This window comes from Ambystoma mexicanum, chromosome 7p (genome assembly GCF_040938575.1).
Source record: "Ambystoma mexicanum isolate Mex_15411 chromosome 7p, UKY_AmexF1_1, whole genome shotgun sequence".
NCBI lineage: Eukaryota > Metazoa > Chordata > Amphibia > Caudata > Ambystomatidae > Ambystoma > Ambystoma mexicanum.
This window is the reverse complement of record NC_090939.1, coordinates 716,407,207-716,983,922: the sequence shown is the minus strand read 5'-3', so window position 1 is coordinate 716,983,922 and position 576,716 is coordinate 716,407,207.

Below are 576,716 nucleotides of genomic sequence, written 5' to 3'. Positions count from 1 at the left end.
TCTCTGATGAGGAATACACATCCAAAGACATTTCACAGATTTTGAGTTTGAACTATTTGTATGGCCCAGCCAGGCTTATTGGTTGGGAGAAAGACTTGGGTGGGGACCCGGACCAAATACCAAGAAGAAAAGAAAAAGACTGAACAACATTTGAATTCCAAAGCAGGACTTTGGGCCAGAAAAAAGAGCCAATAGCCAATTATTTGGAAATTTCTTTAAATATGGTTCTAGTTCTACAACCATTTTTCCTACTGTTAATACATGGCATACAATCTTGAATTGCAAATTACCAGACGAGTTTTTTCCCAATCCAATACCTTAAGTTTTTTCTTAACTAGATTTGGGTTTGTTTCCATCACTTCCATTGAGATACTGAGTTCAATGAGTCCATTGAGTTCATTGGCAACTGCTGTCACACAGATTTTACTGATACATGGGAGAGGTCCTCTGGGTCCATGGTAGGTTTTTTAAGGAGCAGTAAGATTAGACCTGTTTTAGGCAGCTTGTGAAGAATCCTTTACTGAGTGGGCATTCATTATTTGGAGGAGAGTGGTGGCACCTGTGATCTTGCTTAATATGGCAGAGTGTAGGACATTGTGACTGAAAGAGGTTGGCTTTAGTGAGGTAAGAGTTTCAGTGAGAGCCTTCAGGTTGAGGGAGAATGATTGAACCCAGGGCTGGGATTTGCAAGGTGGGGTTTGTTATCAATGGTGCATCCGATTCAGATTCATTCACGTGGTATAATACACTGTGTTTATTTCATTGATAAAGACATTGTTGATGGAGTTGCATTCCTCCAGGGGCTCTGGCATTTCTGGGTCTGGTAGTGTGTTGAAACAGTGTCTGACTCCAGGAAAGAAGGCTTTGCTTTTGTTGGAGGCTGCTACATTCCTTTCCCAGTATGAGGGTGCTTTGGCTTCTCTGATGGGTGCCTGAAGCATTGTGCGTAGTGTCGTAAGAGTGATCAGGCAGTGCTCTAAGCCTAATCTTTAAAAATAAAATTGCACACCGTAAAGCGCGTGAAGCAGCCGTGCTACGTTTTGTTTTTTTACATTTAGGATTCCATGACTTTGTCGTGCAACTTTTGTTATTTTCCCACTGGAGAGCGGTGCTCGCATTAAGCACTTCACCTGCGAACAGATATTTTTTCTCCTAGTCTATCAATCAGAACCTAATAGGTCATAGTAGAACTGAAAGGGCATTGTTTAAGCAGAAGCTTTGACCATCAGCTGCCAGGCTGCCATTGCTTCTGATTAGATTATGGATTCACACTGTGAGCTCCTAATTGCTGCTCAGGATTTGTACTGTTTAGATAAATTAACTGTGAAACAGGTGATTAATGGCATGTTGTTTCTTGTGCTAATTTGTAATCATCGCTTTTTAGACCTAATGATTAAAACACCCCATTATGCAAATATGTATCGCTGCTTTGAAACATTAAACATAATGTTCTGCAAAATTTCGACTCCACATGTGAAAAACGAAAACATTATCTGAAATAAAATGTACAAGCCAGACTGACCATTATATATTTGCGATCTGGAGACAAACAACATATGATACGTTTTCTTTTTACAATTACACATTTTAACCATGTTCTTCTTGTGCTGAATGAGTCTAGGAGACATTGGGCCTCATCCCGAGTATGGTGGTAGGGGGTTAACGGCACTGGTAAGGATGCCAGTGCCGTTAACCCCCTATCGCCATATTCCGAGGTCCCTTAGCGGGTCCCACCAGGAACGGCTGGCCTGACCAGCCGTTCTTAGCGGGACTCGTCAAGGGACCAGGCAGCAAATAACGGGCCCGCTAGTAGCGGGCCTGTTATTTGCTCCTTCCCCATTGAGGCCTATGGGGGCTCAAATGGGAGTGAGGAATGGTTTACTGAATGGGGACTTACTGGGTCTTCCAAGGTTGGAATGACCCGGTAAATCCCCATTCAGTGACACCGGACCCGGACCCGGGTTTGGAGGCAGCCATGGTGCTAATAGCACCATGGCTGCATCCAAACTCGGAATGAACCCCATTGGATCTAATTCTGGCTTCTCTGCCAGAAGACATTGCTCAATGGTGGGAAAATGACATCATGTATGAGTGCCTTCATTCACATATCTGGCAAAATTGAGATTGCTTAGAAATGGGCAAAATGTGCATTATGCAACACTGAAGAGTGTTGGCTGGTTCAAAACTCTGAGCAATCCCAGGACCATGTTCTTTCAGCTTGCCATGCCAGTAATCTATATGCAAAGCTGACATGGTCCCACAAAGGGAGGCAGTCCAGATGAATCGGTATGCAGTAATAACATCACGGCAAAAATGTCGCCTTTACAAAAAAACGCTGCAAAAATGCTGTGGTTTGACCCGGTAAATGTGTACCCCATTATACCATTTAATGAGAGCAGGGGTTCAGCCTCTTTGGCCCTTTTAAGTCAGATGGATCTTGGTTCTCTAGAAACAGAAAGTTAAGAACACACATGTGTGCATACCCATCGCACTTAGGGTGACATGCAAAACCGAAGGGTGATGGCTGGAAGGTTAACATGAAGCAAAAACCACTGAAAAAGCTCTGGCCAATCTTCCAGGCTATCTTTTTTAAGCATGATATGCCATTTTAGAAGTGAATAGAGCGCATGCAAATCAGGCATGGTCTTACCCCAAAGGAAGGCATTCCAGCCTAGGCTTTCAGGTCACATTCCTTCAGCATGAGGCCATAAGCAAACCCTAATATGTTTCATCCTATTTAGGCTTTCACAATGAGGTTTTGCTTGGTTCTCTAGGCACAACAAGCCCAGGACTCATGTATTGGCTTACCCCTCACACTCAGGTTGCCCAATTCAGATCTATGAGATTTGATCGAATTTAATTGGTTGAATCTGATTTTGCTGCATTTTTAGGCTATTCTTCTTACAGCAAAACGGAGGGAGAATCTACTGTAACCCACCTCACCTACCTCCTCAGTCACACCATAAAACCTGACTGAAAATGTGGCTAAAATGCTCATTTTTGGAGAACAATGCACTCGGTCACTTTGAATGTCCAGGAAGGAATCGACCCGTGAATCCTCTTGAAAAGAGACTGGTATGAGGGTCTCCACATGGGTGTTACTCCCCACCCACTACAATAGACACATGTTGATGTTTTTCCTGTTAAAGATCTGAACTAAGGACAACCGTGCATATTTTCCTGTGCAGTTTATGCGAGTCATTCACGTGTTTTTTTACACCAACATTCCTCCCAATTCTCCATTTTCTATCACTGCCACAGATCTTAGCATATATGATATGATATTGCATTTATAACGCGCCTATACACATAAGAGTTTCAAGGAGCGAATTAAAAGAGCATATTTTATCTTTCATTAGCGTGTTTCGGTGCTAATGAGAGTCTTATATATACTGTCAAAATCATAACAGGAACAGAGAATGAATGGCTTACAAGCTATGGTAAAGCCGGGTTATACACATTTTGCATGCCGTGGTTTGCCTAAAATACAAGTGTCCTACTTTCGAAAAGGAACTCCAGGGTGCCAGTTCCGTCTTCGAATCAGATATTGAAATCTCCAAGTCTAGTTATGTGCTTATGTTCAAGTATGAGCTGGCCACAGAATCTGAAAACTCTTCAGCATAGCACTTATATAGAATTGTGAACATTAACCTGCGTCCCATCTAAATGGAATTGTGAATATTGGCATGTCCACACTTAGATAGAATTGTAAATATTAGCATGTCCACACTTAGATAGAATTGGGAACATTAGCCTGCGTCGCATCTAGATGGAATTGTGAATGTTGGCATGTCCGCACTTAGAATTGTAAATATTAGCATGTCCACACTTAGATAGAATTTGTAAATATTAGCATGTCCACACTTAGATAGAATTTGTAAATATTAGCATGTCCACACTTAGATAGAATTGTGAACATTAGCCTGCGTCGCATCTAGATAGGATTTTGATCGAAGGATAGCATGCCCTCGCCTAGATAAAACTTGAATGTTAGCATGTGCCACACTTAGAACTGTGAACACCAGCCTGCGCCGCATCTAGATAGGATTGTGAATGTTAGAGTGCCCACACCTAGATAGAATTCTGAACACTGGCCTGCGCCACTTCTAGATAGGATTGTGAAGGCCAACAAGTGCCACACTTAGACAAAACTGTGAATGTTAGCATGCTAAAGGTCAGGTAACCCACTAACCAATATAACCTCAAACTCTGCATACTATCGCACTCAAAAACTCACACAACCATCTCTCGCACCACAAGCCGCACGCACTTCACAACACTGCAACAACACATAAGCCGGAGCAAAAGCACAGGCGAACTGACACTGATCCAATACCCGCACCAACGCTCAGCACCCGGTGTATGCCGAGTTGAAGCTGCCAACAGAACACCACTCCTCTCACTATCCTACTCCCTCTTCACCTTACTAACCCATCCCACCTTATCGTTTGCTGATCTGCCAGAGCGCCTGGGGACCAATTCCATTGGTGACGGTGCGCGGTACAAATACCTTTAACATTTAACACATTTAACATTTAACATAGTTTGGATTCTAGGTGGCTGATCTGTATGTAAGCAAAAAAGGTATGTTAGTCTGATGTGTGAGAGCTAGGTGGATGGGGAGTGGTTTCAAGTCCGGAATGGCCAAGAGCGGTTCTGTTTGGACGTTGAAATGTGCGTTGTATTCCCCTGGTAGGCCTCCTTCCATTTTCCCATCATGGTTAGCCTGAATGAATTTGAAATTGGTTGGGAGCATTTCAGTCGTCCATTAGCCCGGTATCTGTAAGAAACAGTGGGCCTTACGAGGTCGGTGGTAAGGGGTTAACGCAACGGTAAGGGTGCCATTGCCATTAACCCCTTACCGCTGCATTACGAGGTCCCTTAGCAGGTCCCGCTAAGGGACCAGGGAGCTAATAACGGGCCCGCTATTAGCAGGCCCGTTATTAGCTCCATCCCCATTTCTATTGAGCCCTATAGGGGCTCGAATGGGAATGGGGAATGGTTCTCAGAATGGGGACGTACCAGGTCCTCCAAAGTTAGAATGATCCAGTAAGTCCCTATTCCGAGAACCCGGACCCGGAATGTGGTAAGGGGGTAGCCATGGTGCTAATAGCACCATGGTTACCTCCAAGTTTGTTGGTGTCTCCTCAACTACTGACCTCATGCATCACTGTTATTTACTGTGGCGCGGTCTTTGATCAGTTTGCAGGGCATCTCGTTCTTTCCCGCTGAATCCTCCGTTGCTGTCACACCTCTCGTACAGTGAACATGTTACTATGCAGGCTTTTGTTATCCCTGTAGACAGTGGGTAAGTTAGTACCTAGGGCAGAGAGGACATGCCTTGCAGCTCCAGGCTTTCTTTTGAAACATTTAAGAAGGTGGCATTTACGGATGGCATGTGGTTTAGCCTAATGTGAGAGAACAGGAGTTGTGTCTGATTGGGTTCGAAAATTCGTTACCCAGTCCTTTTACCAAAAATAAATCAGAGTGGTACTTTTACCGAAAGCCAAAATATAAAAAAAATACCAAAAATGATCATTAAATATATATATGGTCGTGGGGTAAGGGGTTATAATGATGGGTGGGGGTGGGATGGGGTTAAAATGGTAGAAAAACAGGGATTGATGGGGACCCACCAAATAAAAATAAAAAATAAAAACTATTCAGTATTTATTCGGTATTTTCAACACCTTGATTTTACCTTTTGTAAAATCATATAACCGAAAATGTGTGGTAATGAATGATGTGCTCTAATGGAGGGTTTCTATCATCACCCTCAGATCCTTTGCAATTGTGGAAGGGGCAGTTGGCCCCATGCTTCCTAAAAATCGTTGGTGTTTCTGTTCTAGCATTTACAAGCCTTGATCTTGATTTCATGCCATTTGCTGTGATTAGGTCTTTCCTCCTACAGTTGCTGGTTCATGTCCACTGCACTGTGGGTTGGGTGGGTTTGTATGTTAAAAGGTAAAGCTAAATATGTAGAGACTTTGGTCATGATGTTGAGAACAGAATACACACCTGCCTTAGTTTTGCATCATTAGTCCCTCTTTTTTATATGTTTCTGACATGGCAATTTGCTGAAAGGTGAGCATTCTTAGTGAGAATTCTTTGGAATGGATTGCCTCTGCTGTCGACCTGATTTAATGTGTGGCAGATGTGTCAGGATGTTGGTATTGGTTTCATTTTTTGTCTGACATTTTTTTAGTTAAAATCTTATGATGGCAGTATTGGGGGTATTTGAGGGTGAACTTTGCATATGAGTGCAGCACAGGCAAGTACCTTCTCTATGGAGAGTGCGCCATTGTCATGAGGCAATTATTGAGGGCTTTGAGGCTGCATTTGATGTATGATGACAGGACCTACGAGGCTATAACTTGCATCGGGTGTCTTCACAGGCACATGGAGGCATTATTGGGATATGTATGAGGTTATGCTGTGGCATATGAGAGAATGTATCACTCAACCCTCACTACCCAGCATTAGCTTTTTGAGGATAAACTGGATTGCATTTACATTTCTGTTGTTGAAACAGTCTCCTTGTGTAGTCAGACTTGTTTAAGCCCAACATACAATTATCAAACAAAGGGCCTCCAGGTCTGAGGTCAGATTCAACTGTGTCCCTCTGGCCTGCCCATTTACGAAAAAAGTGTGTTGGGGGCAATTTACTAAATACTATGGAGCTCATTTTAAATGCACTAAATTCCCATCACAACTAGTTTTTATCCATTTGTAAGGTGGAGAGGAGGGGTGGATCGTTACCATTGGGCTGCCCCTTTACTCTCCACCATACAAATACTGCAGCATTTGAATGGCAAATGCTGTGGATTCTGATCGAATCTCCTTCTTATTACACCAGTAAGAAAGCTGGCGGACAGCATATGAAACCATTGTAAACGCTGCCTGTCATTGGTAAATGGCAGGTGGTGTTTACTCCATCTGTACTGAGGAGTGCAAAAGAATGGCGCGCGAGCGTGTATGTTGCCTTTTTATACACCCCTTGTGCACTCTGCCATGCAATTGAGGACAATTTGGCTGTGGGGACCTGTGTACGGAAGAGAGCACACGTTGCAGGGACTTGGGAAATGTGCCCCCATGATTCCATCACTGTAGAACAACATCCCTGTTGTGATTCATAATTGGCTGAAGACTTACCTTTTCAAGCTGACCTCTGCGCCTGGTAACTAGGCCTGAGGACTTTCGAGACTATATCGTCCCGCAATATTTTCCTTTTTGCACCTATGTCGTGCCCCTCTGGGCGGTTATGTAGCCCCTTTTTCTATTACTCACTGGCATGCTTGTATGTAATGCTTAGTTCATTTTATTGTTTATTCTTCACTCTGCTCTCCTTGGAAGTCAACTGTTCTCGAAGGTTCCACTTGGGGTGCTACGAAGCGACTGCATTCGTGGCTGGTGCTCTATAAAAGAGAAAATATAGAAATAAATACACAAATAAATAAATGTGAAAACTATACCAGACATAAAACGGTTTTATTGCGGCGTTTGAGACAGACGGTGACCTATGAATGCCAGCACCAATTTGATCTGCCAATACCTGTTTTATTTGGGAAGAGGCATTCACAAAAGTAATGGCACTTTAGTTATTGTTGGACCACATTCCAGTTGCATTACCGAAGAGTAGCTAGCGTTTAATAGGACATAAAGAATTATTATTATTATTATCATTAATAATAATGAGTTTGGGGTACTCTATTTCTGTGGGGAAATGAAATGCACATAGGGCCTTCTTGCACACACTTTGCACCTGCGCTAGTGTCATTATGCACTGTAGTGAAGCTATGATGAATATTCTGCCGGTGCAATTACGTATTATTTCAGTGCAGTTTCGCTCCACGGCCACACCAGGGCCAGTGCTAAATCGATACGGTATTGGCACTAGTGTAAACATCCCACCTTGGTGCACAAAGGCAACGAAAGATAATAGGTATGCACTAAAGAATTGGTTCCCTTATTCTAAAAACGTGCACAATTGCCCGTGTACTGGTGCAAAGTTTCAGTAGTGAGACCACAGCATGTTTATAGTACACGCGTAACAATAGCAGGTGCGGTTTTCTTTTGTGATTTCCTGGTAATCACAGCGTGAGGTCTTCCCCTGAAGGGTAGGTTCGCTGTCAGCTGATGGGCTAATCACAAGCAATCCGTGTGGGGCGTCGGTCACCAACTCGTTTATAAGAATGCGCTCTGTGTCGCTGAGGGACAGGGGAACACTGTTCGCTAATGTCAACTGCCTGAGAGATGTTTGACTTTTCATAGTCACCATCATAGAGAATGTTGCATCGGGCACACGTCCTGGTTTATGCACATTGGCAAGACGGTGGGAAGCTAGGGGGGTTAGGGGAGCATCCGTTTGCTCGAAAGAAGCAAACCGTCTAGCCAGTGCAGGGCAATTGAATAGTACTGGTGCAGTACTGGTGATATTTCTAGTCCTATGTTTTCACTGATCTCACATATTTTAATCATTTCTCAAGTAAAATACTCCTATATATATATATATATATATATATATATATATATATATGAATGAAAGTGTGTAAACAAAATCAACACAGATGTATACATTAGAGTAAATAATTAAAAATGCATTCTATTTTGGGATTAGAGAGCATGGTGAATTATTTGCACCTTATACAGAATATATATGGAGACTTTTCAGCAGTTCCCGTCTAGAACAAATGAACATCCCGAAGGATCGTGGAATACGCATTACATACCGGTTGTTTATCATACATAATTCAACGAATACAATATGTAAAACGCCAGAAGCCATATTAATATGATTAACAGGTTTCATGGGTTTACAAACTCATATCCTTTTCATCTAACATTTTGGAAGGCAAGCAAGGCTACATAGCATAATGTACACATAGATGTTTAATTTCAAATCATTACTATTGAGAAGGAAACACTGCAGTAATGGGCCAGCTGTACATGTTGTTTATCTAGCTAATGAGGATAACAGAAAGAGAATGAGAGTGGTAGAGTGAGAGAAAAACGAGGAAGGAAAGATGGAAGAAGGGAAGGAAGGAAGAAAAGAAGGAAGGAAGGGAGGGAGGGAGGAAGGAAGGAAGGAAGGAAGGAAGGAAGGAAGGAAGGAAGGAAGGAAGGAAGGAAGGAAGGAAGGAAGGAAGGAAGGAAGGGAGGGAGGGAGGAAGGGAGGGAGGAAAGGAGGTAGGGAGGGAGGGAGGGAATACGGAAGGAAGGGAGGGAGGGAAGGAGGGAGAAGAGAGGAAGGAAGGAAGGAAGGAAGGAAGGAAGGAAGGAAGGAAGGAAGGAAGGAAGGAAGGGAGGGAGGGAGGGAGGGAGGGAGGGAGGAAGGGAAGAAGAGAGGGAGGAAGGTAGGAAGGGAGGAGAGGAGGAAGAGATGGGAAGGAGGAAGGAATGGTGGAAGGAAGGGAGGGAGAGAGGAAGAGAGGGAGGAAGGAAGGAAGGAAGGAAGGAAGGAAGGAAGGAAGGAAGGAAGGAAGGAAGGAAGGAAGGAAGGAAGGAAGGAAGGAAGGAAGGAAGGAAGGGATGGTTCGAGGGAGGGAGGAAGAGAGGGAGGAAGGAAGGGAGGGAAAGAAGGGAAGGGAAAGAAGGAGGGAAGGAGCGAGGGAGGGAGGAAGGGAGTAAGAGAGGGAAAGAGTAAGGAAGGAAGAGAAGGTAAGTAGGGAGGGAGGAAGGAAGGAAGGAAGGAAGGAAGGAAGGAAGGAAGGAAGGAAGGAAGGAGGAAGGAAGGAAGGAAAGAAGAAAGGGAACAAGGGAGGGAGGAAGGGAAGAAGAAAGGGTGGGAGAGAGGGAGGAAGGATGGAAGGAAGGAAGGAAGGAAGGAAGGAAGGAAGGGAGGAAGGAAGGAAGGAAGGAAGGGAGGAAGGAAGGAAGGAAGGAAGGAAGGAAGGAAGGAAGGAAGGAAGGAAGGAAGGAAGGAAGGGAGGAAGGGACGAAGGAAGGAAGAGAGGGAAGGAAGGAAGGGATCAAGGGGGGGAGGAAGGGAAGAAGACAGGGTGGGAGAGAGGGAGGGAGGGAGGAAGGAAGGAAGGAAGGAAGGAAGGAAGGAAGGAAGGAAGGAAGGAAGGAAGGAAGGAAGGAAAGAGGGAGGGAGGGAGGAAGGGAGGGAGGGAGGGAATAAGGAAGGAAGGAAGGGAGGGAGAAGAGAGGGAGGAAGGAAGGAAGGAAGGAAGGAAGGAAGGAAAGAAGGGAGGGAGGGAGGGAGGGAGGGAGGAAGGGGAGAAGAGAGGGAGGAAGGTAGGAAGGGAGGAGAGGAGGAAGATATGGGAAGGAGGAAGGAATGGTGGAAGGAAGGGAGGGAGAGAGGAAGAGAGGGAGGAAGGAAGGGAGGAAGAGAGGGAGGGAAGGAAGGAAGGAAGGAAGGAAGGAAGGAAGGAAGGAAGGAAGGAAGGGTTCGAGGGAGGGAGGAAGAGAGGGAGGAAGGAGGGGAGGGAAGGAAGGAAGGGAAGGGAAAGAAGGACGGAAGGAGCGAGGGAGGGAGGAAGGGAGTAAGAGAGGGAAAGAGTAGGGAAGGAAGAGAAGGTAAGTAGGGAGGAGGAAGGAAGGAAGGAAGGAAGGAAGGAAGGAAGGAAGGAAGGAAGGAAGGAAGGAAGGAAGGAAGGAAGGAAGGGAGGAAGGGAGGGAAGAAGGAAGGGATCAAGGGAGGGAGGAAGGGAAGAAGAAAGGGTGGGAGAGAGGGAGGAAGGATGGAAGGAAGGAAGGGAGGAAGGAAGGAAGGAAGGGAGGAAGGGAGGAAGGAAGAGAGGGAAGGAAGGAAGGGATGGAGGGAGGGAGGGAGAAGAGAGGAAGGAAGGAAGGAAGGAAGGAAGGAAGGAAGGAAGGAAGGAAGGAAGGAAGGAAGGAAGGAAGGAAGGAAGGAAGGAAGGGATGGAAGAAGAGAGGGAGGGAGGAAGGAAGGGAGGACAGGAGGAAGAGAGGGAAGGAAGGAAGGGATGGTTCGAGGGAGGGAAGAAGAGAGGGAGGAAGGAAGAAAGGAAGGAAGGGAGGGAAGGAAGGAAGGGAAGGGAAAGAAGGAGGGAAGGAGCGAGGGAGGAAGGGGGGAAGGGAGGAAGAGATGGAAGGAGTAAGGAAGGAAGGAAGGGAGGGAGGGAGAGAGGGAATAAGGAAGGAAGGAAGGAAGGAATGAGGGAAGGAGCAAGGGAGGGAGGAAGGGTGGAAGGGAGGAAGAGAGGGAAGGAGTAAGGAAGGAAGGAAGGAAGGAAGGAAGGAAGGAAGGAGGGAAGGAAGGAAGGGAGGGAGGGAGGGAGGGAGGGAGTCATGGAGGGAGGGATCAAGGGAGGGAGGAAGGGAAGAAGAGAGGGAGGAAGGAAGGAAGGGAGGACAGGAGGAAGAGAGGGAAGGAGGAAGGAAGGATGGAAGGAAGGGAGGGAGAGAGGAAGAGAAGGAGGAAAGAAGGAAGGAAGGAAGGAAGGAAGGAAGGAAGGAAGGAAGGAAGGAAGGAAGGAAGGAAGGAAGGAAGGAAGGAAGGAAGGGATGGAGGGAGGAAGGGATGGAGGGAGGGATCAAGGGATGGAGGATGGGAAGAAGAGAGGGAGGAAGGAAGGAAGGGAGGACAGGAGGAAGAGAGAAAAGGAAGGATGGAAGGTAGGCAGGGAGAGAGGAAGAGAGAGAGGAAGGAAGGAAGGAAGGAAGGAAGGAAGGAAGGAAGGAAGGAAGGAAGGAAGGAAGGAAGGAAGGAAGGAAGGAAGGAAAAAAGGAAGGGAGGAAGGAAGGAAGGAAGGACAGAAGAGAGGGAAGGAAGGAAGGGATGGACGGAGGGAGGGAGAAGAGAGGGAGGAAGGAAGGAAGGAAGGAAGGAAGGAAGAGAGGGAGGGAGGCAGGGAGGGAGGGAGGGAAACAGGGAGGGAGGGATCAAGGGAGGTAGGAAGGGAAGATGAGAGGGAGAAAGGAAGGAAGGGAGGACAGGAGGAAGAGAGGGAAGGAGGAAGGATGGAAGGAAGGGAGGGAGGGAGAGAGGAAGAGAGGGAGGAAGGAAGGAAGGAAGGAAGGAAGGAAGGAAGGAAGGAAGGAAGGAAGGAAGGAAGGAAGGGATGGTTCGAGGAAGAGAGGGAGGAAAGAAGAAAGGAAGGAAGGGAGGGAAGAAAGGAAGGGAAGGGAAAGACGGAGGGAAGGAGCGAGGGAGGGAGGAAGGGAGGGAGAGATAGAAGGAGTAAGGAATGAAGGAAGGAGGGAAGGGAAGGAGGGAGTGAGGGAGGGAGGGAGGGAGGGAGAGAGGGAATAAGGAAGGAAGGAAGGAAGAAAGGGAGGGAGTGGGGAGGGATCAAGGGAGGGAGGAAGGGAAGAAGAGAGGAAGGAAGGAAGGGAGGGAGGGAGGGAGGGAGGGAGCGAGGGAGGGAGGGAGGGAGGGAGGGAGGGATGGTCTTCCATCCACTGTGATTTTCCTGACTGACAATCGAAATACAATGAAGTTTGGCTTTATAAAGTCACCTTTTCTGAAACATATACATTTTCTGATTTAACTCACTATGACGGTTTGGTAATCCTCATAACTGCACACGTCCGAGAAGGGTGGCATAGGGAACAACAAAGATGTGCCAAATGTTGCTTTCAACGGAACACCACAATAGGAGTTTAAGGCCATTTCAGGACCGGATTAAGATCAAAAATTCACCGGGCACTGAAAAAACACGATCTACATTTGTGAATCACAATTTGTGACTTTTCATGACATTACTGGCAACAATTCTAGCAAATTGTGCATTTTTATTCACATTGGCCAGTAGCAGTGGTTAAAATGCCAACTGCACAGTGCAATAATGTATCCAAATGATCCACATTGTAATGGCCCAAAAAAGAACCCAGACGAGCCTGTCAGCTGGCTCTTCAGTCATTGCCCTATAGGTCAGTTCGAACCTTCCCTCATAGGTTGAAGTTCACCCTGCTGCACCATATTTAATGCTGATATTGCAATTCAATGTGCACTACATCCCGGGAGGTACAGGTGTTCCATAGGCTGCCAATAATTACTTTTATTGCACAATCTTCTGTACAAAATGGTGCATATCACTATCAGAATTAAATATGCATTTCAAGAGTGACACCAGGAATACACAAGAGGGGGTGATTGTAAACAAAAAAAAACCTTTGAAAGGATGTAATTCATTAGGGATGTCTCTTCCATAACGGGCAAGGTGTGCCAACCCACCTTAAAAATCCCCCATCAAGGAGAGCCGCGCCAGCCCAGGAGCGCTCCCTCAGCTGCTTGCTGCAGCTGAGGGAGAGCTGTTAGGCTAGCTTGAACTGTCAAAGGGAAACGCTGTTAGCCTTTGATAGTTCCGTACCCCAGCGAGCATGCCCCAAGGGATTTTGAAAGACCAGGGGTTGTTTTGCTTCACCAGCATTGCATGTCCCATCGGGGATGCAGACTAGGGAAACACACGTTTGTATGGGCGAGAGAGCAGCCTGCTCCTCCTCACCCATTCAAATGGTTCAGGGTGCAATGCCAGCGCATGCGCAGGAACAAGGAAGGGCTTTGTACTTACTAGTTCCTGTGCATGCTGCGCTGGAGCCGAAAGCTTTCGTGGAGGCAACAGAGTGGAACACACTCTGAACCGGAATGCATGCAGGTAAGCATTTTTAAAATTAATTAAGATTATTAATGTGTGCATGTATGTGTGAGTGTATGGATTATCAGTGGAAGTGTGAATGAACGAGTGAATGTGCGCGTGCATGTGTTTGTAATGGGGTGGGGAACTAATTTTTGTGGGAGAGGGGGTGGAGGATGGAGGGTGTGGTGGGTAGGAGAAGGTGTCACAGGAACAATTAAATTTTTTAGAGGGCACATCAGTTCAGTTCATTATGTTTATACGGATATAAAAAATAAAAAAAATCCATGAAACACAAACAATGTACAGGGGATCTAACATATATACCCAGTAAAAAATAATGTAATTTCTTTTTAAAGCTATGTGTTACTACGTTGATAGATTGGGATTTTGGGCAGCCAGTCTAGCCATTTCATACTGTGGCATGACATTTTTTTTTCCTGGAATCCATGATAAAACAAGCATGTTAAGTGTTATTAAGTGGCTAGACTGGCATTTTGGGGCATCCCGTCTAGCCAATTCATATTGTGACATGGCATTTGTTACTGGACATCTATGATAAAGCATGAATGAAGTGGCAGTAAGTGCCTAGAATGGTATCTTGGTGCAGTAATTTTCAGCATGTTTTCATATCATGGCATGACAGCTTTAATGGCAAAGCCAACAGGAGTATGATCCTGTGTGGGGATAATAGTATATATTTGAAGAACCAGTGTGTACCTGTTTTCCTATCCTTACTGTTATTATGCACAACGCAAACATGACAATGTTCTTATATAGGAATACATGCATATATTGGTGCCGCCAGCATGGAAATGTATAGGCACAGCCAGCATGAAAATGGTTTTATACCAGCATATATTGTGGGCAAAGACCGCATGAAATTGCATTGGGAAATGTTCTTGTGCACCATTAAACACTTGTATTTATTGCATTTTTTAATTGGAGTTACCCTGCAAAACCAATCTCTGACATTTTACCAAATGTTCACAGCAGGAGAGCTGTAATGCACCATTTTCACCGATTATTGGTTAAACTGCCCTGAATCCCACTGGAATGCCCAACCACAGGACAATGTTATTCTGAGCACCAATTACATTTTTTTAAAGGGTTTGATGGCAGGGACAACCGGCTCACTGGATGTTCACAGAATGTAGGCAGGTTGCTGCACGCACCACTGAATTCATGGTTTCTATTGTTCATATAGCAATCAAGGTTGCTAGTAGAAAAGAATTTGATGGAACCAGAGCAACATTATTTGAGGACATTACAAGAACCACAAGTATACAAGTGGACGTGCTTTCATGGGTGAGCAATCTACCAAAATATTGGATGGAATCAAAGATCAAGGTCACTTTTTTAAACCTAAAGAAACAGTCTCCTTGGTACAAAAATGATAACGGCTATTGAAAAAAAACACACATCTCTTTGCATGCTGTAATATTAGGGGAATGCTTTAACCAACACACAACACAAGGTTTAAGATTTCTTTCGAATCTGTATGCCCCATCTCAGCAGCCATTTCACCATATTTGTCACGGGGGCTTTTACCTTGGTAGGAATGGCGTGGGTAGAGGGACAGGGTAGTAAAACAGGAGGTGGTGGTGGGGTAAAGGTAGAGAGACAGTACAGTAAGAGGTATGGGGGTATGGCTACAATACAAACACTAGGTAAAATGTCCCCAGATGTGAGATGTCATAGATCCTTTGGAATCAAAACATAGATGTATTGATGCACTGTGAAATTATACCTGACTGGGGCTCACTTGCCTTACTACTTTAGACCATCAACAAATTAAAAATCTCATTCAATGCTATACATATCCAGGTCATTGATATGGAGATGATTTGGAAAACAGCTCCCTCGTTAGAAGACTGGAGGAAGGACAAAGAAAGGCTGGATGACAAGGTTGATGCTATTGTTCCCAATTATTACAAACAAAATTAAGAAAGTTTAAAAGGGGATACTTTGGAATATCAATATATCAGGTTGTACTCATTGATGGATGAGAACCCAGAGTCACAGAGTTAACAGTGTTTTTAAAGAACACATAGGCCAAACAAATCAATCAAAGTTGTCATCTATAGAACTCGGCATATACAGCAGAATGTTCTAAAACAATTGTTATGATTACTGTTATTAATCAGGTATTGATTGAGTGCGGACTTAGCTGCGGAAAGTGTTGGAGCGCTTCACAATCACAGTGGGAAGAACACAGTGAGGGAAGCAGAGAAACAAGGGAGGGGGGAGCTAACAACAGGAGAGGGAGAGGGTGGACAATTTGTCAGCAAGGGATCTGCAAGCAACCAGGGGAAGGAACATTGGGGAGCAGATCATTCAGTCTCATGTAGGGTGGAGAGTGGAGGGGGAGTAGACTTTGGTGTTGAGAAAGAGCCATTCCTTGAAAAGGAAGGTCTTGAGCTCCCTCCTGGACTGTAGAAGCAAGTGAAGTGTTAAAAGAGGCATGTCACAACAATCCTTAACATTTTCAAGCTTACTTGACAAAACAACAATGCCTTTTTCATGCATATAAAAGCCGACTAGTGCATCAGAAACAAGCATATAACCTCAAGGAATGACACCAGCAAGAGTCACGACCTACATTAGTAAACAGTGGCATATCACCTCATTTATGGTTGAAGTTAAAGTTTTGGAATAGGAGTTTTCATGTATCCCCACACCATGGGCTGATAAGTTCCAAACAAATGTGGAGTGCCATTTTTTTTAATTCTGGGAACTTGAGAGAAAGCTATTCTTTATGTGGAATCCGCAGAAGGGTGTGGATACAGTGTCTATAAAGCAATTCACAGTTAAAAGTAATATGTATTTGCACTAACGTGCAGCAGCACTGGACACCTTTAAAGATAGTGTGGTCTATCATGCTAACACATTAAAGACATCACCTCTTTATCTAAACATTAGAACATGAGAAAAGAAGAAATGCAAGCAAGTTATGCACTGCAAAAGAGCTCTTCATTCACCATAAAGAATGCTGACAAGGGCCGGGGCACGGTAATTAACAGGCTGGACTACATGAGTGAGACCGTTGAGTGATTCAAAGAAGGACAAACAATGATCACGTGATCAAACATTTAAAATTGTGAAAATGATTGATGCAGTAGTCCTCACAGCAGGAATTACTGGATTTGTTTCTTTGTATGCAGCTTATAAGGAGACTGGCATGAGGACAACAACGACAAGATACATGGATGATGTATTTATACTTTGAGAGGGGTGACATTCTCAGACACAGAAGAATATCTTTGGACATGCTGGTGTGTATGGCACAGGAGGGCCTTCATTGTAGTGTGTACTGGAAATGTACATACACAAATAACGTTTTAAAAGATGCCTGATTTGAAGAATATGAAAAGATATCATATTAATGGATTGTGCTAAATACTTAAGAAGCCACTCGCTATGCATGATTCTGCACCCCGTGCACAATCTTATGTTGGAGGAACCATCTACACATTGTGTCAAAGAATAGTTCAACACAAATCAGACATTAGTAATAAGGTCATTACATTATCAGTCAGTGGCATGTCACGTACAATAGTAAACCCAACATGTGAGTCTTGAGGTTTGTTGTGAAAGACTAAAGAGGGGAATTCATATAAATGGCAGACATCAAGAAAACCTTTTCATGGTTCCCTAAATAACAAAAGATCCTGGGGATGAGAAAGAATTTGGATTGGTGAATATGTATTTCATATACGACAGAGAGTAATGTATAGCACAACAACGTCCATAAGGCAATATGGGTAAGTCGGTCTTCTGTACCGCTTACAGACTATAGGAGGATTTCAAATGCCATTAAGGCCCCAATTCATGGAAAAGTGCGCAGTGATCCTGCAAAGACCATGCACTGAGAATGCCTCTGCGCAAGCCTGCGCGCAGAGGTTATTATGTGTCCTCTGCGTATTCATGGAATTGTTTGCGCAAAGTGACCCTACACGCATGTCGCGGTCGGAACACCCCCAACACGCCCCCACACAAAGCAAAAAGAGCCAGATACAGCTAGGTTTGCATGCTCCTTGGACATGAACACATGCACCCTAGAAACAGTGCGTGGGGTCCCCCACAACCAGGTCAGCACCTCAGGGACCCTGTGCAGGGTCCCCGTAACTATTCCCAGCACCCCATCAACATGCATAACATGTATCGTAAAAGTTAACATTTCCTGGTAAATATGCGTCAGAACCCCCACAAACCGCCCATGCCCCCCGCTACACACCTTACATGCACCCCTAACTTCTATCTGAACACCAGCTGTGTGCCTGCACACCTAAATCCAACATTCAATCTTACCTCTGCGCAGTGATTCCTATGCGCAAGTGTATGTACGCCTGCCTTCGCGTAACGGTTACATCCAGAGCTTTGCCTGGTTATTTCCAAGACGTGAGTTTGCATGGTCAGATCCATGAACATGATTTTACCTCTGCAGTTGTGGGCGTGCGACTGTCTCATGCAGGCTGTCCCTTCGAACGTCCCCATTTTCCCTTGTTCGTCCCCATTTTGCGAGTTCCGTCCCCTACTCCAGTCTATGCGCAAGCCATGTCCATGCTCTGCGAGGTGTCTCGCAGACCCTGCACGAAGTCCCTGCAGAGTACGAAGAAATTCCATGAATCGACAAACAGTATTTTGCGCGCGGTTGGGTGTACAAAGTCCCTATTTATTGCGCAGAAAATCAGCAGCAGGGAAGGGATGCTAAGGAATGGAAATCCCATGGAGCACGTTGAATAAAGAATGACAAGCAGCAATTATGTTTGGCTGTTTTGAGAGTAATCTGAACTGGGAACGATAACACATTTGCGATATTGCTTTAATTGGAAATGGGGTTTGATGCATAGGTAACGTTGTAAAAAATTATTTAATGGCTCAAATTATTTTGTTACCATTTGTTTGATCCTTGAAATACTTAATGAAAGGGTAGCTTAACCCTGAAATATGCTTTGTATTTTATGAATATAGGAAGACGAAAACGTACATTGTTACACATGGATCGACAAAAGAAAAACAATGGTCTAATCATTTAAAATGAATGTGTTTTTGAATTACTTACTGTGAAATTATTTTAGCCTTCTGTTAATGGCCAAGATGTGTGTCTGTTGCAGATTTTTCTTCCTCTCTGTGTCATTCCTAGAGCCCTTGATTTGCAGGAAGTGAGGGTGTTTAAGAAGGAAATGATGTACAGTAAAATCCAAGATGGACAAAGTCATCTTTCTTCAGGTTTCTGGACGCTTGGATTCCCTGGACCTCCCAACCCGATGTATCTACTACATCAACAGGTCTTCATGCCAATTATCCCCTTTCACCAGCTTCCACTGAAATGCCATTTGCCATCCCTATCCCATGGGGAAGCCAGTCTCTCCACCTGGCTGAGGTGTCAGTTCTTTTATCAGGACAACACTAGATTTCTGGGTTGTAAATTGGTCCATGTTTATTGGGAATATCTACAAAGGCCAAGTAGAATTCCAGGGCAGGGGTTAAGGGTATTGTCAGCAAATTCCGTTTTGAATGTTTACTTAATCCCCTCATCAATCACTATATCTTTTAATAAGGTATAATTGTATCATTAATTTAGCACTTTTCCGAAGTTTAAAACGGGAAAGTTTGCCTATTACCTTAGTCATGAAGTCAACATTTAACTGCCGAAGTATGCTTGTTTACAGGGCCGGTGCAAGGCATTTTGCCACCCTAGGCAAAGTGTCAGATTGGTGCACCCCACTCTGGGTCCTAACCCTTCCGAACCAACCGTAACCATTTTGTTACTGATTGCTGCAATCCACAATCCATTACCTCCACCTAACGCACTGCTCACGTCTTCTGGGATGGATGGATACCATTGCACTTTCCTCACCCTCACGCCCACTCACAGTGTTAGGTTTCAGAAGTCAAATTAAAGCCTCTGTATTTCATAAATACAGGTTTATTAAATAGTCAATGATACTATAGCAACATTAAAATGTAATACTGATACATGTGGATCTATTCCTTTCTGTAAATTATATATAGACATACAATACAGGCAGTAGGAAAACAATTTTTGTAATGCAAACTAGACACCTGTATGCACATAAGCATCACTACCTGGTACAAAATACTAAACCGGTCCCAATACTTGCCAAGTATGATATGCAGAAATTCAACAATAATAGTCTTAAAACACCTAAACAGTGTGTTACTGTCCAAAACCATCCAAAAACCCAAGAAACACTGGAGAAGAAGTGATGGGCCACCTGTTGACATAAACCATGAAACATGTGTCTGGATCACCAAAGCCATCATGTATGATATATGATGCCTTTTGGTAACCCAGACATATAAAACAAACATATCTAGGCCTCCATGTTACCTCTTCCCAGATGTGTTAAAACAAGTGAAAATGCAGATACATTAGAAAATAACTTTACACGCTTTAATTTTCACAAATATAGACACAAGGTTCTTGATATCAATATTTTGAGCAATGGCGTGCTCTATTGAGATGGTTGCTAGCCAACAAGTCTTTCTTGTATCATATAAGCTCGAATATAGCTTTTGATCAACTTTAGCTTTGAAAAGTTTCTTTTGCCACTGCCTCTGAAACAAGCAGGGTCTCGAGAATCTGGAGAGCGATAAACCTGTTGGTGATACTCTCTTCCAAATTATTATTGTATACAAATATCAGTACACCTTGTGGTGATGAAGAATTTAGAACTCTTCTTGCAATCACTTATTCATTGCACAAATCTGATGCATCAATATCCTTTGAGTCACCATTTTGTAAAGCTTTCTCTAGCATCAAGCAGTGGTAAAAGATTTGATATGCTGCCTTAGTATTCAAACTGTGTATGTTATAGAGGATGCCAAACACAGAACTAATTTGATGAATTTGAGTACATCTCTCTTCTACAGATTTGCTGTGACAATGCTGGCAAAGAAAAAGTTCACTTTGAATGGGTTATTTATAACACGCTTAATACCCAGAGGTTTCTAAGCATGGACCCAGGTCTCGAACCTGTGTTGCTCCGTGTCGTCTTGCTTCCAAGACAAGCCCATTGCCGCTGAGCTATCCTCCCTCACGTGAACTGCTTCTTCCTTCGGACACAGACAGAATGATCAGGTTCAAAGCACGTAGGAATTTCTAAATCTTCTGTAAGTTCGGTTGCATTGACAAGTGCTTTGTCAAACCCTTCATTGCTCCTGCACCTACTAAGAAACTTTTGGTTTCTTCCAGTTGTTATATAACATCATGAACATCAGTTGTTTGCTTGTCACATTTGTCTCAAAGAGAATGTTATGACACACAACAAGGGGAACCCAATGGAGTACTCATGCTTCCTTTAAATAGAATTTAACAATCCAGTGTTCTTCCCAGGTTTCCAAGAGAACATTCACACATAGACATTGCTTACTGTGGCATCACATTTATAAAACATACACACCACAAAGCGCCCTGTTTTCTCATATCAGCACTCATCAACATTGCTACAAAGCAACCTTGCCTGCTCCTAAATTAGCGCCATGCCCTACCTTCTGCAGATACTGCTATTCCAAGAAACATTGAAAATGGTAGACTGTGTGCTATACAAGACATAGCATAACAGGCCATATCAACTTGATTAATTCCCTGTGTGGCAGTAATCTGGACAGCTCATGTACTTTGGTGACTACCTGGTATAAAAAGAGGAGGAAATTAATGTTTGCTCTGCTCAGGCCAGTGCTCTTTACTAGAGGAGATTCCATGTTTTGCCTAGGATCACACAGTTTGTTCAAACAGTGAAGCTGGAAATTTAATCCACTGTACAGTTTAGGCATTTGTACACAACGTTCATGCTGCACTTGGTAAACATATTGACATTTTGTACTTCAAGGCCCCCATGAATACTACCACACAGAGCAGAGGTTGAATGTTTCCCATGGCCATGTACAAGAAAGCCATCCAGTCCTGTTTTTGATTGGAATTCTGGGACTTGTAGTTTTCCTAAATTCCAAGTGGGGAAAAATATATGCCAGTATAAAAACATGTTATGCTGGCAGCACCAGTACATGTACATTCAGGCTATATTTAGGCAGATGCCAGTATTAACATATGAGAACTTAATCCTGTTGGATTTGACAGTAAAAAATGCCATGCCACTGTAAGAAAGCATGTCCAGGCTGGCTGCACCAAGCTATTCTAGCAACTTGCTTGCTGTAGTGATACTGTGACTACGTGAAGCATCCTGCCCAGATATGGGATTACCAGCACCACCGCGCCACAGGCTCAATGAGTACCTGCAACATGCTGCCCAGTCATTGCGATATTTGTGCCCACTCCTCTACTGGTGGAAGGTATTGAGAAACAGCTGACAGTTGCTGGACTAAGATGCTCTGAAAAAAGAAATTTCAGTATTGACCACATGGCACGTAAAAGTGAGGAGCCCCTCAAACTTCCCCAAATTGATTCTTCAACAAGCCTATTCTGGTACGAGCCACTCTGCTGAGATTGGCAATAAGGGTCGATTGAGGACCTTTGTGTCCTGGTAGAGCTGGGCACTATGGACTGCTGCTGATACAGTTCACATTCTTCAAACAGGCCACATTAAACCATCAGAGGGTAAAGACCTTTCACCATGCCCCCGCATAACAGGTTAGGCCGGCAGCTGCAGTGACTCAGCATGGTAATGTTCTCTGTCAATGGCCAAGTATAATAACCTAAAGAATATTAGGGTATCAAAAGGTAAGTAATATTATTATTTCTCATCATGGTTGCATATTCCTGCTTGCTGGGCTGGCTATTAAGTTAAATGAAACTATCAAATGCATGTGATAGGCAAACATATATAGTTTTTAATTAATGTAATGTTTTCTAATGAAAAAAATTGGCAAGCAGTCTCAAGGTGTTATGATAGTTACAAAAGCCTAAGTATTATGGAACAATGTGAAACTAGCGGCGAGAGATGAAATAGAGCATTGAGATAACTACATTTCAGATGTACCATGCCAAACAACTGAAGTTCATCGACAGAATGGATTTGGGATGTGAAGTGCCCACCTTGAAAAGAAAAAAAATTGTGAGAAGTAGAAGGTGAACATCTCTCCAAAGGCCAATACAACTTCAGTTCATCTTCAACGCTACAGATTCACCAGTGCGCCTACAGACCACGGAAATGGCGGAGTGCAGTCGCTGAGTGCTGCAGACATTGGCAGACCACTAACTTGGAGAGTCTGTCTACTGGGTTTATTGAGAGGTGTTTCCTGCTACCTCTTAAAAACCCCTGGTGGCCGCGGAGCGGGCCACGGAGTGCAGTCGCTGAGTGCTTCAGACATTGGCAGACCACTAACTTGGAGAGTCTGTCTACTGGGTCTATTGAGAGGCGTTTTCTGCTACCTCTTAAAAACCCCTGGTGGCCACGGAGCGGGCCTCGGAGTGCAGTCGCTGAGTGCAGGGACGTCATTTCACCAAAATGCTAGGGGTAGCAGAAGTGACATCACACGACCCTTGACCCCCTGGTGACATCACAGGAAGTGATGTCATTTGACCCCACCCTGAAGTGATATCACAGGATGCGATGGAATGCGACCTTTCGTTCGTTGACAAAACAGGAAGTGCTATCATATAGCATTGTACACTACAACAAATATGGTTACCTTATCACTATGATGTGATGTACATTTCATACAAGAATGGATCGCCATATGTATCGTTAAGATTAGTGTGTATTGGTAGGGTTGGAAACACTATAGTAGTGTTGTTCGGCTGTAGTTAGCTGAGAGTAAAGGTCATCTAAGTGTTTTTTGCGTAGAGCTTTCATTTTTCCAGAGTAAGCCATGATGTGACCTCTTAATGCAGCTTTAAAGGCATCCCAATTATTCCCTACCGAAGTGTCACTGTCTTGATTATCCGCATAGAATTGTTGAACAAAAGACTCTACGGATAGGATGAATTGAGGGTCTTGTAAAAGAAAATTGTTAAGCTTCCACCGAGATGACGGTTTCCGAACATCAGAAAGACTGAAAGAGGTACAAACAGGGGCATGATCAGAAATAATGATATTTTCTATTTTGGAATCTATAATGGTACCTGTAAGGTTTTTAGTGGAAAAATACGCCACAAATGGGAAGATGACTTCGGATACATTTTAAACGATCACACATGGTCTAAGCTCTTCTCTAGAATCAAATATATCTCAACATCAGCAAATAACTCCCAACATTTTTTCTTCTTTATACACAGAGCTTTCATCACACCAGCCAGACTATCTCTATCCAATATCAATAACAATGATAATTGTTGGACATGTGGAGTCACTCCTGCATCGTATGAGCACATGTTCTTCTCATGTCCCTATACCCTTAAGTTCTGGCAACAAGTGTGGAAATACCTTAACTCTATTTTTTTCATTGACATACCACTTTCATTTATGAATATTGTTTTAGGTAGTCTGGCTATTACCACCCACTTGCCCTCTGGTGCATCCAAGCTCTATGATCTTTTCATTTGTTTAGCTAAGAAATGTATAACTGCCAATTGGAAAAATTCTCGTTCCTTGTGTATAAGAAGTTGGTGGAACAATATATGTCTCACGCAAAAGATGGAAATGTGCATGGCAAACAATCTTAATTCTATACCCAAATTTAATGCTAAATGGTCATTTTTCATTCGCTATCTGAATCACTTTAATGTAACCACGCACGGAATGTGACATCCTCAAATATATCATACTCCTTTGATGCTCCCAAGATCTTTACATGTGAATTTTGATCCGATCACTCAACTGAATATTTATTGTAATATATGCCAAGGTGCCTCTCTTCATTAATATTTACCTCCCTTCCTTTTTCCCCCCTCCCCTCACATCTCGTGTTTGTCAATTGTCAGTCTTGTGTTTGTCTTCCCCCACTTAAGACATCATAATGCAGAAATCGTTTTACACTAAGTTTAGCACAATACTGTGCCATGGTTGTTTTCAATTGTATTGACAATTTGTTCCTCTAATGCTTAACTCCTAAATATACACAGTGTACTAAATTAATTGCTCTCTCGGAACACCTTCTTGTACCACTGTTTAACCCATACCATTGTATAGGTTTTACTGCATTATGTTTGTGAAGTTATGACTTTATGATTGTATACTACATAACTTAATAAAAATTATTAAAATAAAAAAAGATTAGTGTGTATAGGTCCATATTACCAAATTACTGTGAATGCAAGCAGACATTCATAACCAAATGATAATGATGTTTTATTATATAGCACTTACGATTAAGCACTTTATATAGAAAAAATATACACCAAATATCACCCAACCTGTGTTGGTACTCATTTATCGACCTCAGCAGGATGAAAGGCTGAGTTGAGGTGTTTAAGAACAGACTAAATCAGTGACTCACCCCCTGAAGTGTGCCTGAAATAAACCTTTAATGAGTCAAGCAATTATTGTGTAGAATTCCAGAAAGACACATTATTTGGTATTGCTAATCATTCTTATTTAGGGTCAGTGCTGAAAGTGTTAGACTTTCTTTTTTTTTTTTTAAGGGGCTTTAACAAGAAAACCAGCCACTCCAGAAATAACGAGCCACATGGTGCTGGCCACAGCCCATGAGCTTGCATTACAAAAAAAAAAAAAAACATTTTTTTTCCTAGAGGTCGCAAGGGTGACCACAGAGGTCGCAAGGGAGACCTCAGAGGTTGCAGTTGCGACCCCTGGTGACCCCTAAATGACGTCCCTTGCTGAGTGCTGCAGACATTGGCAGACCACTAACTTGGAGAGTCTGTCTAATGGGTCTATTGAGAGGGGTTTCCTGCTACTTCTTAAAAACCCCTGGTGGTCGCGGAGCGGGCCGCGGAGTGCAGTTGCTGAGTGCTGCAGACATTGGCAGACTGTGGCAGGCAGGGGAAGGCACCTCACCACTTTGTTTTCAGAAAAACAACTTTTAGCGCTAACTAGCAGAAGTCACCAACATTTGAAATGGCCTCCTGCAGAGGGCGTGACGAGCCACCTGACTCGGACCTTGTGGCCGACGGGCTTGTGCAAATAGCAAAAGAAGAAACAGCAGTCTCTACACCCGGAGCACCTTCAGTACTGCCATGTCAAAAAAAACCTAATCAGATGTTTAGCCCATGGAACACCGACCGACAGTGCAACACTGAAATGAGACGAAGCAACTCTGATCATAACTGTACCCCCACACTCACTCTCACTCCCACCCTTATCCTAAATCCAACAAAATAGAGAGCTGGAGCGAAGACACTGCATTCAGGAAAACTCGACTCACGGCGAGGGACGCCGTCAGAAGAACGCGGTAAGAGACCTACAGTACCCCACTCCACAGCCCAAAACCTGGATTCTGCCTTTTGTGATAGCTTTGAACATACAAAAACAAACAAACCAACGCACGCTGCGTCCCCAAAAAGAGTCCATAACATTTAAAGCCAACCTGAAGACACGCGCTGCAAAGCTCTCTGCTGCCAGGCATCTAGGTGGGGGGGGCGCGAGCCGACGGAGGGGGCGGCTGGGGTTCTCTGTCCACATGCGGAAGAGGCGCCGGCGACGGCCGCCGGGAGGAGGAGCAGGGACGTCCGGGCATATGTCCATGGAGAGAGGACACCGGAGATGCATGGCGTGCCCAGTGCCCTGCCAACGCCTGCACAGCCCGCGGTCGCCAGAGATGAGGAGCGGGCGTTGGGAAGGGGAGGGGTGGAGGAGGAGTCTTGCGCCAATGCAGGATCTGAGACGCGGGCCGCACCCAACATGGAGCCCGGGGAGGAAGGGGCAGGGGAGTGTGGTCCGTTAAAGAGATACAACCCTGGATTTGAATTCCCCATTAAAGGAGGGAACTTTAAAGTAATGAGAGAAAGCACTGACACCACGCTTCATTCAAACTTGGAAACAAAAGCAGCTAGTGGAGAGGGGGAATGAAAAAGGCCAACCAGTGACCCAAGCGCACTCAAAGAAAACCGCATTGCAACATTAGGTGACAACAAAGCTGCACCCATAGAGGGCACAATCATGGAGGCATTCAACGAGGAGATGGTAAAAACCCCAATGAAACATCAGCAGCATCAGGGCATAACTACAAGTGGAAAAAAAAACACCAAGGGTTCGCCACTTAGATGAATGATCCAAAAGAAAATGGCTCCCTGCAGAGAGAGGAATTCATGGTAACAATCCCTGAAATCGCCTCGCCGCCTCAGTAAAATAATGACTCATCTATGGGCATGACAAGAAAACACAACATCTTTGTAAAGGGAAAACGCTTCACGACGGGAACGCTTTCTAGATCCCATGTGGGGAGGGTCAAAACAATAACTACCAATAACATTAAAAAATGGGACCTAAATCTAAACCTCAACACATTATCGGGGTGGAATTAGTAGAAAAATTCTTTAAGAAGCGACCTGGCCTTCAAGATATTACCTTGGTCGAAATATCGGATGGTGACATCCTGGAGAGCATAATCTCAACAGAGGTCAGAAACCAAACCTCTAGAGACACAACCGAGGAACAACGTTTACTACAACTACCGAACAACAGCTTAGGGAAAACAGATTCAACACTTAGATGGCACTTTAGGAAACCTTCTCTCCCCTCTATAAGCCATGACCATAACTTGGGCTCTTTCAACACACACACTCAGCCAACAACCTCACAGTGTGCGAATAGGGAAACAAATCAGGAGCAACTAGACACATCACAAAACCAAAGTACAGAGGAAAGGGAGAAGAATTTAGTCCGGACAAAACCACATATAACTTCCAAATTCAGCGAAAACAGCACAAATTCAGAGGGAGGTAAACTTGCACCCGAAAATCCATCAGTGGCCACTCAAGTGGAGTTCCAGCCAAACTCTCCGGAGAGGATCCCAAATTTGAGAAACAGTAAAGAATAGACACCAGCTCGCTCACAGCTTCCATGACCTTCTACACCAATTCTGCCATGACTCCTAGGTGAAATACACCAGCAAGGATCAAGAGAGTCACCACAGAAGAAGCCAGATCTGATGTCCATAGTGGCAACTGTGGCCATCGCCCTTGCTCCATTTAGTAAATTGTATGAGGCCCTCAATGATACAATGCGTGACCAAATGTCCCTGATCGCCTCAATGAACACGAAACTAGACCACCTGGAGGGTTTCATCATGGCAGGTAAAGGAAACAGGCAGACCTTAAATGACTCCCTCAGACAACAATTTCAGGAAGATTGGGCGCAAATGAAAAGAGAAATGTCTGATTACTTTGAGAATCAAGGACCGAGATCCACAAGACACCCAAGGAAAGGAAGCAAAGACATCCGAGAGTACGCCAGAAACAACATATATAAAAACTCACACGAGAACCAAATATCTGACGATGACTCAAAACAGGAAGTCTCTGACCCAATGACGGAGATTATTAACATAATCGAAGTTGATAAGGCCACAACCAAAAAAAACCAGGAGACTCTGTCACTATCATTAACACTGCCGCCTTAGAAAACCCCTTTTCAGTGCCGACAAAGGGACTTAAAAAGAACCTGAAAGACAAGGAAGGTGCTGCAAATCCTCATTTCTCATTTGGCATATTCAAACAGGCAAAGACGTCGACAATAAAATCAACTAATTCAGATTCTCAAAAAGATACAAAGAAAGTGTGCAAAATAGATAAGATGGAAAAGGCATCCAGGAAAGATGAACAAATGAAACGATCTACCAAAGAAGATGCATGCCCAAAAAACGGGCAAGTAACCGGAAAGCGCATCGTCTTAAAATCAAAGGAAATAGAACACACAAACATTGTGCTACAGCCTAATCCTAGACAGAACCCGACAAGCTCTTTTTCAGAATGGAGCACGTACACCATAGAAGTGTCTGAATCTGAAATAATCTCAGTTCCAACTCTAAAAAGGAAAGCAGATAGCACAAATGAGAAAAGGGAGAACTCTGTGTCAAACAAAAAAATTCAAACACACGCCTTTGTGAGCTCTCCCCGCAAACTTCCAATAAGAACCCCCCACTCAACCCAAAGTCTCAATCCAACAAATCACGGCCGGCACCAGAAAAAAAGGGGGAAAAAGGAAAGGATAACCTAACTCCAACAAGAAATAAACCCAGAACAGATACGGTCAAATGGACAGAGGATCCACATTTTAACCGCCCTCGCTACAGGAACAAATCCACACCAAGGCGAAGAACTTAAAGGAAGTATGAAAAAAACCAACACGAAACTAGAGAAAGGAAAAAGTATGAAATTCGAACCAAGAATATTTACAGTGACTGCATCTTCAAACTAAAAAGAAGGAAGGAAAGAGATGACGACCTAACTTTGAATAGGTCAGCCATATTAAACATCTTCAGCAAAATCCCAGGCCTGAGACAGATTCAAAACGCTGACCTATGGATGGTGGAACCATGTGGATCAGGGCGAAAAGACTGCTTGTTATTACACATGTCCTCAAAAGTCATAAAGCTTATACTTTCAAAAGAGGTAGAGAGTCTCGGGGTCCTGGGATATGCACTGACAGAATTACACCCAATCCAGGAATGAGAACCGATTGATCCAACTAATCGAACCAGTTCAGCAGGGTAACACCGAACACAGTCAGAGGAACGGAGGGGCATCGAGACAAGGGCCCTCCGGAAAACTAGAAAAGCAACACAAATTGAGGATCAGTCACAAAGTGACAGTGGCTCAGAATCATGCAGAGTGAGTCATAGAAAGCCAGCGACTCACCAACTTCCCGAAAATGATTGCAGCCGATGGTCGGCGACAGAAAGGGATTCCTCTTTTCCAGAGACAAAACGGGATGAAAACAGTAAACTGGAAGGCCCCGGGGGGCAAAGGCGTTCTATCCGTCCATCAAGAACATACTCAGACAAGAATCCAAGGACGCCTGAAAAAAGGAGAGGCAAGTGTTCATTAAACTCACCAGCAAACTGGACGTGGTCAAAGGAACGAAAAATATCAGACCACAAGGACTAGCCACCACATCCGAGGACAGCCAATGAAGATCTGTTTGCCAGCACAAATGTTGCTTCAAGGCAAACAAGAGCTCGATTAAACCTCACTATGGGGTGCTGGAACACCAGAGGCTTTTACCAGTTAATGACTAAAAGCGACGTTAACATGGGGGAATACGATCTGTTATGCCTACAGGAAACGTGGATGACTAAGAAGCCTCAGCTGGATGGCTATGTACTGATTTTTTCGCAGGCACAAAAGGGTCAAAACGGGCGTCCAACATCTGGATTATTAATGGCCATTCATTCAGGCTGTGGCCTAAACCTACAGGAAGTAATCCATTCATCACACCTGATCCAAGCGGCCATTTTAAACTGGACTGGCCCAGACGGGACTCTGAAGAAGACATGGAAGGAGAAACTTCTTGTAGTCAATGCATACTGGAATCCAGAAGCGATCACAAACAAAGACTTTCTCTGAGAGATATGGGACAACACAGTCGTAGACCATCAATGGAACCACGCCATAATTAATGGCGATTTTAATGCTGCCTGCAAAGGTGTAGGAACTGTAGGAAGCTGCGGTCAAGTGGACCAACCTAGTGATACAAGAGGAAATCTTCTGGAAACCTACATGGCAGAAAGAGACATGCATAATCTATATTGGCTAAGGAAAACGAGCAACCTAAATATACCCACATGGCAAAGAGACAAACAACAGAAGACCATCAACCACATATATGTATCAAAAGACCTGTTGACGTGTATGGAGGCTGCTGAAGTGATTCCAACAGAGAAAAGTGACCACAATATCTTAACAGCAACCTGGTCTGCTCTGCAGCGACTGCAACCGTATGTAACGGTAGAAACTGAACTAGGAAGTGGAGGATCCCGTCTGAAACTTACGGTGGGGGCAATCCAAAAAATCCTAGAACAGTATACTCGACCAACAATGGAAGATTCTAGGAAGCAGTCTACTGGGGAAGAACATCTCGATTACGCCCCCTTGCTCACAATTTACATCAAGCCACGTGGAAAGCTCAAAAGTTTGTCTATAGACTTCAAACACCTATATAACAGGGGAATAGTGAAGAAAAGTTGAATAATCTGCCAGTTACAAAGAGTGGAGAAAAGGGCACCAACTGAAGAAAACATGAGAAGGTGGAAAGTAGCCCAACGAGATTACGGAAATTGGTTAATCCAACAGCGACATATCTTATATCAACATGACGCGGCGACAATGTTGAGAACACTAAATGGGAAAAAATCCAAGGACTTTTGGAACCTGATCAAAGGTGCAGAAAACAGCTCAAACAACTACAAAACAATGAAGGGGAAACAGTATGGATAACACATTTCTCTAATCTATATGCACGGCCCATACCTTCAACAGATAAAACAGTCTTTAAAACTCAGATCAGAGTGAATACATCTTCAAAACCATGGGACATTCCTAGCGATGAAGAATCCATTGTGTATAAGATCAAGAGACTCAACAACTCAAGGGCACCAGGCCCCGATGGTCTGACTAACCTAGAACTAAAATAAACATCTGGAAATAGGGGCCAAGCTCATTAGTAAGATGTTTGCAAATTGCTATGACAAGCAGGCGGTACTGCAATCTTGGACTAGAGCAAACGTAGTTCCGATATTCAAATGGGGATCACCAGAAAACCCAAACCAATACCGGCCCATCGCCCTGCTTGATGTTATCTGAAAGGTATTCGCTTCATTGGCACTGGAAACCTTCCGAAATTGGCTTGGGAGAGTGAACTACGTTGACCAATTTTGAACAGGATTTATCAGGAATGCGAGAACTTCGGTAAACATCCTGACAATAAATTCAATCAAGTTCATGGCACTAGAAAGAGGATCAACTATATATATGGCCTTCATTGACCTGGTCCAAGCTTTCAACCAGGTCAATAGGGAGCGACTCTGGGTTAAATTAGAGGAGACACACTACCCAGCTGCAGTCCTGGAACCAATACAGGCATTATACGAAAAAACCTCAATGAGGGTACGCCTAAGCGAAGATGGGTGTCTATCCGAGGAAATAAAGACATTTAGAGGCATCAAGCAGGGCTGCCCGTTGGCCCCCACACTCTATAACGCCTACATCGCCGACTATGAAGACACAGAGGGAGGTACAAGAATTTTCCCACCAACACTTGGTGGGGAGAAAATATCGAGACTCCTACATGCCGACGATATTATTCTTCTGGACCTCACACCAATTGGGCTCCAACATCAACTGGAGAACTTAGCGTCCTGCCTGAAAATGAATGACTTACAACTAAATAAAACAAAAACCAATATCATGCAGATGGGCAAGATCAAGAAAAAGAGGTTCATCTGGAAGTTAGATGGTTTGGCACTGCAAGAGGTCCTTAGCTTTAAATACCTGGGGATCATTTTGTGCAACCATCCAAAAGAGTCAGTAATGCAAGATGCCTTATGGGACAAGCTTAAAGACCTGACATCACAAGCCAAGGCTATGCACTGGAAATACGGCTGTTACTCTCTCATCCCGGTTCTGAACTTTTATTAAGATGAAGGTAGTACCGGCACAGCTCTATGGGTTTGACACGATGCCATCTCTCCCAGACTCAGTCTGGTTAAAAATGGAGAGCCACTTTTGAAGATCAAACCTAGGCCTAGCAAAAACAACACCAAAGACACTAATCAGGCGGGAGTTATGTCTACCTTCACTTACAACATCGAAAGCCAGAGCCTCACTAATGCTGTTTAGAAAATTGCTATTCTCGCAGAAACCTAAACCTTTGGACCTGACCAAGAAAGAGCTTGACAACGAGTCCAACCAGTCGCTAAGTGGATGGAAGAAGGAAAACCTACAATTACTACACAAGTTAGATTGTTCAGAAGAACTGTTAATAACCAATCCAAATAAAGTGACTAAGAAATTGCATGAACTGGATTGAATCGAGACTTTCAACACAGCAAATAGATCTCTGCTGACAGCATTGATCCCATCACCGGCCATGAAAATATATGTGGTAAGAGGGTACGTAAGAAAATGTCCCAATAAACGATTGAGCGGAACATTCCTGAGATTTCGGTTGAACCAACTAAGAACAAGGGAAATCCAGGCTGTAAGAAAGCAATCAGATACTAACACCTGCCGGTTTTGTCAAATGAACGACAAAGTAGAAACCACTCTGCACCTACTGCTGGAATGTACCGCCCTTAATGGATATCAGGATAAAATACTTAGCCAGAGCACTAACAAACTACTCATCTCTGGAGGAAAACGATCTATGGTCACTCCTGGCAAGTGGGGAAGACAGCAGATGTGTGATTGCTGTGACCTTGTTTCTGAAACATTTGGATTTAAATGGTATAGACTTAACTGTTCAGGCACGTTGACCCTAAACCGTCATGAACATGTCTTCTAAAATAAGGGGCACAAGCGACGGAGAGACAATGTAACAGAAGATAGGACGTTAAAATAACAGACATTTTTAAACGGACATTGATGTTTAGAAAGGGAGGATTTTACCAATGTTATTGTAAAAATCGCTATGTGGTTAAATCAATAAAAAAAAAAAAAAAAAATTATTATAGATAAGAGTGACAAAAAATGTGTTTTGGCATGGGTGGAGTTTTTGAACAGCGGGACTCCCTCACTCCTGCGCACCTTTTAGTCAGTTGTTGACTATGTTCGACCTGCAGCCCGAGTCCTAGTTTGTCAAAGGACCAACTCCGGGGTTCCTGGTTGATTAGAAAATTTGTGGGATTTTGGCAAACTCTGGACTAGTGAGGCGCTGGTAGGATTCGATAATCCAGTAGTAGTTGAAAGACAGCTTACACAAGTAATGGATTAGTCAAGTTTTTTGGTGATGGCCGAACCCGGCCTCAGAACGGCTAACCAGCCCATTGGCACCCAAATTGGGAGGACCAGCTCACTCCACCTGGAAGCTCACCCTTAACTCAATTGGCCTTGAAAAAGACTCAGGTTGAAAAGCGCGTCGGCTGTGTAAACGTAACATCATGTTATAAATATCATCTCTACATCCAATGATGTTTCTCATTGGTGCAGACCAAACCAACGAATAAAACAACCTCATGGTTGACAATCACCAAAAAACTTGACTAATCCATTACTTGTGTAAGCTGTCTTTCAACTACTACTGGATTATCGAATCCTACCAGCGACTCACTAGTCCAGAGTTTGCCAAAATCTCACACATTTTCTGACAAAAAATGTGCTTTGCAGTGATGGACTATTAGGTGACTTAAGAAGATATGTTTGTGCTGAAAGAAAGCACACAAATCTAACGAAAGCACACAAATCTATCACCTCTCGCTCACGTTATAACAAGGTCTTTACAAGAGAGGAGACACATGGTGAAGAGCATCATCTGCTTGATTCCCCCCAATCTAGCTTTCCTTTGGCACGTGGCATGGAGAATGCCATTGTGGTAGCGTTGGATGATATTCTAAAATGCATGTATAAAAGTGCATTTACCCTCCTAATGGTGCTGGACCTATCTGCAGAAGATATAGAAAAAGGAACCAGGCTACCCCTCTCTTTCAACACTTACAGGTATGTTATACACCACATTCAACAGATTGCCTAATTAGTCTGTATTTGACATTTAGTAGATCACCACTGTTTAATTTTTCAAACACATTTTTATTTATCACACATATTTAAAAATAAGCCTAATCAAGGCTAATGAGCTTTTTCATACGTAACACAAAGTTGTAAATCAGTTCTCTTGGTACCTACATTAATTCATCATAATATATACTCATATAATGTTCTTGTGGTGTGCTAAATACACAGTGTGAGGGTTAGTAGTTTAAGTGACTTACAGTGTAGCTTTCATTACAATACACATATCAAGTCTCCCTATCTGCAGCATTCCGCACTGTTGATTTTTGTATCACTCTAGCCTGATTGTTGAGCGCCGCTGGCGTGCCCCAAAAGAGTTTGTGGTGGTTTAGATCATTCTTAATCGACCAAGCCCAATCTGTACAAATAGGTAGCTGCTGCTACAACCCTATTCCTGTTACATTTGGGGTTCCTCAGGGCTCTTATCTATCCCCTATGCTCTTCAATATTCAAATCCAACCTCTCATTTCCAGCTTCAACAAATACAAACTTTCATACCATTCATAATCTGATGACACCCACATCTACATGCATATCAATAATTCGTCTTACTCTTTCCAAAGAGTATTGGACTATGTACTTGAAGTCCAAAAATGGATGACTAATAATAAGTGACAACTGAATCCAAACCTTATTTTATTTGGCCCTTAACACTCAGCTCTCTCTATTGACTCCCGAGCAGACAGAGGATAGTTTTTTCATTGTCTCTATCTGGTGTTCAATACACCCATGGGCTGGCTTCATCCTGTCTTATCAACAGGATACACCTATATCGCCCTTCACTCTCCCTTTGGTCCGCTCCCCACCGTCTCCTAACTGTTCCTCCCTATCGCCATGTTACCAGTGGTGATAGGCGATTCTCAGTTGCCGGTCCTCACCTCTAAAAGGCCCTCCCAACATCCGTTTGATCAATTGAGTCTTTCATGGCTTTTCGGAAGAGCCTGAAATCCTATCTTTCCCTTACACTACGCAAATTATTGTGTAACCTCTGCACCTAGATGCAATTTGATCTGCCCGGTTGTGCTTTGTAAATGCATCAAATCAAATCAAAATGCTTCTATATGACTGTTCTTTACCCTGAAGTGCAGTGACCTCATCTCCATTGCCATTCTGGCCCTCTACTGGTAGACTGTGAAATTCAGGATTGACATTAACATTCTGTGCTTCACGCATAAAGTAGTATATGGTCACACTCCAGGAGGGATCATACCAAAATAAAGGATTAAAAATATTGCGAAGTCCAAAATCCAAATGTCGAGAGCCCCATTTTACTATATATATATATATATATATATATATATATATATATATATATATATATATATATATATTCAGTGAAAAAAACTTTGTTAAAGGGATGTTATGGTTAAGTTGTGCTACTAAAAACCTATGAAATTCAGTGAAAAAACTTTGTTAAAGGGACGTTATGGTTCCAAGTAAAACCGAAAAACCCTTGAAATTCGCCAGTTATGGTAAGCTAAGCAACCATAACTCGCGCCACCACCATGCACTGCTAAGACTAACACCCAGGACATCAAAGATGACATCACAAATGTCATTGATGACATCACTGATGACATCACATGTCTGGCTCACTATTTGTTCTTTTACTGACATATCTAGGCCACATGGTTTTCTTCAGTAACAGTCAGAAACTAAGAATTTTATTTTATTTGTAGACATATCCTTCTAGCAGGTTCTTACAGTAATTCCCTTAGAGTACAGTCACATCATATGAAACATATACATATGGGAAAACACAAGCATGAAAGACAGCAATCCTTTTTGTGCATAAAGATAATCACTAGACTTATGAGCACTTTCTGATAGTTCTGTTGTTTTTTTATGGCTGTACTTTCCCTGTATATGGTCATATTTGTATACATTGTACTCACACTACCTTCCTTAGGGTCCAATCACATCAAGTGATACATATTCATAGGGTAAATAGCAGCTTTGAAACAGAGCAATCATTTATTTGCATGAAACTAATCAGTTTTTGCTAACTTCACTTTCCCTGTATATACCCATATTGGTATGTGTTCTTGTGTCTTTGTGTTTTGTCTATAGTAATGCAATTATGTAATACATGGGTTTTATTAGCTACTTATTACATATTTAACAGTACACAAAAATCTATTAAGAAAACAATTATCATTTCATTATTCAACATATTAACATTACGAATATCATACCTTCATCTTGTACGCCGCACACAATGTTATGTTTCTGTATGAGTAGCTTAGTATGCTAGATAGAACCCCATAATAGGATGCTATTTATATCAATGCATCGTTCAATGCACTTATTAGGGTATATTTCTTGCAATGATTCTTGACACTTTTTTCGCAACATAATAAGAATCCCTTCTACACATATTTCATGAGAAGGACATAAACATGTGATGTCATCAGTGATGTCATCAATGACATTTGTGATGTCATCTTTGATGTCCTGGGTGTTAGTCTTAGCAGTGCACGGTGGTGGCGCGAGTTATGGTTGCTTAGCTTTCCATAACTGGCGAATTTCAAGGGTTTTTCGGTTTTACTTGGAACCATAACGTCCCTTTAACAAAGTTTTTTCACGGAATTTCATAGGTTTTTAGTAGCAAAACTTAACAATAATGACTTTGACTTTATATACATGTCATATGGAACTGACTAGATCTCTTCTTATGAACTTGATGTCCGCGAACTTATTTAATGTTCGCGGACATGTTCGGAGAACAGTACCACTACCTAAAAACTGTGGGGGGAGTGGTGGGGGGGTATGTTTGATTGTTATATCATAATATAAGATCATTTAACAAATTCAAAAAACAGCACACAAACACATTATATATAGTAATACATAAGAAATGTAACCCATATATGTAACACACTAACCATTCATTTAAATACAATATGTTCTGAAATGGAATATACCACAAGAACATAAATTGGCTTCCAACATAATTACCTCACAGACACAACAGAACTGAGAACAAGACCAGACCCACTGAATATATAGGACTTATCTTACCAGAAATAGTAAGTGTACTTCCTTTTACTCATATGTTTATAAACTTTCTGTATTAGATTAAAAAATATATTATCTTTTCTTTTTTTTTCTCACAGAAATGTCTAGTACTCTGGAATGGCTAGAGGACAATTTCCCACATGAAGAAATGTCACAAGATAGTGAAACTAATGGTAAACACTTTATAATATAAACCATTTAAATATTATTATTTTGTATACATTTAACATATATATATTTTTTTATACAGAGCATAACAAAATAGAAACTACCTCTGAAGAAGCTGTTATGGAAAACACACTTGACAACATAAAAGAAAAAATTGATTTACTGTTGACCAATTTTAATAATTTGAAAACTTTTGTTGAAGATCATTTTAAAACAAAAACGTCATACCATTGCCCCACATGTACTTGTCTCTCCTCACCATATCCCAGTCAATTATCCCCAAACCCTCTCCATAATCCAAAACGTTTTGATGAGATTTCCATCCCTTCCTCACCTAATACCAATCATGTTGAAACCCCAAATTCTCCTGTTTTTGTTTCTGTTTCTGCCTCACCTTCTCTGTCATAAATTATTAATATATGTTAAATAAAGTTTAATTTTTATATTGTATTGTGAACAGTTTCCGTTTTTAAAAAACAATAAAAGTGTCCGCGGACAGTGCGAGTGTTCTGAAATGTTTGTACATAAACAAAAATGGAGGTGTCCTGAAGAACACCACACCTGTTCATACTGTTCGCTAACAAGTTGAAACAGTTCTAAGAACACAATTGGTGTCCTGAAATGTTCGTAAATACACAAAAATGATGTGTCCTGAACAACAGTAGAACTGTTCGTAGTGTTCGCTACCCAATTGAAAGTGTTCTAAGAACACAATTGGTGTCCTGAAATGTTCGTACATAAACTAAATTACACGTGTCCTGAAGAACACTATATCTGTCCTTACTGTTCGCTACCAAGTTTAAACTGTTCTAAGAACACACGCGGTGTCCTGAAATATTCGTTTCACGTGTGACGTACTTTTAATTACTTCAGAACCCGAACAGTGTCCGTAGGACATCAATGCGCATGCGCTAACCAATCTCCGTGCACTTGGTGTCCTGCGGACAGGCGCTTCCTTCGCAGACTAGTTCGCAAACAGATCATATGACCGCGCCCACGCTCATCGTGTGTCCTGAAATGCGGACACTGTTCGTGTCCCCGAACAATTTAAAAGTACATTTTCAGTTAATCCATAATATTTTTCAATAAAATCTCACCATGCCACAAGTCCCACATAGCAATCTTGAGTTTCTATATACCTTTTGAAACTTTCCGATCCTTTTTTTGTGTTTGATCTGTCCGCGCACAGTGCGCATGTCCGCGGACCGCGCACAAGCACCCCTATAAAAGACCACGCCCAAGAGCTTATTCCCATTGTGTTTCTGGCTATTCTTCAGAACACAGTGATTTTTGCTGCCACCTGCAGACTACACCATCATCGAGATGGCATCCTTGGCTGCTGAACTGCCACTTGGTGATGAACCTGCTTCAGCACCCCCACCACCCCCTCCACCACCACCACCACCCCAAGGGCCTGAAGAGGGGAACAGGACTGAGGATGCGGAGGAGGAAGAAGAGGATGATGAGAATGAGGTAGAGGAAATCCCTAATACCCGCACTAGGTGTGAGTCTTGGGTGTGGCGGTTATTTACCATTCATGGGAATGGTCCTAAGGCTTGTGCGAACCATGTTACCTGCAATGAGTGCAAAATGATACTCAGTCGCGGGAAGCACGGTAACTACAGCTTTGGGACCACTACTATGAAGCGACACCTGAGGTCATTTCACTATGGGGCTATTCGCAGGGTTGTACCTTGCGAAGAACGTAGCAGGTTCATTTCCTCTACTTCATCCTTTGTTTCTGATCCTGTCACCACAAGGACCACCTTTGTGGGACAGTGTCTTTCTCAAGCTGCCTCACAGGTCATACAGAATGCTGATGACCCTTACCTTTCGAGGGTCACAGTTGTATGTATATACTTTCACACAGTACTCTGCAGGGGGGAGCGACTTCGGAGTGCTTTTGAGACTATCGTCTCAGAGCACGAGAAGACCTGTCAGCTCGTCTTTTCTTATCCCTGTGGTTGGTGTCCCCCCTTTACCCTCCTTTACCCTCCTCTCCTAGTGTGTTGTGTCTGAAAAACCAAAAAAAATACAAAATTACAAAAATCAAAAAAAAATAAGGCTCTTTTCAGAACCGCCTTTCCCAGTTAAAAAATAGAAGTGAAAATAAATGAAGCAGGGCTCTTTGTATTTTTTAGAAGTCCGCGAACAGTTCGCGAACATTAAAAAAATTGGGTTACTACTCCATCACAAACATTGTAATTTTCTCTGGAAAGAAGTGGTGGCTTTGAAAAGAGCCTTTGGGTGGTGTTTGTAAGTCAAAAATTGTAAATGCTTAACATCTACTTCAAAATCGTTGTTGTAATTCCAAAAAAGGTTGCAGTGCATTTTGTACATTTCTCAGAAAAATCTGATTGCCACCATAAGTAAGATGGACTCCATCTCTGCGAAAAATGTATGTACTACAAAACATAATATTTTCATTGTGAAAAGAAGACATGCAAAAATCTCTTAGAAAGCCACAAACAGCCTTATTAACATTGCGCCTTGCTTTTTCCATTTGTGGACCAAATGAAGAAGAACGAAGCCACATTTGTCTCTGCGCAATCCGTGAAAATATCACTTGCGAATTAGGAAACATGTCCATAACCTTCCTCAGTCCTTCTTTCATAGCAAATTGCAAAAAAATTCCAGTCACATGCCCTAAACTGTTCCCTCCACAATGAATTACAATTATGTCTGGATGTTGCTCTGTCTCCAAAGTGGCACAGAGAGGTAGCAAATCCAACCACTTCATTCCACGTACACCATGCCAGTGTACTTCCACATGTGGGAATCCAAGATCTACAGCTACTCCACAGCTTTCTGCATGCACCTTCAACCAATGTATCCACAAATCTCCTAAAATCCAAACAATCTGTTTTCTGAAACACACAGCCATAGCTATCTTTTGTTCTCTCAGCAAAAAGAGTATCTCAGAAAATCTCTCCTGGCACAACACACCCACCAAACTTTCCTGACCAATCCCTTTCAGTGCTTATTCTCATTTGCATGACTTCTGAACCCAAAATTCCCCGGATGTAACTCCCGATGTCCTGGAACTACCGCCATGTCCGCGGACATATCGTAACATGAACAGCCCTTCTACCATTTCCACTACACTCTCTCTGCCATTCCCTCATTGGATGTACCTCAAAAATCACATGACCATGCACCAATCACATTCAAGACCTCTACATCTAACTGCATCATCATAGATCAGCACTGCAAATGTACTCTGAATCTCTCTGAGTACAAGTGTCATATCATTGGCAAGCAGCATCTACCACAAATACTGTACAAGTCTTCAAGATTTCTACTTGCAGCTCCATGCATATCCATATGCATGAACACAAACTTCAGGTATGCATATTTTCTGTATAGTACATGACATAGCTCGCAACCATTTTTGTTTTACAGGCGGGTGAAATCACCCGATTTTGTTTTTAGCGGGTGAGACGCCCATTGGAATGAATGGGCGTGCAGGAGGCTTGGCGGGTGAGTCTGCCCTTTACAAGGTGTGTGACACCCGCCAAAAGCGTGTGACTTGAGAGGTATGGTAGATGAACACATTTTCAAACAGACTTTTACCTTGTAAAATCTGTTAAATGAATTTACTGTACTTTTTTCATTTTCCTAAAATCAACTACCACTTATACACCTTTATACTTTTTACTTTCTTTAAACACACACACTCAAATCATGTTAAACTAACATTTTTTAAATGAAATATATAGACTACATATATTCAAACAAAATTGCATGCAAACACAATCTATGTTTAAACCTTTATATTTTTTGTTTTTATTTATTTATTTACTTAATTACTTTAAATTAGACATGACATTGAGGCGCTATTACCTAGAACAGTTTACTTACAGAAATAGTGGTATTCACTAATATATTATAAATTTCACAAGACATAGTAAAAATATTTTATTTTTGCTACAGTTAGTCATTCAATACAATTTGTTCATTAAGAATATATCATATGCACTGAACTGATGCAATGTATCTTATGTAAATAAATTAGTTTAATGGTTTTACAGAAAGCACTGAGGATTTCAATTAAAAAAATCAATATCTAAATTAAAAACAGTGCTATATACAAACAAAGTTACTAATTTGAAGCTTTCACAGTTGCAGTGAAGACCAGTTTCCTGAAAAGAAGCAGCCGAATTCGAAGAAGAAAGAAAAACTAAGAAGTTACCTGTTAATTTAAAAAAAAAGTAAGTAAAATATCACCATATTATTTATATTATTAATCAAATATACTATAACATTAATACCAGCTATTTTGGTTTCTTAAAATAGAGATTTTGTACCATTTTGTCCAAAAATTTCCATGTCGTAAACAGCGATTTACAACCAGAATGGCCCACAAATTTCTATTTTTGGACACACAAATTAGCCGACTGAACCACTACAATTTTCATATTATAGAACAAACAACTGTTTTAATTGTATACATTACATTTACTATTTGTACTTTTCCACACCACTAGCTTACTTTTTTTTGGTCATCTGAACCCCAGTTTAGTGACACATAAATTCAAGAATACCTACCCCTACTAGTTTTAGTTCCCAATGCACAATCACACACCATTACATACATCTTTATCATCTTACTCAAACACTCATGCACACAGCACACATACATTCCAGAACACCCCAACCCATATCATCTTTATTTTTTTCAACAGACCCTAAAGAATGCCTACCAAAAGACAACTCCGTAGAAAGCAACGCAAAATTAGAGCAAATGAAAATAAAGGTGCACAACATAAGCATCCATCTCTAGCAGAGTTTGTAAAAAAAGTTGAAACAAAACAGCTAATACAATCATTTAGTGAAACACAAGAAGTTTCAAGTACAACAACTTTGCTTCCTCTATCAAAATGTAAAACAAACCAAAAAACAATTAACAGAAAATCACCTATCAGTACAGATAAAACTACTTCTTCAAATTTTAATATACTGCAAAGTAAGCATACCAAGAAAAGTATTTTAGCCAAAATATACCGTCACAAAGTCCTTAAAAATCTTATAAAAACAGGAGAGAAATCAGATTCAAAGCTTAAAACCTATCATAGGAAATTAATCTTAGAAGCATTGATGGACAGTGCAATTCTTCTCAAAAGAAATGTATTTATTTTACTGTTAAACAAAATGAAACCACTAACAAAACTAATAACTAAATTACAAAAATGACTTCTCAATAAGCGAAATGTCAACAGAAAGAACTTCTTAAGTATCTGCGGAGGTGAATGCAATCACACTACGAGCACAGAACCATATTTTAATGAAGAAGCGTATAAACAAAAGCAAACAAATACAATTGCCATAAATAGCAGTGGTCGAGGTTATGAAAAAGTGAATAATACCATAATGGAACAAGAAGTACTCCTTACAAAAATATGTCCTGAAAAGTTAGAATTACCCCTCCATTCAACTGAATCAGAACGTCTAGTGTACAAATGGCCATGCACGTCAATGTGTAACATTCCCAAACAATGTTTCAAATCTTTACACCAATTCCTCAATAAATATGTAAAAAGCAAAGACAAAATCAAAATTAAATTACTGCAAAATATAGATACCTGTCCAGTGCGCAAGTACACAGGACTACAAGGACATTCATTGGCCTGCATTACAGGACCTACTTGTAAAACTACTTTCCATGATATCAAAAGGATATCAACACATCATTCAACTATAAGAAATCTAGTCTATAAACTGTACTATGCTAAAAGTCCTGCTTTAGCACTGGCAAAGTTAAATAACATCCTTCTACATGGTACAGCAAAAGACCTACTTGAAGAAATTCACTATATCCAGAAAAAATATTTTGGAAGTGAAAGCCATTTACAGAATGAAATAGCTTTAAACCAATTAAGCAACAATTCTACACATGGCAACCTTTTGCTAAACACATACAAAAAAGAAATACTAAAATTTAAAAGTACATCAGCTGAAGTACCAAACCATGTATGTGTATGTTGCCGTAGAATTTTTTATAAAAGTAACACAAAAACTGTGGACCTCTCATACAAAATAGAAGACAATGAAGATTCTAAATGGTTTGAATTAGCTCTCTACCTTCTAGCAGAAAACAAATATGAAATAACTGAGCCCTTAATAATTTGCAGTTATTGCACCACAAAACTTGACAACAACCAAACTCCTTCACGTTCTATCACACATAATTTGGAATTATACCCAGTACCAAAACCTCTACAACAACTTAATTTATATGAGAGCATCATAATTCAAACAGTACACCCATTTCAAGCAATAATACGCCTTCAACCAAAAACAGCAAAATTACCTCCCTCTGAATTGGTAAAAGGCATTCGTGGAAAAGTAGTTTATTTACCATTAAATCTAAAAGAAAATGTGCATACTCTAGGAGTGCAACGTCCAATGCAGCAATCTTTAATTATATTAGTAAATGGAGTACCTACAAAAGACAAAAAAATATGGCAACAGCTGGTAGATTTATATAAAGTTAGACAAGCCTTCCAATATCTTAAAGAGAATAATGAATATTACAAAGAAATTAATATTGAAGAAAACTTGAAAGATACAACTGAAATAATTCAAGAAACACAAGAAGCTGGTCAATTTGAGCTACTAGATCCTGCTACAATATCAAATACTTTAGACCAGTATACAATTCATCCTTTGCACTGTAATGACACCGTACAAGATGTACTGGAAACTTACCAAATGCGTCAAACAAAAGGATCGCCAATCAGTATATGGGAAAAAAGTATAGCACGTGCTTTTCCTCTACTCTTTCCAACTGGCAAAGGAGGAAGATATGATGATAGACAAATTCAAATATCAGCTTCAGAATACCGCTCATTACGGATGTATTCTGAAGATACCAGATTTAGACAAAATGTGGAATACATACTCCACCAACTCTTTGAAAGTGAACTAGCAACTTTATGTTACGGAGTTGCACACATATTAAAATCAGGATCACACTTTCAAAATATGATAACTACACAATTATTAGAGAAAGTGCAACAAAAGGATGAGGTTTTACAATCAAATATTACAAATCTATTAGCAAATATGCGTGGTACTAAAGAGTACTGGTTTCGACATCATGGAGATGTACATTGTATGATCAGAAACCTTGGCCCACCCACTTGGTTTGTTACATTAAGTTGCGCAGAATATGCATGGGAAGATTTACATGATTTCCTACGCATATCAAATAAAAACAAAACAAACATAGATATTCTAACACCCGGAGAACTTTGTTCTTTGGATCCTGTTAATGTTTCAAGATATTTTCACCATTGCTTCATTGCTATGCTACATTTTATTTGTAATAAAACTGTTCCTCCCCTTGGAGAAGTGCAACACTTCTTTTGGAGAAAAGAATACCAAGCCAGAGGAGCACCACATATCCACATGCTTTTATGGATTAAAGATGCTCCTAAATTTGGTCAAGACAGTGATGCCACTGTTTTACAGTTTATTGAAAAATATGTCACTTGTCAAATTCCATCAGAAGCCACAAATAGCGATCTTTGTGCACAAATTTTACAATTTCAAAGACACAAATGTGGAAAATATTGTCGTCGCAAAAATCAAAAACAAAGGCAAATACTACACCAAATGCCGATTTGGTTTCCCTAGACCAGTTACAAATACAGGTCAAGTAAACAACCTCATGTCTTCAGTTAGACATACTGTTAAAGGAAAGTCACCTAAAAATACATATTACATAAAAAGAAAAGAAGAAGAAAAATATATCAATGATTATAATGCAATCATTGCCCACTTATGGAATGCAAACATAGATGTGCAGTACATTGCAGACAATTCTACTGCAGTTGCACGATATGTCACAGCATACTTAACTAAAGCAGAAAAGACAGAGCTCCAAGACCTCTGGAATGACCTGTCATCAGATAAAACAGTATCTCAGAAATTATACAGCTTGGGCATAAAAATGCTTACCCATAGAGAATGTGGATCTTATGAAGCAGCTGATCGTTTAACTGGTACTTCATTGTATGGTAAATCTGAAAATATAGTATGGCTAAGTCTTGGTCCAGCTAAATCTAGAAAAAGAGTTCTAAAATCATATGAAGATATAGAAACAATAGCCAAATATGATCCCAACAGCCAAGACATTTTAAAAAACAATTTATTGGACACATACTACCCAAACAGAAGTAATACTTTGGAAAACATGTGTCTATACCAAATAGCCCAAAATTACACATACAAAAATAATATGAAACCTGATGAAAAAAAAGGTAAATATAGAGTGACAGACTGTGAAGGCAGCTTAGTTAAACTCACTAAACCAAATTTAATTAATCATATCAAATTGTCATTGAAGACTCCTCAACATAAAGAAGTATATTACATGTCCCTGCTACAACTCTTCAAACCATGGAGAAAAGAAGAACAATTACTAGATAACTATGACTCATATGAGGATGCTTTCAAAGCAAATGAAAGCACTATAACTGATGTAAACTTTACACAGTACAAAACAATGTTGTACAATGAACAGCAACATGAAGAAGAACTCCAAGCTCAACTAGATAAGGATACTCCTGACAGTAGTCAACCTTCTGTAACAGGAAGCCACGAACTACTGGGAGAACCACTAATAACAAATGAGGCAGAATTAGCTATGATAGAAGTAGAAAACACCATGTGTCAGTATGAAGATAAGGAAGACTTAACTATACTACAATCAAAACTAAACAATGAGCAAAGTAGCATTTTTCAAGAAGTAACAAAACAAATTGCACATGGTGTAAAACATGAAAATAAAGAATGTTCCTGCCATAATTATAAACCTATACTACTGTACGTCAGTGGTGAAGCTGGTTCTGGCAAAACATTCCTAATCAAAATCATTAGTAAGTTCCTTCAACAATTGACAAACAACAAACTGTCAGCTGTTGTCACTGCCCCCACAGGTTTAGCTGCCTACAACATAGGTGGTGTTACATTACACCGATTACTACTATTACCAGTAGAACACCAGAACAAATTAGACTATTACAAACTTTCTGCAGAAGCTGCAATGGAATTACGCAGAGTATTGAAACAAATGAAAATGCTACTAATAGATGAAGTGAGCATGGTCTCCAACCTGATGTTAGCTTTGATTCACCTCAGATTACAAGAAGTACTCAAAACAGACTATGAAGAGCTCTTTGCAGGAAAACACATTATTGTTTTTGGAGATCTGCTTCAATTAACACCAATAAAAGTGAACCTATTTTTAAAACATTAGGGCACAAACTCTGCCGTAAAACTGTTGGCAGCATTGGAAATGTCAACTTTTGGCAACATTTCCAATACAGAGAATTAACAGAAAACATGCGCCAATCTGCAAATCTAACTTATGCCAACATTTTAAAAAGTTTGAGAGTTGGTATACTTTCTAAAGAAGCAGAAGCAACATTGAAAACCCGGCACATTAATGCACTTTATGGCGATAATGCATGTGCTACAGATGTTATGGAACAATTAGCCCACAAAAATGTCAATTGTATGGCCTTAATGCCAACTCTTGCAAGCTGTTTCAAATTCAATTAAATCATGCTAAGTAAAGAAATGCAACCAATAATGGAAATTTGCGCCCCAGACAAACTAGATGTACATGGTATGACACTACCCATGTGTGTCCAAGCCACAACAAGACTAAATAATTTAGAAAAATCAATCTCAAACACAGCAGGCTTAGAAAAGATGTAAACGTAACCTTGACGTGGACCAAGGACTAGTTAATGGAGCACTGGGTACAGTTGTTGGCTTTCAAACATACCCACGTGACAACAAAATTCAGTTTGTCAATATACTCTTTGACAAACTTTCAGAAGTAAAACGGATAGGACGCTCAACAGCTAGATTCCTTCTCTTCAAAGATATGTATGTACGCAGAGAACAATATTGGTAACACAGTCTTTAAAGAAGGCATGAGCTACGTAGCACTATCACGCTTAAGTACACTTGACGGTCTATTTCTAATCAACTTTGATGCAAGTAAAGTAAATGCTGATATTCCTTGCATTTTAGAATATAATAGACTTCGCTCACTATACACTCCCCATCTAAACACATATTCTGTTCCACAAAAACTAAAACGTTGTAAAAGAAAACTAAATCAAACTGAAATGCAACAGGACGTCACTGCAAATCCTCCAAAGAGAGTAAAAGAAACTAATACTTCATCAAGTACCACAAACAAAAAAGAATCAATTAGAGAAAGTAAACCAGGTACTTCTACAAACTCCAAAAAAAGCAGTTAGATACAGAACTACCTGGACCATTTAAATTCTCAAATATAGTTGGTGTAAGTTGCTATGCAAATGTAGCAATGAATATTCTATTTCAATTACCACCAATTGTTGACAACATTTAATCACACAGTACAGACCCATTGTGTTTGCAAATGTTAGTACTTCACAGAAATGCAGCAAACAATCCTGACAACACATATAGGCCCTCATTACGACCCTGGCGGTAAGGGGTTTGCGCCAGCGTTAGCTGCGCCGACCCCTTACCGCCAACTACGTGTTCCCATAGCGCCATGGTCATTTTTCCGCCCGCTTTTTGCGGGCGTAAAAATCCATGGCGCTATGGGACCTTGGTGTTAATTACGCCACCGTAATTTACGGTGGCGTAATTAACTCCTTCCCCACTCCCATTATACCCTATGGGGCCGAAATGGGAATGGGGAAGGGTAAATGGGTCAATGGGGACTTACCGCCCCGCCGACCTCGGAATGGGGCGGTAAGTCCACCATCCGCCATGGCGTAAACGGACTTTACGCCATGGCCGGAAAGTCCGTCGATGGCGGAAAAAATCCGCCAGGGTCGTAATGAGGGCCATAGTGTTTTTGGAATAAGACGACAATTGGACTACTGCGCTGGAATGTTGAAATTCACTATAAACTCACAGGAAGATCCAAAAGAATTTCTAATGTACTTACTACAAGTACTGGAAAACAAAAACATACCTATAAATGAAATCTTTCAGATTTCATACATGTGGAAACATACATGCACTCTCTGCAACAATGTGACACAAGAAGAAATCCCCAATGAACGCTTCATATATATATCAATACCAAATTGTGAATCCATTCCATTTCAGCAACTTGTACAAAATGCAAACCATGGTAGATTATGCTCTACCTGCAATTCAGATAATCGCTCCACGTTAGTAATACAAACACATAGTAAATACGTAATACTAATGCTTCTAAGTTACAATGCAGATAGTACCAAAAACAACTGCAAGCTGACTGGATTCACACATGGTCAAATATCACTTGGTAAGAAAACCTTCACAACGATAGGTATAATCTACCACGCAGGAGCCACAACCAATTCAGGGCACTACACTGCATACATAAAAAAGAAATGTGGATGGTTTGAATGTAATGATAGTACCATTACTCTAAAGCAGAGATTACCAGCAAATCTTACAAACGCTTATTTGATGTTCTTAAAACCAAAATTTGATAAATAAACTGTATTTAAACCTTTGAGTAAATTTGTGTTACAAAAATATAAACTGTTAGAATACTCCAAAAGCTATCTAACTGCTCAAAGATTCTACAACAACTAATCAGATAAATGAATACCACTAAATTAGACCAAAAAATAGACAGTTAGAATACGCCAATTGGTATCTAACTGTCCCAAAATTATAAATGTGTGTTAATATAATATAAACTGTTAGAATACTCCAAAAGCTATCTAACAGCTCAAAGATTCTACAACAACTAATCAGACAAATGAATACCACTAAATTAGGCCAAAAAATACACAGTTAGAATACGCTAATTGGTATCTAACTGTCCCAAAATTTAACAATATCCAAATAGGTAAATGAAAACCACTAAAATATATTAAAAAAATAGACAGAATACGCCAATTGGTATCTAACTGCTCCAAAATTTTATAATATCAAAACAAATGAAGAATCTGTTACTGTTCCAAAAAAAAATACAACAAAGCAAAGTATAAAGCATTAGCCAGAAACAACAAGTGAACACTGAAAACAAACAAACAAATAAACTGTAGCATAACAGAAAAAGGTTTTTTTTTAAATCCAACATGGATTTCTTTTGTCCCACAGACCCAATGATTTTAGCAACAAATACAGAAACTGAGCAAATTGCACAGTACTCTGATTTGTACTCTACTAAATATGAGGGTCGAAAAAAAATAAAAGTATATTGCTTATACAATGTAATAAGTCATTACAAAATACTAATACTAACATGCTATTTTCTTTTATCACAGAAATGAAGAAGAAAAACATGGACTCCCATTACTAGATCAAACACTAAGTATACAATAATAAGGACAACCATAGCAGCACATCACATCCATAGTATCTAATACCTTTGTTCCTTATACATTTGTTTTTCACCCAAAGTTATAAACAAATATGAATGTGATATGCTGCAGTGGTTGTTGCCAGTGCATAGAGTCTTACCGCCTGGGTCGAAATGAGGCCCAAAGTGCTGATAACCATAATGATTATCTTCATGCCCAGAAAGGATTGCTCTCCTTCAAGCCTGTATCTTCCGCTATGTACATGTTTCATATATGATGTGACAGGACCCCAAGTCTACAAATATAGTACCTTTTCAATTTTTACTTCCTGACTGTTACTGTAGAAAACTATGTGGCTTCGATATGTCAGTAAAGGATAAAAAGGGAGAGCCAGCCATGTGTGATGTCATCTTTGATGTCCTGGGTGTTAGTGTTAGCAGTGCACGGTGGCACGAGTTATGGTTGCTTATGTTACCATAACTGGCGAATTTCAAGGGTTTTTTGGTTTTACTTGGAACCATAACGTCCCTTTAACAAAGTTTTTTCACTGAATTTCATAGGTTTTTAGTAGCACAACTTAACCATAATATCCCTGACATGTAACATAGAACATACTAACCCCCTCGTAGTGATTTTCATGTCTGCGGACTACCGCCATGTCCGCGGACACATCGAAAATCTGATCGTGGTGAATGTAAATTTAAATAGTGTGCCCCATTTCCCCTTTGAAGTTGGCTCTGAAAAGAGACGTTTTTTTTTTTTTACAGATGCTTGACAGACACCTGTTATTTTATATTTTTTTTTCTTGTTTTTTTTTTCTTACTTTACTCCTAAAATCTTCACATAACCTTCTTCGAAGCAACCCTTACATTCCAAAATAAAAAGGCATTTCCGGTAAAAGATAAACAAATGCCATCTTCTTTAAAATTAACAGCATTACTGGCATCAATATTCTCATTGTTACAGAAGAACATACCAGCTCTAAGCATGAATGCACACATGCCTCGGTTGATGACACACCTAGCAATGTTTTGCTGAGGACAAAAAACTGAACTATTGTCCCATATTGCCCTAGGTAGTAATCCAGAAAAAATTACTTTCGCATTTGGAAGGATCTTCACTACGGCTTGAATCAAGCGTTCCAAATCAGCCAACAAAGTAGGGGCACTGACGTTGCCCAAATGGAAAGCACCATAGTGCAAAACTACCACATGCGGACTGTTCATCGTGGCCATATCCGCACAAACTTGTACAATTCCCTGTACATTGCAATCAGGCACAATGCTCCACACCACCTCCACTCCTTTGACATCAAGGTTCTTTGCAACATGCCTGTATTCAGCGTACTGCTGTAAACCATGCACAAACATATCTCCGAGCACCAACACCCTGACTTTCTCCACTTCTGCCATCTTCACCACACACAGTCTCTTTCAACACAAATCCACAACCTCGACATCTGATTGGCTGATCCGTACAGTCTTCTTTCCATGTTGGATTTCCTGGAAAAACCCGGATTTACCACGCCCTGTCCACGAACAGCCGCGGTGTCCGCGGACGGCGTCCACTTTACTCTCTGTACCATTCCCTCATTGCATACAGCTAAGCAATCACACAATACGAATAACGTCCTCAGAACACCCCCATTTTGTGAATTTTCGAACATTTCAGGACAATTATCATTATATTATTCTACATATTAACATTACAAATATACTTTTATCTTGTACTCTGCACACAATGCTATCTTTCTCCGTAATTAGCTCAGTATACTACATAGAATCCCATAATACAATGCTATTTATTGATTTAAATGCATCGTTCAAAGCACTAATAACGGTATGATATTTATTGCAATATCCTGGACACTTTTTTCGGAACATTATAATAAAAATCCCTAGTACACAAATTCCATGAAAAGTACATACACATGTGATGTAATCAGTGATTTCATCAATGACATTTGCGATGTCATCTTTGATGTCCTGGGTGTTAGTCTTAGCAGTGCATGGTGTTGGCGCGAGTTATTTTTCATAGCTTACCATAACTTGCTATTTTCAGGGGTCTTTCGGCTGTACTTAGAACCATAACGTCCTTTAAACAAACTTTTTTTAATATCACGCAAACAATATACAAACATGGCGTGCAAAAACCAACTTCTACAGATGGCTTTACACAGAATGTTGCAAAGTAAGAATTTATGCTTGTTCACAGTGAAGGTCAGCTGCTTCCATTTTTTTCTCGGGCCCCGGAGAGGCTCACGAAGCAGACTATAAGGTTGTATTGTGATTTGACCTTGACAGACAGAGACTGTGATGAAAGACTTCTCTTGAAGGAGTGTTGCTAAAACGTAAGAGAAGATAAAGATGAAATTTCTGAAACGAAACCACTTTTACATATTATATCACTATGCGAAAGATTGTTGGCACACGCAGAGTCGTATTTTGGGACTGCACCACTCGTAGACAATGGAAATTGCAATTTTACTGTACGTAACCCTTTAGATTACTTTATACCAAATATAATTACAATAGCGTAGCATTATAGACCGCTGAAGTTGAACTTGTTCGTTGAAAGTGGCATAATGTTTTCTACCGCGCACTATCACCGCCGAATTGATCCCCTGTCGTTTAGAGGGCTCTGAAAAAGGCAGACGACACAGAGTGGGTTAATATAAATAATTTAACCGGTCTATAGGAGGTCAAGCGCTCTACTCGCTGTGCCACTTCACTGTAGCCTGTCAAGTGGCACAGCGAGTAAAGCGCTCGCTTTGACATCTGTGCACAGCTTGCTAACGCAAGTTTGAATCCCGGCAAGGCGAAACTCAGCCTTTCATCCTTCCGTCGTCGATAAATGAGCACCACACACTATGGTTAATAATAAGCACCGCTTACATATTCACAGTTCTTAGCGCTATATGAATGGGAAAATATTATTATTTTATTATTAACATACTCTGTTGCACTATCTTCAATAGCAAATAGTTTCACGCCCTAATAAATAAAATGATGATTTTTAATGAAGATCGGCTTGCGAGACTAATTTATGTTTTTTAAAACAGGTACGTGGCCCCGTTTTGTCTATGTCACGATTTACAGACTCCAGCGGATGGGGTCTTCAACTGCCAGGTGCAAGTCCAAATATGCAACTTCATGACCCTCACCATTTTATGGGACAATCGCCAAGGACCAATATGCCCTTACGCAGTACTAGCGGCTACAAACAACATATCAACCAATACGGTGGTCTAATGGCTCGTTGTTGGAGCAACCTTCCGATTATCAGAGAGACCATTTACTGCTTTTATCATAAACCAACAGCCTATCTACCGCAAAGGAACAACGCGTGGCTCCAAATAAACTTTTGCTGATCGACAGCAGAGACAATAGCAAATCGCTGAATATTCACTAAACATTTCATTTGAAATAAATGTACTTTACCAAATGTACAATCCTGCTGTTTACTTTAAAACCACAGTTTCATATTCCGAATTGTGGCGCACTGAGTTGTAACCTGATCTAAAACTCTCTGTACCGCAAAGGAACATCGCGTGTCTCAACATTAACTTTTGCGGATCGACAACAAAGACAAATGCAAATTGCTGAATATTCTCTAAACATTTGATGTCAAATAAATGTACTTTACAACATTTACAATCTTGCTCTTTGCTTTTAAGTCACAGTTTCATATTCTGAATTGTGGCGCGCTGTGTTTTGACATAATGTGTGTTGTCTTCCGGGTTCTGTGTAAAGTCGCGTAGTACTGGAGACAACTGGGCGAGTTTCATTACGCATCCTGTAACGTCACGGAGAAAGGCGGGGAATATGAATGCTTTGATAATATCAGGCTTAGGGGCGGGAGATATGATTTAGTGTCGCAAAAGCAAGTCAGCCAGGTCAATAGCGCCAGTCATAGGATTATCACATAATGTCGATGCACACCAGCCGGATTTATCGTTTCTTTAGTGGACAAAAAGTCGGTTGACACCCCTAGGAAATTGTACTATTAGCGAACAAAAGGAGTGCTCTTAAAACACTTTCACCCTGACAACGAACAATACAAACAATGTTCTCAGAACACCCCCATTTTGTGTAATTGCAACCATTTCGGGACACTGCGAGTGTTCTTAGAACACATTCAACTAGACAGATTACAATACGGACAGCGTCCTGAGGACACCCCCAGTTTGTGTATTTACGAACAATTAAGTACACCGCGAGTGTTCATAGCTCATTTTTACCTTTCTTGCAAACAAAAATGACACATACTCGGTTAAACACCCCACCATTTAGTTTATTTACAAAATGTTAGAACAGCCGTGTTCTCAGCGGACAAATCGAACGCAACAAAAAGGTCTAGCACATAAAAAAACAAAGCATTGAACCTATCTCATACTCCCCAACCCTCCCCAAACACTCTTACACACCAACACACGGCACTAAATACAATTTTTTATCCACGTTTCACTGCGCTGTACGCGGTCGACTGCGAATACAAGATGGCGGGCGCCACAGAATATCTGACGCACTCCACGCCCCTCGCCGTCCAATCAGCGAACACGTTGCATGTCCGCGGACATGACGCAAGCCCATGGGCCAATCGGGGTGCTGTCCGCGGAGCGAACAGGGAAGTCCGTCCGTGAAGCGAACGCAGATATCACTAATTTTTTTGCCTTACATTTTGGTCATTTTTAAAAAAAACTACTGAACAGATTTACACCAAATTTACAAAAACACGCTTTTGGGACCAGGCCGCCGCTCCTGCTGCAAATTTGGTGTAAATCCGTCCAGCGGTTCGGGCTGTAGCCGTGCGCAAAGTTTTTTCCCATTCAGTCTATGGGGAAAAAAAAGTTTTGGGACCCCCCCTATAACTTTGCCCCCCCTGGACGAATCCTCACCAAACTTTGCAAAAAAATTCAGAGTGAGGATCCGTCCAGGGAGAGCGAAGTTATAAGCCACCCAAAAAGTGCCCCATGTCTCTCCCCCCTTCCCCCCACCCCCCTATGGAAACAGCAACTTAACCATAACTACATGGCCACTACCGTGGCCATGTAATATATATATATTTATATATATATATATATATATAATATATATATATATATATATATATATATATATATATATATATATATATATATATATATATATATATATATATGCATATATATATATATACACATTGTCTTGCTATGTATGCACTTTCTTTGGTATATTACTTATATTACTTGCACTTGAACTTTACACAACACATTACACTTGCCCTTACCATATAACACATTAACGTCCACCTCTGTATATGTCTGAAGCCGAGGCTGGGTGGTCTTTTGAGGTTGCTGGGCATTGAAATCTTGGCTACTATATATGGATAGGGATTGAACTTTTATTATCTATATGTACGGTTTTTAATCTTTTGCTACAACTGTTTATATATATATGTGTTAATTTTAGCAATGCTATATTTGGGATTTGCTGTTTGCTGCATGTTGGTTTTAGTATTGTATTACCCTCCATGATCATTAGCTTACTGTCATCCATGCATTTGCATTTTAGCATTATGTTTCTTTTTTATAACAAAGGTTTTATTGTGGTTGTTGGCACCCGTCATATATTTTGTACAACTCTATGATAATGGATATGCCTTGCATGAGATGGGATGTTTTTTTAGTATCCAACTTTCACCCACCATATTCTGTCCTGGTTGCCAACTTGAGATTCTATATTTCATTATGTGCATGTTCATTTGTATTTATGCAATGTTGTCATTTCGAGCATTAGACCAGCTATATCCAAAGACTACGCACTTGCATCTGCACATCAGTATATACGCGGGGGTCGTTGATTTCTAACTCCATGTAGAATCCGACCATCATTTTGCACTATGCGTTTAATCTGTTATTTTATTATTTGTGCTGTGCCGATTTCTAACACTGGCTGTGTATAGCTCGCCCATGCATTCAATTATATTATGTCATGCACTTTTACCGCTTTCCATCATGGCCGCCTGCTTTTCAATCCTCAGCTATGACTTGTCATTGTAACTAACAGAGTAATAGGACTGTTTTCCACTGTGTGCATTTTAACCAGTCTTTTTTGCTTTCCCCATACGTGATCAAGTGCTCGGTGTAGCGCGAAACACGCTGTTTGCAGGTCGCATACCATGGCGTCCTGCCTCTGTTTGTCTGTGTCTTGTTGCAATTTTGTACCACATGTTTGTGTGTACAAGTATATTTTTTCTTGTTGAACATTAAAGGTATCCGTATTATATACACGGCGTGCTTTTTTTGTTTACATCCAGAATATTGGAGTTTTGCGACCTATGCCTGGCTCGCGGGAGTGCGGTTCATCTTTCCTCCTTTTTGTTCAATATATATATATATATATATTATATTCAGTAAAAAAACTTTGTTAAAGGGATGGTATGGTTAAGTTGCGCTACTAAAAACCTATGAAATTCAGTGAAAAAACTTTGTTAAAGGGACATTATGGTTCCAAGTAAAACCGAAAAACCCTTGAAATTCGCCAGTTATGGTAAGCTAAGCAACCATAACTCGCGCCACCACTGTGCACTGCTAAGACTAACACCCACTACATCAAAGATGACTTCACAAATGTCATTGATGACATCACTGATGACATCACATGTGTATGTACTTTTCATGAAATATGTGTACAAGGGATTCTTATTATAATGTTGCGAAAAAAGTGTCAAGGATCATTGCAATAAATATCATACCCTAATTAGTGCATTGAACGATGAATTGATATAAATAGCATTCTATTATGGGGTTCTATCTAGTATACTAAGCTACTAATGCAGAAACATAGCATTGTGTGCAGCGTACAAGATGAAGGTATAATATTCGTAATGTTAATATGTTGAATAATGAAATGACAATCATTTTCTTAATAGATTTTTGTGTACTGTGAAATATGTAATAAGTAGCTAATAAAACCCATGTATTACATAATTGCATTACTATAGACAAAACACAAAGAGACAAGAACACATACCAATATGGGTATATGCAGGGAAAGTGAAGTTAGCAAAAAAGCACAAGTACTAGCACAAACAATTCATAACCTAACTGATTATTTTCATGCAAATAAATGATTGCTCTGTTTCAAAGCTGCTATTTACCCTATGTATATGTATCACTTGATGTGATTGGACCCTAAGGAAAGTAGTGTGAGTACAATGTATACAAATATGACCATATACAGGGAAAGTACAGCCATAAAAAAACAACAGAACTATCAGAAAGTGCTAATAAGTCTATTGATTATCTTTATGCACAAAAAGGATTGCTGTCTTTAAAGCTTGTGTCTTCCCCTATGTATATGTTTCATATGATGTGACTGGACTCTAAGGGAATTACTATAAGAACCTACTTGTAGGATACGTCTACAAATAAAATACAATTTTTAGTTTCTGACTGTTACTGAAGAAAACCATGTGGCCTAGATATGTCAGCAAAAGAAAAAAGAGTGAGCCAGACATGTGATGTCATCAGTGATGTCATCAATGACATTTGTGATGTCATCTTTGATGTCGTGGGTGTTAGTCTTTTAACAGTGCACAGTGGTGGCGCGAGTTATGGTTGCTTAACTTACCATAACTGGCGAATTTCAAGAGTTTTTCGGTTTTACTTGGAACCATAACGTCCCTTTAACAAAGTTTTTTTACTGAATTTCATAGGTTTTTAGTAGCGCAACTTAACCATAACGTCCCTTTAACAAAGTTTTTTACTGAATTTCATAGGTTTTTAGTAGCAAAACTTAACCATAACGTCCCTTTAACAAAGTTTTTTTACTGAATTTCATAGGTTTTTAGTAGCAAAACTTAACCATAACGTCCCTTTAACAAAGTTTTTTTACTGATTTTCATAGGTTTTTATTAGTGCAACTCAACCATAAAGTCACTTTAACACATTTTGTTTTACTGAATTTCATAGTTTTTTATTAGTGCAACGTAACCATAACGTTCTTTTCAATGGAGGAAGACCACTAGCATACTAGGTTCTCAAAGTGGGAACACGGGGTGGTAAAAAAAAGATTTTTCTTCCCAAACCGGGACGCCGCAGGCAGGCGTCCCGGTGTAGGAAGGAAAATCTTTTACCAAGATGGACACCATCGAAAGGGAAGGCGGGGTGTATAAAGAGAACACAACAGGGCATCGGCGGGGGGTCGGGAAGACCAATAGAGAGACACAGGGCATGAGCATGGGGTGGGGGAGGGGAGAGACACGGGGCATGGGGGGAGGTGGGGGGAGGGTAGAGACACACGGGGCATGAGTGGGGGGTGGGAGGAAGGGTAGAGACACACGGGGCATGAGCGGTGGGTGGGGGGAAGGGGAGAGACACACGGTGCATGAGCGGGGGGTGGGGGAAGGGGAGAGACACACAGGGCATGAGCGGGGGGTGGGGGGAAGGGGAGAGACAAACGGGGCATGAGCGGGGGGAAGGGGAGAGACACACGGGGCATGAGCGGGGGGTGGGGGGAAGGGGAGACAGACAAAAACACGGACATGAGTTTGTGTGCAGGCGGCAGATCCCGCTCCTCGGCCCTCCGCTGGCCACCGTGTGCCGATGGCGTGAGTGGGGGCTGGAGGAACAGGGGAGACACGGAGCATGAGCGGGGGGTGGGGGGGACGAAGGGAGACATGGGACATGAGCAAGGGGTGGGGGGAAGAAGGGAGACACGGGGCATGAGCGGGGTATGGGGGGGAAAGAAGGGAGACACAGGGCATGAACAGGGGGTGGGGGAAGAAGGGAGACACGGGGCATGAGCGGGGGGTGGGGTCCGCTCATGCCCCGTGTCTGGCCTGTTCCAACAGGATAGACATGGGGCATGAGCGGGGGGTGGGGGGAAGAAGGGAGACACGGGGCATGAGCAGGGGGTGGGGGGAAAGAAGGGAGACACAGGGCATGAGCGGGGGGTGGGGAGGAACACGAGGGAGACACGGGGCATGAGCGGGGGGTGGGGGGAAGAAGGGAGACACAGGGCATGAGCGGGGGGTGGGGGGAAAGAAGAGAGACACGGGGCATGAGCGGGGGCTGGGGGGGAGAAGGAAGACATGGGGCATGAGCAGGGGGTGGGGGGAAGAAGGGAGACACAGGGCATGAGCGGGGGGAAGATGGGAGACACAGGGCATGAGCGGGGGGTGGGGGGAAAGAAGAGAGACACGGGGCATGAGCGGGGGCTGGGGGGGAGAAGGAAGACATGGGGCATGAGCAGGGGGTGGGGGGAAGAAGGGAGACACAGGGCATGAGCGGGGGGAAGATGGGAGACACGGGGCATGAGCGGGGGGTGGGGGGAACACAAGGGAGACAAGGGCATCAGCGGGGGGTGGGGGGAAACAGGGCACACACAGGGCATGAGCGGGGGGTGGGGGGAACAGGGCACACACGGGGCATGAGCGGGGGTTGGGGGGAACAGGGCACACATGGGGCATGAGCGGGGGGTGGGGGGAACGGGAGGAACACACGGAGCATCAGCGGGGGGTGGGGGGAACAGGGGAGACACAGGGCATGAGCGGGGGGGAAACAGGGCACACACGGGGCATGAGGGGGGTGGGGGGAAACAGGGCACACACGGGGCATGAGCGGGTGGTGGGGGGAACAGGGCACACACGGGGCATGAGCGGGGGGTGGGGGGAATGGGAGGAACTCACGGAGCATCAGCGGGGGGTGGGGTGGAACAGGGGAGACACAGGGCATGAGCGGGGGGAAACAGGGCACACACGGGGCATGAGTGGGGGTGGGGGTTAACAGGGCACACACGGGGCATGAGCGGGGGGTGGGAGTGGGAAAGGAGGGAGACACGGGACATGAACGGGGGTTGGGGGAAAGGAGGGAGACACAGGGCATGAGCGGGGGTGGTTGGGGACCAGAGGAGACACAGGGCATGAGCGGGGGTGGGGGGGAAGGGGAGAGAAACACGGGGCATGAGCGGGGGTGGGGGGAGGGGAGAGACACGGGGCATGAGCGGGGGGTGGGGGGAGGGGAGAGACACATGGGGCATGAGCGGGGGTGGGGGGAAGGGAGAGACACACGGGGCATGAGCGGGGGGTGTGGGGGAGGGGAGAGACACACGGGGCATGAGCAGGGGGTGGGGGGAGGGGAGAGACACATGGGCATGAGCGGGGGGTGGGGGGAGGGGAGAGACACACGGGGCATGAGCGGGGGGTGGGGGGAGGGGAGAGACACACGGGGCATGAGCGGGGTGTGGGGGAGGGGAGAGACACACGGGGCATGAGCGGGGGGAGGGGAGAGACACACAGGGCATGAGCAGGGGGAGGGGAGAGACACACGGGGCATGAGCAGGGGGTGGGGGGAAGGGGAAAGACACACGGGGCATGCGCGGGGGGTGGGGGGAAGGGGAGAGACACACAGGCATGAGCGTGGTGTGGGGGGAAGGGGAGAGAGACACGGGGCATGAGCAGGGGGTGGGGGAAGGGTAGAGACACACAGGGCATGAGCGGGGGGTGGGGGGGAGCTTAGAGACACACAGGGCATGAGCAGGGGGTGGGGGGGAGGGGAGAGACACCAGGGGCATGAGCGGGGGGTGGGGGGGAAGGGGAGAGAGACACGGGGCATGAGCGGGGGGTGGGGGAAGGGGAGAGACACACAGGGCATGAGCGGGGGGTGGGGGAAGGGGAGAGACACACGGGGCAGATGCGGGGTGTGGGGGGAAGGGGAGAGACACACGGGGCATGAGAGGGGGGTGGGGGGAAGGGGAGAGACACACACGGGGCATGAGCGGGGGGTGGGGGAAGGGGAGAGACACATGGGGCAGGAGCGGGGTGTGGGGGGAAGGGGAGAGACACACAGGGCACGAGAGGGGGGTGGGGGGAAGGGGAGAGACACACGGGGCATGAGTGGGGGGAGGGGAGAGACACACAGGGCATGAGCAGGGGGTGGGGGGAGGGGAGATACACATGGGGCATGAGCAGGGGGTGGGGGGAAGGGGAGAGACACACCACGGGGCATGAGCGGGGGGTGGGGGGAAGGGGAAAGACACACGGGGCATGAGCAGGGGGTGGGGGGGAAGGGGAGAGACACACGGGGCATGAGCGGGGGGTGGGGGAAGGGGAGAGACACACGGGGCAGGAACGGGGTGTGGGGGGAAGGGGAGAGACACACGGGGCATGAGAGGGGGGTGGGGGGAGGGGAGAGACACACAGGGCATGAGCAGGGGGTGGGGGGAGGGGAGATACACACGGGGCATGAGCGGGGGGTGGGGGGGAGGGGAGAGACACATGGGGCATGAGCGGGGGTGGGGTAGAAGGGGAGACAGACACAAGGCATGAGCGGGGGGTGGGGGGGAAGGGGAGAGAGACATGGGGCATGAGCGGGGGGTGAGGGGGAAGGGGAGAGAGACACGGGGCATGAGTGGGGGGTGGGGGGAAGGGGAGAGACACACGGGGCATGAGCGGGGGGTGGGGGAAGGGGAGAGACACACGGGGCAGGAGCGGGGTGTGGGGGGGAGGGGAGAGACACACGGGGCATGAGAGGGGGGTGGGGGGAAGGGGAGAGACACATGGGGCAGGAGCGGGGTGTGGGGGGAAGGGGAGAGACACACAGGGCATGAGAGGGGGGTGGGGGGAAGGGGAGAGACACACGGGGCATGAGTGGGGGAAGGGGAGAGACACATGGGGCAGGAGCGGGGTGTGGGGGGAAGGGGAGAGACACACAGGGCATGAGAGGGGGGTGGGGGGAAGGGGAGAGACACACGGGGCATGAGTGGGGGGAGGGGAGAGACACACAGGGCATGAGCAGGGGGTGGGGGGAGGGGAGATACACATGGGGCATGAGCAGGGGGTGGGGGGAAGGGGAGAGACACACCACGGGGCATGAGCGGGGGGTGGGGGGAAGGGGAAAGACACACGGGGCATGAGCAGGGGGTGGGGGGGAAGGGGAGAGACACACGGGGCATGAGCGGGGGGTGGGGGAAGGGGAGAGACACACGGGGCAGGAACGGGGTGTGGGGGGAAGGGGAGAGACACACGGGGCATGAGAGGGGGGTGGGGGGAGGGGAGAGACACACAGGGCATGAGCAGGGGGTGGGGGGAGGGGAGATACACACGGGGCATGAGCGGGGGGTGGGGGGGAGGGAAGAGACACATGGGGCATGAGCGGGGGTGGGGTAGAAGGGGAGACAGACACAAGGCATGAGCGGGGGGTGGGGGGGAAGGGGAGAGAGACATGGGGCATGAGCGGGGGGTGAGGTGGAAGGGGAGAGAGACACGGGGCATGAGTGGGGGGTGGGGGGAAGGGGAGAGACACACGGGGCATGAGCGGGGGGTGGGGGAAGGGGAGAGACACACGGGGCAGGAGCGGGGTGTGGGGGGGAGGGGAGAGACACACGGGGCATGAGAGGGGGTTGGGGGGAAGGGGAGAGACACATGGGGCAGGAGCGGGGTGTGGGGGGAAGGGGAGAGACACACAGGGCATCAGAGGGGGGTGGGGGGAAGGGGAGAGACACACGGGGCATGAGTGGGGGGAGGGGAGAGACACACAGGGCATGAGCAGGGGGTGGGGGGAGGGGAGATACACACGGGGCATGAGCAGGGGGTGGGGGGAAGGGGAGAGACACACGGGGCATGAGCAGGGGGTGGGGGGAAGGGGAAAGACACACAGGGCATGAGTGGGGGGAGGGGAGAGACACACAGGGCATGAGCAGGGGGTGGGGGGAGGGGAGATACACACGGGGCGTGAGCGGGGGGGAGGGGAGAGACACATGGGGCATGAGCAGGGGTGGGGTAGAAGGGGAGACAGACACAAGGCATGAGCGGGGGGTGGGGGGAGGGGAGAGACACACAGGGCATGAGCGGGGGGTGGGGGGAAGGGGGGAGAGACATGGGGCATGAGCAGGGGGTGAGGGGGAAGGGGAGAGAGACACGGGGCATGAGTGGGGGGGTGGGGGGAAGGGGAGAGACACACGGGGCATGAGCGGGGGGCTGGGGTAGGGGGGAGACACACGGGGCAGGAGCGGGGTGTGGGGGGGAGGGGAGAGACACACGGGGCATGAGAGGGGGGTGGGGGGAAGGGGAGAGACACACGGGGCATGAGTGGGGGTGGGGGGAAGGGGAGAGACACGGGGCATGAGCGGGGGGTGGGGGAAAGGGGACACACAGGGCATGAGCGGGGGGTGGTGGGGAAGGGGAGACAGACAAAAACACGGACATGAGTTCGTGTGCAGGCAGCAGATCCCGCTCCTCGGCCCTCCGCTGGCCACCGTGTGCCGATGGCATGAGCGGGGGCTGGAGGAACAGGGGAGACACGGAGCATGAGCGGGGGTGGGGCAGAATAGGGCAGACACGGGCATGAGCAGGGGGTGGGGGGAAGAGGAGACAGACAGGGGCATGAGCAGGGTTGGGGGACTTACTGTACAGGCGGCGGATCCCGCTCCTGCTGACCTGACAAAGCCTAAAGCCTCTCATGCGAGAAAGAAAGATGGCGGGCGTCTCTGAAGCCATGACGCACTGCACGCTTTCACTGCATCCAATGAGAGATCATGTCAGATGTCCGCGGACATCACGCAACCCGCTTGCCCAATCCCTGTCCTGTCCGCGGAGCGAACAGGGAAGTGTGTCCGCGAAGCGAACACAGATATCACTAATTTTTTTTTACCAACTTTTTGGTCAATTTAAAAATAAACTACTGGACGGATTTTCACCAAATTTGCAAAAGCACAGTTTCGGGACCAAGCCGCTGCTCGTAGTCCAAATTTGGTGAAAATCCGTCCAGCGGTTTGGGCTGTAGGCGCGAGCAAATACATTTTCCCATTCAGTCTATGGGAAAAAAAAAAAGTTTTAGGACCCCCCCTATAACTTTTTCCCCCCTGGACGAATCCTCACCAAACTTTGTAAAAAAATTCAGAGTGGGCCATATACTTTTTTTTGCAAAGTTTGGTGAAGATTCGTCCAGGGGGAGCGAAGTTATAAGCCGCCCAAAAAGTGCTCTTCCTATGGAAACAGCAACCTAACCATAACTACATGGCCACTACCGTGGCCATGATATATATATATATATATATATATATGTAAACAAAAGGAGGAGAGGGGAAGGACCGCACTCTCCGTGAATTCATATCCAAATAAGGAAAAAAGTGCAGCTCACACAAATTAGAAAAAAAGGAAAAATATTTAATCAATTATAAACTGTGCAATCCACAATTGTCAAATGCAGTTTTACTGCACACAATTGTACTGCATGAGTTATTCAGCTCTACTCCAAATTCATTATGGGAAACATATTAAGCAAGGGCATTTACTACAAGAAAGGGTCATCACACAAAAGAAAGCAGAAATTAAAAGGCAACTCGCCATATAAAGCACAGAGTTCCAAACACAGAACGAAAGCAATTTTCAGATAGTAGGGTCAGACATCCTCTCTATAAGGACATGACCCCTCGCATTTGAAACTACCTCACAGAGTGGGCCATGACCAACAAAACAAGCATTGGCAATGCCAACAGTTTGGGCTTCTGTGGAGTACCTGGGCATCTACTAACAGTGCCTGGTAACAGCTATACCCTTATGGACAATCCAAAAATATGGATTTTAGTGGCTTTGCCAATGCTATTTTTTAACAGGGCTTCAGTGAGGGACAGGCAAGAGTGCTTATAAGTCGAGTGGCTGAAAGTGAAGACAGGCTGGTTAGACATTTGTATTGCACCGCGTGTAGAACTATGAAAACACAGCAACAGTGCTCCAAATAAGATTTTGAGGTTGGAGTATTAGCATTTTACTCCCGATTTTTAAACTTTGAGAGTAAATGTGATTGTGACAGAATACACCTTTCATTATTTCTCTAAGGTCTGGAAATGTGATCTTCCTGTATATATTTAAATGTTGAAAACACAAAAACCTCGCCAATTACATAGTAATGCAAACATTAATTTTATTGTGTGTTTTGAGGTTCGATAGCAGAATTGTCTTTTGATGTTTCATGAAAGTCCTCATTTCCTGGAGCTATTACTACCTAATGGTATGCCAATGTTATGATACAACCGTGCAGGGAGGCAAGGACCCCATACTAAATTCCATATCTAATCTCATGGTCAAATGGTTAACAGCGCTTTTGGCGAAGCACTGTACAATGAACATAGTTATCACAACTATCACCAAAACTTACTCAACAATACTCCTTTATTGACCTCGAAAGGATGAAAGGCCGAGTTGGCCTTGCCGGGATTCGAACCTGCAACCTACAGATCACGCACAGATCTCAGCAATCAGTGCTCAACCGGCTGAGCTATCTTATTGGCGAACATCCTTCAGAGGTCCGTTAACTGAGTATCAACAGAGGTATAATAATCACAGTGCGGGACTAACCATGTATGAAGCACTAAATAAAGTTAAATACCTATCTGGATTATTACGAGGGCATGTTTTGCTTAAGTTTCTATTTCAATTACAAATGTAACTTTCATTTGTTTGTTTTTGGACAGGCTTGCACTTCCTGGAGAGTCCGGTTTCGGATGTTTTAATTGTAGTCTTGAAGATTTCAGAGGCTAGAACACCTGTGATTGGTGTAATGACAATCACTCACCTTTGAGCAAAGACTCTGATGCCACTGACCATTTATAGTAATGTACCCCGTTGACTGCAAGGTTGAATTGATGTAAACTAGACTATGCATAGTCATCATGTAAAAATGGGAATAGGACAAAATGTCTGAGTTAAAATTACCGACCCCACCAAAAGACCTAAAACACACACCACGAAAAGTTCTAACTACCAAAAGTTTGAACATTTTGGGGAATGTGTTTAGGTGTTTCGGTCCGGTTGGTATGGGGCTGGGGGGTGTCAGCCCCCCGCCAGAGCAACAAAAAAAAGCCCGGGCTACAGGGGGTGTCCCCTGCAACACCCTGCACCCCACCGCTCACCCTAACCAAAAAAAAAATAAAAAATGAAAAAATAATAATAATAAAAGCGGGGGCTGGTGGAGTGTCCCCACAACACCCTGCTCCCCATACTGTAGTATAGTGAGCGGGGTGTTGCGGGGGACACCCCTGCAGCTCACCCTAGCCAAAATAAAAAAAAAAAAATGAAAACAAATTTAAAAAAAGCTGGGGATTGTGGGGGTGTCTTCGCATGATTATGCACACATCACAGGAACTTTGAAAATACAATTGTGAAATACTGGTTTGCTTTCACTGGAAAGCATAATTTTTTACAAGATGTTAATTCTCAATTGCAACTTAGTTTTCAATCTTATTCATTATACAATCCTAAAATGCTAGGAAAATAAATACGCAGAGTGCTTCTGTTTGCTACATGGGCATCAACACAGCAGAAGTTGAATGGAAATAAACCATTCCTTTAATCACAGTGTGCAGTTTCTTTATTGAAAGGCTTCAGAGAAATACATTCTGTTCCAGAGTCTTTTATTCATGACTTGCAATGACATCCATGTAGATAAAAATCAAAAGAAGCATTCTGGTTTGTGTCAAGTAACCTGACCTTTGCACTGCCCTCTGCTCTAAACTTGTGTAATTGTACAAAGGAAAATAATAAAGCTGTTGTATTTGCAAGATTTTCATGCTAAAAAGCCCTGGTATGCATCTTATCGGGAGGCCTGCACAACAATGTTTGTAACGTATAGTTACCATTAGTTCAAAAGTAAATAAAAACAAGCCAGTTCTTGACTCGTTGCACTGCCTTTTTTAGTTGTATGCACCCCATTGCTTGTTGGGAAATCTCACGGTTGCGCCCTCCATCCGCCAATATTAGATACTAAGCTACGCCGCTGCAAACATGGCAGCAGGGCTTGCAGAGCCTATCTGTGTAAGGTGCAGAAAATGTATGGCGTCTTGAGGAAGAGTCAGCAGAGCCAGAAGGAAGCGGAACACAGCTATACAATCACAAACGCTAGAGCATCCGGCTGGTGTCCCAGGGCTGTCAGCAGCAGAGGGGACGACGTTAAAAGCCCTCTTCAAATTTGTGACGCCGGTCACTGCGGCCGGTCTCTGCGGGCGGAAGTCCAGCTTATGCCTAATAGAAAATAAGCAAGCACTTTAGTCCCCAGCAACGCACCTTATGGTGTTCTTAATTGTGTATTATACTTATTAAAATATGTGCGTTTTACAACTTTGGTTGATTTAAGTGTTTTTGATGCCTTGAGTTAGGAAGGAACAGTGAATGTCTTCCCTTTGATAATGAATGGCTTAAACCACAAGCCGATTGTGTTTGTTTTGTAAAGAGTAGTCCCCCTTCTGCTGAGGAAGTGCTGGGTGGTTTACACCTCCCTCTGCCTCTGCTATGGTATTGGTTGCAGAAAATGTACACATCACTACATGACCAAATCCCAACCGCAAATACAAAACTTGGGTCTCATTTGGGGGTCGCTGAGGTTTCCCTTTCAACCCCTACATAAATAATATATATATATTTATATATAGTTTTTAAATGTAAGCTCCTGGGCTGTAGCCAGCGCCATGTGGCTCTTTGTTTCTGGAGTGGCTGGCTTTCTTGTTCAGGCCTCTTAAAAAAATAGAGGGTTCCATAAGTGTAACACTTTGAGCAGTGACCCTAAATAAGAAAGAATAGGAATAACAAATATTGTGTCTTTCTGCAATTCTATACAATAATTGCTAGACTCATTAAAGGTTTATTTCAGGCACACTTTCGGGGGTGAGTCACTGATTTAATCTGTTCTTAAACACCTCAACTCAGCCTTTCATCCTTCTGAGGTCAATATATGAGTACCAACACAGGTTGGGTGATATTGTATGTATATTTGTTCTATATAAAGCGCTTAAGCATAAGTGCTATATAATAATACATCATTATCATGTGGCCTTGGACGTCTGCTTTCATTCACACTAATTTTCTAGTATGGGCCTATGCACACTGATATTAATGTTACATATGGTGATCCAGTTTTTTATAACATGTATATCACATTATATTGATATCATAACCATATTTTTCATAGTGTACTTAGGAACAATGCTATATGTTTTGTCAAGGGGTGAAATTTCATGTTCTATCGCTTTCTGTGATGTCACTTCGGGGCAGGGTCAAATGACATTGTCGTAGGTCAAGGGTCGTTTGATATCACTTCCGCTACTCCAGGCATTTTGAGTGAAATTACGTCCCTGTACAGAAGAACACAAGAACACAACTACTAAAAAGGAACTCCGTGATTAAGTTGTGTGGACAATCCACTGGATAAACCTGCTCGGATTTCAATCAATGTACGATAAGATCCTCTTCCGTGAAAGCTTACTCTAGCCACTTTACATCTCTCTCTTGAATACAATAGTACTTTAATTGAACGGAAATAACGTTTAAACAAGCAAGCATTTAGCTTTAAGCCAGAATCATTACATTGGGGATTGTGCATTCCGAAATTCCGATTTTTGGGATATCATTCGTTCATTTGAAAAGAGATGGCATTGAGTGAACATTGCTCCCTCTGTATGAGTCTTTTTTGTCTTATGTGTTGACTACGAACATGAAGCACAGATCACATACTTCGATGGTGTGACTTTTTTGACTCTCAAATATGAAAGTTAGGTATGCTCTGCATCACAAAAAAACTGCTAACACAGCCTAATTTGTCAATTATTTTAAGTACAAACTTGAAGCCTGCTTTCTGCGCGTGGCGAGATGTGGCAAGTAATGCACGTCCACGTTGGTGCAGCGGTGTTGCTAGGTCTGGAAAAGATCTGGGGCTACACTAATGTCGCGAGTGGCGGATCTCGGAGCTAGCCTTCTCGTTCTAGCCCCTGAGCTTCTATCTGGGGCTACAGTCCCCTCAGCCCATCCCCCCGCCTCTGCGTTGGTGCATTTCTGAAAGGTGATTTTGCCCCTAAATGCACATGTTAGAAGATATGTATTAGGTCTTCACAAATGGGAGCGACATTACATAGCCAGGTGTTGCGGGAGCCTGCAGAGGAGAGGAACAACAATGCCACTGGGTGTAACTTTGTTGCTGCTTGAAACGAGCAGTTAACAAGTGGCATGGATAGCACACACGCTTTGGGGGAAGGACATCTACTGCGTAGAGCCTCTCAAGACAGTGGCTATAGAAGGGGGAACACACCAGGCCTAATTCACAGAGAGGTGCGAAGTGTATTTTTCCGGAGGAAAGTCACTTTACACTGCAAATGTACTCTTTACACCATGCTAAATGGGTCTGAATGAGCTTTATTCAGTATTTTATAGGTGTTGGTCCAATGCCCACCACATTATCTGATATTTTTGTTTATCGAGTTGGAGCGTCCCACTCTTCCCACCGATTGGACAATCACAATGGGTTGAATTGAACTAGTATTTTAAAAACCTTAAGGTTAGAGTCTGCCTGGTAAAGTTTAAAGTTGTTTCTCTCACTCCAGGATTAGGTCAATTTTTCAAAAGAAAAATTTAGGGCAGAAGAGGAATTTCGATATATTTTTCTGGTTTCATGGAGTCTACATCGTATCTTAAATCTGTGGGATGACATTTGTATGTATACTATCCATTTCATGGCATATCATGAACTGCTATTTCAATATTGTTATATAACTTTTGCAATGGTTCTACCTTGACATTGTACACGAGTATCCACATTTTCATACCATGCCCTCAGATGTAATGCCTTTGTTTTTCTATTGTTGTAAATTAAGGCGCTTTGAGGAATTTGCGCAGGAGAAATGTAAGTGCAAGAAAGAAGACAGATGTGGAGCCGAATTACTGTTGTTTAGTGTTTGTAGTATGGAGAGAGTTAAAACAGTTTACTCAGCTTTTGTTTAAAGCTGTAGTAATAGCAAGCTGCAAGGCTAGTAATCACCTGCAAACGGAAAGATAAACAGGCACCCATTGTTCTAGCTGGTATAATAATTTATTGTAGGTCTTTTTGTACTGAGAATCAAAACAGCATAAGACAGGACAATTAAAAGACTCGTTTTTAATGGTGGGATACTCTTTAAGTATCTTTAGATCAAAATGAGGTTTGGCTCTTAGCATTTTGTTTATATTTTAAAATTCCTCTTTATGTTTTGGGTTTGGCTATTGGTGATTTAGCTGTTGTTAATTAAGTCAAGGTGTTTTAAAATACCTTCTGTATGGGTATGGGAGTATTTAAAAATGTAAATAAAGCAAGTATGACATGCTTGTAAATGTCAATATCTGTGCGTTATTCAATGTAGGCAAAAACAGTGCAACAGAATTAAAATCACTATGTCATGACCAATTTCACTTACTACCTTCGATACCTAACCCGTACTTTGACCTTTCACCACTGCTCTCCAATCTCGACATACCAGCTAATGTTCAATTGCAAACGCACATTGCCTCCCCATAACAATATTTGATTTTATTTGTATTTACTTTATTTATTTGGTATTTGTAAAGTGCCTATACAACAAATGGTGTTGCAAGGCACTACAAGACAAAAACGGGGTGGGGGACACAGGGAAGAAAACAACTATAATGATCCTACTAGAGAGTGGGTAGGTATAGGTTGGGAAGAAGGGACAATGCTAGGGTGGGAGGGAGTTGTGGGGCAAAAGGAGGTATACAACTGCATGGGGGGAAGAAGAGGGCCCATGGGGCTAGGCAAGTGCTGAGGGGATGCCAGGTGATCAAGTGCTAGGGGATGCTGGGAGTGCCGGGAATGAGGACCACATGCTCAGTGCAAGGACGAGGGTGTACCAGGCTCGGTAGGCATGCACATCCCACCAGGCTTGTCAGAGGAAAGGGGCCCAGAAGGGAAAGTGCAGGTTGGGGAGGGGGATCAGGAAGAAAGGGTGCTGGGGTAGACTGGGTGAGGAGAACCTGGTGCTCTGTATAGCTCAGAAGGGACCAGGCAGCCAGTCAATGTGACAGAGGGGGGCATTAGCAGGGGAGAGGGAGAGGGAAGGAAAGGTCTTAAGAAGCTTCTGATAAAGGAAAGAGCAACACAGTGTAAGTGATTTCAACCCAGCACTTCACCTAAGTCAATACCTAGCGTGGGATGCACAATTGAAACCCTTAATTATTTATTTATGCCTATAAGTTCTTTTATTTCTGAATGATATACCCTTATATCACACCCCTCTCTTTGAATCCCGCCCAGTCACACTAAACCAGGAAGCAGGCTGTTTTGCAAAGTTAAAAGGATTTATTTTATGTATTTGCACAATATATATATCACACTACCTTAATGGTTCTACAATGATCACCAATGGGGTGATGTCACAATAAATCTCCATAATCACACGGAGTAATGATAGGAAAAATAATGCAGCATAGAATAATACTTTGTGTGGGTTCAATCAAAATGCAATGTGATTACTCTTTCCCCCTGCACACTACTCAATCCCCCAATATGCAGTATAATGAGATGGAAGGAGAGAAAACAGGTTTCAGGCAGACAGAATTCAACAACACAGTATCAATCCCAATTTCCCCCAGCAAACTCAAATAAAAACAGGAATGATTGCAACTTGTCAAAATGGTTTTGAATGTGGCTTTGAATGAATGGGAAAACACTGAAAAATGGATTTAATTCACTAAAATGGTTTCAATACTAGTGGGAGCTGCTTTGTATGGTATCAGACAAACACTAGCAATGATTATTGAGTAACTAGCAAGTTGAAAACTTAATTCTGAGGTCGGAGGCAAGGAACAGCTATTTCACACATGAGAGATTTGAGCCAAATGAAAAATTTGCGGCAAACTTTTCTGCGCACTGTAAGATAACTATTGTGGGTTTGTTGGAAAGCTGTGGATGTTAGCTTCAATTTGACACTTACATTTTGTTTCTAGCATACATGGTGAAGAAGTTATGAAGGTTCTTGTGAAGGTCGGTTTTTTCAGAAAGAGTAAAAATTTGCAAAAGAAAGATGAGCTTTCCACTAGGGAGACTATGAAGATGCCAACTACACGACAGCGCAGCCACCAGCCCAGGATGTCACTGGTTGGTTTAGCCTGCCGAGACGCTCGCTTTTCTTCAGAAAATATATTAGCGAAAAGATGATTTTAACACTACGATTACACTGGACTATAGGGTAAGAGAAAGAGTTCAGGTAAGACAAAAAGATTCTAACAATGCAGTTCTGGATATAAGAGAATGGGTTTCGATAGGATTACTTATGGATAAGATATTTGCTAGCGACAATCCTATGCTATGCATACTCACTACCACTTTTTAGAATGGACAAGTCAGGGATCTGGTAAGGGAGACTTTCTGGACAGGAATTCAGCTAACACACTGGACTGGACTCAAGGCACTTTGGTTCTGCACTCAGCACGGCACTCTGGACACTGCATGGCGGGATTGGACTGGATCTGACGGGTTGGTTCTGGTTTGCATCTATCTGGTCACAACTCTGCTCTACTGGGTTGGATCTCTGGATTCTGGAAATAATTCTTAGCAAGAAAGCAACAACAGCATAGCCAGGCTGTTCTTTTTGGTTCCCCTTGGAGGTCTGGGGTAAAATCCGGTTTCTGGATTTATTAAAGGCCAAGCTGAGAATGGTTCAGCTTTGGAAATGGGCCTTTCTGCTTTCAGAGTTCTGGAGTCTGGAGTCTGAAGTCTTGGATATGGATTTCTCTTGCTGAGTGCTCCGCCAGCAATCAGTTGGTGGGTGAATGTGTGTGTCTAGGTCCTAAGCTGTCTCTATATATGTATTTCCTAAAAGGGTGGGGATGCTGAATTATACTAGGCAACACCTAGGAATTCTATTGGTTAGGGTATTTCATCTCCCCTATTTGAGAAGAAAACAGAGTGCCATGACGACGCTGTATTTTAGGATCCGGGGAGAACCTCCCCCTGGTTTCTGCACATGAAATCTATTTTTCATACAAGACAGATTTACAATTTTACAAACTTGCTAGCAATAGCATATTGGTATCACAGATTTGGTGGAGCAAGTATTCATCCCAGCCCCGTCTCGGTGAGAGCATGGGTCTAGATTTGGCAATTTTTCGCACTTCTGGTCTGGTACCCAATCTCAGATTTGTCCACATTTTAAAAAATATGTGCACATGATATCTGGGCATAAACATGTGAAGTTTCATGTTTCTGGCATCACCACAATTGCTACAAAACCACAAATTCTGTAGTCTTGTCCCTGAACATAGCCCAGAGTTCTGAGTACTTTTAAAATGTGACCAGAATTCTCATATTAACAATACTGTATTTTACACATTTTTACAATTTTGCACAGTCCTCTGTCAGTCCTTTTCAAAAATATACTTTCTTGTGCTTTAAGAATACATATAACTGTCATTCCCACCCCCAAAGTTTTGGTGGGTCAAGAGCAATCCCCGCCTCTTTCCTCTGGCAGGAGTTTCTGTTGCCACTTGCATCTGCATATTCTTTTCAATCCAGGAAGCCCTTTGTCTCTCCCCGGTGCAACAGGCCCAAATCTCCTCCCCTCTCCATTAACACCTGAATGGGAGTTCCTGGGGCAGAGAGCAGAAGGAAGGTTCCTTTTGTTTGGGGCACGCCATGGAATTTGCTTTGAAGTTCTTTGGCTTGTGTCAGTTTACTTTAAAAACTCAATTTGTTTAAATTTGTCCTTGATAAAATAAACTTACATTTTCAAAACAGGCAAACAGGTCTCTAATTCCAGTCTTTTTAAACATAGAGATTAAATAGTTGCAACCTATATTGCTTTTGATAGCAAGTCACTTAATTTCAACCGTTTGATTTTACTGGCACAAGTTAAGCTTCCTATGTAATTGACTGACAGCTGTCACCCAGGCGGCCAGCGGTACTGCACCCATATTCTGACAGATTTTTACAGACAAGCACACTTTTTAATGTGGATATTCTTGTGATGGAATCTGCTTTTACTGACATTGTGTGCTTCCGTGGATTCTTTGAATAAGGTGACGGGTAACACTGAGCAAGGATGTTGAATATTTTCTGAGGCTTGGAATCATTATTTTGTAATTTCAGCAACCAAGGAAAAAAGGATTTCAGAGCACCTTTGGGTTTCCTCGCAATAAAACACTGCCTTTCATGTAGTTTCCATTTTCACTCTGTGGGCAGTCCAATGACAGGTTTTAGCAGTGTGGTCTCCTGTTCCACCACTGACACAGGCAAAGTAGATTGGTAGCCATATTTTCCGGTTTCACTGCGCAATTTCCAGAGGTTTAGCGCGCATAGGGCTTTTTGTGGCCATTTCGCTGGTTCTGGTGCCACCAGCACACAGTGATGTTGCAGGGCATAGCCTAGTGGGTCAGTGCATCCAACAACAGGAAAGTGGTGGAGGCAGAGGGAGAGGTAGAGAAATGGGAAACAAGTTATATATCAGATGCCACCCCCGATACACATCGCTCTCTTCTAAAAGCCAGGGAATATTTTCATAACATGGCACTAGATAACGCAAAACAGATGCACAGGGCGTCATGGACTAGGCTCAACAAATGTGGTGATAAGGCAGGCAAATTACTGGCCTGGTTCGAGAAACGTGAGGAAGGGCATAGACATGTCAGGCAGATCGCCGACAATGTGAACGGACCGGCTCAAACAGACTCGGCTATAGCAGAGGCATTAGCCATATTTCATGGTGGTCAGTACAGGGCCCCGAATGCTGTGACGGACCCGTCTTTTCTGGATGAGATTGTGCTCCCGCAATTGTCGGAGCAGCAGAAAACACACCTCGATAGAGAGCTAGGGGAGACCGAGATTGCAGAGGCCATGGCCCAGTTACAATCCGGGAAGACGCTGGGTCCCAACGGTTTCCCAGTCGAGACGTGGAAGAGACTGGGCAGCAACAAGATGGCGACCCCCCTCCATAAAATGTTCCTCGTGGCCAGAGGAGAGGGGACTCTCCCCTTAGACCTAAGAAGGGCCAGCATCGTGGTAATCCCTAAGCAGGGCAAACCCCCCGAATTATGTACATCATATTGACCAATATCACTTATTAACGGCAAGGCCAAAATTCTTGCTAAAGTACTAGCCACCAGGCTGGAATCGGTTATATCATCTTTGGTTCACCCTGATCATTGCGGCTTCATGCTGCACAGGCCAACAAGAATGAATCAACGCTGACTTAATTTATTGCTTGAACGAGCCCCATTCTCGAACCGCCACTCGCTCTTCTTGCGATTGACTTCAAGAAGGCATTTGGCTCTGTGGTATGGGGAAGCCTGTAGGCGATGATGCGTGGCATGGGGATAGGAGAAACCTTTCTTAGCTGGGTCCAGCTTCTATACAAGGCACCACAAGCAGAGGTCAGGGTAAACGGTTGGTCCTCCAGGACTTTTCTGCTGGGCAGGGGCACACGGCAGGGCTGCCCGCTATCCCCACTCCTCTTTGCTTTGGCAATCGAACGAACCACTGGCACAGTGGCTTCAACGGGTCGCCACATGGTGCGGGTTCAGATGGCCAAAAGGATGAGAGGATAAGGTGTCCCTCTATGCGGAGTAGTAATAGGTCTCCCCATTACTACTTCAAATGGAGAAAGCCCAGTTCTAGTCTGAGGTGTGGTACGCATAGCTAATAATACAATAGGCAAAGCATCTGGCCATTTTAGTTTGGTATCAGCACATGTTTTTGCAAGTTTATTCTTTAAAATACCGTTGTGTCTTTCTACCAACCCAGCACTTTGAGAATGTCTAGCTGAATGAAATCGTTTCTCAATACATAGGGCTGCACATATTTGCAAAATTACTGCTGTGATAAAGTGAGGACCATTATCCGACCAGATTATCCTCGGGAACCCAAATCGAGGAAAGAATTCTTTTACCATAATCTTTGCAGTGGTCATGGCGGTAGCATCTTTGACGGGGAAAGCCTCGACCCATTTACTGAAGGCACAAATAATGACAAGAACATATTTTAGGTTATTACATCGCTCCATCTCAATAAAATCAAAGTGGATGACCTCAAAGGGGACAGAGGGGGGTCCGAAACTTCCCCTTGGAGTCACTGTCCCTTTACCCACATTGTGCTGTAGGCAGATCATACAGTTCTGGACGTGCCTCTTTGCAGTTTCCAGAATCTTGTCATTTACACAAACCTGTTCTAACATTTTCGTGATCTGCTGGGCACACACATGCGTAGGACCGTGTGCCATTGTAACCATTGCCAATACATAAGAATCAGGAAGCAACCATTTCCCTTCGGATGTATTCACCCAACACCCTTTGTAATCCAGTTTCCCCATTCCTTCAGCCCACTTTTTAGATTCTTCCATTGTGGCATCAGTTTGAATATCTCGCACAGACCCAATACCTTCATCCATTATACAAGCATCTCTCATTTCCCTCGAAGCATACATGTCCGTGCTAAGGTCTGTGGCCGTTTGTCTGGCTATCAAATCCGCAAAAGCGTTCCCTTTGCCTACATCATCTATGACCTTGCGATGTGCTGCACATTTCATGATTGCTAACTGTTTAGGGAGTGAGAGTGCCGAAAGTAATTGCACTATCAAGGGGCCATGCTGAATCTTGGTCCCATGTGAGGTCAGGAACCCTCTTTCCGACCAAAGCTTTCCAAAGTTGTGAGCCACCCCAATGCGTACTGACTATCAGTATATATATTGACTCTATGCCCCTGGGAAAGTTCACAAGCTCGGGTCAACGCTATAATCTCTGCGGCCTGCGCGGAGTTATGCGAAATTCTCTTAGTTTCGACAACTTTGCTCAATGTAGTAACTGCATAAGCAGCTGTAGATGTACCATTCGAAAGTTTGAAGCAGGAGCCATCACAAAACAGCTCCCCTTCTGCATTGTCCAAATGAATATCTATGAGATCTATCCTGACCTTCGTTTCTTGTTCAGTGGTATACAGGCAGTCATGTAATTCTTCGTCACCGCAAACAGTGTTTTGCGGGAAAGGTAAGAGTTCAGCCGGATTGAGAACACAACACCTCTTAATTTGAATATGAGGGGCAAACAGAATTAGTTCATACCTTGTTAACCGTGCTGAGGTGAGGTGTTGCGTTTGGGTTTTGTTCAATAAAATATCAACATAGTGAGATACCATCAAAATCAAATCATGGCCCAGGACCATTCCCTCACTCTGTTTTACAGACGCGGCAGCAGTAGCGACAGCGCGCAAACATCTTGGCAAAGCGCATGCGACAGGATCAAGGGGGGAGGAGTAGTAGCCGCACAGCCTATTCTTCCCTCCGTGTTCCTGTGTTAACACAGCCAAAGCACATCCATCACATTCATACACAAACAACAGAAAGGCCTTGTCATAATTTGGAGTACCCAGAACCGGTGCCGAACATAGCGCGGTTTTGAGAAGCTCAAATGATCGTTGATGTTCCGATTCCCATGGCAGTGGCAGAGAAATGCCCTTCTTCATCAAAGCCAACATCGGTTTTATCACTAGTGCGAAATTCGGGATCCACAACCTACAGTAAGAAGCCATACCTATCAGGGCTCTGACTTCCTTCTGTGTATTTGGAACAGACATGCCAGAAATGTGTTTTATTCTTTCAGGTGTCAATCTCTCCCCTCCTTTGACAGGAGGTAGCCTAGATAGGCAACCTCCTGACAACAATATTGAAATTTTTTAAGCGAAGCTTTATGACCATTTTTAGCTAGATGAACGAGCAACAATACAGTGCCTTCTTTACAGGCACTCTCAGAGTCTGCAGCCAAAAGCAAATCGTCAACATATTGAAGCAGCGTGCAAGCAGGTGGCAATTCAAGGGTGTCGAGCTGCTCTTTCAAGGCTCTACTATAAATACTAGGACTTTCAGTATACCCTTGAGGTGCCCTTGTAAATGTAAGTGAGCGTCCCCCCAAGGTGAACGCAAACAGATATCTGCTTTCTTTATGTATAGGGATACTAAAGAAAGCGGGATCATTGTTAATATCGTCGTCACATCAGGCACAATTGGAAATTGTGGGGCGACCACTCGGTTAATAGCACGAAGATCAATTATAAACCGGTATGGAATTGCATTGTCGCCTTTCTTATATACGGGTAAGATCGGACTGTTACACAAACTACCTGTAATCTCCTCGATCACCCCACGATGTACAAAATCGGAGACAATGCATTTCAAAGCAGGTTCACCTTCGACTGATATTTTATACTGCGGGATGCGTGGCAGTTTCACCCAATGTTTCAGGACTATTTTAACGGGCTCAATCTGTAACACTCCAACATCATTGTCGTCCACCGCCCACAAACATTCCGGGACAATGCTGAACTCGGGAGGTAAAGGTCGAATCAAGAACTGAGAATTAGGAAATTGCTGTGGTGAAACCGTTAGCCGTACTCCATCCGAAGAACAATGAATTACTGCATTCAATTTCTTTAACAAATTCAACCCCAGCAAATTCTCTCCACAGTTCGAAGTGAGAAGAAAAGGACAATGGTCCGTGAAGGGACCCAAAGAAACGGATACCGGTGCAGAAACCGGGCAGACAGTTGGTATACCAGAAAACCCTACGGAAACATTTGTTTGCCCTGACAGTGGGATGTTTGGAACCCTAGAATGATCAATGGAGCACTTCTGTGCTCCAGTGTCAATCAAAAACTGGTGTTTCCTATTCCCTACTAATAATTCAACGTAGGGGCCTTTCTGATTAACGGGAATAGGTGAAGGTTCCAAACCCTGCTTCGGGCAATCCTAATGAAATAGAGCCTCATCAGAAGGAAGCTCTTCAGAAAGGTAGGCAGCAGAAGGGTGATCAAATATGTTTCTCGAGTCCATACTCGAGATCTGATTTTCCCGTGAAAAAGGTTGCTGAGAATCTTGTAAAAGCTGACCTCTGTCAGGGCCCCCTGCTCCAGGGCGGCCCCTAGGTGGTCTACCTATACCCCCAAACGCACTGCTTGACCTCTGGCGAAGGACAGGGCACTGTGCTCGCCAATGACCTTCCTGGCGGCAATAAGCACATTGACTAATATTTACAGTACTCAGAGGAGCATTTCCTTTTGGAACGTACTGACCTCTAGTTTGTGTCATACCTCCTCTGGGGTTTCTAATATTTTGCTGTAATAATACTTTGGTTTTCAAATCTCCCTTTCTCTTTTCAATTTTCTCCTTTTCATTATTAACACAGTTCTCATAATACTGGGCCATGTGCAAAACCTCAGATTGAGATTTTGCCTGCCAAGCGCTCTCAGAGGACATAATTTGTGACTGGATGTCAGGTAACAATCCACGTACAAATTTGTCCACGAACAACCTCTTCCCCGACTCTGTACCTAAATCCTGTCCACTGAAGTCAGAAAATACCTGCTCGAATCTATTAAAAAATTCGGTGGCGCCTTCAGTTTTCCCTTGGACACAGGCCGTAAGCTTGTCCCAAATAATCCTTTTTTCTGGAATTATAGTTTTTAGTTTAGCGACAATCCTATCAGGTAAAGTAAGTATTACCTGTGGTGGTTTCTCACCAGCTGGTCTTTCTCCATCAATTCTAATCATATTTGCCCACGTATCTCCCAGCCCCGGCACATCGTCTATTGTCCGAACCTGTTTCCATACATCTACGGGTAGGAATACAGGGAATAACAAGTCAATGTCACTCAAGGTGAACACAGAGGACTGTAAAACGGACTCTATTTCTTTGTAAAACCCCGTCGGGTTTTTCCTAATATCGGGAACTGATTGTCTAATTGTGTTCACTTCCTGTCGTGAAAACGGGACGTGAACGAATTGTGATACATAATGTGCAGGGATATCCACAGCGGGGGCACCAGTCGCCGCGTTGGCGGGGATCTCAACTTTTGGGACAAAGGTCGGAGGAACCTCTCTCATAGGAAACTGAAATATAGGTACCTCCGGCCGCTTACTAAGCAATAGAGCCAGGTCGAGCACTAAGGCAGCTGTAGAAGTGTGGGGCGAAAAAGCCCTTTTACAAATCCCCAATAATTCTATGGGGCAACTAACCCTCTTCCTTACACATTCCTCTTGTAGGTGCTGTACCATCACCTGAATTACCTTTCTTTGCATTTCTACTGTATACTGACTATACGTGTCATACACTTCGTCTGGCGGTATCGATGAATCCGAGATCCATCGAACCGCATCTTTAGTACAAATTCGTACTTCCTCAGGTGCCGTTCTACGGCACGGAAGGAACCGTGTCTGTACATATATTCTATCATCTTCATCATCCTCATCTCGTGATTTTTCAAAGTCTTTCCTAAACTCAAACAATCTTTCAACATGTCCATATACTTTCTGCTCTGTGTCCCTCGACAGTGCCAAAGCATTCAGATCTCTCACCCCTTGTGGAAGATCCGAATTTTGTAATCTACTCCACATCACACACAAATGAGTCCCCAAACCTTCGATAAAAACATTTATCTCGGGAAAACTATTCAAATTAGATAATGTGGAAAACACATTAGCTTGATCACCTTTCTCCATGCAATGCTTAGCCCAAGCAAACAATTCCTGTTTTTTATCTGCAGAAACAGTACTACGAGTCACGATCTTTGACCCTGCACCTGAATCGACTTCTGTCAATAAGGGGCCACTCGGGAACGGAGGTATAGGTAAATTTAACAAAGGTGCAACTATCGGTGCAGGGGGAAGGGGTGGCGCGATAGGCGGAGGAACAATAACCAAAGGACTAGGAACAATAGGCTGTACAGGGGGAACAGGAATAACAACAGGAACAACAGCAGGAATGGGCAGAGCGCCCAAAACAGGAGCATACGGAGGTGGCGCTGAGGCATCGGGCCTGCGTTCATTTAATAATTTCTCAATAAATCCCTCAGAAACATGGAAATCTTTAGAGGGATACATTTTCTGGATCCCGAGTGAAAAGGCTCTATCCATATTTTTAACTGATTCTGACCGCTTTTCTTTATCATATAATAATGCTTTTTCAGCGTTTGTTTTATGACGACGTGCATGTTTATCCCTACTTTTAAGCTGCTGTAATGCTTCTTTCTTCCAATTCTGTAACACATCAAAGGCTGCTGGTCTAGCCTTTTTCTTTAACAAGATCGATTCTAAGTATTCAATACGGGGGATCTCAAAACTACCGTTGATTGGCCACTGAAATTCGGAGGCATGTCTGGTCTGTCTGTGCCAAATATCATTAAATACTATACTTCCAATGCCATACTTACAGTACATAGTACACGCCGGCGACCTCTCCTGTGGTGCCGGGCGGCTAAATTCCAAGGATTGTCGATCGCTGCGGAACAGAGCCCTAAAGCAGCTAGACAATTTCCCAGGCATTTCACAAAAAATTGGTGTTACCTGGTTCAATAATTATGTCTGCAGATACAATACGCCAAATTCAAATTGTCAGGGTTAAATTAAGAGCCGGGTCACGACTGCACCTGACCAAACCTAAGGAGGACCGTACCGTTTACCAAAGAACTTACCTAACAAATTTTACCTTGTGTTTGGTGGTTTCGGCAAATCTGCCCGCCTCAAAATTGGACCCTCGTCAAGATGCCGTGTCAGACCACACGACTATCGTCCAAGGATCGGATCGTGCAGCGCTGCCGAGGTATCGCGTCTCGATCGGTCGGGCCCACAGAATCACACCGTCCTATCCCGGTTCGATAGTCTGCCTCAACCTTCAATGATCCGGCATCAATCTTGAGGGTCCCTATTCGGACGCCAACTGTGGAAACAGAAAAATTGATATGAGGCCGGGAAGCCCAAAGGAAACACACCAACACAGGTTACAAAGGACATACAAAGCGCTTTATTCAAAGATACAACAATTACCAAAAGTCAATTGACAAACGGATAGCTATTCGGCCCTCAGAGTAACAGAACAAACTATCAACGGTAGTTCGCCGTGTTAGTGTGAGAGACCGTACATTGGGATACTCGGGTTTTTATACTTTTTATCCAGCTCTGGCCAACCCCCTCGCGGGTTAACCATTCTTGGAACCAGGCCTAGAGTTCGTTGCCAGGTCAATCCCATAATATATGCATTTGATCAGTTCCGCTGATACAGTTGTTCATTTACACATAGGTCAGGGATAGGACAAGGTCTCAGTTCACGACCCCAACAAGTGGCCTGCGGGCATATTACTTATTCATGTGTGCGGAGGTCACAACGGCCAGAATCCCACTCGAAATGTCATTCGGCCTCCATTTTGTTGTTCAGGGTGACTTCCACACTACAAGATAACCTAAAATGGCGGCTAAATCGAAGATGGCGATTTACACAATACATTAAGGTCAAGACCTTGCCGCGGAATCTATTTACACAATGTTTTAGACAACTTGGCGTAGGCCAACATACATTCAAACAATGCGATAGGAGGTATAATATTATTTCGATTTCCACATCCAGGGTTTATAGAGTCTGTGGGTGGGGATGGGTCAGGGGCTTTGTCACAATTGTCTTTTGCTGCAGACACTGCTTTGTTGTCCTTTGTAGTTTTTGTTGCTGACTTGGCCCTGTCGTCAACACTTGGGCGGGTCTTATCTTGACGTCGTGCAAGTGGTTCCATACCTTTTTATCGCTCAGTTTCACTGCTCTGGGAGCTACTGCTTCCACCAGTTGGGGCCCTGTAAAACGAGGGCTGTTCCACCTTCTATTAAAGTTCCGGAGGAGAACGCTGTCTCCTTCTGCAATAGTCCAGTTTGTTTTTTGTTCTTCTTCCTCTTTTGTTTCTTCTTTTTCAGTAGTCTTTGACCCACCACGCGTGCGCTCGAGCTGTTGGGAGATAAAGGCAACACTAGTAATCAAGGAAGATACATATGGATACATTTCATCACCAAAAACGTCTGCAGAGCTGTCATAATCAGTGAAGGCCCTTGATGGTGGCATAAGTGGAAGGCGCATCTGATGTCCAGTCACCACCTCTTGGGGTGTGAGGTGGTGATCTGACCCTGGCCTATTCCTTAACTCAAATAGAGCCAAGAGGAGACAGTACAACCAGCTTTTCATAGTAGTCTGCTGTATCTTCGCTATTTCTTCTTTCAGGAGGCCATTCAAGGGTTCACATACACTGTTAGCCTGCGGGTGATATGCACATGCAAACTTGTGCTTGATGCGAAGTAGTGCAGTAATGTGCTCAAACATTTCATTTGCAAAGTGCGGGCCATTGTCTGACCGCAGCACTTCGCAAACTCCCCACCTGGGGAAAACTTCCCTCACTAAAAATTTCACTGCTCTGAAGGCGTCCGTGTGAGAGCACGGCCCAGCCTAAATCCACCTTGAGAATGGGCATACCACTACAATCATGTATCTGTGTCCTTGACATACATTGATCATGTCAACGTAGTCAATGTGAAGGTGCAAGAATGGTCCTTCTGGCCGGGTATAGTACCTTTTATCACTTGCAGCGTGTGACCGGCTGTGAACTGTTGACATGTTAGACAATTACTGATAAAGTTTGTAACGTGTGAATGTAAGTTGGGACAAAACCATGCCTCTTTTATTCATGCTGCAATTACTTCCTTTCCTGTGTGTGTTGGATGGTGTAGCTGAGTCAGTGCTGTGTTCAACAGGGCTAGTGGCATAACCACCTTCCCTGTATTGTTTTGACACCATAATGCATCTGTGAGGGACATTGTGCACCCTCTTTTTACCCATAGCTCCTTTTCCGTCATGGGTGCGGCTGCCTGCAATTCCATGATCTGTGTTTCAGGGATGTGTGTGTACCCCTCCTTCATCAACATCTGTCTTGCTCCCGTGCTCCCTTTATCCTGCTATTTCTCTGGGAGGGTCCACTTGTCGCCAAAATATGCAGCATATTTGGCATGTGCGTCTGCTGTTTCATTACCTTTTGAGATAGGGTCATCTCCATTTGTGTGTGCTTGACATTTTACCAGGGCTATTTCTTTAGGATCATTAATTACATCAATCAGTTCAGCAAGTAGAGTGCATGTTGAACCGGGGTACCATCAGCTCTTCTAAACCCTCTTCTTTGCCATTTGATTAATCCTGAGTGCACCGTTGATGTTACATATGCACTATCTGAATAAATTGTGACTCTCTCGCCGTGGCTCTCCTTTATTGCCAAAATTAGGGCCACTAGCTCTGCTGCCTGAGCCGAGTAATTTTGGACACATTTTACTGGCACATACATCCAATCTTCTGTTAGCCTGACTACTGCTGCTCCTGTCCTTCTTATCCCATCGCTCTGATCAATGGTTGAGGACCCATCAATGTACATTATCTCTCCCCCCTCTAGGGCATTTTCTTCAACCTTCCGTGTGCTCAAGTACATTTCGATGGCCTGTGTGCAACATTGAACGTAGTCACCATCTTCAACCACCTCTGCTATGAACCTCGCTGGGTTTACATTGCTGCATCTTACAATTGTCAATTCTGGTCTGGAAAGTATTATCTCATATCCTGATGCCCTCTGTACGTCAATGTGGATTTGGGCTTGTTCAAAATGGCGAAGAGTGCATGTTCCACGAATAGTGTGGTAGGGCACCCTATTGTTATTGATGATGATTTATCCACCGTGAATGCTGCAGCGGCGAGGCTCTGTTCGCAAGGGAAGTGACCCAACATTACAGGGTCCAAGTGTCCGCTGTAAAAAGCTACTGGTTTGTGTCCCATGCTCGTTTTCTGAGTCAGTACTACCTTCATTACTGCTGAGTCGCAATGCAAAAAGATGAAGACTTGTTCTTAGTTTGGAGTGGCTAGTACTGGTGCTGTTGAGATGGCATGTTTTAATTCTTCAAAGGCCTCTTTCATTTCCCTTGTCCACCCCAACTTTTTGTCCCCATTCTGTGCTTCTCTGAGGATCTCAAGTAGTTAGGGGTCCTATGTATGAGCTGTAATCAAAGACCCACGACCTGCAGTAGTTGCATAGGCCCAGGAACTAATGCAGTTCCCTCACTGTCTGTGGTTGCGGTGCATTTTATATCGCTTGTGCTCTTTGTGGGGCAATATGTCTTCCATTCTGTGAGATGAGTTGACCAATGTAGAGCACCTGTTCTTGGCAGTACTGTAGCTTTCCCTTGTCTACCTTGTACCCCTTTTCAGCTAACACTGTGAGCATTTTAACTGAGTCCGTTGTACATCATTCTTCTGTGGTGCTGCAAATGATAATGTCATCGACGTATTGCAGCACCGTGCTGTCCATTTCAATGTTTCCCAGATCCATTTGGATCACTTTGTTGAATATAGATGGTGATTCACAGTACCCTTGGGGCAACCTAGTGTGTTTCCGGTTTGTGTTATGGTATGTGAAGCTTGTCAGGTCCTGTGAGTCTGGGGGCAGAGGTATTGAGAAAAATGCATTTTTGAGGTCAATCACAGTGAACTGTGAAGCCTCTGCTGGTATCCCACATAGTATGGTTGCCGGGCTAGCTGCTATAGGGTACTCTGCCTCGACAATGTTGTTTAAAGGCCTGAGGTCCTGGATAAAACTCCAATATCCTCCTTTCGCTTTGCGTACAGGATACATAGCAGTGTTGCAAGGTTATTCTGATGGAACTAGTATACCATTGTTTATCAGGGCTGTTATTGTTTCATATATGCCCTCATCTGCCTCTTTTGATAGCGAGTATTGCTTCACTCTCGGTAGTATGGCTCCTCTTTTCAATTTTATTTTCACTCCTCCAATGCTTTTGATGCAGCCAACGTCATATGGGCTCATAGTCCACAGAGATGCTCGTACTTCTGCCAGGTCCTCCTCGTAAAATGGCACTGGCGTAGGGGCAGGTGCCTCTAGTGCCACCTGCTTGTATGTTACCTTCAGACAAATGTTAATGTGCATCCCAAACACCATCTCTCCTTCACCATTGATGTCTGAGAAGAGCTCCTCATCAGACACCTGTGTGAGCCTGCACCCCTCTGCCAGTGCTATTACTGCTCTCCATGCCCTCCCCTCCCTGTCTTGGGCATGCACCGCTATGTAGTCTGCAGTAGCCATAATGCTCTCGATGCTTACTGAAATCATTTTCCCCTCACTTTCACCTGCTGGTGTCTCTGGTCTGTATAAGTTTGCGCTGGCCTTCTCCAAATTTTGCGCTCAATTCCAGGCAACCATGCAATCGCCATGTCTGTTCCATATTGGAATACCTCTGCAGCTACAGGCTCAGCCCGGGCCACTGTTTTACCAGAGTAAGCCTGCAGTATTTGTCGTGCTGTGAGCATGTTAATTCCTGGTGTAGAGAAAATTATGCCTTTTTCCGTGAATGATATCGTCATATTCAGTCTACTCATGATGTCCCTCCCAAGTATGTTAACTGGTGACTGCTTCGAGTACAGAAGTGGGGGGAGATATGTCATCATCTCCTATAGATAAAGAGATGTTATCAGTGATAGAACCAACCCTCGAGCCCCAGAGAATCCTTGAGTGTGCATGGCTTCGCCTGACAGTTTAAAATTACCCTCCCTTATGAAGGACATTTGTTTTCACCTACCGCTACCTGTATGCATGGTTGCTCTGCACTATTAGGTGTTACCGATAGGATGGGACACATCAAAGACATCTGTGGGCTGTCCTATTGTGGATATAGTGACTGACCGCTTCCTGTGTAAGGGTTGTGACCCAATATCGTCACCTTCCCCAGCTGTGTATGTTGAAGTTGTTCATTGGTTGTTGATACTGCATTGCCCTGTACTGGTGTGAGCTGTTGGACCAGTTGCACTTGATGGTGTAGTGTTGCTATCGTCTGTTGCTGTTGTGGTGTGTTTGTTTGTACCTGTTGCTGTGGTGGTGGTTGTTGCGGTGGTGCTTGTTGTTGTAGGCATTGTTGCATTCCCTGTTGTTGTTGAACCTGTTGTTCTCCAATATGCCCTTGTTCCCCCAAGGCTGGTTTGGTGGGCCTCACCCTACATGTGCGCGACATGTGTCCCACCATCCCACAGATCCAACATATTGGCGGTTCTCTGGCCTGCCATGGGAAACTCCCTGTGTTGTCCTGGTATCCTTGCTGTCCATTAGTGTAGTATCCTCGGAACCCTCCCCCTTGTTGTTGTACATGTTGGCTATATCCTTTTCCTCTCATCATGCCGCCCCTCCCCCTGTAGGTATTATAGTATCCATTTCCTATTGTCATATATCCTCCTCCTGTGGGAGCCGTGTATGGTGGGGGTGGTGGCATCTGCTGTGTTATAATTTGGGTTGGCTGTTGTAATTGCGCTACATGCTGTGTTGTGTCTTGTACAACCACTACTTGGGTGGGGGCTGGTGTTGCTACCACTGGCGTTGTTATCAGTGCTCCTTCCATTGTATATTTAGATAGCTTTTTCTATATCAATTTTGCCTCCTCTGCCTTTCTATCCTCTTCCTTTTGTTTCATCTTTTCTTGTCACATCCTGCAATGATATATTATAGTTAGTTGTATTTCTGGCCATGCCTTAGCTTCTATCCCCACTATTTTCTTCAGCTGCCTTTGAACAGGCTCCGGTAGACCCTGTACTAATATGTGATAAAACATTGCTGGTGTCTTATACCACTGCTCCCTAGTTTCCAGGTGCCACTTCTCCTGAATCTACTGGATGTAATCAACAGCATCTTCATTCTCACACATCTTGCATGACGTAATGGCTCCTATGTCTGACGTGTCTGGGTACTGAACCCTTAATGCCTGCCACAGAGCATGCCTGCAGTTGGCAAATGGCGCTCCATCATGTGACGTATCTGTTATTGTAACCCCCAGGAAGCCCGCCCTCTTCCAAATGTCATCAGCAGCATCCCCTAATATCGATATTAATAGTCCCTTCACGTCACCCACCGCTAGTTTTTGCTCTGCAGTGTGTTTTACCATCTCATATATCCACTTTCCTGCTCCTCCACTTAGTGATGGAAGTCTGCATTTTATGTTCTCTTTGTCAGCATGTTTCCAGGGGACATATTGTGGTCTGTCCCCTCCCCTTTCCAATAGTGGCATTAAATTGTAACCCCCCCATTTCCCCCAGTGCCCGTGGGGTAATGTTAGTGTATTCGTCCTCTTCTTCTGTGTCAGGTAATTCTGTTATCATATTAATATTACAGTGATTTGTCCTATCTTCTCCATTATCCTTCCTCCCTCGTCTATTACCCTCTTGCTTCACTGCGGGCATGTTTGCCTGCTCTTCCGGCCTACGTCCCGGGAGGTCTCTGAGTCTGCTGACATATGGTGTGTGCGCAGGGGTTGGTGTTGGTGTTAGTGGGCGTTGTGGGCGTGGTGTTGGTGTTATTGTTTGTGGCGTTCTGCTTTCTACTTCACTTACCTGCTCTATACCTTCCTTATCTTCGTCCGTTTTCCCGCACGACCATGGTGACTCGCGGTTAGTGCGTGTTATGTACAGTTTATCTAAACTCTCCCTCCTTTCATCTATTCCACTTTTCCCCAAACATTCTTCCTCCTCACTGCAAAATCCATTAAGAAAAGACAAACCCCACTCTGTGCGTTTTCTACCCGCTGTCACCGTCCTTAAATCTATTAAGTCTGCTTCCCGGTGCTCTTCTCCTTCTGCAGTTGCCCCTTTAGTTGACGTTGTGGCTACCTCCGGGTTCTGGCGTGTGTATGTTCTTACTCGGTGCTCCACCCTCCTATCTCCACTCTCTTCATCCTGGTTCCCCATTATTTCACCACCTATTTCCGCTCTCTTCCTCTTCAATGCTTCCACCACCTCAATACTCACCTTCGCTAAAATTCTTTCTTCCTCCTCCTTCCTTTCCCATTTTTCCCTTTCCTTCTTTAATATGCTCTCTATTACTTTACCTTTTTCATTTTTCCTGGCGCTTCCAGATAGTATTTTCTTTTTCCACAGTTCCATTTCCCTTTCCTTCTCCTCCTCCCTCCGTTTCATGTCTCGTTGCTCCGCGCATGATACCCTCTCTGCTGTTGCCTTCAACCTATCTGCCTCCCTCTTACTCTCTTCCATTCGCTCCCTCATCCTTTCCTGCTCGTCTCTGTTCTCTTTTCTCTCCTTCTTCCTTCCTCGTGTTTCTTGCTTGAGCTGCCTGATCAGTGTTCTTCATGTGTCTCTTAATTCAGCCAACCTTTTTTCCAGCATCTCTTCCTCTACCTGTGACAGTTGGCCTTCTCTTGTCTTACTCACCTCGGTCCCTGTCTGTGTGTTACCCATGTCTTCCTTAGTGATCCTCCTTACTGTGTCCTCTTCTTCCCCTGTTAATGTCCCTCGCAATTTCAGGAGCACCTGCGCTGCTATCCATTCGTCTTGTCCTATGTTTGCAATTAGTTCCTCACATTTCTTCCCTCCTTTCGCACCTGCCTGCGTAAAGCTTGAACCTACTGTGCTCGTCACCGCCTCCCCCCTCTGGTAGCTATCTGTAGCGGCATATGGTGGATGGCTGTATGCAGGGTTTGAGTACCCCTCTGCGGCTGTCAGTTGCTGTCTGGCAGCTTCTCTTAATTCTGTTACTGGGTATGTGAAAAGACAACAAAATATCGAGGCTGGGCACCCCAAAAGGAAATACACCAACCACAGGTTTCAAAGGAACATACAAAGTACTTTATTCTCTATCGAATACAATTACAAAACAGTGCAAAGTCAGATAGCTATCGGCCCTCAGTACAACACAATGAACTCCAGCGTGGTTCAGTGTGTTCAGTGAGAGACTGTACATTAGAATGCATTCGCTTTTTATACATTTTGTGAGCGCTACGGCCAACCCTTCTTCGGGTTAATATTCTACTTTATATGTTACCAATTCTAGGGTTCGTTGCCGAGTCTCAAATAACCGCATCTAACTGGTTCGTTCTTTATTACATGTAACAATAAGCGTATGCATTAACTGTGTATTCTAAGTTTCGTATTGCAGGTCTTCTTAAACATTAATACAATATAGTAAAACAGATGTTCTTTGTCCAATGTGTAAATACATTATCATAATACATACTCGTGGATTGGTTTGCTTGCGCGAGTAATCCTTTTACACATAGGTCAACGTAGGACGAGGTCTCAGTACATGACCTCAACGAGTAGCCTGCAGGCAGATTACACATTAGCGATGTACAGAGGTCAAGACGGCCATGTTGTATTTTGCAATGACATCGTCCACCATTTTAGCTCACACAGTGACTTTTCCACATAAATCCTAAAATGGCGGTTTGACCTAAAATGGCAGCTTACATAGATTAAAGGTCAGGACCTTGCAACACAGATTTCGCAAATGACTTTCGAGCAGCTTGGCATAGGCCAATATTAATATATTTATTACAATAGGCGGCACGATATACTTTTTATTCCGACAAACCCTCCTTTTGGCCTATGCCAAGGGCTAAAAACTATTTTGGGTCTCCTTAACTCCATACATCAGTATCCATGTACCCTGAATCACTATCTGAAATATCTATTGCCATTAGGTCTTTTACTAATATATCTTTTAACACATATTCTTTGGAAGTTTTATCCGAGGCATACACCTCATATCCTATCGAATTTATCACTTGTGCACAACACCCCCCTAGCATCGAACACATACCAGGCAGACACTGAATACAGCAACAAAGGAACAACAGAACTCCTAAAATAGTTAATAAAACCGAAAGTACCTTCCAACCCCAAGATCGCAAGAAGTCCCAGAACCAAGCGCTTAGATCCCAGTTTCCCTCTCGAACATGCACTTCCGAACCCAGGACGTGCAGATTTTGTATTGCCTTAAAGATAGTTGGGGAGGAATCTGGTATGAAAACACAGCAAGCGGACCCCACTAATTTGCATACTTCACCACGCTCAGCTAGAATGACATCTAATGCCATTCGATTTTGGAGTGCTACTAATCTTATTGCTTTCTGCTCTAATGTGATATTGTAGAGGATGTCTGTGGTCCGGTTGATGGTTCTCTCCAGTACTCTCGCTAGTTTTCTGATATCTTCTGAATTCGCTATCTGCCCCCAAAATGGCACAACTGATTTTGCTATATCTCCCAATACTTGTGCCGGGTTATCACCATTCTCATCCCGTCTTGGACGAGCCTTCTAAACTTCTATAGTACGCGCTGTAAACACCCCAGTTAACAGGAACCCTAAATAACAGGTTCCTTGCCAATCCCTCGGCAACCATGGAAACGCTATATTACCGCAAACAAAATAGACAGGTTCGCCTACATACAAAGGTCTGTCTTCCCCAGTCAAATTTCCAACGTTGGCACAACCTTTAAAATCTCCCATTGACCGAGTGCCATTCCTCTGTATGCAGAAATAAACTGAATCGGGGCTATGGTTAACAGTGTAAGAAGGGGGCATGACATCCTTATTGCCATCAGAGCCATTTTAAAGGAAATCAAAGTTTGAAAAGGACGAGACAGTCTATCAGAAGGCCTAATAAAAGCAACATTCGGTCTACTCCTATTCGAAAAAAGAGAGCATCCCAGGGGAGTCAAAACACGTTTCTCAAAACTATTCAAATTGGTGCCATCAAAGTTCCCTGAGACGCTATCATTCCATCGCCCAAAGAACAGTGCTCTAAGAGAAGCATAGCAAGCAGTTGTCAACGGTAAAGGATGAATATACCAACCTAGCCCCTTATCCCCGTGTTGTGGTAAATGTGAACAGACCCAGCAATTGGATCTATTAAAAATGGCATGTGTAGCGTTCATTACAAGCAACAAAGTATTATTATGATACTTTTGTCTGTGCTGGGAATCTCTAGGGGCCAAAGTATGCGAATGCACAAAAGGTGTATGAACAGTGGGTACATTTACAGTCGGTAGTAAAAACGCTAAAGGATAAGCTTCTTCTAAATACCAAAGGCCTACAACAGTGCCTATTATAAAACCAAATATTATTACAAAAACACAGCAGTACGTTTTCGGGGCCCAGGCATTTTGTCCATTGTCCCGGTTGGTCACCCTCTTATTTACAAGTCCAATACGAGTGGCGGCGGTAGCAGGCATTTCAGTCTTCAGACGGAAACCCCAATGTTCATTGCTGGCGACCCCCCAGTCACGCGATTTCTGTGTCCCTCCAAAACCCTAGCCAACAGAATCCCCTTTCTCAAATTTGGGCAAAAGTAAGCCCTTGATGATTCTTTTCCTTCCTTGAATGCACAGTCGAACCGTGCTGTATGTCTATTTTCTTGGACGCAAGTGATATCTGATTTTTCCTGGTACTGATTGATCCGGAAGCAATGTTTCATCACTTCCCGTTGGAAGCAACGTATCCGGGACAAACGAAGGGGCTGCGTTTGAAACAGCCGCTCCCGGGTGCAAAATCGGTGGAGAGTGTGGAAACAAAATGGCAGCTTCCCCAAGCCTCTCGGGCTTAGAGATATTTTCCGACACACTCTCGGTGCTGTTTACTGCTTTAGGATCGTTGGTTGCAGTATCAGCAAGGGGTTCTGCTTCTTCTGTAACGTGTGGCACAGGGTGAGGAAGTTGCTTGATGTGTGACATGTGGATCCAATTCTTTCGGCCAGCTACCCGCGCCATTGTTTGGGTGACCAACAAGACCTGGAATGGCCCACGCCAGCAAGGCGCGAGGCAGGAGGTGCGCTCAAATGACTTAGCAAGCACCCAGCTACCAGGTCGTATGCCGTGGCCCGGGCCCACGTACGCAACAGGTAATGCCACTCATACCTGGTAGTAAATCAAATACAGGTTTTAGTCAATTGGCTACAATAATCTGAAAGTAATACATTTTCAATATCTCTTAACTTTCGACATTTTGGCAAATTCCATATATTGGCAGGTCTCCCCATTACCACCTCTTGATTTCTTCTACTGTGGCATCGGCTTGGATATCCCGTACAGACCCCACTCCCTCATCCATTATATTAGCATTTTCAGTTTTCCTAGAAACATATACCTCCGTAAGGAGATCAGTGGCAGTTTGTCTGGCTATTTGATCAGCGAAAGCATTCCCTTTTCCAATGTTATCTATAATCTTGCGATGTACTGCACATTTTACGACTGCTAACTGAGTAGGGAGCGCAAGTGCTGAGAGAATTTGCACTATTAGGGTGCCATGTTGGATCTTGGTGCCATGCGAGGTTAGGAATCCTCTTTCCGACCAAAGTCTCCCAAAGTTGTGAACCACCCCAAAGGCATACTGACTATCAGTATATATATTCACCACAAGCCCTTCGGAAAGTTCACAAGCTCGCGTTAAGGCGCAGAATTATGCGTAATTCTCTTTGTTTCCACAACCGTGCTCAAGGTAGTGATTGCATAAGTGGCTGTGGATGTACCATCCGGAAGTTTAAAGCAGGAGCCATCACAAAACAGCTCTCCTTGCGGATTAGCCAAAGGGGTATCTTTCAAATCAATCCTGCCCTTTGTTTCTTGCTCGGTCGTATACAAACAATCATGTGAGTCTTCATCGCCGCAAGTAATATCTTGCGGGAAAGGTAAGAGTTCAGCCGGATTAAGAACACAACACCTCCTAATTTGAATGTGAGGGGCAAACAAGATCAATTCGTATCTTGTCAACCGTGCGGAAGTGAGGTGTTGCGTTTGAGTTCGGTTCAATAGAACATCTACAGAGTGAGGCACCATCAAGGTCAAATCATGGCCTAAGACCATTCCCTCACTCTGTTTTACAGACGCAGCAGCAGCAGCGACAGCGTGCAAACATCTTGGCAAAGCGCATGCTACAGGATCAAGGGCGGAGGAATAGTAACCGCACGACCTATTCCTCCCTCCATGCTCCTGCGTTAATACAGCCAAAGCACATCCATCACGTTCATGCACAAACAATACTAAGGCCTTTTCATAGTTTGGTTTGCCCAAAACTGGTGCAGAGCATAATGCAGTCTTAAGCAAGTCAAACGATTGCTGGTGTTCCGAAGTCCATAGCAACGGCGAAGAAATGCCCTTCTTCGTCAAGGCCAACATCGGTTTTATCACTAGTGAAAAATTTGGGATCCACAACCTACAGTAAGAAGCCATGCCTATCAAGGCCCTAACTTCCTTCTGCGTATTTGGGACAGACATACCAGAAATGTGTTTTATTTTTTCGGGTGTCAATCTTCTTCCCTCCTTTGACAGGAGATAGCCTAAATAGGCGACCTCCTGGCAACAATATTGACATTTCTTAAGCGAAGCTTTGTGACCATGCTTAGCTAGATGAATAAGTAGTACGGAATGGAATTACATTATCACCTTTCTTGTACATGGGTAAAATCGGACTATTACACAAACCTCCTGAGATTTCTTCAATCACACCACGGTGCACAAAATCGAAACAATACATTTCAAAGCTTGCTCGCCCTCAACCGAAATCTTATACTGGGGAATGCGTGGCAGCTCAATTCCATGTTTCAAAACTATCTTAACAGGCTCAATCTGCAAAACACCGACATCATTGTCGTCAACAGCCCATAAACTCTCTGGTACATCAATGAATTTTGGAGGCAAAGGTCTAGTCAGAAATTGTGAGGTGGAAGATTGCTGCGGTGAAATTGTCAAGCGTACTCCATCAGAAGAACAATAAATCACTGCATTTAATTCTTTTAACAAGTTCAATCCCAGCAAGTTTTCCCCCGCAATCCGAGGTCAATAGAAAAGGATACTGGTCCGTAAAAGGACCCAAAGAAATAGGTACTGGCATAGAGACCGGACAAATAACTGGAGTACCAGAAAACCCTACAGAAACATTGGTTTGCCCTGACAGTGGAACGTTTGGAACCCGTGAACGATCAATGGAACACTTCTGTGCTCCAGTGTCTATCAAAAACCGATGTTTCCTATTTCCCACTATCATTTCAACATAGGGACCTTTCCTTTCTGATTGACGGGAATAGGTGTAGGTTCCAAACCCTGCTTCGGGCAATCCTAACGTAACAGAATATTGTCGAAAGGAAGCTCTTCAGACAAATATGCAGCGGAAGGATGATCGAATATGTTCCTAGTATCCACACTCGGAGTCTGATTGTCCTGTGAAAAAGGTTGTTGAGGGTCCTGTGTGAACTGACCTCTACCAGGGCCCCCTATGCCTGGACGACCTCTAGATCGCCTACCCATATTATTATTCGACCTCTGCTGAAGGACGGGGCATTGTGCTCGCCAATGACCCTCTCGTCAACAATAAGCACATTGATTAATGTTCACAGGACCCAAGGGCACATTCCCTTGTGGGACACACAGATTCTATAACCTGAGAGTTACCCCCTCTGGGGCCTCTAACAATTTGCTGAAATAGCACCTTTGTTTTTAAATCACCTTTCAGTTTTTCAATCCTATCTTTTTCATTGTTGACACGATTTTCATAATACTGAGTCATATGCAGTACTTCTGATTGCGATTTCGCCTGCCAAGCGCTCTCAGAGAACATAATCTGCGACAAATTTGTCCACAAATAACCTTTTCCCAGACTCTGTGCCTAAGTCTTGTCCACTGAAATCCGTAAATACCTGTTTGAACCGATTAAAGAACTCGGTAGCACTCTCAGACTTTCCTTGGACACAGGCCGTAAGCTTGGCCCATATAATTCTTTTTTCAGGAATTATGGTTTTTAATTTAGCAATGATTCTATCAGGCAAGGTTAATATCACCTGCTGTGGTCTTTCACCAGCTGGTCTTTCCCCATCAAATCTAATTAAATTCACCCATGTATCTCCCAACCCGGGTACAACATCAATAGTTCTAACTTGTTTCCATAAATCTACAGGCAGGAGTACTGGAAACAATAAATCAATGTCACCCAAGGTGAACACTGAGGATTGCAAAACGGATTCCATCTCTTTATAGAACCCTGTCAGATTTTTCCTAATATTAGGAATAGACTGTCTAATGGTGTTCACTTCCTGTCGTGAAAACGGGACGTGAACAAACTGTGATACATAATGTGCGGGAATGTCCACAGCGACTATACCTCGTGCAGCATCGGCCGCAACCTCAACCTTCGGGACAAATGTCAGAGGAACCTCTCTCATAGGCAACTGAGATGTAGGCAACTCTGAACGCTTACTAAGCAACAGAGCCAAATCGAGCGCTAAACCAGTCGAAGAAGTGTCAAACGAAAAAGCTCTCTTATAAATATTCAATAACTCTGTGGGACAACTAATCTTCCTCTTTACACATTCATCTTGCAGGTACTCTACCATCACTTGTATCACTTTTCTCTGCATTTCCAATGTATATTGACTATATGTGTCATATACCTCAACTGGAGTTATCGATATGTCTGAAATCCATCTAATCGCATCTTTCTTACAAATTCGCATTTCCTCCGATATCGGTTTTTGACACGGAAGGTACCGTTTCTGTATATACATACTTTCCTCTTCATCATCCTCATTCCGTATCCTTTCTAACTCCTTTCTATACTCAAATAACCTCTCAACATGCTCATTTACCTTCTCCACGGTATCTCTGGAAAGTGCTAAAGTATTTAGATCCCTTAACCCTTGCGGAACATCCGTATTATTTAATCTTCCGCACATTATACATAACTGAATCCCCAAACCTTCAATAAAAACATTTTTCTCAGGAAAATTATCCGTATTAGAAAGTGTGGAAAAAAACACTAGCCTGATCATCCTTCTCCATACAATGTTTAGCCCATTCAATTAACTCACGTTTCTTCTCCGGTGGTACAGCACTACGAGTGACAACCTTCGAACCTGCACCATGATCGATTACAAGCGGCCCAAGACCACTTGGAAGAGAGGGGACAGGCAATTTCGATGGAGGAGCTATCACTGGTGCGACAGGAAGAGGCGGGGGAGCAGGTGGAGGAACAACAGTCAAAGGAATAGGAACAACAGGTTGAGCAGGAAGAGTAGGAATAACAGCAGGAAAAGGTACCGCAGCAGGAAGAGGAACATACGGAGGTGGCGCAGAGGCACCAGGCCTTCGTTCATTTAATATTTTCTCAAAAAACTCATCCGAATCATGGAGATCTTTGAAAGGATAGATTTTCTGAATACCAAGTGAAAAAGCCCTTTCCATATTTTTAGCCGACTCAGCCTGTTTATCCTGATCATATAATAATGCTTTTTCGCCAACCGTCTTATGACGGCGTGCATGCTTTTCTCTACTCTTAAGCTGTTGTAACGCTTCCTTTTTCCAATTCTGTAAAACATCAAATGCTGCAGGTGTAGCCTTTTTCTTTAACAATACTGACTCCAAATATTCAATGCGAGGGATCTCGAAACTACCATTGATTGGCCACTGAAGTTCGGAGGTATGTCTGGTTTGTCTATGCCAAATATCATTAAATACTATCCTTCCAATGCCATGCTTACAGTACATAGTACATGCCGGCGACCCCTCCTGTGGTGCTGGACAGCTAAATTCCAAAGATTGTCTATCACTGCGGAATAATGCCCTAAAGCAGGTAGGCAATTTCCGAGGCATATCTCAAATTCTTGGTGTTACCTGGTCAATAATTGTGTCTGCAGATACAATGCGCCAAAATTCAAATCGCCAGGGTTAAAATTAAGAATCGGGTCACGACTCACCTGGCCAAACCTAAGGAGGACCGATCGGTACTTCTAAGAATCTTATCTAACTAATCTCACCTCGTGTATGGTGATTTCGGCAAATCTGCTCGCCTCGATAACTGGACCCTCGTCAAGATGCAGTCTCAGACCACAGGCTAATCGTCCAGGGATCGGATCGTGCAACGCTGCTGAGGTGTTGCTTCTCATCCAGGGGCCCCTTACTTTTGTACACCGTCTGTTCCCGGTCCGGTAGCAAGTGTCAACCTTCAACAATCCGGCATCAATCTTGAGGGTCCCTATTTGGGCGCCAACTGTGAAAAGACAACAAAATATCGAGGCTGAGTACCCCAAAAGGAAATACACCAAACACAGGTTTCAAAGGAACATACAAAGTACTTTATTCTCTATCGAATACAATTACAAAACAGTGCAAAGTCAGATAGCTATCGGCCCTCAGTACAACACAACAAACTCCAGCGTGGTTCAGTGTGTTTAGTGAGAGACTGTACATTAGAATTAATTTGCTTTTTATACATTTTGTGAGCGCTATGGCCAACCCTTCTTCGGGTTAATATTCTACTTTATATGTTACCAATTCTAGGGTTCGTTGCCGAGTCTCAAATAACCGCATCTAACTGGTTCGTTCTTTATTACATGTAACAATAAGCGTATGCATTAACTGTGTATTCTAAGTTTCGTATTGCAGGTCTTCTTAAACATTAATACAATATAGTAAAACAGATGTTCTTTGTCCAATGTGTAACTACATTATCATAATACATACTTGTGGATTGGTTTGCTTGAGCAAGTAATCCTTTCACACATAGGTCAACGTAGGACGAGGTCTCAGTTCATGACCTCAACAAGTAGCCTGCAGACAGATTACACATTAGCGATGTACAGAGGTCAAGACGCCCATGTTGTATTTTGCAATGACATCGTCCACCATTTTAGCTCACATAGTGACTTTTCCACATAAATCCTAAAATGGCGGTTTGACCTAAAATGGCGGCTTGCATAGATTAAAAGTCAGGACCTTGCAACACAGATCTCGCAAATGACTTTCGAGCAGCTTGGCGTAGGCCAATATTAATATATTTATTACAATAGGAGGCACGATATACTTTTTATTCCGACAGGTACAACCCACCTTCCTCTTTCTTCACTACTTTCGCCAGAGGCATATCTTCTGACCCTTCCTTTTTCACCTTCTCGTCGCTGCTGTACCTGATCCCTCTTCCTCCTTCTTTCCCTCTTCTGTGCATAGTGCATTGCTGCTTGCCGTGCCCATTCCCTCTTCGTTGTCTTTCTCCTCCTTCACACCCTTTGTTTCTTTGCTCCCTTTCTCTTCTGCCGCTCCTTCCATGTTAAACATCCCCATTGCCCCTGGCTTGGTTCCCTGAAACATCTTCCATAAATTGAACATCTCTATATGGTGAGCTAATTTCTTCCCCTTGTACGTGTTGTGTATGTATGTCAATAGCGAGTGTTGGGTGTATGGATCAAAGCTACCGTTAGGCGGCCACGGTGTCAATATTTTGTTGTCCGTTCCTTGCGTCCAGTCGATACTATACTTGATAATTTTCTCCTTGTATTGTGAGAGTGTCGTGCAAATGTGTTGAAGGGGTGTAGTTAAAGCGTTTCCCCACACCCCAGACCCTGTCCCGTAATGTGTGGCCATGTTACTCTTTAGTTTTCTCCAACAGTAACCTTCTTTACGTGACCCCGTAAACTGGGGACTTCCGACTGTCCGCTGAAAAGTAATACAATTGCATATGTACAGTTCTTTTCCTCTGTTAGCTGTCCCCCTTGATGTCGCTATTATGGCCCCCTACGGCTGTGGTGCACGAAGCCCCCTGCGGCTGTGTGCCCTGTGTGACGTGCTTTTACAGCCGCCCCACCTTTCCTTCTTCTTCAAACCCCTCCCTCCCTTTGTCAACCACCTTTCTTAGCGTGACTGGCGTTCTCCGTGCGTGGTCACCTCTCCCCTTTTCGCCCCTCCCTTATTGAGGGTTCCCGGCGTTCTCCGTGTGCGGCCTCCTCACCTTGTCTGTGCCGGCCTTTCCCCACTTCCTATCCCCCGGCCACCCCTTGATCAACTCGAGATGGTCGCTGTATCCTATAGAAGCCCTACAGGTGACGTCACCAACTTCTTCAATTATTACCAGTAAGAAACTTTAAGATGATGAAAAGAGCGTGTGATAGGTTTTTACCCTTTTGTCGCCCATAAACACCACAGCTGTCCTCTCGCTATGACTGGAGCAAGGAAAACCACAATAAACTCTAATAATCGGACTGCGCATACTGCGTCACCTCGCCTGTGATACGCTCCTCACCAGGGGAGCTTAACCAGCCGATTATCTTCCGCACTTGGAAACAAACTAGCTACCTCCTGCAGGGAAACTTCATCTACCTAACGAGCTTCAACACTCAATCAATAGGAATCCTCAACTACTCATTGATCTAAAACGCCAATTCGTAGGAAAGTCACACCCCTCCCTACAGGTGCCCACGATCTGAACAAATTAGTGCCTTCTGACATCCATTCAATTCACTATGTGACGCGGTAGAAGACGGCCCTCGTGCCTGTCCTGCCACCACTCACTCGTCGACCGTCACTTTAATTATCAAATTGTTTATAACACACTGTAAATACCTCCCGCTACCCTTTTCACAACTCCTCCCCTCTCCCCTACAATGTTACGTTGCTTGTTGGGTGTGTCATACTCACCAAGTTCTCTTGAGGCGGGCCCGCTCGACTGTGTGTACCCCTCCAAAGCGGCTCGCCACCTCCCCTTGTCTGGACCACGTCCGGACACTAGCCAACCGCGGGCGGGATACTTCTCAAGTGGGCTCTGGAGGGCCAATAACCGGATTTCGCTGTCCGGTCTTCTCGCAGTTTCGCGATGGTCCTGTAGTCCTCAAAAGGGGGCAATGGCAGAGGGGGCTGTGCTGCCGGGCCGCCTCGTAGCAAGGGGACTTGGAATAATGCTCTCAGGGAAACAGACCTCAACCTAATCTCAGCACTGCCTCGAGCTTGTTGGGGTGATTATCCCGGGGGCCGGCAGAGCCGTCCGCGGACCTCCGGGTTGGGGAGGCCCCAACTCCTTCCGAGTCCCAGAAGGAGTATGACACACGTACACAAGGAACCAGGCAACTACTGCTGTTTATTAGAGTAACGGCAGGGATACGCTTAGTCCGTATGCATCTGGAGAAGCTCTCATCGTTAGTGGGGCTTGCAGGCCTTTTTTACAGCAGTATGACACGCTACTTGCATCACCTGGGAAAAATCATCACAAAACCTATCGCCACTTCGGATTGGTTCCCCGAGTGTTAGGGTTAGTATATGTCCCCTGTAGGGAGAGATATTAGTGGTGGAGGACAGGTCAGGTGTTCTAATTGGGCTGTTCCTAACAGTTGCTACTTTGGAATTGTTACAAGGGGACCCTTGGTGATTGGCTAAGAGTAATGGCGTCAGTAATAAGCCCCCTGTATTCTGATTGGTTCTGCCGCATGCCCCCAAGCCTGGGACCACCGCTGTTCCTGACATTAGCAACAATGTGCAACTATGTGTTAGTGAGGACAATGTACAGGTCTGCTTATGGGCTGGTGAGCAGGTCTTTCCCATCGCTGTAGGTGTCCATCTTTGCCGCTTTTCGTTGATGCAACCTGTGTCCCAGACGTGGGACCCTGGTGGCTTCTCATCTCGTAAGCTTGGCATCTTGTCAGTTCGGCTTGGTCACGTGTGAAGAGACCGTAGTTGAAGCAGAATTATGAGCATTAGATTTTGTATTCTGTCTCTGAGGGCTTGCACCTGCAGGTGTAACCTTGGCGCTGGGTGCGCGGCATGCAAGTTGCAACATTGTTGCCTTAGCTGTGGGCTCTCGTTAGGGGCTCGCTCTGCATGGCCAGCACTTGTATTTTGTTCTGAGAGGGTTTTCCTTTGTGCGGCTCCTGTCAGGGGACTCTTGCTTGCGTCCTACTTGGGCCTACTTCGCAGATGGCAGTACATGATCCATATTATGGGGATCGCAGGGTGACAAAGCATCATAGGCAGCATTAGATATACATGGTAGCGTTTTCATAGTGATAGGTAGTGAGGAAGCATCAGCAAGCATATACACGAGCTCTTCAGGCGTCTTGCGTTTCTGCGGTGCTGTAGAAGGCCTATGTGAAAAATAACAACGATGCATGTCCGTGGGTGTGACAGTCCGCTACGTCATAGCACTGAGTATGTTCTTTGTGGGTTGGTGTATGAGTGACCAGTGTGCATGGTGGCACGTGTGTTCTTGTCTGTTGGTTATGTCGTCATGGCATCTCTAACGGTGTGAATAGTCATGGCTGTTGTTCTAGTCGAGCTGATCCATGTTGCAGGCGTCGGTTTGAGTATGGCGGGCTGGTGGGATACTCCTCGTATGTGTAGGATTTTGAAACAGGGTACTTTGTCATCTGGTAAGTAGATTAACTCCTCTCGTGGGGGGTGTCTGGGCCATGATCCCCTAGGCCATGGTCTGCATGAGATTGGGGGAGGGTGTTATCCCATTCTCCTACTTCAGGACTTGTTTAGCAACCTCATCCGATGCAATGGGCGAGAAGGAGGTGAGAAGGAGGGAAGGGTAAAGGGGGGCCAAGGGAGACCATATAGCGGGTGAAGGAGTCTCTTCATGAATGTATGGTCTATAGCATCCCGGTCCATTACCACACATTAAATGAGCCAACACCCCAAGAAAAATCTATTTTGACACCACTAAACTCTACTTTTTTTTACACTGAATACTTCCTCAGAACCTTTGTTACTACCAATCTTCCAAATGTATTGTAACCTGCGGGGGTAAGGGCGTGGGAGTGTGGCTACTGCAAGGAGATCAGTGGTCGCAGGAGGCAGAGGTTTTCTTCCCTCAATTAGCAGAGTTCAATAAGAGAACACAGGTGAGGATCTGTAACACCCAAAACATTGCACTATGCCTGCCAACCCAAATGGAATGTTGCCTTTTGGCAACAATATCAACATGGGAGATGACCAAATAAATGGAGAACGCAACATTTTGACTGTCGGGTGGCAACTGATGGCCCCGAAACACCCAGGTTCTGGCACCCCCTTGAAAAGAAACTGCCACAGAACTCCACAACTATCACTGGGGAGGCTTACTTTTTGATTCAAGAAATCAATCAGTTCCTGACCACAAGCCACAAAACCAGTGCAACTAAGACCCATGGCTGCAAGGCAAGAGAGAATTTGTGTACTTCCACTGCCAGATGCAATAGTGTGGAGACTGGCAATCTAGATCAGCAGGTACTGATCTCCCGTAAGAATGGTGAATATGTGACAGTGAGAAACACAGTGACATCTCACAACAAATTGGGATGTCAAGGCTGTGGGGGGGCCTGTGGCGGAAACAGCCTTACAGCTATGCCACCCAGGGGCGTAGGAGACCCATAAAATCTGGGGGGTACAGGGGACACCTTGGGACTTTATTTATGTATTTATTGTATTTTAGTCAAACAACTCGACTTTTCGCAAAATTAAAATAGCAGTATGTATTAAATCACATATATCATCACTGTATAAAACCCTATCTCGCTCGTATTTCCTCTTGCTCATCATTAGTGGCACCCTCTATCAATGGCTTTGTCCCTTGCTCTATTCCCCTTTTCATCCAGCACCCTTTATTGCATCCTCCCTTCAAGCTTTGCGCTCTCCTCCTTGCACCCACGTGCCTATAAATGCAACATGCAAAGAACATATGAACACCAAAAGGATTAGCATTACCATTGCTTTTTAAGGAATGATGCTCAAGTACCAGCACTTTCCATCAGGACAGATGTACATAATCATAGGAACAGTACCTGCACTTCGCAGAAGAGCTCCTTTGCTTATAATGGGGCAGAACCAACATTTGCTGCCAAGAAGAGAACAAAAACACTAAACAGGCACAGTGTTTGAATATATTTGTCCCCCTGTGTGGGCATCCATGTTGTACAATGGTGGGCAGTGTATGTAGCCTGCATTACTGTGTCAGACCATAGGCCTACCAGTCCTTCAGAGGCACGGCCAGTTTATTGATCTCCTAATTCCTGTATGGAATTTTCTTTTAAGTCACCAGTAAAGCTGACGCACAGCCATTCAAAAGTCAGGGAATCTTTGCTTACTACTGGCATTGCTTCAACCTTAGAGTTCTTCCAGCCACATAAGCCGGTTTGTAAATACAGCTCAGGGGGGAACTGCACATGCTGCAGAGATCTACATTTAACCTGCAAGTCCTAGGTTCCAAGGCTGGGGGATACACCTTGTGTGTGTCTCTGCCGAGATATATGTTTAATATGCAGGCTACAAATTAAAACCCAGCCGAGCCGACGTGCCTTCCAGTTATGCAGCAGTCCTTTAATGGAATTCAATAGCACATTACTGCTGATGCTGCTATCCCTTTAAAAGGATATGTTAGTTATCATCAGAGCTTAAATAGAGTAAGTGTATGTGGCACCTTTTGCTGGTAGAGGAGGTGAAACCGCAACAGAACCTGCTCCACCTATCAACCAGTAATGCATCACATTCTGCTCCACCAACCAACATGGAATGCATCACATTCTGCTCCATCTACCAACATGGAATGCATCACATTCTCCTTTTGATGCCCCCCAGCCGTAGGTGCTCTGGCCAATCAGATTTACAACCACTGTGTTTATTTTATACCAAGTTAGCCATTTAGATTGGAGGAAACACCTGGGTTGTTTTGTGAATGTTATGCAGTTTTGGTGGGTGGGCTGCGCAAAGAGTCAAAATTGACACAAATGCAGTGGTACACCCAGTACGCGCCTCTTCCAACCCTTGAGCTGAATGGGATGTCCAGAGCAGGGATATACATTTAAATGCACAGTAACGGCCCTTGTGAGCAGAATACCGCTAGTCTTTCCGAGACAGTTCTGCATGTTTCAAAGGGGCTTTTAGTCTTTTAATGGGTTAACAGTCTGACGTCTCAGCAGAACTGCTGCAACCATAATTGTAACGGGGCAGTGCTAGCCATTGTGAGCTGGGCTTTTGCTGTACTTAAATGGGCCATGCCATGTTTTCTTAAGAGAGATGTGTAACCTTTAATAGTGTATTGTTGCTTTCAGTATCAGCATAGAGCCCCCCATACCCTGAATGGCTATGGACTATGAAATCCACTGCGAGGTCCCTAAGGCAAGAATGAGACTCTGCACCATTACCTGGGAGAATACCACAAAGCCAGGCTAGTCTGGTCTACCAATTCCCCCCTAATGCAGAACCTCTAGAGATCACACCTGGTCTCCCACCCATGCCCGGCCCTCCCACCTCTAACAACCCACTCATTTCCGACATCTCTATCTCCTACTGCTTGCAGCACGCAGCGATCAGTGATGGTGGGCCATGTTTTACCAATGCCTAAGCTCCCCCGCGCCCCCGCCCACCGCCTTAAACCAAGCAGCAGCGCTAGACCTTTATTGCTTTGTGTATTTTTGCACGATGAGGTGCAGGAATGAGGCAGGGGGGGGGGCTGATAAGCTGAGTCCCAAAAGAATGGGGTCTACGTGTACGCAGTGCATTAACCCCCTGCGTTGTAATCAGCCTGCAATGTTTTTATACTTAACAGTGTGCAAATGGAGCGGAGGCTGTGCCTCTCGGGCCTTGAGGTGCTGCACCTGGACAGAGAGGGTTTAGGGGCCACTTTGACAGGGACTTACCTTAAAAGTAAGGTAGCTGAGCCTGCAGAGGTCTCTCAGGAGGTTGATTCGCAGAAGTCGGAGAGTCTCACTATGTCTCTCTCCCGAGTCCGGCCTCAATACGCACGCTGTCTCTCAGGAGCACGTGAACAGAGTTCTTGTTTACCCGCTGTTGTAGCCTGCAGACAGCCTGAAGTTTGCGCGCATCACTGCACAGACAGGCTGCAGACCGTATTTTACACGTTGCAGAGAGAGAGACTGGGGGGATAAATATAATTGTACCCCCCCAGTTAAAATTGTGGGGGGACTTTGTCCCCCCTCTGCCCCCAATGTCCTACGCCCATGTTGCCACCCACCCTACTCTCTGAGGCCCAAATCATCGATACACTGGCAAAAGTTTGCCCTGAAATCTTGGGAACTCATTCAGCTAATAAACATTATGATGGGCCAGTGGGAGGTACTGTCGGAGCTGTAACAACACTGGACCCAGAAATACTGTAGAATAATCACTCACCCTCAAGTAGCTCTGCTTCCACCTTCAGTAACTCTCACTTTACTAGCCCTAGGACCACCAAGAAACTTAGCCCCCATGCCGGGTTTGGAATTTGCATCTTCGGACTGGAATTTTCCGCTTGGTCTTTCTCCCGAGTCGTATTTGCCGTTGTCCATGAATGTTGAGGTGTTACTCAAGAAAACAGCAACGATTGACCAAAGTTGTCTGGAGCCCCCAAAGAACGAAGACACTATGGCTCAACCATTGGGTTGAGCCATACAAATCTGAACTTATTGGAACACTGACGAGACTTGGAGTGGGGTTTAAGCCCAATGGATGTAACAGTCCCCAAAAAAGCAAAGTTTACCCAGCGTCTGGTCAATGACATTGTTACTAGCTTTTCCCTTACAGGTCACAACCAAAATGCAAATCATCTGGGGAGTCATTTTCTGCTGGGCACAAATGATCCTTGTATCCAGCCTTCATTTGACCAATCAACACAACACACTACTGCTCCAACTGCTGGGGGGACTTGCACATTATGCGGTTGTAACTGCAGTGCTGTCAGTGGTCAATTATTTCTGTAATGCTCCGACTCCTACTATTGCCATACAGGTTTAAGCCATGACCAAAATCCTCTTATACAAACATAATGAAGACAAATACATTTATTTTTGACACAATATTTCTCTATGCATTCTGTCTCTCTTAGCGAATGAGGAGAATTATTTAGCAATAGAGATAACGCTTCCTCTGTGACAAATGCAACTACTTATATTTACATAAATGCAGCAGTTGTATTCCAGTCAGTTGTAAAACACATATAAGGCGTTCATAAAATCTTCCCATCACTAAAAAAATAAACAATACCCTTAACATCATTGACAACATGATGACTAATTTTTATTCATAGCACCATTACATTGATTTATTACTGAGACTTTCTAGTCCTTGACAAACCTGAAAACCTTACCATAAATGGTTATACCTCCCCTCCTACCGGGGTATTTTACTTCCCCCCCAAAAAGGAAATTAATACCAAAAACTTTTTTATTGCATCAAAAACAATCAGATGTCTTTAAAAAGAATCACAAAGTTACTGTACAAAATACTATATCATCCAAAATAACAGTTAACAAAAAGGTCAAAACAACATCCAAAAATCGGGCCCAAAGTCAACATAATACTCTTATTCCATTGGTCATATCTGAATAAGCATTCCTTGGATTTTCTGGGTTTTTACAGAAACAAGTTTCTCAAATCATTTCTTTATGATGCTTGATTTCCCTGAAAATTAGGTTTCAAAATGTATTCAGAAACCATGAAAATAAACATTGTGGAGTGTATTACGAAGCTCAGTAAGATCAATGAAATCCAGACACAAAAATACCAATTCACTGGGATTTTGTTCATAATTGGTAAAGCTAGGGAAAATTCAATGTTACAAAAGGACAGCTTTTCCTGAATATTTGCTTCTTCAGTCCCTAGGTTCAGTTGCGGCTTTTACTCTGGGTAAAGAAGTATTTGCTACACACAGTCTTGCAATATTTTAAATGCCCCCTGCATTTCTGCCTTGTCCCTGGATTTTTTCAAGGTTTTACAACCTCTTCTTTACAACCCCAATTCCCTAAAGACCTTGCTCCTGGGTCTCCTTTGACTCTCACAAGCCCACACGTAGGGCCTGTGGCAAAGGCAATCTCTCCAGTGGATAGAAATAAGCACAAAGGTCTGACCACTGCAGAACCATACAAATCCTTTTGGGAACTATTACATAAATGAGGAAACCCCCAACTAAATGAGATTGCTTTTGCTATGTTTTCAAAGAGCTTTTATTAAAATTGGAAGATTCTGATTCCTGACATGCAACCTCTCCTAAATACTTGCTGGGGGCCAACGGAAGGAAGGAAGTCTCTGCTTCCTTCTGGAATTCTCTCCTTTCAGTGCTGTGCCGCATAGAATGCAGTTGGGTCCCACAATAAATGTGGTCAAATTGTACACACAGCTTCAACATGTTTTCTTTCTCATGACTTCCTGAGCCTCTTATCTATCCTCCGTCCTCATTCCAACGTTCTACCCAATGTGCTTCTCGCTACCACTACTGCATGTTTTATCATACTCCTCCTTTGCATCTTTGCAAAGCAAAGTTTTTCAAAGCCATAACCCTTGTCAGGAGGTGCCATACAAATTCAAGATAACATAACATAACAATCTCCAGAGCAACCTGTTAAAACAGAGGTTTAGGGGTTTGAATAATGACTCAGGAGCCTTGGTTAAGTTATGTAACTTTAGTGGGTTCGAAGTATACAGGTAAGTACAAGAGGTTGTATTGGAGACAAGTTAATCAGGGAAAGAAACATCCACCGGTCCCCCTGTACCAAGTTCAGTTTCCAACTGACAAAGAGAGAACCTTGGCACTCACACCATAACATTCTGGAAGGAACACTCTAATCCAAACATTCCAGACACAGACTCACACATACTTAGGAAACAGCTACCACCCCAGGATGGTAAATCATAACACATCTCCCCCCTTACATGACAATACAATGAAGGAAGGAAACAAAGGAAAAGTCATTTATGGACAATATAAATCTAAAGAACTGTCCTTCCATAACTCCTCCGGCACCACTAAAAGCAAAATGCTATTCCCTACCAATTCCATAGTAAAGCTAAACACTCACCAGAACAATAATCGCTAATTATGGAACTCGGCTACAGGGGACCAGCCCACAATCTCAAACAATCATAACCAGCTACTTCACATCATTAACCCTGTAACATCATTCACCAACATCTAGGCTTCCTGACAGAAACCACAGAGTGAATCCCCTCTATCAGCCTAATGCATATACATATTGAGACACAATGGGCCTCCACATAACACCCTGCTGGGCACCAACCACAATATCGGTGACATATATCACCAAAGTTGATACCCAACCAAAAGATCAACATTACCAACACATTGACACAAGCAATGTGGCAACATAATACCAGGTCTGTAACATAGCCACTAACCTTGAACAACCAATGCTCACCACTGAGCACATTAACAATGTAACCACTGAAGGTTTACTACCTGAACAACTAAATGCTCGCCACAACTGAGCCATTAACATTAGCACCCTTGAACGTTCAATACCTAACTCACTACTACCCAATGAGCAAACCATGCTCTCACACTGGCAACCAGACATTCACACAACCACAATCACACAGCTGACTTTAATTAGTAACCCACACAGTTTCCCTTAAGCAAAACTATTGAACAAATTCAGCTTGAATTTTGAGAATATAAAACATTTTAAGTAACACCAACAGCGAGAGTCCCAAAAATCATGCTTGCAGAGTTCAGTTTTGAAATGTACCTGTGGAAAGTTGTTAGGTTGATCAAAAGTGAACATACCAAAGAAATGCAGTAGGTCTCACAGGCAATGTCCACACAAACAACAAGACAAATTCAGCAAAATTTTGATAATCCGAAATTTAGGTGCGCCACATGAAAGTCCACAATATTTATGCCTGCAGAGTCTTTGTTGAGATATAACTGTGGATAAAGGTTTGGGTTAGTGCGAGCAACACTGTACATTTCATTAACTGACATTTCCTTTGGTTGCATAAATTCCATACCATTATCTAAAAACTTGCTAAAAACCATTGGTACCATAACCATAGGTCCACACCATTTCCAATTAAAACTTACCAAAAAAAACACATAGGCACCATAATACAACACTGCTTTCATTGGCACATTGCCACCATATACTCCAAAAAAACAATTGCCCAGCCTTGGGTAACACTCATACCTACACGTTTGGCACACACCAATAACAATATTGGCACCAATAAAGAAACACCAAACCACATGCTCACTATAGAGCAACACACATGCCAACACTTTTGGCACAAAAGACAGAAAACTCCTTCCTCAAAAGCATGTTCATTGAGTGCCATATAAGAAACAATCAAAAACTGCACCACAATGCCTGCAGAATCGTGACCTATGTTTTCATACATCACATTCCCAAAATGATGCATTGGGCCTCATTACGACCCTGGCGGAAGACCATGGTGCTATTAGCACCATGGTCCATGCCGGTAAACTACCGACTCCGCCATGGAGAAAGGGGGAATTACCACCCCATTACAAGGTTGGCGGGGCAGTAATTCCCCCTTCCTCCATGGCCCTTCCCCATTCCCATTTTTTCCCCATAGGGCTCAATGGGAATGGGGAAGGCGCTAAGTACGGTGCCGCAAATTGCGGTACCGTAATTAGCACCAAGGTCCCTTTGCGGGTCCCTACTTTAACGGCTGGTCTACACCAGCCCTTAAGGTCGGGTCCCACAAAGGGACCTCGTAATTAGGCGCTAATAGGTTAACGGCGCCGCAGCCTTTTACGGCGCCGTTAACCCATTAGCGCCTGGGTCGTAATGAGGCCCATTGTCTTCATTTTCCAAATACTTCGCATCACTTTCAATATAAGTACTTTGCATCTTCCCAAACAACAGTGCTGCATGTGATGGCCTTTGTATTTCCAATATTAAAACATGTTGCATAAATACATGACATGTTGCTCTCAGCTACTTTACATATCCGATCAAGCAGTATGGCAATGTCACATAAAAAAAATTGTTAGTCTCATAAGGCAAAACATTGTGAGTTTGCAGGTTAAGCTCTGTCACACTTTCAGATGAGCGATAAGCAGAAAAACTTTCCAGAAAATCCGATCGGACAAATTGAACTACTAGCAGAAAGAAAACACCCACGGCCTTCATGTTGCAAGCCTTGAAATCCCTCATGACATGCCGATGTGTATTTCTGACATTTCCTTTAGATGCCTGCCACACGTTGAAGCACGTTGGAAGGTTCGTTACTCTAAACAGCCTCCTCCAGCCCTTGCAGAACATATAACGTTCTAGTAATACTGAACGTTAGCAGCAATATTCCTTTTGGATTGTGTCCATCACCGATACCTCCAGCAGCATGGTGACGTCACCACTCAGATGAAAAGCGCAGCCATGGACAGAGCTCTGCAGGCCAACCGTCAGCCCCAGTATTGCTGCTCTACTTAATGGACCACACTAGCAATTTGCTCACACAGCTGTGCCACGAAAAAATGCCAGGATGGTAATAGTTTTACGACAACGCCTCAACCTTTAATGTAACTCCGACCACCAATTCAGCTGCATAAATGGAAGGCTGGCCATTTTTACTCCTTAGATCCCCAGCCCCTTATGCGCTGGTATTGTTGGCAGATGCACAGTCCCAAAGCCAATTACCAATGATACAACAGCCGCGCAGCGCAGCCCCTCTAAGCACAGCTGAGCCTGCTTAAAGTAACGCAAGCATGGAGCTCGCTTACCTTTGGGGCCAGAGGGGGGACGGTGGATGCTTCTGGGTCCTTGCTTCTTGGTGGTAGGAACTTCTTTGTAAGTCCTGTCACCTGGTCCAGGTCCTTGTTGTACTCCTTATTTCTTTTCCCGTTCCTTGCTCCACAATTGCCAAAAATCCTCGTTGTCAGTGTTAAAACGGAGGTTTAGGGGTTTGAATAATGACTCAGGAGCCTTGGTTAAGTTATGTAACTTTAGTGGGTTCGAAGTATACAGGTAAGTACAAGAGGTTGTAATGGAGACAAGTTCATCAGGCAAAGAAACATCCACCGGTCTCCCTGTGCCCAGTTCAGTTTCCAACTGACACAGAGAGAACCTTGGCACTCACACCATAACATTCTGGAAGTAACACTCTAATCCAAACATTCCAGACACAGGCTCACACATACTTAGGAAACAGCTACCAACCCAGGATGGTAAATCATAACACAACCAACCAAGGGATGGCAAGCACATTCCAGCATCAGGCTCAGCTTGACCCGTCTGGCCAACTCCCTGACACATGGCTATGTCTCCACTCCCTAGTACTCTGATCACATCTGCCTCCTCAGTGAAGCACAAGAGGCTTGTACCTCTTTTATAGCATGCAAAACGGCTTTTTCACCTTTACTCTGCCTCTGCTTCACTTCTGCCTGTAACTCTTTGTTGCCTCACCACATGCTCATACTTTGCATACCTGAAATGATTACGCACAAACCTTTGGCTTTCCTGCTCAGTTTCCAACAGTCCTCTCCTCCTTGTTTACACCTCCAAACTTCTCTTTGGGGATGTTCCTGTCTTTTAACACCTCCTGTATGTCTCCTCCAACTTCTGTCTTGTTGCTCCGCTCCATCTCCATAGTATCGTCCGCCAACTCCGCTTTCGGCTGCCCTATTTCTTTTCAGGGTTTCCTGTGGGCCACTCATAAAACTTGCATGTGATTAGTGTAACATGAATAACTTGTTCATGCCAGCTGTGTGCAATGAATGGCTTCCGTCGAGCACAGCAACATGGACTGGCCCTACTTGAGGATGAGTCTCCATTTTGGATTCATAACATTCTGTTATCCCAAGTGCAAGGTGGACCACCCATGGGTGACTTCCGCTCACCTACAATACTTGTAAATAGGTTTGACATTTCTAGGTTCATATTTTTAAAGAGGTAGCACTGAAAGGATTCTGAAAATCATCAGAGAGTTGTATCAACACCTGAGCCTCTTAAAGTGAGCAGGCCATGGCATGTCCTATGTTGAATTGTACAGCCAAAGATTTAAAAAACATTGTTGCATGGATTGAAGGATCTCCACACACCTCTCCTGTACCCAACATCACAAAATGTGTGTCAGAATCTGGCCTTCATGGACACCCCATACTCTACCTGAATATATAAGCAGATGTATTCATCTGAAAGGGGTTTCACTTCTATTTCCTCACCATCCTTCATTGTATATACTCTGCTTAGCCACCAGTCCTCCCTTGAGGAACTGATGCTCAAATGAGAATTGAATGCTAATTGCATCATTACAGTCTTACTTGCTTGTTGCCCTCCAGATTACATTATTTCCTGGAAGGGTCATTAGAACACATAATCAACCTCCAAACCTGTTAAATTGTGCTTGAATGACACCAAAAATTCATTAACAATGTGTGATGGTTATGATTTATGCAATGGATCATTAATCCACACATACAGTTTATAGAGATAAACTTGATGTCATATTTTCTTTGAGTTTTTTTCTTGCTCAAGCATCCATCAGGCACATGTCGATCTAGAAAAGTAGGCACCCCTCGATCACGATGTTATGTATCATGTTGGCCAAAGACCAACCATTGCATGCATTCCGTACTAGAGATATATAACCATAAGCTTGACCAAAGTGCAGCCATTTTAAGGTGACTGATATCGCCATTTTGTTTTCTCTAACGTTTGCTTTTTGCATTCTGTTAAACTGCTTCACTGAAAGAATATTCTGCTTTGCTAGTGCACAATGCAAGGCCGAGGGAGACATGTTGAAACATAACGTAGCAACCAGATAGAAATGCCCGGTCTCCTCCCGCGCTCGCTATTTTTGAAAGAGAGCAGCGAGGCATCATAATCAGCTCACAGGTGCCAGCAAGTCTCGAAAACACGGTAGTAATACTAGAAGCGAACATTAAATGGCATGAATCATGGTCTTCTTTGTGGCCCCCCTTCCCTGAGCCCTGTAGAGTCCTGGAGAGCGAGTCGACCCCCAGGAACCAAATAAAAACTAGGAGATAGGAAGGCCTGGAATGTGTCTCTTCCCCTGCACGCACCTTGCTAGAGAGAACAGAAGCATTATGTTCTCTTCAACAACGGTCTTACAAAATTGCAATTGTTGCTAAAACCAATGTTTAAGGTGTCATACTCGTCACCGTTGTCAATCATCGTGCCCAATTCAAAGGAAAAGTACGAGGGGCGGTATTGATTGTGACACTACTAATTACAAGATGCTTGTTTTGTATATATGTAACTGATGTATGTTTTTCGCTCTCTTGCGTCTCCCGAGGTCTGATAGACACACATCGCGGGGCGTGAGACCAGTTGGCCAACTGAATTTACTTTGCTTTGCAATAAACCCTAGATTTTGGGAATACAACCTTGTGTCTGGCGTATCAGTTCATGTGTGGTGATTGTGCCTTGTTTCCTCACGCGAGGGTCCTCCGGGGGCCCCTTCAAGATGGCGCCCGAATAGGGACCCTCCCCCACTTGTTCCATCGTGTACGTTGTAAAATAAGGAAGGTGGAGTGAACGGCGAGGACGGAACGATCGAGCCGGGATCAAGAGGTGTTCGGGGCACCCCTGCGAAAAGGTGAGAGACTCCTTTGCAGATCTACACACATCTGATCCCTGATCGACGTGTCTGGCAAGAGAACAAGGAGGCGAGGGTCCCAAAATGAGGCAGAGTGAGCCAAGATACACAGACATGACGTCATTGGTTGCGTCAGTATACGGACGAATTGTTTCTTGAAAAGACAAATTGATTAATCAGGTGAGTCGTGCCCCGATTCGTAAGTAATCCTGATATTGGTTGAGAGTTGATTTTACAAGAATCAAACACCCAGTGTAAGGTTGATTAGCCAAGGGTAAGGTTAAAACATGCCTGGGGTATTGTCCACGTTAGCGTTTTTTTCCGCTGCGGCGGACAATCTTTGGAAACTGGCCAGGTCGCGCCACCGTTGGGAACGCCTGCGTATGAGATGTATGGGAAGTATGGTGTGGGAGCAATAATGTTTTGTGAGATTTGGCATAGAAAGCAGGAAGATTTTCAGTGGCCGGAACATGGGAGTTTTGAGATGGCGAGGATAGATAATTTGGAAAAGGTATTAATGAAGAAGAAAACACGCCCTGTGGCATTTGATATCCTTGGGGATTGGAAGAGAGAAGCCATGCTCCGTTTCAAAAGTAGAGAGAAACATGCATGCAGGCATAAATCGAAATCTGAAAGAAAGGAAGAGAAAGAGGAGGAGGAGTGGAGTAATAGTTTGAGATGATCAAATAGACGCGATCAGTTGAGTATAGAAAAAAATATATCCACAACGAGAATTGCATTCATCAGATGAATTGATAGAAAAAATATTGACTGACACAAAGCAAAGCCCAAGCCGAGAGACTCAAAAGACTGTGTCAGTAGCTTTTACTCAACCCCCTCTTGTTGCTCAGCCCCTCCCAGCTATTCAGACCCTAGCACAGCCACAGACTGCACACACGGCACCTCTGGTTAGCCAATCAGAATTACAACAGATACAGATACAGCCGTTCCCATGGCCCCATCTGCACCCCCCTCAGTAGAGATCGTTTCCATCCCATCTGCCCCCCTGTGATTGAACTTGAATCTGGTGAAAAGAAAGAAAGGGTCAGACAGAGTGGATGTGCGATAGTGACTCGTAGCGCGATTAGTAAGGAGAGAAAGTAAGAGTTGCGAGAACAGGCCAAAATGTATATAGTTGGGAATGATGAAACGGCAGCGATGGCCTCGATATTTGACTTCAGGAGGAGCAACAAAAGACAGGTATTGTTGGAATGCATAGGTGAATATTTGGTGGCAAGATGTAAACAGATACTTGGGAAGTTACCACCACAACGATTGCTAGATTTTAATGCTTTGGCCCATTGTAGAGGGAATGATGAAGAGATGAGGGAACATGTAGATCGGTTTTTTGAACTAAAAGGTGAGCTTGACGATGAACATACTGAAATGTTTGCCACACCTGGGTTTAGGAGTAGGGATATTAGGAGAGATAGAACTGAAGCAGTAGAGCCATATATACAGCGGCGATATCTGCCGTTGTCAAGACAGACAGGCAACAGATTAAGAGTGTGTATGCGGGAGGCATTGAAATTGATTTCGGATCCTAGTATTCCCGTAAGGGAGATAAATGAAGTATGTAATGAATACCAGAGAGTATGAGAGTAGAAGCATTATGAACAATGGTTGAGGTGCTACTCCAACAAGTAACGGGACACAATAGAGGGAGAGGAAACGCCCAGGGCAGAGGTAATTCGAACATGCAGGGAGGGCCCCTGGGATTGAATCAATGTGCGTATTGTAGAGAAGAAGGTCACTGGCGAGCGCAATGTCCACACCTGCAAAATAGAAATGGTTACAGTCAGAAGAAGCATAGAGGGCATCCAGGAGCAAATGGGCATAACAAGAATAATATGCAGTAACACCAAAATAGTCAAGGGAATGGTGCCCAAACCCAAAGTCAAAACCCTCCTCAGAATCAGAGCCAGCAGAATATGCAAAATGGAAATAGAGGGAGGGGCAGGAACATTTTCGGTACTCATTCGAATGCGTACTATAATAACAGCAGCAACTACACATCGGATGATGTGTTATTTTCCCAATAGGACAGCCCAAGACAGGGGTTGGAACCAGTGTCTATTCCCGTGAATCAGAAAGGACCCTACGTAGAAATGAAAGTCGGGAATAGTGAGCACAGCTTCCTTGTGGATACGGGGCGCAGAAGTGTTCAATAGACCATCACTTGGGTCCGGAGATACCACTGTCAGGGCATAAAAATATTTCAGTAGGGTTCGCAGGTACCCCAGTAATCAATCCAGAGTCTCAACCAGTGCCAGTAACATTAGGTCCATTCACTGAATACTGTCCATTTCTCTTAACAGAAAACTACGGGGAAAATTTGTTAGGTTTAAACCTGTTGAAAAAACTCAGTGCAGTTATACACTGTACACCAGATGGAGTATTGTTGACTATTTCGCCACAGAATGTACCAGTATCAGAATTTTTGTCCAATCCTTTGCCAGGGGAATTGCGTGAAGTGCCAACTTGTATATGGGCACCAAATGATAATGATGTGGGATGTTTGAAAATAGAGCCAGTGAAAATTACATTAAAAGAAGGAGTAACATTGCCGCGTATTCCACAGTATAAAATTTCAGAAGAAGGAGAGAAAGGAATGAAAAGTATTGTGTCTGATTTGGTAAAATTGGGGGTGATTGAAGAAATTACAGGCAGCACGTGTAACAGCCCCATTCTTCCAGTGTATAAGAAAGGAGGTAATGAGGTACCATAGCGTTTCATAATTGGTCTGCGTGCACTAAACAAGGTAGTAGACCCTCAATTTCCATTGGTCCCAGATGTTACCACAATTTTGACAATGATTCCAGCTTCAGCAGAATACTTTAGTGTTATTGATTTGAAGAATGCTTTCTTCAGCATTCCAGTACACCAAGGAAGTAGATATCTGTTTGCCTTCACATTAGGAGGGCGATCGTTCACCTTCACGCGCATTCCTCAAGGCTACACAGAAAGTCCAAGCATCTATAGCAGAGCATTGAAAGAGCAGTTAGATATGCTAGAGTTACCAACAGGATGCGTATTGCTACAATATATAGATGTCATGTTGATTGCTGCAGATACAGAAGAAATTTGTAAAGAGAGTACTGTTTTGTTGTTAACACATTTGGCAGCACATGGCCATAAAGCCAGCTTAAAAAAGTTCCAATATTCTCGAAAGGAGGTGACTTATTTCGGCTACCTACTTTCGAAAGAAGGGGGAAGACTGACACCAGAGAGGAGAGAAAGCACTTCTGGTATGCCTATTCCAAAAACACAGAAAGGAGTTAGAGCTATAATAGGCATGGCTTCCTATTGTCGGCAATGGATTGGCAATTTCGCCTTAATTGTAAAACCAATGGTGGAGTTGACAAAAAAGGATGTTGTGATGCCTTTGTAGTGAAATGAAGATTGTCAGAAAGCATTTGACTTGCTCAAAACTGCATTATGTTCTGCTCCAGTTTTGGGCACACCAAATTATGAATTTTTTTTTAGATTGTGCATGAGAATGACGGCTGCATGAGAATGATGGCAGCTTTAACACAGGAACAAGGTGGAAGAAATAGGCTGTGGGGTTATTTTTCTTCTGCGCTGGACCCAGTAGCGCGCGCATTACCATGATGTTTGCGAGCTGTTGCACTGGCTGCTACATCAGTGAAACAAACAGAAGGGATGGTATTGGGGCACACCTTAATTTTGATGGTGCCACATGCTATAGACGTTCTATTAAATAGAACACAGACGCAACACCTCACATCTACTAGATTGACTAGATATGAAGATGTCCTATTCGCACCACACATCCAAATTATGAGGTGTAGCGCTTTGAATCCTGCTGAATTAATGCCACTGCCCACAGAAGAACTTGATGGAAATGAAACACCTCCCCATGATTGTTTAATGGTTACTGAGGAAGAAACGGAGGGGAGAATTGATTTAACAGATACCCCACAAAAAGAGCCAGATGGAGAGTTGTTTTGTAACGGCTCTTGTTTTAAATTGCCGGATGGCACATCAACTGCCACTTATGCTATCACCACATTGAAAAGTATTGTGGAAAGTAAAAGAATCCCCTAGAACTCTGCACAAGCAGCAGAGATAATTGCCTCCCAGAGCCTGTGAGATTTCAGAGAACTTGAGTGTAAATATGTATACTGACAGTCAGTACACCTTTGGCGTGGTTCATAACTTTGGCCGACTATGGGCTCAGAGAGGTTTCCTAACATCATATGGGGCTAGAATACAACATGGCCCTTTAATTGTACGATTATTGTCTGCACTTACGTGTCCAAAGCACCTGGCAATAGTGAAATGCGAGGCGCATAAAAAAGTTACATGCAAAGTGGGAGAGGGAAACGCATTTGCAGACAGGATTGCGAAGCAAACTTCCACTGACTTGGATACCAAAATTTTGGCAGTACAGTCGGAGGAAGTGCCCTGCATGATAGAAAATGAAATTGCAACGTAACTGAAGGGACTGCTCAAAGGAAGTGGTAGGACTTGATAGCTGTAGGGATATGAAACAAAGGGGTGGCGTCCTGCCACGTATATTTCTAACAATTGTTCTTTACATTTCTATTTGTTGCAAAGATTTTCACATTTCGCACGCTAACTAACAGAGGAGCTGTGTACTCATAGTAGTTTAAAGGCAGGGATACAAGAAAAAATGTCACAGGTGACTATTGGCTTATTTATTCAGCTAATATCACAAAAGATCTGGGTTTAGTTTCCCATAGTGTTTAGATCGTTTTTTTGGACAACACTTGCCTAGCAGTTGGCAAACATGTAGAAAAGAGAACAAATAAAGAGCAGACTGAAGCCACAATTCAAATTTCTCAAAACATGATCATACATTTGCTGAAACATGTACATAAAAGCAGGATAGTTTTGCAGCAGTTATGTACAAGCATGAAATTGTAGTTAGTGAACCGAAGTTTCGTCTTCATAAAAAAGGCATCCTGATGGTTGTTCCAAATTATGTACTGGGTGTCTTTTTAAGGGGAGATAACCAAGTCTTGGAAGTCTGCAAAACTATCCTGCTTTTATGTACATGTTTCAGCAAATGTATGATCATGTTTTGAGAAATTTGACTTGTGGCTTCAGTCTGCTCTTTATTTGTTCTCTTTTCTACAAGTTTGCCAACTGCTAGGCAAGTGTTGTCCAAAAAAACGATCTAAACACTATGGGAAACTAAACCCAGATCTTTTGTGACATTAGCTGAATAAATAAGCCAATAGTCACCTGTGACATTTTTTCTTGTATCCCTGCCTTTAAACTACTATGAGTACACAGCTCCTCTGATACTTAGCGTGCAAAATGTGAAAATCTTTGCAACAAATAGAAATGTAAAGAACAATTGTTAGAAATATATGTGGCAGGACGCCACCCCTTTGTTTCATATAGAAAATGGAATTTCAATTGTCAAAGAGATGCAGGCAGAAGCTACTGCTGATGAGATCCAAGGGTGGGCTGAGGTCTCTGCAGAATTAGATCTAGAGTGTTGTTGGGTGGACAAGAAGAGTAGGAACTGGATGCTGCCCAATTCCTATGTAACTGCGATGGTCACGATGGCCCACAGCCCCACTCACATTTGTGCCAAAAAAATAGTCCAGCATCTAGCCACGGTATGGGAGAATGCACACATAAAAAAAAATGCTGAGAGGTTGGTGCAGAACTGCATCACGTGTCTACAACACAATGTGGGGAAGGGAACGGTGACTCCAACAGGCAGTTTTGGCCCTCCCTCTATGCCGTTTGAGGTAATCCATTTTGATTTCATAGAGATGGAGGGATGCCAAAACCTGAAGTATGTCCTAGTGGTTATATGTGCATTTAGCAAATGGGTGGAAGCATATCCATTGAAAAACTGAACTGCCATGAGCACGGCAAAAGTAATGTTAAAGGAGTATTTCTCCCGTTTTGGCTTGCCCTGTGTCATATGGTCAGATAACGGTCCACATTTTGTGGGCACAGTAATATTGCAGATTTGCGCAGGTCTCCAGATCGATAAGCGATTCCATTGTTCGAGGGAATCTTGAAATCTAAGATTAGCAAGATATGCGCAGGAAGCAAGCTAAATTGGTTAGATGCGTTACCATTAGCACTACTGAGCATGCGAACATCTGTGCAGGCAAGAACTGGGCTCTCCCCATATGAAATAGTCATGGGGAGACCTGCGAATGTTTGGTGTGCACCTCAGCTGAAAGGTTTAGGGAGATTGAATACCCTGTGCTCAGCATTTATTGTAATCTCTTGATTCAAAAATTGCGTTTGATTCATCAGCAGGTGCAGGAGGCAATACCGATCAGATACACTGGCCCGGGACACGCACTGGAACCAGGAAACTGGGTGCTAATTAAAAACTTTGAGCGGAAAACATCGTTAGCACCCAGGTGGCGTGGTCCCTATCAAATACTCCTGACAACGCAGACGGCCATTCAAGTGGATGGGCGCAAGGCGTGGATACACGCAACCCACGCCAAGAAGGTCCCGTCACCATCTGAAAAACTGTTTGATCGAGGTGACCAGAAAGAAGCAGCGGTTCCTGAAACAAAAGACACAGTTGCCAGTTCTTTGCCACAAAATCTGCCTGATCCTGAAAGAAAGCCTGAAAAGATTGCTGTAAAAGAGGAAGGGCAAAGAGTGCCCCAACGTTGGCCAGCATCACTGCTGGACGACACGAAACGTGTACCACTTTGGCGCCCGCCAGCATCTGCCATTGTGCCGCAGCCTGAAACGAAACCTGCATCATCACTGTGGCGCCCACCAGCATCTGCCATTGCGCCACAGGCTGACTCCGAGCTTGAGTCTGGAAGTGCACCAGCGGTACAATCTACGAAGCCAAAAGAAGGAGTGATCAAATCTTCATTTTGTTGATCTTTTGCTGCCTCTGTTTCCTATTCACGGATGAAATAGGAACTGGAGGCCTAGAGAAGAGTGGCATGAGGGTTGTGTAAATCAGACAGCCCAACAACGAGACTCCTCGGTGCTAACATAAATCCATGTGTCCTGAACCCGAGCGGACAAGTGGGGCGCACATGGTACAAAAGGCAATTGATAACTGCTCTGGAGTTCTTTAAGCATTGTGCTAACGCATAGAGATCTTGCCCAACATATAAGCAATCCAGGCTGCTGAGAACTGGCAGAATAGACAGTTGACATTTATCGAACTCATTGACATTCGTACGAGTGCCGCGAGGAGAGATATCCACGATGAAAATCTCTGAGGAAGACGGACCGTGAGAAAAAATGCCAGAACCAGCTTTTGCTCCCTCCTGCACCACTGCTGATAAAGCTAATAATGAATCAAAGATAGAAACTGAAAAACTGCACAAAAAGGGTTATCGGAAAAATGGTATGCTGATTTTAACAGTAATCATGTGCATAATAAGTATAATAGCCCCAGTAACGACAGCATTAGTACTGTGGTATCTAGAGGAAATGCACCCCTTAGAAATCCTCTTGCCCATTAGAAACATTTCCACCACTGAAAGTCCTGTCCACGTAATTACTTACACTCTGTCTCCAATGGAAGAAAGACATAGAGAGGGGTATGGGAATAACACATTACTACAAATAATGAACATGACACATTCAATTTTGAAAAAGAATAACTGTTGGGTGTGTGCTCATCTGCCACAACATGGTGGCAAAGGAATAGGTTGGTACGTGCAGCCACTGACATTAAGTTCTGCATGCAGTGCATCTCTGAGTACATTATATTATGTAAAATGGAATAAGAGTGATACGGGTCAGTTAGATAGCACGAACATGAATGAATTTGAGGAGATTATCATGAGACCCATAGGTTGCTCTATATTTCATAGAGCACGGATAATAATACCAAAAGCTACGCCCAAACCAATGCCACAAGATATATTTTCTCCACCAGAAAAATCATCTGTGATCATATTTCGCACAAGATCAGAAGGAAATAAAGATGCAGTGCCCCCCTCTTACACAGTAAACTACAGCCCACGTTCTGTTCCTTTTTGTTTACAAAAGAAGGGCTCCTATTTAGTAGGGACATTCACTAGATGTATGAATACAGCGATTCTTAATAGGGAAGTAGAACCAGTGTATGTAGGTGACCCTGTGTATTTTATATGTGGAGAAAAAGTGTATGCCTGGTTACCTAGAAACTGGGGAGGTACATGTTATTTAGGACTTTTGTTCCCAGGAGTGTTTTCCTTAGAAACAGCAGACATAGCCAAACTATCTAGATCCAGGCCAGGAAGAAGTACTGATGGGGGATTAATGGCAGTAGACATAGCAAAATCATTTATACCATTTTTGGCCCAAGCAATAAACTCCTATAATATTCGACGATTATCCAGAATCTTAGAAAAAACAATAAACGGAACAACAGATATATTATACAACATGACATTAGAGGAGAAAGGGATTAGATTAATGACACTTCAAAACCGAATGGCTCTTGACGTAACCCTGGTTGATCGTGACAGTGTTTGCAAAATCATGGGATTAGCGTGCTGCATATTCGTAAATGACTCCTCTCCCATGATTTCTCGAAGCAATAAGAAAATTACACGTTTTGAGCTCTGAACTCCATACCCAAGAAGGTGGTTGGTATATAAGTTCCTGGTTTTGGGACTTATTATATTCATGGGGATGGAAACTATTTGCGATCCTAATAACAATACTAGGTATATTCATGACATGCTGTTGCTGCATACATTGTCTACCTGTAATATGCACTGAAATGAGTGAAGGATGCGTACAGATGCTAGAAAAAAAGAGCACCTTTAAACCAAATACCCATGGTAATGAGGAAACAAAAACAGTTAAAGAATTCCTGCCAATCAATATAGATGACAATGAAGAGAAAACTAACGATGCGCAAGATTCAGAATCAGAGTCAGATACTTGGTCAGAAGAGGATGCAATGTACGGATGAGATGTTTGGCATACGGCCAAAAGGAGGGTTTGTCGACCTAGAAAAGTAGGCACCCCGCGATCACAATGTTATGTATCATGTTGGCCGAAGACCAACCGTCTCATGCATTCAGTACTAGAGATATATAACCATAAGCTTGACCAAAGTGCGGCCATTTTAAGGTGACTGAAATTGCCATTTTGTTTTCTCTAACGTTTGCTTTTTGCTTTCTGTTAAACTGCTTCGCTGAAAGAATATTCTGCTTCGCTAGTGCACAATGCAAGGCTGAGGGAGACATGTTGAAACATAACGTAGCAACCAGATAGAAATGCCCGGTCTCCTCCCGCGTGCTATCCTTGAAAGAGAGCAGCGAGGCATCCTAATCAGCTCACAGGTGCCAGCAAGTTTCGAAAACAAGGTATTAATACTAGAAGCGAACATTAAATGGCATGAATTATGCTCTTCTTTGCGGCCCTCCCTTCCCTGAGCCCTGTAGAGTCCTGGAGAGTGAGTCGACCCCCAGGATCCAAATAGAAACTAGGAGATAGGAAGGCCTGGAATGTGTCTCTTCCCCCGCACGCAGCTTGCTAGAGAGAACAGGCGCATTATGTTCTCTTCAACAAAGACTTATGTCTGCGGTCTTACAAAATTGCAATTGTTGCTTAAACGAATGTTTAAGGTGTCATACTTGTCACCGTTGTCAATCATCGTGCCCAATTCAAAGGAAAAGTACGAGGGTCGGTATTGGATGTGACACTACTGATTACAAGATGCTTGTTTTGTATATATGTAACTGATGTATGTTTTTCGCTCTCTTGCGTCTCCCGAGGTCTGATAGACACATGTCGCTGGGCATGAGACCAGTTGGCCAACTGAATATACTTTGCTTTGCAATAAACCCTAGATTTTGGGAATACAACCTTGTGTCTGGCATATCAGTTCGTGTGTGGTGATTGTGCCTTGTTACCTCACGTGAGGGTCTCCCAGGGGCCCCTTCACACATGCCAAGTTTGAAACAGTGCACTTACTGTCTCTCCGCCCGAAACCCACATGGGTGTTCAATACCATGATTCTTAGGTGGCTAAGCTTCCGCTATTAGTCGGACCATTGTGCTACTGGTAAAAGTATGAGGAACATGGTATTTTTAAAACATAGACCACAAATTGATAAAATAATGTTTCTTTCAATATTTGATTTAGTTAATTCGTTGTCTTATATTTTAATTTGTGTTTGTTGTTCCTATTTAAGTACTGTTTTTCGATTTGTGTCCTGTTAAGATGTATGTGATTGTAAGCATTATATTTATTTCAGTGAGCCAAAATATGCTTTGTTAATACAAGATTATTCAGTGATCTGCTTATGCGAGGTGTAAATCTGTTGGAAACGGTTTTCGGTGTTGTATAGTAGATTGGAGACATGTGTATCCATTTAAAGATTGTTGTTTTTGGGATTACTTCCTATTGGGGTCTCCTCTTCATGCATTAATAAATCACCTGTTATATACATAGAGGATTATAGGGTGGATGTGGTGGGTTCTTCACCTCACAGTAGTGGACGTTTCTCATATTCAAGTCATAATGTTACTGATGTGTCATTAATTACCAGGTTGGATTGGATAATTCCTGTGCACTCCCTAGCCTGGGTTTCTGACAGCCAATGTGTACATGTTGATATTAGAGAAGGAGAGAGGGAGGTAGAGTTAAGCCAGCGAGGAGAAAGAGAGTGTAATAGAACATTTGACAGTGTTTACGTGAGTGAATGAAAATATGAGTTGTCTGCAGATGCCACCGGTAGCAGTGTGGGCAGGCCCACTGTGTGCCTTGTTATAAATGTCTATTGCTTGTTAAACATTTTCATGCATTGTTATGTCTTTAATGCCTTATTTTGCCTTCCATGCCTTGTCATACCTTTTCATATCTTGTTATGACTTTTGATGCCTTGTAAAGCCTTGTCAATTGTGCATCCTTAATCAATGTTTTGCTATGTCAGTTCATTTTATGCTTTGGCACAAACCAGGGCCTGCAAGCTGTGGTCAATTTGCCAGGTTCTCCATTCTGTCTGCCCACTAACACCTCAAAGATATTTCAACGGCAGCAGTATTGACCCTTAAATAGCCTGAGATATGACACAATTTGTCAGGTCACACACCTTGCACTAGAAACTGACATAGAAAACTACATACTACTTCACAACAACAGCATGTAAGTGTTGGCAAATACTTCTAAGAGACAACCTATTATATTCGGCCAATGTATTTGCTATTCTCTATACAACTTTAAGCAAACGCCCTTTTGAAAATAATGTATATGCAGTAAATCACTGCAATTCTCTAACCTCTAACTGAATGCCATTTGTTATGCAGTAAACTTGTGCTAGATGCTACCTGGCTATCCCCCACACCACCCCCACTGCTTCCAACAACTGACTGTTACTTAACTGATATTTCCACAATCTTTTGAGGAGGTGGGGGTCCCTTACAGCAACCTATCCCTATGTCGGAAACCATCAGACATGAACTCACATACAGACACGCCATCCATTCATCAAACATATGATCTCATACCAGGACCACCAGTTTACATACACAGACTAGTAGCTAATGCGGAAGGTCACTGGTTACTGACTGAGCAGCAAGACCATTTATTCACTCATCCTCGGATATCCACCATGGCTGCCCACCAGAGAGCATGAATTTAGCGATTACACAAGAAGATCATCAGCAGTAATGAAGCCAATTAAGTGACAGAGGTTCACTATTCAAATCCCACATTACATAACATAACATGACATTATATTCTTTAGATGAAGGATACATATAATAAGAAATCTACAAAACCAAACAACAACCCCAGCACATTAAAACCTCACATAAGCACAGCTCTGAAACTATGATTTGAAAAGTATGTACTGACTCACTAACATAATAATGACTTGCAATCAATAAATCATTGTAAAAGTACACCATTTAAAAAAATCAATAGAAGCAATCAAACAAAAGAAAAGCTTAGACAGGAATATGAGCAGATATGAATCAAACATCTCAGCATGCGATTTAAGATGTGTACAATTTTGCAATGGGTGAAGTCGGACACAAGTTTAAACAACTATAAAAACATCTGTATAAGAGTTTTGTCTGCACTTGGAACAAGCCCTGTTTTCAAGTACTGTCGTACCTAGTAGAGGAGGTCACCCTAACTGCTGTAAAGATCCAAGGAAGACAAGATTGGCTGCACCTGAATGATGTAAAGTCTTACAAAAGAGAGACCCTTATCCCTTTGAAGCAAGAGAAGAAGTTCTGCCAATGAAGACTAGATTGGCTACCAAGAGCCAACAAGAACAGATGAAATAAAAACAATTAGATCATTCCCAAGTTTAAAGGGAAACAAACAAACTTTTCGGTGCTTACAGAACTTTTCCTGGTAGGTTAAAGAGACAATGTTTTGAAGACAAAAAGAACACACAGCACTTTATGATGCCTATATCGTTGCACACATTATTGTAGGATGTTTTCACTTATATACTTCGATCCTATCCAGCTTCAGTAAGACAAACGTTAATAGTGTCACCTTTTTTGGAAATCCTAAGACAACCCCCGTTATTCGCAGGATCATCATTGTAATACTATTCCAATTTCTGTTATCAAAAAGAGTGGTTGTTATAAAGAATAACAAAAACAAAACATTGATTAAAATAAAATGGAGATCTTCCAATTCATAAGATACACATTGTTATAAAGAAGACCGATTAACAAAGAGAATGCAGTTCGACACATTCATTCTTTTGCAATATGTCTTGTAGACACATTTTGTACAATGTATAGCATTTACTTCCTTTTCTTATAGCATTTCGTCAAATGATGTTTTAGAATATAGGTGGAGTGTTCAACAATGAGACATCTATATCTATCCCTAACAAAAGCACAAGTGATATTTTCCCAGATATTTCCAAACAAATTAACCGACTTAAGAGGGATTCTGTAGAAGACTATCAGGATATAAATACATTTTGATAATTCAGCCCATTAAAAAAATAACATGTGGTATCAGCATACGAGTGTGGTGGGGAGAAGAATGCCAGATGAGAGCTGCTATGTATGTTCTCTCATCCCTTATGCGATGAGCCCAGCCAGAACAATTATAGCAAGAGAAATATCTACACATGATGTGAAGTGTCTCAGCCATCTAGCAGCATGTATGACAAGAGGACAATTTGAAGGGAAATGGGCAACTCTACGATGGATGTCAAAGAGAACATTCCCATATGAAGATGATAAAAGACCCAATTTGGAAGAGCAGAATGCTACTGTACTCATTCAGTGGTCTGAGTGGAGGAGAGATGAAGATTGTTGAATAAAAGAGACTGGTTTGTGCAGACAGATGGGAAACATCAGGATTCCCAGGATGCTGGGAGCGACCTGAGCTAATGGTATATGGACAAGTAGCCACTAGTACATGATGGGAAAAAGGAATGATGGAATGCAGTGCACACTTATTGATGACAACACCAGTAAAGATATTGCAAGAAGTAAATGATAGATGCCTTAATGAATTGGACAAGTATTCAAAATTACTAACACGGGTTGAAGATGAAACAGGACCTGTATTCATATTGGCAATAAAGACTGCAACCCTGCATTTCAGAAACAGCGGTATGACTAAAGTTGGAGAAAATAAAGGAGGCAAGCATATAATTGATGTGCCAGTAATGAAACGAGGAACTGCTGTGCTAATGGACCACTATTGGACAAGTGGATCCACAGATTATACGAAGCTACCTATAAATTGGGGAGAAATATGTTCTATAATGATAATACATGTTCCTGTGTTGGTGATTCCCCAAAGTGATCTCCACATTGCAGACTTTACGAAAAAGGAAAAAGACATCGCTCAAACCCACTGGACAGAAGAGAGAGAACTATTTTTCTGCAAAATCAATAGAAGCTTATCATGACATTCCAGATGAGCACAAATTGTTCGATAGGACAGCAGTGATATTTACAGCTATATTCATGCCAGGAATCCAGGAAGCAGCAAATGCCAAGTGGTTACAATTCACCAATAGAAAAAAAAAGACGTAATGAATACAAAGACGAATTGAGGTCCATCAGACTCGCAACAATCCAGAAGAGGTGTGTCCTGGACTTAATTACAGCAATGGAAGGAGGTGTGTGCACCAGGATCAAGCCTTCTTGCTGTACATACACAAATGAAATGCCCATGATGGAGAAAATGGAACCCTGACAGAAGCTATAACTATATTGTCAACCATGCATATGAAAATGGTGGAAGAAGTAGATGAGACCGAAAATTAATATTAGTTTTCATCTCTATTCTCATGGGTTCCAAACAGGATGGCAAATGCCTTCAACATGTTGGGAGCAATACTAGAGTTAGTGTTGCTGAGATTCTGTCTCATAAGAATAATCATATTACAATGTAAGAAGGCAGCAAAGACAGCTATTGGGATGAAGATAATGATCGATGTGGAAGGTGTGGCTGATGACCACACACAGACTGACAACACGACCTGTGAGCACCTATAAGGAAGTACCTAAGGACCAAAAGAACTATGTGGGATACTCTGTGTTCTGTTCACCGACTTCTATATTACCTGGAGTGTGGATGAACACAAATAATGCAGGTGACCTGAGGGGGGTGACAAAGATATGGATTATGAAGAAACCACAATGTGAAGAAAAGGTGAAGAAAATTGGAAAATTGAGTAGGTGGTTGAGCACTTGACCAGAAGGGGGAATGTATAGATGCAGATGTACACCTACTCTATGAAGCCCATCCCCTCACCTCCGTCATATTGGAAGAACAGCAAGAGAACCATGTGCATGACATGTGGTATCATCCCAATACCACATTGAAGGTACGAGAGATGTTATGCACTGGTACAACTGTATCAAATGTAACCCCAAACTGATGCGGTAGACATGAGCCTGCAGACACCACTGGACATAGACGAACTATAAGTAAAGTCTGACAGGTGTGAAGTGACATCATGAAGAAGAGAAGATACCTGGGTGCACTAAACCTGATGTATGGATATCCAGAGAATGATGATGTGACTAAAGTGACCAAGTAAACATATATGCGAATATGAAGAAATCATATACACTTAGAAGATAAATAACAAGCGATGTGGTAGATGTACATACGCACAAATGCAAGGTAGATAAGACAATGTAGTGGCTTGCTAAAGTAAGAAATATAATGTGTAAAGCAGCCATGTTGAGAAAATGGACATCTGCATCATATAATAATAAGCAAGCAGCCTCGAGAAGGGAAACCAATGATGCAGAGCTAAAAGGCACTGGAATACAGATTTGTGCAATAAAAAAGGATATTTGCTTGCCTCACAATCAAGGAGGCCACAGCAAGAAGCAACTGCAAGGCACTGAAGGAGTCGAAGAGGATAAACTCTATGTGCAGGACATATTTCTGTTCAATTAAGTAAAGGAGTGAACAATTGTGAGTGCCAAATATTGTACAATCAAATGATGCAGAAAGCACATGCAAGATGGAGCATCCAAGTCTCCAGAGGAGGAGGAGTGTACCAAATATAATTAAACCAAATAGCTCTAAATAAAAGGACATAATGGACAAAATCATGATCTATTCACAGGTGGTGCAAGACCAGAAGACAAGGCCTATTCACAAAGCTCCAGACAAAATTAGCAATGTACCTTCACTCCCTTTAAAGTTCTGAGGAAGAGAACAGTCAGCAAGGTCAACTGCAGAGAAGAAGCCTTGGCTTACGGCCTAACTGATGAGAGATGGTAAGCTAATTAGCTAAGGAGGGAAGTTGTCTGATGTTGTTTTTTCCTCCCTTCATTCTTTTGATGTTTCTCTTCTTGTGGATTTTTCCAACGGCAAAAGAATGTTGTCAACATTTACAAAATGTGTTTGTAGGATGAATGGGCTAGAAATGTTGGTAGTGCCATAGAGTTCCATTGAGTCTTCTAACCTTTGATGTCTAACAGTAATTTGGTTTCAGGTTATACCTTTTTATCACCATGTATTCAAACAAAGGGACACTTCTTGTCTTATCTTTCGGATCATCAGGATATTATCTCTGGCCTAATTCTTGTTATACATTGATTGAATATAATGCTTTTCATGAAACAATGTGCATTTTGAATGGCACTGCTTCGACATATCATGTAAAGTAACGTTAAACATAGCAAAACCAAAAGTTTTATTCAAAAACAAAATTAGCTAATGCAATGATGCTGCTGTATTCATGCTCCCAAAAAAAGAAAAGGCAGACATATACAGCTTACATTTTTGCATTCTGAAGTAAAATAAAAACAGAATGTTAATTGCACATCACATGGGAGATTTAGAATATTTATGAACAGAACAATGTATTAATTGAGGGCTATTATAAATAAAGACTGGGCAAATAGCACACGTCTGTTAAATGGTACAGAGTATCTCATGTAACATTATGTACCATGACAATAAAGCTGTGCCCCCTGGTTTCCCTAAATTATAAGTTTGTGCAGCACCTAGCTTCTTGAGATAAACGCCTGTGTGTAAAATGCAAAAAAGACTAAATGAATTCCAAATGGAGGGTTTTCATTGTCCTACTTGTGTAAGCTGATTGGAAGGTCAGAACATTCTTTTCCTGGAGGATCATTAAGTGCATTATTAATAGTAAATGCCTCAAACAGACCATGACCTCAAACCCTGGCAGAACAATCTGCTCCATTAAAGCAGCCTGCTAAAATTATTCCTTTGTTTCACAAAATATTGTTCTCAGCAGGTGGATTCAGCTGATAATTGGGTTAAAACACACACACACATAACACCAAATTCAAGTTGTACTATACAGTAAGATGTGCATTTAAAGTAATAATGCATTTGACATTGACAAGAGAAAAATACATTATTGACTTCTGTTTTAGAACCATTGCTTTGATTTGGAAATTGACAAAGGAAATCTGAATTTGGTTTGAAAAGGAAAACAGGTATATAAAAAGATATTTAAACACGAATACTTTAATTGTGTATATTAATAACTCTGATATGCATACAGTTACAAAATCAAAAAATCCTGAGCAATTTCTCTGTATTCAGAATATTCTTGAGAATGTAGTTACATTATTGTTAGTAATTGAACAGGCCCATACCAGGAATTAAAAGAGAAACAATATAACAGTCCACTTTTGATTTCTCCTTCCTAAAATAAAGGCTACTGCATGGTTAACACATCCTCTTATGATGTAGAAAAAGCAATGGGCCAATCGAAGCAAGGATGAGGATGCTTGGGGTGTAAGCAGACAAAATATATCACAGGCTCTGTCCAATCCAAAATTTCTGCATCAAATGTTGCTGTATGGTTGAAGCTTGTTGGGTATTTAAACTCAAACATTTAGAAAAAGAGGAGAGTGTGGGTTAGCAGAAAAGGAAAGAGATCATGTTCAATGGGAGAAAAGTGTGTGGGATCTCTACCTAGATGTATTTGAAGGAAATTCTCCTTACAAAGACCGTTTCCAGGTGGGTCTGACTGCAAATGCCTTCGCCTAAACAGAGCCACAATATCTCAAAGGGATCTTAGGAGCAGGTGGACAGACTGCAAGGAAGGGTCTGTCTGTTGGTGCTGCCCGGATCTGGTCCTTGTCCATATTTGTCCTTAGCCTTTGAAAGACAAATAAGAAGTTAGGGCAATAATCCCTCACTGCATAAACAGATACCCCAAAAAGTAATTACCTCCCAGTTAGCAATTTAAACTATTTTGTGGGATCCGTGTATAAAGGGTATGTTACAGAAAGGCAAGTATAGAGCAAGACATATCTGCTTTGTGATTGATAATTAAAATTGAAGCCCTGGGTAGCTTTACCTCAATAAGGTTTTTCACTGACTATTTAGGTTTGCTGGAGGCCGTAGGCATTCTGAATTGAAATGTAGAATGATCAGCTTTTGTGCCTGGTTTCTGCCCTAGTCAATAAAGTATGACTTTATTGACTGCCCTAGTCAATAAAGTCAATAAAGTATGCAAAATAATGTCCCTAATGAACATATTGAACAAGAGTATTGGCTTGGTGGACCTGATTCCTGTAGAATAAGGGTGATGTTAAGCATTACTCTTTCAACATTAGAAATAGTATATTTGAACCCAAGCCTTCAGAATAATTGTAACCAGGTCAATCCCACAAAATATTCCTGTATCTATTCCCAAACTAGAAATCGATAGTGTGCCACAGGTAACATCCAACATTTTAGAATTTTAGAATGTAATGAAGATTGTCTAGGCTTACAGCTCAGACAGTCTTGATTCTATTATAGACAAGGTGTCGAGCATTATGCTTTACTTCTTTAATTACTGCTCCCACAGGAATTCAACTTAATCATTTTTTTTTAAAAAACTTGGTAACACTTTTTTGTTCTTTCCAGCTTCCCTGGAAGTTTATAACAAATATAGAGGTAACATAGTTTTAAAAATGATAGACAAAATGTCCTTTGACTACAAATGCCCACAATACTTTGAGTCCACGTAGTCCTGTATCCCCTCTCTTGTCCAATCAGGGCTGACCCCTGTCCATAAGAGGGACCCTTGCTGACTCCCAACTCCTCTTTCTTTGGCCGGTAACCAATAACTGAATCAACAGCGACCATCAACTTGAACCAACATAGTCAAACTGTAACCGCTCCTCCTTGCCGAAGCATAGCTAAGAGATGATGTCAAGAATCCTCACACTTGATCCTCTCGATCAGTCCTTACGATCCTGCTCTCAGGGTGCCTTCTGATCTTCTCCCGGAAGGAATCGAGACGTGATCATAAGGGTGGGTCTTTACTCAACACATTGGGCCTCATTAGGACCCTGGCGGAAAGGGATTTACGCCGGCGTAGAGCATGGCGTACCTTTCCGCCTGACTACGAGTTCCCGTAGCGCCATGGTGATATTTTACGCCTGCTTTTTGCAGGCGGAAAAATCCATGGCGCTACGGGACTTGTTGTTAATTACGCCACCGTAATTTACGGTGGCGTAATTAACGCCTTCCCCACTCCCATTATGCCCTATGGGGCAAGAATGGGAATGGGGAAGGGCAAAATGGGGATTGGGGACTTACCGCCCCGCCAAGGTCGGGATGGGGCGGTAAGTCCGCCAACCACCATGGCGGAATTGGCAGCTTAGCGCTATGGACCATGGTGCAAATTGCACCATGGTTCTCCGCCAGGGTCGTAATGAGGCCCATTGTCATAATACAGTTCATGCCAATGTCATGACCCACGAGGGTGGGATATAATGCTCACCTCCTTGTCTTTAATAGAATTAAGACTGCCTGAACTGTAAGCCTGGATAATCTTCATTCTATGACAGGACGGAGGCGAGCATTATGCTTGTTCAAAGCTATTAATCACTTTATTAGCAATCTGCGAGACAGGCTTGAAATAGAAAGTCTTATAAGTACGTTCATTAGACGAGTCGGCTGATTTCATAATGTCCTGCAAGGACACGCCTGCCGTAAATGTGCTGTATGCCATTGCGCCTCTCGCTGAATGCACGCCAAACTGCGACAAATCTACTCCTGCGCAATGCATTATTTCTCTAACCCATCTGACTATGTTGGCTGCAGCCACTGCATGAAAAGGCTTTCCAAGCGCAATTAGTAGCTGCGTCACTCCCCTAGGCCTTAATGCTGATGTAGCCGTGTCGTGATCTTTGATGCACTGCGCTATGCATAGTTTAGCGTTATCTGGAAAATAGGGATATCATATAATGGAAGAGTCAGATTTCGTTCTATTTGCTACATTGAAGGCTACACCATCTGGGTAGAAGATCTTTCTGTCTATCTCCAGAGCTTTCACATCCGAAACTCTCCTACAGGCTGTGAGGCATAGAAGCATAGCTAGCTTTCCTGATTGCAGGGATTGCGACAGGTCTCCATTATCTGGCCAAGCCAAAAATAACAGAAAAACTGCCCGTACTTCCAATAGAACTGAGTACTTGGGTTCTGGAGGTTTCCTCATTTTCACTCCTTTCAGAAGCCGTATAACGGCGAGGTGCTCTCCTATCGGGTGTTCCACCACCTTGTCATGTCCTGCCGATATCACAGATCTGTAAACCCCTAATGTTCTGTAGGCACAGCCTTCTTCAAATCTCTGAGCTAAAAAGTTCAACATGTGTACTAAAGGGGCTGAAATGGGATTAGCACTGATGCTTACACAGTACGACGACCATCGAGTCCAAGCAGCACCATAGCTCCTAATGGTGCAAGGCTCCCATGAGCTTCTAATACAGTCTGCAGTGAGCTGTGAAATGCCTGACAGCTCCCAACATCACCTGAAACCCTGCACGCTAGTAACATCAGTGTACCCTCTGCAATCAGCGTGTGAAACTGACGGTCGGGACTCTGTAGAATGTCTTCTCTGTGAGGAATCCCTCTCGGGAAATCCGTAGAAAGTTGCATCACTACTGGATACCATGGCTGGGATTTCCACATCGGCACTACGAGCACTAGCTCTGCTTGCTTTCTCCTCACTTTTGCTATCTGTCTCATCAGCATGGTAAAAGGAGGGAACGCAGAATGGACGGCTTCCATCCACTGTTGGAGGAACACGTCCATCCCCGCTGCTTCCGGGTCTATCCTCCAGCTGTAGAACCTGGGAAACTGGGTATTGAGTCTGGTGGCGAACAAGTCTAGACCTAATGGTCCCCATAGATGTTGGAGGTGTTTGAAGATGGCCCGGGAGTAGTCTCCATTCGCTGGAGTCTACCAGATATTGCAAATTCCAGTCTGCTACAATGTTCTGAGCTCCTGGCAAATATTCTGCTGATACTGATATCTGCTGGTGCAAGCAATGATGCCAAAAATCCTTTGCTAATTCCGCCAGCAACCTTTATATACAGGACCGCTGGAATGTTGTCCATCTTGAGAAGGATGCAGCAGTCTGCTCGGTCTCTGGTAAATGCTCTTACCGAAAAGGAACCTGCTAAAAGTTCCAGACAGTTTATGTGGAGTTTGAGCTCTTCCTGAGACCATTTCCCTCATGTTTGAAGGTTTCCGTACCCAGCTCCCCAGCCTGCACTGCTGGCGTCTGACTCTACTACTAAATCTGGGTTATCTCCGAAGATTGCCTTGCTGTTCCATGCCTTCTTGTTCTGTTGCCACCAATGGAGTTCTGTTATGGATTCTTGGTCTAGGGACACTAGCTAAGGGTAGCCTAGCCCTCCTCTGAGATGTCTGATTTTCAGTCCATGAAGGGCTCTGTAGTGTAAGGGGCCCAGAAAGATCGCCTGAATCGAGGCTGCTAGTAGGCCCACTATGCGAGCTAGATTGCAAAGTGAAGTAGCCTTCTTCGCTATCACTGACCTCAGTTCTTTCTAAATCGCTCGCACTTTCTGCGCTGGCAACTCCAGAACCGCTCTTTTGGTGTCTACCACAAAGCCCAGGAATTCTATTCTTTGGGTGGGGTGGAGAACTGACTTCTCAGAATTGATGATAAAGCCAAGGGAAGTTGCCAGGTTGCATACCCATTCTACTTGGTCTCATAGGTGAGCTGCATTCTGACCCAGAATCAGTATATCGTCCAGGTATATTATAATTCTTATTCCTCTCTCCCGAATGGCAGCAGCCACGGGGTGCATGAGCTTTGTGAAGGCCCATGGGGTGGATGCTAGCCCAACTGGGAGGCAAGTGAACCTCCGCACCTCGGAAACCCACCAGAATCAGAGATATTTCCGATGCTGTTCTGCAATTGGTATTGTTAGGTAGGCATCCTTGAGATCGAGACAGACAAGCCAGTCCACTGTCCTGAGAAGATCCCACAGGAGGTGAATTCCTTCCATCTTGAAGTGTCTGTACACTACCCATTCGTTCAGACCCTTCAGATTTATCACAGGTCTGACCTTCTTCCCTCTGTGGACTAGGAACATATTGCTGATGAAGCCTGGCTCCTCCTGAACTTCTCTTTCTATTGCCCCTTTGACTGGTAGGTCGTGTAACTCACTGAAAAGCTGTGCGTTTTCGCTCTGAGACTTGAAAATAGGGGTTGGCGCTCATACTTGAGAGGGAATGCCTATGAACTCTAGGCGCATACCTGACAGTACCTTTAGCACCTATGCTTCGCTGCATAACGTGTGCCATGCCTGCAAAAACCAACCTGTTCTGCCCCCTACTCTGCAAGGATCATCTATAGAACTCACTGCCTGTTGCACCCTGCTGTCTGTAGGCTCCTCTCCCTCTTCTACTCCTTGGGAAACGGCTCCTTGCTGGGAAGAAGTTGTCTTGTTGACGTGTCTCCCAGTACTGGGTTCTCTGTCCATGGGGTCTTCTGTTCGAGGAGAAGTGACCGGACGCTCGATCCCTCTGGCGTCCGGTTCCAGAAAAAACATGTCCAATGAAAATTCTCTTGATGGAGTTTTGAGCCTTTTCTGGGGCAGAATACATTCCCAAGAACTGGTTCATCTCCTTGGCATAGGAGTTTCTGGATAGCATGCTCTTCACTCCCTCGTCAGCTTCATAGGACGAGAGGTTGCTTAGCTTACTGTCTATTTTTAGCAGGACCACGTGCCTCCTCTCTGAAGAGAGTGCACAGTTCGCATTCCCCAATTAGCAGACTGTGCGTTGTGCCCAGTTGGCTAGTACTCAGGGGACCACTGAAGTGCCTGTGTCCATGGCCCTCTCGGCCAAGCCCATGATTTTTGCGAGGGGCCCGGAGAGGTCTAACAGCTTATCCTGACAGCCCCGCCATGCTCTGTCCACCCCTTTCCTCACATCCTTGGAGGATTTCGTTACACAGGTGACCATTTTAGGGTCGAGATCTGGTGTGTCTGCCACTTTGCCTGGTATCTCAGGCCTGGGGCATTCCGCCCACATCTTAGATCTTATCTCCCGATCATGAGGTTTTCTGACATGGAGAGTCATGTACTGGGCAACTCTGGGTGATGGCACCCAGTCTGTAGACTTAAAATGTCTTATCGCTTCTGGATCGAACATTTCACCCAGGGATTCTTCGTCTGGGGGCAGATCCTCCACCTCAGGTTTCAGAGGGGTTATATCCTCCTCTCCACCCTCGTCATCTGGCGTGTACCCAGCATTCTCTTTATCCCCTGAATTGTACACCCGCAGGGGGTCGAGAGCCTGGCACTGTTGCCCTTTTCAGAAAGGCCTCTTTTAACCTGTTTACTGATTCAACTGGCTCTTGCGGCATCAAGCCTACCCCTTCTGGTTGACTCAGGGGTGTCAGTTGAGTCTCTACTCTGCCGAGCTTTCTTACTGCCCTTATGATCAATCCCAGAATCGGGGTGTCTCACTGAGGTCCCCTTGCCAGGGCTGAGCGTCCTCCTCTTCTTGGCCAGGTCTTGATCGGCTCTATGCTTATTAAGCATAGCCTCTAGATGGTCCAACCTTTGGGTAAGAGGGAGAACACCCTCATAAACTGCTTGGGACAAGGAATCCCCCTAGGACCTTTTTAAAACTTAAAGTGAGATCCTGGTCCTCTTGCATTGGCTCCTCTATCCATTCCTCCGAGCTCCACTCTGGAGACGTGGATCTGGACCATCTGGGCTTGCTGTATTGTGCCATAATTCAGTATTGGAACCTCAGCGTTGTTTATATTGTTTTGAATATAGTTCCTTTTTTTTTGCCCAGGTATTCTTAATGACAAAATGCCCCCATGACTTCCACAAATGCAATTCTAATAATTCCTTCTCTTTACAATTGAGTATCACTACAGTGCTCCATTCGCACCGCGCTGAACCGCTCTCTCACATTCCAGTCGTGAAGCAACGGTTCAGCGTGGCGCGCGGTGGCTGCTGGGGCGAGCTTGCAGCTAGGCTCCTACTGGGTCCTAAAGAACCGGCGGGAGGTATACTCAGCGAGCAGCCGCGTATTACGGCCTGAGGAGGCGAGCCAGGGGCCTAGTGAGAGTGCATTTGCTTGCGGCTCCGGCCCCGGCTCCTTTGACAGAACTGGTATCTGAAAGGGACCCGGAATGCAGCGGCGGTGACGGAGGAAGCGAAAACGCTTCTCAAAGAATATGTTGTGGAACCCGAGGTAATTAGGTAATACGAATGGAATCACTTGCTTAATGCCATAACGCATGCACTTTTCCTACGAATAAATATGTATAAAAGACACACAGTATACAGGCATGATGCGCGCCTCTAATCTACAAATTAACTACTAAAGTACTGAATAATCAAACATCACTTCAATGCACAATTGAAAGGTACTTAGCTCAGGAGCAGCAACAAAGAAAGAGGAGTTGGGAGTCAGCTAGGGACCGTTTTATGGACAGGGGTCAGCCCTGATTGGACAAGAGGGGGGGATACAGGACTAAGTTTACTCAAAAAATTGTGGGGATTTGTAGTCTAAGGACATTTTGGCTGTCGTTTTTAAAACTATGTTACCCCTATGTTTGTTATAAGCTTCCAGGGAAGATGGAAAGAACAAAAAAGTGTTACCCAGTTTTAAAAAAAAAAAAACTATTTACGTTGAATTGCTATGGGAGCAGTAATTAAAGAAGTAAAGCATAATGCTCGCCTCCGTCTTGTCATAGAATCAATACTAAAACAAAGTCATACATTGAGCCAGTATTTTTCTGTGACACCAACAATTGTTTATGGTTTTAAAGAGTACTCAATTAATTGCTGTTTTCAAACTTTATTCTTCGAATGGTTTTATCCTTTTGAATCACACAAAACACCATGTACATCTGTGTGTTTATGTTGGAGAGTGTTCTTTTGTCTAGAATAGTCATTCATATTTGGTTTTCTACGTATGAATGTTGGCAAGATTAGGCACATTTAATTGTGACAGGTTGTGTTTTATTTTTTGTATACAAGCTGCCTGTTTTAAATTTCTTGATTTATTATTTTAAATAAAACAGAACTTTCATATTAATATAGCCTGGTTTGTGTCATAGATTGTGAGGTGGCATTGTGGTGGTCAGGGCTATTGGCTCAGGGATTATTCTATGTAAAATGAATTAAAGACTAAAAATGTAAATACATTCCATAGATTGAAGTCATTATGTGGGGCGTGGCCCCCTCGTGTTTCCCCCGGAAGTTCTGCCTGGGCAAAATCCTGTCCCGGAAGTTCTGTGGATGTGTTTAACAGACCCTGGGTCCTTAGCGGGGGTGTCCCACCGGATGTGACATCATGGGGGCTATCGGGAAGGTCCCCCCAAGTGTTGGGGCCGCAAGGGGACTTCCTCCGGATGCCCCCTAAAGAACCGGAAGTGTGGAGCGGGGTTTTGAAGGGTGGGGCGTGGCATGCAGGGTGTATATATACAGATACGTATTGGGGATGTACAAGCCGTTCCTGAAGCCCTGGAAAAAAAAAACGAAAACTCAAAAGACCTCAATACCAGGAATTATTAAGGGCTACAGCTACTACTCTAAGGACAATACAGCTGCTGAGGATTTGAAAACCCTTCAAAAATATTACAGCCCTGAAAGTCTGCCGGCACCGGCGCTATCCATCGATGGGGACCCTGATGGCGCTGCGGCTATGGGTACATTATGTGAGCATTTTGATATGTTGAATCTTGGGAGTGGGAAACAGCCGGGTGTCATCGACTCCGGTGTAGATGCCGCCTACACCGATGCAGACTATGTGGATATGGATGAGGCTGTTAAGGCTCTGAAGGAGACCCTGTATGAAGATCTGAATGTTTTAGAGCAACTGTTTCCAGAGGCCGCAATAACCTCTACGTTAGACACAGCATCCGATGAAGACAAGCTGTTTATGGACGTTACTAGCTCCTCTATGCTGGAAGATGTTGGTTCTGAAACTTTTGCTATGGTAAGTAATGAGGTATGACGATGTGGGTGTTTGTGTGTGTGAAAAAACCTGTGAAAACACATGTTCAAGAGCTAAACTTCTTTCTTTTTTGAATTGCAGAAAACGCCAGATAACCATAACGGAACTGTGGGCCTGAACAACTTGTTTAATGCCGTCAATTATTATTGCGTGTGCTGTTCAAAAAGGATCGAAAGTTCAGCATTCCCAGTCGGTGATAAGTGTAAGAAATGCGATACTTTGAAACGTTTTGAAAGTTCTGATGAGGAAGAAGATGATAATATAACCCTTTTGAAGACTGTAACTGCTCAAGCGTTTGCGGCGGCGGTTGTGAAAACGTGTTTGAAGCGGGACTATACCGTTGGTGTGAAGGGCATAAATACGGATACCCGCAACAGGATGCTCATAATTGTTTACTCCCGAATAATCAATCTGTAGCAATACGGGCGATATGTCAGATGTTGAAGTCATATAAAGTTTATCAGATGCTTAAAAGGGTTTATAAAACCATGGATATGCGTGCACATGCGAGTGTGGGGGGCCTGCTAACAAAAACAATCTTGGAAATTCAAACGTGTCGCAAGCCTGAGAAAAAAATGAAATCTTTACGCCTGGCAGGCCCTGTGATTTTTAGAAACCATATAACCTGTTTAATGCAGAGAGACTTTTCTAACCTGTACACGCTGAGGAGTAACCCGCAGAGGTGTCCGGTTCCGCAAAAGCTTGTTTTTTAAAAAGATGAAAACACAATAATACTGCTCCTTATATGTGTACCGTTGTTTCTAGGGTAACGTTTCTGGAGGAAAAACCGGACGTGTGGAGCGCTATCTGATGCCTGTACGGCTGTGTGGGGAAAAACTTTTATACGCCATGCGGAAGGCGAGAATAGCGGTAAACACCCCACCCCGGCTGTGGCGTTTTGATGTACTGAGATTTCAAGATGCACGGATGTGTCAAAGTGTAATTTGTAGCACTATCAAGATGTCGGCGTGTGATGAATACGGTTCTGTATTCCGATACAACTGGGGTTCTTTATACATGGGCCCTAGAACCGTTTTGAAGCACCACGTGGCTGAAATGTATGCAAGATTCCTACGCCTTAAAGGTCTTGTTTTACAGGCCTCTGAACTATCCGAACTATTAAATGCTACAAGTGTCTGGTGTCTACAGAGTTACAGGCGGGGTAACCACATTGATGTGTATAGCCTGTTATATGATGCGTCCAATAAAATATCAGGGGTGGTAACTGTTCGACACCCCGTACATTTATACCAAACAGTATAAAGAAAAATTAAATAAAACGCCATACACCAACCCTGCGTCTGCTTATTTTTTTGTAGTGCATCAATGGCTAACAACACACGTTCAAGATTGCATGAATGCTATTATGATAAATCTGGTGTTGGGAGTTATGGGGGTGTTGATGCGCTTTATCGAAAATGACAGCCTGATAAACACCCCATCACGCGTGGAGCTATTAAGACATGGCTATCTGGCCAGGAGATGTATACCCTTCATAAAAATGCTAGAAAACGTTTTAAAAGAAGAATGACCATTGTCGCGTCGGAAGGTATGCAGTGGCAGGCGGACCTGGCGGATGTTTCTAACCTTGAAAAGCAGAAGGATGGTGCGTGGTAGACGGTGATAGATATTTTATCAAAATATGCATTTGCAGAGGCCTTGCGGGATAAGACTGGTTCAAGAGTGGCGGCGGCCTTCAAACATATCTTCAGCAAGGGTCACGTACCTGTAAAATTACAAACTGATGCCGGTAAGGAATTTCTGAATAGGCCCCTGCAAAACCTTCTAAAGCACCACGGCGTGCATCATTTTATAACCCACATGGAAGTTAAAGCGGCGGTTGTTGAACGTTTTAATAGAACCCTAAAATCTAAACTATGGAGATATTTCACAGCCTATAATACACAACGCTATGTGGATATATTACAGACTTTTATCGATGTGTATAATGAAAGCTACCACCGGTCTATTAAAATGCCTCCCCGGGCTGTAACCTCTGAAAACTCATTATCAGCGTGGAGAAACCTGTATGCTGGACGGCTATCAGAGAGGATCAAGAGAGCATCCTTTCGCGTAGGGGACCACATCCGAGTATCCAAGTTAAAAGGTGTCTTTACAGAAGGCTACCAATAGTCCTTTTACTGACGAAATTTTCATAGTGGCAAAAGCATCTGTGAAAGAGGGGGTATACATATATCAGCTGAATGATTATGCTGGTGAAGTTGTAAGCGGTAATTTCTACACAGAGGAGTTACAAAAGGTGATTGACGATCCCCAGCGTCTTTATAGGGTTGAGAAAATTATTCAGAGTAAAGGTAAGGGGTCTAAGAAACAGCACCTGGTAAAATGGCACGGATGGCCTGAGAAATTAATTCAACAGTTGGGTCAACGCGGCCTCTCTAGAGGATCTAAAAAGCAGAGACGATCCCTGAGAAGAAGAAGAAGATGGAAAACACCGGCTTTTATATCACCTTGCCCAGTAACGCCTCTTTAGATATATTCCCCAAAAACAAAATATCGGATTACTCTGTTAAGCTGGCTAAACCCGTTAATTTATAAGGTCCGTGGGAAGCGGGGTTGATGGAGATTCAGTACCCCCATACCTGGGACACCCTGGACAAAAGAGATTCCTGGTATACCATCAGACGTGGAGAACCTGCTGAATTGATAAATGTGGGTTTTCCTCACGGCTTCTACCCCACAATACAGGCGCTGCTAGATACTATCAACAAATCAATCGCGAGTCTCGAGCGCTATGCAAATATACACCTGTTTCTAAATAACTCACGCCGTAAAGTATTTGTAAGATCACCCAATCTTACCGTGGAGTTTATATGTAGCGGGAAACTTTCGATGGTGTTGGGGAACGTTCAGCATATAAAAAATAATACTAAAAATACGGACAAAACACGTGCAGATATTGATGGTGATCTACAGCGATATAGTAGAATACCAAAGGGTTGGTGACTCATACGCCTCCCTAATGCGGACCGCACAAGTCAAGGGCGAAAATAACGGCATTGTTAATATACAATACATGAAGCCTGATTATATTCCTTTTCTAAGTGTCATTTTGATACCATCAACATCCAGATAAGGGACGATCAGGGAGATCTGGTCTCATTTAAATACGGGAAGGTCCTGGTGAAACTACACCTGCGCCCTAGACGCGAGAGAGACAATTAGAACATGGTAATCATGAAGAATTACGGGGAGCCGCACGCTTATAGGGATTATTACCGCAGACAGGCTGTTTATGGAAATCAGCCCTACTTCCAAGGTGCGCCTGTGATGTATGGTGAGGGGCTAGGAAGTATTTTTAGAAGTCTTTTTCGGAGAGCCATGCCCTTCCTGCACAAAGGGTTTGAATTAGCCAAGCCGCATATGAAAACAGCTGCTACAAACATTGCTAAGGATGTGGTGTCTACTGCAACAACCTCCATCGCAAATCGTTTCAACCATCCAGCACAAGAGGGCTCTGGTCTGGTTTATGTGGGTAAAAGCCCTGCAAAAAGAAAAAGGCGGGGGCCTCCGAAACCGCATAAAAAACAAAGAACAACAACCAAAGCCGCTCAGAAGAGAAAACGCACGTCAAAGAACAGACGGGACAAGCGAAATAAAAACAGACCCGGCATCAATATTTTCTAAAAGATGGTCTTTATCCACTGTGCCTCGGGGGAATGTGTGAAATCGGAACTAGATCTGTTTGTCGTGCCCCCGACACAGACAAGCATCGAAAACAGTTTTTTCATGGAAGTTGCGCCCCTAGCGGCACTATCACCATTAGCCCCCATTGAGTTTTACATATCGGGCTCAACAGAGACGTACCTTGATTTGAATGACACCTTGCTCTACCTAACCTGCAGAATAACAAAAGAGGATGGGACGGCTATCGGTGCAGCGGCGAAGGTGGCCACGATTGCCTATCCGGTGGCCACCCTTTTCAACCAGGTGGACATCACTCTAGGTGATCGCATGATTACACAGAGCGACAATATGTATGCCTATAGAGCGTATATTGAAAGCATTCTGAACTACAGCAATGGGGGTCATTCCGAGGTTGGAGGTAAGGGATTACCGGCGCCTGTAATGGTGCCTATGCCGGTAATCCCTTACCTCCGTATTCCGAGTTCCCTTTGCGGGTCCCACTTTACCTCCTGCTTTTAGCAGGAGTAAATTACGGGACCCGCAAAGTGACCTTGGAGTAAATTACGGCACCGTAATTTACGGTGCCGTAATTTACTCCTTCCCCATTCCCATTGAGCCCTATGGGGCTGAAATGGGAATGGGGAAGGGCAAAAGGTGAATGGGGAATTACCGGTCCCTCCAACCCTGGAATGGACCGGAAATTACTCCATTCACCATGGAGGAGTCGGAGCGGTATTGGAGGCAACCATGGAGTAATTTACTCCATGGTTACCTCCAACCTCGGAATGACCCCCAATGACACTTTGGACACCCAGCTGACTGCAGGGCTTTTTTATAAGGACACGGCAGGGCATATGGAGGATTATGCTCTAAATGGAAACAACAAGGGTTTTATAAAGAGATCAGCGTATGCGACAGGCAGCGGAAACTTTGATTTACTAGGTAGTCTACACTCGGATCTGTTTTTCCAGGAGAAGCTGATGGTGAATGGTGTTGATCTGAAAACTAAACTATCGCGAAATAAAGATGCTTTCTGTTTGAACAGTGATGATGCCGAAGCCTACAAACTGGTAATAGTATCAGCGAGTTTATTCATTAAAAGGGTCAACGTGTCACCGACAGTCAGACTCGCGCATGCTGATGCTCTACAAGTATCTAACTTCAAATACCCTGTGGAGAGGACCTCCTTGAAAATATTCACTGTACCAGCGGGCAGTGTCGCCAGTCAAGATAACTTATTCTTGGGATAGCTACCTAAAATAATCGTTATTGGCTTTGGGGATAACACCGCTTTTTCAGGGGATTACGCAAGCAATCCTTTTAATTTAAAACATTACAACATTAACTACGCCGCCCTTTTTAAGGATGGGGTCGTCATCCCCGCCAAAGCCTGCAGCCCTAGTTTTCAACAGAAAAATACAATTAGGGAGTATCAGGGACTAGTCTCCATCAGCGGCAAGCACATGCGCGATAAAGGATTTGTGATACCACGTGACGACTATGATGGTGGCTACACCTTGCTGGTTTTTGATTTGAGACCCGATAATGCATCATCAGGACATTATAATCTGATTAGGAATGGTAATTTACGACTTGAGGTCCGGTTTGCTGCAAATTTACCAAGTACTGTGAATCTCATTATTATGGCCCTATTTGACTCTGTCATAGAACTCAACAACCAGCGACAGGTGCTGTACGATATGTAATGGATACCTACCAGATCATGCGTTTCCTCCAAAAAGACAAACATGCTGTGAAAACATTTTGAGGCGTGTATTCGTGTGATAACATTCCACGGGGTATGCCGGGGGAACTGCCCATCAGCTTTGTTGTGAACACCGACCCCCAGCATCAAGAAGGAACACATTGGATAGCTATGTTTATAGACACTGTTGCAATAACTGTTTTTGATAGTCTGGGGTGTTTCCCATTCCACCCTATATATGACGGCGACCTATTGGACTATGTTAAACATATAGCACCCATAGTACATTATAATAGAGCCCAGGTGCAGCATTCTGAAGCCGTGACATGTGGGCAGCATGCCTGATACTTTGTATCTAAAATGTCTGAGAAACAGGCACTGCGGGCTGTTATGCAAACCTACTCTCTTGATCTCAGGCAAAATGATCGGATGGTGATGGATTTTGTGAACAAACGTAAATATCGCCGGCCACCTGTAAATGTACATAGTTTTTGCCAGAAATGTAAGTGTGTTAATAATCAGTAGACATGTGTACAGGGCTAAATAAAAACATCTTGTACTTTTAAACAACCGTCTCCTTCTTACTTGTGTCATGTTTAATATTTTTTATTTTATTTTTATTTTATTTTTTTTAAACAAACAAAATGTTGTACTAGCCATGCTTGAAATAATTAGACGCAAAACGTTTGGTTGGTATAAATAGTAATGTTCTTTTATTACAAACAGAACCTTTGTTTATACAAGCTGTAGTGGGTATAGATATAAAGACATTTACATAAACACGTATTTTATTACAAACAGCGCATTTGTTTGATCAACAGGTGTGCGTATACTTATAAAAAACAGATACATAAACCATATACATATACATATGACAAAGGTTAAAAACTGTTCTTAAAATTAAGAGAAAACACAGTTACACACTAAACCAGGCCTCGCGTTTGGGTTTATTTTTCTTTCTTCTTCTCTTTACGGAAATATCTAGGGACTCAACATTCTCGGACGTGGTTTTAACACCAGTGTCTTTCAATGTCTCAAGCAGCTCGCGATGCCCCATGTTTCCCACTAAAGTGGCAGGAATGTTTAATTCCGCAGCAGATTGCATGAACAGATCCCAGCCTCTAGGCTTTTTGTGTCTTCCAAAGGCCTGTGGGTTGGTAATGCTGCAAACTAAATCATGGACATTTGAACCTTTGACAGGCGTACCTTTATATACAAACTCCCCCTTTGCATTCCAGGGTACCAGCCCCTGCTCACCGATCATCTTGTTCAACAATAATTCTGCATTCTTACGATAACGGGGGTTAATGGTATTCAGGATTTCAGAGACCAGGGGATCAAAAACGGGGTGTCCGGGATTTGTGTTGCCAAGACTCGTGGACTCTTCTGGGGGCATGTACAATGTTAGTTTGTTCTTCTCACTGTCGGCTTGTCTAAAATGTGCTAAGTATTTCTGGAGAATAGATGAATAGAGGGTAGCTTTGTCGTAGTCTGATAAATCATTCCTGCGTAGGACATCTTGCATTTCAGAATCGATCGGGAGGGTTGCTGATTTTCGAATATCAGGCTCTTCCCGTTTATGGGTGCTCAGCCCATCCAGCTGACGCTTGTAAACCAGATACATCTTCTGACTGTGCTCCATTAACCACTCCCTAGAAGCTGGGTGATCAGAGGCAATGCAAGGCCTAGGAGCGCTCCTATGAAACCTCCGGATTGTTTTAAAAGTTTTCTTTTAACTTTTATGGATGCCCGCTTGTTACCCAGTTTCTTGAGTATTAGCTTCTTCTTTTTTAAGACATCTAGTTGACAGCCGGATAGCGGTACGTTCCCCCTGACGGTATTGAAGGCAATCTCGGCTATAGCCGATACTAGATCATCAGAAGCCGAGCACAGAATGGCCCTGCGTTGCTGGGGCGGTGCCGTTACTAGCATTTTAAGGAGAGCATAGTTCCGACGAACACGTGCCGTCATGATGGTCGGTCGCTGGTACTAATGAGGGCTGCTTTGCACCTCACCAGGTTTTTCTAGAGGACTTCTGTATGTAGACGACCAGTAAATCCGGATGGAAAATACCCGTGCGCAATCGGTAGTCCGCTAAGGTGTTTGTCTTTAAATCCACCAATAAGTAGCCATAAGGTTTACGGGTCGCGTCTTCAAAGGAATCCATGAAAAATCGGCTGTTACTCGGATACATCTGGTGTGCTAGAACCGTGAGTTGTTGTTTATCTCTGGGGTTCTTAAACAGAATGATATAACTGGCGTTTAGAGTTATCGAGCGGTTGCCCTTGCCCTTGTAGAATAAATTCTGTACAATGTAGGAGATACTAAGGCTCCTATGGTGTGAGTATTGTGTAAAAGCCTTTTCCAACTCGGCGCTCTGACCGCCCTCCATCATGAGATCATCTACGATAATCATGTTAATAAGGTTTACTGGTAGCAAACGATCATCATTCAGAGTCTCTGGTAACCCCTCCACAAACTTCAGATGCAGTATTTTAGAGGCTAGTTCGTTATACAAGTTCTGCCAGCATGAATAAAACCAGATCACATTATCAGGTGGGGCCACCATGGTGGTGCGGGCATTTTCTAGGAGCTGTTTAATAAAATAACTTTTACAGCAGCTGGAAGGACCCGCTAGCACGCATGAAAAAGGGTGTTGAAGGCGCGTGTCCATCATTCGCGATGCTTCCTTTTCAGTAACCGTGGGGTAATGTTTTGTAGTTGTTTGTGAGCACCCTTTTATCAAACACCACCCTCAAAGTCTTCTGCAATGTCTGGGTGCTGATCCCCCAGCGTTTTTTCTCCCGCACTATAGATGGCTGCTGCACCACAATAGATTTGATGGTGTTTTCTAAAGTGTACTCGCGCACCAGCTCTTTCAAACTGTCAAAATTGATCTTCAAGCTGTTGCTGACGTTCAAAGTGATGCCTTTCACTTTCATACAGACAGCCCCAGAGGATGTGCGATAAGAATATGTTTTGGGCCCTGCAGAACAAACTCTGTAATGTGCTCCCCAGCTGCTAATTCACTTGTTAGATTACCCAGATAATCACCCAGTGGGGGATTCTCCTCGCCGGGGGCGCTAACAAAAATGACTGAATCGGTGTCGTGGTACAGACACCTCTCCTGAAGAGCATCCATGACTGTATAAAGTTCCAGACGGGCATGAGCAGTTGTGAAACAGGCGATGAATATGTTTATATTGTTGGAACACGTAGAGTACTCCTCCGCGTATTTCCAACAGAGGCATACCGTTTCCTCATCTATAAACTGCAGACTTGAAATGTCATAACCTGTGTCAAAAAGATAGGCTGTCAAATTGTCAGGGTCGGTTATAATAGATGTGTTTGGTAAATTTGTTCTCTGAGCAAATTTACCCCATAAGGAATTTAAGCACAGATTGGCTAGCTGCCATCTGGAAGGGTTATTCTCGATGAATTCTGGTCTTAAACGGATACCCTGATGTGTGTAATAGTCATCTATGTATTCTGGCGGGTTGTGGGGTCATCGCAACCCTCGGGGTATCCTGAAGATTCTTGTTTGCTCCGCAGGAACATACGAATGTACTCACAAAAGAGTTCTACCGTAATGTTCTCAAAGTGCCATATTTCATGAATTTTCCCCAGACGGTACCCTTTCTGCAAGGCTACTTCTAACTCAACGGTACACCAGGTACCCGTGATCGAGCGTTCCTCATTGCTATGTGTGCATTTTTCAGTCTGTTTTGACTCTGCACAAGCCATGCACAATGGGAACATGAGCTTACCAGAAATCCTCTGAGGGAGGACCGGAAAATAAAGCTTCTTGGGGGGGTACACCTGGCATTTGACCAGTCCAAAATACTGCTTAATATCCCCAAAATTTTCATAGATGATCCGTGGGTGTCCTAAAGGATAGGGTTTTGAATAATTGATAAAGTGGTAGAGGCTGGTGAAGTCTAAGTAGTAGTGTATCTTCTCACCAGGGGCTGTTTCGTGGTAGAGCTTGATGGCATTAGTCCTACCTCCAAAAAGAGCATCACGCGGTTCTAGGGGTTCTGGTAAATTCTTATGCTTGAGAAAAATCTTTAAATCAGAATCTTTTTTCAACATTTCGGTCCACTCATGCTCCCAAAGCGTAATAACGTGCAGACCCCTGGTCTCAAGAAAATTCTTTTTTAAAAGAGTTCTCCTGTAAAGATGATCATACGTACACGCCGTCAGGGTGTTATAGTCATCTTTCTTATAACATTGTGGACACCCGTGATAAAAACACCCATTAAACTCATAGGCCATCTGCACACCGTTTAAAGACGCATAGCCGTCTAGAAAATAGGGGCCAATCTTTTTCTCTCCTCCCCGCAGGGCATGCTGTATAGGTGTCTTGATGTGTTCAGATATATACATTAGCCACTGGATGGATGGTGTGGAAAATCGGTTCTGGCGGCCATGATACATGTCTGGGGGTATGAGGGCTATTGTTTCAGACTTTAGAAACAGTTGCTTGTATATATGCATACACCTGCTAGCCAGGGTGATGAATGTAAAGGGATCTACATATGTAACACAATTTATCTTCATCTCTGGGTTTTCAGGATCATCCATAGTGTGGACCTGTCGGGTCATGTCTATGATGCCCTCTCGAAAACTGTTGCAGGCTGTTCTCAAAATATTGACGTCTTCACGACAATAGGTTTTTAGTTCTCTCTTAAAATCAAAAACCTGTGTTCGGGCCTCCGTATACCATTTAAGAAACGCCTCGTTGTCATCAGGCATCATGTATTCCGACCCATAACACTCCATAGGGGGGATGGCTCCCACATAATTCTGATTCTGTACCGTATTAAAGAAATGGGGGAAATACCCTTTGGACCCAGGGAAACCAAAAGCCTTAGGCAGTTTGCTTAATTTCATGGGTAGAAAATTCAAACTGTCGATAAAGTGGATTTTAAGGTCTGGCACCGCGAGGAGTTTCAACTTTGCACCCTGAGTTATCAGCTTGACGTCGACTCTCTCTTTAATCAGTTGTTGTATTATGAAGAAGCCATCGTAGCCCTGACTGTTGTGTGCCAGAAAGCTATACCCGTGGAATTTCTTTGTCAGAAATGTTGTAATTAAGCGGCTGACGCAGTCAATTCCCGCGAATGACCAGATGTCGTTACGAGTGAGATGCTTGGCATAGATATAGTTGGGTATGTGTATGCCGGTCTCCTGCATGCACTCCATATCAAAGATTATGTAATTCTCGGTATTGACTATTTCTTTTGGGTGTGTCATATAACACTGGTGCTCATCCACGGAGACCACTTCTACATCACAGCGGGGACATATCCGTCCCTTACATTCATGATTGGCCTTTATAAAACGGCTGCAGGAACTGCAGTCTGTTTTAAGATGACATACGACTGTACCTTGAGCCGCCTTTTCAACGTGTTGTTGAAGACAGTCTTTGGATCGGGCAAATGTTTTACACCGGGGACATTTAAAACCTGATTCACTGGTCATCACGCAACCGTCTCTCTGACACATGTTGCAGTGTAAGTGGCATCTGTGAGTGGTTTTATTGCTGTATATGTGACAACAATGCGGGCATAAATTGCGAGCCCCTAGGAAACTCTGAAGGTTTAAGATTCCATAATAGTGCTGCTCGTGGTGTAAAATATATATAGTGTTCTTATTCATATTGTCACCTGCCGGGAAGTATTTCCAAACCCTGTCCTCATTATATAGGATTTTGATAGGCACACCAAAGTGATCCTCAAATAAACGCAGATCATTAAAACCAACCATAACATCAGGCGGTATACCCAATACGCTGTGAACCTCCATAGCTCTTGCCTGAATGTATCCATCCGCAATGGTTCTAGGCTCTAGCAGGCCTATAATGCTTGCAGCCATACATAGGTTCAGGTCCCCGTAATTAAAATCCAAGAGCCATCGTTTCTTCTTGGAAACCACCATACTGTAAAGGGTTTTCTTAAGAGGTCTGTACACACCACCCACCTGACAACCACCGACAGGAGTCTCAAGGGCTCGGTTACGACCAGTTCCGCCTTACTTTGTAGCAATTTTCCAATGTTTTATAGAAACTGCAAAACATCAAAGGTCTGCCGAAACGATCGCCTGGTGAAAAGAGGCCTGTTTAAAACAGTGCTGTCTAGGCGTATCTGGACAAAATCGTTAGGCCCAACCTTTTCAAGAATCTGAGAGATGAGCCTTTCAGTAGTTTCTGTGATCACTAAGAGACCTTCACCGGTTGATCTTAACCTATCCAGATTTATAAAGCGGAACACCTCATAGTGTTCAATGCTTCTAAACTTTGGTAGTTCTCGCTGGTATGTGCCCATACTCTGCAAGAAAACCGTGTCAGTTTCATCCTGAGGGGGTGTGTTTTGGGGTTGAGCCTCTAAATCTTTAAGGGCTCGCTGCATGATTATCATTTTAGCTTTTCTCAGGCGTTTGAGAAACATTTTCCGCTGCCTGAGGGTTTGAAGCCATTTTAAACGGCGTGCTGGTAAATCTTTTAAACAGAGACCTCAATTTTTAACAGGGTTTGTGTTTTCCAACACTGGCCGCAGTGTCTCGGGCGCTGCTGTACCCAGCTTAGGGTCCACCCCTAATCTTAAAGGCTCTGGGGATTCTGCAAAACCAGGCCGGGGCTGTATATACTTTTGTAGCGCCGATTTCTTTTCAAGTTTGTTTTTAAGAGTTGGTGGTGTGTTCTTTTTCATCATTTTATTAGCTACGGTGTTCACCCGGTTTTTAGAATCCCTAGCAAAAAAAGCGTGTTTGGCCTTAGACACACGCTTACGCATGTCGACTAGATCTTTTTTACCAAACAGGTGTCTCAATCGCCAGGCCTGGCGTCATAATCTAGAGCTGTTATCTAGGCCTGATAAGTGTTTTTCCTTTCACAGTTTTTTTAAACCGGGGGTCCGAAATGACTCTTTTACAACGTGACCCTTTTTAGAAGCACGGATATTTACAAAACTGTTGGCTGTATTGAGATTCACAGGCGTTTGAGGGTTTAAGGGCTGTATATTAGAATCTGTACAATAAATGACGGGTGTACGTCGTTGCTGGTTTATGCCGTTGGGCCCCCTGTAGGACAGATCAAGGGGTTTCGGGGAATAGCCTGTTTCACGGATGTCCGCAGCATATTCGCAGTTTTGAGACCCTATTTTTATGGGGGAATCTGAAATTATTATAATAGGAGCCGTCTCTAGGCCGACCCTGGTGTTAGGTTGAACACCCCCATCTTCTATAGCTTCAGAAGTACTAACAGCGACCGCAGTGTTGGGAACCGTAGGTGTGTATGCCTGGGGGGGTGTTATATCTACACAGCCGGGGGGCCACAGGATCTGATGACCAGAGCCTATGCGATGGGGATTTTTGGAGAGTACACAGGAGGCAGCGTGATCTCACCCCAAACGCGGGACCCCTGTGGGTGACTATCATAGACTATGCGGTTGGGGATCGTTGGGGAGTACAAATGAGGGGGTGGGCTCAAACCACAGCTGGGGGTGCACGGACGTGGGCTAACCACCCCTCTGTCTAAAAGGTTTTCGGAGCCCACTACCGGGAGACTCGGGGCCGGTGTAAGCACACCCCCTCTCTGTGTCTCCTGGGGAGATACAGCATTCACATGTGCTACAGGTATGAGTGATTCAATAGGCAGTGGTATATGGTTGTTGGGAACAATAATACATTGGGGGTTAAGGGGTACTAGAACGTTTGCAACCCCTTGAGACACCCGCCCCCTTTTAAGCGATAAGCCCCTCTTTTTTATTTAAAATGAACTTGTTTGCAGACCCTTGAGACACCCGCCCCCTTTTAAGTGATAAGCCCCTCTTTTTATTTAAAATGAAATTGTTTGCAGACCCTTGAGACACCCGCCCCCTTTTAAGTGATAAGTCCCGCTTTTTATTTAAAAGGAGCTTTACTGCCCCATCTAACACATCATTACAAACAGCGACTTTATACAACAGTGGTGTAGGCGTCTGACCCGCAACTGGCGGGGTTCGAGCTGTCGGGGTCACAGAGGGCGGCTGCGCTATAACTTCTTTCTCAACCGTAACGCGCGCCCCTAAAATAAAAGAAAAACAGTTTCAGTTTTATATTAAAGACCAAGTAATACTTTTCGGTACATTGTTCAGGTAAAACTCAAGGTTTACAGACCCCTTTAAAATATTAAAAGAAACTGTTTGGTAGAAAATTAGGCCGGCGGCCGTTATGGGGGTTTACAAAGACAAGCTGAAATATTAACAATCCCTGTTAAGGAAAACAAAAACAAAAAAAAAAGAAAGGAGGGGTTCTCCGTGATGCATACTTACATTCTGGACCCTTGGTAGGGTGCTTCCTTTTTAATGATGTGTTAGCCGCAGGTGCTGGGTATCTGGCGTGGGCCCTGGGGGTGGCATCAGAGGTTGATGGTCCAGCGGACTGGGGAACTGACGGGGACCGTGCAGGCGTTGGTCCTACAAGAGGTGTATCTGCAATAAAAACCAAAGAAAACATTTACCACCAGGTTCTACATCAAAGAGTCACATGGCAGCCCTATGCTTCAAATACATAATCATGTTTTACACTAAAGACTCAATTTGTGGAAAGCATCAGGACTCCTATAAAAACAGGGTTCGACCTTTAATGAACATATCTAAAGTGAAAGTAATAATTACCTGCTACAAGAACCGATGCCTCTCGCACATCTGCAGAAGCGGCGCCCGCATGGATCACCGCTAGAAAATAAGGAAACAACATATGTTATTGTAATTACCCAATATTAAATAACTATAATCATCTTATGTTAATGCCATAAAACTACATTATGTATATTAATAACAGTTACTAGTAGCACCTGTATTAAAAGTACACACCAGCGGTATCGATACTAGGAATTCGTATTCTGCCAAGAGGTCGATAAGTGCTTCGGAATTTATACATGCGTCTTCCAAGGAGGCATCCCATGCATCATAACCATCTGCTGGAAGCAATAAATAAAATAAATAGATAAATTAATAAGCCTCGGGCCTCCCATACTGCAAATGCTCAAACCTTGGGGTAACAGACACCCGCACGCACAAGAAGCACAACACCCCCTGCATGGGGCCCTTATTAACTGTGGACCCTTGGGGATCAACTCGATGGGGATCTGGGCGGGGAGGCTAATAGTTCTGACCAGCCTTGATGCATAACATTCTTTAAAATGTACAATATACCACACATTTTATCAACAAAAAAAAAACCTTACCCTGGGTGTGTGGGTCAAACCGTGTCACAAAAGAAATGAATGGTCATTTTGCAAATGTGGAATACTTTTTTCGTTGGTGCCTGAGACAATCTTATGCCCCAGGCGTACCCCAGACACCCATGGTTCTGGGTTGGGGCTATCCGCTTTGACCAGAGTTGTTGAATAAATATTATTTAAAAACCCAAAGTACCCCATCATGGTGTTTCCTTGTGCTAGCTTTATCAAACAGTAACATCAAACATAGTGCAAAATCAATGAGTTATTTCAAAACAGCCTTCTGAAAGTTAATGGCTTAATTGGAGCAGTAAATATGCTACTGTTGTAAAATAAAATGCCTAAACTAGGTGTGCCATCATCCCTTTGATTTATAAAGAACAGGGTGTATACTTCAATGAATGCCTGTAACCCGCGGGTGCTTTAAAGCTTCTGTAAACCTTTATTTATTTATTTATTTATTTATTTATTTTTGTCTTAAAAGAACATGCATGTCTTTTAAAAATGAATGCGGTATTCCTCACGTGTGTTTTATAGAGACTGTAAACCAGGGCTCAAGTCAGGGTAGATGAGAAACATTGACTGGCCACTTTGAACAGGGATGGCTGGGCCCTGTTCACCCCTCCAGGACGAGCACAGTGAACAGCCTCAGCGCTGAATGATGCCAGAGCCCCAGGCAAGCGTGTTTCAATAGATAAGGATTATCTTATCTATTGAAAAGTGCTTGCCTGGGGCTCTGGCATCAAGTTGCAGGGTCTTTGTTCACCAGCCCCCAGCAGCACAACATCAGAGGCACACTGTGCGCCTCTTGATACAGATACACGTTTTTCTTTTTAAAAAGAAATATAGACTTGTATTTGCATTAAGATGACAGCGGTTTTCATATATATGAATTATATTTATTTATTTCAGAATTTGGTTTTGGGTAATCTTCCAACTCCACTTTGCTTTTCAGTCTTTCAATCTTTGTCAGGATCAATCTCTCTGAATAATCCTTATGCCTAAAATGTCTCATGTCAGAGTCTTGTGGCTTAAACCGTCTATGATAAGGTGCCTCTGTGATGAAATCTCTTCCTCTTGCAGCGTTTATCATGTCTGTGGGCACAAGTGCCTTGCTTTCGCAAAGTGCCTGGACCACAACTCGCAGAGAACTCGATCACCTTTGTAACTGTCCTTGCACCGATTTGGGAAAGTGTTTGAATCTCAATGAAGTTTCAAGTGTGTATACAATTCTCTCTGTCAGCTTCACTGAGCTGGCTTGTTCCACCAGTTGGATTTCCACCTTTCATAACTAATATTTCTCTGATTTACTTGGCTTTATCAGCACTTCTCTGCTGGGGTGTTTGCACCTTAGCTCTCATATGATAATTCTTCTTTCCTTTGATTAACTTTGTCAACTCTCCTGTGCTTTGTTTGCCTTTTTTTATAGCAACCTTTGAGCTTCGTTCATTTGCCCTTGTTAGCATTTTGTTTAGTTAATTTGCTTGTTGTTGAAAGTATTTCTTTATTTGGTTCCTTTGACTATGCAAGCACCTCTATGGTTAATTTTCTTGCCTTTGTTAATGTGTTGGTAGTTGATAACTGCAATGCTATTCTCCCACAACATTCTAAATTCCAGCTAACACTCTACCTAACTGCAATATTCACATTATCCAGCCCCGCACCCCCGGCAACTAACCTGGCCCTCTTCCGTCACTCACTCATCGATTGTGTCATATGTTTGATCCCACTCACTTCCCTTGCGACCATACAAGGTACAGATATTTACCTAACACCATCCATCAGCGTTTGATATTTGTTGAACAGTCACTTTCATCTCCAATACTCCCACCCAGCCACTCCATTAATCCTTTAAAACCATTTCTCTTTACTGAATCCTCATGTTGCCCCTTCACCTCCATGATACTCAGACAGGGTTGGATTGAGCCATAACATTGTCTCGGGCACCAATGAAAAAGTCGCTCACAGTCGCAAATGGCTATTCTTTCCTTTTGTGACACTGTTTGAATAGTGGCAGCATGGACACTGCGTTCTGTGGCTGGGCTGTTTTCATTAACTCCAGCCGCCCACGCCACTCCTGATGCAAGTCCCAATACATCAGGTGCACTTCCGCTGACACGACTTTCTTCGCTGCATTACCATCCAGGAGGCCACCGCATCATATTTATTATTGGAGGGGGCCACCAAGAGGAGCGCTATGTTAATTACAGTCACAGTTCCATTGGCGGTATGGCTCCAGCATACGACCCTTCGTTTCCATCCTGCATGCTAATGGCTACTCATACAAGCCTCTTGCCTTGTATCTCCTGATGAAGACGTTGTCCATTAAACACTCTACGTCGAAACCGGTTGATCTTACTCTTTAGAGATGTGATCTACATAACATTCTTTTTCTCAGATCCACCCTTGTGATAGATTGTTTTTAATGAGTTCTATTGCTGTTTGCTAAATACATTTTAAACATTAAAATAATTAAATGGGATGTGATGAATGTTTGTCCCACTCCCAACTGGCAAGCAATGTTAATCAATTTCAGTCATTTTTAGCCATTGTTGGTTGGTTGAATGTCACTATGTATGATGTATGGTTTGGATGCTGCACTACGAATGTCTGTTGAGATGGATTTATTTTAGCCAAGTATTTTGTTCACCTATGCTGTCGTGTTATGTGATTAATTGATGTTTATCAAAGTAATATGTCATTAATTGACTTTTTCGAATTTTTTGTATCATGGTAAATAAAAACATTTTGATACTTTTGTAAGCAACACAGTTTTGCTCTCTGGACATTTCTTCAGTTTCTCACTGTTTGAATAGTACCCACAGGGGAGTTGTTTGATAAAATATTATGCAAATTGTGCATTTATACAATATGTATCCAGCAACATTGGTCAAAACTACCAGCCGTATTGTGAAGTAACGAATTAAACTGGCCCACACTGGCCAAAAAAGTGGCCCACTTTGATAAAAAAAAACTGGCCCACACCAGCATTTTGTGTTTTTGGTTTGGCCATGGGCCTATTGCCCTATAGGACAGTCCGGACCTGCACTCAGCTAGAGATTACTTGCGCTATCACTATGAGGAGAGATGTGCAATGTTATTCAGTTCATGGAAGAATACTTGTTATTCATGTCTTACCCTCTCCACAACATGTGACCAAGCCAAGCCCTCCTAATCCAGACCTTACTTTCCTCTCTCCTCAACCTCTCACATACAATTGGCAATGCCTTGCACATATATTGTGTCTCTCTCCACATGATATCCCTTTGCTAACAATCCAATGACTAAATATCCCTTTCAGCTCTTAAAAAAAGCCTCCTCGTCTCCTTTTCCATCCCCCACCACATTGCCTCAGCCCTACACGCACCAACCTCCAAAACGTGTATTGTCAAGTATCCTACTGCTATTTGCCCTATGTCATAAATAACGGCCATCTTTATACTGCCAGATATCTTTGTGAGCTATTCATGCTGCATCTCTTGAATCACTTCTTTTCCCTCGGTCCTAAGATGGCTGAGAGGATACCTATATTCAAGGAAGTATTGGCAAGCCACCTCAGCTTCAACACATTAATTACTTGTCTTTGCCTTGTCCTTCTACTCAGGCATCACCCCTTTGGAGAATTACCTGCTGCTTGTCTTGTTCTTTCGAAGTAAGCTTGGTGTGAACAGGAGACATGATGGATTGTGTGATCCATGTTTTTTGTAGCTTTCTGATGGCTTACTCCAATTTAAAGTTCATGCCATTTTCATCTGAGAAACGATGCAGGGTTGTTGTTATCTAAAAGGTGTATCCTAGCAAGATGTGCAAACAAGATGTTTAGCCTGCTGTCACCTCTTCAGTCCTATATCTAGTGTGTGTTGTAAACTGCCAAACTCTGCCATGTTGCTTTCCCAATACTTTCTTAATGAAAACATTCTCAGCTGGGGAGCTGCATCTAACATTTATTATGAAATATATATATATGTATACACATACAAAATGTATCTAAGGCTAAACTCACTTTTTCCATTTGTATTTTCCATTTTATAAAACCGTGCATGCTCTGGAAATCTAGTCAAATTGATTTAGAGCCTTGAAACTCTTTTGTTTGATGATAACGCTTGTCTTTCATGGTGGAATGGGACACAGTAGGGTATTTGAAATACTGTATATATTAGAATGCTGTGGAAAATATAGCTAAAGGATGAATTCACAATATGTTTTAACACTATCACACGTCACATTGTGTGATCCAGTGGGAAATGTAGGTTGACATCTAAGAAATGTGTGTTTGTCGTTTTGCAATTGATCTTTAATTGGTTTTTAAGTGACCATAAAACAGTATGACAGAATCATAACCTGACATCTGAGAAACAAAATGCAAGTGAAATATTATTATACTAGCACAATCACTGTGTACTGCTACATATTTGACAATGCACGCTAAATCGTACTGGACATTTAATTTTACAATGCTTAAAAGAAACACAGTTTATATTCTCCATTCATGAAACATAGAAAAACAAGCATTAGCAAAGCCAATAGTCTTGACTTTTGAAGTTGTTAATTGCATTTTCATTTTATTTCTGTGAATGACTATTGTTTGGAGGAAGATGAGCGTATTTTGACATACGAAGGCCCAGAACCAGTTTACTAGCCATGTCCATGCAAATAAGGCATCATTATTCAAATCAACATGCTGGTTAAAAGTAAAGCAAAGATGATTCAATATCATGAAAGTTATTTGTCCATTTCAGGATAAAAAACATTTGAGCAGCATTCATGCCTTATCACATACCCCTACAACTGAAGCATCTGATATGATCAGTCTATGCTGAAACAGATATTAAGTTCCATTCATACATCAAAAGAACCAACTGAGCGATGCTCCCATTTGCAAAATGCATATATCACATGAACAGGTCCAAATGCAGCCTTCAGCGGTGGTTGTTTTAGCAAATAGATTGTAGATTCCAGCACATATAATGTTTACATTCTTTACCCTCATGTTGACTTTAGTACATGCTTTCCCTTCTTTTGCATCATATCCACCCAAAACTATTGAGAGAAAGGGAAAGAGAGCAAGCAAGAGAGATCATGACAGAGACCAAGAGAGAGAGGGAGAAAGACAGAGACAGAGTGAGGCAGAGGGAGGGAAAGAGAGAGAGATAGAGAAGAAAGAAAAGATAGATGAAGCAACATAGATGGGGACAAGACAGAGAATGACTGTGTCGGGTGGAACAACGAGGACTAGAACATACAAGGACTGCTATGGAGGAGAAGAAGTTGGTAGATGAAGCAGGAGTGGAATTAAGGAGAAGGGTAAATAATAGGTAGTGAAAGGTCTCAGACGAATGGGAAGGGGTGGGGCAGAGTACTTGGAAAAAGAAGACAAAAGACGGGTGTGAATCAGAGGAACTGGTGCAAAGGAGAAGGACTGGTTGGAGGAAAGGGAGAAGACCAGGTATGGAGGACCCAGACCGGGACAAAGGAGAAGCACTAGGATGAAGAGACAAGAATGGATAGAGGCAAAGTATTGGGATGAAGGTGCAGGTGAAAGATTGGGACAAAAGAGAAAGATGGGATGACGGAGATTAGAATCAAGAAGAAGGACTGGGACTAAGGAGATAGACATGGAAAAAGGAGGAGGACTGGATCGAAATAGAAGGACTGGGGGAGAGGACAGCAAGAAAGAGTGTATAAATCAGACTTACTGGGATCATAGAAATCTATATCCACTGAAAAAATAGGTTGGCACTTATGAGACCTCAGGTAATAACACAGATGCTACATTGCTATGAGGCCAATGTGCCATGAGACAGCTAGCTGGCACAGCAGGTTGCAAATTGTGTATATAAAGGCCATGGCTCTGGAAAGCATCACAGGGCATAAGCACTTAAACAATGGAAGAATGTTTTGAGGAGGTAGGACTGTGAAAATGTACTAGTATGTAAGGAAAGCAGAATGTAGACCAAAAGTTACTGATGAATCTGGTTAGCTTACGAAAGTTCCTAGTCACGTGTTCAGTGTAGCAGTTGCATCAGAGAAGGATGATGGACTAATGGGGAACTATAAGAACACCTTAGGGAGAATGCGTTAATAAGGTAGCAAGTGCATATTGTTTTATAATGAAGATGTGGCCTAGAATGAATAAAACGAGAGAGGCCTTCCTGGCAAGAGCAAGAGCAATCAAACGTATCAACTGTGATGCTTATTAGGGGTTTCTGCCTCGTGCTTGCAATCACGTTGACAAGTGACACCTGTCAAATTGCAGTACATACCCAGAATTTGGAAAAATGACTGTGGAAGTCTTTGCACACCAGAGAAAGCTCAATACATTCAAATGAACACAATTCTCACTTACATGTGTAAAAAGAAATAACATGCTGTATGGCAGACAAACATTCAATTGATGTGAAATGTCCCAGTTTGTTGATAAAAGTATGCTCTTTTACAATCTGAAGCCAGTTTTACATGTTTTCATGTTGGAAATTGTTCAAAAATGGCAAAATCGTCAATAATTATCAGAATTCATAATATGACATGTTATATTGCTCCCCTCGACGTGCAGGGTCTGAAAGTATAAGCTTTATAAGGGTAGCACCAGTACGTCACAAGTTAGGGCACAAAAACAGAATGTGCTTATTTTCTGAAAAAGCAGCAGTTGCCTCCCTTTTGTTTAGGTGGCTATGAAACCACAGCTCTATGCTAAGAGTAGGGGTGGGATCAAGGCCTATAAGAATAGCATATGCATAGGAGAGCGACGGAGAGAAGTCTGGATTCTGGAATATTGAGGGAGGAAGACACAGAAAGGTTAGATTGTTCCATGGGAAGAGGGAAGCCAAAGCTGCGCATAGAAAGATGTCCAGTTTGGGCAGGAGAATTGACCTCCAAGCTAGACACCTGAATTGAGGGTTTTGCTGATGGAATGATGCTTGCCTGACTGGGTCCCTGGATGATAATCCAAAAATCTGAAATTGCATTTTAAGAGGTAAATCAAAAGAAACAGCCATTCCCTAAAATGTTCCAACTTTTACCAGGGTAAAATCTAAGAAAGGAAAAGGACTAGGTAATGCAGAGATTGTGCAATTTGAATTTAGGGGTACAGATGCTATCAAAATGCCCCTCATATGTTGAATAAAAAGTTAGAGATTATCCTTTTTGATCATTCCACTTTGCAATGAAAAACTGACTGCAAAAATGAAAACCTCTATTTTAACACTTAAAGTGGGGCTGCCTTTGTAAAGTTAAATATTAGTCGCAAATATAGGCAGGGTCATAGTATAAATGCATTGTTTATTTTGTTTAAAGTTGTTGTAGTTATAGGGATAAGTGTTAGAATGAATACGATCAGGTGTGGAGCACAGCAGTGAAAATGTTCCTGTTTCTAGGGTATAAGTAATTGTGACGCAGGATACCCAGACTGACCCCTTATGTAATGCATGCATATCAAATGAGGCAATTAGACCCTTCAACAAATGTTTTCAAGCAGTTTTTCAAAACGGTTCTCTTCAACAAATCTTCATGAATAACTTAGATTTATTTGTGACTTGGATAATTCAACAATGTAATGTACAAAAAACATAAAATCAAAGAGCGAGGATAACAGGTTTGATGAGACAATGCATGTCAGACAAAGTCCATCCTAAGGGTCACTTCTACTTGGAGAAAGAGACATAAAAGGGAACAGAAGGCTAATTCACAAATCATTCAAGAGCATTGTGAAATATGAACAGAAGCAGTATATATTAGAAGAAAATGTATGCTGCAAAACTCCAAAGAACAATATAATACATGTATCATCGCTCACTGTGAGTCTGAATCACCCTAAAGAGTATGGCCAAAATAGGACCAAGAAAGCTGGCTGACAAACTGGCCTGCCGCCTTCTCCAAAGGCAATACAGACTCTCCATCCCCTCTAAAAAGAGGGTCTATATTCAAGCCCGCACCTCAGCAGCCTCTAACAACATGGCAGAACTATTCCAAATCTGCAAGGAGCGGGCCAAACCTACTGCAGTATCTTCCTCTTCTACTCCTACCGAGACCGTGTACTCAGCCCTGGCCTCTCATTTCACTACTAAAACCATGGACATCCAGTCCTCACTCCCCAGTTCTGCCCTCCCACCCTCTACCTCTCTCATGCCTTCCTTGGCCTCCCCCTCATCTCTCCTTCTCTCCTCCCTCTCTCCTCTCACACCTGATGAGGTTTCCAGACTAGTACAGTCTATGAAAGTCTCATCCAAATAGGTGACCTTCTGCCCCTCCAGATCTATTAAGGACAACATTGGTTCGCTCGCTCCTGCCTTGGCCAATCTCTGCAAACACTCTTTGGCCACTGGATTTTTCCCCTCTCCTCTCAAGCTCTCGCTTTTGCACTCCCTTCTATAAAGCCTTTTGCCGACCCCTCCATTCCGGCAGACGCTCGCCCGATCTCTATCACTCCTTTCCTAGGCAAACTCCTGGAGAAGTTGGCTATCTCCAAATTACCCTGCACACTGAAGCTGTTGGCTGTCTCCATGACCATCAGTCTGGCTTCTGATCAGCTAGAGTCACAGAAACTGCTCTCCTGAACACCCATGAAGATCTGCTCTCTATCCTTGAGTCTAACTCTCCCTCTGTCCTCATTTTCCTTGACCTTTCCTCTGCTTTTGATACAGTGAGCCACAACACCCTGGTCACCCGTCTACACAATAGATAGTACATCACAAATCCGGCTGTGAAGTGGCTGTCCTCTTTCCTCTTGGACTGTCCTTTGCAGGTTCATCTTGGGTCTTTCCTCTCCTCCACCACACTCTCCAAATGTGGTGTTCCCCAGGACTCTAGCCTCTTCCCCTGGTTTTTCAATGTCTATCTGGCTCCTTTGGCCCTCCTGATCTCTACCTTTTCTTTTAACTTTCAGTGTTATGTGGATGACACGTAGCTCTCTTTCAGACTACCCTCGGCCTCCTCTTCCTCCTCCTCGCTCATCCCTAACTGTCTATCCACTATTCAGACATGGTGCACCTCTAATGATCTCTGCCTGAATGCCTGTAAGATGGAGTCCTTCTCATTGGGACCCCTGCTTCCGCTTTTCCCCTCTCAGTTGGGCCGGCCTGTCTGGGCCCTCAGTCCTCACTCTTTTGTGAGGCAAAAAACGTTGGGGTCATCTTAAACACCACTCTCTCTTTCTCTCCACACATCACAGAGCTTGCCAGAAAGTCCAACTTCAAACTGCACCTCCTTAGAGGTATTTTTCCTTTTCTCACCTTTCCCCAGAGGTTCACTGTCTCCAGAGTCCTGGTTCTCTTTAAGCTGAATGACTGCAACATCCTCTTTCTCAATCTACCTAACACTACCTTTCACCCTTTTGAACTCATCCAGAACATGACCGCAATACTTATCCTTGGCCTCAAGCCCAGGGAGCCCTCTGGCTCTGAAATCCCTCCACTGGCTCCTGGTGGCTGCAAAGATCAAGTTCAAGGCCCTCTGCATCGTCCACAAGGTTTTCTGGGGCTGGGGCCCTTACTAACCACAATGCTCCCTTCCTAAGTACATTCCTACTAGAGCCCTCCGCTCATCTACTTCCAATTCTCTGTGGGTGAGTCGCTTCTCCAAGCAGAGACTGAGTGGCAGAACTCTTACCTCTGCAGGTGCCGCCCTCTGGAATGGCCTCCCTGCCTCTCTCTGGCTTGAGCCAGATATCCTTAAGTTCCAGAAGTTCCTCAAGACCTTACTCTTCTCCTCTTCCTTCACTCTGCCTCTCATCTGCTAACCTTTCCCTTCTTTCTGCACTGCTATGCTTACTGGCTGCTTGGTGTTCCTCTGAGTCATACAGGACCCCCCCCCCGTCCAGTCCCATTGCACTTGCCTGTTGGCCTTCCTGCACTGCCACCTGGCATACCTTGCACTACCTGGGTGTGACTCCCATGGGAGGCCCAGCCCTCCCTTGCACTTAACTCAGAGCCCTGTTGCTCTGGGTGCACTTCCCAATACCCTTTCCCTGCACTTCCTGGCTCTGCACTTGCACAATCTAAATGATACTAGGCCTAATAAGATTGTTTGTCTTGTTTTCTTTTTTTCCCCTCTCCCCTTGCCTGATTATGCCTTGAAACATTTGGGTATAGGCACATTATAAATAACTTATCAATCAATCAATCAATCAATCAATCAAAAAGCTGTGCATAAAGATAAAAATGTAAGAAGGGGAAAAAGGGGACCAAAAGTCCATCTGTCATTGTGAAATGTAATGAAAACGTATCTTAGCCACTGGTGGAACCTCCAGTATGATACTAGATATGTGACAGGCAAACCACAAAAAACGCATGTAAAAAGAAGAAAAAAATAAACAACATATGTTTGTACCTGTGTTACTGCCAACTAGAATAGGTGCAAAAAATACTTAGATTGGAAATACGGCGATGTAACGAAAATAATTGGAGTTACAATCCCAGATCATCCAAAAAGCGCCAAGATATTTGGAAAATGGCAAGCACTGCACCTGCAAAGGATCAGGCGGGACACGTTGTAGGCAAGTGAATAAGCAAAGGTGATGATGTTATTATGTGATGTAATGCACAACGTCATCGCGTGGTACACGGGCGCCATTGTACACACTTGAAGAACAAAGGCAAAAGGTTAAAAAAAAGGCAAACGGTCAACAAAAATGCAAATAAACGTTAAACAAACACAAAATCAACAAAAAAAACGTAAAAAAACTAACCACAAAGCACAAAAAACAAAAGAAAAGTAGCAAGAGAATATTAAAACAAGAAAATAAAATCAAAAATGAGACAGAAAAGGGGGGAGGTAACACAAAAATAAGTTCATAACACGATAATAATAATAATAAAAATCTATATATTTGTGTGTGGAGAATATACTGAACCGGTGTACTGATGCAGATGAACAGTGAGAGGTGGTAGAGGATAAAGCATCTATATTAAATGTCATCCTAAACTAGTCAGGATAGGGACACGTTATGTCTATGAGGATTACAACTTACACTAAAAAGTGAACGAGCTCTGTCAATGAAAACTCATTATGTATACTAATGTATAGTCTAACAGATACGTGTACTGAAACTAAATCATAAGAAAACAGACACAATGGGCCTCATTACGAGTTTGGAGGTAGCCATGCCTTTTTTAGTGGCATGGCTATACCCCCAAACTCGGGTCCGGGTCTCGAAAAATGGGATTTACCGGGCCATTCCGACATTTGCGGGCCCGGTAAATCCCATTTTCGGGACCCGGACCAGGTACGTCACCATTCCCATTTGAGCCCCCACAGGGCTCAATGGGAATGGGGAGGATGCTAACAACGGACCCGTTAATGACGGGTCCGTTGTTAGCATCCTGTTCTGCTAGCGGGTGCTGCTCTGCACATCTGGCCAGGCGTAAAGAGCGGGACCCGCTGCAGAACTCGTAATGTGGTGGCCCAGTATGAACGGTGCCAGTCCCTTCCCTGTACCGTTCATACCGTGGCCGTCACAGTCATAATGAGGCCCACTGATTACATGGCCCGCTGTACCGGCTATGTAGTTATGGTTAAGTTGCTAAACCCATAGGAAGACCACTTTTTCGGCAGCATACAACTTCGCTCCCCCTGGAGGAATCCTCAGCAAACTTTGCAAAGAAAGTATATGACCCGCTCTAAATTTTTTCGGTAAGTTTGGTGAGGTTTTGCAGGGGGAGAAATTATAGGGGGGTCCCAAAAAACGTAATTTCACCAAATTTCAGAAAGAGTGGCGGCTCGGTTGAGAAAGCGTGCTTTTGTGTTTGGTGGAAATTTGACCAGTACTTTTGTTGCAAAGAACTGAAAAGTACCTCTCAAAAAATGTGTGATATCAGTGGACAGAAGACTCATTGAACCCTATCTATCTAAATATCCCTCCGCCAGGTTCATGCAACTATATTTAAGGTTGTGCCTCAACCAATGGCCGCCTAGAGACATTCTATACAGACGAGGTACTTTGGCTAGTGTAGAGAATGTCTGTCGATTTTGCAAACTGAGTGAATACCCGGAAACTCTAAGACATATTGTAGCATTTTGTACAGGAGTTAATGCCCAACGTTGTAAATACGGTCAGTATTTTGAAGTTATGAGATGTATAGGCAATGATGAAATTTGGATATTAATATCAGGAGCAAGATTGATGTCTATTCAAATTGCCACTATTGGATTTTTATTGGAGTTGAGATTGAATGACATGGAAGAAAACACTACACCTTGCAAGCTTGCAGGTGTCATGGGGGTTGCTAATCATCTTATGTTCTGCTTTCCTAATATCTGCAAATTAGTGTGGGAGGTTAATAATGAATTTTATGATGTGTTATTTTTGGTTTTTAAACATATTGTATATTTTTATTTTAATTTAAGACTCTAAATTGAATATTAAAGACATATATTCCACATTCTGATGTTATGTTCTTATGTATGTAAATGTAAATTATCTAAATGATGGTTCCTTTTTTAAGATTGAAAGGTTGATTCTTCGGCCAATTAATAAAAAATATTGTCTTGCAGTACGCTGTGATGACGGTGAACATTGGACGCGGCCGGTGGTTGGCTGGAGGGAAGCATGCTGTGCATCCAGGTTTTTGGGAAATGCTGCCATGGTGTATCGGAGGATAGTGTTGTGGTGTGTGTGCCAAGCCCCTAAGGCATTGTATGCATGGCTGGGGCTCTAGTACGTAACAGTGTGGCCACTAAAATTTGTCATATCTGGCTTTGCTCTGGCATCTCATTTCCCTGTTCACTGCACCGTCAGAAATTTGATTGCACTGCAGGGTGCGGTGACGTGATGTGCGCCATAAGTCTTCGATAAAACCAGCATGTTATATCCGAGGACAATGCGGCGGCGAAAGGGCCTGGAAAACATACTTTACGGCATCTGGTGGTGGGAAGAAGGGATGGAAAGGGTGGGGGAGTGAGAAGTGCTGCGAGTGATACATCTCATTAGAAGAAGATGGTGGTGTTCCAGCGGTATCCGTGCATACTACGCAAATTCACGGTTATCTCAACAGGCAACAATCTTGTCTGCTCATTGCAAGCAGCCTTCGTTATGACATGCCAGCTGCAGCGGCGATGTCTTTCTGTGATGAGTGGTGGCAGGCACATTTGCAGAAGGGGAGTGCATTCCACAAGACATGCACATTTACAGATAGTGCATACTATGGTCTGCTGTGTGTGATAAGTCCATAGCCCCTTTAATGCATGGCTACAGCCCTTGCACAAAAAAGTATGTCGGCTGGTTGAAAAGGTATGTCGACTGGTTTAAGGTTGGTGCCACATTGTCGCTTTGTGTGTGTGGTTGGGCTCCATTGCATACATTGTTGGTTGCATGGGTGTGGTGATGTATGGGTGGGGATGCTGCAGTGACCAGTTGTGTACTGTCTCCACTGGGTGCACTAATGGAATAATGGAAATATGTAAGAGGTTACGGTGCAACTGGTTCTTACATGTGCTTGTGTAGTGTGCATTGCGTGGAATAGTAAGTGTTGCAGTGCACTATGCAGTACTGTTTGTGTGCATGTAGTACAGTGTGGAGAGCAGGACCAATGTTGCAGCGATTGTGTTGTTTGGTTGGCATTATTACAATCGTTTCTGAATGGAAGTGGGTAACAGTGCCAAACCCTGTGGTATGTTTGTGCATTACGGCAAGTGGAACATGTGTGCATGCATTCCTGATTTAGGGTGTGGAGGTTGGGTAGAAGTGCTGGTGTCTATGTTGCATTTCCGAATTGTGGCACATGTCTACATGTTTGCCTGTATGGCTTTGTTATGTTGTGGTGGGTGTAGGCAAGGGCTAGATTGTTAGGTGCATGGCCTAAGGCCATAGGCCGTAGGCCATGTACCCAGCAGGCTAGGCCTTCATCAAAGCCACCACAATGTAATGCAGTCATGCACTTGTCAGTCTGCATGCATGTCAGGTTGGTGACTTGTACGCAGTGGTTGTGGAGGACATTGTGCACTTGGTACAGCAGCAGAAGTGAGCTGCTATGCGTACATTAGGATACGGTACACATCATTGCCCGGCTGCACTGCATATTTTAAAATGCTAACATGCCATAAGTGATGGACTTTGGCCGTGTCCATTGTATATTATATACACTAACCAGCCCCTAGCCATGGTCTTCAACACACTGCTAGGCATTGGCCACAGCCTTTGTCTGTGATGATTGCATATTCAAACATATTAATGGGCAATAGTTGTGGCCTTTAGCCATGGCCACTGACTACAGCTTTCACCATTGCCCACTGTATATTTTAAAATAGTGATGGGTACTAGGCATGGCTTTTAACTATGTTCATTTGTATTTTGCATCACTAACCGACCACTAACTATGGTGTTTGGTGATGGCCAGTGACCCAAACCTTTGTCATGGCCAAGTCCAAGCCCTAAATTGTTATTAAGGTAATCAAAGTTTTCATGAGCTAACTTATGAATGCTGTTATGTCTAATTCCATTATTGATGTAATCAGTTATATTCAATGTAATTAGTGTTGTCACCAGTGATGGCATCAGTGATGCGTTTTGTAATTTGATCAGTGTTCTCATACAACATGTAATTAGTGATGTCATCAGCAATGTGATCCGTGATGTCATCATAGTGGCAATAATAGGCTGCGCAACAGGGGACGTGAAGTTAAGGTGGTTTTAGCTGAATTTCAGGGGTTTTGTTGTGTTAAGTTCTCAATTTAATGTCCATGCAAATAAAATAAAAATTGTGCTACCACATTCCCCCAAAGAACCCTGTCCTTTGTTTGCATATTTATTTAACTTTTAAAAGTGTTTAGATGTATTTATACTGTTGATGAATAGAAAGTTATTAAAGTGTTATAGTAACTGCGTACAAAGACTACAGTCAATATATCTTAAAATAAATCTTTACAATATTACTGCAAATATATATATATAATATACATATATATATATATTTTTGTTTTTTTTTCAAAATCAATACCAGCGGCCAGAGGGATAAAACAGGGCTGTCCATTGGGCACTACCCTATTTAACTTTTATATATCAGAAGTGGGTAGGGTGTTTGAGGAAGTGCGAAGCACGCCCCCCACGATAAACGGAAACAAAGTTAGTTGGCTCCTCTATGCAGATGATATGGTAATTTTAGATCTTACACCAATAGGGCTGCAACGCAAATTAACAGCACTTAAAGAATACACAATAAAAATGGGCTTGGAGGTCAATGCAGAGAAATCAGAGATCCTGACCCTAGAAAATCTAAAGGGTACCTCATCAAGAAAACGTCAATTCCAATGGTCACTCGGAAATGGAAAACTTAAAAAAGTAAAATGCAGCAGATACCTAGGGGTGTATATCAACTCAAGCCTGCGAGATGAACCTATGGTAGTTAAGACCCTGAGTAAATGTAAACAGCTGACAGCACAAGCCCGGGTTATCCATAACAAATATGGAAAATTCTCATATAAGCCAGTGATCAATTTCTATAAAAGCAAGGTAATCCCAGCACTAATATTCGGAGCGGAATGTTTGTTCGGATGTTCCAGTGAGATCTGGGCAAGATGTGAGGGGCACTTTTGGAAAAAGATTCTGCAAATACCCCAAAGTTACCCGACCGCTTGTGTAATCTATGAAGTTGGTGTAGCAACGTTAGATGCGAAGATCACATGGAACATGCTAAACCTGTATAGGAAAACAATTGAAAATTGTGTCCCCCAATTCGAAATCTTGGCAGAACGGAACAGTATACAGCCCCACTCGATCCTCCAGCAATGGAGATCAAACTGTAAAAGGATTCTGAAAGAGATAGAAGTAGACGAGAAACAGCTTGTCAACAACCCAAATGGAGTGAAAAAAAACTAATGGATCTTGACTGGATTAAAACAATAGAAAAAAGAAATTCACACAAATGTATGAAGAACCGTCCTGGAGAAGCAAAAGGGAGAATGCAGCTAACACAATACCTTGAATTGTTTCCATGTAAAGTCCTAAGGAGGGCATATCTGCGATTCAGATTGAATCTATATGAAACTAAAGAAGCCCAAATCTATAACAGGAAATGGCCAAACGAAGAGACAACATGCCGTTTCTGTCGAATAGAGTCAGAATCACTAAAACATCTGATACTTTATTGCAGCAGACTCAAGGAATTAAGAACAAAATACCTGGCAACGGAAAGAAAATTAGTCTCCACGTATAGTGAGGAAGAATGGTGGGGAAGGCTACACTGCAGTAACAACAAAAAACTGGCGGTGGCACTCACACTGTTCTTGAAACAAATAGAAATCATGTGGGGAAAAATGGAGGAACAAACACAGACATAATTCGTATACAAAAGAACCACTGAGTATGGATTCTCCAAGAGAATTGCGGCGTCGATCAAATGTTTGATAAACGAGAAATTGAGAAATGAGGACGAAGCATTATAAATAGAGAAATTTTAAGGGAAAAATTTGAGCCCCGGATAGAGCTGAGGAGGCAATTGGACATTATATATTGTATAATGTATAAGTTTTGATATAAAAAGATTTTCTAAAGTTTGTATAAACTAAATGAAAATAAAAAAATATATATATATATGATATATATATATATATATCATTACATGGCCACTAGGCCATGTAGTTATGGTTAAGTTGCTGTTTCCATAGGAAGAGCACTTTTTGGGTGGCTTATAACTTCGCTCTCCCTGGACGGATCCTCACCAAACTTTGCAAAAAAAAGTATTTGGGTCACTCTGAATTGTTTTGCAAGTTTGGTGAGGATTCGTCCAGGGGGGGCAAAGTTATAGGGGGGGTCCCAAAACTTATTTTTCCCCATAGACTGAATGGGAAAACATTTTTGCTCGTGCCTACAGCCCAAACCGCTGGACGGATTTCCACCAAATTTGGACCAGGAGCGGCGGCTTGGTCCCGAAAGCGTGCTTTTGCAAATTTGGTGAAAATCCGTCCAGTAGTTTTTTTTAAAATGAACAAAAAGTAGGTAAAAAGAAATTAGTGATATCTGTGTTCGGTTCGCGGACACACTTCCCTGTTCGCTCGCGGACAGTGTCCTGATTGGCCAATCGTCTTGCGTGATGTTCACGGACATGCAACATGTTCACTGATTGGACGGCGTGGAGCGTGAAGCGCGTCAGATTTTTCGGTAGCGCCCGCCATCTTGGATTCGCAGACGTCCGCGGACAACGCAGTGAAACTTTGTTCAAAATGTGTATTTTGTAGAGTGTGTTGGTGTGTAGGAGTGTTTGGGGAGGGTGGGAGTGTATGAGATAGGATGAAAGTTGTGTTTTTTATGTGTTAGACGTTCTTTTTGTGTTCGATTTGTTTGCGGACATCACGGGTGTTCTGAAATGTTCTAAATAAACTGACTGGGGGGTGTTCTAAGGACTCAATATGTGTCCGTTTTGTTCGCAAGCAAAGTGACACTGTTCTAAAAACACTTGCGGTGTCCGGGGAGTGTTCGTAGGGGGTGTCCTGAAGACGCTGTCCGTATTGTTCTCTGTCAAGTTGAATGTGTTCTAAGAACACCCGCGGTGTCCTGAAATGTTCGCAAATATACAAAATGGGGGTGTTCTGAAGATGTTTTTGAGAACACTCCCGGTGTCCTGAAATGTTCGTAGGGGGTGTCCTGAGGACGCTGTCCGTATTGTTCTCTGTCAAGTTGAATGTGTTCTAAGAACACCCGCGTTGTCCTGAAATGTTTGCAAATAAACAAAATGGCGGTGTTCTGAAGACGTTTTTGAGAACACTCCCGGTGTCCTGAAATGTTCGTAGGGGGTGTCCTGAGGACGCTGTCCGTATTGTTCTTTGTCAAGTTGAATGTGTTCTAAGAACACCCGCGGTGTCCTGAAATGTTCGCAAATAAACAAAATGGGGGTGTTCTGAAGACGCTTGTAAGAACACTCACGGTGTCCGGGGAGTGTTCGTAGGGGGTGTCCTGAGGACGCTGTCCGTATTGTTCTCTGTCAAGTTGAATGTGTCCTAAGAACACTCGCGGTGTCCTGAAATGTTCGCAAATAAACAAGATGGTGGTGTTCTGAAGACGCTTCTAAGAACACTCCCGGTGTCCTGGAATGTTCGTAGGGGGTGTCCTGAGGACGCTGTCCGTATTGTTCTCTGTCAAGTTGAATGTGTTCTAAGAACACCCGCGGTGTCCTGAAATGTTCGCAAATAAACAAAATGGGGGTGTTCTGAAGATGCTTCTAAGAACACTCGCGGTGTCCGGGGAGTGTTCGTAGGGGGTGTCCTGAGGACGCTGTCCGTATTGTTCTCTGTCAAGTTGAATGTGTCCTAAGAACACTCGCGGTGTCCTGAAATGTTCGCAAATAAACAAAATGGGGGTGTTTCGAAGACGCTTCTAAGAACACTCGCGGTGTCCGGGGAGTGTTCGTAGGGGGTGTCCTGAGGACGCTGTGCGTATTGTTCTCTGTCAAGTTGAATGTGTCCTAAGAACACTCGCGGTGTCCTGAAATGTTCGCAAATAAACAAGCTGGTGGTGTTCTGAAGACGCTTCTAAGAACTCTTGCGGTGTCCGGGGAGTGTTCGTAGGGGGTGTCCTGAGGACGCTGTCTGTATTGTTCTCTGTCAAGTTGAATGTGTCCTAAAAACACTCACGGTGTCCTGAAATGTTCGCAAATAAACAAGATGGTGGTGTTCTGAAGAAGCTTCTAAGAACACTCCCGGTGTCCTGGAATGTTCGTAGGGGGTGTCCTGAGGACGCTGTCCGTATTGTTCTCTGTCAAGTTGAATGTGTCCTAAGAACACTTGCAGTGTCCTGAAATGTTCGCAAATAAACAAAATGGGGGTGTTCTGAAGACGTTTTTGAGAACACTCCCGGTGTCCTGGAATGTTCGTAGGGTGTGTCCTTAGGACGCTGTCCGTATTGTTCTCTGTCAAGTTGAATGTGTCCTAAGAACACTCGCTGTGTCCTGAAATGTAAGGGTCATCAGCATTCTGTATGGCCTGTGAGGCAGCTTGAGGAAGACGCTGTCCCACAGAGGTGGTCCTTGTGGTGACAGGATCAGAAACAGAGGATGAAGTAGAGGAAATCAACCTGCTACGTTCTTCACAAGGTACAACTCTGCGAATAGCCCCAGAGTGAAATGACCTCAGGAGTCGCTTCATAGTAGTGGTCCCAAAGCTGTACTTACCGTGCTTCCCGCGACTGAGTATCATTTTGCACTCATTGCAGGTAACACGGTTCGCACGAGCCTTAGGAACATTACCATGAATGGTAAATAACCGCCACACCCAAGACTCACGCCTAGTGCGGGTATTAGGGTTTTCCTCTACCTCATTCTCATCATCCTCTTCTTCCTCCTCCGCATCCTGACTCCTGTTCCCCTCTTCAGGCCCTTGGGGAGGTGGTAGTGGTGGAGGGGGTGGGGGTGGTGCTGAAGCAGGTGCAGCACCAAGTGGCATTTCAGCAGCCAAGGATGCCATCTCGATGATGGTGTAGTCTGCAGGTGGCAGCAAAAATCACTGTGTTCTGAAGAATAGCCAGATACACAATGGGAATAAGCTCTTGGGCGTGGTCTTTTATTGGGGTGCTTGTGCGCGGTTCGCGGACATGCGCACTGTCCGCGGACAGATTGAACACAAAAAAAGGATCGGAAAGTTTCAAAAGGTATATATAAACTAAAGATTGCTATGTGGGACTTGTGCCATGGTGAGATTTTATTGAAAAATATTATGGATTAACTGAAAATGTACATTTAAATTGTTCGGGGACACGAACAGTGTCCGCATTTCAGAACACACGATGAGCGTGGGCGCAGGACACCAAGTGCACGGAGATTGGTTAGCGCATGCGCATTGATGTCCTACGGACACTGTTCGGGTTCTGAAGTAATTAAAAGTGCGTCACACGTGAAACGAACATTTCAGGACACCGCCTGTGTTCTTAGAACAGTTTAAACTTGGTAGCGAACAGTAAGGACAGATATAGTGTTCTTCAGGACACGTGTAATTTAGTTTATATACGAACATTTCAGGACACCAATTGTGTTCTTAGAGCAGTTTAAATTGGGTAGCGAACACTACGAACAGGTATAGTGTTCTTCAGGACACTTCCATTTTCGTTTACGTACGAACACTTCAGGACACCAATAGCGTTCTTAGAGCAGTTTGAACTTGCTAGTGAACAGTACCGGACAGGTATAGTGTTCTTTAGGACACTTTAATTTTTGTTTGTTTACGAACAATTCAGGACACCTCGTGTGTTCTTAGTACAGTTTCATGTTGCTAGCGAACACTACGAACAGTTGTACTGTTGTTCAGGACACATCATTTTCGTTTATTTACGAACATTTCAGGACACCAATTGTGTTCTTAGGACAGTTTTAAGTTGATAGCGAACATTACGGACAGATATAGTGTTCTTTAGAACACTTTAATTTTTGTTTCTTTACGAACATTTCAGGACACCACGTGTGTTCTTAGAACAGTTTCAACTTGCTAGCGAACAGTACGAACAGGTGTGGTGTTCTTCAGGACACCTCCACTTTCGTTTATGTACGAACATTTCAGAACACTCGCACTGTCCACGGACACTTTTATTGTTTTTTAAAAAAAAACGGAAACTATTCACAATACAATATAAAAATTAAACTTTATTTAACATATATTAATAATTTATGACAGAGAAGGTGAGGCAGAAACAGAAACAAAAACAGGAGAATTTGGGGTTTCAACATGATTGGTATTAGGTGAAGAAGGGATGGAAATCTCATCAAAACGTTTTGGATTATGGAGAGGGTTTGGGGATAATTGACTGGGATATGGTGAGGAGGGACAAGTACATGTGGGGCAATGGTACGAGGTTTTTGGTTTGAAATGATTTTCTACAAACGTTTTTAAATTATTAAAATTAGCCAACAATACATCTATTTTTTCTTCTATATTGTGAAGACTGTTATCCATAACAGGGTTTTCTGAAGTTTTTTCTATTTTGGTATGCTCTGTACAAAAAAATAATATATATGTTAAATGTATATAAAAAAATAATAAATAAATGGTTTATATTATAAAGTGTTTACCATTAGTTTCACTATCTTGTGACATTTCTTCATGTGGGAAATTGTCCTCTAGCCATTCCAGAGACTAGACATTTCTGTGAGAAAAAAAAAAAAGATAATATATTTTTTAATCTAATACAGAAAGTTTATAAATATATGAGTAAAATGAAGTACACTTACTATTTCTGGTAAGATAAGTCCTATTTATTCAGTGGGTCTGGTCTTGTTCTCAGTTCTGTTGTGTCTGTGAGGTAATTATGTTGGAAGCCAATTTATCTTCTTGTGGTATATTCCATTTCAGAACATACTGTATTTAAATGAATGGTTAGTGTGTTACATATATGGGTTACATTTCTTATGTATTACTATATATAATGTGTTTGTGTGCTACTTTTTGAATTTGTTAAATGTTCCTATATTATGATATAACAATCAAACATACCCCACCACCCTCCCCCCCCCACAGTTTTTAGGTAGTGGTACTGTTCTCCGAACATGTCCGCGAACATTAAATAAGTTTGCGGACATCAAGTTCATAAGAAGAGATCTAGTCAGTTCCATATGACATGCATATAAACTCAAAGTCATTATTGTTAAGTTGTGCTACTAAAAACCTATGAAATTCAGTGAAAAAAACTTTGTTAAAGGGACGTTATGGTTAAGTTGCGCTACTAAAAACCTATGAAATTCAGTGAAAAAACTTTGTTAAAGGGACGTTATAGTTAAGTTGCGCTACTAAAAACCTATGAAATTCAGTGAAAAAAACTTTGTTAAAGGGACGTTATGGTTATCCCATAACATTCATCGCACTCAGCAACTGAATTACCAAGGACGGCTACGACCTTTCCTACATTGGAATCTGCCATGGCGCTTCTCTCCAGGACGGCACCCGTCCACGGGCGCCCGGAGACTACGATCCAGCGCACGAAGTGCTTCCGATCAGGTGATCAAACGCCGGCAACAGACGGCCAATCACTGGCAGACTCCCCGTGCAGCGTTGAGGGTCACATGACGTGGACCCACGTTTCCCTCGTGACTGTATCATGTGATTAATTCAACACAGTCAAAAGGACAAGGGAAACGCGGAACAGACGCTTCACAGCTGCTTTTCGGAGTGCTGCACGGCGTTTTTGGATTTCGCTTAGAATTCGGATTTCTTTGACCACGGAACGTTTCACGGATTGCTTTTGGTCTCTTCCTCAGGCTCAGGCGAACTTTGATCTTCAGACTTCAAGACCTTTGACTTTGCACAAACTTTGAACCTTGGATATTGAACCTTGGTTCTTGTTTTCTCGGCTTTCGACCCTGGACTGTTAAACGGATTGTTTACGGATTATCCACTGGCTACCTGACCTACAGGTGTATTCCATCAAGAGTGCCCACAAGGACCCTTCTCTTCCCCTAACCCTTTGAGGCATCCTGACCAACACATTTGGGTAAGCCCTTTTAGCTTCTTCCACCATATTGCATTGTGATCATTGTGACTGCCTGCCCTAATAATTTATTGCCTTGCAGCAGTCAGGGGTCCTTCTGGTGTTCCTGGTTCCAACTTGACGGCACTCCACACCTGTGGCCTCAAGAATTGCATTGGTAGTGATACTATTCTTACCAGTGTGGTACTTGGGGGCAGAGGTATCTTCATCTACACGACCATCAAGATCACAACAGACTGTGAAGCCTTTTGGTCGTCCAGATGGATACTTCTGCCGGGGACCCAGTGGCCGCTTTAATGCAAGCAGTCACAGCCTTTAGGACTGATATGGCCACAGCTACCACCGCTATTCACCATAGACTGGACGCCTTAAACAGCGTCCAACATCCTTTACCCGTTGATGCCGAATTTGGGGACGCTGCCCCCCAGAACCCTGCTCATCCCACAGGTCCTCCGGGCTCCCTCTCTGCCCTCTCCTGTGGTACTTCCTAGCCCCATTCCCCTGGCAGCCCCCCAAAAGGTTTCATGGAGACCCTAGGAAATATCGCACTTTCTTAACTCAGTGCAAACTCCATTTCTTGTGTCGACCCTTGGCATTTCCTGATTCCGTCACTAAGGCAGATTTCCTACTCTCGCATTTGTCAGGAGTGGCAGCCACTTGGGCAAACCCTTTTTTAGAAAGCGACCATCCTGCCCTATACAACTTCGACCTCTTGGTTAATGAAATGGCAAAAGTCTTCGACACCCGATATAGGGCACAATCCCAGGACTTGGAACTTTTGGACCTCACTCAGGGCAGACAGACGCTTATAGAGTACATAACCCGCTTTAAACAGTTGTCTGTGGAGACGTCTTGGCCTGAAAACAAAAAGGCGGTTGTATTCTATAGGGGTCTGAGTAACGCCTTGAAGGATGCCCTCTCAGTCGTCCCATCCCTTCCGGCTATCTATTCAGATCTGGTTGCTCTGGCTTTACAGGTGGATGCCCGAAGGACTGAGCGAAGGGCAGAAGCAGGATTTTCTGGTCATCACACTTCCCCTCAACTGATCAAACCCCAGAACCCATGCAAGTAGGCGGGATCTGTAGCCCCATTACTCATACTGAACGGGAACGTAGACGTACTGACAATGCTTGTTTCTACTGCGGTATCAGCGGCCATTACGTAAAAGAATGTCCTCGCCGACCTAAAAACAAAAATCCGGGTTTTCAGAAGGCTCGCCCCTGAGATCGGGGGTACGGGCGAGCATTCCACTAACCCCCTCTGATTTTGCTTTTGGTCCCATTAAACCAGTGGTTGTTCAGGCTATGCTGATCCCAGCCCGGGAACGCATGCATTCGGTTCACATTGTTATAGATTCAGGTGCCACTGGCTGTTTTATTGACATCACACTGGCTCAACAACTCAACCTACCATTGATCACCAAAGAACGTCCTGAACCAGTGCAGGCCGTAGACGGTACTTCCCTCGCTTCCGGCCCCATCAAGCAACAGACTGCTCCTTTGGAAGTCGTAATCCAAGGTACCCACAGAGAAACATTAACCTTTGATCTGATCACTACCCCTCAGTTTCGGATTATCCTCGGGATACCGTGGCTGAAACAACACAACCCTCTGATCAACTGGAGTACCGGACAAGTGTTTTTTGAATCCGAGGTCTGTCAGCATTTTTGCCTGGTAGAGTCAGAATCTTTGTCCAGTCCCGCAAGAGTACTAGGAGCCGTGGCTTCCCTAACTTTGGAAGACGGTACTCCCACAACCACTGCCAGTTTGGCTCATACTGTTGGGGCCGTCACAGCTGGGATACCCTCAGTATAGCAGTACTTCCATATGGTGTTTGATAAAGCCTCAGGAGAGGGCCTACCGCCTCACAGGCCTTATGACTGCCCCATCGACTTAATACCGGGAGCTCCGGTACTGAGGGGTCGCATATACTCACTGTCCCAATCAGAAGAACAGGCCCTGAAGGATTACATCCAACAGGCCTTACGGTTAGGTCACATCCGTTCCTCTTCTTCTCCAGCAGCAAGTGCCATTTTCTTTGTTCCGAAGAAAGAGGGTGATCTGCGCCCTTCCGTCGATTATTGGCGGCTAAATTCTATCACCATTAAGAACAGATACCCCATCCCGCTCATTTCCACATTGTTGGACAGATTGTCCCACACATCTATCTACACAAAACTAGACTTACGTGGGGCTTACAATCTGATCCGTATGCGAGAAGGGGATGAGTGGAAGACAGCATCCTGCTCCCGACAAGGACTGTATGAATATACGGTGATGCCCTTTGGGCTCTGCAACGCCCCAGCCACCTTCCAACATTTCATAAACGATTTGTTCAGTGATATCCTAGATGTATATGTAGTGGTCTATCTAGACGATATCCTGATCTTCTCCCCCACTCTGGAAGAGCATGTCATTCACGTCAGAGAAGTCCTGTCCCGCCTCAAAAAGAACGCACTATTTGCTAAACCTGAAAAATGTCTGTTTCACGCCACCGAAGTTGAGTTCTTAGGATTCCATATTACACCCGGGGGCCTCTCCATGAACCAATATAAGGTCCGCGCTATCACGGACTGGCCCGTCCCTGTTACACTCAAACAGCTGCAGTCTTTTCTTGGGTTTGCAAACTTTTACCAGCGTTTTATCGCTGGTTTCTCCTCCATTGTTGCGCCTTTGACTGCACTAACCAGCCCTCTGGTCCACTATCATTGGACACCGGAACATCAAACAGCGTTTGATACCTTGAAGGAGAGGTTCACAACTGCCCCTGTTCTTCAGCACCCTGATCCTGAACGCCCTTTTGTTTTGGAAGCAGACGCTTCATCGTTTGCATTAGGTGCAGTTCTCTCTCAAGCCTGCCCTACCACGGGTCGACAGCACCCGGTGGCTTTCCATTCACGGAAGTTCACTTCATCCGAAGTGCACTATACCGTGGCGGAGAAGGAATTATTGGCCATCAAAGACGCTATGCAGACATGGCGGCATCATCTTCTAGGGGCTAAACACCAAACCACCATTTATTCCGACCACAAGAACCTACAGGATTTGGCTTCCCTGAAATGCATGAATAGCCATCAAGTACGCTGGCATCTGTTTTTTGCTGCATACAATTTTGTAATAAAGCACCGACCCGGGGTGGTTCATGGTAAAGCAGATGCTCTGTCCCGCTCCCCAGGGGGGGAATCCCTTCCTTTGTTCCCAGATACCTTGCTAGGAGAAGGCCATGTTATCTGTGCCTGCACCCCCTCACCGTCCATGTTAACTACCATACGCCACTGGGTTGTTCACAATAATCATGCAGTCAGTGAATTGGATCTTATAGTTCAGGACGGCTTACCGTTTATACAAAGGAAACTATTCCTGCCCACAAGTGACACACGCACCCAGGCTCTGAACTGGTCGCATGACGCTGCGATCAATGGCCATCCGGGACAACGCCGTACCCTGGATCTATTGAAACGGTGGTGTTGGTGGCCATCAATGAGACGGGATGTAGAGAGTTACGTGAATACCTGCTCAGTTTGTGCCCAATGTAAATCCCGAAGGGGTCGTCCTCTAGGTCTACTTCAACCACTACCCATACCCCCAAGGCCATGGCACACGGTTTCGATGGACCTGATTACGGACTTACCTCGCGTACATGGGTACGACACCATTTGGGTGGTTGTGGACTCTTATACCAAGATGGCCCGTTTTGTGCCCTGCACAGGGATTCCCACAGCACCAACACTGGCTCAATTGTTTTTCAAATCCATCTTCTGTCTCTTTGGCCTGCCACAGGTTATAGTGTCTGACCGGGGTACCCAGTTCACTTCTCGTTTTTGGCGGGCTCTGACCAAGTTGCTGGGCATTGATGTGCATTTCTCCTCCGCTTACCACCCTGAGAGTGATGGTCAGACAGAAAGGGTGAACCAATCCCTAGAACAGTATTTGCAATGCCTTACCCTCCAATATCAGGACACATGGCTGAATCTCTTGCACTTGGCAGAATTCGCCTATAACAACACTCTACACTCTTCAACAGGCTTCTCTCCTTTCTATTCCCTTTATGGCCAACATCCTCGTACCCTTCCTTTCCCAGATTTCACACCTACAGCCACCCCTGCTGCCAATGCCTGTGCTCGCGATCTAGTCACTGTTCACGCCCAAACCCTTGTCCATTTGCGGGAATCTCAAGTCTCCATGAAGAAAGCGGCCGATAAGAAATGGTTGGTTGCTCCGGAGTATCAGGTGGGGGATCGGGTGTGGTTGTCTTCCCGGCATTTACACATTCCTGGTTCCCGTAAGCTGCTCCCTCGCTTTGTCGGTCCGTACCGGATCTCCAAAGTCATTAACTCTGTGGCTTTTCGCCTCTCCGTTCCCGCCTCATGGCGGATCCACCCAGTGTTTCACTGTTCTCTGCTCAAGCCCTGCCCTGCTCCTACCCGTATCATTACACCACCTGCTCCCATCTCAGTGTCATCCCCTGACGTATTTGAGGTCAGTGCCATCTTGGGTTCCCGTTTCTGTAGGGGTCAGTTTCAGTACCTGGTGGACTGGTTGGAGTATGGTCCTGAGGATCGCTCTTGGGTTTCCTCTCGGGATGTACGGGCCCCGCTTTTGGTTGCTCGTTTTCATCGGGACCATCCTTCCAGCCCACAGGGTCATGGGCCGTTGGGGGGGGACTCTGTCACGCCTCCTCCCTGTCACACCATTGCTAGACAATCTTCCAGATTCACGTCCACCATCCGTAACCATGCACGCTTCATACGGCGTGTATCCCATAACATTCATCGCACTCAGCAACTGAATTACCAAGGACGGCTACGACCTTTCCCACATTGGAATATGCCATGCCGCTTCTCTCCAGGACGGCACCCGTCCACTGGCACCCGGAGACTACGATCCAGCGCACAAAGTGCTTCCAATCAGGTGATCAAACGCCGGCAACAGACGGCCAATCGCTGGCAGACTCCCCGTGCAGCGTCGAGGGTCACATGACGTGGACCCACGTTTCCCTCGTAACTGTATCATGTGATTAATTCAACACAGTCAAAAGGACAAGGGAAACGTGGAACAGACGCTTCACAGCTGCTTTTCGGAGTGCTGCACATCGTTTTTGGATTTCGCTTAGAATTCGGATTTCTTTGACCACGGAAAGTTTCACGGATTGCTTTTGGTCTCTTCCTCAGGCTCAGGCGAACTTTGATCTTCAGACTTCAAGACCTTTGACTTTGCACAAACTTTGAACTTTGGATATTGAACCTTGGTTCTTGTTTTCTTGGCTTTCGACCCTGGACTGTTAAACGGATTGTTTACGGATTATCCACTGGCTACCTGACCTACAGGTGTATTCCATCAAGAGTGCCCACAAGGACCCTTCTATTCCCCTAACCCTTTGAGGCATCCTGACCAACACATGTGGGTAAGCCCTTTTAGCTTCTTCCACCATATTGCATTGTGATCATTGTGACTGTTTGCCCTAATAATTTATTGCCTTGCAGCAGTCAGGGGTCCTTCCGGTGTTCCTGGTTCCAACTTGACGGCACTCCACACCTGTGGCCTCAAGAATTGCATTGGTAGTGATACTATTCTTACCAGTGTGGTACTTGGGGGCGGAGGTCTCTTCATCTACACGACCATCAAGATCACAACAATAGCAGCTTTGAAACAGAGCAATCATTTATTTGCATGAAACTAATCAGTTAAGTTATGAATTGTTTCTGCTACTACTTGTGCTTTTTTTCTAACTTCACTTTCCCTGTATATACCCATATTGGTATGTGTTCTTGTGTCTTTGTGTTTTGAATATAGTAATGCAATTATGTAATACATGGGTTTTATTAGCTACTTATTACATATTTCACAGTACACAAAAATCTATTAAGAAAACAATTATCATTTCATTATTCAACATATTAACATTACGAATATCATACCTTCATCTTGTACGCTGCACACAATGTTATGTTTCTGTATGAGTAGCTTAGTATACTAGATAGAACCCCATAATAGGATGCTATTTATATCAATTCATCGTTCAATGCACTTATTAGGGTATATTTCTTGAAATGATTCTTGACACTTTTTTCGCAACATAATAAGAATCCCTTCTACACATATTTCATGAGAAGTACATACACATGTGATGTCATCAGTGATGTCATCAATGAGATTTGTGATGTCATCTTTGATGTCCTGGGTGTTAGTCTTAGCAGTGCACGGTGGTGGCGTGAGTTATGGTTGTTTAGCTTACCATAACTGGCGAATTTCAAGGGTTTTTCGGTTTTACTTGGAACCATAACGTCCCTTTAACAAAGTTTTTTCACTGAATATATATATATATATGTATATGTAGATATGTTTTGTTGCGCATGTATTTTGATAGCTGTCACTAAATGCAGCAATGACTGGGGGAGCTACTCGTGGCTCCCACATGGGATAACCACAGTTATAATAAAATACATAAGGATATGTCGGGTTTTTTAACACACAATGTTAGGATCAATTAAAGGCCTTTGATCCATATTTACAGTATGTGTCTTTATTGTCTATTTTTATAAATGAAAAGTTGGCCCAGAAAAGGACCGATTTGGGGGATAAGGAAAAAAAGAGGTAGGAACTGGGAAGGGAAAAACACTAGGATTGATACATACAACAAAAGGTTAAAAAAAGAACATTTATTTTGTTTCATTTTATATTTTGTACATTTGTGTTTTATTTTCTAAACAATGGTGTAAAAAAGTGGATACTTACAAATATATCTAGCGTTGGCAATTGGCCATATGATCTGAAAGAGCCTTGCCCTAAGCATCTGGGGTGTCACCTTACACCTCGATCAAGCTGTGATATTTTTGCATATCACAATAAAATTCGAAAGATTGGTGCAGGCGGATGGACTGAGGTTGGAAGTTAGTTGGTGCAAAATAGCTGTCAATCGAATAGGAAGTCTGTGGCACAGATGACAAATACTGCTGTGCTGATCTTGCTCTATGTGCTTTGACCTTATGTTTCACATGAGCCTTCCTAGAGGATTTATCCACTTCATCCCAATGAACATGGACAAGATGTTGAATTAATGTGGATGTCCCCAAACTTTGCGATGGCTTGTGTGAAGGTCCCCTGTGCAAAACCTTACCGCAGAAATTACACATTACCCCCTCGATCTCCTTTTTGCTGTGTTGATCCTTTATGTCAAAATATTGCCAAGTATCAGCTATGTTTTTTTTTGTGTACATTGCTTCTTCCGTGGTGGAAAAGCTGAAGCTACCCACACCACCTCATCATCACTGCTGATCGTAGTCATTTTGAAATGCAGGACCGTTGAGAAAAAATAAAAACTGTAAAAATACGACAAAAGGGACTCTGCCACTTAATATCAAAAAAGTAAAAAATAACAAGCTAAAATAACAAAAACTGGCAAACTACAAAGCACAACACAAACAACAAGGGTATAGGAAGAAGAAAGGTAAAAAAGGAATACATAAATCGAGTTACTGCTTCTAAAAGTTCCTGAAGGCTCCCAACGAAGTACACCCACTAAGAGGCAAAAAAGCAATGACAGAAAAATAGGAAAAGGTGTTTGGGAGAGGGATGCAACCGCGGTTATGCAATATAGCGAACCAGAATGTGTTTTCCGTATGCCCAAGTGCAATTACGTGTTTGCGCCTATATTATTGACCAATCACATGGCCCAATGAGGAGTCGCATCTGCACATGTCAGGAGTCACGTCAATGGAATGCCCAATCACTTTGAAAGCTGCCTTGCTGCGGCTACGTAGCTTTGTACCTGTTTTTAACAGCCAATTGGATCATGGGCTGTGGTACCCTTCTAGCCACGTCAACGAATGAGGGAATGACACAGTGCATTGACGTAACTGCGCCCATACCGGTTGATGAAATCTGCATGTGCAAAATGACCCAATAGGACGTCAAGCTTCTTCAACGTGGAAATGCATCTTCGCGCCTGGTGCGCCAGACCAATCATATCATGTGCTGCGGCTCTGCGCATACATGTGACACCTATCCACATCAACAAACAGTCTAATTACACATTGCGATGTATTGATGCAGCTATGCCCGTGTCGTTTGATTAAATCTGTGCATGCAAAATGACCAAACAGGACATCATGCTTCTTCAGCATGGCTATGCATCTGCACGCCTGATGCGTCAGCCAGTCATATCACGTGACTCCTACCTGTGTCAACTAACAGTCCAATGACACATTGCAATGTATTGACACAGCTACACCCATGCTGTGTGAGGACATCTGCATGTGTGAAAGTGCCCAATCAGGGAGCACAGCAATGTGTAGCCACGAATAATCAACCCACCCACAACAAAATCAGTTTATATTGATCATTGCTATCAGTGGTTGTTAGGGAAAGGCTAACCAAGTAAGTACAAGAACTTTGGCACTGTAACCCTTTAATTATTCTTCGTTTTTACCCACTTTTCACCTAATACTCTTTTCCCTTGTCTTGTGATTTGTTCAGATTGTCTATTTTTTGTTTTACTTTTCTTTCTTCTTTTTTTTAATGTTTCATTTTTGTCGCATTGTCTTTTTAGTGTTGTCATTTTTGATTATTGTACATTTTCCTTCCCAGTTGGACATTCCAACATGTCCAACCAAGTTAGCAGCAGCAGCAATGACGAGGTTACCTGTGTCCCCAATCCGTCTCCACACATGAAGAAAGCAACTGGAATGAAGACCACCACAGACAGTTGGCAATACTTCAAGGTGAAAGAACGCTGTTCTAAAAAAGTGGCAGAGTACATACTAGGAACATTGTGCAAGAAAACACTAAGATGTGGCCCTTCTAATGATTTGTGACAAAGCCTGGGAACATCAGTCATGATAAATCATCTGGTGCAAGTTCACTGGGATGTGGATGATGCGTAGCGGAAATTGCACAAGCACCACAAATATAAATGCATGGGGCTCATGCATTACATGCGCAGAAATCAGCACCACCTCCAGCACCTGTGGGACATCACTGACACAGAATGAACCCTTAACTTCTGCAGCAGGGTCAACTGCACTTGTTTCAATTTTACCGGCTCCCAATATCTCAGTTATGAGAATCATGTGTGAAATATGCCACCAATGGGTAGCTGTGGGAGATGCCACAATTAAGGAATGGGAGAAGGTAATATCTAAACAACAAATCAACTGTCATCTTTATTTTTTGTGTAAATGGCAATTTCCCCCCCCCTTTTTTCAGAGATTGATTTGAAAAAATTAAAAACATTAAAAATAAATAAATACCCCAAAAATGTATGTTCCTTTTTATTTGAATTCCCTTTGTTATATGTTTCTTCCTTATGTGTTTGCCTTCACTGTTCCAGCTCCTTCTTTCCTTCCTACAAAACTGATTTTTAAGGGCCATCCTTTAAGTCACATTGGTAGATGAAATTGAACACAGACTACAAAAATATATTGCAATATCTATTGTCATTTATTTTATGCAGTGTGAGTGTATACATTCCCCCAACATGTTTTCTTGTAACCATGGCTACAATGTTAAGCCAGAGTCTTGAAACAGCTACTGCACTGCAGCACTCTATTTGAAATAACATCTGAAATGCTAGAGAGGTCCACAAAGGAGGCTTTTTCTGAATTGTCTACAGATGTGCTGCTCCCATCTCCAGCACTCCCACTATTTTTTAAATATGGGTTGGTCTTTTAAGAGAGTTAAATGTACAATATCTGGTGCAAGTCCACTGGGAAGATGAGAATAATGCAGCTACAAGAAAATAAAAAATAAAAAAGACTAAAATGAACTTGCAAAACACCATCCACTATATTACCTCACAAAACACTCAAAACAGCAAAGAGTACTGCATAGCTAAAAGTGCATTAAAATTACAACAAATAACATCAAATAATCCTTCAACCTCACTAACTTGAATACAAAAATGAAATGCCTGCATATAAATGCCATTGATTGACAAATCTAATGTTGTATGTCCATGTTAGCAAAGTTACAAAAATGATAAAAAAAATACTTGCCACACAATCAGACTAGATGAAAACAATTATAATGAACACCATATGATAGCAGTGGTTAACACACACAACACTGCAAATAAACCTTCAAATATGTAAACATTTGTTAACACTTACTTTCACATCAGCCACATTATTGTCATGTGCACAGTAAGAGTTCTGGAATCAAAGGGATAATACTGGCAAGGTGTGTCAGACAAGACGCTGCTTTTGTGGGAACTTCTGCAGCTACACATGTTCGGGGTGCACTCATGGCATAAGGGATGAGGGAACACACCAAACAGCTTGCTCCTGATGGCTCCTTCCCCACTCTGCTCATATGCTGACACCACATGTTGCTATTAACATGAACAGATTCATCTGCCTTCTTGTTCATGGACTCTGCATACTTGCATACTTGCTCATGGACTCTGGGTTTTCTAACACACTTCTTTTAAGTCTTTTCATTTGCGTAGCTACTACAGGGAATTCTTGGGTTACCATTTCATCTGTTATCATGATAGGAATTATATTGCTAAATACTGGTCTGGCTACATTATAAAGAACTCATTCTCTCAGTGCCAAAAGGATAACAAAGTAAAGGATGCAAAATGTAAAATATGTTGCGGTAAGCATTATAGCTAGGAGTGTTATTTCATCTAAGAGCTCAAAGCAAATATCTAATATGACTGAATAACCCCATCCTTCTCACCCAAGGGAAATGGGCAGGGCACTGTATGAGACAGGTGGCTGGTCAGGGACGGGGGTCATGGCGACATTACCCTATCAGAAATGGTGCTAATTTGTCATCAGTGTCTGTGGCAGTGTTTCCAAGTGACACCTTGTCTTTGTTGTTGGTATGGGCGGCACATTTACCGACCGTGGCTACAGAAGGCTGGGATAGCGCAAAAAAGAGCTTCTCTAACAATGCTGTATGTTGCACTGGGGACCCGTCCGCCTTCCTGAAGCCCCTCCTCTCCCATTGTGAAACACCAGCATGCACTGTTGTATTGAGGTATGCCGAGTCTGAATAAATGGTCACGTGGCACCCCTGTGATGATTGCAGTGTTTTGATGAGTGCATTGAGTTGTGCTGCCTGTGCTATTAATGCATTGGTAGTCTTTTCAAAATGAATTTCTCATATTCACCGTCAACTAGGCGCACTACTGCTGTGCCCGTATGCATGAGGCCCATATCCTGGTCAACTGTCGCTGATTCATCAACAAAGAGAACCCCCCCGCCCCCCCGTGTGGTCTTCCTTTTGCTTTGGGAATATCATCCCCCTCCCCTTCGTATGTTAAATAGTTGTGTCTGGCCAAATCCTCATCACACATTTCTTTAATGAATGTTGGAGGGTTATTTTGCATCGTATAATGTGTATGTTTGGGCTGGACAGAATGATTTTGTATGCAGATGCTCTTTGGGTAGTCAGGGTAGATTTTGACCTTTCTAGAATGGCAAAGATGGCATGTTCCATGTAGAGCATGATCGAAGAGCCTCTTCAATTGTGGAACTTCTTTCTATGGCAAATGCCGCAGCTGCCAGAGCCTGTTCGAAAGCGAATTTCACCTGCATCACTGAGTCAAATGTGCCACTGTAATAGGCCAGTGTCTTGTGGTCCATTGTGCTTTTGTGTTTCAACACAGCAGTCATAAGCTGGCCGTGAGAATGTAAAAATAAGTAAAATTCCTGTGGGTAGTCTGGTGTTGCCAACACGGGTGCAGTCGAAATAACTTTTTTAAGTCCATACAAATGTTGCAACATCTCTTTAGCCCATGCAATTTTGTTGTTAGTCTGTTGTGCTTCTTTGAGGCCCTGTAAGAGTGGCCTTGCATATGCTGCCTAATCAATATTCCATGACCCGCAGTATTTGCACATCCCCAGGAACATTTGCATTTCTTTCACTGTCGTGGGCTGGGGAGTGGGGCGCACAGAGGCAGTGCATTCAGGTATTATTCACTTGTCATGTGCTGACATAAACTGTCCTAAGTATAACACCTGTTTTAGAAAGTCTTGCAGTTTTTCCTTGTCAACCTTGTACCCTTTCCAAGTCAAAAGCTGCTGCAGTGTGATCAGTGATCTAGTCTCGCCTGCATTGTTGCTCAGTGTTCACGTACTGGATGATCAAGCTGGACTCTTCAATGTTCCCTAAATCTGCATGTAGTATTCTGTTGAACATACTGGGGCTCTCACAGAACCACTGAGGTAATCTTGTGTGTTCGAATAGCATTCCCCCATGAGTAAAGACGGTGAGGTACTGTGAATCTGGGTGCAAAGGTATAGAGAAGACTGCGTTTTTGTGGTCAGTCACCAAAAAATGTGTTGCCTCCATGGAGATTCTACACAAATTCATCACAGGTTTAGGAACCACAGGATATTCTTGCTGTACAATGTCATTTAGGGGGCATAAATCCTGAATCATTCTCCAATTGCCCCCATTGCCTTTTTTACAACATAGAGTGCTATATTGTATTGGGAGGTAGAGGGCACAATTATCCCCTGGTTTAATAGTGCACTCATGGTGTTGTTTACTCCCTCCTCTCCCTCCCTGGAAAGTGTTTATTGCTTCACTTGGGGTAGTACTGCTCCTGGTTTCAGTGTAATGTGTACTGGGGTCACTCCATGTAAGAGCCCTTTGTCATGTTTTTTTTTTAGCCATAGTCTCTCGGGCACTTGCTCTAAGTCTGCCTTGATAAACTGGGGTGGGGCCATAAGGGCCATCGTAGGACACTGAACTTTTAGGTACTGCACCATTATCTCACAGGGTATGGATTTTGCTAGCACAATCTCTCCATCATCTCCATCATCTGGCATCATCTTGCCTGTCTTCAAACAATTCTGCATCAGTCACCTCCTTCAGGGGTTTTGTCGGGTCAATGCAAAGTACTGTGCGCCACTCAGTCCCTATCACAACAATCCTCTTAGCTGAAACCACTAATCCTTGTAAATCTAGGGACAGTATTGTGCCTATCGCCATTTCTGGGGACACAACAGGACAAAAAATAAAGTATGTGGGCACTCGCCAGCACCCTCTGCCAATCTGAGGCACTGCCTCCACAAGCACAGTGATTCCATATACAAACATGTCCGGATCTATGGAGATACCATGGACCACCACCTCTCCTCCCGTTGCATGGATAATTAACATTGCTCTGATGGCAATCATCCCTGCCATTGCACAAAGTATGCCACTGTCTGAATGATATTGTCATGTTGAGCTTGCTGAGCAGATCCCTGCCCAATAAGTTTGCTGTTGAACTTTCTTAATATATTGGGGGGGCTGCATCACCTTGCCCCCTATTTTTATATCAACCTCCATAGTGTATAGAACCATGGAGAAAGCCCCAGAGAATCCTTGTATGTCAAAAGTGTGGCCCGATAGCAGGAAGTCTCCCTCACTGATGCATGATTTTGCGGCACCTGCGTCGACCATAACATTGAAATATTTGTTTCCTATCTCTGCGCCCACCAAGGGTTCTTCATCAGGGTGAACTGGCATAGACAGTACTGGCCATTTAAGCGCTTTCTGTGGGGTGTCCTAATCTGGCTAGGTGTTCGACCCTGGGAACGTGAAAGGGTTGTTTCCTATCACGCTCACTCCTCAGTATGGCACTATAGTGCCATTGGGCACTTTGTTACTTGTGTGCATGTTTCCATTTCTGTGCTGGGGCCTTACTTGTTGGTACTGCTGCTGTGGGTGCTGCTGCTGTGTGTACTGTTGCTGAAGATACACACCTGGATGCTGGGGCAGGAGCTGTGTGTACGCTTAGTGTATTTCATAGGGTATGGAGATCATTCTTGGTGTCAGCATCTGCTGTGTGCTCTGGGGTGGCGGTTGATAGGTGTTGTATGTGTTATACACAGGCCCTGGCCTGCTCCTAAATTCTCTCAGAAAATGCCATCAGTTCCTGCAGTTCCAGCAGTTTGAGGACCCATGCTCTGTCCCCTCAGTCCCATAACTCCTTGCCGCCCTCCTTGCCCCCCTGAATCCACCACTCCCATGCGGCTGACCTCCTTGCTGCCGCTCCTGGGTCGGGTACTGCTGTCCGCCTCCCCACTGCCCTTGTCCTCTATCTGGCTAAAACACAGTTATTCGAACATCTGCAGATCCCTGCATGTTTCGTGTCCCTTCTGTCTGTGCTGGAGTGGACACCACCCCTTCTACAGCTATCTTTGCCAGCTTCCTCTGTACCAATTTCGCTTCATTTGCCTGTAGCTGCTGAGTAGTTTCCCTTTCTCGTTCCCTCATTTGTTTGCAGTGGTGTACTATTATACTCTGGATTTACGGCCACCCTTCCGCTTCACTGCCCACTATCTTGTCTAGAACCTTCTGCACTTCTTTTGGAAATCCCATTTAGATGACAAGATAGAAAAAGGGAATTGATCAGTCCTAATTATCCCCCGTCTCCGCTCTCCACATCTCCTGAACCTTAATAATGTACTGCGCGTGATCTTCGGCCTCACCCATAGTGTTTTGCATAACAAACTGTAAGTCGGGGGGTGTCAGGGTATGTGTGCCAAAACGCGCCCCCCACTCCTGTGCTCTGATGTTGTTGAACAGTGCACCATCATTTGCATCGTCATCCAACCTGACTCTGGGGTGCCCTGCCTTAATCCATATTTCCCTAGCCTGCTCCCCCACCATTGCCACTAAAAAAGTTTCATGTCACCCATCCCACCTGCAGTTTATATCTCAAATGTGTATATCCACTTTGCCAACCCTGCTGTTAACAGCGGGAACACCTTGATCAAATTGTTCTTGTCCATCTGTGCCCAGGGCACATACTGTGCTCTACCCACACCTTTGTGTATCAGAGGCATTTGGAAGGCCACCTTCCTCCATTCTTTTCTTCCTGCACTTCCCTTTTTCCTTGCTACTGCCGTGCTGTCTAATCTGAATAGGATATCCCCGCTCTCCTTTTGTCTAGGCTGTCCCCTTTTGCTCACTCTGTGCTGTTCGCAGCCATTCTAGCTCTGCTCTCGCTGACTCTATTGCTTCTTCTAACTCGTTCTGTCCTCTGCACTCTTGCGGTGGAGCTGTTGCTAAAATGGGGATATATGAAGGCAATGGGACTGTTGCCCGGGTGGACACATAAGTTAGGTTAATGTACCGCGTCACTGGAAGTGCTGCATATGTATATAACGCCTTGTATTCTGGTCGAGTCCTCCATGTCCTCAATCATCTTCCATAAATCTAAAATGTCCTTTCTCTTACGCAACTGTTTGCCCTTAGATTTCACTGCTAAGAACGTAGTCATGTGCTATAGTACTTGGGTGCCTTCTTCTGGCCAAGAACTTGGCATCCCCCCTGTTGTTTCTGTCACCCAGTGTCTGTGATTGTTCTCGATCTTCTCCCCATACAAGGGCAGGTAAAGGTGTCTCTCCTCCCATTGCATCGATGTATGCGCTGTAAGGCATCGCTAATCGCGCATAGCGCACACTGCAAAAATCATAACCCAAAAAATCAAACCATTCCTCCTTCCTGTCAGCCCTCGCTATGTCCACACCCCCTCACCACACCCACTCTCACACTCTACAAACACACCTTGCACAATACAAAACACAAAAGCAATACTCTAAAATAACAAGCTAAAATAATAACCCCTACTATTCCTTAGCCCACTAATTATGCAGGGCTCCTATTTATTTCCTCTTCTTGCATTACACAATAAAAGTGGTACCAACATCTCCCCTCACTCGGGGAGGCTCCCTACACTTCTCTTTTCTTCTTCTGTAATATATTCCTTAAAAATGCAATAATACTAAAAAACACAAAAACACACCAAGACTATACAGCCAAACTCATTCTCCATGTGCTCACAACCCACACTATTTCCCAAATACTCTTCCCCTACCTGTTATCCCTTGTAAATGTATACTCACATAAGCATGTTCAACCAAACTCCTCCGTCGCAGGGTTCCAACAACGGCTGCACTCTCTCTGGAGCTGCACCATGCTTCAAAGAACAGACAGGAATGCTGCAAAGATGGCTCTGTAAACCTCTGTGACGTACACACTTTTTGGGACCGGTTGCTGCAGGTGGGCACAGCCCCTCGGGAGTAGCGGCCTGGAAGCCTCTGTCATTGCGGGGGTCGCTGGGATCACGGTGGGTCATCAAATGAAGGTCTGCCACTGCACACTCACTCCAGAAAAAAACAGAAAAAATACAGCCTGCTAGGGAAAAAGGCCTAATAAGACACTCTTGCAAGGATAACAAGTATTTATTTCTACAAAAATAAGAATGCATCAGCAATGAACTCTGCTGGCACGGAATGTTCTGAGGTCTGTTGGCATGTGCAGAATGTTATAAGCACAAAAAGCATCACTAATGATGTCATACTATACAGAACAATTCTACAATATGGATTGGCAGAGGCCTATAGGTGTAGGACCTGCTTCATATGGGATGTCAGGCCATTGGTCCATCTTCATCTGTTCATCTCTATTCACGCGGGTGCTGCTGGCTTGTCATCCGCGGTGAGCTGTCCTAACAATGAATTTGCTACTCTAACACACAATGTTATTCTTACAATTGTAACAACGCACCCGGCAGATAATGGAAAGGATTTGGGGGAGAACCAAGGTCACACTAACCCACACACACTTCACACGTTCCATGAAAGATCTGCAACTCTCAAGGTCATCCACCTTAGTTTTGAGCTATAATTCCGATGCCCCCTGCACCTCGCTGCACAAATCACATAACCCATTCCTGAAGTTGCGATAGCCTTGCCTTCTGATCTTAGTGATCGATCGAGGGCAGTACAAGTTTCATGGTCCATGGTCTGTGTTGGTATGGCACTGTGGTATGTTGGGGGTCATGGGATTAAAGCATGGCATCGCTGTATTTCTCCTGTGGAAATCGTTGGGGGCAGGAAGGCCTTGCTATCAGCTTTGTGGGACAGTACTGCCAAGAGACCCTCTGCTCCCTTCTCATGACCGTGCAGGGTGCATTCTTCCCAGAGCGCTAGGGCCTGTACCTCTCCGAACAATGGACGAGGTTGTGGATTTCTGAGACTTGGGCAGGATGGAGGTGATGTTCACGCTCATGAAAGGGGCCTAATACTAATACACAAAGTGATGTTCACTGTGTTTGGGCCTAACCTCTAAGATGGCTGCTGCTTGCCAAGACGGCTTTCACATCCGCATCTATAACATATAGCTTATAATGCATGCAGTAACGTGATAGCGCACTCCCCTTAATTTGCACTCCGCTGTTCCCTGGATGACCTCTATTAGCGTCTAGTTCTTGTTCGGTATCGCCTAGGGGTGTGGGTCGACCCCCTCTCCTTCCCAACAATAACAATGCACTTATTTAACATCTTATTGAATAATTAACTGTAATAATGTTCTTCCTGTAATATATGACTGCTTTTGTATATTTTACATGATGGATATTTTCAAAATAAAGTAATGCATCACAAACAAATGCTTTGGTGATTCTCATTTGAACATACGTGTCTATGCACTATGATATATTTTCTTTGTTTTCACCGTAGGTGTTTCCTCCGGGGTCTCCCTAGCATCGTAGCTCATAAAATGCTCACAGCCTCAGTGAAATATGAGGTTATAAAGCAAGACTGTTAGTATAATAAAGTGTTGCAATAATCAGAATGTAACCATTCAGTATATTGGACTTGGGAAGTGCCGGAAAAGTGATGCTAATAGTGCAGAGCAGGTTGAATGTCAGAGAGGGCAAAAGAGGTGGAGGGAGGTAAGATCTCGAAATAGAGTGTGCACCTTACTTTTGGATGCAATTGTTCTACAGAAAAGACAAGGGGCCTCATTACGACCCAGGCGGTAAGTTACCGCCTGGGCCGTGACTTTACCACCATGGCGTAAACTACGTTTACGCCATGGTGGTTGGCGGATTTACCGCCCCATTCCAACCTTGGCGGGGCGGTAAATCCCCATTTTCCCATTTACCCTTCCTCATTCCCATTTTGCCCCATAGGGCATAATGGGAGTGGGGAAGGCGTTAATTACGCCACCGTAAATTACAGTGGCGTAATTAACTCCATGGTCCCTTAGCGCCATGGAATTTAACACCTGCTAAAAGCAGGTGTTAAAACCTCCATGGCGCTAAGGGACCTCGTACTCAGGCGGTAAGGGTCGGCGCTGTTTACGCCGCCGTAAAACCCTTACCGCCTGAGTCGTAATGAGGCCCAAGGACTAAATGTGCATGAATATTTTGAAAAAAACATCTCAAGATGATTTTTTGCAGGAATTAGACGGTTACTACTTCGGCCTTTCATCCAAGATCACTTAACAAATCGATGCAGGGGTTTCAAAAAGAGTAAAGAAGTACATAACTTATCAATCATTGTCTTGAAATTTCAAATAGTGGGGTGTTGAGTTAGGCATCCCCTGTGAAATTTCCAAAAATGCATCCAGCCTTAATGAAGGGCAATTTTGTTAATGCTCTTGATGGGCCCTGTGCCAATTTCCTAAACCCATTCAGACCTAGTTTTAAATTGACAAAGCACGTCCGTGTTCCTGGGCACAAGTTTCAGAGGAAGGAATTTATTTGTATTTATTTCCAGTCTTATTGGAATAACTGCTATTTGAGGTGACCTACTTTGTATCGCTGCTCTGATTCACTGATCCCTTCCTGCATTGCAGATGGAAGCTTCTGCATCCCCGGGATAATCACTTTAGCTCATCCTGTCTTGGAAGGGGAGCCTTTGTATCCCTGTAGCAGCCTGAGCGATGGGAGATTCTGTACCTATGTGCTAATTCAAGAGGTCTACACGGTTTTAACAGGTTCTCTGCCTCTAGATAAAAGGTGTTGTTATTAGCCAATGTAATGGTAGCCAATTTATAGATCTCACATTGGTCAAAGGCTGAGTTGGAGTTAATGAGCTTAAACATGTGAATTCTAGGCTAAATAAAAATGTGGTTGGCAAGTTCTGAACTCGGCCAACCATCTCATAGGCTTAATTAGCACAAATAATGATTTATGCATTTGACTGTTTCTATTTCTCCTGAGTGAATACTCAGACGCCCATCCTTCCTACAGGTAAAGGTCTTAGACTCTGGAAAGAATGCCAGATGTCCCTTTACTACTCATTGCAGATTCTCCATTTCTACATGTATTGTATTGTGCTAAACTTATAAAGTGCAAACTAAGGCTCGAGAGCATCTAGGTGATGAAAAAAGGACAGGCAGTCCAGAGAAGAACTTCCACTATACAAAATATTTAAAAGAGATACGTTTTCAATGCTCTGCGAATTGGAGAAAGTCTCCAGTATCACGTAGTGAAATCGGAAGTTCGTTCCACTGGGTAGGGGCAAGAACCAAAAAAAAAACGGCAACACAAATGGACCTTCTGGTAACGTGGTACTCTCAGTTGAATTTGGGAAGAGGAGCAGAGACACCTAGGAGGTTGGTAAGGTACCAGCTTACTTTTCAAATAAATTGCCCCAGTGTTGTGAGGGGAACGATGAGTGACACACAGGGCCTTAAACTCCACTCTGGTATTTACAGGCAACCAGTGAAGCTGCCTCAACATGCTTACAGAAGGGGCACGTATTGGGGTGTCTAAAACCAACCTGGCTGCCGTATTTTGCAGTTCTTGTAGCAGCTGAAACAGATATTGTGGTTGACCCAAATAGACCCTGTAACAATAATCCAGAGATCCAATTATTGCCGCGGTAACCACTGCAATACAGAATTCTGTAGGAAGAAAGTGAAGAATCTTCTGCAACACTTTGAGTTTAATAAAACCGGAGTTACAGACTGCAGAAATCTAGGCTTCACAAGAGCTCCAAAGGAAGAAGCTTAGCAGTGAGACTTTTAACAGAGGCACTAGGTGTGGGACAAGAGCCCAGAGAGTTAGGCCACAATTCTTGGCTACAAGTGGCGTGAGCCGTCTGGGGACCAGACACCAGCAATTCGTTTTTTTCATGAGTCTTAGCCATTTGGATGCCATCCAACTATCATGAACCCATCCTTCCAAGGGTCAAAAGTTTCTCCATCTGTATTTATCCACAGCAAACCACCTTTGCTGCTGTTGTTATATATCAAGAGATGACGCCTCAGAACTTTCCTTAATACAGGTGGTATGCTGTCTGTCCTTGGTCTAAGAAACAAAATAGGTTGCTCCTCTGAGTGACATGTTTTATATGACTGGGTGAGTGAATCCCAAAATACATGCTCCCTATAAGTGACAGAATGCCTTTCATGTGTTTTTATTGATTCTTGATCCATGCTTTTTTAATCTCTTCATTTTATTGCAAGTGAGGTTCATTAATACCCTGTCACACCTGGAAGAGATACATTTTGAGACTGGCCTATGTTATCCATGTATAGGATGGGGGTACATTGTGGGGGCATTTGGCCTGTCTCTGACTACGGTTTATTGAATAGGGTGATGTAGAAGCTCAGCTTGGGTCACTAACCTTACAGCAACTCTCCCATTATTCCTGCAGGTGATCCATTTCTTTGTCTCTGGCAAATTCCCAACACCCATCCTTCCCACATAAAACTAGCTAATTGTCTTGGGGCCACTCCCCAGAACCAATCCTTCCTATAGGTCACTGGTTCACCACCTCTTTGCTAATCATTTGAACCCATTCTTCCAACCTTACAATAGCGTGTGTCTGTATAGCGATAACTGAACGAGTTCCAACTGTGAATGACAGGTTTTTTGTCGTAGTAATGATTCACCTGGCACATTCTTTCTACAGGTAGCATGTTCTTGTTTCAGAGTGAATTTTACATACCTATCATTCCTATATTTGACAGGCTTTGTCCATGTGGGGAATTCCCAGAACCCCAACTTCCTACAATGGAAACATTTTTTGTCAGTGAACAAATTCCCAGCATCCACCCCTCCTACAGGGACAGATATAAATTTCCCTATATAAATTTGTAGATCTTTACATCCATCAGGTACTATGTCATGCTTTTGGTCCTGGGACCTGATAATTCCCCATTATTTCAATGGATAAACATGTTATAAATACTTCCTTTGAGTGAGACAGCGCCCAGAATCTAACAGGAGAATTGCAGTGTTTTGTCACTGGGACAGTGAGAGTGAGCAAAGTCTTCTGTTATTAAAGTTGAAATGTAGTGTCTTTTCCCAGTGAGAATGCCCAGAAACCATATACTCCTGCAGGTGAAAAGTAGCTCGACCATGAGCAAATCTCCAGACCCCACCTCCTACAAGTGGTGCCACTCTATCCATAGGCAAAAGAGTCAATCAATCTTTATGGTATCATCCATGGGGCTTGGTGAATCCCCTAAGCTCATGCTTTCCACATCCTTTCTTAGTAAAAGGCAGTCATCACTGAATCAATCCTTCCTACAAGCAAAAGGTCATTTGTTCCTTCCTTGCAGGCTGCAGCCATATTGTCACTGCACAAGGCTAATGTACTTTGTGACAGTGACTATGCAGCAATTTTGCTAAGTACTGCTGCCAAACTGCTCCAACACACAATCCTAAATATTATTTTACCAATATTAGTCACACCCTTAAATATCAACAGTGGTTGCAACCCTAATTAATAGCATACATTTTTCATTACCTTCTTGCTCTTGAAAGAGTACGACCATCCCTACCAGCTAGGCTTCTCTTTGGATGATAAAAGGTTATGAGAAATCAGACATAAGGAGGATGGATGGATGGCCATGATCATATTTCAGTTAATTTGAGGTTCCGTGAGTCTGCCTTGTACTTTGCAATCAGAGTTGAGATGCTTTCAGTTAGTTCCCCCCTCCCCTGCACTTGCGTGATCTCAATTTCACCTGGGCTAGTAAGGTCATTGTCTTGGTCGTCCCTCTGTCCCCCCCTTGCCTAGTCGTGCTTTGAAACACTTGTGTATAGGCGTGTTATAAATGCCATATCATATCATATCATAAGGCCTTCAACCTTTTTAGCATGTCAACAAAGATATCTTCTATACAGCATCAGTCTTCTCTTTTTAGGGATGCATGAGGCCTTTCCCCACATGTAACCCCAGATATTTGACAGTGGGCAGTGCCAGATCACATTTTTCACAGTTAGCTGTTAAGCCCACCTTTCTCAGGGTTTGTGTTACCAGGAAAAGTACCTCTATGTTATCTTGGTTGGCCTTGCAATACAGGATGAAGTGATTTATTAATGAGATCATGGGAGGCTGATGATAATCCTGTGGTGTTGATGGTAGCAAGATGGATGCAACTGAGTTTTTAGTGCTGATGTGATTTTAGGTAGTTATTATCTGAGAGGACCTTAAGTGTGTGTTTAATTCAGAAGAGCGAGGTCAAGCTTGACCAGTTCGAATCATTGCTTAGATGACCTTGTTCGCTGCTGGTTTGGGTGTGTGTTAGTGAGCAGTGGATTTTCTCTGTGAGTGCATTATGTTTGTAGGCAGTTGCTACACATGTGAGGATTGTTTGTGAGTATAATGTGAGAGAGTGAGAGATGAAGATTTGATTTGGTTAGAGGTTTGAAGAGGAATAGTTAAGCAAGAGTGAGAGAAAATAACTTTTTTTAGTACTGTTGGTCAGGTGTGAATTAAGTATTTGCTTATCACCTTTGTTAATGATGTCTCTTGCTTTTCTAATTTCATTTGAAGGGTGGGAGAGCGCAACTCGACTGACAGGGTAATTCATAGAATTTCGCTGAAAAGTGTCGCAAGCGGCTGGCGCAGAGTGTCCGCGTGCGATTGACTGCGCCAGGCACGTGCGCTAAAACCGATTTCCGCGCACAGCGTATTCATGGATTTCATGCTCCCAAACCAGCCGTGGCGCAGAGTATCGCAGCGACCCTGCAGCAGCGCCAGTAACGCCCCCAAGAACGCCCTCGCGCAAGGAAAAGCCATCAAAATTACTAAATCATCGCAAAGGGCTGCGCTAACCCTGGACCAGTTTACAGGGCAGCCAAACAAGGAACGCAAAGCGGGTAACGTGCATATCAGGGGTACACGTGAAGTCATACACGCGATTAGCCAGGGTACGTGTATTACAGGGGTACGCGGGAAGTTTAACACGCGATTGGCCAGGGTACGTGTATCACAGGGGTACGCGGGAAGTTTAACACGCGATTAGCCAGGGTAAGTGTATTACAGGGGTACGCGTGAAGTTATACACGCGATTAGCCAGGGTACGTGTATTACAGGGGTACGCGGGAAGTTTAACACGCGATTGGCCAGGGTACGTGTATTACAGGGGTACGCGGGAAGTTCAACACGCGATTGGCCAGGGTACGTGTATTACAGGGGTACGCGGGAAGTTTAACACGCGATTAGCCAGGGTAAGTGTATTACAGGGGTACGCGGGAAGTTTAACACGCGATTAGCCAGGGTACGTGTATTACAGGGGTACGCGGGAAGTTTAACACGCGATTGGCCAGGGTACGTGTATTACAGGGGTGCGTGGGACTACCCTGCACACCTGCTCATGTCCCCCTGCACCCCCACCCCCCAGCAGTGCAGGGGCAGCCTCCACCAGGCCCCCACTCATGTCTCCCACCACCTCCACCCTCCCGCCACCAGGGGCAGCCTCCACCAGGCCCCCACCCATGTCTCCCACCACCCCCACCCCCCCGCCACCAGGGGCACTCTCCACCAAGCCCCCACCCATGTCTCCCAGCACCCCCACCAGTGCAGGGGCACCCTCCACCAGGCCCCCACCCATGTCTCCCAACACCCCCACCCACCAGCACTGTGGGGCACGTGGCCAGCAGGCAGTCAGGCAGCAGCAGATGGCAGGTGGGAGCGTGCTCAGGGCTCTGGGGGGCAGTAATTTCGCCTCCTGGCCAGGAGCGTGGTCTCTCGTGTGTGAACGCGTGGACAGCCTGATAGGTAGTGAAATCCCACACGTCAGCAAAGGCCCTTAGCGCGTAAACCCGTCAACAGCATATGCGCGCCTATAGTCACCTGCACGTGCAGGAAATTGTTGCGTGACACGTCCCAGTGTCAAAGCGTGTGATTGGTGAAAATGGATGTACACGTAGAAGTGACAAAGCGTGTGATTGGTGAAAATGGATCTACACGCAGAAGTGACAAAGCGTGTGAATGGTGAAAATGGATCTACACGCAGAAGTGACAAAGCGTGTGATTGGTGAAAATGGATCTACACGTAGGAGTGACAAAGCGTGTGATTGGTGAACGTACACGCCGCGTAAGTGACGCTGTACGTGTGGGCCTGTATATAAGGTACATGTAGAACACCATTTCCTTGTACGTGCTTTTCGTGGGTGAAATCTGTACTTCTTGTCGTTTCACACGCGATTTACTTCACAGCGTTTCCAGTTCGTATTCCCTGTTACCTCTGACAGCTTTTTCTCTTTTTTCTCTTTTACTGGTTTACCTGGGCCTGTTCCCTCAAACAGTGTCCCCTTCTACTGTTGTCCTGTCTTCTCAGACAGCGTACACATCTTCTTTTGGCGGGGGTTTAGCCAGCCAAACGCGCTCATTCTTCACGCTCTTTTACCTGGCAGACGGTGAGTCACGCACGTATCCAACTTCTGTGCTTGCCCCGTGTGTAGCCTACCCCTTCAGAGGTCATTCTAGGCTGCGTGTGACACGCATACGTTCATTCTTGTGTTACTGGGTGCCACAGCGTAGTGCAGGTTTTTCTTTCTGCACACGTGGTCTAGGAGGGGTTGCGTGCACGTCATCTCCCTTTTTTGGGCCTCCTGTGCGTTGCGTGACCCGTCATCTTTCCCCAGGGGTTACAATCAGCCGTGCTAGAGCACTAGGGTACAATTACCATCTGGTACCCAACCCCTTTGACCCCCAATTGCCCAGGACAATTGTCTACAGCCACTCCCATACGCACATTAATATCAGTGCCATGGCTGGGAGGCGAGGATTCCGTAAGGGTGGCAAAGGTGGAAGAGCCACAAGTGGTGGCCGTGGTGGATCCGGTAGGGGACGTGGTCGTAACTTGCAGGGTGAGCCTGTCCCCCCATGTGTGGAGGACCAGTCAAGGGCACCCATCATCCCCCCCCCTCCCCCCCTCCCCCCCTCCCGTTGAGGCTGAAGTGGCTGACACCATCCATGCTCAGCCCTTGTTGGGCCAGCCCATTGTGGCACCAGACCTGGCTGACTCCATGGCTGACTTCCAGGTCAGCAGGGCTACGACACGTGCGCTGGTGCACGTTGATGCCATCATGCCACGTGGATCTGGGGCAGCAAGGTCATCTGCTGCACCAAGGAGGCAGGGCGGAGTGGCTGCAGGGGCAGCTGCGGCTCCATCCACCCCAGCCCTCACACACCCAGCCAGGACAGTGTCGGTCCTAGTCCATGCTGCTGACATTCCCCCTGACACCATCACACTAGAGCCAATGCCTGCACCAACTCCCATGCTGAGTGTGCAATCCCACACTCCTGATACAGAGTCCACCAGGGCTCCTGCCCCTAGTGTCCAAAGCGGCGCAGGACACTCAGGATCACCACCACCTTCCAAGCGGAAGAGGAAGAGTGCTCGTCCGGCACAGGCTGATGCCCCAGACACGGCTACACAGTCCGGCCCGTCCAGGAAGCCCAGCTTCACGGATGACGAACTGAATGCACTTGTTGAGTATGTGTCCGGACATGACAACGAGATGGTCATTGTTGCAGGATCCAAGACCACACCTGCACAACGCCAGGCACACTGGCAGACCGTTGCGGACATCGTAAGTGCCCTTGGAATCGTGAGGCGCACAGCCAATGATTGCTATAAGCGCTGGAATGACCTAAAGCGCAGGGCAAAGAGTAAGCTGGCCTCAAGTCATGCCGCAACTCTAGTGACTGGAGGTGGGTCTCCAGTAGTAGACATGGAACTCACTCCACATGAGTCAGTCGCTGGGACCTACGTCACGGAGGAACAGATCCAAGGCGTGGGAGATCTGGCTGATTACGAGGCATTGTCCGGTGAGTGCACATGCATGTGTGTGTCATACATGTGCATGGTGTGTGTGTGAGGGCTTCTGTTTGGGTGCCAGGTGAGAGTGTGTGCGCCTCAGTCGGATGGGTCAGCCATGTGCTTCATGCAATACTTCCTGCGCAGCTGCATTTGGCCATAGCAGTATCCCTTCTGCCAACAGTAGACATCTAGCACAACTGCACGCCAGTTGCCCTTGAAGTGTCACCTTGACACAACATATTTGCTTATTTTTCACTGTTCATTCAGTCAGTTTGTTTGCATTCCACCACTTTCACTAGGCATGTCGCTGTCCACTAGTCACATGTCTGACATGGGTATGGTAAAGTGGAGTGACTTTGTTACCTGGATATCATTTGTACACACATGTCCCTGTGCTATTTGACCATTTCAGACTGGCAGCTCCAGGTGAAAAATCTGACCTGTTAGAATCAGAAAAGCTATTACATGCGGGAACTGGACTGAATGAATAGGTGCTGCCCTCCTCTCCATCTTCACTCAATAGCAATGGTACATGCCATCTGTGTGATGGCATGTGTGTTTCACCTGCCAATCACAGGCCAATGTGTGATGCCACTGCCAGGCAGCATGCAGAAAATTTGTTCATCTTCCATCTTGGTGTCATCAGTGTGTGCCATTTGCCTGCACTTCATACGCAGTGAGGGTGCATGCATGGGAGGGTTTTAGTCATGTGGGACATGTGTCAATCAAGTACTGGTTCTCTTGCTTCTCAGCCCTCAATGTGTGCCATGGTGCTAATGCCCGTTTCCATTACTTTGTTTTCATGTCTTTGCAGGGGAAGACGCACCTGATACTGCTGGGGTTGTGGAGATGGTGCAGACCCAGGAGGTGTCCCAGGGCCGACCAACCACCAGTGAGGGACGTGGTGTGGTGGTGGGGGAGAACCCACAAGTGCTGCAGGTCGTGCTCTCAAGGGGTGTCTCTGGCTGCACCTCCCCCGAGCTGTACTCAGGTGTTGATTCGGATGAGACCTACGTGCCGTCGCTGGTGAGTGTTCCAGGGAGGGATTCTGTTCTGTCTCACCCACCTGCTCCAGGGTCAGTACCCTCCATGGGGATGTCAGTGTTGGCAGCTACGCCTTCGGTGGTTACGGATGCAGGGTCACACTCCACGACATCTGATCCTGTTCCTGGGCCAGCAGATCAGAGGGGGAATGCAGTCCTGCAGCCTCAGGCAGTGCCGGCACAGCAAGGCGCAGTTCGCCTTGCCCCAGACAGGTGTGGTGCCCGCCGACGTGGTGGCCGTACGCCACCCGGCAATACCGCATGGGAGCAATCCATTTACGGTATGGCTACCCAACAGGCTGCATCATCCGAGATGATGGCTCAGGCCATGGATAGGGTGGCCACTTCCATTGTCCCCCCAGAAAGGCTGATGGAGCGACTAGAGCAGGCAACCGACTCCATCTGCCAGTCACACAGGGAGGACATGTTGGGGTCCAACAGGGACAGGCGGGCGGCACTGGCGACTCTGCAGGAGGCCATCTCCATTGAGTCCCAGGGCCACAGGGAAGCCCTGAGGCAGGAGCTCCTACACCTCAGGACGACTCTTGTTGAGCTTGAGGCTTCAACACACCAAAGGACAGAACAGCAGCTGGAGCGTCTCACCCGTACGCTCTCAGCTGAGATGCAGGCAACGAGGGTGGAGGTCCGGGCATCCCGTGAGTTGTTGCATGGGGACCTCCGCACACTCATCCTCCAGAACCAGACCTACCACACCCGCATGCTTGCAGCCATGGAGGAGCAGACTAGGGCCTTGCGTGGGCTGCCTCCCATAGTGCAACCACCTCCGGATGCAGCTGCACAGGGTGATAATAGCGACAGCAGTGACACTCCCACAATAGGGTAGCCGTGTGGGCCATGAGCCCATGGAGGTGTTTTATCTTCCCAGGATCCACGCAGGTGGGTTCTGGTGTGCATCCTGTCCTCGGACCTCCTGGGTGGCCTCCCCAACCCCCCCGGGCCCATCAATGGCCATTTTTGATTGTTTCTTATTTTTATTTTTATTTTGATTTCTTTTATTCCCAATTTTTTTGGGACGATCTGTTGGCTCCGATCTGTTGGCTCCGATCTGTTGGCTCCGATCTGTTGGCTCCGATCTGTTGGCTTCCGTGGTTCCTGTGGGCATACGCTGCATTGTGGCTGGGCACATGCAGGCTTGTAATGTATTTGGTTCAGATGCTTGGGTTTGAGTCACACACACCCCTCCTGCTTCCCGTTTCCATGGGCTTGCAAAGGGTGTGCCCAAGTGACAGTGAATTACACAGTGACGTTGGACTCCCATGAGCTGTGTGGCCAGTCTGTAGTCAATACTGTGTATACATTCATAGTGCATATTGCTGTTGTGTTGTACACTGCATGTTGCATTGATGTGTAACTCTTCTTCTGTGTCTACCTCCCAATTTGCAGGTCCCTTCCTCAAGTCCACACAAGGACCTCTAGTCTGGCGAAGGGGACCATGTTGGCAGCAGTGCACCTACAACTCTACATGGCGCCAACACTGCACAGTTGGTAGTGGTGGGAGTGCAGGCATTTCCAGGTGGTGAGACTACTAATATGTAACCTTTTTGATGTCATGTTAATGGTACTACGTGCTCAAGTATGTTGTTGGTCCGGCATTGCTGTGAGCATTTCAGGTGTTGCAGGTTTCTAATAGTGCCACTGTACATAGTGAGAGTGATGTCATGTTGTGGGGATTACTTTGTTTACCTGCAATTAGCATGACATGGCACGGTGTGTCGTGTGGCAGTGCTGGGGTGGGGTTGGCTGACATGGCACTGTCCTCTTGTTGCATTTTGCAAGTGGGTATTCATTTTAGCTGCTTCAATGTGTAACTTCACAAAACTGCATTGGTGGTGTCTGTGTGGGTAGGGATGCACACATTGTGACACTTCCAGGTGAACAATCTCAGGCTGACATGGAATTCCCGGTTCATTCTCCACACATTCAGGATCAGTGTCAGGTTGAGTCATCATTGATTGTCATATGGAATGTGCCAGGGCAGTGTGCACTCCACAGGGGTGTGATTTCTTTGTGAAGTAATTTGCCACTAGCTGTGTACGGGCTGCCTCCCCCCGTGCCCTTTCCCCTCCCATGCGCAGCGGCTGTGCATGTGGTTGGGGATGTGGGGCCACCACCATGTCCACGGCCAGGCCCCGGCGTGTTGCAACGTTGTGCAGGACACATGCTGCCACTATGATCCTTCACACTACTGGGGGAGCGTATAACAGCTGCCCGCCAGAACGGTCAAGGGAGCGAAAGCGTGACTTCAGCACTCCGAATGTGCGCTCCACTATGCCCCTGGTTGTAATGTGGGCTGTGTTAAATCTTACCTGGGGTGGCGTGGTGGGGTTCCGAATTGGCGTCATCATGTGGGGGCTGAGAGGGTAGGCACTGTCCCCTGTGGAGGTGGGGATTGGTATCATTGGTGAGGTTGTGACCTTGCTCAGTATCCAACATGCATGCATGTGCAGTGGCATACATACTCACCAAGCAGCCATGTATCGCCATGCCGCCCAGCTTCTAGGTCCCGGCTTAGGGTGGACATTCGGTAAATGAAGCTGTCGTGGGTGGAGCCGGGATAGTTGGCATATACTGAGGTGATGATTCCCTTGGCATTACATGCTACCTGCACGTTGATGGAATGCCAGTGCTTGCGGTTCCTATAGATGTGCTCAGATGCCCTGGGGGGACGTAGAGCCACATGGGTGCAGTCGATGGCACCTAGCACTTTGGGGAATCGTGCCACTGCGTAAAAATCCAGGGCGGCAGCATGCCTTTCTGCAGGTGTTCTGGGCAGGTATATGTGCCTGCGGACTGATGGCCGTGCAGTCATGATGTTCAAGACCTGGTGTAGGCAGCGTGACTGGGTGGCCTGTGACACCCCACCCACTATGGCACTTGTCCGCTGAAATGATCCAGTGGCTAAGAAGTGCAGTACATTGAGGACCTTCTCCAGGGGGCTGAGTGCTTGGGAGCACAGGGTGGGTGATGTGAGGTCATCCTCCCACTCACTCACCAGGTCCAGTATGATGTGTGGTGGAAACCTGTACCTCCCATACACCTGGTCATCAGGCATCCCGAAAAGGCTGGTTCTGGGTGTGAATATTCTGGCCCTGACTATCCTCCTCCTCCTCCTTTGGTAGCCCACTGCCACTGCTGCTAGGAACGGTATGTTCATCCTGGCGTCTGAGCTTGTTATTGTTAAAGTCCGCAATTTATGCTTAGCGCGTGTTCTAGGCGAGCGTGTGACCCGCGCACCCCTGGAATCCAGTTCCCAGTCCAATAGCGTGTGGAAATTCACACGCACCACGGGATACAGCGTGTGACCCGCGCACCCCTGGAAACCAGTTCCCAGTCCAATAGCGTGTGGAAATTCACACGCACCACGGGATACAGCGTGTGACCCGCGCACCCCTGGAAACCAGTTCCCAGTCCAATAGCGTGTGGAAATTCACACGCACCACGGGATACAGCGTGTGACCCGCGCACCCCTGGAAACCAGTTCCCAGTCCAATAGCGTGTGGAAATTCACACGCACCACGGGATACAGCGTGTGACCCGCGCACCCCTGGAATCCAGTTCCCAGTCCAATAGCGTGCGGAAATTCACACGCACCACGTGATACAGGTTCGCTGACGTACTTGCGTGTGTAAGTGGCCGTGCATCCATTAAATACACGTACATAGGCCAATCGCGTGTACGCGCACTTTTGTCCAATTACACGCGATGACACTCTGACGTGCAGTATCTCCACGTGTGCCCCGTCATCACGTGCTGAGTGGGGAACACCCGTGCGGGTCACGTCACAGACGCGCTTACGCGCTGAGGGACTCTGGTCCTACCGCTACTAAAAAAAACTACTCTCAACCCTGACATCCCCACGAATTACAGACCCATTACCACCGTCCCATTCCTACTAAAACTCTTGGATAGAGTGGCTTATTTACAAATCCAGGACTACCTTGAGGCCAATCACCTACTAGGAACTCGCCAATCTGGCTTCAGACCACAACACGGGACAGAAACGGCCCTTGTTGATCTCAAATGCCAGATAGACGAACTCAAAGACAAAAACAAGGCTGCCATCCTTCTACTCCTTGACCTCTCCGCTGCCTTTGACCTGGTCGACCATAAAATCCTGTGCAACCATTTATCTCTGGCAGCACACTTCTCCCACTCTGCAGTCACATGGATCCAATCTTTCCTGGACAACAGAACCATGCGGGTCTTCTCCCCCCTAGCAGCGGCTGACCCCATCCCCATCACCTGCGGTGTCCCACAAGGATCCTGTGTCTCACCTACCCTTTACAATATTTTCACCAAGCCCTTATTCGACAAGCTGGACAATCTGGGTGTCACCTATACTAACTACGCAGATGACACCCAGATACTCCTCACCTTATCAGGCAACTACAACAAGGACGCCAAATGGATCAATGAAGTCTTTTCCATCATTCAGGCATGGATGGCCACACATGGCCTATGCCTGAATGATGACAAGACTGAATTGCTTCTTGTCGGCTCACCGAACACTATCAGTAAACTCTGTCCCGGCTACACTAGCTTCACTATTGACGGTAACACCATACCCATTGCCAAGAGCGTAAAAACCCTCGGTTTCTACCTAGACACGAACATCAACCTAGCTAAACAAATCAACATGACCGCCTCAGCCACTGCCTACACCGGTAAACTTATCAGGGCCTGCAGACCACTGATCTCCCCTAGGAACTGTCTCATCCTAGCCAGAGCACTCATTCAATCTAAACTGGATTACTGTAATAGCCTCTATGTAGGTGCCAACAAAACAGTAATCAATAAATTGCAAGTTTTACAAAATAACGCACTCCGTGCCGCCCTCAATATTCCTAGAAGGGAACACATCTCCGCCACCAGAACTGCCTGCAAATGGTTGTCCATCCAACAGAAAATTGATTTGAAAACCATATGCCTTACTTACAAAGCCCTCAATCATCTTGCCCCACCCTACCTCTCGAACAAATTTACACTAAGACAGAACACTAGAACCACCAGATCGTCCAACTCATTACAACTAACAGTTCCCAAATACTCCCTCAAAAGAGCCGGAGGATCCAGCTTCCCAACCTTGGCATCACAACTCTGGAATTCCATCCCACTGGATATTAAATCCACACCTACTTTCCAACCTTTCAGAACCAAGGTCATTTCCTGGTTAACCAACAAATAACTGTCCTACCACATATGTATGCACTCCGAATGTCCAATTTTATGTATATTGTTTGAATACTATTATCTATGCCCTATCAATACTGTACTATTGTCTTTTACCTGTAACCTGATGTTCAAAGCGCATATATACCCCCGGGTCAAGAGCGCTATATAAATAAATAAACAAACAAACAAACAAACAATAGAATCGCGTATGCGTGCTGACGCGCTTACGCGCTAAGGGCCTTTCCTCGGATTTCACGCTGACGTGCAGGATTTTCACGTGCCAAATCACTCCGTATCAAGCTGGCCACGCGAAAACACACGGAAGCCCACGCTCCTGCCCAGAAGGCCGAGTTACTGCCCCCCAGTGCCCCGAGCAGCCTCCCATGTGCCATCTGCTGCTGCCTGCCTGCCTGCCTGCCTGCTGCCACCGTGCCCTGTCATTTGGTGCCTGCACATCAGCCATCTGCAGGGGTCCAGTTGCTGTGTCCACCCCTGCTGGAACAGAAGACTCCCGACTGGTATTACATCGCTCCACAGCCCAGCCCCAGGACCCAGTTGCCCACCCACACCTGCCTCTGGGGTTGCCATGTCGGGCACTTCAACATCTGGCACCAGTGGCAACCCCAGGCCAGAGGGGCAGAGGGGCACCAGCTTCACTGTCACCGAAGTTGGTGTCCTGGTGGAGCATGTCCTGGGGCAGTATGATGCCCTCTTTGGATCGTCCCGCGCCAGCAAGGAAGGACGGCAGAGGATCTGGGCCGACTGTGTGGTTGCCATCAACGCGGAGGGGGTGGCAACCCGCGACGTCCTGAAGATCAAGAAGCGCTGGGAGGACTTGAGGTCCAGGACCCTTGTGAAGGCCCGGCGCCTCGTGGAGGGGGGCCGGGGCCGCATGAGTTCCATCCAGATGAGGGTCCTGGAACGCGTACGCCCAGCGCTCCACGCCCAGATCCTTGAGAGGGAGGCCCGTCTGGAGTTGAGCGGTAAGTGTCCATGCATTACTGTGTGAGACAGGGCATGTTGCGGTGTGCTGGTTCTATGATACTTGCCTGTATGTGTGCCATAGGCCATGTATGCATGTATGTGTGCAGGGACATCATGGTAATGCATGTGCGACCAGTGATGTGTGATGCACATGGTTGTTGCATCTGTTGAAATGCCGCATGGGGAGCCCTATTCAGATTTTGAACATGAGAGCATCCCAGTCTCTGTACGTGGACATGGGTGGGGGTGAGGGATGGGTGCTGATGCCAGGTACATATATGGTAGCCATGTCTGTGTGCCTGACCTGCGTGTCTGTGACTTGTGCATGCCATGGATGCATGACACATGTGTGTGACAATGCAGAGATTCAGTAAAGCAGCCAAATTACCCTTGTAACCGCTGTGTTTGGTGTGTTTGGGGCCAGATGGATGTGACTGAGGTGAAGTGTGTGCATGTGATGGGCATGAGGCATGATGCATGTGAGTTACATATCATTGAATGTTTCAAGAGTCCATTGGACATGCATGGAAATGTCCATGGCATGCACCATGCCTGTTACTGTGTGTGTTTTGCCTGGACTGACCCATATGTTGTGGAGGGACATTATGGAAGTGTACTTTGACAGTGGTGCTCATCTGCTATTGCTTCCTGTCTAGGGGACCATTGTACAGTGCCCTGATGCTTGTGTTCTTTGTCTCCCTCTACGCAGCGGCTAGTGAAGAAGAGGGCGGAGACGGCGCTGTGGAGCAAGGCGGCGGGGATGCCCCCACGGCTGCAGCGGAAGGGGTGGGTGAGCCCCCACAGGGGCCTGCTACGGTGGGAGACGGGGAGGAGCCATCCAGGTTGGTGGTTTGCACAGAGGAGGAGGAGGCCGCCACTGGGGCACACATGGGGCCTGGTGGGGGCATCCCTGCTGGTGCAAGTGGTGCAGTCCAGGGCCAGGGGCAGGAGGCAGCACAGGTCACCGTGGAGGGGCCTGTGCATGTCGCTGTCCCTGACCCTGTGAGTGCACCACCATGCACCAGCAGGGATGCCCCGTCCCAGGCCCGTCCGCAGGTAGAGGGGATGTCCATGTCACCTGACTCCCCTCCACCTGCGGACGTGGGAACCCCTGGCCGTGCGGAGAAGGTCCTGATTGGGGTCGCGATGCGCACGGCTGTGATTCGTGATGCCGTGCGTGCTTCCCGGGAGGAGCACGCACGTCATCACGAAGTGCACCGTGCCGACGTGGCCCAATTGGGATCGGCCATGTTCGGGGGTTTCCTGCATGTGTTGGCCAATGTGGCGGCCCTCTCCTCCTCTGTGCAGGCTATCCACCAGTCGTTCTCCTTGCCGTCTTCCAGCCCAGATGCCACCAGGGCCCCCTGTGGACCTGCCCCGACCAATGCAGCCAGCTCGGTGGGGATCTCATCCCTGCCACAGTCGGGAGTCAGAGATCCAGCAGGGGTGGACACCAGAGCAACTGGACCCCAGCAGATGGAGGATGTGACGGCATCATCGGGCAGGGCACGTGCACGACGGCGTCGGTGGTTTCCATCAGCCTGGATGCCGTCGTGCTGGCACAGGCAGTTGCGTCGGAGGCAGCAGCAGGCTCAACGTGGGAGGCATCATGGCTCGGGGCCATCAACATCGGGGGTGCAGGCATCGGCCGGAGGGCAGGAGAACCCTGGAATGGGAGTGGCTTCCGTGTGGGAGAGGTTGTGCCAGCGGATAGGTGCGGAGCGGCAGCGGGCAGAGGAGGAACGGCTCACGATGGTCAGGGCGGAGGACTCCATGCGGAGGGCGCTGAGGCGGGCTGAGTGCCTCGAGGGTCTTCGCAGGGAGTTAGAGCTGGACACTGCGTTATCCCTGCGGGACCTCGGGGCCAGGGAACATGCCCGCCTCCAAGCCATTGACCAGGAGTTCGATGATGCCCTGGCCCATGACAACAACCAGTGAGCCGTCCGAATAGCCCGCTGCCTTTGTATATAGTTGTATAGTTAGGGTTAGGTTTCCTTTGTTTTTTTGAATTTTTTTTGGTTGCGATTGGACAATGCACCACTTTTTTGTATATAGTTCACTTTTTAGTTAGTAGTCAGTTAGGTTTAATTTGGTAGGGCTCATGGACCCAGGATGATCTTCTTAATTTCCTTATTTTAATAATTCAGAATTTTTTCTTGGACATTCTTCTTGTTTAGTTTGATTTGCTTTGTGTTTTTTCTTGTTTGCTGTTCAATACATAATATTTTTTTATTCTTCAATGTGTCGTATCATCTCATTGCTTTCAGGCATGTCATGTTGGGTGTTTTGTCATTCACTTGCAGCCATTGTGTGTGACAGACATGTGTTAAATTGCATTATTTACATTGGGGGTGTAACATGTAATTGCCTTTGATATGTGGGTGGGTGTGATAGTTGGTTGGGCCTTTTGGCAGGGCAGGATGGGCATTACGGACATGATTGGGGAATGTTGGGACCCAGGTGCAGGGGGGCATGGATTGGACATGGGTGGGGGCCTGCTGGCAGGTGCCCCACAGTGCTGGGGGGTGGGGGTGGTGGGTGACATGAGTGGGGGCCTGGTGGAGGGTGCCCCTGGTGGCTGGGGTGTGGGGGGGGGTGGGAGACATGAGTTGGACATGGGTGGGGGCCTGCTGGCAGGTGCCCCACAGTGCTGGGGGGTGGGGGGGGGACATGAGTTGGACATGGGTGGGGGCATGCTGGCAGGTGCCCCACAGTGCTGGGGGGTGGGGGTGGTGGGAGACATGAGTTGGACATGGGTGGGGGCCTGCTGGTAGGTGCCCCACAGTGCTGGGGTGTGGGGGGGGTGGGAGACATGAGTTGGACATGGGTGAGGGCCTGCTGGCAGGTGCCCCACAGTGCTGGGGTGTGGGGGGGGTTGGGGACATGAGTTGGACATGGGTGGGGGCCTGCTGGCAGGTGCCCCACAGTGCTGGGGGGTGGGGGACATGAGTTGGACATGGGTGGGGGCCTGCTGGCAGGTGCCCCACAGTGCTGGGGTGTGGGGGGGGGGGGTGGGAGACATGAGTTGGACATGGGTGGGGGCCTGGTGGAGGGTGACCCTGCACTGCTGGGGGGTGGGGTGGTGGGTGACATGAGTGGGGGCCTGGTGGAGGGTGCCCCTGGTGGCTGGGGTGTGGGGGTGGTGGGAGACATGAGTTGGACATGGGTGGGGGCCTGCTGGCAGGTGCCCCACAGTGCTGGGGGGTGGGGGTGGTGGGAGACATGAGTTGGACATGGGTGGGGGCCTGCTGGCAGGTGCCCCACAGTGCTGGGGTGTGGGGGTGGTGGGAGACATGAGTTGGACATGGGTGGGGGCCTGCTGGCAGGTGCCCCACAGTGCTGGGGGGTGGGGGTGGTGGGAGACATGAGTTGGACATGGGTGGGGGCCTGCTGGCAGGTGCCCCACAGTGCTGGGGTGTGGGGGGGGTGGGAGACATGAGTTGGACATGGGTGGGGGCCTGCTGGCAGGTGCCCCACAGTGCTGGGGGGTGGGGGTGCAAGGGGACATGAGTTGGTGTTCATTAGTTCAAGGAGACATGTGCCTTTGCTGGGGGGCATGCCCATGGTGGGTGGGCTGCCTGCGGGACATGACCAGGGATGCAGGGTAGTCCCCTGTGGTGTGGGCTGCCTGCAGGGGCCGTGGAGGGTGTACAGGGTACACCTGGGAGGACCCACACTGTGAAATCACATGTGGAACTTCCCGCGCACCCCTGAAATACACGCGCCCTGGCTGTTCGCGTGTGGAACTTCCCGCGCACCCCTGAAATACACGGGCCCAGGCTGTTCGCGTGTGGAACTTCCCGCGCACCCCTGAAATACACGCGCCCAGGCTATTCGCGTGTGGAACTTCCCGCGCACCCCTGGAATACACGCGGCCAGGCTATTCGCGTGTGGAACTTCCCGCGCACCCCTGAAATACACGCGCCCAGGCTGTTCGCGTGTGGAACTTCCCCCGCACCCCTGAAATACACGCGCCCAGGCTGTTCGCGTGTGGAACTTCCCGCGCACCCCTGCAATACACGCGCCCAGGCTGTTCGCGTGTGGAACTTCCCGCGCACCCCTGCAATACACGCGCCCAGGCTGTTCGCGTGTGGAACTTCCCGCGCACCCCTGCAATACACGCGCCCAGGCTGTTCGCGTGTGGAACTTCCCGCGCACCCCTGAAATACACGCGCCCAGGCTGTTCGCGTGTGGAACTTCCCGCGCACCCCTGAAATACACGCGCCCAGGCTGTTCGCGTGTGGAACTTCCCCCGCACCCCTGAAATACACGCGCCCAGGCTGTTCGCGTGTGGAACTTCCCCCGCACCCCTGAAATACACGCGCCCAGGCTGTTCGCGTGTGGAACTTCCCGCGCACCCCTGCAATACACGCGCCCAGGCTGTTCGCGTGTGGAACTTCCCCCGCACCCCTGAAATACACGCGCCCAGGCTGTTCGCGTGTGGAAATTCCCGCGCACCCCTGAAATACACGCGCCCAGGCTGTTCGCGTGTGGAACTTCCCGCGCACCCCTGCAATACACGCGCCCAGGCTGTTCGCGTGTGGAACTTCCCCCGCACCCCTGAAATACACGCGCCCAGGCTGTTCGCGTGTGGAAATTCCCGCGCACCCCTGAAATACACGCGCCCAGTCTGTTCGCGTGTGGAACTTCCCGCGCACCCCTGAAACACACGCGCCCAGGCTATTCGCGTGTGGAACTTCCCGCGCACCCCTGGAATACACGCGCCCAGCCTATTCGCGTGTGGAACTTCCCGCGCACCCCAGAAATACACGTAGCCCGCTCCCCCAGACCCGATCGCGTGTGAAACTTCACGCGAACCCCTGTGATGCACGTACCCTGCTGAAATCGCGTGTTAGACTTCCCGCGCACCCCGGTATACACGCACACGTATTTTTTGTCAGCGGGTGTCCGTGTTTGTGGGTACCCCTTTGCACGTCTTTGTTCCTGGAGGGCCACAGTATGGGACATTCATCATGGCAGTATATAGGTGCGATTAGTTGGCGCACCTTTTGGCGCACATTTCTTACAGCCGCAGAGACGCTACCGCCTGCTTTCTTGTGGCGGTCGTGTTTGTGCCTGTGCGCTGGTTTGAGCGTGCGCTTTTTTCCCCTATTCTATTCCATGAATACGTGTTGTAGGCGAGCGTGTGGGCGTTCCGCGCACTTGTGCCCTGTACTTCCCCCGTGACGCCCACGTTTTGGCAAGTTGTTCCCCATTCCGAGTGTTACGCCCGTGTTCCGCCTACTTTTGTTGCGTGCGCCGCGCTATGTGCGATTTTCGCTGTGGCCTGTGCGATTTTCGCAGTGACCTGGCGCACGCTGTTAGATGGCCTGTGCGCTAACGTGCGCCGCGCACTTTTTATCGCACATCCGCTGGTTTTCTCGCGCACGGCCTTCCATGAATCGACGTGCGCTGCTTTTCGTGCGATTTTCGCACGTTCACTGCGATTTTCGCTATTCCACTGCGATTCGCACGTTTTTGCCCACTTGCGCCGCGCTAATTATTCCATGAATCGGCCTCTGAGTCTATTCTCCTAAACCTCTTGGCTGGAGCCTTGCATGCTGGCTCATTTAACATTAACAAGAACTTTTGTCAGATTGCATCTAAAGGTCAAAAGAGGACAACCACAATATAGAAAGATCACTCGAAGAGCTCGACTGAGGAGTTATAAGTGGAGAGGTGGCTTCGTCTGATTGCTGCTACCAAAAGTGGGCATCCATTGGCTGAGGATTTTTTTCTGTTCTTTTGTTGGTGTTAGCCAAGCTTTCCATGATTTTCTGAGGGTGATGGGGTTTCCCTCTACCTGCTGACACTTGGGTATTGAATTTAAAATTTTGGTTGAAAGGAGAGAAGAGGATCCTGGTGAAATTTCTAGTTCAAGGTTGGTACCATTTCTAGGGCAGCATTGCTCTTTTAGAGCATTCCTAATGGCTTGTACTGAAAACATGTTCTTTTGATTGATTCTGGGCCCTTCCTCTGGAAGGAACCATGATATGATATGATATGGGATTTGTAACGCGCCTATACACAAGTGTTTCAAGGCGCGACGAGGCGGGGGGGGGACAAGGGGAGACAGACAACAATCCTACTAGGGCAGGTGTCATTCAGATTGCGCAAGTGCAAGGGTAGGGGGACTGGGAAAAGTGCAAGGGGAAGGGGAGAGGGGAAAATGCAGTCCATGGTTAGTAGAATACAAGATAAATAATAGGGCTAGCTGGTGGCAGGTGCAAGGTAAATGCCGGGAGAAGGGGCTGTACGATACAGAGACAGTCCCGTAGTGCAGGTAGGCAGTGCAGGGGAGAGTGGCTGGGCCAAGGACCGAGATCGGTGAGTGGCGCAGTTGCAGATTCAGTGCAGGTTCAGTGAGTTTAGCAAGGGAGAGAGGGAGAGAAAGCAGAGGCAAAGAGGAAGGTTTTGAGGTGCTTCCGGAACCGGAGATGGTTCTCCTCAAGTTTCAGGGAGGCAGGAAGACTGTTCCAGAGGGAGGCCCATGCTGCGGAGAGAGATCTACCCCCAGCTTGTTGCTTGGAGAAGCGGCTGACCCTGAGGTAGTTGGAGGTGGATGACCGAAGAGCTCGAGAAGGAAGGTATTTAGGAAGAAAGAGATGAAGGTATTTTGGCCCAAGGCCCCAGAAGGCCTTGTGGACAATGCAGAGGGTTTTGAACTTAATCCTCGCAGCCACTGGGAGCCAGTTTAGCGATTTCAGTCCTGGAGAGATACGGTCCCGGGGCTTGAGGCCAAGGACAAGTCTTGCAGTCCTGTTCTGGATGAGTTGCAGAGGGCGGAGAGTAGAGGCAGGAAGATTTAGATAGAGGCTGTTACAGTAGTCCAACTTCGAGAGAACCAGGGCTCTGGAGACAGTGAGCTTCTGGGTGAAGGAGAGGAAAGGAAGGATACCTCTGAGTAGGTGTAGCTGGTAGTGTGACTTCTTAGAGACATCAGATATGTGAGGAGAGAAAGAGTGTGTGGAGTCGAAGATGACCCCGAGGTTTTTTGCCTTGCAGGTAGGAGCAGGAAGAGGGCCAAGGGAGGCCGGCCAGAGAACCATGCACATTGTACAGCAATTGGAAGTGGAACTGAGGTTTATCAGGAGCCAAAAGAGTGTTCAGAGTGATTTGATAATATGTTTGTGTGTTTGTGTCTTTGAAGACTTAGAAGAAGTCTAGATTCTGGGGTTCAGCTTACTTTTAGCCTGTTGAGTGCATTATCCAGCAGCCGTAGCAGCTGTTGGCATAGTCTTGTCTTGAGAGTCCTTGAGTGATCACTGCCACGGTTCTGTGTTTGAATTCAGGTAAGGAATGATGATTCAGATCATTTGGAGCTGAGAAAAGCAAATCCTTATGATGGCTTTCAAAATTCTGAGACAGGCACAGGGAGAGGCTCAATTTCTTCCATGCAGGTGTTTTGTGATGGGTCCAGTGGAATGGTGCCTCAAATCATAAGCTTGTTTTAGGTGGGTTAACTTTCACTCTATTTGTTATCATCCAGACATTACCATGCACAAGGAATATTTTAAGATCTGGTGCATTTGGCCATGGGTTGTTTGTGAGCTCATAGATGATTAGGGTATGGTCAGCATAGTTGAAACATGGGAGGACTAAGTTATGGATCTGGTAAAAGAAATCCTTCATCTGCCCACACAATATGTCTTAAAAATGGGTATGGAAATCTCAACGATCTTGGGACTGGCAGACGATTGGCCATGAGTGATCATCTGTTGTGCTGGGCCAAGGATCATTTCTTCTCGACCTTTCAAAACTGACACCATTATGATACTTCCATTCTTTCACCCAGTTAATATGATCAACGTAAAAGCCTCATACAGCTGTTTGTTGCAACCCAGTAACCTACTTCAATGATTAACTCTCAGGTGATATTGGGTACTTGGCAACGGGTGATCAACTTTCTACCCGGAAGTGGGTGGAATATGAGGACATTATTTCACAACTTGAATCTATGCTACTTTGCTTGGTGGTCATACAATGGCTTGTGTTTATCCTGTTCATGTTGCATTATTCGGTCCACCACCTTTCTGACCAGGCCCATCCTTTCCCAGGTCTAAGGTTAGTTTAGTTCTGAATCTTCTTGTGTTTCAAAACTTTCTCTCAGCATATCCAAGACAGTCAGAAGTTCTTCTCTATAAACAAGTTCCCATGGGGAAAACCGGTAGAGGCTTAAGATTTCTCCCTGATGCAAATGAGGCCAAAGGCACCAGATCACCCCAGTTTTCCCAGTCTTCGATTACCAGGTTTCTCAGTAGGTTCTTCAAGGTTTGATTGAAGCACTCCAGTAGGCAATCTACCTTCAGATGAGAAACGTTTGTCGAGTCCGTATTTGTAATAGGGTTTCCTTCAACTGCCCCCATAATGTGTGACATGAAAGTTTACCCTTTATCTGTTAGGAGCTTCCAAGAACAAGTAATTCTCAAGAACAAAGGACTTAAATGTTTAAGATTTTTCTGGGTTGTGTATTATTTAGGGTAAAAGCTTCCAAACATCATGTGCATATTCAACTACGACTAGTATATAATGGTTTCCGCACCAGTAAGGTCATGAGGGCCCCATAAACTTGATCCCCAGTTTAAAAATGTAACTTAAATAATTTGGAGCAGTGTGTGTAGGCCAAGTCTAATATTGCCTGTCAGAAAGGGATGGGAACTAAGAGCCAGGAACAGCAGTTGTATTCCCTTCAAAACGCCTGTTACCCTCTAGAGTAAGCCCTTACTTTCTCATGCTTCTATGACTCATATTCTAGATGGCATTGAGCAGGCTTAAATCTTTATCTTTAGTGGTAATGAGCTCAAGGGAGATAAAAAGATCAAAACCTGCGACAGGCTCTGATGAAGGGGACCTGGGAGCATGGGGACAGGCATCCCTTCACTCCCTTGTTGGTACGTGTTAGCACCTTCATTGCTTTGATCACTGTGATAACAATTACCATGCAAATGTATTTGGCTATAGGGTCTCCCTCCTGAAAAGGAAAACGGTTTTTTGGAGTGGTTGATAAGAACTGCCATCACTTCCCCAGGTCAGCCTTGTCTATTACTCTTGCATCCACATCAATACCATGATTTGCTGCAAACCCAGACTTAAATGCTTTTCTCCCATTAGTTCCTCAAAGCAGCTAGATTTCCTAGTAAGTTGTGATGACCACCTTGTCCCCGGTCGGAATTTTCAAGTCAAAGCACTGTACAGATTCAACCCAGTTTACCCCAAAGTGGCTCTGAATGAAGCGTTTGTTTGTCTGATACCCTGATCATTTTGATTGGAGCAGGTGGTGGGCATGTTGGGATCCTTGGGTCAGGTGCCGTGATCCCAATTCTTGCTGCTCTCTGAATGTTTTCAGTGTCTCCCGTAAGCTGTATCTACACACCTCTTCCCAGCTGCTAACTGTCATATGTGGCTCGATGAGCCTGGTGAGCATGTTCCCACAAGTAGCATGCCCTGATGTCCTCCAGCTACCTGTTTCCAAACCTGGGGTTTGTTTACTGTGCCACACAGTGGGTCTCTAGGCACTATCAGATAAGTGACACATGAGGTTAAGGATAATCTGCAGCCTTCAGGGATCCCTTGTATACCTCATACAGGGCCAGCATTACAGTGTATGGGTGGTCCCTGTGCCCAGGGTCACTGCATCCTTGTCCCCTTACCTTAGCTCTTCATAGTATGCAAATATCTTAATGAACACACCACCACATTTGCAAACTCGGCCCTTAGTTTGCAACTTGAATACCTAAAATATCAATCCAGCACTGAATGGTGATGAACTTTAGGGTATCTCCATCTACATTGTGTCTGAATCACAAAGATAAGCACTGGAGCAAATAATGAACACATGTAAATAGGTTTCACAAGGATCTGCTCCCAGTGATGCTCTTGGCTGCATGTGTCACTGTCAGCCACTGCATCCTTCTCTCCCTCCTTGATGATAGGATGGGATATTCTGGCACTGTCCTGAATTGGTTTACCTCCTACCTCTCAGGCAGACAACTGGCTGTTCAAATGAACTTGTTGTGTTCTAACCAACTCCCACAGAGTCATCCGAGGCTCCAACCTCTCACCAATCCTTTTTAACCTTTACATGGAGCCTTTGGCACTCTCCTCAAAGATTCAAATATAGCTATCTAGCAATACATGGATACATGGATGATACTCAGTTGTACATGAGAGTAAATAGTGTGCAGGACATCATTCGTCTCCGTGATTACCTAGCCATAATCCAATCCTGGATGTCGATTGCCTAGCTCCAAATAAACCCATCCAAGAATGTATCCTCATCAGTCTGCCCACTAAAAAACAATGTGTCCAACAATGGCTCAATGATATACACCTAAAAGGATCTGATCCACAACTCTGAGACTCAGCAAAATCCTTAGGCTTCATCATTGACAGTAGCATGTCCTTCCAGAAACTCATAGCCAAGAAGGCCCAAATGGCCTGGCTCAGAATCTCTACCCTTTGAAAAATTAAACCCTTTATCCTGCCACAGGACTTCCAGACCATAGTGCAGGCTGTTGTCGTCTTGCACATTGATGGCGGAGATGCTCTCCTGATAAGACACCCATCTGCTCGTTTGGCTCCCCTAAAAGCAGTCCACCAGGCTGCAGCACGTCTTATTACAGGAGCACAGAAGTTTGACCAAATTACCCCATTCTATGCAAACTACATTGGCTTCTGCTTCAAGCCAAGAGACTGAATGTATTATCTAAAAAGCAGTCATGAGTAACACACTAGTGTACCTGGCTGCTAAACTCCAAACATCTGTTGCCACATGCTACCGGTGCAGCAAATCTACCAATCGCAACTCGTCCTCAAAGAGCAGGCCCGCAAAACATCCTTCTCTTGTCATGCACCCACCCTCTGCAAATCGATCCCATTGTCGGCTCGGAATGCCCCCACAATTCTCCATTTGCACAAATCTCTCAAAAGATGGCTCTTTCAGCAACCTCTGACCAAGGACTAATTCCAATGGACGCACATGCCGACGCACAGACCTCACAGTACTGCACTAGTGTTAAAAGATGCCAGGCCAAATGTCAGCTACCCACACTTTGTACTGCGCTCCGCTGCTCTCAAGCTAGGTCCACGCTTTAAATAATAAAAAAGAAACAAAAATAGGGCTCTTCCGATTTGCTCAGATGTTAGGCTGTGTGAATCAGTTGGGACGAGGACATAGACATCTGAGATGCTCAGGTGCATCTGCTGATTTGCTCCTGTCCAAATATTTGTGAATCTGAAGCCAAGCTTGACAGCAATCATTTTGGTTTTCTGGTTTGGTAGCTCCATTGTGCACTTAATCTGTAAAGGGGTATACGCTTCTCAAATTTGGCAGGCCCCTCCCCCAGGGTTAGGACATGCACCAGGGGGCTGAAACATGCCCCTTAAAAATGTTTTTGCAGCAGCACAGCCATTACAAAATGGAGCTGAGAATTTCTGATGTAGATCCTTCAGATCCAATCAGGAGGCTCAAAATGGGGGCATTACCACACAGTAATCCCACCGTCCGAGATTCCTCATAGCGGCAGGCCGCCATCTTTCCCCCGCTGGTATCTCAGATAAGTGCTGATGTGGTAATGACTCCCCGGCTCGGAGCTTATTGCTTAAATATAGGAAGGGCACAGCATCTGTGCCATGCCACCAATTGCCTGCCCTCACCCTCCGCTGTAAGTTCCCCACTCCCTTTTCCTCTGATTCCCTCACTCGGTTCTTCTTGGGAAGCCCTCTGTTGCTTCCTGAAGCTAGGTCTGTGCTCAATAAACACCCTAACAATAATAATGATAATAATGATAATAATAATAATCAGTGTTCTCAGATATTACTGAAAGTCCTAATCTAAGTTCTAGGAGAAAGGAATGAATGCATTCAGACATATGCTGTGTCTATGAAATGATCCTTGCATAAGTGTTAGAGAGTGGCATTAGGAGTATTGAAGGTGACAGAAACGACAGTGGGCATGTAAACACAGTGGCTTATGGCGGCGTGGAGGGATGACTTCTCATCCGGCACTCGCAGGAGATGCATGATGGAGTTTGACAGATGGAACAGGAAAGGCGATAAAAAGTGTTCCATGATTTACGGAATCAGCAAAACAGCTTGTTTCTGCATGCACTCACATCTCTGGAGATTGAGCATGGCTTACCTTGAAATGTCCCCCCAGAGAGACAACAAACATCTCATATTTATGCATGTGCACGAGGAGAGATTTCAGTGTCCCTGCGGGGGTCTTGGAGACGCTGACACTCCCTTCTGTGCCGTAAAACTATTTCATGGACAAGACATTAACTTGCGTATGCAAGGGGGGAATCGTCGGCGCTGCAAGTATACATACACAGTTATTGCTCGAAACTCATTGAAACATTGTACCTATATCAACGTCCTGTTTGGACGGGGAAAACCCCACAAAAATGCATGGGGTGCCTGTTTTCTGACAAGATTCGAAGAAGCACATTTCATTTGCAGTAAAAACCCGTTGATCTACAAGCAGTGGGATTCATTAGCTGACATGTTTTGACTAGAAGCGTTGCTACTGCGAAAAAAATGGCGCATTTGGCTGCATGACACAGCGGGTGTAAACAAACTTGCCCCGTACATATTTCTGCACCTATGCTCGCCAAAACATATATGCACAAACAGGGACGTCATTTCACCAAAATGCCAGGGGTAGCAGAAGTGACATCACACCACCCTTGACCCCTGATGACATCACAGGAAGTGATGTAATTCGACCCCACCGCAAAGTGATATTGCGGGAAGCGATGGAACATGACCTTTCACCCGTTGACAAAACGGGAAGTGGCATCACATAGCAAGCACTGTACACTACGAAAAATATGGTTAAGATATCACTATAATGTGATGTACATTTCATACCTGAATGGATCGGCATAAGTATCGTTAAGATCAGTGTGTATAGGCCCATATTACCAAATTACTGTCATTGCAAGCAGACGTCCATGACCAAATGATAATGATGTGTTATTATATAGCACTTAAGCTTAAGCGCTTTACATAGAAGAAATACGCACCCAATATCACCCAACCTGTGTTGGTACCCAATTGTCGACCTCAGAAGGATGAAAGGCTGAGTTGAGGCGTTTGAGAACAGACTAAATCAGTGACTCACCCCCTGAAGTGTGCCTGAAATAAACCTTTAATGAATCTAGCAATTATTGTATAGAATTCCAGAAAGACACATTTTTTGCCATTCCTATTCTTTCTTATTTAGATTCAGTGCTGAAAGTGTTAGACTTGTGGCACTCCTGTTCTTATTTTTCTTCTTTTTTTTAAGGGGCCTGAACAAGAAAGCTAGCCACTCCAGAATTAAAGAGCCACATGATGCTGGCCAGGGCCCAGGAGCTTGAATTGTAATAAAAATATTTTTTTTTAGAGGTCGCAAGGGAGACCCCAGAGGTCGCCCTTGGACCTCTGGAGACCCCCAAATGATGTCCCTATGCACAGAGGAGTTGACTGTAGGTGCACACCTCGAAGGTGCTTTGGTGCACACCACCTTGGTGCATCTGCACACTCCATGTGCTTGATTTACAGCATCTTTTGCCTGGTGCAAAGTGACTTCTCACTGGTGCAAAGTGACTTTACACTGCCAACAAACACCCCGATTCACGGAACAGTGCAAAGTGTCTTTTTGCCATGCAAAGGTACTTTGCACTGTGCAAAATATTCCATGAATCGGGTCCTATATCTGGTGAATAGCCGGGGGTTGATATTATTACCGGGCTATTACGGGCGGCTGAGTAACGGTACATTCCCATCCCATGGAGTCGCAAAGGACTCCATGGGATGGGAACTATTGAATCACCGTCACTGGCATTACTGGTGCTCATGATTCAGTCATTTATCTGCCAGTGGGTGCCTGATCTATCAGGAGGTCAGGCCTGCCGAGAGATCCGTGGCCTGCACCGGCAGACATGTACTTTGCTGGTGTGGAAAAAATGGCAGTGCCGGAATAACGGGCATTTTTCTGTCTTTTTATCCGGATCGGCAAAGTTATAATGAGGCCCAGGATTGTCTTGGTGGTGGGGGTCCACAGACCTTTAATGAAGGAGTCTCTAAGTCCACCTCCAAAGTCGTGGAACAGGGATGCAAGAGCGCATGACAACAGGGTGGCTGCCTGAACCACCGGGCAGTCAAACACTTTTTCCCTCTCCATAAGTTTGTTGCTTGTGTCTTCCTTAGAGCTACCAAAGATAACTGGTGCTGACCAGGCATCTGGAAGAGTTCCGGGAGGGGGTGGGGTGGTTCAGAGCACCATATGTACTTATGGGCCTCTATAATGTCACCCCTTGGATGTGGCTCTTTAATAAGAAGATGAAGATAGGTTCAAATCGTTCCTTACCCGGATTCCCAATACTTATGTCCTGCCTCCTGCACACCCCTATCTCCCTTTGAGCTTGCTCTATTCTCCCAGCCGATAATCAGTAATTGTGTCACTGCAGTGCTGCTGGGTGGCTGATGAGTGCATTTTGAATGCAAGTTCCTTGACCTGTGGGGCAGCCTTAGGTGGAGCTCTCGGGCAGCTTAATAATGTAAGAAGTGGCCTGCTGCATTTGTAGCATTCTCTGGTCCTGCTATTGCTCCTATGCACACTTCTGTGCAACACTGGTAAGCCTTTTGAACACTCACTCGTGCATTTCCAAGTCACTATTCCCTCTGATGTGCACTACCAAGTCTCTATATGGTCTATGGCAGGGGTGTCCAACCCCAGGCCTCAAGGGCTGCACACCTGGCAGGTTTCAGGATAACAGTCAGGGGCATTGATAGGTTTGTAAAAGATCTGGGCCCGAGGTAATGTCAGGACTGTCGGGACTCGGGGCTAGCTAGCCCTTCCGTTGTAGCCCCTGAGATTCTAACGGGCCTACAACCAAAAGACCCCAGGCTATAATGCCCCGCCAGCCCCCACCCTGCAGTGACACCTCTGATAACTCTCATTAATATTCATGACATCCGAGAATGGAGTTGGACAACCCTGCTCTATTGCATGCCGGTGGTAAAATGGTATAAACTATGGTAGGCACTCAAACCCAATTGTGTTTGTCTTGTCAAGTCTGCATGCTCCTTGTGCATTGACTTCAACCTAGGGGTTAGTATTACCAGGTCTTAACTAAGTGCTCATGCTCATTGTTTGTAATCATGCCAAGACATTAATTAGTCTGTGCTCCTGTGTGTTACAAAGATTGGCGTATACTGAGCACTTCAGATAAAATGGTCTTACTTTTTCTGTCTTATCTCCTTTCAGTTTGGCACTGGACCGGGTCTTAGGCGCATCCTGGACTGGAAGAGATGACCAGGGTTTGGAGCACGGTTAATGCAGTATTCTTCAAGGGACTGAACTCCAAGCACGTGTTCTTGACCAGAGTCCTCTTTTTTGCTGAGCTCCCCGCAATGACTGTGCAGGCTTCCTAAGTGTTCTGAGAGTAGATCACTTTCTAGGTGGTGTAGTTCGAACGTCAGTTCTGTCTTCCTTTGGAAAACAGGTCATTTCAATTGTTTCAGGGAGGCACTCTAAATCCCTCTGCCACCCTAACGAAGCTGCATTTCCTGAGGGTATTTAATTTTCCTTGTAGACTTGCTTATTCAGGCTGAAATACTTAGAGATCCTATATCCATTGGAGAGGCAGCTTGACAAGTGGCATTCCACAGTAAAGTCCAAACCATAGGCTATCACCTCCTGCAATAACTTAATCTTGAAGACTCACCACAATATCAACATGATGACCAAAGCATTATTTGCAAACTGGGAAATCTGCCTGGTCTGCAGAAATGGCCTCTTTTGGAGTAATACCGGTTATTGTGGTTCCATTCGACAGTTCAAGATGCAAGCCCAAATCCCCATCCCCCAGCAATTCAGATGTTCTTACACAAAGTCACAGCTTAGGGAACACACCCACGCCCTGGGTTGGAACCCCTATTGTCATGGTTCTTATGTCAGATTGATAATATAGTATCAGATTTGTGGGTATATTTTTTATTGGAAATTATTTGATTTGCCGAGATAAAAGAGCAAAACAAGATATGTCTTAGGCAGTGGCAGAGGTATGTTTTTTTAGGTTGGTGATGGCAGAGTTGTCGCTGCTTTAGAAACCATAACTGGCAAATGTTTTTGTTTTTGTTTCTTTGACTTGCAATCATAATGGCTCTTCAACAACATTCTTTAACTTAATAAAACGTCCCCTCTATGACTGTGCCTCTGGCTCTCACACTATGGCCCTTATTATGAGTTTGCCAGTAAATTGCACTTACCATCTCTCCCACCCGATATTCTGGTATTACCAGGATATTACGGACGGTGGAGTGCGGTTAAGTTCCCATTCCGTTGGAGTCTGATAGGGCTCCATGAGATGGGATTGCTGCAATTACTGGCAATGGTATTACCAGTGCCGGTAATTGTGGCCCTTCTTTGTTTGCAGGGGCCTAATCTACCAGCATGTCAGGCCTGCCAGGAGATCTGTGGCCCCCACCAGCAAACTGGAAGTGTGACAGTCTGGAAAAAATGCCAGAGCCAAAATTACCAGCATTTGTTCCCAGCATTTTGTCGGGACCGGCACACTTGTGATGAGACCCCAGATCTCTCTATCTCTCTCAATTTCACAATTAACCGCTGATAAAAGCAGAGTGACCAGAGTAAAACACTGATATCTCGAAGAGGGGCAATTGGATGCTGTTTTTTATGGTTAAAAATAGAATGAGAGGAGAACTGATAGAGTCCCCCAGAGGGAGGGCCTGTATTTTCACACATTCCTTATTATTGTTTGTGCCTTGCAGGAATAATGCCATCACACTAAGGGCACATTGCTTGTTAAGGTGGGGGTATTGTGGATGTAAATACACTCCACTCCACAGGGGTTGTTGATGTTCTGCTAGACCTTGTAAAAGGCCAGAACATCAGGATGCATGGACTACAACTGTTCGTTATTTTCTATCTTTTGTTAATTATTTGTATTTCTGAATACTGTAAAACAATACAAATATTCCTCAGGGCTACCAACCAATCAGTGGCCAGACACAAATTAAGCATTACCTTGGTGCTCAGCGAAGAAACAGATCATTAGTTTTAATGTGTGCATTAGGGACATCATGGTGTATATTGTCAGCAAAATACACTATTAAAGAAAACGAAATAATTTAATTGTGCTGATATTGTAAACTGTTGCTTTTTAAAATATTACCTTGTTCATTGTTAGTGATCACTTCCAGTATCTAATGTAGTCACAATGAAAAATGTACATTTGTCTCACTGAGAAAAAACATTTTCAAAACCTAGCTTAAATATATACACTATTTTCTGATCGAATGTCATCATTCAAACAAGGACCATCTGGTACACTCCTATTGTGTTTGTTTAAAATGTGCAATTGTAAACCCGTATATATGTGGACCAAGAAAACCCTTCTGACTAATACCCAGTTTCAGAGACAAAATGTAATATACATTACCAGTTATTTTCAGCAACCAAGGCACAATACTTCCATTCATAAAAAAAGACTTGTATCCAGCCCATGCCCTGGATGTAAATGACCTCATCACCTCAAAGGACCTGGTCATTCTAGCCATCACAGAAACCTGGCTACATCAAGCCTCTGGCCCAGCCCTGTCTTTAGCTCTCCCAGAGGGCTTTACAATCTTCAGAAGTGACAGGCCCGACTCCAGAGGAGGAGGCATGGCACTCATCTTCAAGGAATCCTTGCAAATAAGACCTGCAAACCTAACAACGGGAGGCAACTACTAGATATTCTCAGCCAAATTCTCCAGCCAAACCGCTTACCGTCCATGTGATCTACCGTCCACCAGGCCCTCTTGCCGCCTTTGAATAGAGTCTCACCCATATCACTGGGAATACCATCAAGAGTTATCCTCCTAGGTGATTTCAATTTAGGCCTCAATGATCCATAAGATCTCAACTCTGCCTCTGTGACCAATGGCCTCTCAGCCATCGGCGTTCGTCATTGCATAACTACCCCTATCCATACTAAATGCCCAACCCTGAACTGGTAGATAATCACAACCGCCAGATCACCATATTGTTCAACACACTGTGACCATGGTCGGATCACCACATCCTTACCTTTACCTCCATCCCACCAAGTTGCCCATCCCCACACGCCTGGCCCTGCCACCAACTTGGTCCTGCAGTACCTGTAAGATGACCAACGACACTCTACATCTCCTCACCTCACACCCCTCGTGTCAGAACATCTCCTCTCAGACGATCCCAGCATCTTAGCCAGCCAATACACAAACACACTAGAAAAAGTTGTCAACACTGTGGCGGCGTTAGCCCCATGCAAGGCTAAACCAATAGCACATATCAACTCATGGTTTACCATTGACCTCCATCCTTACCTACCAAAACGTATGTAATGGAAGCCACCTGGAAATGAAACCCAACTAGTGCATCACAAGCCCCTTTCAATAAGACTTCAAAGGAAAACAAACAGGCCAACGTAGCAGCAAAATCCATAGCCATCAACACTAGAAATCTGAATGCCAAGTCCAATACTGAAGAAATCTTTAAAATACTCAGGGAGCTTGATACTCCCTCAACCCCCCGACCCCATCCACTATCGTCAAATACGAGTTGTGGTGCTGTTAGGTAAGATTGTGTAGAGTCCAACTGGTGTGGGACTTTACAAGACTTATCTGCTTGGTATTAGTGAGCCAACATTTAACATAGTCCTGTACTACACAAGTCGGTAGAGTGGCTGAGCAGCCAGGCTTTTCTTAGAAGGAGTACTGTGAGCTGTAGAGCAGTACAAAGAAATCAGTACAGACAAGTAAACACTTACACACTTTAAAAGTTATATTAAAATTATGTATGTATATACACAAAGCAAATGCATCACACTATGCTATGCTGCAACCAATAGTAACATCAAGCAGAATTTCAGAATCAAGTTATTCAAGTAGCAATAATGCAGGTAAGGAAATTCATTTTGTACTAAAACATTTTGTGCACACAAAGTGACATCAGTTAAAGTCAGTAGTAGCACTTACGGTTTACCATACAGCATTGAGTTTGGAGGTAAAAAAAAGTGTTAGATTAAAAAAAGAACACGGTAGCACTGTAACAAGAGTCTTTCCTCCCAGAGGGATGTAGGCAGTATTTTATCCAAGCACTAACAGTGTAAAGCAATTAAAACCTGTAAGGCTACAAGCACTGCCAAAGCCAGTAGTGTTCAGAAGGGATAACTTTAGGGAGCCGGGACAGCCAAAGACAATATGACACTTGTAGTTCTGATGAAATTGTCTTAGAAAAAGTTAGTTGAATAGTCAGTAGTTCGTTGAAGAAAAATCCAGGAGCTCAAGTGAGCCCACCTGAGGAACACAAGCTGTTAGGCCTGCACAAGTGAATTGCAGTAATTCAAAAAGATAGAAAGGAGCATTAACCAAGCTAGGAAGCACTAGATTTGGCCAAAGGTAGTTAAACCCAAAGCCCCACAGTACCTTAGAATTGAAGCAGATATTCCAGCTGGCTTCCTTCTTTATGCAGCGATGCAGAACCTTGTTCGTGGACCTTGATTGTGGTGATGAAATAAAGGATGTATGTGGGCTTCTGCCACAGCATTCTCGAGAGGGACTCTGAAGCAATGGATTACACTTATTTCAGTGGCTCTTTGTGGTTTTGGTGCCCTTTTCTCAGAGTCAAAGTACAGTGAACTGTTCCAGCTGGAGTTTGCTTGGTCCTGGACTCAGGTGAGGGGATTCTGGACAAAGAATTCCTGCTTCTGGAGGTCCTTGCAGCTGCTCACAAAGTTTTGGCAGGATTCGTTCTCAGGAAGACATTGCACTCATTGGTGCCCCAGTTATTGGTAAATTGCGGCCCAGGAAAGTTACAGCAAATCAGGGGTTGGCCCAGAATGAAGCAGGTATTGAGGCTAGTTGGTCCCACTAACCTAAGGGAGGAAGTCGTCCTTGGTGGAGTTTCCCTGTTGATGGGTAAAACTGGGTCAACAGCAATTCAAGGCTTCACTGGTGCTTTCGCGGGCCTGGAAGGTGCTGTTGGCATCTCTCTGCATCTTCTTCTTTGGGATTGATGTTCCAGTGGTTGACTCTGACTGTAGTCCCAAAAACCTCAACCTTATTTATGAAATCCCATTCATTCACAGCACTAAGCTGTCAATCACATAGGGGGGCCATCCCCTATGACAGCTACCAGTCCAGTTGGAACTGGTTTCAGCCAGACATGCCTACAAACAAATGCCAGTGAAGTATTGGGATCCTCCCTCACTTCCTGCCTTCAGAGACACATTGGAGCCTGGGTGGGATTCAGGGCTGAAGCTGGCCAGAGGCAAAACACACAGTGGACTCAACCCTGATCTAAACAACAGAGTAAAAGCCCAGAAGGAAATAAAAAATCAGAAATGGCAAAAAAAGAAGACAGGGGCCATTTTGGTAAAATGGTCACCCATGGGTGCTCTACTGGATCTGAGAAATCACCCTGCAGATACATGGCACAAAAGGTAGTAAAAAGGAACCACTGCCATTAGCCATTCAAGTTAGTTAGTGTGACAAAAAATTGTGTGAAGTGTAATAAGGAGTTACTATGTATCCCCCCAGCACTCCACATAAGGTGGTGTGTGCTTGACCCACACAGTCAAAAGGTAAGTAATACAAAGTTGTCTTACTATTCCTGGGCACTATAGTTCACACCAGAAAATGTGCTTAAACATATAGAGATGTCCAAGGGACTCCTCAGTGGCACTACGCAAAGGCTGATGTGTGTCACTATATGCAGATGCCTATGGAGTTTACCAGATTCCATTAAAACATAAGGAACACAAAATCTTAGAGGGAAAAGGCAAGAGTGAGTGGCAAAAAGGTCCACTCATTTAGGAGGTAAAAAATCCAAAAAGCTCCCAGATTCCAGCAAAGGGTTGAGGGTCTCTAAGGTTAAAGGAATTTAGCACAGCAACTGAACATTCTCCCTAACAGGTGCTCTAACATCCAGGACACCATGCAAGCAAAAATATCCACTCTCAAGAAGAAAACAATGCTCAACCAGGGAAACCTCAACATCCCTGGTACCCTTCTCACACAATCCCCCTCCTATAACAATCACACCCCTACATTTCAATTCAAAGAAATCACCTGAATTTTAACAAGTCTTAAGCCCTCAAGGTGCACGCAAAACTTATGCCCAGCTCCCGTCATCAAAGACTGCACCGAAGATCTAACACCATTCATCACAAAGGTCATAAACACTGCCTTCAACCCAAGCACAGTCCCTGAGATCCTCAAAGAAGGTTGGGTGCTTCCTCTCTTGAAGAAACAATCACTGGACCCAGAAAACCCCCAAAAATATCGCCCCGTCACCACTTCCCCTTCCTGCTAAAGATACTAGACAGGGCAGCATACATCCCAATACAAGAATTTATGGAAGCCAACCTGGACCATAGGCTCTCGACAATCAGGCTTCAGGCTTGGACAAAGCATGGAATCAGCATTATTAGACATGAAAAAACAACTTGACAATCTTAGAGATGGTGGGAAACTGGCACTCCTCCTGCTTCTTGACCTCTCAGTCATTTTCTATTAAGTGGACCACAATATACTATGTCATCACCTCTCAGAAGCTACCAACTTCTCTCAAGAAGTAACCACCGGGTGGCTTCCTTGCTGGAAGACAGATCTATGAGTGTTTACTCCGATATTACTGGTGACCCACCTGCTCCCATCACCTATGGGGTCCCCCAAGACTCCTGTGTTTCCCCCACCTTATACAACATTTTTACCAGACCCCTGTTTGACCTCCTGGACTCCACCAGCATCTTGTTTACAAACTATGCAGATGCCACCCAAATCTTTCTCCCCCTGACTGGTTTTTATGACATTGGGCCTCATTACGCGGTGGGCGGTAAGGGATTACCGGCACTGGTAAGGGCACCGGTGCCGGTAATCCCTTAACGCCCTACTACGAGTTCCCTTTGTGGGTCCTCCCTTAACGCCTGTTTTTTCCAGGCGTTAAGGACGGGACCCGCAAAGGGACTCTGGAGCTAATAATGGTACAGCAATTTGCGGTTACCATTTGAGCTCCCTACGGGGGCTCAAATGGGAATGGGGAAGGGCCCTGGTGAATGGGGAATTACTGGTCCCGCCAACCTTGGAATGAACCGGTAATTGCTCCATTCACCAGGGCGGAGTCGGTAGGGTTTTGGAGGCAGCCATGGAGCTAATAGCTCCATGGCTGCCTCCAACCTTGTAATGAGGCCAATTGACTCTATCACCATTAACAAAATCTACTCAACAATTCAGGCGTGGAAGGCCACAAACCATGTATGCCTCATTGATGACAAGACAAAGATCCTATTGGCTGTATCACCAGCAACACTGAAGAAACTCATCACCCAATTTGCCTCCTTCACGATAGATGGAAAGCTGATCCCTGTCTCTACCTGAGTAAAAATACTTTGGTTCCACCTGGACGGCACTCTCTTCTTCATGCGTTAAGTGAATTTGGTCACTTCCTCATCAGCCTACAAAGCCAAGTTGATCAACGCTGCCAGACAATTCTTTACACCCTCCAGTTGTCTAACCATTGCCAGGGCTGTAACTGGGGCCAGACCAGACTATTCTAATTCTCTCTATGCAGGTACCTCCCAAAAAAACATTAAAAAAATGTAGATTATCCAAAACAATGCCCTGCGTTCTGCACACAAAATCTCCAAAAGAGAAAACATCTCAGTTACCAGAAGGGAAGCACACTGACTTCCTATTTGTGAAGGAATCCTATTGAAGACACTCTCAATCACGCACAAATGCCCATCGGATTCCGCGCCGGTATACCTTGCGCAAACAATTGTTAGAGCTAACTCAGATGGACCCGCCAGGACATTATACAAACACTGCCTCACAATTCCAAAATTGTATCCAGTGAAAGGAGGTGGGTGCAGCATCCCTACTCTAGCAGCTAAGAATTGCAATGCCCCACTTATTACTTAAACCAAGCGTTTAGAAAAATGTTCATGCTTCTGGTTCAATGAGGAACTTGTCGCTCTCAGGAGAACCAAACAGACCCAGGAACACACCTATAGAAAACATCCCACACCTGAAACTGAAATAGCCTACCAGGGAGCTAACAGAACTTATAAAAAAGCCATTATCACCCATAAAGCTAACGCTTTTAACACTCGGATCAGCAATGCTGCATCCGACTCAAAAGAACTATTCTCAATCCTAAAAGAATTGGAAAACCCAACACCAATTTCCAACTGCACCAATTCCAGTAAAGAATGGTGCACCACTATCCAGGACACTCTTGCTGCTAAGATCAACCTCCTTCAAAACAAAATCAAAACTAAAAAACAACTCTTAGCAGATCAACTTGCATCTGACATTCACCTACCGACCTTTAATGACACTACCAAACCAACCTTCCAATTCACTTCAGTTTCACAAGAATTAGTGCTCAATACCATATCCAAGCTTAAAGCATCCAACTGTAAGGGAGACTCGATCCCTGTGAAAGCAGTCAAATCATGCGCCCACGCACTTACACCCATCATAACTAAATTCATAAATGCTTCCTTTGACAAAAATGTGGTGCCATGAATTCAAGGCGTAAAAGCCTTATGCAAGGCTTTTACATCTTCCATTTACGTAACTATCCATTCAAAATTAGCTCTGTTGTGTACTCCCAAAAACACATATCTGTGAAGAGCAAAAAGACTATTTCCTACACAATGAACAATAAACACATATGGGTGTCTGTAATACAAAATGGCCTGGCACATTGTCAAAATATGGCTCCACCTCATGCCATAAACTCCAGGCCAAGATACCTTCAAATGCTGAGAGCCAAAGTTTGAAATGTTTCTAAGAAAAGTTGACACTTTGGGGATAAAAGGTGACTCTTCGACAACATAACAAAAACAAAGAGGTGATGGCTGGAAGGTTTAGACTTAATCTTAACCACTGGCAATGCTCTGGGCAACCCTCCAGACCACCGTTCTTCACCTGCCAAGCCATTACAGAAGGGAAAGACCATATGCAAATCAGGCTTGGCCCCACCCCAAAAGGGGCAGTCCAGCCCGAACTGCTAGGCCACATCCCTTCTGCACGAGACCACAAGCATCCCCAAACATGTTTCGCCCTTGTTGGGGCTCATCAGTGAGGAGTAGCTTGGGTCTCTAGGCTCAGCAGGCACGGGACCCACGTCTGGGCATACCCGTCCCACTCGGGGTGACATAGCAAAAACAAAGAGGTGATGGCTGGAAGGTTTAGACTTAATCTTAACCACTGGCCATCACCTCTTTGTTTTTGCTATGTCACCCCGAGTGGGACGGGTATGCCCAGACGTGGGTCCCGTGCCTGCTGGGCCTAGAGACCCAAGCTACTCCTCACTGATGAGCCCCAACAAGGGCGAAACATGTTTGGGGATGCTTGTGGTCTCGTGCAGAAGGGATGTGGCCTAGCAGTTCGGGCTGGACTGCCCCTTTTAGGGGTGGGGCCAAGCCTGATTTGCATATGGTCTTTCCCTTCTGTAATGGCTTGGCAGGCGAAGAACGGTGGTCTGGAGGGTTGCCCAGAGCATTGCCAGTGGTTAAGATTAAGTCTAAACCTTCCAGCCATCACCTCTTTGTTTTTGCTATGTCACCCCGAGTGGGACGGGTATGCCCAGACGTGGGTCCCGTGCCTGCTGGGCCTAGAGACCCAAGCTACTCCTCACTGATGAGCCCCAACAAGGGCGAAACATGTTTGGGGATGCTTGTGGTCTCGTGCAGAAGGGATGTGGCCTAGCAGTTCGGGCTGGACTGCCCCTTTTAGGGGTGGGGCCAAGCCTGATTTGCATATGGTCTTTCCCTTCTGTAATGGCTTGGCAGGCGAAGAACGGTGGTCTGGAGGGTTGCCCAGAGCATTGCCAGTGGTTAAGATTAAGTCTAAACCTTCCAGCCATCACCTCTTTGTTTTTGCTATGTCACCCCGAGTGGGACGGGTATGCCCAGACGTGGGTCCCGTGCCTGCTGGGCTTAGAGACCCAAGCTACTCCTCACTGATGAGCCCCAACAAGGGCGAAACATGTTTGGGGATGCTTGTGGTCTCGTGCAGAAGGGATGTGGCCTAGCAGTTCGGGCTGGACTGCCCCTTTTAGGGGTGGGGCCAAGCCTGATTTGCATATGGTCTTTCCCTTCTGTAATGGCTTGGCAGGCGAAGAACGGTGGTCTGGAGGGTTGCCCAGAGCATTGCCAGTGGTTAAGATTAAGTCTAAACCTTCCAGCCATCACCTCTTTGTTTTTGCTATGTCACCCCGAGTGGGACGGGTATGCCCAGACGTGGGTCCCGTGCCTGCTGGGCTTAGAGACCCAAGCTACTCCTCACTGATGAGCCCCAACAAGGGCGAAACATGTTTGGGGATGCTTGTGGTCTCGTGCAGAAGGGATATGGCCTAGCAGTTCGGGCTGGACTGCCCCTTTTAGGGGTGGGGCCAAGCCTGATTTGCATATGGTCTTTCCCTTCTGTAATGGCTTGGCAGGCGAAGAACGGTGGTCTGGAGGGTTGCCCAGAGCATTGCCAGTGGTTAAGATTAAGTCTAAACCTTCCAGCCATCACCTCTTTGTTTTTGCTATGTCACCCCGAGTGGGACGGGTATGCCCAGACGTGGGTCCCGTGCCTGCTGGGCCTAGAGACCCAAGCTACTCCTCACTGATGAGCCCCAACAAGGGCAAAACATGTTTGGGGATGCTTGTGGTCTCGTGCAGAAGGGATGTGGTCTAGCAGTTCGGGCTGGACTGCCCCTTTTAGGGGTGGGGCCAAGCCTGATTTGCATATGGTCTTTCCCTTCTGTAATGGCTTGGCAGGCGAAGAACGGTGGTCTGGAGGGTTGCCCAGAGCATTGCCAGTGGTTAAGATTAAGTCTAAACCTTCCAGCCATCACCTCTTTGTTTTTGTCTTCGACAACATAAAGCATCAGAGGCAGCCACTCTTCTGGTGCAGCGGTGTGGCTTGACGTGGGATGCAGGATGCCCCTGGATACTTTCCCCTAACCTCTGCAGAGTACCAGTCCAGTGTTGCAGGTGGCAAGGTGAGGTGATGAGGAAATGGCAGGGGCAGAAAGCAAACTGTGGAGTGTGGACCAAAGATCTTGATCATGAGTAGTACATGGGCCCCCTTTTTAAAGCGATTACATTTTGACGGAGGGAACACCCCTTGCTTCCGGTATTATTCCCGCCATTTTGATATTGTTTTGTTATGGGTTTGAGATACATGTAATATAAATTGAATATCAAAGTTGATATTAATGTTATATCAAATGTATATTTTTTATATTAAGTGTTTGTGTATTTTGATACAATGTTGAGACGATTTGACATCAAGTGAATCTAAACTTTATATTAAAATGATTTGCTCTAAAGTTTATATAAAAATATGGCTGGGCACAGCATGCGTGCGCTGATGCCTGATCAAAGGCGAAGTGAGTTGTGAGAAGATAGACTGTGAGTGTTAGGTGGTGGTGACACTTTGATGATGCTGGAGTGGGTTGGGTTTTGTAAATATAGTGCCAACGTCATGATTTTATATAGATTTAACAGAGATGGAATATAAAGCTAGGCAGATGGGGTAACGTCATCATTTTATAACAGCTTTTATATAAAGTTGGAGCACATTTGATAAGAACTTTAATTATTTTATACAAATGAAATATATATTTTATATTATTTTTATATAAAATTGGCAGAAATTTGATAAGAATTATTTTCTATAAACATTATATATATATTATATTTTTTTCATATACAGCTGGTGAACATTTGATGAGACTTTGAATAATATTTACATGCACTTTATATTATTTTTATATAAAGTTGGCGTCATTGAGAACAGTTTTTCTATAGATGCAATACAAAGCTAGGCAGAGTGTCCGATATCGTGATTTTATATAGATTTTATATAGATGGAATATAAAGATAGGCAGATTGGGTGATGTCATCATTTTATAACAGCTTTTATATAAAGTTGGAATACATTTGATAATAACTTAAATTATTTTATGTAAATGTAATATATATTTTGTATTATTCTTATATATAACGTTGGTGAATATTTGATAACAACTTTAATAATTGTATATAATTGTTATATATATTTTACATTATTATCATATAAAGCTGGCAGACATGTGATAAGACTTTTGAATAATGTTTAAATGCACTTTATATTATTTTTATATAATGTCGGCGTCATTGATAATGGTTTTTTATGTAGATGTAATATAAAGCTAGGCAGAGTGTCTGACATCATGATTTTATAACCGTTTCTCTATAGATTTACTATAAAATGGAAGCTGGGCTTTTCAGGGCTTGCCGTTATACATTTATAAGGTAAAGGAGAAGCTTGGGAGGGGTTTGGCATTTCAATGTGTATACAAATGTTTTTATATTAGGTTGATTGTGGGGCGGGCATGTTCAGATATGGAGTAGGCATGGAACCCTTGAAAATATAGGCTGACAAAGCAGAGCTATAGGAATAAGTGAACATATTTAAGTTGTATAGCATGATTAAAAATAGAGAACATGGTAGGCTATAGCTTTAAGGACTGCAGACAGTATGAATTGGCCTTGACAATTTTTATTTTACGTTTAGCATTTTACAGCTCATGCAGAGCAAAAAATGTCAAATGCTAAAAATGTTTGATTTCACCTGCACAAGTGTAAAAATAATTGATATATATTGTCTCTGAATGTTTATACACTCCATGCCAACATATTTTGCCTTGTTGAACACCCTCAAATTAAGAAATACATAGTTATTGTAATTATCAGAAGTATAGCACCATAAGCCGTTGGGTTAATGAACAATATACCCTCTGTATTATTTGTGGAAAGACCAAGTTTTGGTAAAGATAAAATCCACATTATTAAAAATACAACTACTGAGTCAAACCCTGTTACTAAGTGAATACCTCTCAATATCAGTTTCCTCAGCGTTATCTCTGAGAGTAAAGAAACTTTCACGCCATTCATCAGGCTTGCGTCTTGATTTGTACATTTTTTTTTTTCAAAATGTTCTTTTAGAAGCCATGTGATGCACTTCTGGGCTCTCAGATCAGTGCTTATTTTTAATGTACTTTACTAGATCCTTTCTTAACATGTTTATAGCAACGTACAAACAAGTTAAACTTATCTATCTAAGGCTCAAGGTACCGACGTGATATCCATAATTGTCAAGGCTACTTCATAGTGTCTGTATGAACATGCTGCAGCACAATATGACAGACATTTTTAGCACACGGGGGAAAAATGAAATTTGAAGACCGTTGAATGGGGGCCGGGGGTTGTGGAAACACTTATTACCCTTATTGACCCTTATTATCGCAGCCATGACAGTTGGCCTTACCTACACGCTGTTCAAGTGTCCTGTAGAATACTGTTTATTGTGAGATAGCCGAGAATAGTAGACAACTCTCAGACTGGGGCAATAGTTATGGCTCATAATTTGGGGCAACATAGACGTAATAAAATTATTTATGCATTAGTCCACCACAGACAATACAGCCACTAGATATCTACAGCCCCAAGCTACGGCCCCAATTATAAAAGCTGCTCTCCAACCATACACAATCAGTGATTATAATAATAAGCTTATCTCAATATTAATATTTACACCTTGAGCCCAATTATAACGCCTTAATTTGTGGCATTCTTAAAAAATGTCAACCACCTGTGTGATCTGTGACACATTGGTGGAACTGTCATTATTTTATAAAAGTTGCAATTATATTTTCAAGTGATAGCCCTCTGATTCACTATACACATGCATCCAATAATACATTTCATTCTGTTTCATATAGAAATTCCCGGCTACACCTTTTCATAACATGTGCACTGTTTGACAAAGAACTACAATTCACAGGCTGCCGAACTATAATCTCCCCTTGCCAGCGCCGTCCATATTGTGAAAAAGACAATTCTGCAGTGATCATTGTATTTTAAAATCATTGCACAATGCATTCCTCATCTAGCTCATAACTAATAAAGCCCACGTTGCAACTCTCAGACGTTAAAAACAGACCCACTGTCTAAAGTAATAGAATTAATACTTCAACATAAATGCATCAGGCCCCATAAAGCAGCTGATGCCTGTTATTCAATGCGCTTGCCAACCAGACCCGGGGCCTCATTACGACCCGGGCGGTAACCATGGCGCTATTTGCGCCATTGGTTGCCACCGGTAAACTACCGATTCCGCCATGGTGAATGGTGGAATTACCGCCCCATTGCAAGGTTTGCGGGGGCGGTAATTCGCTATTCACCATGGCCCTTCACCATCCCCATTTGAGCCCCCATAGGGCTCAATGGGAATGGGGAAGGCGGTAATTACGGTACCGCAAATTGTGGTACCGTAATTACCTCCAAAGTCCCTTTGCGGGTCCCGTCCTTAACGGCTGGTAAAACCAGCCGTTAAGGGAGGACCCGCAAAGGGACCTCAGAATTGGGCGGTAAGGGATTACCGGTGCCCTTACAGGTACCGGTAATCCCTTACCGCCCGGGTTGTAATGAGGCCCCCGGTGTCTAATCTAAAACATCAAATTTGTTGAACTTGCATGAATTATATTTTTGCACACCTATATTCAAATCGCTAGCATGTGGCAGACTGTTCTTCAAAACACTACATTATTTAGACACTATTTCAAAATACCTTTTTGTCTGGTTTAAGCAAACTTCAATATACCTATATAAAACGCCATGGTTATCAGCTTTACCAGGGCCTTCTTCCTCTAAACTTGTTCATACAGGGCCCAACCATGAATACATTTGTAACACATAGCACAGAGAGCCCATAGAATGCCCTCCAGGTTCAGCCTGTATAAACATTGATAAGCAAAATGTAATACGACGTACACACCGTGGTCCCCTGAAACAACGTTTTCAAATATTGACATGCTTTAATATTTATATGCAGGACTGGATAAGTAGCTGCACCATATACAGTTATCACTATATCTACGCACACTAGCCAGCAGGCAAAACCTCCGAACTGTACATTATTATAATATTATTATTTTTTTTAAACATGAAAGTAGGCTGGCACAAATTCATTTTTACACGATCACACGTGTAACAGTGACTCACAATTTTATATTTCAATGTTGTTTCCTACAGCGGAATCAGCTCTAAATTGCTTGAACCAATATGGTACTCATTTTAAATGTGAAACTAATTATATTTCATCTTATTTTTTCTTTCTTTCTTAAAAGGGATATTTTCTCTGCTTGAGGGATTCAGATAGCAAAGTTCCAGTGTTCCAGATCCCAAGGCAGCAGCTGGATGGCTTTGATTACTCAGAAGCTCTAAAAGCAATATTCTAGCTGACGGCCAAAGTTTACTTTTAAAGTCCCAAAGTTACGCTCACGCCCGTACTGTTCACTTATCAGTTAGCTCCACGGACATATCTTGCAAAACGGGTGCCTCAGCTCTCTGAAAATCCTAATCCAAAAAACATATACTCATATTCTGCATTGCATTGCAGAGGAAAAGCGGCTATTCAAACCAGATTTCACATTCACCGCCCCATTTATATATAAGGTGTCACACAGACAGACCCCGTCCCGTGTTCTTTATGCTTTTGCAAAGTCGGCATGAATGCCCGATGTGTTGATGTCATTTATTTACTAGGCGCTGTCCAGACCTATTAGTTTCAACTTTTGTTTATGCGCTGTGAAACCAACCATTGCCCTGCCACTTTGCTTCGAACCACATATGACCTGTGGCTCACAGCCAACAAGCATTGTCCAGCCCCAGAGCCGCACGCTGCATTTATTTAAAATGGCAAATAGGGCCTGCTAAAGTCGCTCTTTTTGTAAGCTTAAACTTTCCACATTTGCATTAAAAAAAAGGGACTAGCGCTTCTCACCGGCTAGCACCAGCCGAATTCTGTCCCTCCATCTCCATGGAGTGGTCTTGCCCCTTGGTGATGCAAACCACACTTTACATATAAAAATTCAAAATGTTCTTAATATCTTTTATTAAAGCAAGCACTGTCAAAGGCAATAGCTTTGAACCTTTTGGCTCAGCCCTGTAAAGCGCCTTTTTTTTATCACACGCTATTGGTACTCTATCAAATTTAATGTTGATACCCGATACAGCTATAACCCACCAGGTGCTGCATTTATATTCATGCTATATTATTCTATTCTAATGAATTTTTCTATTGCGCCAACACCCCCGCAGGCCTCAGAGCGCTCACAAGACAAGAAACACAAACAGCAGACAACAAAAAAGGGGATCCCAAAGCAGAAATATAGGGGTCTGAAGAGACAAAAGATTCCTAAAGAGGAGATTACTACGAGATCCCCCTCATCAAACAGATATGTTTTCAAGGCTCTCTTGAACTGGGGATGTGATGGCAACTGTCTGATAGAAAGAGGTAGATCATTCCAGACCCTTGGAGCCCAGGCATTAAAGGTCAGGCCTCCAAATCTCTTTAGTGTAAAGGCCGACTGCATCAGCAGATCCTTACTGTTGGACAGTAGGGTGTGCCTAGTCAACTGTCTTGAGATTCGCAAGCTCAGATCCTCTGGAGCATGGCCTGCAAGACATTTATAAACCAAATACGACGCTTTGATGTAGATCCTGTGGTTGACGGGGAGCCAGTGTAATTTCCTACAGGCAGCAGGCACATGGTCTCTCCACCCCAAACCACAGACAGCTCTGACTGACCCATTCTGGATGGTCTGCAATTTTTTCAAGTTGGCTTGCGAAGTACCAACCAGTAACCCATTACAATAGTCAAGCCTAGTGTTTATAGTGGCAGTGGCTATGAAAGTCCTATTTTTCTCTGACAGATATGGTTGTATCTGCCAAAGCAGTTGTGTCATGTAGGCACAGCTAGAACTCAAAAAAGACACATGTTTACCAAAGTTCAAATTACAGTCAAAGACAACTCCCAGGGTTTTGACATAGTTAGAGAACTGAATTGTGGCACCTCCTATTAAAAAGGCCTTGTACTGGAGATCTAGTTACTTAATCTTTGCCATGCTACCGAGGATCAGAATTTCAGTCTTCTTATCGTTCAGGGCCATCCAAGCTTTTACAGCGTTGAAGACTTTACTGACTAATATTGAGTCTGCTTTATAGGAATAAGACAGCTCCAGAATGATCTGGGTGTCATCAGCATAATTAGCAGACTTAATACCCAGGTCATCTAAGAGATCGAATAGGGTCTTTGAGTAGATATTATAAAGTAGTGGAGAGACTCAAGATCCCTGTGGTACTCCACAACAAAGTTGAGCCTTTTGAGACTTGAAATCCACTTACCACTCAGGCCCTCCTGGGTCTAAGAAAATATCTAAACCAATCAACTGCCAACTTAAAGCACTTTCCAACCTTGGCTAGCCTGTCCATCAGCCTATCATGGTTCACCAGATCAAAGGTGGCAGACAGGTCTAGCAGCAGCAGCATCGCCAAGCTGCCTTGATCTGCAATTTCATCTAGGCTAGATTTGACATCCAACAAGGTTGTTTCTGTCCCGTGATTCTTCCTGAAGCCAGATTGGTCTGTCAATGAAAGTCCCCTTTCTTCAACATAAGCTTTATATTGTCTACATGCAATTTTGTCTATAATCTTCAGCAAGAAAGGAGTACTTGTTATAGGGCGATGTTTAGCAGACTCATTGGGGTCAAGACCTTCCTTCTTTAACAACAGAGTAATCCACGCTTCCTTGATGTAATTAGGGACAAATCCTTCATAGAAGGAGCAATTAATAAAAGAGGTAACTGGTGTCACAATATTAGGAAAAAAATCCTTAAAGTATGAAGCTGGAAGAGCATCACCCTTACATGACGTAGGTTTAATCGTAGCCACCATTGTTGATACCTCATGGGCTGTGCTCTGCCTAAACACAAATCCATCGTCCCCACTATTCTCCATAGTGCCAATGACCTTGAGATCCATATCTACAACTTGGGAAGTGTGAGGCTTACTGTTATACACCCTTGGTGCTGCCTAACCTTCTGAATAAAGTTTTTGAGAATGTTTTGACACCTGGAGTCATCCACAATTATATGCGACTCCTGTGTCTTACGCTTGAGTTCATTCAAGATGGTAAACAACTCCCTAGAGCTCGATTTAGCTCCTAGGATTCGTTCTTCCATCTTATCCTGTTTGGCTTTAAGGATTGCACCTTTATAGTGTTTGACAGCTTCTTTATATAATGCCTGGGTCTTTTTGGTGGAATTTTTCTGCCAATTTCTTTCCGAAAGGCGTTTAAACTGCCTAGCTGCCAAATATTAGTAGAGAACAACTGATGGGTGTTAAATGTTAACTTGCACTTTGCAAGAGAACAACTTAAGGGGGGCGAGTTTGTCAAAAGCTGTGTTCAATGTGTTGTGTACTTGAGTGATAAATAATTCGAGGGGACAGTTTTCTTCCAGAGATTGCAATTGGGGAGAGACAATAGAATTAAATGCCTCCTGGGAGACATTTTGAGTGTCTCTAGGCCAAAGTAGATTTTTGCGAGGACACACATCTTCCATTACTAAATCCGGACTAATGATAGAAAAATAGATGAAATTATGGTCTGACCAGCAGCAGGTATGTACATCTGGTGGGGATATTATCTGATTCCTGGCAAGAATCCAGTCCAGCGTATTACCCCCTTGATGTGTAGGCACAGTAAAATATTGTTTTAACCCAATACCCTCAAGAAGAGTCAGTGGGGCACTAGCCTTTGAGTCTAAAGGATGAAAGGCCCAAAGAATAAAATCGCCCAGCACTAAAAGCGGGGCTTGCAATTTAGCATGTGATCCCAGGAAGGCCATACGCTGCTCCTGAAATATTGGCAGAGAGGCTGAAGGGCGGTAAAGAATAAAAATACTAAGAGTATTTGTAAAGCTCAAATGAAGTTTAACAAACAGGGCTTCGGAAAAATCAAGCACTGGTATGCTACATAAAAAAAATCAAATCTTAAATTATACCTGAATATAATAGCCACTCCCCCACCTCGTTTGTCCCACCCGATCTGAATACATGATTTTGAAGCCTACTGGTGGGGCTAATTGAGCAGAGTGTAAGTTGGCCTCACATAGCCAGGTTTCCGTTATAATGGCAAGGTCTAAGTTAGAAGACGAAATGTCTATTATTTGTGATTAAGCTATGCAACTTAAATGTTTTTATTTATACCTATAGCTGAGCTTTCTGTTATAAAATATTTTCAATGATTTCATGGTATGCTGAGCTATGGAGCAAGCATGCCTGGAGCAAACCTGCCTGAGAGCAGGCAGGTTTGATCCTGGCATGTGTTCTCCATAGCTGGGTTTACCCGGCTTTTCAAAGTGATCCCAATGTTACCCATCTGTTTTCTAGTCTGGGAAATGACAAAATAATTCTGTTCAGGTACGGCTTTCCGCCCTCCTCACCCCCCCCCCCCCGAACTCATGCGGCTGTGCACCTTGGGACTTTGGGGCCACCCTCGAAGGCTGCTACTTCTGCATCTTTCTTTGGACAACTGCCCCCAAATAGGTAGGCAGATTCAGAGATCTTTGGTCATCTCATTTCAATCTTTCTAATTTGGGGATGGACTTTCACCTGCAGTGATTTATATGTGGACATTGGGATACCCTCACTCTATGCAACTGTATACTGTGGGCAGGCTAAGGTTTCTGCCTTCCTTCTGGCCTTTTTTCTGAAATTCCTCCCTTCAGTTGTTGGGTATGGCCTGCGCTCTTAGGGTTTTAGGAAATGTGCATAATGGAGTTTGCCCGTAAGAAGGTTTTTTGGATTTTCTTTGTATTTTTAGTGCTTTGAATTCCCCTGATGAAGACATTTCTGAACATCTATATGTTGAAACCGGTTGGGACTGGTTAATCACAGGGTCTTAGAAATTGTTTGGGAACCCTGACGTCTGGACTTAAGATGTGTGGATGAAGTCTTACATTGTGAATGATGTGTTTTTGTGTGCAATTTTATTATTGGTTGTGGATGAGTTCATGATGGTGTGATTGGTATGATTGAGTATATGGTTTGTAATAATTGACATTATAGGTTGTTGTTTCGATTTTGTAACTTTTTGTGCTACTGGTGGGCAGTTCATTGGATTTTGACTTTGCTTTTGAAGGAATTGTACGATAAATGTTCAACTTGTATAACTAAATAAGAACCTTGAATACAAGTTTCTTTGAGAAATTTGACCAAGAATTTTCCTTCAGTTGTTCTTCTTGAAGAATTTATTTCATGCAAGCTTTACAGATTTGATGTATTAGATTAGGCACAGGGTCTGGTTGGCAAGCGTATTTTATAACAGGCCCTATTTGCTTTATGGGGCCTGATGCATTCATGTTGATATGATATGATATGATATTTTATTTATATCACGCTCATACACAATGTTGTTCAGAGTCCGACCTAGCAAAGGGCGGGGAACAGGGGAGAACAAAAATAAAGATCTTACTAGGCCACGTGACATTAAGAACGCTCAAGTGCATGGAAAACAGAAGTGGAAAGTGCGGAAGAGAGGAGAGAACAGAATAAATAAGTGAAATGAATAAATAAATGCAGTGAAAAATGGTAGTGCAGCCAGAAAGTGGAAAGTGCATGATTAGTCAGATAGGGTATATCTGATAAATGCAGGAGAAGAGTGGGGGACTGTATGGGTACAGATATACATCCCAGTGCAAGGGATGGCCCGGAGGCAGTGCAGGAGGGAGGCAGGGTGAGCAGGTACCTGGGCCCGAGGGTTAGAGGGTGGCCAGGTGCATGGTGCCGAGAGAGAGAAGCAGATCAGCAGGGGAGAAGAGGGGCAAAGGCAGAAGTGAAGAGGAAGGTCTTGAGGTGCTTCCGGAACCGGAGATGGTTCTCCTCAAGTTTCATGGTGGTTGGGAGGCTGTTCCAAAGGGAGGCCCCAGCTGAAGACAGAGATCTGCCCCCAGCTCGTTTCTTTGAAAAACGACCGACCCTGAGGGAGTTAGAAGTAGAGGAGCTGGAGCTAGATTAGTTTAGACAGTGGGTCTATTTTTCACATGTGAGAGTTTCAACGTGGGCTGTATTAGTTATGAGCTAGATGGGGAATGCTATGTGTGATTATTTTAAAATACAAGTATCACTTCAGAATTTTCTTTTTCACAATATAGACGGAGCTGACCATCGGAAATTATAGTTTGGCAGCCTGTGCCCAGGTGAATTTTAGTTCTTTGTCAGACAGTACACATTTTATGAAAAGGTGTAGCTGGGAACGTTTATATAAAAACAGAATGAAATGTATTCTCAGCATTAATGTGTATAGTGAATCAGAGGGCTATCACTTGAAAATATAATTGAAACTTTTATGAAATAATGACAGTTCTGCCAATGTTTCACTGATCCCACAGGTGGGTGAAATTATTTAAGGGTGCCAAGAATCAAGGCATTATATTTGTGCTCACGCTGTAAATATTAATATTGAGATATGCTGAATATTATAACCACTGATTGTATGTGGTTGGAGAGCGCCTTTTATAATTGGGGCCGTAGCTTGAGCCTTAGATATCTAGTGGCCTTATTGTCATGGTGGCCCTTTGTTTGTTGTTTTGAAATACATTATATTAATGTATACAACGGGTCAGTTTTGGAAAGCATGTGCAGGCTGAATCAGAGTATTAGTATTTTTTTAACATGTGCGAGTTGCAATGTGGGGTTTATTCATTGTGAGCCATGAATTGAGAATATCATTGCAACTTTTATAAAATAATGAGGCTTCTGTCAATGTGTCACAGATCACCCATGTGATGCAGTGATGTATAAACCATTTGAAATGTTTTATATACAGGACTGTGCGCTTGATTGATATAAAGGTTTAAGATGCTGAAATCTGACTCTATATTTTAATGTTTTTTACAGAAATGTCTTTTGACAATAACTGGTCGATGGCAGAAATGCTATGCTCTCTAAATGCAGGGTTTGCAGCACAGCAACAGATGCTCAATACACGTATGGGTCTTTTGGCTGGTGATTCATCAAATCTTGGATGTCATGAGGATGTTGAAATGGTGCAGCCTGTTGTTTATGGATCAACAAATCTTGGATATTCGAGCGGGTTGGAATGGTGCAGCCTGCTGCTTCTGGATCAACAAATTCAGAATGTTTTAATGACCCAACGATGGGGGTTCAATGTTTTTGTTATAGCAGCAAAGTGCAATGGATCGGGGGGGCAAATGCTGCAGAGTTCTTTTGTGAATTCATCAACAGGCTCGATTGGCTCTGGAGTTTTTGCAATGTCCACTGGAGTGTCTGGTGGGCTATTGAGTGATAGAAAAGTCTCCAAAGGGCAGTCTGGCTCTCTTGCGATCAGAAAATCTTGAATATATAATTAAACGACCCAAGGATTACAGCTTTCACTCATTGGAGTTGGTTTTTGATTCTTTAAAGAACTGGCACAACAGGTGTCTTGAAAATGATGCGGCCTATAAATACAAGCCTGAAAAACAGCACCGAATCAGGCTGTTTGTTATTACAATGGATATATATATATATATATATATATATATATATATATATATATATATATATATATATATATATATATATGTAATATATATATGTATATGCATAACACAGCTGCTAACGCATTAATTATTTTATTACATCTTTGTTGCCCCCAAACACCCCAAATTATGAGCCATAAATATTGCCCCAGTCTTTTATGATATGATAGGTTATTTATAACACGCTTAACACCCAGAGGTTTCTAAGCACGGACCCTGGGGTTGAATCTGTGTTGCTTGGTGTCATCTTGATTCCAAGGCGAGCTTGTTGTTCCTGAGCTATCCTCCCGAGACTAGCTATCTACCATTCTTGGCTATCTCACAATAAACAGTATTCTTCAGGACACTTGGAAAGCATGCAGGTAGGGCTAAGTGTCATGTCTGCGATACTTATATAAGGGTCACAAGTAAGGCCAAGGCCCTCATTACAACCTTGGCGGAGGACCATGGTGCTATTAGCACCATGGTTCATGCCGCTAAGGTTACGATTCCGCCATGGTGGATGGCGAAATTACCGCCCCATTACAAGGTGATTGGGGCAGTAATTCCCCATTCACCAATGGCCCCTTCCCCATTCCCATTTTTGCCCCATAGGGCATAATGGGAATGGGGAAGGCGATAATTACGGCACCGTAAATTACGGTTGCCGTAATTATCGCCAAGGTCCCTTAGCAGGTTGGTTTTTAACACCTGCAAAAAGCAGGCGTTAAAGTCACCATCCCGCTAAGGGACCTTGTAATCAGGCGGTAAGTGTTTAACGGCGCCGACGCTCTTTACAGCGCCGTTAAACACTTACCACCTGGGTTGTAATGAGGGCCCAAGTGTTTTCACAAAAACCCCCGACCCCCCATTCAATGGGCTTGAAATTTTATTTTCCCCATCTGCTAAAAATAATGTCTCTGTCATATTGTGGCGCAGCATGTTCATACAGGCACCATTTTGCAGCTCATGCAGAGCAAAAAATGTCAAATGCTAAAAATGGCTCATGCTTTGATTTCATGCGCACAAGTGTAAAATGGTTGATAGATCTTGTCTCTGACAGGCTAATTCATAGAATCTAGCGCACAAGTAGCGCACGCGGCTGGCGCACAGCGTGCGCCTGCGATAGTCTGCGCCAGGCACGTGCGCTAAAACAGATTTCCGCGCACAGCGTATTCATGGATTTCAAGCTCCCAAAACAGCCGTGGCGCAGAGAATCGCAGCGAGCCTGCAGCAGCGCCAGTAACGCCCCCAAGAACGCCCTCGCGCACGGAAAAGCCATCAAAAGCGCTAAATCATCGCTAAGGGCTGCGCTAACCCCGGACCACTTCACAGGGCAGGCAAACAAGGAAAGCAAAGCGGGCAATCTCCAAATCAGGAGTACGCGGGAAGTACTACACGCGACTAGGCAGGGAACGTGAATCACAGGGGTACGCGGGAATCATCACACGCGAACAGCCAGGGTGCGTGTATTACAGGGGTAGCGGGAAGTTCAACACGCGATGGGCCAGGGAACGTGTATTACAGGGGGACGCGTGAAGTAGAACACGCGATAGGCCAGGGAACGTGCATCACAGGGGTACGCGGGAATTATCACACGCGAACAGGCAGGGTGCGTGTATTACAGGGGTAGCGGGAAGTTCAACACGCGATGGGCCAGGGAACGTGTATTACAGGAGGACGCGTGAAGTAGAACACGCGATAGGCCAGGGAACGTGTATTACAGGGGTCCGCGGGAATCATCACACGCGAACAGGCAGGGTGCGTGTATTACAGGGGTGCGTGGGAATTATCACATGCGAATAGGCTGGGTGGGCCCCCACAGGTGTACCCTGTACACCCTCCCCGGCCCCTGCAGGCAGCCCACAAAACAGTGGACTACCCTGCACACCTGATCATGTCCCCCTGCACCCCCATCCACCAGGGGCACCCTCCACCAGGCCCCCACCCATGTCTCCCACCACCCCCACCCCCCAGCAGTGCAGGGGCACCTGCCATCAGGCCCCCATCCATGTCTCCCACCACCCCCAACCCCCATCCACCAGGGGCACCCTCCACCAGGCCCCCACCACCCCCACCCACCAGCACTGTGGGGCACGTGGCCAGCAGGCAGTCAGGCAGCAGCCGATGGCAGGTGGGAGCGTGCTCAGGGTTCTTGGGGACTTAAATTTGGCCTCCTGGCCAGGAGCGTGGTCTTTCGTGTTAGAACGCGTGGACAGCCTGATAGGGAGTGAATGTGCACCTGAAAACCCCCCACTCATCGCGCGAAAACCCGTCACCAGCATATGTGCGTCAATAGTTACCTGCACGTGCAGTGTCAAAGCGTGTGATTGGTGAAAAGTGAGGGACACGCAGGAGTGTCGAAGCGCGTGATTGGTGAAAAAGGATCCACATGCAGGATTGACAAAGCGTGTGATTGGTGAAAAGTGAGCTACACGCTGGAGTGTCGAAGCGCGTGATTGGTGAAAAAGGATCCACATGCAGGAGTGACAAAGCGTGTGATTGGTGAAAAGATACCTACACGCAGGAGTGCCAAAGCGTGTGATTGGTGAAAATGGGCCAAGCACGTACACGCCGTAAGTGACGATGTACGTGTGGGCCTGTATAAAAGGTAGTGTTGAACACTATTTCCTTGTACGTGCTTTTCGTGGAGAGCGAGTGGGTGAATTCGGTACTTCTTGTCGTTTCACACGCGATTTACTTCACGGCGTTTCCAGTTCGTACTCCCTGTTACCTCTGACAGCTCTTTTCTCTTTTTCCTCTTGTACTGGTTTTCCTGGGCCTGTTCCCTCAAACAGTGTCCCCTTCTACAGTTGTCCTGTCTCCTCAGACAGCGTACACCTCTTCTTTTGGCGGGGGTGTTGCCAACCAAAAGTGCTATTTTTTCACGCTCTTTTACCTGGCAGACGGTGAGTCACGCACGTATCTAACATCTGTGCTTGCCCCGTGTGTAGCCTACCCCTTCAGAGGTCAATCTAGGCCGCGTGTGACACGCATACGTTCATTGTGTTACTGGATGCCACAGCGTAGTGCAGGGTTTTCCATCAGCACACGTGGTCTAGGAGGGGTATTGTGCACGTTCCTTAACTTTTCTGGGGTGCCTGTGCGTTGCGTGACCCGTCATCTTTCCCCAGGGGTGTCATATAGCCTTGCCACTGCACTAGGGTACGAATACCATCTGGTACCCAACCCCTTTGACACCCAATTGCCCAGGACAATTGTGCACACCCACTCCCATACGCACAATACCATCAGTGCCATGGTTGGGAGGCGTGCAAGCCGTAAGGGTGGCAAAGGTGGCCGAGCCACACGTGGTGGCCGTGGAGGATCCAACAGGGGACGTGGTTGTGACTTGCAGGGCGCCCCTGTTCCCCCCAGTCTGGAGGAACAGTCAGGGACACCCATGCCCCCTCCCCCCCCCCCCCCCCCCCCCGTTGAGAGTCATGTGGCTGATACCAACCCTGATCAGCCCATGTCGGACCAGGCCATTGTGGCACCAGACCTGTCCGAGGGTGATTCCATCGCTGACATCCAGGTCAGCAGGTCCACTGTACGTGCACCGGTGCACATTGGTGTCATCAGGGCACGCGCATCTATGCCAGATAGGTCATCTGCTGGCCCCCGTAGCCAGGGTGTGGCTCAATCCACCCCACCTCTCATACACCCTGCCAAGACTGTGTCGGTCCTAGTACATGCACCTCAGATCAGGCCTGACCCCATCCCACTACCCCCAATGCCTGCACCTACTCCCATGCTGAGTGGGCAATCACACACACCCAGTACAGAGTCCACCACGGCTCCTGCCCCTAGTGTCCACAGCGGCGTAGGACACTCTGGATCCCCACCCCCTTCCAAGCGCAAGAGGAAGAGTGCACGTCCGGCACAGGCTGATGCCCCAGACACGGCTGCACAGTCCGGCCCATCAAGGAAGCCAAGCTTCACAGACGCCGAACTTAATGCACTTGTTCAGTATGTGTCAGATCATGATAGGGAAATGGTCATCGTTGCAGGGTCCAAGACCACACATGCCAGACGCCAGGCACACTGGCAGACCATTGCTGACAGAATAAGTGCCCTTGGAGTAGTGAGGCGCACAGCTAGTGATTGCCAGAAGCGCTGGAATGACCTTAAGCGCAGGGCAAAGGATAAGCTGGCCTCAAGTCATGCCGCAACCTTGGTGACTGGAGGTGGGTCCCCAGCACAGGAAATAGAACTCACACCACACGAGTCCGTAGCTGGATCCTACGTCACCGAGGGACAACTCCAAGGTGTGGGAGACCTCCCTGATTACGAGGCATCATCCGGTGAGTGCACATGCATGTGTGTATCATCCCTGTGCATGTTGTGTGTGTGAAGCATTCATGTTGGGTGCCTGTCAAGGGGGTGTGTGGCAGAGTTGATAGTGGCACCCATGTGCCTCATCCAGTATGTTCAGTGCAACACCATCTGGCCACAGCACTATCCCTACTGGCAACAGTGCACATATGGGCCAACACCATGGAAGTTGCCCTTGATTAGTAATTTTGTCACTACATTGTTGCTCATACTCCCCTGTCTATTCATCTGATGTCTTACATACCATTCCTCTCCTTTCCCCCAGCCATTCAAGTTTCATCTTCACATGCCTGACATGCAATGATACCACATGCTAATGCGTCCTCTGTATATAAATGCCTACCAACATGCAGTCATAATGTGGATGTAGCCTTGAGATCCACCTCCTTCCTGGGTCCTTTGGTACCGTCTGGTTTCGAGCCCCATTCCCTCACACTCCATGCTGCTCTTCATGGTCTATCTTCCATGACTTCTACAGTTCAGACCATCGTGCCCTACGCACGACACCTGCTTGCCAAAAGTCAAATGAGGGCAGCCTGCCCTCCAATGCGACCCACCCTATTGCTGACCAGTGCATCTGAGCCTACTCTAAGCTAACTCTCACTGACATCTGCTCATACATGCCTTTGCCTGTCCCATAGACCCTTCACATGGTCCCTGTCCTCTCTCCTTGCTCCTCTTCCACCATCATAGGTGGGACCCGTTGGGGTGTACTCCTGGCCTCCTTCCAATCCTCAGATACCACTAATGATGTGCATGGTAATGGGAGCGTCTCAGTCCAAGGCCCTTAGGCCAACCTCAATCTCCTTGAGAAATGCTACCCACATCTCATCAACTTCCTTACCTCTCCTGCTGTCCCCCCTCCTCTCTCCTCATCAATCCTGCACTGCCTCCCTGCACCCTCCCATGAACCTTCTCCGCCTCCCACTCCAACTCCTACACATGCGGCACCTCTGATCTCTAGCACTCCCCGTAAGTCCTACAAGGCTGTCAACCTCCTCCACAATTACACTCCTTTCACTGCGGCTGCATCAGGCATTCCTCCGATAACTGTCACTTACATGAGGTTATGCACCTTGACATCCTTGGTCTCATGGAAACATGTCAGACGGCCAGCTCTGTCTGCATCCTTGACCCTCTCCTTGGCCCGCCACCACTGTGCAGGGGGGGTGTGCCCTTGGCTTCCCTGAGGGTATTCCTGCCACTGTCACACCTACTTAGACCTACTCCACTCTGGAATGGCTTGTGTGAGGTTACTGTCCACCACACCTTGACATTCCAAACAGTGCGTACTGTGTCTGGGAAAACTGGTCAAATGTACTACTTCCTTTCTGAGTGTCCTCACCTCTCCTCCTCACTCATGTCCCCAGACACAGAATTCCTCATCCTTGGTGCGGTACGCATCCACCTGCATGCCTGTTGACGCCCCCACCTGACCTTTCTGTGACCTCAGCAACTCCCTCTCACCCTCTAGACTCCCGTCTGTCCCTACTCATTCTGCAGGGCACACTCTTGATGCTCTGATCTCATCTGACTTTCCCCTCTCCGTCCATCTCTGCACTCCTCTCTCCTGGAGTGATCACATTCTCCTCTCCTCCCAGCTCACCCTCAACACCCCACAGGCAAAGCCACCCTCACCACTGTCACACACCTTCTTTGTATTCCGACCCATGAAGTGTGTGTCAGTCGAGGCTCATGCTGCCAAAATGTCCCCCCCATCCAGCTCCCCCTTAGGCTCACTCCCATCCTGACAGGGCCCACTCCATGCTCCACTCCATGTCAGGTACACTGGATGTCTTAGCCACGGTCATGACCACCTGTCTGAAGCCCCATGCCAATGCAGAGTCCTGGCATGACTCGGATCTTGGGAACCCAAACCACAGGTGCCGGGTGGCAGAGAGGGAATGTCCTGCATCATGGCCATCCTCTGGCAAACTGGCCTGCCACATGCTCCAAAGGCAATAGCGCCTCACCCTTCTCACCAAGATGAGATCCCCAATCCAAGGGCACATATCTGCGGCATGTGACAACTCTGCAGGACACATAGAAATCTGAAAGGACCTTGCCGAGCCAGAGGCAGTGTGTACCTCCCCTGTCCCCTCCGAGCCCACAGCACAGCATGATTGTCTCTGTACCCCTATAGGCCACCCCCCCCAGCACTTGTCTGCGCCTAACACCATCTGCCCTTGACGTCAAGTCCTACTTACCTTGTACAGCACTTCCAGCCGCCACTCCCCCTTGCACTTCATTGTGCCACCCACCCCTGCACTTGCGTGACATGAATGACACCAGCACCAGTAGTATTGTTGACTGGCATCCCCTTCTGCCCCACCACCCCTCAGTGCTCCGCTGCACCTACAAACATTACTTGACCGGTGCTTCACGAATGCAAAATTATTCCGTTACAGGTGTTGGGGAGGTGGAATCACAATGTTTACTGCATTATGTTGATCTAGACAAGGCACTGTGCATCGTTGCCAATTTGGACTAGCAGATCCATGTACAACATGTATACTAATTGATGTGACGATGCAATGTCAGGACCAGAGTGGTTGAAATCCAAAAAAGTAGCCCTCCTCTCCCTCCTCACTTGGTGGCTATGTCACATGCCATGTGTGTGATGGCATGTGCCTTTGACATGGCAATCACCGCCCAATGTGTGATGGCAGTGCTAGGCATCAAGGTGAGCAGGCGTTGCTCTCCAATCAGTACATAGTATGCCCTGAGCCTCCCCTACAGACCCAGTGATGGTGAATGCATAGGAGGACTCCCAGTCATGTAGGACATGTGTCGTAGGACTACTGCCTATGTTGTTCATCAGCCCTTGTTGCATGCCATGGTGCTAATGCCTGTTTCCATTTTTCTCTTTCATGTCTTTGCAGGGGACGAAGCACTTGTTGATGCTGGGGATGTGGTGGTGGAGCCGTCCCAGGAGGGCAACCCGGGCCGACCTACCACAAGTGAGGGACGTGGTGTGTTTGTGGGTGAAAACCCACAAGTGCTGCAGGCCGTGCTGTCGAGGGGTGTCTCTGGGGGTTCCTCCCCCGAGCAGTATTCAGGTGTAGACTCGGAGGATGACACCTATGTGCAGTCGCACGTGAGTGTTCTTGGGAGAGAATCTCCTCTGTCCGACCCACCTGCAGCCAGGCCATTGGCCTCAATGGGGATGTCAGTGTCGGCAGATCAGCCTCCGGTGGTTACGGATGCAGGGCCACACCACCCAATCTCTGATCCTGTTCCTGGGGCTGCAGATCAGAGAGGGAATGCAGTCCTGCAGCCTGAGGCCTTGCCGGCACAGCAAGGCGCAGTCCGCCTTGCCCCAGGCAGGTGTGGTGCCCGTCAACGTGGTGGCCGTATGCCACCTGGCAATACCGTATGGGAGCAATCCATCTACGGTATGGCCACCCAACAGGCAGCATCATCCGAGATGATTGCACAGGCCATGGATAGGGTGGCCACTTCCATTGTCCCCCCAGAAAGGCTGATGGAGCGACTGGAGCAGGCTACAGAGTCCATCTGCCAGGCACACAGGGAGGATATGTTGGCGTCCAACATGGACAGGCGGGCGGCACTGGCGACTCTGGGGGAATCACTTTCCATGGAGTCCCAGCGCCACAGGGAAGCCCTGAGGGAAGAACTCCGTCACCTCAGGTCGACCCTGTTAGAGCTTGAGGCTTCATCCCATAGAAGGACAGAGGAGCAGCTGGAGCGTCTGACACGGACGCTCTCGGCCGAGATGCAGGCAACTCGTGCGGAGGTCAGGTCATCCCGGGAGTTACTGCATGGGGACCTCCGCATGATTATAACCCAGAACCAGAACTACCAGACCCGCCTGCTTGCAGCCATGGAGGAGCAAACTCGTGCTTTGCGTGGGCTGCCTCCCATTGTCACACCATCTTCTGAGGCAGCTCCCCCACCTCCAGAGTCAGCTGCAGGGTCTGGGCAGAGCCATAGCGACTCATCTCCCACAACAGAGTAGCCGTGTGGGCCACGAGCCTATGGGGTGTTTTCCTTTCCCATGATCCACACAGGTGGATTGTGGCGTGCATCCTGTCCTCGGACCTCATAGGTGGCCCCCCCCCCCCCGCCGGCCCTTTCATGGCCATTTTTTCTCTTTTTCATTTTTATTTTGCAAGAGTGTTGCCTTGTGTGGGTACCTGGGCATACACTGTATTGTGGCTGGGCACATGCAGGCTTGTCCTGAGTTTGGTTTCGATGCTTGGGTAGCAGACATCCACACCCCTCCTGCTTCCGTTTCCATGGGCTTGCAAAGGGTGTGCCCAAGTGACAGCAAATTACACGGTGACATTGGACTCCCATGAGCTGTTGGCCAGTCCATAGTCAATACTGTGTAGACATTCATAGTGTTCATTGTTGTTGCACCTAACTATGCATGATGGTATGATATGTGCCTCTACTTACATATGTTGCTCATGTTTTGCAGGTATTTCACACAGATCTTCACAAGGGCATACTCTCTGGAGTCACACTACATGTCGGTAGATGTGCACTGACACTTTTGCATGGCGCCATCACTGTACACCTGGACGGTGAGGACATACCAGCAGATTCAGGTAATGAGACTACCATTGATTACATGCAATGTGTCTTGTTTGGGTGGGCTTCAGGGTGGGTTGGTGTGTAATTTGATAGAAATTACTCTTACACAGGTGTGTAGTAGTGGCCCCAGGGCGGTTAGCTGCTCAAGTGCGGCTATGTTCCATTTTGGGCACTGCTATTTGTGACACTGGTGTCATGTTGTGATGGCCAGTTTGTTTGCTGTCACATACCATGACATGGTGTCCTCAGTGGCGGGACTGTGAAGGGAGTGGGTGACATGGCAATGTTGTCATGTAGTGAATCGCCTGTGGCAATGCATTTTAGATTGATGGAGTTGTGTCTTTGCATTGTGATGCATAGCTGGTGTATGTGTAGCTAGGGGTGCACACATATTGACACTTCCATGTTAACAATCTCAGGCTGATGTGTATCTGACAGTTCATTGTCAAGTAATTTTCAGACATTGTCAGGTAGAGTCATCATTGATTGTCAGATGGTATGTGCCAGAGCAGTGTGCACTAGCCAGCACTGTGATTCCTAGGTGAAGAAGTTGGCCACCAGTTGCGTACGGGCTGCCTCCCCCCGTGCCCTTTCCCCTCCCATGCGCAGCGGGCGTGCATGTGGTTGTGGATGTGGGGGCACCACCATGTCCACGGGCAGGCCCCGGCGTGTTGCAACGTTGTGCAGGACACATGCTGCCACTATGATCCTGCACACTATTCGGGGAGCATATAACAGCTGCCCGCCAGAACGGTCAAGGGAGCGAAAGCGTGACTTCAGCACTCCGAATGTGCGCTCCACTATGCCCCGTGTAGCAATGTGGGCTGTGTTGTACCTTACCTGGGGTGGCGTGGTGGGGTTCCGGATTGGGGTCATCATGTGGGGGCTGATAGGGTAGGCACTGTCCCCTGCGGAGGTGGTGATGGGTATCATTAGTGGTGTTGTGTCATGACCCAGTATCTGACATGCATGCATGTGGAGTGGCATTCATGCTCACCAAGCAGCCATGTATCTCCATGCTGGCCAGCCTCTAGGTCCCGGCATAGGGTAGACATTCTGTAGATGAAGCTGTCGTGGGTGGACCCTGGATAGTTGGCATATACTGATGTGATGATTCCCTTGCCATTGCATACAACTTGGACGTTGATGGAATGCCAGTGCTTGCGGTTTCTATAGATGTGCTCTGTTGCCCTGGGAGGACGTAGAGCCACATGTGTGCAGTCAATAGCACCAAGCACTTTGGGGATTTGAGCCACACCATAGAATTCCTGGATGCACGTCCGCCTTTCTGCATGAGTCCTGGGGAGATATATGTGCCTGCGGACTGAGGGCCGTGCAGTGATGATGTTCAAGACCTGGTGTAGGCAGCGTGACTGCGTGGCCTGTGACACACCACCCACTATGGCACTTGTCCGCTGAAAGGATCCAGTGGCCAAGAAGTGCAGTACATTCAGGACCTTCTGCAGGGGGCTGAGTGCTTGGGAGCACAGGGTGGGTGATGTGAGGTCATCCTCCCACTCACTGACCAGGTCCAGTATGATGTGTGCTGGAAACCTGTACCTCCCATACACCTGGTCATCAGGCATCCCGAATAGGCTGGTTCTGGGTGTGAATATTCTGGCCCTGACTCTCCTCCTCATCCTCCTTTGGTAGCCCACTGCCACTGCTGCTAGGAACGGTATGTTCATCCTGGCATCTGGCTTGTTTATTGAAAAGTGCGCAAATTAATGCCTTGCGCGTGTAGTAGGCAGCGTGTGAGCCTCGCACCCCTGGAATCGAGTTCCCACTCCAATCGCGTGTATATATTCCCACGCTGCAGGCATACAGGTGCGCTGACGTACTTGCCTGTGTAAGGGGCCGCGCGGCCCTGAAATACACGTACATAGGCCAATGGCGTGTACGCGCACTTTTGGCCAATTACACGCGATGAAATACACGTACATAGGCCAATGGCGTGTACGCGCACTTTTGGCCAATTACACGCGATGAAATACACGTACATAGGCCAATGGCGTGAACGCGCACTTTTGGCCAATTACACGCGATGAAATACACGTACATAGGCCAATGGCGTGAACGCGCACTTTTGGCCAATTACACGCGATTACACTCAGACGTGCAGGATTTCCACGTGTGCTCCGTCTTCACGTGCTGAGTGGGGAACGCCCGTGCGGATCACGTCAGACGCGCTCACGCGATGAGGGACTCTGGTCCAATAGAATCGCGTATGCGTGCTGACGCACTTACGCGCTAAGGGCCTTTCCTCGGATTTCACGCTGACGTGCAGGAATTTCACGTGCCAAATCACTCCGTATCAAGCTGGCCACCCGAAAACACACGGAACACCACGCTCCTGCCCCGAAGGCCGAGTTACTGCCCCCCAAGTGCCCTGAGCAGCCTCCCACGTGCTATCTGCTGCTGCCTGCCTGCCTGCCTGCCTGCTGCCACCGTGCCCTGCCATTTGGTGCCTGCACATCAGCCATCTGCAGGGGTCCAGTTGCTGTGTCCACCCCTGCTGGAACTGAAGACTCCCAACTGGGATTACATCGCTCCACAGCCCAGCCCCAGGACCCAGTTGCCCACCCACACCTGCCTCTGGGGTTGCCATGTCGGGCACTTCTACATCTGGCACCAGTGGCAACCCCAGGCCAGAGGGGCAGAGGGGCACCAGCTTCACTGCCACCGAAGTTGGTGTCCTGGTGGAGCATGTCCTGGGGCAGTATGATGCCCTCTTTGGATCGTCCCGCGCCAGCAAGGAAGGACGGGAGAGGATCTGGGCCGACTGTGTGGTTGCCATCAACGCGGAGGGGGTGGCAACCCGCAACGTCTTGAAGATCAAGAAGCGCTGGGAGGACTTGAGGTCCAGGACCCTTGTGAAGGCCCGGCGCCTCGTGGAGGGGGGCCGGGGCCACATGAGTACCATCCAGAAGAGGGTCCTGGAACGCGTACGCCCAGCGCTCCACGCCCAGATCCTTGAGAGGGAGACCCGTCTGGAGTTGAGCGGTAAGTGTCCAAGCATCACTGTGTGAGACAGGGCATGTTGCGGTGTGCTGGTTCTATGATACTTGCCTGTATGTGTGCCATGTGCCATATATGCATGTATGTGTGCTGGGACATCATGGTACTGCCTGTGCGACCAGTGATGTGTGACCCACATGGTTGTTGCATGTGTAGAAATGCGGCATGGGGAGCACTATGCAGATTTGGGACATGAGAGCATGGCAGTCTCTGTACCTGGACATGGATGGGGGTGAGGATGGGTGCTGATGCCAGGTACATATATGGTAGCCATGTCTGTGTGCCTGACCTGCATGTCTGTGACTTGTGCATGCCATGGATGCATGACTCATGTGTGTGACAATGCACAGATTCAGTGACGCACCCACCTTACCCTTGTTTTGCCTGTGTTTGGTGTGATTGTGGCCAGATGGATGTGACTGAGGTGTAGTGTGTGCATGTGATATGCATGAGCCATGATGCATGTGAGTTACATTTCATTGAATGTTTCAATAGTCATTTGGACATGCATGGAAATGTGCATGGCATGCACCATGCCTGTTACTGTGTGTGTTTCGCCTGCACTGACCCATGTGTTGTGGAGGGACATGATGGAAGTGTACTTTGACAGGGGTGCTCATCTGCTATTGCTTCCTGTCTAGGGGACCATTGTACAGTAGCCTGATGCTTGTGTTCTTTGTCTCCCTCTACACAGCGGCTAGTGAAGAAGAGGGCGGAGACGGCGCTGTGGAGCAAGGCGGCGGGGATGCCCCCACGGCTGCAGCGGAAGGGGTGGGTGAGCCCCCACAGGGGCCTGCTACGGCGGGAGACGGTGAGGAGCCATCCAGGTTGGTGGTTTGCACAGAGGAGGAGGAGGCCGACACTGGTGCACACATGGGCCCTGGTGGGAGCATCCCTGCTGGTGCAAGTGGTGCAGTCCAGGGCCAGGGGCAGGAGGCAGCACAGGTCACCGTGGAGGGGCCTGTGCATGTCGCTGTCCCTGACCCTGTGAGTGCACCACCATGCACCAGCAGGGATGCCCCGTCCCAGGCCCGTCCGCAGGTAGAGGGGATGTCCATGTCAACTGACTCCCCTCCACCTGCGGCCGTGGGAACCCCTGGCCGCGTGGAGCAGGTCCTGATTGGGGTCGCGATGCGCACGGCTGTGATTCGTGATGCCGTGCGTGCTTCCCGGGAGGAGCACGCACGTCATCACGAAGTGCACCGTGCCGACGTGGCCCAATTGGGATCGGCCATGTTCGGGGGGTTCCTGCATGTGTTGGCCAATCTGACGGCCCTCTCCTCCTCTGTGCAGGCTATCCACCAGTCGTTCTCCTTGCCGTCTTCCGGCCCAGATGCCACCATGGCCCCCTGTGGACCTGCCCCAACCAATGCAGCCAGCTCGGTGGGGATCCCATCCCTGCCGCAGTTGGGAGTCGGAGGTCCAGCAGGGGTGGACGACACAGCAAGTGGACCCCAGCAGATGGAAGATGTGCCGGCATCATTGGGCAGGGCACGTGCACGACGGCGTCGGTGGTTACCATCAGCCTGGATGCCGTCGTGCTGGCAGAGGCAGTGGCGTCGCAGGCAGCAGCGGGCTCGACGTGGGAGGCATCATGGCTCAGGGCCATCAAGATCGGAGGGGCAGGCATCGGCCGGAGGGCAGGGCAACCCTGGCATGGCGGTGTGTTCCGTGTGGGAGGAGTTTGGCCAGCGGATAGATGCGGAGCGGCAGCGGGCGGAAGAGGAGCGGCTCGCCATGGCCAGGGCGGAGATCTCCATGCATCAGGCATTGAGGCGGGCTGCGTGCCTCGAGGAGGCTCGCAGGGAATTTGGAGAGCACATGGGGTTGTCCCTGCGAGACCTCGGGGCCAGGACTGAGTCCCGCCTCCAGGACATAGACATGGAGTTCGAGGATGCCCTGGCCAACATCACCAAGTGAGCCGCAGGACTAGCCCGCTGCCTCTGTATATAGTTTTTTAGTTAGTTAGTGCTAGGTTTCCTTTATTTGAAATTTTTTTTTGGACCGCTTGGACAATGGCCACTTCTTTGTACATATTTTTTTAGATAGTTAGTATTAGGTTTAATTAGTGGTGTTGGGCTCATGGACCCTTGAACAATCCTGTAAATATAGTTATTTTTTTTGTGAGATAATTTATTTTTACTTTCATATTGGTCACACCATGTCGTAATGGTTTATGTTTCATTTCATTCTACTTGTGTTTACTTTGGACAAAATCGATTCTTTTTTCTATCCTTTGTTTTTTGGTTTCTCATTTTTGTTCCCAGACATGGACCTTTTATTTGCTTTCCCAGATAGTTGTCAGAGTTTACTTTATTTTTATTTTTTAATACATTTTTATATTATCTTACACTTGTGTCATTTTTTCTTTGATTTCTTACATGCCATGATATGGGTTTTGACATTGACTTGCACCCATTGTGTATGTGTGTGTGGCGGACATGTGTTCTTTTGCTTAGTTGCCTTTGGGGTTGTGTCATGTGATTGCATTCACTATGTGGGTGCATGCAATCCTTGCCTGGGTGTTTGTGCTGGGTATGCTGGTCATTACTGCCATTATTGTGTATCGTCAGGACCAGGGGCCAGGGGGACATGGGTGGGGGCCTGGTGGAGGGTGCCCCAGGTGGATGGGGGGTTGGGGGTGGTGGGAGACATGGCTTGCCCATGGGTGGGGTCCTGCTGGCAGGTTGCCCACAGTGCTGGGGGTGGGGGTGGTGGGAGACATGGGTTGCCCATGGGTGGGGGCCTGCTGGCAGGTTGCCCACAGTGCTGGGGGTGGGGGTGGTGGGAGACATGGGTTGCCCATGGGTGGGGGCCTGCTGGCAGGTTGCCCACAGTGCTGGGGGTGGGGGTGGTGGGAGACATGGGTTGCCCATGGGTGGGGGCCTGCTGGCAGGTTGGCCACAGTGCTGGGGGTGGGGGTGGTGGGAGACATGGGTTGCCCATGGGTGGGGGCCTGCTGGCAGGTTGGCCACAGTGCTGGGGGTGGGGGTGGTGGGAGACATGGGTTGCCCATGGGTGGGGGCCTGCTGGCAGGTTGGCCACAGTGCTGGGGGTGGGGGTGGTGGGAGACATGGGTTGCCCATGGGTGGGGGCCTGCTGGCAGGTTGCCCACAGTGCTGGGGGTGGGGGTGGTGGGAGACATGGGTTGCCCATGGGTGGGGGCCTGCTGGCAGGTTGCCCACAGTGCTGGGGGTGGGGGTGGTGGGAGACATGAGCAGGTGTGCAGGGTAGTTCCCTGTGGTGTGTGCTGCCTGCAGGGGCCGTGGAGGGTGTACAGGTAATGCCTGGGAGCACACAGCCAAATCGCGTGTGCAACTTCCCGCGCACCCCTCGAATCCACGTTCCCTGCCATATCGCGTGTGGGACTTCCCGCGCGCCCCTGAAATCCACGTACCCGGCCATATCGCGTGTGCAACTTCCCGCGCGCCCCTGAAATCCACGTACCCGGCCATTTCGCGTGTGCAACTTCCCGCGCACCCCTCGAATCCACGTTCCCTGCCATATCGCGTGTGCAACTTCCCGCGCACCCCTCGATTCCACGTTCCCTGCCATATCGCGTGTGGGACTTCCCGCGCGCCCCTGAAATCCACGTACCCGGCCATTTCGCGTGTGCAACTTCCCGCGCACCCCTCGATTCCACGTTCCCTGCCATATCGCGTGTGCAACTTCCCGCGCACCCCTCGATTCCACGTTCCCTGCCATATCGCGTGTGGGACTTCCCGCGCGCCCCTGAAATCCACGTACCCGGCCATTTCGCGTGTGCAACTTCCCGCGCACCCCTCGAATCCACGTTCCCTGCCATATCGCGTGTGGGACTTCCCGCGCGCCCCTGAAATCCACGTACCCGGCCATTTCGCGTGTGCAACTTCCCGCGCACCCCTCGATTCCACGTTCCCTGCCATATCGCGTGTGGGACTTCCCGCGCGCCCCTGAAATCCACGTACCCGGCCATTTCGCGTGTGCAACTTCCCGCGCACCCCTCGATTCCACGTTCCCTGCCATATCGCGTGTGGGACTTCCCGCGCGCCCCTGAAATCCACGTACCCGGCCATTTCGCGTGTGCAACTTCCCGCGCACCCCTCGATTCCACGTTCCCTGCCATATCGCGTGTGGGACTTCCCGCGCGCCCCTGAAATCCACGTACCCGGCCATTTCGCGTGTGCAACTTCCCGCGCACCCCTCGAATCCACGTTCCCTGCCATATCGCGTGTGGGACTTCCCGCGCGCCCCTGAAATCCACGTACCCGGCCATTTCGCGTGTGCAACTTCCCGCGCACCCCTCGATTCCACGTTCCCTGCCATATCGCGTGTGGGACTTCCCGCGCGCCCCTGAAATCCACGTACCCGGCCATTTCGCGTGTGCAACTTCCCGCGCACCCCTCGATTCCACGTTCCCTGCCATATCGCGTGTGGGACTTACCGCGCGCCCCTGAAATCCACGTACCCGGCCATTTCGCGTGTGCAACTTCCCGCGCACCCCTCGATTCCACGTTCCCTGCCATATCGCGTGTGGGACTTCCCGCGCGCCCCTGAAATCCACGTACCCGGCCATTTCGCGTGTGCAACTTCCCGCGCACCCCTCGATTCCACGTTCCCTGCCATATCGCGTGTGGGACTTACCGCGCGCCCCTGAAATCCACGTACCCGGCCATTTCGCGTGTGCAACTTCCCGCGCACCCCTCGATTCCACGTTCCCTGCCATATCGCGTGTGGGACTTACCGCGCACCCCGGTATGCACGCACACGTTTATTTTTTCTCTCTGCGCGTGTCTGTGTTTGTGGGTACCCCTTTGTACGTCATTTGTCCAGGAGGGCAACAGTATTGTACATTGGTTATGTCTGTATATAGGTGCTATTTGTTGGCGCGCCTTTTAGCGCACATTTCTTGCAGGCGCAGACACGCTACCGCCTGCTTTCTTGTGGCGGTCGTGTTTGTGCCTGTTTGTGCCTGTGCGCTGCTTTGAGCGTGCGCTTTTTTGCCCTATTCTATTCCATGAATACGTGTTGTATGCGAGCGTGTGGGCGTTCCGCGCACTTGCCTCCTGAACTTTCCCCGTGCCGCCCACATTCTTCCCCATTCCGAGTGTTGTGCCCCATTTTATTCCCCATTCCGAGTGTCCCGCCCTGTGTTCCGCCTACTTTAGAGCTGTGCGCTGCGCTCGGAGTGATGGCGCAGTGGCCGTGGCGCACGACGTTGGTTGACCTGTGCGCCGGCCTGCGCCGCGCGCTTTTTCGGCGCACGTCCTCTGCTTTTCTTGCGCACGGACTTCCATGAATCGACGTGCGCTGGTTTCCCTGCGCTTTGCGCTGATTTTCGGCGCAGCGCACGTATTGGCCCCTCTGCGCCGGGATTTTCGGCGCACATTTATTCCATGAATCGAATGTTTAGACACTCCGTGTCAAAATATTTCACATTGTTCAACACACTAAAATTAAGAAATAGTTGTTATTGTAATTATCAGAAGTATAATATCGTAAAACAGTGGGTAAATGAACAATATACCCTCTGTATTATTTGCAGAAAGACAGAGTTTTGGTAAAGGTAAAATCCATAACATTAAAAGTGCAACTACTGAGTCAATCCCTGTTACAAAGTGAATACATATCAATATCAGTTTCTTCAGCGTTATCTCTGAGAATAAAGAAACGTTCACACTTTCAGCAGGCTCACGTCTTGATTTGTACATGGTTCTTTTTCAAAATGTTCTTTCAAAAGCCATCTAATGCTGTTGTGGGCTTTCTGATCTGCGCTTATTTTTAATGTACTTTACTATATCCTTTCTTAACATCTACATAGCAACATACAAATAAGTTAAATATATCTATTTAAGCCTCTAAGTGCTGATGTGCTATCCATAATTAGCATCCAATCAAACCTAGTACCAGTCATTAAAGCTATAGCCTGCCATTTTCGATATTTTTAATCACGCTATACAACTTGAATGTTTTTATTTATTCCTATAGCTCTGATTGGTCAGCCTATATTTTCAAGGGCTCCATGTCCACTCCATATCAACATGCCTGACATGCCAGCCCCCAATCAACCGAATATTAAAACATTTTTATTCACATTGAAATGCCAAACCCCTTCCAAATGTTTCCTTTACATTATAAAATTATAACAGTGTGCCCTAAAAAGCCCAGCCTCCTTTTTATTGTACCTCTATAAAAAAACTGTTATAAAATCATGACGTCAGACACTCTGCCTAGCCTAATATTGCATCTATATAAACACCTTTATCAATGACTCCAACTTTAGATAAAAATAATGCAAAGTACATATAACATTTATATAAAATAATTAAAGGTCTTTTCAAATGTCCACCAACTTTATAACAAAAATTATGTAAAATATATATATTACATTTATATGAAATAATTAAAGCTCTTGTCAAATGTACTCCAACTTTATATTAAAGCTGTTATGAAATTATGATGTCACCCAATCTGCCTTTATATTCCAGCTCTATTAAATCTATATAAAATCATGAGATGAGACACTCTGCCTAGCTTATATATATAACATCTATATTAAAACTGTTATCAATGACATCAACTTTATATAAAAATAATGTAAAGTACATATAGACATTTTTCAAAGGTCTTATCAAATGTCCGCCAGCTTTATATGAACATGATATCAAATAGATATAACGTTTATATGAAATAATTAAAGTTCTTATCAAATGTCCGCCAACTTTATATAAAAGCTGTTATAGAATTATGACGTCAAGCAGTCTGCCTAGCTTTTTATTCCATCTCTATTAAATCTACATAAAATCATGACGTCGGCACTATATTTTGAAAACCCAACCCACTCCTGTGTCATCAAAGCATCACCACCTACTAACACTCGCAGTGAAGTTTAGATTCACTTCATATCAAATCATCTAAAATCGTATCAAAGTACACACACACACTTTATATCAAAAATATACATTTAATATAAAATGCATATCAACTTTGATATGAAATGTATATTACATTTATATCAAACCCATACCATAATCATATCAAAAGGGTGGGATTAATACCAGAAGCAGGGGGCATTCCCACCTGTCAAAATGTCATGGCTTTATAAAGGGGGCCCCATGTACTACTATTGTGGGTTGCAGCCCTGCTTACCACATCCCTGCTCTAGTCTTCTTGGAGGGGATAAACAGGGTTTATGATTCTGAGTGAAGATAATTGACCTGATAACCCTTGTGACCTGAACCACTTTAAAATCCTGCCTTGAAAGTTTCTGGGCTGCACAACATGGTATGGCGTGACTGTTACCTGTAAGTAAAAGCCCCACTTTTTATTCCAATTGCTTTTCTTTAGTTTTAGACTTTTTAACCAACAACATTTTACATATGAATGCATATTGTATACCAAGAATGAAATACTATTCACCTGATTATTACAGGCCCTGGCTGTTTTAGGTACACAAATCTCTTTTAGAATTCATAATTTGTTTAAGTTGATGAACATGTTTGAACTATTCATATTACACACTGATCAGTGAACATAGAATACTGATTACTGATCATGGGAAAATGAAATGCAACTACTTCCCATTTGCCAAAACCAATGCCTAACAAAATGCAAAGGTTAGCAACACTTCTCGTTTATTTAAAGGAGGTAGCGTAAGAATTGGAGGCTCAAATTACAGCAGTTGAGACCGATCCAAGACGGAATCAAGGGTTGTCAGTGGATAATGCAGGCGCAGCCCCAAATGCAGGGAGGACTGAGGACATTAGAGACATCTCAAAGATATCTGCCATCACACTTTCCTCTACAACGACCAGGTAAGACACTCACTTTCTGAACTGAATTATCAAACCCTCTTAATGGTATAATAACATTATCAGAGCCACAGCACGTAAAAACTTGCTGTCTCAAGGATGGGTCGTTGGTGAATAAGTTGTCATCTCACAGAAATATGGGGGTCATTATGGGTTTGCCGGTATCCCCTTGGTAATTCTGGCAGAATACTAGCAAACGACCCTGTCGTTACCAGCACCTTACATCCCGGGATCACCAGGTGCCAGCACCAGTGATCATTCCCAAATCCATGAATTGCAATGGTGAATAATTTTTCCTGGAAGAGGTTTTCTATCGTATGTGATAAGATGTTAAATGACATTGATTCTAACAGAGAAGAGTTAACTAACAGACCTAACTGTACAAAAAAGAGATTGTTTAATTGGGACTGGATTCAAACAGTGGGAACAATGCATGGTTACACATCCTTGGCTCATCTTGCAGGGGATCATAAGAATATTAGAAACTTTAGATTTGTTCCTGTACATTTATCCTAGTCGTGAGGTTTGAAGTGAATTTCTGAGATTTAGATGGAACGTTCTCTTAACAAAAGAAATGTTGCAGACATATAATATGTTAGAACCAGATGATGTCTTGTGCAGATTTTGCAGAGCTGCTAATATAGTCAGTCAGTGAAGTTTATTCGGATAAGAAACATCATCAAACACAAGCATTAAAACATATAAAATCAATTTCCAGTAAAAAGAAGGAAAAAAAAGAAAATCGTTATTATGAAGCATGAGGATAAAAAATGACAGTAACAGATTCAAAACCTTTAAACAAACCCATTAAAACCATGTGTCTCAAAACAGTGAAAACAATTTCCATCCCTTTAAAATCCCCTTTCTTCAGTACATTGTACTTTTCAAATAAGACAGGAGGGCCCAGGCAGTCAGTTCTGATTCAGCCATCAAAAGAAACAGCAAAATGGGCCTATAAAGGCAGATATCAGTAGTCTTGACAATCTGCAGGATAGTGCGTCTTCTAATGTCCCCATATACATGGCAGAATAGTATGAAATGTTTCAGATCCTCAAACAGATTTCACGATCTCCATGCTCTTCTGTAATCTGAACACAATGTTGCTTATGTCGATGTCGTCGTTCTCTCTGACTTTGTGTAACCAAGGTGGTACCAGTGTGGATGCAGCTCTTCTCCCTCTCAACATCTGAAACGGAGGTACTCCTGTAATGGCATTTGGCGTCAAGCGCTGCGCTGCCACAGCCTCTTTTACGTTTTTGCAGGGATTCATGCCTGATGCGCATGCCAATTGTTAGGCTCCGTTAATGAATCGGTTCACCCTTTCTACCAGCCCATTTGCCTGTGGGTGATACAGGCTTGCTCTCAATTGCTGTATATTGTGCTTCTTGAGAAAGCTTTCCATGTCTCTGGAAACTATTTGTACTCCATTGTCCATCACAATCTCTTTAGGGAGTCCTTCTCTTTGAAAAATGGAGCTGAGTACTTCCATTACTGTGCCTGCGGTGGTGTTTACCATGAATTCAACTTCGACCCACTTGGAGAGATAGTCCACCGTGTCTACCTCGTATTTGTTGTTGCTTGACATGCTGTCCAAAGTGACAATAAAATCCAGGCCTATGTAATGCCAGGCACAGGGTGGGATTTCTTTGGGTATCATGGGTGCTTGTCTCACTTTTAGCCATTTGTCACTGTTTGCGCATTCATGGCATCTTTCGAACATTGTCCTTACTTCTTGGTCCATTCCAGGCCACCAATATGCGCTGCGCACTCTGCGTCGTGTCAAATTGCTGCCTAAATGACCTGCATGCGCTCTACATAATATCACTATGCTAATATCACTATGCAGATGTCTCTTGGAGGAATTACTTTGTTGCCACTCATTACTAGACCATCCATTTCTGTGATCTTGTCGCTGACTTTCCAACATGGTCGCAGACCTTCCGGTATTGCTCTCTCGTTAGGCCTACATTTGCAGGCCCATTCTTTTACTCGGCCCAGGGCATCATCATGTCTCATTTCCTCCTGCCAATGAGACTCGCTCATCTCCATAAAGTCCTTGTTTCTAAGGTCTCCTATAAATGCCACAACGCATTCATCTTCCAGGAATGTGGTGCCCGCGGTACTTGCATCCAGTAACCTGGACATGCAGTCCGCTTGGGTGCTCTTCCAGCCCAAAATAAGGTTAATCTCATATGTGTACGCTTGCAATTTGGCAGAAATTCTTGCTAGGCATGGTGTCGCTGTTTTTGTGCCCCCGGGACTCAACATGTGTGCAAGGAATTTGTGGTTGGTGACCTGGCGGAACTTGGTTACCCAAACGTATGATCTGAAATACTCCATTGCCCAGGCGCATGCCAGCATCTCCTTCTGGACCGTAGAGTAGTTTTTCTCTGAAGTGACCAGTGCTTACAACATGACGGCAACAATATTTTTGGTATCTCCCTTTTTTTGGATGAGGGTGGCGCCCAAGACGTATGCACTGGTGTCTGTCTTTATGTATGTTTCCCATTCAGGATGGAATGGTTTGAGACAGTGTGCATGTAGGATTCTCTTCTTGATTCCCGCAAAGGCCCCGATTTGCTGTAATTCCCACGTGTACTCTGCATCCTTCCTCAGGAGCTCTTTCAAGGGAGATGTAGTTTCGGAAAATATGGGAATGAATTTCGCATACTATTCTGCGAGGTCCAGGAATTACCACAGCTCATCTTTTGAAGTCGGGCCAGGGCATCAACTATAGCCTGGAGCAGGTTTTTCTTTGTGCTCACTCCTTCTTTCGCGATGCGGCAACCCAAGTACTCTACTTCGCAAGCTCCAATTATGCATTTCTTGTGGCGAAGGTGGACTCCTGTCATCTGTAGTTTGCCAAGGACGTCTCTTAGCGCTCTGTCATGGGTTTCTGCATCTTTGGCATACACAAGGATGTTGTCTTGGAAGTGTGACAAGTTGTTGATGCCGTGCAGCAGTGAGTTCACAATTCTTTGGAATGCTGAGGCAGCGGATGATAACCCAAATGGCATTTGTTGGTATTGAAATGTGCTGAATGGTGTGATGAATGCTGTGAGTGGGGGTAAGGCCTTGTGTAGGTCTATCGGATTGTAGGCACCTCGCATATGAAGTTTTGTAAAGATGTTTGCTTCCTTCATCATCACTATGATTTTGTTGATGCTGGGCAAGGGAAAACAGTCCATGACCACCTCCAGGTTGAGGCTGCGTAGATCTATGCACACTCTCAAGTCATTGGAGGATTTTTTCTTTATGAGAACCATCATGCTTAGCCATTCAGAGGACTCAACGGTCTCAATTGTACCTTCCTTGACCATTTTGTCGCTGGAATGGGCCTGACCTTGTGCTTGACCGGCACAGCATTGGGTTTTAAGTGGATTTTAAGTGGATTTTGCGCATGCCGTTTTTTATTTTCCCAGGTGTTTCGGAGATCGGAATGTGGAACACACTTCTCAGCTCTGGCGCTCCTCCTGAGGAGACCAACAGCACTTGTTCAGCAGTGCTGGGATCTAACCGAATGCTCAGTTTGTGTTGGTTGTCCCATCCGAGTACTGCAGGACCTTCGGTCAAGAAATAGACTTTTGTTGTGGTGCATCTATCCTTGAATTCAAGTTTGGCTTTTATGTAGCCCAATCGGTCTATGGCGGCTTCCCCAAAGACTGTGGGTCTTTGCTTAGTGCTTCTAATCTCAACCAAGTCACGTCCCATCATGTTTTAGTATGTCCGGATGGGGAGGATGGTCCGGTCCGAACCCCGAATCGGCTATGACGTGTGTTCTCTTTCCATCCACTCTCACTACGCAATGGGGTTTCTCTCTTCTGAGAGCTAAGTTAACCATGATTACCATTGGCCTATCGTCTGGTTCTTCCTCATCGCTTGTTCCTCTGTCTCGTCAATGTGGGTGACATTCTTATCCAAACATGTGTAGGCTACGTCAACATGACCAAATCGCCTGCAGTTGGAACACTCTTTGTTCCTTGCGGGACAGTCTCGATCGTTGGCCAGATGCTTAGTACTGGCACATCTGTAACACTTTGGGGAATCTCTCCACTTGGGTCATTTCTCTCTAGCAGATTCTCGCAGCTTTCTGTCTCTGCGCCCCTTCCATTGCACAGCTGCCATTTCAGGTGCAGGTGGCGGTCCACCTACTTCTCTGCGTCTGCTTGAGGTCTCCTCTTCGGCACACGCTATTTGTATGGCCTTATCTAGGTCCAGTTCTTTCTCTTGGATGAACTTGTCCTGGACTTTTCGGGAATTGATGTGGACCACCAATATGTCACAAAGGACTTGCTCCACATTGTCCCTGAATGCACACAAGGCTGCCATTTCTCTTATTCTGGTGATGTAATCATCGACCGGTTCAGAACCTTCTTTGTTTCCTCATATAAAACTTGAGTCTGTGGAGGACCACATGTTCTTTGTTTGAAAACCTCTTAATTATGTGGTGAATTGCTTCTTTGAAGACATCACCACCTTCATTTGCTGTGGGCACACCCTTCAAGCCTAGGAAAATATGCTGTCCTTCGTCCCCATGGTGTTTAGTAGCATGGGCTTCTTTCTGGCTGGTGATTAGCCTGTTCCTCCCAATGCCTCCAGCTATGTGGAAAACAGTGGCTACCATTGTTGCCAGGGGATGGCAGGCATGCCAGGGGACTGGAGGAAAGTAGGAGGTGATGTAGTGCCCTGCATGGTTGTAGTGTGGATGGTTTCTGGTCCTCAATGACAAATATGTAGTGGCCCTCAATGAACACAGGACAGTTATGTAACAAAAGGGGTGTTTATCCTGACACCTTGTATAAACAGGGTAGATGGGGATCTGCCCAGGACGGAGGGGCAGTACTCACAGTTCAGTTCCTTGACCAAAATGCAGTTGGCTTCACTGCACAGAATATGTATTGGGTGTGTTAACATCCCCTGCCCGCTGGAGCTCCCACAACGCTGCCCTCAGCCATGGTATTGCGCTCAGCTGCTGCAGGGATATGCAGGTGGAGCAGACTTCAATGGGAGGGCTGATACCCCTCATTAAGGAGGAGCGCCGAGGCCTGACTGTTTACCTGGTGCCTCGCCCGACTCTGCTGGGTTTCCTCCATGTTCCGTGCTTCCCATGCAAAGTCTCGCGAGATCTTGCTGTCCCGAGATCTCGCGTGATGGGTCCCCACACACTTGCTCATGCTGATGGCTGACTATTCCTATTTAAAATAGATATTCCCTGGGTGTATCCCATTACGGCAGTGCACTCCTTCACTGTATGCACGCACCTGCAGCTTTCCATGAAGAATGGGGACACCAGAGGGTACATGAATTTTCCACCAGCACATGGCTAGCTAGATGGCAAAGAAGTGAGTGGGAGCAAGGTATGGTTGCTTGTGTTAATTTGCAAAGGTTGAATCTTGAGGGGAAATGACATGCACTTGTCACACCAGCAGCAGGGCCTATGGCAGGGGAATATCAGAGGCTGCTCCATGCCAGAGCGCAAAGCAGCACAGTTAGGCTGTGTAGATGCATTAAAAGAACCACTAGGCTTTACTGATGCTGGCATATAGCAGTGGCACTTCGGGAACGTAGCAGTTTGGTGACTGGAAGCATGGTGGCATTGCAACATGTCAGCACAGCAGCAAGCCTCTATCAGAAACATACCCCAACCTCCCATCCAAGGAAGGGTTGGCAGACCGAATCCAGAAGAAGTCCCATTTGTCTCCTTTATAATGATGAGGATAGTGGGATGGTGCAGCTTCACCTTTCCGGAATATGATGCAGATGCTGCAGAGAAGCATGCAAGTGTGGAGTGGAATTTAGAACAAGGTATGGTGCAACTCTTTCCACTCATCGATGCCTGTCCCAACCAATCCCAACCCAGACACCTAGCATCCCAGGTTCCGACCACAAATATGTACTTTGGCAGGATACTGAATAATTGAGGTAGGTCCTCAAAATCTAATTCATGATGATCCCCATGTGACCCTGCTGATGAACACCCAGGTCACCCAGTATGATGGCGAGCTGGGCCACCCCCACCAGGCCACCCGCTGTTCATGCATTGTTGTGCTGAAGCATGCCTCGTGCTGCCCCCAGCCAGTCTTGGGCAGTTGCTGCTTGCAGCCGCCAGTTCTCCCACTGCTATGGCACCTCTCGCCCACCCAACTCTGTGGCCCTTCCACCAGGGGATGGGGTCCGCTTTCATTAGCATTTAAATGGTACGTGCTTATTATCAGGGAGACAGTCAAAATACAATGTACTAATTAGGGGTTCATGCGTCAGTAACAGGTAATAGATGTGGCTCAATATGCAATGGTGTGCCATGCTCTTTGTTTGACATTGTTTAATGGGTCATGTCCATGTTAATTTATTGGTTGATCTGTGTGTAAAGACTGGAGGGAGGTGTCTGTACTCCTGCTCTCTATATGGTAAAGGAGAGGCACAGAGGACCCCAGCCAAGATTCTCTATTGTTGGTAGCAATGGACGAGCAATCAAGGCCTAGCTTCTCAGGAGGGGATGCGGGCTGGTTCTTAAGTACAGTGTAGTCCCCAAACACCCACAAAGGAATGTCCACACACTGTATTAGTTAAAACACAGTCTTTATATAATTAAGGTTCAAGGTTATGTATCAATTAATAAAGGTAACCAACAATAAACATAGGAGGAAAGCAGTTGGTTAGAACAATTGGCAGAACAATGGCTCCTACCGCTAGACACAGTTCTGTGTGGAGATCCCCCCACCTGGGCAACCTGTAAAATAAAGATATACTACATGTCCAGTCCATATATTGTTCAATGAGTATTATTTCCTTCTAAAGTGTTTCTACCACCCCAAAGTACTTGGAATAGCAGAGTTGCTCAGGAGGCGTTGATGGATCCTTCTTGAGTGACTCCCTTTAAAGCAAGAGCCACGGATCATCGATGGGCCTCGAGGAAGGTGAACTTGGCGTCAATGATCCTCGATGGAAAGTTTGGTGGCGTCGAGGCAGCAGGTTCGGTCTGGCTGGCGCAAAGAGTTTGTGAAGAACTGTGGCCCAGCAAGGGCGTCAAGTCATCTGGCATCTCTACGGCCTTTGGGTGGTGGGAAACCCACCGGCGGATGCTCCTCGGCACATCAACGGGATGGCCTTCTCCGGCGGGAAAAGCTGATCGGCGATGCGGAAGAGAGCGTCCGGGAATCAAATGTCTTAGGCAAAGGAGCGTTGTGGCTCCAGTCGTCTACGGCACAGCGTCAAGCAGTCCCTGCTTCTGGGCAACTAACTTTGACAAGCCTCCAGCGGTTATAGCAAACCTGCGTATCCTGGTCAACGACAGTGGACGGCTGTCCAGTGCTTCTCTTTGTTTCTCGTCGGCAGTTCGCGTCTCCGGCTAACAGTCTTTGGTAGGCTGACTTCCAGGGGGCTTCAGCGAAGGTTAGCAGTGCACGGTGGTCCCTCATAGCTCAGGAAGAGGGCGCCTAACCAGGTCCTCTCTGGATCAATTCTTGAAGACACAGCAGCTTTCAGATCGACAAAGTAGAGCAGCAGCAATACTTCTCTTCCAGCAGGGCTTCAAGGTTAAGCTTCAGTTTCAATGTCAGTTTCAACTCCAGCTTCTGAACAATTTCTTGCAGTAAGAGACCCCCAGATATACTGTTAATCTCCCATTCATTCTGCTGGGTCACACTCAGGCAACCAATCACTCAGAAGGGCATTCAGCAGTCAGTCAGCCAATCAGACATACACTGCATTCAGGCCATTCTTCTCCATCCAGACACTCACAACACAGAATGTGAATTCGGACAAGTACCACTCCATTCAACACTACACTCATACCTGTTTCGGGCAGGGCTGTCTCAGTCATTGTGTCAAACACAGATACTAGACATCCACAACACAGAATGCGTATTCGTCACACCCTCCGTTCACCCAGGTCCCACCCATAGGTGTACCCACAACATACGGTCATTGGGAAGGCTCCAGCCAGTCTAGTCGGCACTTCCCCACACTACCATATATGGAACTTCCACCCAACAGCCAGTCGGGGGGAAGGGACAGAGTCAAGGCTTCCCGGTACTTCGGGAAAACCAAGGTAACAGTCGATGGAAGGCAAGAGGCCACGGCGGCAATCTTGTTTCCATCAGGAATCTGCTGATTCCAATGACAGGGCCTGGGCATCCCAAAATGGAGGATACTCAGAGCACCTGTCAAATTCAGCACTGAACTGCCACCAGCCCATACCCTGCTCTGTGGGCCACACACAGGTGCCCAAAAACATATGCTAGGGGCACAGAGTTGTACACTCACCCATGGGTGCCGTAAGGGTATCCCATGGGTCTGTACACCAAACCAAAAGAGAGAGCTGCACCGCCAGGAGTTCCACATGAACTCCTGCATGGAAAACACGACAGAAAACACAATAAAAAACAGTAAAGTACAAGGATACGGAGGCCCTGTCCCTCTGATGCATTTCCAGCATCACACTGTGTAGCCCAGTGACCCTGTTATCTGTATGTGTATGCTTGGGTAAGTGACTTGGGGAATGCAATATGTAACATGAAGGACTCTACCTATGTTTTCAGGTTTTCATGTGAAGGATGTAGATGGAGGATATGTGTGTTTTTTGAGAATGAGGCACATACAACATGTCCAGCCAGGACTGCCATTCTCAGGTTGTTGTTTATGGCCCAAGTGTACTTGCCATGTTTCATCATAGTAGGCCATCAGGGATGTGGCTATGGTGTGACTTTCACACTGGCTGTTATTCAAGTGATTTATGTCTGGACAAGCTGATTGCGTACGTGCTGGCCCCTCACCTTTTGGCCTGCTAAAGGTATGGGTACTGCCTGTGGCTGTGGCCACAACGCCTAATGCACCTCTATTGGTATGCTGCGACATGTGGCTATCTTATGCAAGATGCAACATGCCATATGATTTTACATGACACAGCTGCTGCATACAACTGTTCTCCACCTGAATGGTCCAGGCAGCTTAACTGTGATTTCAGCACTCCAAATGTGCGCTTGACTGTGCCTCTGGTAGAAATGTCGGCTGTAATGTAGCGGGCCTCCGCTGGTGTGGTGGGATTTCAGATAGGCGTCATCAGGAATGGTGATAACGGGTAAGCACAGTCCCAGGTAAATGACGATCATCAAATATTGTTATATTAGATGATTCTATAGTAGTTTGTATTGGATGCGACCCCCAATCAGTGTGTTTTGAGGTGTGTGCTTGCTGATACCCACCAATGAGCCACATGTTGCTGAATGTTTTTGATGCCAGTGGATGGGGCAATTGCATAATTTGTAGCTATCGTGGGTGCATCCAGGGTAATTTGCGTTCACATGCTTCATGTGACCCTTAGCATCACAGATGGCCTGCATGTTCAGCGAAAGCCAATTTATTCGGTTCCGATAGATATGTTCAGTGGCTTGTGGGGACTGTAGTGCAACATGTGTGCAATCAATTGCGCGAAGAACCCATGGAAAATGGGCAACTGCATAGAATTCTTGAGCCACTCTTTGCCTTGCCTGCAGGTTGCATGGCATGTCTATATGGCTGTGCACATGTGCTATAATGTAGTTTAGTCCTGTTTGAGGCAGCATGATTGTGTAGGTAGCGAAATACCCTAAAAAATGGCTATGGTCTGTTGGAATGTGCCAGTTCGCAGAAAATGAAGGGCAGTTAGGACTTTCACCAAGAGTGAACTTGGAAGTGAGCACATGTTTGGGGACACCAGATCATTCTCCCACTTCCTGTCCAATTCAAGGATGTCATGGGTGGAAGCGGTATGTGACATATACTTCCTCATCAGGCATGCCCAATATCATTGTGCATGTATGGTAGATTCTTGTCCATCTTCTCCTTCCTATTCTCATTCCATGAATCAGTATGTTTGCGAGCAATGCAGGAACGGGCATGGTTGTGACGTTTATCTACGATTGCGTGGTGGTTTTCTAATTTGGGATTGCATGGAGTTTTTTAAATTTAGGATTGCATGGCACAGTCCTACTTTGTGGCTGTCACATGTGGCAGTAAAATCATAGTCTTTTACAGTCTGCACGGATGCACAATTGAAACTGTAAATATGAGTCTGTTTGCACTTTGTGGGGTGTGTTTGTATATTTGCACGGTGCCTCCCTCCCCACGCCCATGTTGTTCCTCATTTCCCTACTTTAATGAGGACATTTGCATTTCTGCCCCTTCTTCTACTTTGCACTGGCCATTCCCTCACAATATGCGCGAACATTGCACAATGTGCCAGGGACCAGCGCAGTCAGATCTGTAAATTGGAGGATATAGGTTTGCGTGGTGCAAAGTGCACTTTTCTGGAGCAAAGTGCATTGGCGCTGCGCAAAAAGTTCTGTAAATAAGGCCCTATGACTCTAAAAAATACATTAAAAAACTGTCAAGTGCTGACTGTAAGGCATCAATTCATCCCAAATTATGGTATTTTTGTTTAAAATGTGTTTTACGCATTGAAGCTTCATCAGCTGTCTCTATGATATCCGAAGCCCTCCATTTGCATTAAGACATTAAGATGCGTACACAGAATACTGTTCTACATTTGCAGTCTGTCAATAAAGGCATGTGTTTTAAAGGATTCTGGACTACTACCAGTGCTAGGCCAAGGGCCAGACGAAAGACCCCACTTGGTCTACTCCACATTTTGCTGCATTCCCATATAAGCACCTCACCACTGCTTGCCAGGAAAGACATCAAATCCTCCACTGCTTTTTGAACCCTGCTTCTAAGTTCACACAGACTCTCAATGGTCGAGGCTTAGGGGCATAGTGCCTTGGCTTGCGGTGCCTCACAACTACTGATTCCCTCATGGCAGAGAGAAGAATGCATCCATAAAGTGGTCTCAGCAATGGCTTTTCACCGCAGTTGGCTTTCTTACCTTGAAGCATGGACACACAAAATCTAGTGTGACTTGAACTGGCTTCATGCAGGTGATAATTACAGATATATAGAATAAAACTGAAAGTTAAAGCTGTCTTGAGTTAGACCTAGAAAGAAGAGGGGAACCCCCAGTGCCATCCTACAATCAGGCTTTGAGGACCAGGTCTCTCTCTTGCTGTGATATAGGCAGTGAGAATCAATGAACAGTGTTGAAGACCATCCAGCTGTAGCCCACAACCCTGTGCGATCTGGGTGTACAGCCACATAGGCCAAGAACAGACCTGACCCCTCTCTGCAGTGTAAGAATCCAGTATATCAGTCATCAGCATTCTAACACTGTTCAGCCCCCTTCATCATCAGTACTCCTAGTGGGCCTTGGCAGCAACACAGAGGGCTGGTCTCTGGGAAAAGGGTGCTCCCACCTGGCTGGAAGGCAAAGCCTCTGCATAGCAAAGTCCAACCTATAACCCTCCTAACTGAACTCACCAATATGAGTCTTGAAACTGATCACCTAAACCTACTGCTGACCGCACATGGGCACATGGCATTCCAGTTGCTGCTACTCTGTGCAGCTCTGAGGGTTCTGCACAGCTCGTAGGGTCAACTGCAGGTCCGAAAAGTGATGAGCTACAAGCACCAGAATAACTCAGTGATTCACCATCCGACAGAGTCATGTCGCTGTTAAGAAAAATGTATCTTTACTGCACATTTCCTTGAATTTTAATAGACCCCCAAACTTTTTGCTTTTATTGTTGATCCTGACCTGTACTGTTTACAGTGCGGTAAAGCCTTAAGCTTCACTACACTGCCTTTTGCACATCTGTTATTGGGAAACTGATATGTCATTCAGGCTGTCAGTACTGGGAAACATTGTTTCCCTTAGTCTTGTTACTTAGTTGCTACTTTTAGTAACTTGTTATCACTCGTGGTAAATTTTATCATTGTGCAATGCATCTTACAATGCAGTAAAACTTTTGTTTTGCCCTAGACAAACACGCAGAGGGTTTTTGGTTACTTTAGGTGTGCTAAATGAACAAGCTGGAGGCAGCAGTGGCTTTTTACAATTGTTTGGTGCTTTTCATTTTAGGCTTACCACTTTTACAGTGTTTGACTACTAGCTGTGACTAGTGACCAAACATGGCCATGCCACAAGGTTTTCTGCTTGTCCTTTGGCCATCTTGTCTTTAGCCTTCTTCCTGGCTTGTGAGGCTAGGAAAATCCTTGCATGGACTTCCAGTGTCTGGGAAAGCAGATGCTTTTGGCAGGCTACTGGAGGGCTATGTGTGTTTGCTAGCAGGAAATCCACAAACTGTTTTAAGTGTGTGAGTGGTATGCATGACTGATCCCGCCAGTGGTCCTGAGTGGACCACTGCTGGGGTATGTGTGGGGGCTAGTTATGCTATTGGCTAGTGGAAGTTTGTGCTCTTACCTTGTTTTTGGAATACGACGAGGACCCAGGCACCCACTCTGGAGGGATCCCGGAGTAACCTAAAGGAGCCTGCTGTCCAGCTGTGAGACCCGTGAGGAGATTGGAGACCCGTCTCAATTCGGTCTGGCGACCAACTTCTGCTGCTATCCTAAAAGAACCCTGTCTTTCTATTGATCTTCAGCAGTCCTGCGAGAGAGCTGTGACCCGTGGAGTGGAGGGAACATTCCTGATGTCTGCTCAGTAGCCTGTGAAGAAGAGCATTCTGAAGTGTCCTGGGACAGCCCTGTGGCTGGCCAGCTCTGGGTTTGGGCTACTGTGCTGTCGACATCATCGTTCCGCATTGAGGCCTGGAACTTGGGGGATCCTCAGCTTGTCCTACAAGGCTTACCTCAGCAAAATTCCAGAGTCCTTGCATCAAGGGGACCCAAGATAGGAGGGAAGGTCCAACCATGACACATGAGTCCCTTTGTGTCACCGTGCTGCGGTGACCAAAATCCAAAACAGCTTACCAGAGTCGAGTCCAGTCCTAAAAGGGGTACTGCACTGTGTTTTTCTGCATTCTGCCACTGAGAGTCCTTGCACCAGCCAAAGAGACCGACCCAAGATGTGCTCGAACCTGCAATCCCTGCGAATCAAGGACTGAGGTTGATGGTGGGAAAAGCGACCTCAATCCTTCTTCCATTGACCCGCCAAGTCCTGTGAGGGGGGAGAACAGGGGGTGAGTTACAGTGGTTCTTACCTACCCTTAAACTCTCTTTAAAAGTTTTGCTAACTTTTCTAAAACATTTACAATGCTTTGGTTTTGCCATTGCTTGCTCGCCCAAGCCTTCCGAAAGTTGGGGGACACTTTTGTTAGTTAGGATAACTTGTCCTCTAACCCTTGGAATCGTTCATTGGACCCCAGAGACCCTACCTTCCTTTTTTCCAGGGTTACACACTTTGTCAGAACTTTTCCTGAACTTTTGAGCATAAGGTGCAGACAACTTAGGGAAGGACTTTTGAAGCTAGGGCTAATTCTCTGTGGACCTTTAGTGCATCAACTAATCTATACTTCTCTTTGCAGGGGTTTCATCTGTTTTATGCCCTACTCTAGTGACTGTATATATGTATTCTGTTATTAGTGTTGTGTGATACTTCTACATCATAGTAGTTATTTGTCATGGTGTTGGTAGGCCAACAAATAAATAAACTGTATTTGTAGACATACTGTCTAAGTGTAATTTGTGACTCCCATTTTGTGTACTCATTGTTGACCCTTTACAGGCTCACCACCTCTTGAGACTTAGCCTAGACCATTTGTCACTGCTACCTTGAACTGGTTTGGCTACAACTCCCAGAGTTATCCCTGTCACAACACAGGTTGGCCTTCTATACATCTGTCCCTCAGGTCAGAGTATGGAAAATCAGTCTTAGCAGTCGCAAGCCTCAGTTCTCCTCTGGTGATGAAAATGCAGCTTTGAGCACCCAATATGAGTACCCTATGTTTCAGGGACAGCGAGTGATAGGTGGTGAATGGCAGTGCATTCTCTTGGTGTTGTATAAATGACTGATCATTGGAGAGGCATGGCAGTGGTGGAATGCAAGTGTATTGTATTGTATTGTATTGCGATTTATAGAGCACGAACAAAGACCAAAAGAGGCATCAAGGCGCTTGTGAAAGACAGGTGAGGAAAGATACAGAACGAGGTTAGAACAAATGAGACTTCAGGTTCTTGCGAAACTGAAGATACTCAGGAGTGTTACAGAGATCCATTGGAAAAGAGTTGCACAGCATAAGGGCCAACACTGAAAGATCTTCCTCCAGCCCGGGCACGGAAAAATCTAGGAATGCAAAGCAGGGACTGACTGGATGAATGAAGGAATCTACTCTGGTTGTAGGGAGTGAGCCAAAACCGTAAATATTCTGTGTCAACAGTGTGAGTGGCTCACTGTACAAGCCAAAAGATATTTAACTTGAACAGGCTTCTAATAAGAAGCCAGTGCAGATGGCAAAGTAAGTCCTTAAAGTGTGACAGTCTAGGAGCACCTAGAGCAAGACAGGCAGTTGCATTCTGAAGAGTCTGAAGGCATTGGAGCAAAGCCTCAGGATGACAAAGATAGATGCTGGTACAATAATCAACAGAGCCCATAATAGATGAAGCAACAATCTTAGCCTTGGATTCAGGCGGGAGGAATGGTAAAACATAGTTTAGGACTTTCAATTTGATAAAGCCAGATTGGTAAACCGTTGAAAATTGAGCCTCTTTGGAGCCACTGGCCATAAGTTTAATACCCAATCTTTTCACTGTAAGGGCGAGCTCAGGACAGGGGCCCAGAGGGGTCAGCCAGTAGTTGGAGGTCCATGATGTCCCTAAGGTGTAAGATCTGACCAGGAGGACTTCTGTTTTGTCCCCGTTAAGTTTAAGCCTGTTTTTGGCCATCTATCCTCTGACCGCAGATAAACAGTCTTTCAATTTAGAGAGAGGATCTTAGGCAAGAGCATTAAGATGGAAGAGGATCTGCGCATCTTAGGCATATGAATAAAAATGTACCCCATGGTCAGCAACCAAGTTGGGCAGAGAGCACATATATAAATTAACCAAAAGGGGAGAAAGAGCAGAGCCCTGAGGGACCCCACAGTTCAGTGCTGTGGGAAAAGATTTAAAAGGAGAAAAGAGAGACTGTTTGTAACCAGTCTTCCAAAAAAGAGGCAAACCATCAAAGCAGAGTGCCTGATACTCTAGCCCTCTGAAGACATTGAAGTAAACTGTGATCGTTGACAGTATCAAAAGTTCACTCCCACCCCACATCCGCCTAACTGATGATTTAACGTCTTTCCGCAAACTGCTGAAAAGCTGGCTCTTCCCCTAAAACCAACCCGTACCAAACTAACCCAAACAGACTAACAGCAACTCAATGACACCAATCCAACAAACTTCCTGGTGCAAGAAATTGACAGCTTATAACCCCTAATATAAACTAGAAGGACAATAAGAATTATACGAGTAAAGTAGATCAAAGCAGTGAAGTGTATGATAAGAATAAATCATACGGAAACAATAAAGAGATTTAAACTCCTGAAATGGATATAATGCATGAGGAGTGAACGAAGTGAATGGCGTGGATGAAATAGTTAGAATGGATGAAGCGTGTCGAACAGATGAATGCGCTGAGTGGAAGAATGCATGAGTAGAAGAACAAATTACTATATAGATTGAATGAGTGTATAAATCGAATGAGTGTGTAGATCCGATGAGTGTATAGAATGGATGAACATGTTTGAGCGGATGAGTGTGTAGAGCGGATGAGTGCGTAGATACAGAGAAGCGAGTAGAACGCAGGAGTGCGTAGAACAGCTGAATGTGCAGAACGGATGAGCGTAAACCGGAGGAGTGTGTAGAACAGATGACTATGTAGAGCGGATGAGTATGTAGAGCAGATGAGTGTGGATAGCAGATGAGTACGGAAGTGCAGAGAGTGTGTAGATCACTGGAGCAGATGAATGTACAGAGCGGACGAGTGTATAGAGCGGACAAGTGTATAGAGCGGATGAGCGTATAGAGCGGACGAATGCATAGAGCGGATGAGTGCATAGTGCAGATGAGTGCATAGAGCAGATGAGTGCATAGAGCGGATGAGGTGATTGAGCGGATGAGTGTATAGAACGGATGAGTGTAGAGAGCGGATGAGGGTATAGAGCGGATGAGGGTATAGAGCGGGTTAGGGTATAGAGCGGATGAGTGTATAGAGCAGATGAGTGTATAGAGCAGACAAGGGTATAGAGCAGATCAGTGTATAGAGCAGATCAGTGTAGAGAGCATATGCATATATAGGACATGATTACTGCGTATAAGCGAATGACTTTATAGGGCTGATGAGTGCATATTGCTGTTGAATGCGTGGAAAGCACAAGTGCATAGAGCGGATGAGTGCATAGAGCGGATGAGTGCAGAGAGCAGATGAGTGCGGGGAGCAGATGAGCGCGGGGAGGGGATGAGTGCGGGGAGGGATGAGCGTGTACAGGCGATGAGCGCGTAGAGGGGATGAGTGCGTAGAGGGGGTGAGTGCGTAGAGGGGAAGAGTGCATAGAGGGGACGAGTGCGTAAAGGGGACGAGTGCGTAGAGGGGACGAGTGCGTAGAGGGGACGAGTGCGTAGAGGGGATGAGTGCATAGAGGGGGTGAGTGCATAGAGGGGAAGAGTGCGTAGAGGGGACGAGTGCGTAGAGGGGACGAGTGCGTAGAGGGGACGTGCGCTTAGAGGGGATGAGTGCGTAGAGGGGATGGGTGCGTAGAGGGGATGAGTGCGTAGAGGGGGTGAGTGACCAAAACAGGTGAAAGCATAGTGCGTGTGAGGGCATAAAGCGGATGAGTGCCTAGAGCGAATGAGTCCCTAGAGCAAATGAATGCCTAGAACAGAGCGAACGAGTGCCTAGAGTGGAACGGACATGTTGCGTAGAGCGGATGAGTACGTAGAATGAATGAGCGCAGATTGCATGCAGTACTGATGACTGCGAAGAATGGATAAGTACTTAGAGCTGCTGAATGCGTAGAGCAGACGGAACGAGTGAAGTATGTAGATGGATTCCATATTGATAGTACGAATGATATTTGTGAATAGAATTGACCACATATATGGATGGAACGGGTAGATGGAAAGGATGAAGTATGAAGATGTTATGGGCGAAATATGTGGATGGAGTGCATAAAACAACTTACAATACACGGAACGGTACGCGTGAAATATGTTGGATGGAGTGCGTAAAACAACTTAGAATACACGAAACGGATCTGAGTAAATAGAGCGGATTTGGGGCGGACAAGAGTGTGAATGGCAGACAGAAGTGCGTGTGACAGACAAGAGTGCATGTGACGGACATGAGTGCGTGTGGCGGACAGGAGTGCGTATGGCGGACAAGAGTGCATGCATGAGGCTGACAGGAGTGCAAGCATGAGGCAGACAGGAGTGCATGTGTGGGGCAGACAGGGTGCATGCGTGGGGCAGACAGGAGTGCATGTGTGGGGCAGACAGGAGTGCATGCGTGGGGCAGACAAGAGTGCATGCGTGGGGCAGACTGGTGTGCGCGGGGCGTACTGGAGAGCGTGGAGTAGAATGGAGCGCGCGGGGCGGACTGGAGCGCATGAGTGCGTCGAGCGGACCGGAGTGTGTGGAGCAGACTAGGGTGCATGGAGTGGATAGGAGTGCATGGAACGAACTGGAGCACATAGAATTGCGTGACGTATGTAGTATGGTTTGGAATGCAGGGAGCGTTTGAAAGAGCATATAACCCATCATATCACACCACCACACTTACTCTCTTCTTTACACTATCACTCAACTAGAACGCAGAGATACTATGACACCATTCCGTATAACTGTTCGCTGCACACTCCTCATCATTCTAAGTAAACACTGCTGGTTACACACCCCCAGCCAGGCGTTCTCCTCAGGCCTAACGCAGCCACATTCGGTCTGGATAAATCCTCCCAGAACGAACACATACTCCTGATCTCTCAAACACCACACCTACCGCTAAGAAGCAGCTATTACACGAATACCGCACCAGCTGCACACATACCCGGTGCTCACACGCACCTTTGACTCTCTCTACTCTCTCTACTGATCTGAACTTCGGTTCCCAAGGGCGTTCAACCAACCAGCGCCTTCAGACCATGCCAATGGTATATAAGGCGCTATATAAATGCAAAATAATATAACATAAAATAACAGAAGTGAGCAAATCTGTAATAGAGTTTGGGCAGACCTTGGCCCAGTGTCAACGGGTCTGGATTGACACATTAGGTCTCTGCTTAGGCCCCTCAGAGGGAGTAGAGAAGGGAAGCAGTGTTAGGCAGAATACTATGCAGTGCCCATAGGGACCACTGCACAGAGTTAAGACCACAAGTGGTAATACAATTTCACCTTTGGTACAAGCCTGTACTACACAGAAAGAGTGGTAGCAGTGACTGAGCAGCCAGACTTATCTCAAGAGCAAAGGAGCAGAAGTAGAGATTACACAAAGGACTACAAATACTGTGACTCTAGCAAACACTGACTCAGGGTTTCTGGTTAAAAAATATAAGTACATTTATTTTTAAACCATCTGTTCACAAAACACTTCACTTCTGGTAAAATAAAACCACACTTCAAATACACTACACACAACCAATTACCCTTGCACAGAACAATTCAAGGTAAGTACCTTAGGATTTGACAGACCGGTGTTATGAAACAAAGACGTTAACGGGAGTACATATGCGATCACTTTTTGACAGTAATGACAGTTTGGTCTTACTAAAGATAAGCGTACCCGCGGAAAGAAATGTAACCGTAGTCAAACACACTTAGCACATGACTTAACACAAGAGAGTTGGGGATAAAAATCATAGGCAATACTTTTGTCAAGGCAGAGAGAATCAGAGGGCACTTTCTAACACAAAGATAAAAGTCAATAGGCCTTGCCCAGTGTCAAGTGGAACAAGGTTCCTGTTGCCGAGGATCACGCGGTTAGAACAGTTCACAATTCAAGATTGCCAGGAGTACTTAGATATTGTCAGAAGAGGAGGCAAAAGTTATAAGAGGGAAGGAAGAAAAGAAGCTTTTGGTGAGGAAGAAGGGTTCACCCCAATTCCTCTAAGTCGGACACAGTACCTTATTCGTTGAAGAACGCTGGTGCCACGGCAGTTGTTCCTGGTAGTTTCCTGCAGACTCATGGTTCCTGGAGCTTCAGTCGTGGAGAAAAGAAGGACGATGTCTGGACTGATCTGCACTACCCAGGGATGAGGCCAGCAGCAGCGACGGTGAATAAAAGATGCACTCCTTTAAAACAGGAGAGGCTCTTCAGGTGGCTATTCGGACCACTACAGCAGTGTGCAGCGATTTCGACCACGAAGAGGATCCTTTGGCTGTGGAAGATGAGCTTGTTGACCCCACCGGGCTCAAGGGAAGAAGACTCTGGACTGTATCTTCTCTGGTCATTGAAGGGTAGATAGCTCAGGACTGCAGCAGGGCTTCACCGGACTCGGGGGTGCAGCAGTCATCTTCTTCTCCACTTCTCTTCGGTTCCTTGCAGTTCCAGAGGTGACTCTGACTTCCAGCCCAAGAGTCCTGCCTTTTATGTGAAAACCCCCATTCACACAGCCTGGCTGTCAATCACTCAGCAGGAGGGTTGTCTGGCCCGGACAACCACCTCAGCCAATCAATACAAAGTGTGACTTGGGTCTCCAAGGAGACCCTGTGCAGGGGGTGACTACACCCCTCCCTCACATTCAGCCCACTTAGACCCCCAGGCACCCAAGTAGGGCTTCTTTGTAGAAGCCCGCCAAAAGACGGTGAACAAAGAAGGCAAACCTGGTTTGCCGCACAAAGTAAAACACAAGAAGGACTTTAACAAAAAGAAATGGCGACTAAACCCTACCAGAGCCGAAATAAAAAGTATTTGGGCAAGCAGGTTTATGCTTGAGGCTAATACAATAGCCTGGAACAGTACCACGTTTATATAGTATAATCGCGTTAGAAAGGTTAGGGTAGATACCACTGCCACCAGCCAAGTCTAAATGTTAAAAGAGCAAAACAAAGCTCAGAGGGGCACAGACAAAAAGGGGTAGGAATTAACCCTTTCCAATACTCCATGAAAGATGGGGTGTACTGGGTCTGTAGTTTAAAAGTGACTATATAAAGTTAATGGCAACTTTACATGTTTCTGGGGGACAGTAGTCAGCCCCAGAAAAATTGAGTCAGTGGGAAGTCAAAAAGACAACCCTGTGTCACTGCACTGAAGGTGCCGTGTAACACACACAAAAAGTGGGGCTTCTGGAGTGGTGTGCTTCGGAGCCCAAGGTCACACAAAAAGTAGAAATACACAGGGCAAAACACAAAAGGATCACACTCTTACCAGGTGGAAAAAATAAACCCCAGAAATCCAGCAAAGCTGCTGAGGGATTCACTAGGTGAGGGGAAATTAGCCATAAATGAGAATTCTCCCTAACACTCGCCCCCCCGTCCCCAGACTAAGGGACAGGAGGATTTAATCCACTCCTGGATAGATCTCACACCTCTAGTCGGTTATAAACCTCCTAGAGAGACCATCAGCATTTTGGTGGTGACTTCCTGCTCTTTGCTCAATGGTACAATCAAAGGTTTTCCTTTGTAAGCTATTTGACCTACACTCCCTTTGAGAGACATCTTTCTTTTGGAATCTATAGGGGATCTGGTTGACCAGTCCCTCAGAAGTTGGTACAACTCCTGAACTTGTGATAGGGTTTTTCATGGGTCCTTATAAAGGATTCTCTTAGATCTAGAGGAGCCTCTGGGGTTCCTCACCACCTCTCTTTTTGTCACGCTCACCTGAAATCCACGGGGATGCCACCCAGCCAGTTGGTCGCTGGTATCATTCTCTACGGTTCCCGGGTGTGGTCTGCGGTGTAAGTTTCACCTGGAAATACAGGATGGCTGTGTTTAGGGCGGGTTGACCAAGGTAGTATTTCCCCCACCTCCCGCGTGCCCGCAGCCCCTCTGGGCCCTCTCCTCACCTTGTGGTAGAAGTGGGAAAGCTCTCCATCCTGCTTTCTTGGCAGGGGCGCGTTGTCTTTCGTGGGCGAGTGCAGTCTAGTTACTTCACTGACAGCAACCCGCTTAATGTCTTTCAGGTAGGTCTTATTGCTGTTTTTCAGTTGTTATTCCTGCATGCCTTTTTCTGTGTGGTAATGTCTCTGTTTCTGCTCCCGTAGGTGTGCGGAGCGTCCGTGAGGCGAACTGGCTAAATTGGGTCTCGCCGGTAATGATGATGCCCAACAAGCGCTACGGTGTGGTAAGTAAGCGCTTTGCGCTGCGCTACGATGTCTTTATATGCTGACCTGCTTCTTCCTTCTTTTGTTGGTCACGGTATGCTCTCAACGAGTGTGGATTCTTGAAGCGATGCCGACCAGAAGACGACCAGCCAGGTAAGCCTTTCAAATAGCTGGTACCTTGCTATGTCTTTAATGCCTCCTTTAAAGTTGTCTTTTCGCTTCTTTCAGGTCCTTCGGTATGGGAGGCGCACTGATCCAACGGAGCTGTTCAGGAGCTGAGAGTGAATGAAGATGAAGAATGCAGGTAAGATGCTGCTACTAACAAAGTTCTTTTGTCTTTGTGCAGGTGCTGGTTCTCCCAGGCTCGAGAGGTAGCTGGACACGGTGAGCGTCACGTTGCAGACTGCAAAGTAACGCGAAGCGTGTGGTCTTGTCCAGGTGTGGTTTAAATAGCCTCCACAAAGTAGTCCAGGTAAAGTAGTCCCTAGGCCACCACACCCAAAACACTATACCGCGTATTTTGGTTCATAGAACCAAGCTATGTGGATGCCTCCATGTTGGCTGATAGCCTAAAAAAGTAGTTCCTGGACACATGTCTCTCACGTTGTATGAGCCTGGTGCCAAAGGCGCCAGGACTGGCCCCAAGAGGGCCTGGGAAGTAGCTGCCAGGTCTTATTTGAGATCTGAGTCCTGATTCCACCTGGCGAATAGACTTGCCAGTGGGGATCTGGGATGAGGGTCGTGACACTTTTGGGAGCAGGTTGGGTCTCAGGCATCTTGGTTGGAGGGGCTGGGGATAAGCAAGGTACATGCTTCCCCTTCCACTTAGATCTAGCCTTACCTACTTTAGGAGTTTTTCTCCTAACATTAGGATTTGGGTTGGAGTCTTCTGTAGAAGGTCCAACAGTCTGAAGGTTTTTGGCCTTAGACTTTTCTTTTGTGGTTTTCCACCAGCCCTGAGAATGACCAGTTCTCTTAGGCCTAGAGAGTGGTCCAGTTGGTCTATCCACCTCTTCCTCAGAAGCAGGGGGAGTCAGAGACTTTCAAACTGGGGGAACAATGATGGAGCTTGGTTTGGGCTCCCATTTCCCTAACATAATAGCCTGAAATTTGCCTGGGTTAGAGGTCAACTTACTAACACCCAGGCTTGTAGTGGGGTTCTCTGTAGAGGTTCCCACAGGCTCAGAGTGGTCCCTTAAGGTGGCCTCTCTAGCCAATTTGGTTTGGCTCTGCTTCTCCATACTGGGAGGCCTGGGGGTATGGGATACTACTCCTAGAGTTTTTAGATCATTCACCAACAAACTCTGCCAGGCACCTCACTCTGAATACTGACAGGGATCCTTACTGTCATTTTGTTATATTGAATAAGAGCTGGTAGAATAGGAACCATTTGGACAGGGCCTCCAGCAAGTTTGTTGGGGCCTTTGGGTGCCTTAGCAACATCCTCAGGCCTGAAAAATCTTTCGTCCACAACTGTTCTGCTGGGTCCAGTGTCTCTCATGGCAGGGGTGTCCTGTCCATTGACAAGAACACTGTCCACATAATACTCCCTAGAGTGTTCAGGAATAGAGTCATACACATCACTATGTGGTTCTTTACCCAGACCCTTGGATTTAAGGATACAGTTGCATGAAGAGCCAAAGGTTCTTCGGCAAACAAGTGAAAGAGGGCACTAGCCATCTGTACTTCTTTCTCTGGGGAGAAGGCTAAGGAGGTAGTGCTGACCCCTGCAGGGTTACCCTTGCATCTGGGATCTCCTCTCATATGGTCAGTTGACCCACAACTACATTATTTACCAAATGCTCTCTGGAATTGGGGTCTGTCCTGACCTACCTCTGGTTTGGCACCAGGAGGTACACTAGCCCTAATTGGTTTCCCTTGTGGCTTACCCTGGTTATGTTTGGGGACCTCTTCTGGATGGGAAGTATTGGAATTCTCCTTGTCATCTTTCTTAGGCTGCTTTCCCTCATCCTTCTTCTGTGTTGCCCCAGAATCCTTGTGAGTAGCCCTGTTGGCAACCCACAAGTCAGCAGCCTTGGCTAACCTCTTAGGATCTATCTCCTTTGAATCAGCCAAGTGCTGTCAAAACTCAGGAGAGCAGGCATCATAAATAGACTCCGACATAACAAGATTCCTCAAACCTTCATAAGTGTTCACTTTGTAAACCTTAACCCAACCATCTAAGTTTTTCAAACATGTACACACCCAGGTAGCCCAAGAGGTACCATCATGCCTTTTGAGGGTCCTAAACCTCTTAAGGTACTGGGAAGGGGTCTTCCCAAATCAAGCTATTAAAGCTAGCTTCACACACTCATAATCCTGCTTATCCACCTCCCCCAACTCCATTACAGCATCACTTGCAACAGGGGGAAGCCTGGAGAAAAGCCAAGGAATCAACTGATTCCCTGTGATACCCTGAATCCTATGATTATACTCAAACATTGCTAACCAATTCAGAACATCAAGTTTAGTCTCATACATACCAATCATTTCGTTTGGCATACAGGGTCTCTTATGGCTGGAAGACTTAGCAGATTCGGGGAGAGACGCTTTTTCCAAAGACAATTTCTTCATCTCTAAAGCATGACCCATCTCCATTTCCCTGAGTCTTAATTCTTGATGTTTCATGGCAGTTTGTGCCTCAATACGTTTCACTTCCAATTCAAGTCTCATTTTCTCAAGGGCCATAAATTCAGGAGTGAGTGTAGGACCTGTAGGGGTCCCTGTGGACAGAGGTTGTGGTTTCTGAGCAGGTAAGGAGTGGTAGGATCGCCTTAAAAAAGATTCCTCTACTTCTTCTAAACCAACAATCTCAGAATCAGAAACATCATTATCCACATTTGCTGGATTGGTAGGCCCTTCTGACACACTCTCCAGACTTTGTTTTCCCAATAATTTAGCAACCAGTTCAGATTTCTTTTCTTTACCAGAGAATCTCTGTTCTCTACACATGGTTCTCAAAACCTCAGCAGTGTAGTTTAGGAGATTCTCCTCACTGTTGTTTTTCATATTTGACATGATTTTTCAGTTATTAGACTATAATGGTGTTTAGCCTTGTGGTAAGTTGACCCAAGGTAATAGCAACACTCTAAGTGTAATCACTATACTTAAAAATCCCACCGCTGTACACCAGTGTTAGGCAGAATCCTATGCAGTGCCCTTAGGGACCACAAGTGGTAATACAGGTTCACCTTTGGTACAAGTCTGTACTACACAGACAGCGTGTTAGCAGTGACTGAGCAGCCAGACTTATCTCAAGAGCAAATGAGCAGCAGTAGAGATTACACAAAGGTCTACACTTACTGTGACTCAAGCAAACACTGACTCAAGGTTTCTGGTTAAAAAATATAAGTACATTTATTTTTAAACCATCTGTTCACAAAACACTTCACTTCTGGTAAAATAAAACCACACTTCAAATACACTACACACAACCAATTCCCTTTGTGCAGAACAATTCAAGGTAAGTACCTTAGGATTTGACAGACAGGTGTTATGAAACAAAGACGTTACCGGGAGTACATATGGGATCACTTTTTGACAGTAATGACAGTTTGGTCTTACTAAAGATAAGTGTGCCCGCTGGAAGAAATGTAACCGTAGTCAAACACACTTAGCACATGAATTAACACAAGAAAGTTGGGGATAAAAATCATAGGCAATACTTTTGTCAAGGCAAAGAGAATCAGAGGGCACTTTCTAACACGAAGATAAAAGTCAATAGGCCTGTGCCAGTGTCAAGTGGAACAGGGTTCCTGTTGCCGAGGATCACACGGTTAGAACAGTTCACGTTTCAAGATTGCCAGGAGTACTTAGATATTGTCAGAAGAGGAGGCAAAAGTTATAAGAGGGAAGGAAGAAAAGGACAAGCCTTTGGTGAGGTAGAAGGGTTCACCCCAATTCCTCTAAGTCGGACACAGTACCTTATTCGTTGAAGAACGCTGGTGCCACAGCAGTTGTTCCTGGTAGTTTCCTGCAGACTCACGGTTCCTGGATCTTCAGTCGTGGAGACAAGAAGGAGGACGTCTGGAGTGATCTGCACTACCCAGGGATGAGGCCAGCAGCAGCGACGGTGAATAAAAGGTGCGCTCGTTTAAAACAGGAGAGGCTCTTCAGATGGCTATCCGGAGCACTACAGCAGTGTGCAGCGATTTCGACCACGACAAAGAAGATCCTCTAGCTGTGGAAGATGAGCTGGTTGACCCCATTAAGCTCAAGGGAAGAAGACTCCGGACTGGATCTTCTCTGGTCGTTGAAGGGTAAATAGCTCAAGACTGCAGCAGGGCTTCACCGGGACTCGGGGGTGCAACAGCCGTCTTCTTCTCCGCTTCTCTTCGGTTCCTTGCAGTTCCAGTGGCGACTCAGACTTCCAACCCAAGAGTCCTGCCTTTTATGCGTAAATCCCCCATTCACACAGCCTGGCTGTCAATCACTCAGCAGGGGGGTTGTCATGCCCGGACAACACCTCAGCCAATCAATACAAAGTGCGACTTGGGTCTCCAAGGAGTCCCTGTGCAGGGGGTGACTACACCCCTCCCTCACATTCAGCCCACCTTGAACCCCAGGTGCCCAAGGAGGGCTTCTTCGTAGAAGCCTCCCAAAAGACGGTGAACAAAGAAGGCAAACCTGGTTTGCCTGCAAAGTAAAACACAAGAAGGGCTTTAACAAAAAGAAATGGCGACTAAACCTGACCGGAGCCGAAATAAAAACTATTTGGGCAGGAGGGTTTATGTTCGCGGCTAATACAGTAGCCTGGAACAGTACCACTTTTATATAGTATAATCGCGGTAGAAAAGTTAGGGTAGATACCACTGCCACCAGCCAAGTCTAAATGTCAAAAGAGCAAAACAAAGCTCAGAGAGGCACAGACAAAAAGGGGTAGGAATTAACCCTTTCCAATAGTCCATGAAAGATGGGGTGTACTGGGTCTGTAGTTTAAAAGTGACTATATAAAGTTAATGGCAACTTTACATGTTTCTGGGGGACAGTAGTCAGCCCCAGAAAAATTGAGTCAGTGGGAAGTCAAAAAGACAACCCTGTGTCACAGCACTGAAGGTGCTGTGTAACACACACAAAAAGTGGGGCTCTTGGAGTGGCATGCTCCAGAGCACAAGATCACACAAAAAGTAGAAATACACAAGGCAAAACACATGTAGGAGTGGGAAAAAGGCTCACACTCTTACCAGGTAAAAAAAATAAACCCCAGAAATCCAGCAAAGCTGCTGAGGCACTCACTAGGTGAGGGAAATTAGCCATAGATGAGAATTCTCCCTAACAAGCAGGTAGTGATCCGACCAGGACATAGGAAGGGGCTTAAAATTATCAAGCCCACTAAAAATTAGGTCAAGCTGATTCCCTCCAATGTGGGTTAGGAAGTGAGTTCTCAACATAAAAGAACAGTCAGTCAGAAAGGCCACACGTTTCTTTGCCTACAGATCAATTGGGTTGCTAGGGTGCAGATTGAAGTCGCCCAGAATAACTAATTTTGCAAGCAGCTACAGCCTAACGTTCACTACAAAGGCAGTAGCCGGGTTAACCGGGACTTCGGCTCCTGGGAGCGGTCCAGCATGCATGATACTGCTGAAGTCTGGGTCTGCTGATGTTGGAGCGTTCCGTGCACGCACCGGAAGAAGGACTGTGGGAAGACAGCGAGAGGCAGAGAGGGTTAAGGGGAACATGGATGTGTATGTGCCATGCAGGATGGGACGAGTCCATGGTTGCTCCTCCTTCATCAGAGCCAAAGCAAAGACTGCATCCAGGTAGTGCGCCAACATCTCTGTACTGGCGTATGAACTTTGCCACTGCTTGCCGCAGCTATCCATGCCCTACGCCTAAACCCACCCAGATAACCATTGGTTAAGGTCTTAGGCTTATTGACAGGACTTGGAGTGCTGCAGACGGAGCAGGATGTGGTGTCGGATCACTGGACACCACTGTCTCTCCACCATATCGCTCAACATGATTCTTCATCGAGAGAGTGATACACACAATGAAACCCCAATGTCCCACAGCGCAGTCTATTGAGCCATCAATGAAAACTGGTCCACCCCCCAATGGAATCACGTGATTTCTATCAAGGCACTCTTCTCGTGCATTTTCTTCTTGTCAGACCCACTGGCTCATCTTTAAAGCTAAAGCTCTCTTCCACCAGACTAAAACATTGCCATAATTCTGGAATTTTGCTGGGGTTTTGCAGGGACATTGGGTTGTTCTGTAGAAATCCCAACAGCGATGAGACATTTGATGAACTACTCCACAGCTTCGGTAACTTTGTTGAAAACAAAATAATGTGTCCCTTTCCTGTGCAATGTGAAATATTACATTTAATTAAATAAAAACATATAAACGTTTTCCTCCCTGCCAAAACACACCAAGCACGATGGAAAATGGGCCCAATTAGGTTAATTCATACCATTTTATAAAACTTTGACAACATGCAAAAATAAAGTTCACGCACAAAAGTAAATGGGAATCATAACGTTTTCGCTAGGTTCATTCGTTGCAGGCCTCTAACTAGACGCAGAACTAAAGGGGGATACATTTTTCAAGCACACAGTTCAGATCAACATCCGAAAAGCAGGCTGTGTAAATATTTAAAAATATGTTCTTTCATTTTGACAAATAAGATGTTCACGTCCTAATTGCAGATGATTCCTTTCGGCACAAAACTCGCAGTGTTGCCAATTAGAGGCTGCTCGGAAGATTCCTGACAACTCTCTCAGCCTTTTACCATCCACCAAAGGTGTGCATTAATCAACTCGGAAACAAGCCTGATTGTGTCTTATTAATCAAGGCGCATTTGCATTGGCAGTAAATGAGCAGTTGCCCCGGTAATTAGTAAAAGGCATTAGAGCTCCTCAGACAAGCATCCTGAGCGATGAGGCCAACAGAACATGGGGCTAATGCGTCCAAGCAGCAGCCGAGGGGACGCTCTTCATCACAGCTTGAGAAATCGCTGATTTACCCGATATACAACAACAACAAACAAATGCACGCTTTATCTCACCTAATTGGTGGCTCTGGCACACCATGTCTGCTGCCTGCTTATTGTTGTTGTACTCAGTGGCTATGCGTGCAGTGCGTCCGAAATCCACAGGTAGTTTCAGAAACCTTGAATTAATTCATTCATCTAGACTGACCGCTATATGGTGACCAGTCTCCGCCATTTTAATTGCCAAGACGAACCTTGCGGAGCCATATCAATGACACCCAGACTGCACTGTAGGGAGTTCCCTTCCTTTCACTTTCGTCCGGAAGACGGCTATCAAAAATGTCGAAAAAGGGCTATTTATTTCGGAGAGCTTTCTGCGCATGAATCAAAATCGTTAAGCGTTTCGGGGGAATGGGTGTCCACCCGCCATGCTGTACTGCATAAGCAGATGGTGCACTGTCTGACCATACGTACACCTGCTTCTGACATAACATGTCAATCCTGTACGCTCTTGCCAAGAAGACAGCTTTCTTTGTGCATTAATGCAAAACGGCGGCTGATGTTGGATGGTGGCTGTAGTTCAGTGTTCGGGTTAGTGTGCTCCTCATCCCCTCAAGAAGCAAGCAAAGCTGCCACAGAAATGAATGGAAGAAATGCGACATTCAGCCACCGGTGTTGCCTCAAGAACAGTGCAAACAGGGGCGAGACCAGGCCATTGCCCAGTTCATGCAGGACAAGACCAGCATAAGGGCAATGGTCAACCCTGTAATTTCTACTTACGGACCTGTCCTGGTTACTTCATGATAGCTATCCAACGGGATGAATTAAATGAATGCATAAGACAGATTTCTTTTTTTTAGTTTAATTAATGTTATTGTGCTCGTATAAGCGTTACAATACATATCAAGGAGATGTAAACACAATGCAGTGAAGCATTTGATGAAGAGCAGTTATGGGCAATGCTGCATGGGCATCCCACAAGCGAGGCAGGATAACTGCTGTTACCATCGGCAGCTGGGAGAGGGGCAGCCCCAACCCCCCGTGCCTGCTCCTCTCCTTCCCCCCAGCTACGGAGACACGCAGTCTTGGCGGCACAAAAGCCACGGAAGAGTAAGGTGCGAACAGTCATCGCACCCTTCCTCCAAACAGCCAGGCGCTAAGCGCCATAAGGAAACAACCATCAGGCAGGGCCCAGGTTCAAAGATCTGCCCCCACCGGGGGGTCAGACAGTCGGCTATTCGGCCGGGGGCTGCGACAACATCGGCCCCCACCACATACACAACAAAGACCCAGGGCCTCCCTGGGTCCTATAAATGAGAGCAGCATGCTCAGAGTAAACACAATCTGTTTGTGGACCCTGAACGGGGACCCAAGCAAACAGGAGGTTCACTGTTTACTCAGTGTCTTCCAAATCTTCTTGCTTCTTTACCTTCTTGCTTCTTTAGCAATTCTTGAAGTTCGCTGTGCATCGCAGTGTCTTTTTCCTTCCTGAACATTGTACTGTTCAAACCAATTGCAACGCAGTTTTAATGAAGGAAGAAACGACAACCGAACGGCCAGGGCGGACGCAGTCAGCTTCAACATTTTTCGGCAAAGATCGAAAAGCGAGCGGCGAGCGTGTCCAATCCAGGGCAAACAAAGACGCGTGCTGCGGAATTATCCACAAAACAAGTGCGAACGAAGGAGAAGTGGCACTCGAACAGCACGGCGCAGACAGTTTTCCGATTCAACATTTTACAGGTGAGCCACCGCGCTGGGGCTACGAGGGAAGAAAAATAGACAATTATGTGCAGAAGAGATACATTGTATTTACAGTGGATCGGAACCCCCGCGTTATAAGGCAGACGGGGCAGGAGAGCTCAACCCAATTTTAAACTTGGCAGAGTCACAAACCAGCTTGGGAGCTCGACTTTGCTTGACAGCCGCGCAGAGCTGGCAAACACATTGCCAAGCTCGGCGGGCCCAAAGACTGCAGATTTAAAATAATTTCTGTAATATTGCAAGGCGATCTCACATCGAAACCAATTATTTCAATCCAGTAAATCAAGCCTGGGGGCTGCCCAATTTTCGGAAAACCGGGCAAGAAGGCACCAGTCAACAGTTACCCAGCACGGGCAACAAATAGAACAAGCGCAAAGAACTCGCTGATAACTCCGTGATAAAACCCTTTTCTTTTTCCTATAGCAGGAATAGAAAAACATGGGCCCCAAACGGAAAACACGGGCACCCCCAACACCGGCGCAGAAGCCCAAATCACCACAATTGCTAGCAACCATTGAAGCGGCAGAGCACTACGGATAGGCATGGGTTAGAGAAAACATGTACGGCCTACCCAGGGAAGGAATTACCAGCCCACCCAGCCAGGAGGAGGTTCCTGCACCATCGAAAAGAGAAAAATATCCAAAGACGCCAGAAAAGGAACCAAAAAATTATCAAAATTATGCGAGAATATAGCGGAATTGCAGCAACTAATGGTAGAAATAAGGGGGAAACAGACGCCGCCCGCAAGGGAACTTGGGGCCTCAAACCCCCCCATCACAATAGAACCCACTATAACGGTTGTCAATCCACCCGTAACACCACCTATAGCAACTCCGCCACAACAAGTACAGCAATTGCCAATAGCGGCCACAGCCATAAATGCAACAGCCTCCACAACTCCAGCAACTGATCCAACAGGTGCCCTAAAAGCATGGACAACGCCAGGCGCAGACAGCCCAGGCGCGACAGGGACACCCGGCAGCAATACAACTGACATTATATCAATCTGTAATGCGCAAGTAGTGTTACTCACCAACCAGGATGAGGATAAGGAGGTGACCAGGACCGGTATTCGCAGGGTTTGATTGAAGAGCTCGGATGGGGCCTCCAACCGAGCCTCCTCTCTGTGAGGGAATAGATCTTTAAAATGATATGACCCCCTACTGATTAAAACAGTACAAGAGCCCGATCACTCAAAAGAGCGGGGAGAACACACCGCCACGGTTTACCAGCTGTAAAAATAAAGAAGAAGAGATGAGTTCTATAATTGCAGACCGGGGATGGATTATTTCTACCTCAAGACAATATCCCTGTCAAGACTATTCAAGGAACTATGACAATAGGTTGGAATAGGAAAGAAACACTCCTTACCACTAGTAGTGTTGGGATCAATCCAAGGTGAAACAAACGGCAGTATAAAATAATAAATGGGAATGTTAGTGAGGGTTCTAACCCGAACGGCACGAGGAGCGCACTAGTTCCGGGTTGGTGCACACTCTGCGCAGCGTCCCCCTGTGCACTTGTTGAAGAAAGGTAAACACAATTCCCAATGTCCAATATCAGACTTGATAGAAATGTCAATGAATCCCAGACGGTAATCCTGTTAGATGTGCTGTTCGGGGCTAGGAGCAAGACTTGAAAGGGTCCTGTTAACGTGCGGGCAGCAGAAGTACAAAATCGATTTGGCAAGGCAGTCCGTGAAAACAAGAAATAGGTCCTGGTACACTAACCTGGCAGTAAAGTACAAAGCAGCAGACAAGACGGTTCGTTAGGCAGGCAAAGGTCAAGAATTCCAGATTTTCAAGAAAGGACGAAGACGAAACTTCAAAGGCGTCAGCAACTTCAATCCGAAGCAGCGAGCTGAATGAAAAGACTGCATTTATCCGAAAGAGAAAGCAAAACGTCAGAGCATGGTGATTGGAGGCGCAGGGCACATGATAGTGCAGTGGAGCATCATGGTACTCGTAGTTTGTTCAATCCCTGCCGCAATCTCCATTGTGAAAGGAATGGGGGAATGAAGCGCCGCATACCATAAGGAAGGAAAACATGTTTGTGCGTACCTTTTAAAGAACAAGCCCGTCTTCTGGAGTGATGTGCACGGCGGGGTGTAACAGTATCCACCCCCAAAAACGGCGCCAACCCCCTACGGGCATGGAAACGGCGCAAAAGGGCAGGCGCATGTATATTGCACAAAGGCTCCCAAGGCCGGTCCTCGGGACCATAGCCCTTCCAATCAACAAGGTAGAAGGGACGACCCCTGCGCAGACGATAATCCAGTGTGCCAGCCACTTCATATTCCAGGTCACCATCCACGTGCACTGGAGAAGGACGAGCCGGCAGCCTGGTGGAGGCAATACATGGTTTCAGCAGACTCACATGAAACACGGGATGCACTTTCCATGAAGAAGGCAAAGAAAGACGCACCACTGCCGGGTTGATCACGGCCATCACCGAATAGGGACCCACAAATTTCGGAAGGAGCGCACGTTTGCCAGGTATGTTCAGATTGCGCGTGGAGAGCCATACCTTCATGCCTACCGTATAATCGGGTGCAGGGATCCGATGCTTATCGGCATAGAATTTGGCCCGTCTCTGAGCCTTCAATAGGTGTCCAAGAACTGAGTCATGCACCGTCTGCATGTTCCGGACGCAATCCAGAGCTGCCGGGTTATCAATTGGAAGAGCCGGATCCAGAGGCAAGGAACGAGGGTGTTGCCCGTATAAAGCAAAGAAGGGAGAAACACCAGAAGAGGAGTGTAAGGAATTGTTGTATGCGAATTCAGCCGGTGGGAGCATCACCAACCAATCCGACTGGAACTGAAGACAGAAACACCTGAGATACTGTTCCATGGTGGCGTTAACCCTCTCTGTCTGGCCATCCGTTTGTGGATGAAAGGCCGAACTGAAACGGTCCTCGATCTGAAGCGACGCCGTTAAGGCTCTCCAGAAGCGTGACGTAAATTGGGACCCACGGTCTGAAACGATGATAGAGGGAAGGCCAAAGAACCTAAAAACGTTCTTAAGAAAGAGGGACGCCAATGCTGGGGCAGACGGGAGACCGATACAGGGAACAAATAAGGCCAGTTTCGTGAAATAATCGACCACAACCCAGATGGTGTTAAAGCCGTTCACAGGAGGTAAGTCCACTACAAAGTCCATGGATACCATATACCACGGCTTATGTGGCACAGGGAGCGGTTGTAGGAGGCCCATGGGCTTGGACCGAGTAGTTTTGCATTGGGAGCAGACTGAACAGGAGGCAAGGTAGTCAATGACATCTTTAGACATCGAGGGCCACCAAGCCCAACGGCGAATAGCCTCCAAAGTCTTCTGTTGACCGGGATGAGCTGCCGAAATCGAGTCGTGTGACCAGGTAAAAGCACGAAGACGTGCTTCTCCGGGAGGTAAGTATAGCCGACCCTGGATGTAAGGCAACCCCTGAACAATGTCAAGATTGAGGTTGAGGCATTCCTTTGCATGAGTGGCAACCCATTCCGTAACTATGGAACGCAAAGACGAATGTGGGGTGCATCCGCAGACCACCCTGCAGGGTAAAACCAAAGGTCGTTCAAGAATGGTACTCTGAGGATCTTGAGGCAGGCGAGACAAGGCGTCAGCACATGTATTGAGACGTGCCGGACGATAGGTGATAGTGAAGTTGAACTGTGAAAAGAAGAGGTGCCAGCGGGCCTGACGAGCAGTGAGACATTTCATAGATTTGAAAGCCAACAGACTGCGATGATCTGAGAAAACCGTAACAGGATGCTGTGCACCCAGCAAATGATGTCTCCATTCTGAAAAAGCCTCCTTGATGGCCAGCAATTCCCTTTCCGTAATGGGGTAATTCTTCTCATAGGGAGTGATTTTCCTAGAGAAATAAGCTATAGGGTGTATTTCACCAGAATCAGGACAACGCTGAGATAAGACGGCCCCAACAGCGGATCCCGAAGCATCCGCTTCCACCAAGTATGGTAGCAGTGGATTAGGGTGCTGTAGTACCGGGGCAGAGGAGAAGGCCTCTTTTAGAGCATCAAAGGCCTCTTGTGCCTCAGGAGTCCAATGGCAGGGTTGCTTGGAACTAGTCAATGCTGTCAAAGGAGCTGAGATGGAGGAGAAGGCGTGTATGAAACGTCTATAGAAATTTGAGAAGCCCAAGAACGACTGAAGTGTTTTGACTGAGGTGGGAATAGGCCATTCTAAGACTGCCTTAACTTTCGAACAGCTCATTCTGATACCCTGATTAGTGAGATCATAACCAAGGAATTAGACCTCAGTGGTATTGAAGACACATTTCTCGGCTTTAATGAATAAATGGTTCTCTCGCAGTCTCTGCAGAACAAAAAGCACATGTTCCTTATGTGCCTGCCTCGATGAAGAGTATATAAGGATATCATCCAGGTAGACTACTACGAACTGGTCCAAACAGTCACGGAAGATATCGTTCATAAAGGCCTGAAACGTGGCCGGAGCATTGCATAGCCCAAAGGGCATGAAAAGATACTCAAATAATCCGTACCGGGTTTTGAACGCCGTCTTCCATTCGTCCCCCTTGCGTATACGTACAAGATTGTACGCTCCCCTCAGATCCAGTTTGGTAAATATAACAGAAGTACCTAATTGATCCAGAAGAACAGAGATTAACGGAAGAGGATACTGGTTTTTTACTGTGACCGAATTTAAGGCCCTATAGTCAATGCAAGGGCGAAGATCACCCTCCTTCTTAGGAACGAAGAAGAGCGGAGAGGCTGCAGGGGACCTGGACAGCCTGATGAACCCGTTGCTCAAGGCTTTCTCAATATAGTCTTTTAATATCTTATCATCTGGTAACGTAAGGGAGTACACTCTGCCAGTTGGAATTTTGGCCCCAGGTGTTAAATCAATAGGACAATCGTATGGACGATGTGGTGGTAAGTGGTCGGCTCCACCCTTGTCAAAGACATCACGGTAGGCCTGATACTCCAATGGAATAGTTATATCGGGAGCAGTGGTAACAGCCCCGATAAGGGCTGTGGAGGCGACTAATGCCTGACAGGAAGAATCGGGTGACACATTAGTGCTTAGAAAGCATTGTTCATTGCAGAGCGGGGATAGAAACTGAACGACCCCCTTAGCCCAGTCAATGGCAGGGTTATGTTGTTGAAGCCAGGGAACCCCTAAAATGACCCAGAACTGGGGGGCCTTGATCAAGTCGAATGTTATGTTCTCGGTATGCCCTTCTTTGGTTTGCATTCGAACCAGAGAAGTGTTTTGGGTGACCAACCCAGATACCAAGGAGGTACCGTCCACTGCATGAACGGTTTCTGGACGTACCTTAGATACCATAGGCACATTATGAGAACTAGCATAGTCATAGTCCATGTAGTTCCCTGTGGCGCCGGAGTCAATAATGGCTAAAGAAGAAAAAGAGATGTCAGGAGTCGCTGTAAAGACCACAGGTAAGCTAACAGGGGCAGAGGTGACCCCGTGTGAGTCCAAAGAATGGACCCCCGGCGTAGGGACTCTTACTAGCGCCGGGTTTTGGCGTTTCCCGCCTTCCCAACAGGTTTCTTTGGAAAGTCCTTAAGTAGATGGTCCGCCGAACCGCAATACATACAAAGATTGTTAGATCTGCGGTGTTCCCTTTGGGCTGGAGTAAGGGGTCCCTGTATAGCCCCCACTTGCATGGGTTCAGGGGCGGACAAGGAAGAACTGGCGGTTTCCAGCAGTGGAGGGGTCAAACCTGCTGGTTTGCGTTCCCCTTTTCTTTCTGCTCTTCGGGCGTCGATCTGCAAAACCAAATCCAGGAGTTCACCAAAAGCTGTGGGAACTGTAGGTACGGTTGCTAATACATCTTTTAATTCCTCTGATAGCCCTTTGTAAAAGACTGCCGATTTTTTCTCTTCTGGCCAGTCCGTTTCGGCTGAGAGTTGATTAAACCTAGTAAGATAGGTAAACAGAGAGGATGTCCCTTGGCGTAAGTTCAGGAACTCAAGGTCCGTAGCCTGGGATTTGTAACGAGTGTCAAAAACCTGGTTCATAGCTGCGATGAGGGCATCGCAGTCATATAGCAGGTAGCTGTTTGACTCGAGTAGAGGGTTAGCCCAGGCTGCAGCGGTTCCACCAAAATTGGAAAGGATAAAGGCAGCTTTTGTCGTTGGATTAGGGAAGGCCGTAGGGCGACAAAGAAAGTGCAGCTTGCACTGATTAATAAAGGTCCTATAATTTTTCGGGTCTCCAAGAAATCTCTCAGGAGGAGCTAACGGGAATTGGGAAGCCACCAGTACTGGGGCCGCAGCAAACCCCGATGTTGAGGGATTAGAGACCCCTGAAGTCGATGCAGAAGCGTTTGAGACGTCTATCCCCAAAGACTGCGGCTGCGGAAATCTTTGTAGATTATCAATCCTGTGACTCAGAGCATCATGAGCTACTGAAATCTCAGCCCGGAGTTCTGCCACCAGACGTACCATGGCGGCTAAGGGGTCCTCTCCTTCCATATTAATAAGGCTTCTGATTCTGTTACTCACCAACCAGGATGAGGATAAGGAGGTGACCAGGACCGGTATTCACAGGGTTTGATTGAAGAGCTCGGATGGGGCCTCCAACCGAGCCTCCTCTCTGTGAGGGAATAGATCTTTAAAATGATATGACCCCCTACTGATTAAAACAGTACAAGAGCCCGATCACCCAAAAGAGCGGGGAGAACACACCGCCACGGTTTACCAGCTGTAAAAATAAAGAAGAAGAGATGAGTTCTATAATTGCAGACCGGGGATGGATTATTTCTACCTCAAGACAATATCCCTGTCAAGACTATTCAAGGAACTATGACAATAGGTTGGAATAGGAAAGAAACACTCCTTACCACTAGTAGTGTTGGGATCAATCCAAGGTGAAACAAACGGCAGTATAAAATAATAAATGGGAATGTTAGTGAGGGTTCTAACCCGAACGGCACGAGGAGCGCACTAGTTCCGGGTTGGTGCACACTCTGCGCAGCGTCCCCCTGTGCACTTGTTGAAGAAAGGTAAACACAATTCCCAATGTCCAATATCAGACTTGATAGAAATGTCAATGAATCCCAGACGGTAATCCTGTTAGATGTGCTGTTCGGGGCTAGGAGCAAGACTTGAAAGGGTCCTGTTAACGTGTGGGCAGCAGAAGTACAAAATCGATTTGGCAAGGCAGTCCGTGAAAACAAGAAATAGGTCCTGGTACACTAACCTGGCAGTAAAGTACAAAGAAGCAGACAAGACGGTCCGTTAGGCAGGCAAAGGTCAAGAATTCCAGATTTTCAAGAAAGGACGAAGACGAAACTTCAAAGGCGTCAGCAACTTCAATCAGAAGCAGCGAGCTGAATGAAAAGACTGCATTTATCCGAAAGAGAAAGCAAAACGTCAGAGCATGGTGATTGGAGGCGCAGGGCACATGATAGTGCAGTGGAGCATCATGGTACTCGTAGTTTGTTCAATACCTGCCGCAATCTCCATTGTGAAAGGAATGGGGGAATGAAGCGCCGCATACCATAAGGAAGGAAAACATGTTTGTGCGTACCTTTTAAAGAACAAGCCCGTCTTCTGGAGTGATGTGCACGGCGGGGTGTAACAAGTAGAGCAAGTAGAACAAAAAATGAAATCTTTCCAAACAGAGCTATTGAATAGATACAAAAGATGCCTAGCATGGAACATTGATACCACAATCAAAGAAGCCATATGGGCTTATATGAGTTTATATAAATCTTCTCCTTAATAGAAGCACAGCGCAAAGGGAAAGATGCTTTTTATAGATCCCAAAAAAATAGAAGAGAAAGCCATTGCCAGGAACGCTCAGGTCGAGCAAAACTGGGACACCTGGCTACAGGCCTTTGCCATATTAGCAACAATATATGAAGAAAAATTTCCCATGGATGGTAGGAAGATCTGGGCATATGTTGATAAAATAAGGGAAGTAAAAGTAACACAGAAGGGGAAGACATGGCTTGCATACGACATCAGATTAAGGAGGAGCATGTCAGAAAGACCGGCCATTGAGTGGGATGAAGTCCAGAACGATTTATACACCCTCAACGCCGAACCTCCCCTAGAAGAAGATACCATGCATTCTTCTTCCAAAATAGCAAAAATTCACAAGTAAGCAAATCCCATGACAATGATAAATCCAAAACAGGGGAGCAGCCCTTTCGGAGGAACCAGCCTTGGGCGGCGAAAAATAATGCCCACAGACAGAACAAATAGCAGGCTGGCAAATCCAACATCCCATGCAGAAATTTTGGGAAAAACCAGTGTACATGGGGCAAACTGCAACGGCGACCATGCAACAAGCAACTGCACCAGACTCCCAGCCAAGAAAGAATGATATCCCAATTTTAGAACCAGGACGAACGCCCATCAACCCAGGCAATTTTAGGGACGCCCTAAACAGCTACCCAGACATAGAAACCAGCAAAATAATATCGCAGGGTTTCACCAAAGGGTTTTTTATCCCATTTGAGGGCTCTGGGTCACAATACATCCCGATGAATCTAAAGTCAGCCAGGGACAACCCCCAGATAGTAGAAAACAAAATCAAGAAAGAACTGCAACTGGGCAGGGTAGCAGGTCCTTGGGATGCCATACCTCTAAAGGACTATTTAATATCTCCACTAGGCCTGGTTCCCAAAAAAGAACCCGGAAAAATGAGACTAATCCATCACCTATCCTACCCCAAAGGCCAGTCTTTAAACAATGGCATCCCACACACAGAATCCACTGTAACGTACACGCATTTCCAAGAAGCGGTAAGGCTCATACAAGAGTGTGGCAGAAACGCCTTGATGGCGAAGCTGGACATCGAATCTGCTTTCAGACTTTTGCCAATCCACCCAGAGTCACAGCAGTGGCTAGGTTTCACTTTTAACAACAAATTCTATGTGGATAGATGCCTTCCCATGGGGTGCGCAGTATCCTGCGCACTATTTGAGCAATTCAGTTCCTTTTTTCAATGGGCTTTCCTAAAGCAGAGACCAGGGACAAAAATAGTACATTACCTAGACGATTTCATGGTCATAGGGCAACCAAAATCCGTGGAATGTGGCCAGGCTTTAGCAAACCTGGCGCACATGGCCGCACAGTGGGGAATTACCCTAGCGAGGGAAAAAACCACCAAACCAGACACAAACATAATCTTCCTGGGCATCGAAATAGACTCAGCAAAGGGGCTCTGCAGAATCCCAAAAAGAAAAATAACAGAACTCCGGGCTAAAATACAAAACCTGATAATGAGAGATAAGGGGACTGTAAAGGAAATATAATTATTAGCAGGCAGCCTCAATTTCGCATCCAAAATAATACCTCAAGGGAGGATATTTTCCAGAAGCCTGGAGTTCAAAATCAAATCACTCACCAAACCACACTTGCATATCCGGCCAGGCAGAGAGGTGAAACAGGACCTGGAAACATGGGGAAAATTCCTCAGAGATTTCAACGGGTCTTTACTTTGGCGAACGCCTTTTAACACCCAGTCTAACAGGGTCCTATACACCGACGCAGCTGGGAGCAAGGGGTTTGTAGCCATACTAGACTCCGAATGGGTGGCAGGACACTGGTCCAATTCATGGCAAACAGCAGGGTGGACAAGAAACATCACCTTACTAGAAATATTCCCCTTCTGGCTAACATTACACATCTGGGGCAGGTGACTAGCGAATACGGAACATTTGATTTGGTATGACAACATGGCTGTAGTTGGCTTAATAAACAGAAGGTCTACGAAATGCCCTTTAGTACTAAAAGTATTACGTGCCATTACAACAGTCACAGTCCAAGTAAACGTTGTACTCAAAGCGAAGCACATTTCAGGGGCAGATAATAACATTGCTGATGCCTTACCTCGCTTCCAGTGGACAAGTTTCCGAGAGCTAGCGCTGCACGCCCAAGAACAGATGATGCCAATACCAGCAGAATGCTGGGCAATAATGGGAAGACAAGAATAATGGCATCAACGCCAACGCCAGAGAGCACAGGCCGGGATGCCCAACGAAAACCAGGCACCTCTAAAACGGGTGCCAACAACACATTGGCATCAACGCCAGCACCAGAGAGTGCAGGCCGGGATGACCAATACAAAGCAGGCACCTCTAAAGGGGGTGCCAGCAACACATTGGCATCAACGCCAGTGCCAGAGAGCCCAGGCCGGGATGCCCAACAAAAACCAGGCACCTCAAAAACGGGTGCCAAAAATACATTGTCATCAATGCCAGCACCAGAGAGTGCAGGCCGGGATGACCAATACAAAGCAGGCACCTCTAAAAGGGGTGCCAGCAACACATTGGCATCAACGCCAGCGCCAGAGAGCCCAGGCCAGGATGCCCAACAAGAATCAGGCACAACAACGGGTGCCAACAACCTCACAGGCTTCCTAATAGAGATGGCAGAGAGGGTGGTGGCAAGCACCACAGCAGCACAGTACAGTAAGTGTTTGCAAACAGTATTCAAAGCCACAGGTTTAAACCACGTAGAACTAATAACGATTAAAGATATAGAAGTATTTTTAAAATGGGATCGGGAACAAGGTTTCAAAAGGGATTTGGCTAAAAGACACCTGGTGGCAATCTCATACTTTACGAAAATCCGGGGTGATTCAGACCCCTCTCAGAACACACTCATTTCTTATGCAATGAAGGGATGGGGCAGACTGGAGGGGCCGCAAGTGGACAACCGCCGACCCCTTGATTTCACCAAACTGGTACAGATAACAAGCCATTTGGAAGCCATATGCTGGCACCCTTACGAGATAATGTTATTTAAAACAGCCTTTTTCCTAGCCTACTTCGGGGCTTTCCGGGTAGGGGAACTCATCGCTTCCAGCACCAAGGCCACAAACGGCCTGGGCGTCATGGAAATCAGGGTGAGACAGGAGAGTGTTAATATAGAAATGCAGCAGTCGAAAATGGGTGCAAAAAGAACCATCAATATTTGTTGCATCGATGAGGCAACAAACTGCCTGGTGTGCATCCTCTATTTCGCACAACAACCTAAAGTGGGGGGGAGTTTTTTAATCCACAAAGATGCATCGGCCCTAAGCCGCTACCAATTTAAAGGAGTGCTGATGAAAGCAATCAGCAGAGCAGGGTGGGATCCCAAACATTTCGGCACTCATTCCTTCAGGATAGGTGCCGCCACCGCTGCATGGCAAGGAGGTTTAGCACCGCAACTACTAAAAAACATAGGGGGATGGAAGTCAGACTGTTATAAAAGATATATCAGACCGCAACCGATATAGCCATCCGCCCTAATAATATTGCCTTGCTTTTCCCTCCCTCCCACCACCACAGAAACAACAGGCGAAGTGAGGACCACACTCCTATCAGCATGGATAGTTGGCCACTCATTCGTTTTCAGGACAGGCAGATGGGCAGAAGAGACTAAAGATGGGCCACCTTTCAAAAACACCATTGCGTCATGGTGGGGATACAGAGGCCTACGTTGGGCCGACGTCCACAAAACATTAGCGGAACTGGTGGCATACAGGGACCCACCAGAATTCCTGATCATACATCTAGTGGGCAACGACCTAGTCAACACAGCTAGACGCATCCTATGCGAAAAAAGGTGCTCCTCCCTAGCAGGCATTTCGCACAACTGGAGGGGTACCGAAATATATTTCTCAGCCATTTTACCAAGAAAGAAATGGCTAGGGGCCAACTGCTACAAATCTATAGACATATCCAGAAGAAAACTGAACAGGACTATAGAGAGATTCTGTATGACTAGAGGACTGGGTTTCATAAAACACCCAGCCATTACACTAGGCAACCCAGACCTTTTTCTCGACGACGGCACCATCTGTCTAGCCGGGGCATGGAGCATTTTTACTGGGAAATCAATACAGCTCTTGCTCACAGGGGCTGTCAGTAGGGCATACTCTTGGGGGAACACGGCCAGCCGGGAACCTGCCCGTGTGTGGCGGCACGGGTCCGAGGGGGTAACCTCAGGACCCTGTGCCCAGAAGTATGATACCATCATGATATGTGATATTGTTATTGTCATAACCCATATCTGTACAATAAAATCCTACGGCCTTTTATTGCCAACACTTACAACAAGTTGTGAGCCTATCATTACGGGTGAGGTTTCGGGGTTTCGGCCATAACTAATGCATGCATATGGGTTCAGCAGTTACATAAGACAACCCTTTAACACTGAACCCAAACAATAAACTTATGTAATGCAATGAAAGATAGAAATGACCTAAAATGACCTATAATGGCTCTTGTAACCAGGACTCATGTCTGGCAGAGTCTCCCAGGACCCCCCTTGTTATTTGCATATTTCAAGTAACTTTGGGTCTCACCATCAGTTACTAGGGGAATCCAGACGTGGACCCCTTGTTCACTATTCTTAGAGAGGCACAGCTACACCCTACTGATGAGGTTCAACCAGACTGACACACGTGTCTGGGGTTGCTGTTGGTACTCTTGTTCAGAGGAGAATTGCCTAGCATTTTGGTGCTGGACTGCCCCAGGGCAGGACAAAGACTGATATTTTTAGGATAGTTCTGCTCTGTGAAAGATAGTGAGCTAAAGACTCTTGTTAAGCTCTTGTAACCAGGACTCATGTCTGGCAGAGGGTCTCCCAGGACCCCCCTTGTTATTTGCAGTGTTGCAATAAGGTAGCATTATAAATAGTTTACTTATTGCAATAGTATAAAGACCTATACAAGTTATTAGCACTTTAGCCAGCTAATAACCAATGCAATAACCTTACCTTAGTAAACTCACCTTAGTAACTGATAACCAAATCCCAATAATCATAGTAGCCAATAATCTTAGCGCCAAGATGCATTTTCAAGGCGCTAGCTCGTGCTTTAAAGTCTTAATACCATAACATGGTCATAGAATGGCAAGTATACCTTTTATTAAGCAATTAGAAAACCTAAAAGTAACAATGCAGGCAATAATATGAGAACTCTGTAAGTGGAAGGCAAAATCAATATATGAACATATATGACCAGCACGAGAAACAATACATAATACGAAAGGGGATAAAAAAGGCGGGTAACATGCAATATGACACAAAGGGCCTCATTACAAGCAGGGCGGTAAGGGTTAACGGTCACCGGTAACGAGACCGGTGCCGTTAAACCCTTACCGCCCTACTACGAGTTCCGTTTGCGGGTCCCGTCCTTAACGCCAGGCGTTAAGGACGGGACCCGCAAAGGGACTCTAGAGCTAATAACAGTACCGTAATTTACGGTACCGTTATTAGCGCCTTTCCCATTCCCATTGAGCCCTATGGGGGCTCAAATGGGAATGGGGAAGGGCCCTGGTGAATGGAGAATTACCGGTCCCGCCAAACTTGGAATGGACCGGTAATTGCTCCATACACCAGGGCGGAATCGGAACGAGTTTGGAGGCAGCCATGACGCAAATAGCGGCGTGGTTACCTCCAAACTTGGAATGAGGCCCAAAGTAAATGGTGAAATTGATGTAAAAGTATGAGACAATCACTTATTCGATTCAACTTAATTTTTATATAGCGCTGTACATCCAGAGGACTCAGAGCGCTGACTTATGTTGATACAAGAGGCTAATAAAAAAAGGCGCCATATAAAGAGAAGAGGTTAACACCCGTATCACATACAAGTTTAGGGCGGTTGAGCAACTTCCCCAAATACAACAAATACATAAATACCAATTACTGCACGCCATTTCAAGCTATGTTTCACTAATATGCTAGACTATACTGTTGTGCATTTTTCTAGTCTGAATATTATAGACACCATTCCACCAAATGTTGACATGGATACTTTTAAAGTGTTTCCAATTTCTGGAGATAATTCGGATACCAACTGAAACAAAAAGGTCAATTAGGGCACATTATAATTTATCACGGGAGGAATCAAAAGAAACACTTTCAATTAGGATATTTTTAAAGTTAAAGCGACATATCAGTTTGCCGGTCCGGTAGTAACGGCGCCGGTAGGCTATCGGCGCTGTTACTACCGGACCGGCAAACTACGAGGACTGCTCGCGGGTGCGTTTTCGCCCACCAGGTCTCACCTGGCAGACGTACCGGCACCCACGAGCAGAGCATGTCGGATTCACCGGCCCCATTCACGAATGGGCCGGTGCATCCGGCTTCCCCATTCCCATTGATCCCTACGGGGCTCAAATGGGAATTGGGAAGAATATTTTCCAGCGCCCGCGAATGGGCATTTACAATTGGTAATTGCCCATTCACGGGCGCCAGAAAAAAATGATACCGGCGGCAGACGTGGCGGTTTTACCAGCACGGCTACCACCAGTATCATAATGAGGCCCATTGAATTTAACATATACATTATGATTTTCCACCCTGGGAGCAAAAATCATTAGTACATTTACTTTAAAAAAAGGTAAGTTTAAAAGTACCTTCTCCATTGAAACATGCCACACGTGTATTATTAGCATGATGTTTCCAATTAAATATGTCACTAGAAGTTAAAAAAAAGCACTTTAGAACACATATCCCCATCCCAGAACAAGTCAAAGTCTGATTCCTTACACATCTCAGAGCGCCATTTTGAGTCCCAGGATCCCGTGACATCCAACACGAAATACAGATCTGTGCACCTTTACAGGAAGAAGTCAGAGACACACATCACTTTCTGGTTGGATCAGGAATCGTTTCAGGGTTTACAAAAGTGGGGAGATTGTTGGCTGTACCATCAACCAATTTCAAATATTGGGACATCACAGATATAGGAAGTGCAAATGTGTTTTTAAAATCACATCATCATTTAAAATGCCATCACCCATAAAGCAAATGATAAATAAATTGAATACCTTTGCCCAGCCTAGTATTTCAGGAATACATTGTTTCCCCATTAATCTTAATAAGTGTATTGTGCCTAATTCATTATAAAATACATCAAGGAAATTTCTGCATATGTGCGAATAAAAGCACTTCAAGACAGGACGTACTAATGGTTATGTTACACTCAAGGAATGTGTTGTGATTCATAATGTCACAAATATCAGCCATAAGGAAAATAAAGACTACTGCTTTCTTCGAAAAAAAGCCAAATTGGGGGGCCGGGGTGGTAGGAAAATCATCTGTTACACGCTAGTATTGCAGTTGCTTAAGAATAAAAGCAAGAATTTACACTCTGGAATTAGGAAACTTGGTTCCACTCTTATCTGTAAACCACTAAGGCGCTGTGTCGCGGCGTGGGCTAGGCCTGGGTGCGTGCTCGTAGCGCAGTAATGAGAACCAGGAGGCAGAGAAATGCTGGAACACGTCTTCTCTTTATTCACATACAAACTGGTCTGCCCTTGCACCGCCTCCCACTCCCGTCACTTCCCGTTCCTCACAGTCATTCCCCTTCCCCAAACTCCCGCTTCCACGTAACTATGGGAATGTCAACATGACACCCTGATTCATGAAAAAGCGCACATTGTTCCCAGGGTTGGACTGGCCGCATCGGCCCATCGGCCAGTGGCCGATGACCTTTGAGGACCTGGGGGGCCAGTTTTCATGAGGTCACCCCTGGGCCGGTTTTTTTGCCGGTAAAATGTTTAGTAATATATGCAGCGCGAGTCGGCGACTCACTCACAGAGTGTCTGCTGCGGCCTGCGGGCCGCGCATGGCACGGCCTAAGCTGGGCCATCATTATTTGTTTAACTTTTGTTGTAAAATTGTTGATGTCAGTCTCACTATCAATTATGAAGATAGATGTGTGTTCCGTGGGCGGCAGCCTGGGTGCGGCCCGAGCAGCTCGCCTGAGGCTCGGGGCCAGGCCAGCATCAGAAAGGAATTTGAGACTCTGGGTGGGGCCGGGCAGGGGCCAGGGGGGGATTACAGCCATGTTCCCAGGGGCTGGAGCCAGGCTGCCTGGAGCAAGCTGGAGGAGCTGCCTGGTGCGCTGCTGGAAGCATAATTATTCATCAACGCAAGGTAACAACACATTGTTACCTTGCTTTGATGATTTGCAATTGCAAATTGCATGCATGCATCAGGGCCGGCCGCCGCCACCAGGCCGGCGGTGGCGCAGCGGGTGGTTGGTGGCCCGGTGGCCGTGCGATGTGCTCCTGTGATGATTGATGAACTGAAGTCCTAGTCAAGTCGACTCAAGTGTTAATACAATTACGATTGTGAACATTGCACCGGGCCCGGGCAGCGCCGGCGGCCTAGTGCTACTGTCTCTGCAGCAGCAGAGCTGGCTGGGCTGGGGGCGGGGAAGTTCACACAACAAGTTCAACTTTGCAGGAACTAACAACAACGTTACATCACGTGTTGCTTGCCCTGCAAAGTTGAAAGCAACTTGTGCCTGGGGCTGGGGGTCGATACAGACTCTGTGTCGCCACAATGAAGTCGGCGGAGAGACACGTGACTCAGTCTGAGAATAAAGTGGGCCTCCCCTCCTCACCCTGGGCATTATATTTTGGCCACCCGTCACCCGACCCCACGACGAGACAGCCAGTGGACTGGCTCTGGCAGACAGTACCCACTTGACGTGACGACAGAGGACACACACGCACCGCAGCACCAGCCCAGCAGGCAGGCCCCCCGGCCCGAGAAGACAGACAGGGACCGTCCGTCGACCGAAGTGAGTGCAAGCCTGAGCCCAGCAGCAGCAACACCAACTGGCAGGCAGGCAGCAGTTGTTGACCGGTGCTGCGGGCGGCTACACTTAAATACAGAAGAGTCGACTACTCTCTCGACCGTGTCCGTGAGGTAAGAAAGATTGATTGATCCACACAGGGCCTATGCTTTAAGGCAAACATTTAGCACTTTTTCTGCTAAATGACGACTAGGCCTCATAGGAAATGTACTATAATACAGCACCCACCTTTCGGCAGGTCCTGACTCCTATGCTCCTCATCACTCGCCCATCACTTCACCCCATGCGCAATGTGACCTCTCTTCCAATTTCCCACCCCGCCAGCACCCTATAGTACACCAACCCTCGCCTACTCCACCCCCCCGACCATGTCCATGACTGTCCAGGACCCCACCCAGCCTGAACTCCCAATTCACTCCAACGAGACATCCCTCCCTCCCTGTACTCCCAACTCCCCCACCCTGCCTGGGCTCCCATGGATCTGACGCTCTCCCACACCCACCCCTCACCTTCCCTACTCTCTCACATCAATCGCATCCCATCTCTGACTACTCCTAACTTCCCCCCACTCTGCCACACACTGTTCTGCCTGTCGCGCTCCACTCTAGGTTCCCAACACACCCCACCAACACCTGTGCCACTGCCTGCCTCGGCCCGCGTCTCCCCTCGAATATACCACACCGCCCCACCTGCCACACACACTGTGCCCACTGCCCCAACTCTCTCTGACTCTCTCACCAACCCGATTTCCCCCATTTGCCATACCATCCCCTCCCGCCTCAGTCCCTCCTGCTAGTACTCCATACTCTCGACACTTTACCATCATCCCATCCCTCCCACCGCCTCCCCCAGCACATCTCAATCCACTCTTGGGCTGGCCCCACTAACACCTTGCTCCCCAGAGTTGCCTCCTCCAGACAATGTCTGTCTGCCCCCTCCCACCTCTTCTCACCCCTGTTACTCTCCGTTCCTTATCTGCCTGTTTCTATCCGCGCCTGCCCTCTTCCCCACCACCCTGCGTCCGCCACATCCCTGATTAGTTCCTTCTCCCTCTCTCTTCCAAGTTCCAACAGTTTGCCCCCTCTTGTCTGCGGGCCCACCATCCTCTCCCCCCCACCTGCTCCTTCCTCGGACCTTGTTTTTAAAGCCCTCCCCTTTTTCTGACCCCACCAGTTTCTAATCCACACATGTTTCTAACCTTCCCTCCCCAACTGTTTCTAACCCCTCCCGCCCCACCACGTTTCTGATCCCTACCTGTTTCTGTCTGATACCCCTCATTCCTTGCCATGCTTCCTGGCCTCTGTTCATTTCTGTCTGTACAGTGGTCCATTTTATTTCTAAAGCTATATTAATGCAACTTCCCCTCCTTTCATGCTGCCCTTCCCATGCCCCCCCACCCCCCACTCATATGCGCCTCTGCCCCTTTTTTCCTCATTTCCTTCTCTTGACTCCTGCCCTCCAACTTGCTCTCCTGCCTATTCCTCTTCCGCATGCCACACTCGGCCCCTCCTCCTTCTTTTTCTACTCTCCATCATTTCGTCTCCAAGGTGGTCCTTCATTTCACGCCTTACTCCTTCACTCGTATGTCTGCCTGAATTCCCTTCCCTATACATCCTTCCCCATCTCATCCTCGTCGAGTTCGGCTTCTCCCTCCTTTCCAGTCCTCTCCCCCAACCTACACACTTTACTTACTCTGACTGCTCAATCTTCTTGCTCTCCCCCATCCTCCTAAACTCTCATTCCCGACACACACTCCCTCAAACGTAACAATTCACCCGCTCTCATTTCCAATGCCAAGTTGCCTCACTCGTCACCCCTAACTAGTCCCCTCTTTTGCTCTTTCTGTCTCATTATGAACACACTTAAAACAGCCACTGCAAGAGACTTTACGTTTCATTGCGGTCCAGATGTTGGCGTGCATGCTTCCTGCACTAATGTAAACGTAGCACTGCCTGGATATGTTAATGTTATGTTACAGACATCCACGTTCTGTAATACACAAACACAACTGTTAATTGCTTTCTCTGACACAAGCATTGATTTCCATGGATGGGGCACACCGGCGGCACTCTTCTCTGGCTCTTTCAAACAGTAGCAATTTAGTTTAACCTGGTGTTCTTAAAGGCCATTGATGTGCAGCATTTGTACAAATAGAAACAAACACGGCGTGGAATTTGTTTTCTGGGTGTTTAACAGATTTGCTAAACTGCGTGTGACAAGCCGTGTGTGCTGTTGTGTGTGTGTGTGTTCTATAATCTGGCCATGCACTCTCGCTAGCCTCGACAACTTGCGTCTTGCCTTCAAACGTGTTCCTGTTTGTTGAGTTGCAAGTGTCACTGCATCTGTGGCTCCCCCAGCAAATTACGACTCCATCCATTGCAGCCTGATCACTTATTTATTATGGTTGGCTACTTTACATTTTTGGGTGAAAAGTTTTGTAATTTGTTATTTGTCTTTCTTGTTCTGCGTTTGTTTTTGCCATATCCCCACGTAGTCACATGTTATTTTAGGCCCGCCCGCATTTACTTACGTTGACCCAAAATATATATCACTAAAAACGTCATTTGGTATTTTAGAAACGTTAGTTGGGCTGCTGGTGGGCAAAGGAGGGCTTTAGAGAGCAGTGTGTTCTGTTTATGTTGGCCGGGCAGCCATCCTACCTTGATCACTACGCTACACGTTACGCACGCGCATCTTAGAAGTGTTTCCTATCTGTGCACGAATGACTGTCTGACTGTGTGCACTGAAACGGGTGAGCTTGGGTGCAGCATGTTAACGCCTCACTCACCTTCTTTCACGAGGCCAGTGTTTAAGGTAGATGGGGGCATTGCAATGCACGCATTTGGGTGTTTACTGTTGTGGGCCTGCCTCTATTAGCTACCTCTATCCAAGTTCCTTCTTCAGGTTATTCTGCAGTCGCATGAGGGCCACTTTTTTGAGGTGGGGGGTGGGCCACTTTTCTGAGGCGAGGGGTGGGCCACTTTTCTGAGGCGAGGGGTGGGCCACTTTTTTTTGTGTGTCCGGGCCTATTTCTAGTCCCAGTCCGACCCTGATTGTTCCTGCAAAGCCTGCGCACGGAGAACAGCTTTGAGCGGCCCTACGGGCAAAGTTTCCAATGTACGCTTTAAGTATTTATGGATTGAAATGTGCATTCCAACCTGACTCGCAAAGAAAACCAAGTTGCGTGAGGAATGCCCAAGACACACCCCCACGCAAACCAAAAACAGAGGCACAGACCAACCTTTATGCAAACCTCCACGTCCGCCATTGTCTCAACACCGAGCACCACTGTGAACCTGCACAAGCTCCCCCATAAGTAACGGCTGCACCCCTGAGAACCTGCGCAAGCTCCCCTGTAAGTAAAGGCAGCACCGCAGCGAATCTAAGCGAGGCCCAAAGCAAGTAATGGCTTCAACCCTGCTAACCTGCGCATGCTCCCCCTAAGTAATGGCTGCATCCCAGGCAATCTGCGCAATGTCACACCCAAGTAACAGCTGCACCCCTGCAAACCTGTGCACGCTCTCCCGCAAGAAACGGCTGCACCCCTGAGAATCTGCGCAAGCCCCCCCGTAAGTAACGGCGGAACCCCAGCCAATTTGCGTGATGCCCCATGCAAGTGAAAGTGTGAGTTGCCAAAAAATACAATAAAACCTCCCGAATGAGAGTCAATAATGGACACACCCCAGGAGGGAATGAGATCAAGACCAAGGGCCTCATTACACGGTAGGCGGTAAGTTACGGCTCTTACCAGCATGGCGCTAATAACATGTCTGTGTAGGAAGCAGGCCGCTAATTGCGTGGCATCACGAGTACGAGGGCACGAGCTTAGTGCCATGCCGGTAAGGACCCTACCGCCATGCCGTAAAAGGCCCTGAAAAGTCCTTTAGCAGCACCGAGGAAAGCGCTGATAGCACTTCCGCCCTCCCACAACACGGCATTAGCAGTGACCGCTAATAGCGGTGACCGTAAATAAGCAGAACTGGAAGTAGTGTCATCGCACAGGAACGGGAAAGAGCATGGCGGCCATCTTTAAAAACACAATCCATTGCCATCCTCTGCCCCCAGGACCTGCAGCCACACCAGAGCTTTCCAAAATCATCCACAGACCCACTGAGAATGCCCAAGGCCATAAAAAAAGGAGCTGAGCGGCAGCGCAAGGAGCGCTTTTCAAATGAAGAGCTCACAATGCTAACTGACACGCTTGCTGCCAACGCAGAGGTGGTGTTTGCCAATGACATGCGGCGTCCCACCCTAATCAAGAAGAAGGAGATCTGGGCAGAGCTGGCCCGTAAAGTCAGTGTGGTGGGCTCCACCCCCCGCACTGTGAAGGATGTCCGGAAGTGGTGGGACGATCTACGCCTCCGTGTACGCAGCATCCTGGCTGCCAAAAGGAGGCTGGACATGGGCACGCACGGGAGGCGGTGGAGGATCCCCAATAAAACTGCAGGAGTGGGAGGAGACCTGTGCAAGCACCATTGGGGTCGAATCAATCGAGGGAGTAGGCGAAATGGAGCGCGGTGTGCCGACATCGTCAGACGGAGTTGAGAGTCCACACAAAATACTGCACTGTGAAACATTAGGTAATCCCCCAAATGTGACCCTGAAATCATCTCATGGATGGGGCCATCAAACATACATGCACACAACCCTGCCCATATGCAGTGCACATCCCGACACAAACACATGCATGCAGCACCTCAGACACGTGTCTTCCAGACTCATGCATGAATGACCCACCCAACTGTCTAACGACCTGTATGGCCAAACATGAAGTCCGAATGCATAGAACAGCAGGAATAACATCTGCATGAAGCACGTTGACCAATCACCAATGCCATCCCTCTCTTTGTCCCCCACAGGCTCACAAACTGACAGCAATGAGCAGGACACTGCGACGCAGGCCCCACCTGATAAGAAAGCGCCTAGGGGAATGGAATCAGGCAACATGGCCAGCACGTCGAGGGCCACTGGAATGATTGCACTCCCGCAGAGGGCCAAACCCACAAAGCCTCCTACGTCACCAAGACGTGACAGTCTGCCTGAACCAATTGCAGCACCCACTCCAGCAATCCCCCCCACGCACGATCCACCCGCGGAAGGGGCACTGTCCGCTGCCAATAGCTCCATCGGCGAGGCAGCTGCCACAGCACCCATGTCCGATGTGGAGGACACTTGTAACTCGCCCACTCAACAACATACACCCAGCCCCCAGCAGTCAAAACAACCGAGCCCACGCCCCACATCACATTCCAGCAGCCATGAGCAGTCTCGGGATGAAATCATGGCAGGGTGCTGGAGTCCACCAGTGTCATCACCTGATGCTGGACAAATACAACAAGGTGCGGCACCCACCGCACAATGCAGACACAGAGGCCATGACATAGCCATCATCAGACAGCGGCAGGAGGACATCACTGCGCTGGTTGGCCAGCATGTGGGTGAGGCTGCACTTGCGAGGGAGGAGTGCAGGGAGCATGCAAGGGGTATCAGACAAGCCATAGATGCCAGCACCAACCAGCTATGTGAGGAAATGTCACTTGTGAGGCAGGTCCTCACACGCATAGCAGACGCGATGGACAGGCAGAACCCCCCACCGGCACCGGACCAACCGTGCACCTCCTCCTCTGCCAGCTCAAGGCAGACCAGCCCCCGGCGCAGGTCCTTGCGGGCTATGCCGCGCACAACCTCTCAACCCCGCAATGGTGGCAGAGGGGATGGGAACTAGGGCCAGCCAGATGTTGCTGACACATCTACAGCTATGCAGCACTGATGTACAAGCCATGTTTGGGAGTGTTGTGGGGGGAGGGGGGAAAGGGTTTTTGGGAGTGTTGTGGGGGGAGGGGGCAAAGGGTTTTGGGAGTGTTGTGGGGGAGGGGGGAAAGGGTTTTTGGGAGTGTTGTGGTGGCAGGGGGGAAAGGGTTTTTGGGAGTGTTGTGGGGGGAGGGGGGAAAGGGTGTTTGTGTAGTTGGGTCCAGGCACTTCTTTTACTTACAATACTTAATACACACTGGTGACATGACAAATCACAGGAGTGGACAATTTCATTGTGTATGTGTGCTTTACTGGTAGACAGGGCACAGTGTACATTTCACCACAAAACCCAATGCCCAAATACCCACATCCATTGAACACTATTCATCCATGTGTATTAGAAACAGTGGTCTATCAGATGCTGGCGCACAGCACGTCCCTCCTGGTCATCGCCACCTGCATGAACTGCAGCCCCATCTTCTCCCTCCTCATCCCCATTATCATCCTCACCAGGTGGTTGCAGTTCAATGTCAGGGGGCAGTGGCACATTCCGTCTGATACACATATTGTGCTGCATGACACATGCCAGGGTGATCTTGGCCACCTTCTCATGCCCGTACAGGAGTGCCCCACCCGACCTGCTGAGGCACCGGAACCGTGTCTTCAATAGGCTAAATGTCTGCTCAATTACCACGCGGGTATGGGTATGTGCACAATTGTATTCCTCTTCGTGCCTGTCCTGGGGGTTCCATACAGGGGTAAGGAGCCACCTCTTCAGGGGATAGCCAGCATCACCTGCATGGGTGCAACAATGGGTATGTGTAAGGGTTTACATCAAGTGGAACCTGTGCATATCACACAAATCAACTTTGCATTGTGAATGACATCCACATATACCTGCATGCATGGAGGTAATCAAAGTAACTGCAATGTGGGAAAATGATGTATTCCTTGCAAGTGGACATGCACCGTGCATGCCCATGGCAGTTGATGCCATGTACTGGGTGAGGCCCACTTATTTGTGTATTTTGGTTCAGGCACCGTTTGGAACACACTGCTAATGAACTGCCATTCTGAAGTTGATGTCCCCATGCTGTCATGCGGCACTTCTGTAGTAGTGTACGGGTGTGCATCAGTATGATGGATAGAGGTGATCCCTTTGTATGCACTCAAGGTCGCATTTCCGTTGTGATGATGTTCCGCGTACGTTTCCATTGTCCATATTGGCTGCATGTAGCTGTGTTATAGGGGTTATGGTCTGATGTGCAATGTGCATGTTGATGGATATGGCATGATTGGGTTCATGGGTTTATTTCATTGTTGTGCAGCTTACTACTTGCATGCGGTTTCCATGTGTCAGGTCCAGTGTGGGCTGCCTCGGGGGACAGTGGTGTAATTCTGTATGGGCATAGTTAACCATGACAACTAATGACACCCGGTTGGTTAGAGTATGCTTCTCACCCCCCCAATCACACCCAGTTGAAGTATGCTTCTATCCCCCCAATCACACCCGGTTGGAGTTTGCTTCTCTCCCCCCAATCACACCCGGTTGGATTATTCTTCTCTCCCCCCCAATCACACCCGGTTGGAGTATGCTTCTCTCCCCCCCCATCACACCCGGTTGGAGTATGCTTCTCTGCACCCCCCAATCACACCCGTTTGAAGTATGCTTCTCACCCCCCGAATGAACTGCCCACATTACAATGCCATGTGCTTGCCATGCTACTCACCAAGTAGCCACGAACGTTGTCCAGCATGTTGCTCTATGTAGCTGGTATCGTTGAGTTCTGCAGGACCATTGAATCATGGGTTAATCCGGGATAGCGGGCACAACAATGTGTGATGATCTTGTTGGAGTCACATTCCATTTGGACGTTGATGGAGTGGTATTGCTTTCTATTTCGATACACTGCCTCATTGGCATGTGGGACAACCAATTCCACATGGGCACAGTTGATGGCCCCAATGCAACCTGGGATGCCTGCCAGTGAATGGAAGCCAATCTTGGTGTTAGAGATGTCCTGGGCAGTCCGTGGCAGGGAAATGTGTTCACTTGTGTGCTTCAGGAGGGCATTGAGCACCTGGTTCAGCGTGCATGAAAATACTGGTTGTGATATGCCATGCATCTGTCCTACCGTATGCTGGTAGGTGCCTGTGGCCAGGAAGTGGAACACAGTTACCACCTTCAGTAGAGGGGGGATGGCAGTACGGATGTCTATGAGGCTGACTATATCATTGTGTACCATGTCCACAATGGTGGTGATGGTATCCCAGTCCAAATGGTACAGTGTGTGTATCTGCTCAGGGGTTAGGTTGAATGGACTGGCTCTGATTCTAGGTTTCGTGGCTGCCTCTGTGGTACAACTAGATGCACTGGTGGGGCTTGTTGTGCCTGTCTCGCCCTCCTCCTCCTCCTGCGTCTCCTCTGTGCTGCCTGTTGTTGTTGTTGCAATGCAATCATGTCCTCCAGGCCATGTAATGCTGCTAGTATTGGAATCATTTTGGTGTGTGAATGGGTGTGGGAAGGGGTGTGGTGTGCTCCTTTTGTGCTGGCCCAGTCTCCATTGCCTCCACCTGTGCTGATTGTGGTCACCTGTGGCGGTTGGGAACACTGCACATGGACCTTTACGGGTCGTCGCAATGCCGCTATTTCCGACATGCCAGTATGGGCTTTTTGGGACTGCTCCATGCCGCTATTTGCATGTTCGCATGTCTTGTAATGGACTCCTATTTCCGCCATGCCGCTATTGATGCCATGAAGGGTCGCGCGCCCATGACCATGGTGCTATTAGAGGCACCGTACTTAGCGGTGCCGGTAATAGCGGGTAGGCGGGTCATAATTGGAAGGTGTGGTTAGCGATGCCGGTAATCCTTTACCGGAATTGTTTTTCCCTTAACACCTACCATGTAATGAGGCCCCAAGTGCGGGTGAAAGTCAAAGTAAAGTTTATCTAAAACCAAAATAGGGCAAGCAGAGATCTCTTCAAACTCTGAGAGCGTTCTGCCCAACATCACTCCAACAGTACTTTAAAAAGGGTTACAGCATCATAAATGACATCACTACATAGGTTACATTTATTACATTTTCGTTGGTGAAGTCCAAAATCCAGTGTAGGCGGTGCCGCCAAATGATTGGATAGTTGCTTGGTGGAAGGCGGACATCACGTGCTTCAGCCGGCTGGTCAGTGTGAGGTGTGAGGTGATGTTTATGTGGGGTGATTAATACTAACTATCTAATCCAGACACCAATTCAAAATATGCAATAAAAAGACACTCATAAAAAACATCATTGGCATTTTGACAGTGGGGGAGAATCATATATTTCACACTTATCTATACATACATTTATCTGGTGTACCTGAAAGGGGGGACAGGTATGGGGGTCATTGTATGACAGGGGGCAGGGGAGTGAATACTCTGCGCAGGCTCAATGGAAGGGTGAGAGGCTACATTTGTTGCATTAAGGCATCAGTGAGACATGGCCTCTGGCTGCATCATTGTCAGGAGGATGTGTGGTGGCTGTGCGCCCTTGTGATGTGGCGCTGCTGGAGTTGGGAGAGAAGGCCATGTAGCTTGTCGAGTTTGGCCCAATTCTATTAGTGGGATTATACGTAAACCATTGGAATAGTGTGAAAACATAGTTGCTGTCACTTCTGCTGGAATGCTATTTCTAGTAGTTTCTGTGCCATTACTACTTTACTTGTGTTGTTCTGTCACCAGAGAAGGTCAGTGGATTATTGACTACACCCTCTCTTTTCCCATAGTTCCTTTTCCTCAGCTGGCACATCCTGCTGCAACTCTTATATTTGAGATGCTGGCATGAAGTTGTATCCCTCCCCTTGCTCTTCCTCCACGTGTTTTTGTAATATGTACTCACCTGTAGTTGCCCTTATTAGGTAACACGCTTCTGTGCAGGCAGCATCCGCTGCCGCATTCCCTAATGAAATGACAGCATTCTTGTTTGTGTGGGCCTGGCATTTTACTAGTGCTACAACTGTTGGCTCCTTGAATGCCTCTATTAATTCTGCAAGCAGTTCAGCATGCTGCACAGGGGAACAATCCGCTCTTCTAAATCGTGCCCTTCCCCATCGTGCCAATCCCCTATGCACTGTTGTCATCATATATGTGGAGTCAGTGTATTTTGTTACTGCACTTCTTTTGGCTGTGTGCAGTGCTTCAATTAGCACCACTTGTTCAGCTGCTTGTGCCAAAAAATGGGCAGGTAATCTTTTTTGGACAATCACCTCATACTCCCCTTCCTCCAATCGCACCACTGCCGCCCCTACGTGTTTTTCTCCTGTTTCATAATTTATTGATGCTGATCCATCCACAAAGTACACTTCTTCAGTCAGTGCATCTTCATTTGCTGTGGGTGTACTGTCATCTTCCCCCCTGAATGTGGCAAAATCGTGAATTTGCAAATCTTCCACTGTGCAAGCTTCTGTGAGGAAGGTGGCTGGGTTTACGTTTTTACATCACACTGTGTATGTTTGCACTTGATAATATTATTTCATAGGCTGTGGCTCTCCGTGTTGTTAATGTACTCTTTGACCTTTCAATTATGGCAAACAGTGAATGCTCCACATATAGAGTTTCGGAGCATCCCATCACAATGGTTGCACTTTTTTCAATGGCAAACGCTGCACCTGTGCAAGCTTGTTCACACACAAGGTGTCCCTGCATCCCTGCATCACTGCTTCTAGTGTACCACTGTAGTACGCTAGAGGCTTGTGGCCCAATTATGTTTTTTGTGTCAGTACTGCTGTGATGAGTGTCCCATCACAATGTGAAAATAAATAAAATATAATCTGGTGTGGATAGGACGGGTGCTGTCGATATCAGTTCTTTCAACGTGTTGAAGGCAGTGTGCATTTCTTGTGTCTATTGTATTGCTGCGCTTTCCCTTTGTGCTTTAGGGCTTGTAGGAGAGGTTTTGTGTATCCTGCATATTCTGATATCCAAGCACGGCAATAATTGCACATGCTGAGAAATTTCTGCATCTCTTTCACTGTTTTGGGCTCACTTACAGCCCGCACTGCAGCTGCTCTGTCGGGTATTATCCTTTTGCCATCTTTTGATATCAGCAGGCCCAAATACAATACTTCTATCAGACAATATTACAACTTCTCCCTGTCCACCTTCTAGCCTTTGTATGCCAGTAATGTCAATAGTGTTACAGAATCCTGTCTGCATTCATCTTCATTCTTCCCACAAATCAAGAGGTCATCTACGTACTGAATGATCATGCTCTTTTTTGTTAACATTTCCGAGATCTTCATGTAAAATTCTATCAAATATACTTGGGCTCTCAGCGTATCCCTGGGGCAATCTGCAGTGTTCATATCTATTCCCCCCCAGGGTAAATGCTGTCAAATACTGGGACTCGGGATCCAGTGGTACTTTGAAAAATGCATTCTTCAAATCCACCACTGTGAAACATGACGCATATTTGGGTATGCTGCACAGGATCGATGCTTGGTGTGGGACAAGCAGGAACTCTTTTTGTATGACGTAATTGAGGGGACGTAGATCATGTATCATTCTCCAAGCCCCTCCCTTTGCCTTTTTAATGGGATATATACAAGTATTACATGGATAATTTGAAGGTACTATGGTCCCTTGCTGTAGTAAGGCGTGTATTGTTTCTTTTTTTCCTTCTTCTGCCTCTCGTGACAGGGGGTATTGCTTTACCCGGAGAAGTAATGCCCGAGGCTTCAGTTTTATTTTTACAGGTGTTACCTCATGCAACAATCCTACATCATGTGGGCCAGTTGTCCACAAGTCTGCTGGTACATGTAGCATGTCTTCATTAAAAAATGCTGGTTGTGCGCTCACTACGGCCATAAATGGGAGGGGCACTTGTCTGTTCTGAATCATTATGTCACAGGGAATTGCTATCTCATTACTATTTCCCCATCACTGTCTGAGTCAATGAAAAGCTCCTCATTAGACAAATCTCGCAAGGCTGTCTTGGCATTTATGCACAGCACTGTTCGCCATTCACATCCATGTATGTCTAGTCCAATCACTGCCATTCATTGTGCTGATACCTGTACCCCATGTAAGTCTAGGGCCACAACCTACCCTGCCACTATGTCAGGGCGTGCTATGGGATGAAACACAAATTCTGATGGCACACTCCATTCTTGGCGTTTTAACTATGGTACAACTCGCGCCAATGTTTTTAACCCCTGGAGGAACATGTCTGAATCTACAGGTATTCCACGCACCTGCTGTGCCGTGGCTTGTGTGTGTATTACGAGCATTGCTCACATCGCACATATCTCAGGGGTTGAGTACACTATCCCTCTCTCTGTGAAAAAGATAGTCATATTGAGCTTGCTATGGAGGTCCCTTCCCAGTAAATTTATGGGCGAGTCTTTGTAATACAGTTGGGGTGCTCGCACTGTTTTTCCCCACACTGTTACCTCCAATTCTTCTGTATATGGAACCTCGACCACCGCACCAGAAAACACCTGCCTCTCCATTTTAAGATTAGGCAGCGGAAACCTGCCTTCTCATAGGCACAATTTTTCTGCTCCGACTGTTTGTTCCATATCTACGCCCCCACAAGTGGTTCCTCTGCTACATTGAGGGTCATTGATAGTATTGGACATGAAAGCGCTTCCTGTGGGCTGTCCTATGTGGAGTACATTGTGTCCTCCCCACTGTCAAAAAGGTTGCCTGATACCACTGCTGTTCCTCTGAAAGGTGCAGGGGCACGATTTGCTGTCATGACGAAGGGGTTTCCGCGAACCAGGGCCATGTTCCTCTGAATTGTGGGTGTTGTTGTGTTTTTTGGGGAGGTGTTCTGTTTTCGTCTATGTACCTGGGATCGGGTGGCTCTTCTCTCCTACCGCCACCCATAGGCAGCCCGTGTGGGATTCCTGGGTGGAGGTGGCCATATTGTTGTTCATTCTGATATGAGTTCATGGGGCGGCTTCGACACTCTCTTGAAAAATGTCCCCACCTCCTATCTGGTTCCCTGCTGCCACCTCCCACACTTCCAGCATGCCCCTTGTCTACCTCCCCTGGGACCTTGTCCTCCATAACCTACATACCCGTACCCACCCCTTCTTGACCCCCTGTATCCACCTCGTCCACCACGGGTGCTCCTTACTTGCCATTGTGGCCCTCCATATTGTTCCTCACCATTCCACTGTTCCTGTCCATTCCCTACCCAGTTTGTGGCCATCCTTGCCTGTATGGCTAGCAGCCCTTCCTCCTCCTCTCATTCTCTTTCTGCTGGGAGGGCGGCTACTGCTGCTGTGACTTTCACTAGTTCTGTCTGTATTCATTTAGCCTTGTCTGCCAGTCTCTTTTGGGCTAGCTCCCTTTCCCTTTCTTTTATTCTTTTACAATGGTGCACTAAGATGCTCTGTATCTCTGGCCAGCCCTTGGCTTCTATCCTAGCTATTTTATCAAGACCCTTCTGCACTTCTTTCGGGAGCCCTCTTTTGATTATGAAATAAAACAGGGTGGTTGATTGATCCCAAGCCATGCCCGTCTCTGCTCTCCAGATCTCCTGCACTCAGAGTATGAAGGCCATTGCAACGCCCTCATCTCCCATTGTGCATTGCATTACAGACTGTGGGCCTCATCACAACTTCGGCGGTAACCCTTAAATCCGGCGGTAGCGCTATTACCGCCGGATTTAAGGGTCCACCGAATCAGGGCTTTGGCGGATTTCACCCCAGCTCTGAGCTGGGGGGAAATCCGCTGAAAATTTGCGCTATTACCGCCGGCGGGAAATCTACCGGCGGTATTAGTGCGAAGATTCCCCATTGAGCCCAATGGGGAATGGGGAATTCCCGAATGGGCTCAGTGGGGAATGGGGACTTACATTACCGTCGAACTCGTGATCCGGCGCTACTAGCGCCGGGGAGTTCGGCGGTAGGGCTAATACCGCCCGCACTAATAGCGTTACCGTTACCGCCCAAGTCGTGATGAGGCCCTGTAAATCTGGTGTATCAGGAAAAGTTTCTCTTAGTGCATCCTATACTCTTGCTCTTACTGTATAAAAAGATGCCCCATCATGGTGGTCACAGTATAGTGTTATTCCAGGGAAGCCTGCCTTTGCCCACTCCCTGTTGGCTTGATCACTTACTGCAGACACTTATAAGCTTTTGACATCACCTACTGCTAATGGAACCCCAGCAGTGTTTTTCTCAAATGCCTATATCCACTTACTTGCCCCTCTGAGAGCGGGGGTAGAGTTTTTAGTAAACTTTCTTTATCCATCTGGGCCCTGGGTATATAATGGGGTCTTCCTCCCCCTCTGTGTATCAATGGTAATTGTAATTTATTTCTTGCTGATTTCCCTGTACTTGCCTTCACCCCCTTTTTCCCCAGTACTGCCATTCTTAACCTTCCATTCCATTCTTCTTCCATTACCCTCCCCAAGGAAGACTGTTCTATTCCTGCCGCCACCCTGCCTGTTGCACACCCCAACCTCCTCTCTTCCTCTTCTATGTCGCACCAATATTCTTCCTCTCTATCTGATGCCATGTCTCTTCCTTCTGTGCCCACCTTACTTATAGCTTGATCTATTTCTATTATTCTCGTGGGTGTATCATTAATTCGGAACAGTAATTTTCCCTTCTTCCACCCCTCCTCTGTTGACCTCTCCAGTGTTTGTGCCATCTGTGTTTGTTCAGCTCTGAGGGTAGTGGAGCTTCCATGTTCACATATATCTCTCAATCGTAATAATTCTGTTCGGGCCATTGTTAATTGTGAGTCTAAGTCTTGGGCAAATTTTTCGATATCTATTGCAGGGGTACTTACCTGACCACTTGTTCTTGGACACTCATATGGGGGTGGTGCTGGGCTGTCAGTTGGGGTGTGGAGGGGGCGTGGGCTTTGACACATACACTGGGTCACTATACCCTTCTGCTGGGACTGGCTTTGGCAGGAGGGGATATAATCGTGTGACCTCTATCCCACATTCCTTCTCTTCTCCCTCCCTTTCATTATTATTTGCTGCCAGGAGAGATGTGCCCTATTCCTTTACCTTCCTTGGAGGCATTTCCTCGAAGAGTCTCCACAAGTCTAATATTTCTCGTCTATTCTGCAATTGTTTGCCTTTGTACTTCACAAACAAACAGGTGGCTACCTTATCTAGGACATTCTTATCGAACGACCCTCCTTTTGGGCCATACCTGAGGTAAGCCTTCCTCTTTCAACTTTGTGATCCACTGGTCATGGTATTTAGTGATCCTGTCTGCATAGCCTGGAAAACTTTGGCAAATATCTGACAATGGTCTCCCTGCACCCATCCTGTCTTAACAATGCCTTTCAAACCTTGTGAGTCAGTATAACAATGCAATTCACAATACTTCATTTCTTCACTTCTTTGTATCTCACCTTCGTGACACTATATTTGGTCATCTACAATCTGACTATGACAGAGTGTGTAAAATCAATTATGCAAAATTGCTTTTTATCACTGCATATCCATGTACATTGTACGCAACAGACATAACAAGACGATTACACAACAATGACCGTTAAACATATCACATGTAACAATTAACATAAATCCTCGCTTCCTGTCCCCCTTTACTCTTACAATATTTTCCCTTGATATGCCAGCCCGTTCCCTATCTCAATCCCTTACGTACCATCCCCTTATCCAAGAAAAAAGAATAGATGAAGCATTTCTAAATACTATTCTGAGTCTTCTCGTTATATAGACGCCTATTTTTCCACTTATTTTCCTCGTTATACCCAGTACTAGTTGAGATAGCACTATGTGGCGCCGCCTTCCACCCCCTTGCGGAGCTAGGTTCCCGTATCCCTTTTCACCTTTAACTCGTCCTAATGGCCATATGCAGAAAGAAAGAAGAATAGATTTAAGCCCACAAGTAATTTTCTGTTATGTGAACTCTTCTCCGCTCCAGTTTCCCTTTTCTCTAACCCTAATATCCTATTATCTGACTCCTTACACTATTTTTCTACTCTCCCCCTCGTTCCTTTTTATGTCGCTTGCACTTGATACTCACAGGTCCGTCTTGATCCGAGACCCTCCAGACCCGGTCTGTCAAGGCGCTGCCCCACACTCAATGGGCGCACCTGGCTCGGCCGAGTGGCACTGTGGGTTTTTGCAATGCCGAGACCCGTACCATCTCGACCTGCTGCGTGCGCACGTCTAGGTGTACCGGTTGCCATTGGCGGGAAGCTCTTTGAGGGGGCACGCCCTGGGTCTCCGCTGTGGCCCGGGACATCTTGTGCCAGAAGTAACGGAAGGACAAAATCACGTCCAGGGGTCACCAAATGAAAGTGTGAGTCCCCAAAAAACACAATCAAATCTCCCCAATGAAAGTCAATAATGGCCACACCCCAGGAGGGAATGAGACCAAGACCAAGTGCGGGTGAAAGTAAAAGTAAAGTTTATCTAAAACCAAAATAGGGCAAGCTGAGAACTCTGCAAACTCTGAGAGCGGTCTGCCCGCCATCACTCCAACAGTACTTTAAAAAGGGTTACAGCATCATAAATGATGTCACTACATAGTTTACATTTATTACATTTTCATTAGTGAAGTCCAAAATCTATTATGGTTGTGTAGGCGCCGTCTCCAAATGATTGGATAGATGCTTGGCGGGAAGGCGGACATCACGTGCTTCAGCCGGGCTGGTCAGTGTGATGTGGTGTTTATGGGGCACCGGATGGGATGATTAATACTAACTATCTAATCTAGACACCACTTCAAAGTATGCAATAAAAAGACACTCAAAAAAACATCATTGGCATTTTGACAGTGGGGGAGAATCATATAATTCACACTTATCTACACATACATTTAGCTGGTTCACCTGAAAGGGGGGACAGGTATGGGGGTCATCGTATGAAGGGGGCAGGGGAGTGAATACTCTGTGCAGGCTCAGCGGAAGGGTGAGAGGCTACATTTGTTGCATTAAGGCATCAGTGAGACATGGCCTCTGGCTGCAGCATTATCAGGAGGATGGGGAAAACGGTTGGGGGTTGTGCGCCTTTGGGGTTCAGCGCTGCTGGAGTTGAGAGAGAAGGCCCTGCAGCTTGTCGAGTTTGGCCCAATTCAATTAGTGGGATTATACGTAAACCATTGGAATAGGGTCAAAACATATTTGCCTTCACTTTATTTACAACAAGTGATACGCAAGGATTGATCATATTGTGGGCTATGTCTTTGCATTTACCATGGTTACCGTGCTACAGAATGGCTCTATTTACGTTAACCTTGTGGCCTCACCATTTATATTGTGCGCATGCGGTTCTTATACCATTTGAATACATTTGCAAATATACATAATATTGAGACACCAATGAGCATGTGGACCATACATTTTGTATCATAGCAACCAAATCATCTAACATCTCATACACTTGCAGGGACCTTTGGTAGTGAACAGTATGTGACCAACATTATGGGACATCAACTTGTGAATCATGATATACTCATTGCAATTTATTCAGATAGGTTAATTATTGATCGTTCTTTTACATCTCATAGAGACAGCTCCCTCATCCTCAAACACAAGAGGGGATTTATTGCCTTACGGAGGGGATTAGTATTGTGGGTGAAACAGGGTGGCACATAGTCATAAAGCATGCATCTAAATCAAAAGGGGTGCAAGGTTGAGGGGTTATACACAATATATATCTTTAGGGTAGAGTCTGCAAATCATGTGGCATGTTTGTGGAGATGGATTGTTTTTTCCAGGCCCAAGCTCTTGCCCAGTCATTCACAGGTCAGTGATGAAAGGAGGAAGGTGTGAGATACAGTGCTTGACTTGTTACTGTTCGCGCCCAGTCTCCCCTGAGAACATGGCTGCTGCAGGGACACAAAGGGGAGGCAGTGGGGGCCGTAGCTGACTAACTGAGCACGGCACCAGGGGAGAGCTGCAGGCCTGCAGGCTGGCTTTGCTGTGAGGCCTGCTTCAGCAAGTACAAAATGGAGTTGGGTTTAGTACAAAATGGAGTCAGTAATCAGCCCTCTTCAGCCCTCCGATGAACGTTGCATCCATATGTGTCATTCCATGGCTGTCTGGCACTTCTGGCCACAGGCGCATTGGGCAGCCGCGGGATGAGCATTGTGTGCAAATGGACAGGAATGGAGGGGTGGGGGCCTAAAAGACCTTTCCTCCCATACACAAATAACAGCTGCACCCCTGCGCAGTCTCCCCCCTAAGTAACGGCTGCACTGCAGCCAGTCTGAGTGAGGCCCAACGTTAGTAACGGCTACACCTCTGTGATCCTGTCAATCCTCCACGCTACGCCCTACGTACCGAGACAGCTGCCAAATACCCAGACTGTACAGCAGCACCCTCAAGCCTAGACACCTCCCCTAAGACCCCCTCACCTCCGACACCACCCCCAGGCAGCCCCACAGGTCTTCACACCACCCACCATCCCCCTTCCCTCCAACACTTTCCCCAGGGTGCCCCACAGGTCCTCTCCCCACCCACCAGACCCCCTTAACTCAGACAACACCCTCAGGAAGCCCCACAGGTCCTCACACCACTTACGATCCCCCTTACCTCCAACACTACCCCCGGGCAGCCCCACAGATCCCCATCCGCCCACGAGCCGCCCTCACCTCTGACACCACCCCCAGAGAGCCCTACAGCTCCTCACACCACCCACCAGCCCCCCTCACCTTCGACACTACCCTCAGGCAGCTCTGGGGTTCCTCACACCACCCACCAGCCCACCTCACCTCTGACAACACCCCCAGGCAGCCTCACAGATCCTCAAATACCCCACCACCCCCCACCTCAGATGACACCCCCAGGCAACCCTACAGGTCCTCACACCACCCACCAGCCTACCACACCTCTGATGACACCACAGCCTGGCCTTACCACATAACCCCCTACCAGTCCAAACATACCTCGTTTCCACTTGCCTGCCACTAACATGAAGCACACTGGCCACATACCCACCCATAGACATATCAACGGAGGGCACTGATGCAGAATCCATGTCTGCAGCTCATCACAGGACTCCCTGGTATATCACAATCAATGGCAGACCAACATGACAGCAGAATGTAGCACCAGATACACAGTGAAAGCACCATGTATGTGTGACACAGTAAAGCAATGGAATGCAATTTGACATATAATTGTGCCCATGTGCCATTGCAATGGCCCAAAGTGCCATAGGTGAATGACCGAGGAAGACACAAGTCCAAGTCATCACTTAAAGGACAGGGTCACATGTAATGTGAGTGCATAGTAGAAAGCAACAACCATTGAATGAAGGGACACAGGTAGGAAAGCACAGCATTCCAAGGCCCTGCAACTAACACAAGTTGAACAGGCATGTGTCATGATGATGCAAATTAAGTCTGAGAGTCTGTGAGCCAAGTAGATAGATAGGTGACGTGTACAGCCAGATATATAAAAAAACTCACATGTGATGATGAAGCATTACAGTGGCAGATATGCAGCATGACATGAGAGCACCCACTGGCTGGTACCTAATGTTTGTAGGTGGGTGTCCATGCATTGGGGGGCAACCCCCCAACTGCACAATTGATGCCTGTATGACACACATTCACAGTTAGGCCCCCAAACCATGTGACAGTCACAGAACAAATGCATAATTAAATAAAACTAAACCAAATGAAGCACATGAACATAGAGACAATTGTGTAATGAACAAAGAGAAAACGATATTAGCAATGTGTACACTATGATAACAAACTACGTGGAAGGGGGAAATGTCCAAGGGTAAAAATCTAAAAAAAAGCCCAAAAATGAAAACAAAACAATGAACTAAATAACTAGGCAGCAGACTCAATAGTCTCTCATGCCATCCTCCAAGGCAGATTCATCGTCCTCTACTTGGAGGTGGGCCGCCGTCCAGTCCTGGATACCCTGCAGGCTCTCCCTCAACCTTCACACGTCCTCCTCCGTATCCCTAGAAGCCTCCTCCAATATGGCAACCCGGCTCAGTGTCCTTCCATCTGGCACCTCTGGCCTTGCCCTAGCAACCCTTGCCATCCTTGCACGCTGCTTCTCTGCCATCAGCTGTATCTTAAGGTCCATCTTACCTGGTCAGATAGCACGGCGAGTAGAGCGCTAGCTTTGACATCCTTGCAGAGCCCCCTGACGCAGGTTCAAATCCCGGCAGGGCCAAACTCAGCCTTTCATCCTTCCGAGGTTGATAAATGAGCACCACACACCGTGGGTAATAATAAGGAGCGCTCAGATGCCTGAGGCTTCATAGTGCTATAAAAATGATAAATTATTATTATTATTTATCCGGATGCCCACCAATTTGCGAAAGCACCTGCGCTCCTCCTGCCAAGATACTGTATGTTGCTGCATTGCTTGCCTCCTCGGTGTTGATGGGCTCTGCAAGGATTTCCCCTGGCCACTCCTATACTGCCACTGCCTGGCCAAGCGTACGCTGTGCAAGTACACCCGCCATCTGGATGTTGTACCATGGAGGGGTACAGTACCAGCAATATCTTGATGTGCCAGCTATCCCACTGATTCCTGTTCCTGTGCAGGTGCCTGGTCAGGCACACCAACTACCACCTCTGTACTTGCCGAGACATCCGCCTGAGGCATTGATATGCTGACCAACAGACAGAGCAGTGTGGTTGGGATTGGAGTAGAGGGGGCCATGATGGAAACTGGCACAGAAAGCCCCCCGGAGGACAACTGGGGCACAGAAGAGGCATTGGAGGAGGGGGCAACTGAATGTGCCAGAGCACAGAGATCACCCCAGAGCACTGCATGAGCAAGCTGGCCCAGGTAGAGGGCCATAGATTTGTGACGCTGTCAGTGCTTGGAACGCAAAGCTCTCACATCATCATGAATCAAGGCCGCCCCCGTGCAATCCCAGCCAGCACGGTGTGCGTCATTTCAGGGGTGATCCCCATGGCCCCAAAGGGGGACACAGTCTGTGTGGAGGCATCCGCAACAGTTGTAATTGCTGCATCAGATGGAGCAGGGACAGGAGGTTGGGAAGCTCCCTCCATGGTGCACTGCACATCCTCCTGTCCCTGGCACAGGGGTGCAGCTTGAACACCCTCCTGGATGCCCGCACCCGACCCTGTATGCTGTCCTTCACCTGCCTCCTTCTCCACCACCTCTTCCCTCTCTATCTGGATGACTCGAGAGACCATTCCTCCCTGGATGTCCTCTGCATGTCCACACCCTGGCCCACATCCTCTGAGGAGTCCGACAGTCAGAAAGAAAGGGGGAACTGGTGTTGTATGGGTTGGCACTATCAGGTATGAATTCTTACCATACAATTACCTGGTCCAATCCTCTTTAACAATAAAGGTCATTCTTGCTCTATTCAATCATACATGACAAAGAACATCTTGGACCTCACCCGTTCTATTTAGGAAAGGGCATATAAATAATGCGAAACAAAAGGAAAAAACAATCTAAACAGATGTATGTTATTAGACACATTATATTTATAAAGAAAAATAAAATTCACAAAGAAAGTGCATTGAAATAAACATTAAATGACCATTCTTAGACATCAACATGCAATATAAACATAGAAGCCCAAAATTAAAAACAAAAAAGCAAAATCCAATCCATAAACTAGTTACAGATAAGGAAATAGAACATTCCAAAGTAAATTAGGCTTGAAAAAGGGCATAAATCAATTTCATGTTCATAGAGTTTGTTCAGTTCAACAGAACTTTTTTCATGAAGAAACACTGAGATTTAAGATCTGCTTCAGTCAGAGACCTATTCTTTTGAACAATCTTTCACAAAAAACGTAATCTTTGATTATTCAAATCTGAGGTATGGGTCTGCCAACGTAGAAAGGGGGGAACGTGGAAGAAAAATGGAAAGAATTTTTCTTGGAATCGTAAGCTTCCAGTAGTCCTAGGTCCAAAGACCAAGGGTTCCCCTCTTCACAAAGTGCGTTTTGGCAGTTGTGAAATCTTTCAATAGAAGGAAGGGATTCGCCTTTGTCAGGGCAAAAGGTGACAAGACCCTATGATTCAAGGGGAAGAAAAAATCAGTGAAGAGATGCTACACAGGATACAGCAAAGTAGAGAAGGAAATGGTATCCCAAAAAGCGGGGGGGCAAGGTCTGTATGTAAAAAATATGCAGTGACCTAATTAGTTGAAGGAGCCATAATGGGTTAAATGGCGCTAGTGTGCGCACTCCAAACCAAGTTGGAAGTTCCAGTGCCGGGCATGCTCCAAAATATTAAAAATAAGGAAATCCCTGGGGAAGCAAAATCATGGTATCTGGTTCCCTGCTGCCACCTCCCACAGTTCCAGCATGCCCCTTGTCTACCCCCCCTGGGACCTTGTCCTCCATAGCCTACATACCCGTACCCGCCCCCTCTGTACCCCCTGTATCCACCTCGTCCAACACGGGTGCTCCTTACTTGCCATTGTGGCCCTCCATATTGTTCCTCACCATTCCACTGTTCCTGTCCATTCCCTGCCCAGTTTGTGGCCATCCTTGATTGTATGGCTAGCTGCCCTTCCTCCTCCTCTCATTCTCCTTCTGCTGGGGGGGCGGCTACTGCTGCTGTGACATTCACTAGTTTCGTCTGTATTCATTTAGCCTTGTCTGCCAGTCTATTTTGGGCTAGTTCCCTTTCCCTTTCTTTTATTCTTTTACAATGGTGCACTATGATGCTCTGTATCTCTGGCCAGCCCTTGGCTTCTATCCCAGCTATTTTATCAAGAGCCTTCTGCACTTCTTTCTGGAGCCCTCTTTTGATTATGAAATAAAACAGGTGGTTGATTGATCCCAAGCCATGCCCGTCTCTGCCCTCCACATCTCCTTCACTCAGAGTATGAAGGCCATTGCAACGCTCTCATCTCCCATTGTGCATTGCATTACAGACTGTAAATCTGGTGTCTCTGGAAAAGTTTCTCTTAGTGCATCCCATACTCTTGCTCTTACTGTATAAAAAGATTCCCCATCATGGTGGTCACAGTATAGTGTTATTCCGGGGAAGCCTGCCTTTGCCCACTCCCTATTGGCTTGATCACTTACTGCAGACACTTATAAGCTTTTGACATCACCTACTGCTAATGGAACCCCAGCAGTGTTTTTCTGAAATGCCTATATCCACTTACTTGCCCCCCCCGAGAGCGGGGGTAGAGTTTTTAGTAAATTTTCTTTATCCATCTGGGCCCTGGGTATATAATGGGGTCTTCCTCCCCTCTGTGTATCAATGGTAATTGTAATTTATTTCTTGATGATTTCCCTGCACTTGCCTTCACCCACTTTTTCCCCAGTACCGCCATTCTTAACCTTCCATTCCATGCTTCTTCCATTACCCTCCCCAAGGAAGACTGTTCTATTCCTGCCGCCACCCTGCCTGTTGCACACCCCAACCTCCTCTCTTCCTCTTCTTGCTCTTCTATGTCGCACCAATATTCTTCCTCTCTATCTGATGCCATGTCTCCTCCTTCTGTGCCCACCTTACTTATAGCTTGATCTATTTCTATTATTCTCGTGGGTGTATCATTAATTCGGAACAGTAATTTCCCCTTCTTCCACCCCTCCTCTGTTGACCTCTCCAGTGTTTGTGCCATCTGTGTTTGTTCAGCTCTGAGGGTAGTGGAGCTTCCATGTTCACATATATCTCTCAATCGTGATAATTCTGTTCGGGCCATTGTTAATTGTGAGTCTAAGTCTTGGGCGAATTTTTCGATATCTATTGCAGGGGTACTTACCTGACCACTTGTTGTTGGACACTCATATGGGGGTGGTGCTGGGCTGTCAGTTTGGGTGTGGAGGGGGGCGTGGGCTTTGACACATACACTGGGTCATTATACCCTTCTGCTGATACTGGCTTTGGCAGGAGGGGATATAATTGTGTGACCTCTATCTCACATTCCTTCTCTTCCCCCTCCCTTTCATTATTATTTGCTGCCAGGAGAGATGTGCCCTGTTCCTTTACCTTCCTTGGATGCACTTCCTCGAAGAGTCTCCACAGGTGTAATATTTCCCGTCTATTCTGCAATTGTTTGCCTTTGTACTTCACAAACAAACAGGTGGCTAACATATCTAGGACATTCTTATCTAACGTCCCTCCTTTGGGCTATGCCTGAGGTAAGCCTTCCCCTTTCAACTCTGTGATCCACTGGTCATGGTATTTAGTGATCCTGTCTGCATAGCCTGGCAAACTTTGGCAAATATGTGACAATGGTCTCCCTGCACCCATCCTGTCTTAACAACGCCTTTCAAACCTTGTGAGTCAGTATAACAATGCAATTCACAATACTTCACTTCTTCACTTCTTTGTATCTCACATTCGTGACACTGTATTTGGTAATCTACAATCTGACTATGACAGAGTGTGTAAAATCAATTATGCAAAATTGCTTTTTATCACTGCATATCCATGTACATTGTACGCAACAGACATAACAAGACGATTACACAACAATGACCGTTAAACATATCACATTTAACAATTAACATAAATCCTCACTTCCTGTCCACCTTTACTCTTACAATATTTTCCCTTGATATGCCAGCCCGTTCCCTATCTCAATCCCTTACGTACCATCCCCTTATCCAAGAAAAAAGAATAGATGAAGCATTTCTAAATACTATTCTGAGTCTTCTCCTTATATAGACGCCTATTTTTCCACTTATTTTCCTCGTTATACCCAGTACTAGTTGAGATAGCACTATGTGGCGCCGCCTTCCACCCCCTTGCGGAGCTAGGTTCCCGTATCCCTTTTCACCTTTAACTCGTCCTAATGGCCATATGCAGAAAGAAAGAAGAATAGATTTAAGCCCACAAGTAATTTTCTGTTATGTGAACTCTTCTCCGCTCCAGTTTCCCTTTTTTCTAACCCTAATATCCGGTTAACTGACTCCTTACACTATTTTTCCACTCTCCCCCTTGTTCCTTTTCATGTTGCTTGCACTTGATACTCACGTGTCCGTCTTGATCCGAGATTCTCCAGACCCGGTGTGTCAAGGCGCTGCCCCACACTCAATGGGTGCACCTGGCTCTGGCGAGTGGTACGGTGGGTTTTTGCAAAGCCGGGACCCATACCCTCTCGACCTACTGCGTGCGCACGTCTAGGTGTACCGGTTGCCGTAGACGGGAAGCTCTTTGAGGGGGCACGCCCTGGGTCTCCGCTGTGGCCGGGGTCGTCTTGTGCCAGAAGTAATGGAAGGACAAAATCACATCCAGGGGCCACCAAATGAAAGTGTGAGTCCCCAAAAAACACAATCAAATCTCCCCAATGAGAGTCAATAATGGCCACACCCCAGGAGGGAATGAGACCAAGACCAAGTGCGGGTGAAAGTAAAAGTAAAGTTTATCTAAAACCAAAATAGGGCAAGCAGAGAACTCTGCAAACTCCGAGAGCGCTCTGCCCGACATCACTCCAACAGTACTTTAAAAAGGGTTACAGTATCATAAATGACGTCACTACATAGGTTACATTTATTACATTTTCATTAGTGAAGTCCAAAATCTATTATGGTTGTGTAGGCGCCGCCTCCAAATGATTGGATAGTTGCTTGGCAGGAAGGCGGACATCATGTGCTTCAGCCAGGCTGGTCAGTGTGATGTGGTGTTTATGGGGCCCCGGATGGGGTTATTAATACTAACTATCTAATCTAGACACCACTTCAAAGTATGCAATAAAAAGACACTCAAAAAAACATCATTGGCATTTTGACAGTGGGGGAGAATCATATAATTCACACTTATCTATACATACATTTATCTGGTTCACCTGAAAGGGGGGGACAGGTATGGGGGTCATCGTATGACAGGGGGCAGGGGAGTGAATACTCTGTGCAGGCTCAGCGGAAGGGTGAGAGGCTACATTTGCTGCATTAAGGCATCAGTGAGACATGGCCTCTGACTGCAGCATTATCAGGAGGATGGGGAAAACGGTTGGGGGCTGTGCGCCTTTGGGGTTCAGTGCTGCTGGAGTTGAGAGAGAAGGCCCTGCAGCTTGTTGTGTTTGGCCCAATTAGTGGGATTATACGTGAACCATTGGAATAGGGTCAAAACATATTTGCCTTCACTTTATTTACAACAAGTGATACGCAAGGATTGATCATATTGTGGGCTATGTCTTTGCATTTACCATGGTTACCGTGCTACAGAATGGCTCTATTTACGTTAACCTTGTGGCCTCACCATTTATATTGTGCGCATGCGGTTCTTACACCATTTGAATACATTTGCGAATATACATAATATTGAAACACCAATGAGCATGTGGACCATACATTTTGTATCATAGCAACCAAGTCATCTAACATCTCATACACTTGCAGGGACCTTTGCTAGTGAACGGTATGTGACCAACATTATGGGACATCAACTTGTGGATCATGATATCATACTCATTGCAATTGATTCAGATAGGTTAATTATTGATCGTTCCTTTACATCTCATAGAGACAGCTCCCTCATCCTCAAACACAAGAGGGGATTTATTGCCTTACAGAGGGGATTAGCATTGTGGGTGAAACAGGGTGGCACACAGTCATAAAGCATGCATCTAAATCAAAAGGGGTGCAAGGTTGAGGGGTTATACACAATATATATCTTTAGGGTAGAGTCTGCAAATCACGTGGCATATTTGTTGAGCTGGATTGTTTTTTCCAGGCCCAAGCTCTTGCCCAGTCATTCACAGGTCAGTGATGAAAGGAGGAAGGCGTGAAATACAGTGTTTGACTTGTTACTGTTCGCACCCAGTCTCCCCTGAGAACATGGCTGCTGCAGGGACACAAAGGGGAGGCAGTGGGGGCAGTAGCTGACTAACTAAGTGCGCCGCCAGGCGAGAGCTGCAGGCCTGCAGGCTGGCTTTGCTGTGAGGCCTGCTTTAGCATGTACAAAATGGATTTGGGTTTAGTACAAAATGGAGTCAATAATCAGCCATCTTCAGCCCTCCGATGAACGTTGCATCCATATGTGTCATTTCGTGGCTGTCCGGCACTTCTGGCCACAGGCGCATTGGGCAGCTGCGGGACGAGCATTGTGTGCAAATGGACAGGAATGGAGGGGGGGCCTAAAAGACCTTTCCTCCCATGCACAAATAACGGCTGCACCGCAGCCAGTCTGAGTGAAGCCCCAGGTTAGTAATGGCTACACCTCTGGGATCCTCTTAATCCTCCACCCTATGCCCTACGTACCGAGACAGCTGCCAAATACACAGACTGTACAGCAGCACTCTCAAGCCTAGACACCTCCCCAAGACCCCCTCACCTCCGACACCACCCCCAGGCAACCCCACAGGTCTTCACACCACCCACCATCCCCCTTCCCTCCAACAATATCCCCAGGGAGCCCCACAGGTCCTCTCCCCACCCACCAGACCCCCTTAACTCAGACAACACCCTCAGGAATCCCCACAGGTCCTCACACCACTCACTATCCCCCTTACCTCCAACACTACCCCCGGGCAGCATCACAGATCCTCAACCGCCCACAAGACGCCCTCACCTCTGACACCACCCCCACACAGCCCTACAGCTCCTCATACCACCCACCAGCCCCCCTCACCTCCGACACCACCCTCAGGCAGCTCTGGGGTTCCTCACATCACCCACCAGCCCACCTCATCTCTGATAACACCCCCAGGCAGCCTCACAGATCCTCAAATACCCCACCACCCCCCACCTCTGATGACACCCCCAGGCAGCCCTAAAGGTCCTCACACCACCCATCAGCCCCCCTCACCTCTGACACTGCCCCCAGGCAGCCCCACAGGTCCTCAAACCACCCATCAGCCTACCACACCTCTGATGACACCATAGCCTGGCCTTACCACATAACCCCATACCAGTCCAAACATACCTCGTTTCCACTTGCCTGCCACTTACATGAAGCACACTGGCCACACACCCACCCATAGACATAACAACGGAGGGCATTGATGCAGAATCCATGTCTGCAGCTCATCACAGGACTCCCTGGTACATCACAATCAATGGCAGAGCAACATGACAGCAGAATGTAGCACCAGATACACAGTGAAAGCACCATGCCCCTTGTCTACCCCCCCTGGGACCTTGTCCTCCATAGCCTACATACCCGTACCCGCCCCCTCTGTACCCCCTGTATCCACCTCGTCCAACACGGGTGCTCCTTACTTGCCATTGTGGCCCTCCATATTGTTCCTCACCATTCCACTGTTCCTGTCCATTCCCTGCCCAGTTTGTGGCCATCCTTGATTGTATGGCTAGCTGCCCTTCCTCCTCCTCTCATTCTCCTTCTGCTGGGGGGGCGGCTACTGCTGCTGTGACATTCACTAGTTTCGTCTGTATTCATTTAGCCTTGTCTGCCAGTCTATTTTGGGCTAGTTCCCTTTCCCTTTCTTTTATTCTTTTACAATGGTGCACTATGATGCTCTGTATCTCTGGCCAGCCCTTGGCTTCTATCCCAGCTATTTTATCAAGAGCCTTCTGCACTTCTTTCTGGAGCCCTCTTTTGATTATGAAATAAAACAGGGTGGTTGATTGATCCCAAGCCATGCCCGTCTCTGCCCTCCACATCTCCTTCACTCAGAGTATGAAGGCCATTGCAACGCTCTCATCTCCCATTGTACATTGCATTACAGACTGTAAATCTGGTGTATCTGGAAAAGTTTCTCTTAGTGCATCCCATACTCTTGCTCTTACTGTATAAAAAGATTCCCCATCATGGTGGTCACAGTATAGTGTTATTCCGGGGAAGCCTGCCTTTGCCCACTCCCTATTGGCTTGATCACTTACTGCAGACACTTATAAGCTTTTGACATCACCTACTGCTAATGGAACCCCAGCAGTGTTTTTCTGAAATGCCTATATCCACTTACTTGCCCCCCCCCGAGAGCGGGGGTAGAGTTTTTAGTAAATGTTCTTTATCCATCTGGGCCCTGGGTATATAATGGGGTCTTCCTCCCCCTCTGTGTATCAATGGTAATTGTAATTTATTTCTTGATGATTTCCCTGCACTTGCCTTCACCCACTTTTTCCCCAGTACCGCCATTCTTAACCTTCCATTCCATGCTTCTTCCATTACCCTCCCCAAGGAAGACTGTTCTATTCCTGCCGCCACCCTGCCTGTTGCACACCCCAACCTCCTCTCTTCCTCTTCTTGCTCTTCTATGTCGCACCAATATTCTTCCTCTCTATCTGATGCCATGTCTCCTCCTTCTGTGCCCACCTTACTTATAGCTTGATCTATTTCTATTATTCTCGTGGGTGTATCATTAATTCGGAACAGTAATTTCCCCTTCTTCCACCCCTCCTCTGTTGACCTCTCCAGTGTTTGTGCCATCTGTGTTTGTTCAGCTCTGAGGGTAGTGGAGCTTCCATGTTCACATATATCTCTCAATCGTGATAATTCTGTTCGGGCCATTGTTAATTGTGAGTCTAAGTCTTGGGCGAATTTTTCGATATCTATTGCAGGGGTACTTACCTGACCACTTGTTGTTGGACACTCATATGGGGGTGGTGCTGGGCTGTCAGTTGGGGTGTGGAGGGGGGCGTGGGCTTTGACACATACACTGGGTCATTATACCCTTCTGCTGGTACTGGCTTTGGCAGGAGGGGATATAATTGTGTGACCTCTATCTCACATTCCTTCTCTTCCCCCTCCCTTTCATTATTATTTGCTGCCAGGAGAGATGTGCCCTGTTCCTTTACCTTCCTTGGATGCACTTCCTCGAAGAGTCTCCACAGGTGTAATATTTCCCGTCTATTCTGCAATTGTTTGCCTTTGTACTTCACAAACAAACAGGTGGCTAACATATCTAGGACATTCTTATCTAACGTCCCTCCTTTGGGCTATGCCTGAGGTAAGCCTTCCCCTTTCAACTCTGTGATCCACTGGTCATGGTATTTAGTGATCCTGTCTGCATAGCCTGGCAAACTTTGGCAAATATGTGACAATGGTCTCCCTGCACCCATCCTGTCTTAACAACGCCTTTCAAACCTTGTGAGTCAGTATAACAATGCAATTCACAATACTTCACTTCTTCACTTCTTTGTATCTCACATTCGTGACACTGTATTTGGTAATCTACAATCTGACTATGACAGAGTGTGTAAAATCAATTATGCAAAATTGCTTTTTATCACTGCATATCCATGTACATTGTACGCAACAGACATAACAAGACGATTACACAACAATGACCGTTAAACATATCACATTTAACAATTAACATAAATCCTCACTTCCTGTCCACCTTTACTCTTACAATATTTTCCCTTGATATGCCAGCCCGTTCCCTATCTCAATCCCTTACGTACCATCCCCTTATCCAAGAAAAAAGAATAGATGAAGCATTTCTAAATACTATTCTGAGTCTTCTCCTTATATAGACGCCTATTTTTCCACTTATTTTCCTCGTTATACCCAGTACTAGTTGAGATAGCACTATGTGGCGCCGCCTTCCACCCCCTTGCGGAGCTAGGTTCCCGTATCCCTTTTCACCTTTAACTCGTCCTAATGGCCATATGCAGAAAGAAAGAAGAATAGATTTAAGCCCACAAGTAATTTTCTGTTATGTGAACTCTTCTCCGCTCCAGTTTCCCTTTTTTCTAACCCTAATATCCGGTTAACTGACTCCTTACACTATTTTTCCACTCTCCCCCTTGTTCCTTTTTATGTTGCTTGCACTTGATACTCACGTGTCCGTCTTGATCCGAGATTCTCCAGACCCGGTGTGTCAAGGCGCTGCCCCACACTCAATGGGTGCACCTGGCTCTGGCGAGTGGTACGGTGGGTTTTTGCAAAGCCGGGACCCATACCCTCTCGACCTACTGCGTGCGCACGTCTAGGTGTACCGGTTGCCGTAGACGGGAAGCTCTTTGAGGGGGCACGCCCTGGGTCTCCGCTGTGGCCGGGGTCGTCTTGTGCCAGAAGTAATGGAAGGACAAAATCACATCCAGGGGCCACCAAATGAAAGTGTGAGTCCCCAAAAAACACAATCAAATCTCCCCAATGAGAGTCAATAATGGCCACACCCCAGGAGGGAATGAGACCAAGACCAAGTGCGGGTGAAAGTAAAAGTAAAGTTTATCTAAAACCAAAATAGGGCAAGCAGAGAACTCTGCAAACTCCGAGAGCGCTCTGCCCGACATCACTCCAACAGTACTTTAAAAAGGGTTACAGTATCATAAATGACGTCACTACATAGGTTACATTTATTACATTTTCATTAGTGAAGTCCAAAATCTATTATGGTTGTGTAGGCGCCGCCTCCAAATGATTGGATAGTTGCTTGGCAGGAAGGCGGACATCATGTGCTTCAGCCAGGCTGGTCAGTGTGATGTGGTGTTTATGGGGCCCCGGATGGGGTTATTAATACTAACTATCTAATCTAGACACCACTTCAAAGTATGCAATAAAAAGACACTCAAAAAAACATCATTGGCATTTTGACAGTGGGGGAGAATCATATAATTCACACTTATCTATACATACATTTATCTGGTTCACCTGAAAGGGGGGGACAGGTATGGGGGTCATCGTATGACAGGGGGCAGGGGAGTGAATACTCTGTGCAGGCTCAGCGGAAGGGTGAGAGGCTACATTTGTTGCATTAAGGCATCAGTGAGACATGGCCTCTGACTGCAGCATTATCAGGAGGATGGGGAAAACGGTTGGGGGCTGTGCGCCTTTGGGGTTCAGTGCTGCTGGAGTTGAGAGAGAAGGCCCTGCAGCTTGTTGTGTTTGGCCCAATTAGTGGGATTATACGTGAACCATTGGAATAGGGTCAAAACATATTTGCCTTCACTTTATTTACAAGTGATACGCAAGGATTGATCATATTGTGGGCTATGTCTTTGCATTTACCATGGTTACCGTGCTACAGAATGGCTCTATTTACGTTAACCTTGTGGCCTCACCATTTATATTGTGCGCATGCGGTTCCTACACCATTTGAATACATTTGCGAATATACATAATATTGCAACACCAATGAGCATGTGGACCATACATTTTGTATCATAGCAACCAAGTAATCTAACATCTCATACACTTGCAGGGACCTTTGCTAGTGAACGGTATGTGACCAACATTATGGGACATCAACTTGTGGATCATGATATCATACTCATTGCAATTGATTCAGATAGGTTAATTATTGATCGTTCCTTTACATCTCATAGAGACAGCTCCCTCATCCTCAAACACAAGAGGGGATTTATTGCCTTACAGAGGGGATTAGCATTGTGGGTGAAACAGGGTGGCACACAGTCATAAAGCATGCATCTAAATCAAAAGGGGTGCAAGGTTGAGGGGTTATACACAATATATATCTTTAGGGTAGAGTCTGCAAATCACGTGGCATATTTGTTGAGCTGGATTGTTTTTTCCAGGCCCAAGCTCTTGCCCAGTCATTCACAGGTCAGTGATGAAAGGAGGAAGGCGTGAAATACAGTGTTTGACTTGTTACTGTTCGCACCCAGTCTCCCCTGAGAACATGGCTGCTGCAGGGACACAAAGGGGAGGCAGTGGGGGCAGTAGCTGACTAACTAAGTGCGCCGCCAGGCGAGAGCTGCAGGCCTGCAGGATGGCTTTGCTGTGAGGCCTGCTTTAGCATGTACAAAATGGAGTTGGGTTTAGTACAAAATGGAGTCAATAATCAGCCATCTTCAGCCCTCCGATGAACGTTGCATCCATATGTGTCATTTCGTGGCTGTCCGGCACTTCTGGCCACAGGCGCATTGGGCAGCTGCGGGACGAGCATTGTGTGCAAATGGACAGGAATGGCGGGGGGGCCTAAAAGACCTTTCCTCCCATGCACAAATAACAGCTGCACCCCTGCGCAGTCTCCCACCTAAGTAACGGCTGCACCGCAGCCAGTCTGAGTGAGGCCCCAGGTTAGTAATGGCTACACCTCTGGGATTCTCTTAATCCTCCACCCTATGCCCTACGTACCGAGACAGCTGCCAAATACACAGACTATACAGCAGCACTCTCAAGCCTAGACACCTCCCCAAGACCCCCTCACCTCCGACACCACCCCCAGGCAACCCCACAGGTCTTCACACCACCCACCATCCCCCTTCCCTCCAACAATATCCCCAGGGAGCCCCACAGGTCCTCTCCCCACCCACCAGACCCCCTTAACTCAGACAACACCCTCAGGAATCCCCACAGGTCCTCACACCACTCACTATCCCCCTTACCTCCAACACTACCCCCGGGCAGCATCACAGATCCTCAACCGCCCACAAGACGCCCTCACCTCTGACACCACCCCCACACAGCCCTACAGCTCCTCATACCACCCACCAGCCCCCCTCACCTCCGACACCACCCTCAGGCAGCTCTGGGGTTCCTTACACCACCCACCAGCCCACCTCATCTCTGATAACACCCCCAGGCAGCCTCACAGATCCTCAAATACCCCACCACCCCCCACCTCAGATGACACCCCCAGGCAGCCCTAAAGGTCCTCACACCACCCATCAGCCCCCCTCACCTCTGACACTGCCCCCAGGCAGCCCCACAGGTCCTCAAACCACCCACCAGCCTACCACACCTCTGATGACACCATAGCCTGGCCTTACCACATAACCCCATACCAGTCCAAACATACCTCGTTTCCACTTGCCTGCCACTAACATGAAGCACACTGGCCACACACCCACCCATAGACATAACAACGGAGGGCATTGATGCAGAATCCATGTCTGCAGCTCATCACAGGACTCCCTGGTACATCACAATCAATGGCAGAGCAACATGACAGCAGAATATAGCACCAGATACACAGTGAAAGCACCATGTATGTGTGACACAGTAAAGCAATGGAATGCAATTTGACATATCATTGTGCCCATGTGCCATTGAAATGGCTCAAAGTGCCGTAGGTGAATGTCCGAGGAAGATACAAGTCCAAGACATCACTTAAAGGACAGGGTCACATGTAATGTGAGTGTATAGTAGCAAGCAACAACCATTGAATGAAGGGACATAGGTAGGAACGCACAGCATTCCAAGGCCCTGCAACTAACACAAGTTGAACAGGCATGTGTCAGGATGATGCAAATTAAGTCTGAGAGTCTGTGAGCCAAGTAGATAGATAGATGACGTGTACAGCCAGATATATAAAAAAAACCTCACATGTGATGATGAAGCATTACAGTGGCAGATATGCAGCATGACATGAGAGCACCCACTGGCTGGTACCTAATGTTTGTAGGTGGGTGGCTATGCATTGGGGGGCAACCCCCCAACTGCACAATTGATGCCTGTATGACACACATCCACAGTTAGGCCCCCAAACCATGTGACAGTCACAGAACAAATGCATAATTAAATAAAACTAAACCAAATGAAGCACATGAACATAGAGACAATGTGGCAACCCGGCTCAGTGTCCTTCCATCTGGCACCTCTGGCCTTTCCCTAGCAACCCGTGCCATCCTTGCACGCTGCTTATCTGCCATCAGCTGCATCTTAAAGTCCATCTTAGCTGGTCAGATAGCACAGCGAATAGAGCGCTAGCTTTGACATCCATGCAGAGCCCCCGACGCAGGTTCAAATCCCAGCAGGGCCAAACTCAGCCTTTCATCCTTCCGAGGTTGATAAATGAGCACCACACACTGTGGGCAATAATAAGGAGCGTTCAGATGCCTGAGGCTTCATAGTGCTATAAAAATGATAAAATGATAAATTATTATTATTATTTATCCGGATGCCCACCAATTTGCGAAAGTACCTGCGCTCCTCCTGCCAAGATACTGTATGTTGCTGCATCGCTTGCCTCCTCGGTGTTGATGGGCCCTGCAAAGATTGCCCCATGGCCACTCCTATACTGCCACTGCCTGGCCAAGCGTACGCTGTGCAAGTACCCCCGCCATCCTGATGTTGTACCATGGAGGGGTACAGTACCAGCAATGTCTTGATGTGCCAGCTATCCCACTGATTCCTGTTCCTGTGCAGGTGCCTGGTCAGGCACACTGACTACAACCTCTGTACTTGCCGAGGCATCCATCTGAGGCAGTGATATGCTGATCAACAGACAGAGCAGTGTGGGTGGGATTGGAGTAGAGGGGGCCATGATGGAAACTGGCACAGAAAGCCCCCCGGAGGACAACTGGGGCACAGAAGAGGCAGTGGAGGAGGGGGGCAACTGAATGTGCCAGAGCACAGATACCACCCCAGCGCACTGCATGAGCAAGCTGGCCCAGGTAGAGGGCCATAGATTTGTGATGCTGTCAGTGCTTGGAACGCAAAGCTCTCACATCATCATGAATCAAGGCCGCCCCCCGTGCAATCCCATCCAGCACGGAGTGCGTCATTTCAGGGGTGATCCCCATGTCCCCAAAGGGGGACACAGTCTGTGTGGAGGCATCCGCAACAGTTGTCATTGCTGCATCAGATGTAGCAGGGACAGGAGGTTGGGCAGCTCCCTCTATGGTGCACTGCACATCCTCCTGTCCCTGGCACAGGGGTACAGCCTGAACACCCTCCTGGATGCCCACACCCGACCCTGTGTGCTGTCCTTCACCTGCCTCCTTCTCCACCACCTCTTCCCTCTCTATCTGGATGACTCGAGAGACCATTCCTCCCTGGATGTCCTCTCCATGTCCACACCCTGGCCCACATTCACTGAGGAGTCCCCCAAGTCAGAAAGAAAGGGGGAACTGGTGTTGTATGTGTTGGCACTATCAGGTATGAATTCTTACCATACAATTACCTGGTCCAATCCTCTTTAACCATAAAGGTAATTCTAGCTCTATTCAATCATACATGACAAAGAACATCTTGGACCTCACCCGTTCTATTTAGGAAAGGACATATAAATAATGCGAAACAAAAGGAAAAAAACAATCTAAACAGAAGTATGTTATTAGACACATTATATTTATAAAGAAAATTAAAATTCACAAAGAAAGTGCATTGAAATAAACATTAAATGACCATTCTTAGACATCAACATGCAATATAAACATAGAAGCCCAAAATTAAAAACAAAAAAGCAAAATCCAATCCATAAACTAGTTACAGATAAGGAAATAGAACATTCCAAAGTAAATTAGACTTGAAAAAGGGCATAAATCAATTTCATGTTCATAGAGTTTGTCCAGTTCAACAGAACTTTTTTCATGAAGAAACACTGAGATTTAAGATCTGCTTCAGTCAGAGACCTATTCTTTTGAACAATTTTTCACAAAAAACGTAATATTTGATTATTCAAATCTGAGGTATGGGTCTGCCAACGTAGAAAGGGGGGAACTTGGAAGAAAAACGGAAAGAATTTTTCTTGGAATCGTAAGCTTCCAGTAGTCCTACGTCCAAAGACAAGAGTTCCCCTCTTCACAAAGTGCGTTTCGGCAGTTGCAAAATCTTTCATTAAAAGGAAGTGATTCGCCTTTGTCAGGGCAAAAGGTGACAAGACCCTATGATTCAAGGGGAAGAAAAAATCAGTAAAGAGATGCTACACAGGATACAGCAAAGTAGAGAAGGAAATGGTATCCCAAAAAGGGGGGGGGGCAAGGTCTGTATGTAAAAAATATGCAGTGACCTAATTAGTTGAAGGAGCCATAATGGGCTAAATCGCGCTAGTGTGCGCACTCCAAACCAAGTTGTAAGTTCCAGTGCCGGGCATGCTCCAAAATATTAAAAATAAGGAATTCCCCGGGGAAGCAAAATCATGGTATCTGGTTCCCTGCTGCCATGAAACCCCCCCAAAAGAGGTGAAAATCCCACAGTACTACAGCGACCAACCAACGACCCCACGTGTGGAGAGGGACAGAAAGGCAGGTGAAAGACACGAGATGAGGTGGTCCGATAGGGAGCTGTGTGTCATCCAGAATGTGAGAACCCAACTCACCTCTGTAAAATCAGGACCCACATGTGGACATCTATTGGTATTCCTTGTGAGAACTCTCACACATGAGTGCAAACGGTATGACCAAACATGTGGGAGTGGGCCGCCAGAACAGAAGAACCTGTGCGGACTGAAAAATGGTGGAATAATGATGAATATATGTACATCAAATGATTGCCTGGTCAGAATGGAACAGAATAATTCAGATACCTGAGTTCCTTGTGCTGTCTGCGTTCTGCTTGAAATGATGTGGAAAAGCAGTGGAAAGTTCTGCATCCCAAAGCGGATGGAAATGAGCGGCTTACAGAGACCTCCAAAATGGTGTATACTACTTGATCTCGGGTGCCTGCGCGGGTTGTCTGCATGAAAAACAGGCAAAACAAGAAAAGAAATGTATGCGGGGATAATGAATCAGCGAGCTCATCTAAAGTGGAGGTAGAGACGTGTCAGTGAAACTGGCTGCAACCTCCATAGTCCGGAGCTGAAGGAAAAGGCTGTGCCATAAAAGGTATCAATGCGAGCGCGGGTGAAAGCCACGTACCTCACTAATCACAGGGCCGGCAAAGCTCCTTGTCATCTGCAGGAGTCTGAATGAGCTGTAAAACTGTTGTACTGCGTGTTGGGGTGCCCGCTAGCAGAACGCCAGTTCCGAGTGCGAAGTGGCTGGGGCTGTTGCCATGGAAACCACGTAACATGTGTGGGCCTGTGACGTTTAGACTGCGCTGGTAGGCTCTCCTGAGCCAATGGGAGGTGTGTGGGGGCGGGGCTGGGAAAGGGGCATGGCTCTGTGGACGCCCGGAGACAAGGAGTCGGCCGAAGACGGGATGCAACAAACAGCCATTGTTAAAGCTGTAATGTACTCGGGTGCAGGGACTCCAAAATCGTATGTAGTGTCCCCTCGGTAGCCCGCATGTCCACAAAATCTGTAATGCAGTAACCCATTGAGAAAAAGCCCAAAATGGTTCATGCGTGCAACTGTACAGAATAAATAGGTGTAAGTGTGCTAGAAGGCAGTGCAAGGAAGAAAGAAGCAATCCGGTTCCTATCCTGATAGTCACACGGTGGTGGCATAGGTGCATGGGTATGAACTCAGGTACATATGCATGTAGCCACATAGATGTCTTGTAGTGTGACTAGAGGTACATCCCCCCTGCAGGACTGAGCCGTATCAATCGAATCAGGAGGGAGGCTGTTTATTGAGTCAATTTCCCAAGGAGTTCAGTCTATGGACCCACCTTCTTTCCAAATTGAGGAGTCTATTCTCTATGTTTTGACCTGTTTCTTTCCAAAACCCACCAGAAGATATCATCTGGTGTATGGTGACTCTCCAGAAAATGTGTTACTAGAGGTGCCCTGGTGTTTTTACATCGGATCCGAGAACGGTGCTCCGAAATGCATGTGCCCACTTTAGGTATTGTTTGACCCATGTAACAGAGGCCGCAGGGGCATTCAATGCAATATATAACTTGACTGCTTTTGCGGTTAGACTGGTTTTTCAAAACCCATTCTTTGTCCCCAATGGTGAATGATTGAATTTTCTTAGTGAATTTGCACACTGAGCACGAACCACACGGGTAGTGCCCGGTTATTTTCCGCAGATTCCATAGTACTGTACAGAGTATCTCCTGAGTGAATGCAGAGTGGACCAAATGTTCCTTGATATTCCTCGCTCTCTTGAAGGCGAACCTAGGTATGGCTTCGTCCGTGAGTTGTTATCTGACAATGGGCCAGTATTTACGGATCACTTTTTTAAGATGGAAAGTATTGGGACCGTGTTTAATCACACAGGTTAGTCTTTCTTCTTTGCGCTGGTTGGATCCATCCTGGGGTATAAGGAGCGAATCCCTGTTCGTAAATCTGGCCTTCTTTGTTGCGTTGATGATCAGTTTCTTTGGGTATCCATGTGCCCGTAGTCATTTACCTAATGCATTTTCATTCTTATAGAAGTCATCCAAGGTAGTACAATTCCTCCTGATTCTCAACAATTGGCCATATGGAAGGTTTTGTTTAATGTGTAGAGGGCGATCACTTTGAAAATGCAGGATGGTATTGCGATCAGTAGATTTTCTAAATAGATTGCAGGATAATTTGTTGTGGTGGCATGAAATCTCCAAATCTAAAAAGTGAATTTGTGTTTTACTATATTCCATCGTAAATTGGATATTGTTATTACATGTGTTGAGCCAGTCCAAGAAGTGTTTGAGCGAAACCTCATCTCCTGTCCAGATGAAAGTAATGTCATCGATGTATCGATGCCAATGAAGAATGTTGTGGTGCCATTGATTGATCAGATTGTCAACATAGTGTTCCTCAAATGTTGCCATGAATAAAATTGCTAAACTTGGAGCGAATGTCGCCCACATTGCTGTCCCCTCTATCTGCAAATAGAACTGATTGTTAAATGTAAAGAAGTTTTTACATAAAGCGAAGGTGGCTAATTCCACGATGAATTCTGGTGGTACCCTGTAAGATCCAGGCTGGGCATATTCACGAGTTAGATGTTCATATATACAATCTACCGCTGCATCCTGTGGGATTGATGTATATAATGACTTAATGTCCATAGTTAATAAAAGTTGTTGTTGATTGTCAAATGGTAGATCCTCGAAAATCTGAATAGTGTCCATCGTATCCCTGAGGTATGATTTTGTTTTGGTGCTCAAAGGTTTGAGGAAATGATCAATGAACTGACCTAATGGTTCTAAGATTGATCCACACCCAGATACCATTGGTCTCCCGGGTGGATCCTGTATGTTCTTATGGATCTTAGGGAGAGCGTACAGACACGGTGTACGGTTCTGTGATGTTGTCAGGAAGGCAGCTTCATTTTCTGTTATCCAATTCCTTTCCTCAGCATAGGTAACCATTTCTGAGATTTCTATTTTCATTTCCTTGGTCAGATCCTTTCTTAAGGTACGGTAGCTGGCATCATCATTGTGTAGGGCCATAACCATCTTGATATATTGATCACTTGTCATTAAAACGATTCCGCCCCCTTTGTCTGCCGGTTTAATCACCAGGTCTCGGTTGCTTGAGAGATCTTTCAACGCTTGTCTTTCAGCCTTATTTAAGTTTTGATGTAATTTGCTTTTCTTTTACTTCAATTGTCTGATGTCTCTGAGTACACATTTCTCGAAAGTCAGTAGATTCGCCGGAACCTGATTGTCCATCGGTGTGAAGAAAGACTGTGGATGTAAACCAGTGTCTTCATCTGTGATCTGTTCGTTATGTTCCTGAAAAAATGCTCGAAGTCTTACTTTCCAGAAGAATCGGCGCATCTCTAGTTCCACTTCATACCAATCTGTATTATTGGTAGGCACAAAGGAAAGTCCTTTGGTTAGGAGAGAGATTTGGCATGGTGAAAGGTTCAAGTTTGCCAAATTAAAAATCGGTAGTTGATTGGTGTCAGACCTAGATTCTAACACGGCCGTTGTCTTGGGCGTCTCCGTTGTCCCTGGTATGGTATGTTCCAAAATGGGAGCCCCCATCCACCTCTTTGTACACCTCTGCCTAAAAAAGGGAATGTTGGAGGTGGAGGGCCCTGAAATTGTGATTGTCCAAATTGGTAAGGATAATAGGGTTTAAAGTTGTAATTTGAACTACCCCCTGAAGAGCCTGAGCTGCTTGATCCTGAAAATGTTACCCTCCTACGTCTACCTCCTAAGGGGGGTTGGGATGTCCCTCCTTGTTTTTTAAGGGAATCGATGTAACCTTCAGCTGTATATGAGTAAATGACTTCAGTTTTGAAGTCCTTAATGTCTTTGTTCAGTTTATTAGTCTTCTTGATCAGGGTATTGGCCTTAAACACTTCAAATTGTTTATTTATGTCGGTAAGCCGCTCTTGTATATTAGTGAGTAAGGTGTTGGTTTTAAATTTGGATTCTTCTGCCTCTAATGTTTTCTGTAGTTCTGTGCTAATACGTTGGGCAGTAGTGATTGTTAGGACCACCAGGTCTCTACTGCACTTTGTGGTAATGAAACTAAAATTTGTCATATACTCTTTATCCTCCAAAAACAGCCGTGGTTCGTTGCGAACTATTAAACCACTTGGTATAATACTGGCTTTTAAATATTCCCGAAGGAAATGGCCACGGAGTTCTGTGCGAATTTTTTTTTTTTTTCTTTAATTTCAATAAGTCCTCAGCAGCCCCAGATGAAGATGTTGGCTGACTCGGGTCTGGGAGGCCAAAAAAAGAAGGGCCGCAAGTTAATACAATAATTTCCTCCTCAGAATAGCTTAGAGTTGCACTCTCAGCCATCTCTATCCCTCACACACTAGGGGTAGTGGTCGCGTGCGGACAATGGGATCCACGTGGGGGACTCCCCCACCACAGCAACCTCCTGGGACATACCCCCAGCAGTTTGGACAGATGGAACTTGCACTGCCCCAGCCAACTCACCTTCAGATGATGTGGACTGAAGTCCTGCTGGCCGGGGTGCGCGCTTAGATCTGGTGGTTCTGTCCCTGCCCTTTTTCTCCACATCAATCCCTCCACCCTCTTCACGAGCTGCAGCAACTGTTGAAAATTGGACAAAAAAGCATTGACATTAGTAAGCGTCATCAATGGATGTGTAGCATACACAAAAAAAACATGACTAATCATGCAGCATGTACCGACCATGAACGGATACACACACAATGCACACCCACATGTATGTGCCCAGGCAAACTGCAATGCAAATGTTGCATGAATGTAATGTGAATGCCCAATCACAGTCATGACACATGTCAACAAATCACCTTGTAGATTGACCAAAAACACATCACCAGAAACAGGCAACGCCACTATACAAATGACCAACCAACACAAGAATGACATGCAACCATGTGCATGGGAACATTCCTAGGGCACCCGCCCACAGAAACACAGTCACCAATGTGCACCTGCAACAGCATGACCTGCAAGCAAGCAACATGTACCAGGACACACGTGTGTACAAATTGCACATGACAGATGGCCAAGCATACAAATATTATATGTACACGCACACACACTTGTGTTACAAAATGCAGTGGGATGAGAGGTCACATACCAGTCCCGGAGATGTCAATACATCAACTGCACATACAAAGGAATCAATGCATATTGATGCCACAAATGGCTAGAAATGGCACGCGGCTGAAATTAGCTGTGTCTCACACACAAGCTGCAAACAGGATGTGGCATCTGCAAACATGCATGCCACACATATGCCGTAGATCATTGTCCCACATGGATACTCACCAGCGGCATCCAGAGGACTTCTCCAGGCCAAGAAATAGGAGCAAAGGTCTGGAGAGAACCTCTCAAGTACCCCCGGCTCTATCTGGGTGAACCGGTGGTGGCCAGTATGGTACACCTCCATGGTGGGCTGCGTGTTGAGGGCTGCCGCTACCTTGGAATGGCTATGGGTCTTGAGATCGTCCCAATTTTTCCGGACCATGTTCCTGGGGCGGACTGCCACCCCCTCCGTGTTGATAGCAGCCGTAATCTTGTTCCAGATTCTCAGCCTTGCGCTGTTGCCAGCTGTGTAGTTGGGTTGAAGAGGGCATCATAGGTGCCCAAGACCCAAGCCACCCGGATTGCAACTTCCAACCGGTGGAGGTGAAGTTTGCAGCCCTCTGCCTCAATGTGGGAGTGCTGCACTCCTTTATGACGTAGATGGGGCAGACATGGCACCCCTGAGGCAGGTATGGGCTTCCTGGGTAGGTGCCGTTGAGCTTGGTGGTGTCAGCAGAGGTGGAAGTCCCAGCAAGTACAGAAGAGGTGGTCGCAGGCCCAACACAGGAGTCCAGGCAAAAGTGGGACAGCTGGTCCACCAAGACAGTGCTAGTTGCAGGCAGGAACTCACTCTCGATCAGGCAGCAGCAGTATAGGAGGAAGTGAGGCAAATAAAGCAGTTCGTAGGCAGGAGGACCAGTGGTCTGCATCTTGCATCCGCAGCAGCCAATAGCAGAGTAGAGGCCCTTAACGTGTAAGTTGCATCCTGCGCACAGTGACGCAGCACAACTATGCAGCATGCCAACGCATCTCACAGCAATGACAGGGTGATATAAGGTGCATGACGTCAGTTACCGGTTTTGCCCGTGAAGGTTATGAAGGTTATGATCCTGATGAGTTTCACAGACGTATTTTAGGGTGCTATGCAATCCTTCCCTTCAGTTAATGCGTACTGCATTTTATTTTTGGGGGTTTGCCCCTGTGCATACGCCCATGTTTTTGTGAACTTTTTGAGGCCAACGTGGTGTCACATAAGCAATTTCTGATTTTCGAACTGCATCTGTGTATGGCATACCACTTTTTGGACTTTTCAGAAGCTTTACAGGTATCGCATACAGCATTTTTGAGTTTCTAGTTGCCTCTGCTTATGCGTACCATATTGTTTTGCTTCTGGGGGACATTGAAGCCTTGCTGGAACACACATCTACGTCGCACATCATGTAGACTATTTCCTTACTCATATTGCCCCGGACAATAACTTGGTGTACCTTCCATTCATCCCTTACACCTGTGACGTGAGTGGAAAGGCCCCAACAAGGAAGGCCTCAAGTCTAGGGAGGAAAGCTCAGGGCAACGTACTTGCCTTGAAGCAAGACGAAGTGGAGCAACATAGGTTTGATCCCCAGGTCTGCGCTTAGAAACCTCTGGGTATTAAGTGCATTATAAATAACCAATTATAATTCAGAAAAGGTAGCAGAAGGGTTTGGGGTGGGGGACAGGGTGAGGACACATCTGCCCCAGCCCCAGGGGTTCAGGAACATGATGTAGAGACATCTGCCACAGCCCAAGGGGGTAGGGGACGTGGTGTGTTCCCAGTCCAGAGGTGGCCTGGCACCAGGATACCAATGTGGTCCCAGCCAGAAAGGGGCAGCACCAACACCTCATGCCAATCTGGCCAAGAAGGGATGCCCTGCACAGCAGGAAGAGGCTCCACCCGAAGACATGACACAGGACACTTGCCAGCAGAAGAAGAAGCGCTTCACTGATGAGGAGCTCCAAATCCTCATTGACGACGTGACCGATCACCATCATGACATGTGCTTGTATGCAGGGAGCACCCATACACCCACACAAGCGATGGTGCTTTGGCAGTGGGTCATGGACCAGATCAATGATTTAGGTGTGGAGATGTGCAATGCTGAACAGGTTCAGAAGTGCTGCAATGATCTCACACGATGCACCAAGCACAAGCTCAGTGTCACCTTGGCCTCTGCACTGGCAACTGGAGGGGGTTCACCGGCCATGAGCTAATTCATTCTCATTGAGCTGGTGCAAGGAATGGGAGGCAGGGAGAACTATGAGGACACATCTGGTGAGTGGCTGACATTTTGTATTGTATGTTTTGCCAATCATGCATGACCCACCATATCTGTGTAGTGGTACATATGGCTGCAGGTGTATGACATCCCTGGGTAATGCATGTCTACCAACGTTTGGACTCATGCCACATGGCCATCAATCTGGAAGTATCCTGTGTGGTGGACATGTGTTGGACATGTCTGTGTGGCAGTACAGATCACCCACGGGATACTCCCCTGTTGCGTGGGCAGAACATTAGACACCTACATGTACTGTTGTTTGCTACATTTGTGTGGCGTGTCACTTTACAGTGCTAGACTGGTCCATGCGGAAGATGTTGATCAATCACATCAATTCATGTAGAGTTGCATGTTCCATTTTCCAACTGCCCGATGGGATGTCTTGTCATGATGCATATCTGAGCTGTCTGTCACCACGCCTTGTGGTGTGCCCAGAGTGAAGGTGCATAAGTACCCACATACCACAGCCCAGAGTTGCAGGCATGATGTTACAGGTAATCCAAAACAATGCTGTGCGAGGGGCACTCAACATCCCGAGACGTGATCACATATCTGCCGCTAGAAAAATATACACTGGCTCCCCATCAAAGAGCGCATTATATTCAAGTCACTATCCATCACGTGCAAATGCCCCACCACCCCCACCTGGCCCAGAAATTCATCATAGATCAGTCCAACAGACCCTGCAGAGCATCCCAGAAGAACAAACTACTGTAACCTAAATACAAACGAGCCAAAGATGGTGACGTCAGCTTTCCAACCTATGCAGCTAAGCACTGGAACCTGTTCTCCCTCCCTAAGAGCATAGAACTCTTACCGGGACTTCAGCAAAGAAGTAAAAACCTGGCTATTTGCCTAACCACACAGAGTAGCGGCTTAACTGTCTCTTGAACCCTTTCACTATCTGTTTTATTCTTGTGTGTGTAACTTTGAGTGTGCAATTGTTTTTGTAACAGTGCCTTGATGCCCACAGGCTTAATGTGCTTTATAAGTGAAAAATATATAAATAAATGTTGGTGCTATATCAAATCAATGTCGTAAGGGGCTACACCATTCACTAAATGGTGAACAATATTTGATGGTGCATTGTCATGCAGAGGTTGCCATCCTTGCAATATGACAATCACATGGCCGTAGACGGGCCATGTGGAAGGTCATGGGCAATATGAATGGCAATGAGCATGCCTGGCTGCATTCCATTCTCTGTATTTGCATGGTAGTTTAGTTTAGTTTAGTTTAGTTTAGTTTAGTTTAGTTTATTTATAAAGCGCGTCCGAACCCTCAGGTAGCTGGGCGCATAATCATGTGCACAACAGAGTTACATATCGTTACACGAACACATTAATACAGCAGTAAAAGCAGGGTGCATACATTAGTCCAGGCTCTGAGCAGTTACATACAGAGAACAGAGTGTGCGGAATGCCTGGTGCAAGATGAATTACAGTGCAAAGTGAGGACCGAGTTACAGGGTGGTCCTGAATAGGATTTAGATAGGGTAAACATTTCTACATGGTGGAGAGAAGCGGCTGGTCATACGTGTAGGTGAGAGACTAGGGGTTTAAGCTGATAGCCATGATTTCACCATGGCTCTGAATGGCCAGAACGAGGCTTCCAATCTGATTGCAGGAGGGAGAGCGTTCCAGCATTGTGCTCCGAGAACTGGGAAGCTGGAACCTCCTGTTGTTTTTAGGTTGTAGTCAGGAACCTTTAGTTGGTGCAGGAAGGGGTTCTGGTGGGTATATTGGAGCAGTGTCTGGAGAATTTGTCTGAGAGGTAGCATGGGGCAGTGAGAGACAGGCACTTATGTGTGATGACAAGAGTTCTTAACTTAATTCTGTCTCTGATAGGGAGCCAATGGGCTTCTTTGCTAGCCGTGGATATGTGAGCCTTACGCGGGAGGTTAAGGACACATCCTAATGCATTATTGTGAAGGATCTGGAGCCTGTTCAGGTTTTTAGTGGTGGTGCCTAGGTAGAGTGTATTGCAGTAGTCTAATTTAGACAAAATCAGCGCTCTGGATAGGGTGAGGCAACTTAAAGGGGGAGAGAAAGGGCCTGCAGGCATTGATAAATGTATTGGTGTAGGTGGTGGTTGAAATGGTGGCGTTTATTTGTTTTTTTAGTGACAAGGTGGAGTCGAGGTACACACCTAGTGTTTTGACCTCTTTGGAGACATTTATGATGTTGCCATCAATGGTAAAGGATTGGTACCTGTCGTCCAATTTGTTGAGGCGAGCCTGGGAGCCTACGATAAGCAGTTCTGTCTTATCGTCATTGAGACAAAGGCTGTGTGTGGCCATCCATGCTTGGATTTCTAGGTAGATTTCGTTAAGCTTTGCAACATCTTCTTCGTAGCTGATTGTGAGAGTGATGAGGACCTGAGTGTCAACCGCGTAATTAGTGTAGCTGACACCCAGATCGTCAAGACGGTCAAAGAGGAGCTTAGTGAAGATGTTGTAAAGTGTGGGAGAAATGCAGGAGCCTTGGGGAACTCCACATTGGATTGGGATGGGGTCCGCAGCCGCGGAGGGGGCGAAGACCCTAGTCGACCTGTCGGTCAGAAATGCCTGGATCCACTTAGTGGTATTCTGTGAGAATGCTGCAGCCGAGGAGAGGTGTTGTGTGAGGATCTGGTGGTCAACCAGATCAAAGGCGGCGGAGAGATCCAGCAAGAGCAAAATGGCCAGTTTGCCCTTGTCTTTGGCATCATCCATTTGGATTTTTAGATCCAAGAGGGCAGCTTCGGTCCCATGCCTTGGTCTAAAGCCGGATTGTCGCAGGCCTAAGAGGTTGTTGTCTTCCAAATGTTGTTGTATTTGGAGGTAGGCAACCCTGTCCAAGATTTTAAGGAGAAATGGGACTGTGGTGATGGGTCTATAATTTGTGGGGGTGTTGGGGTCTAGGTTTGGTTTTTTGAGCAGGGGGAGGACCCACGCTTCTTTGAGATTGATGGGGACCACTGAGTTTTTGAAGGAGGAATTAATCAATGAGGTGATGAGAGGGGCTAACTCATTAGCTCCATCTTTGATGACGGCGGCGGGACATATGTCACCTTTGCAGTTGGATGGCTTGAGGCTGGCGATTATCTTGACTACTTCCTCCTCTGTGACTGGTGAGAAGTGGAAGGCGGGGCAATTAGGGGTGGGGTGGTCTATTTTACTGTTGGGGTTATCTTTGGTGGCAAGGTTGGCTTTTTTAGCTTCTATCTTAGCTTGGAGGAGGGCAATTTTGTTGGTGAGGGCAAGCTGGATATTATTGCACCAGGCCTTGTCTTAAGTGCAGTTCTCTGTAGGTGGCAGTGGTGATTCGAGTTCCCTTAATACAGAGAATAATTCTTTAGTGCCAGATTTGGCGTTTTGTATTCTCGTGTTATAGATCTCTTTTTTAGCGTTTAGAATGGCAGTTTTGAAGGTGGAGGCTGCTGAAGCGAATTTCTCTTTAGTGGAGAGTGATGGGACTTTCTTCCAACTAGTTTCTGCAGTTCATTTGATGTTGCAGAGAGCCTTTAATTCAGCTGAGAACCATTTGTTGGAGTGTGCAATAGGTTTGGCTTTTCGTTGTTTAAGAGGAGCTATCTGGTTGAGAGCTAGTTCCAGAGTGTTGTTGTATAGGTCTACAAGGGCTGATGGGTTGTCGTTCTGCGTGGGAAGATTAGCTTTGTTGATCGGCCCGAGAAGAGGTCTAGGTTCTCTATGGTGATGTTGCGGTTATTTCTGGAGATTATGTGAGGTAACTTAGTGGGTAGTGTGGTTAAGGGTATGGATCTGGGAATAGAGAAGGTAATAAGGTGATGGTCAGACCAAGCACAGGGAGTGATGTCAGTTAGTGAGAGGTTGAAAGTGGCATCTGCAAGCCAGTCCAGAGATCTTCCTCTTAAGTGTGTTGGTTTATTGATGTGTTGGGTGAGGAATGGATGAGTAATGGTGTCATTAAGAGAGGTGGCGTGATTGTCATTGGGGTCATTAAGTCCCAAATTGAAATCCCCTAAAATGATGATTTGTGATTTAGGTTTCATGTTAGTAGTGAGTAGGAGAGAGATATCCTCTTCAAAGGTGGAGAGGGGGCCTGGAGGTCTGTATATAATGTGGAGAAGTATAGTTTGGGTGTTAGATAATGGGAGTTTGATGGATAGGAGTTCGCTGAGGGTAGGGTTGTGCTAATTACTTCTCTGATGTTTAGGGTGGATTTAGCAATAATTGCTATCCCTCCTCCAATTCCATTTTTTCTGTCAGCTCGGATAATGTTGTAGTTATCCGGATTGGCTAGAGCTATTGTGGTACCGGCTGCTGGGTGGAGCCATGTCTCAGTGATAGCGATAAAATCTAAGTGGTTGGTGGAGATAATGTCGGCGACATCAGTGGCGTGGGCTACCAGTGAGCATGCATTGATAAGCGCACCCTTGATGGAGGTGGGTGGTGGGTTGACTTTCGTGTGTGGTGGAATGTGAGGTGTGGCTAGGAGGTGGGTCAGTGTGTGAAGTAAGTTGCGTGGGGTTCTTGTCGTGATTTGTAAGCATTGTAGTGAGTTTTACGACAATTGTACAGTGATTAGTACGATGGTTAAGTCTTGCATTCCTAAGTTGGTGGGGCTGCGTTCAGGAAGGTGGTGGTGGATACAAGAAGGCGGGGACCTAGTCTTATATTTCTGATGGGTGTGGGACAAGGTATGAAAGGTGTGGGTGGTCGGGCAAATCTGTTCATCCAGTCCACTGGAGATAGTAAGTCTGGGTAGAGTGGTGCAGTAGTGTAATCGCAATTCTGTTGCGCGATATTATGGAGCAGTGAGAGGAGTGTAGCCATGGTTAGAGTGGCACCTCTAAGTGTGGCCATCCTGGGTTGCTTGACTCTAGGGGGTAGAGGCAGTGGGTGGTAACGAGGTTTAACAGATTGGGGGTAGTTAGTGCAATCGGTTAAAGTATTTGGTGAAGGTAAACATAGGCACCTACTCAAGTTGCAGCAGGCAGTGGGCAAAGTGGACCTTAAATGAGCATTCCCGTAACAATGAGCAAAGGCATCAGCTCGGAATGCAGCAGGCAGTGGGCAAAGTGTCCCTTAAATGAACATTTCGGTAACAATAAGCAAAGGCATCAGCTCGAAATGCAGCAGGCAGTGGGCAAAGTGTCCCTTAAATGAACATTTCGGTAACAATAAGCAAAGGCATCAGCTCGGAATGCAGCAGGCAGTGGGCAAAGTGTCCCTTAAATGAACATTTCGGTAACAATAAGCAAATGCATCAGCTCAAAATGCAGCAGGCAGTGAGCAAAGTGTCCCTTAAATGAACATTTCGGTAACAATAAGCAAAGGCATCAGCTCGAAATGCAGCAGGCAGTGGGCAAAGTGTCCCTTAAATGAACATTTTGGTAACAATAAGCAAAGGCATCAGCTCGAAATGCAGCAGGCAGTGGGCAAGGTGTACCTTAAATGAGCATTTCAGTAACAATAAACCTAGGCAGCAACAAGGCAGTATGTGTTAGCAGCGAGTGGTGTGCGATATGTCAGAAGTAAGCAATTGCAGACATGGTATGGTGAACGTTTAAGGATGTTATGCAGCAGTAGCAGGGGCCTACTGGTGCAGTTAATAAGTGCACGCGATAGAGCTGGTATAGATACCTGCTAGGTATGCGATGGACAAATGCAGAGGGCCAGGATGGGCGCAGTTAATCTAGTAATCTCGGCGGTCACTCACCAGATGCTGTGAGTTAAAAAAGGATGCAGGTAGATTTTTGTGTGCTGCGTAGAATATGAAATATATATAACAGTATCGCACTCGTGATGATCCGCGGCAGAGCAGCGGAATTAAGGCTGTTATGAGAAGGTGGAATCTCACCCATGGGACAGAGAATCTCCAGGCGAATGTTTAACAGTTCAGGTGTGTACGGCATGCGTGTAGAACATAGAGTCCTCGCCTTGCGCCGGTGGCGCTAGGTCAGCTTGGTCACTGGAGTAGTCAGCCTTCTTTCTAAGGCCTTACTTTGTAGGCTGGCTGATAGCCTGCCGGCTATTGGTCCACTTCAAAAACAATTAACAAGCCAATCAGGGCTAGGTGGGGACAGGCACCGGCAGATGCTCAGAGAGCAGACAGGCATGGAGGTGCTGCGGCGGTGGCCATCTTGTGACGGGTTCCCTGAGTTGTTCAAACTTATCAACCAACCTCAAATTGTAAGCACCTGTCTGACCTCAAAGGCCTGTACATGTCTGTCAGTTGAACTTGACAGGCACATACCTTGTCAATTCCATAATTGTGCTGTGCAGTTGCACAGACATTGGCCTGTCTGTGACCTGGATGCATGCACACCTCCCCATATTCATGTAATCTGTCTGAGAAGGTCAGACATACCAGCTACATTGCCCACTCAGATGTGGCATGATGGCTCTGTTGCAACATGTGTTAGGTATTTAAGGCAGTGTTGGTTCACAGTCTGAGCATGCAGGGCCATGAACCTTTGACACATCATTGTTGGATGATGTTCATATGCAGAGACTGCATTGCAACCTTGAACACCTATACTGGAAGCATTGCTGTAAGGATTGATTGTTGCACATACATGCCACTCATGGCCCTTGTGTGACCTTCGTCACTATGGCCAAATACTGTGTCTCAGGATATGTTGTATGCACTCCACATTTGCACCCATACAGCTTCACTACCAGCATGGTTGGAAGCAGGAGTAACAGGACAGGGCCATGCCACTGTAATGCAGATGACACAAAGCTCTCGATCAAGCCTCACTCCTCTGCCTCCCCTCTCTCATTCATGGCTGCCAGTCTGCTACACAGGCATGGTGTACTGTTTCAATCTCTATAAAAAACACAGATGAGCAAGGTCATGCAACTCTAACTGCTGACAAAAGAACAACTGAGTCCTGGATTAGTCACACCTAATTTGGTGGACACAGAATCATACACAAAATTATAAAGAAATGTCTGTATACTGCAGTTCACATTTAATTTGTTTGCAGTGAGTGTTAAGATACACTTGTATTTCTAGAGCATAGGATATTCAACATTACAAACTTACACGGTGTATTACCTGAGTTACATGGATCAAACGTCAAATATTTGAAAGACAAAGTTCTATTGCTTATACATTCTCTATGTGTTCCTTGGGAAGGAAAATAGAGAATTTAGTGGAGTAATAGCACGGTAATCAGCATAATTGCGTGGAAACAATCTAGAGTTGAACAACATCAACAAACAACAAGTTAACACAACAGTGTTTCGGCCATATTTAAAAATAAGCTTGGTGAGCTTTGGTGGTATAGGCCTTCATCAGGACGGGATATTCATGTGGGTGAAGTATCCTATGTAGTCTGTTGAGGTAAACAGACAGAAAGTATATTAGGAGTCAGTCAATTCTAAACAGTCTAGCAGTAGAGAAGTAAATATATACATATTGAGAATAAGGGGATTCCGGTGCTTACCGGATCCGAGGAGCGCAGAGGCTCAATGCATCTTAGTGTCTATGTACACTGAGGAGGGTTCATTTATGGTGGTGTAGGCAAAATGGCTTACCTAGCCACAGGGCATGGCTAGAATACAGACAGATCCTCTTTATCTCCCTCAAACCATTACCATGGAGAAAGTCAATATTGTGTCCTGCACAGATGACTATTTTAAATACTCCTAGGGACTACCTCCACCCTTAGCAATGAAGATGGCATCCTAACACAAGGTTTAGCCAAAGACTAACTAGAAAACATCAATCAGAGAAAGAAGAAAGTATACAAACTGAAATGCACGACAAATTTATGCTGGAGTACCTCAAAGCAGGGATAATTCCTGAAGGGCTCCAGGTAAAAAATATCCCGCGTGTATTTACAGACAACCCCAAATTTGCAAAAAATTTCAGTGGGGTTGGAAATAAATGCAGCCGGGATTGGCTCATTCTGGTCATTGACACGGGGGACAAAGAATGCAAAAAACAAGGGGCCGAACTTCTAGAAATAGAAAAGAAAATCCTCTCTCCTTCTCTTGTCTAATCAAGACCTTGTCTAGAAGGCCCACTTTCAACTGCATCTCCTCAGAGGCATTTTCCCTTCCCTCACCTTCCCACAGGACCTCAATGTCTCCAGTTATCTGTTCCAATCCTGATTTTTGGGTCATGTGTTGACTGTGGTGGCATCTGTGGATATAGGTGGCTGACTGATGCCATGTGAAGTCCTTCTGAATTACAATGACACATGTGCAGAGGAACAGACATACATATCCGCAGGAGATCCTACCCCCCTACCTCTGCTGTAATGTAGCCATGAGACCGTGCCCTGTCTAACAACTTTCATGTTGCTAGTCCCCATGCCCTCTGCCAGGCACTGGCCCACCTTTCACGAATTTGAGGCACAGTGGAGGTGGAGGTGATAAGGATATCCCATCATGCCAGCTCTGTCAGCAGGTATGCATGTGCACTGTCTCTCGTGTTGTTTCTGTAGTATTGGTCATCATGGTCTTTGCATGCATGACACATTTGTGCTAGCTGTGTGTGTTATCCTTGAGTCACGGTACATGTCTGTGTAGATGTGTATCTGTCCACATGCATGTGTGTGTATGAGCAGGTACACTTCTATGTGAGTGGATGTTCTTTCACAATTGACACAATTAATGGAGTGTTTGGCCAGCACTTGTCACGCTTCAACCATTGTCAGTATTTCCAACTTTCTGGATGTTTGTTCAAATTGACGGCATGTATTCTCTGCGCATCTGTAATCTGCGTATTTTGATTTTCCAACACTCGCCCCATTGACCGTGATGATGCTTCCTTACTGCCCACCTTCTACTCCACCTGGCCATATATTACCTACCGGGGCCTGCAGGTGTACATGTACCACACACGTCCATTGTCATGTCTACTCATCTTCAGCTATCCAGCTTCATGATGTAGCCTCTAGTGACACAGTTCTGGGCATTTGTGTACATTGCCTCAACAGGAAAGAATGTCACAATTGCTGCATGTAGGATTGTACATATATGCACATGTGTACCACTACCAGACTGCTTCTGTGTTACCCAATCAGGTCACTTCTTGTTACAATGTTTGTTTCTGTAGGTTATCTACAACAGGATGTGTCGCATGATTTTTTGCGTGCATTACTTGTTCTTCTCACCTGGTACTGTGAGGGAGTGCACAGCGTGTGTGCACATTGTGGACCCATGCATGTGTTTCATCGCCCACTCCCCACAGCTTGTATTCATCTGTTCTCCCCGTGTGACTTACTGGGACGTCCCACACATGGCGTATGGTCTGTTTTGGGGTGGGTGAACTGCTGCATGTTGTCCTGGGGCCCATTTACGGTGTTGTCCAACGGGGGTGTGTGTTGTTTGATATAGGATATGGGTATGTGGTTGTAGGCACTTCTTTGCAGGGATGTAGCATACATTGGTCTTTTTTCTGCTTTGTGTGCCATGGTGGGTGTTGGCTGTAGTTTTTCTGATTTAGAGCTTCTGATTGGACTTTCACAGGTGCCCATTCTTTGCCACTCTGCCCTTCTCCATCACCCACTTTGAACCTTCATTACCTGCTACATGTTATACTTTTTCATCTATGTTCCTTCCAGGCTCTCTGACCAGGCTGCTTCTTGCAAAAGTGCCCATGTCTCCATCTACCTCGCTAGGACAAATTCTCTCTGCACTCACCCACTGTGATGTCAGGCATATCCATCCTCATCTCCCCTCCAGCCAGTCTCTTTCTTGCAGTGCTTTTCACCTATCCCTCTTTCCCTCTCTCTCCACTCCACTGCTAGGCAATTGTCACTCTGTGTCCTGTCTCCCTCTTGCACTCTGTCATCCTTCAACAGTGGGTGGTCCAGGCTTATTTTCTTGTTCCATACAGGAGTGGTCATGGATGTCCAGTATCTTTATGTTGATGCAATGCATGTCTTTGGATTTTGGAATGTTTTTCTCAGGTGTGATGCAGTGGATTCAAGCCAGGTGGGTCCCTGTGCAGGTATGTGAAGGGCACTCAGTGTGGCATTTGTTTTGTGGTTGTTGGCATAGAGTCTGGCACTCTGTGTTTTTTTTCTCTTGTATTGAGGTGAGCGGGTCCTGCTGAATGGATGTCTGTGACACATGCTGATGGCAGGCTGGTGTGTCTATGCTTGCTGCTTTGTCGAGACAATCAGGATGGCACTTGTTGCATGCTCATAGTTGTGAGGGAGGCTGCCACTGTAGGGCTTTGTTGGTGAGCTGTCATGAGGGTGGCCGGCCCGACTGTTTGTGTGCTGTGACACATGGTGATGGTAGTGATGGGGAGTGTTTCCTTGCACTTTTCACATGCGTCTTGCCTGCCGCATGGCATTCCATTAAATGTTTTTTTAATAGTCATGCCTACCCATGCACGCAGTCCAATCTTGGACCTTCATCCCCTTCTAGGGGTGCTGTAACAAAACAATTGCACACACAGAACAGCATTGCTAGCCATTTGTGGGATGCCATGTTCACCACAGACACCAGGCACACACCATTGGGCAGGGGTTGTCGTTTGCCATGTTGAACGTGTGCCGTGCACGGTACACCAGCATATTATTTGGGGCCTGTTGTCAGCTTCTGAGTGCATCTCAATGCTCCCTTCAGTTCAAAGCACATAGGACCCAATTCAATCCTGTCCTAGTGAAGTCTGCCATCCCTTCCTCTTTCCTGTTCCCTGCTCCCATTTGTGTGGTGGTGTCTTTGACCTCTGTTTCTCATTCCTTTCTCATGTTTGCTTGTCTCGTTCCTGCCAGTTGTCTTGGTGCCCTGCCTTTCAGTATGACAGCTGCCTCTGTGAAGAGTGGCATTCTGCCAGATCCTGTCTTCTGTGCAATTGGTGATATTTTTCCATCACATCGTCTTGTACTTTACATCACCGGCTCCCCAGCCGGTGTTTAATGCACTGTCCCACTGCCACGTAAATCAGGGGATGCCATATTGTGGCATTGGGAATACTTCAATTGTGATCCTGGGTTTCTAAGCTCTCAGTGGTCTCTTTTTGGGAGTCCTCTCAGTATCATACTGACTATCACTGAATCATAGTGTTCACAATGTCACATCACCATGATAATGGGTAAAGGCTATGTGGTCCTTCACTGCATGGCACTCTGGGGTAGGGGGGCAGGCAGTGTAGGCTGTTGTGGGTGGGTAAGGTGTCACTGTGTGGAGGGTTCATATTGCATTGGTGTGAGGTGGGCGGATCTGACTGCATGGGAGCAGGGACACATGGTGATGGGTGGCTGGTGAGTTCTTGTTTGTATTTGTTGCATGTCACAAGGGGGGGGGCACATGTTGCTGTGTAATTGGGTGCATGGATGTGATGCCTGCCCTCAAATTGTGTTTTATTTCTCTGCAGAAGCATTTAGCAGGGGAAGATGGGTGCTGGGATTGTAGGGGAAGTTGCTGCTGAATGCGTGTACAGGAGACAGCATCAGGGTTTATGTGGTTTTTAGGCCTACACAGGATTCCAGGGTCCAGCTAATGCAGGCTCACAAGGGATAAGGTGTGAGGTGAAATGTGCATATTTCTTGCAGTGCACTTGCATTTTTTGGAATCTGCTTGACTGCTTTGATTTGACTGTGTATTGTGAGCATAGTTGGTGTCAGTGAATGGGTTGGCGTTTATTGTGGTGAAACGCACATAGTGGGTACAGGGCACAGGGCACTTCCATTTTGTACTATGACATCCTACTTGTGGTCTCATGTGTGTAGTTTGGTGTCTATGTGCAGAACAGTTGCTGTTGTCCATGTGACAGTGGTCGGGTAGTTTGTTTTTTGTGCTGTGTGCTTTTGGGTGTACTACATGGATGCTATTGGTACAAGTTGCTAAGACTGTGTTTGTGATTGGTGCACAGCCATACATATTAGTGGTGTATCTGCCTCTTTTGCTCACTTACAAATTGACTCATACTCTGTAGAAATTTGAATATGGATTTCAAACGCTCCCTAGCCACAGTATGTATGAGATATGTGGAATCGTGCACCCCTGCTTTCCCACTCACAGCTACATGGATAGTTTTCGGCCTGTAGTGCACATAGTCCCACAGGTTTACTATAGTATTTTGACTGGCTTATTGGAATAAGTACATGTTGATTTTGATGTGCATGAATGACTAGGTGCTAAGAATTGAATGGTGCCAAGACAGTGTCCTGATTGGCCAATCGTCTTGCGTGATGTTCGCGGACATGCAACGTGTTCGCTGATTGGACGGCGTGGAGCGTGAAGCGCGTCAGATTACTCGGTAGCGCCCACCATCATGGATTCGCGGACGTCCGCAGACAGCGCAGTGAAACTTTGTTCAAAATGTGTATTTTGTAGAGTGTGTTGGTGTGTAGGAGTGTTTGGGGAGGGTGGGAGTGTATGAGATAGGATGAAAGTTGTGTTTTTTATGTGTTAGACGTTCTTTTTGTGTTCGATTTGTTGACGGACATCACGGGTGTTCTGAAATGTTCTAAATAAACTGACTGGGGGGTGTTCTAAGGACTCAATATGTGTCCGTTTTGTTCGCAAGCAAAGTGAAACTGTTCTAAGAACACTCGCTGTGTCCTGAAATGTTCGTAGGGGGTGTCCTGAGGACGCTGTCCGTATTGTTCTCTGTCAAGTTGAATGTGTTCTAAGAACACCCGCGGTGTCCTGAAATGTTCGCAAATAAACAAAATGGGGGTGTTCTGAAGACGCTTCTAAGAACACTCGCGGTGTCCAGGGAGTGTTCGTAGGGGGTGTCCTGAGGACGCTGTCCGTATTGTTCTCTGTCAAGTTGAATGTGTCCTAAGAACACTCGCGGTGTCCTCAAATGTTCGCAAATAAACAAGATGGTGGTGTTATGAAGACTCTTCTAAGAACACTTGCGGTGTCCGGGGAGTGTTCGTAGGGGGTGTCCTGAGGACGCGGTCCGTATTGTTTTCTGTCAAGTTGAATGTGTCCTAAGAACACTCGCGGTGTCCTCAAATGTTCGCAAATAAACAAGATGGTGGTGTTATGAAGACTCTTCTAAGAACACTCCGGTTTCCTGGAATGTTCGTAGGGGGTGTCCTGAGGATGCTGTCCGTATTGTTCTCTGTCAAGTTGAGTGTGTTCTAAGAACACCCGGGGTGTCCTGAAATGTTTGCAAATAAACAAAATGGGGGTGTTCTGAAGACGCTTCTAAGAACACTAGCGGTGTCCGGGGAGTGTTCGTAGGGGGTGTCCTGAGGACGCTGTCCGTATTGTTCTCTGTCAAGTTGAATGTGTCCTAAGAACACTCGCGGTGTCCTGAAATGTTTGCAAATAAACAAGATGGTGGTGTTCTGAAGACGCTTCTAAGAACACTCCTGGTGTCCTGGAATGTTCGTAGGGGGTGTCCTGAGGACGCTGTCCGTATTGTTCTCTGTCAAGTTGAATGTGTTCTAAGAACACCCGCGGTGTCCTGAAATGTTCGCAAATAAACAAAATGGGGGTGTTCTGAAGACGCTTCTAAGAACACTCGCGGTGTCCGGGGAGTGTTCGTAGGGGGTGTCCTGAGGACGCTGTCTGTATTGTTCTCTGTCAAGTTGAATGTGTCCTAAGAACACTCGCGGTGTCCTAAAATGTTCACAAATAAACAAGATGGTGGTGTTCTGAAGATGCTTCTAAGAACACTCGCGGTGTCCGGGGAGTGTTCGTAGGGGGTGTCCTGAGGACGCTGTTCGTATTGTTCTCTGTCAAGTTGAATGTGTCCTAAGAACACTCGCGGTGTCCTGAAATGTTCGCAAATAAACAAGATGGTGGTGTTCTGAAGAAGCTTCTAAGAACACTCCCGGTGTCCTGGAATGTTCGGAGGGGGTGTCCTGAGGACGCTGTCCGTATTGTTCTCTGTCAAGTTGAATGTGTTCTAAGAACACCCGCGGTATCCTGAAATGTTCGCAAATAAACAAAATGGGGGTGTTCTGAAGACGTTTTTGAGAACACTCCCGGTGTCCTGGAATGTTCTTAGGGGGTGCCCTTAGGACTCTGTCCGTATTGTTCATTGTTAAGTTGAAAGTGTTCTAAGAACTATCGCGTTGTTCTGAAATGTTCGTAGGGGGTGTCCTGAAAACGGTGTCCGTATTGTTCGCTGGCAAGTTCAAAGTGTTCTAAGAACACTCACATTGTTCGCAGACATTAAAAGTTTCCCATAGATCATAGTTGAAATGTTTGACTCTATGGATGTGATATGCTGCGGTGGCCATGCACCCAAGACTCTATGTCCTGGCAACAACCACCGCAGCATGTCACATTCATATTTGCTTATAACTTTGGGTGAAAAACAAATGTATAAGGAACAAAGGTATTAGATACTATGGATGTGATATGCTGCTATGGTTGTCCTTATTATTGTATACTTACTGTTTGGTCTAGTAATGGGAGTCCATGTTTTTCTTCGTCATTTCTGTGGTAAAAGAAAATAGCATGTTAGTATTAGTATTTTGTAATGATTTATTACATTGTATAAGCAATATACTTTTATTTTTTTTCGACCCTCATATTTAGTACAGTATAAATCAGAGTACTGTGCAATTTGCTCAGTTTCTGTATTTGTTGCTAAAATCATTGGGTCTGTGGGAGAAAAAAAAATCCATGTTGGATTAAATAAAAACCCCTTTTCTGTTATGCTACAGTTTATTTGTTTGTTTGTTTTCAATGTTCACTTTTTGTTTCTGGCTAATGCTTTATACTTTATGCTTTATACTTTATAACAGATTCTTCATTTGTTTTGATATTATAAAATTTTGGAGCAGTTAGATACCAATTGGCGTATTCTAACTGTCTATTTTTTTAATATATTTTAGTGGTTTTGATTTATCTATTTGGATATTGTTAAATTTTGGGACAGTTAGATACCAATTGGCGTATTCTAACTGTGTATTTTTTGGCCTAATTTAGTGGTATTCATTTATCTGATTAGTTGTTGTAGAATCTTTGAGCTGTTAGATAGCTTTTGGAGTATTCTAACAGTTTATATTATTTTAACACAAATTTATAATTTTGGGACAGTTAGATACCAATTGGCGTATTGTAACTGTGTATTTTTTGGTCTAATTTAGTGGTATTCATTTATCTGATTAGTTGTAGAATCTTTGAGCAGTTAGATAGCTTTTGGAGTATTCTAACAGTTTATTTTTTTTTAACAAAAATTTACTGAAAGGTTTAAATACAGTTTATTTATCAAATTTTGGTTTTAAGAACATCAAATAAGCGTTTGTAAGATTTGCTGGTAAGCTCTGCTTTAGAGTAATGGTACTATCATTACATTCAAACCATCCACATTTCTTTTTTATATATGCCGTGTAGTGCCCTGAATTGGTTGTGGCTCCTGCGTTGTAGATTATACCTATTGTTGTGAAGGTTTTCTTACCAAGTGATATTTGACTATGTGTGAATCCAGTCAGCTTGCAGTTGTTTTTGGTACCATCTGCATTGTAGCGTAGAAGCATTAGTATTATGTATTTACTATGTGTTTGTATTACTTATGTGGAGCCATTATCTGAATTGCAGGTAGAGCATAATCTACCATGGTTTGCATTTTGTACAAGTTGCTGAAATGGAATGGATTCACAATTTGGTATTGATATATATATGAAGCATTCATTGGGAATTTCTTCTTGTGTCACATTGTTGCACAGAGTGCATGTATGTTTCCACATGTATGAAATCTGGAAGATTTCATTTATAGGTATGTTTTTGTTTTCCAGTACTAATAGTAAGTACAATAGAAATTCTTGTGGATCTTCCTGTGAGTTTATAGTGAATTTCACCATTCCAGCACAGTAGTCCAATTGTCGTCTTATTCCAAAAACACTATATGTGTTGTCAGGATTGTTTGCTGCATTTCTGTGAAGTACTAACATTTGCAAACACAAAGGGTCTGTACTGTGTAAGTAAATGTTGTCAACAATTGGTGGTAATTGAAATAGTATATTCATTGCTACATTTGCATAGCAACTTACACCAACTATATTTGAGAATTTAAATGGTCCAGGTAGTTCTGTATCTAACTGCTTTTTTTGGAGTTTGTCTTCCTTCTTTAAAGAAGTACCTGGTTTACTTTCTCTAATTGATTCTTTTTTTTTTGTGGTACTTGATGAAGTATTAGTTTCTTTTACTCTCTTTGGAGGATTTGCAATGACGTCCTGTTGCATTTCTGTTTGATTTAGTTTTCTTTTACAATGTTTTAGTTTTTGTGGAACAGAATATGTGTTTAGATGGGGAGTGTATAGTGAGCGAAGTCTATTATATTCTAAAATGCAAGGAATATAAGCGTTTACTTTACTTGCATCAAAGTTGATTAGAAATAGACCGTCAAGTGTACGTAAGCGTGATAGTGCTACGTCGCTCATGCCTTCTTTAAAGACTGTGTTACCAATATCTATCATTGCTTTGTCTAGGGTAAGACCTTGTGAGTTATGAATCGTGACTGCGTATGCAAGAACTAGAGAAAATTGTTCTCTGCGTACATGCATATCTTTGAAGAGAAGGAATCTAGCTGTTGAGCGTCCTATCCGTTTTACTTCTGAAAGTTTGTCAAAGAGTATATTGACAAACTGAATTTTGTTGTCACATGGGTATGTTTGAAAGCCAACAACTATACCCAGTGCTCCATTAACTAGTCCTTGGTCCACGTCAAGGTTACGTTTAAGCATTACTCTGCAATTTAAGGATAATTTTAACATCTTTTCTAAGCCTGCTGTGTTTGAGATTGATTTTTCTAAATTATTTTTGTCTTGTTGTGGCTTGGTCACACATGGGTAGTGTCATACCATGTACATCTAGTTTGTCTGTGGCGCTATTTTCCATTATTGGTTGCATTTCTTTACTTAACATTATTTCATTGAATTTGAGACAGCTTACAAGAGTTGGCATTAAGGCCATACAATTGACATTTTTGTGGGCTAATTGTTCCATAACATCTGTAGCACATGCATTATCGCCATAAAGTGCATTAATGTGCCGGGTTTTCAATGTTGCTTCTGCTTCTTTAGAAAGTATACCAACTCTCAAACTTTTTAAAATGTTGGCATAATTTAGATCTGCAGATTGGCGCATGTTTTCTGTTAATTCTCTGTATGGGAAATGTTTCCAAAGGATGACATTTCCAATGCTGCCAGCAGTTTTACAGCAGCGTTTGTGCTCTAATGTTTTAAAAATAGGTTCACCTTTTACTGGTGTTAATTGAAGCAGCTCTCCAAAAACAATAATGTGTTTTCCTGCAAAGAGCTCTTCATAGTCTGTTTTGAGTACTTCTTGTAATCTGAGGGGAATCAAAGCTAACATCAGATTGGAGACCATGCTCACTTCATCTATTAGTAGCATTTTCATTTGTTTCAATACTCTGCGTAATTCCATTGCAGCTTCTGCAGAAAGTTTGTAATAGTCTAATTTGTTCTGGTGTTCTACTGCTAATAGTAGTAATCGGTGTAATGTAACACCACCTATGTTATAGGCAGCTAAACCTGTGGGGGCAGTGACAACAGCTGACAGTTTGTTGTTTGTCAATTGTTGAAGGAACTTACTAATGATTTTGATTAGGAATGTTTTGCCAGAACCAGCTTCACCACTGACGTACAGTAGTATAGGTTTATAATTATGGCAGGAACATTCTTTATTTTCATGTTTTGCACCATGTGCAATTTGTTTTGTTACTTCTTGAAAAATGCTACTTTGCTCATTGTTTAGTTTTGATTGTAGTATAGTTAAGTCTTCCTTATCTTCATACTGACACATGGTGTTTTCGACTTCTATCATAGCTAATTCTGCCTCATTTGTTATTAGTGGTTCTCCCAGTGGTTCCTGGCTTCCTGTTACAGAAGGTTGACTACTGTCAGGAGTATCCTTATCTAGTTGGGCTTGGAGTTCTTCTTCATGTTGCTGTTCATTGTGCAACATTGTTTTTTGTTTTGTACTGTGTGTTTACATCAGTTATAGTGCTTTCATTTGCTTTGAAAGCATCCTCATATGAGTCATAGTTATCTAGTAATTGTTCTACTTTTCTGCATGGTTTGAAGAGTTGTAGCAGGGACATGTAATATACTTCTTTATGTTGAGGAGTCTTCAATGACAATTTGATCTGATTAATTAAATTTGGTTTAGTGAGTTTAACTAAGCTGCCTTCACAGTCTGTCACTCTATATTTACCTTTTTTTTCATCAGGTTTCATATTATTTTTGTATGTGTAGTTTTGGGCTAGTTGGTATAGACACATGTTTTCCAAAGTATTACTTCTGTTTGGGTAGTATGTGTCCAATAAATTGTTTTTTAAAATGTCTTGGCTGTTGGGATCATGTTTGGCTATTGTTTCTATATCTTCATATGATTTTAGAACTCTTTTTCTAGATTTAGCTGGACCAAAACTTAGCCATACTATATTTTCAGATTTACCATACAATGAAGTACCAGTTAAACGATCAGCTGCTTCATAAGATTCACATTCTCTATGGGTGAGCATTTTTATGCCCAAGCTGTATAATTTCTGAGATACTGTTTTATCTGATGATAGGTCATTCCAGAGGTCTTGGAGCTCTGTCTTTTCTGCTTTAGTTAAGTATGCTGTGACATATCGTGCAACTGCAGTAGAATTGTCTGCAATGTACTGCACATCTATGTTTGCATTCCATAAGTGGGCAATGATTGCATTATAATCATTGATATATTTTTCTTCTTCTTTTCTTTTTATGTAATATGTATTTTTAGGTGACTTACCTTTAACACTATGTCTAACTGAAGACATGAGGTTGTTTACTTGACCTGTATTTTTAACTGGTCTAGGGAAACCAAATCGGCATTTGGTGTAGTATTTGCCTTTGTTTTTGTATTTGCAACAACAATATTTTCCACATTTGTGTCTTTGAAATTGTAAAATGTGGGCATGAAGATCACTATTTGTGGCTTCTGATGGAATTTCACAAGTGACATATTTTTCAATAAACTGTAAAACAGTGGCATCACTGTCTTGACCAAATTTAGGAGCAACTTTAATCCATAAAAGCATGTTGATATGTGGTGCTCCTCTGGCTTGGTATTCTTTTCTCCAAAAGAAGTGTTGCACTTCTCCAAGGGGAGGAACAGTTTTATTACAAATAAAATGTAGCATAGCAATGAGGCGATGGTGAAAATATCTTGAAACATTAACAGGATCCAAAGAACAAAGTTCTCCAGGTGTTAGAATATCTATGTTTGTTTTGTTTTTATTTGATATGCGTAGGAAATCATGTAAATCTTCCCATGCATATTCTGCATCATACAACGTACATCTCCATGACGTCGAAACCAGTACTCTTTAGTACCACGCATATTTGCCAATAGATTTGTAATATTTGATTGTAAAACCTCATCCTTTTGTTGCACTTTCTCTAATAATTGTGTAGCTTTCATATTTTGAAAGTGTGATCCTGATTTTAATATGTGTGCAACTCCGTAACATAAAGTTGCTAGTTCACTTTCAAAGAGTAGGTGGAATATTTATTCCACATTTTGTCTAAATCTGGGATCTTCAGAATACATCCTTAAGGAGAGGTATTCTGAAGCTGATATTTGAATAGGTCTATCATCATACCTTCCTCCTTTGCCAGTAGGAAAGAGTAGAGGAAAAGCATGTGCTTCTATACTTTTTTCCCATATACTGATTGGCGATCCTTTTGTTTGACGCATTTGGTAAGTTTCCAGTACATCTTGTACGGTGTCATTACAGTGCAAAGAATGAATTGTATAATGGTCTAAAGTATTTGATATTGTAGCAGGATCTAGTAGCTCAAATTGTCCAGCTTCTTGTGTTTCTTGAATTATTTCAGTTGTATCTTTCAAGTTTTCTTCAATATTAATTTCTTTGTAATATTCATTATTCTCTTTAAGATATTGGAAGGCTTGTCTAACTTTATATAAATCTACCAGCTGTTGCCATATGTTTTTGTCTTTTGTAGGTACTCAATTTACTAATATAATTAAAGATTGCTGCATTGGACGTTGCACTCCTAGAGCATGCACATTTTCTTTTAGATTTAATGGTAAATTAACTACTTTTCCACGAATGCCTTTTACCAATTCAGAGGGAGGTAATTTTGCTGTTTTTGGTTGAAGGCGTATTATTGCTTGAAATGGGTGTACTGTTTGAATTATGATGCTCTCATATAAATTAAGTTGTTGTAGAGGTTTTGGTACTGGGTATAATTCCAAATTATTTGTGATAGAACGTGAAGGAGTTTGGTTGTTGTCAAGTTTTGTAGTGCAATAACTGCAAAGTATTAAGGGCTCAGTTATTTCATATTTGTTTTCTGCTAGAAGGTAGAGAGCTAATTCAAACCATTTAGAATCTTCATTGTCTTCTATTTTGTATGATAGGTCCACAGTTTTTGTGTTACTTTTATAAAAAAATTCTACGGCAACATACACATACATGGTTTGGTACTTCAGCTGATGTACTTTTAAATTTTAGTATTTCTTTTTTGTATGTGTTTAGCAAAAGGTTGCCATGTGTAGAATTGTTGCTTAATTGGTTTAAAGCTATTTCATTCTGTAAATGGCTTTCACTTCCAAAATATTTTTTCTGGATATAGTGAATTTCTTCAAGTAGGTCTTTTGCTGTACCATGTAGAAGGATGTTATTTAACTTTGCTAGTGCTAAAGCAGGACTTTTAGCATAGTACACTTTATAGACTAGATTTCTTATAGTTGAATGATGTGTTGATATCCTTTTGATATCATGGAAAGTGGTTTTACAAGTAGGTCCTGTAATGCAGGCCAATGAATGTCCTTGTAGTCCTGTGTACTTGCGCACTGGACAGGTATCCATATTTTGCAGTAGTTTAATTTTGATTTTGTCTTTGCTTTTCACATATTGATTGAGGAATTGGCGTAAAGACTTGAATATTTTCTTTTTGAGAATGTTACACATTGAGGTGCATGGCCATTTGTACACTAGACGTTCTGATTCAGTTGAATGGAGCGGTAATTCTAAGTTTTCAGGGCATATTTTTGTAAGGAGTACTTCTTGTTCCATTATGGTATTATTCACTTTTTTATAACCTCGACCACTGCTATTTATGGCAATTGTATTTGTTTGCTTTTGTTTGTACGCTTCTTCATTAAAACATGGTTCTGTGCTCGTAGTGTGATTCCATTCACCTCCGCAGATACTTAAGAAGTTCTTTCTGTTGACATTTCGCTTATTGAGAAGTCTTTTTTGTAATTTAGTTATTAGTTTTGTTAGTGGTTTCATTTTGTTTAACAGTAAAATAAATACATTTCTTTTGAGAAGAATTGCACTGCCCATCAATGCTTCTAAGATTAATTTCCTACAATAGGTTTTAAGCTTTGAACCTGATTTCTCTCTTGTTTTTATAAGATTTTGAAGGACTTTGTGACGGTATATTTTGGCTAAAATACTTTTCTTGGTATGCTTACTTTGCACTATATTAAAATTTGAAGAAGTAGTTTTATCTGTACTGATAGCTGATTTTCTGTTAATTGTTTTTTGGTTTGTTTTACATTTTGATAGAGGAAGCGAAGTTGTTGTACTTGAAACTTCTTGTGTTTCACTAAATGATTGTATTAGCTGTTTTGTTTCAACTTTTTTTACACATTCTGCTAGAGATGGATGCTTATGTTGGACACCTTTATTTTCATTTGCTCTACTTTTGCATTGCTTTCTACGGACTTGACTTTTGGTAGGCATTCTTTAGGGTCTGTTGAAAAAAATAAAGAAGATTTGGGTTGGGGTGTTCTGGAATGTATGTGTGCTGTGTGCATGAGTGTTTGAGTAAGATGATAAAGATGTATGTAATGGTGTGTGATTGTGCATTGGGAACTAAAACTAGTAGGGATAGGTATTCTTGAATGTATGTGTTACTAAACTGGGGTTCAGATGACAAAATAATAGTAAGCTAGTGGTGTGGAAAAGTACAAATATTAAATCTAATGTATACAATTAAAACAGTTGTTTGTTCTATAATATGAAAATTGTAGTGGTTCAGTTGGGTAATTTGTGTGTCCAAAAATAGAAATTTGTGGGCCATTCTGGCTGTAAATCGCTGTTTAAGACATGGAAATATTTGGACAAAATGGTACAAAATCTCTATTTTTAGAAACCAAAATAGCTCGTATTAATGTTATAGTATATTTGATTAATAATACAAATATTATGGTTATATTTTACTTACTTTTTTTAAAATTAATAGGTAACTTCTTAGTTTTTCTTTCTTCTTCGAATTCGGATGCTTCTTTTCAGGAAACTGGTCTTCACTGCAATTGTAAAAGGTTCAAATGAGTAACTTTGTTTGTATATAGCACTGTTTTTAATTTAGATATTGATTTTTTTAATTGAAATCCTCAGTGCCTTCTGTAAAACCATTAAACTAATTTATTTACATAACATACATTGCATCAGTTCAGTACATATGATATGTTCTTAATGAACAAATTGTATTGAATGATTAACTGTAGCAAAACAAAAATATCTTTACTATGTCTTGTGAAATGTATAATATTTTAGTGAATACCACTATTTCTGTAAGTAAACTGTTCTAGGTAATAGCGCCTCAATGTCATGTCTAATTTAAAGTAATTAAGTAAATAAATAAATAAAAACAAAAAATATGAAATTGTATAAGTATTTTCATAAAGGTTTAAACATAGATTGTGTTTGCATGCAATTTTGTTTGAATATATGTAGTCTATATATTTCATTTAAAAAATGTTAGTTTAACATGATTTGAGTGTGTGTGTATAAAGAAAGTAAATAGTATAAAGGTTTATAAGTGATAGTTGATTTTAGGAAATTGTAAAAAGTACAGTAAATTCATTTTACAGATTTTACAAGGTAAAAGTCTGTTTGAAAATGTGTTCATCTACTATACAGAAAATATGCATACCTGAAGTTTGTGTTCATGCATATGGATATGCATGGAGCTGCAAGTAGAAATCTTGAAGAATTGTACAGTATTTCTGGTAGATGGTGCTTGCCAATGATATGACACTTGCACTCAGAGAGATTCAGAGTACATTTGCAGTGCTGATCTATGATGATGCAGTTAGATGTAGAGGTCTTGAATGTGATTGGTGCATGGTCATGTGAATTTTGAGGTACATCCAATGAGGGAATGGCAGAGAGAGTGTAGTGGAAATGGTAGAAGGGCTGTTCATGTTACGATATGTCCGCGGACATGGCGGTAGTTCGCGGACATCAGGAGTTACATCCGGGGATTTTTGGGTTCAGATGTCATGCAAATGAGAATAAGCACTGAAAGGGATTGGTCAGGAAAGTTTGGTGGGTGTGTTGTGCCAGGAGAGATTTTCTCAGATACTCTTTTTGCTGAGAGAACAAAAGATAGCTATGGCTGTGTGTTTCAGAAAACAGATTGTTTGGATTATAGGAGATTCGTGGATACATTGGTTGAAGGTGCATGCATAAAGCTTTGGAGTAGCTGTAGATCTTGGATTCCCACATGTGGAAGTACACTGGCATGGAGTACGTGGAATGAAGTGGTTGGACTTGCTACCTCTCTGTGCTACTTTGGAGACAGAGCAACATCCAGACATAATTGTAATTCATTGTGGAGGGAACAGTTTAGAACATGTGACTGGACTTTTTTTGCAATTTGCTATGAAAGAAGGACTTAGGAAGGTTATCGACATGTTTCCTAATTCTCAAGTGATATTTTCACGGATTGCGCAGAGACAAATGTGGCTTCGTCCTTCTTCATTTGGTCCACAAATGGAAAAAGCAAGGCGCAATGTTAATAAGGCTGTTTGTGCCTTTCTAAGAGATTTTGGCATGTCTTCTTTTCACAATGAAAATATATGTTTGTTAGTACATACATGTTTCGCAGAGATAGAGTCCATCTTACTTATGCTGGCAATCAGATTTTTCTGAGAAATGTACAAAATGCATTGCGACCTTTTTTGGAATTACAACAACGATTTTGAAGTAGATGTTAAGCATTTACAATGTTTGACTTACAAACACCACCCAAAGGCTCTTTTCAGAGCCACCACTTCTTTCCAGAGAAAATTACAATGTTTGTGATGGAGTAGCAACCCAATTTTTTTAATGTTCGCGAACTGTCCGCAGACTTCTAAAAAATACAAAGAGCCCTGCTTCATTTATTTTCACTTCTATTTTTTAACTGAGAAAGGCGGCTCTGAAAAGAGCCTTATTTTTTTTGATTTTTGTAATTTTGTATTTTTTTGGTTTTTCAGACACAACACACTAGGAGAGGAGGGTAAAGGAGGGTAAAGGGGGGGACACCAACCACAGGGATAAGAAAGGGCGAACTGAGAGAGGAAGATGTAGAGTGGGTTTTATTTGGGTAGTGAGCAGGTCTTCTCGTGCTCTGAGACGATAGTCTCAAAGGCACTCCGAAGTCGCTCCCCCCTGCAGAGTACTGTGTCACAGTACATACATACAACTGTGACCCTCGAAAGGTAAGGGTCATCAGCATTCTGTATGGCCTGTGAGGCAGCTTGAGGAAGACGCTGTCCCACAGAGGTGGTCCTTGTGGTGACAGGATCAGAAACAGAGGATGAAGTAGAGGAAATGAACCTGCTACGTTCTTCGCAAGGTACAACCCTGCGAATAGCCCCAGAGTGAAATGACCTCAGGTGTCGCTTCATAGTAGTGGTCCCGAAGCTGTACTTACCATGCTTCCCGTGACTGAGTATCATTTTGCACTCATTGCAGGTAACACGGTTCGCACGAGCCTTAGGAACATTACCATGAATGGTAAATAACCGCCACACCCAAGACTCACGCCTAGTGTGGGTAGTAGGGTTTTCCTCTAGCTCATTCTCATCATCCTCTTCTTCCTCCTCTGCATCCTCACTCCTGTTCCCCTCTTCAGGCCCTTGGGGAGGTGGTGGTGGTGGAGGGGGTGGGGGTGGTGCTGAAGCAGGTGCAGCACCAAGTGGCAGTTCAGCAGCCAAGGATGCCATCTCGATGATGGTGTAGTCTGCAGGTGGCAGCAAAAATCACTGTGTTCTGAAGAAGAGCCAGAAACACAATGGGAATAAGCTCTTGGGTGTGGTCTTTTATAGGGGTGCTTGTGTGCAGTTCGCGGACATGCGCACTGTCCGCGGACAGATCGAACACAAAAAAGGATCGGAAAGTTTCAAAAGGTATAAAGAAACTCAAGATTGCTATGTGGGACTTGTGCCATGGTGAGATTTTATTGAAAAATATTATGGATTAACTGAAAATGTACTTTTAAATTGTTCGGGAACACGAACAGTGTCCGCATTTCAGGACACACGATGAGCGTGGGCGCGGTCATATGATCCATTCGCGAACTAGTCCGCGAAGGAAGCGCCTGTCCGCAGGACACCAAGTGCACGGAGATTGGTTAGCGCATGCGCATTGATGTCCTACGGACACTGTTCGGGTTCTGAAGTAATTAAAAGTGAGTCACACGTGAAACGAACATTTCAGGACACCGCGTGTGTTCTTAGAACAGTTTAAACTTGGTAGCGAACAGTAAGGACAGATATAGTGTTCTTCAGGACACGTGTAATTTAGTTTATGTACGAACATTTCAGGACACCAATTGTGTTCTTAGAACAGTTTCAATTGGGTAGCGAACATTACGAACAGGTGTAGTGTTCTTCAGGACACCTCCATTTTCGTTTACGTACGAACATTTCAGGACACCAATAGCGTTCTTAGAACAGTTTGAACTTGCTAGCGAACAATACCGGACAGGTATAGTGTTCTTTAGGACACTTTAATTTTTGTTTGTTTACGAACAATTCAGGACACCTCGTGTGTTCTTAGTACAGTTTCATGGTGCTAGGGAACACTACGAACAGTTGTACTGTTGTTCAGGACACATCATTTTCGTTTATTTACGAACATTTCAGGACACCAATTGTGTTCTTAGTACAGTTTTAAGTTGATAGCGAACATTACGGACAGATATAGTGTTCTTTAGAACACTTTAATTTTTGTTTCTTTACGAACATTTCAGGACACCACGTGTGTTCTTAGAACAGTTTCAACTTGCTAGCGAACAGTACGAACAGGTGTGGTGTTCTTCAGGACACCTCCATTTTCGTTTATGTAGGAACATTTCAGAACACTCGCACTGTCCGCGGACACTTTTATTGTTTTTAAAAAAAAAAACGGAAACTATTCACAATACAATATAAAAATTAAACTTTATGTAACATATATTAATAATTTATGACAGAGAAGGTGAGGCAGAAACAGAAACAAAAACAGGAGAATTTGGGGTTTCAACATGATTGGTATTAGGTGAAGAAGGGATGGAAATCTCATCAAAACGTTTTGGATTATGGAGAGGGTTTGGGGATAATTGACTAGGATATGGTGAGGAGGGACAAGTACATGTGGGGCAATGGTACAAGGTTTTTGGATTGAAATGATTTTCTACAAAAGTTTTTAAATTATTAAAATTAGCCAACGATACATCCATTTTTTCTTCTATATTGTGAAGACTGTTATCCATAACAGGGTTTTCTGAAGTTTTTTCTTTTTCGGTATGCTCTGTACAAAAAAATAATATATATGTTAAATGTATATAAAAAAATAATAAATAAATGGTTTATATTATAAAGTGTTTACCATTAGTTTCACTAACTTGTGACAATTCTTCATGTGAGAAATTATCCTCTAGCCATTCCAGAGTACTAGACATTTCTGTGAGAAAAAAAAAAAAGATAATATATTTTTTAATCTAATACAGAAAGTTTATAAATATATGAGTAAAATGAAGTACACTTACTATTTCTGGTAAGATAAGTCCTATGTATTCAGTGGGTCTGGTCTTGTTCTCTGTTCTGTTGTGTCTGTGAGGTAATTATGTTGGAGGCCAATTTATCTTCTTGTGGTATATTCCATTTCAGAACATATTGTATTTAAATGAATGGTTAGTGTGTTACATATATGGGTTACATTTCTTATGTATTACTATATATAATGTGTTTGTGTGCTGCTTTTTGAATTTGTTATATGTTCCTATATTATGATATAACAATCAAACATACCCCCCCCCACAGTTTTTAGGTAGTGGTACTGTTTTCTGAACATGTCCGCGAACATTAAATAAGTTCGCGGACATCAAGTTCATAAGAAGAGATCTAGTCAGTTCCATATGACATGTATATAAAGTCAAAGTCATTATTGTTAAGTTGTGCTACTAAAAAACTATGAAATTCAGTGAAAAAACTTTGTTAAAGGGACGTTATGGTTAAGTTGTGCTACTAAAAACCTATGAAATTCAGTGAAAAAAACTTTGTTAAAGGGACGGTATGGTTAAGTTGCGCTACTAAAAACCTATGAAATTCAGTGAAAAAACTTTGTTAAAGGGACGTTATGGTTCCAAGTAAAACCGAAAAACCCTTGAAATTCGCCAGTTATGGTAAGCTAAGCAACCATAACTCGCGCCACCACCGTGCACTGCTAAGACTAACACCCAGGACATCAAAGATGACATCACAAATGTCATTGATGACATCACTGATGACATCACATGTGTATGTACTTCTCATGAAATATGTGTAGAAGGGATTCTTATTATGTTGCGAAAAAAGTGTCAAGAATCATTGCAAGAAATATACCCTAATAAGTGCATTGAACGATGCATTGATATAAATAGCATCCTATTATGGGGTTCTATCTAGTATACTAAGCTACTCATACAGAAACATAACATAGTGTGCAGCGTACAAGATGAAGGTGTGATATTTGTAATGTTAATATGTTGAATAATTAAATGATAATTGTTTTCTTAATAGATTTTTGTGTACTGTGAAATATGTAATAAGTAGCTAATAAAACCCATGTATTACATAATTGCATTACTATATACAAAACACAAAGACACAAGAACACATACCAATATGAGTATATACAGGGAAAGTGAAGTTAGCAAAAAAGCACAAGTAGTAGCAGAAACAATTCATAACTTAACTCATTAGTTTCATGCAAATAAATGATTGCTCTGTTTCAAAGCTGCTATTTACCCTATGTATATGTATCACTTGATGTGATTGGACCCTAAGGAAAGTAGTGTGAGTACAATGTATACAAATATGACCATATACAGAGAAAGTACAGCCATAAAAAAAAAACAACAGAACTATCAGAAAGTGCTCATAAGTCTAGTGATCATCTTTATGCACAAAAAGGATTGCTGTCTTTCAAGCTTGTGTTTTCCCATATGTATATGTTTCATATGATGTGACTGTACTCTAAGTGAATTATTGTAAGAACCTACTAGAAGGATATGTCTACAAATAAAATAAAATTCTTAGTTTCTGACTGTTACTGAAGAAAACCATGTGGCCTAGATATGTCAGCAAAAGAAAAAATAGTGAGCCAGGCATGTGATGTCATCAGTGATGTCATCAATGACATTTGTGATGTCATCTTTGATGTCCTGGGTGTTAGTTTTAGCAGTGCACGGTGGTGGCGCGAGTTATGGTTGCTTAGCTTACCATAACTGGCAAATTTCAAGGGTTTTTCGGTTTTACTCGGAACCATAACGTCCCTTTAACAAAGGTTTTTCACTGATACATATATATATACATTTACATTGTCTGCCGTCATGTTGTATGGGGTTGAAATATGGGACAGAACTAAAGTGGCAACTTCATGCAAACTGGATAAAGTTAGAATTAAAAACAACTGTTTGGGCTACCTCAGAGCTACATGCTGAATTTCTATTTGCTGAGCTATTTTACTATCAATGAAGTATATGTTAATTCAGCATTGTATAATTTATTACATCAAATTGTCACATGCAATGCCAAATATTCATCACTATTATATACGAGATTCCTTAAAAAACTATGGTTGCCTTAAAAAACTATGGTTGGAAAATTAATGAATAAATGTTTTAGCTGGATAAGATATTTCATGGTGGAAATGACAGATAATGATACAGACATGTTTAAAACTGATTTATAATTGAATACCAAATCTTTGGCTCATGAAGAACATTTGACAGATCTAGAAACATCATTCCTTTCTGAATATATAACATTTGCTCCTCAGCTGGGACTGATTTTCCTAATAAAATGGTTCACTTGAGCTTGGGTTAGGCTACCCTTGAGAGAGAGACTGTGCGAAGCATGTTGAACATCTCAGATTAAAAGTATCAAAGTTTGCTTGCTGTATGCTACTAATATAAGTCATCTGCATATAAAACAACTTAGCTAACTATTGAATGATAATGTGACTGAAGAAATGTATGACTAATACCAGTAGCAACATAAACATGGATGGCTCATGACTGGTGTCATTATGTCTGTACTTGCACTTGCAAACCTCTGACTATCTGGTGGCCATAAAGTTCTCCCTGAAAGCAGAAACAATTGAATTGAAGTACAGCAAGAAGAAGAGAGATGGGATGTGAGCATGGATGCACAGCCTGTCAGCGAGTCTTATTTTTTACCCACCATTTGATTGTCCTTGACCATGATAATCCCTATGGCAATTCCCACCCACTACTCGCCCCCCACTGCCCAAAACACATCCTCCCAGAGTCTCTTTAAGTTAGCCTTTTCAAGCTGTAACATCAGCCTTTAGCATGCCAGTGTTCTTTCTAAACTGTCTTCTGAGTTAATGGTGTTAAGACGGCCTGGAAAGTCCGAAATTACACAGAGGTTCTGGAGCCACTTCAAACCAGACTCAATAACGGAAATAGACAAAGTGCAAGGCAAAACCCAGATTTTCTATCATCAAATTAAAGCAGGACAGCATACATGCATACAATTCTTGACACTCTCCTCATGCTTATCAAATCAATGGGTTATATATTCAACATTTGTCATAACTGACATCATACTCTAATCTTAGTTACAAAAAACCTACAGGGTACAGGGAATTTGTTAATAGTGGTGACTACATATACATTCTATAGGTGTTACATTTCTAATTGGTAACACTTGTATGATGGCTCCACCTGAGACCACCTCTAAATTGTTAAAAGTAAAAAGACATCAGCTATGCAATAGGTAACTGGCTGGCACCTTGCTTCGTGTGTGATGTAACATTAGAGATTTTCATTGATGGGCTCCTTACTGACCAACCTTGGACAACCGGCAGGTCATCGCAAGACATGGGCTAGACAGGAGTAGGGGGAGAGAGGTCCAAAGACTGTTTTCCTTTCAATTAAAGAAGATACCATCCCTCATTTCTAGGTCATGAGCCAGGATGACCTCTTTGTTTTTGGTCTTGTGTGTTGTCTCTTGTCTGGAGGTACATGTAAGGATTAAGGCAGGTGTCCTATCTTTGTTCAGTGCAAATGAATAGACAGTTTTCTATAAGTATGGGTCACGTGTGATGGGACCGTGTTTGGCATTTTTTCACCTTGCATTTAGTAGGAATTTAGTTAATATTAATGTGAGTGTTATGCTTTCTTTTACCACTAGGGACACTTTTGAGATATTCTTCATGGAGCGTTTTGGCTTATATTTGTCCTGAACCTGGCTAACAAAGGCTAGTTGTACTCTTAATTCATCTGAGGATATATGGCTTGCATCTTGGGAATCATTATCTCCTGCTTTCTCTCTGCCATTACTATCCTCCCTTATTCACAGTAACCTTGACTAGGGTTGTTAGCTACTGTCTGAGCTCTGCATGGATCTGTGTTTTATTATTTCAGCATTTTGAGCTCTCATGAAGCCTTGAGGCCTTTCGTTTACTTAGAAATGTGTTGTGGCTTACATTTTGGAAAATATGGCTGCCCATTACTGTTGTGTTTCTATGTTAGTGAGCTATATTCACATGTTGTTCATGTTGCTTTCAGTTTATACATTGCTTATGTTAGTATTCTTCATTTCTTATGGATGCCATGATAATATTCTTTATGTATAAATGCATATATTACCTAGTGTGCATGCTCTTCATGCTGAGTGCACATTTGCTTCGTGTCTAATGTATGCACATGTTTTGTCATAACATGAGTTGTATCACTTGTGCCATCATCAGCTCAGATTGTGTCCATCTCCTGCTGTTCCTACCTGGGCAAAGGGTGGTACAGTTGTCTTAGTGAGCAATGTTTCCCACCTGTGCAGTGTTATGTCAGGGAGAATTTGTGATCTTCTATTTTAATTCCTCCCCCATTCATGTCCACTGGAAGGTATTTCACTACTTTCTGTTGTGGATTAGCTTTTCTCATGGTGTTCTTTTGTTTTATAAAATGATCCTCCTTTGGAGAATTTGCTTTTTTCACACACTATGTGGAGTCAGTCTGCCCCTGGAATTGTCCTTGGGTCATGCATAGTGAAAGGTGTATGATGAAATGTGCTGTGATTGGTGGGGGGGGACTTCTATCACTCTGGACATTCTGGAGGCACTCATATAGTAGGGGATGAGGAAACACACACAACAACTCTCATCAGACATCTCTCTCCACACTTTGCTCATGTGCTTGTACCACATATTATTAGTAACATGGGCAAAATCATCAATATATTTGTCCAGGTGCATTGAGTCGTCTAATACAATTCTTTTTTGTCTTTTCATCTGTGTGTTTACTACAGGGAAATGTTCTGGTGTCATTGTGTTTATCATTGTTACAGTACTTATACTCATGTTTACTGGTCTAGCAGTATTATAAATGATAATTTCTCTTGCTACAATCAAAATTACTATATAAAGACTACAAAAGTTAGAGGACATTGCTATGATCATTGTTGCTAGTGTAGCTTCTTTCTGCAAATGTTTATGAGTAAAGCCTCTTCTAGACACTAAAAGGGAATACATTATATCATGCCACATATGCATTCTTGTATCAGGAAAAGGGTTTCTTTTGTATCCTTAAAAAAGTGTTCACAAGAAAAACTGTGTTAATATTGAGAGAAAATCGCTTTCCAACACTATATAACTCTTCAGATTAAATAGTAATATGTGATGCAAATGTACCAGGCTCTTCTGAATGGATAAGTGGTCATATAAAAGGACAGGACCAAGAAAAATAAAATTGCTATAGGACACATCTGTTATTTTGTGATAATTGTAGAAGGGTCATGCTTTATTTTAGGCAAGCATAGTTGAAAGGATGTTGAACCAGTTTTTATCTGTTTTTATAGAAAATCAAAGTGTTTTCATTCTTCTTGCTGCTGATTGGCTATCGTTCTTGACCTTGTTTGTATTCTTATCACGTCTTCTTCAGCTTTGTTCTCAATGTTGGCAGACAGAGCGGTCTGCCCTTTGCAGGGTTTGACATCGCCGAAATGCAACCAGGCATGCATACCTTGAACTTTCACTACAGACTGTGTACCCTCTTCCAATATGAACAGTCCCTCAAGACGGGCTTGTGCTACCATTGTGTAACATTCCTACAAAGGACTTTATCCCCTGAAAGCAGTAATAGCGGCTTCAGTAGAACATCTGGATCAACTTGTTCATTTGCTTCATCAGTCTTCATTGACCCGCCGCCACACTCCTGTCAAGACATACATTTAAGAGATTCCGTCATAGCTCTCAAATTATTGTGCATTTCTTTCCCTAACACAGTGGCAGCATTCTCTCCATCATTATGAGCTTAAGTGGGAGAGTCCCGTCACCAGCTCATGTGGAATCAGGTGGTGGTCAGAGCAGGGCTGATGGAGTAATACAAATAGGGCTCAAGGGAGGCCATGGAGCCAACCTTTTTTTAGTGTCTCTTTTAGTTTGGCAATTCGCTTCTTTAGGAGGCTGTTGAGACACTCACAAATGCTAATTTTCCTGTGACAAGAATGTGTGCTTTATACCCTAAGGGATAGTGATGTGCTCAAACACCTCATTTACAAAGTGTGGTCCATTGTCAGACATGAGCACTTTGCAGACTGTCCACCTTGGAAATACTCCATGCATGAGGAACTTCACAGCACATGTGTCATCTGGATGTGTGCGCATAGACCTGTTCAATCCATTGGGAAAAGGAACATACGAAATCTAGCATGTACCTGTAGCCATGACGAATTTGGAGCATACCAATATAGTCGATATGCTAATACTGAAATTGTCCAGTTGGATGTGGTATTGCTCTTCTCACTGTTCGCAGCGCATGCCCAGCAGTGAATTTCTGGCATATTAAACAATTTACAATACAATTAGCGGCTTGTTCTGCTTTTCAGAAACAGGCGGGGCCTTCCATCATGGCTGCCCCGCTCGGTTATGAAAACCAGCTTATCTCCACTATGCTGCTTAAAGCCCACATGCCCACCTGATTGACTGGGCATTTTTCTGCATCTGAGTAGAGTTGCTGGCGCCAGCAGGAGATTGCCGGCCACCTCAAAGGGCCTCCATGTAAGGCCCATGTCTCTCCCCTGTCTGGCCCTGTCCAGGCCTGGGAGGGACATGGCGGGGAACACTATCAAAATCCCTGGGTTCCACCTGCAACTGACATTGATTCCCAGTGCCTGGTAAGCACCATCATTGTCACTGCTCAGTTGCCACAGCACCTGTTGGCTGCTCCCCCCACCACTATCTGCAATGGGCCTCCTGGCCACTCATACCAAACACTGCTGGTTCTCTGCTCTGTCCCAGCAATTTTTTCCACGTGCAGGAAAGTACAGCTGCACCGTTCCATTGCAGCCGTTGTAAATGAACTCCATCTGCTACCGATGATTAATCATTGCACATGCCTTTCTATGCATGTGCATGACTTTCAGATCTCAATAACTGCCGTACCTCTCCCTGCCTTCTGAAGCCAACATCTGTTGCCCTTTTTTCCCCTCTGTAGTCCCTGCACCCCTTGTAACCTGAATCTAGGTGTGCCTTTGAACCTTGGCAGTGTATGTTTGCTGCTACATTTTAGTACTCTACTTTAAAGGTGAATCTAGGTGTGCCTCTGAACCTGCACAGTGCATGTTTTCTGCTGTATTTTAGTGCTTTACTTTAAAGTTGAATCAGGTGTGCCTTTGGAACTGCACAGTGTATGTTTCCTGCTGCGTTTTAGTGCTCTACTTTAAAGTTGGTTCTAGTTGTGCCTTTGAACCTGTGAAGTGATGTTTTCTGCTGGTGCATATTTTGTCCAAAGCACCTCCTTCATCTGGGCCTGCTTGGATGGTATGCCACCTGGTGCGTTTTTTGTGCACTGTACAGCCCCTCTGTCTGTTTCTACATGGCTCTCTCTGTCTGCCCTCATCTCTATCACCTATCCTATCCCTCTCAAAATGTCTATAAGAAAAAAACTTAAAAAACCTTTCCTTGATTCTAATCCAGTCCACCCTATTGCTGACACGTCATTGCTACTTCCAGGCAGATTATCACTGACATCCCCTTTACTGTTCCTTTCCCAGACCTATGGACGCCTGTAAGGGAGACATGGGGCCTCATTAGGAGTGTGCCAGTCTGGTAACAATGGTGCCTATAAGCCTACTGGCACCATTGTTACCGGACCAGCACACTCTGAGTCTGCGGGCGGCTGCCATCCCGCCCACCAGGACTGACCTGGTGGGCGGGACGGCACCTGCCTGCAGACTTTCACAGAAGAACCCGCACCATTATTAACAATGCCAATGCTTCCATCATCCCCATTCCCATCGAGTCCTAATGTACTCAATGGGAATGGGGATTAACAATTTAACAGCGCCCGACACACCCTATTGCTGGGGTCATAATCCCCTGGTGATTCCGGCAAGCCAGGCAGCGGTAAATATTACAAGTCCGGCGGCAACCCGCAGGCAGCACCGGCAGGGTTTCCGCCAGACTTGTAATGAGGCCCATCGTATCACAAGTATGACACTAACACAAGAGGTACACATTTCAAAATATTTATTCAATTTTCGGGGTTTGGAAAAACTCCTGTTTTGCCCTATGGCTATTATGGGAGTAGTTTCTACCATCAAATAATAAAGAAAACACGGTCCTAGTCAGTCTTTGTCAAATCAAAATGGCTTATACTAACAAAACCTAATGCATGCCCTATCTCTCATACAAAAGTGTGTAAAGGGGAATATGTATGCAAAGGAAAATCAGTGTTATAACATAAAGGATCAAAGTGGCTGAGTCAGCTCTCCTCCCTACGTTGGACAGCACAGAGTAAGACGACCCCTGTAGACAGGATGACACACTCTGGCACAGGTTCTCAAAGAAAAGGCAGGTCAAAATGTGGATTGAGGCCTTCCACGTCAAAATCACTTATTCCAGCGTTCTAAAGGTTTGTTCACAGTTCAACAAAAGTTCACGTTGGCCTCCCTCCGTCGTGCTCGAATTTATCAAAGCTTCAACAGTTCACATAGGTCTCTCTCAACCGGGCTCGGACCTCTCAATCAACAAGTACATGATTCAACGCAGATCTCCCTCAGTCGGTCGTGGACCTCGCAATCACAGCACTTGCAGTGGTTTCCTTCCCCAAGCTTAATTCACATTCGTTAGGGGTTCCCTTCCCCTAATTTATCACACTTCAGGTCTCCCTCAATCAGGCTGTGACCTTTCACTGATGTCGAAGACTTTCTAATGTGCAAGGCTGTTACTATAGACCTGCGCAAGACCACTTTGACCTTCTGGTCAGCTCACACTCTTATGTATTTTGCCCCAGTGATTCCTGGTTTTGGTAGTTCAGTGCCATAAGCACAAAAGTTCAAAGAAGCTTTTCTCTTCAAGCATTGAACTTTTCACTTCCCTTTTTGCTGGGTTTAATCTTGATCATTACACATTTCAGATTGTGTTCACTTTGCAGCTTTATAACAAAACATTACACATTTCACAGAGAATTTTGAGTGGGCTACTTCCTTTCACCGGACCACTCTGCTACGCTTTATCACTGGCTTCATGGCTATCAGCCACTTAAAAGTTCATCAATGATTAGCTTTTGTTTGCGTCTCATCAGCATGTGTCTAACGTTCACTTGTGAGATATACTGTTGCTGGTTCAATCTTTCCTTGATACAAACTGGCCTTTCACGTCTTTCACTAACTCAACGGTTGTGCGTCTTCCTTTTGTGTCTCTGCGGCTTTGATTCAGGAGTCAAGGTGAATACCACAGGCTTGGCCTTACCTCCCCAACTCTATCTTTCACTTGGGAGGGTCGCTGGGGTTCTAAAAACACAAATTAAGTGTCTTCTTGTCTGCGATTTGGCTTTCTCTGTGTCTCCTTTACAGTTTCCCAGAAGCAACAACCTTCTGCAGGGATCTTCAGGGTTTCCCTACCCTTTGCTCTAGTCCTTCAATTGGTTGTTCTGCTCCAGTAGGTTTGCCTTTGGCCCGGAGGTTCTTCTCCTTCTCGTGTTCCACCTTGCTCAGAGTGTGTCTGTATGTTCCACCTTTTATCCATGTGGGGGGAGCTAATGGGTATCAGATGCATGTGATTAAAGTAAAGTGCCTGACTTTGCCTGACCCGATTAGCAGTACATGTCCACTGTATAATATGATATGATATGAAATGGCATTTATAACTCACCTGTACACGATTGTTTCTAGGCATGACAAGACAATGAGGGGGAAACAGAAGGAGGACAAAACAAAGATCTTACTAGGCCATGTGTCATTCAGATTGTGCAAGTGGGGGGAAGAGGGATGGGAGAATTTCCAGGGGGAAGGGGAAAGGAGAAGTGCAGGTAAACTCAGTAAGCACAGCCAGCAGGTGGCTCATATGTGCAGAGAGAAGGGACTGTAGGGTTGCAGATACAGACCCTAAGGCTGGTGGAGCCCGGAGGCAGTGTAAGTGCAACTGGACATGCAAGTGACCAGTGCGCATATCAGTCAGGGATAGCAGCAAGGGAGAGGAAGAGAGAAAGCGGAAAAGTAGGTCTTGAGTTGCTTACGGAACAGGAAGTGGTTCCGCTCAAGTTTGAGAGACGCAGGGAGGCTATTCCAGGGTGAGGCCCCAGCCAAAGAGCGAGATCTGCCGCCAACTCTCTGCTTGGAGACGCATCCGACCATGTACCGTTGACATCTGCTGCAACACACTTGGGCTATTGTCCTCAATCTTACAATTCCTTCTGCAGAGGTTTTATGGGTCTGTGTCACAAAGGGCAAGTTCATGTCTCTCGTTGTCAGCCTCTCATTATTCTCTGCCTTTGTCCTGCTCTTGTTCTGCTGGGCCTGGATAGCTGTTTCATCATGTGGTCTGCCTTGCACGTACTGGGCTCCCTTGCTCCCCCTTTTATCCATGTGGGGAACAGAAAGGGCTGTCAGGTGTGTGTAATTCTGATCAATTGCCTGACTTCGCCTTACCCTTGTATTGGGACATGTTAGGTAAACGGCTTTGGTGTTAGTCCGTTCTCTTGCGTACTGTACAACAGTGTTCATGTCATAAAAGGGCAGGGGGCAGTATTTCTGAATGTCCTATGTGGTAGAATGGGGATCAGGTGTTGAAACAAGGCGGATATCGCATCTCACCTGTCGGTGTCCCACTCCCACTCCCCGAGAACCACCCATCCAGGTGATCCTCTCTCACTGGTCCACCCCAGGAACTGGATCCAATAGCAATGGCCTATCCTGGCCACCTGAATGACAGTTCCCCGGGCACTAGCTAGGGAGACATATTCAGGTTCCTCACATACCCTTCCTCCAACCAATGTAGCCACATTTGTTTCGCAGGGGAACCGGGAAAGAAAATCCATGCTTCGCTGGTCTTTTCCCTTCCGGTGTTCCAATGTGAAACAATAGGGTTGTAGGTCTGGAAACCATTGCATGAATTGAGTGTTGGACTCTTTGGACTGGCTAATCCAAACTAGGGGTGAGTGGTCTGTAACAAGTCTGAACTTTTCTCCCAACAGGTAATACCTAAGATTGATAAAGGCCCATTTGATGGCTAGGGCTTCTATTTCGACCACTGAGTAACTTTTTTCATGTGGGAACAACTTGCGGCTGGTGTATAGTATGGGATGTTCTAGTCCATCACAAATTTGGGACAGAACGGCTCCTAACCCTGTAAGGGAGGCATACGTATGTAACACAAATTCCTTTGAGAAATCAACTTCTTTCAGGACTGGGTTCTGGCTTAGCGTCTGCTTTAGTATGTTATAGCAGACCTTGTTGTCATCGTTCCAATGAAGTTCGTGGGGTTCAGCATTTTTAAGTTTATCTATCAGCCGGGCCATTTTGTCCAGAAAGTTAGGGATAAACCTGCGGGAGTATCCTATCAACTCGAGGAAAGCCCTCAGATCTCTTTTGGTCTTCTTAGTTGATTTATCTAAGACGGCCATTACTTTTTCATGTTGGGGTTGTACGTTTCCATTCCCTACGCAGAAGACAAAGATATCTTATGGCTGACTGGACCAATCTGCATTTAGCTGGATTTGCAGTTAGGCCAGCGTTTGAAGACTTTCATGATGGTATAAAGATGGAAGAGATGGTCTCTAAGGTTTTATTATAAATGACGATATCGTCAATATAAGCTCCGCAGAAATCAGTGTAGAGTTTTAGAATGTTATCCATAAGGCGTTGGAACGTAGTTGGTGCCCCGTGCAGGCCAAAAGGAAGGACTTTAAACTGGAATAATGTGGCGTTGAGAATGCTGTTTTTTTCCTTGTCTGGCCCATATACGGGTACTTGCCAGTACCCTTTGGTCAAGTCTATGGCAGATAGAAAGGTGGCTGTCCCGAATGTATCAATTAGATCATCGATGCACGGCATGGGATAGGCATCAAAGTCTGATATGTCATTCACTTGCCGGAAGACTTTACAGAATCTTCAGGCATAGTGACCAACACGATAAAGAGGACCATGGACTTGAGGAAAATTCAATAATATTAGATTTTAACATTTTATTGACTTCCTCGATCACTATCTGTTTACGTGCTTCCAGTAGACCATATGGTTTTGAGTGAACCACTTTGCTTTTCAGTGTTTGAATATACTGGTATGTACCTTTAACTCTTCCTGGTTTTTCTGAGAATACATCTGGGAAGGAGCCGGTCCTATAGCACAACGAGTGGAGTGCTTGCTTTGACATCTGTGCAGAGCCTGCTGACGCAGATTTGAATCCCGGCAGGGCCAGACTCAGACTTTCATCCTTCCGAGGTCGATAAATGAGCACCACACACCATGGGTAATAATAAGCAGCGCTCAGATGCCTGTGGGTTCGTAGCACTATATAAATTCTAAATTATTATTGTTATTATTATTATTATTATTATTATTATTAATATTATTACATCTTTTAAATCTTCTCTCTGTTGGGTAGATAACTCAGAAGGGTTTAAGTCGAGGTTGTCTATATCATCGGAAACCATGCAGGTAAGTTCTTTGGCATGGGTGGCTGATGGGTTCTATTTCCACACCTTCAGGTTTATGTGATGTAAGTGGTTCTTCTGTTTTCTGTCTGGCTGGGCTATTTTATATGTGCAGGAACCCGTCTGTTCTATCATCTCATAAGGTCCATGTCACTTGGAGACAAGTTTGTTTTCTGAGGTGGGTAGGAGGACCGGTACTTTCTGTCCTATAGAGAATGATCTTAACTCTACTTTCTTATCATGATTGGCCTTTTGCTTGGCCTGGGCCTTTACCATATAATTATAAACTAAGTCCCAAACCAACTTCATGTGTTCCCGTATTCTAGTGGCGGTTTGTGAGATTGGTATGGGGCCTCCTCTCGTTCTTCCCAGGTTTCCTGGAGCATGTCCAGGACACCTCTGGGTTCTCTTCCATAGAGTAATTAAAAGGGAGAAAAACATGTGGAAGCCTGAGGGGTTTTCCTCATTGCAAATAGAGCCCATGGGATCATTTGGTCCCAGTCTTTCCTGTCCTTGTCTACCAATTTCCATAAAATTAGTTTCAGGGTCTTATTGAATCTTTCTACCAAACCATTGGTTTGGGGATGATAAACAGAAGCTTGCAATGTGGTAATGTGTAGTAGCTCTTTGACATCGGCTACCAGCTTACTCATAAAATTCTAACCCTGGTCAGTTCGTATTTCCTTGGGAAAGCCAACCCTACAGAAATACGGTAGAAGATATTCAAGGATCTGTTGAGTGGTGGTGTTTCGCATTGTAAATGCCTCAGGGTATCAGGTTGCATAGTCTACGATCACCAGGACATATTTATTGCCCAGTTTAGATGTTTCTAGCAGTCCTATTATATCCATACCAATTCTTGAAAAGGGAATTGCTATGATCGGAAACAGGATCAAAGTAGCAGGCAGTGGGATGAGCGAGGTGCTCTTTTGACAGATTTCACACCTCTGGATGAAGGTTTTTATATCGGCGTGGATACCTGGCCGGTAAAACTTCCCACTAATGTGTGCCTGGGTTTTAACATGTCCTAAATGTCCCCCGGTAAGATGGGTATGCGCAATATCCAGCACAACCTTTCACTGGTTATTGGGTATCACCAAATGTGTTTCTACTAAACCTTCTGTGGAGGTTTTTCTTCTGTAAAGTAACCCTTGTTTTAGGAAGAAAAAATGTCCTCGCTTCTCTGTGCCTTCTTATTCCAAAATTGCTTGTAAAAAAGCTTCAACAAGAGCTGGATCCTTTCGCTGGGTAACGGCTAGGTGGGGATAGACGGTGAGTTCTTCTCCTTTCCTTTCTTCAGTGTTAAGTTACTTCATTCTGTTTTATCTGGTTCACTTTCTTTAAACTGAGGAAATAGAGCTCTTTCCAAAATACCCTGGGCAATCTGAACTTCCCGACGTACCTCAAAAGGGACTTTACCATGATTCTATAAAATAACCTTCACATCTCCCCGGAAGTCGGGATCAATAACGCCTGCTAAGACATCTATCCCAAACTTCCATGCTAAGACAGATTCTGGGGCAGTAGTATGTGGCACCGCAGGGGGGGTATCAAAACCAAGTTCGTAGGAATCATTCCTCTTTTCCCACGGGGGATAATAGCTTCCCTACTGCTACAGATACTACACCCTATTGATACCTTGGTGGCGATGGAAGAGTTGGAGGCTCTCTATGTTTTTGAAACTGTAAGGTTCCCCAATTAGTTACAATTGAGTCGCAATCCACTCCTGACACCAGATGTAAGGAACTCATGGAGGCAACAGTAAAGACAGACACAAGTGATCACAGTTCATGGGTGTCTATTAAACTGTATGCAGGTTGGAAAAACACCTAATCTACACCTAAATCTAAGATGGGAGCAATCATCGACCATCAAATGAAAAATAAGGCAGTCCTAGTGGCGTTGTGTCAAATAAAAGGGCCTATATTAAGAAAAACCTTTTGCAAATCCTTACAAGTAATACAAAGAGGGTGTGGGGTGGTTTTCAAGAAAAGAAAGAAGTGTTCACAAATAATATGTCTACAAATAATATGTCCGGATGTGATAGCCTGGGAGTCCCTTCCCCACATTTTGAGCACGGGGTAAGGCAGGATCTTGGAGCACAGTACACTCTTGAGCTTCCCCAGCATGAGACAACAGTTCCTCTTGCAGCTATCAGGGCTGCCGATGGCAAAGTCTCATTTCTCCTGAAACTCTCTTGCCTCTGAGGACCTGATTTACTCAGGATAACCAAATCAAAGTTCCTTTAACAATTAATAGTTTGTGTCCTTATGGCACTTAGGATGGGGTTTCCTGGAACTGGCCAAAATGACCGAGCTTAAAAGCCTGAATGCGTGATTTGGCTGAATTTTGGCAGTTTGAAAATTCTGAGCGGCTGAAAATTTTGACCAAATCATGCATTCGGTGCTGGGGGCTGCACGGGGGTCCCCTGCACCCTTGCTCACTATATTGTGAGCAGGGGTTGCGGGGGTGTCCCCTGCAGCCATCCCAAAAAGACTTTCCAAAAAAAAAAGGTCTGCACGGGCTGCAATACAAATTCATTTTATTAGACTGTGCTGGAGGTTGTGGTGCCAGTGGAGATCTGGATGCCACATAATGATGTAATGTGCTTTCTCCTCTGAAATGGGAGATATGTTTTATAAAAAGACTATATAACCGGGGGTGTAATTTTCAATTAATACTAGAGCCTCAGCATCTTTGGTGGCCCCCTTTTCCTCTTCCATCTCAGTATCACAACATTCTAACAACAATGCTTGTTGTGCAGTCTGATGGAGCATAATCTTCGTCTAGATCATCATCCATCTCATCATCACTGTCTGACCTAGAGGAACGGGCCTGGGGTGATGGAGCTCTGGGATTTTCTGTTTTCTCCCACAGTTTACGTACCCCACATGTTGTTCTTCCCTGGTTTTTGGTTAGATACGATCTGAAAACTTCACTCCTCTCCCCCAGAGGTGCAGGAAGGAATGGAAACGAAAGAGCACCCCCTTCTTTCAGCCTTAGTGGATGTTCTAAGTTATAGGACAATGGGCCTCATTACGAGATTCGCGGAATGGGTTAACGGGCTCCGCTAATGGAGGCGGGCCCATCAAACCCGTTCCGTGAAATTACGAGGGCCGCTTGCGGGACCCAGTAAGGACGCCTGGTAAAACCAGGCATTGTTACCAGGTCCCGCAAGGGGTAGAGGGAGCTAACAACGGGCCAATCGTAATTGGCCCATTGTTAGCTCCATCTCCCATTCCCATTGAGCCCTATGGGGGCTCAGATGGGAATGGGGAATGTCTGGCCCGGGTTCCCAGAGGGAGGAATTACCGGGCCCTCCGAACTCGGAATGGCCCGGTAATTCCTCATTCTGGTAACCCGGTAAAGGAGCCCGGTTTGCCGGCAGCCATGGAGCTAATAGCTCCATGGCTGCCGCCAAACTCGCAATGAGGCCCAATATCTCTGCATTTTTCTGTAATAGAACATGCATACTTGAATAACTTGTGATGGGGAGTGGCACATGAGTTAACTGAGTTAGTTGACTATGTGCAACTCTGGCCTCCCTGCACACAGCAATTACTAGTTGGGGCAGGAAAAGATCACAAGCAGCATGCCTCTCCCTTTCATCTCGATCTTGTCCCAAATATGTCCTGCTGTGTGTTTCCAAAATCCCTGAGTCTATGATGCTCTCTTTAAAAGAAAATTAGGTTCATGTGACTCTCCCACTAGCTGCCCGTAGCAATTACCAACTCTTTCTACGCCTCTTCCCAGGTGTCACGCATCAGTCGGCATGAGACTGACTGATGTGTTCGCCCACCTGATTGAATTTTTGTTGATCCCTTGCATGTAAATGAGAGGAGGTGACTCTCCCACATGCTTCCCACAGGGATTCCCAGCTACTCCATCTCCTCCTCCCACAATGGCAGATGTTGATGAAATTACTAGTACTCTACTACTCTGCAGGATTACAAGGTTGAGAAGTGGCTAAACTGCCTACTTGGCTCCACACTCCCAAGATACCAGCAGCGGTCACAGTCATAAATGTGAAAGAGACACACCCCTATACGGTACACCTCTTTCAACTCCTTTGGTAATGCAGGAAGAGGGTGGGCTATATCTTCAGGTGTGTGAGCTGATAATACTAACAACTCAAACAGTGCTAATACAATATTTCGAAAATAAAATAATTTACAATCAAGTTTGTATACAAAATAGGGCTTTAATAAAGCAATCAATGCAATCAATAACCAAATACACTAAATACCTATCATTGTAAGAGAAATGCAGAGAATGCAGACTTTAGATATGAAAGGGCACCCTTGGCTGATAAGCAGAGGTGTTCAGGCAAAAGGATTTGAGAAACAATGTCAATGTTCGCGGATGGGTTCTCAAAAAGGCAAAGCAGGGGTCTTAAATGTCACTACAGTCCATTAAAGTGGATGAGGGGTACAGAACCTCTTTAAAATACTGTTAGTTCTTGTCTGTGGTGCTCAGCAGTTTTGAGCTGGGCTTCTAGGTGCTTTTAATAAGGTCTAGCTGGCGTAAAGACATTTGAGTCATGTGGTCCCATTGGTGAGTTGGCATCGAGTCAGTTTGATGTGCAGGCTTTCATTGGGTCGAGTCAGCATTCAAGACGGTCCAGTCAGTGGTTTCTGATGATTGAAGCTGGTGATTGAAACAATGCTTCTGTGGGGTCGAGTCATAATTCTTGATTAGCGAATCAATGGCTTTCAGTTGGTCAGTGTTTGAATTCGTTTTTTTCTATGGTGTAGAATTGGCAATCAGGTCAAGAAGAGGCTGCCTGGTTTAATAGGTCGAGCGAGTTTGAAGATCAGGTAGCATTTTACAGATGTGGATAGTTCTTAAAGCTGCACCATGGATCCTGTAGCAGCTTGAAGTGAATCAAGAGTGGTCTAGCCAACTCAAAGGTACTTGAGATAATGACACAGGGTTTCAGCTGCATCTTGTCTTCTGGGTTCCAGGGAGGCCCAATCCAAGGTCTCTAGAGATAAGGTGATACCTTAGTTCTCCATTTCCTCTCCAGGAAAATGTCTGGCACCTACAGGGAGTCCTCTACTGGCAATTAGCAGGATCCTAGTTCCAATGCAAAGGCGAAAGAGAGGGCTTTTCCACAACAGTATCATGACCTTTTTTGTCTGGGGGTAGGTGTGGATCAGAGCGTGCCTCTGCCTTGGATGCCTTCTACCATCTCTTTGATAGCTGAGGACTTTGGAACAAGCTGTATCTGTAACAGGTGTTCAGTAAATTCCTCTTCTTCTTGTATGAGTCAAAAGATGAATCAACTAAGAAGTGGGGTTCCTCTCATTTAAACCTAAATTGCTACAGCAAATTGGTCCATCGCACGCCTGTTGCCAGGGGTCCAATCCAGGCTGAAGTGACAAGTATTGCTGCCATGTAACATCATACCCAGAGTGCTCTGTCTGCAGGAAGTTGGGAGGGGCACAGGACAGTGTAAGGGTCCCAGGAGGAAATAAGACGTTGGAACCCCTCAGTGCCCCAAACCTCTGTCCCAGGCTATTGTAACTCAGCCCACCTTCCTTATCGGCTTAACTTGAAAGAGACTATGTTCATCAGCACCCTGCTGTGACTACCCAATGTATCATGGCAGTCAAGTCTAAAAAGCAATAGATTTCCTGTCCTGGGAAAGAGATCACAAGAAATGTCAAAAAGAGGAGCACTTTTTGACCTCCTCGCAGAGATGTCTGGATGGAATCCAAGCAAAACTAGGTTAATACCCCTACCATGGATAAGTCTCTGGTCCAGGATGACAAACTGTATGTCACCGGATTGTTCGGTGGCTGTCTAACTGGGTGACCTAAAGAGCCACCCTGCCAAACCAGACAGGACATATTTTTAAAGTTTATCGAGACACAGTTATCTTTCTGTGGAAGAAGAAAGTCTTTGAGTACAAAGGCCATCCTCCTTCCTACTTGGTGTTTGGCTTCAGAAATCTGCACTGAGGAATGCACATGTGACCTTTGAACCTTCCCTGCTGCAAATGCAGGGAGGTTCATGTAGATGCCAATACATTGCTATAGCAAATGCACATCAATGCAAAATGCTTTGAAATTGAGTTTTTCGAAAGTGGGGACTGATAAGCAGACCACTCATTAAGAAACAGAATTACCCACGTCATTTTATTAAATACACATAAATACACATAAAAAAATGAAGGCTTTCACGCCCTCACAGTGGCATTCTGTCACATTTTTCTAGGCTACTCACATCAATAGATGGACACTGAATGGTCTGTTGCCAGCCTGTCTAATTCTCTGCTGCTCTATCCCAGGTAAATGAGTCGAGCATCTCTCTCCCACAAGCTGACCTCAGGGCCTACCTACATCTCCCTCTCCTCCATCCAGGTGTCAACCGATGGCAATTGTCTTGTCCTCTCGTTTAATGAGATGGACACTGACAGGTGTGTTGCCTGCCTCCCTGAATCTCTGCTCCTCCCGCCAAGGTAAATCTAGGGAGCATGAATCTCCTGCAAGCTTTGCTCAGGGATTCACTGCCCCACCCACTCCTCCTCCCAGGTGGCAACTAATTGAATGTGTCTTGTCCGTTCCTGTTAGAAGACAGACACTGAACTGTTTGATCACCCATGTCCCTGAATCTCTGGAGATGGGACTTGTGTTGCATACCCACTCTCATTCAGTGAAAGTGTCAAACAGCGCTACAAAAGCAAAACCAGCCCCAAATCTCAGTCTATGGCTGGGTCGCAGTCAGTCACTTCCTCTCTCCCCTAGTCCTCCAACATGGACGCTATCCCTAAATGTGCCTAAATAGCCTAAACCTGCCTCCAGCAATGACCTCCTGCCACTGTGAAAGCTTCATGGGACTGAACAGGAACTTTAGCCGTATGTCCCGCTATAAACCATGTGGACGAACTCCAGGTGAACATTTTGAAAAGCTGGCCAGAGTTTCATCGATGATGAACCACTCAAAATGTGTGTGATTCAGGTTTGTTGTGGGAAAGGGCATCCAGTCATAGTCCAACTGGTAGACGATATGGTAAATTAACAACCACCTGTGCCCAATGCGTGAGTACTGAGTCCAACTAACCACCACTGAACATGTAGGAACTTCCAGAATGGATATGAGGGAAAGTAGACATTAACCTTTATGACTTACTTCAATCGGGGAAATACAGCCTGCTGGTTACTGATGAATATTCCCACCTTCTAATTACCAAGATGCTGGACACAACTGTAAATACTCCAGTTACACAATCCCTGGATGGCTTTATACACTGAGTTGATGATAGTGCAAACGATTACATCAGAATGGTCGCATCTTTAAAAGACATGACATTAGCAAATGAACAGCATGTCTCCATTTCAGTTGCCTCAACATACCACAGGTCTGGGTACAAGCCTATAGGATAGCTGAGCGATCTACAGAGATACACTGAAAAGAATCGTTAAACAAGTCAAAACAGAGGATACATGTATTGGTTGGACAGGCAGTCTTTAAAGTCCTAGGACGCTATCGCAACACATCCCCTGTCAGCATCCGCAAAGGCCCTTTGGAAATGATGCTAGGGGTATGAATCAGAACCAGTCGGACAGTCATTCCAGGCAATTCACTGGAAGTGAATAGAAATACCCAGAGTAGTGATCATAAAATAAAAAGAAGTTGAAAAGAGACAGGGATCATCAAAAAGGTGCCAAGGAATGAAGTGATCTGGTCCTGGAGAAGCAACATCTGAAGAGAATAACAGAGAGCAAGTTCGGAGTCATCCATTGTAAATCCTAACCCTCAAGTAACAACAGTCAGCGTAAAAGAAAATGGAAGTATGGCCACTCTCAAGATATTTCACACGTCAAGACACCCATACTTCATAAAGCGGGGAGATGTGAAATAACTTCTTATGGACATAGAAAGAATGGAACTGGCAATAGAGTTATCAATTTCTGAGGCACCCAGACCTGCTGTAACGGAGAAAGAAAAGTAATACGAACAATTAGTGATCTCCTGCCTCTTAAAGACACCAGTCCTCCTAAAGGAGCTCCAGTATGTTTGTTTCAGTCACTGATATTTTTAGATGTGGCTCTCATCAGGGCTAGAAAATGGCATGCATATACCTACTCTCTATCCACCCCCGTAGAGAACTAGGTCTGGAAAACAGATTAGGCCTCATTGCAAGTAGGGTGGTGTGGAAATAACAGTGGTAGAATGGAGCTAACTTCATTACCGCTGCATTACCGCACCAACCGACTGTATTTTTGGCAGTGAGGAGGAAAAACCTCCAGCAAAAATCATCAATTACCGCTGAAATCCTCATGGAGTCCATAAATGGTGATTACCACTGCCATTCTAACTTTGTGATCCGGCAGTAATCCCGCCGGGCCAAGTTGCAGTAAAGGTGCATTCGTTTGGTGGTATTCCAGTGGATTTACCACCGCAATACCACCCGGCCTGTAACGAGGCCCATTGTGCCTACATTCATAATGCACAGTTAAAGGAGTTTGCACAGCTTACTGGTGTCTGTCCTTTTATTATTCTGGTGTCACGAGTAATGGATTTTTCTGACTGATAGTTTCAAATATACAAATCCTACATTTTGACAGGGTGGCACATTAGTGTAATTTGCGATGTCCATTAAGGCTGTGTAATAGGATATAATAGAATCTGCCAAACTCAAAAGATTTGCAGTCGAGCAAATCGAGAGATGTCCTGGGCATCTCAGATCTGTACCTTCTACCTAATAAATGATTCAGAAAAGGTGAAAGCTGCAGTAAATATGGAGCTGTCAGGATATCTTTATGATGCTGATTTGCAAATACGAATCTGAAAGGCTTGCTCATGGGCTCCTTAGAGATATTTCAGGTAGCTCTGGATTTGCTCCATTTTCATGCTTTGTGAATCACTTATGCGGAAGCAGGAGCCAAGGTGAGCTGCTCGGTGCATCTCCTGATTTGCTCCAGTGCAAATCTTTCTGAATCGGGCCCACTATGTTTTGAAATAGCAAAGTTATGTCTCACAATGGGAAGAGTAGTGATGCATTGAGGGAATCCACAAAGTAGGTTCAATCTGACTTGATGCCTGTGATTGAGAAAAGAAGTTGAGTGTGTGCAGAGAAGTATAAAATCCAGATTTGACCATAGAAATACATAGTGAATTTCGCTAAGAATTTTAAGAGTCAGGCTGTGAGATAATCCGTTCAAAGATGGAGCCCTGAATACATCAAGGGACCAGTTTCCTTCAACACGGCAGGCAGGAAGAGAATGTTTTTTTAAAATGTTTATTTAAGCGTCCTTGCAAAACAGCGCATTTGGAGAAAGTTCCCAACCCCTTCCCCTACAGCAACCTTTTTATTGCAAAGGCAGCACAGGCATCGGAGTCTACAATTCTCACTAGTTTCTGATCTCCAGGGGGGCTTTAACCCTCGCAGGCGAGTCATCCATATTTGCTAATGGTGTTCACCATCAGGCGTTCCCAGCTTTAGGCAGCACTTGCAAAGAGTTCAAGTGCTAACGTGGGGGAAAGGAAGAACGAAATGCAGCAACACATGGCAGATTGCTGTGTTGGCTCTTTAAGGATCTACATCAAAGAGGCCCCTCTCTACTTGATTAATCTCACTGCACCTAATGCTGAAGGTAATGCACAGACTTCAGTAAGAGCGTGAAACCGAAAACCCGTCGTTCTCAAGGAAATCACTGGTCTAAGGTTTTACAGCGAAGATTAGAGGCAATAGCGACACGTTTCCATCTTCTGCCAGGTGTTTTGCCATCTGTGTCTCTGACAACTCTGTCCCCCATGAGTGAGTATTCAGTCTCATCCGTTTGCAACAGTAGCAGTGACCTAGTTTGGAACCCCTAACTATGAATAATGCAGGCAACTGTGATTCTTAACCACTTTCGACGATTACAAATGCTGACTTCATACTCTGGTACAATTTCCGAAGTTTGGATATACTAAATGGTATTAGGAATTTGACCCAAATCATACATAGTAAAAAAAAAAAAAATGTTTTTGCATCGTATGTGATGTTGAAAAAAAATCTTAATGTGCTTGCACCACCAGCAGTCAGTTTGAATCGCTGGGTTGTCTTGTGGTGCTTGACGTATTAAAATTCGTTCTGCGTTCTCTATGCCTCTTGGAACAGGTGGGTCTCAAACAACTTCATTTCGTACTGTTTGAAGCAGATATGAGGTGCAAGTACATTATCACAGCACTCCAAAAATATGCATAATCTTCATAGCTCTACCCACTTCATCAAAAGGACAAAATGCTCTGTAAACCCACCACATTGAAGGCTATTGCGTTAGAATTATAAACAAGCACAGTCTATTTTTATTTACTTTTCTGTAATAGTGTTTAAGGGGGTAATTCATAGAATTCCGCGCACAAGTGGCGCACGCGGCTGGCGCACAGTGTGCGCGTGCGAATCCCTGCGCCAGCCGCATGCGCAAAAATCCATTTCCGCGCACAGCGTATTCATGGATTCCAGCCACCAAAACCAGCCGTGGCGCACAGTGGCGCAGCGACCCTGCAGCAGCGCCAGTTACGCCCCCAAGAACGCCTCTCGCACAGGGAAAAGCCATCAATATACCCAATCCAGCGCAAAGGGCTGCGCTAACCCTGTACCAGCACAGCAAGCGGGCTACGTGTATCACTGGGGTGCGCGGGAAGTACCTCACGCGATTGGCCCCGTGCGAGCAGGGTACGCGTATTTCAGGGGTGCGCGGGAAGTTCCACACGCGATTTCATCATGGTACGTGTATTTCTGGGGTGCGCGGGAATTACCACACGCGAATGGGCCCGTGCGAGCAGGGTACGCGTATCTCAGGGGTGCGCGGGAAGTTCCACACGCGATTCCATCAGGGTACGTGTATGTCGGGGTGCGCGTGAAGTTCCACACGCGATATCAGCAGGGTACGTGTATTTCAGGGTGCAGGGGAAGTTACACACGCGATTTCCGCAGGGTACGTGTATTACAGGGGTGCGCGGGAATTTCCACACGCGACTGGGCCCGTGCGAGCAGGGTGCGCGTATCTCAGGGGTGCGCGGGAAGTTCCACACGCAATTCCATCAGGGTACGTGTATTTCGGGGTGCGCGTGAAGTTCCATACGCGATATCAGCAGGGTACGTGTATTTCAGGGTGCAGGGGAAGTTACACACGGGATTTCCGCAGGGTACGTGTATGTCGGGGTGCGCGTGAAGTTCCACACGTGATATCAGCAGGGTACGTGTATTTCAGGGTGCAGGGGAAGTTACACACACGATTTCCACACGGTATGTGTATGTCGGGCTGCGCGTGAAGTACCACACGCGATATCAGCAGGGTACATGTATTTCAGGGTGCAGGGGAAGTTACACACGCGATTTCCGCAGGGTACGTGTATTACAGGGGTGCGCGGGAATTTCCACACGCGACTGGGCCCGTGCGAGCAGGGTACGCGTATCTCAGGGGTGCGCGGGAAGTTCCACACGCGATTCCATCAGGGTACGTGTATTTCGGGGTGCGCGTGAAGTTCCTCACGCGATATCAGCAGGGTACGTGTATTTCAGGGTGCAGGGGAAGTTACACACGCGATTTCCGCAGGGTACGTGTATTTCAGGGGTGCGCGTGAAGTTCCACACGCGATATCAGCAGGGTATGTGTATTTCAGGGTGCAGGGGAAGTTACACACGCGATTACAGCAGGGTACGTGTATTTCAGGGGTGAGCGGGAATTACCAAATGCGATTGGGCCCGTGCGAGCAGGTTACGCGTATCTCAGGGGTGCGCGGGAATGTCCACACACGATTCCATCAGGGTGCGTGTATTTCAGGGTGCGGGGGAAGTTTCACATGCGAAATCAGCAGGGTACGTGTATTCCAGGGGTGCGCGGGAAGTCCCACACGCGATTCCATCAGGGTACGTGTATTACAGGGGTGCGCGGGAAGTGCCACAGGCGAAATCAGCAGGGTACGTGTATTCCAGGGGTGCGCGGGAAGTCCCAAACATGATTCCATCAGGGTACGTGTATTACAGGGGTGCGCGGGAAGTGCCACACGCGAAATCAGCAGGGTATGTGTATTCCAGGGGTGCGCGGGAAGTCCCACACGCGATTCCATCAGGGTACGTGTATTACAGGGGTGCGCGGGAAGTGTCACACGCGATTTCAGCAGGGTACGTGTATTCCAGGGGTGCGCTGGAAGTTCCACACGCGATTCCATCAGGGTACGTGTATTACAGGGGTGCGCGGGGAGCAGCACACGTGAATTGCACGTGTGGGTTCTCCCAGGTGTTCCCTCTACACCCTCCACGGCCCCTGCAGGTGGCTCACACCACAGGGGCCTACCCTGCGCATGTCCTGCAGGCACACCATCCACCATGGCCATGACCCCCAGCCAACCCACATGTCAACTTGCACTACTGCCCACCAACGCTTGTCCCCCTGCACCCCCAGTCACCAGGGGCACCCTCCACCAGGCCCCACCCATGTCTCCCACCACCCCCACCCCCCAGCAGTGCAGGGGCACCCGCCACCAGGCCCCCACCCATGTCTCCCACCACCCCCACCCCCCAGTCACCAGGGGCAGCCTCCACCAGGCCCCCACCCTTGTCTCACACCACCCCCACCCCCCCAGTCACCAGGGGCAGCCTCCACCAGGCCCCCACCCATGTCTCCCACCACCCCCACCCCCCAGCAATGCAGGGGCAGCCTCAACCAGGCCCCCACCCATGTCTCACACCACCCCCACCCCCCAGCACTGTGGGGCATCTGCTAGCAGGCCCCCACCCAAGTCCAACTCATGTTCCCCACCACCCCCCAGCACTGTGGGGCACCTGCCAGCAGGCCCCCACCCATGTCCAACTCATGTTCCCCACCACCCCCACCCCCCAGCAGTGCAGGGGCAGCCTCCACCAGGCCCCCACCCATGTCTCGCACCACCCCCACCCCCCAGCACTGTGGGGCACCTGCCAGCAGGCCCCCACCCATGTGCAACTCATGTTCCCCACCAACCCCACCCCCCAGCCACCAGGGGCAGCCTCCAACAGGCCCCCAACCGTGTCTCCCACCACTCCCACCCCCCAGCAGTGCAGGGGCACCCACCACCAGGCCCCCACCCGTGTCTCCCACCACCCCCACACCCCAGCAGTGCAGGGGCAGCCTCCACCAGGCCCCCACCCATGTCTCCCACCACCCCCACCCCCCAGCAGTGCAGGGGCAGCCTCCACCAGGCCCGCACCCATGTCTCCCACCACCCCCACCCCCCAGCCACCAGGGGCAGCCTCCACCAGGCCCCTACCCATGTCTCCCACCACCCCCGCCCCCCAGTCACCAGGGGCAGCCTCCACCAGGCCCCCACCCATGTCTCCCACCACCCCCACCCCCCAGCAGTGCAGGGGCATCCACCACCAGGCCCCCACCCATGTCTCCCACCACCCCCACCCCACAGCAGTGCAGGGGCAGCCTCCACCAGGCCCCCACCCATGTCTCACACCACCCCCACCCCCCAGCACTGTGGGGCACCTGCCAGCAGGCCCCCACCCATGTCCAACTCATGTTCCCCACCACCCCCACCCCCCAGCACTGTGGGGCACCTGCCAGCAGGCCCCCACCCATGTCCAACACATGTTCCCCACCACCCCCACCCCCCAGCACTGTGGGGCACCTGCCAGCAGGCCCCCACCCATGTCCAACTCATGTTCCCCACCACCCCCACCCCCCAGCAGTGCAGGGGCAGCCTCCACCAGGCCCCCACCCATGTCTCCCACCACCCCCACCCCCCGGCACTGTGGGGCACCTGCCAGCAGGCCCCCACCCATGTCCAACTCATGTTCCCCACCACCCCCACCCCCAGCAGTGCAGGGGCAGCCTCCATCAGGCCCCCACCCATGTCTCCCACCACCCCCACCCCCCAGCACTGTGGGGCACCTGCCAGCAGGCCCCCACCCATGTGCAACTCATGTTCCCCACCACCCCCACCCCCAGCAGTGCAGGGGCAGCCTCCATCAGGCCCCCACCCATGTCTCCCACCACCCCCACCCCCCAGCACTGTGGGGCACCTGCCAGCAGGCCCCCACCCATGTGCAACTCATGTTCCCCACCACCCCCACCCCCCAGCCACCAGGGGCAGCCTCCACCAGGCCCCCACCCATGTCTCCCACCACCCCCACTCCCCAGCACTGTGGGGCACCTGCCAGCAGGCCCCCACCCATGTGCAACTCATGTTCCCCAGCCATCATGTCATCAAAATCTAGATCCCTGATCCCTATGGTCAGCCTCCAAATGCAAAACGCCCACCCGAGTATTGCATCCACCCACTCATAATTTGCAATTACATCACAGAACACCAATTGCAAGTTCCGAAACAAACACATTTCCCTCACATACACCCAATGGGTGTCAGTGAATCTCAAAACACATATCATGAAATGCATGAAACCAATGAGATACCACACATTGAAGTTCACCAAAAATAATATGTATTAAAGGAAACATCAATAGAATAAAAAATGAAGAAACAGAAACGTGAATGTACAAAAATGAAAAGAAGCATGTCCGTCAAAAAAAGCAAAACCAAAAATAAAAATCCAAAGTAATGTCCAAAGTCGATGTCCACAAAACAAAATCCAATGGGAAATGAAAAAGAAAGCCATTGCTCCATGGTCAAAAATAGAAAAAAAAATACAATCCAACTGTCAACTATGTACATGGGAACAATCCAGGGTCCATTATCCCAACAAAATAAAGGAAACCTATCTAACTACACTAACTAATAAAATAAACTATATACAAAAATGTGGCCAATGTCCGAAAGGTCCAAATAAAATAAAAACAAAAATGAAACCTAACACTACCTAGAAACTATGTACAAGGGCAGCGGGCTAGTTTCACGGCTCACTTGTGGATGTTCCGGGCCAGGGCATGATCGAACTCCTCCTCAATGTCCCGGAGGCGGTCCTCCTCCATGGCCCCGAGGGTCCGCAGGGCCGTCGATGTCTCCACCTCCAAACCCCTGCGGATTGCCTCGAGGCACTCGGCCCGCCTCAGGGCCCTCCACATGGCGTTCTCCGCCCTAACCATTGTGAGCCGTGCCTCTTCCGCCCGCTGCCGCTCCGCATCTATGGCGTGGCCCAACCGCTGCCACACGGAAGACACTCTCTGTCCTGGGTCCTCCTGCCCTCCGGCCGATGCCTGCCCCTCCGATGTCGAAGGCCCCGAGTCTTCATGGCTCCCACCACGTTGCTGCTGCTGCTGTGCCTCTGCCCGTGCACTGCCTCCTGCTGCCTGCACATCCTCCGCCGGCTGGGGTGCAGTCGTAGATGTGGCCACCCCTGCTGGACGTCCGACTTCCGACTGTGGCAGGGATGCCTCCTCCACCAGCCTGGCCGCACCGTCAGAGGCAGCTCCACAGGGCACCCAGGTGACTGATGGGTGGGAAGATGGCACAGAGGACGACTGGCGCGTAGGGGGTCCAGTTGAGGAGGGGGTCGGAGCAAGCCCCATCAGACGGAGGAATCCAGCCTGGGTGACCTGTCCCAGCAGGCTGACGTGGTCAACGAGCCATTCGAGATGACGTGCAGTCTCTCCATGAAAAGACTGCAGGTCACCTCGCATGGCCCGTTGACGCAATCCCGCACCAGCCAGGACAGGCTCAACCCGGACCTGGATAGCCACGTCCGCAGGCAGAGGAAGGCCAGTTGACGTGAGCTCATCCCCTGCCTGAAAACGGGTCTGGACGTAGGCATCCCTGCTGGTGCAAGATGATGCAGGGACAGGATCGGGGACAGGATTGCACACAGGCACCTCCGCGGCGGCCTGTGCTGCCTCCTGTCCCTGGTCCTGCACTGCACCACTAGCACCAGTGGGATCCCCACCTCCAGACCCCGTCTCTGGTGCTTGCACGGCCTCCTCCTCCACCAAACCCCCCACCAACCTGGATGACTTCGTGCCATCTTCCCCTGTTGGGCCCTGTGGGGTCCCAGCTGCCCCTTCTGCTGCCGTGGAGTCCAACTCCAACCTCCGCCTCTTGGACCTCCCCCCGGCAGCTGCGGCCTGGGACGCGGCACCGGACTCCTCACTCCCCGACGAGATGACAACCTGGGAGGGGAGCCGGGCCTTGCGTCTCCGGCTGGCGGTCGGATCCCCGCCGCTGTGCTCCACAGCACCTTCTCCGCCCTCTTCATCAGTTGACGCTGCAGACAGGGAGAAACAAAACACAGGCATCAGGGCACTGTACAATGGACACATACACACATGACAGTTGCACATGAGTGGCATTGGCAAACCTCAGACATGTCATCACAATCCCCAACACACATGTCATTACAACTCGCACACATGAGCCATACCACAGCCATATCGCAACTGCCACCACCATCCATACACATACAACAGCATGAGCAGCCAAAGGTGAGCCAGACATCACATGCAACACAGGAAGTGCACCACACATGTACACACACCACCACACTTGCATGCATGTGTACACCTCTGCCAAGTGTCGCACTGTTCAGACGGGCATCCATGTCACATCTGCCAATCAGGCTTCCACATACCGCTGTCACATGCATCCATGTTGCATCACTGTTGCACCCTTGTCAAATACACACACATGCACATGTACACAGTGCTCATACATGCAGCCGAAAACAACATACATGCGTGACATCACGGACATGTCTACTTACATACACATTCATCCAAACATGTGTGCCCACACAACTGCATTTGCCATGCAAGCCTGACACACAAGCACCATCCATGTCTCACACATTACAGCCCTCGCATGTGTCAGCCCCACGGCCCTGTACACCCCCACCCATACTCGACCCCATACAAACAGATGTGCAACCTGCACACTACTGAATAATCACCACACGCACTGCTCACAATAAGGATGCATGTACACTCACCCCTCGACTCCAGACGGGTCTGCTTCTCTAGGACCTGGACGTGGAGCGCTGGGGATATGCGTTCCAGGACCCTCATCTGTTCTTCCGACAAGTGGCCCCGGCGCCCCTTGGCATCCGCTGCCTTCAAGAGGCGCCGGGCCTTGTTCAGGGTCCTGGACCTGAAGTCCTCCCAGCGCTTCCAGACATGTTATAAATCGCGGACTGCCACCCCCTCCGCGTTGATGGCAGTCACAATGTCAGTCCAGATCCGAGTCCGTCCTTCCTTGTCGGCGCGGGAACTTCCGAAGAGGGCATCATACTGCCCCAGGACTTGCTCCACCAGGACACCAACTTCGGTGGCACTGAAGCTGGTGCCCCTCTGCCTCTCTGGCCGGGGGTTGTCAGTGGTCACAGATGGTGTTTGCCCCGACATGACCACCCCAGAGGCAGGAGTGGGTGGGCAACTGGGTCCTGGGGCTGGGCTGTGGAGCGATGGAATCCCAGTCGGGAGTCTTCGGTTCCAGCAGGGGTGGTCACAGCAACAGCACCCCTGGCTGATGTGCAGGCAGCAAATGGCAGTGCACATGGGCAGCAGGCAGTCAGGCAGCAGCAGATGGCAGGTGGGAGCGTGCTCGGGGCTCTGGGGGGCAGTAGTTCGGCCTTCTGGGCAGGAGCGTGGTCTTCCGTGTGCTTACGCGTTCAGACGTGCATGGGCATTTCAGCGCGCGTGAAAAACTGCACGTCCGCGTGTAATACGAGGAAAGGGCCATGCGCGTAAGCGCGCGTGGAAACTGCACGTCCGCGTGTAATACGAGGAAAGGCCCTTAGCGCGTATGCATGGCAGCACGCATATGCGATTTCATTGGACCAAAGGCCCTTAGCGCGTGAGCGCGTCTGTGACGTGACGCGCGCAGGTGTTTCTCTCATTGCACGTGATGACAGAACACATGTGGATTTCCACCAATTGCGTGTGAAAGTTCCCGGCACCCCGGAACACACGTACCCAGGCTAATCGCGTGTGGAACTTCCCGCGCACCCTGAAACACACGTACCCAGGCCAGTTGCGTGTACGCTCACTCCCCTCCGATCACACGCGATGACACTCGGACCGTATCCGAATACGGGCAACCTGCGCACGGCAAAAGACGTGCACAGGCGTCAACGCGTCTGCCACACGAAGGCAGGCGGAAGCATCCCTGCGCACAGCATAAAAGTGCGCGAAAACAACAAACGCGTATATACAGCTACGATGAATGCCCCATTTGTCGCTGCACTGATCGTGGGACACCGCAGGAGGAGGAGAATAGTCAGGGCACGCATTTTCGCACCACGGACAAGCCTTTTTGGGATGCCTGACGACCAGGTCTATGGCAGGGATAGGTTTCCACCCCATATCATCCTAGACTTGGTCAGGGAGTGGGAAGATGACCTCACATCCCCCACCCTTTGCTCCCAAGCATTGAGCCCCTTGGAGAAGCTGCTCAACGTCCTGCATTTTTTGGCCACTGGGTCATTTCAGTGGACCACTGCCATAGTGGGGGGGGTCTCACAGGCCACGCAGTCACGCTGCCTACACCAGGTACTGGCAATCATGACAGCGCGCCCCTCAGTCCGCAGGCACATATACATGCCCAGAACACCCGCAGAAAGGCAGGCCCTTGTCCTGGATTTTTTCAGGGTGGCACACTTCCCCAAAGTGCTCGGTGCCATAGATTGCACCCATGTGGCCCTACGTCCACCTAGGGCCATTGAGCACATCTACCGAAACCGCAAGCACTGGCATTCCATCAATGTACAGGTGATATGTGATGCAAAGGGAATCATCACCTCTGTCTATGCAAACTACCCTGGCTCCACCCATGACAGTTTCATATACAGAATGTCCGCCCTGAGCCGGGCCCTGGAAGCTGGGCAGCATGGCGACACATGGCTCCTAGGTCAGTACAAATGCCCTTGCACATGCATGCAAGTCACACACAGACAAATATCCAAACCCTAATAATCTCAACTATTATCACCTCCCCAGGGGACAGTGCCTACCCTCTGAGCAACCACATGATGACGCCAATCCGGAACCCCACCACACCACCCCAGGTAAGATACAACGCCGCCCATATTGCAACCAGGGGCATAGTGGAGCGCACATTCGGAGTGCTCAAGTCACGTTTCCGCTCCCTTGACCGCTCTGGTGGGCAACTACTCTATGCACCACCAGTAGTGTGCAGGATCATTGTGGCAGCATGTGTCCTGCACAATGTTGCAACACGGCAGGGCGTCCCGGTGGACATGGTGGTGCCCCCACATCCCCAACCACAGGCACAGGCGCTGCCCATGGGAGGGGACAGGGCACGTGGCGAGGAAGCCCGGACCCAGCTTGTGGCCACATTTTTCACCTAAACTCCCACCCCTGCGGAGTGCACACAGGCCTGGCACATACCAGGTGACAATCGATGATGACAAAGAGACAGTTAACTGTCACAACCCTACCACCCTGAGAAAGTTGCCATGGAAGTGCCACATGGTCTGCATCCCTAGCTACTTAAACACAAGCTATCCTGTGTGACCAAAAGGCACACATATGACATATGACATGATATGGGCCATACACAAGTATTCCAAGGCGCAATGAGGCAGGGGGGGGAACAAGGGAACACAGAGAACGGTACTACTAGGCCAGGTGTCATTGGGATTGTGCAAGTGCAGGGGTAGAGGGAATGGGAAAAGCGCAAGGGGAAGGGTGGGGGGGAGTCCAGTACAGGGGAAGTAGCCCAAAAAAATAATACATAGGTCGCCTGGCGGCAACTACAAAGGTAAGTGCAGACAAGTGCTGGGAAAGGAGGGCTGTAGGGATAGAGAGACAGTACTGCAGTGCAGGGTATGCCAGGGAGGCAGTGCAAGTGGAGAGTGGCTGGGCCAGGGACCGAGGTCGGTGAGAGTGGCCCAGTTGCAGCTCCTGTGCAGTTCCAGTGGAGAATTCTGCAAGGGAGAGGCAGACAGTAAGCAGAAGCAAAGAGGAAGGTCTTGAGGTGCTTCCAGAACTGGAGATAATTACCCTCAAGTTCAAGTCAGGCCGGAAGTCTGTTTCAGGGTGAGGGCCCTGCTGCGGAGAGAAATCTACCCCCAGCTAGTTGCCCTGAGAAGCGGATGACACGGGCATGCAAGGTGTGCATCACACACAACTGCAAACCAGGCCATGGCCATCACTGTCATGTCACTCAAACCCTCCCAAACATCAACATGACATGGCACGCAATACCCATACACCAATGCAGTAACGATAAGGTACACATTGCCATGTCCTAAATGCACAGTGGCATCGGACACTGCTGCCTGACCCAGAATCAGATGAAATGACAGACCAACAACCTCCCACCCAAAATAAGTCATTTCCAAATGCATTACAACAGTCGTAGACGTAACATCACAATGAATGCCTGTCTACATGCACATTATGCATTGCAAAATCAACACTGCAGCTTATGTGTGCAGTGTCCTACTCCTGCATCACACTGCTCAGCGCACAGCACAGTGAACAGCCATTGTGTGTGATGCACACTCTGAGCATCACATCTAAGTGACAGACCACGTCAAACATCAAATTAGGCATGTACTGGATCCATGATCGGTCACAGGACATGTGCTGCCGGGACACAGTGGGCACCAGAAGGCAAACAGTGTACACGTGGATATGCAAGGGTGGGAGTACATGTAGTGCATCAGAGTGCAAGTGTGTGGTTCTGCAAGGACATGCACTCCACATATGCATGTGCACTCAAGTGACCATCAGTGTTCCCTACACATCACATGTGAACATCCACCATGTGTACACCCCAGCATGTCAAACCACAACTATCCCCTCGCACCTGAAAGGAAAACACAACACATGAACAGGCATTGATCAGCAGAACACAACATGTACATAGGATACCACCATTACTATGTCAGAGTTCCCATCACACTGCAGGGCAAGGCAACTATCAACAACAACACCCCCTCCCTCACAAATGACCATGACCCACTGAACAACTGCACCTGGGTCATGGAGCCTCCAAACCTCAATTCCACCTGGCCACAGGATCACCTTTACCCTTCGTCACCATCTCCCACCTTGTGTGTAAAAAGATGCCTGAACCCTCAGAATCCACACTCATTTCCAAAATCACAAAATCCAAGGCATAAAAACGAACCCGAACACCCTCCAGTAGATGACTTGACGTAGCAGTACCTCACAAAGGCCAAGTACTACCACAATGATGCAACAACCAAGGTAGCACAGAAAAACAATGTCACGACAGGATGTGAGACATGTGTGGTACATGACATAGGATGATGCACCATGAATGGATGTGTACTGTCACAGGTCCCCTGTACAGGTGCGGGAGTGTCACGAAACAACCACCCCCACCATGTCCCGGGTGCCTGCAAGGTCAAACTCACACAGGCCCCTGAGACCCAGGTGGGGAAGGAGGTTCAGGGATATGCAGTCGGGACAGGTGTTGACACACTGGATGACTGGAATGAGCGGCAGGAGAGGGGAGGAGGAATGACACATGAAACTAGGGAATGCACGGAAATGTACAACCTGCATGAACACATACACAATACAAACAAACTTGGACATCATTTTCATGGCCTTCTGTAGTCCAGGCTCAGGAGTGGTACGAACCAACCACCCCCTCAAGGGTTTTGGCGCCTGCAAGTTCGTTGCTTACACAGGCATCCGCAACCCCAGTGGGGAAAGAGGGTCAGGGAACGTTGCTTGGATAGGCACGGGAAGCAGGAACACCGGGTAGAGGGTACAGGTTTCAAAATTGCATAGGATCACGGGTGATTAGGGAGAAAAAAACATACCAAATTGAACCACACATACATCCATGCATCAGTACACTCCCCAGCAAGCCTATGCAGAGCAGTTCGTAAGAAAAACAACAAGACACTTAGCTCTGGTTTTGAGTGCTGGCCTCCTGCCTGCGCACTCTCAGGTCCGGTTACAGGAGCACTGCAATGCTACAAAGAGAGACACAGTCAACAACCTGTACGTGCCATTTGCACAAAAACACAACAACAAACATGCCCCATAGCAACAGACTACTTTACAAACAGACAATCTGTGGTGGATGCTTCATACCCATATATAACATCACCCCTGTGACGGGTCATACACAGTCAATGCAGTAAGGCAGCCGCTGCTGGGTGCGTGGCAAATGGAACACCAATGTGTCACGATTCACACAACATGCAATGTTCCCTGGGTAAGCAGACAGACCCATATCGCAAGCCATGACTACAGAGCAAGTTGCGTACCACCATGACCGAAACAAAGTTGGCAGTGCACTTATCATGAAGTACGTGGAAAAGACATGCACTGCACCCGACTATGTCCCTTGCTGTATGTCCCTGTGAGCTGCCCCTTTCCATGTCTCGGAAGGCTACATGGTTGATACAAGTGGCTCAATGGACCTTGGTGTACCGGAGGGTATGTGCCACTGCCCCTGCATGTGTCCCAGACAACCCTACTATCAGCAGCCATCAGTCCACAAACACATCTGAGCTGCATTGTGTGCTTCAACACCAATATTCGTCTAAGCTCACCCTCAGTGCTGTGACTAAGCCTGCATGTGCAACTCGCCTGGTGCAAGCTTTGCTGTGTCGTGGCCCCCCTGTGATGCTCACCTTGCCTGGAGTTCCTTGGAACATGTCAGCAGTTCTAGGATGTGGGTCTGCAATCACTGTGCCTCTGCTTCTGCACACATGTGCATGTGGGCACCAACAAACGGGTCCAGAATTCCGTCGTCCAATGGGCCATGTCTGCTGGCAAAGGTGCTCTGGAGGCTCATCCCCTTGCAGAAAGGGCATGAAACACATGATTAATGCTTCAAAGTCATCTGTGTATGTCACATCAGGCATCTCATTACTTGACCATGTCAGAGGGTCACATCACAAATCACACCATCAGTCCGTCTTTCACCTCCAAAGTGTGGAACACTATCTACAGCATGAATTGCAACAATCACATGTACAGGGAAGATATGAAACATACTGCACAATGCATAGCAATCAATGTCCACATTAATCATGACACACCCCATCTAGCAAAAGCTGAACAGTGGACAATGACACCTAAATCATCCCCACTAGGGGTGTCAACACAAGTCACACAGCACCAGACATGCCACAGATATGACAGTCCAAAGCCCTTGTGTAAAATGCTGTAACACCGAACCATCCTTGCGAGCCCATGAATAAGGGAGGCAGGAGTGGCATATGTGAGTCAAGGAACCCAAGCAGCAAACACATACACAAGACAACCATTAAGGGCCCAGCTGGAACAGACAGTGGATGCCTTCAAAAGCCAAAAAGCACCGCACCGTCACATGAAAGCACAATAGACTAGCAATTTTAAACTAAATCAACTATTAACTAATTACACTAACTATGGAAAACCTACATTACCTATTTAAACTAACTATCAAACAGAAACTTAACTAACTAAACTAAAAGAAAAATCAAAAATGGCCACATACGACCCGGGGGGGAGGGGAGGCACCCAGGAGGGGGGAGGTACAGGGTGCTGCTCAACATCCACATGCGATGATGCTGAGCCAAAAAAAAAATCCTCCATGGGCTCAACGCCTGCACAGCACGACCTATGTGGGAGATAGATGGTCGTCCGAGTCTGGCTCATCCTGGAAAGGAGGACGTGGCACAGTAGCCTGGCCACGCCTAGCCGCAGCTTGCCCCTCGTCGGCAGCAAGTCTGCCGGATGGGTGAGCTTGGTTCTGTGTGGCGATGTGACGTAGGTCTGCATGCAGAACCTCCCGTGATACATGTGCTTCCCCTTGCAAGGTAGCACGTGTAACACAGAGTTCCTCCTGCAAGGCCTGGCTGGACAACCGCTGCTCCTCCCGGCAAGCCTGTAGCTCAGCCGAGATGGTACGCTCAAGCTGTGCAAACCTCTCCTCTGCCTGCTGCCTCTGGGACATCATAAGGACACCCAGAGTGGATCTGAGGGAAGCATACTCCTCCCTCAGGGCATCCATGTGCGCCTCTGCGTGAGCAGCAATTGCTTGACGCAGAGACGACATTTCAGCCTGGCGTGCCCTGTCTGAGGCCGCCATGCCCAGCCTGAGCGAGCGGGCCGTGGACCGTGCCGCCTGCTGCTGGAGAAGCACCTGCCTAGCAGTGGGGAGCACAGATCGGGCCACACGCTCCATGCTCTCAGCTATGTTCTCCATTGCTGCCCCCTGCCATTCGGAATTGGCAGTCATGTCTTGCTCACACTCAGTATACAGCGGTTGCGCGCGGCGACCGCGTTGCCGGGCTTGACCCCTGCGGGACCCAAGGACCGGGGGTCCTCGCTGTGTTGGCACCGCCTGCGGCTGCACGACTACATGCCCCCGTCGACGTGATGTCCCAGGCACATCAGTGACTGGTGTGGAGGGTGACCCTGCGTCCCGATCCACCACGGGCGGAGGAACCAAGACTGTCTGATCCCTCAGTGCAGGTGTCGCAGACAGAGGAGTGTCCACAACAGAATCACTCACCCCTGACACATGGACTGGATGCTCATCCAACTCAACATGGACGTCAGAGTCGTCATCAAGGCTGGACTCATAGGCAGCCAGAGACAAGATGGACTGCAGCACTTGGGGGTTTTCGTGGCCTACCACCCCACGACCCCCACTAGTGCCGGGTTGATGTGTCCACATCAGAATCACTCACCCCTGACACATGGACTGGATGCTCATCCAACTCAACATGGACGTCAGAGTCGTCATCAAGGCTGGACTCATAGGCAGCCAGAGACAAGATGGACTGCAGCACTTGGGGGTTTTCGTGGCCTACCAACCCACGACCCCCACTAGTGCCGGGTTGATGTGGCGTTACCAACCCTGTGTCTGGCATGACAACACCATCCTCTGCCTCCATTGCGTCATCACCTGAAAAATAGAGAGAAAAAGGTCAATACACATGTCAGAAGCACATGATACACACACACACCGACAGCAAAGGCATCCGGCAGACACGTGACACACAACATATGACCTGGCATGCATGCGAGGTCTACTTTGAAAAGCTTCTGTGATCAGACCTGTTGAAAGGTGGCAGTTTCCATGGAAGTGGGTCTATGCAGTGCAGAAAATGTGTACGCCACTCACTACCTACATGTACAAGCACTACATGGTGTGTGCCAGGAAATGTGAAGGCAGTGCAATGTCAAATTCAGACATCACGTGCATTGTGCATTCAATGTGTACCATGTCTAGAAGCCAAGCACCCCTCCACCCCAGTACCAAAGCAGGGATGCCTAGCATGGTATCAAAAGGCTGACCATACACCTGTGTATTGACAGGCAGTGTTGACTGGCATCAACAGCTTAATGTGATTCAAATTACAACACTGCAAATGATGCTGGGACAGTGGGCAGGACACATGATGGAAACTCCGGAGGCCGCCCACGTGTGAAGAAGACACAACAAGAGTTGGACAGAGTCATTGGCCGTTGAACAGGCTGAGGCCTGTGAGCCACACAGATTGTCAGAGCCTAAACATGTGTGCAACGCAGGACTCAGGCACAGTTGACATGGGAAGGCTGATGAGATGGCAGGCAATGTATGTAACCAAGGACTTATATTACAGTGATCATCCAGTCAAGGACACATAGGGGCATGCATGCAATGCACATGGAGCATGAATGGGCACTCATGTCCCTGCGGGACATCTGACCCATGCACAGTACAAGTGAGATACCCTGCATCAAGTACTAAGGCTGTACCACACGGCATATGTCTGGCAGATTCTACGCTGGAAGTTAGCATCTACACAGGACACATGAACAAGTAACTACACATTGGCAAGATTGAAGCAAACCAGTGCAAAGGTGGAACTGGGGTGCAAAGTGGCGGAGGAGGGGCAAGGGAGCATGCCTACATGGAGTCCCGTATGCAGGCAGAGGAGACGTGCATGACGGTAGCATTGCATTACTTACACATCAGAACCATGTACACGTCACATGTAGCAGCAATCATGCACAACACATCCCACATGTGAAACACACATGTCCTCAACAAACACGCATCAACAATCACTGGACTGGGCATCAAAGTCCAGCTTCTCTCCCACTCCTTCGACCAATTCAGGTGGTATGAACTCTGCAACGAGAGCCTCATGCGGAGTGAGTTCTTCCTCCTCTGGTGCAGGCCCACCGCCAGTCACCAGAGTCAAGTTGTAATTTGAGGCACGCTTGGCCTTAGTGCTGCGCTTGATGTCATTCCAACGCTTTTTGCACTCCTGTGCCGTGCGCACCTCATGGCCGAATGAACTGACATGTTCCGCAACATGCTTCCAGTGGGTGTCACGTTGGGCAGCCGTAGTCTGACTATTGGCACCCACTAGCATGTCACGGCTGTGGCCCCGCACGTAGTCCACGAGGAAGTCCAGTTCCTGCTTACAGAAAGGCTTCTTCCTCGACGTGCAGGAGGTCGTGGCTGTGTGTGGGGTCCCAGCCTGTGCTGCAGGTGCAACCTTACTCCTCTTGGACTGTGGCACAGACCCTGGCTGGCTAATGCCGCCCTGACCAGTATGGCCAGTGGGTTCGGTGGATTGAGCCAAGGGAGTGGCAGGTGGAGGGATGACCAAAGGCCTGACTTGTGTCAGTGGCAGCTGGGTGTCCACTAATGGACCCTGCGCAGCAACATCAGCTGTGGCAGGGTCGTTGGCCGCAACGGTCCTGGTTGGCAGACTCACAACCGGGGTGCTGTTGGGTGCATCTGCCCCTGCACTCGCCAACACCCGGCTGTTCGGGGCAGCAGATGACATGACTGCCCCAGGGACACGTGTCTTGGTCTGAGCAGCCCGGCCTGCCCCTATGGTTTCCCCCCTGGCCTGTTGGAGATCTACCACGGGCTCTTCAAGTGCCAATGCAGCCTGCGCTGGCAGACCCTGAGCCTGGGTGGCGGTGTCCACAGCTGCACCTGCAGCTACCACTACCCTTGGGCCCGTGGCAGTCGATGGAATGGACTGCCGGGTCATATGGGTGCCAGTGCCAGATGCAGGAGCTGCATCCCCCAGAACCACAGGGGGTGGTGGCATGGCTGCACCGACACATGGCACAACATTGTGCTCAAGTGGCACACCCCTGCCTCTTCCCCTTCTGTTGCTGCCCTGGACACCCTGGAGTCCCCCTACTCCCTGGTCACCACGGCCACGTCCCCGACCACGCCCGCCACGAGGAGTACGCCCAGCTGAGGCGCCCCTCACCTTTGGTGGCCTCCCAACCATGGCACAGATGTAGTAGTGCTGGCACAGATGGAGTGGTGCCAATGGGAGGTGTACACCACAATTGACCTGGGCAATTGGGGTGAAGGGGGTGGGAAGCAAGATGTTAACAGCCCCCCTGCACCTGCAAGGCTGTATGTGACCCCGGTGATGTGGTGACGGGTCACTCAACGCTCAGGCACTCCAAAACTGCAGTAAAACCGTGCACGCAACCCTGCAGCCTACGTGCGTGGATTCAACCTCCCGCAGTATGCGGTGGCACCCAGTAACACGAATAACGCATATGCGTGGGACACGCAGGCTACTATGACATCGAAAATGGGTGCGATACACAGGGGCACCCGCAGTGGGAAAAAGAGCGTGTGCGACTCACCGTCTGACTAGCGCGATGCAGAAAAACACGCGTAGCCAATTCCCCCGCCAAAAGAAGAGATACGTCCTTGATAGCTGTGAAGTTGTGATGGCGCGCGAAACAACAGGAAGCAGCAACACACGTCGGTCTCCACGAAAGGCACATACAGCGAACTGCTGGGCCCGCTCACCTTTAACCCGTGCTGAGGGAAACGCACGCGCGCATCACGTCACTTACGTGCATGGGCCCTTTCATCGTATTACACGCGGACGTGCAGTTTCCACACGCGCTTACGCGCATGGCACTTTCTTCGTATTACATGCGGATGTGCAGTTTTTCACGCGTGCTGAAATGCCCATGCACGTCTGTACGCGTCACGTCACAGGGCGCTTGCGCTTGAGGGGCCTTCTGTCCAATGAAAATGCGTATGCGTGCAGAAGCACTTACGCGCTAAGGGCCTTTCCTCGAAGTACACGCTGACGTGCAGATTTTTCACGTGCCAAATCACTCCGTATCAAGCTGGCCACATGTAAGCACAGGGAAGACCACGCTCCTGCCCAGAAGGCCGAACTACTGCCCCCCAGAGCCCCGAGCACGCTCCCACCTGCCATCTGCTGCTGCCTGACTGCCTGCTGCCCACGTGCACTGCCATTTGCTGCCTGCACATCAGCCAGGGGTGCTGTTGCTGTGACCACCCCTGCTGGAACCGAAGACTCCCGACTGGGATTCCATCGCTCCACAGCCCAGCCCCAGGACCCAGTTGCCCACCCACTCCTGCCTCTGGGGTTGTCATGTCGGGGCAAACACCATCTGTGACCACTGACAACCCCCGGCCAGAGAGGCAGAGGGGCACCAGCTTCAGTGCCACCGAAGTTGGTGTCCTGGTGGAGCAAGTCCTGGGGCAGTATGATGCCCTCTTCGGAAGTTCCCGCGCCGACAAGGAAGGACGGACTCGGATCTGGACTGACATCGTGACTGCCATCAACGCGGAGGGGGTGGCAGTCCGCGACTTACAAAATGTCAGGAAGCGCTGGGAGGACTTCAGGTCCAGGACCCTGAACAAGGCCCGGCGCCTCTTGAAGGCAGCGGATGCCAAGGGGCGCCGGGGCCACTTGTCGAAAGAACAGATGAAGGTCCTGGAACGCATATCCCCAGTGCTCCACGTCCAGGTCCTAGAGAAGCAGACCCGTCTGGAGTCGAGCGGTGCGTGTACATGCATCCTGATTGTGAGCAGAGCGTGTGGTGATTATTCAGTAGTGTGCAGGTTGCACATCTGTTTGTATGGGGTCGAGTATGGGTAGGGGTGTACAGGGCCGTGGGGCTGACACATGCGAGGGCTGTAATGTGTGAGACATGGATGGTGCTTGTGTGTGTAGGCTTGCATGCCAAATGCAGTTGTGTGGGCACACATGTTTGGATGAATGTGTATGTAAGTAGACATGTCCGTGATGTTACGCATGTATGTTGTTTTCGGCTGCATGTATGAGCACTGTGTACATGTGCATGTGTGTGTATTTGACAAGGGTGCAACAGTGATGCAACATGGATGCATGTGACAGCGGTATGTGGAAGCCTGATTGGCAGATGTGACATGGATGCCCGCCTGAACAGTGCCACACTTGGCAGAGGTGTACACATGCATGCAAGTGTGGTGGTGTGTGTACATGTGTGGTGCACTTCCGGTGTTGCATGTGATGTCTGGCTCACCTTTGGCTGCTCATGCTGTTGTATGTGTATGGATGGTGGTGGCAGTTGCGATATGGCTGTGGTATGGCTCATGTGTGCGAGTTGTAATGACATGTGTGTTGGGGATTGTGATGACATGTCTGAGGTTTGCCAATGCCACTCATGTACAACTGTCATGTGTGTATGTGTCCATTGTACAGTGCCCTGATGCCTGTGTTTTGTTTCTCCCTGTCTGCAGCGTCAACTGATGAAGAGGGCGGAGAAGGTGCTGTGGAGCACAGCGGCGGGGATCCGACCGCCAGCCGGAGACGCAAGGCCCGGCTCCCCTCCCAGGTTGTCATCTCATCGGGGAGTGAGGAGTCCGGTGCCGCGTCCCAGGCCGCAGCTGCCGGGGGGAGGTCCAAGAGGCGGAGGTTGGAGTTGGACTCCTCGGCAGCAGAAGGGGCAGCTGGGACCCCACAGGGCCCAACAGGGGAAGATTGCACGGAGTCATCCAGGTTGGTGGGGGGTTTGGTGGAGGAGGAGGCCGTGCAAGCACCAGAGACGGGGTCTGGAGGTGGGGATCCCACTGGTGCTAGTGGTGCAGTGCAGGACCAGGGACAGGAGGCAGTACAGGCCGGCGCGGAGGTGCCTGTGTGCAATCCTGTCCCCGATCCTGTCCCTGCATCATCTTGCACCAGCAGGGATGCCTACGTCCAGACCCGTTTTCAGGCAGGGGATGAGCTCACGTCAACTGGCCTTCCTCTGCCTGCGGACGTGGCTATCCAGGTCCGGGTTGAGCCTGTCCTGACTGGTGTGGCGTTGCGTCAACGGGCCATGCGAGGTGACCTGCAGTCTTTTCATGGAGAGACTGCACGTCATCTCGAATGGCTCGTTGACCACATCAGCCTGCTGGGACAGGTCACCCAGGCCGGATTCCTCCGTCTGATGGGGCTTGCTCCGACCCCCTCCTCAACTGGACCCCCTACGCGCCAGTCGTCTTCTGTGCCATCTTCCCACCCATCAGTCACCTGGGTGCCCTGTGGAGCTGCCTCTGACGGTGCGGTCAGGCTGGTGGAGGAGGCATCCCTGCCACAGTCGGGAGTCGGACGTCCAGCAGGGGTGGCCACATCTACGACTGCACCCCAGCCGGCGGAGGATGTGCAGGCAGCAGGAGGCAGTGCACAGGCAGAGGCACAGCAGCAGCAGCAACGTGGTGGGAGCCATGAAGGCTCGGGGCCTTCGACATCGAAGGGGAAGGCATCGGCCGGAGGGCAGGAGGACCCAGGACAGAGAGTGTCTTCCGTGTGGCAGCAGTTGGGCCACGCCATAGATGCAGAGCGGCAGCAGGCGGAAGAGGCACGGCTCACAATGGTCAGGGCGGAGAACTCCATGCGGAGGGCCCTGAGGCGGGCCGAGTGCCTCGAGGCAAACCGCAGGGGTTTGGAGGTGGAGACGTCGACGGCCCTGCGGACCCTCGGGGCCATGGAGGAGGACCGCCTCCGGGACATTGAGGAGGAGTTCGATGATGCCCTGGCCTGCAACATCCACAAGTGAGCCGTGAAACTAGCCCGCTGCCATTGTATATAGTTTCTAGGTAGTGTTAGGTTTCATTTTTGTTTTTATTTTATTTGGACCTTTCGGACATCGGCCACATTTTTGTATATAGTTTATTTTATTAGTTAGTGTAGTTAGATAGGTTTCCTTTATTTTGTTGGGATAATGGACCCTGGATTGTTCCCATGTACATAGTTGACAGTTGGATTGTATTTTTTTCTATTTTTGACCATGGAGCAATGGCTTTCTTTTTCATTTCCCATTGGATTTTGTTTTTTGGACATCGACTTTGGACATTACTTTGGATTTTTATTTTTGGTTTTGCTTTTTTTGACGGACATGCTTCTTTTCATTTTTGTACATTCACGTTTCTGTTTCTTCATTTTTTATTCTATTGATGTTTCCTTTAATACATATTATTTTTGGTGAACGTCAATGTCTGGTATCTCATTGGTTTCATGCATTTCGTGATATGTGTTTTGAGATTCACTGACACCCATTGGGTGTATGTGAGGGAAATGTGTTTGTTTCGGAACTTGCAATTGGTGTTCTGTGATGTAATTGCAAATTATGAGTGGGTGGATGCAATACTCGGGTGGGTGTTTTGCATTTGGAGGCTGACCATAGGGACCATGGATCTAGATTGTGATGACATGTTGGCTGGGGAACATGAGTTGCACATGGGTGGGTGCTGGGGTGTGGGGGTGGTGGGAGACATGGGTGGGGGCCTGGTGGAGGCTGCCCCTGGTGGCTGGGGGGTGGGGGTGGTGGGGAACATGAGTTGGACATGGGTGGGGGCCTGCTGGCAGGTGCCCCACAGTGCTGGGGGGTAGGGGTGGTGGGAGACATGGGTGGGGGCCTGGTGGAGGCTGCCCCTGCACTGCTGGGGGGTGGGGGTGGTGGGAGACATGGGTGGGGGCCTGGTGGAGGCTGCCCCTGCACTGCTGGGGGGTGGGGTTGGTGGGAGACATGGGTGGGGGCCTGGTGGAGGCTGCCCGTGGTGACTGGGGGGTGGGGGTGGTGGGAGACATGGGTGGGGGCCTGGTGGAGGCTGCCCCTGGTGGCTGGGGGGTGGGGGTGGTGGGGAACATGAGTTGGACATGGGTGGGGGCCTGCTGGCAGGTGCCCCACAGTGCTGGGGGGTGGGGGTGGTGGGGAACATGATTTGGACATGGGTCGGGGCCTGCTGGCAGGTGCCCCACAGTGCTGGGGGGTGGGGGTGATGGGGAACATGAGTTGGACATGGGTGGGGGCCTGGTGGAGGCTGCCCCCGCACTGCTGGGGGGTGGGGGTGGTGGGGAACATGAGTTGGACATGGGTGGGGGCCTGCTGGCAGGTGCCCCACAGTGCTGGGTGGTGGGGGTGGTGGGGAACATGAGTTGGACATGGGTGGGGGCCTGCTGGCAGGTGCCCCACAGTGCTGGGGGGTAGGGGTGGTTTGAGACATGGGTGGGGGCCTGGTGGAGGCTGTCCCTGCACTGCTGGGGGGTGGGGGTGGTGGGAGACATGGGTGGGGGCCTGGTGGTGGGTGCCCCTGCACTGCTGGGGGTGGGGGTGGTGGGAGACATGGGTGGGGGCCTGGTGGAGGCTGCCCCTGATGACTGGGGGGTGGGGGTGGTGGGAGACATGGGTGGGGGCCTGGTGGAGGCTGCCCCTGGTGGCTGGGGGGTGGGGGTGGTGTGAGACATGGGTGGGGCCTGGTGGAGGCTGCCCCTGCACTGCTGGGGGTGGGGGTGGTGGGAGACATGGGTGGGCGCCTGGTGGAGGCTACCCCTGCACTGCTGGGGGGTGGGGGTGGTGGGAGACATGGGTGGGGGCCTGGTAGAGGCTGCCCCTGGTGACGGGGGGGGTGGGGGTGGTGGGAGACATGGGTGGGGGCCTGGTGGAGGCTGCCCCTGGTGGCTGGGGGGTGGGGGTGGTGGGGAACATGAGTTGGACATGGGTGGGGGCCTGCTGGCAGGTGCCCCACAGTGCTGGGGGGTGGGGGTGTTGGGGAACATGAGTTGGACATGGGTGGGGGCCTGCTGGCAGGTGCCCCACAGTGCTGGAGGGTGGGGGTGGTGGGGAACAGGGGTTGGACATGGGTGGGGGCCTGGTGGAGGCTGCCCCCGCACTGCTGGGGGGTGGGGGTGGTGGGGAACATGAGTTGGACATGGGTGGGGGCCTGCTGGCAGGTGCCCCACAGTGCTGGGGGGTGGGGGTGGTGGGGAACATGAGTTGGACATGGGTGGGGGCCTTCTGGCAGGTGCCCCACAGTGCTGGGGGGTGGGGGTGGTGGGGAACATGAGTTGGACATGGGTGGGGGCCTGCTGGCAGGTGCCCCACAGTGCTGGGGGGTAGGGGTGGTGTGAGACATGGGTGGGGGCCTGGTGGAGGCTGTCCCTGCACTGCTGGGGGGTGGGGGTGGTGGGAGACATGGGTGGGGGCCTGGTGGTGGGTGCCCCTGCACTGCTGGGGGTGGGGGTGGTGGGAGACATGGGTGGGGGCCTGGTGGAGGCTGCCCCTGATGACTGGGGGGTGGGGGTGGTGGGAGACATGGGTGGGGGCCTGGTGGAGGCTGCCCCTGGTGGCTGGGGGGTGGTGTGAGACATGGGTGGGGCCTGGTGGAGGCTGCCCCTGCACTGCTGGGGGTGGGGGTGGTGGGAGACATGGGTGGGGGCCTGGTGGAGGCTGCCCCTGCACTGCTGGGGGGTGGGGGTGGTGGGAGACATGGGTGGGGGCCTGGTGGTGGGTGCCCCTGCACTGCTGGGGGGTGGGGGTGGTGGGAGACACGGGTGGGGGCCTGGTGGAGGCTGCCCCTGGTGGCTGGGGAGTGGGGGTGGTGGGGAACATGAGTTGCACATGGGTGGGGGCCTGCTGGCAGGTGCCCCACAGTGCTGGGGGGTGGGGATGGTGGGAGACATGGGTGGGGGCCTGGTGGAGGCTGCCCCTGCACTGCTGGGGGGTGGGGGTGGTGGGGAACATGAGTTGGACATGGGTGGGGGCCTGCTGGCAGGTGCCCCAAAGTGCTGGGGGGTGGGGCTGGTGGGGAACATGAGTTGGACATGGGTGGGGGCCTGCTGGCAGGTGCCCCACAGTGCTGGGGGGTGGGGGTGGTGGGGAACATGAGTTGGACATGGGTGGGGGCCTGCTGGCAGGTGCCCCACAGTGCTGGGGGGTGGGGGTGGTGTGAGACATGGGTGGGGGCCTGGTGGAGGTTGCCCCTGGTGGCTGGGGGGTGGGGGTGGTGGGGAACATGAGTTGGACATGGGTGGGGGCCTGCTGGCAGGTGCCCCACAGTGCTGGGGGGTGGGGGTGGTGGGGAACATGAATTGGACATGGGTGGGGGCCTGCTGGCAGGTGCCCCACAGTGCTGGGGGGTGGGGGTGGTGGGGAACATGAGTTGGACATGGGTGGGGGCCTGCTGGCAGGTGCCCCTGGTGACTGGGGGGTGGGGGTGGTGGGAGACATGGGTGGGGGCCTGGTGGAGGCTGCCCCTGGTGACTGGGGGGGTGGGGGTGGTGGGAGACATGGGTGGGGCCCTGGTGGAGGCTGCCCCTGGTGGCTGGGGGGTGGGGGTGGTGGGGAACATGAGTTGGACATGGCTTGGGGCCTGCTGGCAGGTGCCCCACAGTGCTGGGGGGTGGTGGGGAACATGAGTTGGACATGGGTGGGGCCTGCTGGCAGGTGCCCCTGGTGACTGGGGGGGTGGGGGTGGTGGGAGACATGGGTGGGGGCCTGGTGGAGGCTGCCCCTGGTGACTGGGGGGGTGGGGGTGGTGGGAGACATGGGTGGGGGCCTGGTGAAGGCTGCCCCTGGTGGCTGGGGGGTGGGGGTGGTGGGGAACATGAGTTGGACATGGGTGGGGGCCTGCTGGCAGGTGCCCCACGGTGCTGGGGGGTGGGGGTGGTGTGAGACATGGGTGGGGGCCTGGTGGAAGCTGCCCCTGGTGACTGGAGGGTGGGGGTGGTGGGAGACATGGGTGGGGGCCTGGTGGAGGCTGCCCCTGGTGGCTGGGGGGTCGGGGTGGTGCTGAACATGAGTTGGACATGGGTGGGGGCCTGCTGGCAGGTGCCCCACAGTGCTGGGGGGGTGGGGGTGGTGGGGAACATGAGTTGGACATGGGTGGGGGCCTGCTGGCAGGTGCCCCACAGTGCTGGGGGGTGGGGGTGGTGGGGAACATGAGTTGGACATGGGTGGGGGCCTGGTGGAGGCTGCCCCTGGTGAATGGGGGGTGGGGGTGGTGGGAGACATGGGTGGGGGCCTGGTGGAGGCTGCCCCTGGTGGCTGGGGGGTGGGGGTGGTGGGGAACATGAGTTGCACATGGGTGGGGGCCTGCTGGCAGGTGCCCCACAGTGCTGGGGGGTGGGGGTGGTGGGAGACATGGGTGGGGGCCTGGTGGAGGCTGCCCCTGCACTGCTGGGGGTGGGGGTGGTGGGGAACATGAGTTGGACATGGGTGGGGGCCTGCTGGCAGGTGCCCCACAGTGCTGGGGGGTGGGGGTGGTGGGGAACATGAGTTGGACATGGGTGGGGGCCTGCTGGCAGGTGCCCCACAGTGCTGGGGGGTGCGGGTGGTGGGTGTTAGGCAGAAACCTGTGCAGTTCCCTTGGGGAACACTGCAAAAGATTTAAGACTACAGGTATAGCAGTAAACTCACTTGGTAGCAGTCCGTACCACCCAGATTTACCTGGTAGCTGTGGCTGAGCAGTCAGACTTCCCTCAAGAAGAGTTAGGCAGCATGTAAAGTATACACAATAGGTACTCAAATACAATAGCACAAGCAAACACTGACCAGAGCTTGGTTTCAAAAGTATATAGTTATTTATTTATTAAACACACATAAGTTGAAATCACTCTAGAAAAATATAGTAAAAACACTTCAAACACAGTTATAATGAAAGCAGTTCCAACCCTTACTCCTATCTAAACAACTCTAAGTTAACACCACATAATTAAAACAGAGGTGAGCGCTTAACGTTAGATGACACTCTAGTAGGTTCAAGAAAGGGATAAAAAGAAACAGGAATGGGTTAAACACACCACTCTAAGGTCCAGAACACTTGCAATAGGCTCAAGAAGCACAAAGTCACAGGTGAGCAAAAGTCACTAGGCAGGGCCCACTCTTAGAGTAGCCGGAGCGAAAATGTGCCCAAGATCACACTGTTATTAGGGATTCAAAGTCTTGCAAAGAGTTAGAAAGAGTTTAGAGTGGCTTAGAAAGTTTAGCCAGGGTGTCCCCGGCACTCCCAGGGTCGAAAGCCGGGGGCTAAATCTACCCCGTACAGTCGGTGGCAAGGGAAGCCAGGCGGAACACGGTACCTTAAGCGGAAAGGATCCTCCAGCGGTGGCAGTTGTTCCAGGCAGTGGCAGCAAGGCTCGACGTCGGTCAGGGGAGAAGAAGTTCTCGCTGAAGAGCAGAAGAAGAAGGTCGTTGCACTGCCCGGGAAGAAACCAGCCGCGGAGTCCTCCGGTTAAAGGGTTGTACCGACTTTCGCGGTTAGGGGTAAAAGTGTGGTATTCCGGTTGCCGGGGTGCTTGGCACGGGCAAGGCGGCCACGAGATACCTCGAGAAGCGAAAAGAAGGTGAAAACTGGTTGTCCCCACCAGTCAAGGGAAGGAGCCACTCCGTTAAGAGTTCTCCTCGGTCGTCGGGAAAAGTGGTGAGACGGTTCAGCAGGGCTCCACCGGGTGGTGTCGTCGAAGCAGGTCGGCTCAGCTCTTCCCTCGTCGGATTCTTGGTCCTGTGGCGACTTCCAAAGTTCCAGTCCCCAAAGCCCTGCTTTTATGCAGCAAACCCCCATTCACCCAGCCTAGCTGTCACTCAAACATGCTAAGTGGTGAGCCGGCCGGCTCACCACTTGGGCCAATCAGGACGGAGTGCGACTTGAGTTACCAAGGTAACTCAGTCCAGGGTGCCTAAATCCCCCTCCACCCCTCCTAAGTACCCCAGACAGAGTGGCACCGCTTTGGAGGGCTTCTGTGGAGAAGCCCGCCAAAAGTGGAACAAAGGGCTCCACTTTGGGTCAGAGTTACAGAGGCGAACGCCAACGCCATTTTAGGATCAAGTTTTGGCAAAAAGTCCCAACCGGAGTTATAATAATAAATATATAAACCGGCGGTATGTTTAAGGCTACCGTAAATAAATAATTAAATGTGTTAGCCTAAAACAATGGGAAATCCCATAGGGAAATATTCGCGGTCGAATATAAAAAGTAGTTTCCACTGCCACCAGCCAAAACTCGATCAGGGGGGACGGAGACGTGCCCCCTCGACTAACAGACCCTGGGGCAATCGAATTGCCCCAGCCAGTACGTCCACAATATGATGGTTTGTACTGGTTCTGTTCAGGATTCAAGACTAGCAAAGTCTTTGGTGACTTTACATGCCCTGGGAGACAGTAGTCAGTCCCAGGGTATAGAGTCTATGTTGGGGAGTCCCTAGGACACCCCTGGGTCACGGCACAGAGGGTGCTGTGTAACCCACATCACAAAAATACATGAGGCCCTATGGAGTAAAAGACCCCATAGCCCATTCAACACAAGGTTTAACCAAGAAAACACACTTCAACAGGTCCAAGAGTGAGGGTAAAAGAGTCTCACTCTTGGCAGGAGAAAAAAAGAAACCCCAGAAATCCAGCAAAGCTGCTGGGGGACTCACTAGGTAGGGAAATTCAGCCCAAACAGAGAATTCTCCCTAACAGTGGGGAACATGAGTTGGACATGGGTGGGGGCCTGCTGGCAGGTGCCCCTGGTGACTGGGGTGTGGGGGTGGTGGGAGACATGGGTGGGAGCCTGGTGGAGGCTGCCCCTGGTGACTGGGGGGGTGGGGGTGGTGGGAGACATGGGTGGGGGCCTGGTGGAGGCTGCCCCTGCACTGCTGGGGTGTGGGGGTGGTGGGAGACATGGGTGGGGGCCTGGTGGAGGCTGCCCCTGCACTGCTGGGGGGTGGGGGTGGTGGGAGACATGGGTGGGGGCCTGGTGGAGGCTGCCCCTGCACTGCTGGGGGGTGGGGGTGGTGGGAGACATGGGTGGGGGCCTGGTGGAGGCTGCCCCTGCACTGCTGGGGGGTGGGGGTGGTGGGAGACATGGGTGGGGGCCCGGTGGAGGCTGCCCCTGGTGACTGGGGGGGTGGGGGTGGTGGCCTGGTGGAGGGTGCCCCTGGTGGCTGGGGATGCAGGGGGACATGCGTTGGTGGGCAGTAGTGCAAGTTGACATGTGGGTTGGCTGGTGGGCATGGCCATGGTGGATGCGGTGCCTGCATGACATGTGCTGGGTAGGCCCCTGTGGTGTGAGCCACCTGCAGGGGCCGTGGAGGGTGTAGAGGGAACACCTGGGAGGACCCACACGTGCAATTCACGTGTGCTGCTCCCCACGCACCCCTGTAATACACGTACCCTGATGATATCGCCACCCCTGTAATACACGTACCCTGATGGAATTGCGTGTGGAACTTCTTGTGCACCCCTGGAATACACGTACCCTGCTGATGTTGCGTGGGATACTTCCCCCGCACCCCGAAATACACGTACCCTGATGAGATCGCGTGTGTGACTTCCCGCGCACCCCAGAAATACACGTACCCCGCACAATCGCGTGTGTAACTACCCACGCACCCCCGATATACACGTACCCCGCTCAATCGCGTGTGTAACTTCCTGCGCACCCCCGAAATACACGTACCCCGCTCCCCCAGGACTGATCACGTGAAGGAGTTCACGCGAACCCCTGAAATACACGTAGCCCGCTCAATCGCGTGTGTAACTTCCCGCGCAACCCAGAAATACACGTGCCCCGCTCGCACAGGCACAATTGCTGTATGTTGCCACTTTTGTAATGCGCAGGGACGCTACCGCCTGCCTTCGTGTGGCGGACGTGTTTCGGCTTGTGGGTGTCTTTCGCTGTGCGTGGCTTTGCCCTATTCGATTCCATGAATACGTGTGGTTCAGGTGCGTGTGGGCGTTCCGTCTGCTTCCCTGCAGTAAATCCCCAGTTACGCCCTTGTTTTCGCGAGTTGTTCCCTATTCCGCGCATTGCGCCCCGTGTCCCGCCCACTTTCTGGTGTATGCGCCGAGCTTGTGCGCTTTCACTGTGCGCGTCGCGCACGCCTTTCGGGATGTTGCAGTGACTTGTGCGCCATGCATGGGTTTGGCGCACATCCCGAGGTGAACACGCGCAGGGTCTTCCATGAATCGCACGCGTGCGCGTGCGCCTGTTTTTTTCCGCTTGCGCCTGCTTGCGTGAAGATTTTCGGCGCACGTTTGTTCCATGAATCGGCCCCTAAATGTGTAGATACGTGTATTTGCCCCAATAAAGGTGACATCTCCTTAGTTGATTTTTTTGTGATTAGTTTGACAGACAAGCACTTCACCCTATCTGTGTCAATCAGTGGACATGTGCACTACATTGCACTTTTGAGTTACCATTTGATAGGTATTTAGAAGTACTTAAATTGTACTGTACAAAGCTCAGCATGACAGCAATGCATCTGTCTTAAAGATGTACATATGTTTCCTGTCAGTGGTTCGCTATTGCCACGATAACTTAAAGAACTACACTTTGAAACTGTGCTAACAGACTAACATCTGGCTCCCTTGGCAGCAGTAAGCTTCTGAATCCTCTCCCCCATCATCCCATTCTGACCCACCACTGCCTGCAGTGACTTTTAATAATGTAATTTTGTATATTTAAATAGTACTCCTCTTTAGTTTGAAGCACTTGCCCCCTTAGATTAGCGTTACCTTTGTAAGTCACTTGAGTTCTTACATATGTTGTTGTTGTTTGTCCTTGGTCTATGTCCCACTTTTTTAGACCCTCATAAACTGGCTGACCACTTGTTCTCATCTATGTTCATGAGAATAGCTCCTCCAGCTGTAAGTGTGTTAGTGTAAGACATTTCTGTTCGGCATTGACAAAACAAATGATTATAGGTTTGTTAATCTCCACCTTTTTCATTGTGTGCTCACTTTTAGTCGAAAATTGATTCAACCAACTTTTATCTATAATGAGGGTCCCTCGGTTTCTCCCTCTAACCTACGCCGGACCTTTCCATACCTCCACCCCCTAGTCCCCTATACCTACATACCAATGTATGTACACGCATATTAAAATTGGTCGAATTTGACCAAATATGCAATAACAAAATGCCGGCGAACAATACGGTGACAATCTACAAATATATTACAATACTAATACAAGGCAAGCTGCAGCAAATTCTGTTAGATCAGTTTGTTCAACTACAGACCTTGAGTGCGGGATCCATGTTGGCTTTTCAGGCTACCCCTCATTTATATAAATGAGATACATGAGCCTACAATGATTCTAAATGTATGCACATTTTTCCTCTTGAATATTAATGAGGGATTTCCTGAAAACGCATCAGGATCCCTGCCCGGAAGGCCTGGAGTTGGACAACCCTGTGCTAGATAATAACAGTATTCACATGTCGGACATTTTTGTAAAGTGATAGGGGAGTGCATAGATGTTTGGGGTTTAATGCATGTACACTATTTTTGGAGGGGGGGGGGGTGTATTTATTTATTTGAACATGCTGATTTTAAGTGCACTGTACTGTTTCTGTGCTGCCTGACAAACATGTTTTACAATTTTCTACAGGCGCATGTCCATTTTGCATGTAGGCATTGATTTTGATGGAGTTGCAGTGAGTGCTCACGAAGACAGTATAGGGACACTATTTTTCCACTTTTATCCTTGCTATTTCCCCATTTGGTAGTGGTAGAATGTAATGTTGCAAATAAACGTTTTCCTACAAAATGTCTTTGATCTGTGTTTGCTATGTAACAGCTGACTTCTGCCATAGTGTTTTTTTTTTTTACAGAAAAAAAGGACTTGCACTTCTCACTTTTTAGTGGATAAAAAGAGATGACAGAAAATTAATCTGTGCTTCTCTATGTTCTGTAAATAAACAGTTTATAGAAAATTCACATCCCTTTTATACGATAAGAAACGCTCTTTATTGCATGGCTGTCTGCGTTGTAATAACTATGCAGCTTCCTGCAAATAAACAACTGTTCACCATGTGGTGTGCTTTTGGGATATTTGCAAAGATGTGTAGCTACCTCTCCTACACCATTCATTACACCAAAGTCTTGCATTTGGAGAAGTTTTCATTTGGAATGGCACTTTAATAAAGGAAAAACGTGTGTCTGCTTCCGAGCATCTGCACCCTTTGACAAAAGCCAAAGTCCTCCAAAAAACAGGAATACCCTTTTGTCTGAAATCACATTAAAATATATATATATTAAAATGCCAAAGGAATCACCAGTAAGTGAGGAAGCTTTCTGTAAAAGTGTAGAAGATTGTGTGCCATTTCCTGGCATTATCAGAAGACACACACATCAACAATAAACAATGGAAGGCATTTAACCACACACACACTGACAAAACGCACACTTTCCTCCAGAATATCACACCCATCAAAATCAGGGCCAGAATGTCCCACCTGCCACGACGTACTGTGTCAGAAACACGTTGAATATATTTCTTCATTTATGTTTCACCTTTGTAGAGCACCTTAGCCCTGGAGTATATACTGAACAAAAATGACCATATTGCATTCAGATTACCAGTAGTCCTTAATCCATCGTTGTTATTGGAGGATTGTGTGCCCAATTATAAGAGATGATTCAAAAGTTGAATAAAGAATCCTGCAGACTTCAGTGCACAATCGACAAAGAAGTCGACCACCCTTTAATGATGTGCAGGGCCGTTTGTTTCTATTTTCAACATTCAGTATATTGATAGTGCATGGATCATAAGAACAAACTTTCAGGAAAACAGCAATGCAAGGAAAGCTTACTTCATTTGGAACGTCGTCTCATCTTGATCTATATAAGGCAACCATCTGTGCTGCAGCCAGTATATCATCAAATAAAGAAAACATGCATCAATCGTATTTGAAACTTTGACACACAGATGGGGTTCATAGGATTTGAAGATACTGTATCAGTCTGTGGAACATTGAAGTGACGTCTGAATTTGGTGATGATAGATTGGCGACAGTTCATTTAGAGGTCACTAGGTTATAGTGGACAATGAACCCTGAAAGAAGCCATCTAAAATCTTGATAATCACTACAATAATAAACAAGACGTTCAACCATGATAACAGCAGACTACCACCAGTCCTGGTTATCAGTACTTGTTGCTGACATTCTCACTGACATGTACTGAGATTACTTTATTGCACAGTAATGTTCACGTCATTGTAATAAAGAGCTAGAAGCAAATGTTGCACCTGATATATCCCTGCCCAATGTGCCTAGGGGGACAGTAACATTGACAGCATTAGGAGCTAGGAAGGAGACAGATGATTCTTGACCCGTAATGGTCCAGAGCAAGATTATTACAAGAGATAAACAATTTAATGTTGCCAAAAGAGAGCGAGAGGCACTTGAGGCCGAAGGCTAGCTTTCACATTTTCAACCTGCATCTCCAAAGATTTGGTATGAAATATGGCCTGCACTATGGATGTTTTAGAAATGTACCAGGACAGTATAACATCATTCCCTATGTGAAGTGTGTTCACTCATTGAAACACATTCCTTTCTAAATTCACTGGAGTGATACTGCCCTTGAGCCTGTTCTGACCCACTTGAGAAGTTGCAGACATGACCAGTGAAATTCTTGGTCCTGAAGAAGAAGGCTTGGAAATTAACTGCATGCCAATAAGCTAAAGCATCAGATGACAATTCATTTTATCTTCCTTATTATGATTCTATAGATAATTGATGCTGTATTAATCTACTGTACAGATATACATTTGTGATTGACTCAATGCAAGTATGACAATATGATAACAGTAGATTGGATTATTTTGTATGACCAGGAGAATAAGAATCTTACTTGTGGGTTATGTTTTGAACTGTCTGTATGTGTATTCATTTATTTTTATTTAAAATCTTTTGAGAAATATGTATGTTTTGGTGACCTTTTCCATAATTGTACATATAGTTAAGGAATACACATACTTTTGAATGCTGTACTATTTGTCTAAAGAATACAAATAATATATATTGAGACTGTTCTCCTCATGTATATGATGTCTGTAAATGAAAGGCATATTGTATGGTTAGCCTTTTTCTGAATGTATGGGTGATATTTCATGTGCTCTTTGTGCGGGCGGACAAGGGCAGTCTCTGCCTAGGATCACTGGAGGAGGAAGGGTTAATAAGCCACACCTGCATGTTCCTAAAGAAAAGCCTCACTTCACTGCGAAGCGGCAGCAAAGGGCGGACAAGGGCAGTCTCTGCCTAAGATCACTGGAGGAGGAAGGGTTAATGAGCCACACCTGCCTGTTCCTAAAGAAAAGCCTCACTTCACGGCAAAGCCGCGGCAAAGGGCGGATAAGGGCAGTCTCTGCCTAGGATCACTGGAGGAGAAAGAGTTAATGAGCCACACCTGCCTGTTCCTAAAGGAAAGCCTCACTTCACGGCAAAGCCGCGGCGAAGGGCGGACAAGGGCAGACTCTGTCTAGGATCACTGAAGGAGAAAGAGTTAATGAGCCACACCTGCCTGTTCCTAAAGAAAAGCCTCACTTCACTGCAAAGCCGCGGCGAAGGGCGGACAAGTGCAGTCTCTGCCTAGGATCACTGGAGGAGAAAGAGTTAATGAGGCACACCTGCCTGTTCCTAAAGAAAAGCCTCACTTCACTGCAAAGCCGCGGCGAAGGGCGGACAAGTGCAGCCTCTGCCTAGGATCAGTGGAGGAGAAAGAGTTAATGAGCCACACCTGCCTGTTCCTAAAGAAAAGCCTCACTTCACTGCAAAGCCGCAGCGAAGGGCGGACAAAGGTAATCTCTGCCTAGGATCACTGGAGGAGGAAGGGTTAATGAGCCACACCTGCCTGTTCCTAAAAAAAAGCCTCACTTCACGGCAAAGCCGCGGCAAAGGGCGGACAAGGGCAGTCTCTGTCTAGGATCACTGAATGAGAAAGAGTTAATGAGCCACACCTGCCTGTTCCTAAAGAAAAGCCTCACTTCACGGCAAAGCCGCGGCGAAGAGCGGATAAGGGCAGTCTCTGCCTAGGATCACTGGAGGAGAAAGAGTTAATGAGCCACACCTGCCTGTTCCTAAAGAAAAGCCTCACTTCACTGCAAAGCCGCGGCAAAGGGCGGACAAGTGCAGCCTCTGCCTAGGATCAGTGGAGGAGAAAGAGTTAATGAGCCACACCTGCCTGTTCCTAAAGAAAAGCCTCACTTCACTGCAAAGCTGCGGCGAAGGGCGGACAAGTGCAGCCTCTGCCTAGGATCACTGGAGGAGAAAGAGTTAATGAGGCACACCTGCCTGTTCCTAAAGAAAAGCCTCACTTCACTGCAAAGCCGCGGCAAAGGGCGGACAAGTGCAGCCTCTGCCTAGGATCAGTGGATGAGAAAGAGTTAATGAGCCACACCTGCCTGTTCCTAAAGAAAAGCCTCACTTCACTGCAAAGCCGCAGCGAAGGGTGGACAAAGGTAATCTCTGCCTAAGATCACTGGAGGAGGAAGGGTTAATGAGCCACACCTGCCTGTTCCTAAAAAAAGCCTCACTTCACGGCAAAGCCGCGGCGAAGGGCGGACAAGGGCAGTCTCTGTCTAGGATCACTGAATGAGAAAGAGTTAATGAGCCACACCTGCCTGTTCCTAAAGAAAAGCCTCACTTCACGGCAAAGCCGCGGCAAAGGGCGGATAAGGGCAGTCTCTGCCTAGGATCACTGGAGGAGAAAGAGTTAATGAGCCACACCTGCCTGTTCCTAAAGAAAAGCCTCACTTCACTGCAAAGCCGCGGCGAAGGTCGGACAAGTGCAGCCTCTGCCTAGGATCAGTGGAGGAGAAAGAGTTAATGAGCCACACCTGCCTGTTCCTAAAGAAAAGCCTCACTTCACTGCAAAGCCGCAGCGAAGGGCGGACAAAGGTAATCTCTGCCTAAGATCACTGGAGGAGGAAGGGTTAATGAGCCACACCTGCCTGTTCCTAAAAAAAAGCCTCACTTCACGGCAAAGCCGCGGCGAAGGGCGGACAAGGGCAGTCTCTGTCTAGGATCACTGAATGAGAAAGAGTTAATGAGCCACACCTGCCTGTTCCTAAAGAAAAGCCTCACTTCACGGCAAAGCCGCGACAAAGGGCGGATAAGGGCAGTCTCTGCCTAGGATCACTGGAGGAGAAAGAGTTAATGAGCCACACCTGCCTGTTCCTAAAGGAAAGCCTCACTTCACTGCGAAGTGGCAGCGAAGGGCAGACAAGGGCAGTCTCTGCCTAAGATCACTGGAGGAGGAAGGGTTAATGAGCCACACCTGCCTGTTCCTAAAGAAAAGCCTCACTTCACTGCAAAGCCGCGGCGAAGGGCGGACAAGTGCAGCCTCTGCCTAGGATCAGTGGAGGAGAAAGAGTTAATGAGCCACACCTGACTGTTCCTAAAGAAAAGCCTCACTTCACTGCAAAGCCGCAGCGAAGGGCGGACAAGGGCAGTCTCTGTCTAGGATCACTGAAGGAGAAAGAGTTAATGAGCCACACCTGCCTGTTCCTAAAGAAAAGCCTCTCTTCACTGCAAAGCCGCGGCGAAGGGCGGACAAGTGCAGCCTCTGCCTAGGATCACTGGAGGAGAAAGAGTTAATGAGGCACACCTGCCTGTTCCTAAAGAAAAGCCTCACTTCACGGCGAAGCCACGGACAAGGGCAATCTCTGCAGTCTGTGTGAGTCTAAAGAGCTGCAGGTCTCCGTGGCTGTAGCTGCTTTTACCTGTCATCATCTGTTATTAAACCTAGTGGATAATAGAAAGCCCTGCAGCAGCGGTGGTGGCGGTGGCAGCTCTGCCTCGGACTGTGATTTCTCTTCACGGATGTGGGAGTGTACCCAAGGCGGACTCTGCTGAGGAGGGCCACGGCCGATTCAATTTATCTCCCTCTTCCTCTTCCCACAGGCCCAGTCCCTCTTGAAGTCCGACTGGCCCTGTGTACTTCTGGCATTAATTGGCACAACCTCCCTCATTAGTCTGACATTTTAACAATCTGGTGCAACCTGTGCTGAGTTGCTGCCCGCTCTCAATGACATTTTTCCCATTTCTGTTTTATGGAGATAGCGAACTGCAGCTGCTGAAGGCAGGGGGCTCGCTCATCCGCAAAATTTGGACTATTACTCGCCTAGTGGCTAACAGCTTCTAGCTCATCCCCACTAAGCTTTCTTGATAAGTGGTAGTTTCATCACTGTTTTATTTTCACGCTGTAGCGAATTGAAACAGTCTTTATTTGGAACTCCCCCATTGGCGTAATAAGCTTCTGCCCTGATTGCTGCCTCAGCCTCAGCCTTATATTAAGCCTTATTGCTGTCTTCATATTGGGAATTTGGCGGCCAGTGGAGATTGAGGAACGGGGGGGAGAGACGGACTAAGGCAGCTCCTCAAGCTGCCGGGCGTGCCCTGTCCTCACTGCCTGTCTCTCCACCTTTATTCCCCTAACTGACTGTGTACTACCTCTGGAGGACTGGGGGACGGGGGGGAGATGGACTAAGGCAGCTCCTCAAGCCATCGGGCGTTCCCTGTCCCAGTCCCTGGAAACAGCGTCCCCCCTTTGTTATAGCCTGTGCCCGAAGAAACTCATTCTGTGTTCTTTTGTGTGGGGATGTTGGTGCAACTGACCTATTTGTGCCATTTTTTCTTTTAGTGTTATTATTTGGTTTTGTCATATAATGGTGTTTGGTATATAGGGTGAGAGGCTGCAAGTGTATCTCTCCCCTCCCCCATAGTCGCCCCATGGCTTAGATGTCTTCTGTAATTTTGCAATGTGTTCATTTCCCACAGGCATTCCTAGACTTCATATTTTTATTTTTTGTTCATTTATCTTCAATTTTAACCTGTTGCATGTGTGTTTTTTAGCATATTGGCCCCTGTGAGCATCCTTTGTGTTGTTTTTTGCTCTGCATTTGCACTTTAGGTAACCTGCCTACACCTAGCTTACCAATAGGGGCTCTCCGGCTGTAGCCCTCAAGAAATATTTTTGGACACTCTATTTGGTTAAGTAGGTTCTGCCTTTAACACTCACAACATATGCCCAAATGTAAGGCTAAAGTCCCCCCCTTTGATTCCCAATAAAACAAAAAAAAGTAACCCAGTTCCTTGGGTGGTCAGGGTGGATCTGACCCAGGTGGCAATTTTTCAAACCCAAGGTCAGAAAAAGCAAGGGCCCTCAGATCTCTCGCCAGGACAATCAACCCTGAATGAACATTTGAAACAAATGGCAGGGAAACTTGAAGAGCGTATCCTACACACTGAAAGAGCCATCAAAGTTGCCAGTCTACAATCCAGTACAACTGGGGAAAAAAGAATACCCCTCTTACCCTCTCCAAATTCTTCTCTCCCTAGCCTCTCGCAATGTTTTGAAACCTCATTAAATACCAATCCCCCAGAAAGGGACCCACTGGGAGGTGGTAGCGTGGGGACCCCTAATAGGGCTCGTACACTTCAAGAGCTAACAATAATTGTACCCCCTGACACTCTGGTGGACAAAGGACCCAATCCCAATTCAGTGGTGTCTCTAGATGACTCTATGAAGTCAGCGTCTAGTGATTTTAAAATCCTGGCTGCTGTGTTGGACAGAAAGCTTGCACCGGTTTTGGATAAAGAGGTCTTAAAAAAGACATTTTGGAAATTAAAACTCTGCTTGTAGATCGAGCAGGGATAGTAGTGCCTGGGAGCATCCCCGAAAACCCTGATCACCACCACTCATATATTCCCAATTAACCACATATGGGTGAGACGATAGTTCATTCCCAATACGCCATAATGTTTCCCTTTTAGAGGGCACTTTGTGGAAGGGGACCAAGAGTGGTTTGGGGGTCTCAGCTGTGGGCTCAGATAAGATATTAAAGGACAAATGTCCCTCTGGTGCACAAGAACTACTCAACCTCCCTCCAGAGGCTGCCCCATTGGTTGGAGTAATTACGGGGCTCCCCCAACTTGATTTAGGTCAGGTGGAAACCACCTCCTCCCTTATAAACAAAACAGCACAATGGATCAATACTGATCTTCCAGGGATGAAGGTGAACCCTAGAGGTATTCTTATGGCCAGAAGATTTTCATCGGTGGGGAAGCGCCCTCCTCTCTCAGCTAACAGTGCCTTTTTCCCCTTAGGAGCGTTTTATCCCACAGGCCCCCCTCTGTCTGAACATCCAACCACCACCAATCCTTGGAACCTACGCATGGCTCTGGCAGGTACTGGGGGAGGGAGTGTACTGGTTCCAACGTTACCAGCAGCCACAGTGGATTTGACAAACCGTTTTCAGGCCCTGGGGGAAATAGAAGAACTGGATTGACCAGTCGCTGTGGGGGAGGTGGTTCATATCCAGGACAGATTTGGACAGGGGGGGAGGATTTGGTCAAAATTTCCCTTTAGATGAACAGGTGTCCCCTTCTTTGTCCTGTCTGTGCTGGAACATAGCTAGTGCTGAGTCTAACCTTTCTCAGGTAGAGACAGCCGCCACCCTGGGAATACAATATTATATTCCTTCAGGAAACTTGGGCACTCACCCCAATCTGCTTCGATGGTTATGTTGCAGAGTGTGTCCCTGCGGAAAAGGGAAAACGAGGGAGATGTCTTGGTGGCCTGGCAATCTTGGTGAAAGCATCTCTAGCCTTAACCTTAATGGGGAGAGCAACTAAAAACCAGAATATACAATGTGTCATTGCACGCCATGCTAGGGGTCGTCCCCTATTTCTGGCTAATCTCTATAACAGCCCACACATCGCTAACCATGGGTGGCCAGGGGCTTTGAGAGACCTGATTGAAGAATACGCCATTGATAATGGGAGTCAGACCTCACTATTAATTATGGGAGGTGATTTTAATGTGACAACTGGGGATGAAAGAATGTGCGCAAGGGGCCTGCAGTTTTGCTCCAAACTCTGGGATATATTTGGAATTGGGATGTCCCCATATCGCTGATGAGTGGTTATTGGCCCCAGTCTCGCACTGGTTGGCACTTTGGGCTAACCAGAAAGTCACTCTCTCACATAAGATCATAAGAGCCTTGGTGAGTGGCTCAGCTGTAAATAACATTCCTTGGCTTATGTACATCCAGAAATGCATTAGACAGTTAAACTGTGCTAATGTTGTTTGCCCCTCAATCTTCTTGACCCTGTGTGGGCCTCATTACGAGTTTGGAGGCAGTCATGCCCTTAGTAAGACTCCAAACTCAGGTTTGGGTTTGGGTTCCCTGAATGAGGAAATACCGGGCCATTCAGACCTAGGAGGGCCCGGTATTTCCCCATTCAGGGAACCCAAACCCGGACCATCCCCATTCCCATTCGAGCCCCCATAGGGCTCAATGGAAATGGGGATGATGCTAACAATGGGACCGTTAATAAAGGACCCGTTGTTAGCATCCTGTTCTCCTCGCAGGACCCGCTAAGGATGCCTGGTTTTACCAGACGTCCTAACCGGGTCTCGCGAGGAGACCTCGTAATAGGGCGGTACGAGGTTAACGACTACGGCACCTTTACCGGCGCTGTTAACCCCTTACCACCCACCTCGTAATGAGGCCCTTTATGTTGTTCTGCCCACATTACACAGACCTAAGAAGGAAAACACTTTTGCCACTACTTAGGTCCGCTGGAATGTCTCAGGCTAGGCCTGCCTTATGTTATCTGCTTTCAGCAGCTACGATGCCAGTGGCTGGGGCACGGTGGACTACTTGAGAAGGGCCTGGCACCGGAGAACTAAATCCATTGCCCAGAATATGATTGAACTTATCAAACTGTCTGGACACCCCCAGTGGATTTTATCTTGATCTACACACATGCACATTTTTAATTCTTTTTTATATGTAATGTCTGTAAGTTCATACCGTGGATCTTTTTAAAAATGTTGAATTAGATTTTGTACTATTATGTAGTTTTATTCTGTTTATGGTTTATGGTTAATCTGTTTCCGAATAAACTTAATATGATAATGAGTGTCATTTGCCGTAAACATTCAGTTAGTCGCCAGGCCCATTGCTGGTGTACTGGCCCTGACTATTATTATTTGCCAAGAGTGCAGTTACAAGCTAACATCAATATTGCAGTTCAAAGGTTTGTATTAGAGGTTGCATTAGAGAATCAATTCCTGGCAGCTCTACTCAGACCATCCCAACTTCGTGGTTGATAACATTGGTGCAATTGATTGGGTAATGATAAGGAGCTGGTATGTATCATAGAACAAATACATCCTCCATATCTGGAGTGAGTGAATATATATATATAAAGTTATGTTATGTTTTGTTATTGATAGAAGGTTGTCCCTCTGTGCAGGGCTGCACATAGTTTTTCTTTTTGATACAGAACTCGGCATGTGGCAAAGGGAGTCACTGGTCCAAGGTGCAGGGATATGTTAATATTTGCTGCTGGCCACGGCAGTGGCGGATTTTGATACTCCGCCCCCAGGCATAAATAGGATTCCTTTCATGCATCATGCCTCAGCCAGCAGCACCCATAGAAGTCTCATTAATCTGTTAACTTGCATTGTTACCAGTCTCACTGTGAGGTCTGCACTAGAAACATAACACTGCATCCATATTCTCTGGGGTGAACCTTTACGAGGTTACTGATATTAAAACCCAAAGAACAACCACCAATCCTGCAGACTATGAGTAACAATAAGTGACAGACAGTGGGCAAGGGATCCCATGAACTCTTTGCGTTTCTTTTCTATTTGAATGAAGAGGTGACTTATATGCTCTTTTGTGCTTTTGTCATAGCCCATGATTTTCCCAAGTGTTCCTGTTTCTGCACAACACTTTGGTGTCACATTCAGATGCTCGTCATCAGCCCTAGAAGCCACAACACTCTTGAAGCTAGAGCAGCTTCCAGGACCTGTCTATATATTCTGTTTTTACCCTTCTGAAACTCCACACCATTCGCGCATCACTATGAAACCCATCACAAACCATTAATCTAGCTCAAGTCCTGGCCTGATCAAATAAATTAATATGCAGTAATATTATATTATACCATAGTATACTATACTATACTATACTGTACTATATACACTATTATAGCAAATACTGTGCCCCTGTTCCCTTTTATCAGAGGAAATCAGCTGGAGCCAAGATTCCAGTGGTGTAGGAAATGTGTTGCACAAAGGAAGGTTGCACTCGTGTAGAAATTGTATGTACCTCAAGAACAGACAGCACCTTGCAGTACATTATGAGACGGAGAAAGGGAACCCCACTTAGCACGGTGCAACATCCTTTCATCGACAGACTTCTTTTCAATGGGCTTTTTAATTAAAACTTTTCAATGAAAAAACGAATCGAAAAATATAGGGGGTTGGGAAAGTGCATATAAGTGGTGAGGGGTCGGGGATAGAGAAAAAAACAATAGTGGAAAGGGGTTTGGGTGGAAACCACCATAACAAAAATAAAAAATAAATGTGTTGAGTTTTTGCATTGAAAAATATTTGTTAAAAAACACAGCGAAAAAAAATCTGTTGAGGAAATGACATAGAACCCTTTGCACCAATCAGCCAGGCCCATCACTGTTGCTACAACCTTGAGGCACTGCAGAAGAATATAAGTGAGATTTCCCAGGAAATGAAAGGCCGATTGGACCATATGGAGGACATTAATGATGCGATATTCGACATTGTTCAGCTTTTCTATTTTATATGTTCTCTCTAAGGTTACCCATTTGTGACTGGACAGTAGGACACTTTGTTTGATTATACATTTGTGTTGCTGTGAGGTTACACCTTTGTTTTTTAAAATGTGTAATACAAATGTGTTTGCTCTTCACTGAGTCATTTGCCATGTTATGTTTTGTTGTTTGGCCCGCTGGAGGCACTACACCAGTTTCAGGTGGTAGGGTGCGTGGGTGACATAGGGTCCAAATCACACGGCCTGTAGGGTCTTCCAGTTCCAGCAGCTTCAGCCAATGAGCCCTCTGTCCCTTTCCTTTGCGACAAACCATTGGGCCCTACACCATTGCTCCCCTCAATTGCCCTCTTCTATTGTAACAGATTAAAAAGACACGATAACCGTAACTAAACATTTTTGAGTCCATCACCTCTTCCACCACCACCATCCCACCCTGCCAAAAGCTAACAAAATTGGAAAAAGTTCACCAAAAATAAACCAATTAGTTTGAAAAAATGTAATTGGAAGTGTGAGGATCACATAGCAGATCAAAAGATCGATCCATATTCTTTCAGTCACAAGAATGTAGATAATGTCAATCCCAAGGAAGTCACGAGAGAAAAAACAGCAAGTGGAAATGATGTCTTGTCTAGTCTGCTGGCTGCCAGCGTGCGTGGCATGTGAGACGTGCCCCTTTGACTTGGAAATGATTGGTTTGTGAGAAATAATTTCAGCAGAAAATGTTTTAGAGGACTATGTATATTCGTCTGCACCCACTTCCTATGTTGAATTATTTACATAAGCAGAATGTCTTCTTCAGTTACAGCTGGAGCAAGGAAAACCCCAGATCATACAGACCATCCTACGTACTGGTAATAATTACAAATGTGTACTTAGTTACCTGCAAACCCTGATTTTTGTGCATTTTATGACACTTGCAGAAAACTTTGCATCCTCATGAAGCTTGAACATGCTTGCGTTAAACCTCACAAAGTGTGCAAAAGTGTCGTCCCACAAACGTACACAAACCTACATTATGCACAGTTTGTTGTAAATGATTATACTGTGTCTTATGGTTTTCATTATAATTTGAAATTGGATTTAGAGTTTTCTTGATTTCTAGGTGCTTGCATGAAATTATGTGGTACTAGTTTGTCAATCTATGACTGGGGGGTTGTCCTACCCTCTGGAATTCAAATGCATGCAATACAGTTTAAATGCATAATGGTTTGAACCCTTAGGAAGACCCAATTAGATGGGCATTCGCCATTTGAGACAAAAGTAACAAGGCTAATGAACACATGTATCCTTCATTTTTGGTGATTCCAGCTTTTTATTATTTAGCTGATATTCTTGATTTTGCTTACCATATTTTTAGAATATTTTTGTGAACAGCAATTCATAATAAACATTGTAATGGAAAACAATGGAGGTTGAACATAGTTGTGTCTAAAATACAGTACGCACACTTACAAGTTTACACAGAGTGATGGATACGCTACTGCGTTTGGAAAACAACTTGCAAATAGGTGTAAACCAACATGTGGTTAAGTTCAATAGACACACAGTGTGAATGAAAATGACGGAGAAATTAGCTGAAGGTCTCCTATGCCCGGCTGGAGTCTGACCTTGTAGTTGGTCCACGTCTAGATGAAATGTTAAAGATATCAGTGTAGCACTAGATGGAGTCCCAGTGTGATCTGGGTGTGTGTGCTGCTGACGTTTCGGCTGAAGAGATGAAAGCCTTCTTCTAGGGCCAAGAGTGTCAGGGTACTCTATGGGGAAACAAAGGTAAAAGGATGGATAAATGTATTAAAAAGCAGCTGGGTGCTTAAGTGGGTAAAAAAGGGTGAATCTAATCATGTGGACAACACCTATGTAGTTCCAGTAACATCTGCCACTCACCACTGGTCGTGCTGGGAGCAGGAGTAAATGCTAGTGTGGGGGTCAAGGCTGGGCAGTTGGAAGGTCGGCTGTCCCAAGTAGGACAGATGATTTGAAGGTAGCCGAATAGAGGGAGGCGGCGTGGGCCCCCTGAGGGTAGAATGAAGGTCCGGGAGGTAGTCTTGGGGCAGGAACCCTGAAACAATAGCGACAGGGCATTTGCTCGGTGCACACGAAGAAGGGGCGTGCTGGGTGCTAGACAGGGTCAGGGAAAAGAGTGAAAACTCACTGTTTACCTTATGGGTCCATCTGATTTGGACCAGGAGCTGGACTTGGGCTTAAAGCTGGGCAGCCCAAGTTGAAGCCATCATGAAGAATGGGAGGCAGGAAGACTGGAGAGTTCGCCCTGTGTGCGAGATAAAGTAGAAAAGGGACAGAAATCAGAAAGGTAGGAGGCCTGGAGGAAGCCAAAGAGCAAGTCACTAAGTGGGCTGTGTCCAGCAGTAGGATGGTCGGCAAGGCTTACCTGCAAATGTCTGGGCACTGTGAAACAGGACAGGCACCTAACTGTGACGCCTGTGCTTACTCCGGAAGAAAAGAGCTGGATATATGTACTACAGTGGGTGTTGAACGCCAATGCGCATGTCCCCGAGAGTAGTGTCTCTCGATGGAGCAGAAGGTGCGCATGTATAGTGTCACTAGGTGGCACCGCGCATGTGCGTAGGGGTAGGTGCCCAACTGGGAGCAAATGCGGCAGAGAAACAAGATGAGGGGGCATAGGTCAGTGCCTGTCAGAAATGCCAGAAAGGGAAAAGAGGGGAAAGAATGAAAAAAATGCCATGTGGGATGCAGTCAGTGCGAAGGCCTGGCGGGCAATGAGCAGCACAGAGTGTGGCAAGTGTCAAGGTACTGTGTGGGAGTGAGGGGCCAACAGGCCCCTCACATCCTTCACTTCTCAGTACAAGACTCGGACCAAGTGCCTCGAGTAGTGGGTTCTCCCCTTTCCCTTATGCAATGTTAACTTTGAGTTACATTCGCGTAGATGGGACCACTGAGCAGGACGCAGGGCATCCATTTTCGTACCCCCTTTCGACTCCATCTTGGTAACCAGGCTTCACTGCGATAATACCAAATGCTTTTCTCCCTTATCCCGCAGCCGCCAGGCTCAGAGCACATGGCCCCCACCCTCGTCCCCACTCTGACTGGAAAACTTTGCAGCCCCGTTCTCACGCTGAAGCCAGAGGTGCTTGCAACAAACAATAAATGTAACACATCTTTCTTCCTCTATGATCACTGTCCTGCATGTGAACCAACATGTGCTAAGCACATAGCTCGTCCATCTCCACAAAAGTATCCTTGCCCTCTTACCCTCACCAGTGGAAACGTACTGCCACTCTAACCCTATGTCCCTGCAAGATATTCCTTTCATGTGCCAGACCGTTGACTGTGCCGTGATGCCCACCCAGCAAACCCGTAACTAACATTAAACCTCTGCTGCAGTATATCGTGCTCAGTACTAACAAATGTCACATACCAGAGATTCTTGCACGTGTGGACATACACTCTGGGTATTGTATTATAGTGGTCAAGACCCCTAACCTATGACTTGTATAATCCAAATGTTATAGATGATATAGACACTTGAATGACTTGTATAGAATACATGATAAACTACTGAGAGTCTTTTGAATCACTAATATTTAGTGCATGCATTATAGAGAATGAGTTATGTTAGCTTAGATGGTGACCACCGTGTCTCACAACGACCTGACCTTCACCCATCCGGAATACAGATGTCTGACGTTCATCCTCCCGCCAACCAAGCAACCAACCAGGAGGACGAGACAATGCCCACACCTAAAGCACCACCCCAGTTGACCAATCCGGGTCCATCATAGTATCATATGTTAGACACCTTTTTGTGCCTATATAATGTGATGTAACATTAACTTTGTCAGAGCGCCCTCAGAGATCTAGATAAACTTTTCCTTGAACTCTCGCAGCCTGCTCTCTTTTGCCTTATTCCCTGTCCGGGGAGTGTCTGTTTTATTTTCTTGCACGTGTGAGACAGGGAGGGCACAAACATTTGCGACATGATTCGGAGAGGTGCCTCAAGGCCTGCGCCGTGCGGCGAGGTCCGGGACGCCCCTCAGCAAAACCATTGCCTCCGTGGCCGACCAGCCTGTGCGCACTACGAAGAAGGGTCAAGGGGTCCCGGTTGATGAATACCCAACTGAAAAGCTGCTCACCAAGGCGAGCCACGGCTTGGTTGGGGTGTAAGCCTAACTGGGGTCGGACCGCAAACGGTGACCCTCGGATCACCTGGCTGAACACGTGAGTGCCGGTTGCGAAGGTTACCAAGGAAAGGTAAGGGGGAAATAGGAGGGAACAGGAGAACAGGGGGTAACGGATTATAGGGAAGAGTAGGGCCTTTGTGAGTGATGATGAGGCTTTTCTGATCTGTCCTTTATATGGCCATTAGGTTTTGTGAGAAGTGAAGAGAAGAAGAGAAGAGATATCCTAGCCCGAACGGGGTAGAAGGCGGCGCCGCGTAGCATTGTCTCGTCCAGTGCAGAATAAATAAGTGAAGATAAAGAGAAAATAGTAGGAGTCTCGTATACTGAGTAGTTATTTAGAATATTCTTTTTCCGTGTAAGTGAGAATTCTTGGGAACGAGTAAGAAGGTGTAAGAGGTGGGGAGTGAATGAGGAGAATAGGTGAAATGGGAACAGAGTGGTAACAGGAACAAAGGGGAAATAAAAGTGCGCAGGTAGCCATGTGCATGATATGTGTTATATGTTTTTTCATGTTCCGTCTATTTGTTTTCAAGAATATCAAGGTATTGCAATTGATTTTGTTGATAAAATTGTATACATGCAAAAGTGAACTGTTGAATTTGGAAAGGCAATAATCACATTAGTAACGTTGCATACTGACATGTGTTGATAGATATATGTGCACGTATACACTACCGGTAATTGAAAGACCCGTAGTATATTGTTGATCTAGAAGGAAGGACAAGTGGGTGGAAGGGTGATTAGAAGGAGACTGAGATTCGACCATATACACAGACACAAGGAGAACCATCATCATAGGGGGGAATAACACCACTAGCCCATATTTGTCAACACCTTCCGCTATACAGTGAAAAGATACAAAAGTACCACGATCAATGGTTGACGGAGATAAAAGGAGACAGTGTGATGCCGATTTGGCCAGAAGGTGGGTCATTCGATAAACGGGTGTTAGATTTAGTGTCCACACACTTGTTAGCAAGATATAAGGGGAAACAGTTACAAAATAGAAGAGAAGTACTGGACCTGTGGCGAATGTTCGAGGAAGTGTCACCCAGAGCAGAGGTAGGTAAAGAAAGAACGAGTGAAAACCCGAAAACGCAGGAAGAGGTAAGCGGGACGCCAATGGGCGAGTGCACAACCACTACAGCTGAGGGTGACACAACTAAAACATATCCCTTAATGTCAAGACCAGCAGTAGGATACAGCGAGCCTCTATACGTACTGGCATGTCTCACCCCCACACCCTCAAACGGAGAGGTAGCTACAGCACCACCGCCCTATGATTAAGGAGGTTTGTATGGCCCGACAAGTGCACCCCCCGTGAATTTAGCGCACTTAACCGGAGAGTTAGACCGCCAGCTAGCACATGCACAGATGGAAATAACACGGCTGAGAGCATTGTGCGACAGAGGACAAATGCTGCCGGTGGGAGGGGTGATACCACCATTGTCTACGGCAGATCTCACACCTTCAATAAACACAGCAGGGGAGGTGGCGCCAGCAATCTCAGAGCCTGCACGATTGATATCATCACAGGGTACACACATACCAAAAGGGTGAGAAAAAGAATGGCAATCAGGAGAGTTCCTGTTTCATCTAAATGACAAACCAGTGAGGATTATACGTCCATCCACCCCAGAAAGTCAGCAAGGAGAACGGCAGGAGGAGAATTACGAACAAGAAACAGAGACAGAAGAGATGTGGAGTGATCTAGACGAATATGAAGATGGAGTAGGGTCCCCACTGCCGCATCATTTCGATGACATGGATCCACGATCACCCCCACGATGGCAGGGTAGATTAAGACAGCAAACAGGGAATATGTTGGTAAGTAAGGTAAAGAAAGGGACGGTAAGTAAAACAGGAAAGAAACATAAGTTACAGATGCCGTTGATACACAAGGGGGCAGGTAGGCCGCATTACATTACATGGGCCCAAATGGATAAAAATAACTTGTTAAAAGTTCTCCCCCCACTATCGGGAGGGCCTGGGAAATGGATACATGCATTCGAAAAACACACGGCAGGGGTGCCATTAGCCATAGGCGACGTAAAAAGTTTGTTAGTATCGGTAGTCGGCAATCAGACAGATGCAGTATGGGAAAAGGCAGGATTCCCAGGAGTGACAATGAGTTGTGACCGCCACGATGGATCACCGTTCAACAACGTTCGAGCGCAAGTATGGGACGCATTGCGGCGTACATTTCCAGACATTCCAGATTTACATTTAGTGATGCAGTGTACAATGGAGGAAAACGAGAATCCTACGCAATTCATACTACGGGTGCAAGATTTGTGGAGAAGCGAAACTGGCACGGCGTGGAATCAGTCTACCGCCTTGTTCTATTTTATCATCAAAAAGGGGCTCCCAAAGGAGGTACAGAAGGCCTTGGATAAAATAGCTGGGATAGAAGCCAAGGGTTGGCCTGAGATTCAGAGTATAATTGTACACCACTGCCGGAGGATCAAAGAGAGGAAAAAAGAGATAGCACAGAAAAGGCTGGCAGACGAAGCGAAACTGGTGCAGAACAAATTGGTGATGGTCGCCGCCGTAAACGCCAGCGTAACCACAGACAGAGGAAACGAGGGGGATGAAGGAGCAGGAAGTGGGCCAGTGACAATAGCAGCATTGCGGATGGCAGGAGAACAAGGTCCGTGGAACGGAGAGGAGTCATACAGAGGACAACAGTGGCAAGAAAGACCGGCAAGGGGAAGAGGTGGGTACGGTGGCCAGAAAGGGGGATTTGGGGGCATGGGGAATAGAGGATTTGGTGGGCAGGGGATGAGAGGAGTACTGCAAGGGTCTTGTTGGAACTGTGGGAGATGGGGACACTATTCAAGAGATTGCAGAATGTGGCCTTCAGGGTATTTCCAAGGGCAGCAGCCCATGGAAAATGAACAAGGATGGGGATGCCCACACCCAGGTAGCCCGTATGGGTTACCAATGGGAGGGGGAAGACAACAAGACCAGTGTTATAACAAACACCAAATGCAGCAAAGACAGCCACCCCCACAACCACATCACAGCGCACAGCAACCCAATGGTGAGACAAAATGCTGTAGGCAATGCAAACAGTAACTGTTTTGCAACGGCTGCAAATGGCGCACCTGCGCCATTTCGCGGCGTGACAGTGGTCGGAGACAATGGGCCTCATTACGAGTCGGTCGTGTCGGAATCCAGTGATTCCGTGACAACGGTTACTCCACTTCCGCGACCGCAAGGTTCCGGAAAGAAGGGCCGGTTACGGCACTTGGGTTGCGCGCAACACACCGAGGCAGAAACAGAGTCACTGCCGTCATGTAAACACCCACGCACATGGACTTTACGCCACAGAAAATGGTGCTAAACCCGTGTCCGCCCCCGCCGACACGGAAACACCGGAAGCAGAAACCCCAACACCGGAAGCGGAAACACCATGACCGCGGGAAAAAAACGGAAACAGGGAGGTGGCCATTATATAAAGCACAATCCACTGCCATCCTCAGACACCACAGGTCAGATTACCTCCCTGAGACTGACAACTCATCGAATGGCATCCAGGATACCAGCACGCAGACAGCGAAAGCCGCGCTTTAGTGAGGCTGAGCTCACAGTTCTGGTGGAGCACATTGTTGAGCATGCGGAAATGCTCTTTAGTGCAGACCAGCGGCGCGCTACTCAGCAAGGGCGCAAGGATGTGTGGGCGGAGGCAGCACGCAAGTGCACAGCGGTCGGTGTGACCACACGCTCTGTGAAGGACTGCCATAAGAGGTGGGATGACCTCAGGCTCCGGGTGCGCAACCTCATGACTGCACACCACTAACCCAGCACTGGCACTGGTAGAGGCCCTGCATCCCCTCTCAAGTTGCAACCGTTGGAGGAGTGCTGCAGCAGTGTCATGCACCTCGAAGGCATCCACGGCATAGGAGAGGCAGAGGCAGGAGTGAGCCCACCTGCACATGCTGGTAAGTGCACATAGTACAAAGCCATAAGTGTGAATGGGAGTGACCCTATGGACCCACTCACAATGCCCCCCCCAACAGGGCAGGAGTGACCCAATGGACCCACTCACAATGCCCCCCCCCCAACAGGGCAGGAGTGACCCAATGGACCCACTGACGGGCCAGATGACAAGTAACACATCCCCAAAGCATGAACCCTGGAAATGCACACAGTGCGTGCCTGACTGGAAGCAGACACACACACACCTGAGTGCATCAATAGTCACAAGTGTGTACATGCAAGTGGTCATGGATTATCATGTTGGATGCATGTGATGGACACATCTAGTAACATCACACAACTAACAGCATGCCCTCTGTATCCCCACAGTCGAGACAAGTGACAGCGACGGCCAAGAGGCAACGCAGCGGCCACCTGCACGCGCCCAACTCAGCACTTCTGCCCAGGAGGATGATGTTAGCTGCTCCAGCACACAAGCACCGGCTGCATCAGGCACACCGGCTACATCAGGCACACTGGCTACATCAGGCACACCGGCTACATCAGGCACACCAGCTACATCAGGCACACCAACATACGCCACCATCCCCATGCAGGCACCCACCCTAGCCCCGGATGATGATTCGCAGCCCATCTGCACAGCTGAGGAGGCTTTATCAAGTGATGGAAGTGCCCCGGCCATGCAGGCCGAAGCAGTACAACAGGGTGAGGGGGACAACATGGATGAGGTGTCACCCATCCATGGCCTACAGTTCAGCCCCCAAGAACTGCACAGCCCCATGCGCTCCCCAACTCCCTCCATGGCTGAGCTCAGTACACGCTTGCAGCACTTTGAGCAACAACAGGCAACCCTGACGCAGCTGGTGGAAAGTAAGCTGGAGGAGGCCAGGCTGCAGCGTGAGGAGGCTGTGCATCAGCGGGAGGAGGCCAGGCTGCAGCGTGAGAGCAATGCTACGTCAGTGCGGTGGCTCTCCAGGTCGATTGGACGATTTGTGGCCACCATTGTCACCCTGGCACGCCATGTCAGGGAAGGGAACAGTGTGCAATCCAGCATTGCTCAGTCAATGTTGGTAGCCCAGCAGGCGTTTCAAGGATGCTTGCCCACAGTCACACCGACAGTCACCTCAGCCAGCACCCCCCCATCCAGCTCTGCCACTGCCAGGACACGGAGGCATTCTAGTCGACTGACTGGAGCCGCCAGCAAGGACACGGCACTGCATAAGCGCCCCCACAAATAGTGGCATGTGGGGATGTCAGTCAACATGACATTTGGGAACCCCATGGGTGTATGGGGCTGGGTGCGTTTGGGTGGTGCGGGAGGTCCATTAGGGGGTTAGTTGTTTGGGGCCTGGTTGGGGGTGTGTACATTTGGGTGGTGGGTGGGCACGGGTGTACAGCTTACCTACCCAATGCACTTTCTTACCTGGTTTATTGAAGATACAACACCTTTGAAAAGTACCATAATGAGTGGACATCTGTCATTTCATATGCAGTACAATTAAAGGGTATTTCCGGTCCTAAATTTTTGTTGTCCCTACGGGTCGGCCATGTGTTTTTAAACATCAATCGGTCAATCGTAGTGAAATTTGCTATGCACCTTACCCAACCTTTCGTCCACTAAACAAACGATAAATCTCACTTTTACATAAATAGACAATTATCTCCATATTTATGGTTCTCTAGGGCTGCAAAGCACACGGACAATATACAAAGATGGAGTGTAAAATTCAAGTTAGCAGGGATGGCTTTACACAGAATGTTGCGAAGTAAGAATGTATGCACGTTCACAGTGAAGGTCAGCTGCTTCGATTTAATGCTCGAGGGCCGGAGTGGCCCCAGACTCGCAGTATAAGGTTCTATTGTTTTTTGACCTTGACAGACAGGCACCGTGCCTAAAGACTTCTTTTGAAGGAGGGGTGCAATAACGTAAGAGATGATAAAGATGACATTTCAGAAACCAAACCGATGTTCATGTTTGTTCACTATAAGAAAGATCGTTGGCACAGACGGAGTGGTATTTAGGGACTGCATTACGCCTAGACAATGGAAAATGCAAATCTAATGTAAGTAACCCTTTAGATGATTTTATACCGGAATATATTAACAATAGCGTAGCGTCAAAGGCCGGTTAAGTTGTACTTGTTCGTTCAATGTGGCATTTTGTACCGCGCACTAACAACGCCGAAGTGGTCCACTGGCGCTCAGGCGGCTCTGAAAAAGGCGGAGGAGAGGGGGTGGGTTAGTGGGAATAACGTAACATACTCCGTTGCACTATCCTCGCTAGCAAACAGTTTCAGGCCCAATAAATAAAATGAATAATTTTAATGTAGATCGGCTGGAGAGACTAATTTATGTTTTTAATACAAATACATCCTTCCATACTGCCAATCCCATCATTTCCAGACCCCGGCCGACGGGTTCTTCAGCTGCCAGGTGCAGCTCCAAGTCAACAACTTCACCACCCTGACCATTTTATGGGACGATCGGCAAGGACCAATATGCCCTTATGCGGTACTAGCGGCTAGAAGCAACATACCAACCGTTACGGTGGTGTAGTGCCTCGTTGTTGGAACAGCCTTGCGATTTTCAGTGCGACCATAGTGCTTCTTTTATCATAAACCAACACCCTGTGTACCGCAAAGGAACAGCGCGTGACTCAAGATGAACTTTTGCGGATCGAGAGCAAAGACAAATGCGAATCGCTGAATATTCTCTAAACATTTGACGTCAAATAAATGTACTTTACCAATTGTACAATCTTGCTGTTTGCTTTTAAACCACAGTTTCATATTCCGAATTGTGGCGCGCTGTGTTGTGAGATGATCTGTGTTGTTTTACGGGTTCTGTGTGAAGTCGCGTAGAAGTCGACTGGGCGCGTTTGGCTACGCATCCCAGTAACGTCACGGAGAGAGGCGGGGAATATGAATGCTTTGTTGATGTCAGGCTCAGGGGCGGGGGATATGATTTAGTGCTGCAAAAGCAGGTCAGCCAAGGCGATGGGGCAAGTGATAGGATTATCACATAATGTCGGCGCACAGCAGCCTGATTTATCGTTTGTTTAGTGTACGAAAAGTCGGGTAAGGTCCATAGGACATTTTTCTACGATCGACAGATCCATGCCTGAAAACACATGGCCGACCCGTAGGGACAATTAGAATTTGGTCACCGAAATACCCTTCATTCATTTAGTGGCATCACCATATCCCTGAAATGCTGTGGATGTGCTGTCTCTCAAAAGTAAATGCGAATCAGTGCATCCCGTGCTCGTTGTCCATCTAGTAGACCCCCAGGAGGTGGTTGTGCCATCCCCATCCCCATCCCCATCCCCATCCCCATCCCCATCTCCGTCTCCGTCACCATCCCCATCTTCATCATCTCCGTCTGGGGGCATTGGAATGTTCCTGTTCAGGCACAGATTGTGCAGCATGGCACAAACGAGCATAACTTTACCTGTCTTCATTGGGCTGTACAGCAGTGATCCACCAGATCTGCTTCAACAGCGGAACCGGGCCTTCAGTAGTCCAAATGTCCTCTCAATCATGCCACGTGTGCGGACATGTGCCCTGTTGTACGTATCCTCATGCCTGTTCCTTGGCCTCCGTACAGGCGTCATCAACCATGGCGTGAGTGCATATCCGGCATCTCCTACATGGGATGTAGATGTGGGAGACATGTCAGTGTTGGTAGTATCATGTCTTCATCAGATGCAGTGCAATCTTGTGTCATTGTTCATTCATGCGTATGTGTAATGCTGTGTTTTCACTGATGGGTGTTAATCTTCTATGGCCATCATAGTGGGGGTTGGCAGCTGGACATTGACAAATGCATTGGTGTTCATGTGGCTTGTGAGTATGGCATTGTGCAGTAATGTGCACACATGGCAGGGTCACTCCACAGTGATGATATAGTAGATGCAGGACGTCCCATGTACGGCCATCATGTGCATTGTGAGTGCTGTGTTGCATATTATGGGGGGGTTTGCTGTGGCTCCAGGTGTGTGTGCCAGCGGGAGTTCAGGCTGTGTGTGTAAGGTGGCAGGGTGTGTACGGCCACACTGTGGCTACCTGTCATGTGTTGCTTTGTGAAGTTTGGGTTCTGCTGTCTATTCAGTGGATGGGCGGGGGATGATGCATGTGCAGTCGCAGCAGCCCACTCACGTAGCTCATTGCCCTGGTCACACACACACACCCCACTTACACAGGTCCGGAGCATTGGCAGCTGTACTCACCCAATAGCCATGTGCTTTGTCCAGCATAGCGTTTCATGTACCGTGGCAATGTTGAATTCCACAGTACCGTTGAGTCATGGTTTGAGCCCAGGAAACGTGTGCAGCAATGTGTAATCACTTGCGTCGCATCACATACCATCTGTACATTCAGTCAGTGGTACTGTTTCCTATTGCGGAACACCATTTCAATTGCACGTGGTACTGTCAGCTCAATGTGGGTGCAGTCGACTGCACCTATGCAATTTGGCATGCCTGCTATGGCATGGAAGGCCAACTTGGTGGCAATCACCTGGGGGAGGGTACGGGGTAGGGCAATCTGTTCAGACACATGGTGCAACAGGGCATCCAGTACCTGAACCAGGATTATTGAGAAACAGGGTTGTGATAGGCCGTTCAGATCACCGACTGTGTGTTGATAGGTACCGGTGCCAAGAAAGTGCAGTACAGACACGACCTTCAGGAGGGGGGGTGGCAGTGGGGGTGTCTATGTGGCTGCTGATGTCGTCCTCTATCAGGCCAGTGATGTACAGGATTGTTGGACGGTCCAGCCGGTATAATGTGTGGATCTGTCCTGGGGTGAGGTTCCAGGGTGAGGCCCTGATGCGTGGTATTGCAGGCTGCCTGCGGGGTGCTGCCGGCTGGACAATGGGGTTTGCCATGGGTACAGGGTTAGCTGGTTGCCGCCTGCACCTCCTACGCCTCCGCCTCCTCCTCCTCCTCTACAACATTACTGCCATCATGTGCAGTGCTGCCTGTTGGTTGAGTAGGCCCAGTCCCAATGCTACTAGAGCTGCTGCCTGCATGGTTCTGTTTTGAGTTGGGCTGGGTGTGGCCATTTTTTACGCTCCTAGTGGCCTGCTGGGTCCAGCTGGGCTGATTTGGTGCACCTGTGGCCTGATTCAGGACACCAGGTACAGTTTAACGTCATGTTTGCTGTGGCGGCGGTACCGCCACCATGATCACGGTTTTACCGCCATTTTGTTGTCAGTCTTTCCATGTCCGCGCTAGTTGTGATGCTCGCGGTGTTTCGTATTGCCGGCAACGGAGGGGTTTCCGTGCAGGCAGAGTCTACGGGAGCTTTAACTCTGCGGTGGCGGTTGGAGGTGGTGCTATTTCCGGGTTCGCAGGTCATGATTAGGCGGACGCGGAAACGGTGCCGGTATGGTTATACCGGCAGTGTTAATTCCGGACCGGAGCACTTGTAATGAGGCCCAATGTCTTTTCAGTACCAGGACAAGAAAGGTATGCAGACTAGGACAGCCCACAGGGAACACTTGCGTGTCCAGTCCTATCCACCACCCTACGTGCAGAAGAGGAACCACTAGTGGGGGCCGAGATAGGAAACAAGCAGTTTATCTTCATGGTAGACTCAGGAGCAGAAAAATCATGTCCTATGGAAGGGCAGTTTCCGCTCTCAGGCAGGAATTTGGAAACGCAGGGGTTCTCTGGGGCTCTTTGAAAAGTTCCTTACACCAAAGATCTTGATATAACAGTGGGGGGGAAAACCGTGCACGCACCCTTACTGTACCACGAAGACGCGACAATCAATTTACTGGGCAGAGATTTGCTAAGTAAATTAAACATGACCATTTCATTTACTGAGCGGGGAATAGTGTGCTCCACCCCAGGAGTATGTCCAGTACGAGCAATGTTGACTATTAGCACAGTGATAAATGAAATTGTGGTGCAAGCAATACCCATTGACATAACCATGTTTATTTATGGCATCAAAGTATTAGCCCGAGTGGTACCAGAGATAACGAGAAAGGAATGGAGAACACCATCAGATTTGATATTTTCCGCCCAATTGCGCACACAGATGTTGTGCCAGGCATGATCATGTCCATAGACATAGAGGCAGTTCAGGTATCAAGCAAACGCATTGTGGTCATAGGATTGGACGCGCATGGGTGTGAGTGGAGAACTGTGTTATGTATAGACCCAAACATAATGCTAAGAGACATAACAGACGAAGAATTGTTCACCGATAATGAAAATGATGGGGAGATAATAATGGAAATAAGCATACCATGTGATATTATGATCCAGTACAGAGAGGTGCACAATCCCCCCATGGTCAGTGTTAACGCCCCACCGACAATATTTGAGGAAGACAGGGTTAGCTGGTTGCCGCCTGCACCTCCTACGCCTCCGCCTCCTCCTCCTCCTCTACAACATTACTGCCATCATGTGCAGTGCTGCCTGTTGGTTGAGTAGGCCCAGTCCCAATGCTACTAGAGCTGCTGCCTGCATGGTTCTGTTTTGAGTTGGGCTGGGTGTGGCCATTTTTTACGCTCCTAGTGGCCTGCTGGGTCCAGCTGGGCTGATTTGGTGCACCTGTGGCCTGATTCAGGACACCAGGTACAGTTTAACGTCATGTTTGCTGTGGCGGCGGTACCGCCACCATGATCACGGTTTTACCGCCATTTTGTTGTCAGTCTTTCCATGTCCGCGCTAGTTGTGATGCTCGCGGTGTTTCGTATTGCCGGCAACGGAGGGGTTTCCGTGCAGGCAGAGTCTACGGGAGCTTTAACTCTGCGGTGGCGGTTGGAGGTGGTGCTATTTCCGGGTTCGCAGGTCATGATTAGGCGGACGTGGAAACGGTGCCGGTATGGTTATACCGGCAGTGTTAATTCCGGACCGGAGCACTTGTAATGAGGCCCAATGTCTTTTCAGTACCAGGACAAGAAAGGTATGCAGACTAGGACAGCCCACAGGGAACACTTGCGTGTCCAGTCCTATCCACCACCCTACGTGCAGAAGAGGAACCACTAGTGGGGGCCGAGATAGGAAACAAGCAGTTTATCTTCATGGTAGACTCAGGAGCAGAAAAATCATGTCCTATGGAAGGGCAGTTTCCGCTCTCAGGCAGGAATTTGGAAACGCAGGGGTTCTCTGGGGCTCTTTGAAAAGTTCCTTACACCAAAGATCTTGATATAACAGTGGGGGGGAAAACCGTGCACGCACCCTTACTGTACCACGAAGACGCGACAATCAATTTACTGGGCAGAGATTTGCTAAGTAAATTAAACATGACCATTTCATTTACTGAGCGGGGAATAGTGTGCTCCACCCCAGGAGTATGTCCAGTACGAGTAATGTTGACTATTAGCACAGTGATAAATGAAATTGTGGTGCAAGCAATACCCATTGACATAACCATGTTTATTTATGGCATCAAAGTATTAGCCCGAGTGGTACCAGAGATAACGAGAAAGGAATGGAGAACACCATCAGATTTGATATTTTCCGCCCAATTGCGCACACAGATGTTGTGCCAGGCATGATCATGTCCATAGACATAGAGGCAGTTCAGGTATCAAGCAAACGCATTGTGGTCATAGGATTGGACGCGCATGGGTGTGAGTGGAGAACTGTGTTATGTATAGACCCAAACATAATGCTAAGAGACATAACAGACGAAGAATTGTTCACCGATAATGAAAATGATGGGGAGATAATAATGGAAATAAGCATACCATGTGATATTATGATCCAGTACAGAGAGGTGCACAATCCCCCCATGGTCAGTGTTAACGCCCCACCGACAATATTTGAGGAAGACATGGTAAAAATAGCACCTAAAATTTGGACTAAAGGCCCCCACGATGTAGGGTTACTACATGAAGTAACGCCAATAAAGATAAAACTCAAGCCAGGTGCCATACCGCTGAGAGTAAAACAATACCCAATATCCTGAGAAGCCGAGGAAGGGATTGAGGAAACTATAAATGCACTCCTAAAACAAGGCATCATACTACCATCAAACTCCCCGTGCAACACAGCTATCTTCCAGATCAAAAAAGCAAAAGGAGGGGCATGGAGGATGATTCAAGATCTCCGCCCACTCAATGATGTCATTCAAAAAGAGTTCCCATTAGTGCCTAACCCGGCATCAATATTGTGCAGCATACCAAAAGAATGGACATGTTTTAAAGTGATTGATTTGAAGAATGCTTTCTTCTCCATACCACTCGACCCAGGATCTCAATACCTGACAGCATTCACATTAGGGAACAACAGGTACGAACATCGCAGACTCCCACAAGGGTATTGCGAAAGCCCTAGCATTTTTAACAGAGTGTTACGCGAAGACATTGGAAATATAAATGTAGAGAGCACTATTATACAGTACGTGGACGATTTACTCGTCTGCAGCCAGACAGAAGAAAAGTGCAGAGAAGACTCCATAGCACTGCTAAATGTGCTAGCTACCAAGGGGTACAAGGTGGACAAAGGAAAATTGCAATACTGTCTTGCCAAGGTCGTATGCCTCAGACAGTTAGTATCAAAAGATGGAAAACGAATATTAGCAGACAGGACAACTGCCATACTTAAAACCAAAAACAGTGAAGGACATGCAAGAATTTCTTGGCATATGTAACTATTGCAGAGCTTGGATCCTCAATTACGCGGCGTACACACGCACATTGCTGCAAGCATTAAAAGAGGCACAAAAGAATAGAGCCCCAATAAAATGGACACATGAAATGATGACACAATATTTCAGACTAAAAGATCTTATTGCCGATGCCCCAGTACTTGAGAACCCAGATTATGAGAGGGAATTTTTCTTGTTCTCACACTGTACTGGTACGCTAATGACAGCAGTACTGACACAAAAGACATCACTAGGTCACAAACCATTGGCTTATTATAGCGGAACACTAGATCCAGTAATGCAAGGCCACTTTGCGTGCGAACAGGCTCTCGCAGCTGCGGCCTTCGCAATTGAAAAGAGCGCCACCATTTTAATGGGATGTTCAGTAACGCTATATGCAGAGCATTCCTTATTTACAATTCTTGAGCGATCAGAATCAACCCTGACAACCCAGAGGGCAACCGCGTATGAAATAATAATTTGTAGCCCCAATGTACATGAGGTCAGATGCAAGACAGTGAATCCAGCAACATTTATTACAGAGCCATGTACAAGAGAGGACCTACAGGAACATGATTGTGCCACCTATGAGGGGGAGGGTGATGACATTCCAAAAGCAAGTGAAAATGCCCTGGAGGAGGGAGAAATATATTTCATAGATGGATCGGCATCAATAAACCCAGAAACAGGGGAAAGACACGTAGGGATGCCAGAAGTGCGCATGGAGGAAGATGGCTATGAAACGATTGTCCAAAAGCGCCTCCCATCCCATTACTCTGCACAGGCAGCTGAGCTAACTGCACTGATTGAGGCATTGCACACAGCCAAATGATGCGCAGTAACTATATACTCAGATTCAGCATATGCAACTACCACAGTCCATTCGGGGTTGTCGCGATGGCGTAAAAGGGGGTTCAGGTGGGCAGATGGCTCTCCAGTACAGCACGCAAAATTATTGAATGAGTTAATAGATGCATTAGCAGTACCGTCGGTAGTGGCCTTGGTGAAGTGCCAAGCCCATATCAACAACACAGACGCCATCCCATTGGGAAACGCGGCAGCTGACACGGCAGCAAAGGAAGCCTTGTATTTCAATACAACACCTACACATGAATGCATTGTAAAGGCAGCCAGTTCAGGACCACTAGAAGAAGCCTACAGTAACACCCCAATAGCACAAATAATAGAATTACAAAAGAGAGCACCACAGGAAGAGCAAGAATTGTGGAAAAAACGGGGATGTAAACAATCAGCCACAGACCTCATTTGGAGGCAGGAGACAACAGGAAAGGTGGTGATGCCCGTAGAATTACTAGAAGTAGCATTCCAACAGCTGCACTTCCCCGGCCATGTAACAAAACAACACATTGCCGCAGACATCCAGGAACATTGGTTCATCCCCAATTTACAGGAACACTTGTCAAAATTTGTTGTAGAATGCATAACATGTCAAACATACAACTCAGGGATGACATTAAGAACACTGCGTGGTACCCTGCCCAGACCAATAGGACCATTTAGAGAACTCCACACAGATTACGCTGACATGGGAGAGCGATGTAATGGAGCAAGATACTTGATTGTGGTGGTATGCCCCTTTTCAAGGTGGGTGGAAGCGGGTCCCTGTCCCCACCCAGATGCGAAGTGTGCGGCAAAGTTCCTGGTGCGGGAGGTATTCTCCCAATGGGGAATATGTGACGTGATAAGATCAGACAACGGCACACACTTTGTGAATGACCTTTTCAAGGAAGTAACGTCACTCTTGGGGGTGAAACACAAACTGTGTTCCATTTATCATCCGATAGTGAACTGAGTGGTGGAAAAGATCAACGGATTACTCAAGAGTAAATTATCAAAATTGTGTAACACATTGAAAAAAAACCCGGGTGTATTGCTTACCCCTAGCTCTGTTCCAACTCAGAACTCAATCATGTAAGGATCATCATCTGAGCCCCCATGAAATCATCACTGGGAGCCGAATACACACACCACTCTCCCCTATTAGGAGAGCATCATACGCACACAGGGCTGCCACAGTGCTGGGGGAGGAATTTAAGGAATGCCTAACAAAGTTGACGCGCGCAGCATTTATTGAGAATGTAGCAACAGATACTACAACACCAGCTACAGATAACCCAAGTGGGCTGTTGATGCCAGGATCACAAGTGTATGTTTGCAGTTTTGTAAGGAGATGGAATTCACCCAGGTTCCACGGCCCTTACGAGGTTATATATAGTACACCCACTGCGGTGAAGGTCAAAGGATTGAAATATTGGGTGCACCTCTCAGATGTGAGGAAGGCGCGTGATAGTGCAATCACACAGAGCGAACAAGAACATGCTAGTAATACTACAAGTGAAATTGAAAAGTAATGCCTAGGATGTCTGATGAAAAGGTATCTGCAGAAGGAAAAAGTTATGACATATGTTTTATTTTCTCCACTTCTTCAACTCTCCCTCTCCCTCTCTCTCTCTCTCTCTCTCTCTTTCTCTCTCTCTCTCTCTCTCTCTCTCTCTTTTCTTCCTCTCGATTATTGTTTCTCGCCTCTCTCTTCTTCGCTCCATCTCTCCTTCTCTGTAAGTGTATTTCTCTAAATGTATTTTCTCCATCACTCTTTCACTCTCCTTCTCTCCATAGTTAAAATAAATGTGTAATGGAGAAATGAGCAAACATGAATGAAAATGATGATTAAATATGAAGTTGAAATAGAAATGTAAATACATGTATATATTGTGGTGACTTAACAAATTTGTATCGCCCCTCCAGGTGACACATGGCCCAACGAACAATAATCGCGGAGAACCAATTCATGTTAGATAGCAATAGGGATGCCATTAGGGCTAATAGATTCAGTAATGTTGAATGTGTTTTAAAATGCGCTGCATTTTTACTGTCAGTAATGTTGTTTTTTATGGCCTGGTATTACACCCTTCTATCCTTTGTTAATGACATGCACAAGGGGGGAGTGGGGCTAACTTAATACGAGAAGGGTCTCACTTGATATGGACTAGGGTAAAGACGATGTGGAAAGAAACATATGACATTGATAGTAATGGTACAATTGAAATGCAACCTTCAGAACACGCCACCGCAGGCCCAACAAGTGTCTCCTTGTTACTTCTGAATATGAATATGAGTAATGATTATGAACTTAATGAATATGATGGTGATTATTATTGGCCAAATGATGTAACTTACACAAGTACATATGCACAGACAACCATACCCCCTACCCCATACTACGCTGCGGCTGCTAATGAGTATACACATGCCATCTCGAACAACAATGACACAGCCTGGGATGGAATGTTCCCAATACATTACAAAAAGGTGAGAACGAATGTGGAAAAAGGATGGAGAAGAAAAAGGGGGCGGGAGAGAACAATCAAATAAATGGTATTCAGACATGAGTGCCACCGCGAAGCAGGCAACAAATGAAAGCTGCTACGTCTGTTCACTCATTCCGCATGCATCAGGAACACCAAAAATGTTAATACCCCAGGAAGTGCCCTTGTCGGAGGCCCAATGTTTAATTCATCTGGTTCTGTGCAGGGTAAAAAGCAACTTCCAAGCGCACACCGTCACAATGGAAAAAATGGAAAATGAGAGAACATGCACCAGCAAGCGCCAAGGAGTAGTTTGCCTTAAGGAACCGTTTCTTGTTATAAGGGGGATGAGGTATGCATAAAATAAATGGCACAAGGAAACTATCGAATGTAAAGCAGAGGGGCTCCGAGGGCTATACAACAACACCTTCCAATGGATAAAAGAGGTATGTGCCCCCATCTGGTCGCAACATGTCACAAAGCTAACGTGGGTCACAGCGCTTGAAAAACCTATCAAAATACAGAAAGAGATACCACATGAACTGTGTTTACATGGAGAAGGAAGAGTACACATGGGGGAGACACGGAGATGCAACAAGAAGGTAAGCATACCTGACATGAAGAAAGGCACCGCTGCACTCATGGACATGTACTGGATTTGTGGCAAGCAAGCTTATCTACACCTCCCAACTGCATGGAACGGTAAATGTGCCTTAGCCACCCTCCATACAGCACTGATGGTAATACCAGAAAGCCATATTCAAGGAACGACGGGAGAATCGGCTGGCATATCGGCAGCAGGGCAATCGGCTGAACCATCGACAGTGCCCAAACTAATGATAACAGATGCTCCAGCTTACGAATTTTTGTCGGAATATGAACTGAAGAGAAAACTGTCACGGAGCAAAATATCCTCCAACTATATCTCATCCGAATCATCGAAACTCCTTGCTGGGATCCCACAGAAATACAAGCTCTTTTCATCAGCAGAGACATTTTTCACCCCACTTCTTGTCCCGGGACTGCAAGCACGAACAAACGCCAAATTGCTGCGCTGGGAGCTCATCCAACTGGCTAACGACACTGAAGAAGGGTTCAACGTTATAAAAATAGAGACAATGCAAAACAGATATGTCCTAAGCACATAGCTCATCCATCTCCACAAAAGTGTCCTTGCCCTACTGCCACTCTAACCCTGTGTCCCTGCAAGATATTCCTTTCATGTGCCAGACAGTTGACCGTGCCGTGATGCCCACCCAGCAGACCCCTAACTAACATTAAACCTATGCTGCAGTATATCGTTCCCAGTACTAACAAATGTCACATACCTGAGATTCTTGCACGTGTGGACATACACTCTGGGTATTGTATTATAGTGGTCAAGACCCCTAACCTATGACTTGTATAATCCAAATTTTATAGATGATATAAACACTTGAATGACTTGTATAGAAGACATGATAAACTACTGAGAGTCTTTTGAATCACTAATATTTAGTGCATGCATTATAGATAATTAGTTATGTTAGCTTAGATAGTGACCACCGTGTCTCACAACGACCTGACCTTCACCCATCTGAAATACAGATGTCTGACGTTCATCCTCCCGCCAACCAAGCAACCAACTAGGAGGACGAGACGATGCCCACACCTAAAGCACCACCCGAGTTGACCAATCCGGGTCCATCATAGTATCATATGTTAGACTACTTTTTGTGCCTATATAATGTGATGTAACATTAACTTTGTCAGAGCGCTCTCAGAGATCTAGATAAACTTTTCCTTGAACTCTGCAGCCTGCTCTCTTTTGCCTTATTCCCTGTCCGGGGAGTGTCTGTTTAATTTTCTTACACGTGTGAGACAGGGAGGGCACAAACAGTACTGAAGAGGGCATAGTAAAAATACACATGGAAGCTGGGTCCATAGTGGACAAGGCAGATGAATTGAATAGAGGTACAGTAGATTTGTGAATGGGAAGCTATGATTGGACTAATTGTAAGACAGGCAAACGGTCCAGCTGGTGATGTCTGGTGCATTGTGCATTTCCAAGACTGTAAAAAACGCATGAAAAAACATAATAGATGCAAAGGCAATCAATATACCAAATAGTACGTAGTGTCTTAGGTACATGGTAAACAGTGTTGGATCAAAGGAACTACACATCAGAGAGTCTCTAGATATACAACAATAGTCACAGTGGTCATGGCTATATGGTACATTGAGAAGCAGTCATATCACAAAATAAGTGTATCTGATATTGAAAGTATCATATTAGGTGGAGGCATCCAGATCTAAGAGGCGTAACCAAATACAGGGAAGGCTAAGGTGCCATGAGGAAAGATTACAGGTTAACTAATGGAGCCATAGATGGCGACTAATATGGGTCTGATTTGGACACAGTGTGGGTAACACAAGATGCTAAATATTAAATTGTCCTAGTTGTGCCTCATTGAGGCCGGTGGTAGTGGATTTGAGTTTATACATCCACCATGCTTCTTTAAAGTTCAAAGCGTTTGCAATATTGGTTTTGTCAACCACCCACGAGGTAAAGGAATCTGGGCCATGGTGAAATTCGTTGAAGTGGTAGACCAATGGAGTGGTGGAATTTTTGCAGCGTATTCTGGATCTGTGTTCCCCAATGCGTAGGTGGATGGGTCTAGCAGTTTGCCCTACGTATCGTAGGCCGCAGGGGCATTGGATCACATAGATGACGTTGGCAGTCTTACAGTTCGAGAAGTGCCTGATTTGCCACTCTTTACCTTCGATAGTGAATGAATTGAGTTTTTTTGTTTATCTGCATGCCGTATATTGCCCGCAAGGCTGGTGTCCGCGGATCTCTCTCATATTCCACAGGGTGGAGCGTGCAGTATTTTTGCTGGTTTTGGCGTTGGTAAGCAGGTCTTTGTGAGGTTTTTAGACCTCTTGAGTGCCATCCTGGGTCTGGGTTCAGCCGGTAGGTTAAGTTGAATTAGTGGCCAGAATTTCTTGATCAGCAACTTGAGTTTAGAAGTGGTCAGACAGAAGGTAGTGACACAGGCCATGGTCTTGTCCAAAGTCTCAGTGTGTACTTTGGGTGTCAGGAGGGCTTCTCTGGGTGTGAAGCGGGCTCTTATTTGGGTATTTTTGATACCTTTTTTGGGGTATCCCCTGGAGGCCAGTTTGAGCTGTAAAGTATTGGAGTGTTTCAGAAATTCTTCCAGCTGGGTGCAGTTGCGGGGAATCCTGAGTTTTTTTTTTTAATTGAGCATTCGAGCTCATTGTTTTTGGGTGTTATAGTGAGATCAAGAAAATTAATTTTCTGGTTGCTTTTGTTGATGGTAAATTGAATTTATACCATACGTGAGTTAAGCCACTGAAAGAATTGCATGAGGGTGTTGTCTTCTCCTTTCCAGAGGAAGATAATGTCGTCAATGTATCTGAACCATGAGGTCACTGAATCGAGGTACGGGTTGGCGGTGTTCAGTAAATGTGCCAGTTCGTATTCGGCCATAAAGATAATGGCCATGCTGGGTGCAAAGACGGCTCCCATGGCTGTCCCACCTGCTTGTAGATAGAAGGTGTCGTTTAACTCAAACAAGTTGTTGGTGAGTGCTATTTCGAGTAATTTGATAATAAAGTTGATGGGCACCCTTCTTTTTGTCATGTGCTGCGTCAGGTGGTATCTTATGCACTCCACTGCTTGGTGTTGTGGAATGCAGGTGTAAAGGCTCTTGATATCAAGCGTCACTAGGAGGTCTTCCAGTGGATTGAATGGTTGGTTTTCAAATTTGGAAATTGTGTCCATAGTGTCTCTCAGGTAGGTAGGGGTGCGCTGGCTGATGGGTTTCAGAAAATGATCAATACATTTGCCAATGGGTTACAGTATGGATCCACAGTGTGAAACAATGGGTCTTCCAGAAGCTAGGTGACTGTTCTTGTGAATTTTGAGGAGGGCGTACAGTACATGCGTTCTTCCTTCTGAACTGTTCAGAAAATCCTCCTATTTATCGGTGATCCAGTTCCGCTCTAGTGCATAACTGGTGGCTTCTTGGATCTTGATTTTTATCTCCGCTGTGTGGTCCTTTTTGAGTTTTTTATAGTTGCCCTCTTCGTTGAGGAGAGTCATCGCCATTTCATTGTACTGGATGTTGTTTTGTACCACAATGCCTCCACCTTTGTTGGCTGGTTTAATCACCAGTAGTTTATTATCACCTAGGGTTCTGAGGGCTTTCCTTTCCCCTGAGGTTAGGTTCTGTCTATGTTGTTCAGGCGTGGACTGGAGTTTCAGAATTTCTTGCCGAATACATTTTTCAAAAGAAAGGATGGAGGCAGGTGTTTCAGAGTCTCTGGGAAAGAAATCTGATTTAGGCCTAAGGCCTGTGTCGTATGGTCCTGTCGGGAGGTCCTTATCAAGAAAGAAGGTCTTCTTCCTGATGGTACAAAAGAAATGTGTGAGTTCAAGGTCCAGTTGGAACCAATCAGTATGGTTGGTGGGAACGAATGAGAGTCCTTTCGCTAAAAAGGATGTTTTATCTTTAGTAAGAGGAAATCCTGAAAGATTGAAAATAGGAGTCATGGTTAGCGCCTCCGGTTGTTCCTGCGGCATCTGTTCGGATATCCCCATTTGGGCAAGTTGTAGTAGGGGAACTGAGGTTGTTGGAGTGGGCCCCAGTATCCTCCTCTGGGACCCCCTTGGCCTACAAAAGGCATAGTAGGTGATTGCTGGAATGGTTGAAATTGGCCAAAGTTGGCTTGTCTGCCTCTGGCTTGTGATTGGTCATCTGTGGATGAATCTGAGCTCGTAGTGTCAGAGAAGGACACCCCCTTGTGTCTGTTCCTTAAGGCCCCACCTTGTTTAGCCATTCTTTCTTTGTCTTTGGTATCCTTGTAATCTGCAGCGAGATATGGATAAACGTGTTCTATCTCAAAATTCTTAATATCTTTAGCACGTTTTTTTGTGCTTTTTTTCGAGAGTGGAAGCCATGAAGGCGTCCAATTCCTTATCAATCTCTTTGAGTTTCTCACAAGCGTTAGTTAAGGTGTCGTCGTTGAGAAATTTTGTTTCTTCTGTTTTAAGGTTTTGAGAATGAGAGCATGGACCCTCTTTGCGGTGGTAATGGTCAGGGCCATAAGGTTGCTGCTGCATTTAGTGGCTATCTTGCTGAAGCCTTGTAGGTATTCTTGGCCATTGAGAAAGAGGGCTGGTTCATTACGTATTGTGAGTCCAAGGGGGATCATATTGACTCTGAGATATTCTCTGAGAAAGTGCCCGTGCACTTCTGTTCTGAAACAGCGTTTTTTGAGGTTCAGAAGGTCTTCTCCTGTGGCGGTGGATGCTAGATGCTGTTGGGCACCTTCCATGTTAAACATGGATGGGCCTTGTATGATGTCATTGATTTCTGTTCCTGAAAAGCTAAATGTATTCTCCATGATGGAGGGCTAGCTGCTCAGGACAGGCGGTGAGGGAAATGTGACTGGAACTGCGGAAGTAAAGAGTGTCAGTGCCCAATATAAATTGGGAAGGCAAATGTAGTTCTGCCTATACCAACAAGCTGGATAATTTCTGTGCCTCTATTATAGCGTGCGCTATATCAGGAAAATATTAAACGATAAGAGGCTGCCCTGGGACGGGGAACACTGGAGGGCCTATACATCTATGACTGGGGGGTGTCCTACCCTCTGGAATTCAAATGCATGCAATACAGTTTAAATGCATAATGGTTTGAACCCTTGTGAAGACCCAATTAGATGGGGTATTCACCATTTGAGACAAAAGCAACACTGCTAATGAACACATGTATCCTTCATTTTTGGTGATTTCAGCTTTTTATTAATTAGCTGATATTCTGGATTTTGCTTACCATATTTTTAGAATATTTTTTGTGAACAGCAATTCATAATAAACATTGTAATGGAAAACAATGGAGGTTGAACATAGTTGTGTCTAAAATACAGTACACACACTTACACGTTTACACAGTGTGATGGATACGCTACTGTGTTTGGAAAACAACTTGCAAATAGGTGAAAACCAACATGTGGTTAAGTTCAATAAACACAGAGTGTGAATGAAAATGATGGAGACATTAGCTGAAGGTCTCCTATGCCCGGCTAGAGTCTGACCTCGTAGTTGGTCTATGTCTAGATGAAATGTTAGAGATATCAGTGCAGAATTAGGTGGAGTCCCAGTGTGATCTGGTCTGTGTGCTGATGACGTTTCGGCTGAAGAGATGAAAGCCTTCTTCTAGGGCCAAGAGTGTCAGGGTACTCTATGTGGAAACAAAGGTAAAAGGATGGATACATGTATTAAAAAAGAAGGTGGGTGCTTAAGTGGGTAAAAAAGGGTCAATCTAATCATGTGGACAACACCTATGTAGTTCCAGTAACATCCGCCACTCACCACTGGTCGTGCTGGGAGCAGGAGTAGATGCTAGTGTGGGTGTCAAGGCATTGGACCCGAGGAACTGTGATCGAGAATTGAGTGTTTTCAAGTGGGGTGTCAAAAAAGCCCTGCCTTTTTAGCGTACACCACCAGAATGCAAAGAATATTAAAAAGCATAACTTTAGTGCCTGGGTCATCAGGACACAGGAAACACATAGGAACAGGTAGGTGCAAAAGGATTTGTGCTTCATTCAGTTACAGAATACAGGCAAGAAGGTAGGTAGGAGAACAGGTCTGTGGCATCCTTCCAGCATGGCTCCCTTCCTGAATGAATCCAACCGTCACTCACGGAACCTCAGAGAACCCTAGGTTCCATATGTGTTCTACATTCCACCAGCAAGACTGTTGCCAGCAGGGTACTACACTGAACATCGAGCATACAACAACTTAAACTCTGTTTACGCAAATCATTCTTTATGGAACTTTAATTAAAGAAGCAGTGCAATGTATTTTCTCATCTATCATAGTTTAGCCACCGAACACTCCAAATGTGGAGCTTAATGCCCTTTTCGGCATAGTGTCTGAAAAGAAGATTGACCCAAATGTCCTTGAAATGTAATTTGTTTTTTAATCAAGCACCTGTTGCCACAGTTTATAGAATTTCAGATGAGCTTTAAATAACAGCAGATACCTGTACTCTTTTTATTGATACTTATTTTTTTTAAACTTTATTTTTTATTAACATCTTGAACATACAAACAGGTGCTAAGGGATTCCCTGGCTCTAGAACATCCCCAGAGAAAAAAGGTGCTTTCTTTTTCTTAAATTCATTATAAACCGTAATGCCCCGTCCCCCTCCCTCCGTCCCTTCCTACCTACCCCTGCACAAAAACATTCCAATATCTGGAAAATTGCTGATTACAAAAGCTGTGGAAAGGATGAAAAAGTCCAAGCTAAAACCATTCAAACAGGTTGACAAAGTGAGGTTGAACCTTCTTCAAATAGATCCTTCAGATAGAGGCGAACACAAGGCAGTACACAAGGCAGTCCAGTAAAATCACTAGCACCTATAATTTACAGTCTCATAGAGTCACATTCCTCATTCAACAGGACAGCCATCCTTTCCTGCACAAAGGAAGACATAGTCCCATTAGCTATGGCTGCTAGCTTCTCATAGAAAAAGATAGCACTCAACTTATTGAGCCATCCAGCTTTAGAAGGGGCGAAGGGGCTTTTCCATTTTTGGACAAGCGCCAGTCTCCCTGCTCTCAACATCGCTCCTACAACTTTCAGGAAGCCATCCATCTCAGTGTCTGGCATGGGCGTGCTTACTTATGTTTTTATTTTTTTTCCCTGTTTATTACATTTTTATTAAAGTATTAATATGTATTCATATAAATAAGTGAAATAGCAGCAGTTCTAGAAAAGATAATGAATCCAGCACAAACAAGTGAAGCTATCTAGATGAAGAAAATAATGCAAGAATATCAGTTATGAATAGTGGAACAACCAGAAATAAAGCTATTGAATACACCAGCAACTAATAACTACGGCTGGTAAGGAAACCAAAGAGGACATACTGGGGAAGAGATGGGACGAAAGAACACAATACAATAAAGGAAAAGAAGTAGGGAAGGGGAGAGCAAATAAAGTTGCGCTATATCCAAGGAAGATTGGTGTAGAAACCACTTACAAACCACTTGAAATTACAGAAATTGCAAAATGATAGTTATGAAGCTGAACATGTAAAGGCTGTTTCAAGAACCATGAGTAGACATATTGTGAAATGCCAGATAATTGTTGACATAAGCCCATTTGGCATCACATTTAGATGCCATATTGAGGCGTACAGCCATACATCACTCCAGTTTTTGAATCTGACATACATTGTTCCACCAACCTGCAGCAGAAAGATTCTGAAATTGTTTCCAGTTATCAGTAATAAGCTTAACAGCTATGGCAATGCATAAGTAAAAAAAATACACATGAATTGCGTACGTAGAGCAATTCTACCTAACAAAATATTGGCAAAAGGTAAAGCTTGGTTGACTTTCAAAACAGTTTTGAAGACTGACCAAATATCATGCAAGAATTTCTGCATCAGGGGACAGACAGAAAACAAATGTTTGAAGGATTTAAGAGTATTGCCACAGGACCAGCAGCATGCATCCGCAGCATGGTCAGCCTTGTGTAGCTTCATCAGTGTGATAAATGCTCTCTGGAGGAAGTAGAAAATGTTCTGTGTGTTGTCAGCAGACGTGAAAATATGTTTTACTTAAGCCCATATCAATGACCATGTTTCATCATCTAAAACAATATCACAATCATTCTCCCATTGGCACTAAGATGCCCATTTAATTGTGGGCATTTTATGAACAATGAGTATTTTAAATATAAGGGCTGCTTTAATGTCTGATGGGAAGATTAATGTGACTAGTATAGTAGGACCCACCACAAGTTCATTTTCCGCAAACATATCCAATTTATCAAGGTATGTATTAACCATATTGTTATAAAAGTGAAATTCAGATACGGGAAGAGAGAAAGCATGTTTTAAATCGTCGAAAGAGACAACCCTAGAATCTTGAAATATTTGATGAATAAATCTGATTGTTTATCCACAGTTTTCTGCATAGAACTCTATCATTGTGGGTAATGTGTTTATTATGCCATATGCACAGGGAGAAACTCTGGGAGGGGGAAGCTAAGGCCGGGAATAGGATCACTCTTAGTACACACATGGAGTCTCTAATGGGATTGGGCAATTTAGACAACAGAGGGCCAAAAATATATATCAAATCACACAACCTAACAGGGGAGGCAAGTTGGTTTTCTAAGGAACACCAAGTAGGGAAATTGTGATCCACAGACGTAGCAAACCATATACAAGATTGTTTGACAAGAAAAGCATTGTAATACCGCCCAAAAATTAGGGAAACGAATACCATCAATTTCATATTGGGGCTTTAAGTTTAGAAATTGTAATTCTCTTACATTTACCCTTACCCCAAAGAAAATTTGTTAGAATATGATCAGCAGATGTAAAACACATGGCAGGTAGAGGAATCAGCAATAGTTGCAAGAAGTACAAAACAATAGGAGAAAGCATCATCTTAATGGTTTCAAGTCACGTCCACTATGATAGATATAGAAGGGTCCAGACAAAGGATAATTTCTGAAGTCCGTCTAACAGGGTTTTCATGTTAAGTTTGATAGTGCTATTTACCGAGTAGGTGAAGTGTAGACGCAAATGTTGAAACAAACTATGACCCCATTTAAAACCAAAAGCCTCAATATCATGTTTCAACCAAATTAATTAAGAGGTAGAATCTCTGATTTGTCCTTGTTAAGTTTGTACCCCGACACCATTGAGAAGGTAAGAAGCACAGATACGAGATTGGGCAGATCTTTCTTGGGATTTTAAAGAAAAATAAGAATATTGTCTGTATATGCAACAATTTTAGTTTTATTTTCACCACATCCGATGCCAGGAATAAGTGTATTGTTTTGTGATAGATTATAATAAAGGTTCTAGAGAGGGACAAAATATATAGAATAGGGGAGTGGGGACAACCTTGTCTAGTACCTCTTTTAAGAGAACAAACAAATCAGAGGATTGTCCATTAATGAAGATTGATGATGTGGTGTCTGTATAAAGGAGTTTGACTAAGGAGATAAAACCCTCCTTACATCCATGCCTCTGTAGGGCATGAAAGAGGTAGGCCCAAGTAACACGGTCAAAAGCCTTTTTGGCATCCATGGCTAAATCAGCGTAACTAGGGGTATCCTTTTTATCTTTAGAAATTAGATGTAGGACATCAAATAAAAGTCTCGTGTTTGAGGAGATATTCCACCCTTTAACATAGCTTACTTGATCAAGTTTGTTCAATTTTATAAGTTAATACCTTGACAAAGATTTTGCACTCCACATTAATGAGCGAGATGGGTCTGTAGTTTTGTGGGAGAAGAGTATCTTTTTGAGGCTTAGAAAAAAAAAAATAGTAACGCAACAGCAAATGTGCCAGATGAGGACCCTTTACTTAAAGAGAAGGCAAAAAGCTAATTAATTTTGGGGGAGAGTAAGTTTGAGAAGTGACTGAAAAATGCAATAGACAGACCATCAGGGCCAAGGCCTTTTCCTTTATTTAGATCTTTAATAGCACGATTGATTTAATCAGTTGTATTATTTTCATCTAAACTACTAATGTCTACTGTGGGGCAAGAATCTCTGCTTATATTATTTAAGAATGAGTTAAGGTTGTGTACAGACACTGCATTTCAGGAGTATATAGAATGGAATAGAAAGATTGTAAAATGTCCAATATTTGAGAGGTGCTAGTTACCATGGTGCCAGAATCATTTTTGATGCAGGAAATAAAGGTTTTCTCCTTTTTAGCATTACAATAGGAAGCTAAGGCCTTACCTGCTTTATTAGAGTTTTGATAGATTTTAGATTTGTATTTCAAAATGGTAGCAGATGCTAGCTCAGTAAGATTTTTGTTAATTTAAAAGCATAAAGCAAGAACATTGTGGTGTCCTAATTCAGAGGGGCCTTGATAATAACATTTTTCAACATTGGTAAGAGGGAGGAAGAGAGACTCCAACTCCATTGTATTCTCTTTCTTACATTTTCTCATATATGCAATAACATGTCCTCTTAGGACAACCCTGAAGGAATCCCCGTTATTAACTGTGGATGTGTCACAATCGAGATTATTAGAGAAAAATTGATGTTGGAAATCAAAAAAATATTGAAGAAATACAGCATCCTGAAGTGAGATATTATTAAATCTCCAGCGAGCCGGATGAGCTAATAAATCATTAAAGTCAAATACTGTAACAACAGGGGCATGATCCGAAATAACTATGTTAGCAATTGAGGAGTACACAATGGAGGGTGACAGTGATTTCACTGCAAAAATGTAATCCAATCATGATAGAGTCATGTGGAAGGGAATGAAAAGTAAAATCTAAGTTTTGAGGATGGGAAAGCCTCACGTATCCACCATGCCTACTTCAGAGGTACATTTGGTAAAAGCTTTATGAGAATTGGAGTTTTTAAAAATGCATTTAGATATTCTATCTAAAAAAGGGTCAACAATATTGTTACACTCTCCACAAAGAATAAGATTGGTGGGATTGGATTGTAAAATATTTAGCATAAGACTAGTCCAGAAGTCTGGGTCAGGTTTATTTGGGTCATAAATATTAAAGATGCTTACAACCATGTTTCCAATCTGCAGTTTCACCCAAACCCATCTGCCTTCATCATCTGAGGATTGACATAAAATATTATAGTGTATATTTTTGTTAATTAATATAGCAACCCCATTTTTGTTTTACCAATAGCAGAACTAGCAATAACCTCCTGCACCTACTATGATTTCAGTTTCATGGATTCGGTCATTGACAGGTGGGTTTCTTGAATGCACACAATGGATGGATGTAAATTCTTAACATGAGAAATAATGTTATGTCTTTTAATAGGATTGTTAACCCCCTCAATGTTCCAGGGTGTGCATTTAAACACCATTATGGAGGACTAATGAGAATATAAGGTAGTACATAGGTATACATGTTATTTTATATGTTTTCAAAATGCATGGATACAATTGCGATTGTACCAGATAAAGATATTACACCACAATGGAGAATACACTTTCGCAAGTAAAGCTTGAAACATGAGAGAAGTACTAAAAAAAGGAGAGGGACAGGTGTTAATACTTGACAATATACGTGAGCAGGGGAAGGGAAACCATGGTGATTACTGTACAGATAGAAAAAGACACAGAAGAAAAGTCAAGTCTGAAATAGTCACGTTTACAGAGTTACAATATGAAAAGAGAATAGAGGTTAGGTGACCAACAAAAAAAAAGAAGAAAAATCTTCAATGAACTACAGCGATCTACAACACCTTAAAAGACAAGGAAAGCAGTAACTGTGCTAAAAAAGTGGTCATGTTCCTGTGGATGAATCTTGAGCCGAAGTTGACGGTCCATAGCTTCAGATTTGATGGATTTAATAAACGATTTAAGGTCTGCAAGGTCATCAAAGACTGAAGTTTTCCCATTGAGGGAAACCTCCTTAAATGAACACGGGTGATATAAGCCATATCTGGTATTCGACTGTTTTAACGCTGGTCGACAAGATCAAAATTCCTTTTTGCGCTGAGCTGTCATTTTAGCTACATCTTGAGAAATATAAATTGTAGTGCCATGCAAAACAAAGTGTTTTTCCTTACCATTAGATATGATGTATTGCAGCTATTCTAGCAAAAGGAAAATAAGAGTGTGTGATCTTGATGGCAAAGGTTGAGTGCTCCTAGGGGGCCAATACATTGGTGTGCTCATTGGATATTAAGAAAGGTCTCCGATGGAATATTGATTAATGCAGGCCATTTCTTTTAGGAAAGAGATAACGTTGTTCCCCTCACATCCCTCAGGAAGGCCTCAAATGCGAAGGTTATTGCGTCTTCCTCTATTTTCCAATTCTTCATTGTGTTTCTGCAATTAATTTACTGTACTTTACAGATGATGGATTCTGGGCAAAGTATCTTCAATATGACTGACTGTAGCCTACATTTCAAACATTCTACTCTGAAAGACGCCCCATCTATCATGGAGTTGTTGAAGCTTTTGGGTGGCAATTTCTATAAAAGGTATGAGAGCCCTGATCTCCTGTAATGATGAGTCCTGAGGTGAAAGTGGTGGGGGGAAATCACTCTTCAGCCTTTTGTGTGTGGTTGAGGGACTGGGGATGAGGGTGTTTTTTTGCCCCGAGGGGGGCTTTGCCCATCTCTGCCAGAAGCCATAATAGGAACAGCACCCACCAGGCCCTGTTTCAGACAAATGGCACACCTCCCCTGAGACAAATGGAGACCAAGACTCAGGAATTCGAGGTAGCACACTCAGAGATACAAGTGTTAGAATAGCAGAGACAAAGGGTCAAAATGAGGTAGTAACAATGAGCAGATAAGCAATAATAATTGCAATGAGAAACTGCCTGTGTATTTTTCTTTGACCATGAGGTGGCAGAGAAGTTCTTGCGAAGGCCCAACTCGATCAGAACAGCAAGATGGATTGGATTCATTGTCCGCACCTTTCCTCATGTCAGGCGGCAGCTGACAGTCGGTTCATCGTCACAGAGAACTGAGTGTGCGAGACTCCCACAGCACCCATAGCGAAAGAGCAGAAATACTAATATATAATTCAAGCAAAGCCCCTAATCAAAGCAGCAGGCTGAAATTTCGCTAATACAAGTTAAATTAAAGCGATGTAGAATCAGGGTAAAGCAGTTACTTGTGGGAGCAGTACTGTTAAGAAACCATCTCCTTCAGCATCAAGCCACGCCCCCCAGCTTTTATTTTTTAATTTGTATTTTCTTAACCATGAGTCACATGAGATATTATGTTATCTTGTCCACTCACTGCAGCCACTAGGACAGTATTACACTTTCTAAGAGATGGCAGGATAGGGTGGGGAGATAGGGGGTATGTCAGATGGGCTACTGGGCTGTAGTGTTGGTGTATGTCGTTCTCTGCTTCTATAGCCCTTAAATGTGGACCTTTTCAATGCATGAGGTAAGTTACATTTTCATTCCCACTTAGCATCAAGAACATTAGGTGAACATTATTACTCACGTTAGTGTAATGTGCAGTGTGCATCCAAACAATTAATGATATGCAAATATAGAGGCTAATATGTAGAACATGTATGTTTTAAGAAGAGTAAATAAGAGTCCTGAAAATAGACCTGGTGAAGGAAGACATTCACCCAACCTCAGTAGTTGGTCTTCTTTTGTTTTTGTGCTGTGATGTGTGACACAAAGGTAATTCTCAAAGTGTTTCCTTGGATGAATCAAGAATTTCCTAAAAGAAAATTTGCTGTGTGTAACTTCTTTTTTTTGGGGAAGTAAATATTAACTCACACATCCTGGTTCATTACTATAAGTGTTACCGATTCCTGCCATGATTTCTGTATGCAGTTCTCTTCGGTGCCACTAGCACTTCTCCCTGGGAAGATGGGAGAAGAGGGCATTGCTTGAGTACCTTTCCTGGGAGGCTGCAGGTGACAATTATTAAGCTCTGTAACATGTGTATAACATTTATGCGAAGACACACTTAATAGAGAAACCTACATCTGTGTTGATCCTGGCATTAGTTTCTAAGTACTGTATTTTCTGTTGCCAGACCAAGAGCTGCAAAATCCTCCAATTTCATTGGCCATTGTCAGAATGTCGTCTTTGGGGATATGAACCTTGAGGATCACACAACTGATGCTATGGGTATCATTGCTGACTGCATGTTGTGGCAAGCCAAAAGAAGGACTCTGACCAAAGGAAATGTTATCAACAGGTTTTATTTAACTTAAAGAAAACACCCTTCCATCCCTATTGCTGAAAGGGGAGTTTCCTTTCTAACAAACTATACTAAGGGGCTTGTTGATAGTCAAAATAACAAAAAGGGCCATCTATCTAAAAACCTACCCTCTAAACTGGACCTGCCACTTAGAAAAATATAACAGGAAAACTAGGCAGAGTGTCCTGCCTTCAGAGCTTTTCAACCCAATCTCTCTCTGGGTTTTCAGGAGTCCTTCCTGGTTTTGGATCCAATGTTATCCGTAGAAAACAATTCTCTCTTTTTTAACAGTGCTTACCCATCTTGTCAAAGTTCCATAAGTTTCTCAAGTTTACAAAATAACGTCTCAAGTTCCTAAAGATAAAATGTCCAGGTTGTCATATGTGGATGGATACCTCCTTAATTCCTCTCCACCACTTGGGTGGGTTGCCCCCCACCAGGTTCACATCTTTGTCTCTATGTTCTCCTTGAATTGGTTCTTCACTTGTCTTATTGGGACCCTCTGCCTCCCTTGGGTTTCTCTAGCCCAATGTTTCACTTATATCCCAGGGGTATCGATAACCTCTCTTTACATAGGCTTCTCTTAGTTCTCTGTAGTTTCTGTGAGCCGTCTGCTGATTACAATGTTTGAGTTGCTTGGGCTCCTGTAACCTTTTTTTTTAATTGGTCCTTTCTCTCTCTCTGGGCCTTTATCCCCCTGGTATGGGATTAGGGTAATCCTTCCTTCTTCCCCTTTTGTTCTCTGGTCTCTCCACCCACTTCCACTATGAGCAACCCAGGTACCTTCTATGTCGTAGGGTGCGCTCCAGTGAGGTGGCATCTGCTCGGTAGTGGTGGTGTTCTCCAAAGCTTTCTGGCATTCCTGTATGGGCATTAGTGAGTTTTGTGTTCTGCTCTTCTCAGTGTTTCTTGTCTCCTTGGCTCCTTCATTGGGAGCGGCGGATTCATTCCTCCATCCCGTTTTGGGTTCAGCGTCGTCTTTCGGGCAGTGGGCCCACCACGTCCTCTGCGTTGTCGCTCCTCCAGATAAGGCTGGCTCTGCTCAGCCTTGGCCTCACCAACTCTGCATGGCTTGGTACCGGGCTGGTGGCATCTCTCTCCTTCTCATGCCTCTCTCTCCACCAAAGCCGGCTATGCTGTGCAGCATTACTCCGCCACTCAGTGATGTGCTTACGTCGGAGGTCCACCTCTGCGAAACTGCTTCTTCTGAATGGAAATTCAAGGGTGATTGTGTCTTTCTTCTCGATCTGTGACCAAAAAGAGGCGTTCTGTTTATGTTCAGCTGTGAGGCAAAGAGATCAGCATTGACTTGAGCCATACACCCAAAAGCACTTTTAGTATTATTTTGAACCCCACGGCTGAATGTAAAAGCAGTATCTTGGATACCCAGTAATGCACATAACACCTTTGGTATAGGTAGTTCCCCATGGCAGTGGGAGTCCTTGTACCATTGAAGGGAGTCACTGAAGAAGGGACGAAACATACCGATTTATCACATTGTGTAGCATAGGTAAAAGGAACTAAAAGTGAAAAACAGCTTTTTCATGAGACTCCATTGTCTAGGAGTTAAAGACATGATATCCCTTCTTCGCCTCTATGTTGCATTGGGTGCCCTTTCAAAGCTTTGTGTTGTTAAAAGAGGCGTTGAAATATATATTGTTTCAAATTCCATCGGTTGGAGCTGGGGAAGGTCATTTTATTTGACAAGCACTGTTCCTTTTTTTTAGAGGTCTTGTACTATCAGGTTTACACACTTTGCAACAGAGAGCAAACAGTAGCAATTGCCATCTGCAATTGCACGCACAATGTTGCTAACTTTGTGGCTGACAGCAAAACCAACAGTCAGATATCTTGGTCTCAGGCATCTTTAAAAGTTGGCATTAAATACTGCCAGGATGTTTCCTGCTTCTAATCCATTTCAAAGATTGAAAGAGTTGGTTGCTGGTAAAGTCTTTGTGGTATGGCAGTTGAGCTAGTTGTGATTAAGTTGCCGGTGTGAAGTTCCTTCAAAGGAACCCAATGTAAAGTGATGCACATATAGCTTTCTGCCCACCCACTGGTCAACATGCCGATTGCCACGTGAACGGCGGGCACAGTGGACTGCACCAGCTCTTTTTACGATTGTAGCTAAAAGTGTTCTGTGAAAGTTGTGCACTACAACTGATACATATGTGCGGCTCGGTTTATAGTGACATTGTTGAATTACATAATCTCGAATGCAAAAATGTCGAAAAATGTTGGCCGAAAAAAAAAGTCGAATGTCATTTTTCTTTCATTTTCTCTCCCCTTTTTAATTTTTTTTTAAACCCCTTTTTTTAACGCACGAACGCTAAAAAACATGTAAATTAAAAAAAGAACATATTCGACCACATTTTTTCTACATTTTTGTCATTCGATATTATGGATTCGACATATTAACTGGACGCCGTACGGCTTAGTAAGTGATATTTTGGAAAAATAGGTTTCACATATTTCTGAAATCTTTTTGCCCATCAAAGATTATTGTAGGAGTTGATCTGCTGACATTTTGGCCAGCTTCCCATTACAACAATGCACTGAGGGATGGTTTTGATGGTACTTTGTAGACTTGGTGGAAAAGGTGTTTTTGATTGCTTGTCTAAGAAACCGTGAAAAAGTGTTTCCACTGCCAACTGGGGTGCCCGGCGAACTAAACGAAAAATGATATGGGGCATTCTCGTGACACCTGTGGGAGAGTACAGGGGGCATCTTGCGTGATGTCCTGCTCACATCTTTGGGATCTATTTCATCTTTCTCGACTTTCAAGCAGCTGACAAACATATGCTTTTCTGATGAGCTTGCACTTCCTGGTCCCCCAGTGACATCATTAGTGAACAAATCCTAGGCCCCTGATGTGGCCTTTTCACACTAGCAAAATCAGAGAAAGAGCTTCTTATTTTGGTGGTGGTGATATTGATTCAACCATGGGGACAGAAGAATCACATACCTCTATGGTTGTAATGCAGCTCTCTGTTGCTGTCATTGAACTCTTAGGGCCTCATTACACGGTAGGCGGTAGGGATTTACCGGTACCAGTAAAATACCGGTACCGGTAAATCCCTGCCGCCTTACTACGAGGTCCCTTAGCGGGTTGGAGTTTTAACGCCTGCTTTTTGCAGGCGTTAAATACCAACCCGCTAAGGGACCTCGGAGCTAATTACGGCACCGCAAAATTGCGGTGCCGTAATTAGCGCCTTCCCCATTCCCATTGAGTCCTATGGGGCAGAAATGGGAATGGGGAAGGGCAATGGCGGAAGGGGGACTTACCGCCCCTCCAACCTTGGGATGGGGCGGTAAATCCCCTTTCCGCCAAGGCGGTGCCGGTATTTTACCGGCATGAGCCATGGCGCTAACAGCGCCATGGTTCACCGCCTACCGTGTAATGAGGCCCTTAGTCTTAATTGAACTAATTTCCTCACTCCGATTTAATTTATTTGCAAAATAACGTCACTGATGGGCACCACAGACCCTGTTTATTTTGTACTGTGCTGCTGTTGCTCCACAGTCACGCTTGTACTCATATGTCAGGGATGTAGCAGCACTTTTATTATGTTCAATAAAGTTAGCAACCCGCTCCCTTGTTTCTCTGCTTTCCTCACCATGTTCTTCTCCCTATGATTTTAAAGTGCATTGTTGCTTCCCAAAGCTAAGTTTGAGCGCAATTAATACATTAATAACAATAATAATAATAATAACAATAATAATAATAATAATAATCATAATAATAATGTTAGAGTTTGTCATTGATTTTTGCATCTTCCCTTTACAAGTTCAAGGTGGGGTCCATACCATACAGGACCACTGTTACCATCACTTGAAAGGGATAACAGTGAGGGATGGATGCCTTTGGCCTTTTCCTCACTTTCACCACCATTTGCACATCATTCCAAATACAAGGCTGTTCTGAAACCACAGATGCAACTTCCTGTTTTTTTTCTAATGTTGCCTCTCCCAATACTGGACACCCCCCTGTCTCCAGCACAACAGGGACAGTCCCCATCTTTCCTCGTGATATAAATCCGATGACATTTTGAGCTCAGCAGCATTTCCTTGTACACTGTGTGGTTGGGTACTAGTGTTTCTAAAGGTATAGTAGGCGGTGACTAACAAGATAGACTTCTTCCAAAGAATTTGATTGTTTGATTCCAGATTAAATAACATTGCTGATTTTCGTGGAGGTGTGCATTTTTGTTCTTGATTTAGCTTATTTCTTTTGAGCCATTTTTAGTTTGGATTTTCATCAAATGCAGCCTTGATTGTTTAGTTTATCTGCATGGATCAGAAGAAAAAATATTACAAATTTCATCCACAATTTAATATACACTTGTTTGCATTGGTGGGAGTTGTGAAGGAAAAAAGTTCAGGAACTAACACATCGTACAAGTGTTTTTTCTTTGTTGCAATTTAACTTTATTGAAGCATTTTCAACAACATCAGGCACGTCATCAACATTACATGACTACCCTTCTCCATAACCCCTTAGGACTTGCTGTTTACAGTCTTCAGATTCTTTTGGTAACAGTCCAGATTTGTATAGTGATGCGCACCTGTTATGTCTATTTCAAAAATAAATCGTATCCGTAACAAACACCACAATCTCAGCTTTTCCCTGCTCTTGCAGATGATTCTCTATTAGTTAAGACATAGAAAGGTAAGAGAATAATAGGAATAGAAAACAAAAGTAAAGAAACAATTCATATTACACTCAACTCAACATAAAATGATATGCTACGAGATGTTACCGGCTCCATTAGGGCTTTGGTAGGTGGTATCCAGCTCTTTAGTAACGAGAAGGAAGTAATCTCATGAGGCCTATGTTGGATACCACGATTATCAAATACATTCACAAATGTGATAAGTGGGGCCCAATCTGACAAAAACCTTGCTGTTGTACCCTTCATGGCTGCTTCAATTTTAGACATTACTGCCACTTACCACACCTTGGCCCACCATTCATTTACACCCATTGTGTCTTGAGATTTCCAGTGCCATGCAATGACCAACCGAGTGGATACCAGAGAGGCAACTAAGAAGAAGGTCACCAGCCTGGAGCTCTTAGCTAGTAGTTTGTAATTAGGTTGTGTGTCTTCATTCCCTAGAAGTAAGATCAGTGGATGCATTTCCAGTTTAAATCCACAGATGTCTTTTATATAGGTGACCACTATCTGCAAAATGTCTGTACTTGGGGGCATTCCCGTCCCATGTAATAAAAGGAACCTCAAGGTGCACTGCACCACCAACAGTTGGAGGGGAGAATGTGGGACATTTGTTTAATCGCTTTGGGGTGAGGTACCAACAGAGTTTCAATTTGAAGCTATTCTCACATAGATGGACCACCTCAGACATTTTATTAGCCCTCGTCCATATATTAAACCTTGCGAGATCATCTATGGGCTTACCTATATCTCTTTCCACTCGGCCATGTATGTGTGTGGGGACTTGTATCTATTCTTATTGAGGACCTTGTAAACGGTTGCCAATTTAGTTTGGAGGATCTCCAGAGAACAAGTTTTCAAATATGGTGGTCTCCCGTTTTCCCTGCTGTGCTACCCTTGGATGAGTGGCCCAGTGATACCGTTGCAAGTGTTCAAATATGTCTCTTTCCTTTACTTCAAAAGACTGTTTACACTCCTCAAATGTGAGGGGGCTATTGTTCTGAAACAGTTGGCCTATTGTATGTAGGCCTCCTTCTTTCCAGCGGGCAAATCTCCCCTTCTCTTGTCCTGGCGGGAATTCTCCATTGACCCACAGCACTGTCCTAGGTGGGGGATAAGTGGTTACCTTATATTTACGCACTGTTTTGTCCCAGCATTCCAGTGTGACCTTAGAGGATGCAAGAGCCCATCTAACAATCCTGTGAGCCTTGGGAGAGCTCCAAAACTTCTCGCCTCTGTTGCATTTTGTTCAATATTCACCCAATGTTTTGTTTCTAGTGTTCGGGATACCTTGTGGCTTGTTAGCACCGGTGATATCTGGGCCGCGTACAAATAACGCTCCACATCTGGCACTGCTAGCCCCCTTCCATTTTGGATATCGACAGTGTACGTTTGGCCACTCTCAGCTTCTTGCGAGACCATATAAAATGTAATATCTGTGATTGTAGGACTTTCAAGGGGGCTTTCGGGATCGTGACTGGTAATGCCTGAAAGAGGTACAACAGGCGCGGAAGGAGAGCATCTTAACTGCAATCATCTTCCCAAAACAAGATATTTCCTACCTTCACCATCTAAGTAGATCCTGTTTAGCTTCGTGGACCTAAGCTGGCCGCGTACAGGTCTCCAAATTTCGGCGTTAGGTTAATTTCCAGGTATTTCAAAGATTGCAGAGCCCATGAAAAAGAGAGGTCTCTCTGCAGCTGCAACTGAGCTACCATCTCCATCGGCTCCCAAATGTTAAGTATAGTTGATTTTGCCAAATTAAATTTAAAGCCTGAGACCTCTCGGAATCTGTCCATTAATATGATAATATGTGGCAATATGGTACTGGAGTTCTGCATATAAAGAGAAGGTCATCCTTATAAAGAGCTAGCTTGTGGTGATAGCCTGCTATTTCTAACCCTGTTATTCCCCCTGAAGAACACACCAAATGGGCTAGCGGCTCGATGGACATGGCAAACAGCAATGGAGAGAGCAGACACCCTTGGCGGGTCCCCCTGTATATCCGCATTGGGTCGGATAATGTCCCATTCACTTTAATCTTTGTGGGTGGCAACAAATATTTAACAGGTAGTAGTTTGCAAAACCTCTGGCCCAACTGAAAGCCCTCCAGCACCTTGGACAGGTATGACCAATCTATGCAGTCAAAGGCCTTTTCCGTGTCGATCGAGAGTAAAGCCAACTTTTGCTTGTGTTTGCGCGCCCAGGCTGATAAATCTATGGTTCGCCGAATGTTGTCATATGCTTGGGGTATGGGTATAATCCCTGTTTGATCAGGTAGTACTAGGGCTGGTAGGAAGCAGGCTAGCCTTGTGGCCAGTAACTTTAAATACATTCAGGAGTCATAATTAAGGACCGCTATCGGCCGATAGGATGAGCACAAGGTTGGGCCCTTGTCTGGTTTGGCTAATAGAGTTAAATAGGATTCCCCAATAGTGGGTGTGATCGTGCCTGTTTCAGAAAAGGAATTGAATAGCGTTGCCATATGAGGAGCGAGGACTGTAGACATTTTTTCTAAAGGCGGCTGTGAAGCCATCTGGGCCTGGTGCTTTCTTGCTTGGGAGAGAGTGAATGACACCTAAAATTTCTTCCGATGTAATTGGTGCTTCCAGAGATTGCCTCTGTTCCCCTGTGATCTGTGGGAGCTGAGCCTCCCATATGAAGGCTTCTTGTTGTTGGGCTGTAGTCGGATCTGCTGCAAACAATTTGGCATAATACTGCAACAGAATTCGTATTTTCTCTTTTTCTTCAGCCTGTAATTGACCACTGTTATCTTTTAGAGCTCCTATCGCAGTACTATTCCACTAAGCTCAGATTTGATATGCTAGTAGGTGGGACGCTTTGTTAGAAGCGCTAGAATAGAAGTGTTTCATTCAAAGTCATTTATATGAAATGTCTCCCGCCCATAGAGCCTTTAACTCTGCTCTGGCCACCTGAAGTTGCCTATATGTTTTTCTGGCCCCATCCTGTTTGTATCTAGTCTCCAAGCCAGTTACCCTCTCTTCTGCCTTTTACCTCTGGGCATTTAGCAGTTTTTTCCGGGCAGTGGCTATACTAATCAATTCTACCCGTAAAGTGGGTTTGAGAGCTTCCCATATCTCCGCGATGGACACTTCGCCTGTAAGGTTTTCATGAAAGCATTGAGGAATGTGTTCAGTGATGTCTGTGCAGACGGTTATATCAGTAAGGAGAGAGTTATTCACACGCCACATCGTGGACTTTCTATTACGCAGGCTATACCCATCTAGTTGTATTGTGAAGGGGGAGTGGTCTGATACCAAAGCTACTCCAATGGTAGCAGCCGCGATAGTGGAAACCAAGGCTTGGGACACGAAAAAAGTAATTGATTCTGGAATATGTGCGATATACATGTGAGAAGTGAGAGTGATCTCTACATTGAGGATAAACCTTTCACCATGCATCAAAAAGGGTGTAAGTCTGCCATAGCCCTTTTGATGGGAGCCGCCTTTGCTAATTCAGCCACGGATTCTGGGCCAGATCTGCTATGCCCCCCTCCAAGGCCACATTAAAGTCCCTGCCCAACACTAACTCCCCTTGCTGGAATTGCGCTATTTGAATGAATAGGTCCGAGTAGAACTGTGCTTGCTGTTCATTGTGGCCATATATTGACACCACCGTAAGTTCTTTCTCTCCTATGTGCAGAACCACACCTATATATCTTTCTCTGGCATCTTTTACCACCTTCTTACGCTCAAATTGCAGGGATTTTACTATTAAGATTGCGACTTTGCTAGCTGATGAGGCATAGTACTGTTGCAGTAACCATCTAGATCTCATTCTCACTTCATCTCGGGCCAACAAATGGGTCTTTTGGAGGAGAGCAATGTCCACTTTAAGGTCGATCAGTTTTTGACAAAACACTTTTCGCTTTCTTGGTGACTTTAGACCCTGAACATTTAAGGACGTTGTATTTAAATCTGCAATCATTTACATCTTGGTAGTAAAGCCTCTTCGAACCTTTTTACCGCATGACTCCCATTGTCCAAACAGTGCTGGGGCTCAACATTGCCCTCATATCCTCATTCCTCCATTTTAAGCATCTCTGAAAAAATTAAATAACAATAGAAACTCACATGCTCTTTGCTTGAACAAGGGTGCATGGTCCTATAGACCTTAGAACTATGAACTCCTTGCAATAATAAATGATCTGCTGTTGCCAACCCCATCATTCTCTTTGGTTTGCAGTACTTTGGTGTCCTGGATCCTAAGCAGCTGGATCTGGAAAGCCATCAGTCCGCTCTCTAATGAGCAGCTGTTGTGGAGGTAATCGCCCTTGTCCAACTATCAGCCTGGTGTCTCCGCCTCTCTGCTCCTCTCTGCTCCTTTCTCTTTGGTCCATTGATGGTCTTCTGCGGTCGTGGCGCCTGTTCTTCCTTCATTTGGATTGCGACCATGGAGGCATTGATGTTTCAGATGTCTGCTCATCCGGTACGTGAATCTCTGCTTCTGGGATCTTCAAGTTTTCTATCGCTGCCCTCAGTAAAGTGTACTGACGTTGATAGCCATCCATTTGGAACAGGATTCAGAATGGGTATTCCCATTTATACCGAATCCCCTTTTCAGTTAGCCATGTTGTGAGCAGCCTCATTTGATGCAGTGTTGTATTGTTCCCTGGGAGAGATCTTGGAACAGCTGTATCATGGACTCCCGGAACAGATTTTCTCCTCTAGCACTGGATTTTTGGAAAATGAGGTCTTTGGTTTTAAAGAAGTGAGCTCATACCAGGTCATCCGGGACCAGGTTTTTTCTTGACTGGAAGTTGAAAAATATCCAGTGTGTATGATCCAGCGTGAAGTCTGCTACTTCCTCCGCTCAGTATCTCTTGGAAAAGATCCCAGACGCATCCTTCTAGATCTCGATCCGAGACTTCCCTTGGCACATGTCTTATTCGTATATTGTTTCTGCAGGAACCATTTTTCTGTGTCTTCAATCTTTTCTGCTGTGCGCCTGTAGGCTTTTAGTGCTGACACCCTTCGCTCAAGCTGATCGTAGAACTGCGTCTGCTCGCAAAAGGCTGTTTCTAGGTCATCCAGCTTGGATTTGTTTTTTTGTACTGTGCGTGTCAGATCTTGAAAATCGCTTTTAAGGATGCCATTTCTTTTTTTAGTGATTGGAAAAGGCGTGAAATGTCTCTTTTCGTGGCCGGTTGAGCCTCCTCCTCAAGTGGTGGGGGGACCTCTGATGGTGGCTTAGGGTGATGTAGCATGTCCCTGATTGTTACCCCTGATATTTCTTCAGATTTGCTGGATTTCATCCTGCCCCTGTGCGAGTTTGCCAATCAGGGTAACAAGGACCTTCCCAGTTGGAGCGGCATGGATCAAGTAGATTCACCTATCCAGTTATACCCTGGAATCACCTGCTGTTGTTATCACCCATTGCAGCTTTTGGGGAGAACTTTTTTGTGTAGATGTTTGCTTCCTCAGCCTGTCTGCTATCAGCTTTGGGTGCCTGCATTGTCCTGCACGCGAGTTGGTGAGATCCCTAGCTTCCACCTCCCTCCTGGGAGGCATTTAACTGTGCTTAACGTGGACCTGCAGCCTGTATGGCTATTCCCCGTTAGCCATTTATATTTTGGGTTCCAGGGTGCCTCCCTGCCCCAAGCGCCTTGTGTCACCCTTGCTCCATGTGGGGCTATCAAAGAACTCAGTTGTCCCCCTCCTCCGTATTATCTGATGGCTTCAACGTTTATATTGTGTCTTCAAAGCAATGTTAGCCGTTATATTGCTTCCGTTCAATGTCCCCACTCACTTGACACTTTGGGCTGTAGTTACAGGCTGGGGCCGTGCGCTACGTTCAGACCCTCCGGTTGAGTGGGTGAGGGACATAACATTAGCTTCTGGGGCGCTTCAGACACCTACCTCCAGCACTATTACAGATGATTGTCTGTGCACCTGGAACTCGCCGATACATTCTTCCATGTCGGGACTCCTTCCAGTTTGCCGCTGCAGGGTCTCGCTGGTAATGTTGTGGCTCGTCAGGTGCAGAGGGCTTGCAGCATATGTGGCACTGCCACGCCCGCATACACCCTCTGGGTTTCGTCTCCCCGTAGGTGTAGGGGTGGGAGGGAGAGGTGAGGATGAACGAATGTGCACCAGCACACAGCCACCTGCCTTATAGGGTTCCCCAGCTCCTCTCTTCATGCCATGCTCTCTCGGGGAGATGGTGCTCCTAACTTCACTTTGTCGCGGAGTGCGCCGGCCATCTTTGCTTCATGTGTCGGATCAGGCACCCCTAACTCCACTGCCGATATCAGGCGTTTTTGGCCACTTCTGCACAGCATATCGCTTCTTCTGCTGCTAGACACCTTCCGATTGCCAGATTTGATTCATAAAGGGATCGATGACCATTTTCTCGGCTTCCAGCAGGCCGGTTGACTGCATAGGGCTGTGGAGCCTTGGAGGATTACATCTCCATTAGGACCCAGCCAGGACCCGCCCCCGTACAATTGTTTTTAATTCTATTGCCTTATATAGCATATTTTATTTATTTATTTTATTTACTGGATGTTTTTATGGTGCCTATACACAGGTGTTTCCAGGAGCTACAAGGTGGGGATGGGGGCATGGGAATCACAAAAGTAGAACAACAAAAACAATAATATTGGCAATGTGACAATCCTATCGTGTAAGTGCATGACAAGGTGGTAAGTGCAAGGGGCAGAGGGTAGAGGGAGAAGTGCAGGAGTGGAGTACCCCCAAGGGTGTGGGTGGGCAAGTTCTGGATGGGCCAAGGCAGCAAGTGCCATGGGATGAGGGGGTTGAAAGGCAGAGTGCGGTGGACACAGAGTACTAAGTTGGCTAGTCCGGGAAAGGAATCCTGAGGACAAGTGCTTGCAAAGGATGATGTGGGGACTGGTAGGGGTTGGCCTGGGCCCTGTATGACTCAGAACGGACCAGGCCCCAGTTGCAGCAGCAGATGGAGAGTTAGCACAGGAGGGGTAGAGGAAAGGAAGAGGAGAAAAGGAAAGTCTTGAGATGTTTCCCGAACATAAGAAGATCCGGCTCAAGTTTGAGGGGGGACGAGAGGCCATGCCAGCCGAGGAATGGGATCTACCTCCCACACTCTGCTTGGAGAAACAGTTGACCTGCAGGGAGATGGACCCCGAAGACCAAAGGACTCTGGCTGGGGGTATTTAGGGAGGGAAAGCTAGATGTAAATAGGTCTCAGGCCCCATACAACCTTGTGGATGATACAAAGGATCTTGAATTTGATCCTTGCGTTACAAGTAGTCAGTGGAGATATTCTGGGGCTTGAGAGATGCAGTCCCTGGGCTTGAGGCCAAGGATACGTCTTGCATTCCTATTCTGGATTAGTTGAAGGCGGCAAAGGGAGGAAAGAGGCAAGCTGAGTGAGAGGCTTTTACAGTAGTCTAGCCTAAAGAGAATCAGGGCTCTGGAGACCTTTAGCTTCTGGCATAAGGTAAGGAAAGGTAGAATGCCCTTGAGGTTATGCTACTGAAAATTGGACTACTTAGCAAGGTCCATGATGTGTGAGGAGAAAGAGAGAGAGAGGAGTTAAAGATGATCCCAAGGTTTTTTGTCTCACAAGTGGGTGAGGGGAGAGGACCCAGCGAGTCTGGCCATAGAGTGGAGGGAAACAAGGAGCAGGCGTCCCAATGAGAAAGATCTCTGTTTTACTGACATCAAGGCAGAGATCATTGGCAGAGTAGTGTGCCTGAATAGCGGTCAGTCAGTCAGGTATGAGGGAGGAGGGGGTAGGGGAAGGCAGCTTGAAAGAGAGCTGTGTGTCCTCTGTGTAACACTGGAAATTAGCAGAGAAAGTGGAGAACAGGTGGGCCAGAGGGGCCAGGTAGATGTTGAAGGGCCATGGCGATATGATAGATCCCTGAGGGATGCCACAGGTAGAGAGTGAGGTGGATGAAATAAAAGGACCCATTTGCACTTGGGAAGGTCTGTTAGAACGGATGGAGTTCAGCCATGCCAGTGCCCTGTCCATGATGCAAGGCTATCATGGAGACGGTTCATGAGGATGGAGTGGTCGACTGTGTCAAAAGCAGTAGAAAGAGTGAGGGGATCAGAACAGAGGGAGTGTTAGTGTCCAGTTTAGAGTGTGGGTCTTCATGGTTGTTCAGGAGAGCAGTGTTCATGCCTAATTTCGGCTTGGAGGGCCAGTTGGGGGATGACTAGCTTCTCCATGAGTTTGCCCAAAAAAGGGGTGATAGAGATAGGGCGATAGTTAGCCGGGCAAGAAGGGATAGTAGACAGCATTTTTAGGAGAGGGTGCACAAGAGAGAGTTTAAGGGGTTGAAGGAAGGAGTCAGTGGCAAATGAGTGGTTGCATAGGTTAGCCAAGGCAGGAGTGAGAGAGGCGATGTTGTCCTTGATGGTTCTGCAGAAGCAGGGGAGCACCTGTTTAGAGGAGACTTTCATAGAGCAGACAACTCTAGAGATCTCATCTGGTGCAATGGGAGAGAAAGTGGATAGTATGGGAGGCGAGCAAGGTGAGAGAAGAGGGTGGAGGGGTGGAGGAGAAGACAGAGAGGACAGGATGTCTAGAGTTTTGGAGGAAAAGTGGGCAGCCAGTGTGAAGCAGAAGGACTGGGAGGGAGGAGCAGAGGAGGAGACTGTAGTAGAATTGGCAAGTTCCTTGTAGATTTTAAAGAGTTCAGCCGTGTTATTCGTGGCTTCAGGGATGCAGGCTTGGACATGAGCGCTCTTCTTGGAGCAGATGGAGAGATGGTATTGCCTTTGAAATAGGCGGCAGGCCAGTAGGTCAGAGGATGAGCTAGATGCCTGCCACTTCTGCTTTGTAGCTCTGCAATTGCGTTTCAAGGCAGCCAAGTCAGAGTCATACCAAGAGTTGCATTTGGAGGCAGGCTTCATGCAGATCCTCATCTACGGTGACAAGGATGTCCAGGGTGTTAGAGATAGAGAGATGGAGGTTAGCGAGAACCGAGTCAGAAGCAGAGTCTAATGAAGGGGGTGGAGGAGGGATGAAGGAAGAGGCAAATGCAGCGACTGACACACGCTTCATCAGTCGAATGATGGAGAAGGAGGCTGGCAGTGCGGGTGGAGGGATCAGGGGTGCCAAGGTAGGAAGAGAGGAGAGAGTGGTCAGACCTGGATAGATGGGTAGTGAGAGGGTTGGAGAGAGGGGTTTCTGTTGAGCTGAAAGCATCCAATGTGTGTTCGGCCGAGTGGGTTGGACCAGAGGGAAGAATAATGAGGGAAAGAGTGTCACATAGGTCATTGAAGAGAACAGTGGTCACATCAGGAGAGTCGAGATGGATGTTGAAGTACCCAAGGAAGATAAGTTGGGAGGAGGAGGCAAGAAGAGAAGAGAACAGGTTGGCCTATTCTGAGAGGAAGAGGGATCTATAGATGGTAGCAAGAGTAAGAGAGAAAGTAGGTGAGACAGACAGCCTGCAGAGTAGACTTTCAAAGAATGAGTAGGTTTGAGTGGGGATGATTGAGGCAGGAACCCACTCAGGGAATATCAGACCCACTCCACTACGATCCCAGGAGGGCCTGGGATTGGACAGGATCTTATAGCCCTTAGGGAGAAGAGTGTCAAAAGCAGTGACAGAGCTGGCCTTGACCCACTTCTTGTGAGAATAAGGACATCAAGGTCAAGATCTTCAAGGAGGGTGACAGATGTCAGAGTAATGTTTGATAGCAGAGCGAGCATTGAAGGTAGCTAAGTGAAGCTGGTTGCCCATTTAAAAGATTTGCGAGGGGGGGCAGAGGGGCGGGGTGCCACCAGTGGGGAGGAGTGGAGAGGGGGAATGAGGGAAGCATGGGTGGAAGGAGAGTGGGGAAGTTGAAGAGAGAAGGAAGACTCCTGTTAAGAAGGAGGAGATTGGGCTGAGAGACCTGGGCCATCATAGTGCCATTATGATAGACATTAATGGTGCATTTGGAAGATGCAAAGTGAGCCAAGAGCACTTGCTGCTTGGAGCCACCAGTAATGGGTGTGGGGGAGAAAGGGGAGAGGGCAGAGACCATATGGGGGGTCCATAGGTTAGAAGAAGGAACAGCAAAGAGAATGTCAGTGATAGTCTGTCTGGAGGAAGCATTAATGTAGGTGTCTGTGATGGACAGACCAGGGTTGGAATTTAGGAGTGCCTTTTTTAAGTTACTGCCTTCCAGGTAGTAGATGGAGAAGAATTTAGAAAAGATTGGGGAGACAGAGAGTACCATGGGGGCATAGACAAGAGGGGACGGGGCAGAGGATAGCAGTGGAGAGGGTCAGAGGCACTATGCAACAATTGAATCACACCAGGTGGCCACGTAGACAGAAATCAGTGAGCATGCTGGAGATGGCCAGATTTACAGAACATTGACAAATTGGTAAGCACACCTAAGTTCCATTTTAGCCAGAAGGCCCTCAAAGGCGGTACAAAATTGTGGATGCACAGTTGGAAGCACACGAGGGAATAGAAAAGAGTTATACATTATTTGTTTTCTTTTTTTTTCTTTTGAAGCAGGGCATTTGAGAGCAGTAGAGAAGCAATCACTATGAAACACATTGCAATGCACAGTACTGTTGGTGCAGAGATTAGAGGTTCAGATTAGGCAGGTAGGAAAAGGAGCAGGCAGCAATTTGAGCATTCATAGTGTCCAAGGAAGGTGGGTGGACCAATGTGATCGATTATTTCTTAACAGGGCAATTTATTTCAAGATTGTATATAAGGTCAGAGCGTGCAGGGGTCCAAGTCGTTATGAATCCCCTGGCAGTGATGCCGAGTAGCTGCAGGAAGAGGTGCTCCCTCCAGCTCCAGACTGGGCTAGGCAGGGTCCTTAGAGAAGGTCATTGGCGAGTGGGCTGGCTTTAACCTGCCGACTCCCCAGATAGGTCTTTACCGCAGTGCAGCGCTGTTGCAAGTAATTATGGGCTGGTCAATTATTTTCTTCATTTTTCGGCAGGATCGATGTAATGGAGAGCACTTAATGCTTTGTTCAAATATTAGTGCGATGCCACACCGCACAAACCATGGCCGTTAACCTCCCTGAAATTATATTAAACACTGCTTCTGCAGTTTTGTAGGAGGAGGGAAAGCCACTGGAGGGTCCACTGGGTGGCTGTTTGGAGAGGGAATCTGTGTGCTTCGTAATCTGACAGAGCTGTTGGAACTGACTGAAACAAAGGTTGAGTGAAAGCCAACATTGAGAGATTTTCAATTGAGCCAGTTTCATGAAAGTGGTTCTACTTAAAGGTAATTTAATACTATTGCAAACTTTCTGTGAGGACTGCCATTTGGCAAGAGGGTGGAAGCCCTGTCTTTTTTTTATTTTGATTAACACCTGTGCCCTGCTGAATCAGTACCCTGATATGCAGCTCCTGCTCTCTAGTGGAACAGAGCAGGTTCAGGGGTCACAGGAGCCCTCTTGACAGCTGCAGTGACAGCCAAGTATCTGCAGTTCATGGGATGCATTTAAAATATTCACCACTGTTCCAAAAACGACATGACTATGAGAATGGTATCCTGATTGCATGTTGAACTGTACATAGGAGCCATACCTGATTTTGAAGAATGATGGCTAATATTTCTCATATTTATCCAAGCCACAACAATTTGATATCACACATATGTCAACCCTGAGCGCAGTTCAGTTGTAGAAGGGATATAAGTATTCCCAGAGCAAGGCTGTCCTTGCTGCTGCCAAAAAGACTATGGGCCTCATTACAACCCTTGATTACGAGGTCCCTTTGCGGGTTGCACTTTAACGCCTGCTTTAAGCAGGCGTTAAAAAACCAACCCGCAAAGGGACCTAGGAGCTAATTACGGCACCGTAATTTACGGTGCCGTAATTAGCGCCTTCCCCAGTCCCATTGAGCCCTATGGGGCAAAAATGGAAATGGGGACGGGCCACGGCGGCATGGGGAATTACCGCCCCGCCAACCTTGGGATGGGGAGGTATTTCCCCATTCCACCATGGCGGACTCGTTACAACACCAGCACCAACCATGGTGCTAATAGCGCCATGGTTTATCGCGGGGTTGTAATGAGGGCCTATATTCTGGGGGGTTGCATCTCTTTGTTTCTTTGCAAAGGCATTTCACACCCTCCCCAAAGAGAAAGCTGCCCCCCAGGAAGCTGCCCTGGAAACAGGAACCAAGAGCCACACCACAAGGGCATTTCATTCTATTGAGAAGGGAAGGGGCAGGGTTAATGTAGACCATGGGAGCTCCTTACAGACGGAGGAAGGTTCCACCATCTTGTTTCTATCTGCCCCTATCCCTTCTTCCCGCCTGCCCCTCAACTTCCCAAAGCAAAAAGCACTTTTGGTGTGATGTCAGAAGGCAAAGTCCACTTGGTCCCAGAATGGAGATTGAACCCTTAAGGCAGGCTTGCTTTTATACAATCACAAGTGGATTTCTGCCTTTGAAAGTAGGGGTCCCTCACTACTTCCTTGAATCATCTCTGGACTGCAAACCTTGTTGTGGCCTTTGGAGAGGGCATTCCTTTTCAAAATCTTACAGTTGTGAGGTGAAGGCAGGTGTACCAAGGAAGAGGCAGGCTGCTCTGCCCCTGAAGCATTCATCTGGATCATTGCAGTGAATTGCTGCTTGAACAAGACCTGCATCACTGCCAGCTACACTGCTGCGCAGGACCTTACTGTGCTGAAGGACCCATGAAGGTGTGTGCTAGCTGGGATTCAAGCTTGTTTTAAGCCAACAAGACCCTTCAGAGCTACCTTTGGCACTTTTCAACTTTTGAACTTCAGTTTGTGCCCATTTGAACGAGATCTCTTTCACACCACACCAAGAGAAGTGTGTTGTTGCCTATGCTCGAATAAAGAGGCCTTGCTGAACTTGCATCACTCCAACTGCTGTTTGAACCACCTGTCTCGTAATCACTGCCCCAGTTGACGATTGAACCAACCCTGTGGTTCTTCCCAAAATGCCTTCTTCAAGCACCAACATTAAACCAATTCACATACATATCTCTCCATCAGTTCAACCACCGTCGAACCCTGACCACTGAAACCTGGTGACCTCCATGATACGCATCATTTGAGAAACCCTGTGAACCATAGCATCCTTCCATTCAAACTTGCTTCAGCCTCTGCTTGCCACTGTACTACCACCACTGCTGCCTTTCAAATCGAATAGAGCCGCCAAACAAACAGAGAAGCATGAGTTGACATTTTGAACCGCTGAGACACTGTAGAGGTATTGTTGACTGATAACTGCTACCTATGCCTATTTCGGGCCCTAGAGACTGGCTAGGTCACAACAATCTCTTTTTGCAAAACAAGGTGATGTACATCTTGAACATTGTTTTTTTGTGCCTTTTCTTCCCTGTCTCATTACCCAAAGTGCTGAATTTTTCTGTCTTGCATATTCTCTACTCTTTTACATAGGGGTGGGTTTTGGTAGTGTTTCCTATGTAGTTATTGTTGGATATGGTGTGTTTAATTAAAGTATATATATTTTTATAGGAACTTGATTGGACATTCCTTTATTTTACGCTGTTACACTTTGCTTTTTGGGTCGCTATTGTTTGGCATTCACACTCCTCTTGAGAGTATAGCCTTCCCTTGGCTCACGTTACCACAAAGGGAAAGGAGGCATGTATATCTTTTGAGTGCCCGTTTTACCTTAATGATTGTGTAGGCAATTCTTTACAACTGCACTGTCCTTAGCAAATATCTCAATAGGGCAGTACAGTATGTTACATGTCTGGACAAATATACTTGAAGCACTGCCATATGGTAATGCCATTTTTATTATATAGCAAGGCACAGCTTCAGAACTGGAACAATACGCTGCATGGCTCAACATAAATCATTATTCCATATAAGGATAATAATAATAACTTCTTAGATGTTGAACTCTACATTCAAAGCAACACGATGTGTAACAAATGTTTCAGGAAATTAACAGCTGTCAGCTGCACTTTCCAGACTGAGTGTACACCTAAAACTAACAGCATCATCTGTGGTGAATTTATCAGGATTAAAACGGATTGCAATGATATCACAATTATAGAATTGGGACCCACATTAAGTAACACATCCTAAAATGCAAGATCATCGAATAAAGGATTTGAAATTGACATTGAAGAAGGCTAGACACTTAAAAATGTAAGCCTTTTGGTACCAAGAAAAATATAACAAACACAGCCCAATTGAATAAGCCATACAACAATAAAACCACGTATTAGAGTTTGGGCGTAATTGGCTTCCTGTACAACTTGCTCAATATATGCAGGTTTGTATTTAAACCACCTCCTTTTAATGCAAAAGTGCCATAGTTGAAAAATATTAGATAACCATAGATTGAGACACAGTTGTGTATCAAGAAGGGATGTGGCTAACTAAATCTGAAGGATTCTTGATATATGGCGTTCAGGACGTAATTGAAGCTTGGAACAGAAAACAACATATAAACAGAGTTTATGAATTGACATACCCCACAGCACATCGTAATGCATGAACCTACAACAAAAGATAGGTTGAAAGCACACTTGAGTGGCTAAAAGATCACACTTTGGAACATGTGAGAGTGCTATACAGACGGGCATGTGACTAATACCAAGAGATGTGTACTACACAATGCATTATAAACCACAGCAGTGAGCATCAGTGTAGCATGCCACATGTACAAAAATCATATGTTCATGTGTTTAATAATCATTTTATTGTATTGGATATTTATAAGGCGCGTATACAGCAAGACAGTGGGCCTCATTACGAGGTGGGCGGTAAGGGATTAGCGGCACCGGTAAGGGCACCGGTGCCGTTAATCCCTTACCGCCCTACTACGAGTTCCCTTTGCGGGTCCTCCCTTAACGCCTGGTTTTCCCAGGCGTTAAGGACGGGACCCGCAAAAGGACTCTGGAGCTAATAACGGTACCGCAATTTGTGGTACCATTATTAGCGCCTTCCCCATTCCCATTGAGCCCTATGGGGGCTCAAATGGGAATGGAGAAGGGCCCTGGTGAATGGGGAATCACCGGTCCCGCCAACCTTGGAATGGACCGGTAATTGCTCCATTCACCAGAGCGGAGTTGGTAGGGTTTTGGAGGTAGCCATGGAGCTAATAGCTAATAGCTCCATGGCTACCTCCAAACTCGTAATGAGGCCCAGTGTTTCAAAGCACCACAAGGCATAAGGAAAGGGAACAAGGTAGCAAATAATAAAATTGACAATGAGTAAATAGTAAATAGACTGGTCTTAATAGAGTGTGCAAGTGCAAATTCTGCCAAACGTGCAAGAGTGGGGGTGTCACGCCACCTACCTGGGGTCTGAGGTGCGAATGCCGATTCCAGCGTGCCCCGTCTTGGCGGATTTATCCGCGGTTCTGGCTGGAGGGGCCCTGGCCCTCTGCGATCCCTGCCGCTTCCAGGTTTCCCGTTTGCGGGGGATTGCGCATGCACGGACGGCCGTGTTTCGCCCTCTGCGCATGCGCAGTCCATAGGGCACTCGGGGCAACGCAGGCTTGCTGTCCAAGCCTCGCTCTGGGTACGCCAGCACCCGGGGACAGCACGGCTTGCGGTCCAAGCCTCCCGGGTGCTGGTTGCCCTTTATTAAGGGCTGGACTACGAGTACAAAACCCGTCTCAACGTGGTTTGTTCCAAGATCATGTCCTCACGGATTTGTTCTCCTGAGCAGTCTCATGATACCTCTTTTGTCCTGACTTGGTTTCTGGCTCCCTGCTCCCTGTCTCCTGCCTCCTCCTCCTTGTGGCTGTTCCCTGGCCTTGGGATGGCCTCTCCTTCTTGTTCTCCAGTTCCTTTTGTAGGGTTCCCTTCATGGTCACCCCTCTGGGTCTCCTGATCCCTGGTTTTCCCCTTGCCTATCTGGGGTCTTGTGCACGGCCCTTGCTACTGCCTTGGTGCTCAGCCTTGTGGATTTCACCTGCCACCAGTTGTTCCACTATCCTTTTGGGTCCTTGTTCCTGCCTCTCCCTTTTGCCTATTGGGTTCTGGTGCCTGGCCGCCTGCCTCGGCCTGGCTACTCTTCCTAGTGGACTTTGTCAATTTCTCCAGTCTGATCCCGTCTTTAGGATCCACAGTCTACTGGGTTCCCCGGATTCCCAAATTCAGATTATCGCTCCAGCCAAGACTCGCCTTCCATATAAGTGCTTGCACTGTCCTGACGCCACGTAAATTAGGGAAGTGCGCACCCGTGGCGTTGGGAGTCGGTTCACATCCCACCCGGTGTTCTCACGGGTGGGTGTTGGGCCGGTTTCTCTCGTCACTCAATCATCAGCAGTTCCTCAGACAGCCTGGCTACCTCACCCCGGAAATCAACTGGGAGTTCAGGTACTCAGCACCCCCAAGACGCTTTTCTTAACAGGGGGAAACGTGCCAGCAGGCCAATTATAATTCGAATTGTTCTTTTATAACATGCTTAATACCGGAGACCAGTTTCTAAGTGCAAGACACCATCACGATTCAACATATGACAGAATAATCCATTTCACCATAAGGACTTACATCCCAATGGCCTCAGTGAGGTGCACCTTTTAAGAATGGTGCAAGACAACACGAGGACAGATACAGATCACCAGCCCCAGCAAGAAAGAAGGCACGTAGGGATGATTTTGTACTATCTGATCATGATGATATCATTGTGGAGCTACCATAGGCTGACATGTCTACCCAAACAGCATTGTAACAACCAATGCACAATGATCAGACACTTGCCACAGCCTTTCATCCCAGACCACATGAATTGTCCACGACAATTATGAAACCATGCATAGTTACACATGGAGTCGTCATGCTTCCAAATGCCAACTGAGAAGTTACACAAACCATTTTCTGCAGCTCGCGTGATGCAGCTGCCCATGCGCCTGGGAGATGTAGACTGCCAACAGTCAAACAGTATGACACTTTACCAAATAGCTGTTGTCCTCCACTGACAAGAGGCTTCCATTAATACAACTTTCTATCCCACCGATATCTTATAGTTAGTGCCACCCAGAGCTCCAGAGGCACATTCACCACTGAAGTTGTCAAAAAGGGAAGGCCTGACTTAGAAACCAGAGCCTAGAATCCCATGCCACTGTGAACAAGGCACGGACGTTCAGATGCTTTATAGAAAAAGATTGGAAAATTCAAGAGTAAAAACAGGTGAAATGTATTTTCCTTTTCGGGGGACCTTTTGCCAGTCAGTCAAACAATGCTTTATTCTGCAGTTTTTGCCACCAGCAATAGGCACTGCGGGAAATGCAGACATAAAAGCAAGGTGCAATTCTTTTACACCCCTATTTTTCAAGTCCAGCCCATTTTGATCTGTTTCCAAGACAGAAAAGTTTAATGAAGCAGAGTTTACATTTGCAACCATGTTGTCCACCTCTTGGAAGAGCACTTGGTTTTACGCTTGCATGAGATTTTCATGCAAGTGTACAATTATTGAATTCCTATGGAATCCACCTCAAATAAGCACCTACTAGCAAACAGGCAGATTACATAGGAATTCATTATTAAATACCAACTACAAAGCATCATTTGCTGACAGCATTTATCTTTCTGCGAGATGTAGAGTGAAACTGAAGAGTAAAGGTGATTTGCCTAGTTCTACTCTTCAGTTTTCCACTCCGGCTTGCAAATGTGCAAAATTGAATGAGGGAGGCCCAACAACATGTAAGTGCTAATATTTGTTGTCCCCATTCCAATTTACACTAATATTTTTAAAAAAGTAAATGTCATCTGTACATGTCACTTTGCAGATAGCATTTGCATTGGATGCTCATGGAATCCATTTACCTTTAGTGTGGATTAATTGCAAGTGTATTTCATATGAGTTCATCGATTTCATACCAGTATGAACATCTCTAATTTTCAATGGAGCTGTGCATTAAAGGGTGGTGTATAGGTGAGTAGCGCATAACAGGAAGTTGACATCACAGTCCTGCTTACATTTTCAAAGCAAGTAGCAAGTGGAGATCTGCTACTCTAGTATTTGTCCTATTTTTAGAACTAGTTTTGGATATTAGGTGGCACTTTTGTCCCTATATCCCAAAACTATTGGCATAAGCATACAGAATGGAGGGAGATGAAATGTCAGTGGGGCAAAGCCAGTATTTGTGGTTTGAATTTTACACATCCACTGATGACACATGGCCTTATTAATCCCTGAGGCAATTCCCACACAATACCCTTTCTCCCCACTCAAAACACACCCTCCTGGGATCTCTTTTGAGCTAACTCTACTGTGACGAATCAAATTCCTGGGGACCACTGGTACAGAGGTGAATATCGTTTCCTAAACCATCAATCACCCCCACACCTCTAATACTCCAGAAAGGATCCGAACAGATTGGAATAAACAAGCATACAATTTAAATTATAAACCTACTTGTCCGATTTTGCTAACATGTACGGAACGGCAAACCAGTCTCTTCTAAAGGTACCCAATGATAAAAGGAGTGTCCAGCCAAGGTTTTATTAAAAATATCTACTTAATTAATCACAACAGACAGTCTAACAATACTATGAAATACAACCCACCATGTAAAGGAATACAGAGCACATGCAGTTTCAAAGAAGGAAAAGAGATGTACTCTAGACACTTTGAAAAAAGAAAAGGGCTCCCAACATTGGGAACTCCCGTCCCCTGCACACTATATGTGGCCTGGAAAGCCAATGGTACTGAGGACATTTTGGTAGTAGTAAATGTGCGTTCACAAAGGTCAATAGTAATTAGTAAAGTCATCCAATAGTCAAAAACTCATTTACACTGACGGGCCCCTAGGGCATCCTTGTGCATGGAAACAAGGCACAATCACCACACACACGAACTGATACGCCAGACACGAGGTTCAATTCCCAAAATCTAGGGTTTATTGCAAAGCAATTAGTCTCAGCCGGCCGACTGGATCTCACGTCCCGAAACGTGTGATACCCAGACCTCGTGGGACGCAACAGAGCGAACAATTTACATCAGTTACATATATACAAAATGACCATCATATTATCAGTAGTGACACATCCAAACCGCCCATAATGTATCTTTCTTTGCAATGGTTTGATGATTGACAATTGTGACGAATATGACACCCTTAAAGACATTTATTCAGCAACAGTTGCAATCTGTGAAGGTGCAGACACTATTCTTTGTTACCAACAACATAGTGCCCTTGTCCTGCAAGCAAGCTGTGTTCGTAGGAGGGACACATTGCAAGCCTTACTATCTCTTGGTTTCTATTTGTGAGCTAGAGGTCGGCTCAATCTAACAGGGCCCAGGAAAGGGGGGCCGTGAAATTGAGTATAAATCAAGCCATTAACTGCCTTTCTACAGTTTCTGCCACTCCAGCGAGACTAGCTTGCACCTGCGTAATGATTAAATGCCTTTCTGCTTACTTCCAAGGACTTGTGAGGGAGGGAAACGGTGCATTGCTGCCTGGGCTGTCTGGGCTAGTCTCTCAACATGTATCTTGTGGCCTTGCTCTGTGCATGAGCAGAATGAAATAGAATTCACTTCTAGCAAAGCATTTGAACAGAAAAGCAAAGAGAAGCAAAAATAGCAAAATGGTGAATTCTGTTCATACAAAATGGACGCTCTATGGTTATGCTGACGATGCTGTACTGATGACGCCAGACATATGATGCGGTTGGTTTTCGCCCAACATTATATACCGTCTATGCTATGGTAGGGTATTTTTCTAGACTAACAAACCCCCTCTTGGTCGTAAGCTAAACGCATCAACCATACATCGTGTCTTCCTCTGACCATGTATCTGATTCTGAACTCTGCATACTGCTATAATCGTCATCATCATCATCAATATTTATAGACATTCATTCTTTCACCGTATGCATTTCGTTGTTTGCGATTGTATTTACTTTGGGAGTTCTTTTTTGTGTCATCATGTGTATGCATTCATCACTTACTTCATTGCAAATTATTGGTAGGCAGTGTATGCACCAACAACATGTTAGGAAGATTCTGAATACTGCTGCTAGAATTGCAACCAATTTCCATCACCATGAGCGTAATACTTCCCAAAACCAGGAGCTTATGTCCAGCTCCCAACTACCTGCGGGGGTGGGGGTGGAGGTCAGAGCTCAAGATGTGTAACTTTTTTATTGCCTCAAAAATTGTAGGGGAGGAGTCACTCACAAATATGCAACACGATGACCCCACAATTTTGCAAACTCCTGCACGGTCAGCCAAAACTATGTCAAGAGCCATCCTATTTTGAAGTGTCATTAGTCTAATTGCTTTCTCCTCCAGAGTCATATTATACAATATATCTGTTGTTCCATTTATAGTTTTCTCTAAAATTCTGGACAGTTGTCTTATATTATACAAATTTATGGCTTGACCCCAAAATGGAATAAATGATGTTGCTATATCTTCTGCAATTAATCCGCCTTCCTCATCTCGTCGTGGCCTTGATCTGGATAATTTTGCTATATCTGATGTTTTTTAAAGGACTACCCCCGGGAAAAGAATCACTAAGTAACAAGTACCTCCCCAATTTCCAGGCAACCATGGATAAGCTTTTTCCCCACATATGAAGTAGACAGGGTCACCTACATATACTAGTTCTTCCTCTCTCTCAAGGATTGCAATATTCATGCACCTATTGAATGTCCCTACTGAATAGGAGCCGTTTTTTCACAAGCAAAATGGGACAGTGGGAGGACTGTAATTTATTGTATACGAGGGGGGCACTGCATCTTTATTCCCTAGCGGGTTCATGTGAAACGTGATGACAGATGATTTATATGGCACATATAATCTATCTTGTGGCCTTATTACTGGCGTAATCATCCTTGCTTTTCGAAATATAGAGCAACCTACAGGCTTCATTACCACTTCTTCAAATTCGTCCATGTTTGTTTTATCTAATCGACCCGCTTCACTCTTATTCTATTTCCCATAATATAGTGCACCTAATGATGCATAACATGCTGAACTTAACGGCAATGTCTGCACATACCAACCTATTCCCTTTTCACCTTATTGTGGAATATGGGTACACACCCAGCAATTGTTTTTTCTCAGGATTTAGTGTGTCATGTTCATTATCAGAAGCAATGTGTTATTCCCATAGCCTTCCCTGTGTCTTTCCTCCATTGGGGACAAAGTATAATAGATTACATGGACTGGGCTTTCGGTGACAGAAACATTAGTAATAGGCAAAAATACACCCAATGGATGTATTTCCTCTAAATACCATAATACCAGGACTATTGAAATCGGTGCAAGTAGACTCATAATGCACATGAATATCGTGATGATTAGCATATATCTTTTACGGCAACTCTTTCTCAGCAATTTTATAGTCTTTATATTTACTACATTATCAGCATTGGTGCAGGACGAGGCAGGAGCAAGTATAAGCATTTTCTTGATTCTTCTTCTCCAGCTATGTTTGTCGTGAATACTTCTCATTGCTGCAATCGTTGAAATACCAGTGATTTTGAAAATTGTTAACAAAGTGTTTAGGCCAGTTCTCCGCAGCCTGGATTGCTAAACGTGAGGCAAGATTATCGTGCTCCTGCACATTGCTCAAAAGACTCCAGAGCATACATCAATTGCCTTCGTACCATATGAGCCCCGCTCGTTCACACGGGGTGATCAACACATGGATTTTTATTTTCAAAGATAGCACCGGGAAGCCGCGTTCCAGAGTTGTCGATTGGCACAACCCCCATGCTCCACTCCCCTAGGCCTCCGATTCCCACTTCATCCGTGATGGGAAATAGAGGCAACAAAAGAAACACAAAGATCAGATCACATTCGATTTTGAGAACGAAGGCTGTACCGTATTGCTCCAGGTACTGTGTGATCGATGAATAGTGCGGGTGCATTTCCAGATTCAGGCTCAGAGTCAGCCTGCGGCACAGCAAGTGATGGTGGGCACCAAAGTGTTGATGCAGGTTTCGTGTCAACTTGTGGTGATGCAGATTCAGCTGGGCAAAGTTGGGGCACTCTTAGCCCTTTCTCCTTTTTAGCAATCTTCTCAGGCTTTGTCTTGGACTCAGGCAGAATTTGTGGCAAACAACTGGCAATAATGCACTTCGAGTCGGAGGCAGCTGTTTTTTCCTTGTCGTCTAGATCAGGCAGTTCTTTTAATGGCGATGGAATTCTCTTAGTGTGAGTGGCATGCACCCATGCCTTCCGACTGTCCACACGGACAGCAGTTTGTGTTGCCAGTAGAACCTGATACGGCCCACGCCATCTTGGTGTAGGCGATGACTTCCTTTCAAAGTTCTTAATACGATCCAGTCTCCTGGCTGCAGACAATGCCCCGGGCCAGTATATCTGACAAGAAGAGCCTCCTGCACCTGCTAATGAATCAAACGAAGCTTCTGTATTAAAATGTTACAATATGTACTAAGCACAGGATATTCTATTTCACTTTACCGCCTTGGCTGCGGTGCACATCAAACATTAGCAGGTCTCCCCATAACAATTTCATATCGGGAGAGTCCAGTCCTTGCTTGCACAGATGTGCACATGCACAATAAAGCTAAGGGCAATGCATCTGTCCATCTCAATTTCTTTCCTGAACAGATCTTGCTTATCTTACTCTTTAAAATGCCCTTTTGGCGCTCAACAAGACCAGCACTCATCGGATGCCTGGCGCAATGGAATCGTTTATCAATCTGGAGGCCTGCACAAATCTGTAATATCACTGCGGCAACACAATGTGGGCTGTTATCTGACCATATAACCCGTGGCAGGCCGAATCGGGAAATGTACTCTTTTAACATTACTTTAGCAGTGCTCATGGCGGTGCAGTCCTTCAGCGGATATGCTTCTACCCATTTACTGAATGGATACACTACCACCAGAATGTATTTTAGGTTCTGACACCTTTCCATTTCTATGAAATCAAAATGGATCACCTCAAAGGGCATAGAGGGGGGGGGGCAAAAACTACCTGTTGGAGTAGCTGTTCCTTTTCCAATATTGTGTTGCAAACATGTTATACAATTCTGAACTAGTCTTTCCGCATTCTTTTTTATGTGCATGTTCTGCCATACTGTAGTTAAATGCTGAATCATTTTTTTCGCACAGATGTACGTGGGACTGTGGGCCATGGTGACAATTGCAGTTACATAGGAGTTGGGCAGCATCCATTTTCTACTCTCCTTTTCCACCCAGAAACCTTCCAAGTCTAATTCTGTAGAGCCCTCAGCCCACCCTTTTATTTCATCAGCAGTTGCATCCGCCTGCATTTCTTTGACTGTAACAATCCCATTCTCTATCATGCAGGGCACTTCTATTTTTGTGCTTAGGTCAGTGGCAGATTGATTTGCAATTTTGTCTGCAAATGTGTTTCCTTCTCCCACCTTACATGTTATTTTTTTATGCGCTTCGCATTTCATTATGGCCAGTCGCTTTGGACATGTAAGTGCAGACAGCAATCACGCTATCAAAGGCCCATTTTGGATTCTAGTTCCGTGTGATGTTAGGAAACCCCTCTCAGCCCACAGTCGGCCAAAATTGTGCACCACCCCAAAGGCATACTGACTGTCAGTATATATGTTTACATTTAGGTTTTCAGAAATTTCACATGCTCTTGTCAGTGCTTTTATCTCTGATGCCTGCACTGAATTGTGTGGGATCCTTTTGCTCTCAATAGTCTTTAGTGTCGTGATGGCATAGGCAGCAGTGGATGTGCCATTAGGTAATTTGAAACAGGAACCATCACAAAACAGTTCTCCATCTGGCTCTTTCCTCGGGGTGTCTGTTAGGTCAATTCTTCCCTTTGTTTCTTCAGTAACCATTAAACAATCAAGGGGAGGTGATTCATTCTCCCCATTTCTTCACTGGGCAGGGGCGTTAATTCTGCAGGGTTCAAAGTGCAACACCTCTGGATTTGAATATGTGGTGTGAACAGGACAATTTCATATCTAGTCAATCAAGCTGATGTGAGGTGTTGCATCTGCGTTCTGTTGAAGAGACCGTCTATTGCATGTGGCACCATCAAAATTAAGCTGTGCCCCAACACAATCCCTTCAGTTAGGTTTCACTGATGCAGCAGCGGTAGCAACAGCTTGCAAAACAACGCTGCAAAGCGCAGGCGACAGGGTCCAGCACGGAAGAAAAATAACTGCATGGTCTATTTCTTCCTCCTTGTTCCTGTGTCAAAACAGCCAGCGCGCAGCCTTCATTCTCATGCACAAATAATTTAAAAACTTTTTCATAATTTTGTGTGCCCAAAATTTAGGCTGAGCACAACGCAATTTTGAGCAGATTAAATGCATTCTGACATTCCTCACTCCATGGCAAAGGCAACACAACATCCTTTTTTGTCAATGCCACCATTGGCTTTACAATCATCGCAAAATTTGCTATCCATTGGCGGCAATAGGAAGCCATGCCTATTATGGCTCTAACTCCCTTCTGTGTTTTTTGAATAGGCATACCAGAGATACTCTCTATCCTTTCCGGTGTCAGTGTTCATCCCTCTTTCGAAAAAGTAGGTAGCTCAAATAGGCCACCTCCTTTCGACAATAATGGAATTTTTTTTAGAGAAGCCTTATGTCCATGTTCTGCTAAATGTGACAACAACAATACTGTTCCTTTCTTACAAATCTCTTCTGTTTCAGCGGAAATTAACAAGTCATCTATGTACTGCAATAGTACGCAACACGCTGGTAGTTTTAACATGTCTAGTTGTTCTTTTAATGCTCTGCTATAAATACTTGGGCTTTCAGTATAACCCTGTGGAATTCATGTGAATGTGAATGAACGCCCTCCTAATGTGAAAGCAAATAAATATCTGCTATCTTGGTGCATTGGAATGCTAAAAAATGCATTATTTAGATTGACTACACTGAAATATGAAGCCGAAGCTGGTATCATAGTCAAAATGGTAGTGAAATCTGGGACCAACGGGAACTGGGGATCAACTACTTTATTCAATGTGCGTAAATCAATTATGAAATGGAACGGTATTTCATTAACTCCTTTCTTATAAACTGGAAGAATAGGGCTATTACATGTGCTACCAGTAATCTCTTCAATCACGTTTCTCTTAATCAAATCTGAGACAATACATTTCAATGCTTTCTCTCCTTCAACTGAAATTTTATACTGGGGAATACGTGGCAATGTTACTCCCTCTTTCAAAACAATTCTCACCGGCTCTATTTTCAAACAACCAACATCATTATCATTCATTGCCCAAATACAAGTCGGTACCTTATTTAACTCTGTTGGCAGGGGTTTGGACAGGAACTCGGACACTGGTATATTTTGTGATGATATTGTCAAAAACACTCCATCGGGAGTACAATGGATAATCGCACTTAGTTTCTTTAACAAGTTTAAACCTAATAGATTCTCACCACAATCTTGTGTCAACAAGAACGGACAATATTCAGTGACTGGCCCTAGCGTTATTGGTACTGATTGTGACACGGGATTAATTACTGGGGTGCCTGCAAACCCTACCGAAACATTCTTTTTCCCTGATAGTGGTATTCCTGGAACCAAGTGGTGGTCCATTGAGCACTTCTGCGCACCTGTGTCCACGAGAAAACTGTGCCCCTTATTCCAAACTTTCATTTCTACGTAGGGTCCTTTCTGGTCAACGGGAATAGACACTGGTTCCGACCCCTGTCTTGGGCTGTCCTAACGGGGGAACAATACGTCATCTGATGTATAGTCACCAGAATAGTACGTATTTGGTTGAGCATCAAAAATATCCCCCCCCCCCCCCTCCATTCTGCTGATTCTGATTTTTGTTCTGATTCTGGTTGCTATATCCTTGATTGTTCTGGTTTTGCTGCGTATTATTATTTCTATTCTGCCCCTGTGCTCCCGGGCGCCCTCTATTCTGTCTTCTCTGGCTGCTCCCATTCCTATTTTGCAAGTATGGACATTGTGCTCGCCAATGACCCTCTTCCTTACAGTATGCACATTGGTTTAGTCCAAGTGGACCTCCATGCATATTCAAATAATTTCCTCTCCCGTGTGCATTTCCTCTTATTCTATTATGACTCGCTACCTGTTGTAATAACACTCTTGTCTTTAGATTCACTCTATCTTTCACCTCTTTTTATTTTTATGTATTTACTCTATTTTCATAGTACTGAGCCATGTGTAATACCTCACTCTGTGACTTGGCTTGCCATGCACTTTCAGATGTCATTATCAAATTTTGGATTGGAGGTAACAATCCTCTCAGATATTTGTCAACAAATAGTCTTTTCCCAGGCTCAGTACTTAAATCTTGTCCACTAAAATGTGTATACACTTCTTCAAATCTGTTAAAATAGTCTGTAGCCAACTCATCTTTGCCTTGCACACATGCAGTTAGTTTGTCCCATACAATTCTTTTTTCTGGAACTATAACCTTCAATTTCTGTATTATTCGTGCTGGTATTGCTGCCATATTTGACGATGGCTTTTCGCCTGCTTTCCTGTCTGCATCCTCTTTTATTAAATGCTCCCACGTATTACCAAAACTCTCTTGATCATCTACTTTCCTTATTTGTTTCCATATTTCTGCTGGTAAAATTACTGGGAATAATAGGTCAATTTAGTTCATAGTAAAAATGGACGATTTCAAATAGGACTCAATTTCTTTATAGAATCCCGCCGGATTTTCCTCAAATCAGGGATCGTTTGTTTTATATTATTCACCTCTTGTCTGGAGAAAGGGACATGTACATATTGTGCTGTATAATGTTCTTCTGTCACCTGCGCTGGTTGCGCATTTGCGGCAGGAATTTCTTCTTTCGGTACAAAAGTGGGTGGGACCTCTCTCATGGGAAATATCGCACTCGCTCTTCCTTTTCCCTCTCTCATATGCAGCACTAAGGCTAAATCAAGGGATAAGGCAGTTTCTCCTGTATCTCGTGAAAATGCTCTCTTGTACACTGTCATTAATTCAGGTGGACAACTTTGCTTATTATACACATATTTGTTCTGTAAATATTCAACCATTACCTGCAATGCCTTTCTTTGCATTCCTAATGTATATTGATCAAATGTTTCATGCACTTCCATCGTAGGAATGCTAGCATCTGTAATACATCTAAGCGCCTCTCGTGTGCATATTTCCATTTCTTCACTCATATGTTTTGACGGCGGAAAAAATCTCTGTTGCACATATGGTACCGCCTCCTGCCTACCTCTCCTTACGTCCTTGTTCCTAAACCCAGACATGGAAAACATTTCAGCATACAATCCATCAAGTTCTTTTTTAAACTCAAAAAGCCTATCCACATGTTCCTTCATTTCTGAATCACTTTCTCTTATACGTGCAAAGACATTCAAATCCTGCAATTTATGCGGCGGCACCATGCCAATTAATTGCTTCCATCTCTCCATCAGATATTCCCCCATGCACTCCAACAATACCTGTTTTTTACTGAGCTTCCTATAATCGTACATCGACTCCAGCGTTGAGGCCTCACCATTTCCTTCAATATATATTTCTGCCTGCTCTTTCAACTCCTTTCTCCTCTCCTTGCTGACCGTGCTACGGGTTATTCTAGCATACGCTCTTTGTACAGGCCTCGCTCCTCCCATACTGTCTTCTCTGATTACTGTGGATTCAAGCTCAGTAGGCGGAGGGAGGAGTGGGATTGTGTGCAGAGGAGGGGCGCTTGCTACGGATGGAACAACTGGAAGGGGAGTGGTGTCTGTGGCTGTAATGGAGGCTGTACAATGGGATGGGCTGGGCAAAAGCTGAGCAATGGGCACTGGCGCAATTATGTCAGTATTACTTTTGGGACATTCTTGTCTTTTTTCATTTAAAATCTTATTGATTAATTCATCTGATGCATGCAATTCTTGTTGAGGATATATTTTATCTATTCCCATTTGGAGACTTCTATACGCCTTTTTTAATTTGCTCATCCCCTTCTTTCCTTCCTGTTCTAGTGCTCTATCTTCTCTAGATTTATGCCTACGCGCATATTTCTCTCTGCTTCTCAAGCGGAGCATAGCTTCCTTTCTCCAGTCGCTAATGACGTCAAATGTCGCAGGGCATGCTTTCTTGCACAGCAATACTGATTCCAAATAACCTATACGCGCCATCTCATAACTCCCATTTTTAGGCCATTGCAAATCTTCTATGTGTCTGGTTTGCCTATGTCAGATTCCACAAAACATTATTGCCCCTTTTCCATACTTCACATACATCTCATATGCTGGCGACCCTACGGGTGGCGCAGCCTGGCTAGTTTCCAAAGATTGTCTACCGCAGTGGAAAAATCCCACTAAATAGGAAGACAATTTCCCAGGCATGGTTAATCTTGTTTGTACCTTACCCTGGGCGTTTTATCTTGCAAGAGCAACTCTCAACCAATATCAAGACTATTAGAATCGGGGTACGACTCACCTGATCAACCAATTAGTCTCTCACGAAGACGCAAATCGTCTGTATACTGACGCAACCAAGGATCGTCGTGTCTGCGTATCTGGCTCGCTCTGCCTCATTTTGGGACCCTTGCCTCCTTGCTCTCTGGCCGGACACGTCGATCATGGATCGGTTGTGTACAAATCTGCAAAGGAGTCTCTCATCACTTTCACAGGGGCACCCCGAACACCTCTCGTTCCCAGCTTGACGGCCTCGTCCTCGATTCATTTTTTCCGCCTTCTTCAAATTACAACGTACACGATGGAGCAAGTGGGGGAGGGTCTCTGTTCGGGCACTATTTTTGACAGGCCTGTGGAGGACCCTTGTGCATGGAAACAAGGCACAATCACCACACACACAAACTGATACACCAGACATGAGGTTCAATTCCCAAAATCTAGGGTTTATTGCAAAGCAAATAGTCTCAGTCGGCCGACCGGATCTCACGTTCCGCAACGTGTGTTACCCAGACCTCGTGGCACGCAAGAGAGCAAACAATTTACATCTGTTACATAAATACAAAAGGACCATCATATTATCAGCAGTGACACATCCAAACCGCCCATAATGTAACTTTCTTTGCAATGGTTTGATGATTGACAATTATGACCAATATGACACCTTTAAAGACATTTATTCAGCAACAGTTGCAATTTGTGAAGGTGCAGACACTATTCTTTGTTACCAAGAACATAGCACCCTTGTTCTGCAAGCAAGTTGTGTTCGTAGGAGGGACACATTCCAAGCCTTACTATCTCTTGGTTTCTATTTGTGAGCTAGAGGTCGGCTCAATCTAACAGGGCCCAGGAAAGGGGGGCCATGAAAGTAAGTATAATTCAAGCCATTAACTTCATATTTCTACAGTTTCTGCCACTTCAGCGAGACTAGCTGGCACCTGTGTAATGATTAAATGCCTTTCTGCTTACTTCCAAGGACTTGTGAGGGAGGGAAACGGTGCATTGCTGTCTGGGCTGTCTGGGCTAGTCTCTCAACATCAATCTTGTGGCCTTGCTCTGTGCATGAGCAGAACAAAATAGAATTCACTTCTAGCAAAGCATTTGAACAGAAAAGAAAAGAGAAGCAAAAATAGCAAAATGTTGAATTCTGTTCATACAAAATGGACACTCTATGGTTATGCTGACGATGCTGTACTGATGACGCCAGACATATGATGCAGTTGGTTTTCGGCCAACATTATATACCGTCTATGCTGTGGTAGGGTATTTTTCTAGACTAACAACATTTCCAATTTAATGTCACACGACTTGTATTTTAATTTTCAAACAAAAAGCAGCTGAACCCCACGTGTTTCGAGAAACAATTCTCTTCTTCGGGCGTGTTGAATATTTACAGTTTCTGAAAATAATCATAAAGAGCCATTAAGGATAATTTCCCCTCGCAATAGTTCCAATCTAATAAACACTTTTAAAGACAACATAATAGAGTAAGCTTGGTCAATCACCTCTTATATTTAGTGACTTGATTCAAATGTTGCAAGTAGCACAATATTCCCGATAAAACTAATCTGCCTCTGGATAGAAGATGAGGAGTTAGCAAGGTGTATATCCGTAGGTAAGTGGGAGAATGAGGTGAGTCTACATACTACCAATAAGGTTAATGTATCATACAATAAGTTTCAAGAATTTACCAAAATCCATCACTATAGGTAACTCCTCAAAATATCCTAGTTTGTGAAGGTTCATACTTCCTAGTGGTTCTTATAGTGTTAGCAAAGCAATCCCTGAAAAGTAGAAGTTGCCAATATTTAATAATTAGGGATTGCTTTGCACTAAACATTACAAAGAGTTGAGAGCTGTTTTTTGTATTCCCTTGGCTTTTTCTGGTGCACAGTGACATTATTAGTATTATTATCAATATTGTTATTATTATCATTATCATTATCATTATTGTTATTGTCATTGTCATTATCATGATAATAATAATGTTGATTATATTGGGCTTTCAATTTTTCTTACATACTTCTGCAAACATTATTTTATGATGGCCTCAGATGGTAGGGTTATGTGGGCCCTGAGGAAGCACCTTCCAAGATAGGCTAGAATTAATCAGGAGCACTATCTGCAAATTACAAACTGCGAATCTGCACCTTAGTTAACCAAAGTCTTTAAATTGATGACTCACGCCTCATTTGCTGTTTCATGGAAGCCAATGAATGCATTCCATTGTCAATGCATAATAGTTGCATTTTAAAATGTTATTTAGTTCTGTTTTAAGATGTTTTATTCAAGTATTTTTTTTAAAGAAATCAAGTGAATCATATTTGAGACTGCGAGAAGTCACAATTTGAATACAATCTTTTTACTAGTGTGTCGTTTCCTTGACCAAGCTTTGAAAATCAACAAGCTCTATTATCCGAGTCAAATTTCAACTGTTCTGCAAAACGTACATTAAACGGAATTTAACGTTGAGTGCGTTCAGATATAAAGTTAGTGTTATCGCTGTTTTCAAAAAGCTTTCATTAGCGATTTCTGTCTAAATAGATTTGAATTGTGACCTTTCACTAATGATTGCGGTCGCTAAATAAACTACGCACAGAAGTGCTCCCCTGACACATCTGACATTTCGTTTTAGACTGAATAAATTACACAATATTTGGTACCATTTAAGTTGCTGAAAGAAAGTTTATTTACTGCAAGGTATATTCAGGTTATGTTGTCTGAATCGAACATGCCCGCATGAGACCAGCGTCAACTGTCTATGTTTTGAATGTTCTCTCTTGGCTAAGGAAGGCATGGCGAATGTTCCAGCAGCTTCCCTCCACATTCCTGGTGGATAGCTCACGAATTAACTCCACCTTGAAGTTTGAATTCTGCTGCATGGCAACACAGGAAAGGGGATTATCCAGCATTGCAAGAGTGTTGGGGTGGGGATGCTTGAAAGCGAAAAAAGTCCAGCTACTTTTCCCTCCAAATGCACTTTGGAAAATTAATGCAAAACTGACAAACAAATGTTCCTGCCCCCACTCATCCCTCCGACCCTCCATATGATGACTTGACTCAGCACCCTCTCCCGGTAACATTCAGACAAGAGTGGGACATGAAGCTATGTGCTCCTGCTCTGCACCTGGCCCTGCCCCTTATTGGGCCTACAGTGCAGTCAATTGCCTGGAGTGGAAGACAGAGAGTGCTCCTGCTATGCCCACCATGGTGCATGGAGGTTGCAGAGCAGGAGCATACAGCAACACTGCTGTCCATGTCGTGCTCCAGACCGCTGTTCTGTAGGCAGCCAGGCCAAGCAGGAGCACACAGCAACACCACTGTCCCGATAGGATGCTCAGAAAAAAAAGACATGCCACAGTGAGAAAGGGCTTGGCCTGCTGCCCGAAAATGCCAGTCTAGACAAGTAATAACACATACCATACATGCAAAACTCGAAATATGCACATAGATTGCACCAACAGAAGTGATTTCACAGAAAAGGACATTGCAAGGAGCATCAGCAGTCTGTGATACTTGGAGGAACCAAGGAGGTGACTTTAGAATAAGTTGCCATAACTAAGCCGAGTTGCAAATAACTTTGTGGTGCAAAATACATAAATTGCACTATTGTTATACATGGAGGAACTTGATAGCCATTAGGCCTTTTTTTAATAATAGCATGATATATTACCATGAACTATGATTTGAATCATATACAGAGCTCAAGATAAGACACAGTGCGATAAAATGATTTGCCCAGGATCACACACTTTGGTTAAATGGTCAAACTGGAATATGGACAATTTAAGCAACTGAAAACATCTTCCAAGGTTTTGTTGATTTAGATATTTATTAAGGTTTTGCTTTGCATTTCATGTGGTTAAATAATACTTTATTTAGAGCAATGCCTTGGAAAAAAAACTCATTACGTAATAGACTAGCCTTTCATAATAAACTAACTTTACTAAATATACATCATCATAGAAATATGTTGAGCAATAAGAGTATGGCTTTGTTTGTATTCTACCCATCCTGCATGCAAAGTGGCAATAGCATCATGCAGATTAATGTGAGCCTAACAAATCCCTTTTGGGCTTTAAAGCTATAGTCATTGGTTAAAATAATTAATTTCAAGATTAATGTGTAAATGATGTAAATGAACAGGTTTTTAAGTGTAATTTTACAAATTGGAAATGTAATATGTTTATTTGTGCGAGCGTGTACTGTAAAGCTCTGATTGACCATAAACACTAAATTAAAATACAAATAAAAAAAGTAATTATTTCACAAATCATGCAACCTTCTCACTTCTAATCACTGTATTCACATTTCTTAAGGGACACAAATCCCTGCTAACAGTCCCTTGTCCCTCCCATTAGTGCCTAATGGCTCCCATTGTAATGCTCTGTGTTTACAGAGAGGAACGTGTGAGTTCCCCGATACAGCTGCTCTGCTGTCAAGTGTTCGAACTTTCACACCAAAGTGTGAGCCCTGGAAGGGCTGAATGAACAGGGTGGGTCACGCATCTTACATACCCCTTCACAGGCAGCCCAAAGCAAAAGCAAGACTTTGCCATCCTGCTGACGGGGTCTGCAGATTGCACGGCCGACTTTGTCATTTCTGGACATTATCCTGGCAAGGGATGCCTCCCCCATTCAGCACCTTCATTGCCAATGAGGGTGACAAATGGGAAAGATGCCCTGCTGCCAGGACAATGAGGGTGCTGAGCAGGAACACTGTGCTCCTTCTCAGCACCCTCACTGTCCTGGTCTGGCTCTTAAAAGAGCCACTCGGGGGCAAGGTACCTCGTCCCACCCCTGCTTGCTGCACTGCTGCCTTTACCCTTCAGAAGTTGATAAAACTGGGTAAAAACGAACACTTGTAATTACAGCACATAAAAGAGAACACAGCATGTAGTTTGATATAAGAGTACACATTGCTATTATTCTATAGACAAGCCCCTCTAGTGAACTCCAATTTCTCAATTAGTTAGGGGGAATTTCCTATTTCCCTCTTTTGTCTTTCTTGACTCCTTTAGCCGTGGGTTTCCCCTTTAGCTTGTGCTTTGCAATGGTCTTGGCCAGTCCAGCCCTTGCTTGTGACCGCATGCATGGTCTCTCTGCTGTGTCTCCCACAAGCCCTGAAGCTCTGAGATCATTCCCCAGCAAGACCTTCCCTGGGACATCTCTCTGAATGCTCACTGGAATCCTGACCACTGTACCATTTATGGTAAAATTTACAGGCATAACTTGGTAATTTGAGAGGTGGCCATCAGCCAACTTAGTGGGTAAGAGAGGAGCTCTGGCAACTTCCTCTGGGTTTACCAAGGTAGAATCCACTACAGTTCTGCTGCACCCACAATCCCTAAGGGCAGGAATAGCTACTCCCTTAATCAGCACACTGTCCTTAAAATAATGCTTGGTATTATCTGGAATCCTAGCATAAACATCTGAGACTTTAGGCTCCCAGGAACCCAGGGAAACTAAAACTACCTCAGAATCTATCCCAATGAGGAAGGAGTCAGAGGCGAAGGATGCACCTGTAATTTCTTCTTCCTCATAGGAGGAGAAGGCCAGATTAGCAGAGTGGACCCCGAAGGTTTTGCCCTTTCATCTGGGGTCCCCCTTCACATTGCCACTTGCTCCACAAGCCACACATGATCCACTGGGTCTTGAGACGTGCATTTATTTATTTATTTATTTATTTATTCGTATTTGTTTAAAGCATACATCAGCCTGTGGGCATCGTAACGCTGTTACATATATGCATATCTGGTTACAAGGAATTCTTATTAGTTGCATTGGTAATTATGTTTACAGTACATCTTAGAGTTTCAGGTATAATTGTGTTTGCAGTACATTTTAGGGTTACAAAGTATATGGCAGTTAAAATATAATTGCAGTAAAATGTATTTCTAATTGCAGTAAAACATTGGGAGGCTTACTGTAACCAGAGTTCTGTTTTGAAAGATAACCTCCACTAACCTGTGTGTTCTCTTGTAACTTACCCTTAAATTTCTTTTTGTGGCTCTTTTGGGAGGAAGTTTTATCAGTTCCGCTAAGCTCTTTATCTTTGGACTTTTTCACTTCCTCCTGCTTACCAGGATGAGTCTTGTCCTCATGGGACACTCTATGTGACACCCACAAATCTGCTGCTATGGCAAGCTTTTTAGGATCTAACCTTTGAAGCTGCCAAACATGCTTAAGCTCAGGGGAACCAGATGCAAAAATATGTTCAAGCATGACAAGACATATCATACCCTCAAAGGTGGAGACCTTATAACCTTCAACCCAGCCAGTATGTTTTTTCAAAGAATCAGTCACATATGACACCCAAGTACTTCCTTCTTTCTTTTTGTACTCTCTAAACCTCTTCAAGTATTGGGCAGTCGTCTTCCCAAACTTTAAGATGAAAGTTTGCTTCAACATTGCAAAATCTAGTCTTTCAGCTTTTGACATTTCCATAATAGCACTGCAGCCAGAATGGGGTAGTTTGCTGAGCAACCATGCAATCTTATCAGCAACCTCTTGAACTTCACATGCATACTCAAATGCATTCAACTGGTCCATAATGTCATTCTTCTCATCATACACACTGAGCAGATATTTAGGTAATCTTGGATGTGAGGAGAACCCAGACCCATCTCCATATCCCTTGGATCCATTTGAAACTTGAAGCTTGGCCAGTTCCAATTGGTGATCCCCGTCCTTCTGTTTTTCTGCCTGCGAAAGTCAAGCTTCTTCTGCCTAAACAGCAGCTCTTGCTTCTTGAATTCCAGTATGGCCTCAGCATCAGAGCTTGCAGAGGAAACATTGGATATTACATTATCCACATCCTCATGGGCACCATGGATGAGGGCACCGATAGAACTGTCAGTTCTGTCAGTCGCAGCAACCCCACCTCCTTCTGCACTCTCATCAGAAGCTATGGCACTGAGTTGCATCTCTTGCCATTCCATTATTGTATGGATAATTTCCATGTTTGTACCTTGAGCAGGTAAGCCTCTCTCAGTATACATCTTTCTCAATGTTTCTGACTTAGAAGCAATTAAGGTTAACAAGGTACTTGTTTCCATTAAATAAGATAGGTCTATGGACTTGTACAGTTATCACTATAAAATTCACTATGTGTCCTGGGTAGGGGTAATCTGAAATGCCATCACTAGTGTGCAACACTGGATACCTTCAGTCCTATCCCATCGCTGTACACCAATTTGTTAAGGCAGATTTCTGAACTCTGACCTGGGAGGCAGAGGTTCAGAAGGCCAGCCTAGTTTGTTGGAACAGGGTAAACTTCTGGACAAGTCAGACCAATCAAGGTAGCTTGGCTGCGGTCAAGACTAGGTCTCAGGAGGGTTGAGGGTGACTGAAAGACCTCAATGAGCACACAGAGTAAAGGACACTTACAAATCACTTCCAGTCAGGTATATATATATATATCAAAAATACAAATACATTTATTTCAAGGCCTTTGCAATTGAACACACAATTAGCAAATCACAGCAATACTATTACACTAATACAATCATATCTATACACGTAGCTACAAGACCAATGGGGTCTGAAGGATGGATGCACCAAATGGGTCCACAACCTAAATAGTGAAGGAAGCAGGCAGTGCAAAAGGTCTTAAGTCCCTTCTGCATCAAACACAATCCTAACTGAAAGGCAGTCAAAACCCTAAGAAGAGTGGAGCCTATTGCTCAAATGCATTTGCAATGCTGGTGTACGCTGTAATGCAGATGGGCAAAACAGGGTCTCTTCAAGGGTCTGTAGCAGCTCAGGAAGGAGGGTGAGGTGATGCAGAATAAGTTCTCACTCTTTGTGGAGGGTCTCCCCAACAGGGCAGAGCAGGTTCCAGAGTTCGGGAATAGTTTGCTAGTTCGCACTAGCAGTGGAAAGGAGAGGAACTCTCAGGGGCCACTCGTGTGTAAAAAATGGATGGATGGGCTAGGAGCCACCGGTAAGGGTTGCACTTACTCACCAACCCCTGGCGCACTCTGGACCAAACTTCAGCAGTCAAGTCCACTTCGGTTGCAGGTGCAAATGCGGCAGCATCGCGGCTCTGCAGCTTTCAGCGACGAAGATACAGTGTGGATTCCAAACGGGACAGCGGCAATTTCTCTGCTCCTGGTGGATGGGTCAGGCCAGTTCTGCTTTAGCAGGCTTCAGGGCACAGAGGACCACAGCTGCAATGAACTTTCAAAGTTCGTCACACAGTAACTGCATATACTGCGGTTCGGGCGCACTCACTTTACTCCAGTCCTGGGAATGCCAAGTGTACGAAATTCAGGGTGAGAGTGCTGTGAACACGGAGCTTGCGATGTGGCAAGTTCCAAGGGCCTCCTCGAAAGGACGGTGGTCTCAGGGCAAAACTCCTGTGCAAGCTGGTCAGCCCACTGGTTGGCCCAGGGACGCTTCCTAAAAGGCTAACTTGCAGGATTTGATGAATGTGCCGAGAATAGTTGATCCCACTGTTCCAATGGGTCGAGTGTCTTCGCAGATCTTCTATGATGACCAGATACAGAGGGGTCCCACGGGACGACAGTGGGCTCAGGGTGCCAGACCTTGTTGCGTGTCACCAGAGGTTCCTCAACTTGGCTTCTTAGTTTCAGGATACTTGGTTCCTATCCTTTGTTCAGTGAGAACTCCAGAGAACGACATGGTATGGGTGTTTGGAGCCCTCTCTTATCCAAAACCTCCTTTGCGCCAAAACGAAGAGGACCCAATGGGAGATCTGCTCACATACAGGCATACCATACGTGGACCAATCATGGACCACGGTGGTCCCAGGCATTCACAGCACACCACACGCTCTGGCACCCAGTATGTGTATTGGAACTAGGTGGTCAAGCTCACATCCAGGGGGCGCACACTCAAGGCATGCAGAAGCCTGTGAAAGCTTGGCGCTTCACGGGAAAATGTATGCCCAAATAAGGACTGACCTGGGTCAGGTCGCCCTGGGGAAGGTGAAGGGGCAAGATGGCTAAAGGACAGTACAAAGAACCTCATAGCATGGCCATTTTGGAGCCAGGCCACCAAACCCTGCCAAACCCAGTAATCGTGGTTTATCTGGCAAAAAAGGGTTACAGATATACAAAAAGATAAGCTGCCACCAGCCGTGTCCAAGGCACATCTGCACTTCTCCTAAAAAATCCTTCGTGAGTAACTAGGGCCGTTACAAATGAAAGGAAGACCCAAGTGCACTGTACTGTAAGCTACTTCGTGCACTTGCAACATGTTGCAGAATAGTTGCAACATTGACAAGAACTAAGGGAAACAAAGTCTCCCAGTACTGACTGTCATTAAGGGTATGTCAGTTTCCCCACAAGAAGTGATCGAAAAGCCCAAGGGAATGCAGCAGAAGGCTGTGCTCATCTGGTAATGTCAGACTATGGTGTTTAAACAAAGCAAAAAGTTGGGGGGTACACAACTGGAGGGAAAATTACACATGGAATGGAAATCTTTCCTAACAGCCTGGTTCTACTCTTCAGTTTTCCACTCCAGCTTGCAAATGTGCAAAATTGAATGAAAGAGGCCCAACAGCATGTAAGTGCTAACATTGGTGTTCCCCCTTCCATTTTACACTAAGATTGTTAAAAAAAAGTAAATATCATCTGCAAATGTCACTTTGCAGATAGCATTTGCATTGGATGCTCATGGAATCCATTTGCTTTTAGTGTGGATTAATTGCAAGTGTATTTCATATGAGTTCATCAATTTTATACCAGTATGAACATCTCTCATTTTCAATGGAGCTGTGCATTAAATGGTGGTGTAAAGGCGAGTAGCGCATAACAGGAAGTTGGAATCACAGTCCTGCTTACATTTTCAAAGCAAGTAGCAAGTGGAGATCTGCTACTCTAGTATTTGTCCTAATTTTAGAACTAGTTTTGGATATTAGGTGGCACCTTTGTGCCCCCTATATCCCAAAACGATTGGCGTAAGGGTACAGAATGGATGGAGATGAAATATGAGTAGGGCACATTTATAAACTTATAAACCTACTTGTCCGATTTTGCTAAAGTGGACGGAACGGCAAACTAATCTCAGATCGCTGGTTATTTTGCAACACGGCAAAAATAGAATTATTACCCAATGATAAAAGGAGTGTCCAGTTAAGGTTGTATTAAAAATATCTACTTCATTAATCACAACAGACAGTATAACAACACTACAATCTACAACCCACCCTGTAAAGGAATACAGAACACAGGCAGTTTCAAAGAAGGAACAGAGATGTACTGTGGACACTCTGAAAAAAGAAAAGGGTTCCCAAAATTGGGAACTCCCGTCCCCTGCACACTATATGTGGCCTGAAAAGCCAAATGGTACTGAGGAAATTTCGGTAGTAGTAAATGTAAGTTAAAAAATGTCAATAGTAATTAGTAAATAGTCATCCAATAGTCAAAAATTCATTTACACTTCCAATTTAATGTCACACGACTTGTATTTTAATTTTCAAACAAAAAGAAGCTAAACCCAACCTGTTTGGAGAAACAGTACTCTTCTTGAGGGGTGTCGAATATTTACAGTTTCTGAAAATAATCATAACGAGCCATTAAGGATAATGTCCCCTCGAAATAACTCTAATCTAATAAACACTTTCAAAGACAGCAAAATACTAGATAAAGCTTGGCCAATCACCTCTTATCTTCAGTGACTTGATTCAAATGTTGCAAGTAACACAATATTCCTGATAAAACTAATCTGCCTCTGGATAGAAGATGAGGGGTTAGTAAGGATGTATATATGTAGGTAAGAGGGAGAATGAGGTGGATCTACATGCTACCAATCCAGTTAATGTATCATACAATAAGTTTCAAGAACTTACCAAGATCCATCACTATAGGTAATTCCTCAAAATATCCTAGTTTGTGAAGGTTCATACTTCCCAGTGGTTCTTATAGTGTTAGCAAAGCAATCCCTGAAAAGTAGAAGTTGCCAATATTTAATAATCAGGGATTGCTTTGCACTAAACATTACTAAGAGTTGAGAGCAGTTTTTATTGTATTCTTTTTGATTTTGACGTGTACAGTGACATTATTATCAATAGTATTATTATTATTGTTATTATTATTATTATTATTATTATTATTATTATTATTATCATTATTATTATTGCCATTGTCATTATCATGATAATAATAATGTTGATTATATTGGGCTTTCAATTTTTCTTACATACCTCTGGTAAGATTATTTTATGATGGCCTCAGATGGTAGGGTTATGTGGGCCCTGAGGAAGCACCTTCCAAGATATGCTAGAATTAATCAGGAGCACTATCTGTAAAATACAAATTGTGAATCTGCACCTTAGTTAACCAAACTCTTTAAATTAATGATGCACGCTTCATTTGCTGTTTCTTGGAAGCCAATTAATGTATTCCATTGTCAATGCATAATAGTTGCATTTTAAAATGTGATGATGCTTAGTTCTGTTTTAAGATGTTTTATTTAAGTATTATTTTTAAAAATCGAATTATTCATAATTGAGACTGCGAGAAGTCACAATTTGAATACAGTCTTTTTTACAAGTGTGTTGTTTCCTTAAACAAGCTGTGAAAATCAACAAGCTCTATTATCCGAGCCAAATTTCAGCGGAATTTAATGTTGTGTGCGTTCAGATATAAAGTTAGTGTTATCGCTGTTTTCAAAAAGTTTTCATTTGTGATGTGTGCGTCTAAATAAGTTTTAATTGTGACCTTTCACTAAGGATTGCGGTCGCTAAATAAAGTACATGCAGAAGTGCTCCCCTGACACATCTGACATTTCGTTTTAGCGACTGAATAAATTACACAATATTTGGTACCATTTAAGTTACTGAAAGAAAGTTTGTTTCCTGCAGGGTACATTCAGGTTATGTTGTCTGAATTGAACATGCCCGTATGAGACCAGCGTCCACTGTCTATATTTTGACTGTTCTCTCCTGTCTAAGGAAGGCATGGCGAATGTTCCAGCAGCTTCCCTCCACGTTCCTGGTGGATAGCTCACAAATTAAGCGCCATCTCGAAGTTTGAATTCTGCTGCACGGGCAACACAGGAAAGGGGATAATTCAGCATTGCAAGAGTGTTGGGGTGGGTGGGGCATGACGATGAAAAACGTCCTGCTACTATTTCCCTCCAAATGCACTTTGGAAAATTAATGCTAAACTGAGACACAAATGTTCCTGCCCTCTTCCCCCTATACAATGACTTGATTCAGCACCCTCTACCAGTAACATTCAGACAAGAGTGGGACATGAAGCTGTGTGCTCCTGCTCTGCACCTGGCGGTGCCCCTTATTTGGCCTACAGTGCAGTCAACTGCCTGGAGTGGAAAACCGAGCCTGCTCCTGCTATGCCCACCAAAGGCGCATGGAGGGTGCAGAGCAGGAGCATACGTCCACACTGCTGTCTGTGTCTTGCTCCAGACTGCTGTTCTATAGGCAACTAGGTGAAGGAGGAGCACACAGCAACACTGCTGTCCCGACAGGATGCTCAGAAAAAAAGGCACACCACAGTGAGAAAGGGCTTGACCTGCTGCCCACAATTGCCAGTCTAGACAAGTAATAACACATACCATATATGTAAAACTCGAAATTTGCATATGGATTGCACCAACAGAAGTGCTTTCACAGAAAAGGACATTGCAAGGAGCATCAGCAGTCTTTGATACTTGAAGGTACCATGGAGGTGACTTTAGAATAAGTTGCCATAACTAAGCTGAGTTGCAAATAACTTTGTGGTGCAAAATACATAAATTGCACTATTGTTATACGTGGAGGAACTCGATAGCCTTCATGCCTTTTTTTAATAATAGCGTGATATATTAACATAAACTATGATTTGAATCACTTAAGACACAGTGCGATAAAATGATTTGCCCAGGATCACACACTTTGGTTAAATGGTGAAACCGGGTTGTGGACAATTTAAGCAACTATGCACATCTTCAAAGGTTTAGTTGATTTGGATATTTATTAAGGTTTTGCTTTGCATTTCATGTGCTTAGATACTACTTTATAGCAATGCCTTGGAAGAAAAAAAAAACACATTCCATAATAAACTAGCCCTTCATAATAAACCAACTTTACATAATATACAACATCATAGAAATATGTTGAACAATAAGAGTATGGCTTTGGTTGTATTCTCCCCATCCTGCATGCAAAGTGGCAATAGGATCATGCAGATTAATGTGAGCCTAACACATCCCCTTTGGGCTTTAAAGCCATAGTCTTTAGTTAAAATAATTGGTTTTAAGATTAATGTGTAAATGATGTAAATGAACAGGTTTTTAAGTGTAATTTTACAAATTAAAAAGGTAATATGTTTAATTGTGTAAGCTCGTAGTGTAAAGGTCTGATTGACCATACACACTAAATAAAAATTGAGTAATTATCTCATAAATCATGCACTCTTCTCACGTCTAATCAACCCATTCACATTTCTTAAGGGACACACGTCCCTGCTAATAGTCCCTTGTCCCTCCCAACAGTGCCTAATGGCTCCCATTGTAATGCTCAGTTGACACAGAGAAGCATGTGAGTTCCCTGAGACAGCTGCTCTGCTGTCAGGTGTTTGAACTTTCACACAAAAGTGTCAGCCCTGGAAAGGCTGTACCGACAGGGTGGGTGACGCATCCTACATACTCCTTCACAGGCAGGCTGAAGCAAAAGCAAAACTTTTGCCGTCCCTCTGAGGGGGTCTACAGATTGCATGGCTGCCTTTGTCATTTCTGGACATTGTCCTGGCAGAGGGATGCCTCCCTCATTCAGCACCTTCATTGAGGGTGCTGAACGGGAAAGGTGCCCTGCTGCCAGAACAATGAGGGTGCTGAGCAGGAACACTGTGCTCCTTCTTGGCAACCTCATTGTCCTGGTCTGGCTCTTAAAATAGCCGTGGGGGGGGCAAGCTACCTCGTCCGACCCCTGCTCAGTGCGCCACTGCCTTTACCCTTCAGAAGTTGATAAAACTGGGAAAGAACGAACACTTGTTATTACAGCACATAAAAGGGAACACAGCATGAAGTGTGATATAAGAGTACACATTGCTATTATACTATAGACAAGCCCCTCTAGTGAATTCCAATTTCTAAAAAAGTTGCTTCTAAATACCCCCTGCCAAACATTGGGATCACCTTCCTCCTGACATGTGATTTGGCAGGGGCACTGGGATAGGACAAAAAATCATCCCCTCTAACATGAGCGCCCCTTTCTCATGACATGTTGTATGTGTGTCCTTCTAAATGTCCCACCTCTATCTTACTGTGGTTATGTGCCTTCTCTTTGTGGTCTTAGAATACTCTTCATTATCTTACTTGTCCCAACTTGTGTCTACAAATTTCTCCACAACATAGGTTTCCTGCCTCACTGGGGTCAGACGTTACACATGCTCCCTACAGAACAAAATAATGTGTTTAGTTACACTAAGAGCAGAGTACACTGTAACCCATTTCCACTTTGGGGAGTGTAGGGATAATTAGTACACAAATTTCAACTGTGCACTAATTTTAAGAGCACCACTGATTTCAATAGGGGTAATGTGCACCCTGCGCACATGTTTTGCTAAGTGTATGACTTAGTGCTGATGTGAGGCACTAAAGAAGGGATGATTTGGGTTTTAGCTTAGCACAGTGTAGTGTAGGGTGCTAACAAAAGCATGATTAAACACTAAAACGACCTATGACTAATCTTAGCAAAACTGATACTAGTAATTATTAATAATTAGACGGGGTTGCTCAAACCATAGTCCACACTGCAGGTTGTGGGTGCAGGGACATTTGCACCATAATGTTGGCTTAGAAAATAAATACGAGAATTGAAAACTGAACTGCAGTGTGCTTTGTGGACTTGAGGTTCAAAGCGCAATGAGACAGTAGTGTTCATTGTTGCATATACAGCTTCTTTGTTCAGACAGGAAAAAGACAGAGGATGTCAGGATGCTATGTACCACATTTGCATCAGGGCTTTCGAAGTGTGCTGTACAAGGGTCATTGAGGAAGGAGAAACACAACAATTGGAAATGTACTGGGCGTTGTTGGATAAAGGAGGTGATGATTGACTGATGACCTCACAACAAAATGTATGAAAATGGGTAGTGAAACAATATGCTTTCTTTAATGAAAATATAAGGAAAGTGGAGGAATTAAAGAAAGTTTAAAAACTTGGGGGCTGGCATAGAAGGAGCAAAGAGAGACAGAAGGAGAGAGTTAAAATCGAAACAAGGAGCCATTCATTGGGAGTGCTGGCTGAGCTATGCAGTGAGACAGCAGTCCAGGAGGGAGCTAGACGTGAGCTGGATGGGAGCTGGCTGTAGTCCCGAAGGCAGCTGGGAGTGGCAGGGATCATGCACGTGAGACCGAAGGCATCCCTCATTCAGGATGAATCCCCACCTCACGTGTCTCTTGGTGAGTAGGAGTTTAAAACAAAAAGAATGAATGAAAAAATGGATTAGGTTAACACCTGGCCCGAGCTGGAAAGTGCCAAATCATGATAAAAACAAATACAAGGGTACACACACACATGTGTTCTTAGTTACTGAAGAGTTGCTGTGTTCTCCCATGCGTAAAGATAGATTAATGATAAAGGGGAATTCTCAGGAATGCTTAAGGCTGTCCGTTTTAATTCCAAGGTTACAGATAAAACAAATGCACGTCTTCTGCAAGTGCCTGTTTTATAAATAGTTTCACTTGAAGAAAAAATGAAATATTGCCTGGGTTAGGGGTGTATGATTTTTCATTATAATTGCTCTTTTATAACACGCGTAATACCAGAGACCAGTTTCTAAGCACAAGACCAGGATTCAAACCTGTGTTCCTATGTGTTGTCTTCTTACCAAGACACATGCACTGCCCCTGGGCTATCCCCCTGCTCATAACAGGTAAAGAATAGAGTTGTTTTCTTTCCTCATGGCAAAATTTGAAATTGCTTATTGTGCTTTTCTTTCTCTAAGAATGCGCAGGTAAATCGGTTGGTTGTTGATACTAGAGGGGGGTCTGAGATTGCATTGCCTTACAAACAATATTATTCTCTCCCAAGGTAAAATGTTCTTTCTGTTTCTTTTTCACATATTTACTTTGAAGCTAACTGCTTTCTCTGCATATTGCCATGGTTTGGGTTGATGAAAGTTTAGAAAGTGTTTTAGGGCATAGCTCTAGAAACCGTGTGTGTTTTCATTGTTACAAAAGGCACAGCCAGGCTGATGTTTTCCAAATTTGTTCTCATACCTTGTACATGTAAATGTTTAATTGTGTGCTGCAGTTTTCAAGTGAGCATATAAAGGTACGTGATTATGAAAGCTGGTTTCCTGGTCTATTTTCAGTGTGATTTGTTTATTTGGTGATCAGTATTACCAATGCGAAAATGAGTGTGCCTGGGATTATACTACGTCTGTGCCTCCCTAGCTAAGGGTCCCATAAAAAAAGCTATAATCGTTATGTAGTTCCCCATATTTTAGCAAACAGAAATCTGGGAAACACATATCCCTGCACAGAGTGAGGGTGCTGTGGGTATATTACAACACATTTGGTGGAGAATGTGGGCATAGTTTGGCTAGGTGCAGTTGCTGGGCGGGCCCCTTTGTAGCATGGGTATACTGTATTGTGCTCGGTGCACTTTGATTTTTTTTCTCTTTTTTCTTTTTTAATTACTTCAGTGACATTGTGTGATAGTGACAGTGATACATTGCAGATATGATAGAAATGGAATTAGCTGATCTTTGCGTATACGTGAAAACTAAATTGTTTGCTTTAGTGGCCTGGACATCTGAAAATATGTCAAGTTGGCGAGAGTGAATAGTGTCCAAGATAAGGGAAGAATGCCCTGAGAAATATTTTGTAGAAGTGAATGTTTTGCAGATGTGTTATTAAGAATTTTTCATTCCACGGATCGGAAGACACAAACTGATTGCGTTTTTCGCCTGGGTGCAAAGATTTGGTTTGCTTTACAAATTCTCATTGAACTAAGAACAAAGGATAATGAGATCATTGTAGGTTTGCAAGAGGACTTGGAAATTACGCGCTAGAAAATGTTACAATTAGAAGAGAATGCGAAACAGGGTGAACCTAGTGTACAATTAAGAACCAGATATGACAATTTAAACGTGCAGTTCGCACAGAATGAGAGGCTGTTGGTGAAATGTGAAGGGGATGTTGATCATCTAAAAACCATTGTGGATGGTATTCGAAAAGATAGGGACATCGCCCTATCAGAGGTGCAGGCACTACGCAAACGTAGTACTAAATACTTTAAAGACATATAGGGCCTCATTACGACCCTGGCGGTAAGGGGTTAACGCCAGCGTTAGCTGCGCGGACCCCTTACCGCCAACTACGAGTTTCCAGAGCGCCATGGTCACTTTTCCGCCCGCTTTTTGCGGGCGTAAAAATCCATGGCGCTATGGGACCTCGGTGTTAATGACGCCACCGTAGTGTACGGTGGCGTAATTAACACCTTCCCCACTCCCATTGAGCCCTATGGGGCCGAAATGGGAATGGGGAAGGGTAAATGGGTCAATGGGGACTTACCGCCCCGCCAACCTCGGAATGGGGCGGTAAGTCCGCCATCCGCCATGGCGTAAAGGGACTTTGCGCCATGGCGGAAAAGTCCGCCGATGGCGGTAAAAATCCGCCAGGGTCGTAATGAGGGCCATAGTCATTGGAAGATGAGATTTTCCAGTTGATGTCTGAAGGTGATACAAATTTGGAAGCAATCCATGATTATAACATGAAAGTCATAGATATGAATGAGCTGTTAAAATGAGAAAAGTGAATACTGCATTTTATGAGGAAACGCAAGAATTACAAGTGCAGCTTGGAGAGATCAAATGAAAACAATTAGGTGTCAGAAGAACAGAGCTGTTCTTGAATTCCCATGGGCAGCAGGACATTACTCTCACTGAGACTGGATGCAGCCACAGTCTGGGAAATATTACAGCTGATGTTCACTCAGCAAGAGCTCGCTGCTCTCCAATGATTTAGAACGTTGGAAAGAGGGTATTTCTGGTCTTCAGCATGTTATTAGTGAGAAGTTGAAAAACAGGGCTAAAAGTAATATGTGACACAAATGCTTTTAAATGTGTGATGATGAGTGAACGTTGCTTACACATGCATGGAGAGATTAAAGACAAAGGTCATGATGGGAGGCCTTTGAAGCGAGGAGTGACAAAATAACTACTGCTCTGTGGAAGTACAGGGATGAGTAATGGTTTCTAAACTCTTACTCAGACCACACTATCACTAAACCAACAGTGATCTCAGTCATTAAGGTGAAACAAACACAGAATTAATGAAACACCTACTTTGCTTCAGTAAGGTAGCATCAGCCAAGGGCAGACTACTCTCTGCACGAGGCACGTGAACCAGCAAGGAAACATCCATGACAACAATAGTTCTCTGCTTTCAAAGTAAAATAAATGTTTTAAGAGGTTTACACAAAAATACAATACTTTAATTAATCAATTAAAAGGACAAACAAACTTATCAAAACCCTAACAAACGAAACGTGCAATGAAATAGACAGAATATGCAGAATTTTCATGAAAGGTGCATGATGGGTAGTAAGACAGGGGTATGTAGGAATTGTCCAAAGATATGAAGTTGTGTCTTAATGGTCACTAGGGTCCTTAATATCAGGCCTTGTGGACAGAGCCATTATGCATGCATTTAAAACTTATTTTTGGTGCTCAAATGTGCTGAGCTGGGCTTCTGCGTACTTTCAATGATGTTAAGTCTGTGTCAAGATGGTCCGGTCAGGACAGGAGGCAAGCACTGTGCTCTTCAATAAGCATCAATCATTTTGAGACTCAAAGGAAGCTTGGAAAAAGACAATGGGCCTCATTACACGGATGGCGGAGAACCATAGCGCTATTAGCGCCATGGTTCATGCCGGTAAAATACCAGCACCGCCTTGGCGGAAAGGGGAATTACCGCCCCATTCCAAGGTTGGCGGGGCGGTAATTCCCCCTTCCACCATTGCCCTTCCCCATTCCCATTTTTGCCCCATAGGGCTCAATGGGAATGGGGAAGGCGCTAATTACGGTACCGCAAATTGCGGTACGTAATTAGCTCCCTGGGTCCCTTTGCGGGTTGGTTTTTAACGCCTGCAAAAAGCAGGCGTTAAATCCCCCAACCCGCAAAGGGACCTCGTAGTAAGGCGGTAAGGATTTACCGGTACCGGTATTTTACTGGTACCGGTAAATCCTTACCGCCATCCGTGTAATGAGGCCCAATGTGTAGATCCTCTTGGTTTGAAGGTGTCTCAAAGCGTTTAATTAATTTCAGTAGTGAGCTAGTTTGACTGGGTCCAGCGATGAGATGCAGTTCTGCAGTGGTGATCGACTTGATGACGCTGAAAAAGATGTGGTGATTGCTGAGTCAGTGGCTTGTAATGGCTTATATTAGTTCGAGTGAGTAGAATGCCAAAGGCTTCTGTGTTAGTTTCTGTAATGGCCCAAAAATGACTCAAGAATCGTTAAGTCAGCTTAAATGCAGTTTGAAGCAGGAAACCAAGCCCATGGTGGCTCCTTTTGAATCTGGAACATTGTTGGACCTTGTCCAGGGACTCAGAGGAATTGTAAATCCTTCTTCTGTCCTTCCCAGCTATGAAGATAGCCAGAACACTCTTGCAGGCATTCTGTGGCTAGAGTCCTGGGTAATAGTTTCTCTGCAACAGGCAGGGATTGTCCAGCAGCAGATCATACCAAATGTTCCCCTGAAGTGGCTGCGGGGAAGTCCTTTGAAAAGCCTTAGCTTCACCCAATGACACAGGACTAATGCCCTAATAAGATTCCTGTGAAATATGTTTTTTTCTCATGGAGTCCAAAGATGATTCAACTAACGGGAGTGAATGTCTTATTCCTTTAAGAAGCCATTTTTTTCACAGTGGATATGTCCATTTAAAACCATCAGTCCATCTAAACGTGCCTTGCCTACAGGAAGTTGGAAGGGGAACAGGAAAGAGTGGGACTGTTGCCATGAAAACATGTCCTCCCATAAGCTCCTCTATGCTCCCGCATCTAATGTCGGCCTGATCAAAGAGGCCCCAGTAACAGTACCCTGGTGTGAATTCCCCATTGTGCTGGCAGAGCTTCATTTGAAGAACCATCTCCCAGCCTATCCTCTGGGTGAGTCCCTGTTACTCTGGAAGGATCACAAGCATTCCCAGTAGAGGACTGGGCCTACAAACCAGTTGTGTGCGAACCCCAACCCTAGAAAGTAATATACAAACGTGCTGACAATTGTAGAAGTCACATTGAAGCAGTTGACAATAAAATAAAATCAGTAAGCTACCTCACGGTAAAGGGGCCTACTGAATTATTCATATGTCTTTGGGGAAAGTGGGCCTTGTAATGAATGTTGAAAGTGAATAGTGGTGCTAATTACAATCTACGCTTCCAACTACCACGTTCAGTGCTAGCGAGTTGTATTTGTTTTTCACAACTGGTGATTGGGCAGTTAAGGCAGTGGTTGTCGGGTTGATTGTGACTATTTCACTAGAATGGCATCAAAGCTTCGCAGTGGTGTAATTGTAAATATGTCAGCGTTTAAAAACACGCCATTAGGGCGGTCACATAAGTAAGAGGGATTGCCTGTTAGTAAGGTCTCTGGAGTCAGCGATATGGTTCTCGGAAATGGCGACCCAGTGGTGTCCTCACAGTTGCTTCCTGTTGTGCCTAATAGTGATATAATCTGCCTTGAAGTGGCGTTCTCTTATGCCCGCCCTCAAAGGGAACAAGTTCTGCATACTTCTCTTACTCCCTGCTCTCTTCAGGTAAAGGATCACAATGATCCATTCCAACCAGCAAAGAAAAGCTTTTTGAGCATGAGAGAGGATGGGAAACTAATGAGTGAAGATGCTAGTGTTGCTGTACATAGCTCTTCACCTTCTGATACATCAATTCTTGCCCCCGTTGCACTGGCTGAATTAGAAAAGCGTGTACGCTTATCAGTTGGGCCATACACTCCTTTCACATTGCTGGCTGGCAGGATGGCGAATGTGCATTTGCACTATAGGGAGGGTAGTTCCCCTAGTGAAACAAATCATCCATTTGATATTGAGTCTTGCAAGGAACATCTGGTGAACCCCTCAGACCCTGGTCTATGTACCAACACCTCCTATACTACTATACTAATGAAAGAATTCCTGCAGTTCCTCCGGCTTTATCTCTACCTCCCAACTCTAAAATTAAAGGTATACCCTCTATGGGCTTTGATCTGCTTAATCCTTCTGAGAATATGCAGTCCCTTGAAGCCTCTTACCCTGTATTATCAAGGGTACTTAAGTTACTGGATAGAGGACACGATTACATGCATTACGAATTAGGGACTGTAAAACTACACTCACTCAGATACTAACTAAAATTAATAAGCTAGAAGGGTACATCTTTGCGGACTCATGCAAATGAGATGGTGGGTGTTACACTCCCCCCAATAGGGGTCCAGCCAGCTTTGCTACAGCTACAACTCAGACTGTTTCTGGAGATGTTAAGGTGCAGCTGCCTCTGTGTCAAGAGGCTCTACCTACGTCTTTTACTTTTGCGCAATCCTTTGCAAAAACAGTAGCAGTAACTCAGGACGCATTCCCAGTCCAAATACTCACACATCCGCAATTGTGCCAGAAGGTCAGCCAGAACGCAGAAAAAATAGATACATTATTATTCTTTCTACAGGCTGAGGTGGATCCGCAATTTGGGGTCCAAACTTCTGATAATCATACTTCTGAAATATGTGAAGTTTTTCATCCGGATAGTCCCTCAGCCCTTATGATACTGATTGAGGAAGAAGAACAAAACACTAGCAACCATGCTGAGGAAAGTGATGTCCAGAGAAATGATAACTCTGCTGGTCTGGCCCGTTATTTGCTTCTCGAAAGGAAAAACATCTTTTTCTTCGTGCTATGAAAATATAAGCTGATAGGCAGGCTGCCCAGACAACATTAGATGCCACAGCACAAAACAATAAAAAAAAACTAAAAAACTAAATAAATTTCCCCACCAAATGCATCAGGAGGTTGCGATCAAGGTTCTCTTTTCAGTCTCAATGTAGACCAAGTGATAAACTTGGAAGAACTCTCTGCTGAAAGCAAAAATGCCTCACAGCATCCCAGGATTGATGATAAGCAGCTCACAATGGGAAGCTTAGTGATTCAGCCGTATGGCATGGGTGGGATTAAGACAGTGGTACCATCAACCAAAATAGGTGGTTATTTGAACTCTGTTAAAGTGAATCCTGTCTCTCACAAAGATTTACCTGCTAAACCACCTTACACCCAACAAACCCATTTATCTTCATTTTATAAACCACTTGAAAAATAAAATTACGCAAATGGGGAAGATCAGTGCTAAGGAAACTAACGTTGGGGTTCTAAAGCAGCTAAATATACCCCTGAAATCGCTTCCCATAAAAATGGATGATAACCTTGGAAAATCCCCAAAGGTAGTGGTTGTTAGACCCCTTTCTAACTATAATTCCGATGGCACACAAGAAGTGGAGAGGTCCGTTAAGAATTTACATCACATACCTTGCCTCCTACCAACTAATATTGGGAAGTGTTCTGCAGATAATGACAAAACACCTTTGAATTCATCGACCATCATGGGCTGGGTTAGTAATCCTGACATAAATGGTGATAAGTGATTAAACTGCTCTTTCATGGTACAGGGATTTAATAAAATTCCTGCGCTGAGAACTTTAAATACTGGGCATATTGGAGGTCATTATGACCTTGGTGGTAAGGGGTTAACGGTGCCGGTAAAGGTGCAAGAGCCGTCAACCCCTTACTGCCTCATTATGAGTTCTGCTCGTGGGACCCGCTAAGGACGCTTGGTTTTACCAGGCAGCCTTAGCGGGTCCCGCTAGCAACCCAGCATGCTAACAAGGGGCCTGTTACTAACGGGCCCGCTGTTAGCATGCTCCCCATTCCCATTGAGCCCTATGGGGGCTCGAATGGGAATGGGGATGTACCGGGTCCGGGTTCCTTGAATGAGAAATTACCAGGCCCTCCAAGGTCAGAATGGACGGTACTTCCTCATTCAAGGAACCCAGACCTGGTACCCAGTGAGGGGGTAGCCATGCCGCTAATAGGGGCATGGTTACCTCCTACCTCGTAATGACGATTGGATTACTCTTCCGGCTATAAATAATCATTGAAAGGTGTGTAAAGTACAATCATCCATTATTGCAGATTTGGTGTGGCAGCACAAAAGAGATCTTATCATGATCAGTTTTTTGCCTATCCTCTTTGATTCCATCGATGAGGCCATTATTTTCAATGAAACACCAGTGAAAACTGAAAAGACTCCCCCTGCAAATGATATTAGCTCATTGACTTAGGGTGATGCCAAGGCAGCTGTAATTTCTCAACTAGTTGCCTTGTCAAACATCAGTAAAGATTGGTCTTGGTTGACATCCTTAGCTATCACATTAAACTCTGCCATGGATAACATCCCCAGGTTAAAACTTTCTTTCTTTGACTATATTGTCCTGGAACTCTTGTGGATTTATAAACTTAAGCACATGGACGAAACATACCTCTTCTCAAACTTGAATTGATATTTTATCGTGCCAAGAAACCATGTGTGACCATAAACTCCAGCTGCATGGATTCTTTACCTATCAGTTGCTGGCTTTGCAAGGTCTTAGTGGTAGGCTCTTCGGTGGCCTAGCTATATTTGTAAACTCCAATCTAAAAATCTGAATACAGGAAGTTCACAAATCATCGGCAATATTGACATTGATGTTTATTTTTAGTTAAACATTTGCTGTTCCTTATCTTAATATCTCCCTATATCACAATCCGGCACAATCAAAGCTACAAAGTGTCTTTCATGAGCTTGTTGGGTTATTTGATGAAGTAATGTCCCAGAATCCGGCATGTCGAATACTGTTAGGGGGAGACTTTAATGCCCACTGCCTCAACTTGCATGATACAACAATTGTACAAAAAGGTACTACAAGACACTCCTCGGCTGTAACTAGAGGGGAACTAGGGAAAGGAGTATTTTGCAAATTGGGAAATAGCATTTATTCCCTTTGTTTCATCCCTAGCACCCAGACATGGAGGATGGCCTCCAAAACCTCTTGTATTGATTATTATGCAATTTCTTCAAACGTACAGGATGTGTGCAGTAAAACTGCAATACTCCAGCTGGGAATTGGAGATCATTTGATGATTCAGTTGAATCTAACAATAATTGTTGAGAGATTAAAAAATGACTTGAACCAGATATTTTTGGAAGGAGATCGCCCTGGCAGGTCCATCCGTTGGAGCACAAGCCTATGTGACAAGCTAAATGCGATGATTGATATTCATCCAACTTCGGATGACATTATCACTAAACAGTTCACTTCACTACAAATGAAAGCAAGTTGGTATCTACTTTCTATTGAAAGGGCCCTTTTCCGCACTACGACTCGATGACAAGGAGTCTAAAAAATCAGATCCAAACCAATTTAGTAAAAGAATTCAATTGGCGAAATGTTCAAAAAATGCTGATATATTAAAAGCAAAGGCAGCCCTGTTATCGGTAGAAGAGTATAAGAAGGCAAAAAAGATAATTTGTAATACCTATCGCGATAAATGCCTTAATTACAAATGCAATCTGAACAATTTGATGAACCAGAAGATGATCGCCAATTTATGTCACTACGACAGAAGCTTCATGTAGGCCATGCTGAGGGCCAACACACATACGCCTAATTGTTCTATGACATCAGTAGCACATGTGTTAGTCACATACAGCTCATGGATTTGTCTGCTATTTAAGATAGATTGTGTTTCCTTAGAAAACACCCATAACACATAATCAACAGAAGTTTTAAATTACAGGGGGTTATTCCTACGTCTATGTCCCTTTGCAGTAGCTTATTCACCCTGTGTAGGTGTTCTACATATGCAGCTGTCACATAAACCCTAGAATTCGCTGGTGTGGAGGCTACAATTGGAATGTAGAAGTCCTTTCCCTTTCCTCTCTCACTACTTTCCTATACTAAAAAGTTAAGTGCACATCCATTGGTGGTTGGTTCTTAGCTATAATGTTCCCGCCTCCAATGTGTGTGTTTTATCAATAAAAATTATTCAACCAATTGGTCGATAGACAGCTAAAAAATGAGTATAAGTGTCCCTTTTCTAGTTGTTGGGTGGGTCACTTAGATGCTTTCTTTGTGTTTATATATTTATTCAAGCCCTTTTATCACAAGCATAGTGGGTCTTGGAGTCAGGGTCATCGGCCCAAGACTACTTAATGAAAGTCAACCGGTTTCAGCGGTTCTGGTCAATGGCCGCTTTCTTCAGGACAAGTAATCTCTTGCTGCGTTCTGCGCAAGATCTATAATTTCTTTACAGTTCTCCCTTTCAAGGATGTCTTGAGGAAAGCTTCGGGTTTTCTAGACGGGCATATTGGATAACTTTCCAGGCCCAATGGGGTTAAAAAGACAGATGGGGCATCATCAGTCTCAGGCTCTTAATCAGGAAAGGTAAGAAGGCTTTTAGGACTCAGTTCCCCTTAGCTGTAGTGACCTGTGTCTCATTATTAATACATCTGTCATGAGTCAGATGTGGCCGTTGGATCCTGGTGTGGGGTGTCTTCCTGGGTCTCACTCAGGTAAGTATCTATGGGTGAATAGAGAGTGGGAAAACGTTCTCTTTATCATGCCACTATTTTCCTAAATGGCATGTCATATCCATATCGAAAGGACCACTTTACCATGTTGTATGACTTGGTTCCTATAGGTAATCCACGTTGCAGGATTATATTCTTCAATGGGTGTCTGGTCACCCTAGAAAACATATCCTGATATATAAGTATCAGGGATGTACTAAGGTGGTACACAAACACATCCCTTTGTTTGTCTTTGCCTAGATGTCTGCAGGCAGTGATTAAGGCTAGCCTATACTGGCTATTCAGCTACATAGAATATAGTAGGTGCAGGCTATAGTTATTAGGAATAACTCTAAATCACAAAGTGCAGTAATGTATTGTTCTGCACTGTCACATACCGACTGTTAGCACCAGTTAAGGTCAAACTGTAATGGCTATTGAGCTATAGAGTATCTACTGACTACGTACTATAACTTTTGGAGAAGGCTCCAAATCCCAAAAGTGGAGTTGAAAATCCTTTGGAATTTCTTACCATGATTTCTCGCTACCGCCGCATTTTGTTTTCTTAAATTCGGTCGTGGGCGCCATCTTTGACATGTTCCCTATTTGTATTCATGCGCTACAGTCACGTGGCCAATTGTCGGTCGCTTGTGAAATAACTGTGTTTTTGGTCTAATCCCAATAATTAGGAGCTGCTCTTTAACATTAACTATTCCTAGTAACGGAAAATAATTCACGGACATCGAATGTTTATGTATTTCGATTTTGCTGGTCTGAGGCAGTTCGGGCAATGACCACCTCCCAGATACTCATGGGAGTTGTAGTTGCCCCGTGTGTGTTCTCATGTGACACTTCAGTTTGTGTATGGGGACATAATAGTTGCCTCGTCCCACTAGTGAATGAATCGGAGCATGCTTTTTGTGACTAAATTATATGTACACCATGTTGTGCATATATTGCTGTCCAATAATGCCGATCTACGGCGATTTGCGGCGTTTCGAACTACAGGCTCCCAGGTGTTCATGGGAGTCGTAGTTCCGATGTATCTAGAGCGCGCTAGGCTTGTTACATGTCTTACTTATACTTGGTTGGGTGAAGACAAACACAAGTACAGCAGTCGAGTCAGCTGTAAAGAGACCCCCAGTGTTATAAAATGAGGCGGCTAATGTGCTTGTTGTACAATTGCGGGCCTGATGCTTAATCTAATATACACCTGCAGGGGCCTATTACTGTGCCACATGCTGATGTATAGAAGATATGCCCCGGAGGTGTTATGACTGTTGTAGTTCATCAGTTTTTTTCTTTTAACACAATTTATAATGTGCAGCAAAAATTGACTGCACGAGGCTAAATCAAATAAGTGCTCCCTATGTCAATATGTGAATGTGGCAGTGGTCAAGAACATCTCATCCAGTACTCGACATGTGGCCTGCTAGTTTCAACATTGTAGATGGCATAGTGAGGGCGTGTATTACAACTTTTCTGGTCATTGTACCGTTAGTGCCTGCCAACAGATTTCTTCATTCAGGCCTAGTATGTGACTCTGTAGTCTAAATATCCACATCTGCTCTCTCCTCAATAGAAGTGCAGATATATTGCCACCTCTTCTAGGTATTGATACTTTTTCAAGTATTGTCCATGCCAGGTCATTTTCTGTATGGCCCATTGTTATATATATAGTGTTCTACCAGAGGGGCTGTGCGTCTTTTAGTCCTGATGTTGGATCTGTGTTTACATATCTGAGTTCTGATAGCCCTGGTTGTCATCCCAATATATCTTTTATTGCATGGACACTGGATCTGGTTAACCACATTAGTGGTATTACAATTTGTGAGATTCCTTTGTTCCCATGGATGTTTCCAACCAATGTCTATGGTTGTGGTCCATTTTGTATATTGACAAAAGGAACAGTTACTGCTTGGTGCGTGCCCCAGTGGCCTTGGTGTGTTCCACAGTGTTGTTGTTTCTGTTGTCTTGATTTCTTTATATGTGTGGACCAGAGTGTCCCTTAGATTTTTTTTCGTTTGATGGTGAATAGGGGAGTTGGTAAGTTTCCTTCTACGTTAAGTAAAGGCCAGGCCTTTCTTATTTCTTTTTTAAGGTGATTGATGATTGGTGAGTGACTGAAGACTGCCGTGATGACATCCTCTCCTCTGTCTTTCTTTCCATGTTGGGTAAGTGTCACCTCTCTAGGTATGTTTCTTGCAGCAAGAGATTACTTGTCCTGAAGAAAGCGGCCATTGACCAGAACCGCTGAAACCGGTTGACTTTCATTAAGTAGTCTTGGGCTGATGACCCTAACTCCAAGACCCACTATACTTGTGATAAAAGGGCTTGAATAAATATATAAACACAAAGAAAGCATCTAAGTGACCCACCCAACAAGTAGAAGAGGGACACTTATACTCATTTTTTAGCTGTCTATCGACCAATTGGTCGATTAATTTTTATTGATAAGACACACACATTGGAGGCAGGAACATTAAAGCTGAGAACCAACCACCAATGGATGTGCACTTAACTTTTTAGTATAGGAAAGTAGTGAGAGAGGAAAGGGAAAGGACTTCTACATTCCAATTGTACCCTCCACACCAGCAAATTCTAGGGCTTATGTGACAGCTGCATATGTAGAACACCTACACGGGGCGAATAAGCTATTGCAAAGGGACATAGACGTAAGAATAACTCCATGTAATTTAAAATGTCTGTCGATTATGTGTTATGCATGTCAGGGTATAGACAGGAGGTGGCAGCCCCTTGACTCTATTTGTATCTATTAAATAATTAGAAAGCACACCAATGCAAATGCTTTTCAAAATGCTGGCATAGGTGAGGTCTGCAGACTGGTGTATGTTTTTAGTTAGCTCTCTGTATTGGAAATGTTGCCAGAGATTTACATTGCCTATGCTGCCAAGTGTCTTACGGCACAGTTTGTGTCCTAAGGTTTTAAATATAGGTTCACCTTTCACTGGTGTTAATTGAAGAAGATCTCTGAAAATAATAATGTGTTTTCATCCAAAGAGTACTTTATAGTCTGTTTTATGGACCTCTTGCAATCTGAGGTGAACTAAAGCCAACATTAGGTTGGAGACCATGCTCACCTCATCTATTCGGAGCATTTTCATTTGTTTCAAAACTCTGCATAGCTCCATAGCAGCTTCTGCTGAATGTTTGTTGTAGTCTAATTTGTATTGGTTTTCTACTGGAAGGAGTAGCCATCGGTGTAAAGTAACACCACCTATGCTGTAGGCAGATAAACCTGTAGGGGCAGTTACAACAGCTGAAAGCTTGTTGTTTGTCAATCCCTGGAGGAACTTGCTGATCATTTTTATCAAGAATGTTTTGCCTGAACTAGCTTGACCACTTACATAAAGGAGTACAGGTTTATAGTTTTGACAGCTACACGTTTTATATTCGTGCTGCACGCCACATTCAATTTCTTTAGTTATTTCTGGGATAATGCCATGCTGCTCATTGTTCAGTTGTGATTTCACTAGAGCAAAGTTTTCTGCAGATTGCTCATACTGACACATGGTGTTTTCTACTTCAGTCATGGCTAATTCCGCCTAATTTTCTATGAGTGGCTGTCCAAATGGTTCTTGGCATCCCGGAAGAGAAGTTTGACTGCACTCAGGAGTGTCTACATTTAGTTGTGCTTGAAGTTCTTCTTCTTGTTGGAGTTCATTGTCCACCATGTTTTTGTACTCTGTATAGTTTTTAGCTGTTATAGTGCTTTCATTTGCATTGAAAGCATCTTCGTAGGAGACATGGGTGTCCAAAATATCTTCTTCTTCTTTTCTCCATGGTTTAAAAAGTTGCAGTAGGGACATGTAGTACAGTTCTCTATGTTGAGGAGTTTTTAACGATAGCTTCATATAATGAATCAAGCTGCGTTTAGTACGTTTAACCAGGCTACCCTCACAACTTTTGACTGTGTGTTTATCTTTTTTCTCATCTGGTTTAATATTATTTTTGTATGAGAAGTTTTCGGCAATGTGGTATAGGCACATGGTTTCCAAAGCAGTACTCCTGTTTGGGTAGTATGTGTACAATAAGTGGGTTTTTTAAATGTCCTGGCTGTTTGTCTGAATATGGGGTTTTCAGAATACATTCGTAAAGAGCAGTATTCTGATGCTTTATTTGTGTGCATCTTTCATCGTATCTTCCACCTTTTCCAGTAGGAAACAGTTTAGGAAAGGTGTGTGCTTATACACTTTTTTCCCATATGCTGATTGTAGATCCTTTGGCTTCCTGCATTTAATATGTTTCTAGTGCATCATATATGGTGTCTTTGGTGAATTGTATAGTGGTATAAAATATTGGAGGCTGTAGTAGGATCTAGAAGTTCAAATTGGCCAGTTGATGAGGAATCCTGAATTATTTCAGTGGACTCTCTCTGGTTTTCTTCAATGTTTATTTCGCTGTAGTATTCATTGTTGTCTTTAAAATATTCCAGGGCTTCTCTAACTTTATTTAAGTCTACTAGTTGCTGCCAATTTCTTTTGTCTTTTGTATTAAACACCATTCACTATGATAATCAAAGATTGATCTATTGGCCATTGCACTCCTAGAGTGTCTAAATTTTCTTTAAGATCTAATGGCAAATAAACTACTTTACCTCCAATGCCTTTCAGTAATTCAGAGGGAGGAAGTTTCACTGTTTTCGGCTGAAGGAGTATTATCGCTTGAAATCGGTGCACTGTTTGGATTATAATGCTCTCATACAAATGAAACTTTTGGAGCGGTTTTGGCAGTGGGAATATTTAAGTTATTAGTGATAGCCCGTGAAGGCATTTGATTATTGTCAAGTTTTGCAGTGCATTATGTGCAAAGTACTGAGGGGTTAGTAATTTCGTATGTGTTTCTGCTATAAAATAGAGAGCTAATTGGAACCATTGGGATTGCTCATTGTCTTCTATTTTGTCTGTTATATCTACAGTTTTGGTGCTTTTTGTATAAAAACATCTGCGGCAACACACACATACTTGGTTTGGTACTTCAGCAGATGTGCTTTTAAACTTTGCTATTTCTTTTTTGTATGTCTGTAATAGAAGGTTGACGGTACTCTTTTCTAAAGTTACTGGATTTGTAAATGCTTTTCTGTTCCAAAATATTTGCTTTGAATGTGGTCTTTTTCTTCGAGCAGTTCTTTAGCTGTACCATGTAGGAGCATGTCATTTAAATGCTCTAGTGCTAAAGCAGGACTTTTTGCATACTACAGTCTGTGAATGAGATTTCGTACAGTAGAATGGTATGTTGCTAACATTTTTATGTGGTGCAAGGTGCTTTTGCAAGCAGGTCCAGAAATGCAGGCTAATGAATATCCTTGTAGTCCTGTGTATTTGTGCACTGGACAGGAGTCCATAGTTGCAATATTTTAATTATTAATTTGTCTTTGGCTTTCACATACTGATTGAGACGGACATATTGGTTCGTTGGAATGGAGAGCTGATTGTAAGTTTGCTGGGGATATGCTTTCAAGCAGCATTTCTTCTTCCTGCTACCTGCTTCCATTTTGCTTAGTGACTGAGTGACTGTATTAGCTGTTTTGTTTGAAAGCTTTGTACAAAGTCTATTAGAGGTGGATGGGCATTTTGCATGGCTTGAGTTTTATCTACTATGTGTCTTTGTTGTTTTTTATGGAGTTGCTTTTTGCTAGGTATTGTCTCGTGTCTGTTAGAGAAAAAAGGAAAGATTTGGTTTGGAAGTGTGTACTGTGGAATAGTGTTTGATTATGAGGAAAGGTATGTATAGACGATTGTAATTGTGCATAGGGTTGTTAGTTTTGGTAGTGAAGGTTGTAGTGATATGTGTGTGTGTTCTTCTAGGAAAGGGTTGCTTCAGTGTGCATGGTGCTCTGATGACAAGAGAAACAGTGCACCTGGCAAGGTGCAATAAGTAAGGGTGAAACAACTGCTTTGGGTTTACATAACATTGTCTTGGCTACAATACAACAACACTGCACTGTCTGAGTAACAGTCAGAGCACTACAACAGTACTGCACTTAATTGTTGGGATGTGAACAGTAGGTTTCTTCTGGGTATTATCTTCCGGCAGAGACATCACTGGCTTTCAGCAGTCGGTTCTTCACTGCAATTGCAAAAGTAGGAAGTTAGTGGGTGTGTGTGTTAATGGTACACCAATAGCAGTCGTAGAACACATTGTTTTAGATTGCAGGAGGATTTGTTGGCAGGAATATATAGTGTGCGTGTGCAATTGTACAGCACTGCATATGAGTGGGGACTTGGGAGTATTAGCATTGTTGGTATGGGGGCCAGTGCTGCAGTGATGAATGGGGCCTATGGGACTGTATTTGTGAAGTGTGTGAGATGTTTTTGCACTATTTGTTTTGGAAATTGATTGGTGGAAGTCATAGTAGGGTGAGAAAAAGGACAGAGAGATGTAGAGATTGGAAAGGAGAATGTTACCGTGTGTGGAATTATGTTAAGTTTCTGACACATAGATGCTTTCTATATGAGTGTAGACATTCTTTTTAGTTGTTGCATTTATGTGTGCAAATTTACAGATAGCAGTGTTTCCAATGTACATATGAATTTCTTTGCTTTCTTTCCAATGGTGTATTTTTGTCAATTGTGCAATGCATGTGCTTGCCATGCTTTCCTAATGTACATGCAGTTTTCCTTTTTTGTGTGCATTCTGGGCATTTCACATAGGATCTGGCTCTTCTATGTGGTGTGGAAATGTTCTCAATGTGGTGTTTTATAAAAATATCACAGACAGTGGTGTTGACATTGAAATATGTGGTTTGCAGCTGTTATACTAGTGGGCAGTACAAGACAGCTGTGAAAACAAGTAGCATTTTAACTAACTGCCAGTTGATGTGAGGGGATGGTGCAAATGATAGTAATTGTGAAAATCAATGTCTTATTGTTTGATGAAATATGTAGCACAATTGTTTATATGCCTGTTTCCTTCATATTTTCATTTCTATGTTTCTGATTATGATGAATGATCTTTTCATTTTATACTTTCTATTCATTTTCTAAAAGTGTTTCAAATGTTAAATTAAGATATGTAAAATGTAAGATATCCAAAATGTAAATAATCTTGTTTTCCTTTTATACATATTTGAAAGGATGATTGTATTATCCATATCAAATAAAAAAATAAAAAATAAATGATAGTATGATTATTTGCTAGGTTATGCAGGGCAAGTGGCAGGCACCCTTTTTAAATGCATGCAATATATGTACTTGCTATGCTTCGGTAACATATATGCAGTTTTCGTTTTCTATGTACATTCTGGCCATTTTACAACAGGTGTGTTAGTGGGAGAAGTGATTGTAAAAATGACAGAAGAAAAGAAGAAAATTACAGTTTGCACAGTTTGCACATTACAATCGGTGATATGGGCAAGCATGCATGTCGTGGTAATATATTGAAGTTTCACATAGGATCTGTCACTTGAACCTGCTGTGCAAATGTTTCCAAATGTGCTGCTAAAATTAAAATATGTGGTTTCAGCTGTTATGCAGGTGGGCCTTAAAAAGAAAACTTTGGAAGCACACATCATTGTAAGTAACTGCCACTTGGTGTCAGGAGATGCGACAAATAAGAGTATGATTATTGATCATGTTCATATGCATGCCATCTATGTACTTGCCATGCTTTTGTAACATACATGCAGTTTCATTTTCTGTGTGCATTGCAAAATATATGCATACCTGTAGTTTGTGTTGATGGATGTAGATGTGGATGAATCTGGAAGTAGAAATCTTGGAGAGTTTTACAGTACTCTTGGATCCAAATGCTTGGGAATCACAGGAGACATGTACTCTGAGTGTTGAACAGTACATCTGCAGTGCTGAACTGAGATGACAGAATTAGATGTAGAGATCTTGGACGTGATTGGTGGATGGGTGTCTGAGTGCTTAACAGTAGCCAATGAGGGAGTGCTGCAAAGAGTGAAGTGGAAAGGGAAGAAGGGCTGCCTCTGGGGTCTGTGTACACCGTGGTAGTTTGTGCATCACATGTGCCACATCCAGTGTTTGTCAGCATGCTTGGCATGGAAATGGGAGTGTACTGTGGGGATTATCCAATCTGGTATTAAGGGTGTGCTTTACAGGAAGGGAGGGTTATACTTTTTGTCATTGCTGTGTTGGTTGTTTGGTGAAGATGGCAGGTATTTGTGTCTGGTTACTTGGAGATAGGTTTGTTGTTGATCTGGAGAGATATGCAAAATCAAGAGGTATTTCTACAGATTTTGGGTTTCCAGGCATGGAGGTTTTGTGGTGGAGTGAGTGTGGACGCAATTTGGAGGAACTGGTTTCTCTTTGTAGAAACATGTCTACCTTTGGTAGTCCATATATGTTGTTGGTGATTGTTGAGGAGAGTATTTGAGGTACATCTGTGACCCAAGTTTGATTCTTGTTTTGAGGTCCTTCATGGACAGGCTAATGCAAATTCTCCCATGTGCAAAGGTCAGGGACGACATTTCATCAAAATGCCAGGGGTAGCGGAAGTGACATCACAATGCCACACCCCCAAGAGTGACATCACAGTAAGTGATGTCATTTGACCACAACCCCATGTGACATCACAGGAAGTGGCATCATAAAGCATTATCCCTCAGTACACTAAGAAAAATATGGTTACGATATCACTGTATTATGACATTTCATACAAGAATGGATCATCATATGTAGCAGTGTGTCAAGGCCCATGTTGCCATGGGAAGTGTATGAACCCATATCCCCTCTTTATGTGGATCCACCGTTATTTCAACAGGACTCCAGGGCAAAATCACTTTCTTGGGGGACAGGGGCAGATAGGCAGGTATAGGGATAGGGGAAAGCCAGGACAAAAGGGGAGAGGGAGAATATTTCACCAGAGAACATGTATGTATACACAGTCTTCAATGATTTTGGCACTTACCCCACTTTCTTCTGATTTGACAAGTTACCTTCAGTGTTGTGCTGTACTGTTTGCAGTTGTTTCATGGACTTCATTACTCCTGCACAAAACAGCCAGGCGTCTTCGATTTTCATCTCCTTCAGAACCTAGAGCTAAGGTGAAAATGGGTTTGATTAGTGCATTGGCAAATACTGCTACCTGATCATCTTCCTGTATCTCTTCAAAGTGCTTGCATAACTCAAGAGGAAAAAACATATCAAGTTCTTGTTTCTATACATTACTAGCATCGCACTATCACACTTTCAAATGGGAATGTTCTGGGGCAGGTGAATCTGCCATATGGGATTATTCCCTCTGTCTACTAACAACAACTGAAACACAATGACCATCTATTTTGGTGTGTCATATAGTGCTTAGCAAGCCACCTTGCAACCCGTGCAGCAGACAGTACAGTGTGTATCCTAATTGCAAACGTGCAGAGAATACCCACCCAGCACAGAGCGAGCAGTGTGCCACGTGCATAATACTTCACATTTTTGTTTCTACATGCCGACATGATGCATTCCACGTGGTGGATGCTGGTCAAGTCCTGGGTTCATCTTTGCATTCTAGGACTTGTAGTCCTTGATTTTTCCATTATGAATCCAGGACTGCAAGCCCCAGAATGCAAAGTTAAAACTAAGACTGTACTAGCATCTTCATACCACTGCAATATAAAAAAGTAGAAACATTTACATATGTCTGACGCTTGTGAGATTGTTGTGCTAATGTGTGAAATCCAATAAATACTTTGCTCCAAACGGTTTGCTTTTAATGCGCACTGTAACCTGCGGGCTTGAATGGGTTGCTAGTATCCTGCATCAAAGTAGCTCTCTTCACTTTGAAAGTGAAAAGCATCTGTCAAGTGGACCCACATCCGGTGGGTGTAGCCGACCAGTCCCATTTTCATTCTTTGCATTGAGGTAGCTGTAGTTTTGCTCTTGCCATTTTCGTGCAGGGCTTGGTGTGCTACGCACCCATGGCACAGGCTTTGCTGACAGATAGCAGAGATGTAACAAACGCATTTTTCTTCAAAACTACAGCGGATGGGACCTATTTTCCAAAAGGGCCAGGTAAGCAGGGGTCAAGTCATAAAAACAAAAGTGGGGGGGACTCATTAACATATCAATTGAATGTTGTGTCACCAGAAATTAGCATTTCAAGGTGCCCTCTGAAAAAATAGGGGGGAGACTCCTGAATAATGTGCGTGCACCCGCGTGCACCCTCAACTTGAGCCCTGCAGGCAAGCATGCATTGTCTCTGACATCACGTCCCGTGACGTTGCACACTATATATGCCAATTAGTGCCCTCACTATTATTTTTAAGACTTATACTCTGTTTAACAAGGCTGCAGCTGGAACTATGAAAACCACAATAGCCGTACAGAGCAAACTGTGTGTACCGCAATCATGTACACTGTCTTCATTTGTCTCCATTTTTTGGTGTGCAGGAGGCAGGCAAGTTGTACACGAGTCCACTTTATTTATGTATCCATTGGGACTTGTTATGTCCCGCCTGCCACACATAGGCCACTTCCGGTGCCCTTTGTAATGTTACAACTAACTGCACATAACAAGCCCCCCGCCTTTGGTCTCTCATTTCTGATCTGTGCACAAGTGTACAATTAAAGCTGTAGGTGCACGTCTTTGCAAGCCAGGATGCACAATGAAATACAGACATCCTTTACACAGTGCACACAATTACACGTCTTACAAATAACAGGCAACTTTCATTGGAGCAGCTCATTTTGGGGGAGGGACGGGGGCAGGCATGGTCTATTCACCAATGCCAAAATGATCCCAAAACTAGGACTGGGATCACTTTTCGGCTCAGTAGTCATCTGACTAAATACTCTAATGAACATGATACCTACGAAATCCCTTTAATTTCAAAAATCCAATCAGTCTTAAATGCATATAATCCTGTTACGCCTCACAACAGCATCGAAGGCAGGGCCAATGGGTGGCCTTCGGTTGCGGATGAACTCCTTCAGCTTACTGGAGCTCGGTGGAGGGAGGGAGGGAAGGAACAGGGTGGGGTTGGGTTTCTCTCACATCTGCATCGCTGTTTGTTTTATCGCAAAGGATGGGAGCATAATTAAAGCGGGCAACCCTGAATATGCCTACTGGTTTTGACTTTACCAGAGCACCCTGGGTGTAAATTCAGCTGGAAGGATCGGTGTGTGAGGGTTTCCTGAGTCTAGAGGGCTAGGCTGGGGAGCTGCTACACTACAGCCTGGTCGGTGTGGCCAAGGACTCTCCGACTCTGAGTTTATTTTGTTCACACCAGGACAGAATCAGAGGGACCCAGCAGCGCCCTGGGGAATGTCACACAGCCTACCCCCATTCAGAGGGGATTTGGCCCTGCACGCCAGGCTGATCAGAGGGATTAAAGAGTAATTAAAGCAGATACATGATCTGCCTAAACATTGTTTCAACGTGTCTAATCTAGTGAAGAAAAGTCTCTGGTGGTTAATTTACTTTTTTAAGGAAACCGATCCAGTTCAAACACAGGCCCTCAATGGCTAAGTCTACAGATATTTCACGTTCGGTAATGAAATTAAGTCGACCCTCAAACACTGAATAGGGCGGATGAAGTGATGGGATGCATAAACACGAACCAAAGGCTGTGCAGGACAAGTTACGCGGTTGTTCAAATGGAAAGACACGTTTGTTGTCAAGAGCACTGGGGGAAGGATCAGGATCTTCTGTTGAACTGCACTTTTCCTCATCCGACACACATGTTTCTGCCTTGCTGACCTGCCTGGCGGCCACAGCCGGTGCCGCGGCCCTGTAGGCCGCAGGCAGGTGCAGCGGGCCATGACCTACCAGCAGGTAGCAGCACACCACACACCAATCGACGAGGAGAGGGCCCACCCCGTCCCCACCCAGCAGAGCACACTCTCACTGACTCACCCGTGGGATGCATAAACACAAAGCAAAGGCTGTACTGGCAGTTGTTCAAATGGGAAGACACGTTTGTTGTCAAGAGCCCTGGGGGAAAGGATCTTCTGTTGATCTGCACTTTTCTTCATCCGACACACGTGTTTCTGCCTTGCTGACCTGCCTGGCGGCCACAGACAGCACCGCAGCCCTGCAGGCGCAGCGGCCCGTGACCGACCAGCAGGTGACAGCACGCCACACACCAATCCATGAGGAGAGGGCACACCCAGCAGAGCACACTCACCGACTCACCAAGCTCACGTCCTACCATGTTTCTCATCGCCAGTGTACGACACGTGTTGCTGCTGCGTGACTGGGGCGAGGTAAAATGGAGGAAACTACACGCAGCACCGCGCTTGCGGTGGCCACACCCCCTCGGATGCCATGCCCCCTCAGAGGTCGCAAGAGATTGGCAGCAGTCGCTAGCCAATCGGCAGAGGTCGCTCTTGCGACCTCTGGCGACCCCTAAATGACGTCCCTGGCAAAGGTGGTGTTTTCTGAAATGTTAACAAGAACACAATGGAACAAACCAAATGTGTTCAATCCCCAGCAAAATGTTGGAAGGTGCCATGTTAATAAAGGCCTGGGTGTAGTTATTCAGCATGCTAATATGTTGCTTTCCTCCAATGACAACATTGACTCCCTTAATGTGCAATTTTTTAATGATGATGGAGTTTCATTTTCCATTTGGGGGAATGCTTGTTTTTTCCAGAATCCGAGGGATGCTGTTAAGAGGCTGATATAAGGAGGAAAGGAAGATAAAATAAAAGTTTTTTTTAAGCACCTTTAAAAAAAATAGCTCTTTTTCAGAGCCACCACTAAAGAGGAAATCCCATACCATGGTTGAAATGTCTTCCCCCACCCATGTGCTTTGCACGATATGTCTGCGGACACCGCGGTAGTTCACAGATTGCATGTGCCACATCCAGGGCTTTTGCGGATGGCAGGCATGGAAATCAGACTGTCATACACAAGAGTGTCCCTTGTGGTGACAGGAGCAGATGTCGAGGATGCTGCACTGGAACTCAACCTACTACCCTGTTCGAAGGGAACGACTCTCCGAACTGCTGCTTTGTGATTGCATCTTAGGTGTCACTGCATGGAAGTAGTCTCATAACGGTGCAGCCCTGGTTTGCCACGACTGAGTACCATGTGGCACACAGTGCAGCAAACCTTGGCCACACTAACCTTGGGCTTTCCATCAATGGTGGTAAAAAGCCTCCATACCCAAGACTCACGCTGCGAGCTGGTAGTGAGGATTTCCACTACCTCATCCTCTTCGTCCTCTTGTTCCTCCTCTGCATCGTCATGCTTGTTCCTCTCCCTAGGTTTTTTGGGAGGTGATGGTGGTGTTGGTGGGGGTGGGGATGCTGCTGAGGTAGAGGCAGCAGGAGAGGTAGATAAGGATGTCATTATCCAAGAAGATTGAATCTGACAAACAGCCAAGCAGTAACCTGCAGCAGTGCTCAGTAGCCCTGGTCACCGAAAAGGGGCCAGAAGAAATTTGTGCTAGGAGACAAAAGCAATGATGCCAGGAGCAAAATCAATTCCAGCAAGGAGCCAAAAACAATTTAACAAAGAAAGCAAAAACACAAATCTGGAGCAGTGATTTGTCCTGGTCAGCCAAAACAGAATGAGGAGCAGAACTAGGGTGTGGCCTTCTATATGGGTGCTGGGGAGCATCCCACGAACAGTTGCGCACTCTGCTGACACTTCGAACCCCAAGCTGGGCTAAAAAGTTCCTAAAAGTGTCCATATGGGCATGGTCTGGGACCTTGCAAGGGTGAAGTTTCACAGTAAAACACATTGGATTGCTCGAAAAAGCATTTTTTGGGTATACGGGGGCCTGGACCCTGTCCACGAATAAGGGTTGACGCTCAGTGTGGATGCAGTGATGTCACGGACATTCACAAATGGGATAGCTGTCCGCAGGACACCTATTGCGCAGGATACGTTGTGCGCATGCACACAGGTGTCCTACGTACAGTGTTGGGCTCCCCGGACTAATTAAAAGTGTGACACATGTGCAGTGGACAGTTCCAAACAGGCGCAGTGTTCGTAGGACACACGTGATGAGATGCACAAGTGCCCAGGTGTCTGCCGGACAGGGTCAGTGACCCTTGAATCAATTAAAAGTATGTCACAAATTTGCAGAAATGCCGGACAGGCTTGTTGTCCGTAGGACACAGGGAATGAGAGGTGCATGCGCGCATGTGTCCACCAGAAATAACTGGAGTCCTCAAACTAATTAAAGTACGTCACTGTTTGGCAGACATTCCAGACAGGCCGTGTGTTCGTAGGACTCGGGGGGAGAGATGCGCATGCCCCCCCAGTGTATGCCAGACATGCTTTGGGTCCCCGGACTAATGAAATGTATGTCAAAACTTTGTGGACATGCAGACAGTAATGGAGTTCTACAGACACCTCCATTTTAAATGTGGACCTTCCGAACAGGCGCAGTGTCTGCAGGACACCTCCATTTTGCTTAATTGCGGACATCCTGGACTGTCCCGTGCTCTGCGGACCCATAACCAGGCTTTTTTTTTTTTAAACATACACAGAGCAATATTACAGACATAGCACTTTATTATACACACATATACACAAAATTAGGAAAGAGAAGGGGCAGCAGAAATGGAACCATATAGAGGGGAAATAGGGTTTTCCCCAGGTGGGGCTTCAGGGAAAGTAGGGAGTAAGGTCTAATTGTAACATATTTGTTTACAAGGAATTTGTGGGAATGGTTGGCTGGGATAAGGGGAAGGAGTACAGGTGCAGGTGGGGCAGTGGTATTTAATTTTTTCCATGATATGTCCCTATACAAAATATTTTAAGTTAGCAAAAGTGTTCAGCAATTGCTAAATGTTTGCGTCCAGGCTGTCTAGTTTCTTTTGTACAGTGTTTATTTCATTTTCAATGTGCCTATGCATTTGTGGAGGAGCAGCTGCTTCTGGGGCATTTCCTTAATTTCCTGTATGTACTGTTGAAGAAAAAAATATCTGTCAGGTATATGTGAAGCAATGTGTATTAACTGTCTTACTTTTCAAACTGTGTTGTGTATGAATGTAGTTACTGTCTTCACTCATTTCATCCCGAGGGAAATTCTCTTCAAGCCATTCTAGGGTGCTTGCCATGTCTGAGTAAAATAAGAAAAATACTTGTTTTCTAGTATTGTACACTGAACAACTGTGCAGCAATAGGAAAAAATGTATGTGGTGTACTTACCACTTAGTAGTTCAGTTCTGCTGTCAGTACTTTGTATTTGTCCCACAAACAGTTGCTTCTCAGTTTGTTGGTGTATTCCATTATATTGCATAGACTATGCAATTGCTCAGTTGCTTTCATAAGTACAGAGATTGTAGACCTACTTCATTTTCCTTCTAATTCACTTATGTGTTGCTCTTTCTCATGTTCAGTGACTGCTGCATGTTACAACAATGTAAGAGAACCCATGACCTTTTGGGCAGTTTGGATGCTACCCGAGGTCCGCGTACAGTCGCATAGTCCATGGACCCTGTGGCTATCAGCATGGGGGCCTGGGGTCCCGTATGTTGCCTCGTACATCTATACAAATTAAGAGTATCCTGGTAAAAAACAATGAAATTCAGTGAAAAAACGTTGTTAAAGGGACGTTATGGTTAAGTTGCACTAATAAAAACCTATGAAATTCAGTGAAAAAACTTTGCTAAAGAGACGTTATGGATAAGTTGTGCTACTAAAAATCTGTCAAATTCAGTGCAAAAACTTTTTTAAAGGGACGTTATAGTTACTTTGCACTAATAACAACCTATCCATATGATGGTTACGACAAGTAAAACCGAAAAACCCCAGAAATTCGCCAGTTATGGTCATTTAAGCAACCATAACTCACGCCACCACTGTGCACTGATAAGACTAACACCCACGACATCAACAATGGCATAACAAATATCATTGATGACATCACTGATGACATCACATGTGCAGTTACTTTTCATGTAAAGTCCCTACAAGGGGTTGTATCGTGTTTGCAAAAAAGTGTGAGGGGTGATTGCAAGACGTATTATGAACTACATACTTCACTAAAGTATTTACTGATATAAACAATATTCCACTGCAGTGTTCTTTCTAGTACAGCAAACTACTCATACAGAAACATAAGCATTGCCTGCAGCATGCACCATAGAGGTGCAACACTTAGAAAGTTGCAATGTTGGATAGTAAAATGGTGAATGCTGTGAAAAATATAATAACTAGCTAATAATGTATCACTTACTATACACTTGTACTGCTACAAATAAAACATAAACCAACCACAATGCATGCCAATCTGTGGCATACACAGGGAATATAAAGTAACCCAAAGAACATCAGTATCATCAGAAACTGTTCATAACCTAAATGGTTATCTTGATGTACAGAAATTGTAGCTGTGTTTCAGGCCTGCTTCTTCCCTTATGTATATGCATTACAAGATGCAACTGAACCCTAAGGAAAGTACTGTACTAACATATGAAAAGAGAACGTCTGCAAATACAGTACCTTTTCAATGTTCTGTTTCTGACTGTCAGTGAAGAAAACCACCTGGCCTAGATATGTCAGTGAACAAAAAAGAAGCAGCCAGACATGGGATGTCTTCAGTGCTGTCATCAATGATATTTGTGATGTCATCTTTGATGTCATGGGTGTTAGCAGTGCATAGTGGTGGCGCGAGTTATGGTTGCTTAGCCTGCTCACTACCGAAATAAAACCCACTCTACATCTTCCTCTCTCAGCTCGCCCTTTCTTATCCCTGTGGTTGGTGTCCCCCCCTTTACCCTCCTTTACCCTCCTCTCCTAGTGTGTCGTGTCTGAAAAACCAAAAAAAATACAAAATTACAAAAATAAAAAAAAAATAAGGCTCTTTTCAGAGCCGCCTTTCCCAGTTAAAAAATAGAAGTGAAAATAAATGAAGCAGGGCTCTTTGTATTTTTTAGAAGTCCGTGGACAGTTCACAAACATTAAAAAATTGGATTACTACTCCATCACAAACATTGTAATTTTCTCTGGAAAGAAGTGGTGGCTCTGAAAAGAGCCTTTGGGTGGTGTTTGTAAGTCAAAAATTGTAAATGCTTAACATCTACTTCTAAATCGTTGTTGTAATTCCAAAAAAGGTTGCAATGCGTTTTGTACATTTCTCCGAAAAATCTGATTGTCAGCATAAGTAAGATGGACTCCATCTCTGCGAAAAATGTATGTACTACAAAACATAATATTTTCATTGTGAAAAGAAGACATGCCAAAATCTCTTAGAAAGCCACAAACAGCCTTATTAACATTGCGCCTTGCTTTTTCCATTTGTGGACCAAATGAAGAAGAACGAAGCCACATTTGTCTCTGCGCAATCCGTGAAAATATCACTTGAGAATTAGGAAACATGTCCATAACCTTCCTCAGTCCTTCTTTCATAGCAAATTGCAAAAAAATTCCAGTCACATGCCCTAAACTGTTCCCTCCACAATGAATTACAATTATGTCTGGATGTTGCTCTGTCTCCAAAGTAGCACAGAGAGGTAGCAAATCCAACCACTTCATTCCACATACTTCAACATGTGGGAATCCAAGATCTACAGCTACTCCACAGCTTTCTGCATGCACCTTCAACCAATGTATCCACGAATCTCCTAAAATCCAAACAATCTGTTTTCTGAAACACACAGCCATAGCTATCTTTTGTTCACTCAGCAAAAAGAGTATCTCAGAAAATCTCTCCTGGCACAACACACCCACCAAACTTTCCTGACCAATCCCTTTCAGTGCTTATTCTCATTTGCATGACTTCTGAACCCAAAAATCCCCGGATGTAACTCCCAATGTCCGGGAACTACCGCCATGTCCGCGGACATATCGTAACATGAACAGCCCTTCTACCATTTCCACTACACTCTCTCTGCCATTCCCTCATTGGATGTACCTCAAAAATCACATGACCATGACCATCACATGACCATGCACCAATCACATTCAAGACCTCTACATCTAACTGCATCATCATAGATCAGCACTGCAAATGTACTCTGAATCTCTCTGAGTACAAGTGTCATATCATTGGCAAGCAGCATCTACCACAAATACTGTACAAGTCTTCAAGATTTCTACTTGCAGCTCCATGCATATCCATATGCATGAACACAAACTTCAGGTATGCATATTTTCTGTATAGTAGATGACATAGCTCTCAACCATTTTTGTTTTACAGGCGGGTGAAATCACCCGATTTTGTTTTTGTCGGGTGAGACGCCCATTGGAATGAATGGGCGTGCAGGAGGCTTGGCGGGTGAGTCTGCCCTTTACAAGGCGTGTGACACCCGCCAAAAGCGTGTGAGTTGAGAGCTATGGTAGATGAACACATTTTCAAACAGACTTTTACCTTGTAAAATCTGTAAAATGAATTTACTGTACTTTTTTCAATTTCCTAAAATCAACTATCACTTATACACCTTTATACTTTTTACTTTCTTTATACACACACATTCAAATCATGTTAAACTAACATTTTTTAAATGAAATATATAGACTACATATATTCAAACAAAATTGCATGCAAACACAATCTATGTTTAAACCTTTATTAAAATACTTATACAATTTCATAATTTTTTATTATTTATTTATTTACTTAATTACTTTAAATTAGACATGACATTGAGGCGCTATTACCTAGAACAGTTTACTTACAGAAATAGTGGTATTCACTAATATATTATAAATTTCACAAGACATAGTAAATATATTTTATTTTTGCTACAGTTAGTCATTCAATACAATTTGTTCATTAAGAACATATCATATGTACTGAACTGATGCAATGTATCTTATGTAAATAAATTAGTTTAATGGTTTTACAGAAGGCACTGAGGATTTCAATTAAAAAAATCAATATCTAAATTAAAAACAGTGCTATATACAAACAAAGTTACTAATTTGAAGCCAGTGAAGACCAGTTTCCTGAAAAGAAGCAGCCGAATTCGAAGAAGAAAGAAAAACTAAGAAGTTACCTGTTAATTTAAAAAAAAGTAAGTAAAATATCACCATAATATTTATATTATTAATCAAATATACTATAACATTAATACCAGCTATTTTGGTTTCTTAAAATAGAGATTTTGTACCATTTTGTCCAAAAATTTCCATGTCGTAAACAGAGATTTACAACCAGAATGGCCCACAAATTTCTATTTTTGGACACACAAATTAGCCAACTGAACCACTACAATTTCATATTATAGAACAAACAACTGTTTTAATTGTATACATTAGATTTACTATTTGTACTTTTCCACACCACTAGCTTACTTTTTTTGTCATCTGAACCCCAGTTTAGTGACACATAAATTCAAGAATACCTATCCCTACTAGTTTTAGTTCCCAATGCACAATCACACACCATTACATACATCTTTATCATCTTACTCAAACACTCATGCACACAGCACACATACATTCCAGAACACCCCAACCCATATCTTCTTTATTTTTTCAACAGACCCTAGAGAATGCCTACCAAAAGACAACTCCGTAGAAAGCAACGCAAAATTAGAGCAAATGAAAATAAAGGTGTCCAACATAAGCATCCATCTCTAGCAGTATTTGCAAAAAAAAGTTGAAACAAAACAGCTAATACAGTCATGTTGTGAAACAGAAGAAGTTTCTAGTGCAAAAACTTTGCCTCCTCTATCACAAAGTAAAACGACCCAAAAAAACTATTAACAGAAAATCAACTATCACTACAAATAAAACGTCTTCTATAAATCTTGATATAGTACAAAGTAAGCATACAAAGAAAAGTATATTAGCCAAAATGTTCCATCACAAAGTCCTTCAACATCTGATAAAAAAAGGAGAGAAACCAGGTTCAACACTTCAAACCTATCGTAGGAAAGTAATCTTAGAAGCGTTGATAGACAGTGCAATTCTTCTCAAAAGAAACTTATTTATTGTTGTGTTAAACAGAATTAAACCACTAACAAAACTAATAACTAAATTTCAAAAAAGACTTCTCAATAAACAAAATGTGAACAGAAAGAACTTCTTAAGTATCTGCAGAGGTGAATGGAATCACACTACGAGCACAGAATCATATTTTAATGAAGAAGCGTACAAACAAAAGCAAACTAATACAATTGCCATAAATAGCAGTAGTCGAGGTTATGAAAAAGTGAATAATACCATAATGGAACAAGAAGTACTCCTTACAAAAATATGCCCTGAAAACTTAGAATTACCCCTCCATTCAACTGAATCAGAACGTCTAGTGTACAAATGGCCATACACGTCAATGTGTAACATTCCCAAACAATGTTTCAAATCTTTACACCAATTCCTCAATAAATATGTAAAAAGCAAAGACTAAATCAAAATTAAATTACTGCAAAATATAGATACCTGTCCAGTGTGCAAGTACACACGACAACAAGGACATTCATTGGCCTGCATTACAGGACCTACTTGTAAAACCACTTTCCATGATATCAAAAGGATATCAACACATCATTCAACTATAAGAAATCTAGTCTATAAACTGTACTATGCTAAAAGTCCTGCTTTAGCACTAGCAAAGTTAAATAACATCCTTCTACATGGTACAGCAAAAGACCTACTTGAAGAAATTCACTATATCCAGAAAAAATATTTTGGAAGTGAAAGCCATTTACAGAATGAAATAGCTTTAAACCAATTAAGCAACAATTCTACACATGGCAGCCTTTTGCTAAACACATACAAAAAAGAAATACTAAAATTTAAAAGTACATCAGCTGAAGTACCAAACCATGTATGTGTATGTTGCCGTAGAATTTTTTATAAAAGTAACACAAAAACTGTGGACCTATCATACAAAATAGAAGACAATGAAGATTCTAAATGGTTTGAATTAGCTCTCTACCTTCTAGTCGAAAACAAATATGAAATAACTGAGCCCTTAATACTTTGCAGTTATTGCACTACAAAACTTGACAACAACCTAACTCCTTCACGTTCTAGCACAAATAATTTGGAATTATACCCAGTACCAAAACCTCTACAACAACTTAATTTATATGAGAGCATCATAATTCAAACAGGACACCCATTTCAAGCAATAATACGCCTTCAACCAAAAACAGAAAAATTACCTCCCTCTGAATTGGTAAAAGGCATTCGTGGAAAAGTAGTTTATTTACCATTAAATCTAAAAGAAAATGTGCATACTCTAGGAGTGCAACGTCCAATGCAGCAATCTTTAATTATATTAGTAAATGGAGTACCTACAAAAGACAAAAAAATATGGCAACAGCTGGTAGATTTATATAAAGTTAGACAAGCCTTCCAATATCTAAAAGAGAATAATGAATATTACAAAGAAATTAATATTGAAGAAAACTTGAAAGATACAACTGAAATAATTCAAGAAACACAAGAAGCTGGTCAATTTGAGCTACTAGATCCTGCTACAATATCAAATACTTTAGACCATTATACAATTCATCCTTTGCACTGTAATGACACCGTACAAGATGTTCCAGAAACTTACCAAATGACTCAAACAAAAGGATCGCCAATCAGTATATGGGAAAAAAGTATAGAAGCACGTGCTTTTCATCTACTCTTTCCTACTGGCAAAGGAGGAAGGTATGATGATAGACCTATTCAAATATCAGCTTCAGAATACCGCTCATTACGGATGTATTCTGAAGATCCCAGATTTAGACAAAATTCCACCTACTCTTTGAAAGTGAACTAGCAACTTTATGTTACGGAGTTGCACACATATTAAAATCAGGATCACACTTTCAAAATATGACAGCTACACAATTATTAGAGAAAGTGCAACAAAAGGATGAGGTTTTACAATCAAATATTACAAATCTATTAGCAAATATGCGTGGTACTAAAGAGTACAGGTTACGACGTCATGGAGATGTACGTTGTATGATCAGAAACCTTGGCCCACCCACTTGGTTTGTTACATTAAGTTGTGCAGAATATGCATGGGAAGATTTACATGATTTCCTACGCATATCAAATAAAAACAAAACAAACATAGATATTCTAACACCTGGAGAACTTTGTTCTTTGGATCCTGTTAATGTTTCAAGATATTTTCACCATCGCTTCATTGCTATGCTACATTTTATTTGTAATAAAACTGTTCCTCCCCTTGGAGAAGTGCAACACTTCTTTTGGAGAAAAGAATACCAAGCCAGAGGAGCACCACATATCCACATGCTTTTATGGATTAAAGATGCTCCTAAATTTGGTCAAGACAGTGATGCCACTGTTTTACAGTTTATTGAAAAATATGTCACTTGTGAAATTCCATCAGAAGCCACAAATAGTGATCTTCATGCACACATTTTACAATTTCAAAGACACAAATGTGGAAAATATTGTTGTCACAAATACAAAAACAAAGGCAAATACTACACCAAATGCCGATTTGGTTTCCCTAGACCAGTTAAAAATACAGGTCAAGTAAACAACCTCATGTCTTCAGTTAGACATAGTGTTAAAGGTAAGTCACCTAAAAATACATATTACATAAAAAGAAAAGAAGAAGAAAAATATATCAATGATTATAATGCAATCATTGCCCACTTATGGAATGCAAACATAGATGTGCAGTACTTTGCAGACAATTCTACTGCAGTTGCACGATATGTCACAGCATACTTAACTAAAGCAGAAACGACAGAGCTCCAAGACCTCTGGAATGACCTGTCATCAGATAAAACAGTATCTCAGAAATTATACAGCTTGGGCATAAAAATGCTCACCCAGAGAGAATGTGGATCTTATGAAGCAGCTGATCGTTTAACTGGTACTTCATTATATGGTAAATCTGAAAATATAGTATGGCTAAGTCTTGGTCCAGCTAAATCTAGAAAAAGAGTTCTAAAATCATATGAAGATATAGGAACAATAGCCAAACATGATCCCAACAGCCAAGACATTTTAAAAAACAATTTATTGGACACATACTACCCAAACAGAAGTAATACTTTGGAAAACATGTGTCTATACCAAATAGCCGAAAACTACACATACAAAAATAATATGAAACCCGATGAAAAAAAAGGTAAATATAGAGTGACAGACTGTGAAGGCAGCTTAGTTAAACTCACTAAACCAAATTTAATTAATCATATCAAATTGTCATTGAAGACTCCTCAACATAAAGAAGTATATTACATGTCCCTGCTACAACTCTTCAAACCATGGAGAAAAGAAGAACAATTACTAGATAACTATGACTCATATGAGGATGCTTTCAAAGCAAATGAAAGCACTATAACTGATGTAAACTTTACACAGTACAAAACAATGTTGCACAATGAACAGCAACATGAAGAAGAACTCCAAGCCCAACTAGATAAGGATACTCCTGACAGTAGTCAACCTTCTGTAACAGGAAGCCAAGAACCACTGGGAGAACCACTAATAACAAATGAGGCAGAATTAGCTATGATAGAAGTAGAAAACACCATGTGTCAGTATGAAGATAAGGAAGACTTAACTATACTACAATCAAAACTAAACAATGAGCAAAGTAGCATTTTTCAAGAAGTAACAAAACAAATTGCACATGGTGTAAAACATGAAAATAAAGAATGTTCCTGCCATAATTATAAACCTATACTACTGTAGGTCAGTGGTGAAGCTGGTTCTGGCAAAACATTCCTAATCAAAATCATTAGTAAGTTCCTTCAACAATTGACAAACAACAAACTGTCAGCTGTTGTCACTGCCCCCACAGGTTTAGCTGCCTACAACATAGGTGGTGTTACATTACACCGATTACTACTATTACCAGTAGAACACCAGAACAAATTAGACTATTACAAACTTTCTGCAGAAGCTGCAATGGAATTACGCAGAGTATTGAAACAAATGAAAATGCTACTAATAGATGAAGTGAGCATGGTCTCCAACCTGATGTTAGCTTTGATTCACCTCAGATTACAAGAAGTACTCAAAACAGACTATGAAGAGCTCTTTGCAGGAAAACACATTATTGTTTTTGGAGATCTGCTTCAATTAACACCAGTAAAAGTTGAACCTATTTTTAAAACATAAGGGCACAAACTCTGCCGTAAAACTGTTGGCAACATTGGAAATGTCAACCTTTGGCAACATTTCCAATACAGAGAATTAACAGAAAACATGCACCAATCTGCAGATCTAATTTATGCCAACATTATAAAAAGTTTGAGAGTTGGTATACTTTCTAAAGAAGCAGAAGCAACATTTAAAACCCGGCACATTAATGCACTTTATGGCGATAATGCATGTGCTACAGATGTTATGGAACATTTAGCCCACAAAAATGTCAATTGTATGGCCTTAATGCCAACTCTTGAAAGCTGTTTCAAATTCAATGAAATCATGCTAAGTAAAGAAATGCAACCAATAATGGAAATTAGCGCCACAGACAAACTAAATGTACATGGTATTACACTACCCATGTGTGACCAAGCCACAACAAGACTAAATAATTTAGAAAAATCAATCTCAAACACAGCAGGCTTAGAAAAGATGTTAAAATTATCCTTAAATTGCAGAGTAATGCTTAAACGTAACCTTGACGTGGACCAAGGACTAGTTAATGGAGCATTGGGTACAGTTGTTGGCTTTCAAACATACCCACGTGACAACAAAATTCAGTTTGTCAATATACTCTTTGACAAACTTTCAGAAGTAAAACGGATAGGACGCTCAACAGCTAGATTCCTTCTCTTCAGAGATATGTATGTACGCAGAGAACAATTTTCTCTAACTCTTGCATACGCAGTCACAATTCATAAATCACAAGGTCTTACCCTAGACAAAGCAATGCTAGATATTGGTAACACATTCTTTAAAGAAAGCATGAGCTACGTAGCATTATCACACTTACGTACACTTGACGGTCTATTTCTAATCAACTTTGATGCAAGTAAAGTAAACGCTGATATTCCTTGCATTTTAGAATATAGTAGACTTCGCTCACTATACAGTACCCATCTAAACACATATTCTGTTCCACAAAAACTAAAACGTTGTAAAAGAAAACTAAATCAAACAGAAATGCAACAGGACGTCACTGCAAATCCTCCAAAGAGAGTAAAAGAAACTAATGCTTCATCAAGTACCACAAACAAAAAAGAATCAATTAGAGAAAGTAAACCAGGTACTTCTTTAAAGAAGGAAGACAAACTCCAAAAAAAGCAGTTAGATACAGAACTACCTGGACCATTTAAATTCTCAAATATAGTTGGTGTAAATTGCTATGCAAATGTAGCAATGAATATTCTATTTCAATTACCACCACTTGTTGACAACATTTACTCACACAGTACAGACCCATTGTGTTTGCAAATGTTAGTACTTCACAGAAATGCAGCAAACAATCCTGACAACACATATAGTGTTTTTGGAATAAGACGACAATTGGACTACTGTGCTGGAATGGTGAAATTCCCTATAAACTCACAGGAAGATCCACAAGAATTTCTAATGTACTTACTACAAGTACTGGAAAACAAAAACATACCTATAAATGAAATCTTTCAGATTTCATACATTTGGAAACATACATGCACTCTCTGCAACAATGTGACACAAGAAGAAATCCCCAATGAACGCTTCATATATATATCAATACCAAATTGTGAATCCATTCCATTTCAGCAACTTGTACAAAATGCAAACCATGGTAGATTATGCTCTACCTGCAATTCAGATAATCGCTCCACGTTAGTAATACAAACACATAGTAAATACGTAATACTAATGCTTCTACGTTACAATGCAGATGGTACCAAAAACAACTGCAAGCTGACTGGATTCACACATGGTCAAATATCACTTGGTAAGAAAACCTTCAAAACAATAGGTATAATCTACCACGCTGGAGCCACAACCAATTCAGGGCACTACACTGCATACATAAAAAAGAAATGTGGATGGTTTGAATGTAATGATAGTACCATTACTCTAAAGCAGAGATTACCAGCAAATCTTAAAAATGCTTATTTGATGTTCTTAAAACCAAAATTTGATAAATAAACTGTATTTAAACCTTTAAGTAAATTTGTGTTACAAAAATATAAACTGTTAGAATACTCCAAAAGCTATCTAACTGCTCAAAGATTCTACAACAACTAATCAGATAAATGAATACCACTAAATTAGACCAAAAAATACACAGTTAGAATACGCCAATTGGTATCTAACTGTCCCAAAATTATAAATGTGTGTTAAAATAATATAAACTGTTAGAATACTCCAAAAGCTATCTAACAGCTCAAAGATTCTACAACAACTAATCAGATAAATGAATACCACTAAATTAGGCCAAAAAATACACAGTTAGAATACGCCAATTGGTATCTAACTGTCCCAAAATTTAACAATATCCAAATAGGTAAATCAAAACCACTAAAATATATTAAAAAAATAGACAGTTAGAATATGCCAATTGGTATCTAACTGCTCCAAAATTTGATAATATCAAAACAAATGAAGAATCTGTTACTGCTCCAAAAAAAATACAACAAAGCAAAGTATAAAGCATTAGCCAGAAACAACAAGTGAACACTGAAAACAAACAAACAAATAAACTGTAGCATAACAGAAAAAGGGTTTTTTTTAATCCAACATGGATTTTTTTTTCTCCCACAGACCCAATGATTTTAGCAACAAATACATAAACTGAGCAAATTGCACAGTACTCTGATTTGTACTCTACTAAATATGAGGGTCGAAACTAAATAAAAGTATATTGCTTATACAATGTAATAAGTAATTACAAAATACTAATACTAACATGCTATTTTCTTTTATCACAGAAATGAAGAAGAAAAACATGGACTCCCATTACTAGACCAAACAGTAAGTATACAATAATAAGGACAACCATAGCAGCATATCACATCCATAGTATATAATACCTTTGTTCCTTATACATTTGTTTTTCACCCAAAGTTATAAGCAAATATGAATGTGACATGCTGCGGTGGTTGTTGCCAGGGCATACAATTTTGGGTGCATGGCCAAATGGCCATGCACCCAAGACTCTATGCCCTGGCAACAACCACCGCAGCATATCACATCCATAGAGTCAAACATTTCAACTATGATCTATGGGAAACTTTTAATGTCCGCGAACAATGTGAGTGTTCTTAGAACACTTTGAACTTGCCAGCGAGCAATATGGACACCGTTTTCAGGACACCCCCTACGAACATTTCAGAACAACGCGATCGTTCTTACAACACTTTCAACTTAACAACGAACAATACGGACAGCGTTCTAAGGACACCCCCTATGATCATTCCAGGACACCGGGAGTGTTCTTAGAAGCGTCTTCAGAACACCACCATCTTGTTTATTTGCAAACATTTCAGAACAACGCTATAGTTCTTACAACACTTTCAACTTAACAACGAACAATACGGACAGCGTCCTAAGGACACCCCCTACGAACATTCCAGGACACCGCGAGTGTTCTTAGAAGCATCTTCAGAACACCGCCATTTTGTTTATTTGCGAACATTTCAGGACACCGCGAGTGTTCTTAGGACACATTCAACTTGACAGAGAACAATACGAACAGCGTCCTCAGGACACCCCCTACGAACACTCCCCGGACACCGCAAGTGTTCTTAGAAGCCTCTTCAGAACACCACCATCTTGTTTATTTGCGAACATTTCAGTACACCGCGACTGTTCTTAGGACACATTCAACTTGACAGAGAACAATACGGTCAGCGTCCTCAGGACACCCCCTACGAACACTCCCCGGACACCGCGAGTGTTCTTAGAAGCGTCTTCAGAACACCCCCATTTTGTTTATTTGCGAACATTTCAGGACACAGCGAGTGTTCTTAGGACACATTCAACTTGACAGAGAACAATACGGACAGCGTCCTCAGGACACCCCCTACGAACACTCCCCGGACACCGCAAGTGTTCTTAGAAGCGTCTTCAGAACACCCCCATTTTGTTTATTTGCGAACATTTCAGGACACCGCGAGTGTTCTTAGAACACATTCAACTTGACAGAGAACAATTCGGACAGCTTCCTCAGAACAACCCCTACAAACATTTCAGGACACCGGGAGTGTTCTCAAAAACGTCTTCAGAACACCCCCATTTTGTTTATTTGCGAACATTTCAGGACACCGCGCGTGTTCTTAGTACACATTCAACTTGACAGAGAACAATACCGAAAGCATCCTCAGGACACCACCTACGAACACTCCCCGGACACCGCGAGTGTTCTTAGAACAGTTTCACTTTGCTTGCGAAAAAAACAGACACATATTGACTCCTTAGAACACCCCCTAGTCAGTTTATTTAGAACATTTCAGAACACCCGTGATGGCTGCAAACAAATCGAACACAAAAAGAACGTCTAACACATAAAAAACACAACTTTCATCCTATCTCATACACTCCCACCCTCCCCAAACACTCCTACACACCAACACACTCTACAAAATACACATTTTGAACAAAGTTTCACCGTGCTGTCCGGGGACGTCCGCGAATCCAATATGGCAGGCGCTACCGAAAAATCTGAAGCGCTTCACGCTCCACGCCGTCCAATCAGCGAACACTTTGCATGTCCGCGAACATCACGCAAGACGATTGGCCAATCAGGACACTTTCCGCGGAGCGAACAGGGAAGTGTATCCGCAAACCGAACACAGATATCACTAATTTTTTTTTACCTACTTTATGGTCATTTAAAAAAAAACTACTGGACGGATTTTCACCAAATTTGCAAAAGCACGCTTTCGGGACCAAGCCGCTGCTCCTGGTCCAAATTTGGTGGAAATCCGTCCAGCGTTTTGGGCTGTATGCGCGAGCAAAATCTTTTTCCCATTCACTCTATGGAGAGTGAGTATAATGTATACAAATATGAGCATATAGAGGGAAGGTAGAGTAATAAAAATAAAACTATGAGTAAGTGCTGATAACCATAATGATTATCTTCATGCACAGAAAGGATTGCTCTCTTTCAAGCCTGTATCTTCCGCTATGTACATGTTTCATATGATGTGACAGGACCCTAAGTCTACAAATATAGTACCTTTTCAATTTTTACTTCCTGACTGTTACTGAAGAAAACTATGTGGCTTCGATATGTCAGTAAAGGATAAAAAGGGAGAGCCAGCCATGTGATGTCATCAGTTATGTCATCAATGACATTTGTGATGTCATCTTTGATGTCCTGGGTGTTAGTGTTAGCAGTGCACGGTGGCGCGAGTTATGGTTGCTTATGTTACCATAACTGGCGAATTTCAGGAGTTTTCCGGTTTTACTTTGAGCCATAACGTCCCTTTAACAAAGTTTTTTCACTGAATTTCATAGGTTTTTAATAGCGCAACTTAACTATAACGTCCCTTTAACAAAGTTTTTTTAATATCACGCAAACAATATACAAACATGGCATGCAAAAACCAACTTCTACAGATGGCTTTACACAGAATGTTGCAAAGTAAGAATTTATGCTCGTTCACAGTGAAGGTCAGCTGCTTCCATTTTTTTCTCGGGCCCCGGAGAGGCTCACGAAGCGGACTATAAGGTTGTATTGTGTTTTGACCTTGACAGACAGAGATTGTGATGAAAGACTTCTCTTGAAGGAGTGTTGCTAAAACGTAAGAGAAGATAAAGATGAAATTTCTGAAACAAAACCACTTTTACATATTATATCACTATACGAAAGATCGTTGGCACACGCAGAGTCGTATTTTGGGACTGCACCACTCATAGACAATGGAAATTGCAATTGTACTGTAAGTAACCCTTTAGATTACTTTATAACAAATATAATTACAATAGCGTAGCATTAAAGACCGCTCAAGTTGAACTTGTTCGTTGAAAGTGGCATAATGTTTTCTACCGCGCACTATCACCGCCGAATTGATCCCCTGTCGTTTAGAGGGCTCTGAAAAAGGCAGACGACACAGGGTGGGTTAATAGAAATAATTTAACCGGTCTATAGGCGGTCAAGCGCTCTACTCGCTGTGCCACTTCACTGTAGCCTGTCAAGTGGCACAGCGAGTACAGCGCTCGCTTTGACATCTGTGCACAGCTTGCTAACGCAAGTTTGAATCCCGGCAAGGCGAAACTCAGCCTTTAATCCTTCCGTGGTCGATAAATAAGCACCACACACCGTGGTTAATAATAAGCACCGCTTACATACCTCACGGTTCTTAGCGCTATATGAATGGGAAAATATTATTATTTTATTATTAACATACTCTGTTGCACTATCTTCGATAGCAAATAGTTTCACGCCCTAATAAATAAAATGATGATTTTTAATGAAGATCGGCTGGTGAGACTAATTTATGTTTTTTAAAACAGGTACGTGGCCCCATTTTGTCTATGTCACGATTTACAGACTCCAGCGGAGGGGGTCTTCAACTGCTAGGTGCAAGTCCAAATATGCAACTTCATGACCCTCACCATTTTATTGGACAATCGCCAAGGACCAATATGCCCTTACGCAGTACTAGCGGCTACAAACAACATACCAACCAATAGGTTGGTCTAATGGCTCGTTGTTGGAGCAACCTTCCGATTATCAGAGCGACCATTTACTGCTTTTATCATAAACCAACAGCCTATCTACCGCAAAGGAACAACGCGTGGCTCCAAATAAACTTTTGCTGATCGACAGCAGAGACAATAGCAAATCGCTGAATATTCACTAAACATTTCATGTGAAATAAATGTACTTTACCAAATGTACAATCCTTCTGTTTACTTTTAAACCACAGTTTCATATTCCGAATTGTGGCGCACTGAGTTATAAGCTGATCTAACACTCTCTGTACCGCAAAGGAACATCGCGTGTCTCAACATGAACTTTTGCGGATCAACAACAAAGACAAATGCAAATTGCTGAATATTCTCTAAACATTTGATGTCAAATAAATGTACTTCACAACATTTACAATCTTGCTGTTTGCTTTTAAATCACAGTTTCATATTCCGAATTGTGGCGCGCTGTGTTGTGACATAATGTGTGTTGTCTTCCGGGTTCTGTGTAAAGTCGCGTAGTACTGGAGACGACTGGGCGAGTTTCATTGCGCACCCTGTAACGTCACGGAGAAAGGCGGGGAATATGAATGCTTTGATAATATCAGGCTTAGGGGCGGGAGATATGATTTAGTGTCGCAAAAGCAAGTCAGCCAGGTCAATAGCGCCAGGCATAGGATTATCACATAATGTCGGCGCACACCAGCCGGATTTATCGTTTCTTTAGTGGACAAAAAGTCGGTTGACGCCCCTAGGAAATTGTACTATTAGCGAACAAAAGGAGTGCTCTTAAAACACTTTCACCCTGACAACGAACAATACAAACAACGTTCTCAGAACACCCCCATTTTGTATAATTGCAACCATTTCGGGACACTGCGAGTGTTCTTAGAACACATTCAACTAGACAGTTTACAATACGGACAGCGTCCTGAGGACAACCCCAGTTTGTGTATTTACGAACAATTAAGTACACCGCGAGTGTTCATAGCTCATTTTTACCTTCCTTGCGAACAGAAATGACACATACTCCGTCCTCTAAACACCCCACCATTTAGTTTATTTACAAAATGTCAGAACAGCCGTGTTCTCCGCGGACAAATCGAATGCAACAAAAAGGTCTAGCACATAAAAAAACAAAACATTGAACCTATCTCATACTCTCTCACCCTCCCCAAACCCTCTTACACACCAACACACGGCACTAAATACAATTTTTTATCCACGTTTCACTGCGCTGTACGCGGTCGACTGCGAATACAAGATGGCGGGTGCCACAGAAAATCTGACACGCTCCACGCCCCTCGCCGTCCAATCAGCGAACACGTTGCATGTCCGCGGACATGACGCAAGCCCATGGGCCAATCGGGGTGCTGTCCGCGGAGCGAACAGGGAAGTCCGTCCGCGAAGCGAACGCAGATATCACTAATTTTTTTGCCTTACATTTTTGTCATTTTTAAAAAAACTACTGGACAGATTTACACCACATTTACAAAAGCACGCTTTTGGGACCAGGCCGCCGCTCCTGCCGCAAATTTGGTGTAAATCCGTCCAGCGGTTCGGGCTGTAGTCGTGTGCAAAGTTTTTTCCCATTCAGTCTATGGGAAAAAAAAAGTTTTGGGACCCCCCCTATAACTTTTCCCCCCTGGACGAATCCTCACCAAACTTTGCAAAAACATTCAGAGTGACCCAACTACTTTTTTTGCAAAGTTTGGGGAGGATCCGTCCAGGGAGAGTGAAGTTATAAGCCGCCCAAAAAGTGCTCTTCCTATGGAAACAGCAACTTAACCATAACTACATGGCCACTACCGGTATATATATTCGAGAGAAAGACAGAGAGGGAGGGAAGGAAAGAGAGAGAGAGAGAGGCAGTTGGAAGGATAGGGCTTACTGTAACACCACATCACAAACTACCACTAAAGGTAATGTGCTGCTTTGTCTGTTTATTTTCTCCAAGTCCCATTTCTCAGGAGAGAAATGACCTTGTGCAATTTCTTTAAAAAAAAGTATCTTTCTATTACATGCTGAGAACAGTGAGCTGAACGCAATCTGTAAAATCCGTTGTATGTGACCTCCTCTGTTTGTGTCTGTCCCCAAAAACAGGAACTATCCGAGTAGTTGATGAGAAGTCTTAGAAATCCAATTAGATATAGTGTGGTGCACCCATGAATGACATCTGTAAGATTGCTACATGCAGCAGTGTTCAAAATTCTTTAGACAATTTTCCAGGGCGTATATGCGAGACCTGGTGCCATGTGTGGTCAAGCTGGGATGAATGAAAAAACACATACAAGATATTCCCCTAATGCCCTTTTTCAACAGTCCACTCTGCAACATGGTTATTTCAAACACAGGATGATACTGAATGTTAAATACAGTAAGGAAAATACCTTCTACCATGAAATAATTGAGTATGTACTTGATAGTCAATGAAAAATCCCCCAGCTCAGCCTTCATTTAATTTAATTGGTATGTGTGCAGTCATCAGAAGGTTTGAGCGTTTGAGTGTAAGCTTTAAAAGGGAGTTGATGGGTTGCAAGTAGCGGGTTTACATTCCAGGTGTGATCCTAGTCCTTAACTGACAATGAAGCACCACAATGGCTTCTGACTTGAGGAAAGAATTCACTAGCAATTGGAATAACATATCCCCCTTCACGACAAAAAGAGACATGCTCTATTTCCTTCAGATCTTACACTACAGACGACTTCCTTGAAGCCTTTGCCTGAACGTTGCGCCATTCAGCCTCTATATTGTAGTCAGGACACTTGTGCAAAAACAATGTTTGCTTATGATATATAGATCTAAAAGCAATAGAAATTGTAGTAAACATACCCACAGCACAATTTTGGTGGGATCTCCCCATTAGTCCTTTTCCAACATTAAAAGACACGTTTGTGCTAGTGATCAGTTATAATCAGTTATGATCCCTGGCAAGAATGCATGTAGGGTCATATATTAGAGAAGACCTTTGCAGGTTCAAGTACATTTTTGCACCAGGGCAAAAGGCAAACATTGCCCATATGCAGAAATGCTTTGAAAAAACATAGGGCCCAATTTATGGAATTATCTGCATGAAAAATCGGGACTTTGCGTGTGAAACTGTATGCAAATTCCCATTTGTCGATACATGGAATTGTCTGCGTGGCACTTTTTCCTACTTTGTGTGGACTTTGCGCCGGCTCGGCACGTCACTGCAAGAGTCTGAGTGCCTAGCGTGAGACACCAGGCAGAGCGCGGGTGTGGCTGGTGCAGAGGTCAGGGTAAGGGGCGGTACACAAAAAATGAGGAAGACCAAGGCAAAAAGGGGCCATTACGAGGGACAGCCCGCAGGCCATCCATTGCACACCCACTATTGCGTGGAACTATACGTATTCATGGATCCAAGTGTGCAGCCTCTCGGCTAGGAAATGTCCACATAAAGCCCTTATACTATCCGACACGTGAAGGCAGGCATACAGACACTTGCGCATAGGATTCACTGTGCAGGAAATAAGATTGGATGTTGGATTTATGGGTGCGTGTATACACCCGGGGTTCTGATCTGACTTAGGGGGGTACATACGAAGTGTAACGGGGTGCAGGAATACTTTAGAGGGTACGCATGCAGAGTTTCCGAGTTTTAACAGAGTTACGATAAATCATACGCATGTTGTTGGGGTGCCGGTAACAGCTACGGGGTACCCTGCGCAGATGTAGGTCTGCTTGAGTGGGACCCCATGCACTGTTTGAAGGGTGCATGCGTTCACACCCGGGTGAGCATGCAAAGATAGCTGTTCTGGCTGTTTTTGCTTTGCGTGGCGGTGTGTTGTGGGCATTCCGGCTGTGACATTCGTATATGTTTAAAAAAAGCCTTAGGTCTAGTCACCCTAAGTTTCCCAAGGTCATCCAGACGTGGACCCATTGCTCACTGTGCTCAGAGAGGCACATCTCCACCTCACTGATGATGCCCAAAAAGGCTGAAACACATGTATGGGGTTGCTGTTGGTCACTTGTTCAGAAGGGAATTGCCATAGCATTTCGGTGCTGGACTGCCCATGTGGGCAGGACAAAGACTGATATGCAAATGGTTATTTCCCATCTGTGAAAGGTACAGTGAGTGTGGCTGCGGACTCTAGAGTGGGTACCTTCCCATAGAACAAGCCAGTTATGCCGTGTTCATTCTCATAGAGGGGCGCCCATGACAATTTTGTGATTTTTTCATGGTCCTTATGTCTACTCACCCTAAGTTTCCCTGGGTCATCCAGACGTGGACCCCTTGCTCACTGCGCTCAGAGAGGCGCTGCTCCACCTCACTGATGATGTCCAACAAGGCTGAAAAACGTGTATGGGGTTGCTGTTGGTACTCTTGTTCAGAAGGGAATTCCCATAGCATTTCGGTGCTGGACTGCCCATGTGGGCTGGACAAAGACTGATATGTAAATTGTTATTTCCCATCTGTGAAAGAGACGGTGAGCTAAAGTGGGGCTGCAGAATCTAGAGTGGGTACTTTTCCATAGAACAGGTCATTTATGCCGTGTTCGTTCTCATAGAGGGGCGCCCATAACTATTTTTTGATTTGTATATGTTTACTTTGCACAGACAATTCCATGAATGCGCAGAGTGTGCATTTTTCATTCTGCGCATCATTCTCGGTGCGCTGCCTTTGCGAGGCAAATTCACCCTTTTCCATTAATCAGGCCCATAGTTTTTGCGCTAGGGAATATTTTGCTCTTGCACTGGTGCAAAGTTTCTTTAAGTCAGTCCTTAAAGTTTTGGTACAGGGTCGGGTGCAAGACAAAAACGTAAGGTTTGTGTCGTTCTTAGTTTTGCATTAGCAAGAGCCCACGTTAACATTTGAAGACTCTAAAAATCACAGTAAAATGGTGCCGTTTTGTGGAAGCCGAGAAGGTCTTATTCAATAGTGCTATTGTTGTTAGGGTGGAGTGAGGTGTGTGCACTATTCCTCAGTAAGTTCAGTTCTCACTCCAGACATCTATGAGGACCCTCGCTCGACATGTTTGATTTCTAAATTGAGAATCGTTACATTTGGTAATAATACGCCATTACGCTATTTAATGATGCTAAATGTACCACCAACACCCCCACACCCCACGCCCCCATCCGATCTGAGCCTTTAGTTTTTATCTTGCAGGCTTCGCATAGATAGATGTGTGGGGGAAGCACTGAACTCACTGAACTTTCCCGTTCCATCGTTGCACTCTGTGGGTTGGAAGGGCAGAAACGCATCTGCCATGGGAAATCCCTGGACCTCACACGCTGCATGTTCCAACCCCCTCTCTGCAACATTGCACTCGGAATCGTAAGGTGTAAATTAGAGCTCTATACAGCACCCGAAGTGGTGCCGAGGGCAACGCTGCACTATCAATAAGACAAGTTATAACAATATTAAAAAAGACGTTTAACTAAGGAAGCATTTTGCATGCTCAAGCTGGGGGAATGGCTCTTTTTGCCTGTGCACACACACAAATTCCAGGGACGTCATTTCACCAAAATGCCAGGGGTAGCGGAAGTGACATCACCCGACCCTTGACCCTCTGATGACATCACAGGAAGTGATGTCATTAGACCCCGCCCCAAAGTGATATAGCGGGTAGCGATGGTACATGACATTTCACCCGTTGAAAAAACAGGAAGTGGCATCACATAGCATTGTAAACTATGAAAAATATAGTTATGATATCACTATATGATGTACATTCATACAAGAATGGATCGCCATATGTATCATTAAGTTCAGTGTTTATTGGCCCGTATTACCAAATGACTGTGTATGCAAGCAGACGTCCATGACCAAATGATAAGCGTAAGTGCTATATAATAACACATCATTAAGCGCTTTATATAGAAAAAATATACACCCAATATCACCCAACCTGTGTTGGTACTCATTTATCGACCTCAGAAGGATGAACGGCTTAGGCTTAGTGAGGCGTTTAAGAACAGACTAAATCAGTGACTCACCCCCTGAAGTGTGCCTGAAATAAACATTTAATGAGGCCAGCAATTACTGTATAGAATTCCAGAAAGACACATTATTTGGTATACCTATTCTTTCTTATTTAGGGTCAGTGCTGAAAGTGTTAGAAGAAAAATAAGAACAAGTGCCTCAAGTCTTTTTTTTTAAGGGGCCTGAACAAGAAAGCCAGCCAGCCCAGAAGTAAAGAGCCACAGCCCAGGAGCTTGCATAACTTAAAAAAAAAAAAAAAAAATTTTTTTTTTTAGTAGAGGTCGCAAGGGACACCACAGAGGTCGCAAGGGACACCACAGAGGTCGCAGTTGCGACCCCTGGCGACCCCCAAATGACGTCCCTGACAAATTCCCGGCTCACTGTAATTCTTGAAGTATGCGATGCGCCCATCGTGCAATTTGCTTCTGCTGAAAATTGTCTGGAAGTGCATTGTGATTCACAGAAAAGGACTAAAGCCTGATTCATAGAAAAAGCGCAAAGTCCCTGCAAAAGTACTTATCACGTAAAACAACTTTGAACCTGCTTGCATGTAAAATGTTTTGTGTGCGTTACACATATTCATGGATTTCTCACAGCAAAGTTACCCGAGGTGCAAAGAAAACCGAGTTGTGTCTTCAACGCACATAACACGCCTCCACGCAAACTAAAACCAGTGACAAATACAAACCTTTCTGCCTACCTTATACCCACCCTCCAGCACCCCATCAATACTGCTTGCCATCCCCCTGCAACTCAAGACAGCACCCTGGCGCTTCTAGGTACGATCCCATG